We start from the raw sequence: 529137 nt of genomic DNA, 5'->3' as shown, positions 1-529137 counted from the left end.
TTGGCGCCCTGGCGCCCTGCACCACTAGCCTCTATGGATAAGACACCCCTGGTTTTATTGCTACACCTAGCTGTAAGGATTTGTGTTGGGCCTGTATATTCGAGAAAAATATTAGGAAAGGGCAGCACAAATGTAGCACAAAAATGGAGCAGGGAGAAACCATTGCAGCTGGGAGGAATTGCATAATTGCAACACATGGAGAGTGAGGCAGGACAGTTTTTAATATGGGAGTAGAAAGGGATGTTATTACTACAGGGCATTAGGAAATAACAACAATAACTTGTTAGGAAATAACAATAACAACAATAACTTAATAGGAAATAACAACAATAACTTGCAAAGCTGTGGTTCAGTTTTGCCCGCATACATTAATTTCTGTTGAAATAAGAACTTTCCAGCTTTCTGCTTCTCAGTATTCAGAGCTTTCTCTTGAGTTTGAAAGACAGAAAGACCGTTATTATTCTGAAGTGTATTATTTTGGCTGAAATACGTAAAAATTAAGTCTTGAAAATAGAAGGGACCGTTCACAGCTGGGCCACATCAAGTATTTCTTTGAAATGCACCTACCTGCGTTTGAGCCACAAGAGGGCTGCATAAAAGGCCAAACATGGGTAGAAGTCCTTGACTGAACAAAAACTATAATTGACTCCTGACATAATTAATGCCATTTGTCAAGGTGAATACACTGGGACAACTACCAAAGGGCCAGTGCTCATAGTGTGAACGAGGGCAGAGATAAGCTGAAAATTTCTAGGACTTGCAGACTATAGGGTGGTTAACGTGTGATTCACCAGATGCTGTTGAGCTGCAATACCAGCAGCCCCAGCAACAGAGTCAATGGTCAGGGATGATGGGATTTGTGGTCCAACAAGATATGGAGGTCCATAGGTTAGCCACCCCGACCATAGACAGCATAAGAACAGAAAGCCACACCCAGGATTTGTGCATACAAAATCCTGGCTTCGGGCACCAGGCCTGTTGGCAGGCCAACTCTGCATTAAAAAGATGTGTGCGAACATGACATAAAGGCTGGCAACATTAACCTCGCCATGTGGGAATCCCTTGCAGATGACCGCAGTGCCTGGAGACACAGGCAGGCAGTCAGGTTGTGCATCCACAGCAGTGACCAGGGGAGGAAAGATCACTGGGAGGGGCACAGAAAGGACAAATGCCATGGTGCATGTGCAACAGCAAAACCAGATGCCTTCATCTGCCCCAGCTGCAACAAAACATGTCTCTCCTGTATCAGCCTCTACAGCCACAGCAGGCGTTGTTCCAACAGTTTGACTCTCCCGAGACAGATGGATGACCTGTAGTAATAACATCCCATTCTACTCCCATATTAAAAATTGTCCTGCCTCACTCTCCATGTGCTGTAATTATGCAATTCCTCCCAGCTGCAATGGTTTCTCCCTGCTCCATTTTTGTGCTCCATTTCATGCTAGGAATAGGTGTCCCATCCTCTGCTTCTGTGATTACTGGATGTGACGTAGACAAAGTTAATTGTTTAGATGCGAAGTATACAATGCTACCCTGCCCTGAAGTGCTGGAATTGAAAAGCTGTTCGTAACCTCTGGACATAAGTTCATCCATGACTCAATCTAATTCTACAAACTTTTTGTGAATTATAATTTTGTTCATTTAATAATTCCATGTATAACTGTCATCAGGGCTTTCAGTAAGTATTGAGTAGATGAATTATATGATCAGCCTTTGTTACACATATCCATATACTGAAAATTGGGTTAGAGATCTAAAATTAGTATCTGGGGCAGAAGGTGAATCACTGCATTAGCCTGGAGCTACCAAATAGATCTGGGATGTGGGTGGCACTGTGGTCTAAACCACAGAGCCTAGGGCTTGCTGATTGGAAGGTTGGCGGTTCAAATCCCCGCGACGGGGTGAGCTCCTGTTGCTCAGTCCCTGCTCCTGCCAACCTAGCAGTTCAAAAGCATGTCAAGTGCAAGTAGACAAATAGGTACCACTCTGGTGGGAAGGTAAACGGCGTTTCTGTGTGCTGCTCTGGTTTGCCAGAAGCGGCTTAGTCATGCTGGCCACATGACCCGGAAGCTGTCTGTGGACAAACGCCGGCTCCTTTTGCCAGTAAAGTGAGATGAGTGCCACAACCCCCGAGTTATCAGCAACTGGACTTAATGGTCAGGGGTCCCTTTATCTTTACCAAATAGATCAGGTCCAAATCAGACCCAAAGCCATCATCGGACGCTGTCATACGACGAATTGGGATCCAGTGGATATTTTAATGAGCTATACTGTCTAGTCTGTTCCTTATTTAAGGAGCTAGGATCATATCAGAAAGCCTGGGGACTAATGAGAGGCAGAGGTGATTTTTTTATATCCTTCAAAAGACAAACAACTTACTCTTACTAACGGATGCAAGAACTGTGGTGTATGTTCCTTCCTGGCCCTTAGCCACTGTTTGTTGACTTTCTTCATTGCATTTCTTTCAGTGTATACAACAAATTCCTTTTCTGCCATCAAAGTTTCTTCCAGACTTAGGTTACGGTTAACAAAACACAAACTAGACTAAAAATGCAAATCAGAAACAAGTGCAAATTTTACCTCAAGGAAGAAAGCTATGCGTGGGAAGTTCAAATATTACTCACCCAGTTCCATACATGAGTGCCCAAGCTATGGGCATAATTAGCTATGTAAAATAAGAATATGTGTGGAACAGGTTCTGTGGATGCAGCTTATATTTTTCTTGTGCAATGATTTTGCACAATAAAACAGCAATGCAGCTTGACATTTGGAACACTGTCATTTTATTTAAAACATTTAGCTGAAAAGCAGTAAATAGAAAAAGCTAACATAAGGTCAGTAAAAACAAGACAGTGTCTGCCTGAAAGCTTACAATCTGAAAGCCATGAGATAAAAGGAAGAATGTATTTGGAGAAAGATGAAAACAAGACAGGAATAGCCATAGATTCTTAAAGATGCTATACCAGGAAGATGCCCTGTGGTATTTGTGTGTCATACTGCTCTTCTTCCTAGTTATTCCAACAGTTTGTCTTTGCTTCCTGTGATCATGATGGGGGTCAGATATTTTCTCCCATGTGCAACTTCTTAAAAGTAACTCTGTGTCTCCATCAAGGCCATTCATAGGTAAACACAATACAGATTTCATTCAGTTGCTACGTTTGAAATCAATTTAGCCACTTCCTGATAAGATGAAGGTTTGGTTTGGTGTTGGTTTTTTTAAAAATAGAACTGGGTTCACCAGTACTGAGATGGACTGATCAATAGGATGCGAGTTGGGGAGATTTTCCGATATCAAGGTAATTACTGCCATGAGAGTAAATGAGTCAAAATCAAGGAAAATACATTAATCAAATGGAAAGTTGTACAGGTTTCCTTGCTAATTATATTGCCCACAAACTATGCAATATGGAATGCATGTGGTGTGTGTGTGTGTGTGTGTGTGTGTGTGCGCGTGCGCGTGTGTGTGCAGATGTGTTTGGTATTCATGCAAATATTATGTACCATGTCAAAAATGGAACGCAGAAAATTATGAGAAATAGGGAACTAAGACAGAAACAGGATAAAGATTATTTACCATTGGCAATATAGAAAGATAACACATACCAAGTTATCCTGTGCTTATTAGAGGTGTTAAATGCATATTTATGGATACAGCTGAATTCCAAGCTTGGTAACAGATGCCACTGAAGTAAACTTTATCTCATGAGTCATTTCGAGCAAACAGAGCCAAATTCTAAATCCTGACCTGAGTTTCACCAAAGTACTTTGCATTTTCCAGAAATGTCTGCAGTGTGAATAAAGTATATGGAATGTGAGGGAACAGCTGATGCAGCAACAAATCTAGCTGGTGGATGGTGGTTGTTCTGACAATGATGGTTACAGTAGAGGATGGCAGGATGGGGCAGAGGAGTTTACCCCATCTCCTGGGAACAAAGTTGCATTAGCAGCACTGGAGTGGCTTCCCAAGGGCGCACGCCTGGCAATGTGTAGGGAGGTCCTGGTCTGCCCAGAAAACAAGAACCACCTCTTAGCCTCACTGATAGGTGTGACGTACATATGAGAGTGCTGGAGATGAAATAGTTAATCAGGTTACCCAATCAGGACCAAGGGGGGTGGAGTCAGAGGGACTATAAAACCAGCTCTGGGAGGGGTGAAGGGAGGAGTTCGTTGGGAGTTGGGTGGTTGGTTGGAGTGGGAGTGAATTGGGATAGAGTCTGTGGGTAGGTTGAGTTAGTGTAGTGAAATAAGCTGAGTCAGGAACAGTTAGGGGCTAGGAAGACAAGTAAATATCTAAGAGGTGGTTTAGTGAGTGAGAGCAGGTAGTGGAAGTTATAGGTCTGAATAGGCACCCCATGATTGTAACTGACCGATACCGTTTATGAAACCACACGCTTGCTAAATTGCAATAAATAAACAGAAGTTTATGTTCCAATTTAAACCTGACTGGACTCAGTATTGTACCAGGTAGGGCCTGGGTGGTGGCAGCGAGAAATCAAGTGGTGGCACAGGGATCAATAGACAGTGAAACATCCGGGGACCCTGTGTGATCGCCACAATAGGCACCACCCGACTGTCTTAGGAACTGCACTCCAGATTAGTGTAGGGTTTACTCCTTAGCCTCTCACAAGGCAGCGGAGGTTTAGGATCAGAGTTTTCCTTCTCCTAGATGGGCTCCCTTCCCAGGTTGACGAGCCCCATCTGCCCCTCACTTCCCTCTACAGCACGTGCAGAATTCACTTTTTGACCATTGGACCCACTATTGGTCTTGTCTGCTCAGTCCACCGGAGCCTGTCTTCACATGGAGGGGAAGTCCCTAACTTGCTGATGCTTTGAGACCCATCGGCTACCCTCGCCTGATTTAGCTGGCCAGTCAAAGCCACTTTCCGGGGTGTTGCCGCTCTCGCATGTGACAGCCTTTAGGAGTCACAGGTGAGAGCTGAGTGCTGCATGGTGACCAAAGATGGACAAACTACCCCAGAAGGACTAGAGGTACTGTTGTTGTTTAGTTGTTTAGTCGTGTCCGACTCTTCGTGACCCCATGGACCAGAGCACGCCAGGCACTCCTGTCTTCCACTGCCTCCCGCAGTTTGGTCAAACTCATGCTGGTAGCTTCGAGAACACCATCCAACCATCTCGTCCTCTGTCGTCCCCTTCTCCTTGTCCCCTCCATCTTTCCCAACATCAGGGTCTTTTCCAGGGAGTCTTCTCTTCTCATGAGGTGGCCAAAGTATTGGAGCCTCAGCTTCATGATCTGTCCTTCCAGTGAGCACTCAGGGCTGATTCCCTTCACAATGGAGAGGTTTGATCTTCTTGCAGTCCATGGGACTCTCAAGAGTCTCCTCCAGCACCATAATTCAAAAGCATCAATTCTTCGGCGATCAGCCTTCTTTATGGTCCAGCTCTCACTTCCATACATCACTACTGGGAAAACCATAGCTTTATCTATAAGGACCTTTGTTGGCAAGGTGAAGTCTCTGCTTTTTAAGATGCTGTCTAGGTTTGTTAGAGGTACTTTACTAGAGATACTACCCCTTCCCTAACACACACCCACACACACCCACTGCTATACTACGACTAAGAAAAACAACAGTGTTAGTGTCAATATGATGCTTTTAGATGGTTTGCATATATATTCAGAGACAAATTATTTCTAGGTGTTAGATTCTAGGCATAAGCTACTGGGTCTTGCCACTGTCCACATCACCACCCAGGAACACCCCGATGCCCACTTTCAGAAACAGAATCCTGGACTAGGTAGAACTTAGTCTGATTGATGAAGATGCTGTCATATTCCTCTTTCTTTATACAAAAGAAGGACTTGCTCTGCAACAAAGTGTCATGTGAAAATAAGATGAATATGAACAGAAGCCCACAGCAATGAATTGACATTGTTTCAGAAGAGTAAGAGAGAGATGGCGTAAATAACAAATGTGCCCTTGGAGAATAGCTTGATAAATGGAAAGAAGGAACAAATATGGTGTAACATGTCAGCGGGGGGGGGGGGGGAGGGAAAATGTATACATCAAAAGAAAGACAGGGAAATGAAGGAACTTTGAAAGAGAAATAAATTGCAGGTTGACATGCTGAAAGAATTTGAAAGGGACAAGTAAAAAAAAAAGAACAGGAAAGCTGAATTTAAAAAACGGGGGGAGGAGCAGGGCCAGGTAATGTGCATTGTGTCCTGGAGGCAGACATATGTCAGGGACTACAATAGGCGCCAGCTCTGGTGGCTGGATTATCAATGGGTAATGGAAGAGGGAGACACAAGAAAAGGACAACATGATAAGCATAATTCATTTCATCAGAACAATAGTCCGAGACTGATTTTGGAAGAGAGAATGTTTGAGAAATGCACTGAATGACAGGTGGATAATGCAACTGGCAGTAGTTAGAGTAGGGGAAAGGCTCCCCTCTCTTTCCCGCCAGACTTCCAGGTATGCATTTCCCACCAGTGACGACGTAGCCTGCCAGGTGGATGAGAACATCTAAGATGGAGATAATGCGAAAACCTCCAAGGGTGCTTCTGCCTTCAATATCCCCCTGTGATGCTCTCATGAAAGCTTCCTGATTTCTCTCCTCCCTCCCGAAGTGTCTCGTTGGCCTTCGATCCAGTTTGTTTGTGTTTTTTTAACATGATGAGGAAGAAAGTTAATCTCATTCCCAATTCACATTTACTGAAACAATATGCAAGCCAAAATGCTGCTGTCCTTTGAAATTCTCACTTCTCCAGATTTCACCGTGTGTTTGTGTGTGCAGTTTTCCAACCCAAAAGTCTGTGGGAAATGGATATAACGAAGTATGCCTAAAGAATGCCTATTAGTGGAAGTGAAATTGCTTGCAAAAATGCATAGGCAAAATTGCATGTAAAATGAGTATATTATGAGAAATGCAGACTATAATGATGAATTTTAAAAACAAACTGCAAACTGGTGCAGAAAGATTGGGATTAGGGGAAATAATCTGCAAAAAAGGTGCACATTAGGGGAAATTGCCTACCAAAAAAGTGTGGTGTGTCTGTCAGGAGAAATTCACTTTAAAATGCTGATGAATTTCCAGGAGGAAACAAAATAAAAGATGTGTAAGGTACGGGAAAGTGAATTTAGGATTGGAAAAAATGAGAAACTTGGAGAACCCCAATTTGGAGAACCCCAAATTGGCAGACCCAGCCATTTCTAGTTAGAAGGAATGATTATGTAATATGCAGCCAATGAAATAAATTTTCCCTCCCCAGCCATTTAACAAACAGTGTTTCAAGAGATGGCCAAAAGCGCCATCTTTCCACAAAAGGCTGCTAACTACCAACTGTGTTTTTACATTGTAGCTCCTTCTCCCTTGCAGTCAAAATACCATTAACAGGAGATCTGAAAGGAAAGGCACATCTGCTATCCTTTGAGGGACTCAGACAGTTGGCTCTGCTCCTAAATCGTGAACAAAGTGTCCAGAGCTCACATGGCAACACTTTGCTGCATACAATGAATCTATTTAGGTTATATTATATTACTAAAGCCGGGGGACGGCGGGAACGACTAAAGAGCGGGAGAGCATCTGTTTAGGAACTCTACTTCATGCCCTTTCCCTGTCTTCTGCCGTAGTTTGCCTCTCATACATTAGCTCCATCCATCACCCGAGGCCAGTGCTTTGGTTCCTGGAAGCGGTACAAACATGTGGAAGTGCTGTAGATAAAAATGCAATGTCTGGAGATTAACTTTGCTTCCTGTTTTTACTAAGTCTAACACTGAACAGTCTGCGGGAGAGAGCAGTGTCAAGCAAACAGGAACGTTCCATTTGAAACCAGGGCTGTTCTCGGTGGCTGCAGTTCACAACAGACTTTCCTCCGCAATGGTGGCGATGAAAGGTTCAGTGGAACTACTCGAGAGTAGCATTGTGTGTGTGTGATTTGAAGTCAGCAGGCTGTGATAAACAGACTGGCGAAGGGGGAAGGAGCAGGGAAACAAGGCACCAGATCTTTATTTGATCACTGTAGGGCTCCTTCCGAAGACCTTAAAAACAAGTATGTATCACTGCCCCAGTGGAGGATTGGCTATTAGGGCAAGTGGGGGCAATGCCCCACCACCTCCAGGCATCCCTCAGCTCCCTGGCTTGGCTGCCTTGATGCTCTATACTGGCCCTCCTGTTGTTTTGAGATAATTCGGGCCGGCAGCATCCAAAAAAGAAGATGGAAAAAGTTCTAAATCTTCCTCTACCAGTACACTGTGCTTTCTATGTCAATGTGATGGTCTGGGACTCAGACTCGGAACCAGAGGACTCTCAGTCCACACTGGATCCTTTGCCTCAGGCGGCATCTGAACCTAGTCTGGGGCCTGATTCTGAAAAGTCCCAGTCTGCACAGGTTCCCCTGCAACAATCACCAGCTGGGCCGAGTCAGGGGCCTGGGCCTGCCCTGGCTCCAGATGCGGGGATTACCTCATTGCCTTCAGCCGGGCAATCACTTACAGCTGCTCCGCTACTGGTTGGGTCAGGAGAGGCTGAGGCGGCCTCTGGGTCTAGTAACCCACAGACATCTCCAGAGCTGCAGAGACTAAGGTCTGAGAGAAGAAGAGAGTACTCGCAGGAGGAGTGCTCGCCTTTGGGCGAGACAGGGAGGTGAGTCGCTGGGGGATCAGGACCAGCCGCTACCCCGACAAAGATAAAAGGCTGTTGGACCCTGCCCCAGGTTGCGGGAGCAACATTGCTGTTTGCTAGAACCTGCCTGAGACCTTGTGCCTGACCTTGCCTGGCTTCCTGCCTCGTGTCCTGCCTTGGCCCTGTTGAACTGTCTCCTTGCAGAACCCTTGGATTCGGGACCAGACCTGGACTGCGTTTCAAAGGTTACCCCCGTGCCCAGCACAGTCAAGACCTTTGGTTAAGGAAAACGTCTGGTAGAATAATAGAATCATAGTTGGAAAGGACCCTAAGGATGATCTAGTGCAGCCCCCTGCAATGCAACTGTCCCTTACAGGGATCGAACCTGCAACCTTGCCATTATCAACACCACACTCTAACCAGCTGAGCTATCCAGTATCTGAAGTGCACTTCTCTTTTGCATTTAAAACTGGGAAGTACACTCAGATCACTTAACACCTCTGTCTTACTATGATTAAGCATATGGGATCCTCCTATTAGAGGGTCCTGGTTGCGCGCGGGCCCCTGGGACTTACCCCAAAGGGGTTAATTATTGGGGAAGTAGCTAAGAGCCCTGGCCATAGCCCCTGGATCACGCCAGACTGTCTTAGCCAATCCCTGGAGGCTGGCGTGATCCCAGGGGGCTTAAATACGGCAGAGGGGCACTTGCGTCGCATTGCCAGACACCCGCCCTCCCTCCCTAGAATTAGGTAGTTTCGCTTGGCCTTGCTTTGGTTTGGGTCGCCTGTTTTGGAACAGGGGCTGGGTAGGATTTTTTTCCAATTGGCTTAAGCCACGTGATTTTTGCCTACCCCTTAGCAATCGTCACAACTTGTAAGGTGGCGGTTAGGCACTGGCTCAGTTGGATTGGGGGGAGGGGAGGTGTGGCCTGCCCCCTCCAGGAACTGGGTATTCTGTTAAAGGAATCTGGGGGTCCTGGATCTTGTCCGAAGCCCACCTGAGGGGCTAGGGCCATGCCAGGACCACAGGAACCCCGGGGTGAGCTTTAGTTGGTCCGCATTGACGTTGCTCCCTCGTTTAGTTTACCCCATTGGACTACCACCCAGAGAGGTGGAGTCAGTTATAGTCGGAAGTCAATGCCTAAGCCAATACCGCTCACATGATTGTAATTCAATAAAGTTGTGGCCAAAATTTGCCCCAAAACTTAAACTAAAATATGTGTCCGTGTAAAGTTATTTGGGGGGGGTGGGTCCTAGGGGCCTCGAGGTGCAACAGTTTATTTGCCCACATCCAGGCCTTTAGTTCTTCCAAGCCCCGGTTCAGCACCTGAACTTCTTCTCCTGATCCAGATACAATGGATAGATTTAGCCAGGGAAGTCATTCGCATGTTGATGACACCTCAACCCACATCTCCTGATGAACAGCTCACAGCAACTTCAAAGGGAGAAATCTAAGTGCTGGAACTTAGACATTTGTTGAACAATATGACCTCCAAGGTGCTGCCACTGTATGATCTCCTTTGATGACAGTTCTTGGAGCGGATGTTTAAGTATTCTCTCTTTTGTTGTGTAAAAATATGAACTTTCGTTGGGATCCAGGGGACAATTTAGAGTTCCCAAACCAAAGTTTTGTATGAGCAGAAGGAGAACTTAGCCTTCTATATCCAGCCATCACAATGCCTTCACTGCAAACACACAGACACAGTTCCTCTTTGCTGGTTCGTCTCCAACAGTGTGGGAATAGAGGCAATGGATTTCAGTTTTTTAAAATGAAGAGGATGGGTAGATAAACGGGTTTTATTGCTCTTAAAGGATTCCTGTTTTTCTTTCCAAGCACTCAACAATAATTCAAACTATATATCTTGTTCCCATCTGCAACATTTAAAATAGCATGGGAAATAGTTGCATCATGCTGTATCCTGAATCACACACATCTGAAGCACTCTCATAACTCACTAAAGCTTCTTTCATCATGTGTTTTTCCAGCTATTAGCACTTCCACATGTCTGCTGACAGAAGCGAGACGATAGAAAAAGCAAATGCTCTCCCTGCATTGATGTGTAATAGGAAACATTGTATAAAGGGGTGGCTGAATTAAACATCAAGGTCTGTCGGCTATAGTGCATGGCTCCTGGGAAAATGGGCGAATCCTGCATGAGCAAAATTATCAGAAGGTCAATCCCCACATCCAGCTTTGTAGCTGAGTTCTCTTTATCTGCCTGTTCAGGCATTATAGTTTTTGTGTAGAGCAACATGGAAGCAGGGAGAAGGACCATGCTGAGTGGTCACATCTCCAGGTGTCCACGCTTATAGCATGAACATCTGCAGTGGGTGAGAGGGCATCACAAGTACATACACTACCCTACTTGTACAAGATTCCAGGTTGCATGGAACACTTCAGGTGTGCAGCTTCAAGACTTCCTCCTTGGAGATAGTTGCACTGTGTGCTGCAGTTTAGCATGCTGTCACTCAGTGCACCGTTGGAAGATACACGGATGGATGAAAATCCGTGGGCTACATTCCTGGCCAATAAGTCAGATGACACATCTGCCATAGGCATACTCCCATCTGATTGTTCCTTTGTCCTCACTGTTGGCAGTGTTGCAAACGAACAGAAAACAAATGCAGCCTCTTTCCTTCCACCATGATCCTTTAGGTAACCATACAACACAATAATGAGGTCTAGTAGCATTGATGTAATTAAGAACGTCAACAATGTGTTCTTCTTCCCCTAATTTCAAAGTCTGCAAAGTCTGCATAACTTGAAGACGAATACAGTGCACCACTTGTCTATAGTAATCTGCCAGAGTCTGGCCTAAGAGTTGTCTGGCCACTTGTTTCCTGCCTTATTGGAAATGCAAACACACACGCACACACATACAACCACTACATAATAAGGCGGGAGGCTTGCCAACTGTCTGACAAACAACTCTCCATGGTTCCTGGACTGCAAACAGCTTTGCAGATTCATAGAATGTGACAGTCTGAAGTGAGGAGATTAGTCAACTCATGCAGGCTCACTGGAAGCAGCCTGGAAGATCAGGGGCCTGAAACATGTGGGGTGACTCTGTGGGTATGGAAGTCTCCTAGCTGCAGATGGGATGTTATAGAGTTGGGCAGGGCAACCAACTTGATTACGGGGCTGGAGCAACTCTTCCATGAGGAAAGGTTACAACATTCGTGACCTTTTAGTTTTGAGAAAATGAAAATAAGAGGTGGTACGGCCGAATTGAAAACGCAGTGATGGCCACCAACTTGGGCAACTTTAAATGAGGATTAGACAAATTCACTGCAGACTAATGCTGATGGCTGTGTTCTCCCTCCACTGTCAGAGGCTTCTGAATACCAGTTGCTGGAAATTTCAGGAGGTGAGAATGCTATACAGTGGTACCTCGGGTTACAGATGCTTCAGGTTACAGACGCTTCAGGTTACAGATGCTTCAGGTTGCAGACTGCGCTAACCCAGAAATGGTACCTCGGGTTAAGAACTTTGCTTCAGGATGAGAACAGAAATCACACCGTGGTGGCGCGGCAGCAGCGGGAGGCCCCATTAGCTAAAGTGGTGCTTCAGGTTAAGAACAGTTTCAGGTTAAGAACGGACCTCCAGAACGAATTAAGTTCTTAACCTGAGGTACCACTGTAGTGTTCAGGTCCATCATGCAGACTTCCCTTTGGGGCATCTGACTGGTCACTGTGAGAACAGGAAGTTGGACTGAACAGGAAGATGACCTGATCCAGCAGACGCTTTTTATGTTCTTATGAGCTGGAGGGCAACAAAAACAATGATAATGGGCGGAGCTATGAACTGGTGGCCCCTCATGTGTTTTGCTAAGCCTAAATTTATACATCTGCTCAGTGCTATTTTTCTAGAAAAAGAGGTGCCGGAGCTCACCATGACTTCTCCCTTGTTCTCTTAGAATGGCAATGGTGCCCACCTGAGAGGTACTGGAGCTGAGCTCTGGTGAGCTCCGTCTGAAAGAAAGCACTGCAGCTATAGAGGGCTTACATGAGTGTTAGGGAAAATAATATGAGCAAGGGGAGGAAACTGCTAGTGAAATGGTGCATTGCAGTGGGGAGCTTAACGATGACGGGAGGGGAAGACATTTTTCACGACTCTTGCCCACCATAGCGCCCTTGAAATATTTGCTGCCCAAGAAACCGCCTCTTCTGCAAAGAGTGTGAAGGCCTCTGTTTTGGGTTGTCTGATCTTCAGCCATTTCACTAAGAAAGTTGCTTTTTGGAGAAGATGCTGCAAAATTAGCAAGCCTGCACTTTTCCACATCTGGATGTATTCAGGAAGCCGCAGGTGGCTGACTGCTCAGATATTTCTGACTAGTTCAACAAAACTTGTAATAGAAACCACATGGTTTCACCCTGCAGCTTTTTAAAGTTCAGAGCGCTAACGCTGGGCAGCGTTCCATCCCTTTCTCTATTGTATTGGAGGAGAATAATTTATAGGGTGCTCCCATAGAAATTGCTTAATGAGAACTCTGTGCGCTTTCTGCGGGCAATCGGAAATTTACGGCCATTGTAGCCCCTCGAGGCAAATAAAAGGCCTCTATTAAGGGGGGAAGGAGCCTGGACAAAAGATCTCCATCACTGGCTCTCGTTTTATTATTTCTTTCAGGCACTTAACTTGCCTTATCCCCGGAGGTCTCGCAAGGGGCAGGAAAGGAAACAAACTTTAAAGAACAACATTATAACTTAAAATGTTATAATGTCAGGAAAATATTCAGCGGGCTCCACCTTCTCCTTGTAAGATGATGTCAAGCAGAATATGAACCAAAGCTGCTGTTATGTAGATTGGTGTCTGTTCAGGGCAAGAGTTGCAAATTAACCATGCCCTAAAATACATCCCAGCCTTCAGAGTTCCTATTCCCTCTGTTCCATTGGCCCAGGAGAAACTCTATTGCAGAAGTGTGCTAAGAATCCTTCCAGTGAGCTGTATATAACCTTGTTTAAATAAACTTCCTATGTTACCATCATCTGTGCGGGGGCTTAATGAGTGGACGCAAGGGACAATATCTAAGCAAATGGAACAGTGGATCTCACACCTGTGTTTTCCAGGCCACATGAGAACTTAAATCCCTTAATGGACCTATGTAGGAGGGCAACCAGCCAGGAACACACCTTCCTTTACTTTTTGCTTGTTCTGTGTTGACAGCACAGTTACAGTTATGGTGAATTCTAAAAAATAAAATATTTACAACACACTGACACACTGTTTTTATTTATTTTTTAGCAACAACAATAACCTTGGATCTAACCGAGAGTGGGCATTTCCTCACTTCACTACTAATATCTCAAATGGCACCTCTAGTGATTGTGTCTATTAAGTATGTGTATCACTGGCTACATTTAACAGGCCTTTGATCACCTGGGAGAAGCAGTTTCCTTTGTTGTCAGCATTACATCGAAGGCCTTTCAGTGTAACAGCTGGGCATCTTTATCATAAATCAAGAACGAGCTGGGCCCCAATCTAAGAGCAGACCAGCTTCAGTTTTGTCAGATTTACTATGTTTTATTTAGTAGAACACCAAGATCTACCAGAGGAAGGTGCAAAAGATATACAGTTAGAATGAAAGAACTGGGTGCCTCTGAGCACATTATGGGCCTAAGGGTTTGTTTTCAGTACTGGAACTGAACTGAGCTCACATAAAAGTCCATTCCTGGTTACCCCAAGTTTTTCTCATTTCATTGGCCTTTGATTGTGAAATAAAGTTATTGCTGCTGCTGCTAAACAACTGAGTACAGTGGTACCTCAGGTTACATACGCTTCAGATTACATACGCTTCAGATTATAGACTCCACTAACCCAGAAATAGTGCTTCAGGTTAAGAACTTTGCTTCAGGATAAGAACAGAAATCGTGCTCCAGCGATGCAGCAGCAGCAGGAGGCCCCATTAGCTAAAGTGGTACCTCAGGTTAAGAACAGTTTCAGGTTAAGAATGGACCTCCAGAACGAATTAAGTACTTAACCCAAGGTACCACTGTATCAGCTGCAAATCAAACAGAGATCTATCAGTGGATCCCATCTTGTATTCTAAGTCTACTCCTGCTTCTTCAGCAGCCTTTTCCTTCCTTAACTGGGGTGTCCAGGACTATCCAGTAGTGGAGCAGAGTCTCTGTAGGCCACTGGAGAGTTGCAGAAATGATAAAAGCTGCGCTTGCTTAAATCCTGCCTGCCATGTAGTGAAACACACAGAATGTGTGTCAGCAGAAAAGGCAGCAACCTTACAGATTCTTTTCAAGGCCGCTCGCACCAAGTTGGCAAGCTTCAATTCGACAGCTACAAATCCCTGTGAAGCATCAGAGGGAGATCTAAGGTGGGCAGAATCTTGCAGGTCAGGGGTAGAACGTGTCGGAATCTGGAAATTTAAGAGCAGAGTCATCTGGAAGGTCAGTTGTAGAGCTGAAACAAAATGGGGAGGTTCAGGGTGTTCAGAGAGATACATAGGCACTGGTTCCTAGAGGCCGAAGTACTTTTGGCCCCCTCAATGTTTTTACGCAGGGGCCAGCCCCCCTATTATTTAGGGTGAACACAGAGCCGGGCACAGAACGACATCAGGATGTCTTAGGATATTGTAGGATGTCGTCATGACATCACATGGGGTCCCATCAATGTTTTTTTTAAGAACATGGTGCCTCTGGAGAGATAGGATGGGGCATGGTGTGTCATAGGTGGAGACTGGATTTCCTGGTACTATTAAGGATTTTCTTATTCCAGAGCTGAATGCTTGAGTGAATATAGTTTTACTGTATGAACCAACAACATTCTAGAGGGTTGGCTGCCTTAACCTATTTTACCATGTGGCAAGTGTTTGTTTAACATGCATTTTGGGACCCAAATTTTATTCAAGAATCTAGGCGACTTTCAGCATATGAGTAATTCCTCTATGACATAGAGCTGCTCACCATCATGTTGGCTACAGCTGCTAGTGGGTGGAAGAGTGGGGAGACATGTATTGCCAGGAAAATTAGCAGTACTCTGGCAACATTCAGTGGACAGCTTCTAGGCTGACAACATAAGAGATTATCTGTATTCTAAATGGAAACCAGTTGGCCAGGTCAGGCTTGGAGAACTCCTAGAAAGTCAAAGGGCCAGGTCTCACACATGCATTCGTTACTAAAGAGGTGACTTGTATGTGTGAATGAGCCCACACTGATCTAACACCACTAGCATAGGCTTTCTTGTAACTCAATATCAGCACAAAGGTTTTCTTCTCAAGCAGTGAGGATTGATGAGCATCACCAAGAATAGAAAATCAATTTAAATCATTGATTTAAGCCAGCTTTTCCATTTTAAAATTAATGTTTCCCAAACAACCATGCACACTAATTGGGGTGCTGTAACAATTAAAACATATTGGTTTGCATGCAATTCAACAGAGCATTTCTACAACCTAGGAGCATTGCAAAAGCTCTTTGATCATACTGACCCGATTCTTAGAGACAAGAGAGTGCTTCCTGTTTGGCTTTCTCTGCACACATGAAATAATTCTAAGCAGAAGGCTTCTCCTCCTTCCGGAGGGGAGGTGTTGTGAGCGGGAGCCGACTCCCGAGTCACGCAGGGGGCGTTGTGCCCCCTGCCCAGCCATCACTGCTGGTGCGCCACACCTCCCAGCCGGTCTCCCAATCAGGAGACACAGCGGGGGGCGTGGTTTACCCATTCAAATTCGGCCACGCCAGCTCTCCCCCACCATTGCCCTGCCAATTCCTGCGAGTCACCCACCCACCACTCCCTTTAATGCATAGTCTCTCCCTTGACCTTCCTATGGACCCATGGTTGGTCGCTCTGGTTGCCCAGGGGGCCTGGTAGGAGTTTTTTCCAATTGGCAAATTGGCACTGGCCTCTTGGTTTTTTCCGCCTACCTCGTAGCAATCGTCACAACTTTCTTGGTATTTGACGGTTAGGCATTGGAATGTGTTGTTGGTGTATGGAAGGGCAAGGTGTGGTCATCGCCTACCCCTTCACTTATGGGTATTCCGTTAAAAGAATCCAGTGGTCGTAGATCCTGTCCGATGCCCTCTGTGGCAGGGGGCCATGGCACGACCCTCGGTGACATCAGGGGAGAGCTTATAATTGTATTAGCATCAACAGGCTCCCCCGACTGGTGGTTAACCCCTCATTAGACTCACCCCTCATCCTGAGTGGGTGGAGTCAAATTGCTCTTGTCCAAAGGCATTGGAGAAGCCAATACCTTCTTACATGCTGTAATCAATAAAGTTGTGGCCTTTTCTAGCCCATTAACCTTAACTTTATATGCCGTGTCCATGTGTCTTTATTATTCCCAAGCGGGGGGCGGGTCATCGAATCACAATCATTTACTTGAAGACTAAGTCTGTGCCTACAGTCATAAGCATGTTAGGGAGGATGTATCATTGTGCTCATGAGACTTACTTTTAAGTAATTAGACTATGAGGCTTGGTTGGAACTAAGTCCCCATTTATTTGGTGGCGATGGCTGTAACAAGTATTCAGAGCTTTCTAGAACAAAGGTGTGGTACTTACTGAGCAAAAGAGTGCTATTTATGAGATGAAATGATCTTTAGTTACTAGAGTAACAAATAACTCAGTATAACACAATATCATATATCACCATGTAAGTGCATAGAGAATTGTAGCCTAACCTACCATACAATGCATATTACACAGAAACAATTTTCAGAGACAAAAATGGTTAGTTCTTAATTACAATTGCCAGGTTCATAGGGGAATTCTGTTCAGAGACAAAACTCAGCATGCCAAAGCCCCTGAATATTCTTCAGGTTATTTGGAGGCGTTTGGAAGAACTTTTCATGATGGCTCAATTAAACTCTCCTTATAGGTGAGTGCTCTTTCTCTCTGTGTGTATATATTTACAAGGGAACTCTGTCTCTAGCTGTAAGAACAATATGATTATGCTTCTAAAATTATTCTTTTCAAAAATCTATTTTTAAAGCAGTGTGGGGCTGGATACTCTCAGCCTAGTTCTGATAAACATTTGATATGTCGCATGGCTTCTTTGCATCCGCTTTCTGCAATTCTAGCCCATGTTACGTATCCTTGAGGAGATAGCCTCTGAAATAATCCAGATTTTTATTCTTGCAAACTTTTGCAACTGTATATTGGCATTCATCTTTTTAGGCATGAAGGACTTTTTAAAGAAATAGGACTGCTAACTTCATTGTCATACAAGCTGATTGAATAAGCCTATCACTACTGTAAGACAATAGCCATATGGACTCATGGATGGGAATGGTGCCATTTTAACAGATGGGCACAGGCGTCTACTAGCAAAAGACATTTTGGGAACAGCAAATACACATGCCAGTCTCCAGCCAAAAAATAAGTGCCAATCCTGACACTATGTGCCCATGATATAACACAATGAGCCATCATTCAGTGCTCATTTGGATTATAATTTCATAACAGAAGCAATTCCTATGGCAAAAGGAGGAGAATTTATAAAGTTTATTATCAGTCAGAGAATAATGAAAATCAGATGAGGCAATACTCTTATTTCTTTGAGCAAGGTCTGGTATTGCCAAAACCCACGTGCATGCACAGTAATTTTGCTAAAGTCCTGGAAGTTATTCATTTTATCTTGTAAATATATAATTACTGTGTGGTCTTGCAGCATTGAAAAAAAATATGTTTTTATCCCTCTCAGTCACTGATGAAAATTAATGTCATGGTATTTTGCTGAGGGAAATAGCTAAGGAACTTTTCAAATATTTAAAAGTCTGTGTCTGTTAGAGTGGGTGTTATTACTTATTTATTATTAATTTATGATAATAAATTAATTAACTGGGAACATCATGAATTCTTTTCATGGAAGGGAAACAACACAGAAGAGAATGAAATAAAGATTGCTCAGGGGTGTCGTTGATAAGGCTAAATTGTACTCCACCGCCCTGTTGTTTTACTCGGTTGCACCCCATAGTATTAGATATTCATACACACCATACATTTAAAGCACGTGGCTTCCCCCAAAGAACCCTGGGAAATGTAGCAAAGGATCCTGGGAACCGAACCTTTGTGAGGGGTAAACAACAATTAGCATAACACTTTGGGGTAAATTATGAGCTTTAAATATGCTTTTCAATGCATGGTGTGTATACAGCTAATATCGCTGAGCTATCTGGAGTTTCCAAATCACTTCTGCACATGAGTTAATGTGCTTCTCTCTCCCCAGAAAACTGACAGGAAAAAGGTGGGCAGGATTCCTTCTAGACCATGGGTAGAGAATCTGTGGCCTTCTCCAGATTTTATTGGACTACAACTCCCATCATCCCAGACCATTGCTCAGGGTTGCTGATGCTGGTGAGAGATGGAGTTCAACGACATCTCCACCCTTTTCCCAGACCATGACACTATCATCTGATGCCTTTTGCACTCTGCAGGAGCCTCCCACAGGCCAGATTCTGTTTACAGGCTTCCAGTGGATGGTTCTACTCTGAAACCACCATGATTCTGATCCCCGCAGAATACAGGAGACGCTAGGAAATGAATAATAGATACAATGAGTGTGAGCCCACGGGTTGGCGTTCTGAAATTTATATTTCCCTATGAGCAGTAAAACGCTTCTAATTAAGCCCTCCCTCAATTCATCTGTTTGCTTACCAGAGTTATTCTTGCACTTTTGAGTTGCAATTAATTCAGAATGCTATTAATTTTCCCACAGAGCCCAATTTAATCTATATGTAGAGTAGACTTTCTTTAAAGAGAAACCTCTGCTGAAATAAAGCTGTTCCACTGCAAGATTGATCTGTATGCGTTATGCTTACAAATTCAGGACATTTAAATTCTTGAGTTCTTAGATAACCTGCAAAAATATTCACTGGTAATTGCAGCACAATGCGTCATTTATTTATTTATATTTGTAAAAAATATTTATGGACTGCTATATCATAAAAAGAGGGACACGGGTGGCCCTGTGGGTTAAACCACAGAGCCTAGGATCAGAAGGTCGGCGGTTCGAATCCCCGCGACGGGGTGAGCTCCCGTTGCTCAGTCCCTGCTCCTGCCAACCTAGCAGTTCGAAAGCACATCAAAGTGCAAGTAGATAAATAGGTACCGCTCTGGCGGAAAGGTAAATGGTGTTTCCGTGCGCTGCTCTGGTTTGCCAGAAGCGGCTTAGTCCTGCTGGCCACATGACCTGGAAGCTGTACGCCGGCTCCCTTGGCCAATAAAGTGAGATGAGCAATAAAGCAGATTCGTTCACGACTGGACCTAATGGTCAGGGGTCCCTTTACCTTTTTAAATCATAAAAATATTAATATCAAAGCAGCTTACAGCAAAAATATGTGACACGTACATTAGAAACCATACAACAAAGTTAAAAACAGACACCAACTTGATGGCACCCTTCTGTCTCAAGAGACAATGGAGTGTGCCTCCAGGGGTTAAGTAAAACTGGACACTTACTTCAGTGAAAAATGTGAAAAAATGATGCCCTCTGTCAGTCAGAATTCTCCAGCACCTAATTCTTAGCAGAACAGCTTTTCCAGCTGGGTCATAAGGCATGCTGTCAACATTTCTCGGCACTCCAGCTTTTGTCCAGGATTGTCGCTTGCTTTTTAGATTGCCATTCCTTCCTCTTACTTGCTTAGCATATTTCAGCTCTTTCAAGTCTTGAGTTGCCCCTGGTCTCTTCATATTCTTAAGAAGCTTACTCTTGATCCTTCTCTGCTCCCATACTATTCTCGTTTGATTCTTTCCTTGCCAGCTTTGAGACCGCTTCCCGTCTCTGCCAGGTTCTGTCTATTCTGCTGATCAGATGGCTCATAATTGCTCTACAGCCCAGAGCAGTTATACACCAGCAGTGCCTGCCTTTATGTAGCAAAGAAGAAATGGCGACGTGTATTATTAATGTGGCTTTGAACTATTTCAAATATTTTCAGAGGCTGGTCAAATGTTCCCACTGGCAGTTTTCTTCAGGAGGGTTATTGCAGGTTGTGTTCTCAAAGCGAGCGATAAATTAGTTAAGCTAAAGTACTTGCAGCCAACCAAGGCAGCCGATACACGCAAACAGGCCTTGTGCATGCAATATGCATAGCTCTGCATGCATGGTGCTGTTGCATTGCAGCACCACAAACAATGGTGGCAAAAGGTTGAAAGGAAGAGCTGTGGGTGCCCACTGCTCCAGGGTTGTGGTGTCGGAGGTTGTGGTGGTCTTTTGGTTAAAGGACAAAACGAGAATTCATTGGTTCCAGGTCTGGAGCAGGTACTCTTTGGTGAGAAAGCCCCAGCAGAGATTTGAAATTACAAAACATGCAGCAAAGCAAGGCAAAAAGTGTGGAAATATAGGCTGCTAGTTTTTTTAAAATATTCCCTTCAAAGTTTCTTCCAAAAGTTTCCCCTTAACATTAAAGATCAGATTCATGTGCTTTTCTTTATTTCCAGAGATCGGCAGTCTAACTCATTCACTTAAATATTTAAGAGAGTTCACCCGGGACACTGTATTTTCTATCTCACAGTATCACCCTAGCAGACAAAACCAAATCACCAGAATCTCAATAAGATGTACCAACTATTATTATCTATGTAGAGTCATTAGCCATAATTTTATGTAGCCGTATTTGCCAGGACAAAAATTTGGACCATGGTGTGAACTGGCTAAAACGCAAACACGTTAGGTTATTGGGCTGCGGAGCAGACTGTTAGCCTCACCGATATGCCTAAATAAATTTAGCACACTCTAAAGTCCTTAAATGAGCAAAGCTCTGCCTCTACTGTTGGATTTGATCAATGATGTAGAAATACATTTCTCTGGAATCAATGGGACTAAGTTCAAAATAATGAATGCGGAATCAGGGTGGCAACAAGCTTAAATCCAAATGTGCTGTCTTAAAAGGATTATGGATTGGCCTGCAAATCTGTCAGCACTTGAAGAATAAACTGTGAGTCACAGCCATGGATTAATCCAGTCATTGGAGCCTATTTTGCTGATCCAATTATTCAGTATTCACTTCACTGGCACAATTTACATCCGTGATTCCCTCTTGCATTACAACTGATTACAATGGCATTTGATCAAAAGGAAGGGAACTGTTTACTCCGTCATAAATGTTGTTTGCAGCCCAAGGGAATGGCAAGGAGTCGAGAGCAGCAAAATTCAGTCATGCCCAAATTACCACTAGAGGTCAAATAGTGGGGTGGAGTCTGCCTATTTTATTGTCATTAGTTTTCACAGGAATTCAGCATGTAAGAATAGAGATTACATTTGGTTGAACTGGCTTCTTGGTCCCACCTCAGTGTCAGAAAGCAAACATGGCTCTAGCCATGATTGCTCACATTGAATCTTCAGACTGTAGGTGTGGACAGGATCAGACAGTGAGAACAGCAGCAACAAAACCACAGCATTTATATAGCATAAGGGTGAGGCACCTTCAGCTGACAACTAGTGGGTCCATGCCTTCATCACTCTTCTCAGCCAGAAGGCTACCAAGTGCATTTGAAAGCTCTGGTCCTCTGGCTGACAGATAGACAAACAGCATCTTCAAACCTCTTCCTTCTCAGATGGGTGCAGGGAACTGGAAAGCTGCAGCCTCCCACCTCAGGAAAGTTTGAAAGGCAAAAAGAGTAGCTGGATAGGTGATGGAATCCTTCGTAAAATTACCTGGGAATCTGCAGCAAATCTACACCCCAAATTTATATTAGTTGCATATAAATTCAACCATCACAGCTTCCTCAAAAGTTTCCTAGGGAAAACAATTGGGTGAAAGTGCTCAGAATTATGTTAGATAATTCTAGATTCATTTAAAGAATGGCAATTGCCAAAGCTCTCTGAGGAGAGGGAATTCTTTTCATCTGTTTGAGTACGTGGTGTGGATAGGCCTCAAGCAGTATGTTGTCAGGAAAACTAGTACTGAGAGGATTGCATGAATTGTGGTTTAGATTTTTTTTAGGGGGAAGTTATCTGGATATTCTGCATGTTATATTTGTAGAACACATATGTTTCCATTCTAACAAAAAACCTTGAGGATATGAGAGGCTGCTATCCAAAACACACACACACACACACACACACACACACACACACATACAGCCAATTAACCGTATACATTACGTTTCTTTCACCCAGTGGGAAATTCTATTCCTGTTTCTTCCCATGCTTATTTGGAAGACTATTATTTTTTTTCCTGAGGCAATGAACTTTTTTTGGGGTAGAACCCTAATCCAGAAATGCCCAGAAGTGGATTCAGCACACTTTCTCAAACAGACTTACCACAAAGGGGTAATGTGCTATTCTAGGGAAAGCAGAATGAATAATACATATATGAATAATTCACACACTCATTGTTAATCATATTTCCAGCATTTAATGTGATGGATTGACATATCTAGAAGAGATTATCAATGTAGCCAGCCATGTTTTGAGACTGGGAAGAAGGCTGGAACTAAGTCCAATGGATAGATAAATGAAGCTTTCCAGATCCACCCTCCAGGGCCCAATAAGTTCACAGCATGGTCTCTTTCCATACATCCCAGGGCTTCTGTCAGTACTTTCCTAGTGTGAGAATGAATCATGCTGCAGTATATTCCCCCACTCGGAGGTAACATGAGAAATACTCCTGAGACTGTGGAGGAACATCTCTTAGTGACCAATTCGGATCATTTTCCAGGGAAGAAAGCTGTTAGTATAAGCTGGTTCATTGGAAGTGCCAGAGGCTAACAGAAAATGCTGGTAATTACTCAGTGTAGGGAGACCTTTCTCAGTTATGATGAGTTTGGCATTTCTAAAATATTGAACATTTCTACATTTAGATTCCTTCCTTTTTCTTCCTTTCCCTCCCTCCCTCCCTCCCTTTCCTGTCCATTCCCAGAATCACAAATGCATTTCTTTATAACCTTATTCTCTTTGCTGCTGGCCAGTTTGGCAAAAGAATTGTTTACTTGACTAGAAGGAGCATTTTGACAGGACACGTTCTAGTTGGTGGTTTTTTCTCTCTTTCTATATACCATACAAAAATTGTTTAGTGGGGATGGGAATGATAAGACCTTTGCAACAGCGCTGCAAGTATAAGACAGTAGAAAGGTTTTCTCTGTCTCAAGGGAGAGGAGGAAACAAAATAAGCAATGCCATGAAAGGAGTTTTGCCTTCATTTCTCCTCCTCCTCCATTCAGATTGTCCACAAATGTCCTATTACCGTGTGTAGAAAGGCGAAGGGCTAAATAGTTTGTGTTCTCCAGCAAACAGGGCAAATGAGCAGGTACCTTGTCACTTAGAACTTAACACCAAATACGAATCTATTCATGCTTGTTTGGCACCATCCATTCTGAAGCCATCTTCATGAAGAACACAGGAGATGCCACAATTCATGCCAGAACGTCAAAAGCAGGAATCTCCACACCATCTCCCTGATTCTCTGAGGTGATACAAAATTTAATGTGTCTTATGCTGAAAAATCATCCATGCCACTGAAGCCAAGAATGTGGACCTTGGTGTCCAAGACATTTTGAACTGTTGCATATGGGCTACCTTTAGCTGCTCAAATGTGACACTTCATACTGTGCAAAATGTTGCTACCTGAATGCTTGGAAACACAATACGCTTGCAAAGTTAAAGGAAGATGGAGGACTCTGCCTAACAAAAGAGAAGGAAATATACACCGATTTTACTCAGTGCAAAGATTGTGTAAAAGACGCCACAAGGTATACAATCAATAAACAAAGAAGCTAGGTGGATCTGATGTTTTTAAAAGGCAGGGGCTTTCTAACCATTCTAAAAGAGAGGGGAGGGAAATCTCTGGTCATCCATTGTTGTTGGACTACAATTCGCATCATCCTTGACCATTAGCTGCAGCCGATGGGAGCTGGAGTACAGCAACACTTGGGAGAGTCCTGTTCTCATGGTAGGAGCAGAGATGGGAAGGCCTGGAAAAAACCAGGAAAATTGGGGGGGGGGCATTTTTTTTCTGTTTTCCCCCAAATGGCCTCCCACAAAGGAGGACACAGCCAAGTAGTTTAGATTTCTGACAGATGCTTATTTATGAAGCAGCACTAAAGCAGATCATCCTAAACCTAGAACAAATAGATTTTCTCCTTTTTTTTGCCTGGGAATTGTAGTCTAATTAGCCTCAAACATGGAGTATTTCTCTCTGGCCATAAGACCGGTGTTTGCAGTTGAGTGATAATTGGATTAGTATAATGCCACGGGTAATAAGAAGGGCAAAATCGCATGGGAACATAGCAAGGTAAGAAATGAAGATATTCCAGCAAGCAGTGTCTCTCAAACATATTTATTTTCATGTTATTTTCTACTTTTGAAAACATATTGATGAGGGTTCTTTTATCTCACGAGGTGCATGGTTCAGCAATTCATACAAGCTATTTTCCCTCAGAAAAATTTGATGCTTCTGTTACAAACCCCCTTAAGGCACACAACTCCAAGGTGGATGAAGTTAGTAGAAAGGGAGAGGGATTAATTTCACTTTATAAATAAAATAAAATGCATATCTTTACGGAAAAAATGTGCAAGCAGATCTTCTCTAACAAAGAAGATAAATGCACATATGATTAGAGCTTCTTGCCAAAGTTCCCAAAGCAACGAGGGAGAAAATTAACATTTTATTATGCTACGTTTTATGGCTGTTCTGCTCTGTACTGATTACTTGTACAAATATTCAGACCACTTTGTGTGTCATCAGTAGGAGTTTAGAGAAACCAGGTGCATTGGCAAATAATATATTTTTTCATATAGTTCCATGGCATAAAAAGCTTTCAAAAAAGAGGGATTGGGGCTAAAACTGACTGGGAATCACTGACAGACGAGTGACTCTTTCTGTTTCTCTCAGTTTCTAATTTTTTCTAATCTTAAATTCAGTTCCCCGCAATCAGTTTCTGATTTGCCATGAAATTTCAACAATAATTTAGCGTGAATTTCCCCTAATGTTTGTCTGCAATTCTCCCTAATACACTAAGGTTACCAGATTTTTCCCCCAATGAATCTGGGGACACTTTTCAACTTCAGTCAGAATGATAGGATTTTGTCAGGAGACTGATTGGTAAATCCTGGGACTATCCCCGGGAAACAGGGACATCTGGTAACCTTATATTGTGATTTGAGGACCCAATCCGTGCTTGGGGAATAAAGACACGAAGACACAGTATGTAAGGTTAATGGGTAAGGAAAAGGCCACAACTTTATTGATTACAGCATGTGAGAAGGTATTGGCTTAGGCACTGGACCACAGAACTTTAGACTCCACCCACTCGTAGAGGCCGGGCCAATTTAGCCAATTGGAAAAAACTCCTACCAGGCCCCCTGGTTAAACAGGGCGACCAACCAGAGGTCCGTAGCAAAGTCTCCGGGAGCTAACTCTAAAAGGGGAGTGGAGGGTGGGTGACTCGAAGAAAATGTGTGTGCAATGGTGGGGATGGCTGGCGCGGCTGATTTTGAGCAGCAAGCCACGCCCCCGCCGAGCCTCCCTACTGGATGCCCAACCGAGGAGGGGCGTGGCGCGCCAGCCCTGGAGTTGAAGCAGGGGGCGAATGCCCCCTGCATGACGCGGTAATCGTCTCCCGCTCACAACCCCTCCCCTCCTGGAGGAGGAGAGGCTATACGCACATTTTTGCAAATCAATTTCACCTAATATAAACCATTTTTGTATATTATTTTCACTGATATATGTATTTTATGCACTCTTCACCCCAGTATATTCACTGCAAAATTCAGGAAGTACAATTGTCAAGTTATGGCCCTATTTTGTTCTTATATTGTTCAGAACTAGGTAGGTTTAAATGCAGACTGAAATGAATTTCTCCCCAGTCCCAACATGGGATAAATTAAGTCCTGGAATAGTGCATCCTTTAACTTAATAAACTGTGTTACAAATGACACATCAGTTTCTTCCACTTAACTCAACTGAAAGAAAATCAAAACCAGGGATACAAAAACGGATTTTTGTGGTATGGAAAAGGTTCAGAAAAAGGCAACCAAAACGATCAAGGAGGTGGACTAATTTCACTATGGGAGTTACAACATTTGGGACTTTTTAGTTTAGAGGAAAGACGAGTAACGAGAGGTTTATAAAAATTATGCATGGCATGGAGACAGGGGATAGAGAAATGCGGCCCCTCTCTCTGATAATGCTAGAATTGTGGACATCCAAACCCAAAGCTGAATTTTAGAAGATTCTTAAAGGTTCTTCTCAGTGTATAAACTATTGAATTCTCTCCCACAGGAGGCTGGGATAGCCAACTTGGACTTAAAAGAGAATTAGACAAATTCATGGAGGATAAGACTTTTGATGGCTACTAGCCATTGTGGTTCTGTTCTGCTTCCATATTCAAAACAATATGCTTCTGAACACCAGTTGCTGGTATTTTGCACCCAGATACTGCTTGTAGTCTTCCTATGGGCACTAACACCCTTCCTTCCTTCCTTCCTTCCTTCCTTCCTTCCTTCCTTCCTTCCTTCCTTCCGTCTCCAGCTACAATCTCTACTCACTACTCGTCTCCTGCCTTGGGACAATTAGTTTTCAGCGGGAGCAGGGAGATATCTCCTTGTTACCATGGAAACATGGTAGCCAATTGTCCCATGGGGATGGGGATTTTTGAGGGTGTGATCCAGTACAGGAGCAGGGTAGATTTCATCCTTCCCTGCTCACCTGCCACCCCTTGAAAACCTAAAGGTTGTTGGTGGGGGAGTGCTTAGGGGAGGTCACAGGGCGCAAGGTGTAATGGGCTGGAGGTCCCCTACCTTTGCAATAACTAATAATATTGTCAGGGAATCAGGAGCAGGAGCACTGGGGAGAGAGGAATTGGAGAGCGAAGGGGAAGAATCCGAGGGCAGCGTAGGGGAGTATGACAGTGGCCCGAGAGATTCCATGAGCTTCTCCAGCGAATCAGAAGATTCCCAGAAGGGGGCGCCGATGGTCAGGGCAAGGGGGGTCCCAGGGGGGACGCACCAGAAACAAGGAGCCAGAGGGGAACCCCAAAGCAGCAGTGGAGGATCGGGACCAGTTTCCCCACCAGAGCGTAGTGGGGGGGAAGAGTCACATGTGTCAGGGGCAGTGTCTCCTCCAGAGAGGGAGTCAGGGCTGACCACGCCTCCAACGGAGGGGAGGTCAGTTGCAGCTAGCCCCCCCGAAGGGGGAAGCAGTGACAGCAGCAGTGGAACGGTCAGGAGGAAAGCTGCTGGCTGGGCGCGCGCGCCAAGTTCAAATGTGCAGGCGCGCGGAACAGCAGGAGACCCGGATGGGGAACCAGCTCCTAAAGCCCGCCGGAGGGAGGGAGAAGGCTCAGGGGAATCAGCGGGAGAAGAGGCTAGAAAGGGCGGAACCCCGGCGGGCAGGCGGACCCAGAGGAGGAAGGAGCAGTGGAGAAGGTGGAGCAAGGCTAGAATCTTAAATTGGTGTCAAGGGGGAGGAGACTCAGACGGAGCATCAGCGGTCTGACAGTTGAGACGTAGAGCTGCGCGCTGCGGCTCTGGAAGTGAAACTGAACTTCAATAAAGACTTTTATACTTAACAACGCAGCAGCGTTGGTCCTTTGTGAGCTGGGACCTAGGGTAGCTCTGACAAATATGAAGGCGTCTCCAAACAGAACAGTCTTCACCACTCTCTCAACTGATAAGGGGGCTGAGGCTACGCAGGCTTCCCAGGGGAGTGCCAATATCTGGACACCACAACTCAGAAATGCCAGCCCTGCATACCCACTAGAGATGCAGGTGGCACTGTGGTCTAAACCACTGAGCCTCTTGGGCTTGCCAGTCGGAAGATCAGCAGTTCAAATCCCCACAACAGGGTGAGCTCCTGTTGCTCTGTCCCAGCTCCTGCCAACCTAGCAGTTCAAAAGCACACCAGTACATGTAGATAAATAGGTACCACTGTGGTGGGAAGGTAAACGGCGTTTCTATGCGCTCTGGTTTCCATCATGGTGTCCTGTTGCACTAGAAGCGGTTTAGTCCTGCTGGCCACACAACCTGGAAAGCTGTCTGTGGACAAATACCGGCTCCCTCAGTGTGAAAGCGAGATGAACGCTACACCCTATAGTAGTCTTTGACTGGACTTAACAGTCCAGGGTTCCTTTACCCTTTACCTTTACCAGATGGATAAGAGACATGGGGCTGAATCTCAAAGGGTGAACAGGGTCATATGGAAGCAGGCAGCTCATTAAACAGCCTAGCCCAAACCTCCTAGTGATCTATAGGAAAATGATAACAACTTGAATTTTGTGGTCTATATGCTTTAATGGCCATAAATATAATGTCAGTGGCAGCTGCCACAGAACCACTGCCTTCAGTTCATCCTGGTGTATTGAACCAGACCTATGCTACTACAAGAAAATGGATTAGATGTACCTACTTGCAAAAGAAAACTCACGTCTTTCATGCTGTGTAAATCACAAGTTTCTGCATTTTAAATTTTCACCCCATGCCCCCTCTGTTCCTTAATCAACTCTACTTAATCTTAAACAGCTAATAAACTAATTGCAGAAAGTTAAAAAAAGTAAAAAGTGTTGAGTGATTACAATAATACCAGTCCCCCCCCTTGCTGATCTTTACAATTAAGTCCTTCCGTCATTCTTATTTCCTTCACAAGGATTTGAATTTTATTTTTTCTCCAGGGATCACTCTATTGATTTCCCAAGCAACGCCGAGCACTCTGTTTTGACAAAGATTGATGTATTTTTTAAAATATATTTTTGTCGTCATGAAAATTTCAGGGTACCGTGCTGTCAGAATATTCCGACAGCATCATTCCTCTAACAGCCAAGTGGGCAGACTGAACGCTGATTGTTCTGGAGGCAAAATGGGACCACCTACAAGCAAACGAGACAGGTCTGCATTACCCAGGAGTATGAAGAAGTGTGTGGCTTGTAAATACACCCACCCCCTGAAGAAAAGGGAACAAAAATAGCAGAAAGTTGGGGAATGGAACAGCCAAGAAAGACACACAGAGGGAGTGAAGGCTGCTTTCCAGAAAGGCTTTTAGCTGCTTCTCAAAAGAGAGAAAACATGATTCGTATTCAAGATTCGACACCCCATGCCATGCTTCTTCTCCCTCCATTGCCCAGTCCCCAGGCAAGGTGCAAAATAAGCTGGCTGCATTTCCTGCCATGACCCAGTAAGATAAGTGGCAATCCCCAACTCCTCAATTTTCTGGAGAAATCCCCTGTTATGTACTGAGTTGAATAGGATCCAAACTGCAGCAGTCTGATTGGTCCTAGAACAATAGGATCCAAAAGGCAGCAGTCTGATTGGTCCTAGAACAATAGGATTCAGAATGCAGCAGTCTGATTGGTCCTAGAACAATGCAGCAGTATGATTGGTTGGCAGGAACCACCCAATCATGCTCCAGATAGAAGTGAATCCACAACCTGATTGGCTTACAGTAGAATTCCGGAATTAGCCAATCATGTGCAGCCCATTGTGTAAATAATGTATATAAAGCAGATACTTTGAGGGGACTTCGATTCATTCCTCCTCACCACTATGAGCTGAATAAAGAGCATGAAATCACTTTGCGACTCTGAGTATATTTCATCCCCAATGCCCAAGAAAGCAGCAGATAATCACCTACTGTTTTCAGATGCAGGGAAGAATATATTTGATAAACTGAGAGGAAGAGATTTCAGTCTAGCCCTAGTGACAACACTCCAGGCATGTTAACTCACAGTTTGCTGATGGGTGAAAGTAGAGAAGTATGTCTCCTAGAAGGGCAGGGAACAAAGAACATTTAAAGCCCTATACGGCCTAGGATCCTCGTACCTAAGGGACCGCCTCTTCTATGCCCCACGGAGGACCTTACGGTCTGCTAACAACACCTTGAAGATCCCCGGGCCCCAGGGAAGTTAGACTGGCCTTGACTAGAGCCAGGGCCTTTTGGGCTGTGGCCCCAGCCTGGTGGAACGCTCTCCCACAAGAGACCAGGGCCCTGCGGGATTTGACATCTTTCCGCAGGGCCTGCAAGATGGAGCTATTCTGCCAGGCCTTTGGGCAGGATGTAGTTTGACTTACTTTCCTTTGTATAAAACAAGCCTGAAGGAGGCCCCCAACCCACTCACAGGTCCTTGTATGATCAGTGGAAACAGTTGGTCCTGGCAAGTATTAACAACTCTCAATTTCAACCTGATAATTGCTACCTGCCCAGATTTTAACTTGTCTGAATTAATTTTAAGATGTATTTTAATTAATTGATGTCTGTTTTTATGCATATTGTGTTGTTTTTATGATGTTAGCTGCTCTGAGCCCAGCCTTGGCCAAGGAGGGCAGGATACAAATAAAATTTATTATTATTATTATTATTATTACTACTACTACTACTACTACTACTATTACTATTTACCTGCATTTTATATCCCATCCATTGTGGAACCCAAGGCAGAATACATATGGCTCCTAGGCTGTCTCTCATCCAGGCACTGGCCAGACACTGACCTGCTTAGTTTCAGCATGTGACTTCAGGCTTTACCACAGAAGCATACAAAAAATGTGGCAGAGGCCCACAAAGGCTCTCAAAATGAGGACAGCCTCTTCTCCACTGTGGACATAGGAGCCAACTCCTAGGGGGCGTGGGGTCTTCAGTCCCCACAATAAAATATTGAGGGGGGCGAGCCCCCACAAAGTTGTTGGGGATTCCCATTCAAATGGTGTGTGTACACTGTGTCATATGATTGATTATGTGGGGTAGAGCCTATCTGGGCCCCCACAATATTTTATTCAAGTTGGCACCCCGACTGTGGATGCCAAGGAGGGAATTGGTGTTATTGACATTCTACAACTAACCACATTCTCAGACAGTTGGTCCACAGAGGCAGAGATGAGAACCCTGTCTGGTTAGAGGATGGGGGATGCACGCAGATTAGACTTAAAATCAGGGAACTGTTTCTAAGCAACCACAATCACATGTATTCTGACAGGAAGCTGGTGTAGATCATTGAAGCACAGGGGGCTGTCATTATGCCCCAGTATTTGGCATAATTTCCCTCGGGTGAAGCCATCCGGGTGGTAGAATAAGTGGACCCAAGAATTCTCTAGGGCCACAGCTGACTAGCAGGGACAAGACATTTCCTCATATCTTAATTTCAAAAGTAAATTGAAATATACTCTGAGTCCTGTAGTGATTTCATGCTCTTTATTGCAGCTTGTAAAACGGTGAATGAATTTCCTCCCAAACCTCAGGCTTTTATATGCATTATTTACACAATGAGTCCCGTCTGATTGGCTGATTCTGCTTCCCTCCTGTTGCCTGACTGGTCTTCTCCTGCAAGCCAATCAGTTGTTGCATTCTAGGATCCTACCTGCCTATTGCTCTAGGATCCAAGCTTAGTACATAATATAAATCCAACTAATTTCCATAGAACTTCCAAAAAATTATGTCTAACACCATGGTCTTATTCTCATTGAAGGCAGTGGGATTGTTGCAGACTGAGGGATCTTCAGAGCCCAGAGTGTTCGTCCCTTGTCATGGCAATGCCTGGTACCTGGAAAAGATTTTTTTTCTTGGCCATTTCCATTCCCCCACAGTGCCTGAGAACAACGTCTGCAACAGAGGTAACAAATATGGCACCTGTGGGCAGCATAGTGTTCGCCAGTACTTCCTAAGGTGCCCAAGTAAGGTCTCAGTATATATCCTCTCAGAAATCTAGAATCTGTGAGAGACAGTTTGTTCTGCTCTTCTTTGCACTGGCCTGACCTCTCCTTCATTAAACATGTCCCCTAGAAAAGCATCTTAAAAAGCAGAGACATCACCTTGCCGACAAAGATCCGTATAGTTGAAGCTATGGTTTTCCCAGTAGTGATGTATGGAAGTGAGAGCTGGACCATCAAGAAGGCTGATCGCCGAAGAATTGATGCTTTTGAATTATGGCGCTGGAGGAGACTCTTGAGAGTCCCGTGGACTGCAAGAAGATCAAACCTATCCATTCTGAAGGAAATCAGGCCCTGAGTGCTCATTGGAAGGACAGATCATGAAGCTGAGGCTCCAATACTTTGGCCACCTCAAGAGAAGACTCCCTGGAAAAGACCCTGATGTTGGGAAAGATGGAGGGCACAAGGATAAGGGGACAACAGAGGACGAGATGGTTGGACAGTGTTCTTGAAGCTACCAGCATGAGTTTGACCAAACTGCGGGAGGCAGTGGAAGACAGAAGTGCCTGGCGTGCTCTGGTCCATGGGGTCACGAAGAGTTGGACACGACTAAACGACTAAACAACAACAGAAAGGGGGTGGTTGATGTAGGTGCCTACCCACCCCCATTGATGAGTGGGCATGCCTGCCTCATTTTGTGGTCCTGGTTTTTGTTGGTTTTTTACTATTGATGTGGCAGCCATTTTGTTCAATGCCTACACAGCAGCCATGTGGTGGTTGGAATCCATGGATTTTTCTCAAAATTCCAATGTGCCACTGAGCCCCAAAGGATAGAGGCCCTTGTTCTGGAGCATAGTGAGATAATCCAAGATGGTGGCTAGAAGCTATTCAGTTCTGGAGCACAGCGTGGACGAACGAAAAGGGATCTCAGGGCAATTGTCAGTTGTGGGTTTCCCCTGGAAGCTGGGGGTTCTTGCTGTTGAAACTGGACCTGTGTGAGCAGCCTACAGTATGAATACTGAAATGTTTGAGGTGGGGACTGATGGAAGATTGCAGATGCCTTTTCTGTGATTTGAACACTGAAAAATTGCAAGCTTTAGCAGGTCACAAGTCTGATTTAAGCTGTGCTGTTTTTAAGTGTTAGCCTGTTAGAACGTCTGGCTGAGGGCAACAATAAGATGAAATGAAATGAATTTCAGGCACATTCATTTTTAAGAACATATTTCCTTCCAAATAAGTTACAAGAAAATGTTTAAGCAGAGCGTAAAAAGTAGGTTAACTAGTTGTCCCATGGGTTGTCATTCAGCAGTGTACTGCAAGGAGGAAGGAGGGGAAAAGAATCTGTCAAAAGGAAAATTTGAGCTGTCTTTCTGACACCCTAAAATTCTTAATGTATGAATGTAAATGCATGAGACACCACAGCTGGCCTTCCTTCATTAGGACAAAAAAACAGGATGAACTGAACAATGCTGTTCTTTCTTTTTTAAAAAAGGCTAGATAAAATACAGTTGTAATTGGAGTTGCATTCTTTATTTATTGTTATGATGAAAGCCTGCCTCCTGGCACTAATATATTTATAGTTAAGGTCTGCCATAACAGCTGTCATAAACGTCTGACTATAACTCCTTAGGACATACTGAGTTCTGCCAAAAACTTGTTAGCATTTTATTCTTGCCTTTTTGTTATATTTCTAACTTGCTCCAGAAAGGGGCAGCTGAGTGCAGGAAGAATTGGGAGATGATCCAGGCAACACAAAGTAATTCAATTGTGTCCATGGAGTCTAGTCCACTCTTTACATTCATTTAGGGCTGCCGTATGTCTAGGTTTTCCTGGACATATCTGGGATTAGTCCGACTGAAATAGCGTCTGGGTGGAATTGCCAGAAATCGCTCAAATGTCCAGAAAACCCAGAGGTACGGCAGACCAGGGGCGTAGGTGTTAGGATATAGTTCCGTTCCACCTTAAAAGGGAAGAGGCTGTTGTGTGTCACATGCCTGTTTACTTCCGGCTCTCGCTGGGAACTTCCGATTGTATATAGCTTTTGTTTCTGCCTGTTTTCCTGGACAAGGAGGCAAGCAGTCATGTTTTTCCTTTGTTCTGAACTATGTTGAATAAAGCTGTAAATATGCTCTCCTGTCTGCTTCTTTCGTTATGGAGACTCTCCTGAAAGGGTGTGCACGGGTCTTGGAATGTCTCTGAGGCTCACGTCGCTAATTGACTGATGCTGTTCCACAGGAGACCAGTGAGCGTCCGGAGACAACTGGGGACCTGCCTGATGCCTCCGTCTCCCTGGCAGTATCCCAACAGTAGGAAGGGGAGCGGTCCTTGAGGGGGGGATGACAAAAATCCCCCCTGGGCAGATCACCGCCCCGCCCCCCTGGGCACCAATCACCACACCAATCGCCCCCCTGGGAGGCTCGCCACGCTGCCCCCCTGGGTGGATCGCCATGCCACCCCCAATGGGTGCCGATCGCCGTGCCAATCACCCCCAATGTGCGCTGATCTCTGCCCCGATCACCCCCAATGGGCACTGATCATTCCACTGATTGCCCCCTGGGTGGTTCGCCCTGCCCACTGGGTGCACCTCTCTGGGTGCCCAAGAGGCTAGCTCCGCTGCTGTGGCAGACTCCTTTTAAAAAAGCTCCACAACTTTCAGAAGGCAGCACCCACCTTGAGGTGCCCAGAGTGTTGCTCTGTGCTGATTCTCCCGACATTCCCAGAGGGCTACAAAGGAGGACAACTGGAGAAAGGTAGGTTAGATAGGATGGGGGGGGAGTGTGGGGTGAGTGAGGAAGACTGGCGGCAGGAAGGGGGTGGAAGATGGAGATGTGGGGTTGTGGGGTGCGTGCCCCAAATGTATCTGGGTTTTTGTAACCCAGAATATGGCAACCCTACATCCATTACTGGATGTTTTTCAGCAATGGCAGGGAATCATCTTCCACCTCAGTTTCCTACTCAGCCAGGACAGGCAATGATACCATCACCTCCTCACCACTGGTGTTCCCTCCCCGGCCAAATACAGTGATACCTTGAGTTACAAACGCCTCAGGTTACAAACGCTTCAGGTTACAAACTCTGCTAACCTCAAGTTGAGAACTTTGCCTCAGGATGAGAACAGAAATTGTGTGGTGGCGGCGCAGCATTAGCAAGAGGCCCCATTAGCGAAAGCACGCCTCTAGTTAAGAACAGTTTCAGGTTAAGAACGGACCTCCGGAATGAATTAAGTTCGTAACGAGAGGTACCACTGTACAAGATAAGAGATCTACCGTGCTCACTCCATACATCCCACCCCAAATAAATTGTCATTTATATAACAACTAACAGCCTCCTACCCAGTGTTGCTGAGGAATTCTAAGAAACCCCCAAATCAGTGCAATTTTGAAATCAGTGGTTAAAACGGGTGCAGTTCATTCCACCATCTTGATTCAAAATGGCACCCAGCTGGTATCCAAACACGGACAAAACACTGCTCCTAGATCTCAGGATTCATTGTGCAGTGGCAGCAGATTACCAGCCTGGCTAGCTGCCAATTCTGGCCAACTTCCAGCGCTCCTCCTCCTGCCGGCCTGATTCTAATCAATCAATCAATCAATCAATCAATCAATCTTTATTACGGTCCAGATACCCAACAAATTGTTACAAAACAATGCACAATTCAGACAGCCTACCTCCAGGTTAAACAAGCATTTCGTTCAGACTTAAAGATAGGGATCATTGGTTCTTGCAACCACCGATAAAAACTAATTGGTGGGAGCCAAAGCATCACATACCCAAGCTGGTTGGGGAGGAGGAAGGTGTCCTGTCGTGGTACCCAAAGGCTTGGGGAGCTACCGGTACGTCCTGGGGCAGAATAGAGCTATTGCTGGGGGTGGGGCTGTTGCAGCCTGTTCTGATTTTCCCTCCATGGCTCACCTCTGCTGCTTTTTGTCACACTGCAGTTTGCAGCAGCATCTGTCTGTGGCCAGGCAAACTGCATAGGTTTGCCATAAGTCCAGACATAGCTGCAATCTTTCCCAACATCAGGGTCTTTTCCAGGGAGTCTTCTCTTCTCATGAGGTGGCCAAAATATTTGAGTCTCAGCTTCAAGGTCTGTCTTTCCAGTGAGCACTCAGGATGGAAACCACTAAAAATGTCTGGGAAAATCCGGACACATGGCAACACATGTCAGCAGTGTCGTTTTTGGTGATTTTCCTAAAAAAAATAGCTCAAAATAGCGATTTTGCTGAAAGAGCCCCCTCAACAACTTTTGTGTCTGGATTGTCACTTTTTGAAATATGGCACCCTAAAACAGCAGCATAATGACATTTGTGCATTTTCTTCAAATGTGTAGATAGAATAAAGTGCATGAAAATTCACATTTTTTTATAATAATATTTTATTAAGTTTAACAATAAAGAAATACATAAAACACACAGAAAAGTAAAAATCAACAATACAAGCTTTCACAAAAAAGAAAAATAAAACAATCAAAAACACCACACATGACATAAATAACATATAACAAACACAAATAACTCTTTTCTAATTTTTCATCTTTGGTTAGCTTATTTTCCTGACTTCCTCGCACCTCCCTTTTTTGTATCCCTCTTTAACAATTAGCTCAGCAAATTCATATCGTCTACTTTGTCCTTAAATGTTTACCTCCCAAATTTATAGTTTCTAAATTTTTATCTCTTGTTACTAGAACTTCTTCTTTTTATTTTAATATCATCCACATTCATACATTTTACAATACTTCTGTAAATAAATTTTAAATTTCCTCCAATCTTCTTCCACCAATTCTTCTCCCTGGTCTCGGATTCTGCCAGTCATCTCAGCCATCTCCATATAGTCAATTACTTGCATCTGCCATTCTTCCAAGGTGAGTAGATCTTGCGTCTTCCAATGCTTCGCAATAAGTATTCTTGCTGCTGCTGTAGCATACATAAAGAAAGTTCTGTCCTTCTTTGGCACCAATTGGCCAACTGTGCCTAGGAGAAAGGCCTCTGGTTTCTTCACAAATGTGCATTTAAGCACCTTTTTCATTTCATTATAAATCATTTCCCAGAAAGCCTTAATCCTCGGACATGTCCACCAAAGGTGAAAGAATGTACCTTCAATTTCATTACATTTCCAACATTTATTCTCGGGCAAATGGTAGATTTTTGCAAGCTTGACTGGGGTCATGTACCACCTATACATCATTTTCATAATATTCTCTCTTAAGGCATTACATGCCGTAAATTTAATCCCAGTGGTCCACAACTGTTCCCAGTCAGCAAACATAATGTTATGACCTATATCTTGTGCCCATTTAATCATAGCAGATTTTACCGTTTCTTCCTCAGTACTCCATTTCAACAGCAGATTATACATTCTAGATAATATCTTAGCATTGGGTTCTAGCAGTTCTGAAAATTCACATTTTTAAACGTAGTTTATTTGAAAGGTATATTTTTGTGGAAAACTACATTTAAAATGTGAATTTTAAATGTAGTTTTCCACAAAAATATACCTTTTTGTACACATTTTAAGATGAAATGCAGTTCTATAGATGTTTCGGAATTCTTTTGAACTGGGAGAGCAAAATTACAAAACTCAGAGAAGTGCAAAAACCTAAGGATAAGTATCTTAGTCCAGGAAGTTTGAATCAGGTTGCTTCCCTTCAAAAAGCAGGCCGAAGACAAACCTCAAGCTGCCCTGTGTCACGTAGCAGATGGAAGGAGGCCTAATAACCCTCATGCCGAAATAATACCTTCCAGAAAAAATAGCATGCTTTCTCTGAAAGGAAATCTAGTCAATTACCACCATGTTTCCCCTAGACAGCATTAACTGTCACTATGACAAAGCACAGGGAAATTCATATCTACTGAGAGTGAAATAAAAATACTTGAGAGTGTTATACCTAAATGCCAGTTTAAAAGGGCTCTCTCCATCGTTACACTCACAGCCCAGAACATATATTCATTATATTTTCTTGAGTAGACACAGGAATTCAAAGTATATAACACTAGCAGAAAGTTCCTGACATTACTTGAGAATTCTAAGCAGTTTTGAAACGTTCAAAATGATTCAAAATGGCACCCAGTTGTATCTAAATGTGTGTGTGGGGGGGGAACCCTGTTCCTTGATCTCAGGAACCATCATGCAAAACTTGGTTACTATAATTTAAGAGGAGTCCATATACAAAGAAAACAGACCGACAGACCACTTTCCACAATATATAGTAGAAGATTTAGAATACAGCAAACAACAAAGGGTGATACCCACCCTTTAAAATCTATGAACAAGTCATTTATTTCAATAGGTCTACTCTAACTAACATGGACTTGTGGCTCCATAAAGACCTATAGATTTATTGTTTGTAGCATATATAATAGACTAAAATTTGTACTGACCAGGGTAAAAGAACGGATCTGAACAATATGTTTTTAATATATTCTAGCTCAAGTTTATTGTTCGGATGAAGGCCATCACAAGAACAAATGTTAGGTCTCAGTGAATCTGGCCTCCCAATTTCGTCACACTATTTGTGGGTGACAAAGTGAGATGGTAGGATTTCATTAAATGTTCTGACAGGACAGAAATTACCCAGAGGTTGAGTCTTAATTCAAATAAGAAGCAGAAAACTCTGTCAGAAAATTATCTTCTGAGAAATTTTTGTATCACTTAATGTTGAATGAAATTCTATAGCCAGTTCATGCTGGAAGATGAAGGATTCAATGGGCCAAGACCACAATTTCCTGCAAGAATGTCAAAATAGTTAAACAATATTAAAACTGGACCCATGGCTGTATTCAGAATTCACAGACTGCATAACTGGGGAAGATATTTTGCTGAGTATTGCCTAGGAGAGAATTGCGAAAGAACATTTGTCAGGAGGCTCTTCTTTAAAGAAATAAAATTGAAATTGCCCCAAGTCAAACCAACCTAACAGTATCAGAACCATTCTTCATGGTGCTATCCCATGTGGCTGCAGAAGAGCATGCATGGGGTGATTAAATGAGCTTTCCCCACATCACTAGGAGTAACCAAGTAACTCTTGGGTATAAAATATCTTTGCAATTGGCTCTACCTAGATGACTGCAGTACTCTTAAATACAGCAGCTGTGTGGGATAATGTCATGAGGAAGCAAATATCATGGCTGGGTTCAGGGATTTTTATAGACCCAATCAAAATAGATATTTAGTGTGATATTTACGTAGAATAAACTTGCTGAAACCAATGGACTTAAGTCAGGGGTGGGGAAGCAATGGGTCTTATCAAGGCCACAAGGCCATTTTGGCCCATGCATACCTGCCTGCCAATCACCTGATGTCATATATGACATTTTCCATCAAGCAGTATATTGTTGTTGTTTAGTCTTTTAGTCATGTCCGACTCTTCGTGACCCCATGGACCAGAGCACGCCAGGCACTCCTGTCTTCCACTGCCTCCCGCAGTTTGGTCAAACTCATGTTGGCAGCTTTGAGAACACTGCCCAACCATCTTGTCCTCTGTTGTCCCCTTCTTCTTGTGCCCTCAATCTTTCCCAACATCAGGGTCTTTTCCAGGGAGCCTTCTCTTCTCATGAGGTAGCCAAAGTATTGGAGCCTCAGCTTCAGGATCTGTCCTTCCAGTGAGCACTCAGGGCTGATTTCCTTCAGAATGGATAGGTTTGATCTTCTTGCAGTCCATGGGACTCTCAAGAGTTTCCTCCAGCACCATAATTCAAAAGCATCCATTCTTCGGCGATCAGCCTTCTTTATGGTCCAGCTCTCACTTCCATAAATCACTACTGTACTGGGAAAACCATAGCTTTAACTATATGGACCTTTGTTGGCAAGGTGATGTCTCTGCTTTTTAACATGCTGTCTAGGTTTGTCATTGCTTTTCTCCCAAGAAGCAGGCGTCTTTTAACTTCGGGGCTGCTGTCACCATCTGCAGTGATCATGGAGCCCAAGAAAGTAAAATCTCTCACTGCCTCCATTTCTTCCCCTTCTATTTGCCAGGAGGTGATGGGCCCAGTGGTCATGATCTTAGTTTTTTTTTATGTTGAGCTTCAGACCATATTTTGCGCTCTCCCAAGTGGTATATAGGTTTTGCTAAATGAATACTTGTTTATACCTATCTTCAATAGCTTTAGCTATGAAGCGGTTTATAAATCTATAGTGGAACTGACTACCTCAGAAGGTGGTGGACTCTCCCTCACTGACAGCTTTTAAACAGAGTTGGATGGCCATCTTCCAATGATTCTTCAGTTGTGATCCTGCACTGCAGGAGGTTGGACTAAATGACTCTTGGGGTCCTTTCAACCATACAATATTATAGTTCAATGATTCCATGATCTGTAAAATCAAATCAAAATAAGATTCAATGGATTCATTTAAGTCCACAATCAACAACATTAGATGGGTCAAGCTTCTATTCAATTTGTAATTCGGGAAGAGCAACCCACCATCACAACAACACACTTCTTGTTTGTAACTCTCAAGAAAAATCAAATCTTCTAGTGACTAGAATCTAGTCAATCGTCCTATGAAAAGAAATCAATGCACAAGAGAGATGTTTCACTCACATAAGTAGCATTCAGATAGTGTGGTAGACTGCATCTGTCTAATCCAGGTGTGATTGTTCTGCCATAAATTCTGGTGAATTTTGCTTTTGAGATGGCCTTTGGCCAAAATGTATCTCTAATATTCTGAACCACACATCTGTGGGTTCCCTGTGTCTTTCACAAGGGGAAAGAACCCAGGAAAGCTGGACTGAAGGAGGTGGCTCAAAAAGGGCTTCCAAAATTGATCAGAATAAGTTTCTGACCAGCAGCTATTGTTGCTGCCTTGCCCTGTGGGGTCCTCTGCCCTAAAACAAAACAAAACAAAACAAAAACAAAACAAGTGTCCTGGTCCATCATCTCTTCAACACTTTGCAAGTTGATGGATAAAAATCATTCAGTTCAAGAACTTCACTGCATCCCCTTCAGCTCTTAAGACCTCAGGGCTTCCTTCCCATTTGATTCCTCCTTTTACTGCAGCATCTTTCATTCTTTATTGCTTCTGAAGTCTGCAGATTGATAGTATTAGAGCTGTCAGGACAATCTTACTACTTGTTCTTCTTTCAACTGATTACATGGTTCTTAATCCATGGTGTTTTATGACCACATTTTTCAGTCTGCTGCAACACATTCTGAAGAACAACATCCCCCATGTAATATGTCTCTGTCTGGAAATGTGCCCATTTGCAGCCACATTCTAGTTTTCTCTGCAATCAGTACCCCACATTTGCAAGGATGAACCAGAGCTGCTATTATCATGATTGTCAAGTGTTTTAAATGCTGCAAATGTATGTGTTCCAACATCCAACCTATGCAATAGGTTAGGCTGAGGAATATTACTTGCTCATAGCCCAACTATGGGCTTCAAGACAGAGATAGACCTAGGAGTTTCAACCTCAAAGCTAGGATTGACCCACAGTCCAAGACAGATCTTTACCAATTCCAGAAGTACAAAAGTGCCTTGTATCTATTTTTACTTATCATACTTATCAAGACATTGTGGAACCCAAACATGTTGAACACAAAACTTGGTTCCAATTCCCAAATTCAGATTGCAGGTCCAAGAGAGAGAGAGAGAGAGAGAGAGAGAGAGAGAGAGAGAGAGAGAGAGAGAGAGATGAACTCAGATAAAAACAAAACTGTTTTCCCTCCAGAGAATGTGAAAATAAGCAATTTACAGGACAATACTAGACATGTCAACTCAGAAGTAAGCCCTATTGGGTCTTAGTACCATATAAGTGTGCAGAGGATTACAATAATATGCACACCTACCTCAGAGTAAGAGCTGTACCTAGCAATAGGTTTGTGTTGATACTCAGATTTTGTTTAGGATTTTTTAAAGTAGGTTTTCCAGGTGTGCTCACTATTTAGATGGTAGAGGAGCTGTGTAAGAAAAGGGAAGGATACTAAGAAATATATTAGAATAACTGAGTCAGGAAATAGTAAATCAGGAAATAGATACATAAGAGGATCATGAAAGAAAAACAAACATGTCTCTGCCTTTGGCTGGAAAGTTCAAGTTCTTTCTCAAGTGCACCTCTTTGATTTTAATACAACTCTCCTGGCAGAAGTGGCTTGCAACCCAAGTTTTCTTGAAGAGTCACAGGAAATTGTAGAGTATTAACACAGTTCTCCATACCTGGTAACATGAAATTGACTTCCACTGATGTATGCTTCTAATTTGGAGGGGAAAGGGCTCTGGTGATACTATCACTCGGCTTGGTTTTGAATTTTCTTGACTGCTGGGATCAATCTTACAGACAATGAAGAGCAACCGCCTGATGGTTCCTTTGACAGGTTAACACCATCATTTAAGGGAGCTTAAAATTCAACTGTTCCTGTCACTCCCTGAGTACCAGGGTATAATTTCAAGCCCAACATGAGATTTCACTCGATTCCTTGTGAGATCTCACAAAAGGCTGCAAAAAAAAAAAAGGTCAGGAGCAATTATTTCTTCTAGAAGGAGGACATAAAATTAATTTGTGCTACCAGCATGCAGCTGGCGCTCAGGATTTGACTGCACTTGCCATCAATTTCCTTGTATATTTAATACTATTAAATGGGGAAATGAAATATGATAGACCCAAATCACACGCATGCACCTCACGCTCACTTCAAATTAAAAATATCATTGTACCATCTGCAATTACTTCTCGAGCCAGAAAAAGGAAATATTTAGACCAAGGAGTCAAATTAATGCTTGTTATTAATAAATGACTCTGAACTAAAGACCAATATTGATGAATCTCAGGCCAAGTGACTGGGTGATGCACCCTTCTTATGCTCAGAACCACATGAAAGCAAATGTGTAGGTATCATGAGTGAGAATAGTGCATGCCAGAGTCAAATTCAAGATAGTTGCCACCTAGTACAGCACTTTTGTTATATCTTGGCAGGTCAACATCATGATACCAGAAGAGCCCTGCTGTATCACACCAAAGCCCCATCTCACCCAGCATTCTGGACCATCCATGAATTTGTCCAACTCTCCTTTTAAAGCCATCTAAGCTAGTATCCACCACCACATATTGTGCTAATGAAACCCAGAGATCAACTGTGCATTGTGTGACGAAGTACTTTTTTTGTCTGTCCTAAATCAAATCAGCTGTCAATCACCTTCATCGGATGACCAAATTTTAAGAACTCTGGATGACCACAGCCAATCACGTGTTTAGTTGCTGAAGATGAAAAGGCCTTTAAAAAACCGCTCTTGTGACTTTCTGACCCGTGAGTTATATCTGCTGTGTTCAAAGACAACATAATCCTTTGTGGTTTAACCAGACCTTAGAACTTCCAGTTATACCTTTGACCTTAAGCTGTTTCTAAATGGCTAAATAAAAGGGGGGGGGGAGAATCCTCAGGTATATTTTGATTGTTTAAATAAAAAGAAATGCAAGCGATTGCTCTGATTCAAACACCAATTCATGAAGTGCGACTTAAACAGGGAAGTTTGATGTTTACATTTGTAGATTGGGATAATCAACTGAAGTGAATGAGAAATTATTGCAGGTAGGGAAGATAATTGATCTGTTGGTAGTTTTTCACATGTGTGTGTGTGTGTGTATAACTGTATGTATGTATAAGTATATTCATATACGTGTATCATTTTGTGTGTGTGTATGCTCAATCAGGGTAAGAACATGTATTTGTAAATATTATAATACCTTCAGACACTTCCACAGTTTAAATAATAATAAAAATAGTAATTTTTATTTATACCCTGCCCTCCCCAGCCAAGACCGGGCTCAGGGCAGCTGACAACCAATAATAAAAACAAGTAGATTGAAATACAACTTAAAAACAAGATTAAAATACATTAAAACATTAAAATGCAGCCTCATCACAGGAGGAGAAAGGAAAAAAGAAAGAGGGGGAGGGAATCAAATTGATTCTAAGCCAAAGGCCAGGAGGAACAACTCTGTCTTACAGGCCCTGCGGAAAGAAATCAGATCCTGCAGGGCCCTAATCTCATGAGAAAGAGTGTTCCACCAGGCTGGAGCCAGTGTTGAGAAGGCCCTGGCTCTGGTTGAGGCTAATCTAACTTCCTTAGGGCCTGGGACCTCTAGGGTGTTGCTATTTATGGACCTTAAGGTCCTCTGTGGGGCATACCGGGAGTGTTATTCAATCTGATTATACTATTCCAACTTATTGAAGTTGTTAATGCCTCTACTCAGCATTCAGAAATGGGCGGGCTATACCAAGAAAGAACTTGAATTAAAACAAACAAACAAAAAAAAAGCTTGAGGGAAAATATACTCAGAGGAAGACAAATGCAAGGTTGGGATGCCATTAAGGACTGCATCGTCTCCCTTTATACTTTCCCCATTATTATCTGAAATATCTAAGGAGTGTTTTTTTTGTGCCGGTTGCACCGGGGCATAGTTCTGGCACCTTTTCTTCAAGAAAAGAGCACACACATTATATATAGTTCTCTGAATGTCTGTCCCTTTGCCAGCTACTGGGTTGGCCATTCCAAGAGCCTTGAGTTGCTGCTGGCACTCCTGTCTGGGTTTATGCCCACTGTAGGCTTGTTCAGCTTTGCTGTCCAACTCCCTTCTCTCTGTCTGCCTCTGTCTCTATGTTTTGATAATGGAAGTGCTTTGATTTACAGCAGCTGCAGGTCAGTCTCTGGGGTCCAGTTGCTGGTGGGTCTTCTGTCTGTACCCCCCACTCTCATCCCTCCTTCTCCTCCCCTCCCACCCCCTTTATTCCCCCACTTTCCCTGTTTTCTCTGTCTCTCCCTTGCTCCTGGTTCCCCGTCTTTTAATGCCCCCCTCCAATGCTGGCTGGTTCTGACTCAGAGGCCCCTACCCACTCCCCCTGCCCAAAATCTCTAAGCCTCAAGTTATATGTAATGAAGGGCAAGGTTCCAGCCCTGCTAATGTCCATCTCTTCAGTCTCTTGTCCATCTCTCTTGGTCATAGCAAATAAATATACAACATACTATTGTACTGGCGTTTCCTTGTCTCCTCAGATTTACTTGCTGCCATGTATGGTTGTGTGTGTCTTGAGTGGGGTGGGTCACACATCCCTCCCCTTAAATTCGAGAGACACAAGTTGTAGTACAAAATATCTGGAGGGCACCAGGTTGGTGGAGGAAGGTATAAGACTTTGATTTAACTAGAAAGAGTCATATTGAGAGGGCTTAAAGCATCTATGAGGGAGTTCTCATATCCAATTACAAATGCAAAACCACTCATAAAAAAGCATAAAACAAATGAAAAGACTTAAAAACCAAGCATCGAAAGAATACAATGGTTGTGGGAAGTGGGAAAGGTTCCCAGCAGGATAATTTTCAGCAACACAACCCTATAATTCCATGCATTACATATGGAAGAATTTCCAAAGGCTGGGAAATGGAAAGGCTCCACCGATTGTTCTGATTATCATCCTGGAGGGAGATCAAGACAGTCTTTCTGCCCACAAATACACAACACACTGTGAAGCTTCTTGAACATGGGTTTCTTCAAAATCGTTGGTTAAATGGCTTTCTAACAAAGCTATTCCAGATGTCTAATAATGCAAAACACAGTTTCATTTATAAACATTACCCACGATCTCTTTGCTAGCAACAAAAATGTACACTCCTAATTCCTCCCTGAGCAAGCGTGTATCATTACAGATCTCAGGAAAGTCTCAAATAAAGTCCAATTTGGACATTACCAGAACAGTATGAGAGCTGCTTATTTTGTGGTCTGGACTGGCACCATTCCAGGAACGTCTGTCAGGAAGAGCCAAAAATGTTGGCCAAACCATGACGTGATTCCTTCCCCTGACAGCATCGGTCCCCAGAAAAGGGCCTATGCTGGGTTGAGAAAGAGACACAAGAAAAGGAGCAGTATGTAAAACAACAAAAAGGTAGACCTATATAATCATTGTCTTGCCACCTGCTTGCCTTCAGAGAGGAATAAATCTCATACGTGCTGAAAGCAGAATGAAAATTGGGATGGTCTATATGGTGATGGAATTTCTCGATTTAATTAGAGTTATGAAGTCAACCCTGAATGCACATTTAATCTACTCATGCCACTTCCTTACATTTCATGGGTTGCTAAAAACCGTTGCTTTTTGGCAATGTGGTACCTTGGTAGGAATGAACAGCATCTCCAGGCTGAATGTAATTTTCATTCTATGTCTAGACAAGTGTCTCGGTCAGGAATACATGTTTGGAGGTCGTCGTGCATCTGCAAGCCCTCCAAGGAAAATGATGGTGGGGATTTGCAAAAGAAGCAAAGCCAGTGTCAGCTGCCCAGCTCTTCCCTCACCAATTCTGGCAGGCATCTCAGACCCATGTGTTTCTCATAGAGACAGATCTAGGAACCCTGTCTGGGAGAAAAGGATTAGGGAGCAAACTTGCAGAAGAAAAGCAGACAAGGAATGTGGACTGCCTTATCTTATGATTATGTTTCCCAGACAAGTCATGGCTACCAAATGTGTAGTTCTACCTATCTTCATTAATTTTAAAGGACTATCTGTTAAGTTTTTAAAAATATATTTTTATTAAAGTTCACAAAAGTATGTGCAATGTTTCTTTTTTCAAGTTGCGTTTTCTGCAGATCAGTTTCATTTGTTGTGAGACATTGGTGTTACATTAGGAAGAAAAGGGGGAAAGTGGTGGAAGGGGAAGGGGGTTGGGGTTGGGTGGCAATGCTTCTATTCTATTTAGTGTGTGTGTGGGGTTTCGTGTCAGTGTCACTTGTGTGGGTTCTCTTTACTATACGCTTGTATTTCTTTGGTGGTGAGAGAGGTTGGGGGTGGCCTAGGGTGTGGTTGGTTGTCTTTGATTGGCTGTAGTGAAATTTGTTTTTGTGTGAGAGTGGGGTGTGTGTGTGTGTGTGTGTGTGTGTGTGTGTTTGGATCAGATTAGCCAGACTGATTCATATGCTGTTGGTGGGTTCTTGTTGTCTTGTTGGGATGTGTATGTGATAAAGGGTAACCATATTGCGGTGAAGGCATCTTCTTCTATTTGTCCCCATGTCAGTTTCAATTTGTTGGTTAGTTTTTCTAATAAGGCTGTTTCCCATACTATTTAATACCCTTGGTATCAGCTTATTCCTGACAGGCCTCTCCAGTGTCTGGCTATGATGCTTCTGGCTGCTGAGAGCAGGTGGGTTGGGAGCTCTTTGTGATGTGAGTGGGCGTTATTGTCTTGGAAGATGTTTAGTAGGGCCAATTCTGGGGTGACTTCTAATACTTGCTTAGTTATTTTGCATATTTCTTGTATGATTGATGTCCAGAAGAGTTGAATTTTAGGACATTCCCACCATATGTGGAGGTATGTGCCTGTGGAGGTATTAGCGTTAGTTTCTGTGGTGTTAGGTACCACCTGTAAGTGAGTTTCAGAGTGAGCTCTTTTCACTAATATGGATTTAAAGGGCGGTTTAGACCACATTCTGGTCCATTGGGTGGCGTCAATCTCATAGCCTATGTCATTCTGAGGTCCAGTGCCTAGGGCCTTCTGGCGGTTCCCTCACTGTGAGAAGCAAAGTTGCAGAGGGCCTTCTCAGTAGTGGCTCCTGCCCTGTGGAACACCCTCCCACCAGATGTCAAAGGAATAAGCAACTATCTGATGTTTCGAAGACATCTGAAGGGAGCCCTGTTTAGGGAAGTTTTTTAAATGACTGATGTTTTAATGTACTTTAAGTCTCCTTTTGGAAGCCGCCCAGAGTGGCTGGGGAAACCCAGCCATATGGGCAGGGTATAAGTTGTTGTTGTTATCCTCCCATTGTCTTTTGATTATGTCTAGGGTGGTTGTTGGATTTTGCAGTAGTATTTTGTATATTGCGGCTACCAGACTATCTGTTAAGTTAATTCACTGCACGGTGCTCTTTTGGTTCACCCTTCTCTTGCCCTTGTTGTATCTTTGCGAATACCTGATGCATGTTCCTGCAAACACTACACATCTAGTAGAAGTAAGCAGCTTAGACCTCATTCTTATGCAGAGTTATCTGAGAGTATGTTCCAGTTAACTTTGGAGCAGGCAAACCTAGGATAGGACTGCAGGGCATGTTAAATGTCTGTGCAAAGCTGCTCAGAAATCTCAGTACGTATGAATGGAAGATCACAGAGCTAAATATTCTGTGAGTGGTTGCAACATAGTCCTCCCCAAGAAGCCACCTCTTTGGAAGAGCACACGGAAGCTCATTTCTACAGGGAGCAAATTACAGGCTTGAACCACCTGGCTAAACACAGCCTGGCCTGAAGCAATTGCATTCCTCGCTAAAGTCTTGTAATATATATTCACACAATGAATTCTACCCAGGGACATGTAAATCACTTGGAGGAGGGAGAGCTTACCTTGCGCTTGCAAAAGGTAGCAGGGCAGATTGCAGGCAGAAGCAAAGAATAGGTGCAGGCTGCAAAATATGCAAATTGCTTATCATTAGCAGTTTTTGTCTTGAGCTGCATCTCCTATTCTGAGCATCTCAGAGGCCAACTGAAGTGCTTCCCTTTGCAGATACAAGCCAAACTCTCCCTCCTCCCAGCGATCTACATCTAATTATAATTCATGGTGTGAATGTCCCACACAACAAACTGCTTGTAGATGAACAAACTTAAGTTATTAAAGCACCTCAGAGTTCCACAAAACACATATAATCTACTTGATATTTTCACACAATCATCCTAGTCAAGCAAGGAGTCTGTTTTATAGCTGCAGTGGCTAAGCCACAAAAAGATACTGAGAACAAATGTTCCAGGAACACTTTCAGGCAAACTCTATAATTTGCAGTGCATGCATTTTGAGTGCAGCATAACAAACAGTTGCCTACATTAAGGTAAGGTCAGGTGCCATTTTTCTTTTTGTGGTGGATGCCAAATTAAACCACATCAACACAAGCAAAAAAGTGAAGAGTTATCGGGCACACTTTTTCAAATGTTTGCAGAAGGAAGAGGGTGCCAGTTCCAGATATTCTCACATTTAGATCTGCCTTTAAGTGTAAAACTACTGTATCAGGTTAAAAAGGGTTTTGCCTGCTGTCTCCCTGCTTTGCAAGTTTATCAAATGCAGGGATCAAAATAAAATAAAATAAAATAAAATTGTCCAGTAGCACCTTAGAGACCAACTAAGTTTGTTCTGGGTACTGTATAAGCTTTCATGTGCATGCATACTTCTTCAGATACATTGAAACAGAATGCAGGGATGAGGAAGAGGGTTTTTGCTTATGTTTTCACATAGGGATTTTTTTTTTTAAATTGCAATCTTCCACTTGCAAACCAAAGTGATACCACCCATTCTACAACCCCAGGAATAGCAGTGTATTTTCTTTTTGAATAATGCCTCCCCACTTTCTCTTCTCCAGTCCTAAGCATCACTTTCTTTTCCTGAGGATATGCATGCAGATGCTTGTTTACATTTCCCCTTCTAATGATCTCTGACGTTGCCCAGCCCTCTCTGGACTTCATTGCGTGCATCTGAGCAATTTTGTAAATTTGCGCTCAATGAGATATTTTGCTCCTGCCCACAATGTGTACTGTTCACCTTTCCATTCCAGGGCATAGCACTGCTACCCTGCTGAACATCAGTGATCATGTTGTCTCTGATATCATATCAGTCTTGAGCTGACAGAATCCTCTGCATTCCCAGACAGACATCATTTCACCCACCCCTAAAATTGTTGCTTTTAAAAATAGCCTGGAGTCTGGAGAGCCTGAAATCTTTCAGATAGCCTTCTTATATTTCACAAGGCCTGCTGTCTTCCTGTTTCTCAGACTATGTAGTCTGAGACCCAAGCCTAAAGCCTGCTTTTACTGCTCTAGTAACTATTTGGGCAAATTGGACCCGAACAAGCCTGCTTTTACTGCTCTAGTAACAATTTGGGCTAATTGGGACGCGGGTGGTGCTGTGGGTTAAACCACAGAGCCTAGGACTTGCCAATCAGAAGGTCGGCAGTTAGAATCCCCGCGACAGGGTGAGCTCCCATTGCTTGGTCCCTGCTCCTGGCCAACCTAGCAGTTTGAAAGCACGTCAAAGTGCAAGTAGATAAATAGATACCACTCCAGCGGGAAGGTAAACGGTGTTCCCGTGCCCTGCTCTGGTTCGCCAGAAGCAGCTTAGTCATGCTGGCCACATGACCCGGAAGCTGTATGCCGGCTCCCTTGGCCAATAAAGCGAGATGAGCACCGCAACCCCAGAGTCAGTCACGACTGGACCAAATGGTCAGGGGTCCCTTTACCCTTTACCTAAGGTCCAAAAAATACTCCACAAAATACCCTAGTGTGTAGTCTGTAGGGGATATATAGATATGGGTCCACTTATGTAATTTTTTGGGGGGGTCTATATGCTGCAGACACTGCAGCTTCCTAAAAGTGCATTTCAGGTGGGAACGAAGACATGTAGACTACAACTTGTTAGTGAAATAGTGAGCAAAATCATTTTAATACACTTTAATTATATACAGGGTAGGAATGGGGGAGAAATTTAATGCAATCCACATCTAAAGGCAAACCTTTCTAATGCACACCTACTGAAACACTACGCAAACCAAAACACAGCCAAATTTGCAGTTCCCCAAATTTTGTAATGCAATTCTCCAGCCAAAAAAAGAGCATATAATAACATTTGCATAACAAATGAGTGTATTAGTGAAAATGATATACAAAAATGCATTGTTTTGTTTGTTCTTTTGTATGTTAGGGAAGATGTTTCCAAAAATGTGTACATTTGTCAAAGCTGCTGACAAAACAATCTGTTTCGTAGGAGAAATTCACACTAAAATGCAGATTAATTTTCATGTGGATCATTTTGAATTTGCAAGTTAATGCAGAAATGTGAAGAACTGAATTCATGATGGGGGGAAATGAGAGAACAAAAAATTGATAAATTTATCCTTCCCTTGCCTAGGGCCACTTGAGGACAGATTCAGTACCTGGGACAAGGATGAAGTATACATGGTATAGAGCAACGCAGATGAAGGGGTTTGTTTTATACCCCTCTTAGCTTCCTGTTGCATTGCAGACTCTTTCCCACAGTCTGCCTACTGTAAGTCCTGGGGCAAACTGGTCTAAACCTAGCCCAGAGCATTCTGGAACCTTGGTCTGGATCAAGAAATGTATCTGCCATAAACATTACCATATCCCCCATCATGCTAATTTAGGGGGTGCTGGGCAAGCTCCATGACATACACAGCTCTGTCCTCCAGCAGAGGGGATGTCTGGCAGGGGGGCAGGTAGCTCAAGATACATGCCTCACATGGAACCCCATCTGAAGCAGCTATCTCACTCTGCCTACTGAGCCAGCGTGGTGTAGTGGTTAAGAGTGGTAGACTCGTAAGCTGGTGAACCGGGTTTGCGTCCCCGCTCCTCCACATGCAGCTGCTGGGTGACCTTGGGCTAGTCACACTTCTTTGAAGTCTCTCACCTCACAGAGTGTTTGTTGTGGGGGAGGAAGGGAAAAGGAGAATGTTATGTTAGCCGCTTTGAGACTCCTTCGGGTAGTGATAAAGTGGGATATCAAATCCAAACACTTCTTCTTCTAGTGATAGGGCTCACCCTTCAAACCTGATGCTTGGGAGATGTTCTGCCAGTCACAGGATGAAGTTAACTACCTCTCTATCCTGGTCATCTCTCCTGGGGTGCGTCTTCCTAATGCCCTTTCTTCTCCTGATCTGAGCTCTCCATTGCCTGTACTAGAATAAAGGAAGAAGAAGTGAAGAAGAAGAAGAAGAAGAAGAAGAAGAAGAAGAAGAAGAAGAAGAGCAGGAACAAAGCAGCAGACAAGATGGATCAGAGACTGAGCTAATGAAGATTGATGCACTGAAACAGAGTCACAAATACAGAATATTAAACCTTTTTGTAATGAATACAAAGCATGTAGATAGAGAAGGGGGGCATGAGAACATAAGAGAGAAGCCATTGTTTGGAGGGAGGGAGAAAAGAGAGAGGGATGCTCTGAAAACAGCTAAAGCAGCATGATGGGTGAAACAAGGGGGGTGAGATGGAATCTTGCCATGGACTACAAGAAAAGAGGCTTAGTTTGAGAGGACAAATACAAAAGATGGATGGCCAAAGGAAATAGGAAGCTTTGGGAGGCTCTGATATGGCAGGTTGAAAAAGTTTAGAGCGCTAAGCTATAAAGTACCATGATTAAAAGGAGAGTTAGCTGAAGTGGAAAAAGAAGATTGCTACAAGCCAGATATAAAAGTCTGAGAAAATAGAAACTGTGCAAGGAAATTCAGCCTTTGTTGTCATTTCCAGAGGGGTGGGTATGTTGCAGCACAACCCAAATCCAAGATCTGCTGGGATGAGACAGATTGGATCTGGAGGACCTTGGGCTTTCCTGTCTTAGACGCGACTCAGCCAAATCCATCACCCTATTCCAGCCAGTATTCAGCCAGCATAATTTAAGATGGGGTAACTCATGCTAGTATAAATCCCCCCCCCAAAGGGGGCATTCCAAGGGAAGGGAGTGAGATGTGCAATGAGAGACTTACACCTATTCCAAATCCTGTTCAGCTTGGTCATGTGACCTAGAATCCCATCCTCAAAATTTAGGCCTACACTTACCTGTTGGCTCAGCTGGCAGTAGCTCCTTCCAGAGGCTCAACAGAGTTGGGAATGGGGATAAGTTGCACCTGCATAAATTATGCCAGCTTCCTGTAGCTAGGACCACTCTGTTACAGCAGACTAACAGATAAAGCTTTCATGAACTAAAGTTGGCTCCATTAGATATGCATGAGGTTTGTTCTGTTACTCATTACAGAAGCAGCTCTCAAACTTTTTTGTGCATTGAGAAACACTTGATATAACTTACCAAGGGTTTCTTAATGAAGTGATCAGTAATTACCTGTCTTCTCCACTGAGGAGAAGTGGGTGTGTTCTAGATTCTACTCCCTGTTCAAATGAGACACCAGTGTCCGAAAAGCCTGTCCAGTCCTCTTCTGAGTCAACGGTGTGTTCTAGGCCATGCCTTTGTAGTTTTACTTTCATTATCAAAAGTACTCACTGCGGCATGCCTATTTAACATTGGACCATAGCTAGCTTTATTGGCATGTCTTGTCAAAATGTTGTCACACTTTATGGTTTTAAAGTTTTGCAAATTCTGCTCTGGTCAGACCTCACCTGGAGTACTGTGTCCAGTTCTGGGCACCACAGTTCAAGAAGGACACTGACAAACTGGAACGTGTCCAGAGGAGGGCAACCAAAATGGTCAAAGGCCTGGAAACGATGCCTTATGAGGAACGGCTAAGGGAGCTGGGCATGTTTAGCCTGGAGAAGAGGAGGTTAAGGGGTGATATGATAGCCATGTTCAAATATATAAAAGGATGTCACATAGAAGAGGGAGAAAGGTTGTTTTCTGCTGCTCCAGAGAAGCGGACACGGAGCAATGGATCCAAACTACAAGAAAGAAGATTCCACCTAAACATTAGGAAGAACTTCCTGACAGTAAGAGCTGTTCGACAGTGGAATTTGCTGCCAAGGAGTGTGGTGGAGTCTCCTTTGGAGGTCTTTAAGCAGAGGCTTGACAACCATATGTCAGGAGTGCTCTGATGGTGTTTCCTGCTTGGCAGGGGGTTGGACTCGATGGCCCTTGTGGTCTCTTCCAACTCTATGATTCTATGATTCTATGAAATCACTTGGACTCTTTCCATAGCAAATGAGTAATGAATTGAGGGAATAATCACAATAAGAATGCCTCAGGAGCCTCTGGAATGCACAAAGGTTCTTTGACAGACATTCTGGTGCACTTAAAGAGATGTGTTGATGTGGAATAGGATTCCTTAAGCATGGAAGCTTGAAGGTTGATGCCTTCTGGGAAACCCACAAACAGGGCATGAGGACCATAGGCTTCTCCTATTATCATTCCTGGCTCTGAACCAAGAGGTAATATGTAGCCACCATGACTAGTAGCAGTTGATAGCCTTGTCTTCCGTGAATTCACACCCACCCACCAAGGCATGTAACCTACTGGCCATCACCATATCTTGTGGAAATGAATTGTGTTAAGTTCTGCTACGTAAATAAGTACTTACTTTTGTTGGTCTTGAATCTCATGCAAACCAGTTTCATTGAAGGACTCTGGTTTCTGGAATCATAAGAGCATTAGAAACATCTTCCTATCCATTTTCTCCTCACCATGCATAACTTTATAGCCCTCAATCATGTTCCCACTTACTTATCTCTCCCCCCCCCCGAAGTTTCTTCTCAAACTTTCCCTTGCTCCAGCCCCTTGACCATTTTGGTTCCTCTTTTCTGAAGCTTCTCCAGAACCTTTCTGAGATACAACAACTTGCATTCCAAGTCACAGCATACATTCCTATAAAGGCATTGTGATATTGGCAATTTTATCTTTGATCTCTTTCCCAATAAAATGTAGGTTGCCAACTTTTAATTAAAATAACCCCAAATAATGGTTGTAAAAGGCATATTCAATATGATGATGGTAGACAGTCTCAATTATAGCTGTGGATGGGAACGGTGAAAAGGGAACCAAGGAGGGAAGGTATCTTGTCACATCTCATCTGCAAATATCTCCTCAAAACCTTTTTAGTGGCCTAATGCATTAAGATATTCATTAATCTGCCTCTAATTGCAGATGGTTCCTCTTCTCCTGCTATCTCATTTTAATGGCTTGCAGAAGCAACTCCACCAGCAGCCCCCGCCACCCACTCACAAGCAAACCACCAAGCAACACCAATTACCTTTTGCATGAGAAAAACTTATACCAAGATCCTTTCATCTCTGAATTCTGTTCTAATTATATTAAGTAGTCTTACTTAGCTATGATATGTCTCCAAGGTCAAGAAAATCTGCATTCCATATCTGCTTGCTTCTTCCCTCCTCCGAGTCTTTTAAACAAAATAAAAAGTTAACATTTTATGCAGTATTAATATCTTCCTTGCTACTTATTTCTTAAGTTTCTTCTTTGTTTCCAACAAATTCACCTCTCCAAACTTGCTGTTTGTATTTCAAGATAAGCTTTCAGCTTCAAAGAGGCCATTTTTCTTGGGATTGAAGCTGGGAGAGAAATTCAACTCCATCTCTCCATCTACTATTCCTCCCTCCTGGTTCTGAAGCAGCTTAGACATCCACTCAGCTGCTTCTGTTTACATTTTAAAATGTACATATTATTTGCATCCATGCAAATGTCTAGACGGACAGTATTAGTTTATTTCCCATCTAGACCATGCAGAGGAAAGGGTGGAGGAATTCTATTTGGTTCACATTTAAAGGTGAAGCTGCCTCATTCATATTTTCCAAAACAATACATGAACTGAAACACAACCATCTTGAAATTCACACTTCTCTGAATTTTGCAATGCAGTTCTCCAGCCAAACAATGTGTACGGAAATGGATGTAATGGGGTTAAACTGACCAATCACCCTGCTAGATTCCAATTCCTACTTCACACATTAAACGCTCGCTTCCATCTGAGACTCAGGAAACACCATGACAGGAAATGAGGCCGCCATCAGGGTAGCAACGGAATTGACGATTCACCGTGCCAGAGAATAAACTAAATTTTAAAACAATTTTAGTTTCTTCTCCCGTTAGATTCACAAAATGTTTAGGGGTATGTGTCCCCCTGCGTCCCCCCAGAAAAAAGCACTGGGTTCAAGTGTGTATAAGAATGCAATTATTAGCAAAAGAAATACAAAAATGCATTACACAATGGAAGACTGCTGTTCAAAAATCCACACAAATGTGGACATTAGGAGAAATTTACACTAGAATTATGATGAAATTTCATGGCAAATCGCAAACTGATTGTGGAGAACTGAAGATTGGAAAAAGGAGGAACTGAGGTAAATCAAAAACAACACATTGACTCATCTCTAGCCATTGATCCCTTATCCAGTTTGACGGTATAGCCTCCAGGAATGCTGCCACCACCATGACTCAGAAGGTTATCCATTTCACCACCAGGCCCTGTAGCATCAGCCTGAATTATTATATTTCTTAATTTGGTTAATAAAATTGTATACCTCCCTTCATCTGTAGATCTCAGAGCAGTTCACAGCATAAAATAATAAAAACAAAAACCCTCTCCTCCTCTCTCCCACAAACACATTTAAAAGGATATAGGATGTTAGTCAGCCAAAAGCCTGGTTGAAGAGGAGCTTTTTCACCTGGTGCCTAAAAATATGTAATGAAGGCGCCAGGCGAGCCTCACTGGGGAGAGCATTCCACAAACAGAGAGCCACTACAGAAAAGGTCCATTTTCATGTTGCTCCTGTGGACGTCTCATGGAGGAGGCACGTGAAAAAGGGCCTCAGCTGATGACTTCAGGGTCCTGGTAGATTCATATGGAGAGAGATGGTCCTTGAGCTATTGCAGTACTGAGTCATAAGGCTTTACAGATCAAAACCATCCCAGAATCCACTGGCAAAGAGTGCTCCTCAATCAGCATTGTTTGCTGCTCTTTTCTTTACTCCTTCTTCCCAACAGAGAACTGCTTAGACACTGAGTATGGGGAGCCTTTATTTATGTTGCTATGCCTCACTCTTCCTTGAAGCAGGTCCTTTACAAAGGCACAAATAACCTAGATGTTTTGGAGGTTCAAAAGACTCTGGCAGGGCTTAATGGCTTCATGCCCTATTGTGTGTACTAGATAGAGCTCATAAAAGACAATGAGGAGGAGGGGTGCAGTCTTTTATCACTTCTCTTGTTTGCCAGCTGAGCAGGCATCCCAGTCGATAATGACAGAGCTTGTCTGGATTTCCTGCAATGTGAATCTTGTTATTTTTTTCCTGGCATAGCACAGGGGGAAAGTGGCCCCATTGCCCAGGGAGAAAGATAGTACATCTGTTTCAATTTATTTTGATTAAAATGTCAGCAAGAGGCCAGCTGAAAGCATTCACCTTTACTGGTCAGACTGGAAGGCGACTAAGCCAGTTTTGCATTGCCAACCACCTACACACACCTGCAAAACCAGAAAAGGTGATGTTTGCTGAATTGGCTGATGCCCCCAAGGGTCTTTTGTTTTCCATCTAAACTGCCTCCTTTAGTCTTATCTATAAAACATGGTTTGGTGGGTGTGGTTATGGTCTTCAGTATAGTCCATGAATCTAAACATGGAGATTGTTCAACGATGAGAATCTGTGAAACCATTTGAGGCGCCAGCTTCAAACACGCAACTTCTCCTTTTGCCTCCATTCAACTGACTGGAGATTTCTCTCTCCCTTCCCAAAGGAATATTCAGTGAAATGCTCCTCCTCCAATTCCACCAGTCGTTAATAGGGTGAAGAACTGTAGGAAACCATTTTCACTCAGCCCTAGGGCCTATGTTCTTATGAATGAAAAAAGACACCCTCTTCTCAGTCTGGTCTGAAAACCCCTTGTGTTCAGTGTATCTGAAGAAGTGTGAATGCACACCAAAGCTTATACCCAGAACAAACTTAGTTGGTCTCTAAAGTGCTACTGGACAATTTATTTATTTCCCTTGTGGATCGTTTGGTTTCCAGGTTGCGAGTAGGCAGGGTTGCAAAGAAATATGAAAATAATTCATATTATTTTCTGTCCCCTCCAAAACCCCCCCCCCCCCACACACACACAGAGAGAGAGAGAGAGAGAGAGAGAGAGAGAGATCCAAAATCTATGGTAAAAAGCCCTGGGGAGTGACATGACTCCACTGATAACCATAGTTTCTAGAGTTGCAGTAATACTACAGTTGGCATGTATTTGCTGGCAGATAGAATCTTGGGATCTGTCAGTAAAGGTGGATCCCAAGGACCAGTTTATATGCAGTGATGTTTCGGTGTTGTTTTTAAAAGCCCAGTTAGGAGAAAGATGCTGGATCTAACTAGGTGAAGACCTCTTTAGTCATCTGGGTGGAAGACAAGTGGGGTCTCCATGTAAGAGCAGCAGATGTAAGCATCACAAATCAGTGTTCTTTTAACTATGGGGGTATCTTTGTCCTCATTCACAGTTACCTTTGCAATGTAACTTTCCTATAGAGCCTCTTTGTCTGACCAAGTGGCCTCCAAACATCCAGTTGGGGAAAGCTACTATATACTAATAGCAAACGCATTTCACCGCAGATCCTGGTAACAGCACCATCTACAGTTGGTAGAGCATGAGACTCCTTAATCTCGGGGTTTGAGACACATTTTGGGCAAAAGATTCCTGCATTGCAAGGGGTTGGACTAGGTGAGCCTTCTGACCCCTTCCACCTCTACCATTTTACAATTCTATGAGTCTATGAAAAGGGAGGTGATCAGCAGATGGACTTGGAGAAAAGCCTCTGAGCCTGAAGAAGTATAAAACAAGGGAGAAATCACAGCAGGAATTGTAACAAGGAGCAGTCCATGCTGCAGGATTTGTTGAGGGTCCCACTTGGTTTCTTCATTTATAAAATGTCTGCATCACCTTTCCCCAGAGGTGCCTAAGCTGACATATGACATTTTTAAAATATGTGAAAAATATGGCTCGGCTGGGTGAATATTCCCCAAGCCACAGGACGCTTTGGAGCATGTATGAGTCAGACTTTATCACACAAATAAAACGGATGAAATCGATCAGAACCTTTCATTTTCTCTGACAAATAGTTTGTATTTGTAGCTGTAGTTTTGGAAAAGAGCAACAGATTTCAACAGGCATTCAGTGTTTTTGTTGTTTTTATTGGCATTGAATAATTCATACTTCAATTTACTAATTCACTGGGGATGAAATGAAATGTGTGTTTCAAATATGCCAGTTCTCTGTCTTCACTTTCTCCGACACAAACTTGGATTTGAATGGATGTCATTGAAATTCAAAGGTTGCTGAGAGCAAAGTTTGCCTCGAAAGGAAATCACCTGTTGTTGTAACCCACGTGGCCCTGATCCCATGTAGCCTGCATTTATTTCATTGCAACCCAGAGGTCACTCAAAGGAGATCAGATGGAAAAAGAGGACTGGGCCCATGCACCTTTAACAGTTGTGTAGAAGAGGGAATTTCAGAAAGTATAGTAGGTCATGTAAGATAAAACAGCTGAAATTCTCCCTTGTAAACAACCGTCAAAGGTGAAAAAGCCCTGTTCTTTATTTATCTGACTTGTCTTGCCCATTCTCTGCACTAAAAAGAAATCGGAGACAAAATGCCACACAGATGGATCCCACTGAGAGGTACCTGCCAGGTAAGAAATATTTGGTGCCTGTGTTCTCTTAAAAGGATTCCATTCAGACAAAAACTGGAACCTGAATCCAGTAATAGCCAAATTAAATGTTTAGAACAATTAGCTATTAGCACAATTACTAATTGTATGACTTACCACACAGCCCAATCCCAATGGTGCAGGAGCTGATCAAGATCAGGACCTTGATGGGAAAGAGAGGAGGCAATGAACTTTTGCTCCCATCCCAAAAAGGTCCAGATTGGGACCTTTGCATCTGCTACTATTAGCTGAGAGAAGGTGACTGTTTTTAACAATATTGCCATGGATATGTTTACTGCCCTGTGCTCATTTGCGAGGAATAAAACGTAAAGGGACCCCTGACCATTAGGTCCAGTCGCGGACGACTCTGGGGTTGCAGCGCTCATCTCGCTTTATTGGTTGAGGGAGCCGGTGTACAGCTTCTAGGTCATGTGGCCAGCATGACGAAGCTGCTTCTGGCGAACCAGAGCAACGCACGGAAACACCGTTTACCTTCCTGCTGGAGTGGTACCTATTTATCTACTTACACTTTGACGTGCTTTCCAACTGCTAGGTTGGCAAGAGCAGGGACCGAGCAACAGTAGCTCACCCAGTCGCAGGGAATCAAACCGCCGACCTTCCAATCGGCAAGTCCTAGGCTCTGTGGTTTAAACCACAGCACCACCTCCTTGCGAGGAATAGTGGGGTATAAATCCATTTATTAACAAATAATTTATTTCTTCATTTACACTGGAAGGAAAGCTCTCATTTGTACCAATGGACAATTTAGTTGCAGTACAAATAGCAGGCATGAAGATCTGGTGCAAATTGGGACCACGGTGGGGGAGAAAATGTTAAAGCCCCAAACCATCAATGTCATTAGTAATTGTTCTAGTTACAGGTAGGTAGCCGTGTTGGTCTGCCGTAGTCGAAACAAAATTTTTAAAAATTCCTTCCAGTAGCACCTTAGAGACCAACTAAGTTAGTTATTGGTATGAGCTTTCATGTGCATGCACATTTCTTCAGATCCCTGAAGAAGTGTATCTAAAAAAGTGTGCATGCACACGAAAGCTCATACCAATAACAAACTTAGTTGGTCTTTAAGGTACTACTGGAAGGATTTTTTATTAGTAGTAATTGCATGCATGTTGTCATATTTCATTTGTCTCTAAATAGCCACCCCAAAAATCCCATTTGCCAACCAACTCAGAGAAGAGGTAACTGAATCTTGCTATCAGTTGGTTGGTTGGTTGATTGATTGATTGATTCATGCATGGTAACTCTGTTCCCAGGACAGATTCCTCTCTCTTTTGAATTCCCCTTGCACGACATGTTCTTCTTGCTCCTCTCCCTGACCTATGCTTGTGTATAGTATTCATCACCATCACCTTCATGTATCGGATTATGTTGGCTCCCTTGCCAGAATACACTTGCTCATCATTAATGTGCCACAGGGCCCTGCTGCTTTCCGCTCACATAGATGAGCACAACTACCCTTTCAAAATTTGAATCAATCTCCATAGGATGGTCCTGTTCAATTGGTCACTGCTCATCTCAAACCCCATTATACCTAGACATCAGCAGCATAAGGTCAAGTGCTCAATGAGCAGTTGAAACTTCATTCTCTGCTCCTTTTATTCATGCATCATTTGCAAATCCTTCCATTTCTACTAATTTGAGTGCAAGGTCACCATTGGCCAATGCCATATTCCCCCTTTTGCTTCTCCCTTCCTATAATTGGGAAATTACACAACTCCGTTCTTTTCACTCATCTAGTGAAAGCTGGCACAAATTAGCTACTAAAGGAAGATAAAACTGGATCCCCACAAACCTTTTTATTTATACCAATAAGACAGGATACTGCTAGTATGGTGTAGTAGTTTAGCTTCCTGCAGCCTGGTGTCTTCTTGCCTTTAATCTTGCAAAGTGTCACTACATCACCCAAAGTGTCACCATTCAAAATCATGCTGTAGTCATTTGCAGTTTCTGGGGCTGTTTTTTGAAAAGTATTTCTCCATAACAACAAGGTCTGCAAACTCATATCCTCCGACATTTCTCCGATGTGAATAGGAACGTCTCGTTCCACAATGATAATTTTACTACTTATACCCCACACATCTTTCTGGGTTGCCCAGGCCACTCTGGGCAGCTTCCAACAAACATGAAAACATAATAAAACATTAAAAAACCCTTCCCTATACAGGATTGCCTTCCGAAGGCTCAGGGGCCAGATAACTCCAAACCCTCCAGCATTTATCCAATGAAAATAGGGACATCCTAAGGAAAAGTGGACAATCTTGGATCAAATCAGAAACTGGGACAGTTTCTCTATATCAGGGACATCCCGGGAAAATAGGAACACTTGGAGGGTCTGCAAACTTGCCACAGTGTTTTCAATAGCATGTGACCAATGTTTCCATATAAAAAAAACAGACAGAAAAAGCTATGGAGAAGACAGTAAGGTTGAAAGGAAGGAGGGGAAATGGGGAAGAAAGCTGACACAGGAAAAGATAAGTTCTGCAGTACAGATTGCTTTACCTGCCAAAAAAATAGGCAACCGTCTTAAAAGGGTGCAAAAGACATTTTTTAAAAGACGCTACTTAATGAAACAAACCAGGAGACAGCTGAGTTCCATGCAAAAACCTTGCATGATTGAAAATAAACACAACAACAAATTACCAAGTCAGTTATGGGCACGCCGCATAAGTTTGCAAACTCCACACTCTTCATGAAAGCCTGTGGGTTTGTGAAAGCTTCCTTGGTTTCCGCTGCAGGGCAACTGCTTAAAGCTTAATGACACAATAACCATCTCAACAGATAGACCAAGCCTTGATTAACCAAAGCTGACAGGGATACTTTCCTTTTTATTAAAATAAGCGCGCCTTTCATTATATTCGCATTAACACTCTCCCCCATGCCAACGTGACTGCATGACTTGCTGCTTTCAAAGTGTTTGGTATCAAGGTTCTAGCTTCTGATCCTAATAAGGAAATTCAGAGGTCCTACCAAGGTCATGTTATATATGTGGCAAATGTTTGACTATCGTCACATAGCATTCATCATGAGAAATCTAACAGATCAGTTGTCAAGGATTTTATTCAGTTTTTAAAAAATTAATTTTACGTTGCTAACAAAGTCCAGAGCTGCTTCTTACTTGTATATTATTATTTACATTGCATGTGTTGCTTAAGTCAGGGAATCCAGGGAGTGAACTGCTGGGATTTTGCATCCAGTGTGCATTCCAAATGCCATCCTCATACCTGCAAACTTTTCACTGCATCCACCTGACATCATTGGCATCAAAATGCCAGCCTATGTCCCCAACCCCTTAATCCAGATTTCCACAGGAACCCTTTCCACGTAAAAGTCAGCTAAAAACAATAGCACTGTTGCTGACAACCTGCTTGCAATATCTGACTGACAACTTTGCACTATGAAGCCTCTGTCTGGAAACACCCTGAGGTGGAAACACCTCTGTATTCGGAGGAACAATCTACAAGAATTAGACATGAGTCTTAAAGGTGTCTCCAAATTCTCTACTCTATTTTTGAACAGAGAAATGGGGGAAATTATTTCTCCAGATTTCTTCAAGAGGAGAATAAATTGCCCAGCTAATGCTCAGAGGTGGGACTCACAGTCAGCATTGGCTGTGGTTTTTTTCCTCTACCCACCCCTCCAGCCTAGTCCTTTTAAATGGGTGTCGCCCCTCTACAAGGCTCAGTCCTAGCATTGTAGCATTGTTCTCCGGTGAGGCAGATGGGAGGAATAGTAGCACACACACACACACAAACACAATGGTGGAGAACATTTGGTGAAAATTCAGCAGAGAGGCCTACGTCTTTCAGGAGATGGGAACTGAAACAGCTAGGGATTGATTGAATCTCATTCCATCAACTCTGCTGAAAGGCCAGCTCTGTGGGAGACCTCCTTCCCCTGAACTGTGCCCAGCTGGTCATTGCAATAACTACCATTTAACTTTAAGAATTGGCGTCTGACTTTGCTTTTTTCTTCTCCCCATCCCTTTTTCCTTTTATGTACTGTATTTTGGATGGTAAGCCTTCAGGCAGGGAGTATGTTGTTCCAAATGATTGTATATAAGCTGCTCTGGGAGCTTTTTTTTAGGCTGAGGAGCAGGTTTAAAATGTTTTTTAAAAAGAGAAACCAAATCTCAGGGGAAATTGTATTCTGATATGAACATATGAAGAGCCCAGCTGGACCAGACTAAAGGCCCATTTAATCCATCTTCCTGTTCTCATCTGGGAAGCCCAGAAAACTGACCTAAACACAATACCAACCTCCTCACTTGTGATTTCCAGCAACAGGAAATCAAAAGCATTCTGCTTCCAGCATTGGAATTAGAACATAGCCATTGTCAGAGAGTAGGGTGATCAGGAGCTACTCTGTTCAGGAATGGTGGGGGCTTCCCCCTCCCCCTGCTCCTGGACCAGGATCCTGAAGCTGCCCAGGAGCAGTGGAGCAGTACAGATTTGGAGCAGTGGTTTGCAGAGGGACATAGTTCGGAAGACAACAGCTGGGCAGAACTGAGTGGGGAACAGCTAGGAGAAGATGAACAGGGGGAGAGAGATTTAACAGACTCCCTTTCATTGGAAAGTGTCCAGCCAATCAGTCCAAGGTCAAGGAGAGCAGATAAGGTAGCTACACAGAAGGCCAAATGGTTGCGAGATCAGGTTGCCAGACGAGGAAGTGATGGGGGTGGCTCGAGGGGAAGTAGGTGGAAACCTTAATTCCCCTAAGAATTGAGTCTTTGTTCTTTCGCTGTGAACATTAAACATCTCTTTAACTGGTAAGAGACTATTTTCGCTTTGTTCTGCTTATCCATGGCCAAAGGGAGGGAGGGAGGGAGCCGTTTCCCCGAAGCCTGACAGCCATGGATCCTCCATGCATTTGTCTATTCCTGTTTTAAAGTCATCCAAGTTAGTAGTGATTACTACTACTTGTGGAAGTTAATTCCATAGTTCAGCTATATGCTGTGTGATAAACTTTGGCTTCAGCTCTAAGCAGAGGCTCTTCTGTTGCAGCCTCATTGAAATGAATAGGATCTATGCATATGTTAACATGTTCTTGTACAGGTTTATTTCAATGGAGCCTGGGCAGGAGAACATCTCAGTGGACTCCATGCTAATGGGTCAGATCCATATGTCTCCCAGTCTACAGTCCTTAATGGCGGCCCAAACCCACAATGTCACCTTGCCTTAGAAGAGGCACCTGTAAGTTGTTTCTTTTCCCCAATCTAACCAAGGTGAAGCAATGGACTTTCCATACCATTTTAACTTCAAACTCCCACAGGCTCTGTTCTAATACCAACAAACTCGAAAATCCAAGGTTTCTGGTTCATATCAGGAGGAGACGCCGAGGATTCTTTGTTGGAAATGAGGGGGCAGGGTGGGAGGACAACAATGGAATCCAATTAGGTCACTGTTTTTGAAATGGATTTTAATCATTGCCAAGCAGCAATGAGGCAAAACGCAATCAAAGTCGCATCTGGAAATTAGATTGTGGTCAGGTTATTCTTAGTGGAATGTTTGAAAAGCAATTATCGGTGCTTAAAGCAGAAATAGATGAACTGGTGCAAAGCCTGAATGACCAACTGGCACAGAACCAGACATTATTGTTTTGAGATATAGATATATATAAACCCTCTGTGGGAAAATATAGTTGCCACAACACCAAGGAACATATAGTTCAAGTTAGGTTATGAGAAAGAGGCTTCTCTATCTCTGTGGCCCTTGACAATGCTCTCAGTTGATACTGTGCCATGTTATTTTGCCTGTGTGTGACTAGGAATGAGCTAATCAGTTACCTCAGATGATAATGGAAATGCTATAGAATCATACAGCAGGCAACAAGGTTCAAATAGCTCCTTGAAGAATGAGTCGTTTTAATAACGTTTGAGGTGAGTTGGTATGATAGATGCTTGAGAAATCTGTGCAGCAACACATTCCATAGTAAACTTGCCCAATCTGCAGCTCCTGGAATAAAGTGCAGATCAGAATATGGTACCTTCCAGAAACTGTACTCCTGTTAGGCATGTTACTTCAACCCTCGCTAATTCACGCTTCCTGAAACAGTTTGTGAACCCAAATCCAGGTATGCTTTGAAATGCACACAATTCTGCAAATTTTGTGCTGTACTTTCCCGACCAAAATAAGTGTGTAGAAATGCAGGTCTTATAGGAAAGCATGCATGAAGATGCATGTATATCAGAAGACATGTGCGCAGCTGGCAGAATTGTACCGCGAGGGAGAAGTGCACATTACAGTGCTGATGAATTTTCATGAGAACTTAAAAAAAAGAGGAACGCAGATATGTAAATGTGGCAAACTGGACTTGAGATTGGAAAAAAAGTAAAGTTCTGAGATTGACACATTCATCCACCCTTTGAATTCATCCATCCTTAACTCTTGTCAAAATGGAGGGAGGTAGTCTGAAGGCTGCCTTCATTCTTCCCCTTTAAAAACCATTTCTTCTTCTTCTTTTCTTCTTCTATTATTATTGTTATTGTTGTTATTATTATTATCATTATCATCATTATTATGATGCATAGAGTGTAAGCTGAAAATGCGTCTGAATGTCCCTGGAAGTAGTGGCACATGAAGACATGCTGTTCCTCCCACGAGAATTGTACAAGAAAAACTATGGTTGTCCCCATATATTGATGGAGGCAGCCATGCTTTCCCCATACGACGACCCCAGTAGCCTTCAAGTGACAACATATGAGGAAAATATGGCTACTCTCTTTGGTGTATGATGGCAGCCATCTTTCTTTGCCATGCAATGGCTGTAGAAAGGACATCACATCATAACACATTACCACCTCCAGATACATTTTAGGACACGTTTCAAATTCCTGTAGCAGACACTTTCCTTCACAGCCACTCCAAGTGGCTGGAAATTCTTAGAGACCAAGAGAGAGAGGAAAATTGTAAGTACTATTTGAAACTACTTCATATGAGATGGAACAGACTTTCAGACAGACGAATTGTGAGGGTGGCAGTGGGATGTTTTGCTTTAGCTGCAAAACCTCTCCGGCCACCCCAATACCTATATCTGTTGACAGAGCAATGTGTGCAGGCAAGGTTGGAGGAACCATCAAATACAAAGACCTGCTAGTCATATACTTGTCCAGCAACAGATGGCAAGGAGGGCGACTCCAGGGCTGACATCTTCCTTCTGCCTATTGTTGGACTGCGTTGGGAGAATGGAAGGACATTGGATCTGGTAGCCCCAAAGTCTCTCCTGATATGCATATAGCACAGCTCCTTTTTCTTTTTTTCTTTCCTTTTTGCTGCAACTGCTGTCAGAGCAATGGTGGCAAAGGCACAACAAGGATGATTGTAACAGCTAAATGCCTTGAACCTATAAACTAGTTATGTTTCAGCTGTAGTCATCCAACAGGAGGAGTTTGAGTTGGTGCCTTGTCTGTTTTTAAAGAGCTACAAAGAAGATCGATATCCCACTTGCAGCTAGAAAGCAGCTACAGACTTGTTCGAAGTGGCTATGGGCTCTAAGTAAGATTTAGGAGATACTGTATGCACTCTGAGTACATATTTCAGAAGTGTCCAAGAATTGTTCTGGAAAGCCAATTACGTTACAAAGCTGCAAGGCTTCCAGACAGGTTGACTACCTCTGCCCCTATTAATTGCTTACCTTTGATACAAGTGCACGGAAGATACTTTTTGACACACAACAGACCTTGTTTAGCACTCAAACAAAAACATCTAAATTTTAATTTTAGCTCCGGATTAACTGATGGAAACACTGATTGCAATGTTATCACTACAGACTACAGAGGTGAGGAGACCATGGATTCAAAGACTAGGTATAGTCTTTGGGACTTCCTTGCTGCTCACAAACCCCACAGCAATTAACCTTCCCCTCCCCATGCACTGCAACCCCACTGAAATTCACACACACACAATGATTAAGGTAGAAAGCACCCTCTATGGGTGCCAACGGAAGGCTGTTGCATTGTGCTAATTGCTGTGTGGGTAGAAGACCTTTGTGGAGATTCAAGAGGTAAGAAAGGGATATTGTTTCCATTAAAATCACACATAATCCAGCATTCAGGCTTAAAAAAAGAAGGTGAAATGTTTTCCCACACACACCTTATTGCTATGTGTGTATCTTAATGAGGACGTGGTCTGGGGTGTTGTATGCATGTGAGTGTATGTGTTTGGTGGGGTATGTGTTGTACGCCATTTCTTGACAAGGCTGCTTTTATTTGTGTCTTCCAGCCAGGGGCATGTGACCCCTGTAAGGCTTGCCATGTGGGAATGTGCCCGTTCAGGGTGAAAGAGATTCTCCATCCCTAATGTCTTGCCAGGAGACAGAGTGAAACATGCTTAAGTTACAAGACAAATGTAGCTGTGAAGAGAATGTGTCATCACGCAGCTCCAAGTTAGTATAATTTCTCCCTTGGGAGCTTTCATTACAAAGCAGAAAGAAACAGTCCCAAGAATGATAGGTGCCTTCAGACTGGTGTTTACTTGATATATTTGAGGTTTATGTGGGGGAAATAATTCACTGAGAATCTATTTAGAATTTTTACTCTGACTCGAGGGACTCCAAATTTATTTCACTGAGTATGAAAATGTAAACATCTATTTGATGATGGACAGCACTAATCCATTTTAAGAGCTTTTAAACCATCTACAAGAATGTTTACAAGGCTTCAAGATTTCAGTCTCAGTTTATCTGTCAGATAATGTTGGTACAGTGTTTGCCAAGCATCTGGTAGCAGAGGCTCATTTTTCTCTGAAAATAAAGTTTTGCGTCCACATGAAAATTGGAAGCATACTTCAATCATTCTCCCAAAATATTTATTTTTAGAGTGTGTAAGCCTAAGAAGCATCTCTCCTTGGGAACACCCCATTCTGTGTTTCTGCATGAATCACAGTTCTGGGTGTATATCTAAATAGGGAGAGGCGATCAGTGATTCATGCAGAGACATAGCTGGACGCCTCCTCTGTGAATAATTTTGTACCTCTCCATCAAGAGTGAGTAAATGAACCAGTCATGCTGCCCAGGACAGAAATGGTGGCAAGCTTATCACACTCACCCACATAAGGTGAATTATAGGGAATAAGGAATAGATGACATTTAAGGTACTCTCTCATCATTTCCTGCATTTCTCTCATGAATGCTAGCAGGACTCTGGCACACAGTTTGGGAATTATTTTGTTAAAAGACTGCATCAGACTACTGAACATTCATCTCATTCCACACAGACCATATCCTCTTTTTTTGTTTTGTTTTTGAAACTGTGGTCATAGTGGTTGTCAGCCAAAATATTTTGGGGACATTTTATTTCATTGGGGAGGGAACCACACACATCTTGAAGAAATTCAAGCCTAGGTTTACGATTGCCAAGCACAACAAGCATTTATGCCTTTCTTTAAAAAAGCATTTATGAGTTCTTCCATAAATGAACACCTCTCCAGTTCTATTTTTGTGAGCTTGACAAGAGTGTGACCAGGAGTGTGACCTCCTCCTCCTCCTCCTCCTCCTCCTCCTCTTCTTCTTCTTCTTCTTCTTCTTCTTCTTCTTCTTCTTCTTCTTCTTCTTCTTTTTCTTCTTCTTCTTTACTTCTTCTTCTGTATGGGGGAAGGAGCACCAAGCTACCTTATAGCATTGTTTTAGGAGTTACTGAGATAACATGCATAAGCATTGCAAAACATTATAGTGTGATGGACAGGAACTGGAGAAAGACATAGAATCATAGAGCTGGAGAGGACCTCAAAGTTCATCTAGCCCAGTGCTGGAAATCCACCACTGCAACCCTGATAACTGGTCATCCAGCCTTTACTTAAAAATGTCTCATGATGGAGAGTCCACCAGCTTCAGAGACAGTCTATTCCACTGTTGAACAGCTTGCACCATCATGAAGTTCTCCTGAATGTTTAATCTAAAGCCCTTTTATTCTAATTTGAATGCATTGGTTCAATACTTGGGGTATATGAGGTGTTAGGGGAGGGGGCAACACATTGTGCACCTTCTGGGGTAGTTTGTCCACCTTTGGTCCCCACCTTGCACCCACCTCTCACCTGTGGCTCCTAGAAGCTGACAGCAAGTGACAGTGGCCACACCCCAGGAAACAGCTTCAACTGGCTGGCTAAAAGTGAGGGTAGCAAATGGGTGTCAAACCCTTGGTGAGCTAGGGACTTACGCTGCATGTGAAAACAGGCTCTGGTGGAAATTCATTAGTTCTGGCCCAGGTCTTGATTCTGTTAAGATAATATGGTATCCCACCTGTTTTTGCATCATCTGCAAATTTTATGCATCATCTGCAAATTTTATGCATCATCTGCAAAATTTTATGAGCATCCACTTTTTCATCCAAGTCATTTATAATGGTGTTGGTAGTGCCTTCATTACTTATATTTAGGTGCCAGGCAAAAGTATTCCTCTTCTCCCAAGAATTTAGCTGGGAGAAGAGGAATGCTTTTGCCTGGCACCTAAATAGTATAGCTTTTGTTTGTTACTATGTTGTGTTTTTTTGTGTTTTTTAAATTGTAAACCACCCTGTGATCTTCAGAGGAAGGGTAGTATGTAATATTAATAATAATAATAATAATAATAATAATAATAATAATATTGCAGTCAGCCACTAAATAAACTAGCAGACACTGATCCAGTTGCTATCTCACAGAACTGTTGGAAGCCACAGTAGAAAACCAGCAGGATACAAATGTGATTTATTGATAGGCATGTATGTATTTACATAAGATAGTAGATGCTAATTTTTAGTGCTTTCTCTCTCTCTCTCTCTCTCTCTCTCTCTCTCTCTCTCTGTGTGTGTGTGTGTGTGTGTACACACTCCCCAGAGTGACAACAAGTGGAAGTGATGGGGTGTGCCCATTGTCTACTGGCTTCAATGTCGCAGAGGAATGTAATTTATTGAGCTCTGCAATGCTGCAAGCCGTCTCAAGAGAGAGATTTTATATTTAAAAATGAAGGCTGTAAAGCAAGGGGAGCAGATGTTCATCTCGCTTTGCTCGTGGGAATTCTGATTGCTGCATTGGTTTGCGTTCCGTGATGAGTGGGAGCGTTAACTGCTGGGCTTTTCTTTTATTGCTGTTGCAGAATTTCCACCTCCAGCACTTTCAGATCTCAGGTGCTTACTGCGTAGAGAATTCTTCTATACCGCTGGGAAACAAGTTCTGACTCAGAGAGGGCACCACTGCAGTCAGGGAACCAGAACAAATGAGTGCTACTTTTCTGCAGAATTAGCTAAAGGCTACATTTGATATGTACAAGCAGGTAACTTTAGGAGGTTTCTTTTTAAAAAAGATACCTCCCGCCGGGATTCCCCCCACCCATCCATTCCATCACGTTTTCAACATCAGTCAGCCACAGAAAGCTTGCTTTATAGACTCCATGTGCCTTGCTCACATTTTTGAGCATCAGTCAGAAGACAAGAAGAAAATTCCCGCCAATCATCGGCTGCAACGAACAGCAAATCTGCAGGGCAATTTGTACAGCCAGCCTTGAATTGATTCTTCCAGTTAAAATCGTTACCAGCTAATGCCTCAGATAGTTTAAGGGGCTGCATTGTGTTAACAAAGTTCATATAATACCCTTCCTTCCTTCCTTCCTTCCCACAGGAACACTTCCTTTTTTATAATATTTTTTATTAATTTTAACATATAAATTATAAAATGTACCACAAAACTTATCACTTTTCAAATAGTCGGTAAATTTACTCCAGTCTTCTGTGAATTTCTGGTCTCGCCGGTTTCGAATCCTTCCTGTTAGTTTATCTAATTCTGCATAGTCCATTAACTTCATCCTCCATTCTTCAATTGTCGGTAACTCTTCTTGCTTCCATTTTTGGGCCAATCATATTCTTGCTGCTGTTATTGCATATAAAAAGAGCTTACATTCCTTTCTATTTATGTCACTCCCCACAATGCCCAATAAAAATGCTTCTGGTTTCTTTATAAATGTATAGTTCAACATTTTTTTCAACTCATTATATATCATCTCTCAGAAGCATTTCACCCCCACAGGAACACTTCCAACCTCCCTTGGGAATGTGCAGGAAGGTAGAATGTGCACAAACTGAATAACATCAGGAGATGCTGCATGTGATGCAGACATGTATAATCAGCAATGAGTATCTGCAAATGCAGATTATTCAGAGATGTTTCACACATGTGCACAGTTAATATGTGCAGGCTCTGTATTAATAATAATAATAATAAGAAGAAGAAGAAGAAGAAGAAGAAGAAGAAGAGGAGTTTGGATTTGATATCCCGCCTTTCACTCCCCTTCAGGAGTCTCAAAGCGGCTAACAATCTCCTTTCCCTTCCTCCCCGACAACAAACACTCTGTGAGGTGAGTGGGGCTGAGAGACTTCAAAGAAGTGTGACTGGCCCAAGGTCACCCAGCAGCTGCATGTGGAGGAGCGGAGACGCGAACCCGGTTCCCCAGATTACGTGACTACCGCTCTTAACCACTACACCACACTGGCTCTCTAGGCAATCTGCAAGCCCCACAGATAATGCATGCATTGGACAGCCAACCCTAACAGACATTGTACACCTGAGCACTTTCTCCTAGACTGTAAATCATTCTGTGATCTTCAGATGAAGGGCAGTTGAATGAATGAATGAATGAATGATGTCTGACTGACTCCATTTAGAGACTATGCATGGGGTATGTGTTCATGATATATCAAGTTTGAGTGCATTTGTGTGAATTTGCTGGATTATCACTAACAACAATGTTTACACCAGTGTTTAAACATGCATGATCTTCATTAGAAGCAAACTGTAATATAACATAACTTGCATGCCATAACAGGCCATCCTAGATATAACTGGGCCAGCAGAACTTTCATAGTGGAATTCATAGTGTATAAAGCCCTAAATGACATAGGATCCAAATTTCTGAAAGATTGCCTCCTTCCCTACTGACATTTGCAGGTGTTAAGATCAACAAAGTTTGTTCCACCTCCATCAGATGTTTGAAGCGGTGCCTCAGGAGAGCACCATTCTCCGGCAGCCCCTGAGTTGCAGGGGGTTGGACTAGATGATCCTCAGGGTCCTTTGCAACTCTATGGTTTTAAGTTGTGTAATTCCCTCCCCACAGAGGCACATTTGGCTTCTTCACCATACAGCTTTTTATTGTAAGTTATTAAACTGTTTTTAAGTCTGAATTTCAAATTGCTGTAACTTGCCCTGGGACCTGCTGGTGAAGGACAGGTAATAATAATAATAATAATAATAATAATAATAATAATAATAATATCTCACCACATCACCTCAACTATGCTGCTTTTTAGTGGAGTTGGTTCACACCTTCAGCCACCAGTCATCTTGAGCCACTGGGCTCAAGAAATAAAGTAAAGGTAAAGGGACCCCTGACCATTAGGTCCAGTCGTGGCCGACTCTGGGGTTGCGACGCTCATCTCGCTTTATTGGCCGAGGGAGCTGGCGTACAGCTTCCGGGTCATGTGGCCAGCATGACTAAGCCGCTTCTGGCGAACCAGAGCAGCGCACGGAAACGCCGTTTACCTTCCCGCCAGAGCGGTACCTATTTATCTACTTGCACTTTAATGTGCTTTTGAACTGCTAGGTTGGCAGGAGCAGGGACCGAACAACGGGAGCTCACCCCGTCGCAGGGATTCGAACCGCCGACCATCTGATCGGCAAGTCCTAGGCTCTGTGGTTTAACCCACAGCGCCACCCACATCCCTGGCTCAAGAAATAGACCTGATAAACACAATAGCATGCAGAAACTGTGTAAGTCAGGACTCAGTCGCATGCCTCCATCTGTGTTGGATTATTTCAGTCAGGATAACTTGGTTCTCTAGATTATGCACTGCTGCGTTTTTAACTACTGACTATTGCTCTATTAACTTTCCCCGAAGAATTATATGCAGCATGTTTATCCACCACGGAGTGATTTCTGCCACAATTCCCACGAGGGATTCCTGAGGCCTTGTGCCAGGGAGGGAACGGCGTGCCAGCGATCGCAGAGCTCTGTGGAGATTCTGGTGCCAGCTCGTTGCTATGCAATTCCTTCAGCAGAACTATTCCCACAACATGTTTTTATAAGAATCCACCATGGGAACTGTGACTGGAATTTCATGGGTGGGTGCTTACATAATACCCTTCCGTTGCTATTTCCATGGAGGGCTGGGACCTCAGCTACCCTAGAAATAGTCCTCAAAAACAAAATCATGTCACATCTCAGCTACGTCATGAGCTGTTGAGATTAACTCTTGAAAGTGCCTGTCTCTCAAACCCAGCCTGTCATCTGTCATGTGGCAATAATAATTACCTCAGGGGTAGACAACATAGTGCGCAACGTATGTTGTCGGACCACACTTCCCACTAACTATTGGGCATCCCGGCGGTGGCTCAAGGGTCTTGTAGTCAGACAATTGTTCACAGGTGCTGAATTGCAGGACAGGATAAGATAGGCATGACCTGGCTGCTCAAGGTCTCTGGAATTACGTATATAGTGGTACCTTTGGGTCTTTAGTGTTAAGACCAATAGATGTTTTATTGTTTGCTAAGAAAATTATGTGTCTATGGTTACTTTTGTAATTTGTGTGTAATTTGGTATTTGGGTTTTGTTGTTGTTGTTTTTTCTTGTTGTAGAAATAAAACTTTATACAGTGGTACCTTGGTTCTCAAACTTAATCCATTCTGGAAGTCCATTCCAAAACCAAAGCGTTCCAAAACCAAGGTGCGCTTTCCCATAGAAAGTAATGCAAAACGGATTAAGCTATTCCAGACTTTTGAAAACAACCTCTAAAATAGCAATTTAACATGAATTTTACTATCCAATGAGACCATTGATCCATAAAATGAAAGCAATAATCAGTGTACTGTACTATAAAATAAATAGGCCAGTATTGTAGATGGTAAAAATTACCCGCACTGATGATAGTCATTGTTTGGATGGGGGCTTTTATCCATTTACGCAGTCACACAACCAGTCAATCAATCAGTAGCTGAATTGGGTTCCACACAGTCACAAAAACAAATGAACTGAAAAAGCCTCAAAAACAAATATACAAAATAAATAGCAAAAACAAAAGCACCAAACTTAATTCATTCTGGAAGCCCGTTTGACTTCCGAAATGTTCGAAAATAAAGGTGCAGCTTCTGATTTGTGCAGGCATCCCAGAAACAATAGCCTACAGCCGCACTGGACGTTCGGCTTCTGAAAAACGTTTGAAAACCGGATCACTTACTTCCGGGTTTTTGGCGTTTGGGAACCAAAGCGTTTGAGAACCAAGGTACCACTGTACTGTATTGTTGCAGATATTTCCTTGGATTTTTGTCATTATTTAATTTGTTGCAACTGACAGGGGTAATTTTTTTTTACTGTTTGCTGATTTTTAAGCATGTTTTCTTGTTAACACTATATGTGGAATGGATTCTCGGATATTGTTAATTGTTTTGTGTTGTCATAAAATGACAATGTGCTTTAGATTGTCTGTTTTGTCCTTTCTCTGAGTTGCAACCCTTCCTGAAGAGAGGAATGTAGAAAGGATGAATGCAAATTAATAATGAAATGACCATTTAATGCAATAAATAATTCTGCTGAATTACATGAGTGACAGGATAAAGACACAACACCAGTGGCGTAGCGTGGGTTGTCAGCACCCGGGGCAAGGCAAGTAATTTGCGCCCCCTAACCTGTGGATTTTAGCAGGGGGCAGAGAGCGGCGAGTGCGAGCGCGCGCCCCCCAGATGTTGCGCCCGGTGCGGCCAGCCCCCCCTGCACCCCCCACGCTACGCCACTGCACAACACAGATAGACGTGGCCCTGCTCCAAGCATGCTTCCTAGAAAGTTGGGGAGCAATCCCACGCGCTAGAAGCTGGCGTAGAGCTAGCTACTCTAAGTTAAGTCAGTGTAAAATTACATCAGACCCAAACGCCTTTCAGGAGCAAGGTTACCGCTCTGCCTAAGCCTGGCAGAGGGAAACAAGCTCTTAAAATAGTGTTGTGCTGGGTTGCCAGTTTTGGCTCAGCTAGCTGATCCCCAAATGAGCAGGAATTATTAAGTTATGCTGGCACAATGTCAACTGAGCTGAGGTTGGGGGCTTTAAGCTGGCTGAGCCAGAGATACACGGCATATTAAACTGCTCATCCTGTTGGATCTGGGCATAGGATTCCCCCTAAGCGCCACGGAATTAAATTTACTGAAGCAAATTTTATTTTGATAAAATATTGTTCTCTGTGTTCCTGGTTTTTATTTGATGTTTTCATCTGATTTTTAAAATTTATTTTAAAAATGCTATAAGCTGCCTTTAAAGTCATCTGCTGGAAAAGCAGCCTATTAATACTTAAAAAATAAGTGTACACAAGATTGCAAGCACAATGGGTCGCTTGCTTGATACTGCTAGTGTGCTAATGAAAAAAGAAATGGAAAAACAAGAAGAAATCTGTGATAGAGAAATGGACTAGGAAAGTATGGTATATGATGTAAATGTGTAAAATTATAGCAATAAATAGTATGGACAGATGGGAAAAATGTAGCCACTGTATTTCTTTAAGCTATTTTACCACATATACTGGACAGTATTACTAAACCAAGGGAAATTTATTTATGTACATATTTACATTCGATCCTGCCTTCCTCCCAATATAGAACTCAGGAGAATGTACATGTAGTTCTCATGAAGTTACTCATCTAGACACTAATCAGATCCAGACCTCCTTAACGCCAACAAGAGGGTTACCTCATGTGCCTTCAGACTTCATCATGGTACAAAAAGACTCAATTAGAAGTATTAGCAATGCTATATTATTTATTTAGATTATTTCTATGACAGCTTCCGGTCTGACAGCAGGCCACCAAGGTGATCGACGATAAGAGAAAATTAATCCATAATAAACATGTGTTTCTTTTTTAAAGGCAGTAGTAGCTTGTGAAAGCTTGCATGAAAGGGGACAATTATGGAAAATGTTCATTCTTCAGGCATCGGATGCTGCTGCTGTTGTTGGTGTGACTCTACCAACTCAAATATAGTGACTGAAAATCATCAATTATACCACCCAAAGAACCGTTACAATTCAGTTATTTAAATCATCATAATAACATATACACAAATGAGATAAAATAACCATGAAGCCTTTTTCAATCAAGGTGTAGTGGGGCAGACGAATGTGATTATGAATGAAGTTGATATAAATTAACCTTTCGCCATGTAGAATATATCACTGGATTTCCATTTAAAACCACCTTATTGCCTGCTTGAACAAAAGCCATATCAATACCTTACAGATTCCACTCCAGATGAAATTATGCCATCATGCCTGTCTTGTTGGCAGACAATGTATGGTTTTCAAAACAGATGAATTGCTGCCCATATATATATATATATATATATATATATATATGCAAAACCAAGAGATTTAGACAGATAGACAGGCAAAGGGAAAAGGCTAAAGGCATAGGAATATTAAAGGCCAAAGCGATCAGGCTTGCAAAACTGAAAGGACAAGTGTAAAAGTACCCAAGAAAAAGGACTTGACCTTTTCTCTTTAACAGTGGGGGTAAAATAGATAAGGCTCACACAGAGGTTGATTGCAGAGCCCGGTGGCACTGAAAGTACCAGCAAAAGAAAAGAAAAGGAGAAGCATTTTGTTCTGCGTCACTGATTTGAACATCCCACAGGTGGCTTACATACAACAGAAACTTGTGGCAGCAAGTTAACTCTGAATAGTGGGGCCAGCTCAAGATTTACTGTGAGTCTGTGAATGACAGACCAGTTGCCTTCCGTTGCCTTGCAGTGCGTGCCTTTCTGATAAGAAGCCCTTTCTTATTTTGTACATTTTCTGTATTGCTATCCTGCCCTTCACCAAAAAAGTCACAGGCCCAATCTCAACGTGTATTTTAAAAACATGCAATAGGTAAAAAAGTAAAGGCCAGTCAAAGGCGACTATGGGGTTGCGGCGCTCATCTCGCTTTCAGGCCATGGGAGCCGGCGTTTGTCCACAGACAGCTTTCCGGGTCATGACTAAACCACTTCTGGCACTATGGGACACCGTGATGGAAACCAGTGCGCACAGAAACGCTGTTTACCTTCCCGCCACAGCAGTACCTATTTATCTACTAGCACTGGCGTGCTTTCAAACTGTCAGGCTAGCAGGAGCTGGGACAGACAACAGGAGCTTACCCCTTCACGGGGATTCAAACTACTGACCTTCTGATCGGCAAGCCCAAGAGGCTCAGTGGTTTAGACCACAGTGCCACCCAAAATAGAATACAAGAGGATACCAAAACACCTTCTTGGAAGGAGGCGGTGCTGGCAATGGTGAAAGATCATTGCTATACCACTCACTTCATAAAAAAGCACCTGCAGAAATCTCGCCACCTGCAGAGTTACAGAAGGATCTGTATCCTACTGATAGATATCTACTGATCTCATCCAATAACACTTTACCTTGATTCAATGCTCCTTGAAGAAATTGTAGGTGAGGTCAGTTTGAATGAAGGTCCATTTCAGGAGGTGCTAAGACTGGGCATATGCCAGGAAACCAAACCCAGCAGAAGGCCCATGGGTCCTGCAGATCCACCATCCTCACTTTGTACCCAGAACACTCCGACAAAAGGCAACAGGAGAGAGGTATTGGTTTGTGTATCCCATCTACCCTTTTTTACACATGAACAAAAGATGAGGAAATATGTCACTAAAAATAAGGTAAAAGAGGGGCACAGATTTGAATAAAACGTCCATGTGCTAATGTATATTTAGAAATAATTACAATAATTTTAATAAAAATACAATACATCTCGCCACAGTGGGGAAAGATAATGACCAGGTGAGCTGGAGCCTCCTTAGTCTGCTGTCCAGGTGCTAATTCTTCTTACCCTATAGTTATTTATCTTTAAACTGGTATTCAGCAAGACAACAAGTGGGCTGTCCTCTATAAAGTAGGATTTATGGTCATCCTAGGTTCAGAGGACACCCAGTTAAGACATCCTCCAAATGCCGACCTCCTCATATTTTGCGTACCATCCCAGAATCCGCAAACTGGATTTCCAAGGTTAAGCCCAGAGAATCTGATTTCCCCACCCAGAATCTTTCTGTCATTAGAAATATCTGTTCCCACTTCTAAATACATGTTTTTAGAACCCCACAGTTCTGTCCCCTATTAAATGTTAACCGGGAATAAAGAATAGCTAGAGAGAAAGAGAGAGAGAGAGAGAGAGAGAGAGAGAGAGAGAGAGAGAGAGAGAGAGAGAGAGAATATATTTTTATATTTTTATGGACATACAGTGGTACCTTGGGTTAAGTACTTAATTCGTTCCGGAGGTCCGTTCTTAACCTGAAACTGTTCTTAACCTGAAGCACCACTTTAGCTAATGGGACCTCCTGCTGCTGCCGCACCGCCGGAACATGATTTCTGTTCTCATCCTGAAGCAAAGTTCTTAACCTGAGGTAATATTTCTGGGTTAGCGGAGTCTGTAACCTGAAGCGTATGTAACCTGAAGCGTATGTAACCCGAGGTACCACTGTATATTTTATATATTTATTCTGTTCCAGAACCTAAACAGCACAGCACAGCAGAGCAGAACAGTAACTTGCAACATAATTCTATGCAACTCTACTTCGATGTAAGTCCTGTTTAGTTCAAGGAAACCTACTTCCTGGCCAGTGTGTATCAGATTGCAGCCTTAATCAGGCTCACAACTACATCTCCAAATGCTGCAACAATGAACAAGCTAAATGATGGTGAGAATACACAGGGGGCATTTCTTCTACCAAAAAGAAAAAAGTTCATTGAGTTGAAGAATTACCCACTTGAATCCAATTATTGAAACGGATGACTCTGTCTGACTGTTGTCTCAGCCTTAAAGGAGACAATTACTCAGCTAATTATATTCTGGCTGGCTAAAAATTACATTGCTGTTTTGAACACGTATGGCAATTTTCTGAACTTGATGTACTAAACTGTTGAGCAATGCCACTGCATGTGCCTCTCAGTGATTAAAAGCCCCCCACAGGGTAGCTTCTCCCGATCAGTTCAAGACCAGCTTAGTTCTCTTTGTTATAGGAATTCTTTAATGCACTCTGATGCCAGGAAAATACTTCATGTCATGATGCAACACAATGAACAAGCCAAGCTGACTGTGCTCTTCAAGCAGCAGCCTGAGCCTTGGTTGCCTGTGAGCCAGGATTCAGAAAGGTCACAGGTCTTTGCATGTGCACTAAAAGGAGGGGCTGAGTTAGTGGCTTCTTGAGACAAGTTTCCTGCCCAGCAAATTCCTAGCCCCCTTTGTTCTGTACATACATTGATAACTGTAATAATGAATGTGTGAGACTCTGCTTCTGATTTATTTGCATTTGTCAGAAAGTCTGAAGCCAGCCCCTGCATATATTCTAAAGTGTGCGAATAGATCACAACTGAGGATCCAGTTCACAGTTTGGTACCAGTTCAGTTATCACTTTGATGAACTGACCACTGGTTACAAGCTATTGCAGTTCACATTTTGTTATCTTCTCCTATTGGTCTTGTTCATTGTCAAAAATAACATCATTGGGTTCCCCCACCCAATGGTGTTAAATTGTTATATTTTATGCCATTTGCTGCATGATGTTATCACCATATGTTTCCTGGTTTGTTTGTTTGTATTAATTAAAACATCTATGAGGCAGGTACTTGCTCATCTTTGTCTGAGGAGAGAGCAAGTTCCCTTTCCCTCACAATTAAATGAAACTTGTACAGTTGAATTTTGTCCCCAGCTTCGTAATGTTGAACATGGAAAGCTGAACCCAATTCAGCTTCAAAACCTGGAGTTCCTGAACTTACAGTTTGCCCTTTTGAAGTTAACCAACCCGAAACTGATGATGCTGGATGCTCCACCAACATCTCCATAGCAATCTCATGGATTCACGTTATTAATGAAAAACACAATGTAGAGAGGTTTTTTAAACAACTAATGATGACCCATGGTTTGCGGTGCATGTGTTAAAGGTCAATTATTAAATATCATCTGAAACATCTTTCAAGCAGAGAAAACATGTCAGTGCAACACAAATAAACTCTGCTTTGAGTTTGGTTAAAGTGACAGAGGGCTAAAAAAGAAAAGAAAATAGGGGCATGATCGGGGTAATAATAATAATAATAATAATAATAATAATAATAATAATAATACAGTCGTACCTTTGTTGACAAACGCCTTGCGACTCAAACGTTTTGGCTCCCGAACGCCGCAAACCTGGAAGTGAGTATTCTGGTTTGCGAACGTTCTTTGGAACCTGAACATCCAGCGCGACTTCTGCGGCTTCCAAATGGCAGCAGAAACTTACGGAATGGATTCTGTTCGACTTCCAAAGTCCCACTGTAATAATAATAATAATAATAATAATAATAATAATAATAATAATAATAATAATAATTTTATACTCTGCCCATCTGGCTCTGTTGCCACTCCGCACAGCTTCCAACACATAAAGTAAAGGGACCCCTGACCATTAGGTCGTTAGGTCCAGTCGCGGCCAACTAACTCTGGGATTGTGGCGCTCATCTCGCTTTATTGGCTGAGGGAGCCGGCGTACAGCTTCCGGGTCATGTGGCCAGCATGACTAAGCTGCTTCTGGCGAACCAAAGCAGCGCACGGAAACGCCGTTTACCTTTTCGCCAGAGCGGTACCTATTGATCTACAGTGGTACCTCGGGTTAAGTACTTAATTCATTCTGGAGGTCCGTTCTTAACCTGAAACTGTTCTTTACCTGAAGCACCACTTTCGCTAATGGAGCCTCCTGCTGGAGCACGATTTCTGTTCTCATCCTGAAGCAAAGTTCTTAACCAGAAGCACTATTTCTGGGTTACCGGAGTCTGTAACCTGAAGCATATGTAACCTGAAGCATATGTAACCCGAGGTACCACTGTACTTCCACTTTGACGTGCTTTCGAACTGCTAGGTTGGCAGGAGCAGGGACCGAGCAACGAGAGCTCACCCCGTCGCGGGGATTTGAACCGCCGACCTTCAGATCTGCAACTCCTAGGCTCTGTGGTTTAACCCACAGCGCCACCCGTGTCCCTTTTCCAACACATATAAAACCACAAAATCAAATCAGGTATCAAATCAGCAGGTTGTTCCTCTGTGGGCAACTCTTCCCACTGTCTTTTCCCTGGTGCCTGTTTTGCTATCGGTTCAGGAAACTTAAGAAGCAACTGTTTCCAGGGCCAAAGGTGCTTGAGTTGACATGCACAGAGTGCTCCTTTCAAAGTCACAGAGGTGCCTGGAGAGCCTGCACAAAGCTGCCTCTGCTGGGCTCACACAAACATGGGAGCTGCTTTTTACAGGGAAGCCACAAATCTCAACAAGTGGATTCCAAGAGAGACTGCTTGTTAACGGAAGAGCCAATAAATTACTGGGAGCCGCCCATCCTTCCTGGAAAGGGCTGGCTGGGTTTGTAACTGGTAGTCCAAAACCACCTGGAGGTTCACAGATTGACCACCCCAGGGCTAAATGAATTTAGCCCTGTGTGCCATCACATTGCTTGCATTTGGCTGGCTGGCCAGCCATCCACCGTCTGTTAACCAAGGAAATCGCCTGCCCTCCACTCCTGATGTCGAGATGGTCCCTCAACAACTATTACAAAATGTACTCATAAAACCAGCTACTCCCAGGCTGCCGTCCTGTCCTGCTTCTTTGAAAGAAATCTTCATCTATTTTCCCACTCTTCCCCTCTCCAAGTTCCTTTCAAGTGTACTCAATATTCAGTGAGAGTCTCGGCACATCTGCTGCTGCAAGAAACAAACTTAATTGCTGATGGGATTTCCCCCCCACTAGCACTGAAACCCATCTGCAGGGCACAGTTACTGTTGCCGATTCTTTTCTCCCTCCTCTTCAACCTCCCACCCCACCCCCGCAACCAAGTGATATTCATTAATCCTATCGATGGCATCTCTAACATGTAGGAACTATGCCTAGAGCAATTACAAAGTGTTTCCTCTGTGCTTGGTTCTAATATAAGAGCCCGAGAAGATAATGAAGGCTGATTGTAATGCCATAGTCCTATTGAGGAGCTGAAGGATGCTGCACAAATAACAGCTGGCTGATGAATCGCAGAGTATAAAAGAAATGGCAGACCAGAATAATAAAGATAACATTTCCTCCGTGACAAAAGGATTCTGCTGTCTGGCGTACAGCGTCAAACCATTTCCTGGGCTCTTCAAAGTGTGCAGGAAAAGAACAAAGAATCCCCTCTACACATGTATGGACTTTATGGTAAGTGCATGCACATATTATGGGATGTAGCACGCAGTGCTCATGTTCAGTGTTCCGGGCAGTCATGCCCTCTGCCAGGAGATTCGGTTTCATTTCCCCTCCTCTTCCTTCCTTCCTTCCTTCCTTCCTTCCTTCCTTCCTTCCTTCCTTCCTTCCTTCCTTCCTTCTTTTGCCAAAACTTTATTAGGCATTGCAAGCATAGGCCATCGTAAAACATCCATATATAAAATTTTAAAATATATACAAATAAACAGCCATGTAAAATATATAGTAACAAGGATTTTCAATGGAGTTTCTTCCTGCTAAATAGTGCCATTCACCAGTCTAAGAGATCCAATTGACAAAAACTCAGCCACTCTTGCAGTTACTTCCGGGTTAATGTCAGACAGATAGAATCTCCTCCTAGTCTCCCCTCCCCGAATCAAGACACTCAATGTAGTTGCCGAACTTTTTCAGTCCTTATTGCTCTGTTTTGGGTTGTGGCCTTTTTGCTCCCCTCAGTCTCCCTCCCCCTAATGACTATTTGTGTTTCTACAAACCTAGGGGCTTCTGGAACAGGCTGGAATGTGTTGATGAACTATGATAATGCCTTTTTCTTGCCTGATGGAGAGGTGTGCGGGCTTTGTGCAGGGAAACCTCTGACTTTTGCCTGGCCGCAGTTACAAAGATCATTCACATCTCTTGCTCCACTGACTTTTTGCCGCTAGCTCCAACCATCACTGGGCATACAACTCTTGAGAGATTGATCAGCAAGGAAGGAAGTCAATGGGTGGAAAAGGTTCCCCGCCTATGCTTGGGGGGTGGGGGAAGCAGGGCCGGATTTAGGTTAGATGAGGCCCTAAGCTAATTTATATGTCCAGCTGTCCTTTGTCAACAACAAATTGTCACTGTTTTTTGTGTTGAATATATGCTGTATTTGCCCATTACTTACATCATAGGAGCCTACACCACACTAAACACTGTTGCTGTATGTAGGTTTTATTTTTATTTTTTTATCTTATATTTTGGAAATGTACATCCAGGGGGTTTTTTCCTTTAAATTTTTTTGGGGGGGCCCAAGAGAGTGGGGCCCTAAGCTATAGCTTGTTTAGCTTATATGTAAATCCGGCACCAGGGAGGGGGATGGAGGAAGTGTGTTACGCAATTGGGGTGCTTTTACTGAGAAGACTCATAGGCCACCAGACTTCCTTCAAGGCTTGAGTGAGAAACAAATCCGTTGAGTCTCTATGTAAGCACATAGTAGAGAAGAGCACTGTAAATTGAAGAGAGGAGGATGGAGCAATAAAGGGGAAGGCGGCATCAAGGAAGGAAGGAAGGAAGGAAGGAAGGAAGGAAGGAAGGAAGGAAGGAAAGCTGTGGCTCCCCTGAACAGTATTCAGGTCACCCAAAGGTGCTGGGGTACACAGGTTGAGAAGCTCTGCCCTAGGTGATCTAAAGTCCTGAGTAAAGCAGCGGGAAAGCTCTGTTAAGATCTACTGAGCTCAAGTAGGTGGCTATCAGTCTAAAGTTAGATTTCGCTCTCCAAAAATTCTGTTACTATTATGTTAGTCTACACATCATACGTTCCAGAAACAGTGACTGAGAGTGACAGTGTGGCAGTAAAAGAGAGAGAGGTTTAAAAACAACAACCCAATAAACATCAGAATAGGTAGAACACAAAAATAAACTCTATAGAAGAAAACAAAATTGTTTCCAGGTCTGGAAGGTGCATAAAGAGTGCACACTTTGGGAAATATCCATGAAAGAATGAAATGTTAGTTCACATAATTAAATATTATTATCCCTAAGTGAGAGTACAGTGGTCTGCATTGCCACGGCAACAAAATATTGCAATTTAATGCTATACAAATATATGGCAAATGTAGAATTCCAAGGAGGAAAGCCCTGAAGCAAAGTGGTATTTATAAAATGTTGTTATGGTTAACCCAAGCATTCTGCCCTACCTGAACGTTTCAGAAGATTTATTTGAACCAAATGTCTCAGCCATATGAAAAGTAAAGGTAGGTGGGTTGGTCCATAAGAAAAATGCCTAAATCCATTTTAGGACAATACTTTTCCCTCTGAGGTAAAGCTGCACAATGTGGCTTGTATTGACTTTTTACCCAGCACAACTCATGAAGTAAATTTCCACCTTTGCAAATATAAGAACTAGGGCTGCACCCACCCCCCTGATCTGGGACCCAATATGGCACTTTGGATTGGCCTCAACCCAACCTGGGCTGATTCAGGGCCAAACCTATCTGGATCCGGGCCCCAAACTGATGCAGGCACAAGCTCTAATGCCGGATGCGGCTGAATCGCCTTCTCAATCTGGCCCACGGACGGTCCGGGAATCAGCGTGTTTTTACATGAGTTGAATGTGTGCTTTTATTTAAAATGCATCTCTGGGCTATTAGTGGGGCATAGGAATTTGTTCATTTCCCCCCAAAAAACATAGTGAAGCCCATCACATGGTCTGAGGGACGGTGGACCAGCCCACAGCTGAAAAAGGTTGCTGACCCCTGCTTAGTCTGGACTATAAACCCTAAATAAATACACGGTTGGGAGAGGAAGGAGGAAGAAGGAAGAAGGAGATACTGTGTCTCTCCTCTCCCCCAACTGCATTATAGAAAGTTCTCATAAAAATGCCACTGAACAGAATTTTACGCACCCCTCCCATCTGGAAGAAATAGTCAGATGTTATTTATTCTATGGTGCTTTGAAGGCTTTTGAGTTAACATTGCCTGCCTGTGTGCTCTTGCTCCTGAATCCTAACCAATCTATATATTTGCAAATGGACTGATTATTACAAAGGTGCCTTTCCACTACTCGCTCATGCGAAGAAATGTGACCTTCAGGATGGCTTGAACCAGTTGAAACTCCAGCAACAATAGGACATATACAAATGCGTGTAGGATAGCAAAAGCTGTCATATTTTATATTATGACAGGCATTTACCAAATGTGTTACAACTTGTATAAAAATAAAGATGTGTAAGATACCTTGCAGCAGGCAATTTCACACTTTGTCACGAAGACTCCCAGCATCAAGAAAAATGGTTCAAAACTCTCTAAAGTTAACAAAAGGTGTATTTGCATTTCTTCTTTTCCATCTGAGATTGGTTTTTTACAGTCACTTAAAAGCAGGCAACTGAAGGGTACCGTATTTTTCGCCCTATAGGATGCACTTTTTCCCCTCCAAAAATGAAGGGGAAATGTGTGTGCGTCCTATGGGGCGAATGCAGGCTTTTGCTGAAGCCTGGAGAGCGAGAGGGGTCGGTGCGCACCGACCCCCTCGCTCTCCAGGCTTCAGGAGAGCCCCAGCGCCAGCCCCACAAGCTCGGGGGACAGCGGGGAGGTGGAACGCCGCCATCCCGCTGTCTCCCGATGTGGTTTGGAGGCTGACGGTGGGGAGACGCGTGCTTCTCCCTGCCGCCAGCCCCGCAAGCTCGGGGACAGTGGGGAGGCACAGCGCTCCATCCCGCTGTCTCCCGACCTGGTTTGGAGGCTGGCGGCGGGCTTCCCCCTCCCCCAGCCCCACAAGCTGCCAGATCCGCAAGCTCTGGGACCCGTTCTGGGGGCTGGGGGAGGGGGAAGCTTGGGCTTCCCCTGACCCCAGCCGCGCAAGCTGCCAGAGCGATGCCAAAGCTGTGCGCAGCTTCTGCATCGCTCTGGGACCTGTTCTGGGGGAGGGGGAAGCTCGGGCTTCCCCCGCCCCAGCCCCGCGCTGGGGGGGAATAATTTTTTTCCTTTATTCCCCCCCCCAAAAAAATCTAGGTGCGTCCTATGGGCCGGTGCGTCCTATAGGGTGAAAAATACGGTACATACATTGGGAGAAGACAGATTATTCTCAGTGGACTGGTTTCTTGACCAATCAAGACATGGCCAAAATTCAAGAGGGCATAGTGGGGGACTTTGTACCTCTGCTAGAAGGGACTCATTCTTAGAATAATCTATTTTGAGCCTTCTGATAATTCTCCCCCAAAAGTTCCACAGTATATCGCCTTCTCAAAATGAAACTGCTTTTAGTTCTTTCTGTTGGGGATAATTCAGACTGAAATTCCCAGGTGTCAAAAAAAGTTATTCATGTATGCCACTACTGCGCCCCGTGTTTTGTTAGCCCAAAAATGCAAAACAAGCGAGGTCTCAACCAAAGAAGAATGGCAGCTCAAGTTGACAGAACATGCACAGCTTGCAGACTTAACATATAGAATAAGAGAACAAGGAGAACATACGTTTAGAGAAGATTGGAAAACATTTATTGAATGTGTGGGAAACAACTGTGTACAGCTGAAAATGCTGGCAGCATTAAGATAGATTCAACAGCATAGATAAGTTCTGATGGATGTCATAATGGAATACTGAATGGCATAGTTTCTGTAAAATATGCAGGGATTTGTGTTATGTAAAATGAACCATGGAAAGAGAAGAAGGGAAGTCATCGATATTTTAAGGATGTAAAAATGAGTGCTTTAAGTGGTAAAACAGAAAATTTAATAAAACTTATATATAAAAAAACAAAACAAAATGAAACGTCTTCCATGCACATGTTCATCTGTACGGAGGCTTGAAACAAGTGGTTTGTATGCCTCAAAAGAACCAGAAGGATCAAGTGATTTGACCCTGCTCAGAAACTTAGTGCCCATGTCACTTGTGAGAATGGTGGAGAATTGCAGTCTGCCCATTTCTTCATAATGGCAATAGGCTCTTTGACCCAGGAAGCATCAGGAACATGCCCTTGTGGCCTCAAGGCCATCCAGTGACTTCTTGACTGTGAATTGTGATACTGGAACCAAGGACTTCCTTGCTCCCAACTTAATCTCTTAACCACAATCTAACAAGCCAAATTAGCATGTCTTCAGTGTGTATTGTTAGCAGGACATTTCTTCTTTCAGCAAAAGGTACCACACTTGATGCATGAACTGTAGCCCATTGGGAGTCTCTTGATATCGAGGAGCTCATTCTCTGCAAATGTAATTTCTTCTGCATTACAGCTCATTCGCTTAGAGCTTCTTTTTTTAAAAAAAGAAGGCTGGAAAGCTATCCATCAGGACAAAGGATTTGTTGTTGTTGTTGTTTAGTCATTTAGTCGTGTCCGACTCTTCGTGACCCCATGGACCAGAGCACGCCAGGCACTCCTGTCTTCCACTGCCTCCCGCAGTTTGGTCAAACTCATGCTGGTTGCTTCGAGAACACTATCCAACCATCTTGTCCTCTGTCGTCCCCTTCTCCTTGTGCCCTCCATCTTTCCCAACATCAGGGTCTTTTCCAGGGAGTCTTCTCTTCTCATGAGGTGGCCAAAGTATTGGAGCCTCAGCTTCACGATCTTTCCTTCCAGTGAGCACTCAGGGCTGATTTCCTTAAGAATGGATTGAGGACAAAGGATAGGCTATACCTAACATGAAAGACAAAACGGGGAAGGAAATGCATATAATTTAATCCACTATGAACTAAATCTAACGTGGGAATGAACACAGTGGGGTGGGGTTTTGTAATATGAGAAAGTACAGAAATACAGAAAATGGGGGGCCACATATCTGTCCCATAAGAGGCATATATGGAACAGTTTCAAATGCCTGCAAGTTCACTAGAAAATAGGTGTACCTAGCCATTGGAGTCTTTCTCTGGCAGTGATTCTCTGGCTGTACATATGGAGCTGCCCTTTCTCCCCACAAAGCACCCAGTAAACCTATTAAAAGCGGTACCTGGGTCTCCAGATAGCGGAGAAAACACCACACACCATATAGGTGGTCACCACTGGGTGTGCAATGAAGGTGAGGGGAATGGTAGGAATCTGGCCTGGCCTATTCTATTGCTTCCTTCATTCCTGTTGTTGCTCATTAGGCACAATACCTTTCCTTGCCTTTCTCAGCTGCCTTCTTCCAGTCTCCATAGTGGCTCAGCTGTGTCCTTGGCCCGACCTGTGCTGCTTGCCAGTTGCCACTATGAAGTACAGGCAAATCCTACTGCCAGTGTGGTGTAATGGTTAAGAGCGGTAGACTCATAATCTGATGAACCAGGTTTGATTCCCTGCTCCTCCACATGCAGCTGCTGGGTGACCTTGGGCTAGTCACACTTCTCTGAAGTCTCTCAGCCCCACTCACCCCACAGAGTGTTTGTTGTGGGGGAGGAAGGGGAAGGAGATTGTTAGCTACATTGAGACTCCTGCAGTGGTCTCCAAACTTTTTTCAAAGAGGGCCAGATTTGATGAAGTAAAGGGCTGTGGGGGCCGATCAAAGATCAAAGTTGTTGACCGTTTTTTTAGGATTGAAGTTCTTGAGCTTATTTTTATGATTTCACTCCAAAGTTCTTGAGCTTTTTGTAGGATTCAAGTTGTTGAGCTTCTTTTAGGATTTTACCCCAGGAAATAAACTGCCACAGGGGCCAGATTAAACTGACCAGCGGGCCAGATTAGGCCCCCGAAATGGACTTTGGACACGCCTGCCTTAAGGGGAGTGAAAGGGGGGATATCAAATCCAAACTCTTCTTCTTCTTCTTCCTGCCCTTGGCAACCTGGGAGCTGATGTTCTTTTTGGATTCAAAGCATAATGAAGGGCGAAGTCTAAAGATTTTATTAAATACCCCCCAATCAAAAAAAGGTACAAAGTGTTGCCATTATCACATGCCCCTCTGGTTGCCAGGAATTCCATCATCAGTTGGCGTGACTCCTGAAGACAGACATTGTAGTTTGGCTATTGTTTAGCAGTTTCTGGATCTAGCCTACACTGAAGTTCTCTCTGGGAGAGGTGGTTGCGAGCCTTATCTGCTGTTGGGGTTGCATAGGTCAAATCTGGTGTTTGGATGACACATCCATTCCCACCAAAGACTGCTTCATACTTGGCAGGCAGCCAGACTAGATAACTTATAAAACTAGCCAGCACTCCCCTATTCCAGGTGCCAGCGTGGGATTAGCAGAGGCCTATTTTAGAGATTAAGATTCCTACACAATGCCGCCTCAGCATATAGCTAGCTGCAAGAAACTAACGTTTTATGAAATAAAAGAGAATTAACCACTTAAAAGCCCAGCCCACAGATTTTCTAGATGTGAAAGGAACATCGCTGCATGCTTCCTAAACTTCCTCAAAATAATAATGGTCTTCTATAACATTCTAACACAGAGGTACCTTCCAGAGGTTTTGGACTACATCTCCCATCAGCCCCAGCCAGTTAAATCATACAGGATTTTACCTGAGCTGAGCATAAAGGCCTCTACCTCAGAAAGAGCTATTTTTAAAGACATAGTTATTATAAATACAGGTGATTAAAATGAATGTGTGCGGTAATATGAGGCGCATTAGAAGAGGGAAAATTGCGGTAGCAGAGTGCCCAGAGTGTTAGCATCTACCTCCTGTTTTTTTCTATTTCCTTTAGTTTCTTCCCTCACACTACTGAAAATGAGCCTTCTTTATTACGCTATTAGAAAATCCATACATATGATATTGCAGGGGAATAAACTGGAAAAATACTGCATTATTTTCTGTTTCTCTTCCAAGAAGGGGAAAACAAACAAACCTTCAATTGGCAATGATCAAAGTCCAGATTCCGAGAAATAGGGATTGTTGTTCTGTCTGGCATGATAGAACAAAAATAGAAAAAGAAAAAGGGAAAACAAGTGGAAAACATTTCCTCCAAAGTTTCTGCATCAAAAGCCCCGTGTCTATGGAGGACAGTATGCCTCATGTGTTGGATGTGTGGAGGGTTTAAAATAGAGAAGGAATTGGCAGGAAAGCAAGGAAAGCAAGGGGTGGTGACTGCCATATCATGGCTAAGTTTTGATTTGCCTATTGCTTTGGAAAGTGTGGAATTGATAAATTTGCCTTTAAATGGGAAATATTCCCAGGTATATGTTTTTAGGGAGTGAAACTTAAGTACTGAAAATTTCTTCAGTGAGGGTCTTCAAAATACGTTTCTGGGTGTGATGAATTCAAATCTGCTATTATATTTGTGATCTGACAACATTGAGCTTCGTTACTCTTTTATGAAAAAGCACATAAACTGCTTTCCGAAAACCAAAGAATTTTAATTTTACCTTCAGAAAATGTCAGGTAATGCTAAGTAATAATAGGATATAAGATATAAGATGTAAAATACTTGGCAATTGCTTTTTTATGATTTCTATGCAATTTTACTTACCAAGAAAAACTGAATTTTATTAATTTAACCATTGGAAAGGATTCCAGGTCATAGGCACATATGCAATTCATAGAGAATGCTGACCACAGACCCTCCAAGTGTCCCTATTTTCCAAGGACAGTCCTGGATTTACAGAAGTTCTGATTTGATCCCAGAATGTCACTCTCTCGCTTAGGATGTCCCTATTTTCATCAGAGAAATGTTGGTGGCTACAGAGCTATGCGACCCCCAAACCACAGAGATAAGAAACTATACAACCTTTCAAAGGCTTCTAAAGGCAGCCCTGTATAGGGACATTTTTTTTTTAATGTTTAATGTTTTATTATGGGGTTTTTTAATAAAAAAATATTGTTTATACATTTTCCATTTTTCTATTTACACATCTTACATATTTTCTGACTTCCCAACCTGACCTTCCATGGCATTCTAGATAGACCTAGTGTTGCTGCATATCAGTTTATTAGTCCACCCTATTTCCCCCCTTCTAGTCCCACATTGTGTTCAGCAGTTGTACATGGGATCACCCCTCCTGGTAGATTGACTTTAGTTTCATATATTTTAAAATATGCCCCCGAACTGTCCCATTTGCCCTTTGTCTTTTTTTCATCCTGATTCCTTATTTAATGTTTTATTATGTTTTAATATATGTTGAAAGCCACCCAGAGTGGCTGGGGCAACCCAGTCAGAAGGGCAGGTTATAAATAATAAAATGATGTTGTCGTTGATGATGATGATGATGGAGAAGGAATAGGACATCCCATTTTCATTGGAGAAATGTTGGTGAGTATGCAACCAGGCCTGTTCGATCTCACCGTCACAGGTTCACACGGCACAGCAAACCAAACTATTTGCTTTCCCTCACCTTCTCTTTCTTTCTTTTTTGCCATATCATTTTTTATTAATTTTACAATAATGCTTTCCATTACAATCTCTCCACTTACAGTGGTGCCCCGCAAGACGAATGCCTCGCAAGACGGAAAACTCGCTAGACGAAAGGGTTTTCCGTTTTTTGAGCTGCTTCGCAAGACGAATTTCCCTCTGGGCTTGCTTCGCAAGACGAAAACGTCTTGCAAGTTTGTTTCCTTTTTCTTAACACCGTTAATACAGTTGCGACTTGACTTCGAGGAGCAACTCATAGAACGCAGTGTACATAGTAGCCTTTTTTGAGGTTTTTAAAGACTTTGGTGATTTTTGAAGCTTTTCCAAAACTTCTTTTGCAGCCATTTGGTAAGTTAAGCTTTTAAAACTTTTTTTGGGGGGGTTGGATTTTGGGTTGGGGTGTTTGGAATTCAATGACTTGGTGTTGGGGAGGGGTTTGCAAGAATCTGGAAGCTTGTGTTTTTTTTTCTGCATTTTTATGATTTTCTGTGACCATTGGGCCACTCTGCTGTTTTTTAAAAAAATTCTGGGTTTGAATTTCTGTGTGCTGGGTGGCTGGGGGAACAGTTGGGGAGGGGTTTGCAAGAATCTGGAAGCTTGTGTTTTTTTTCTGCATTTTTATGATTTTCTGTGACCATTGGGCCACTCTGCTGTTTTTTTTAAAAAAATTCTGGGTTTGAATTTTGAAATGCTCTTTACAGTATGTGTGACTTTAAAGAGCACTTAATAAACTCTTGTTGTACCAAATTTGGCTTTGTTTGGACTTTTTTTGACCATAGGAACGCATTAATTGATTTTCAATGCATTCCTATGGGATTTCGTGCTTCGCAAGACAAAAAATTCGCTAGATGAAAAAATTCGCGGAACGAATTAATTTCGTCTTGCGAGGCACCACTGTATATTATACATTTTGGCTTTTTAGGGCCATGACTTCCTTCAAACCTTCCTTGTGATTTTCTACCTTTCATTTCAAATTTCTGCATTTTCACTACATAACCATTGCCTTCAAATCAAAAACATCAAAGCATCATATTTTCTTATTCTTCTCTGCTGTGATTTTCATACCTTTCCTGACAAAGCTTCTTGCAATCCTACCAACGTGTTTGACTGACTACAATTGTCTTTCAGATAATTTACAAATTTAGTCCAGTCCTTGATGAACTTCTGGTCCCGCTGTTCTTGGATTCTTTCCGTCATTTTGGCCAGTTCCGCATACGCCATTAACTTCAGTTGCCATTCTTCCTTTGTCAGAAATTCCTCTTATTTCCACTTCTGTGCTAATAAAATTCTTGCTGCAGTTGTTGCATATAGGAAAAGCTTAGTACCTTGTCTGTTAGTGTCTGTACCTACAATTCCCAATAGAAAAGCTTGTGGTTTTTTAATATATTTCAACATTTTCTTAATTTCAATATATATCATATCCCAAAGCATTTCACTTTCTTACATTCCCACCACATATGATAAAAAGTACCTTCTTTTTCCTTACATTTCCAGCATTTATTATCTACCTTATAGAGTTTGGCTAATTTCACCAGTGTAATATACTATCTATATATAATTTTCATCACATTTTCTCTTAAGGCATTACACGCTGTAAATTTTATTCCTTCTTTCCATAATTTCCCCCAATCTTCTAACTTTATATTATAACCAAAATCTTTACCGACTTTACCTCTTCATCTTTCAGATGCCATTCCAGCAATATTTTATACATTTTTTGACAATGTTTTATATTTGTTATTCAATATTTCAATTTTCAATTTTGATTTGGTATTTCCAAATCCATTTTTCTTCATATCATCCTTAAACATCTCATTAATTTGGTAGTAGTGCAACCAATCATTAACATCCCTCACCTTTTTACTCTCATGGCTTAGCCCTGTACGGTGCAGGAGTAAAAAGGACCAATGAAGATCAAAGCAGATATTAGCCCCTTTCTGTAAGGCTGCCTGTTCACATAGCCCTGTAAGCCATTGTTTGGTTTGCTGTGCTGTGCAAACCTGACCATGTGGCCTGTGTAGCTGAGACCTTGCCCTTTATTTTTATTTTTTAAAGATATTTATTGAAGTTTTACAAAAACATAAATTTAAAAAATCATATAAAAAGAAAGAAATACAATAAAAGAAACATAGAAAAATACATAAAATAAAAAGAAGAAGAGTAAAAACAAATCCATTTTTTTAACCCTAACTCATTATCTTATTTCCTTGGCCTCCTCACACCTCCCCTTTTTGTATCCCCATTTAAATAATCAAATCAGCAAATCCTTACCCTCTTTCGTTTATCTTAACTCTATATCTTAACATATTATAACTCTATATTTTCATCCATTATCAGCTCGATTTTGCATACTCTTGTTAACTTTGTTGCTAATGCCACTTATTTTCAATCCAACATCATTTTAACATTCATTAATTTTACAGTGTTTCTGCAGATAGTCTTTAAATTTCTTCCAGTCTTCTCTTCTTCCACCAACTCTTCTCCCAGGTCTCGGATTCTGCCAGTCATTTCCGCCAATTCCATATAGTCCATCACCTTCATCTGCCACTCTTCCAGGGTGGGTAAATCTTGTGTCTTCCAATACTTTGCAATCAGTATTCTTGCTGCTGTGAGACCTTGCCCTTTAACAGCTCATTGATCTTGAGTAAGCTCAGTGCTCCACCATTACCTTTCTTCTCACTGAGGAAACCCTGACAAACTCCTGTTGAACACACTTTGAGAAGCACTGCTTTCAACTATCGTTGTTGACTCAGAGCCAGCCTGTCTGTTTAGATATGTTTATATCTTAATACTTCCTCTTTGTCCTTTAGAGAGAGCGAATAAACATACTTTGAAGAGAACACATTGTTCCATAAATTATCCTCTTGTTAAATTTATGAGGATTGTTTTCAGCCTTTGTGAAGAAATTGAAAATTCTGTCTCAACAGCAGCGCCTCCATTTATCAACATAATCAGAGATGTACTGTTTTAATGATCTGTTGGTATTCTGAAATGAGAACAATGACCTTTGTGTTAATTAGTTGGTATGGAGAGCCTACTGAGAGGGAAAGTGAAGAACTTAATGGGACCTTAGATTATGTATTCTCCTCTAACACTGGAAGTAATAATTAATATGAATTGTGGGTTCAGATAAACTGTCCTATTATACATACTAAGTTGCATCTAAACTCCTTCGTTCTTGAAGCCAAAATATCAGGTGCCTTTCTCCTTCAGAGCAAACAAACAGGGAACTGTCATTATACTGGAAATTAAAACTTCTGCCATCAGAATTCACACATAGAAGATTTCAAGTAAATGGAGACATTTTGGTATCTAACTCCAGGTGGAATCAGGATGTTGTATCCTTCTGGGTCAAACTCTCTAAAATGCACTCAGAGCTCTTCTCACCCTTAACCCAGAGGTAGCGCAACAGGTCTCCTACAATAGATCACAAAAATTCTCAACAATTCTTTCCCAGCTGGTAACATTGTTTAGACAAGCATTTCACAGACTTTGGGCCCCCGGTGTTGTTGGACTACAACTCCCATCATCCCTAGCTAACAGGACCAGTGGTCAGGGATGATGGGAATTGTAGTCCCAAAACATCTGGAGGGCCAAGTTTGGCCATGCCTGCCTTAGACTTCTACACCACACACACACACCAACAGTTAGTTGGCCATTCAGTTTTATGATTGAAGTCAGTGAATCAAGCAAGCCACGCATTAAGGCTGCAGCCCTATACCCATTTACCATAATATAGGACGTACATCAATGGCACTTACTTCTGATTAGATATGCATACATCTTAGTCATGACAGACCTTCCATATGGAATCAAATCTGAAGTGGACGTTCCTCAAATCACCACTTGGCCTCTACCCACTTCTGCAATATGAGGCAGGTATATTGTGTTGTGAGGATTAGAGCGGGTGGCGCTGTGGTCTAAACCACTGAGCCTCTTGGGCTTGCTGATCAGAGGGTTGGTGGTTTGAATCTGCTTTACCTTTTAGACCCTTATTCCTTTAACGTTTAGCAAGGGAGGGATCCCACTGAATTTGATAGCTCTAGATAGCACCCAAAAACTGATGTATAAACACCAAGTATAATAAATGCTAACTTTTTAATTTATTTCCCTTTTTTTCTCATTAGTATGACATGTACATTTTTTATTGTGGTTAACACTCCTTGCAAAATGCCCTAGTTACTGCCCTTTTTCTGGTTCCTTTTCATTGTGATTTAAATATAACTGGTGTCTTGTCATTATTCAAGTTGATTCCAAGTCATTAAGGCACTCCAGTTAATGACAGATGATGTTGTTTATGTAGGAAAATCCAATGTTAGCTACATAACTCTATTAAGTTCATGGCTCTTCTAAAACTATTAGCACAATTTCTTTTCTGAACCCGCCCCCCCCCCTTGAATGAAGAATACAGACATTTCCCCACAGTTTCTGACTAGATAATAAGAATCCAAAGTAATTACTATCCCCTGTGCTGCGGCAGATGGTATTTTAATAACCGGCAGGAATTTGCTGTTTAAGGCCTTCAGTGCAGGTACAGCTCCTAAAAGTCCTTGTCAAAAGGCAAAGATTGAGTGTAAGATGTTGTAATATTCACCCTAGACTGACACAGGGCAGGCTGGTTGCACTATGTAGCAGTAACTCACACATGAAAGTGTCTTCATTTTTCCATTTATTTCTTTTTGTTGTGCTCACCCAAATAAGCCCCCTCTTAAAAACAAAACAAAACACATACATCATTTAGGAAGGCATGATTGGCATAATCAGAGCTTGTAACACATCCCTCATATCAGCCCAGGGAAGAAATAACATCATTTTTCACAAGGAAGGTCTCTTGATACTTCTTCCTTTTATTCTTTGGAAAGCAGCTGCTGCTTGTCGGTTAATATAAAGCAAGATGTTAACTTTTCTTTTAAAGAATTAATCCATTTTTAAAAATGGAGGCACAAGTGAACAACATCCTCAAATGCCTATTATCCAACAAAACTGATTAAAAAAGGAAAACATGCTATGAAGTCAGATGAGGAAATGGTTGCAGGGTTCATAATAAGTGCAACTCATGAAGGAACAAAAAAAGTCCATAAAATAGGATCTGATGCATGACACTTGCCTGATAGCGTAGGCTGACATGCTCATATAAAGATCAACCTTATCTCGGTACACTTTTTCAAGATTTCAAAATCTTCAAAGGCTTGGATTTGAGTTTGGATTGCTAAGTGAAAATTCAGTTTCACATATGAATATTGTATTGTTTCTGTCCTCGTAGTCTAAAAGAACTCAAAAAAGGATAGGTGCAGGGAACAGTTTTTGCAGTTCCTAATAATTATTTCTTGCCATTTCTTGGCATCCTTGTGTCATCAGTACTTGGCATTCCAGAGCCCTGTCTGGGATCCTGAACCTTGTCCTCAATTATGATACCCATCTACTAGTGTTTTTATTTCATTTTTCTGTGAATGTCATATAGCTCTGCTTCATGCATATTTGATCATTCTGTACATGGCCCTTTGTGAGAAAGTTTGCACTCTCCAGGATCTGAGTACACTAATGGCATTTTTATGATTTAACCGCTAAAAATAGTAATGGACTTAGTGCAATATAATAAGTGGTTCTGGCACAAATATGTGCTATAATCAATACTGTACATAAAGCGATCAAGGAAGGATTTCATTTCAAGATGACGCGCACTTGAAAATGCATTTCATTATAAGCAGAAAGCTTGTTAAAGGTGACGAAAGGCTGGTCCAGAAACAATCACTAACACGGCTGAATAATATAAGGAGAAGCAGATCTCCAAACACACACACACAAAAGAATAGTATTCCACAAACATCTGAGGGATGAAGGAGACTTTTTCTGAATTAAATTTTGGTATTGCTTTGACCCAGTTCCTACTTCCCCCTTAATAGGGTTTCACATCCATCACCTCCTATTTGAGGAAAACTCAGAATGACAGATTCATGAGTGAGATATACCTACCCAGTCACCCAGGCTCTCTGGAGGCCCCATTCATAAAAGTTGCTTTCATGCACAGACTAAAGGCTTGAAAGAGAAGTGGCATTCTTTGTTTTAAACTCAAAAGTGTTTATGTGACTGCGCTGGACTTTTGGGCAGCTGTAAACTTCTGAATAAATTAAACTTGATATCAAATTCAGCAGCATTCCAGATCCTGGGCACAACTTAAGACTGTCTAGGCCTGTCACCCATCTGGATGGTTGCATGACCACAGACATTTAGGATATAAATAAATGTTACCTTGATATCATCATGGGAACATGCACTGATTCGGTCAATGTGAGGATAACTGAAGTCACACATTACTGCAACACTTTCTCCTTCAGTACATCTCTGACTTTATTCTTCATCTTGAGATCACCTTGAACATTTTGTTCAGTGGGGGGCAGTAGAATATCCTCAGGACTATACTGGGCCTGGTAATGTCATGTCCTCATAGACAATACTGCCGCTCTTGGGATTTCCAGTTTGTGTGACTCTATGCCATTGTTGCCTTACAGAGACACCATCACAGTATGTGCTTCACTGTCTATCCTATAGTGCAAGGTGTGAGATATGAGCATCCAAAATACAATGGTCTAAGAAAAAAGGTCCTAAACCTTGTGCCAGAGGCAATTGTGTAAGTTGGTACAGTTTATGTCAGTTAATAACAGTCTTTTTGTGTTGTTAGAGCAGCTGAGCAGCAGGTCTGTTCTGTTGTGTTGCTGTCTCCCGGGACAATATCAATGTACAGTAAGTGGCCCTATGCCAAACCACTTACATAGAAAATCAAGAAAGTTGTGGCCTTCTTTGACCCATATTGTCAGGGACTGGCTGGACAACGAGGAGTAATGGGAGTCACCAGCTGAGGAACCCCCAAGGAAGATCCCAGAGGAAGAAGGCTCAGAGCCCAGGGCTTGGTGGTGGGACACAGAGGAGAGGTCAGAGGGGGAAGCTTAGGAAGAGATGCTGGATACTGAGGAGACAACAGGGTTTAGTGAACAGGAGGAACCTGTGGCAGGGAGCAGGTCAGATTCCGAGGTTAAAGCAGAGGAAGGGGGTCAAGAGATTGCTGGCGTATCCCGGGAGTCTTCTTCTCCAGCTGTGACCAGCTCCCATCCCCTCGGGTCTCCAAAAACCTGCAGTATATTGAGGGCAGAACAGAGACCAGTGGTGTGCAGATGCAGTTTGAGACTGCTTGAGAAACATCCGGGAGAGGAGGGGGCCTTAGGAGGGGTAGGAGGCAGGGACCTTCAGTCCAGGTAACTGCTCTATGGGGCCAAGACCTACTGGGAAGTGTTGCCGAGTTGTATGGTGTTTCCTTGACTCCCGCCTTGACATATGTAATGTTGTCACAAGTGGTGTTTTGGGTGGCAAAGTCCTGCGGGGTAGTGAGCTCATGATACCTGGGCACGAAACTCTGCCTGTGTCAGTTAAACATCCAACTTTGAACCCATTCAGCATCCACCTGTAGACAAGGACAGGTAGTGGAAAGTTAGCTGTCTTTCAGAGAAGCTCGGCTACCATTTCTGCTCTTTGCATTGAGTTTTCTCCAGAACGCAGTTTGAAAGCCAAATAATTAAGCTGCAAGATGCTGCTTTCGCACCCCCCTCCTATGCCCCACCCAAACAAATGTCTGGATCTGCGCACATGCATACACAGGAAATTACTGGAAATTGCCTTTTAGTGAAAAGGAGGATAAACTATGAAAGGAAATGAGACTGAAGAGCTGAATTCGGAAGACATAAACCATAAGCATTTGGATGGCTTCAGCAACAAACGACAACATCGCATGGGTAATGAACGGAATTATTCACTTCTGTGAAAGCTGATACACCAGAAAAGGTGATTCTATCTGAAACAAATTGCAGCCGAGCTTCCCATTAGTTTGCTGACAGAATATTAACAAGGGTCCCCCACAAGACCCTGCCAGCCCACACAAACTAATCATTTATTGTAGAAGTCTGACAAAATACACATCTGTGAGAATCTAGAAGAAAATGGATTTGCATTTGCAGAGAGAGAGAGAGCACACACTTCCACAAGCTGTTAATTCTTTTCTTACAAAGGCTATTTTCCCTGTTAAAAAGCGGCAAAGAAAGATGCATTCAAAAAATTTGAAGGCAGGGAGAAGACGTCCCCAGGCTACATTATCAAGTCATCCAGGAGTATAAAAGGTGTTTTGATTTCTTAATAAAGTCACAATCAGCTAAGTTGTAGAAAGGCAACAGAGAGGATTTGACTAGTAGATCTGTCCAAGGGAACACACACTAAAACAATTATTTTCAGAAGCATAAAACCATTCCTCCCCACACCCTCAGAAACACATTCTTCTGTTTCACTTTAAGATCCTGTCCATAAGAATAAACTACATCAACATTATTGTTATTCTTGAAGTCTTCTTAATTCTTAATTCAAAATGTTTTGCACTAGTGACCAAAACTAGTACAAATGCATGCACATCTACTCAGAAGTAAATTTCTTTGTGTTCAATGGGAGGCCTATTCTTTGTCTAGGGCTAGCATTGAGGGGAAAGGGGGTTCCTGTGACTTTAACAGTTGTATGATAGGCAGAAATTCAACTGTTAAAGCCTTTCCTAGTATGAAAACATCATTATGGGGGGGGAGCTTCTTCATGACTGTAGTCTGTCCAGTTTTGTGTTATGCCCCCAGTAAGCCATTTTGTGACTGGCACCCACAGCGCCCTCTCTGCTCAGCTATGAACTAAATGCACTTTGGGTGAGCATCAAAATGCCAATCATGTTATTAATAGGATATAATAATAGAGACAATTAGCAAAGTAATGCATTACCAACCTTGGGGTTGCAGGTAAAATGATCTGCCGCAAACAACAAGGGAAAAGGAACATCATTTACTGATAGTTTCCTACCAGTGTTATTAGAAATGACAGACCCGCATAAACAAGGCTGACAGATAAAATGTAAAACACATTTCAGGATGACAGTAATTGCCAGGAGTGATGGAGAAACCTTCTCTGGTTACATTATGATACTTCAGGTATTTATAAATTATAAATTGGCCCCAAGGTTACAAAGTAATCATGTATCTGGAAACAACAGAGATGTTGGTCTCATAAACACCTATTTTCTCTTCAAACACAATAGACTTTCTTCCAGAATAGGTGGCCAGCTAAACAGCGATTGTTAAGAAAACATCTGTGTTTCAAACAGTCAATCCTTTCTGTCCTGCTTGCCTTTGGTAATTGATGAAACACCTGGAAGCGACTGCACCAAGAAAGCTCATTGGTTCTTTGTTTAGTCTCAAATCAGAACATGGCGCTTTGCTTTGGATCTTAGGAGTTTTTGGTCAAGAGTCCCAAGGTAAAAGTTTATCTTCCAAATACATCCCTTTGGGAAAAAAGGGGGTTGTTTCTTTGGGAGGAGGAGTGGGGAGAAATCACCCATCAAGGTGGAAATTGCTGTCAATCAACAGCTATACAGAGAGATGTGTTTGCCAGTTCCTAGCCTAGCATCAAGCATAAGCTCAACAAAACTAACTAGAGAAGCTAGAGTTACGTTCGTCTTTCTGTTTCTTTTCTAAATTGCCTGTATGATTACAATTCTCATCCTCTTTTCCTACCAGTAAATACACTTCTATTTTGTTGTTTGAACACTCTGAACTGGTCTAGTGTTGCATCTCTAATATGAACCCCATTCATATTAGAGCCAGTGTGGTGTAGTGGTTAAGAGCAGTAGACTCGTAATCTGGGGAACCGGGTTCGCGTCTCCGCTCCTCCACATGCAGTTGCTGGGTGACCTTGGGCCAGTCACACTTCTCTGAAGTCTCTCAGCCCCACTCACCTCACAGAGTGTTTGTTGTGGGGGAGGAAGGGAAAGGAGATTGTTAGCCGCTTTGAGACTCCTTCGGGTAGTGATAAAGCAGGATATCAAATCCAAATTCCTCCTCCTCCTCCTCTTCTTCTTCTTCAACTGGGATCTGGCCAGCTGCAAGCGCTCTCTGTTCACTCCTTGTGAAAGCATTTAAACTTCTCACAGCAAAAGGCAGGAGCTGAGCTCTCACAGTAACTGCCACAAAGCTATGGACCCTCCACCCTAAAGTGATCGGGAGAGCTACCATTTTGTTGGCTTGGAAGAAGGGGTGCAAGACAAGCCTCTTTCATCAGTTCTCAAACTTTTCCCCAGTTCAAAATTGTTTAGAGGTGTGTGTGTGTGTGTCTATCTATCTATCTAATCTATCATCTATATAACTGGTTCAAATCAAAGCAACACATAATTTCCATTTTCATAACATTGATTGTTCTTTCATCAAAATCATGGAACCTAGTCCATTCCAGACAGAAGAACCCCATTTCTGATGGGGGGAGCGGAATCAGTTGACTGCAGCATCAGAACTCTATGATGAAAATCATGAGTCCAAATCAGGCCTTGTTAGACTGTTTGATAATTCAGCCTTGGTCAACATGTTCTTGATTTCTGTTGTCGGGGGGGGGGGGACAAGTTCTATCAAATGAAATGAATAACTGGCTGAGATGCAATTTAATGCATTTAAAGCAGGCTCATCAAACTTATGTCTACATGGGTCTGGAAATTTCATTCCTGGCCTGGAAGAGATGCAATCAAAACGTGACATTGCAAGCACTCTGAGGCATCGCACAACAAATATTAGCAGTCATCATTATCAAATAAGGTTGCTCCTAGGTTTCATACGAGGTACTTTTATCATTTCAGACACTACGTACTTTTACTATTTCCCTCCATCAGCCAAACGGCAGTGCTTACTTCCTATGTCACACTCTGTTTCTATGACTACAGAAGCGGCCTGAATTTTCACTAATTCTTTGGACTCAGGTGAACCCTCTGAAATCAGAGCAGAACTCTCTCCTTTAAGATCCTCAGGTGGCTCAGTAGAGGGAGGAATTTTGGGAAAGCTTTGACGCTTATTTCCTTTGTTCTCCCATTAGCCCCATATTCATTCTATAAACCATTTGGGGGGGCAGTTTTCAAGCTGCTTTTAAATGTGAACTAAACTGAATTTCTTCCCTATCATCCCTGCTCTGAGCAGCGGCCGGGCATGGGTTCATGTAGATGCCAATCTTACTGTAAATAATTTCTCTCTCCTTGCCTTTCCCCACGGATGTTCAGCTTAAAGCATCTAGATATCTGATTGTGCTGCTGAAATGGGGAGGGAATCAAATCAGTCCTGAGCTGCTTCTCACTGTTGTGTTATAGGTCCCACGGAGAGCCTCAAGGTCCATAAATAGCAACACCCTAGTGGTCCCGGGCCCTAAGGAAGTTAGATTTGCCTCAACCAGAGCCAGGGCCTTTTCAACACTGCCCCGGCCTGGTGGAACGTTCTGTCTCATGAGACCAGGGCATTGCAGGATCTGATTTCTTTACGCAGGGCCTGTAAGACAGAGTTGTTCTGCCTGGTCTTTGGTTTGGAGCCAGTTTGATTCCCTCCCTCCCCCCCCCTTTCTTTTTTCTTTTTCCTTTCTCCTCCTGTGATGAGGCTGCATTTTAATATTTTAATGTTTCAATATTTTAATTGTTGTATTTTAATCTTGTTTTTAAGTTGTATTCATTCAACTTGTTTTTATTATTGCTTGTTAGCTGCCCTGAGCCCAGCCTTGGCTGGGGAGGGCGGGGTATAAATAAAAATTATTATTATTATTATTATTATTATTATTATTATTATTATTATTAATAGAGTGAAGCAGCCCACTTCAGGTGGTAGAATCCCATGGGGCAGCAAGCGAGGTTTTTTGGGGGGGGGGATGGCAACTTCCTGTTTCACCCCAGGCTTTGAAATGGAACTGGCTGCCCAGATTTGGGGGGTCTGGAGGGCACTTGTCTCAAATATTTCTCTCAATTTGATACTTTTACATGGTTTGGTATGTTTTGTGGAATTTTATTCATTGCGGCTGGCCTTTTTTTTTTTTAATCAATGATAGTTGAGTAATTCTTTATTGTAACTGTCAAGCGTAAACTGTTTAATTATTACTTGCTGATATTTAATTTTACTGTTGGCCATTATATTCTAATCGATTTTTGACTATTGCTTTATTTTATATGAGGTGCTGATTTTAAAGTTACGTTTCTGTTATGAGTTTTTGTACTGGATCAGCTTGTTATTGGGTGTACGATCTTTGCTCTCGATTTTGTTGTTTCTTCAGCTTGCAAACCGCCTTGCGGATCGTAATATAGAAAGGCGGTATACAAATTAAAAGTGAAATGAAAATGAAATGAAATTTTCACAGCTTTCTGCTTATACTAGCATGACTAGTTTACTTATTCAAAACTTCTACATACCACCCTTTACCCAATAGATTCCAGGGCAATGTATATAATAAAGTGGTAAGTCGCATAACTTTAAGGGTCTGTAGTGTGATTGGGGCAGGAAGAGAAATGCAACATATAGGTTTTTTAAAAAAAAAATATCAAGATTTTGAATCAATGTGGAGGACTAAAGCTTTCAAAACTGCACTGATTTTAACCACTAATTTCAAGATGGCACAGATATTTTATTTTTATTTTTGGCTGGGAGGTGTCTTAGAATTCTTAGGCTGCTCACTGACAGAATAAAGAAATCCTTGCTGGCTGGAAGTAGGGCGCTTTGTGAGCCTTTGCAAAAGAGGCAATAGCCCAAGGTGGAGTGTGCGGTTTCACTGCCTGACAATTTAATTGCCTTCAGTAAGTGACTTTAGGGACTCAAATCTGCACCCAAGAAACCTGCAGGTGTTTCCTTACAGTTCAGAGAACACATCTAGCATTTCATCAATTTTTTCTCTGTCCCTTGAACTTCTAAGTTCATGCCAAAGATCCAAAGAACCACAAGCAGAAGGGAAATAGCTGCTGTTGCATTTCTGCAAAGGCTTGAGAAAGTGGTTAGAGAATCCCAGAGCAGCAGACAGTTAAAAGAATCTAGTCCTATAATAAAAGTTAACAGGAGAATCCAATGCACTTACTGGAACCATCAGAACTAGCTGTTGATCATGCTGATATGCTTGGGGAAATTAAGTATTTGCTCACACCAGGCAAATACTTTGGGACAAGGGTGGTGCTGTGGGTTAAACCACAGAGCCTAGGACTTGCCGATCAGAAGGTTGGCGGTTTGAATCCCCGCGACAGGGTGAGCTCCCGTTGCTCGGTCCCAGCTCCTGCCAACCTAGCAGTTTGAAAGCATGCCAGTGCAAGTAGATAAATAGGTACTGCTCTGGCGGGAGGGTAAACGGTGTTTCCGTGCGCTGCTCTGGTTCGCCAGAAGCAGCTTAGTCATGCTGGCCACATGACCCGGAAGCTGTACGCCAGCTCCCTCGGCCAATAAAGCGAGATGAGTGCCGCAACCCCAGAGTCGGCCACAACTGGACCTAATGGTCAGGGGTCCCTTTACCTTTACATACCAGGCAGATTTGGCATCTGGCAAGCTTCCCTGGGAAGAGATTCCCAATGAAGGCACCATGATGGAGAAAGCCACAATGGTTGTGGATTTGAGTGAGGATCCCCAACAGAAATTGAAAAGTCCAGGCGGACTCATGTAGAGGAAGGCAGACCTTCCATCCTCATGTTTCCACTTGCACATGATTTTGTGAAAGCAGACAAACATATTTGAATTTGATACTCTATTGCAAGGTGTAAAATGGGCCTTGGGCAATGGGAAGGTGACTTCTGCATATGGAAGGGAACCTTTGGGATTCAACCCTTTGCCCCCTAAAAAGAACTGTAAATGCAGCTTGAGCATGTGTTTCTGTGCTAACCTGAAAGCTGCATGATATGAGGCTTTGAGCCATGGCAGATTTGACAAAACACACCCAGGAAAAGAAGAAGAATCAAAGAAAGCCATCAGTGGTCTATATAATGAAAATAATGTATCACAAAAAGGTCTTCCATGTCATAACTTTCTAGTTTAATGATTTCCATCCAGGTGCCAGAGCATTATGAAAGCTTTCTTCAATGTAAGGAAATCTGAAGATTTATTTTTTTAAAAAAATAAAATAAAAATTTGTGGTTTTATCTCCCTGCAAAGAGCAACAAAACAAGCCTACAAGAAGAAATGAATATTTTCCAGCTTTCTGCCAGCTAGGTCCATCGCCCAGTGGCTCAGAAATGAATAGTCAAACTAAAATTAAAATCTTCTTTTCTTTTCTTTTTTGGCAGAAGGCCTGGACAATTATGGGATATTTGGTTGCCATAGGGACAGACCCAGTGCAGAACTGTTGCTATGTGGCAAAACTTGGAATACATAGAAACAAACCTTTTGCTGGCAAAATCAGAGCATCATATCTTCAGAAGAAAAGCCGCGTTTCATGTCAAGCGGGATCTCTTTGGAGACTCAACCGTGAACCTCATTAACTCAGCAAGAACTAAAAATGACACATGAAGAAAAGAAGCCGTAAGCATTGATGGAACACAGGGATAAAGAAGCCATTTACAAGGTATTTTCATGACAAAGCAAGCATGTGACTCCTCTTTAAAGTTGACTGGTGTGCTGTTGCATCCTCAACGTAATTGGGTAAAGATTGAGGAGCATTTTAAAAAGCAGTTGAGTTCAAATTTGCTCCAAACAAAACCTGTCTCTCTTTAAAAACAATAAATCAGCTGAGGACATTTGCCGGCTTTGGAGCAACCTGTGAAATGTTCCTTCCACAGTTTATCTTTTCACCCACTGTCCCCAGTTTCATTGTTTTTGCTGAAACCATTCAGCCTGGAGAAAGGGCACAAGCTGATCGCATTGCAGTAAAACAGTCTCTCCATCTGTAGGTTGGCAGGGGGAGATAAAACAGAAAACGCTAATGACTGGAAAGCAAAGCACAGTTCAAACCAGAGGAAACTCCAGGTGTGCGCAGACCATGTGCGCTCTCTCTCTCTCTCTCTTGCACACACACACAATGCATAGGCAGCACAACAGAACATTAGGGGAAAGGGGAGACGTTCGTGCACCTCCCAAATGCTCATCCAGGACTATCTCCTGCCGTATGCAAGTCCCCCATGCTCAGCACACTAGAGAAAAGTGGAGTGTGCATTGCTTGGCATACAGATCTCCCATTCCCCTTCAAATTCATTTAAAAATATTTATTTAGAATCTAAAGAGGTTGGCAGAAAATTCTGGGGGTTTAAACACTGTGGTCAGCAGCATGGAGTTGCTGGGGTCATGCTGATGAGTTTTCAACCCTGCTGTTGAAATTTTCCTACACCACCTTGAAATGCATAGGGGCGGTGTCTCCCCCGCCCCCAAAACAAATCGCTCTAGGTTTTCAAATATTCATAAGCTCAGCCCAGTCATGTTCCAAGGAGGTCTATCCTGGGACTGTTGAGTTACTTAGCCCCTGAATTCCTTGCAAGCTATGAAACTGGGATTTCAAAGGGAGTGGGATAACATTAAGCAGGAATTGCTGGCTGTCCAGTTTTTCTCGGGAAACAAAACCACAAACACCACTTTTCTCCTTAACGGCCTCGGTCCAGTATACCTGAAGGAGCGTCTCCACCCCCATCATTCTGCCCGGACGCTGAGGTCCAGCGCCGAGGGCCTTCTGGCGGTTCCCTCATTGCGAGAAGCAAAGCTACAGGGAACCAGGCAGAGGGCCTTCTCGGTAGTGGCGCCCGTCCTGTGGAACGCCCTTCCAGCAGATGTCAAAGCGATAAACAACTACCTGACATTCAGAAGACATCTTAAGGCAGCCCTGTTCAGGGAAGTTTTTAACGTGTGATATTTTACTGTATTTTTGGTTTTTATGGAAGCCGCCCAGAGTGGCTGGGGAGGCCCAGCCAGATGGGCGGGGTATAAATAATAAATTATTATTATTATTATTATTATTATTATTATTATTATTATTATTATTAAAATAAAAAATTGTTGCACTATACCACAAATGGGAGCCTTTTTTTATTTGCATGTTGGAAGTTTTCTTTTTGATCCTGTTGCTGCTCTCTTGCTCAGGACAAGTGCTGACAGTGAGGAGAAAGACCAGCAGCAGAGTCGGGGACTGAAATGTGAACCTTAGCCATTGCCTGGCAGTGCCAACCCTGCGGCAGCTCCATCATCTGTGCTTAAGATACAGGATGCTAGAAAGTGCCTCTCCCTGGGCTTTGGTCCTCTGCTTATATCCTGGCTATCTTTAGTTTCTCTTGGTATCTCCACAGGATCCTGGTGTCCTCGTGAGCAGTCAATTTTAGAAATCTCTTCTTTCTTTTGTCTGTGATGTGTTTTTGATGAGGTTCACCCCACTGCCTTTGGTCTCATTTTGCCAATATATCTAATGTAGGAAATGTTTCTCCTCTGCCCTACCCCCTCCCAAAAAGTGTCACTTAAACCAATGTGTAACAAGGCCTTTTGATGTTCTTGGGAGATCTTTGAATGCTGCACACATACATTGTCACTTGCGTTTATAGCCCTCTGTTGATGAGGGGCTGTGGTTTATGCTTTGACTCTGTTCTTGTTCTTTGAATTAAAAGCTTAGAATTGGGGGGGGGGGGATATTTATTTAGAACATTTATATCCTACCTTTCCACCCCAGAGCTTAAGGCGGTTTAGATAGTCGCTCCCTGCCTCCTTGGCCATTTCATTTTCACAACAATCTTCTGAGGTGGGTTAGGCTGAAAAGAGTGAGTGCCCCAAGGCTGAGTCTCATGGCAGAGTGGGGATTTGAACCCATGCGCTCTGGTCCCACTCAGAAACTCTACAGCTATGACCAGGACCGGATTTTGGTTTGATGAGGCCCATAGCTACTGAAGGTAATGGGGCCCTTTATATGTCCAGCTGTCCTTTGTCAACAACAAATTGTCGCTGTTTTTTTGTGTTGAATATATGCTATATGGTAATTTATGGACCTAATAGCTATCTAAAGCCATTTGCACATAACAAAATATGTATTTTATCCAAGTAATTGTTGAACTGAAATACAATTAAGAAGAAGTATATTAATAGTGAAATTCAATGTAGGCACCCTATATATATAGAAATGAGCAAACCAGTGATATTTTAGGGAGCAGGCTAGCAGGCAGGGCTCATTACTTACATCATAGGAGCCTACACAACACAAAACACTGTTGCTGTATGTAGGTTTTATTTTATTTGTTCTTTATCTTATATTTTGGAAATGTGCAACCAGTTTTTTCCCCTTTAAATTTTTTGGGGGCCCCCAAGAAAGTGGGACCCTAAGCTATAGCTTGTTTAGCTTATACGTAAATCCGGCACTGGCTATGACACCACATTGTCTCTTTCTGCTGAATACTCTCATACCAGCATAGTGATTGGGGGGGATAGACAAAAGTGGGTTCATATACTCTATATCAGCAAACTTTTTCAGCAGGGGGCCGGTCCACTGTCCCTCTGACCTTGTGGGGGGCCGGACTATACTTTGAAGGGGGGGGAATGAACGAATTCCTATGCCCCACAAATAACCCAGAGATGCATTTTAAATAAAAGGGCACATTCTACTAATGTAAAAGCACGCTGATTCCCAGACCATCCGTGGGCCGGATTTAGAAGGCGATTGGGCCAGATCCGGCCCCCGGGACTTTGTTTGCCTACCCATGTTTGCTTATCTTAAGCCTTCTGTAGGCTAATCTATCTCACATCAAGTTCAGGGGTGTTCATTCCCACGGGATGTAGAATTGTACAGCTGGATTCTCAATCTCATACAACTGTTTTTATTTTATTGTGCATCACCTTGTTTGGGGGCTCATGATTCCATCCATCCATCCATACATACATACATACATACATACATAAGATCGTCCTCATCATAGGCATTAAAAAGCAACAGCAACCTAGCTCCATGGATCTGTTCCCAGGCTCCATTGTAAAAATTAAATACTAATCAGCTGCCAAGTGCACAACATGGGAAACTGCGAATCAATGCCTAAACCAGCATGTGCAATGAAAAGGAATATGAATAATGTATCAAGCCAAGGCCTTTCAGAGGCACTTTTATTTCCAGGCTGGATTATATTTTGTGCGATTTCTCAAAAATCAAATGAAAGAGAAAGCAACCATATTTTTGCCATTTGAAATGCTTTCTGATATGATGGAAGAGGATTCAAAGTGTGAGCACTTATGCATCCCATGTGCTTAAGAGGCAGCAGAATTGAATATTTTTTAATCCAGAATGCTGAAGTGTAGGATTTGGGGAAATGTGCATGCATTCATTGGTCCTTAAAAATAAAAATAAAATAAAAATAACGATTTTCTCTCATTTGTTTTGTGTGCGTCAGCTATGAAACTCAAACCCAAGAGAGATTAGACTGACCTCATCTCTGCTTACTTGCAGGTGGGAATCATAGAACCACAGAACTGTAGACTTCGAAGGGACCCCAATAGACCCCTGTCCCAACTTCCTGCAATGCAGGGAACAGCTTTTGATGGCTTTTAGTAGGTATGTTCCAGTTTGATTTCGCTCTTCTTCATTTTGGGATGCTCGGTGCTCTATTCTTAATCTGGTCTAACAGTTAAATTTTCTTTTGATGTTATGCTTTGTGGGACTTGTTAGGACCAAAGGACATTTTATAAACATTTCTCTGAAACGGAATAAAATTCAGTTGAGAAAGTTATTTGCTAATTATTTCACTATTGGGTATCTTTCCCATTGGGATTTTACATGGACCCTGCACCATATTTCTACCATATTTTGGATCTACCATGCAAAGAGATACAAATATTTTGAAGGCTCAGGAGAGCCTAATGATGTTCAAATGATCTGAGGTTTCTAAGAGATTCTAGTCCCTGGGCAACTCTCAATCTCCATTGGGATAATCAAATGAGATATATCCCATAAGTCCTTGTCAAAATAAAAATGCAATACATAAAGGAAGTACCTGACGATTGTGATTCCAAGCATCATATATGGTACAGTGTGATATAGTGGTTAGAGAGTTGGACTAGGATCTGGGCAACCAGGGTTCAAATCTCCACTTGGTTGTGAAGCCTACTGGGTGACCTTCAGCCGGTCACTCACTCTCAGTCTAACCTACATCACAGGGTGCCTGTGATAATAATAATAATAATAATAATAATAATAATAATAATAATAATAATAATTTATTTATACCCTGCCCGCTCTGGGCGGCTTCCCAAAAAATATTAAAATACTGTAATACATCAAACGTTAAAAGCTTCCCTAAACAGGACTGCCTTCAGATGTCTTCTAAAAGTCTGGTAGTTGTTGTTCTCTTTGACATCTGATGGGAGAGCGCTCCACAGGGAGGGCACCACTACCGAGAAGGCCCTCTGCCTGGTTCCCTGTAACTTGGCTTCTCGCAGTGAGGGAACTGCCAGAAGGCCCTCGGTGCTGGACCTCAGTGTCCGGGTAGAATGATGGGGGTGGAGATGCTCCTTCAGATATACTGGACTGAGGCTGTTTAGGGCTCTAAAGGTCAGCACCAACACTTTGAATTGTGCTCGGAAACGTATTGGGAGCCAATGTAGGTCTTTCAAGACCGGTGTTATATGGTCTTGCCAGCCACTCCCAGTCACCAGTCTAGCTGCCACATTCTGGATTAGTTGTAGTTTCCGGGTCACCTTCAAAGGTAGCCCCATGTAGTGTGCATTGCAGTAGTCCAAGCGGGAGATATCCAGAGCATGCACCACTCTGGCGAGACAGTCTGTGGGCAGGTAGGGTCTCAGCCTACGTACCAGATGGAGCTGGTAAACAGCTGCCCTGGACACAGATTTGACCTGTGCCTCCATGGACAGCTGTGAGTCCAAAATGACTCCCAGGCTGCACGCCTGGTCCTTCAGGGGCACAGTTACCCCATTCAGGACCAGGGAGTCCTCCACACCTGCCTGCCTCCTGTCCCCCAAAAACAGTACTTCTGTCTTGTCAGGATTCAACCTCAATCTGTTAGCCACCACCCATCCTCCAACCGCCTGGGGAGGAGAATTATGTATGCCACCATGAACTTCTTTGAGGCAAGGTGGGGTATGAATGCAGCAAAGAAATAAAAGAATGAATGAATGAATGTAGCTAACGCATTCAGTATTGTTCACATGAAGTCCCATCTCTAGAAACACTTCTGTATTGTGCAGAATTCGAGGTGCTTGTTTGAATCAGGGCATCAGATTTCTAATGAGGAATTTGCATGCCATACACCTTTCCACCAAGTGTCTTGCAAAGGAATTCTCTCAATGATAATCGTGCCCTGTGGAAGAAGAAAAAACCCTGGAGGAACAAATGCAGTCATAATATTTTATTCATAACCTCTTCAATGCGATACATTGCCCTTGAGGCAAATGAACAATTTGCATCCTTGGAAAGTCCACTGTGCCGCTTTAGCAAAAATCCCAGAGAGAATTATAGAATTGTAGAGTTGGAAGAGACCCCGAGGGTCATCCAGATCAACCCACTGCAAAGCAGGAATCTCTATGGTGTGTTCTCTGTTCTCCCAATAGAAGATCATAAGTACAAAATACTTCTGATACTGGTCTGGATGCCTTTTCTGCATCCAGAAGCAGGAGCCAGATTGCCACTAGCAAAAAATTTAAAGAGAAAAGCATCTACAAATATGTGCACGTGTGCAATTCATCCAATATTTTGCACTAAGGGATTGTGTGCTTGTATCTTTTTTTTAAAAAGAGGAATTATTTGAACTCTACAAGAAATTAATCAGAAAGTTTGTTGCCAGGTCAGTGGTATATCTGCTTCTGGTAATAGTGAAGTCTCAAGCAAAGATTCCAGATGTGTTCGTTATCATAAAAAATAGGCAGGTCAAGGAGAGCATCGAAGCAATCAGCAAAAGAAGGCAATAGTGTCAGATATTTGGGGAAGATATTTGGCCATTGGACAAAGCCAGATAGCAGGTGTCAGTGTTCAGGGTAGAAATAGTCATTGAAGGAGAAAATAGAAAGCGATATGTTAGCAGTGATGACTGCCAGGGTCATGGTAATTGTTTCTGCCTGAGAACAAGCACTGTGAAGCTTGAAAGCTTGCTTACTCTGAAAAGCAGAAGAAGGTTGGCAAAAGCTAACACTTTGCCTCTGTTGCCTCTTCCACAAAGAGAAAGTAAAGCTGAAGACAAAAGCTAAATCGTGGTTCCTCAAATTTCTGAATTGCGTGTCGAGGTCCCCAAGCCACCCCAAATAAACTCTCACTTCACACATCAATTTTGTTTAAGGTTTTTGGCATGATTTTGGCCACAACTTTATTCAAATACACACATGTGAGTGGTTGTTTAGGCATTGGTTATGACTATCTGTCCTTGCCCAGGGGACAGAACTGACTTCTGGATTCCAGTGGAAGCCAGTCAGGGAAAACAATACTGGGCATCAGTCCCTCATTTCTCACCCACATGCTCCCGGGGGTTTGCACGGCCCAAGCCCGATGCCAGGGACTTGGACTAAAGAATAGCAAGCCTCTGGATTCCTTTAACAGAATTCCCTTGCAGCACCACCATTGGAGGGGTAGGCACTTACCCCTCCACCAACCAATTTGAACCAATGCCTAACCGCCAACCTTACAAGTTGTGACAATTTGCTACGCAGTAGGCAAAAACCAAATGGCACCAGCCAATCAGCCAAATGGACAAAATTCCTACCAGGAATTAAAACCTTTGACCCCCTCCTCCAAATTGGCAACATCAAAATCTCCCCAGAGACTCAAACTACCCAATCACTGCCTGTGGCCATCCAAACATAACTGCCCAGCAACAGTGGGGTGGCCTGCTGGCCCCCACCGCAACCCATGCTCTCTGTTAGGGAGAACACGCTATGCAGGACACAGTATGAGATCTCCGGGTATAGGGCGGTATATAAATTCAATAAATAATAATTTAAAATAATAATATAACAGTCTTCAAGGTACATCTCACACTCAGGGAGAAATACATACATTGGCCTTCATTTCCTGGGAAGGTAACCCTTCCTACAGTTGTTAATGAAGCCTTCTACTGTTGGTCCCACCCGTTTGCTCAGACATTCAGGGCTTAGTGGTGGCACCATGCTTTCTGGGCAGGAGGAAGGCTGCAGGGATTCCCTCAGGCCTGTCAGATCAAGTATGGGCAGCCGATCCACTGGCAAAGAAAATGTGAGATCAGTGCTACATGGGGCCTTCCCTTCACTGAGGGATCGAGAGCAGAGGAAACATCCATAATGGTGCCTTAATTTTTCAAGGGGCACACACCAGCCCCTTTTGTGGCACATTAGTATGTGTAATGTTTGTGGCAGCTCCATTCCGTGATGCAGACCAAGACTTCAGAATGTCCTGTGTTAATCATTAGCTAGCCCACTGGAAAGAAGTCTAGCTTCCATTGCTGAGTTCCATTGAAAATGCCTTCTCCGTGTGAATGAGGAAGTGACCTCTCCAGACAATGGAATGACTCTTCTCTGCAGATGTGACCTCCTGGGGGAAGCAAACACTGTTAGGGTGTTGAATACGCATGCGTACTCTGCCCGTTTCCCTCCTTCCACATGGCCCCGGGCACTGGCAACCCACGCTATGCCACTGCATGCAGCTGTGTGCAAGGAAGAGGCTATAAAATAAAACTCCACGTCTGTTAAGCTTGGTTTCAGATTCTTATTTCTAGGTGCCCTAGTCTTCTGACCACAACAGTACCTCTCTTACAGTTTTGAAGATCACTGAGCTGAATCTGTCTGCTTTAGTGTTTCACTTTATTTTTGTCAAAACGGGCTTATGCAGTCTTGTATGTGCCCCATGCCTAGAGAGCAATGGTCTGAGCAGTTTTCCCTTTGTCCCCTGCTTCTGCTCTTGCCCCTCCACTTTCCCCTAGAAAAACCCACTTTTCAGCAATAAATCAGAGCAAACGTCAACCGACGCTCCATTGACTCAATTGACATTTGCTCCCATTCAGCGGTAAAGATTGGGTTTTCCCGGGAGAAAGCAGTGGGACAAGTGGAAGTCTGGATGAGCCCAAAGACATGGAAAGTAATAAGGTTTTGCATCACCAGACGCAATTCAGAACTGGTTCCTGCTCATCCTTATCAAGTGCAGCAGAGTTGAAAATGTCAAATGGCTGCTGAAAGCTGAATAAGTTAAATTCTCATGAGTGTGATGTCAAGAAAAGATGTCGTAGAAGATGGTTGTGAAAAGCTTTAAAAGACAAGGAGAGGCAAGATGTTCCACAAGGCATTTGATATTGCAACCCACTTGTGTTATCACTGCCAAGTGAACAACACAGCCTCTCTCCTTCCAAATTGCCCTTTTCAAATCCCAGATTTGCAGATTGCAATAATATTAATCTCAGGGCATGCATTTGGAAATTGGATGAGACTCCCATGAGACACTCAAAAGAGCAAAAGCCCATTCATTTGGAGGCATGCAGAACACCCGATTGGGGATTTTCTAGTCGCCACCAGATTTAGTAAGAAAACACAGAATTGATCAAAATGAGGAGGAAATAGTTAAATATACCAGCAGGGTGACCACTGCAATTCACAACAATACCACAAAATGTAACAGGATCCTGGAACAGTTTTGTTTCTTTCTGGAAGAGCAAGATAATCAGAACTTTGTAAAAATGGCTAGAACCACAGCTGCAGAAATCTTTAGCCTCAGATAGACAGAACTGTACTTCCCAAATGCTATTTTACTTCTCTGACATTTTTAGTATGGAAACTAACTCAGCTGAAAGTCCAGAATGTTCTAAACGGGCCGTGATGAACGAATAAACGCCAGCCTCTTTTGACCTCTATATCACCAGCTTGTCTGCAGAAGCTATTGAGATCTTAACCTCATCTCATCAGCATCTTAATAACATTCTGATTAATTCGGGAAGCTTGGAAATGGTAATATATTACCCACCACGATAAAACGAAATGAAAAAGGCTTCGAAACATTTCCTCTTCCAGTTCTAGAAAAGAGACGTTTGCATTTTTTAAAAGTATGATTGGAGAAGACAATGCAGTAACACCTGGTATTTTTTGAGGACCTCAAATCACCCCTGGAGTTTTGTTTTTAAGTACCAGTTCCACATCTACTCCTGTCACTTCCACCATTTATGATTCAGCGGCAGGGAAGGCTGGGAGAAGGGGAGGCAGATGACTGCGTTCCTCCGATAGCATCCCTTTTGCCTAATTCAGTTACTGAACTGGATACAACTCTCCTTAATGCAGCTGCTCCAGTCACGGCTGTCATTAAAAAAAAAAAAGTTTCCTGCGCAAGGCAAAATCTTTGAAACCCCAAGGGGTATTTTCATACATCATAAAACTGGCTGCAAATCAGCCCAATTTCATGCCATGTGACTTCAGTGTATATAAAAGAAGGTGATCTTTGGTTCGTCAGTGGCTGGTTATGTGTCTTTTAAAGCAGGCACAGTTGTAGGCACAACATTCGGTTTTTTATTCCCTCGGGTCTCAAGCGTTGAGGCAATTTTAAATCTTGCTGATGGTCCTGTTCCATCTGCTTCTTGTTTTATTATGTGGGTGTGTTTCATCACTGTGGTATTTTAATTGTGCAAAACCTCTTTGGGAGCCAATCTTAGTGAAGGGTGGCCCATAAATTTTCCAGATAAACGAATACTGTACTCAGCAAAAATGTCATTAAGCAAATGGAGCAGCCTTTCTTCCTACCCCACCGCCGTCCCAGTTTTAGGCTTCATGTATCTATTCCTCAGAAGCAGCTCCATCTATGATCTGCCTGAAGCCTAGCAGGTATAGGTAAAAGGTAAAGGGACCCCTGACCATTAGGTCCAGTCGTGACCGACTCTGGGGTTGCGGCGCTCATCTCGCTTTATTGGTTGAGGGAGCCGGCGTACAGCTTCCAGGTCATGTGGCCAGCATGACTAAGCCTGGTTCTGGCGAACCAGAGCAGCACACGGAAATGCCGTTTACCTTCCCACTATTTATCTACTTGCACTTTGATGTGCTTTCAAATTGCTAGGTTGGCAGGAGCAGGGACTGAGCAACAGGAGCTCACCCTGTCGTGGGGATTCGAACTACTGACCTTCTGATCGGCAAGTCCTAGGCTCTGTGGTTTAACCCACAGCGCCACCCATGTCCAGCCACAGGTATAGCGGCTATGAAATGTGAGGCCATTTTGGAGAGCAAGCAGGGAAGGGAACCTGGGGTGATGCATGGTCTCCAACTGCCCCCCAAATGCCATCACCGTCACCAAATAAAAACACCTTAAACCATCACCCCAGGAGAGGGGCTCCTCACAAACCACCCGCTAATTTCACACAGATGAAAATAAGGAACACTCATTGAATTCCGTAGGAACAAGAACTGGAATGGGCAGCAAACTGTTGAAATAGAAAACTGGGGGCATTTATAAATGGTAAGCAATAACGAAGCAGAACCCCAAAGGCCCAGACTCTGGCTAGAGAAGGCTTCCTCAACCTCGGCCCTCCAGATGTTTTTGGCCTACAACTCCCATGATCCCTAGCTAGCAGGACCAGTGGTCAGGGATGATGGGAATACATAGTCATGTCAAGGAACTGCACACAATCAAGTCTGTGAGTGACCCTTTAATATTTCTGAGAAAGGGCTTTTCATTCCAATATCTTTGAAGAAGAAGAAGAAGAAGAAGAAGAAGAAGAAGAAGAAGAAGAAGAAGAAGAAGAAGATTGCTGCATGCTCTTTTAATATTACTATGGTCAATTCTAACAGTGAGGGTCCCCCTGTGACAGCTACACGATGATTTGCCTGTCTAGCACTAACCCAAGGTTGCAGAACTTTCTCTGGATTACTGCCTAGGTAGTATTTATACCCGGAGTGGAGAATCTATGGTCCACCAGATGTTGCTGGACTTCAACTCCCATTAGCTCCAGTCAGCAGGCATAATGTGTTATGTAGTCCAATAATATCTGGAGGGCCACAAGTTCCACCACTCCTGATTTATATGCTTCAGTTCTTGTTCTCCTACATTTTTATGCTTGAAAAATAGTAATATATATAATAGACCTTATAACAACAAAACAATGAATGGGGGGGGGGGGAATGGATGGGCTCCTTTGGGAGAAAGGGTGAGACAGAATGTAATCAATGAATAAATAAAAATAACCACAGCTTTATTTTAAATTGCAGCTGGGGAGAAATATATTGCCTCTGCTCTGAAAACCATGATGAATTGAAATACAATTTGCTGAATGTTAAAACTGATGATAGACAAGATATTCAGCATTTTATTTCATATGACTTGATTTTTAAAGTTTTCTTTCGTGGCGTGGCAACAGGAATACAATTATTGTTAGAACTGCATAAATAAATCATTACTATTTCTGTCATCTTTTTAGACATTGAAAAAATATTTTAATTTCAATCTCTCCCCCTCCCCCCACCGCACATTACATCATGTTACAGCAAAGAGTGTGAGTTTTGTGTAGCAAAAAGATTATTTACTTTTCCTCTCAGGGAACAGTGTGTTTCTCCTAAGCAAAGCACTGCAATTGCAATATTCTGGGGCATGCTGTTGTGAGGAGAAGTTACATTGCCTGAAGTATAAAAGGGTTCTCAGGCATTTTTCTTTCCAGATTAAATTTCTTAAAATTATACAATGGAAATTTTAGAATCCAACTAAGTCTGATGCAATATAGACTCATTCCAATAAAGCATAAATACTCCCTCAACACAGGAAGTTAACATTCTGCAGGCTTGTCAAGGATTTCAGGCAAACCCTTGTCACAGTCCCACACGCACACCTCATAAACATTTGCTAAGGTCACCAGTTCACAGACTTGTGCGCACGATATAAACCATACTGCCAAAGCGTCAAGCTCCTCATGGGTCAAGGTTGAAGATTTTCACCGAGAGCTCTAGAGCTAAAATAAAGAGGTTTTTTATCACTTTTATCTCCTAATTAGTAGACAAGGACAAATAAAACAGTACACTGCACAATGAAGAATGAATTAAGGATTTGCAATGGCATGCCAAGGTTAGGGTCCCATAACCTCAAAAGAAAGAGAATAATTCAAAGAATGTTGCAGCCAAAAACATATGCATAGTTACTATGTGAAATAACTACTGGGAAGTCAAAGCTCCCCATCAAAAAAACCCCCAAGGGATGCATTAGTTCGGATATCAAGAATTAACATACAAGTAATACTCACCTGAGGATAAGTTGAAGGATTTTTGAAGGATAGATAATGACTTGAAACAAACTTCTATCCCAGACGTGAACCAGAAAGAACAGCTAATGTCTTGACCCTAATAGCTGCAGACAAGATCAGAGCACTAATCCTTGTATTTGCCAGTTTACTGTTTATCAGCCTCTTATAACTAGGAACAAGATTCAAAACAGTCATTGCAGACCCTTTTAAAGGAAAATTTTTGATTCAGGAGCTGCAAAGATAATGGCCTTTGCAAAATTTAGGTTATTTCACTTCAAACTTATCTCACAAAACACAACAGAACACCAGAGGAACAAGCAACAGTTCAAAGGACTTGGTGTTGTGCTATTCACACATTGAAGAAGGCCCCTCTCTTCTCCACAGAAGTTAGTGTCTAAATGTACTTAAAGGTTTCCCGTGGTTGGTTAGCTCACAGCTCCAATGGGATCCCCTCTTTGCTCCTCAATAATCTCAAAGATCCACCCTGCATTACACTGGATCATGGACCCACCCATGAGGCAAGATGAGGCAACTGCCTCAGATGGCAGTAGATTTCAGTGTCAATCTTTCTCCCCAAGTCCACCGTTTATTCTTTATGTAGACCAGGCATGTCCAAAGTCCGTTCCCGGGACTTAATCCGGCCCACCTGTCAGTTTAATCTGGCCCCCGGTTTAATCCAGCACACCACTGATGTAGACCTTCACCCACCCCTTCTTCCGTGGTGGGCAGGGATCACCATTTTGGCTTCTACCTCAGGTTCCAAAATGTCTTGGGCCAGCCCTACATGGACCAAAGGAACGGGTGAAAGACTGTTGCCTTGCTGATATAGGATTTTGAAGGGGAGAGCTTAACTCTTGCAAAATGCACATAGCACATAGGCCAGTATGCTACTGTCACGGTCCGGTTCACGAGCGATCAAAGTCACGGCTGGGGACGTCAGGACCGGGGACAAGATGGTGGAATGGGAGCAGGAATGAGAGTCCAGAAGCCAGGAGTCAGGAAGTCAAGGGTCCGAGGATCGAGAAGCAAGGAGTCATGAAGTCAGGGGTCCAAGGATCAAGAAGCAAGGAGTCATGAAGTCAGGGGTCCAAGGATCAAGAAGCAAGAAGTCATGAAGTCAGGGGTCCAAGGATCAAGAAGCAAGGTGTCAAGGAACCAATCACAGCAAGGCAGGGAACATGTTGCTGTGGCAAAGAGCCGAAGGGAAATGCTGCCACCTGTGCAGCCGCGCCTTGCCTCTTCAGAACAAACTTAGGAAGGCTCCAGTCCTGCAAAGTCCTACTGGTCACAGGGCCTGGCTCCTGCACATGCTCCTGACAGCTACTCTCACCTCAGCATGGCAAGAAAGTAAAAAATGACTGGTGTTATATCTCTGTTATTTCAATATGGCCTCTCTCTCACCACCTTACTTCATAAAAACCCACAGAAAACCCACAATATTTCTGGAGACAGAGTGAGTGGCTAGACTGACATTCAAATAAATATGGTGCACTCCAATTCACAGCTGCTTGCTTTCTCTCCACAGTACAGGGGTATAGAATGCAAGATCCTGAAGGTCGAACCACATGGTTCCACAGGAGTACCAGTTTTCCTTCATTTGCATTTTTTTTTTCTTGATCCAGGATCAACCCTGGCAGGCTGTGACAGTGAGTCTGACTGGAAAAGGTGCTTAACTCTTTCCTGTCCTGTCGTTTTTCAGCTCATAATCACTTCCCTCAAGGCTGTTTGTTTTTTTCCTCCCATCTCTTCCAGTGTGGGCAAGAAAGTGATGTCCAGTGACTTTTTTTAAGTGCACCTTTCTGATGGTCCGCCGTGATTCCCCTTACCATGTTAGGGTTGCCACACGTCCGGAATCTCCTAGACATATTTGGAATACTGCAACTGCAAGCAGTGTCCACATAGAAATCAGCAAAATGTCCCGGAAAATCTGGACGTATCGCAGCCCATGTTGGCAGCTCAAAAATGTCCAATTTCTTTGCAATTTTGCCAAAACAAGCTCAACCCAAAGAAGCTTCTTCCACTACCTTCATCTTTAGTTGCTGACTTGGCTGCCGTCAAGTAGTTTCTCAGCTCCTAATAGGAAGAAATCTATGCTTGCTGACTTGACTTTTATTTTGCACACATCTTGCAAACGTGAATATCGAGTGAATCTTTGAAACAGAGGCGGTGTGGAAGTCCCGATTAGTGCTTTGCATGCTGGGGTGACACAACAATCAAAGTGAAGGCATGCAGTGGAAGGAATCAACAAACGAGGCTTTAAAATAAGCAATCAAAGGGAACGTCACACATCAGAAGTGTTTGATGGCGGGCTTAACAGAAATATAGCCAGTTATGGCGAGAAGAGCACCTACTTAAGTGATTGCTGAATAATTCATCTGAAGACACTTCAAAGGCCACCCCCCACTATCTGAATAAATAGAAGAAGAAGAAGCTTGGTGTTTTTTACTAAGTCAGACCTATGGTCCATCGAGCCCTTTCTGCTATAGGCTGCCATGATATCAGGCCATAGCTGTCAACTTACAGATTTGAAAATAAGGGACCAGCAGCCTCGAAAATAAGGGATCAGCAGCCAAAATAAGGGATTTTAGTCAACCAGCAGCCAAATGAAGCCTCAAGTGGTGGTTCCCATAGCGCAGCAACCCGGCAAAGGGGATGCAGCAAGGAAAACCACTGTCACCTCTCCGCTGGGAAGCGCTGAGCAAAGGCAAGTCCCCAGGCAACGCGGCCGATTTGATTGGCACAAGGCATGCAAGCTCCACCAGTCGTTCTTAGACTCCTTATTGAGTGAGCAACGCAGCCAAGCAACACAGTTGGAGCAACACAGGGAGAGTAGCTGCTTCCTTTGAAATCCAGGAAATTTAAGGGACATCATCAATAAGGGACAGCAGCGGGACATGGTGCTGGGATAAGGGACTGTCCCGCCAAATAAGGGACGCTTGACAGCTATGTATCAGGCCAATGCATTTTCTAGCCTTTCCACCAAGATTAATTTAACTGGTGATGAAGCCTAGTACTGTGTTCTTTGTTCATGTGGCATGGTTATGCCCTACAGCCACAGACTCAAACGTCTCTTAACCAATCACAGAATCATAGAGTTGGGACCACAACGGCCTTCTAGTACAATTCCTAGGCAGGAATCTTTTTGCCCAATGTGGAGCTCAAACCCACAACCCTGAGATTAAGTCTCCCATGCTCTACCAACTGAGCTATCAGGATGCCGCTAAGGCACACACACATAGGTGATGCACCATATCCAATCATCCCTGGCTTCCCTAACCAGGAAATCAAATCTCTTTTCAAGTATGTGGGCTCTGGAGATGTCATTTAGGGCAATACAGGTGAACTGGTTGAAGGTAAGCCTAATGTCCAAACTGTTACTTATTGCATGAGGTTAAACACTGAGATGGAGACAGGTCATCATGTTAACTTGTGAAGAACCAAGGCTGAAAGTGACATGGAGTGTAATACATTTTCATTTCATTTTATAAAGCTGATGTTTTTTAAGGTAGTGTATTCTCATTTAAAGTATGCAGTGAATATTCTTGCCCAGCCCCAGTACATATCCAGAGGTCTCACTGATTTATTTATTTTTCTGGATGAGATTCACTAGTCAGTCTGAATGCATTTTCAGCAAACATATTAGGGAGTCTGGACCCCAGGCTGCCTTTTAACTGAAAGTTTAACGCGTTGTTTTGTTTGCATATTCACACATTTTCCATGCAGCCATCTGCTCAGTCTCCTGGTGCTGATTGATTTCCCTATGTGGCCATCTTTCTTCGTGCACATCCTTTAATTCCTGCTGCGTTTTAACCTCGTGCCCTTTCTTTCAGCACACCTTATTTCAAAGCTTGAGTTGCAATTTTGACTGCTTGGATGCTTTCGCAGATGCATTAGCTCACAGCCTCCCAGCAAATTTTCAACTAACCACTCATCACCACAGGCCAATTCTTCCTGTGATCAAGTAAACGCTATCTATAACCTACAAATAGGGATGCTTCCATTTTATCGGTGATTAAAGTCAACTTGTACAGTCAGATGTGCAAGATTCACCCACCAGTTTCTTACCTTGGATGAACAGTAGACTTCTTTTCTCCATTGTAATGCATTCACTTTAGACCCCAGCCTCCCAAGTGATCATCAGTGCCTGAAGAGATATATTCATCCTGTTTTTAGGGAAGGGATGGGGAATGGACCCTTTAAGGTGATGGATCACACTTGCAAGTTTTATGAGCATGTGCATTTCAAACAATATAAGTGGAACTGGAATGCATCATTTCTGCATAGTTCTTGTTCAGAACGTCCTCCTGACCCTTGTCTAGAATACTTTGTTCCATCCACACACCATTGTTTTCAGGGTCCACCTCGGTGGCCACTGAGCAAGCTCAGTCCTAACTAGGTTGGTTTGAGGTTTCCCCCATTTAATAATACTTCTGTAAATTTTTTATCCTGTGAACCGCCCTGAAACGTGCAGGTATAGGGTACTATACAAATTTAATCAATCAATCAATGAATTCTCTATAAGGTTGGGAGAATAATTTCCTCTTAGAACACAGTTGGGTTTTATGTTAAACTTTCTGTGTTCAGGCACCAGTAATATAAATCCACCTATGGGGTAGTATACCTGAAGGAGCATCTCCACCCCCATCATTCAGCCCGGACATTGAGGTCCAGCTCCAAGGGCCTTCTTGCAGTTCCCTCACTGCGAGAAGTGAAGTTACAGAGAACCAGGCAGAGGGCCTTCTCGGTAGTGGCGCCTGCCCTGTGGAACGTCCTCCCATCAGATGTCAAGGAAATAAACAACTATCTGACTTTTAGAAGACATCTGAAGGCAGCCCTGTTTAGGGAAGTTTTTAATGTTTGATGTTTTATCGTGTTTTTAATATTCTGTTGGGAGCTGCCCAGGGTGGTTGGTTATAAATAATATATTATTATTATTATTATTATTATTATTATTATTATTATTATATGAATTCTCTTGTTCCACCAGCACATGGATTTGTCATGGGGTTTCCCCAACCCTCTTGAATAGATTTGAGGAAAGTGCAGAGGGGGGGAAACCTTGGGCGGCCCATCCTGTTTCACCTCCTGAGATGAAACACAAAGGTGCCCCCTTCCTGCTGCCCCCTGCCCAAGGCTGGCTTACCAGGGTCGTGCAGCTGCTGCAGCTTCTGGTGTGACCTTGAGAGACCTCACAAAACCCTTGCAAGATCTTGCCGGAAGCTGCAGTGGTGGCAGAGGTGGGCCCATGGGATTCTGCCACCTGAGGCAACTGCTTCAGTCTGCCTCATGAGCGGGCTGGCCCTAGGGTGAAGTCCCATTGTGCAAGCAGAAATATTTTTTCTTACAAGGCACAGTGACAGAAAACTGCCCTATGATTTTGGGCAGAGTGATCTCACTAGAGTGGCTATGGCGTCAACTGTCCCAGTGTGGTGTAGTGGTTAAGAGCAGCGGACTCGTAATCTGGTGAACTGGGTTTGCTTCCCCGCTCCTCCACATGCAGCTGCTGGGTGACCTCAGCCTCACTTACCTCACAGAGTGTTTGTTGTTGGGGAGGAAGGGAAAGGAGATTGTTAGCCACTTTGAGACTCCTTAAGGGGAGTGAAAGGTGGGATGTTGTTGTTGTTTAGTCGTGTCCGACTCTTTGTGACCCCATGGACCAGAGCACACCAGGCACTCCTATCTTCCACTGTCTCCAGTGGTTTGGTCAAACTCCTGTTAGTAGCTTCGAGAACACTGTCCAACCATCTTGTCCTCTGTTGTCCCCTTCTCCTTGTGCCCTCAATCTTTTCCAACATCAGGGTCTTCTCTTCTCATGAGGTGGCCAAAGTATTGGAGCCTCAGCTTCAGGATCTGTCCTTCCAGTGAGCACTCAGGGCTGATTTCCTTCAGAATGGATAGGTTTGATCTTCTTGCAGTCCATGGGACTCTCAAGAGTCTCCTCCAGCGCCATAATTCAAAAGCATAAATTCTTTGGCGATCAGCCTTCTTTATGGTCCAGCTCTCACTTCCATATATCACTACTGGGAAAACCATAGCTTTAACTATAAGGACCTTTGTCAGCAAGGTGATGTCTCTGCTTTTTAAGATGCTTTTGTCATTGCTTTTCTCCCAAGAAGCAGGCATCTTTTAATTTCATGACTTCTGCCATCATCTGCAGTGATCATAGAGCCCAAGAAAGTAAAATCTCTCACTGCCTTCATTTCTTCCCCTTCGATTTGCCAGGATGTGATGGGACCAGTGGCCATGATCTTTGTTGTTTTGATGTTGAGCTTCAGACCATATTTTGTGATCTCCTCTTTCACCCTCATTAAGAGGTCCTTTAATTCCTCCTCACTTTCTGTCATCAAAGTTGTGTCATCTGCGTATCTGAGGTTGTTGATATTTATTCCGGCAATCTTAATTCCGGTTTGGGATTCATCCAGTCCAGCCTTTCGCATGATGAATTCTGCATACTCTTCTTCTTCTTCCCTGTTTTCTAACACTCACCCTTGGTAAATCTCTGTCCCTATTTTGACAGTCAGGTCATGCATCCATAGCAATGACCAGAGGAGAAATGACCACTGGGAGGAGCGCAGAAAGGACAAATGCCATGGTGCATCTGCAGCAACACAACTAGATGCCTTCATCTGTCCCAGCTGCAACAAAACATGTCTCTCCTGAAATGGTCTCTACACCCGCAGCAAGCGCTATAACCTTCCAACAGTTTGACCTCACCCCCAAAGGCACATTCCTCCATTCTCTCCCAAGACAGATGGATGCCAACCGTTTTGTCCTGATTTTTGCTGGGGGCGGGGGGAGAAATGACTTATTAGACTTTTGCTTTTCCCATTCTCCAGCTCTCTAGAATCAAGAGAGTAGAAGGCAAATGCATCTTGGCTCACGTAAGTGCATTTGCCTGAACACTAAGCACGTGCCGTTCACAGTCTGCCTTCACACATGATTACAGCTAATGGGTTTTATTTTGCTGTGGAATAATCAAGTTTATTTCATTTACTTATTAAATTTATATCCTGCCTATCCTTCCAAAGGAACCCGGTGCAGCAGAGAACAAGTGATAAAGCAATGAAGCTTCTTAAAAACAATTTGAGTTAGGATGCAGCCTGGGAAATTTCTCAACTTAAAAGGCTTGTTGGAAGAGGAAAGTCTTATGGGTGCTAAAAGGGAGAGAATCCTTATCTAATATTCAAGGGGAAGGAATTCTGAAGGCCCAATTTCTACACTGCGCTGAACGGACCTTCTGATAAGATGATATCTGCAGGAGGCTCTCACTTGCAGAGCAGCGATCAGTTGCGTATATTAAAGGTAAGATGATGGCTCAGATATGTGTGTTTTTTTCTAACATACTGTTAACTCAAAGAACTGATGCTTCTTAGCTTTAAAATCAGGGGAGGACAGGCTTTGCAAAGTAAAGGAATGCAATGTGCCGTTGAAAGAATGGAGACTTTAGAACTGTGGGTTTGAAAGAAAAATAGAAATGCTGCAAGTTTTTCTCTGTTTTGATCAGCAGAATGTTGGAGGGCATGAGTCACGTTTAATTCCCATTGAAATGGACAGGACAACTGAGTGGTAAGCTCCTTTTAATTGAAATGCAATTGAAATTCACATTTGATCTATCCAGTGCAGCTTGCAGGACTACAAAATTCTATGGGAACAGAGAGGAGGGAAACGAAGGCTATGGGATTATGTAGAGAATTTAATTTTCTGTGTATATTATTTAAAAGAAAAATGCCTGGATAATAAGAGTTGCTAAGATATTCTAGAAAGGCACTACCTGTCAAAAATTCAGATGCTAGAGGAGTGACTGATAGAAGATTTTTCATTGGCTGAGAGGATGGCTGCAGTGCCTGTTATCCTCCTGCGACTAGCATCACTAGACTAAATTATGCAAAATAAAAGTATTGCAAAGATTCTCTCCTTGCATAATTTCTATATGGTACAGAATTCGAAATTTTTTTGCATGGAATTTTGACGGCCTGGTCATAGACTTTTTTTTTAAAAAAAAGCATGGAGTACAACATAGTTTTGAGGATAAGGCATTTATAATTCAAGCAAGCCTGCTCACAAACACTCAGCATTTCCAGAGGGCTGACCCTTAAACACCTCTACAAAGTGTCCGTCTCTGGTTTTGGAACTGCCCTTGAAATGTTCCTGTTTATTCTTATACATCTATTCTGGATGCCAAAAACTGTTGCTTTCAGTAAAGTGAAGTCAGCACAAAACACACAGTATTAGAATTTCTTCTTCCATATAAATCAGCTCTACTCTTTCATCAAATCCTCCAGACATTTAAGCGATTCCAGACCACTTCATGCTATTAAAAATTACTTTCTACATGCCCATAAAAAAACAAAGCCTTAAAAAAGAATTATCTGGTCCAGCAGGAATTCTATACTTTGCCTTACATATTCAATAAACGCTTCAAATAAAATTTTCCGTTTCCCTTTTTCTGTTTTGGTTTCATTCCAATACATTCCTTTGCTGGAGCAAACTAGCATTTGGTACTCTGAAGTCTGATTTGGTCCCCGTGGAATTTCTCTTTTAATCTCTGCTTCCTGTCACCTTACGCCACCCTCCATACAAGCTACGACTTCTCATTTGAATTTGACTTTGAGGCATGATTTAAGTTTTATACCAAAACTCTAGGCAAAAGGCTGTCTTTTATGTGTGAAATAAATTGCAATGAGTGGAAAGTTCGTGAAAACAACTTAGAATTAGCGATGGTTGAAATCCCACTCCCCTAGTTGTCCAATCCAGGATGCATCCATAAAAACATCAGTATCAGATATAAAGGATGACATTATAAAATTCCTCTTTGCCTTGCACCAGCAGTGGAGTTTGCAACACATGATGGCCCTACAGAAGCATGTGTGGGCTGCTCATGCAATATGATCTCCGATCCTAGCTTCCCTGTGCACATAAGGATCAGTGAAAACCCACATAAGTCATCACATGTTATTATGTACAGTACAATACATGACTTCCCTGTCCAATCCTAAGTAAATGTGAATTCCATGTATGAATTTTTTGACACACATAATGAGAAAACAATTTTTGAAGCATAATCTCAATATAAACACATCTAAGGCATCATAAGGGTCTAAACCACAGAGCCTAAGGCTTGCCAATCAGAAGGTTGTTGGTTCGAATCCCTGAGATGGGGTGAGCTCCCATTGCTCGGTCCCTGCTCCTGCCCACTTAGCAGTTCGAAAACACGTCATAGTGCATGTAGATAAATAGGTACCACTCCGGCGGGAAGGCAAATGGTGTTTCCGTGCACTGCTCTGGTTCACCAGAAGCGGCTTAGTCATGCTGGCCACATGACCCGGAAGCTGTACGCTGGCTCCCTCAGTCAATTAAGCAAGATGAGCGCCGCAACACCAGAGTCAGCCACGACAGGACCTAACGGTCAGGGGTCCCTTTACCTTTAAGGCCACTATAAGTATCTAAATGCATCTATGACTATTTTATAAAAATCAATATTTTCTTGCTATGATCTATGAAAAGGCACTTAGAGAAAACTCCACCTTTAAGATCAAATAAACACAGTTGGAAAGATGCTATTTTCAATTTATTCTCAAAGTACATTTGAACGAGAACCAGCTTACAGAGTGAAAATATACTCCCTTCAGGGATTATTTTAAAATCTCTACTCTTTGATACAAACTTTTCTGTTCTCAGGAGAAAGTACAATACTTCAAAACTCTATTTTGGTCAAAGTGGTGTCATCTATAGCAGAAATTGTTTCTGAAAGGGAGCTGCTGAGGGGGAAATAGCTTGCTTTCAGTGTTCCTTTTTATTTTAGAAAGTCATTGAGAACTACATGTAACACGTCATGCACTTTTACTCAAAAGTAAATTACACAGAATTCAAGCAGATGTGTTTAGGACCGGAGCCTTAGTAATGGCACAGAGAAAATGTGAATTTGTTCTGAAGTCCACAAGCTTTCGCGCCATCTACACTTTGCAATAAAAAATAGTTATGCTCCATACATGTCCAAATCCACATTTCTCATTCCTAGCATCCTATTTTGTTAACTGTGGTGGCAAGATTTAGGTGAGCCTTTTCACCTGCTAGATCGCCCTACTGACATACGGGAGAAATTTCTGCAACAGAGCACCAATGCCTATGTGAGCATGAGGAATGGAAAACCTGGCTCTTTACCCCTTCTCCTCAATGTAATTCTTACAATGGCTCTATCCTTTCCTACTTGAATGATGCTTGTGTTTTGAAGGTAGTATTTTTAATTTGTGTTAGACACCTCAAAGGAGCTGCCCACCTCTAGACTCTTCTACAAACAGGAACTGGAAATATGAAAGTTGGCATTTTGTGTCCATACTCCATTTTTTTCTCAGTTAAGTTTTCTGTCCACACCACACTTCTCGGAACCAATTTTTTGTTTTAAGTGGCAAAAATGGCTCACACATTCATTACTATTTTTCTAGAATATTTTCCATACAATGTTTTTGCATTCTACAAAAGTAAACCTTTACAGATAAAACAGAGATTTTGCTGCATTCATGCACCTAGAAACTACCAGATTCATACAGAACACAGGGCTTTAATTTCTTGAACTACAGGGCAGAAGTAGGCACCTTTGCCTAAATTGGATTAAATGTGAAGCCCCAAATAGCTGCACTGAGCAAATATTTGTAGCAATCACTTACAGGGCCTTCTTTCCAAAATTCTTGGTTGAGACAAGAACTTATTGCTATGTACATTTTACAATAGCCTCAACTGTGAAATCTTCAGAGCTGTCAGCATTTCTTATGTAAAACTGCCGTTCAACAACCCCAGCTTTCTTTAACATTTGGATGTAATTTAGCTGTCATAAACTTCTGGAAAACTGCATAACACTATAAATTATGAGGTTGGTTCCTATGCCGTTTTTTAAAAAGATCATTATTGCTACTAATAGCACAGCCTGTCCAAAAGTTAAAAGTTTGCTTATGACTCTGGCAATGAGACAAACTGATTACTCTCATTCCTGCATGTACAGTATCTCAGCTTGGCTCCTATTAGACCAAATTGCATATCTGCAATCTAAAAATCGCTCATCAGTGTCCAGGCAACTGTGCAAACTATTGATGCTAGTTTAACTAATGGTCACTGCTGGAGAATAAAGGTACAAAACCCACTAACTATTGTTCAACTTCTGTGGAGCTTCCATATGAAGAGCACTTAGTATATGGTGCTCTACCGGCTTAGATATTGCGCCTGAATCTAGAAGGGAAGGTGAAATGAATGGACATGACAACTGACTTGGATTTTGAAAGGTCACAACTTTATTGATTTCAGATGCAGGTAAACCTTGGCATAGGCTGTGGGCGTATATCCCCTCGCAGCCCCCTGCAAGGGGTCTAAGGCATGACTGGGTCTATATGGGAAGGTGGATCCATCGCAAAACACGAGTTTCTACCTAAATGCTGAGGAAAGCTCTATGGCCTGCTAGCCCTACGCAACTGGATCTTTGAACAGAGACTTCCCCCCAGACCCCTCTAATAGGGTACCCTGTTCTCATCACCGCAGGAGAAAGGGGGCAAGGGATGAATCACCACTTCACCCGCACCCTAATAGGATGAAAGACTATAGGATTCAGCCCAAGGCCTAAACCGCCTAAAATGCCTTAAAAAAGTGGTTTTTTTACATATCATTTCCAACAATCATTAAACATAACTTCTTATCTTATACAATATTTTAGACTTCCGTCAACCACCTCTGATGATTTTCTGTTCTTTATCACTTATTCTGCATTTCTTAATTTCTCTATTACTCTTAATTATCATTAACTAATAATTCTCTTCATAGTCTTCCTTGCAATATTTCAAATAGTCCTCCTTACAGAACTTCTTGCAGTCCTACTAGCGTAATCTGTTCATTACAATTGCTTTTCAAATAGTTCATATATTTACTCCAATCTTCTAAGAATCTCTTGTCCCGCAGGTTTCGAATTCTTCTTCTGCATAGTCCATTAATTTCATCTGCCATTCTTCTTTTGTCAGTAATTCTTCTTGCTTCCATTTTTGTGCCAATAATATTCTTGCTGCCGTCATTGCATATAAAAGCAACTTACAATCCTCTGTATTAATATCATCTCCTACAATGCCAAGTAAAAATGCTTCTGGTTTCTTAATAAATGTATATTTCAACATCTTTTTCATCTCATTATATAACATTTCCCAGACGTTTTTCACTTTTTTACACTCCCACCACATGTTGTGACCAATGCTATGGGGAAGGCAAAACCTGTCGTGCAGGGGAAATTCCTTCCCTGCCCCGAATACGGCAACTGACAGTGATGCTCCCATCTGACTGAGCTGCAGCGTGCAGAGTCGGCTGGGATAAATAGCAGGCGAGAGGACCTGAGTGAAGTCTGTTTCAGCCAGGTCCGCTTCCCAAGCCACACCCTACAGGCCGCTGCAGATTGGCTCAATTGAATAGTCAGGTTTGGCGCGAACCCGAGAGCCTCTGCGGCAGCCGAGGGGATGTGCCGACAGTCCAAACATGGCGTGGTGCAGTAGGGTGATTGGGGAGCCACCGCACTGGGCTGCAACTGCCGCTCACCAGGGATACGGTAGGTGGCCATTATTTACCCCATAAGAAGTCCAAAGGGATCTCGTTACTTAGGGTGACCTAAAACACTAGGGGAACAGAAATATCTCCCAACACATGTATCCCATGCAACATGCCCTGGCGACTTTCCTGCGATTTCACATGTATATACCTCACTTGATTTCTCATAACGTAATGATTCAACACTTGGTGACTCACATCTGAAAATGTGAACTGACTTCACGGAAAAGAACAGGTTTAGGATGACTTGCAAGCCGTGTCCATGTTGCTTGATTTGTGATGGTTCATGCACACAAACAAGATTTTGCCAAATTTGTATCCACCCTTTAGCTAAGGAGCTCAGATGGTGTTCCTGATACAGTGGTACCTCAGGTTACAGACGCTTCAGGTTACAGACTCCGCTAACCCAGAAATAGTACCTTGAGTTAAGAACTTTTCTTCAGGATAAGAACGGAAATCGTGCAGCAGCGGCGCGGCAGCAGCAAGAGGCTCCATTAGCTAAAGTGGTACCTCAGGTTAAGAACGGACCTCCAGAACGAATTAAGTTCTTAACCCGAGGTACCAGTGGGTACCTGAGACACCACATTAGCTAATGGGGCCTCCCGCTGTCGCCGGGCCACCGGAGTACGATTTCTGTTCTCATCCTGAAGCAAAGTTCTTAACCCGAGGTAATATTTCTGGGTTAGCGGAGTCTGTAACCTGAAGCATATGTAACCTGAAGTGTATGTAACCCGAGGTACCACTGTATTTATGTATACTGTATTATCCTTGCAACTTTCCAGTGAGGTAGGTTAGGCTTCAAGATTGTAACTAGTCTAGTACCACACACTTTGTGGCAAAGTTTGGATTTCAAATGTATAAGTTTCCTTGGCTGAAGTCAAACATGCTACCAACTACACAACACTGGCTTTCTGTATGATATTCCCTACCTATACAGTACAGGCTATTCCTAATCCATTCATTTAGCAAGGGGGGGGGGGACTTAATAAAGAAAAATTACTCTGACTTAAAAACTGAACAGGGATATGAAGCTGAAACATGAGAGTTTAGAATAGCCTTTGGTTGACTGAGAGAAACCAGCTGCTCTAGTGAACCACAGGGACTCTCAGCAGATGTTTAGATGGGCCATTTGTTGAAAACCGTAAACTAAAGAAAAAAATATTGATGGTGCAATGTGTTCAGCAGCTATATTAATTTCATGTTGGCCCTTTCATTGTTATTCTTTTTGTACTTTGCAATGGTGATTGCTAACCAGTCTCTTTAGAACTGAAGATTTGGTATGTGTGCTGTATCTGAATTTCATTATGCTACTCTGCTTTGTTAATTTGTTTTTGTGTTTTTGTACTGTGGGTCTTTGAACCTTAAGATCTCCTATCCTCTGTGGGTAGTATTCAACCGCTGCACAGTCAGGAATCAGCAAGTGCGCAGGGCACTGATGTCATCATGTTGAGAAAGGAATCAAGCCTATACAATTGGTATAACACATCAAATTGGTCACAGCTTGCCACACATGTCAGCCCACACCATGAGCTGAATAAACTTCCTACTTTCCTACCTGCCTGGGTCTTCCAAAGAACAGCTGTTATTAAGAACCTAGCAGGCCATAATTCATGGTTGGCTAGGCTGAGTTCTGCACCACAAGTTGTGCAAAACCACTTTTGCTCAAAACCTTTCCTTAGCCATCCTCTTCTGCCATCTCCGCTTCACGAACCCCATTGCATTTTTCTCTGCAGTCTTTTAATATTCTTTACATTCTTTAGAGGCAAGATGCTGCAAGCTAAGGAAGCTTCATTACATAGTATTGCATTGCAGGGAGTGGACCAGATCAGCCTTGCAGTCCCTTCCAACTCTACAATTCTATGATTGTCTGCAACAGCCCAACAAAGATCTAAACTATAACTAAAGTAGAAATGCCAGGAAACCAAAGCTTCCTATTTATAAATCTCTTATGCGCAAGGGGGGAGGGGAAGCAAACACATGGAGTTATTGAAAGACAAGGAGGACAGAGGGGAGGTAAACAATAGGGAGACTATTAAAAATTCATTAATGTTCCTCTCTTATTATATTTACACTTTGCCTAGAAGATAAGCACCCTCCCATACTGCTATAGGAGACTGTGTTCCCCACCTCCCACTGCACAAAATGATATTTTGTTTTTAAAAGAAAGCAAGTTGGAGGGTATAACAGAGGAGGTGGCACTGGGGAATGCTGCTGCCATTTGCAATGGAGAGAAGCAAAAGCAGGCTGTCCATTCTTTTGCCAAGGAAAGAAAGCAAGACGTGCCAGATTGGAGTTTCTGCACATATTCAGCAATTTCACATATTCCATTTCCCTTGCAGCCAAACCAAATAGGCTTGAATCAACCATGTCACAAACATGTGCAGAAAGAAGGCATGTGCCTTGTTGTACCTCACAAACTTCAGAACTAGATTTTCACCCTCGATTGTGCAGAATGACATAACTTCGCTCTGCCACCAGCAGCCCACTCACGCCAAGCAATAGGTGGGCACTAGCCTGATGCCACAGGGGTTGGGCGGGGAATAAGTCTCCAAGCCCACTATTTGATAATAAACAACACAAGCAACACGGCACCAAAGTAGTAAGTGAATAACAACCACTGCTCACATATCCTTATGACCACTGCTCCTTGTGCATTTTTCTAATCTATGGGTTGTGCTGAAGAAGATTCCAGCGAAACAGTCAGATTATCCGGGATCACTGTCCTACGTTGTTATTCACTTACTACTTCGGCACCATGAACACCTAAACAGTTTTACCGCTTAGCCCACAGGATAGCATCTACTACCTTGTTACAACTATAGACTTATTATACTTCTATGGACTTTCAAAGATTGACAGACGTGTGTTCATTTGATTTCAAATATATTTGAGAATTTACAAGTGTACACATTTTGTTTTTGATTTTGTTGTACTAAATTATGTATATTATGCAATAAGAACTGCAGTGCTATCTAGTATACTGGTCATTGTGTTGCTTGTGTTGTTTGTTGTGTTACGTTTGCAACACAGGGGTTTGTTGTTCACTATTTGATAATGGCAGATCATGGTGAGTAACCATTCTACAGACCCAATGAATGGTAAAATTCTGCTTGGTACTTAGAGGTAGACGACTTCCAGATGTCCCGTGACTCCAACTCCCATCAGTTAGAGAAGAAGAAGAAGAAGAAGAAGAAGAAGAAGAAGAAGAGGAGGAGGAGGAGTTGTTTGGATTTGATATCCCACTTTATCACTACCCTAAGGAGTCTCAAAGCGGCTAACAATCTCCTTCCCCTTCCTCCCCCACAACAAACACTCTGTGAGGTGAGTGAGGCTGAGAGACTTCAGAGAAGTGGGACTAGCCCAAGGTCACCCAGCAGCTGCATGTGGAGGAATGGAGATCCGAACCCGGTTCACCAGATTACGAGTCCACCACTCTTAACCACTACACCACACTAGCTCAACATGACCAATTTTCAGGGCTGATGGGAGTTGGAGTCCAGTGGTATGTGGAAGGCACTACGCTGACTAGTCCTGTGGCAGATGGTATAGATCAGGGGTGTCCAACTTCCAAGAGACTGTGATCTACTCTCACTATAAATAAACTGGCAGTGAGCAACCTGCTTGCTCCCTGCTACCTTTGTCTGCTGTCTTCCATCTCCTGCTCCACAGCATTGAGAGATGTTGCACGGCTCTGTGCGGCCTGTCGGAAGGTTGCTCCAGCCTAAGCGGTGTTGGGAAATGCCACGCAGACAAGACCAGCTTCCTCCTCCAGCACCACAGCCAGCTTCCAGAACTGACATGGTAGAAGGGGAAGAGAAGTGGCGATGCTCGGGGTCAAGGTAAGTTTTGCTTCCATTTATTGGTCCCATGCTCTGGTATGAGCCAATTGACTCGCGCCACAGAGTGGAACCAAAAAATGTGCAGCCAAAGCACAGGAGCCAAAGTGTGACATCCGGAATTGGGATCAGAAGTCAATCTGGGACGTCCCGGTTAAATAGGGACATTTTGGGTATATTCCATGAAAGCCAATGAAGATTTTCACCTACATATCTAGAAAGTCCTATGACAAAGAGAAATGATTTAATTAAGCTGGACCTATTTAATATCTTCCCAGGTTATAGGACACTAGTTTCTCTTTGATGCACACAATTTATGAACCATGAAGTTATGTGTTTGCAGTTTTAGAAACTCCTTGTTTTAGAAACAGACAGTAAACCACTGTCACTCTTTACATACAATGTAGCTTTTGTCGCTCTGCTTACCCTCAGGTTTGGAACACCATTGCAAACCTTGCACTGGCCAGCATGCCTTTTGGAATTAGGAATGGCTCATTTCCACATGAGCTACAACTGGGTGTTCATACAAGAGTGAGAAAGCTCAACGTCGATGCAAGCTCCCATGTGTGGAAATGCCTTTAGAAAGGGATACTTTCAGGGGCCTTATTGGGGGCACAGCAAGGCCTGTATGTTTCTCTGAAGCCTATGTGAAATATACTCAGAGTCGCAAAGTGATTTCATGCTCTTTATTCAGCTCATAGTGGTGAGGAGGAATGAATCAATGTCCCCTCAAAGCATCTGCTTTATATACATTATTTACACAATGGGCTGCACATGATTGGCTAATTCCGGAATTCTACTGTAAGCCAATCAGGTTGTGGATTCACTTCTATCTGGAGCATGATTGGGTGGTTCCTGCCAACCAATCATACTGCTGCATTGTTCTAGGACCAATCAGACTGCTGCATTCTGAATCCTATTGTTCTAGGACCAATCAGACTGCTGCCTTTTGGATCCTATTGTTCTAGGACCAATCAGACTGCTGCAGTTTGGATCCTATTCAACTCAGTACATAACACCATGTCTCTCCCATACCAGACAGGACTCTGCCTGTCACCCCTATTATCATTTTATATCAGCAGTAGAGAGCAGGCGAAAATCATATTCTTCAGTAAAACATACAAGAGCATGGGTAGGCAAACTAAGGCCCAGGGGCTGGATCCCAATCACCTTTTAAATCCGGCCCATGGACGGTCCTGGAATCAGCATGTTTTTACATGAGTAGAATGTGTCCTTTTGTTTAAAATGGGTTATTTGTGGGGCATAGGAATTCATTCATTTCCCCCCCCCCCAAATAAAGTTTAGCCCCCACAAGGTCTGAGTGACAGTGGACTGGCCCCCTGCTGAAAAGGTTTGCTGACCCCTGTACTAGAGGGTAACAGCACCCTCTGGCAACGCAACAACATTCAGACAAATTGTAATGCCTATTGAGATGACACATCTCCCCTTTAAACTCAATGCACAGTAAAATAAGAGAGTATTGACCTTATATACTCCCTAGCATGCTCATCATACATAAGTGGTAATTATTTGTTTTTTGAATGTGCAACCTCCTTGAACCTTTTCCTATATGAGCCACTAAGAAACACTGAGAGCTGCGCTCAAGCTCACCACACATCCCTCAGAAGAATGGAGAAATGGCAACTGAAAAGCAAAGTAGAAAACCATGGAAATCTTGATTAAAGCAACACAGAAAATGTGTTCAGACGCCTTTGCCAGAACTGAAAATGATGATTTATCTAAGACACAGTGACCCTTATGCATAGTAAAGCTCAATTTCCGGAGACAATGCCATAGGTTAACTGGTGTCCATATTTTTCTCCTCGCTTTTCCAGGCAGTTCTCAAATAGGTTGTCAACCGTGTTAAGCTCTGGAAATCACTCTGCCTAACTGACAGCTCAAAAGGTCACGTATACACGAACAAAGTAATGTTTCCCCCCATTTACTCTAACACTTCCACCAAGATAGTAAAGGTCATTCAATTTAGGTTCTTTATTTGAAGGCCAAGAGAAGTAGTTGCAAGAGATAAGAGATTATTTGACATCCCAGAAGTATTTAACGTGACATCTTAAAGACTAACAGATTTATCGTGCAAGTCATATGTTTTTGCGGGCAAGAGCTTGAACCATCAAGTGCATGAAATGTTATTCTCAGCTGGCACACAGGTATGTACACTGAGAGAGAGAGAGAGGGATGATTGTGAAAAAGTGGGTTAGCAGTACCTCTGGAACAGGAAATAAGAATCCTTTCTGCAGGGTATTGTAGTTAAGTTACTTTGAAAACAGTGCTAGTATTTTAGTATTCTTACGCAGATGGACTTTTTAAAAGGATGCTAAAGTTTAGGCGAGAATTAACGTGACAACTCCCCCTCCCTCTTTCTACAGTATTTTGGAGCTCACTGCTGAAACCTCTTTAGCAAACGGGTAGAGACGAATCCTGTGACTTTGTGAGTGTATTCATCCAAACAAAAAGTTTCTAATCCAACAGGGCATTTTGAAGCACCTGGGGCTACAAACCTGTAGGAGCGTTTTCTTCAAATCAGACAAGATTGGTGGATGAGCATGATTTTGATTTTTTTTAATGGCCTCACAGGCCAAATTTGATTACCTGCCCTCAAAGCCCGTTCTTCACCACCAGAGTAATGAAAAGACAGCAAGGTGTCAGTTATTTAATATATTATTATATTTTTGCTGCCAGGAGTGAGAGGGGCAGAGGGACTTTCTGCCTCAGGTACCAAAATAATTAGGCTTGCCTTGGGTGCCAAGCGCCTTCACTTGGTGGCTGGGAGCCGCCATTTTGTCTGCTGTTCCACTTCAGGCAGCTAAACATCTTGGACCAGCCCTGCAGACAACCTAAGATGAGAAGGAAAATGAAAGTCTAAAAAAAAGGAAGATGGGAGCAAGTATATTTGTACATATTTAGGATTCATTTCAGCTTCGTGGAATAGGTAGATTAGAAATAAGCTCTGTGCGCTGCATCATGGCGCCACTAAGACTGTGAGGCCTCCGGGAAGTTCTCTCTAAGTGGAAAACAAAATGGCAAATGAGATTTGACATAAGAGTTAAGGGCACCGGGGTAATCATCCTAACTTTAAATGTAATGAAAAGGGGGCAAGCTCAGTATTATAAATTATTAGGAAATGGAGAGAATGGAGATGAAAATCACCATAGGATGTGGCACTAGCTTTTAAGCCAGTAGCATGAAAAAATCAACTGGACAAATTCTACAACAACTGAATGAGATTTCCACTTTTAGAAGGAGAATACTTCTGAACACCAAATGCTAGGGACATATATAATGGGGGAAGTCAGTTGCTTTTACACTTCACTTGTGGTATTCCTGGAGACAGTAGGATGGGGCAGAGTTGCAAACAGAACGACGACTCCTTGGTTTGATTCAGCACAGCTCTTCATATCCAATAAAGCACCATGGATGGTGGTACCTTGCAGACCAGGACATTTATTAGCGTAATGTTTTGTGGGTCAGAATTCACTTCATCAGCTGTATGGCAGTGAACGCACCAGTTATGGGAACAAGGCAACCAGCATTGTGGTAAAGTATCAAAGTTCCCTTTACAGCAATCTTAAATGCAGGCATTTTTCTTGAATTTGTTCCAGATAGTATATTTCTTTCTTGAAGTCATTGCAAACTAGGGTCCCGCTTCTTTAAAATCTAATTTGCATATTTTGTTTTATTTTTAGTTGTTTGTTTTATATTAAAGCATAATTAGAATTATGCTTTCTGCATAATAATGCCTCTTCCTCGACTTAGGAGACCAGACCACCCGTAGCGTTATATGTTTAGGAAAATAAGCACATGGCACATCTTTAAAAAATCATTTCCACACAGTTATTTTTAAAAATGGGAAGAAGTAATGTTGAGTACAAAGAAAATTGTGCTCTCAGCTTCGATCAACAAGGGATTGTGGTAGAGGAGGAGTATGGTTTCATACACGGTAAGCCAACATATTTAAGATATTAAAGATATGGCCATGAGACAGAATGTTCCCCTTTTGAGCAATCCTGAAAAATATATAGCAGTATAGCTAAATATATATAGCCCTCCTGTTGCTTCACTGGACAAGGAAAAGTCACTATCGAACCATGTTGAAAAAACGCAAGATTCATGCTGAACTGCCAGTAGCCTGTTAAAGAAACACGGGCAGCTAAAATTGCAGCTGCTTACCGTTTTATTTAAAAATATCTATGGAACAGCCTCCTTCTAAATACATGGTGTTGCTCACAGCCCAAAGCCCCTGACACAGGGAATCTAAAAGAAAGATGGAGGGCTGGTTCACTTCTCGCACACAGAGCTGGCTGTAAGATGAGACACCATCAAGTCGCCACCAGGGAGGAAACAGCTTGAATAAACATCAGTGTGATACACACAATTGCAGGAGTGATTCCTATGACTGTGAAATTGCCAGAGTTGCTTCAGAGCACTGGTGCCTGAGCAGGCTTGGCTCTTGATTTTTTTTTTTTTTAATAAATATTTATTCAATTTTTCAACTTTATACAAACACAAAAAGAAAAAGAAAAATATTAAAAACAAATCAATTTCGATATCAATTTTTCAATAACATGTTTCTTTGACTTCCTCATACCTCCCCTTCTTGTTTTCTAGTTCAAATTGTTAATCCAGCAAATCCTAATCTCTTAACATTCCTTTTAACTAACACCTTATTTTCCAATCAACTTTTTAAATTTTATAACTTAAACAATATTAATCCCAGTTCTTTTTATCATAACAGCTAGAGACCACATAAGTTCAATCCAGCATCTTTCAAAGTTCATTAATTTTGCAATATTTCTGTAAATAGTCAATAAATTTCTTCCAATCTTCTTCTGCCGACTCTTCTCCCTGGTCTCGGATTCTGCCGGTCATTTCTGCCAGTCCCATACAGTCAATCAACTTCATCTGCCATTCTTCCAGAGTGGGTAGATCTTGCGTCTTCCAGTGCTTTGCTATAAGTATTCTTGCTGCCGTTGTAGCATACATAAAGAAAGTTCTGTCCTTCTTTGGCACCAAATGGCCGACTATGCCCAAGAGAAAAGCCTCTGGTTTCTTCAAGAAGGTATACTTAAATACCTTTTTCATTTCATTATAAATCATTTCCCAGAAAGCCTTAATCTTTGGGCACGTCCACCAAAGGTGAAAGAATGTACCTTCAACCTCCTTACATTTCCAACATTTATTATCAGGCAAATGATATATTTTTGCAAGCTTGACTGGTGTCATGTACCACCTGTATATCATTTTCATAATATTCTCTCTTAGGGCATTACATGCCGTAAATTTCATACCGGTGGTCCATAACTGTTCCCAGTCAGCAATCATAATGTTATGCAGGCTTGGCTCTTGAGTAGGGATGGGGAAATGTTGTTGGAGCCCCACTAGGCCCAGCCAGCATGCACAATGGTCAAGATGAGCAACATCTGGAGAAGCTGTGGATAAGCCACATCTGGAGAGCCACAGGTTCCCCATCTCGGCTCATAGACATTTGCCAGGGCCTGGGGAGTGTAGCTTCAGTGTCCTTTATTTAAAAAAGGAACATATGCATGTCAGCCCAGGACAAGCCCTGCCATGCAGCAGTGTGAAATCACATGTTTCAGGTGAGGGGGAAAACATATCCTCCAACATTTCTCCAATTAAAATAGAGACATCCCATTCCATAATGATAATTTTGCTATTTATACCCCACACACCTTGCTGGGTTGCCCCAGTCACCCTGGGCAGCTTCCAACATATATAAAAACATAGCCAAACATCAATTATTATTTTTAAAAAAACCCTTCCCTACAGGATTGCCTTCAGACGACTCAGGGGTCAGATAACTCCATACCCGCCAACGTTTTTCCAGTGAAAACAGGGACACCCTAAGGAAAAGCTAGACATTCCAGGATCAAATCAGAAACTGGGATGGCTTCTCTAAATCAGGGATGTCCCTGGAAAATAGGAACTTTTGGAGGGTCTGTGGAAATGGATGAAGGCAAGAGATGATGTCTGAATAGCGCAGTATGATTATTATTATTTTAAAGCACTGAGCATAGCAGCAGGAGGCAGCTCTGTCTGAGCTCTGCTTCAGGCAGCAGAATATCTTAGGCCACTACTGGGAACTCTGAGACACAGATCTCTTAATTAGCAGAGACCATGGGCTGCATCCCTAGCATCCCTGTTTTCCACCTGTCTGCCACTGCGCCCATCACTAGAGACTCACACTTAACGAATATCCTCCAATTTCCCCCTTTATCCAATTTCATGTTCTCTAGCACCAGCAAAGGCAGTATCTTAAAAAGCAACAACAACCACAGTATGGCACATACACTTCTTAGTGGTAACTTAATCCCTTCTTACAAAGCAAGTGTAAACTCCTGGGAAATATTGGTTGGGCAGAAATACCTGCATCAATGATGTTTGCTTTTCAGCTATGGCTGGTTCACCACTTCCAGCTGCTTTTGGGCAGAGGTGATTTGTCTGTGAACTTCCAAATTGAGTTATTAGGTGTGAGATATATATATATATACGTGTGTGAGAGAGAGCGCACGTGCACACACACACACACACACACTGCTTTTTTCTAAATACAGTGGTACCTCGGGTTACATACGCTTCAGGTTACAGACTTCACTAACCCAGAAATAGTGCTTCAGGTTAAGAATTTTGCTTCAGGATGAGAACAGAAATTGTGCTCTGGCAGTCCAGCAGCAGCAGCAGGAGGCCCCATTAGCTAAAGTGGTGCTTCAGGTTAAGAACAGTTTCAGGTTAAGTACGGACCGCCGGAATGAATTAAATTCTTAACCCGAGGTACCACTGAATATGTTTAGGGGTACTCTCATTTTGACTCAAGAAAATCACCATTTTATAGTTGAAATGGGGAAAAATAAATACAGTAAATGGACAAAAGTTCATTCACAAAATGTTTAGGGGTATGCTTACCTCTGCGTCTCCTCCAGAAAAAAGCACTCTGTGTGTGTGTGTGTGTGTGTGTGTGTGTAATATTTTGGAAACAGAAAAACATAGTTGCATAACAATGTGCATTCATGTGCATACCATAAACAATAAAATAAAAGTCTAAGTTTTATAAACTGGATCACGAGATAGTGATGGAACAGTTTCAGTGCGTTTTGCAGTAGCACCTTGCGTTTAGACTGGCGAACGCAGCAGATTGAGTTGTTGTAATGAGCTCTAAGTGAGGCTGCCCTGGAAGGTGACTCGGAAAATTTAGTTGGTCCCGAATATAGCAGCCCGTTTACTCGCTGGGTTGTTTCCTTCAGATCTTATATAGCCCTTGTTTTAAAACAGCCTCACTAGCTTCCTGGTCATTTCCAGGCCCAGTTCAAGGTGCTCACATTAGTGTTTAAAGCCCTAAGTGATTCAGGCCCCAATTCCCTAAAAGACTGCCTCCTTCCCTACAGACTTCCTCAAGTGCTAAGATCAGTGGAGGGGGCCCTCTTGGTTGTTCCATCACCCTCAGCAGCTTGGGGGTGGCAGTCCAGGGCCTTCTCTGTGGCTGCCCCTAAGTTGTGGAACCCCTTCCCACAGAGGTGTGACTGGCATCTTCATTATACAGCTTTCAGAGAATGCTGAAGACACACTTCTTTGCCTTGGCTTTTGACCCATGAGATGTTTATTTTCAGGACCCGTTTTGTATCTGTAATTCTAAATTGCTTTTAATATTGTGTTTTAATGGTTTGAACCTGCCTGGGACCGTGAGGAATAAATTGTGGTGGTGTGGTGATATTTGCCCAACATTTTATATATTACTGGTGAAGGCAAAGATTGTTTTGATTTTGCATAAGAAGCCCAACTGAGATGGTGTGCTGGACTTCTTACCTGAAGAGGGAGCCCTTGTTCCAAATTTCTTCCAAACTTGACTTTTAAAGAAAAGCGGAGAGAAGACCTGAAGGAAGGCTGCATTTGTGCACAGAATTCCTCCCACCCAATTCCTCTGCTTTTTTTCTTTACAATCAGATTTCCCCACTAGTTTTGGCAGATTTCCCCCCGGCACATGCTCCTTTATCTTCTATCTAGAGAGTATCTCAAAGAGTTAAGTGCAAATATTCTGGAATTAAGGGGATGCAGGTGGCGCTGTGGTCTAAACCACTGAGCCTAGGGCTTGCCGATCAAAAGGTCAGCGGTTCGAATCCCCACGATGGGGTGAGCTCCCGTTGCTCAGTCTCAGCTCCTGCCAACCTAGTAGTTCGAAAGCGCGTCAAAGTGCAAGCAGATAAATAGGTACCACTCTGGCAGGAAGGTAAACGGTGTTTCCATGCACTGTTCTGGTTCGCCAGAAGTGGCTTAGTCATGCTGGCCACATGACCCGGAAACTGTCTGCGGACAAACGCTGGCTCCCTCAGCCTGTAAAGCGAGATGAGTGCCGCAACCCCAGAGTCATCCGCGACTGGACTTAACGGTCAGGGGTCTCTTTACCTTTACCTATTCTAGAATTACAGGCCTTGATGAGTTATATTACACAAGTCAGCCAGTTAGTGATTAGAAGAGTTTGGATTTGATATCCCGCTTTATCACTACCCTAAGGAGTCTCAAAGCGGCTAACAATCTCCTTCACCTTCCTCCCCCACAAGAAACACCCTGTGAGGTGAGTGGGGCTGAGAGACTTCAGAGAAGTGTGACTGGCCCAAGGTCACCCAGCAGCTGCATGTGGAGGAGCGGGGAAGCGAACCCGGTTCACCAGATTACGAGTCCACTGCTCTTAACCACTACACCACTGGCAGGCTGAAGGGGTTCGAGTGGTTGATCATGCATATAGCCACTAAAAGGAAGATGGTCTCTACCCAAGATGTACCTGTATCTAGAGGCACTGCTGTGTTTCAGGGATCCCTGAACCAGATACCCTCAGGGACTCCTTACACCACGGCCCTCTGGCCCTTCTGATGCCCTGCTTCTTCTTTCTCCTCCACCATCCTGGTTACTCTGCTCCCTGGCACCACCAGGCAGCCTAGGGAGGAGAAAGGTGTTCATTTTTCTTCTCTTAAAAAAAAAGTTGCTTAACAGCTAATTCACTCCTCATCTGCTCCGTGTGTCAAAGCAGCAGCAGCAGGTTCTGGCAAGATCTCGCAGAGCTCTCACAAGGTCTCAAAGAGTGCCCAAGATCTTGTGAGGTTTTGGCAAGGTCTTGCTGGAACCTGACGCTGCTTCACGGCCTTCTTGGGGTTCTGCTGTCTGAGGCGGCTGCCCTAGCCTGCCTCATGTTGTGAAGGAGATGTCTATCCACTGCTGGGCCCCCTAGGAAGCTATCATCTCTGCATGAGCCACAAGCAGCACAATCTTCAGGCCTCTGGTTTTGAGCCCTTAACTGCGGGAAGAAGATCTTGTCATTGTACCTTTCAACAACATCTGCCTCTTCAGCAATGGCATATTCATCTTGAGAAATCAAAGAAACGGGAGAGTCAGGGTGGATCTACACACAGGAAAAGAACACTATATATAAGTCATTTTAACAAAAGAAAAAAAATCTGTACGTAAAATTGCCTGCAAAAGTTTTGTGCTCTACAGCACCATCTGGTGTTGCACATTAATAACGCATTTTAAACACTGTTCTTTGACTAGTGTAGCTGAGTCCTCAGAGAGGGTAGTATGGCTCAGGGGTTCAGGTGGTTGGTTCCCACAGAGTTCTCTCTTGAGTGCTGTGTAGGCAGAAAGACTGTTCACTTCATCTAAGTTGAACTTAGCTAATTCACACTTTCCGAAACAATATGCAAACTGAAACAGAACCATTCTTCAAAATTCACACTTTCCCAAATTTTGCAATATAGTTCTTCAGTCAAGTAGTGTGTACAAAACTACACATACTAGGGTAAAGTATGCAATAATGCATGAGTTAGTAATATGAACAAAAAAACCCTGCTTGATATTAGGGAAATTGCATAGAAAAATATGTCTGCTTGTAGCTGGCAGCAGATCTGTAGGGTCTTGGACAAAGAGGTATTTTATACCTGCCCTGTGATCCATTTTTTAAACTGGAGATTTCATGGATTGAAGCTAGGTCCTTTTGCACGCAACACAACTGCACAACAGTACAGACTTCTGATGCTGGGACCTGGATTGCAGAAGAGATTTCTGTGAAAAATCAAGAATTTTAATACTGGACAAAGATTCCAGAATTATAATCATCATCAAGCAACACTGTAAGAGCTTCTCGATTGCCATGACTCAGTCCTTGCCTCCTGTTACAACTGGGGAAGTACCAAAGGTTGAGACACTACAAGATGAGAAATTATGCTCATCTACACTTTCCCATTTCATCTCCCATTTATAGTCCAATATGATATTTTGGTTTTGAATCACTATAATTAACAGTGCAAGTGAAATGATGGGAAATGACAATGTTTTCATTGGATTCAAGTGCTGGATCATTAATGCTTGGCATTCTCAAAAGCTATATGATTTACATAGAGTTATAATTTCAATTTTCTTCCTATCCCTCCCCCATCTCCACTTTGCCTATATTAACCTGGAAGATTACTCCACTGCCTCTATTATCCTCAGGTGAGCATTGCTTTCTGAAATGGTTGGCTGCTAAGTTGAGAGGTCAACCTGAAGTGTTCATTTTCAATTACAGATTGGGCAAGAAAGGGATTTGTGCAGATTAGAAATGCCTCTTTTTTATCAGCGAGCCGGTTCTGCCTTGCAACTGTTAACATTTCAGAAGACTGGAAATCTTCCATGCTATGATAATTATCTCTCTTATTTCCAGAATGGCTGAAGGTGACCTTCAGAATCAGCTTCTAAAAATAAAAAGACAGGTGGGGAGAATTGCCAGTACCTAGCCACAGATTGCCAGAGGTAAGACTTTCTTTTCTTTATTCCCTTTGCCACAGTGAAAACTTGGCCCCGTGAACCGTTTGAACCAGGTCTCTTGTGTTACTATTTCAAATCCTGGGTGAAAAACATTTGAAGCTGAACTCTAGAAATGTATTGTACTATGCAAATATTTTAAAAGTATATAAATGTTTTTGTCAGTATATTAAAGGAAGCGTAAGAAAAGCCCTTTTGGATGAGACCAAAGGTTCATTTAGCCCATGATCCTTTTCCCAACAGCAGGTAATCCAAAGCTTCTGGGAAACAGCTTGACTTAACCCCCCCCCCCCAAAAAAAAACGCAAAACCATTGGGTGTTTTACCAAAATATAAAATAAAACATTTGTATTGTCTATAACCCTCCTCCCACTTAAAAAAACAGGTATTCCAAAGCATTCAAAAGGTAATTAAAATGAACAGTGGCTAAAAGAAAGATACAACTCATGTGACTTCTACAAACAGGCTTCCCTAAATAAAAATGCTTTAGGCAGGCACCAAGAGGATTATTGTGCAATAGAATATTATTGTAAAAAAGATATGTTACTGTAATGCACTCTGTGTGTGTGCAGAGTGTTTGCAAGCTGGAACTGGTACAAAATACAACTGATAAGAGTTTTGAGTGGTGCATCCAGTCAGAAGAACCATGTAACACCAATTCTGAAGAATCTGGGCTGGTTACTAATAAATAATATATATGGTGTTTGTTTGTTTGTTTGTTTGTGCATACATACCCCACCCATCCGGCTGGAAGCTCCCAACAGATTAAAAACAGACTAAAACTTCAAACATTAAAAACTTCCCTAAACAGGGCTGCCTTCAGATGTCTTCTAAAAGTCAGATAGTTGTTTATTTCCTTGACATCTGATGGGAGGGCGTTCCACAGGGCGGGCGCCACTACCGAGAAGGCCCTGTGCCTGGTTCCCTGTAACCTCACTTCTCGCAGTGAGGGAACTGCCAGAAGGCCCTCAGAGGAGGACCTCAGTGTCTGGGCTGGATGATGGGGGTGGAGATGCTCCTTCAGGTATACAGGACTTAGGCCGTTTAGGGCTTTAAAGGTCAGCACCAACACTTTGAATTGTGCAATACAATACCGAGTCCAATTGAAAATGTTATTGTTATTGCATAAAGGAGCAAAGAAGTACTCAGCAAACCTCACCTGAACAGGTACAGCAGCCAGAATGCCTGTAGACAAGGTGAGTGGTTTGCCTTTGGCCTCTGCTCTGCCCTTTAAACTTTAAGCTATCACAATAATTTTTGCTTTTCTTTTTCTACTTTCTAGGTAACTGATGCAATTATAGGGTGGACACTAACAATGTGAGAGGAGAGATCTCCCTTTATCTGTTGTTTCGCTTCCTCCTTCTCTTACACCAGGCACGTCCAAAGTCCGGTCCGGGGGCCCAATCTGGCCCGTAGGTTACTTGGTTTAATCCAGGCCCTGTGGCAGTTTATTTTCTCTGTTAAAAAAGCTCAACAACTTCAATCGAAAAAAAGGTCAGTGTGGTCAGCCCTCACACATGTTTACTTCATCAAACAGAATATTTGAATTACACTTTGACTCCTTTTTACCAATCCTGCTCCATATGGTTCAAAACATCCAAGAACCAAATCTTAGTGCTGACAGAACCAAAAACAAAAGCTAGGGATTACCAATGAAGGCATGTTTGGGGGACTTTAAATTTTTTTTGGAAAATATATATATATATATATATATATATATATATATATATATATATATATATATATATAATTAGGGAGGGGACCTCTACATCTAATACCTCTATTTCTGAGAAGAAAATCTTGTTAGCATAAAATCTATTATGGCATGTTTGATTGTCAGAGTGATTCAACCAGATTTATATGAAGTGATGTTACCTCAAGAGTACATAGAACCAGTTGCCATAACAACATTGAAGAAAACATCATATACTAGGCTAAATATATAATTGCCTAGCTTGCTAAAAATATCGAAGAGAAGAGAGCATTTGCGGCCAACAAAGGACTATTTGAAAGGTAACAGCTGAAGGGTTTGTTATTTCAATTTCCAGTTTACTTGATGGTCTATTCACTGTGAGCAACGCAGAAATTTATTGAAAAAACTGGCTCTCATGGTATTATATTGTGGAATCACTTGGAGGTCCATAAATGGAAGAAATAATAATGGTAGGGATATAGCTAGCAAAACAAGTGGTCAGAGATGATGGGAATTGTAGTCCAAAAACTGCTGGAGCTCCAGGTTTGGGAAATAGGCTATTAGAACTTGTGGTGCTCTATATAGGGTGTTGACTTGCCCTGGTTGTTATTTTCTATTAATAAATGTAAGATTATTGCTTTGACTATCAGTGTTCTGGTCTGGGTGGTTAGTATACAAGGTGCAAGGGAGTATATATATATATATATTTGCCCCATGTCTCTTGTGTGAATATACAGTGAGCATACAGAGGCAGAGTCCTAGCTGGGCGACTGGCCTAGTGATCTCCAGGGACCTCTGAAATGCACTAACAGCTTGGTTTGTGACTATTAGTTCATTTAGTGGTTGGCTGAAACAAGCGAAAGCCAGTGGCAAAAGCCACCGTCGATAGTCAGAATGTTGTTGGTGTCCTTTAAACCCACAAGACAATTAAAAATTGTACAGTATTTAACTCAGCAAAACATTCCAGAATCATATCTTTATAGAAGGGAAGTTGTCGGAACATTAATTATTAAATGAAAATCATTTTATAGTTGCACAGAAAATAGATGATTTACATGGCCTGGATGATTTACATGGAAACACATTTTATGGCAACCCATAAAATGCGCAAACTTTCCTGTTTTCTTTGGCACTGGGGAACATGTCTCAGTTTCACTGGGAGCTCACACAGATGCATCAGTTCACTCAGAAGGTTATTTACATACAATTTACATACGATTGTTTTGTTTAGCAAATGTCATGTCCGACGGAATCGGCAAAGCCACCGATTTATACCCAATAAAGACAGGAGTTGCCGCACTACTTCATGACTCGCAAGAAAGACCTTTAACAGAACAGAGTTTGGATTTGATATCCCGCTTTATCACTACCCAAAGGAGTCTCAAAGCGGCTAACAATCTCCTTTCCCTTCCTCCCCCACAACAAACACTCAGTGCGGTGAGTGGGGCTGAGAGACTTCAGAGAAGTGTGACTGGCCCAAGGTCACCCAGCAGCTGCATGTGGAGGAGCGGGGAAGCGAACCTGGTTCACCAGATTACGAGTCTACTGCTCTTAACCACTACACCACGCTAGCTCTGTAGGCAAGGGAAGGAGGGAAGAGAACACCTTCTAAATGTGCATGCCTGTCCAAGGGTTTTAAAAACACATTTTCCGAGTGTTAAAATAATTTTCTGAAATGTTTCTATCATTTGAAAACATCTTCCTTGGTTGTTTAACATTGTCCTTTGCTGTCAAACATTCTGGTAGCCTTCAAAAATGGGAAAGGAGTTTAATTACAATGGGAGCGATGTCTCTCGGCTTGTGGTGGTTGACATAACCGTGTAGGATAATTGCAGCTCGAAAGATATTTTCCTTAAGTGGCTAGACCCTGTGTGACCCTTTGGGGATAATAATGGCAGCAGGGCAGACACCCATGTTGAGTCTAGCCTTCAGAATTCGGGGGGGGGGAGGGAACAAGTGTGCTCTATCAAGCAAGGATAAGGTCACTGAAATAAAAATATGACTTTGAAAGCAAGCACTCTGTGGAATGAACAGTCTGTGGTTAACAGCATAGAATAAAATTAAGGTTAAATGCAGAAAATGGTCTGAGACTAGTGCTTTTCCTGATGTGAATCCCAAGAACATCTGAGGCAGCCCTGGTTTGATTTCTCTCTCATCCAAAAGACCAGCTGACTCTGGTGTGGAACGGTGATCTGCAGGTCTCATATTGGGGCTGCTAGTGGCCAGAAAGCAGCTTTGATTCATGCTCAAGGACTGGCAGGCTGAACTGGATGATAACTGGCTTTCAGCCCTGTGACAAATGTGGTCCAAAAGATGCAATTCAGCAACTTTTGTAGAATTAACACTTCCACATGGAGAAATTATTGTGCGGATTTTCATTAGATATTTGAGCACAAAAATGGCAGACTGAGAAACTGCCCTGCCAGGCAGCTTAATCTTACTGTTCCCATATAATCAGGGCAAATTTGTTGTCCCCATATACGCAGGCACTGAAATAGAATTAGACACAAGCATGAGCATCGTCAATGTGCCAAGCAAGAGGACCTATTTTCTCGTGTTCAAAAGCCATGCTTGACGCTATACAAATATTTCCTTGACTTGACTAATATCACTAGGCACAAGAAAAGGCTGCCTTTGGTCTGGATTTGTTATTGCATCAGCTGCACAGTGACTATTTTGTCAGATAGCTGTCACCACTCATCTCATCATACGTCAAAGGCTGGAGTCTCCTACACCTCTAGATTAGGTTCCATTCTTATGCTAAAGCTGATCTGCCTACAAAAACCTGTTGCTATAAGTGGGCAACAATTAAGTACAGAATGCTAAATCTCAACACACACGAGAGATTATTATCTTTGTCTGGGGACGGGGAAGTGAATCTTCCGCTAGCCTCTCCAACTAAGCAGTCCCAGGATCAACGGGCTGGGAATAAAAGCTGAGCCACCCTGCTGTTAATTGATGGCAAACTGTGGGTTTCGCAAGAAGATGGATAATAATTGATTTTCTCCCTTCCTCAGCTGTCAGGAAAGCATCCGAGAGTTCAAATAAACCCCCAGGGAAAGTGCCACTGTCAGCTTTGCTAGTGAAATGTGTCAATTGAAATATCCAACGAGTCCTTGACAGAATTATAAACCACTAGACAGTAAAACAGTTTGAAGTAGTCAACTCCTCATCTCTCACACGTCAACAACTTAGGCAGTATGCTGTGAGAATATAGGGAAGGAAGGATAAAATGATTTCTAGCCCAGGTAATCCAAGGGAAAACTCTCTCTCAACTTCCAAATAAAATCTAAATTCAGTTAAGTGTCACCAAACTCCTCCTACAGAAACACTGGAAAAGCCAGTTTTTAAATGGGTGGAACACCTTTCTGGTCAAACGGAAAAGAAGCTAAAGAGAGCTTGTATATTAGATTTTGCCTATTGACTTCTTCCAGTTCCCTCTCATTCAGCTCAGCATCTTGGAGTTATTTCCTGACTTAAAACATTATTTGTATTGACTTTTATTAAAGCAACCAATGATATATTATAGTCTAATACTATTACTAATGCTGTAGTCAGTTCCAGCTGCCCCATTATAAGACTAACACAACATCCACGTTCAAAATATATTGAGAAGACAAAAGAAGAAGACAGCAGCTAGATTAAATTAGAGGACTATTAATATATCAGTTTTAAAAAACATAATAATTTAGTTTATGAAATGGTCCTCCAAGCTTGACTCCCCAGTCAAAACCTGAATTTTCAGGTATCTAATCAGAGCATCAAAGCACATGAGATGTGTTATTAAAGCAGAGCATGAAACCAGACTTTGCATTTCAGATCCTTATTTTAACAAAGTGACACAGAAAGCAGAAAATGATTCCCTGGTTGAATATGTCATGCCAGCATTTTGAAATGACTAAGGGGCAAACTAATTCTAATGTCATCACCTACCCCAGCCCAGCCCAGATGAAATGAGTTTTGAAAGTGATTAAGTCCTTACTTGCAGAGCAATCCAATGACAACATAAATCTGGCACTTCAACTGCCATGGATCAGATTTGATTTTAATTAAATATCAATAGATCTACATACATTATTAATCTTCTCGATTATTGCTTCTTGGTGCCCTTTGAATATTTGTGCTCGCTGCTCTTTCCCCAGCTGCTGTGTTCCTTCATCACTAACATGCTGAATTTTTCTTTTACATATAATATTTTTCATTGTTACAGTTTCCAAAACTACATTCACCTTGAAATCAACATTTCCCTCATTCATATCTTACTTTATAATAAACAATCATTTACAACTTCCCTTCTTCCCCTTCCCTGCTTCCTTTCACTTCCCCATCATTTCTGCATGTTCTTCTATATCCATCTAGCTAATCTTTCTCATATCTAGAGACGTATCTCTTGAAGTGTGTGTGTGCTGATTGAGACTGGCGTTGCCAGCAGAAACGTTGAGGATCGGGATTATGAGCAGAGTTATGAGCAGATTATGAGCAGACCCACCTCACACCGGGGTTTCTATGAAGTAGCCTGTGGAAAATATTTGGCCCAACTAGCACTTGTCTAGTGCCTACCAGATTGTGTGCAACTATCATCAGCAAGCAGGGTGCATTCAGTTTACAGGTATGCCTGAGGAGAGTGGAGCTACCTCTATCCCATGAACCTCTACTTACGGGATGCTTCATATGTTAGGTTCCTTCAAATACAATGCCATACTCAAAACAGGAAAGTGTGCAGATGGAGATGATTGTCATTGTTTGCCTTCCCCATAACAGGCAAAAATCATACTGGAGGAGCAAGCACCGAATGAACATTTTCCAGCTCACAATTCTTTGTATTGCTAGGAAAGCTATACGAAGCTTCGCTGAAATGGAGACAGGTATTTGTGCTTCAAGAGAAATGAGTTTTCAAGAGAGCTCCACAGAAGAAGAGGGCCTTTCAGGATCTCGTCAGCACAGGGCACTTTCTCTGGAAAGATAAGGCCTTCTGCAGATGTTAAGTGGTGGGATTTTACCATGATTTTACCATTATAACTGGCACTGAGCATCTGCCACAGGAAACGCCTTGCTTGACAACATGACCTGCTATGAAGGGATGTTTGTGTGTGTGTTTATCCCAAGGCATTAAATTATCGAATTTTCTATCATCAAATGTGAAGCAGCAATGTATTGGTCTTTCAGATTTGACGTCCGGCAATTGGTGAAATTTTTTTTGTGTGTGTGTCAGAATTGCAGCTTTCAGTTGTCACACTCACTGATGATGTTATGGTGAAAACAAATCCCACCCACAATCCATCTCCAAACCCCTAAACTCATCTCATGTACTTGACATTAACTTGTCGTGCTAGTGAAGCCTCATTGCCTACACATCAATCATTAGAACTAATGTGAGTTATTGGCTGCGTGTTTCAGTAAAACTAGTGGGAACTTCACTATCAAGCCTGACAACATGATAAACCTGCTAATCAGAACTCTTATTTAAGCATTATCCATCTTTTCTGCAAAACTCTACTCAGATGCTATAGCTTCCCCCCCCCCCAAATAAAAGTATTGATCTTCTAGAATCAGACAGGGTTACATATCTGCATGAATCACTTGAAAGAATTTCTAAGCAGCTCCTAAACAGACCCTGCTTATAATCCCACCAGATGGGATATGAACCCCTGGGAAATAGGATTTGCAGAAGGAAACAGGCCCCTTGATTTCATCCAACAGGATGGTTCTCATCAGAAGCACCAATGCCTTCCCTTCCTTCTAACAGCAGCAAAACAAAAAGCTCTGTCTAGATATGCTTAGAAACCAAAGGCCAGTTTATACAACCAGCAGAAAAGCTGGGCTGTACAACTTCAGGCTGTAGGTAGCAAGGGTGTATTGCATGTTCAAAATCCCTGCTCACAGACAACTAACATGACAGGGTGAGTTTTCTCCCCCCCACCTTCTCCCCAAGAAAAATTCTTCTTCTATGAGTAGGACTTACCTTTATGGTCCAGCAAGCATTCAGATATTAAAATCTGTGGTTTGATCTGCTCATAGAAAAATGGTGCTAGGTTTCATCACTTCATATTTTCTGGAAGAGCTGAAAATTCCTAAAGTGGTACAATTTAGGCAGAGGTGCCTAGCGGGTGGGGGCAGCTAAGATTTATTGCATTATCAAAAAGCTGGTGGAACTAGAATCCAGCTGGTGTGACTGGATTAAAGACTTTCTGAGGGACACAGGGATGTGTGCTGAGTCCCTACCTGTACTCATTGTATACATATGACTGTATTTCATCTGATCCATCCACTGTAGTTATTAAGTTTGCAGGTGATACTGCCATGATGGGTCTAATTACAGGTGGAGATGAATCAGCGTACGGGGGGAGGTTCAAAAAGTATCTACATGGTGCTTAGAGAATAACTTGCACCTAAATATTATCAAGACAAAGGAGATGGTGTTGGACTTTTGGAGAAAGAGAGGGGAACTAGCCCCATTGTATATCAGAGGGGGTGTTGTGTGGAGAGAGTCTCTTCCTTTAAATTCCTGGGAGTTTACCTTAGTGAAGACCTCACTTGGAAAAACAATATAACTCAGGTGGTTAGGAAGACCCAACAGAGACTCTATTTTCTCAGGGTCTTGCGAAAGAACAATGTTAAACAACAATTGATGACCTTCCACAATAGAAAGTGTCCTCTCCTATTGTATCACAGTGTGGTACGTTGGCTTGACAGCCACAGATAGAAAGTCTTTACAGAGGGTGGTGAACCCAGCACATGATATCATGGGCTGTCCCCTGAGCCCACTAGATGACATCGCAAGGGATCGTTGCCTTAGGAGAGCGAGAAAAATTCTCATGGACGATTCACACCCCGGCCAGCACCTCTTTAAACTTCTACTCTCGGGCAGAAGATATAGAAGTATAATCAGTCGTACCAGCAGGCTAAAAAAACAGTTTCTATCTGTGGGCTGTTAGGCTGGTGAACGGAAAATAATATAGTGCAACTGACTTTCGGAGTTGGTGTGTTGTGCGACAAGCACACAGAGTGTAATGAGATTGAGTGTTTGTGGGGGGGAGGTCCGGTTAATTTCATTGTACACAGGTTGTACATTGACAATAAAGGTATTCTTTATTTTATTTATTGTTTATTTGTTTATTTATTTCACTACAGTGAAAATGCATTTTAATTTGGTACCTAGATGTTCATTCTAAAGCCAATATTTAAGATGTTCTTTGGTAAGGCATAACTAGAGGCTGGTGAATCTGTCCGGGTTTTTTCTGTTTCCCATTTCTCCAACCTTAAACTCGGTTTTCCACATTTCTATAACAGTGATTTATTTATTTCAACCCACATGAAACCATCAGCATTTTAGTAGAAATTTCTCCCTATACACATTTTTCTAAGCAATTTTCCCCAAAATAATGCAGTTTGGTATGTTATTTTCACTAATGTAAGTGTTTGGGGTTTTGTTTTGTTTTTGCACATTTTAAATATATGCAATTTGGTTTTACACATTACTTGGCTGGACAGCTGACTTGAAAAATTCAGAGAAGTGCACATATTGTCTCAGAAATGATGACTTAGGTAGGTTCACCTTTAAATGCAAATTGAATCAATTTTCTCCCCCACCCCTAGACAAAATGCAGACATGGAAACAACATTTATCAGTGCTTCTAGCTAAATAAAACACCAAAGTTTAAAAGGCAATAATTTCTAGAGTTGCCACCTCCTGCCATTGCAGCAAGTGTCTTTACTACTTTTTGTGTTACTTTTGTTCTTATGGTAATTATGTTGTAATCTCCATTTCCCACTTTCAGATGACAAAAAAGCAAAGATAGAGGGAAACTGACTAAGAGGGGGAATGTGAGAACTGACCTTCAGGCATGCTTTTAAAGCCCCGTGATGGCCTGTTGGCTTGAGACATCGGACTGCTTGAGAATGCAGTGTTTGACGATGACTTTTTGCCTGAGGAGAACAATTTACATAATATACAGCAGGGCTGTCCAACTTCCAAGAGACTGTGATCTACAACCACTATAAAAAACTGGCAGTGATCCACCCAGAGCTGGACAGATTGCGGTGCGGGCAGCATGAAAAATTCAACTGCTCCCATCTCCTCAGCCAAATACCCTTTCAAGTTGTTCTCCTCATCCAGCTCTCTGGGCCTTGTTTGTGCGTTGGAGATGGACTCAGACAAGCCAACAGGAGCGGAGCTCTGGTGTTTTCATCACCTTTGGCCCCTGGGGCATGAGAGGTTAATTACCGTTTTGTTTGCAAGACATCGGCTGTTGCTTTTTATTTGTACAAACTTGTTTGAACACCATGCAAAAAAGAAGGAAAAAACCCACTACCATGGATACATCCCTAGGAGCACTTATCTGGCTCAGATCTGCAAATTGTCCCTAGCAGCTGATTAGCTCATTCATAGGAACATAAGAGGAGCTTGCTTGGTCATCCCAGTTGCTTATCTTGTCCAGCAACCTGTTCGGCCCAGGATACCTGAAGGAGCGTCTCCACCCCCATCGTTCAGCCTGGACACTGGGGTCCATTTCTGAGGGCCTTCTGGCAGTTCCCTCACTGTGAGGAGAGGTTACAGGAACCAGGCAGAGGGCCTTCTTGGTAGTGACGCCTGCCCTGTGGAACGCCCTCTCATCTGGTGTCAAGGAAATAAACAACTACCTAACTTCCAGAAAACATCTGAAGGCAGCCCTGTTTGGGGGAAGTTTTTATGTTTGATGTTTTATCATGTTTTTAATACAGTGGTACCTCTGGTTATGTACTTAATTCGTTCCGGAGGTCCGTTCTTAACCTAAAACTGTTCTTAACCTGAAGCATCACTTTAGCTAATGGGGCCTCCTGCTGCTGCTGCCGCACCGCTGCTGCGCAATTTCTGTTCTCATCCTGAAGCAAAGTTCTTAACCTGAGCTACTATTTCTGGGTTAGCGGAGTCTGTAACCTGAAGCGTATGTAACCTGAAGCATATGTAACCTGAGGTACCACTGTATTCTGTTGGGAGCCGCCCAGGGTGGCTGGGGAAAGCCAGCCAGATGGGCAGGGTATAAATAATAAATTAATACTTTATTATTATCACAGTGGCCAAGTAAACATGATGGCTAGTAGCCATTGATAGCATTCTGCTCCACTAAAATTATCCAGGTTGGTGGCCATCACTACATCTTGTTGGGGGGCAAAAACCATAGTTCAACTATGCTTCACTTTGTCTGTCCTGAAGAGAGGTGCCAATATGCGAGGGTGATGGGGGGGGGGCAATGTCACAAGCAACGTCACCATGCAACGTCACCATGTCACGTGCATGACATCAGGCATAGGGAGGAGCCACAGCTGGGTGGGCTTTGGGAAGGTGGTGAGAAGGTTCTTGGACCCCAGAGCATCACGCCTCTCCCCCTAAGCCAGGCCTCTGTTTCCAGGGATTTGGGAAGGAGGTGCCAGGCCTCTGACAGGATGCTGAAGCCTTCCTGCCTCCTTCCCAAAGCTCTGTGCTTGGGGGACATCGGGGGGGCCTGTTAGGCTGCAGTTCCGTTCCACCTTTAGAACAGGCATGTGGAGTTGTTGTATGTCACATGTCTGCTTACTTCCAGCACAGTCTACTGGGAACTTCTGTTGTATATTGCTTTTGCTGTACTGCTGTTTTGCTTGGACACGAAGGGAAGCAGACATGTTTTTCTTTTGTCCCGCTGCTGAATAAATGCTGTAAATATGCTTACATATGCTATTTCCGTAGCAAAGAGTTCTTATCTCTGCTGGATTGCGTGCTCAGTCTCTAGGTCTTTAGGTTTCTGAGGCTTGAGTCGCAGTTTTGATGCTGTTCTGAGAACTGGAGTTTCGCCCGGCTGCCGGCCGGTGGGCTGGAGCCAGCTGGGGCATATGTTACCAGAGAGGGCTCATTTCTTTTGATTAGGACACACTAGTTACCCAAAGTTTAGGTAACAGTTTTATTTTTAAATATTCCTGCACTAAGCTCTAACGAAAGCCCAGAATTTAGATTATTTTTTGACAACCTCACCATACCTATTTTCACTTTTTCTGAAAGTAAAGCAACTGCCTTGCATCTCAGAGCGGCCGTCTTGGAGTCTGTTCCAATGCTTTGAAATTCTCCACGTGGAACAATCCTATGGAAACATCCATGTGGCAAAAATGTTGCATAAACCAGCACGACCACATTGACAAAAGATGTAAGAGTCCAAACACAGGGAAGCGTTTGGCTTCTAATATTAAGAAAGGGGTTTAGGATCATTTGCATGATTACAAAACACGACATTCTCAAATCAATTGCATTTAAAGACTGCCATCTTGTGTTTAAAAATATTTTTGTTTTATTAGAAGATTCAGGTTTTATACCCTGCTTTTGAAAACTCCACACTATGTGGGTCTCATTTTGGACATGTCACAAGTACTAACACCCTGAAATCTATCTGTACTTTTTTCTCCCTGACATCAAGAGAAGCTCTAGTGGGATTTTGGTTGGAAAAATGGCATAAAGAAAAATTATTGCCAGGTGATGAAGTGGCTAGGAGTGGTGTTTTTCTTTACTTCTAGCTGCCTCTCTGAAGCTGGCACAGAGGAACTGCCTGTGGTTGAAACATGCAAAAGGGAAAAATAATTCAAAATTTCTGCAGCAGAAAATGCATTTTGGATGAATGCATTGGGAAGGGAAGTCTGTACAAAGCATCAGCCTAATCTGGTGTTATGAAATGTTTCTTTTAAAAAAGAGCAATGTTGCAGGTAAGATGACTTTGAAGGTGCATGTTGTCAATCAACAGTCTCATTGGCAAGACACTTTGCTGCACTGTTAAGCAAGCAGCAAAGCACAAACCTAAAAAAGTAGTAAAAACACAAACTAACAAAAACAATATACCAGAAAAAGCACCGGAGTAGGTTATTTACCCAACAGATGAATCCTATCATAATCATAAGTTCACACAAAAATATATTGAATATAACATTAGTTACATGCAAAACTGATTTGGAACCCATAAAAATGAATGATGAGGAAAGGGACAGAGAGAACCGGGTTCAGGGGAAGCACATCTTGGAGACGCCACAATTCTTGGCATGACCCTGTTCAAAATTTCAGCCCTCCAGCAGGAGGCTGAGATGGATATACACCCAATGCCTGAGCCTACAGCTGTAATCAATAAATCTGTGGCCATTTTTTATCCCAGATCATTGTCTTGTCCAGTTTTGTTCCTTTACACCAGGGACGTCCAACTCCCAAGAGACTGCAATCTACTCACAGAATAAAAAACTGGCAGTGATCTACCCCTTTTTTGGGGGGCGGGGCAGGTTTCAGGTCAAAGGTGCTGAGCTCTCTTTTTTTAGGGAGGAAAGTCGAAGTTATTAACCTTTTTTAGCGGGGCAGGACAGCCTCGCAGCGAAAACTCCGTCTTCTGTTCTAGCGATCTTAGAATCATAGAGTTGGAAGAGACCACAAGGGCCATCGAGTCCAACCCCCTGCCAAGCAGGAAACACCATCAGAGCACTCCTGACATATGGTTGTCAAGCCTCGGCTTAAAGACCTCCAAAGAAGGAGACTCCACCACACTCCTTGGCAGCAAACTCCACTGTCGAACAGCTCTTACTGTCAGGAAGTTCTTCCTAATGTTTAGGTGGAATCTTCTTTATTGTAGTTTGGATCCACTGCTCCGTGTCTGCTTCTCTGGAGCTTTCACTCTCTTGAGTGAAAGGAGGAGGGGGAGTGGCTGAATGCTCCCCCCGCTAAGGAAAAAGAACCTGCGATCGGCTGCGATCGACCAAAACCTCGCGGGGATCGACCAGTCGATCACGCTCGACCAGTTGGACATCCCTGCTTTACAACATAGGTATTGCCTATGCACAGGGCTGCTGTAACTGGGCTCGCAGTTGAATTGCATCAGAGTTCACTGACATTTTCCTGCAGGGTTTCTTCCTTCTAGACGGAAAAAAATAAAGAATGGAAGCGGCTCAAGTGCAGCATCAGCAACTTTATTTACAAATACAAAATAAGTCAACAGAAGGGGGGAAATGCTCAGTCTTATTAACTTGTTTGAGGTGCAAGTAGAGTTACATTTCTCAAACATGAAAAGAAAGAACGCCTCAGAAATCATTTCCCCGATTGGCTATAACTATTAAAGCACAATGAAATAGTGAATCCCAGGCAAAACAGACTGAAGTTTACATTTTAGTTTTAAAAACGATAATATTACTTAAGCTTAGTAACTCAAATATAGACAGCAGCCACCTGTATGTCTTTGAATGCAATTTCATAATATCCTGCAGAACTTGATAGCATATACATCAGATGTAGAAACTGCGGTTACGAATACATACTTCTTATTTCAGTAATGCTCATTTAAGAACATTAAAAAGCCTCCTCATATATGATTGGAAAATTAAAGCTATTTCCTCGCAAGTCTCCAACATTTTTAAATTACCCAATTAAATGTTTTTCTCCCTTTTGTATGTGTGTGTAGATATATATAAGGATGGAATTATACATTGAACTTAAAGCACTCTGTTTTATTTATTTTTAACCCAGAAATGTTTTATTGTGATTACCTTCTCATAAATAGCTCCATATAAGTATAATAAAAGATACCATGAATTTTCTACATGAGCTAGACAGGCAAAAATATTTTTTAAAAACCACACACACAAAATATATTTATAGATCTACAGCAGCAGCTTCCTCCTCTATCTGTAGCAGTGGTTTCATATTAAGGCTTCTATCACATAACGGTTGGCTGTCCAGCTGTTTAAAATAAGAAGAAAGAGAAGGATGAATTAATGCAAGGGTTCAGAAAGATAGAAACATCACTGCAAACTGCTTTCTTAAAAACCTCAAATATTTCTTGCATTCTGCTTAATTGTGCTAACAACATCCAAACTGTTCTGGAAAAGTAAGATAGTTTGGGGGTAGAACCCTGAGAATTTCATTTTCAAGCTCTCATAATGAGATCCCCAACAAGTTGAATGAACTGGCACTCTTAAGTGCCATTAGATTTTCACAAGGCCAGCAGAAGGAGCTCTTGTAACAAAAGTTTACTCATGAGCCAACTAATGGACAGAAAAGGAGGGGGAGACTTGAAGCTACCACAAGTTAGTAGCTGCCTGGAATTGTGGAAAGTTACAGTCAGGCTCCAATGAGCATTTCTCTCCTGATACATAGCATCACAGCAAGAAAAAGGTTTAACCTCTCCCTCCACATCCACTGTGTTCCCAATGCTGCTCAGAGCTATTCACATTAAAATGACACAAAAGTGCATGAAAGCATTTAACATAATGCGGTATCTATTTTGGCCCTCAGAAGACCAGGACAACAGGACTAGCCCTTTAAAGGGACTCAAATAATGACAACAGCAATGGCAACGACAGGAGTGTTCTTAAATGGCATCCCAAAATATACTGAGGATAGAAGAGGATGAAAAGACTAAAGGCATGTGCCCATATGATTAGGTAAAGGTAAAGGGCCCCTGACCATTAGGTCCAGTTGTGGCCGACTCTGGGGTTGCAGCGCTCATCTCGCTTTACTGGCCAAGGGAGCCGGCGTACAGCTTCTGGGTCATATGGCCAGCATGACTAAGCCGCTTCTGGCGAACCAGAGCAGCGCATGGAAACGCCGTTTACCTTCCCACCGGAGCGGTACCTATTTATCTACTTGTACTTTGACGTGCTTTCAAACTGCTAGGTTGGCAGGAGCAGGGACCGAGCAATGGGCGCTCACCCCATTGCGGGGATTCGAACCGCCGACCTTCTGATCAGCAAGTCCTAGGCTCTGTGGTTTAACCCACAGCGCCACCCGCATCCCGCCCATATGATTAATATGATTCAAATTTAAACACCTACACTGGTAATGATGTTCGACTGCACTAAGAATGATTTTCCTCAGCTTTTCCTTCCACATCAACAATTGCCAAAGTTCACATAACCAACATGAGCGGCTAGAAAAACTGAAATCTTAGGCATGCAACCACTGGGCAGATATTTTGGCTACAAGTTCATGCTACCATGCACAACTGGGCACTTTAAAGGTGTCTGAAGCAGCCTCCACTGTGATTGGAAGAGTCTTACAGCATGGAAAGCCAGACAACCAGTCCCTATAATCTTATGTGGGCTAGCAAGCAGGCAAGATGGGTGGAAGTATCCCACTACAGGGCTGGATGCAGACAGCAGTCCTGAACCCCTGAATTTAGAGCCACCTATAGGCATTTTGAGAAGAGCAGAAGCTGAGAGCTGTAGGTAGTCTAAAAAGGCAGGGATGTGGGTTAACATAAAAAAGCAGATTAATATAAAAAAGCAAGATTATAAGGGAAAACCCAAATAGGAACACAAAAGCTACCTTGACAGGACATGTTAAGTCAAGAAAGCATTTTCAAGTTTCCTTCCTACTCAGATGTTTCAAGAAAATCATAGAATCATAGAATCATAGAGTTGGAAGAGACCACAAGGGCCATCGAGTCCAACCCCCTGCCAAGCAGGAAACACCATCAGAGCACTCCTGACATATGGTTGTCAAGCCTCTGCTTAAAGACCTCCAAAGAAGGAGACTCCACCACACTCCTTGGCAGCAAATTCCACTGTCGAACAGCTCTTACTGTCAGGAAGTTCTTCCTAATGTTTAGGCGGAATCTTCTTTCTTGTAGTTTGGATCCATTGCTCCGCGTCCGCTTCTCTGGAGCAGCAGAAAACAACCTTTCTCCCTCCTCTATGTGACATCCTTTTATATATTTGAACATGGCAACCTACACCAGATATACTGGTTTCTTTTCTTCACCCCTTAACCTCCTCTTCTCCAGGCTAAACATGCCCAGCTCCCTTAGCCGTTCCTCATAAGGCATCGTTTCCAGGCCTTTGACCATTTTGGTTGCCCTCCTCTGGACACGTTCCAGTTTGTCAGTGTCCTTCTTGAACTGTGGTGCCCAGAACTGGACAAAAAATGAAACATCTAAAGATGTGAATTGGCTCCACGGAAAAGCATTGCATTTCAAGTGGCACCAAGGTGATATGAATATTACGTCTGTGTTATTAGATATGCAAAGGCTCATTTACACAGAAAGCTAATCCCCTGATGTTGCAGTCATTGCATGAGGAACTATTTCCAAACAAGGCTGAGATCTGCGTTAGGGCACTTCTGTAACTCATGATGCTTTGCTAAGGGGCTCACTGTTCTCTTGCCAAAGTCCCTGGAAGAGACAAGGTAACGTCAACCTACACTGGAATTCTTGCTGGGGAACCTTCCAAATATCATATATGGATAGGCCACTAACTCTTCAAAGCCTCATACTTCAAAAGAAACCTAGATAGGCTACACTAGTAAAAGTACTTCCACTTCATCTATAATGGAATTTGTCTAAAGTTAAAAACGCTGCCCTGTGATTTCATATAAAGCAAAAATGTGTTGGTTCAAAGCGGAGCTGACATTTCAGGTATGTCATCTCCACCTAAAAGTAAGTCAGATAAAGGGTAAAGGGTAAAGGGACCCCTGACCGTTAAGTCCAGTCGCGGACGACTCTGGGGTTGTGGCGCTCATCTCGCTTTACTGGCCGAGGGAGCTGGCGTCCAGCTTCTGGGTCATGTGGCCAGCATGACTAAGCCACTTCTGGCGAACCAGAGCAGCGCACGGAAACACCATTTACCTTCTTGCCAGAGTGGCACCTATTTATCTACTTGCACTTTGACGTGCTTTCAAATTGCTAGGTTGGCAGGAGCAGGGGCTGAGCAACTGGAGCTCACCCCATCATGGGGATTCGAACCGCCGACCTTCTGATTGGCAAGTCCTAGGCTCTGTGGTTTAGACCACAGTGCCACCCGCGTCCCTTGCAAATTAAGTCAAGCAACTATTAAAATGGCATACACAGCACTACACACATTATCCCACCTAAAAGGCCCCTCAGGACAGCATACTAAATAGCCACAAAACCTGAGTAAAATAAAAAATAATTATGAAAGACCAGAACAATGGAACGAACTGGGATCAAAATCCAACAGCAGCAGCCCACAGAATCCATAACTGGAAGGCAAGCAACTAATATTGAAGACTGGTTAAAAATAAGGCAGTCTTCAATAAACATTGAAGCTAAATAAGGCAAGGGCTGCCTAAGCCTCCCAGATTTCAGATGCTGCAACCAGGAAGTTCCTGCCCCAAGTTATCAGCAACTGTGCTTCTGATGGCAGCGGGATGCACAGCAAAGCTTTCCTAAAGACAAATCTGAGTATAACAAGATTAAGAGAGCAGACGAACCAGGCCCCATGATCTCTAAGATATTTAATAAGTTGGCCACCCAACAGATTTCATGAAGCTGAATTCCTTAAAAGCATACTTAGGATCCCAGCCAATGAAAAATTTATTTTCTCAGCTCTTTAGATCAAGTCTTCCTCCAGCTGTGACCACTAAGAGGAAGCCTTCTTCTCCCAGAGGAGAATGCTCCTTCAAAGCAGAATAAAATTTATGATTTGTCATAACTTGCAATATTTAAAACACTATAAACCATTCATCTTCCTCCCTAATTATTACCAATCATCTGTTTAATATGTAGGTGGAGTACTTTTAATGTATCATGACACTGAGAGAAATACAAAATAATGTAAATGCTATCCCTCAGATATACTGGTTTCTTTTCTTTTACTCCTATTGCTCCAGTTGCACTTTTGGTAATTTTTTCTTTTTAAATATTTCAAATCAGAAAAAAATAGCCTCAATGATCCAAGAAGAAAATCCTCCCAAATCCCAGTAGAAACAAGTACTACGACACAAATCATCCCTATATCACATACACAGAGGAAAACTATAATTCTGAAAAGCATTTGGTGTAGGCGTAAATAATCAAAACTTTAGCATTGTTGAAGGAACCCCTTACTCTTAAATCTGAGATAGCAGTCATTGCAGAAGAGTTCATTGTTTCGGATCCGGACTTCAGTTCCGGCCTGAGAGCCCCCAAGGTCGCACCCGCAAGCATTGCACTGTGAAGAAAAAGGAACAATTAGCAGCATAAACACATTTTGCAATGATTTTTCAAATACAAGATTTGAACCATGTACCCTCTTGAGCAAGAGCGGGAGTGTGTTAATATGCAGGAGAGGTTCTAATGCTAGAAACAAGCAAGGTGAAGAGCTGCGCACTTTAAGCAGAGAAGAGGAATGAGCCAGGGATTAGGAAAGGAGAGTCTTGCTTTCTGAAACAGAATGATTTCCATGGCACAAAAGAATCAAAAGCAGTGATTTTGGCACCAAGCATGAGTCACAATCAGATTCCTGCCACCTTAGATCTCCTTTCTAGGGTGATCAGACTTCATGTTTACAATGACATCAGTGCTACTAATTCTGGGTGAGAATGCTTCTTTAAGTGTATCTTACTTTATTTTTAAAAATCACACACACAGCTTCTAAGAAATGCCCAGGATGGCTTGTAATATATAACTTTTAAAGCAGTCTTATTTTCAGATGGAACCGCCATAAAACCCATTCAATTCCAAAGGCTCACTAGAATTCTCCATCAACTTCCTGAAGATCCTAAACAAGCAGGCATCTCTAACCTCACCAGATGGAACTCCTAGGTGCCATCACTGAAAAAGCCTTACCCCTTGTTGCTATCCGGCTTCAGAGAGTGCTGGCATTCAACACAAAGCCCCACCCCCTTATGACCTAAGTGCACAGGAAGGTTCCTATTGGAGCTAGAAGTGTGTGGTGGCGGCGGCAGAGGGACTATATTCTTCCATACATTAACTACCCTCACTGTGGGAATGCAAACAGATGAAGATTTGAAGACTGAACTAATCCACCTTACGTGATTAAGGATGTAATTTCAAATGTAGAATGCTAATTCAGATGTGTGCAAGGTTGCATGAAACCACTGACGGAACATATTTCAAAATCCTCAATCAAATCAAGAACCTGATTATTTTAATTTGAAGCAGGTGAGCAAGCAGAGATATTTGCCAGGCTGAGTTATGCATGTAGCACAAGGTTGATTAGCAAAGCCCCTAAGTCTTCTAAGTTGCCATGCTAGCCTGCAGTGTAAGGTTCCTCCATCTCCCTGGCGTTTTGCCCACCTCTCACCTTAAAACAATGTAAATGATAGCAAAGACCAAGAGATTCGATGATCATGGCTGCTCCTTTGCCCAGAACGTTTCTACAGTATGAGCACACTCGCTTTCCACTGACCGACCTAGATACAGAACAAGAAAGCGGCTGAGAGGCAGATTTTAGGAAACTAGAGAAATGTCATTGAAAAGAAGTGCTACAACAGCATGAGTAATGAACCCAAACCCAGGACTGCTGGAAGAAATCTGCAAGTTACTATCCCAGAACGGAAATTTTCAAATCGGGAAAAGAAGTTACCATTTCAATGATTAAATGAGTACCTTCAGCAATCTCTCATGCAATATAGTGCCACCATAAATTTTCAACATAAATTACAATGTCCAAAACGTTTCTAAATTAAGCATGCAGGAATATATGATTTAGATTCCTCTCTTTTTCTTTATCTGTGGGAAATGATTATGAATACATTTCAGAAAGTGCTCCTATCCAAATCCCAACAGCTGTATCTTTTTAGGCAACACAGCACTAGGCTGGGACATACAACTGAAACCTCTCTGAAGTCCTGCCATATAACATTTGAAGATAACACTACAGTCTAGTTCACATATTGTATTGTTGATCACTAACAGTTGGGATACTGGAAACTTCCCGATGAGCTTGCAAATGTTTATTCCATTCCTTGCTTTGTCATCAATAAGCATGATTTTACCGTGTCATCAAAACTGATGTAACCGTGGTCTGCTCTCAAACCAGAGAGGTTAAAAACCAGCATTAAAAAGTTGCAAGAAGACAAGTATCATATTATTTACATAATATAAACATACTCTTAATGTACATTTTTCACAGAAAAAGCCATACAAAGTACCATATTTTTCCGTGTATAAGATGCCCCCATGTATAAGATGCCCCCTATTTGGGGGGACTCAAATGTAAGAAAATGTGGGGGGGGGGGAGATGGTTCCATTTATAAGATGACCCCCACTTTTAAGCATAATTTTTGAAGAAAAAACCCTAGTCTTATACACGGAAAAGTATGGTATTCAACAACCCTGAAACAAGGAGGGGTGAACTTGGTACTTGGGTGCTTAAATGTGTGCATTCCTGTTCCAATTAAATACACATTGTAAAATGGAATTGTATAACATTAATTACCATGTAAAACTGATTTGGAACCCATAAATATCAATTATGAGGAAGGGGTCAGAGGGAATCGGGTTCAGTGGAAGCACATCTTGGGGAGGCCACAATCCTTGGCTTGACCCTGTTCAAAATTTCAGCCTTCTAGAAGGAGGTTGAAATGGATATATACCCAATGCCTGAGCCACAGGCTTACAGAATATATGTGTGCATGGCTTGATTTTATAAACGTACACTTTGAGGCATAAATCACTTTAAGAATAAAACAGCAAAAGAGGCAGAGCTGACAAAATAATTTTTATGTCCCTCTAATTATGTAGTGCAAAACACATTCTGCAGCTCTGTGTGGGTCTCCAAGCTTAAAAATAAATGGTGCCATTTTAATTATTTTCTGCACGGATGGAAGGAGCTCATTGTTCTCTACATCATCCTTTATGAAAACTCAGTAACCTTAAGTTATACATAAAAGTTTTTAGCAGACAAAACCCCATACCTGCTGCGTTGCTGAGTTCCAGACTGGGAAGCAGAAGTTGGTGACTGAGAACGGGGAACAGGAGATTGCGCAGATGGAAGAACATGAGGCAAGGATGAAGTTTTCATGGAACTGGCTGAAGGAGATGGCAGGCTGGAAGAGGGTATGCGCATGTAGGCACGATTTGAAGTGGACACTACAGGAGGCACATGGTGACTAAAATCTTGACTAGATGATAAAGACAGTGAAGATCCAGACTGGCCCATCCAAGAATGAGGCCTCCGGGAATTTGTTCTTGAAGAATCAAGGTTATCCAAACTCTCACCTCTGTACGTTAAAAAAGAAGAAGATTATATGGCTGCCTTTGTAGCAAGAAGGTGAAGGTTGAGCATAGTGTGCTTCAACAGGTTTGTATTTTTTTGGTAACAAAATGATACTTTGGTCAGAGCACACCTGAAGTACTGTGTCCAGTTCTGGTCGCCACAATTTAAGAATGATATTGACTAGCTGGAATGCGTGCAAAGGAGGCTGTGGTGTTTCCCTTCCTAGGTGTGTGACATCATACTGAGTTCATAAGGAAAGGGTTAACTAATTGTAAAATGACTAACCAATGGGAACCCAAGGGGCGGAGTTAATTGTGTATAAGGTTTAAGCACAGAGGTTTTTTTGGAGGAGTTAGGGTGTTTGAGAAGACAGTCTGGAGCTAGAAGAGACAGAGGAGATAAGTCTGTGGGTTGGGCTAGTCTGGTGTGAGACAGTGAGAGAATTTGTTAGGAGGAGTCAGTAAAAGAGCTGAGATAATCAGTCAGAAGGTATTTAGGAAGTTATAGGCCGGTAAAGAAACTAAAGTTAAGATATTGACAGGACTATTATCTGAGAAACCATAAGCTTGTTAGTGTTTATAAAATAAACTTGTTTATTTGGTTCACTTTTAACAAGTGTTTGGTCTCAGTGTTTTACCCAAGCGTAACGGCTTGGTGGCAGCGGGGAAACAAGCACAGTGGTGGCACAGGTATCAACAGACTGTTAAACGTCTGGGGACCCTGTGTGATTGCCACAGAGGCCAACCAAGATGAGCAAGGGTCCGGAAAGCCTTATGAGGAACATTTGAGGCAGCTGGGTGTGTTTAGCTTGGATAAGAGGAAACAGAGGAAGGCATTAATAGCCATCTTCAAATATCTAAAGGGTTGGCACATGGAAGATGGAGCGAGCTTGCTTACTCCTGCTCTGGAAGCTAGGACCCAAACCAATGGATTCAAGTTACAAGAAAGGAGATTCCGACTAAGCATCAGGAAGAACTTTCTGATGCTAAGATCTGTTGGACAGTGGAATGAACTCTTCAGAATGTGGTGGACTCTCCTTCATTTCAAGCAGAGAGTGGATGACCATCTATCACAGAGATGCCTTGATGACCACTAGCTTAGAGAACTTTGGACAAATTCATAGAGACTACTAATCTGTCTGTTTGTCCATCCATCCATTTAGTATACCACCCTTCATCTGTAGACCTTAGGGCAGTTCTCAACATAAAAATATGGCTACATGGAACTTGCAGATTCAGAGGCAGAATATACCACTGACAAAGGGTAAGGTAAGGTTATTGCATTCATGCCCTGCTTGTGAGGTTCCCATAGGCATTTGGCTGGCAATTGTAGGAAAGCAGGAAGCTGAACTTTTCTTATGATGTTAACAATGCTCCCAGATGTTCAGATTCAAAGCCAATTTCTTTAATAGGTTCACAGAGTGACAAACTCTGAACTCCCAACTGTGAAGCGAGTTGTTTTCCACATGAATACACAGGCGATCTAAAGGACCATGCCAAGGTGGCAATGGATTCATGTTTCAGAAGCAGCAGTTTCTCAAGCTTCAAGGAAACTCACTTCCAAAATTGAGAGGAGCTTCAAAATCAGTTTGGGAGATAGCCTGTGGGCCTGCTGTTCCAACAAAACAAAAGCAGACCCAAAGCTCTTGAGTGTAACAAGAATAGCTCTTTCAATCTCAGACAGGGTGAATACCCACACACACATTGGGAATCCAAGAAAAAATATTTCATCAACAAATTTTGCTAATGCAGCTCAAATAGGTACAAGGATCATAGCACAGGCTGCTTAAATGATACATCAACTTCAAAAACAGTGCACTACAACCAGGAATTATCACTATCCAAGGGGAAAATACCAATTTTCATTAAAAAATTGAAAATTTGATCCATCTCAAATTAAAATAAATTCTTTTCTTGACTGCTTTGTAAATCAATCACAGTTCCAGAATGGCATGAGCATCATATAGTCAACGATAGGCAACACACAGTGAATCAATATTACCTCCTCATTTTAGTGCCAATTAGACTAACAGGCTCTTTGTGCATACTGGAACTGCGTTGTCTGATCCAGCTGTTGTCTGTGTGTAGGGATGTCTTCTTTCTCATTTCCTGAAGGATCTGCTGTCTTTCCAGCTCAGCTGGGGACAAGCCATGCTCTTTCTGAGATCTCTTCTGTGAGTCACCAGCATTTGAGGACTGCTCGGAAAGTTTGCTCTTCATGCCTAATTTGAAAAATAAAGAAGCATAGACACACAAACCACACAAGTGCACTAAAGGGGTGGAGGGGAGATAAAAAGCAAACTCAGTAACACCTCTTATGATGCACGATACTCGATATGCATTATAGTATGAGTCATGATTCATGACAGAATACTGATAGAAAGGTGAAGCATCCTACTTATTTTTTACAAAGGCAAATCTCTGCTCCAGTGGAGAAAAATACTGGTGTTCAAATGAGCTGTGAGTCATCCAAATGGTTGCATCTCCCTGGGATCTAGTGTTCAATAATGCGCAACATGTCCCGACATTCTGACCCAGATCAGATTATGTACCTACCTGTACCTATAGGTAAAGGTAAAGGGACCCCTGACCATTAGGTCCAGTCGTGGCTGACTCTGGGGTTGCGGCGCTCGTCTCGCTTTATTGGCCGAGGGAGCCGGCGTGCAGCTTCCGGGTCATGTGGCCAGCATGACTAAGCCACTTCTGGCGAACCAGAGCAGCGCACCGAAACGCCGTTTACCTTCCTGCCTATTTATCTACTTGCATTTTGATGTGCTTTCGAACTGCTAGGTGGGCAGGAGCTGGGACCGAGCAATGGGAGCTCACCCCGTTGCAGGGATTCGAACCGTGACCTTCAGATAGGCAAGTCCTAGGCGCTGTGTTTAACCCACAGCACCACCCGTGTCCCACCTGTACCTATAGACAAGGCTTAAGTTCTGCAATAATTCAGTCTTACCAGACAACCAATGACAAAATAATCCAGTATCTCATATTGTTTCCGAGCAGCTTTTTTTAAAAAAATCCCCTTTTACAAAAAACAACAATATGCACACACCACTCACCATTTCTATTTGCATGATGATCATCTAGATCTGGAGTTGATCTGGATTTACTTCTAAAAACAATTAAGAAGTTACATATTACTAGCTTTACTCACCTCACCATCCCAATATACCCCCTCACCAACCTCCTCCTCCTTCCTTTACATGTGGCTAACCCGGCCTCCTCTCTCCCTTTACATTCCTCACTTTACAGCTCAACCAAACCATGGGCCACACTGCAAAGGAAGAGCCAGGCTAGGCCAGCTCCCCATCATCTGCTCTTCTGCTGCTTCCCTCCTCAGACTCTAGCACCACTGAGGCTGAAATGGCAGCAGTGGTGTAGCAGACGGTTGCCAGGGTGCTACCACAGCCTGTCCTAGTTGTTCCTTTCACCATGCTGCTCATGTGACAACAGCATTATGATTTTATTATACGAGAGATTTAATCCTGCACAGCATTAAATCCATACCCACATATATGGAGAACCATCCAGAGAATAGTCCAGACCCCTAATCTACACTGCTGGTGGGGATTAAGATGTGGTTGAGGTGTCCCTCAGCTGTATTCCACCAGTTTTGGGTTGGCAGGGGGAGCCCACATGTTAGCACAGTTGGTGTGCCTGCTGGGGCAGCTGACACAATGGCCCCAAATGGGGCATTTTAGGGGTGGGGTGGAGCAAGCGACAGATCTGATGGAACAAAAGCCAACTCCTATCTTGGTGAGGGATCCAGTCGGAGCCCCACTGGCCCAGCCTAAAAGTTGGTGCTGCAAAAGAGAAGAATCAACTGCCCCAACTTTCCCCGCAAGCAGCGGAACTGTAAATGTAGTAGGCAACCCACTGCTCCACAAGCTCTCTGCCCCTATTAGGGTTGCTCCCTTAAAACACTCAGGAAATAGGGTCAAGCAAATGCATATGGATAAAGCGAACAGGAGTCCCAGGAAGATTTGGAGGATTATAGACTGCAACATAATGAACCAGTTCATTGTGATTTTAATTTGGAGAGGAGCAATCTTATAAGGTGGGAAATAACTGCTGTTTCAATGTTCACTACATAAGGACAATGAAGATAACTAGGCACTAATGGGAAAATGCCTCAGACATATGGATATGAATGGAAGATGTAACAATTAAAAATAGATCAGGAACACTGAACATATTTCCCTCCCTTAATGTCCTATGTGACTACAGAAGCTCAAGCAAATCCTGTTGATATCTTTGCTCACTTCTACGCCTACTCTTTGCTTTTCATATTTTAGATTATACAACCATGTGGGTGAGCAGCCTATAACAAAGTATGATGTAATGACGGTCAATAATGGTTGAAGATAAAAAAATAACAGCTGAAATTATCTGGTGCCTCATTAAGCCAGTCACATCTAAATTTTCCTCTACATTGAAACGTATACTGATAAACATGGTGCAGAGGCTGTTGTGAATCACAGAATTATACTTTAACATCTGACTTTGCTACATTACATCATATCTGAAGGGCTTCCAAAAATACTATTAGTATATGCTTTTATCTCTTCTAAAAACCCAAATATCTCTTCTAAAACCCCAAAAAAATATTCTGCAGCTGTGGTGGCTTTGTTTTATTGTGGTATGATCTAAGGCAGGGCTAACTAAACTAGATGCTCTTATCAGACTCATCACCCTCTGATCACTGGCCACATGTGCAGGAATTGAAGTTCCAACAACCTCCTTTACTACCCAAGATCTAAGGCAATGCAGCTGAAATGACACTTTATCCCATCATACTTCCATAAAAAGGTAAAGGGACCCCTGACCATTAGGTTCAGTCATTACTGACTCTGGGGTTGCAGCGCTCATCTCGCTTTATTGGCCGAGGGAGCCGGCATACAGCTTCCAGGTCATGTGGCCAGCATGACTAAGCTGCTTCTGGCGAACCAGAGTAGTGCATAGAAACGCCGTTTACCTTCCTGCCAGAGCGGTACCTATTTCTCTACTTGCACTTTGACGTGCTTTTGAACTGCTAGGTTGGCAGGAGAAGGGACCAAACAATGGGAGCTCCCCCCGCCGCGGGGATTTGAACTGCCAACCTTCTGATTGGCAAGTCCTAGGCTCTGTGGTTTAACCCACAGCGCCACCCGCGTCCCTCTTCATACTTCCATAGTTGCCCATTATTAAGTAATCCACAAACTAATGCTGTATTTCCCTAAGCTGTACCAGGATTTCAGCATTTCAGAGGCACACTTGTAAAAGAATCCCAAACAAGCATAAATTGAAGGACAGGGAAACCAGCATAGTTTTACCTGTTAGTACTGAAGTAGCCTGTTGGTTCATCAGAATTTCTTGATGTTTCAAAATGCCTAAAGTAAACATGCATTAGAATGAATAGATTACACAGGAAGAGATACTCATTTGGCTGGCACTGCAGGAAGATACAAAACCATGAACAATAGCCTCCCACATATTGAACAAGAAATTCTTGCAAATCTAGATTTGCATCCAAGAAAACAGGAAGCTGTAGGAGAAGGGATGGCAGATTAGGAAGTTAGACCTGTTCTTTGTTGTATAATTTACAACAGCAGCATGACTTGTCTTAGAAATGCTCAGTGCCAAGTTCTGAGCATTTACAGTTTGCAAAATAAAAATAAAATAAAATGTATACACTATATTTCACTTTTGCAATGCAAGATCTGAGGTTCTTATGCACTTGAATGCATTTTTAAGGTTTGGACACAAACATTGGGAAGACACAGCGATGGTGTGACTGAGAAGCACATGGGCAAGGGAAATCTGTGGAGGGAGGAAGAGAAATTAAAACCTCCCCCTCTCTGCAAACTTACTTTCTCCAGCTGAGCAATGAGAAAGCAAGGACCTGCTCCCATTTCTCAGTGGGCAGAGATAGCTGATTATTCAGACAGCTTTCAGTGTGCCTGGATGGCAACTTCTCCTGGATTCCTTTTGGTGTGCTCAGAAAAGGGCACAGAGAGGAAGCCACGGGAACTTTAAAAAAGCAGCTTGCAATGTTGCCTCTCTGGTGCACTAAGACGTGGGGGTGCAGTACAGAAAGTCTCAGTGCAGAAAGAGAAGAAACTGGAGGGAGGGGAAAGAGAGACAGAAAGGGATAGGTGCTAGTTAAAGGTGTGTGACTGTGTGCTGCCTGGCCACAGCCACCTACGCAAGGCAGTTTCCAAAAGCTTTACACTAGAGTAATGTGGCCCTTGCCTTCTTCCCCCCCCCCCCCCGCAAAGGATTCCTGCCCTGGTTTAAATGCAGGTAGATCTGCAAAATATTACAGTCCTGGTGGGCATCCATTGTAAGTGCTAAGGACTATGTACACACAGCAAAACTGTTGCCCTCGAACGCTCACCAGCCTTGCCCAGCATGGCAAGGGGTGATGGAGCTAGAGGGCCACATATAAGCCTTCCTTGACCTAAATAAACATGCAGATGTAGTGCCTACGTTAGCATCTATTCGCTTAAACCACGTTGGTTATCTATGCATCTGTTTGCAACAGGCCTGCAGCAGGCCTTGTTAACTGTAAATCACACAACAATAAGATGGTTTAAGAATGAAGGAGGCACAACTGATGGCAAATACTTAATCCAGCTCTCCTTGGTAAATTTCGCTGCAGTAGCTGCAACACATTTTTTTGGCTCAGGCTTTTGCTGGCAGAATACCTGATGATTCAGTGGCTTAACTGAAACCCATGAATGCAGAGCTTAACTGAAACAGTTCTTCTGGAAATCAGTCAGTGTAGTTTCATGGAGAGGGAAAGTGTTATAGTTATTATGGTTTAGTGATGGGACAGAAACCTAAATGAGGGGTCTGGGCACCAGATTCATGATTCCTGCATCCTAACATATCAAGTTAGGATTGGCTCTAGAGTCCTCAAAAGTCCAGGGAGATCCTAACAGAGTCATATATGGGGTTCTTGCCCATTGTAGCACTTGGTGTCAGCCCTCCTGAAAGACCCAATTATTGATTTACAAAGGTGGGATGAGGATAAATGAAGAAAGCTTATTCTGGATGCTGTGACAAGAACTCCACTAGGACTTGGTTGCTGCTGCAAGTGTGTATTTGCATCCAGGGATACTTGCAGCCATGGCAAACAGAGCTTTTACCAAAATCCTACCACAAACCTCAACATAAATAGTCCAGTTAACAATCTGAAACTTACATTGTTTCAAAACAAGCCTACTGACTGATTCTATTGCTTTTTGCACTCACAAGTACTTGTGCATCAATATGCGGTAATAAATTCTCATGAATATAAAGTATTTTAGTCGTACATTTTTTAGTTTATGCTTATGCCTTCTGTAGGTCACTATAGCAAAAAAACCCATAGCGAAACACTGAATGCACACCTTTGATACTGGGGCCTCTGTATCGAAGTTTCCTTGACTTGTTCAACCTGCAATTTCTGTTCTGCTGCTTCCTGATACCTCGGCTCCTCTGCATAGGACACATTTCGTTCCTTCTCACGTTCTAGTTCTTGGCGCTTCCTCTCTTGTTCTATTCGTAACGCAGTTGCTGCTTCTTCCAGTCTCTGGGCCTCCTCAAGACGTTTCCTTTCCTCTCCCTTCTTCTCCTGTTCTCGTTCTTCTTCCCATCGTCTACCAGCATCAGAATAGTCAGCCTTGTGATCTCCATTTGCTCTCCACATGGAAACAGGAGGTTCTTGTGCAGTTACAGACACAGTATTTGGCTTCAATACAGTCTCCTCCTAGAAGAGAGTGCAAGGCTTATAAAAATGAAGCAGGCAGGATGGCACAGAGTTTTAGGAAATGGAACCATTGAATATTATTAGCCCTTGCCCTTGCCTCTAACTTTTAAAATTAGTGGGTTTTGCCATATTTAGCACATTTAGTACTTCTACTTACTTTTAAGGGACGTGGGTGGCGCTGTGGGTTAAACCACAGAGCCTAGGACTTGGCGATCAGAAGGTCAGCAGTTCAAATCCCCGCAACGGAGTGAGCTCCCGTTGCTCAGTCCCTGCTTCTGCCAACCTAGCAGCTCGAAAGCACATCAAAGTGCAAGTAGATAAATAGGTACCGCTCCGGTGGGAAGGTAAACGGCATTTCCGTGCGCTGCTTTGTTTCGCCAGAAGCGGCTTAGTCATGCTGGCCACATGACCTGGAAGCTGTCTGCGGATAAATGCCGGCTCCCTCGGCCAATAAAGCGAGATGAGCGCCGCAACCCCAGAGTCGGTCACGACTGGACCTAATGGTCAGGGGTCCCTTTACCTTTACTTACTTTTACTCGTTTGCTTTAACTTAAAGCAGGCATTTATTGTTAAGTTTTAACCCATTTTTAGCTTTCTGTGTTGTATTTCTTGTAGGGATGATTGCAGTTAAGTGGTCCATTATCAACCATTTAAGTCTGTCACACTGCATGTTTACATGATTATATATGATCTTTGCATTTTATGGATCTGGGAACTGAACGCTATACCTGCTAAGCCTCTGGCGACTGAACACTTGTAAATTAGTCAGCATGACCTGCACTGTAGAGCCCTCATGCAGGGCTAAAGCTATCTGAACTTTTCTTGAAGGCTTCCAGCAATCTCCATGGTCATGGACACAAACAACTAAAGGATCGATTGTAGTTTGTATGCAACCTGCCAGTTGCTGCTATTCATAAAAAAAAGAGAGAGCTTGCATAGGACCTTGGTACAAGCGAAGCTGAAATGAATAAAGGTGAGAGCGACAGTCTTTCGTCCATCCACCTTGTATCCAAATTGACAATGCATCCATTGTCAAAAAGAAGTCTTACCTGGACTTCCTTCTTAAGATTTTTAATTGAAACTGGCTTAAGGAAACAGATTGGCAACAGCTGGTGAAGGTAAGCAGTGACACAAAGACACAAATTAAGCCACCAACTACTACACAATATGTGTTTTGCAATAAGAAATTCTGCTTGGATCTCTTAGTGCAGATTTCCCCAAACTAGTGCCTTCCAGATGGATCTGGACTTCAACATGGCTAATGGTCATGGTTGATGGCAGTTGTAGTTCAACAACATCTCAAGGGCACCAGGTTGAGGAAAGCTATCTAAATGGAACTGTTAGCATCTGTTTTGACTTTCAATGTTTTTTAATGCACATTTTAAGATGATTTATCATTACTGCTAGAAACTCCTGCTATTCATGGATTTGTGATTTTTAGTTTGTCCTGATGAATCTATTATTATCGTCCTGTTCCTGTTTAGATTTTCTTCTAGTGGAATATAGTTGCCTGCATTTCCTGATTCTGATGCATTTGCTTACTAGCCAGGGAGAAAGCAAGTTGTAAATTTTGTTCCATGGAAGTACCAAGAGAGGGTAATCCACAATAAGTTATAGAGCTCACCTCATTTAAGTATTTGGAGTTCTCCTTTTCAGCCTCTTTCTGAGCTTTCAGCCATTCTTCCTTCAGTCTCTCTTGTTCGCGCCTGTATTTCTCCTAGGTTTTTTAAATTAAAAAGTGTATTAATTTCATGGCATAATTAGCTTTATGTATATTTTCTGGCAATGTAAACTGCATAGAAATGTGGTATGTTCACTGTACTGTACAAAGTAAGATAAATCCATAGTTGGGCAAGCCTTGCACACACTCTTTTACATTATAAATATCAGTTTCATTTCAAATAGTGCCCTCTCAATAATGTCAAAAACTCAGTACTCTTATGAAAGCTAGTTCTGGCAAATCAATGGCAAGGGAAGGTACTTTCTGATATACCAAAAAAGCACTTTTGAGGATGTGTAAAGGCATGGGTGGCACTGTGGTCTAAACCACTGAGCCTAGGGCTTGCCAATTGGAAGGTCGGTGGTTTGAATCCCCGCAACAGGGTGAGCTCCCGTTGTTTGGCCCCAGCTCCTGCCAACCTAGCAGTTCGAAAGCACATCAAAGTGCAATAAATAGGTACTGCTCTGGTGGGAAGGTAAACAGCATTTCTGTGTGCTGCTCTGGTTTTGCCAGAAGCGGCATTGTCATGCTGGCCACATGACCTGGAAAAACTGTCTGCGGACAAACGTCAGCTCCCTTGGCCAGTAAAGCAAAATGAGCACCGCAACCCCAGAGACATTCGCAACTGGACAACTGTCGGAGTCCTTTACCTTTACCTTTAAAGGCATGGTGGTGTGGATTTATAATACAAATTTGTAATTGATTCTAACACTGCACAAATACCGTAATTGTTACCTTGGTACTTTCTTATTTACCTATTATTTTACTTCTTCCTATAAGAACCCACTCTTCCTAGAAAGGAATGGGTTAACCTTAACTTCTGTTTAGGGAGCAAAAATAAGTCATCAGACTTTTAACATTTCATCTCAAAGCAGGATTCGGTTTTGTCTCAAGCGTCTAATTTCTCAGAGATTTATGCAATGGATTAGAACATAGGGAGGTTGGACAGTAATAAACACACAACTGTTTTTTCAGACAGCAGCATTCAGGATGCATAAGAACATATTAAGATGGCATATGCTTTGCCCCAGAAGCCTTTTACTCTAAAACAGATGATAAGACATCAAAATAGGATGAACTCAGAGGTGCTTATTTGGAAATAAAACCTATTAGCAAAATGAGATTTTATTCTAAGTATCTATACAAAGGGTTGAACCACAAAGCAATTATAAACCACATATTGATACCATGTTTAGTATTAATGGTGGGGATTTCCATCTTTAATTGTTTTAAAATAGCAGTTATATTCTCCCCAAAACCTAGCCTCACTAAGTTAACCTTAAATCACTATACTGTAGACCATTTCTATTGGCAGCCTAAATTCCTGGGTAGGCTTATTTGGGAGGTCAGTCTGACTGGCCAAATCCAGAGCCAACCTTGTAGTGATGGACATTGCATTATTAAGTCCACACCTGAAGTAAGCGATCCTGTTCTGCTTGCCATTTCTCTTGTCTTTTTCTTTCTTCCTCTTGATCCCAGGCCCAGCGGCTAGAAGCACTGATGGGCGGAACTGGGAGCTGAAACACAGAAACATAAAATCAGCTAGAGCAGAATGTTTTGTTTTGCTTTGAACACACACACACACAAATTTACAATGTCAGTTACAGTCTTAGACCAGAAATAGATATTTGGCAGTGAACATGGATTCCCAATCTTGAATTTGTCTTAAGTTTGACAGAGTGGGCAGATAAGGAAAATGCTTAACCCTGCACACTTTTGCTCTGCAAGCTTTCACACCCACCCAACTTGGCCAGTCTTGGAAAATGCCCAAGGAAAAGGAGGGCTCAGCTCTGTTCCTTCCCGCTTCCATGGGCAGTACACATCCCAGGTTTGTGTATTAGAGGCAATTTGAACTGCTAGGTTGGCAGAAGTTGGGACAGAGCAACGGGAGTTCATTCTGCCGCACAGATTCCAACTGCCAACCCTATGATTGGCAAGCCCAAGAGGCTCAGTGGTTTAGACCACAGCACCAAACGCCAGCTCCCTCGACCTGAAGTGAAATGAGCACAGCACCCGAAAGTCGCCTTTGACTGAATTTAGCCATCTAAGGATCCTTTACCTTTTTACCTTTAGAGGCAATGTGATATTGGGAGTACTTTTTGCTCCAAACATCTGGTTACATTCCTTGTTCACCAAATAAAGCTATCTTATGAAGAACCTTTCTTTAGGTTTCAAGCAGGTAGATTTACAGTCACGGGGTGGTAATCCACTACAATAATTAACATGACTAAGCTAGATCCATTAACTTTAACAGGTCTGCTCTGAGCAAATATTAGTTGAATACCACCCATAGTTCTTGTTCATCAGTTTTTAAAGTAATAATTTTCATGATAATGTGTGAGTGTATATTTTCCCCCAAGTTATGCATTATTCTATTTTATCTCATAATAACATCTTTATTGCTTTGAGTATTCATTTTCATTTGTGGGAATGTACGTATTTTTTAATGTTATATTATTATCTCATTAGTTAAATACTATTTACTATAACTTAAGCAGCAATACTCACATCAGGAATGGCAGGCTCTGGGCCTCCTGGCAGTGAGAAGAAATAATTTTAAAAAGAAAGAAAAAGGAAACTTTGTTAGTATGACCTGGAAGATACCATTTAAAGTTGTAGGCTATTGGAAAGCACTATTTAAGCTGTTGGGCCCATTCCCTTATCAGGTCAAGGACTTTCAGATGAACAAACACCTATTAGAATTGTATGATTTTACAGTTTTTCATCAGTTGGACAAGCAAGGGACAAACAGCTGTTCTACACAGAAAAACACACAACAACGATGGTAATCTTAAGGGTGAATATGTGCGTCACCACATCAAGAGAAAACTGAGAGAAGTCTTTATTTTCCCCAGACTTTCTCCAGGGTTTCATAATGCTTGCCAAAGCAGTATTTTATCAGGAATGTTATATTCCCGCATTTTTTTCAGATCGTAATCCACCACAGGCTTCTGACCACAATAAGCAGGAAAAGATAGCAGCTGTAGGACAATTAGGGAGTAAGGATCTCTCAGTATGCACTGAAACGTGGATAGTCTTAGAATGATATGAGGAACAGCAAAACAAAAACACACAAAAAGAGATATCGGGATTAATATATCACACGTCAAATTCAGTGAACTGGGTTGGAAAAGACCTCCCTCTTTCCTCCTCTCCCAAGCCAGAAACGAGGAGTGCACCAGAAAAAGATGGACACATCCTATTCCTTGCCTCAAAAGTTGAGTAGCACTGGCAGAAAGCACAGTACAAAAACAGGCTGCATGAGCACAGCACATAGTTCATAGGTGCTGGATGCAAGATTCATCAGTCAATGCCCCCCCCCCACTTTAACAATGCACAATGGAAATAGGAAATATCAACTTAATGGATATCTACAAATTTGTAGACACAGCATAGATAGCTGTAAATATGCAATAATATTACTTAATATTGCTTTAGTCTTAAAAGAATTCATCTCAACTTTAGCAATACCACAAAGTTCACTAATGAATCTTCTTTTAAAAACCTGGCTAGAACCACCAAGCCACTTTTCAATTAGAGATAAGCAAAAGCTCATCGCAAAGAATGCACTGGAAAAAACCCCCACTTCTACTAATGCAGTATACAATTAAACAACGTATTATCTGAAAGTTACCACTCATGTACTTTTCTGAAGGTCTAGGGCCATCAATAGGGATGGCTCCCTTTTTGTTGTTCTTAAAGAAACAGCTGCACATACATTTTTATCTTGCTTACCAACGACATTACATTGGTGTATAATTCACTTTCATTCCAACCACAGTTTAACTTCTATGTGATTCTCCTTAGCACCCATTTTTGCAATGCCAAAACCAACCACATACAACAGATGGGTCAAGTTGTGCTTTTTGCTTTGTCTGATAGTTTTTTTAAAAAATTACTAGATATATTAATCACTCAGCATAATGCTTTTAGGGCAGCGTATATAAAAATAATAAAAACACACACAACAGAGGTCAAATACAAAATCAGTAGGATTGGTTAAGTGCTCCTGCACTGGAACTGTATGCTGAGAAACTGCACAACTTCCAGAGAATTGCAACACTAGCAGTAATATATAAATATTACTACTAGTGTTGCAATTCTCTGGAAGTTACTTTAATACTTTATATATGCACAAAATAAAGTACTGGGATTATGGTGGCAGACTGCAAATAATTCTGTAGAGGTTGTTATCTCTTCTGGTCTACTGTATAGGAAACGTTTAACAATCATTTCCCATCTGCAACACATGGGCACTCTCAGCGGTATTTGTTATCGAGGGAAGATACGTATTTTTTACTTATTAGTGACAACAAAGTCTCTTTGCAACAGCTCCACCCTGACAGAAGATGAGCGGACTCTCACATCAGATGACAAACATGCGGTAAAAAGATGAAGTGGAAAATTCTAAGGAAACCAGTGAAGATAATAAGACCACGTTCCATACCTGTCCAGCAGTCTGTATTGTGAAGGGCATTCCATGTTTGGAAATGCCCTATCTGCACAGCCAGAGAAGCGGAGGGATTGAAATGTACAAGGAGGCCAAAGCCTCCCATTCACCCCTCCGTTGGCTTTGAAAAGAACTTATAGAGGAATATGCCATCACAATAAAGGATGCTTGACAGCTATGCTGAGACATTGCAGATACCTGCACTAACCCCATAAGCGCAGGAGGTACTGTAATTCACTCAGCAGTATATCACTAGGACAAACCATCCAAACAGAGTCAAAGAGAAGCATTTTAATATTTTGTACTTATCAAAGGGACATACATATTCAAGGGAAAACAGAACTTTGGTGATACTTAATGTTATAATAAATGTGAAGTGCCTTAATCACTTCAACACATTCCATGTGCACAAAAATACTGAAGCAGGTAGAAGCAAATTACTGGAATGAAAATGAAGGAGGTGAGATGCAACATGCACAGCACACTAGGAGAAGCCTTAGAGAATTGTGACAAACCATTCACAGCCGAGACACTGTCATTTGGATTCTTAAAACCCTTTTCCAAAGTATTTTGTAATTAGCTACTGCATACTAATCTGCTAATTTTTAATAAATCTAAATCGTATTATGAATACGTTTAAATTTGACTGCATTTCTCGAGTTGGGAATTTATTGTAGCATGTCTGCTGCATTGCTCAGCGTAATGGCATTTTGTAGGAAAGCTGCAAATCCGAACAAAGGTTTCTGTACTTCACACTGCTCCCCAGTGAGAAGAGCGTTTGAACAAACATCAGAAGTGTAAAAGGTTTGAGATACAGAGGAACACACAAAGCCCATTACCACAAAGGTAGACCCATGAATTGTAAGAAAAACCTGATGACCCTAAGGAAAGAATGGAAACAGATTAAGCTAGTTTGGCATGACAGCAACAATCAATGACTGAAGAAACTTAGAACCCAACACCAGAGACTTGTTAAGAAGAATGTACATTGGGGAACAATTTCATGAAAGTACATGAAATGTTAGCTTTTGGGGTTTGTTTTTTACCTTGTTCAAAAAACTGTGATCGCCTTTTTAAGTTTTTCAAAGAAATGGGTTCTGTGTCTATTTGAAAAAAATATGAAGATACAAAACAAGTCAGTGTGGTGTGGTTTGGCTTTATTTAATATCCGTCCAATGGATAAACACTATTCAGAGCATCCAACTTAAGCTGCATTGAAACAAACATCTTGCCAGCATAGTAGCCTATGTCATAGGAATGTGTTTACAAAAGTACAGGGCTCCTACTCTATACATCATCTTTCAGTGTTCAAATTTCAGCAGAGGCAGAGCTAGGGCAGTAAACGAGATTGCTGGGAAACAAACAACCAGAAAACCTGGACATTGATCTCTGTTCGTTTCATTGGGTGGCCTGGGATAAGTCATTATCTCTTGGCCTGAACAATCTTACAGGGTTGCTGTAATATACTTCCACATCGGTGCCCTGAACTCCTTGGATGAAGGGTGAGATAAAACATGTAGTAATATCATTAAATGTTGTCCTGTAGGGTCTGGATGGGCTTCTTGCTCAGACAAACGTTTCTTTCAATACTTTAGTTATTTATCATTTTGTACATGCTACTTCTATTCAGCTTGCCTTTTTAGAAAGCTCACATCAGCCTAAATATAACTATCAAACAAAACACATCTTAAATAAGTGCACTGAGCTCATGACAAGTATCAGGTGTCCTTAGATCAGCAAATGCGGTGTCTTCTTGCCAGTGGAGGGTTCACTTCAATTTCTATGTGCTGCAGGCCGGAATTATAAACATGCATTCTTAATCTAACTGCATGGGTATAGGCCAGACTTGAGAAACTTGGGCTCCCAGATATTGCTGGACCACAACTCCCATCCTTCTTATCTACCAGGACCAATGAGGATGATGGGAGTTGTAGTCCAACAATATCTGGGGATCCAAGTTTGAGAAAGGCACACAAAGCTGTTGCTATCAACACACCACTGAAATAGATGGAAACTGCAAGGGAAACTAAGCTCTTGGTCTGAAATGCATTCTAGTTTTATATTACAGGATAGGTTTTCTCTTCCTTTGCCTTCCTCAAAAGTCTAAACTTTCAAAAAACATACACTAACTCCAAGTCTTACTGGGCACACATAAGTTTTCACCATACAATCTTCTACACATTGAATAGACTTTTCTTTTTTCTTTCAAAAAGCATTTTATAGAGTATCTCCCTCCAAGCACACATGCGCGCGCACGCACACACACACACACACACACACACAAGCTCGGATTGACGTGACAGTGAAAGGCAGGTAATCCCGTGAACTTGCTAGGACCTCAACGCCAGTACTGTTTAAAATTATTTCCGCCTTCCCCCCTCTCTTCTTTCATTCTTATTACGCACACTCATATTGTCAGTCATCCAGAAATAAAGGAACTAGCTGCCATCTTGTTAGCAGTTTTTTATATATGCACAATGCTTCCGGAAGAGAACCCAATTTGTCTTCTGCATGCAATTATATTTATGAGCCACCTAAGAAAATTGGAAGTTCTTATTTTTCAACTGTACACAACTCCCCAGTACACCATATCCACTAGGTATACATTTTCCCCTTCAATCCCAACCATTGCCTACAGCTAGCAATTGGAAAGTTCTGATGGTTTTACCTTTTTTCTCACTGGAATTTGCATCTCCTTGCATTCCATTGACCTTTGTTTCTGAATCCTGAAACCAGAAAAATTAACATACTGAAATATTTCCATGACTCTTAACTTCATCCCCCACCCCTACCCCCACCCCGCAAAAAAAAAACAACTTGTAACTACAACTGCTTTTGACACTCCTGGTAAGCCATGCAACCTGTAAAGCTAAAATAGATATTTTTGATCCTACCCCTAAAGAACTTTACTTTTATGCATATTTAATAAATGATGTAGAGTGAACAATCATTCATCTAGTAATTTATTACTGGATTTAAAACCTAAAAGATCTAGCAATCAGTTCATGTGCCATTATGGGCTTCTGATGCTTAGAAAATCAAGAGAAGAGATTTCGTGGAACTTGTTCCTCCGTCTTCAAGAAGGAAAGGGTTATGCAAATGTTTCTCAGACTTCTGGCAGCTAAGTTAAGTTTTCCGATTTAATACTGAACATGCAAGATGGTAACTGGCACGCTCATTGATTTGCTTTGTCGCAAATAACTGGCTAGTAATTTGCTTTGTTGTTGCACTGGGAGAAGCTGAATGATCCAATGAATGAATGGACAACCAGGAAATTAAGAGCTAAATTTGTGGTTCAACTCTGAATTGCTTTTGGTTTTCTGGTGGGTGGTGGTGGGTTTTTTGGATATCTGTTCTGTGAAGGTTTATAGATAAATACAATTATTGCCTACCCACCCAAGGCGGTGCAAGAGATGCAGTAGGGAAAAATTACCTACCTGGATGGGAAGAAAGCAAGGCCAGAACAGAGAAACTACATGACAGCAGTGAGCAGATGCCTCTATGGGTATTTACATTGGGTTCACAGGAAACTCCAGTAAGGAAAAAAAGTTTCCTGTAGTATACTAATGCTTCTCTCATAGCACAACAGAACGACTGACTTACGTTGCCAGAACATGCAGCAGAAATATCTGGCCACATCACTTTTACATGTCCTGGCATAAAAAGTTGCTGGCCTGCATCACCACCTAGCTAACAAAAGGACCTGGACTTCTGGTCAACAGGCCAAGACAACATTTCTTCATTAACCGAACCTTGGAGACGTTTAACTTTTATTAAGTGAGTACTTTCTAGGCGTTGGGAAAGATGGAGGGCACAAGGAGAAGGGGACGACAGAGGACGAGATGGTTGGACAGTGTTCTCGAAGCTACCAAGATGAGTTTGACCAAACTGCAAGTGCCTGGCGTGCTCTGGTCCATGGGGTCACGAAGAGTCGGACACGACTAAACAACTAAACAACAACAACAACTTTCTAGGCACAGTTTAATGTGGCTGAGAGAAGAAATGCAGAACCTCTTCCCAAATGCAAACGTAGGCATACTTACATCATTTTGAAAATTGTTGTGCAAGTCTTTTTGTGCTGATATGCTTTGACTTTTGGCTGAAGTGCTGTCCGCAGATGTCGCATCAATCCATTTGTTCTCAGGTGTACCTATAATGTTGGTAGCCATACTGGTGAGATTGAGGATTTTGTGCCTTGCATATGGCAGGGAAGGCTGGTCTTTGCCCCAGTCTGATTGGCATGTGGAGATCAAAAAATTGAAAAGTAGACAGGGAAGATGTCAAAGCATAAAGAAAAAGACTTAATGAAAATACATCAAAACCAAAACACACACAAAAAAGACAGGAGGGACAGATGAAGTAGAAAGTGAATTGGAATTTGTATGTGTGGAAATTGGTTAGGGCTTTTTATGAACAGACCGCCTTCCCCCAAAAAGCAAGCATTAGTCAAAGGCAAGCACAATGAACAATAGCAAGTTTACTAACTTTTATTCTTCAAATACAGGTATACACTACAGTGCTAGAATATCTGGAAAGAGAAAGGACCTAATTGCAAGGGTTTGGTGTGGGGAATAGATCACATGGATGCTCTTCCAGGAAACTGAACCACAGAACTACTAATAAAAGTGCTAGATTCTTTCTGCATCTCTCTGACAATGTCAGGAAAATCAGTATTTCTGAAGGCTAGGGGAACAAGAAACCTACATAGATATATTTCTCCTTGAAAAAAGTTATCTCCGGTTTAAGAAAAGTAGACTTGCTAATGCAGATTTACACAGCTTTAACACATGCAAAAAACAACAACCCAAAATTAACAACAGCAGGAACTGTATTTACAATAAGCAGGTGCTGCCAGGAAAAAGCTGTTGCTGCAGAAGGCTGCAGAAATAAAGGACTCATCCATCCCAACAAGTTCGCAGGCAAAGAACAGACACCTTTCAGGTCACGCAGAAGTCACCCCAAGGAAAAGCTCACCCTTCTTGCCGTATCGCCTAACATCCATGACAAGGTTTCCAGTTTCTAGTGAGCTGCCGATGGCTGCTTCCCACTGACTCTGGTCCATACCTGAAACCTTTGTGCCATTGAGAGTAAGGATTTCATCCTCAACATTCAACTGGCAAAAGTCTGCTGGGCTACCTGGTGGTGATGGAAAGATGAGAGCTAACTTGTAATGTCAGAAACATGGGGCAGCTAAATAAAAAAGGCACTGACTTTAATTTTTTATGTTAGTTTTAAGGCTTATTTTTTCTTTGTTTTATCTTTGTGAGAGCTGCTGCGAGTGCTGCACTGCCTTGGAAAGACAATGGGGGGATTTCTTTAGAAGCCACTGAATAACTACCAGGACTTGTCATTCATATTTAACATACAATATGTCTTTTCTTGTGCCTGAGATATAACTAAGCCGCTTCTGGCGAACCAGAGCAGCGCATGGAAATGCCGTTTACCTTCCCGCCGGAGTGGTACCTATTTATCTACTTGCACTTTGATGTGCTTTCGAACTGCTAGGTTGGCAGGAGCAGGGACCAAGCAACGGGAGCTCACCCCGTCGCGGGGATTGGAACCACCGACCTTCCGATCGGCAAGCCCTAGGCTCTGTGGTTTAGACCACAGCGCCACTGCATCCCGCCTAGGAACTACTTCTATGCAAATAATTGTTGGAGTGCACCTTTGGGGGTGAAGTCAAACCATTGGAGAGTTACAGGGCCTGCTGTGGCTACAGATACTGGTATGGAAGAGACATGTTTTGTTGCAGCTGGGGCAGATGAAGGCGCCTAGACATGCTGCTACAGGTGCACCATGGCATTAAAAGTGTGGATTAATTCAAAGACACAAGAGGTACAAATAATCATAATGACTCAGCATTATACAGCCTTTATTGATAGTTAATTGACATGACTAGAATAGTTTGGTATTTTTATAGGCGTAAAGGTTTGTTGTGAATACAAAGCCAAGCAGTTAAGGTGGTGTGGCAGTTTCTTGGTTTTGCAAATTGTGAACAAGGATCTCCTTCTCTCCTACATAAAAAAAGCTAAAAAGGCAAAAGCAACAAATGATCCTACATAAATCTAATATGCCACCCTAACAGACCCGCCAGAGAATCACTGCTGTTTTGCAACTTGTTATCTATGTCGCCTCTGTGAACATTTTAAAAACACACTCATATTTCCTCTGTTTACATTGGTTTTCAACCATGTTGCTTAGCACAGCAGAGAAGTGTGAACACTTCAGAGCACTTTCCCACCCAAGATCAGGAGCACTTGCCAAAATCAGTTCCAAGTTATGAAATGAGGTTTTTTTTTTAACAGGCACCCTCAAAGGCGCACTCCTCCATTGTCTTCTGAGACAGACGGATGCCAACCGTGGTGAAATTTTAATAACCTTTTCTATCACCAACCCCACACCTGTTTCCCATCTTTCCCCCCAACGAGCTGACATGTGAGGTTACTCAGCTTTAGTCTAACTCAGGCCTGTCCAACTTTCAAGAAACTGGGATCTACTCCCACTATAAAAAAAAACTGGCAGTGATCTACCAAAATTGTCAATGTTGTTGAGCTTTTTTTAGGTGGCGGGAGGGTCCTGAGATCTACCATGGTCTACCTTTTGGACATCCCTGTTCTAACATTCTAACTCATCTGCAACATTGACAGTGAACTTGCCAGACCAACTTTACCAGAATGGAGACCTGAATACAGGGTTCTCCTGCCCGAGTTAATGCCACAATGGCTCTAAAGCACATTTCAGGTTTTAATGCAGAAAGTTCAAGGTGCAACACGCAGCATCTTCAACCAATAAGGTCTCGGACAACAGTTCTGCGAAAGACTTCTCTGCTCAGTGCTATCCAGCAGAGCTGTTCCATGTTGTGAAGGACCTTTTACATCATGGCAAGCAGACTTTACATGAGGTCATGGAACCCTATTGTGACCTATTTGCAAAGCACTTTGCAGATAAAATTACTTAGATCAGCTTCGAATTGAACTTTGCAGGAGTCCGAAGGAATTTTGGATTAGAGAGTCTGTTTGTCCTGTTTAATTGGATACCTTTCAGCTGATTGGCTGTGAGGAGGTAGGCAAAATCTCTGGGGGGAAATGGATTCAATGGCCCATTATCTTGATTATTGCTTATCCTGTATGATAAATAAACTGTCTCAGCTTCTGTTGAGCTAAGGACACTATAGAATGCCTCCCTTTGGCCATAAAGAGGCAGTGATATGACTTCTTTTTAGCAAACTATCTTTGGACCACCTTGAAGCTGCGTAACTATAGTTCATTGTCTAATACGGTTACTTCAAGATAGGGATACTGCAATGCACACAATGTGGGGCTTCCGTTGCACTTGATACAGAAGCTGCAGTTAGCACAGAATGCTGCAATGCAATTGCTGACAGAAGTGAGACCTTGTCAGCATATAACACCTGAGCTCAGAGATCTGCGCAGGTTGTCAATTTGTTACCGGGTCAAGTTGAAAGCTCTTCCCCACGGCCTGTGCCATCTAGCGTTCTGTAAGGATCTATCGTTTTCTCCATGCTTCTTAATATATGCATGAAGCTGCTGAGAGAGGTCATTAGCTTCTAGGCTGTATTCAAGGCACTGGCCATTCAGGGTTTTATAGGTTGAGATATTTCCTGATGTGGCTTCTACTCCAATGAATGACTTGCCAAGTGAGGTTCAGGAGGCCTGCTGCGATACTGCTTTTCAGGAGGCTGGTGAAGAATTGTCTTTTTAAAAAGGTTTTTGATTCTGATAGCAAAAATTTGATAGGTTTGTGTCAGGGAACTGCCATCAGTGCCGGAGGGAGAGAGCAAAAGCGATTCCAGAGAGCGTCCAGGGATCGGGAGAAGCAGCCCATCTTCTGGGGAAGAGAATCAGCGTAGCACCAGTGGAGAAGGGGGGCAGATGGGGGAAGCGGCGAGGCGGTCTCATGACTCCTTGCCTGGGACCAGCGGGGAGAGTAGGGGTCCTCCGCTGCCCACGCCCTCCTTGCGCAGAAGGCTTTCGCGCAGAGAGAGTAGGAGGAGACTAGGCGTCAAAGAGCTTCATTGCTGGAAGAAGTTTAAGAAACGCCCACTGACGGATTCTGCCAGCGATTGAGTCAGCCACGGGTGAGTGGCTGTCTGGACAGAAAAGGTTCACTTAGGCAACCCAGCCAGGTGTTTGCACCCAGCCGGGGAGATAAGCACCAGCTTACGCACGAGCAACCCCTAGAACCATTACAGTTTGTGATAGCAGAATCTGGATGGCTATTGGCCATGTATGATCTAGCTGGGATTCCTACATTGCATGGGGTTGGGATAGATGAACCTCGGGGTCCCTTTCAACTCTACAGTTCTTTGATTCTATGATTAATGGTGCAATTTGGCCAGCTCAGTTTGTTGCTGGAATTTGTTAAACAGGGTGGATGCCGTTAATTCCTTAATCTGAATGTAAATTGTGGTGCTTTGGCAATTCTGTCTGTTTTTATTGCTGTTTGTGCCACCCTGAGTTTTCTTGGAGAAGCAGCAGGGACTGGACTTTTAAAAGATAAATAATAAAAATTATTCTGCTTTAGGCCTGGGAGAGCAGCTATCAATATGTGCCCACAGCAGTGGGAAAATGAACCAATCGCCTGACTTGGAGGGTGACAAGAGGGTGACAGCTGCATGCGTTAAGATTGTTGCCTGAATCTATAACTTCATGGCCTCTACTTGTACCAAAAGCACCATAATCAACTTTGCCTGTGCTAAGTTTCACGGATTCAGGAGTTGTCTCAGACTTGTTGTAGGTCAGACTCTGAGCTTCTTCAATTATTAAAATCTTAATCTCACTGCTTGGTGAATTACAGAAAAACCTTTACTGCTCCTTCTGCTATGGCATGCTTCATTGTTGAAGAGCTCTAATGAATTCCTTTTGGGAAGCCAGAAAGACAAACTACAGTTTCTATTAGGGAAATAATCCTTTTTTGTTGTTTTAAGAGTAGGGGGGAAAACAAAGTTTTGTAAATTAATGACGCTTTACAACAAAGCAATACTGCTGATATAATTTCTTCACAAAAATGTCATGCAAGTCAAAGAGCTGATATAAGAGACATCATTTATTTCCTCTGAAGTATTGGAAGGGTGTTACTTGAATATGAAAAAGTTGATAAATTTAAAATTCTAGCTCAGCTAAAGCTTGCTTATTTTCTTTTAATACTATTAATGATCATCATAATTTGTTACTTATATGTTATGATGTCATACATTGTTTTGTTTTTGTCACAAAAGGAAATAAAATTTATTTATTTTTAAAAAACAACCATCATTATTTTATTCAAAGGCAACTAAGAATTTATTGACAGTGTTGTCAATGAGTTTAACTACATAAAAGACAAAAGACAAATCTTACCTTCTTCCTTGCATGCAAATTATTTAAAAAAGTGCAATGCATCTATAGGAGAAAATTAATTAACTTTTTGGGGGGAAAACATTTTTTTCCTAGCTGCTACTGGAGATCTACAGTTGACAACATAATCAATCACACATGCAAATAAGAAGAACACAAATTAATCTTAGAGCATTCTCTCTCTACCATTCCCAACAGCTTTTCTTTTTCCAGCAGCCTTGCCACCCGAATCTGCAACCTGAATTCTTCAGATCAATTTATATCAATTGCTTGCCTTCCAGTTAACTTTCTCCAGGCAAGCACATTAAGAATTTTACATGGGAATTTTTACCTTCTTCTATTGACTTCACGAAGACTCCAGAAGGATCCTGGTGCACTGCAAACCCAAAACTCCGACTGCTACCTGGTCTCTGGTTTATACTGATTCTCATATCACTGTACTGGTCCTGAAAAAAAAATTAAATAGAACATGATACTGCAGTATCTGGTGTCACAGGCTCCTACATGGAGGAAAGTCTATCCATTAAATAGGTGAGGCAACTTACAATGTGCGCTCTGGGCTTTTAAATTATCTATCAAGCAGACAGAAGTGTTCTCTGCACTAAAAAAGGCTAGCTAGTGCTTTACTTTGGCAACTAATTTTAAATGTTGCATTCTTATAAATACTTGGGCCTTGCTGATAAGACCTATTAAGAGGTGCTTCAGCGGACAGAAAGTAAACCCTTTGATACGCATACCAGTGATGACAGGCAGTTCAATTGCTCAAACAACTACGTTTTTACTTCTGCCTCTTGCATTCAGCAAATGAAGACTAACTCGAGATTAAAAAACGCTCCAGGCACATTTGGTGGTGAGAGCCCCCCATTCATATGCCTCAATAATCCATGTGTTGACAGAAGCTCCTTTGGTAGCCATGAATATGTTTTGTATTTGAAGATAAGCTGCATTCTCATGATACAAAAACCAACACACACATACGCCACAACCAACTAACCAACCTACCTCACCAAGTCAGACAGATATTACCATGATCTAGAGGCCTAAAATTTGAACAGAAGAAGAGCTTGCCAGATCAGGCCAGAAGCCCTATCTAGTCCACTATCATCTTCTTACAGCGACTAAACTGATGCGTATAGGAAACCCATAAGCAGAACCTGAGTGCCATAGCACCCTCGACACCTGGGGTTCCTCCTAGCAACTGGTACTGGTCTCCAGCAGTGGAGGTAGAACATAGTCGCAGTAGATAGTAGCTACTGGTAGTCCTATTCTCTTTTGGGAATACGTGTGGTTCAATACACCCCAACTATTACACAAATGGGACGCGGGTGGCGCTGTGGGTAAAAGCCTCAGCACCTAGGGCTTGCCGATCGAAAGGTTGGCGGTTCGAATCCCCGCGGCGGGGTGCGCTCCCGTTGCTCGGTCCCAGCGCCTGCCAACCTAGCAGTTCGAAAGCACCCCCGGGTGCAAGTAGATAAATAGGGACCGCTTACTGGCGGGAAGGTAAGCGGCGTTTCCGTGTGCTGCGCTGGCTCGCCAGATGCAGCTTTGTCACGCTGGCCACGTGACCCGGAAGTGTCTTCGGACAGCGCTGGCCCCCGGCCTCTTAAGTGAGATGGGCGCACAACCCTAGAGTCTGTCAAGACTGGCCCGTACGGGCAGGGGTACCTTTACCTTTTTATTACACAAATATCAAAACATTAGCACACCTCTGCCCCAAAGACTGGAGGGTTCAAAGCTGAAAGCATTGTCAAGGAAGAAATTGGTTTAAAATGTCTGGAAAATCCGAGAGTATGGCAGCCCATATCAGAAGTGTTGATTTTGGGGGGGGGATTCCCCCCCAAAAAGCTCAGCAACTTTGGCCAAAACAAACAAACAAACAAACAAACAGCTCCACCCTATGGCAACCCTAGATTAACTCACTCACTAACCATACAGCAGGTGGAAGACGTTCTGGTGTATTTCCTAGAGGCAAATCTCCTGATTAGTGTGAATGTAAAAGTTTTTTTGGGGGGGAACGGGTGGATCCACAGCTCAGAGGAAGGGTGCTTAATCCTTTTCATGCTTTCCTGTCATCACGTTAGCACAGGACAAGGCAGGCCGTACATACAGCTGAACACCGGGTCTGGGTGTTTTACTTCTGCACACTTGAATCAAGCTTGGATTGAAGGAGAGGGAACCAGCTGGGAGTATCCAACTTCATTAACCAACCAATTTTTATACAGAGGCATTCACAGGGATATTTAAATCATTAGGGTAGTTCTACATGACCTAGACAGAAGGGTTTGAATCCTTCTGCTCACAGGATGCGGCAGAGGGAAAGGGATCAGATCTGTGCTGCGTACAAGGGAGCACTCTGCTCACAGGATCTCCGGATCCAACTCCTGGAAGCTGGTACACACACAGTCCGAGACACACTGATCATGATTCTTATTATCAGCTTTCATACTTGAGTGGAGGTTCTGGTACTGAGCCTCCTTCATGCTCTGAGGTCTGAAATTGGGCTAGAACAAGACTGCTGTCTTACTAAAGTTCCCTGAACATTGCTGTGGGTGAGGAAGGTAAAAAAGGCAAAAGGGAAACCATGTAACACTACACACCCACACACCCCAGTGATGTTAAATTCTCGAAAATAATCTTTTGGAGAATACTCTCGAGAATATTCTCGATTAATGATAATATTAGAGAATTTTCATTCAATCATTGTTCATTACTTACACTGGCAATATCACAGCTTGACTTATTATTTACTAGATTTTTTAAATGTGGGTTGTAAAACTGGTTCTTAAATTAGAATTTACAGTTTGTGGAAAATATTCTCCCCTCACTACACACCCCTAATGAAAATGAACAAAATCAAAACTTGAAGGAGATAAAACTAAACCAAATACAAATCAATAATCAGTAACAACAGCCCATCAAATGCCTGAGAGAAAAGAAAACTTAATAATGTTGGCAGCTGGGGTGTTTATTTACATTGTGGATGGGGAATCCAGGACCCAAAGATCCAAAATGGGGTTCCATGCCTCCCTTTGTGGCCAGGCCAGGCTGCTCACCAGCCCTGCTGCATGTGGCGTATGATGATGATGATGATGATGATGATGATGATTATTATTATTATTTATACCCCGCCCATCTGGCTGGGTTTCCCCAGCCACCCTGGGCGGCTTCCAACCGAATATTAGAAACAATACAGTGTTAGACATTAAAAACTTCCCTAAACAGGGCCACCTTCAGTTGTCTTTTAAAAGTAAAATAGTTGTTTATTGCCTTGACATCTGCTGGGAGGGCGTTCCACAGGGCAGGCGCCACTACTGAGAAGGCCCTCTGCCTGGTTCCCTGTAACCTCACTTCTTGAAGCGAGGGAACTGCCAGAAGGCCCTCGGCGCTGGACCTCAGTGTTTGGGCTGGATGATGGCGATGGAGACGCTTCTTCAGATATACTGGACCGAGGCCGTTTAGGGCTTCAAAGGTCAGCACCAACACTTTGAATTGTGCTCAGAAACGTACTGGGAGCCAATGAAGATCTTTCAGGACCGGTGTTATATGGTCCCGGCGGCCACTCCCAGTCACTAGTCTAGCTGCCGCATTCTGGATTAATTGCAGTTTCCAAGTCTCCTTCAAAGGCAGCCCCATGGAGAGCGCATTGGAGGAGTCCAAGCAGAAGATAACTAGAGCATGCACCACTCTGGCAAGACAGTCTTGTACAACCCTGAGACTTTTCTGTGACTGCAATGTACCCTTACTGTACGAAATGGAAGAGCAACACCTGATGCTTTTGCCTCTGGCTGGCTGCATATCCACTACAGGCATGTGGCCCCCAGAAGGCTGCCCATGAGGCAATGTGGCCCTTGGGCTGCAAAAGGTAACCCACCCACTTATTTACACGGATTCCTCTCCTGGCCTATCCTAAAGGTGGCATTAAAGCACAATGGCAATGATGAAACGGATAAACATATTCACAGCCAACAGAGAGCAAGCCTGAATGCAAAAGCTTTAAGGCAGGGATGGGGAGCCTTCAGCCCTCCAGATGTTGTCAAACTACCACTGACATCATTCCCAGCTAGCGTGGCTGATGGCCAGGGATGGTGGGAGTCCAGCAACACCTGGAGGGTCCCCACCTCTACCTTAAGGGAAAAGGGTGTTGATGTTACAGGTTGGGAGAAGATAAATATAATCAAGTGGAAACATTTAAGGTAAGAGTAAACCCTTGCCATAAAGTGTAGTCTGATTTCTAAATCTCACTGAATGCATTTAAATGCACTGCTCCCCCAATCAATGTGTGCTATCTTTGTCTAAGCAGCAGAAACAATTCTAGTCTTGGGGTATTATTTAGTGCATTGAATTGCACCCAGGCTCAAATTTCTGCTTCCCAGAGGCTCAAGCACAAAAGAATTATTGCCTTTTATTCAAACTGTACCTGCATTTCAGCAGCTAAATAGGCAATCAACAATCTCCTTGCAACTTTCAGAATAAGTTGACTGAGAATAAATGTTTGTTCGGAACAAAAGGAGAGGGCTGTTGCCTTCACATTACCTTCCCAGAGGCATCTAGCTGGTCACTGTGGGGAACAGGATGTTGGCTCAGAGAGATCTTTTGTCTTCCCCAATGAGGCTGTACTATATATGTGGGGCAAAGGGAAAGGGGAAATGCACAGAGGCTAGGCTTCCCCATCTTTGAAGTCACATCCACACCAAACATTTAAAGCACATGGCTTCCTACAAAGAATCCTGAGACCTGTAGTTCACCCATCCCAGAGCTGCAATTCCCAGCACTCTTGATAAACTACAGTTCCCATGATTCTTTAAATGAATAGTGTGGATGTGATCTGAATCACCAGGATATGCCTCACTCAAGACGCTACTGTTGTCAGTGTTTGTCCCCTGTCATTATACCTTCATTTATTGAACTAGTTGGGATACATATTTCAGATGCTTAGAATTGCAAAATGAATTACGCTGATTTGGAAACCTATTATTTGGCTTCCCAAATGACAATCAATTGTAAGAAAAAAATGTTAGAAAAGTTAGAAAAGGGTTGCGTTAAGATTTGTTTTAAGATATGGGTTGAAATGAAAATACTTTTTTAAAAAGCCACACCTAGGGATTAGACAACTGTCTGGGAAAGTCGCTTCATGGATCAACATCCCAGGGCCTAATTAACATTTCCTTGCTCTAAGATAAATAATACTTATAAGGAAAGTAAGGAATGCTACTCACTAAGTGGATAGTCATTAAATGTTGCAAGATACAAGGGTACCAGTTCTGGCTGCTGACACTAATTTTACATTTCTAAGTGAGGAATGATGGGAACACAACAGCTTCTGTCAGTATCATTAAAAAAGCTCTAGTTTCTGAAACTGGAATTAAATCACTTTCGTAACTTGCGAGACTGCAAACCCATAGCAGTGGGGCAAGTTCATGCTCAGAAGAACTACACATCCAAGTGATGTTTGTGCCATAGCATTTGCCATTAATGAAGAGACATTCTGGTGTTTGGACTGCCATACATCCAGATTTCCCTGGACATTACCGGGATTTCAAAGGTGGAATTGACATCTAGGGGAATTTCTGAAAGGTGGCGCTCTGTCGTGGATTTTAGGCAAGTCAATCGAAAAAGTGTGGGTTTTTTGGCCTTCTTGTACAAGAAGCTCAACAACTTTTGGGTTTATCTACAAAAAATTTGGACCTGGTTTTTACTTTTCAAAATATGGCAACTCTACAGGTGTTCAGTTTTCTTTTACCAATGGAAACAGCTAGGAAGACACCATCAAACAGCACACAAGCTCAGACACCTTCTCCCATGCACATGTGCTTATTTAGTCTGTGGATCAAGATGTCAGCATTTGCAGAAACAGTTTGAAAAGAGAATGATGGAAGGAGATTCACTTCAAAGTTTAGCTAAAGAATTCATGAGCTGGGCGTAGCAAGAACAAGATAGAGAAAAATAAAAATGGAAGGTGAACAATACTTAGCAAGTTTATAAACAAATGTTCAAAGCTAATCTCTTCTTAAGACATTTGCCCTTCCAGGATGGAAATGTACTATATTATTAAACTGACTGCAGGGGAAAAGTCAGATAATCCGCAACACCTGGTTAAAGTGTTGCAAATAATTGTGAATGCAGAAGTAGCAGAACAAGCCGCCCAACAATTGCATGTTTATATTACAAACTGGAAAATAATTTCAGGCCCACATCCGTCAGGACATCAATTAGAAACACAAAGTGTCTTGGGAAGATGAATGAACCTACTGTTGCCTTCAGTAATTCAGGCTTCAACCCAAACACAGCAGTTTCAGTTATTGTTTATCTATTATTTGCCCTAAGAATTTCATTATGCTGCCTTGCTAATGCCACCTCAATCTTTTTTTGTGCAGGTTCAGTTGAAACACTTGCAGCTTGCCCTTCCTGCCTTGTATCTTGCAAGCGACTTACAAAAACAGTACTAACACCACTTAAAAGCACAACTAAACCAGCTGCAAATTTAACACAAGGATCAAAGATTAAACACCAACAGATGAGTTCCTTAATTTAGAAAATATGGACCATTATCTTTAATTTGCTGCCATACTACTTCTAGAAATTATTTATACACCTGCAAAAATCAAAAATCCTCATGGAAACTATTGACATGGCCCTACTCCCCCAAGCCACTATTCTAACTTTTCTGGAAGGGATTTACTAGCAGGTAAATTTACTAGCATGCATTGTGTGTGTGTTGAATCTAAATAACTCTACTCATCAGGCTAAATCTCTCTTGAACTGCCCTAGCCAATGCTGCTGCCTTATTTTCCATTCTGTATCTGAAAGAACTTCCTCCTATCCTAGTCTCACCTGCCAAATGTAAAATTACAGTTCACCTTGGACAGAGACCACGCATACCCTCCTGTGCCCACTGCTCCTAGCACACCGACAACATCCAACAAAGCATCACAATGTGTAAATGCTAGCATCTCTCCATACTCACTTGTGCTCTTGAAACCTCAGTCTCTGGGTGGCTTGTTTGTTCTGCTGCTGAAGATCCAGCTGCAATTGAGTCATGGGTAGTATGATGCTCTGATTTAGGGCCCAAGTGATTAACATCTGCACCTTCGCTCGCAATGGCAGCATTCTCTGTAGGCGATTGTCTTGTCTTTGTCTTGTCCTCAGCAGATGAGTATCTTGTCCAAGTCTTGTCCTCAGCACTTCTTAGGTCACTTATAGATTGGCTTTGTCCAGCTTCTGGCTTAGAAAGTGAATTGCTGGCGAATGCATACTGAGTTCTCTTGGACACATCTACTTCTCCATTATATTTTGGGGCGTCATCCATCTAGGAAAGGAGGCAGTAGTTTGTGGGTTTTTTTAAAAAAAAGATTATTATTTACAATTGGTTTCAACATGTCACCCTAAATGTTTGCCTTCTTCCTCATGTTCTCTCAGGCCCTCTGCCCGCTACTGACTGGCATCATCACTATTTTCAAAAAGTAAAAATTATATACCTTTGGTCAGAGTAAAATATTCAAGGAATAAACTGCCTGTGCTGCAGTATATGAAGGTAATTCAATTAAACCCTTTAAAATCATGAGCTGGGGTAGCCTGACGTAAGAGAGACACAGATCCACTGAAAAGAAGCAGCACAAAATGCATTTACTGCTGTATTCTCCTTTAGCAGCAACTTCATTGTCTGTCGCAAGTCTCTATGAGGTAAAACAATTTAATATCATCTCCCCCAAAATATTAGTTTAAAAGAAACATCTGTCTATATGTCTTAGGCACTAGACCAAGTAACTACTCATTGTTATTGAACACAATTTAATCATTTCTACATGGTAGGGGGAAGTGAAAGCTCCTTTGAGTTTATTCAGAAGAATTACCCACAGAGACATTAGGAAGGTGGTTTGTTTTTTACCGTAAATGACCTAGGAAGTGATGAGATTCCTCTCGAATGGACACCAAAGGGCCTAGGTGTAACCACAGACGTTAGTCTGGCAGTATCGGTTTTCTGGTAACTTCTTGGGAGAGAAGCTGAAACCCGAGCTGGCCCAATTGGTGCATTTACTGAATGATATGTTGACAAAGGGGGCTGGTGCTTTTCTTCTGCCATACTCTTAGGTGGAGCTTGAGATTCGATTCTTGCATAGCTCTCCGTTCCCTTATTGCTCTCTTGACTGTTTTCTTCGCTCTTCAAGGAGCCGGCAGCATCGTTTTCAACAAGGTGCTCTTTTGAAGGCCTTGAAGGAATTTGCTCTCCACTAAACACATCGTCGTTTGACAAATACATTCGCCTGTTTTCCGCTCGATGCTCAGCGCTGCTATAGAGCCCTTGATCTCTGCCCTCCCTAAGGGGGGGGAAAGTGCATTACGACATCAGTGACATAAAGAACAGGTGGGATTTCAGTCATCATTTCGCTATTAGGTGTACTCTGAAGTGAAGACAGAACAGTAGAAAGGTTTGTGGCTATTATACAAGCTTAGTCCGTGCACTCCTAAACAGAGATCACAATTCTCTCTCTCTCGCTTTACATATAGTACTATGTATATTTTCAGAATGTTAGGTGTTTCCACAAATAACCTTCTCTTTGGCACATTTAGGAAGACATTTCTTATGGCTGGGTGCCCAAGATATAGTGCAATCCTGTAATGCTGAGTTCACTGAGACTTACTCTCAAGGAGTATGCTGTGATCATGTACTGCAGCTTGTATGTTTTATTGTGGTTCAATGTAGGCTTTTCAAATAAAGGGTTTTATTTAAAAAAAACTAGAGATATTTCAATACGGGCATGTCTCAGTTGCCATTTTATTTGTTATGTCTTAATAAATGCTTAATAAAGGCTTTCATTTGCTTCTGATTCCACTGGGAACACGCCACATTCACTCTACAGTTGAGTTGGGACAAAGACATGCAAAAGCCTTTGTCGTATTGTACCAAGAATAGCTCAGATAGACAAATATCAGGTTTTTTAATAATCTAGAAAGACGTCACCCTATCAGCTAGAAGCACAACCACAAATACTATTACCACAGGCATACTTAGTCAGAAGCAAGTCACAATGCAAATCAATGGGTCTTACTTCACACAAATAGTTTTAGGATCTGGGTGCAAACTCTACTAATCATTTTAGTTTGAAAAGGCAATAGGGTTGAAAAGGAATCCATAAATTTAAACTTAAATTAGAACTTAATTATTCACTCCTTTTTTAAAAAAAAATCTACTAAGGTGATTAACATACAGTGAAAATCATTTTATTAGCAGAAATCATCTTAATCACTTCTTAAGTACTGAAGGAATCAGTAACCATGGAGGAAAAGCTGAAGACTGAAATAAAGTAGTCACACTTGAGTGCTGAAAGGGTTTTTGGCTCCATCCTAATAACCCTTTCTACAAAGGAAGTCATTTAAACTCTGTGCAACCTACTTCTAAATAAACAGACGGAGCTGTTCGAAATGCTAAATATTGTTTGCCAACGTTACCTGTCCCTCTGCATTTCTCTCAGAGATTTGCCGCGTCTTTCGGAACTCTCAGAAGTTCTCCGCTCAATTTCTTCTCTCTCCTCCTTTTTCTTTTGCAAATCAGAAGTGTGGCTCTTACGACGGCTTTTCCATTTTGCCAAATCCTGAGTACAAATCAGGCAAATGAACACTGCATTTCCTACAGACCTTGGTAAGAGCTACTACTGTGAATGCTCACAGATCTCATTACCTATCCAAGAGTGCTCATTCTGACTGGATGTTCAGGCGCTCTAATTTCACTCTACATGTCTAGTGTTCCTGCATTCTCAAGTATCTTCCTGCAAAATTGTCTCTAAAAGAGCTGGGCAGTGGCTGTCTTCTGTTCAGATGAAGAAGATAGTAGTCTCATGTTTAAAAGCATAAAGACTTTGCAAGGGAAAAGGAAGTACACTGTCTCAAAAGCAAATTTGTCAGTGTAAATATTTGCTCTTCCCTTTCACAACAACAGTCAATGGAGGTTTAATTTTAAATATACTTTTGTTCCAACAAAATAGGAACACAAGTGTGTATTTTATGTTTAGCTTGTCAGAACAGTTTAGGACAGTATTTTTTATTGTTTCCTATTGGATACAGTATAGAAACTCTTTTTAATTATGGGAATGACAGTTGGCTGGAAAAATGGTCCATCCCAAAATGTACCTTGGGTACCTGCATGAGGCATTCTGATTTAACAGGCTCTTGGCTCCTCTTGAAAACCATCAAGGCCAGGAATTGAATTCCCCTGCTTTTGTCCCACGGACAACAGTGCCATCCCTACAGTCAGTTTTCGCCATTTGCAGCCCTTCGTCTTGTAGTGCAAGACAAAAGAGCTGCAAGAGAAAATATAATTCCTTTCCCTTTTCCTCAAGGAGAGGTATACAGATTCTTGTCCTGTGCTATTTTGAAGTGGCCACGAACTCTAGATTCCTCATGACTTAAAACTGAATAACTGTTCATAATCATGACCAGTGGTGGACCTTGATTTCTTAAATTTCAGCAGCGTCCTTTTCCCAAGCCAAATTCGGTGCCCCCTGCCTCTTACCTTCCATTCTACATCATAGTTGCAGCGCCCCCTGTGGTGCTCCCAAAGCTCTGTGCCCAGAAAACAAATCTGGATCTTTGGAATTGCCACACCCCTCCCAAATTAAAGGCAAGGGGGGCAGAGATTTGAAGGCAGAATAAATGGGGGTGGAGTGCTTACCTCTTCCTGTGCCCACCCATTCCTTTTTTTTAAATTTTAGGCCTCAATTAGACTATTTGCAAAGTGACTGTGCATTTTACCTGAAAGTAGGGGGCACTGAATTCTAATTGGTACCACCCACTTTTTGCTTCCCTTTGACTGTTGAAGGATCTTCATGCTGCAGGATTTGAAGTGCATCTTCAACATGCTGTTAAATATTTATAAGTTAGGGGGTTTATAGGTTATAGATTTATAGGTTAAGGTTAGAGAGCCTCATAGCTAATTTCCTTGGAGGAGATAGCTTGACTCACGTGTGTTTAAGATAAATCCGGGTGTGTATTTAAGATGCGTAATAAATAGTCCCCGTTAATCTTTTAATTAGCATGTGTGAGGGCCTATCTAAATCAAACCCTGTGTGCTGGACCATGTGCCAGACACCCTTAATCCTGTGATGTCAACCTGGGTTCAAAGGTACTGGAGACAGCCTAATTTCCTTTGAGGTGAGAACCTGGGGGTCAAAGGATTGAAGACCTAGGTGTGAGAATACAGATGAGTAGGGATTATTTGTGCATTACAAAAGAGCAAGGCTAGAACAGGTGGGATGTGACCATTCTCAGGGAAAGGTACGCAGCAGAGCAGGGACACTGCTGCTTTTGGAAGAAGCTGGCGCCGCTTGGAATGTAATGCTCAGAAACCCCTCCACAGCAGGTACAGGTTATGTATATGTGCAATTAAACCATCTATCACAGGCTTCCTCAACCTTGGCCCTCTAGATGTTTTGAGACTACAATTCCCATCATCCCTGACCACCGGTCCTGCTAGCTAGGGATCATGGGAGTTGTAGGCCAAAAACATCTGGAGGGCCGAGGTTGAGGAAGCCTGATCTATCATAAAGACACTGCAGTCTCCACTGTGCCTCTTTTTCCAAAAGGAAACACAGACCCCAGTGAAAGCTCCTGCAACCCCTGGAATCTCGCTCTGTCTGTTTGTGGAGATTGGGGTGCTATGTGACTATACTTACGTCTTGCCATTGTTCATCTTGTTCTTGTAGCTGAGTCCTTATTCTCTGAAGCTCCTCATAACGCAACTGACGGATCGTTTGGAGCTCATCTGCACTGACATCATTCAAGGATTTGCTCCTAGGAGTCAACACATCTTTATGTTTAAGTTTCAAATGGCCTTAATTTGGAGTAACAATTACTTTGGAGAGGGAGCTAAACTATCCATTCAATAAACCAAACTGCACTAAAAACAGTAAAGGACTACTTGAAATTATACATTTATATTGCTGGTGCTCAGATGTTTATATTTAATGACCATCTAAGAGAGGATTTTTTCACTTGACAGGAATATGCCACAGTACACTCTGATATTGATAATATACTTTAGAGCTAGGATTGTTTTGTTTATGTGGTGTCACTTTAACAGCAAATCATTTCCTGCTGTCATCACAAACAATGTCTCCCTCTTTAACTGCTTACAGAGGGCTAGACCATAAAGCCCAATATTGGCTGATGAAGCTGGAAGTTAAATATTATGGTTGTACTCTGAACAACACACACTGGGGAGCAAGTCCCATTAAATCAAGTGGGATTTACTACTCTGTAAACATACTTAGGATCACACTGTATGAAATAATAGAAACATTGACTGCACCCCAGTTACTGAATGAAGTTTAAAAAGGCTTAAAAAATCTAATGTATTTGCACTTTTAAATGTTTACAATGTTTGTTACAAGTCAATGGTTTTTATAGGGGGGAGAAATTACTCAAGTCAAAAGTTTCCCCAGGAAGTCAAACAACTTTACAACTATTAACTTGGTTAAAGCAACAGAAGACCTAAATATATTACATGTAACCTCCGTTAAGGAATGGAAATCCCAGCTAAGTCTTTAGTACTCCTTTCATACCCTTGCTGATTTTGGCAGCATATAACAACTTATTGTGGAGTTATCTGAATACTTACTACAAATCTAGTCCATTTCCAAAGGTCATTGCCAAAAAGCCACGAGTGACATTAGACAAGATTGAAATAAAGTCACAAAACGCTCATGCACATTGTATTCTACAATGCAGCATTCAGTTCCCAAACAAAGGCAACCTACATGCATATAATCTGATAGCATTATCTAAAGTAAACGCCAGAGCTTTCCTTTAAGCAGCATTTCAGCAGCAATCATGCTCTGTATTTTTCATTAGTTTAGTGTTGTTAGGGTATCTGCTCATATAAGGGTTTGCAAATATTTGTTCCATCCTGCTTTTCCAACAAAAATATTGTTTGCAAAAGCTGTCTGCCACGACTACAATCCCATACAAACAGTAAGAATATAGTTCAAAATACTGCTGTGCAAAGCGTATTTTTCTTTGGGACTGGGTTCAGGGACAATGGAAGGTATCGTCTTCTCCTCTCTCTCTCTCTCTCTCTCTCTCTCTCTCTCTCTCTCTCATAGCTTGCTTTATGTTGTGGATTGTCTGATAAATAATAGCTAGAAAGGAATGTTTGTTACTCATTGCGAATATTCTTTCCAGTTGGGATGAATGAGGCATCCAAAATGCTGAGTTATAGCCACCAATTTCCCAGGAAAGCAGAGAAAACCTTGTCTAGTTCTGTCCCACGGCAAAGCTTGGGACAGAAATAGTATATACAGTTCCCAAAACAGTAAGAAAAACACTACTTGTGTCAAGGCAGGAGAAAAATGGTGGATTCACTTTTTAAATCTTAGATCTTTCTCTCATAAGAAACTATGCTAACTTGATACTCAGGCGGGTCAGGTTGTAAAAAAGGACTAGTGGAAAAGATTTGCAATGGAGAGAGACTTTGATGAGGTGACCCTGCAGATCTTCACAAATAGGGCATTTGTCGGTGAAGCTACTCTTGTATAGTGTGATGAGATGCAGCAAGGTTTTGTTAAATGCTTAGTGTCATAGGCTAGAAAGATGCAGGATTAAGCCTATGACCAAGGTCACACTAGACACTTTCTTACCTAAAGATATAGGGTTGAAAGAGACCAACAGGGAATTGATCCATCTGACTGAGTAAGTTTGATGGAGGTCAAATCCTCTGCCTTGGATGAGAGAGACAAAAAAGGTGGTAGGATCAGTTCTTGTTCTTTGTATAAGAACAAACTGACCTTTGGAATATATGCTGGATTCATCTGACTATCTTTGTGGAAGTTACACACATTTTCTCTCACAAAGAAGGCTTCCAATTCAGATACTCTGTGAGCTGTTATAGTTATCGAGGGGGGAGGAACCCTTCCAGAGATAGTAGCCACCTCTGTTCTTACAGATTTTAACAAGGAAGGCCAATTCTGGTAGAGCTCATTTGAAGGGTTGTGTCACCCAAGTCCTTGCATCAGGCAAGAGGTATGCCAGCTCCTGTAGCTCTGTCAAAAAGTGATGGTGATTTGGAGGGGTGAGGTAGAAGCATCGTGACTCTTTTCAAGAGCTTGGCTTACTCCCTACTCCCCACCTCCATGGCCCCTTTCAAGAGAATCATTACTCCAGAGAATAACAGAGCTCAATAGCAGTGCTGGCAGTGAAGTCTCTACTACTGAGGTTTTAAGTGTCTCCATAAATTTGTGAGGTAATTTATAGTGCTTTTGAGGTAAGCTAATAACCTTTTTGCTTTGTAAGCTATTTGCCCATTCCTGATCAATCATATTAGGGGGAAAATGAACAACAAAGAGTTGGCTTGGATTCAGTAAAAACAGATGCTCATCTGGAAACTGGCTGAAAAGCTTCTGGAGTTTCCGACTGTAAGTCTAGGATGGAGATAAGACTTAGATGGTAAAGGCATGGAATCCTCATTATGAAAAGACTAGACGGGGGAATTCCTCAGGAAAACAGCTTCCCTCTTCTTTCTTTGCCGGGATATTCACGGGAATTGCAATCACTCCATGTGTAGAGGGTACAAGAGCAGCGCTACATGGCCTTTGTTTTCCTCATTCCTTTTGGAAGGCAAACAACTGGAATGCGGCTGTAAGGTCACGAGAGACTGTACAGCCTTGATGAGAACCTTCTGATAAACAAGGGTTGGAGCCAAGGGGCTGTTTGGATGGGTGTTTTTGATAAGGTGGTCAACCTGGGAGGACCTTAGAGGTTTTGAGATGTCCCTTCTCTGCTCTTGTGAAACAGCTGAGCAGAGATATCTGCCAGGTCTGGCTGCTTAATGTTTCTGATAATTCATTCCTCTAGAAGGAGGGAAGGAAGCGCTAAACTGGAAGCTTCCCTTGGCGGACGGGAGGGCACATTGCAGGTGCTTTTGTGTACAAAAATAGTATAACTGGCCTGTAAGATGGTGCCTTATGGGGAAAACACTGAGGACTCCACACCCAACTGAAGGGGACCCTCTCCCTCATCATAGGCCCCTTCTGCATCATAACGGTGGGTGATGGTCAATGTGTGAATGTCTTCTCTTTTAAGGCCTTCTGTTCTCTCACAGCAACCCCCAGCAAGTTCTCTCACAGTAACCCTCATAGGCATAAAGAGGATTATGGACCACTGCGTCCTGAGAAATGCTGCCCCAGATGAGAGAAATTTCTGTTGGCTGGGAGTGGTGTGAATTGGGCAGGGATGCTGCTAACCGGTGGTCTTTAGATACTGGTGGCACTGCTTGCATGAAGACCCCTCGGTGGTGGCAGCAAAAGTGTTCTATTCCTCCCTCCCCAACATCCCTCAAATGTTGTTTTCTTTGTTGAAGCTTTTGCTGTCCTTCCAGAGGGAGTCGTGTGGAAGGGAGGCTAGGCAAACAGAAGAGACAAAGTTCATAGACAATACAAAGGTCTTTTCTTTCCTCCTTTGAGAATTTGGGGGGAGGGAGGAATGAGAGACTAAAAAGGAAAAAAAAACTAAGAAGGAATAATAATTACAAAAATATGCTGAAGAGGAGTCATACGGGGGAAGCTCTATCCTGGGTGAAGTCAGGGAAAGAACTGGAAGAGGAGCCTAAGGGACACAGAGCTATCCCATAATTCTATCACATGCTTCCTTGCCTTCCTGGGCAATTGGTGGCTAGAACCCAGCTTATTGGAATTCTCATCACCCCAAATGAGAATGGGCGCTTAGAGATTTTAAGAAGACTAACAACCTTAAAACATTATCTAAGAATACCTGAATCCTGGAAGTCCACATTTTATAGCTATGTTAGTGCAGTTGCCCTCTTCAATGACTCTCACATTTAGTTTCATTGCCAAACTACACATAACTATAAAATGTGGCCATGGTTGTTGTTTTTTTTGGGGGGGGGGGTGAGTAGTCATCATGTACCTCACTCCCACACCCACTCTACAACGTCTCACATCTTAGTCTCAAAGTACAGTTGTACCTTGGAAGTCGAACAGAATCCATTCTGGAAGTCCATTCAACTTCCAAAATGTTTGAAAACGAAACTGTGGCTTCTGCTTCTGCAGCCAATCAGAAGCTGCAGAAGCCTCATCAGACGTTCAGCTTCCAAATAACATTCGCAAATCAGAACAATCACTTCTGGGTCTGCGGCGTTCGGGAGCCAAAACATCCAAGTTCCAGGGCGTTCGGGATCCAAGGTACGACTGTATTATGAATGTCCCTGATGTGCACCAAAGCTAGGGAAAGCCAGGACATCATAATCTCACATTATGTAATTTTTCCTATATGTTGTGGAAGAAATGAAAGTGTGTGCTTGCTGTGTTTGGTGCCAGAAGCACTTTAATTTCATCATATCTGGCTTTGCTGTTAGTAGTCAACATTTGTGAAATAATTTCCCCAGTTTTAGAAACTCTCTAGGTGCATGGCACAGGAAAAACCCAAATAGTGGAAAAAATTGTATTATTAAAGGATACCAATTTTACCATTTATCTCATTAAAAGATGAAAATCCTTTCCCTGGTGTGAATATTTACCACTTAGATGCCTCACAATATTTCTAGTTTAAGCTCTCTTTCTGTCAAACGAACACAATCTTTCTCCAAGGCCAAAAAGGGGATTGTGTACAAAGAGGCTGATGCTAAAAACCTACAAACCTAAAAACCTATAAACACCACCATCAAACTGCTTGTGAAAATTTCCTGGCACAGCTGCTGGTACATCCCATTCTCAGGCACAAGTTATTGGTTCAGGAAAGTTGCGGGTCATCAACATCTCTGGCGGAAAGTCAGTTTTCATTTACCGTAGTTTAAGGAGCTACTTGCGGGGAAGTGTGGATTGCATAAACAGTATTCAAACATACTCTATCCGAAGTGTGCCACATGCTAGGCTTCAAGCAATGAAACATTCCCAGCTTGTTTTAAGAAGCTGCTAGACTATAACTGCTCATTTTATTTTCCTCCATACATGCAAAACCTTTGCCATTCAGAGTTCCTCCTGGACGAGGGGTAGAGAACTAGTGGCCATTCCAGATGTTGTTGGACTTGAATTCCCATCATCCTTGACCATTGGCCATACTTGCTAGGGATTGGGGCTGATGGAAGGTGGAAGTTGAGCAACATCTGAGAGGGCCACATTTCCTGCCATTGCCTCAAATGAATCCCAGAAACTGCGGTGCAAACCAATTAAGCACTTAAGTACGAAGCATCATGCACATTTTGCCTCAAAGCACAAGTCTTTAGCCAGTGCTGCAAATGCATAAGCTGCATGGTTAATCCATTGCATTATGTTGGAATCTTTATGCTCTGCCATGCTTTTCTCATTAAACTTACCCATGCTCATCAGTAATCTTTTGAAACAGCCTGAGGGGGAAATCAGAAAACCAAAACAAGTTCATACTACCCGTTCCATTTACACCATATGTAAAAAAAATGCCAACAATATTATGTAGAACATATGAACTAAAACAATGAACAAGTTGCTAAAGTAATGTGAATATGAAAACCCTATGGCAATATCAAAATTCAGATATTAGGCTGAACTTTGAGAATAATTTAGACTCTCAGATTCAAATGCCAACACAAATACTTACACCTGCTTTTTTCTTTGTGGTTTAGTATGGACCACAAAATGTTAATACCTAGAAACTTTCCTTAAACTTAATCTCAAAAATGCAAATATGAATGGGTACCCCGCCCACAAAAAATCTTGCATTGCACATCTTAATCTATCAAACACACAGAAGACATATCAGAAGCTTAACACATTAAATACAGCCGCAGTTACAGCTCTGATTTGTATCTAGTCGTTGTTTATATAATCATTGCATAACTATTTAAAACAGTCACAGAGTAATATGTTAGGGCAAAGATTCAGCCCATGCCTTTTTGAGCCATTTACAGAGCACAGCTCTCGGATAACTAAAAGAAGGCAGGGAGATTCAAGGAGAAAGTAAGGTGCCTCGCATGTTTCATTCTAATTGTTCCTTAAAATTTGTTAACTGTGTTAAGCTTAAGTATGCAACCAGCTTGCAGTTATACTTTCCAACAAAACATGCATAATTGGTGCTCTAGAACTACTCAGCGGACAAAAAAAAACATACAAAGTTTGCTGAAGGACTAATGAATGCTCCATGTAGAATGAAATGGATGAGGGTATTTCAAGATGGAAAACACTTTACCAGGTGAATATAAGAAACCTCATTAAGATTGACCCAGGACTGTTTCTTCATGAAGATAGGTGTTGTCAACAACCGCAAATTATGCTCACTAGTTTCCAAACATCTTCTGAACAGGTTGTAAAGTCCTCCCACATTAGGGCTAGATTTCAGTGGCTGGATTGGGACAGAGTTACTTGTTAATATTTTAGTGGGATTACTAAATATCTATCATCTATCTATCATCTATCTATCTATCTATCTATCTATCTATCTATCTATCTATCTATCATCATCTATCTAAATTCACACTCATAATTGCTCCACAAAGTGCTTTTAAGTTGGGAGTTCTTTTTGAGTCAAGAATGGGACAGAAGCAATTTAGAAGCAAAACTATGTATAAACTGCTGGGAAAGGTCAGCGGTTGCAGAATGAGATCTTTGTTCCACACTGTGAGCAACCTTTGAGCATATCTAAAGGGCCCCATGACCTGGAAAAACTGTCTGCGGACAAATGTCAGCTCTCTCGGCCAATAAAGCGAGATGAGCTCCTCAACTCCAGAGTTGTTCGCGACTGGACTTAACTGTCAGGGGTCCTTTACCTTTACCTTTTTAAAGGGGTTATTTAGGTCACATAGACGTTGACTGCGGAGAAAGAGGATGAAAGAGGGGAAGCAATCCACATGTACATTTGCTTCTGTTCATCCACAGATGTGTTTTCGATACAAGAATATAAACACCTTAAACAGTAGTAGAGCAAGGAGAGAAAAATTATTATACCCATTTAGCCACTCCTGCACTTGAAATGCACACATTTCCAAGAATGTCTGCAAACAAATACTTTGAAGTACCAGCTATGTTGAATCTGTTGTAAGCAGAAACTTTTATTTCTGATTCTTTAAATAAATGTATTCATGAAAGTTGCATTAGTCCAGTGATCAAACAGTCCTGAAATTCCTGAAGTATGTGGTTTGTATTGTTGATGAGCTTGACAACCAACACGACAACTTATGGGACAATATACAAAGACACAGACTGAAGTTTCACACCAAGACATGCATGGTTGAAAGCAAGATGCTGCTGTCCCTTGTTCTCTCTTTTTTTAAAAAAAACCCATTTCAGAATATTTTGGATACAAGCACAATCCATGCATGGCCTTGAGCTGACCTTTCAACCATTTGCCTTTTCTTGTGTCTGATTTTGCTGGCCTCTCTGATTGCCTCCCATTTTTCCATGTCTTCTTTGCTGCATGTTCCTGGAGAGAAACTAATGGGCTGCACATTGACTCCTACGTTGAGCAGCTCGATCTTGCGGGTCAACATATCATCCTTCTTTTGCCGTGAAGAAGGAGATAAAATCTTTCCACCACTTTGTCTCTCATCCTTTGTTGTTGTCTTCTCAAGCAAACAAAGAAATTTGGCCTGGATTTCTGGTGGGAGACTCCAAGGATCCGGAAAGAGAGCAGGCCAGTATCTATCGGGGGCACCTGATAAAGGCACTTCTTTCTTCTGAAACTGAGCTTTCCGAACTGTCAAATCATCTTTTTCCAAATCTGGAATTACAGTTTCATCGTCTCTGGGTTGAAGAACTATCTCTCCTTCTATCTGAGGACCTTGCTTAAGATACTGAAAACCTTGGAGGATTACCGGATTCACATGGGAAGCACCAGTCTTACGAACAAACAAATCATCATTTTCCAAATCTGGATAATTGTCTCCATTTTCATTGTCCCTTTGGTCACATCCAGGCCTAAAATAATTTCTTTTCCTGCATGTTATGAGCCTAGGCCCTGAAGAAGGATCAATTTTGGTTCTAGTTTCAGAGGACAGGTAGTCGTCAGAATATTTTTGCAGTGCCCGCAGAAATAAAAACTGACTGAGATATAAAAAAGACACACAAATTAAAATTTGCGTTAACTAGTAGAAACAGAGACCTAGCTCTCACTGAGCTGCTAAACCTGTGTCTGGCATATAAAACCAATATGTTAGGTTTTCTATTTGGGGGTGCTTTTTTTTTTAAAGGACCGTTTATTCAAGTTAGCCCTCAGTGCTAGAGCTCAAAGGTTTCCCAACTCAGTGAGAACAAGGCCTGAAATGCAGACCAAAAAGATGCAAAAAACTTTGCAACTGAAAAGGGGTGCACACTGCAACATTGAAATGTGGCTTGTTACGACTCCAACATATTTTTAAAAGGACAACACTTTTACTCCTGCGTAGCAGCAAAGCATAGCAATCATTGCAGAGGAGACAAGAGCATCGACCAGCACAAAAATAAAATCCACTCTGCTTTAGTAATGTGAAATCAGTAAGCCAACATGTATGGACATAGGGGGGAAAGTTCAAAAGGCAGCGATCCATATTAACTTTTCACTTTAACTTTTAGCAAACAGCAGGTTTCCGTACACACAGGACAGCATAGTTCATGCAATTGTAGCAACCTTGGTAGATCAGAGGAACAGTTAACATTTTCTTCTGCAGCTTGTAGTACTGATTTTGCAGCACCTTCCGCAGTCTGTTTAATGCCATTTGAGTCTTCTCTGCAACTGTTACCCAAGTTACTCAGGCTTTTGCTTGCCTGGACTCTTGCAAGATCCTCTTCAGAATCTGCACTTTTACTGCACAGCAGCACGTAAATGAAGAAGGGGAAAAACAGGGAATATGTAAGTTCTGGCACAAAAATGGTATGCAGTAATCTGTTTGAATACACTGCTTAAAATAACTGGTATAGGAAGAGGCTGCATTTCAAAATCGAACAGAACAGTAATTCAGTTTCCACAGGCAACAGCCAGTGAAGACTCCACGCCCCTTGCTGCAACTCAAATCGTGCAGTGATTTGAGCCACTTAAGCATGTGGTTTTGTTTTTTTTTAAAAAAAGGTCTGCTTGGATGAAAAAAGAACATGCAAGACAACAAACCTGAATCCTTGAATATCCTTATACCATTGCTTGGAAAAAGATATCCTTTTCGCTTTTTTCCACTGCAATTCTTCCCCTGGAATCCAAGACTTGGGAAGAAACTTATGAGAGGAAAGTTTTGGGTTTGACACTGCAGCATTTATTTTGCGAACATAAAGGTCATCTGTTTCGATGTCTGGAGTGCCCATTGTCTTTTCTTCTTCATCCTCCTCCTCCAAATAGTTGGAGAAGCCTGAAAGAACGTTAGCTGATGTATGGCATTCCATCTCTCGCTGCAAAGCTCTTCTCTGGTTACTGTACAAAATACCCAATCAAGTTATACTTTCAAACACAATTTGTTGTCGAATACAGAACAGATGACATATTTGGCTAAAAATTACAAACTTGTGAATGAAGCAAAATTAGTTCTGAGTATCAAAGCACTGCAACTATGCAAGAATGCCATTATAACAGATTTTTGTTTCATATGACCAAAAGAAACATGTTAGGAAACTGTTCAAAGCATACACATACACATGGGAAGTGGTTTAAGTTTCTGTACAGGCAGATCAAGAAACTGGCTTCAGAATACACTATTTACAGATAGTGTGTTTACAGATATTTTTGATAGTTTAGGAGTAAATCATAAGAACCCAGGGAAGAAGACCTTTAACCACATCTATTTCAGCACCATGGGTAATGGGTCAGTGGTACAATGTCTTGAGCATCAAGCATGGAAGAATAATTTTGCTGGACATAAAGAAATCCAGGTCTAGCAAAAGCTATATTCACCAAAAGCCTGCACTTTGCCAAATCATCCTGAATAACATCTGTCCGCTTTCCTTTCAACTTCCAAATAGGAACTATCATCAAACTGGCGGGTCACCTGTGGGGAAGCTAGATGTGCAAAGCCACTCTCTGCTCTGCTGTTTTGATTGGAAGGTAAAGGACTCCTTTCACATCTGCTGAGATCAGTCATAAAAGGGATGACGCTACAGAATGAGAATTGGTACGCCTGGTCACCAGCTCTACTACAATCACAGCATAGAGCAATACTATGTAAATTCTTGGAGGGCAGTAATAATCCAAAGACAAAATAAAGATTTTGTACATCATTTTGTATTGGGGTGATCAATTTTGAGAAGTTCTGCCATTTACCAGCAGCACCCTGTGTACCACCCCACATTATTTCGGAAGAGCTTCCAAAGGGGCTTTGGGAGAGGCAAAGATGGCTTCAAACGGAAGGAGGGAATGGGAAAAAAATCTTCTATGAACTTCAAGTTAATCTCATTTTATTATCTGAGTAAATGAACAGAATATTTACTCTCAGTTACCTTACAAAAAGAGTTAGCAAGTTATATTAAAAGTCACGTGGGAAAGCAAAAAGAGTGTGTCATATTTTAATAAACAACACATCAATTTAGCAAGCTTAAAAAAAAAAAGAAACTACCAGAAATTCATGGGCACCCTTTTTTAATATAAAAACCTGAAGGTAGTGGTTTTTCTCCAAAATAAAATTGAAACTGATTTCAAAACTGAATATTTAATTGAATTCAATATTTTTGAAAAACTTAACACTGTGTCAACCTTTTAATAAAGGCAACTTCGTTGTTCTGGTGTCATGGTTAGGAAAAGGAAAAATCAGAAGCCTACTGAAGACTCATGAGCTCTCTCACCTTCTGTCTCTCACACGAAATCCCTCCTTTTCCGCAGTTTCTTTTAACCACTGTGTCGTATACAGAGTTTGAAACCCAAATGTGAAATGCAAGGGCAACTCTGGCTAGCATCAAATGAGAACGTAGTACAGTGGTACCTCTGGATACGCACACCTCTGGTTGCGTATCCTTCGGGTTACGCACGCAGCAAACCCAGAAGTATTTTTTCAGGTTTTGCCATGCGCGCATGCACAGAAGCACTCTACCACACTATGCACAGAAGCGCTCTACCGCGCTGCGTGCATGTGCAGAGCAGGCACCTCCGGTTGCGAATACCTCAGGATCCGACCGGAGTTCCGGAATGGATCCCGTGCGCTGTACCTGCAAGCATAGTTAAAGCAAACCATAAACAGGAAGGGGAACAGAATTGCACAGAAGGAAGGGGAAGATTACATGCCCTCATTATTCCCCTGATCTCTACTGACAATGGTATGCTTGCACCAGGCCTCTTCTGTAGCGCTAAGTTAACATTTGGCACAATGGCAACATTTAACACATTTAACACCACACAAATACCTTGAAAATGTTCCATCTGGCTCCGTAAACACAGGACTTGCCCAGCTTCTTCTGTTATCCTCATTCTTCTCTGTTCTTCTCTTCCTCAAGGGCGCTGGCATGTATGTTGGTGGTTTAGCTTTGCTGGGTAAGAAACGATTGAACTCTGCAGCAGGCTTGGGTTCAATCAAAGAAACTCTGCGGTACGACATGTCATCTTTACTGGGATCATGCATTCTTGCGCGTGTTTCAGAATCTGTGTCACTTTCACAATCTTTTAAACAAAAACACACAGAAATCCTCTAAGTTGAAATTTCAGCATCAGAAGTTTATTCTGTTATAAGCCAGCGCTGACCTAAGCCCTCTTAAGATTTTTATTGCAAATAGAGCAAGAGAATATTTTTAGATGCTTGCCCTGATGCTGTATGAAAATTCACCTGGCTGAACTTTGGTTTGCCTAGTTACATTGCATTAATTACATCATTTCCTCATTCCCACTTGCAAAATGAACTATTGATCTCAATGATTGTGCTCTATAACTGATACTTCTCCATAGAAATCACAAGACCAATAATATTAAATGAAAAACCCTCTCTGAACTGGAAGCAACTTCTTCAATTTATTTCTCAGTGCCAGAACAGACGGTCAAAAATCACATACTGTGCCACGAAACTAACAGAGAATGGCAGGCCAGAGGTCATGAAGTCCTTACGAAACTGTTTATGAAGTCTCTGTTAATATTAGCATAGTTACCGAAATGGATTTGTTGCTATTGTGAACAGCTATTCAACTGCGTGCCTGGGTGTCTCACACCCCACCACCCAGCCAGTCTTAGGAACAGTAAATAAACAAAATATGACAATGTACATTTTGGGTCAGATCAGGCCACAACTTTATTGACCGCAGAGGTAAAGAGGTTTGGCAGAGGCACTGGGTAAAACTAATGACTTCCAGCTCACCTGCCAGATGTATTTAGTATTTGGGGTCAAATTGGAAGTGAGGGAGTCCTATGACCTATCTAGTATCAACTGCCCATTCAATTTCCTTCAGTCAGTTGTTTGATAGCTAGCAAACTTGTTTAAGGGAATATTCTTTAGCTATCTGACATTCGTCTGGAAAACCTCAGGATATTTAAAACTAGGAAAAGACTGATGTGATAAGGCAAAATGTAAAAGCATCCAACCCTTTCAGCTTTTGTTGTCCTACTTCTCTCAAGCAAATATGGCTAGTAAGATTTTAAAGAATATATTACCTTCACTGCCACCTTTCAAAGTTACGTCTGATGAAAAGCTTGCAGAAGATCTTGAGCCAAAGGAGTCCAAGCTATCAAAGGAATCGTCTCTCTTATGGCTGATAGATGACGAAAGTGAGTCACTGCGTTCAATATACCAAATATCTCCGTATCCGCTATCCCTTCCACTTCGTTTGGGACTGCTGGATTCTCCAAGAGCCTGCAATTAAAAGTTGTTGTTGTTTGTAATTAAAAAAAAAAAATTATCAAAGGATTTTAGCAATGATAATTTTGCAACGTGTTCTGTTTGAGTGACATGAATGGCATTCTTCTCAATGGAAGCTTATAACATGGGGAAATGAGTTTAAGAAACTTGAAACAGAAAATAAACAGATATAATTACTACTTTATAATTACTGCTGAATGTGAATTATAACTAGTAAAGTTCTGTATTAATGTATAATTGTGCTTGTGAGTAACAAAGCATTGTGCTACGGATCTGCAAAATGACACTCTCATGGCCAAATCCATTTCTCCAGTTAGCAGCTCCCTCTCCCAAAACTGCAATATCAGAAGTGAAAAGTCATGTGCGGAGCAAGGCGAGACTATAGCCATTAGACCTGTTGGCAGTGCATCTGGAGGTTCAGGGTAGATGTGAGGCTCAACTCCCCATTGCTCATTCCCTCTTCTATGTGGCCTCCTATAAAACTAGCAGCTGCCAAACTGGGTGTCACACAGATGGACAAAAGCACATGCAATGTTTATTATTATTATTACTATTATTTTATTAGTCTGCCTTTTTGCCTGCCTAAGGTGGCCCAAGGTATACAAAAAGGAAAATTTAAAGCTATAGATTCCCCTCTCCTCAAAAAGTAGAAAACTGAATCAGATAAAACATGCTCAGCCGGTCAAACATTTTTTTCCACAGCGATAGTAGATAATCTTTGCTGAAATTACTTTTCCTTCCATGAATGCCTTACCTTTGTCAAGGCTTGTCCTAGTAATTTCTCAAAGGCTTTTAAATTTAGCTGTGGGCCATTATAGTAAGGGTTGCTGTGCGCTTTCCTGCCCAACCAATATAATGTAATCAAAACCTAAATTTAAAAAGAATGAAACATTTATGAATAATGATGTGAAGCCAGACAAACACACACACACACACACACACACACACACACACACTAATTATGCCAAACGTATGCGGATTATAAAAACTTCTTACTTTTTTGCTTCCAAGACAGACATTTTTAACACATTTCCTCAACTGCTACCTCCTACTGGCATAAAAGCATACAAAAAGCCTGCTAGATCAGACCAGTGCTCCATCTAGCCCTTCCCCGTTTTCACAACAGCCAAACAAATGCCTATGGAAAACCCCCAAAGCATTTCTTAGTGGCCTCTCCATTTTCAGTTCCCTGCAACTGGCACTCAGACTCCTCTTGCCTCTTGACACAGGAGGTAGAACTCTGCCACTATGGCTAGCAGCCTTTGATAGCTTTATCCTACATGAATCTGTATATTTCTTTTTTAAAGCCATCTGAGTTGAAGGCCATCACTGAGTTTTTTGGGTTTTTTTGTGGGAGCAAATTCCACATATTGACTGCGCTGTCTGAATAAAGGATTTTCCTTTTCATGTTTTCCTTATCAGAGGCCTTCTTCGAACTGATGGCTAAAGCTAGCATTTTCTGGCCAGTTTACAGGCACGGGTCCTGGGACCCTTGACAAGCACCGAAAAAGGTTTGCAGCACAGTGAGTGTAGTTTGCATGCACAACATGCATACTTTGGAGGGTGAAATGGAGCAGCAAACATTTTCCATCGCTCCCCACACTTTTCTTGCCACTACACTGGTGCAGAAGGAAAAACTCCCAAATTATACTCACATACAGAGGTTTGAACAAAACATGATGGCCTTGAAATAAGCAGCATATCTATTGTACTGCATTTACTGGCACAACTGAATTGGCCAAGTCCATTCAGAATTCAGTCTTAAAAGAACTGAAGTCAGCAAACTGCACAAGCACCTGAGGAGAACTCTTACTATTATTTTTAAAGTAAACATTGTTCCAATAAATGAATGCATATGGTTTGCATAATTCCTTGTTACATTTACATAACATAATTTATTAGTGTCATTTGAGTTCTCTTGGAGCAGAGTTTGGTTTCTTTTGTTCAGAATGGCTTATTTCCTTTTAACACAACATTACTGAACCTACATTATACATGATCTGCTGAAATTCAGATTGTATCAATGCAGCTTACTGCACAAATATTATCAAACAAAAGTATGCAATAATGTTGTCCAACTTTGCATACGCTCACCAGAGTGAAACATACACACAAACCCCAACCATGATATAAGCAAACAGGCCTTAGGTCCAAGATAGTAAAGGGAGACCCACTTACCATCTGGAAAGCAAATTGCCTTGGTTGCATGGGGTTTGTAGGTATGTTGTAAACCTATCTAATAAAAAGCACTGCACACACTACATTTAACTAGATTGTGCCATTTGAAGGGTCTCTCTTTCTATCGCTTGACCTCTTTCAAGAAGAAGAGAAAGCTCGGTTAACTAAGCTAAAGGTCCAAGTTTGTTTTTTAAACCATCTGCATGTGTGAATCAAATAATGAAAAGAGAATGAGTCTTACATTCTTCACTCTTCTGTTAGTCTCTTCTGGTCTGCAAAAACACACAAACAGTAACATGTCAGGCATATATTAAATATTTTAGAATGACTAATACTAATCAGTACTGTAATTACATAGCAAAACTATGTAATAGCTCAAGTCTATTAACATGCATTAAAGTACAGATTATCAAGACACAAGCCAGAGAAAATACCGTATTTTTTGCTCTAGAAGACTCACTTTTCCCCTCCTAAAAAGTAAGGGGAAATGTGTGTGCGTCTTATGGAGCGAATGCAGGCTGCGCAGCTATCCCAGAAGCCAGAACAGCAAGAGGGATTGCTGCTTTCACTGCACAGCGATCCCTCTTGCTGTTCTGGCTTCTGAGATTCAGAATATTTTTTTTCTTGTTTTCCTCCTCCAAAAACTAGGCGCGTCTTGTGTTCTGGTGCGTCTTATAGAGCGAAAAATACGGTACTATTCTAAAAATGCAGAATTCTAGTTGCCTCTATGAACTTTCCTTGAGCTTTCTGGTCCAAAAAGTTATGGCAAGCTTTATGGCAACACCTCTACATAAAAAGTAAAGCAATGCTAATTGATCTTTGAAACTCTAAGCTTCAAGTCCTCAGCAGTGATAGAAAGGATGAAGATAGAGCACTCTAGAAGCAATTCAGTTTCACTATAGAAATAAGAAGAGAGCAACTGTAATTTAAAGGCATACTGTGGGTCATCTCGCAAGAACTCATACATCACACAGACGGGGGTGGAGGGTGGGAGTTAACATCCATTGTCCTTTTTTTTGGAAAAAGGACATAAAATATAACTGAAATTTTGTTATAACAATGGATGGTTGGGAAGGCAATACTTGTTACAGCAAATGCAAAGACACATTTACAATCATTTAGATGTCTAATGTGAATTCATCTTATTATAATGTCAACAGAATGTGAATTACTTTACTGAAGGTTATGTTCATTTGAATATAGCTGGTGAACACATTACCATCTCCATAGGGATGCAATCAAAAATGGAACTACCTGTAGTGAACAACTCTGCAAGAACTCACTTGTCCACATCATGTTGGAGTATGCTTGCAAACATTACAGGCCGTGGAGGAAACAGTTGTTAATACAGAGAGGCTATTTTTGGCACCGCTCTCATGGGAACACAACCTGAAACGGCTAGTAAGCTAGACAGAGGCCGTATCATTTTCAAGAATGGGATTCACTTAAACATGAATCATGGAATCTGGCGGGGAGCGGCAAGGAAGTGACCGTGCAATTTTCAATTGTTGCCCTGCAATAATGCAAGGAGGCCAGTTCCATGCTTCTGAGTAGTCTTAAGTTCCTTATAAGGAGCACATAATGCAGATTTGTGATCACTTTCTAATGCCTGCACATTTATAAATACTACAGAAATAATGCATGGAAGGAAGTCTTCACACACATAGTAGCAGCTTTTAAAGCAGCAGCACTCTCTCAAATTGAGCAGTATGTCTTTGTAGGTCCCCAGTGACCCTCTTTACCAGCTGAAATATTCAGAATTATCTGCACTTCACTCCCTGTGTTCTAATCACCAGATTGTTTCCAAGCTCTAGCCAAGCAAATGGAGTTGTGTGTTTTTATCAGCTAGCAACCTTCAAAAGGCCATCTGTTTAATTTAAACAAGTGATCTCTAGAAATCAAGGGAGTTTATTTTACTATTTGCTATTTTTAAAAAAAGGTAAACTCTAGAAGTATGGACACTTCTTGCTTTTGTAGAAAGGAGAGTGTGCTTCACCCTTGGGCAATATTACAATTATAGCTAGAATGGGTCCGTGTGTGTGTGTGTGTGTGTGTGTGTATGTGTGTGTGTGTGTCAAAGGCCAGGATAAAGAGGTACTTCTATGCTTCTCAGTCATTGCATTAAAATGCAGGCACTCAATGTCTCTTACAATTCTCCATAGGAGGATCAACGCCACCCTTGATACATAGAATGGAATCTCCCCAAGTAGTTACTGAAGCTGGGAGGAAAAAACTCAACCATTGCGCAATATACCTTTATGCACTCAACATTCTGAACATTTTATTATCTCCCTCAAGCATGAACTTTACAAGAACCAGCGTTTGTTTTATCAATACCACATTAAAGGAAGTGAAGAAAATTTAGCTTAACACTACGTGCAAAACAGGCCAGTGCTACAGACATCGGAGTCGCTGTTCTTAGGAAGGTCAAACTATAGGGACATACAGAACACGAGAGGGCTGAACAGGAACTCATTTGGCTATCAAAGTGGGGGCTTAAGACTGTGTTTTCTATCAATACTATACAAATTCTACATTAAAAAAAATACATAATCTCCCTTTAAAAACTTTGTTTCCAGCTTTCAGCTGATTTTTCTGCTTTCCTTTACCTACTTAAATTCAGATTCTGCCAAAATGCAAAGCTTAGCATGTTTTACAATATAAAAGAATCCAGGAAGTTAGTCTCAAGGTGCCATCGAACACATTCTTATTTTCTACCTGAGTGACAGCCCTTTGTCTGCCTGTCTGGGAGCAGGGACACCTCTCCTATTTGCTGTGCCCTGGGTGACTTTTAAGATCTTTATGCTCAGCTAGGAAATATGCTAGGCAATATCTAAGACCAGAGCTTGACTGTACCATCCTCCAATTGCCTCCCTGCAACTAAGGTATCTTCACTCACCCACCAGTGTTTCTGCAATGCAGTCCAAACAGCTTTTGAAGTTCATCTGCCTGCCTACACCGTCCCCACCCTTGGACAGCTGCACATTCCTTCCCCCGCCAACAGCTGACTCTCAAATTGATCTCTGAATACATGGCCAGTCAGTTAGCAGAGATGTGGGAGTGCTTAAGCATCAATCTGTTGGGGGCCCCCAGGCAGCCTCCTGGAAAATATGCTAGGCCAGGAAAGATGGAACAGGGAAGCCCAGTCTCACCACATGAGCACTTTTGGCTAATATTTTATATTAACTTTAGGAACTTGACAACATGGGCCTCTGCCCACCTCTGCATAAGAGGATCGGAAATGAAGAAGGCTGGGAAAACCTTGAAGGAGTTCACAAGTACGAGCTTGCTGGCTACAGTTAAAGCTCATGGGATGGAATGGGGATGTTAACATGTGCAACATATTTATCTATGAATTTTAAATTCAGCATTTTAGGCTTTTAATTCATTATTCACCCTGAGTCTAACCCAGGGGTCAGCAACCTTATTTTCAGCCATGGGCCAGTCCACCGTCCCTCAGACCATGTGGTTGCTGGACTATATATTTTGGGGGGGGGTGAACAAATCCCTATGCCCCACAAATAACCCAGAGATGTATTTTAAACTTCAACTGAGGATACAGTATTTCACATCAATGCACCGCAAAGGGCAGAAGAAGAAACAAATTTATATTTAAAACCTAGGGAATTGTGCCTAACAGTGGAAAAGATCCATGGCTTCTTGATGAGCCTCCTAGAGTTTACCCGCCAAGCCCATTTCCCGCCCCTGTTTCCATGCATTGTGAATATGAATACTGCAGTAGCTCACTATAAGTGAAACCATGTTTATTTTCAGAAAAGTTTTGATGCAGCCCTTTCACCCCCGGACAATAAACCAAGGAAGTGTCAAATCACAACAGGGTTTGTTTCTTTCCTGCATCAAACAAACAAAAACAAAACCCGCCCCCCCCAAAAAACCTTCCACCTTAACAGCTGCTGGAAAAAGCAACCTGAGAGTCAAATGGCTTATCAGTAGAAAATACTTCACCTTCCACCTTAACAGCTGTTGGAAAAAGCAACCTGAGAGTCAAATGGCTTATCAGTAGAAAATACTTCACGTACAATAGTTTATAGTTATTTTCCTTTCCAGACAGTCTACAAAGGCTAAGTATGTTGCACCAGCCTGATGGATTTCATCCTCCTACACATAGAGACACATTTGCTGCCTGGATACCTTCTCTTTGGCTAACCATGTTGGAACTATTAGATTTGTTATACTCTCACTTGCTGCTGGAACAGAACAGTTGTTATTGGCAGAAGGTAGAGAGATGCATTACAGCAGCTATGCTAGGCTGCTCTTATAGAGGTCAGGTGGTTGTTTAAAAAACCCTGAGCAAAACGCTGTACTTATTTCATATAACCACGAAATCTACAGGCCAAGGGCCAGTTCTCACAACCTACGTATATCTGGGGTATTTTCCCATGGTGTCTGGGAAAACCTACTGTCATTTGAACATACCAGCATGGGTGATGGTGGTTAATTGCATTGTTATCCCACCTTTTCCTCCAAGGAGCTCAAGGTGGCATATGTCGTTCTCCCTCTCCTCATTTAATCCCCCACAACAACCCTGTGAGGTGGGTTAGGCTGATAGGCATTGACTGGCACAAGGTCACTCAGGGAATGCCATGGTCATGTGGGTTTTTGAACCCTGGTCTCCCAAGCTCCTAGTCTAACACCACACTGGCTCTCAACAATTTAACATGTCTGCAACTGCTAGATAAATTAGGGAATTTGTGTCAATGAGTTTAAATGGTATGGGAGTTCAGATTCTAGGCTTTTAGCGCACTAAGAATACTTCTAGAAGACTGTGCCAACTGGCAGATTTATACAAGACATTTTGTACTCTTGTCTAGTGAGATACATGTGTCCTATGAAGTCAGTGGGGCTGAAATCTAGATAGCATGAAAAAAAACGAGGCAGGGTGCAGACAAGATAAGCAAGGCCTTTGACAGGAAACAGTAGCAAGCCAAGTCTTTGGCTCAGGCCAGAGATAAAGTTCAACACTAAAACCAGTCTATCAATGTTCAAGATGCTTTTTGCAGGTCTCGTTGCTAGTGATCTTTTATTCTTCTCCACTGGTCAGACAGCCATAAAATACCTGCCTGACATTCTGAAAACCACAAGCTCAGAACTCGCCGTCTGCTCAAGCACAGACTTTGAGAAAACAAGTTTGTATGTGCAGTGTTTCACCCCCTCTGAAATAAGGATTGCCTTCAAAATGTTGAAGAGGCAGCAATCAACACATTTTTGGTAGCTTTACATGGAAAAATCCAGTTATGTTAGTCATTTACTGGATTTTAGTTGCAATATAGAGATAACAGCCACTTTGGGACCCATATGGTGAAAAGTGGGGTACAATTTTTTTAAAATAAACATGCAGACTTTGGCTCTCAGCATAGCTTTCCCTGTCAAAGCTGCATTTTATATTTTAAATATGTCAATACTATGTTGGTACAGTAGCTGATTTTTGATATTGGACTTTTGTCTTCCTGCTTGTTTTAGCTTGTTAAGAGTGTTGCAATTTGATCAGAATCTTCCCATCACCCCACATACATGAGGAACAAATGAAACCCCACACCCTGAAACTATGGAATAGTTCTCACTTCCTACCAGTTAACATAGCAAGTTGTTTAACGAGATTACACAAGGAATGAAAAAGACAACAAATAAAGATTGTGCAACAGCAGGCAGCCTAGCATGTTTCTTATTTTTAAGATGTATAGATTGTTTCTCTCTCCAAAAGCTGCAGTCTCAAAAAAAGGAATTGATTTTGTATGTTAGGTAACTGCAATGAAGTCTGTGTTGTTATGTGCAGCGGGATCACATACAAAAGTATTAATAAATTGTATGCTTTAATAATACAAAAGCATTCTAAGATTACAAAAAGTATAAACTTAGACATTGTTCAACTTGAATGTGCTCAAGAAACTAAAAGCAGATATTCCATCAGTTTGTAAGAAAGGCAACAGAGATGTCATTGATTTAAAAACAAACAGAAAAATAAGGGGGAAATGTTATGTTCAAACCATCCATTTTATCCAATAGGGTAGAGAAAGAAGAAGAACTAGACATTACAAATTATGGGCTGTAAGTCTGGAGAACTTGACAATTTTTCTAAATGCCAAAAAGCAGATTGAAATACAAAGAGTGGATAGAACAAAGAGTGGTTAAAACTATTCAAGATGTCAGGAACAGATAACTATTTCATTAGTGGGTGCATCTAATTTTATGCCTACTTAACTTTGTTGGGAAGAGATTCATTCCTTCTGCTGTGAGGTTTCAAAATGCTATTTGTGCTTATTCGTGTTACATAGCTAAAATAAGTGGGATAATGCATGCAGTTTCTATTCCAACGTTAGGCAACTGATTTTGGGTGTCATGAAGGGACACCCAGATATTGTATTTTTATGGCAAGGTCATTCTGGGATTTTCTGCTTCAGGTGCCAAAATAACTTGGCTGGCCTTAGATGCTATGTACCTTGACGGGGTATGAATACACATCATTTGTTACTTTGCCTTAGGCAACAAAATGTCTTGGGCTGTCCCTCTACACAGACCTGAATGTATGTATTTTGATCATTTTAATTACAGCAGAATCCTGGCTTGACACAGTTCTATGACAGAATGAATCAGATTTCTTCCTTTTATACAACTGGAGCACAACAATCCATTAAGCATTCTATCAGTTAATATGGTACTTGTTTGTACTTAAGACCATTAACCTGAACTCTGGAAAACAAAACTGGGGTAGAAGAGATGAAGAAAATGCATTTCAAAGTGTTCCCACCCCGTGTCTATTTCTAGGATTGTTTGGATCTGCCGAATCTTATTTTGCAGAGCCGTAGTTAGGTGATCTTGTGGCCCTGGCAGAACCATCCAGCTTGTGCCCCCTAGCCATGGACAAATTACCTCTTCTTTCCGCCTCTCCTCCAACCCCACCCTCCACCCATTCAATTCACTCTCTGTTTAAAACCTTTTCTTATGAGGCAATAATCAAAATTTATATTTATGGACATATTTTAGCCGATTTTGCGTGCCCCCTCACTTGCACCCCCGGCGGGGGCCCACTTCACCACCCCCTAGCTATGGTCCTGCTACCGAGTACAGGAAATCAGAGTATCAAAGAAGGCTGGAAATCATATTATTGCCCACTTTAACTGGGGAGCGGCATCCATCTTTTTTTAAATTATTATTTTAAAAAACACCCTCTACTATATATTTTAAAAAGAAACTAAAAGGGAGAGCAACTGAACATGCTTGCTTTACCACCACCACCTCAAGCTTGTAATTGGCATGGTGTTATCAAGATGTCCCAGAGTTAAAACTCATACTGTAACCCATATGTCAATACTCAAAACTGTAATTTCACAAATGCTGCCGAGGGTTAGAATCAAAGGCATATTTTAGAAATCAACAAAAATAATGAAAATGTGCTTAAGAAGTCTGACAAGGTATATGTGTTTCAGTAGGAAACAAAGTTCAAGTACCGTATTTTTCGCTCTATAAGACGCACCAGACCACAAGACGCACCTAGTTTTTGGAGGAGGAAAATAAGAAAAAATATATTCTGAATCTCAGAAGCCAGAACAGCGCAGTGAAAGCAGCAATCCCTTTTGCTGTTCTGGCTTCTGGGATAGCTGCGCAGCCTGCATTCGCTCCATAAGACGCACACACATTTCCTCTTACTTTTTAGGAGGGAAAATCTGAGTCTTATAGAGCAAAAAATACGGTATTTGCCATCCAACATGAAACTCAGACTGTTTCAGAACATGCAAAGTTGTTGCCTTCCAACTGTTTACAGTTAACATTTAGTGTATTATGACTGATTGCTATATTACAATGAAACTGACTATACTATTTCATAATAGGGGGCACAGGATTCAGACTACCAAATCTAATTATCTCTAAATCTTGTGAATAAAATCTAATTCAAGCTTGTCAAGGCCATAAGACATTCCTGCTCCTGGCACAGACAGACAAATATTTCAACACTGGGATGCATAGGGACAATTTAATGCAATCCCTTGCATGGCATCCGATCAAGTCTCTTAACAGGATGAAACTCCTTGGATTTTGTATAGCCTTGGATTCTTAATTTTTAAAAGAGAAATGCTTCCTAGAAGTTTTGACTGGTATTGCTGGGCAAAACACATGCAGTCGTGGAACCATTCTTGGCTCAGTATGGTTGACCCAAACTAACACGAGACTAGTTTGACAGGTTTCTAAAAACCCAGAGACGAGGAAGGAGGAGCAGTAAAATACAGCCACAGCAAACAGCATGTTATGCATCCAATTTAATATATGGCTACAGTAAATAGAAATTAATAATGCACCCCAAAGCACTCAGTCATTGTGCCCCTGTATATGTCAGTGTCTCTATATACGACAAAGCAGTCTCTAACGCTATGGTGCACCTGTAGCAGCAACATCGGACACCTTCATCTGCACCACCTGCAATAAAACATGTCTCTCCTGTACTGGTCTCTACAGCCACAGCACGTGCATTAACTGTCTAACAGTTTGACTTTACCCCTGAAGACACACTCTTCCACTGTCTCCAGAGACAGACAGATGCCAACAAGTCTCTAATTCAGAGTCTCTATAGTCCTAGATCCAACTCACATATGCATGTTGATCGCTGTGTTATAATTTTCAGAGAAACACATTACTCGTCAGTCACCACACATTAACTTCTCATGCCACTGACCCTACCATGAGGGAAGATGAGCCCCTTGCTTCAGGCAGCATATTGAAGAAGTGGCAGAGCTTTGCCTGCCCACTCCCACTGGCCCACTGCTTGCTGCTATTCCTGCCCCCCTTCCAGCTCACCACCAAAGTAAAACCCATCCCAGCTGGATTCCTGTTTGATGCCTCAAGGCCAGATTCTGGCAGACTGCTCTTTCTTCTTACGCTGAAAAACTGTGGCTGCCAGATGGCTTCAATCTAAGAAGAGAAACCTAGATGTCTGCCCACTCAGCAGAGCTGCAGTAGCTGTACTGATGAATCACAGAGCCTTCCTATTCACTCTCTTCTCTTGTTCCTGCGACAGATATTCCATGCTGCTCTGAAATATGGCCACTTCCAGGTTCCAGAAGTCACAGCCAGGTTCCAGAAATCACTGATGTCACCATGGTTTTTGGTGGTTTACAAAGGGGTGGGGAAATGCAATGATATTTGTGGGTTAGGCACCCCACAAGCAACACAGAATGAATGCTCATTGTCACAAAGCCACCCTGTAAACAAATCAAAAGTAATGCTCAGTCCAACCACCATGTTAGCTTTGTGCAAACAAGTAAGAATGAACACTGGGTAAACAGGTCGCCTGGAAGAGCCCTGAAAGTTTTAGTTTTGCTGCAAACATGGATCCTTCTAGCAGTGGGCAGAGTTGTGCTTTTGAACTAGGACAACTACAGTGGTACCTCGGGTTAATTGCTTAATTTGTTCTGGAGGTCTGTACTTAACCTGAAACTGTTCTTAACCTGAAGCACCACTTTAGCTAATGGGGCCTCCTGCTGCCACCACGCCGCCACTGCGCAATTTCTGTTCTCATCCTGAAGCAAAGTTCTTAACCTGAAGCACTATTTCTGGGTTAGCGGAGTCTGTAACCTGAAGCGTACGTAAACCGAGGTACCACTGTACTTCCTTGGGGCAATGGCGACCAGTGCATTGCAGCTTGCCTCTCCTAGCACATTTAACTAGCATAGCACCATTGGCAGCTGATAAGAAGCTGCTCTTTTGTCCCGGTAAAGTAAAATGTTTCTCTCTCTTTTTCCTTTTTCTTTTTTGTTAAAATAGAGAATGGGAAAGTTCCGTAGAAGCAGCCACGATTCATGGGCTTTCCTGCCACCCTTCCTCTTCCTCTCTTTCTCTTCTTTCTGAACTGAAAGGACTCTCAGAGTCATTGTAATGAAAGCTTAACCTCCTCTGCCTCCAACCGCACCTCCTTTAAGTTAAGTGATGCTGAATTTCACAATATGAAGCTGATAGAATTAGGCAGGGGCTTGGCACACTACAGTGCCCCCTTCCAGACAAAAAACCCCCACACTCTACCACCTCTCAAATAGCTCTTAGAATAAAAATCCACATCATTGCCTGCTTTCTTTGTATAGGCCAAAAGTTTGTTTCTCTGCTTTTTGTTCATTTATTTTTGTTTAAAAAAAACCATTTGGACACAACCCCATGATTTTTTCTTTATGTCTGAATCAGGTCATTAATTGATTCTAGAGATGAGAGTTTCTGGTCTAACCACCAGACACAACACCTTTAATTCATGTATTTACAATATTTCTTGGAGCACGCCTGCCCTAAGCTTTAGGAGACTTCCAAAAATATCCTATATACTATGTGGGCTATTCCAGCTAGTATTAGAAACAGAATACAAGGCCACCTTTTATTTTTATTTTTTTTGGGAACTGGACAATATTTCCGTCTCATTATACAGATCCTTCTTCATTCATACAGGTATCTTACCATTTCACCCAATGAGACTCGCGTACCAAGACTGACAGCATACTGTATGCAAATATGGCCATTCAAATTATTCAACCATGTGGTGGAACACCAACGATACCGTTGCCTGCATAGTTTTCAACTTATTCAGATTGTGTGAAACTGATATTACCCAGTGAGTCATCCATAAGAATTTCACAAATAGGCCTCAAAAACTCCACGTGAGGATACAACCTTGGGGAGGAAGTGAGCAAAAGGGCATGTATAAAAATGACTCAGCAGCAGCCATGACATACTGTAACAAAGGATAAGACTTTATGTTTTGAAAACAATATTCATGGAGAGTGTTCCATTCCGAGTTCATAATTATGCAAAGGCTGAAATTACTATTAGAATTGTGGCTACAAACATACCACAGGAAAGCCTCTTACCACAATGTAAAACACATCATGCACAAATACAAAACCATTCCAGAAATAGAAACCTTCTAGTATTTGGAGCCAGCAAGAGAAAAATTCTGAATTTCTACTATCAGTGATCGAAATAGGTTAGGATGTTATTCCACTACTTTTCTAGGAAGCCTATAACCAACCCTCTTATTTTCAGGGGAACATAAATGATCTTCAAATATCTAAAGGGCTGTCACATGAAAGATGGAGGAAGCTCCTGTTCCGGAGGGTAGTGCCTGAACCATTGGATTCAAGTTACTAGAAAGGAGATTCTGACTAAACATCAGGAAAAACTTTCTGACAGTAAGAGCCGTTCGACACTGGAACAAACTTCCACAAGAGGTGCTGGACTCTCCTTCCTTGAAAGTTTTTAAGAAGAGGTTGGATGGCCATCTGTCATGTAGGATCTAGCTGAGATTCCTGCATTGCAGAGGGTTGGACTAGATGACCCGTGGGCTCCCCTCCAGCTCTACAATTCTCTGGTTCTATGAGCCTATAACCAACCCACTTATTTTCAGTTCTACATAAGTCTGTCCTAACCACTTCCTTTGTCTTCCACCTTCAAAGTGGGATTGTGTTCATCTTATTTTCCTCCACCCACTTCAGAGACCGCTTACTAAATATCTGCAGCGGTACCTCGGGTTACAGACGCTTCAGGTTACAGACTCCGCTAACCCAGAAATATTACCTCGGGTTAAGAACTTTGCTTCAGGATGAGAACAGAAATTGTGCAGTGGCGGCAGCGGGAGGCCCCATTAGCGAAAGTGGTGCTTCAGGTTAAGAACAGTTTCAGGTTAAGAACGGACCTCCAGAATGAATTAAGTTCTTAACCTAGTAATAGGGTTGTCAAATTTGCAGATGACACAACCGTGATTGGGCTCATCCCTGAAAGGGAGGGTGAAACGGATTATAGAGATGAGGTGGAGCGGCTGACAGAGTGGTGCAGAGCTAACAACTTGCTCATAAATACAAGGAAGACAAAGGAGCTTGTGGTGGACTTCAGGAGACAGAAGAGCAACATCCAGCCACTTTTGATTGATGGGGTCTGTGTGGAGAGGGTAACAACGTTCAGATTTTTGGGGATTGAATTACAAGAGGATCTGTCCTGGAGTGTCAACACAAGGGGGCTTGTGAAGAAGGCGCAGCAGAGACTGTACTTTTTGAGAATTCTAAGGAAAAACCATCTTCCGCAGAAACTGCTGCTTGCCTTCTATCACTGTGCCATTGAGAGCGTGCTCACTTATGGCTTATGTGTGTGGTACGGAAGCTGTACTACCCAGGACAGGATGGGGTTGTGCAGAGTTGTTAAGGCAGCAGAGAGCATTGTTGGCTGCCCACTCTCCACCTTAGAGCAGATTTATGCCACAAGGTGCCATAGGAAGGCACTGGACATAGTAAAAGATCCATCGCATCCTGGTCACTGTCTCTTCGAGCTCCTGCCGTCGGGACGGAGATACAGGACGATGAAGACAAGAACGAGCCGTCTTAAGAACAGCTTCTTCTCCAGAGCGATCTCGGCCCTGAATGGGAAGCCTGGACTTTGAAAGTCATCTAATCTTCCTTGCTGTACTATACTGTATTGTTTTAATTAGTGTTTTTATGGAGCAGTCAAGTAATTTCGTTGTCCCTGAGAGGGGGCAATGACAATAAAGATATTATTATTATTATTATTATTATTATTATTAAAGGTAAAGGGACCCCGACCATTAGGTCCAGTCGTGGCCGACTCTGGGGTTGCAGTGCTCATCTCGCTTTATTGGCTGAGGCAGCCGGCGAACAGCTTCCGGGTCATGTGGCCAGCATGACTAAGCCGCTTCTGGCAACCAGAGCAGCGCATGGAAACACCGTTTACCTTCCCTCCGGAGTGGTACCTATTTATCTACTTGCACTTTTACGTGCTTTCGAACTGCTAGGTTGGCAGGAGCAGGGACCAAGCAATGGGAGCTCACCCCGTCGCAGGGATTCAAACCGCTGACCTTCTGATCGGCAAGTCCTAGGCTCTGTGGTTTAACCCACAGCGCCACCCACGTCCCTTTCCCAAGGTACCACTGTACTAATAGCCACCATAAAAAGCCAAGCAATCTCTTTCTATCTCTGTTGCACACAAAATTTTCAGCATGTTTCTGGGCAGATCATTTCCGGGGGGGGGGGGTCAACCACGTGCTATTTTGGGCCCACCTTATTTTTTCCTTCTGAAAAAACCAGCTAGGGTTTATAGAGCAACTTTAGAAGGGAAGCACTTCACTGTACTCACCAATCGGCACTCATGATTATATTCTGCCTATACTGTATTAAAGTTCATTGTTAATATAGTCATGAGTTGGGGAGAGTTGTATTCTCCCCACCCCCCTTTGCATACAGAGCTGAAGTATACCAGGTGAAAATTGTTCCCTCCCTTTGCTAAGGAAAATACAATACATACTTGCTAAAAGAGCAGGCCTCCAGGAAAGATTTTCAACTGAGCTCTTAAACTTCTGTTTCACTCAGTGCCAATGAACCACAAGTTTAAAGTACTGTGCAATAATAGCTGTATAGACATATGACAAGAATATGCCTCCCCCAAGGTAAATATCTGTTATTTCCAATGCATCCAAATGTTTAACGTTCTAAAAGCATTGCACTATGTTTAGCTACTGACTTATACAGCTAATCTGATGATCCCATAGAGTAGGCAAGTGCTTATGCTACATCTCTAATACATGGGTAAATAATAGTCATGGGACAGAAGTATTCAAAGAAGATACTATGTTTGAATGATTTATGTAGCTGTTGATATGTTTATTCACTCAGAAGCTTTGTTTTGTTACGATTTAGTAATCTTGCTCCACTTCATTTTATTTTTACATAGTTATGTAAATATTTAAGATTCAGTATTATTCTTTATAGTTACGGATGCTGCAGAGTTTTGTAATTAAATTTGTCATACGTAGGAAGAAAGCAAAAAAAAAAAAAAAAGGAATGTCACTCAGATTGCTTTTTTCAATTTAACTTTGTAAACGTTCTTCTTATGCTGTTCTTCGGTTGTTCAAGTACAGTATTATCGCTTGTTTGCAATTACACCCAGGGTTATTACAGCACCTTATCTTTTGACCAGTAACTTAGTGGTGCTATAAAAATATGCCGCCTTTATATTAAACGTTTACCAGGAAGAACACTTCAGCCTAACCTTCACTAATTCACACATGACCATTTTAATTTAAATTCTTGTTATATAACCAAACCTTCACATTCTTTGGCATAAGTTAAGGCTCTGATATTCCGAGTTAAATCCCCAGTTCATCTTTCTTAATTTAATCCAGAATGCTCATCTCAAGTATAAACAGTCAAACAACTCTGGATGAAGTAAGCCAACAATTTGTTCCCAGTTTGGGGCATTTCAGGCATCTAAACTGGGTGGATACTATCTGGACTCCTGGGAGCTGATATTAGGGATGGAACTCTAAAAAGGTTAGCATTCCCTGATCTAGTGATATTGTAGAAGTTTAGGCTGAACAAGACCACCATTAATGCCAAAGGGATCTCGCCTCCGTGTATCTATTGCCAAAACTGAGGTCACATCTGACTCCACTAGGAAGCTGTGGTGAATCAGGAGGATAAAGGCACCACAAAATTTCAAGGAGGACTGAACTCAGGTTATCATACACCTGTAATGATTGGGATGTGAGAATAAAACTAATGGGGAGGCAACACATGAAACCTACAAGCACTTATATAAGAAATAACACTATTTAAGAAATGCCCAAAACTATACGACATGACTCGAGAAGGACATAAATGCTTAACTCAGATATGTACCATTACGCACACCTGACGCTGCACAAACTAGAATATTACAGTCCTTTGCTCACCTCGGATTTTTCCTCTGTCTCTCGTACTATCCAAACCCAGGGCTATGTAACAAAGCTGAATGTTGGAAGTGCTTCATACATCACATACGTAAATTATAGGGTGATATTTACTTCAGTTTTACTCAGGAGTAGACCCGCTGAAATTAATGAACGTGAATAAGTTAGGTCCGGTGCTTCTTTCCCTAGAAAAATAGGTGCTGGTACTCACCATGAAGTTGTTATAGTGAGTGCCACACTTTTTAGGGTGGGTTTTTTAAAAAAACCAACAAATTTATTTCTAGACTTTTAGGGGAGGTCTTTATTCTTCTTTCTTTTGCTGGAAACTTATCTGTTACAGATCTGCTGGTGAACATGTGCATTTCAGACCAGTGATGCCAATAAGTACAATATTATTATTTTTAAAAGATACAAATTTGATTTGTTTTGCTTTCTATAGATCGTTATAACAACGTGACAAATAAAGCATCTCTGTTGGCACGTGAACCCGCTTATCAGCATTTAGCCTTTTAGTACATAGAATACTTAATATTTTGCAATACACGCTGCCGCTTCTCAGTGAGCAACACATAGTATAACCAACAACCACTAACTCAATAATCTTGCTTGGTTCAGAGACACAGAGATGCCACAAACAGAAATGTCTATGAGGTAAGCAGTAAGAAATGTTCCTGAAATTTGGACAGAATGAATCCAGTCCTCCTGGGTCCCGCAAATGCTAGAAGCCTTTCAAGCCTGCTGTCCTTTTCCATTTGAATAAGCTTAGGTAGGATCTTAACTGCGTTTGCCCTCAAAAATGAAGTTCTAATTCTGTTTTGGTTTAGCAGCATACAGGCAACTAGATTATTCTTCACTGTACAACTCTGTTAGCTGGCTTACTTAATGAGATTTACAGGTTATTGTTTGTACTTTTTTAAAAAAATTAGCATTATGCTATAATTAACATTAACAAAAACCCTAATATATCATAACAGATTAAACACACACAATACTTAAATTCCAGAAGATAACCTATCATACTGCATGATGATTCTACATTTGATATATGAAAGGTGCATTATAATATACCGTATTTTTCGCTCTATAGGACGCACCCGAGCATAGGATGCACCTAGTTTTAGAGGGGGAGAACAAGGGAAAAAAATTCTCTCCCTCTCTGTGCAGCGCCCCTTCAGAGAAGCGGCAGGAGAAAGCGCCATTTCTCCTCCCACTTCCCTGAAGGGGTGCTGTGCAAAGAGGGAAAGCTGCGCAGCACCTCTCCAACAAAGAGAAACCAGGAGAGTCTCGCTCTCCTGGCTTCAGCGAAAGCAATGCGAAGCCTCCGGAGCACAGCGGGAGCTCCCGCTGCGCTCCGGAGGCTTCAGGCGGCGATCCCTGAAGCCAGGAGAGTCTTGCTCTCCAGGCTTCAGTGAAAGCAACGCGAAGCCTCTAGAGCACAGCGGGAGTGCTGCGCTTCAGAGGCTTTCCTTTCCTTTCGCTGAAGCCATGGAGCCTGCATTCGCTCCATAAGACGCATGCATATTTCCCCTTAATTTTTGGAGGGGGAAAAGCATGTCTTATAGAGCGAAAAATACGGTAACTCTTATATGCCCGATGCTTTCCATCACTGGAGTGCTACACTTTTTAACAACAACAAAAGAAGGGCCAGTACTGCATACCCTTGAGTACCCCCTGGGAAAAAGCACTGGTTAGGTCCATTAATTTTAATGGGTCTACTCTGAATAAAATTCAAGAGGTACTGATTGCCAGAAACTTGGATAGCTTTAAAAAGGGATTAGACGTATTCAGGGAGGATGAGGTTATCCATAGTTTGTGGTCATGATGACTGTGTGCTACCCTTCACTGTCAGAAGCCTATGCCTCCGTATGCTGGTTGCTGGGACTCTCAAGAGGGGAAGTTGCTGTTGCACTTATGTTCTGCTTGCTGATTTCCCAGAAGCATCTGGGTGGTAACTATGGGAACAACGCACAGGGTTAAATGACCCTTGTGCCTGAACCAGATGTTTGTAGGCATTAAATACTATTGTGTGTAAGTAAATATACCTAAGCAAGGGTATAATATCTATTTCCATTTTTACAGTCCATAGATAGATCCATTTTTCAATCTATAAAAAAGAGAATTTCTACAAAGCAGATTTATGTAAGAATTTCTACTGTGAGTTTTCTTTCCAGAACTACACAATACCAGTGTTTCCAAATCTATGGTTTCGATATTTATACAAGTCTCAATTTTAAAACATAACAAGGCATTGAAACTTCCAAACTGTGCGTCACAGGAAGAATTAAAGAGTTTGAAATGTACTGTTTAGCTCTACCCATGCTACTGCAAGTATTTTTAGCAAGAGTTTCACATTGCACCCTATAATATTCTCAGCTGACCTTAAAGCACATTTACTTCCTACAGAAGCAGAGATTCATACTCAACCCCCACCCACCGTGCAGAAAACATGTCCCAATAAAATAATTATACACGATTTTCAGTAGTTCAAAATCTAGGCATTCTCCCAAATGACTAAACACATACTTACTGAATTTCAGTGTTTATATAGTTCCAATCCTAATGCTGGAAAAGGCAGCAATTGGTGTAGAAGTTCTCAATCTCCCCTCCAGGGGTTGAGAATATACATTAGCTGTTTGCCACCCAACTCTCCAAACTTAACTACCTGCTCAGGTAGCATTTAGAAAGGAGTCCTGCCTTTAGCCTCTACGCTGAAACTCACAGCTGCACTGAAGACTCTTTGAAGCCGAAAATAACTGGTTCTGAACACCATTATGAACAGCCCGCTACAAATATACTTGCAAACACTAGTTTAAGAAAACAATGTTTGTCTCATAAGAAACGTTCAACTTAAATTCCAAAGTCTAATGTTCCTTTATATGCTTAAATGCACTTATGAAAAGTGCACTGTGTACAGTACTGTGAACTGATATTGGTTAACACTCTCCTAAAAACTCTCAGCACCCTTTACAAACTACAGTTCATAGGATTAATTGGGGGTAGCCATAACTGTTAGAGGTGTATAAGAATGTTTAAAAGTATGGTTTGGATGTGGTGTTACTCTAAAATGGGTATTTCGTATGTAACTGTCCCTCCCTCCAATTTAAATCATGATTTAAAGCTGAACACCAGACAGGTTTGTGACATGCTTGAAAGCTCCAATTAAGAGAAACAGACATGTCATTTTCTTACATGACTTCTCATACATACATCATGATGCTGTGCAAATTCTAATTAAGTTAATGGGAGCTGTGATAGTGTTTTTGTTTCTCTAGGACCAGGACAAAGAATCTTCTCAGGAGGTAGTGTCCCTTGGGTAATGGTGCTTTCATTGATAGTATGATCTGTCAATAACTGAAGGTAACTGTCTCATGTTGGGACTAGTCCACTGCTGATTATATATTTATTTGCCTTAGTCCGGGTTGTGCAAACAATCTTTGCACAAATCATTAATTGTTAATTGTAGTGCATTGTTGTTGTTGTTCTGCATTTGATAGCAGCTACCAGACATTGTTTGCTGTAATTATAAATCAGCTTAACTAATGAAGAAAATAATATTTATTTGTGAGTCTGATGTCGAGCTCATCATAATGTCTGTTAGTTCTTACTCCAAGAACTGTAAGAGATACCAAAATGATAACAGCAGTTCTCAAATTGAGCTACCATTCCACCATTAATTTCACTGCCGATTACTACATATCCCTGTTGCTCATTTTGGACTAGAGTTCATGCTTGTAGTTTTAAGGAATATCTTGCACAACTGTTTCCTTTTAAGCTATCTGATCTCAGTTTCAGTTTATTACATATCCTAGTGACTATAGCTGAAGATGAGCTCATGTCACCTTCCAGCAGGAAAACAACCACTGTAGACTGTAGAGGCAGTGTGGTTTATTGTTGCTTTGCTGCAGTATACTTTTGTTTTTAGGAAGCTAATCAATACCTTTGCAAACCTAAAAGGAACCGGGTACACAAACAGTAAATCACAAAATGTTTATTAATTGAACTCAGCTTTACTATTTATGAATGGAATGATTTAAGTTTCATTAGGCCACTGTGACAAGTGCCACAATGTTGGCCACAGGATTCATGAAGATATACAATGTTTGTGTGGTAGTGGAAGGGGTATCATAAGATTTCTTGACAAGGGAAAACTCCTATAACTTTATTTAAAGGAATCCAGGGAAACCTTGCAAATAATCAGGTGAAAGTCAATCATCCACCCCCAATCCATTCATCTGAGTCTCTCCTCCACCCCCTACTCCTGAAGATCTCCATTTCTCTTCAAGTCCTAGAAGACATGACACAGCAGGAAGGAGGGGCAATTGCCATTACTGCCAAGCTATAGGCTGGCATCAGTGGTAGCTGCTTCCTTTCTATTCTTCATACTTAAAGCTCCAGGTGCGGGGAGAGAGACTCTGGACCCAAGGGCAACATCTATATCATGACAGAGTCCAAGCTTGGTTTCCCCTCACTCTCCTGCCTACACACACACAGAAGGTGGAGAAAAGAGATAAATCAGCCAGCCAGCCAATCACAGCTGAGGAAACAGAATTTATCTCTCTTTGGGATGTGGGACAACAGAAAACACAAGGGACAGTTCTACAGCATTTGCAGCAGAGTTAGAAGGATGTGCTTTTTCCTAGGTAAAGGTAAAGGTACCCTTGCCCGTACGGGCCAGTTGTGTCCGACTCTAGGGTTGTGTGCTCATCTCGCTCTATAGGCCGTGAGCCGGCGCCGTCCGAAGACACTTCCGGGTCACGTGGCCAGCGTGACGAAGCTGCAGCTGGCGAGCTAGCACCAGTGCAGCACACGGAAACGCCGTTTACCTTCCTGCTATAAAGCGGTACCTATTTATCTACTTGCACTTAGGGGTGCTTTCGAACTGCTAGGTGGGCAGGAGCTGGGACCGAACGACGGGAGCTCACCCCGCCGCGAGGATTCGAACTGCCAACCATACAATCAGCAAGTCCTAGGCACTGAGGTTTTACCCACATCGTCACCCGCTTTTTCCTAGTCTGCTCCTATTAGAGCAGGGCTTCCTAAAGTGGTTGATATTGACCCCCTAGTGTCAATGGGTCTGTGCAGGAGTGAATAAAGACCTAGAGACTGAAAGGGAGAGGTGGTCGGCTGGAGCCTTCCCTACCTGGCCTTGCTCCACCCCCCAGCCAGCAGCTGATTGGCTAGCCAGGGAGGGGCGGAGCGATGGCCAGCAAACAAAAAGGGGGGTGGCACCCAGGCTTGGGAAGCCCGCGCCGGGCCGCAAACCCCGTCCACCGCTTTAATGGGTGAGTGGTAATTACAGGACACAGTTCAAAAAATAATAATAACTGGGAACTATGAGCCTTGGAAACAAAAGGCATAGAGTATACCTCCATTGCCAGTGAGGAATGGAGGGTATTTCTTGACTTAATTTCATTTACATTTGGGTTAGTGTCGATGACAGCTTTATAAGCTTATCAAGGGGCCAATGAACTCATGAGGTTTGGGAAACCCTTTGCTAAAGAGGAATGAACACAATGCATGTGACCTCTTCCACCACTACCAGGATGCTTTTCAGAATGGGCCACACCAAGACCCAGGAAGGCTGATGGAGGGAACATCCCATTCACTGCCTCCAGAGGAGTCAGGGAGTTTGTCTGCAGAATCGTTGCTTTGCCTTTACAGCTGAGAGAGCCAACCTTCAGAACAGGAACCTGCACAATAGTCTCTCTTGCACCTGCAGATAACCTCTTACACATATCATCCGATCGATCAACAAAATGGTTATTTGCAGCGCTGGTTTTGATTCGTAGAGTTTTCAGGTTGCTGCAGGCTTAGTAATGCTGATTTCACAACAGTGTTTACCATTCTTAAACTAACATTCTTGGCAACTGCATTCACACGCATATTGCCCTTCTCAAATGGCCTCAAAGACCAAGGGTAAAGGTTTCTCTGAATCCTTACATTCTTGCCTTGTTGATTACTGCCCTACCTACTTCTCCACAACCTGTAACCACTAGCACAGGTTAACAGCCCAGGAAACACTTCCTGTATGCTGTATTTACCTTAGCAACACTTGTTAACGACAAAATTCTTGGCAACGTTTTAAGGACTTTGTCTTCAGTGAAACTCCTGGCTGTATAGTAAAGCAAGCTCTGGCAGTTCCAAGATTATAGAAAGCAATGAATAATTTGTTCAAGACCTAACATTTATATTATCTCGTGAAACAGACTATAATAATAGCAATTATACATAGCCTGAACACACTGTACTTAGCTTTCCTTTTCATGAGAATAGTTTCTGATACTGCACACACTAAGACTTCTCAAACCTATTCTAATAGTGAGAAAGACTGCCCTCAGGAATAATGAAATTATTCTTTATTATTGCCATTATTATATGGTACTCTCAACACTCTCAAATGCTTCATATATATTGTTTTCAGTAATTCATACATCAGCTTTTATGGCAGGGCACTGTTATCAACCTGATATTACAGACGGGTCACTGTGGCCAAGATTTAGTAGCTTAACACAACCTTTGATCAATGAACTGCTTAGGAAAAATGGGATCAAGGACTTCTAAGTTCACAACACATAATCTTAGTCACTTTAACAAGGCTGGGCAGATCAGAACCTTCTGGTAGATCTCTGGGTAACCTGCAGTGGCTCACCAGGGATTTCTGTGAACAATTGTTTAACAATGTCATTTTTTTAAAAAATATGCTTCCTCCTCATCTTGAATTAAGTAGCTGAAGAGAAGAAAGCTTGGGGTAACAGTGGAGTTTTTTCATGAAAGGACTACAAGTTCAGTTCAGGTGCTGAAAAGTTCCTAGGCTCCGCATATGCTCAGAAGCACCCAGTTCTTTTATTCTAAATCTATGTCCTTTGCACCTGGTTGTTAAATCTTGGGGGTGGGGTGTTGTTTAGTAAAAACAAGCAAAGTAGATATATGACAAGCCTGTAGTCTGCCCAACTCTGCACTACACAATATTACCTCTGTTAGTAATGTATCACACAACATTTTAGCAGAATAACCACAGGCAACACAGTATGTCCCTTGGGTTCAGCTCTCCAGTTAGGAGATTTCAAGATCTGAATGCTAGACCAAAGGTGGGTACATGCATGCATAGCAAACACACAGAGACAGTACCCTTCTGGTAATTACAAGCTTATAGTGAAGGCTTCCATTTTTACTTTCACATTTAACAACTGTTGAACATTCGACTTTGCATCTTCAAGCGATGCAGCCATTAATTAGTAAAGCAGCTTGGCACATTTTAAATGTCAGCAAATACTTAAAAACAAAATGTACCAAGGTAGTTGCTCCAGAAAAATGGACGCAAATTAAATCCCAGCTTTTAGAGGCTTGAAGATCTAAAGAAGCCTGACAGCTTCCACGCTGAACATGCAAAGGAAACATTATATAAAATCCCTATATACATGAACAGCAGCACCACAGAAGTCACATTTGAATATTCTTAAAAGTCAACTGATAAAAACACAGGATACTTACTTGACAGTAACTCGATTAGATAGATCTTGAAGGTCACCAGGATGAAAAAGCTGAGCTTCTTTTAATCCAAGATTTTCACAAGCTTTCAAAAACACATTTATATTATCCTGTGAAGAGAAGTGGAAAGCAATTGCTTAGTTGAGCAACGTGAAGGAAAGGATTGCAAGCTGCTTAGCCGAAGTTTCAAAGTCCAGTATGCGGAGAAACAGAATGCCAATCTTCTGGATCATAAATGCTAGCAATATTTCATATGAATCCTCTGGTTAAGCAATGGTCTCTGTGACTGACAGACCACGTTAAAGATTACCAGGTACAAAAGCAAAAATGCTCAGCCAGTAAGCAGCAATCTACACTTTGATGTCAGCTCTGCAAACAAACGCCCTCTTTTCAGCTTTGCATGACAAGCCTCACCTCTCACATTTAAAAATAACTACAGCTACTGACATTCACCCACCCAGAAATGGTTGGCAACGGAGGAATTAAGAGGAGGAACTCTGTTTCTATGATTACAGATTGATCATAGAATAATGCACCTGGAATCTGGCTTTGGTTACCGAGCAAGCTAATACGAGAAGAAGCAAATGAAAGGCAAGAGCAAAAAGACACAGCACAAATGTGTGGTTTTCATTGGGCAAGCTGGAAAACATAGGTGTGGTTTAGCACTGACTTAACTACACCTGCTCTGGGCCAGCTGCTTGAGTCATGCACCGAAAGCTACAGGGAGACTCTGCAGTTCGTGTCCTCACTTTTTTTGTTTAAATTACATGTGTACTTATGACAGCGTCTGGCTGGTCCACGTTAAACCCCGTCATACAAAGTGGCCAAAGAATTTCTGCCCGTACATTCCAAAAGATACCTAGTAAAAATAGCACCCAGGAAGGGAAACAGAATGCAAATATACATGTCTATGGTTGTGTCATAAGCAATCCAAAGCTTTTAAAGGGCCTGCTCTTCGGCTAGGAGCTTCAAGAATAGCGTAATGGGAGGAAATAGATATCTGAAAGCAATAGCAAGGGAGAACTTCCAGTGAAATATACCAACAGTGTCAACCCTTCCTACGAAAAATGGCACATACTGTTGTTTCATCCACCATCACCCTGGTTAAAAATGGAATTGCTGTGTAGCATTCATAAGGGGCAACATCAAGAGTTGCCAATCTTTTTGGATTTTGAGGCAGCGCTGGGGGCGCCAGTCACAAAACATCTGCCATGGGTGGCACGGCATAACACAAAATTAGAAAAAGTACAATTGCAGTGAATTTTTTCCATAATTTTATCTTCATATGAGAAAAGGTTTAACCTGTTGAATTTCTGTCTAGGAAATGAGACAGATGCAGGGAAAGTGCACTAGGAAGGATGCACTAGAAAACAGCAGCTCTTGGGGGCCACAGGGATTCCTATAGCCTTGGTGTCCAAATGTCTCACCATTTGCAGCTCTGATTTCCTTCACTAGGTTTAATAAACAGATAAAGCTACAGATTGGCTTTAAAAAATAGTTCAAAATCTGGGGCTCTGAGTTGGCAACCTCTGGGCTAGACCCTTAGGTGTTAATAACTCTGGGTTTAATGATTTAACACAAATAATACTAGATACTCAGGATTTTACTTAGCAGAACTAGATATTTGATTTCACATTCATTTCGCCTCATTGGAGCAGTGTATTCTTCAGATATATTTGCATCATTTGCCCGATTACTAAGTGGCAACTGGGAAGTTAACTGAGCACCTTGATCAACAACCCTGGATTCCTTTACTTTGCACCAATCTATTCTATAACCCGCTAGAACCTTGTACTACAGTTACTGACTGGGGTGCAGCTGCACTGGGTCCAATACTGGTAAGGGAACCACAACCCGACTTCATGGGTTTTTAACCCTTATAAAACGAACTTCTTTTGGCCAACAAGCAATGTCAGAGCTGTGAGTGATGAATGCTACAGATAACTTTAAATGATCTAGGAATCTGTTTCTCCAAGCAATGGAAAGGGGCTTCATTCTGAAGCTGTGCCCATTCCTAGCCCCAATTTCCCCTGGTATAGAGGTGAATATTGTCCAGAGAAATAATTGATCAATGTGTAGCTACGGCCTGGCCATAGCACCCTCACCTGAAAGCAAAAGGCAGCAACAAAGACAAGACCTCCTGCTCTAACACAGGCTTAATTTCATGCCCCCCTGTGGCGATCACACAGGGTCCCCGGACGTTTCACCGTCTATTGATCCCTGTGCCACCACTTTATTTCTCACTGCCACCACCCAGGCCCTACCTGGTACAATACTGAGTCCAGTCAGGGCTACCGTATTTTTCGCCCTATAGGACGCACTTTTTTCCCTCCAAAAATGAAGGGGAAATGTGTGTGTGTCCTATGGGGTGAATACAGGCTTTCGCTGAAGCCTGGAGAGCGAGAGGGGTCGGTGTGCACCGACCCCTCTCACTCTCCAGGCTTCAGGGAGCTATCCACAAGCCTTGCAAGCCCGGCAGGAGGTCCCGCGGGCTCACAAGGCTTGCGGGCAGCAGCCTGCAGCCCACAAGCTCGGGGGACAGCGGGGAGGCGCAGCGCACCTTCCCGCTGTTCCCCGGCCTGGTTTGGATTCCCCGACCTGGTTTGGGGGGGGAATAAACGAAAAAATTTTTTCCTTTATTTCCCCCCAAAAAAACTAGGTGCGTCCTATGGCCGGTGCACCCTATGGGACGAAAAATACGGTAAATTGGAACAGAAACCTCTGTTTATTTATTGCAGATTAACAAGCGTGTGGTTTTATAAACGGCATCAGTCAATTACAATCATGGGGTGCCTATCCAGACCTATAACTTCCGCTACCTGCTATCACTCACTAAACCACCTCTCAGATATTTACTTGTCTGCCTAGCTCCTAACTGTTCCTGACGCAACTTATTTCTCTACACTAACTCAACCTCCCCACAAACTCTATCCCAGTTCACTCCCACTCCAACCAACCTCCCAACGAACTCCTCCCTTTGCCCCTCCCAGAGCTGGTTTTATACTCCCTCTGACTCCACCCCCTGGGTTCTGATTGGGTCACTTGTTTAACTAATTCACCTCCAGCACTCTCATATGTTAACGTCACCCCCCCACCCCACCCGAATTACTCTGCTTTGAACTTATAAAATCAAATAAAATGCAAATAAAACCCATCATTATAATACCATACTTTTTGGGGGAGGGGGGAGAAATGGCTGTGGTGGGTAAATCATGGGTTACATCATTCGTGCTAAGTAGCTCAGTGTTGCTATACTAATAATGTTTTGCCTGCCCAGGGTGGGGCCCTAAATGTATATGACAACCCTGGGGTGCAGACCAATGCTGTCATCAAGTCTCTTGGCATATTGGGACTTCCCTCTTTCTTTCTTTCTTTCTTTCTTTCTTTCTTTCTTTCTTTCTTTCTTTTCCTTTGGGAAATGCAGCTGCAAATGCAGCATGTGATTAACTTATTTCCTCCCATGGGGGGGAGGAGAATGGATGTATTCTTGCAGAGGGCTGTTCCTGATCATATAAACACAAAAAGGGGCATTCATGTCAAAGTCTCAAGTCCCTTTTGTTAACAAAAAAGAAGGGGTTGGGGAATGAGCAGTTGTCTGACCTGTGCAGATAACACTGCTGTAGTTATCAGGAGGAGGATGAATAACCACAACAATGCTTTTCAATTATACTGCTTACTTTTTAACAGTTTACTCTTGAATTTACCCAAGTATGGGCATCTGAATCTTGCTATAAATATTAAATGCTTTTTGATCTCCTGCCGCACCCGCTCAGCCCCAACCACGATGTGAAATACTGTGCCTGATCTTCCACTGAGTGTGGTATTGCCAGTCTAAGATCAAACTGAGGAAAGACATACGGTAAGGGTGCAGAATCTCTGGCTGTTTTCCACAAGTCATACATCATGTGTGGGGCAGGGGGAGGTGCAGCTGCCAGAATGCAATCAGGAGCCTGAAAAGTATGGCTTTGTCTTATCACCCATCAGGTAAACTGGATGTGCTAGCAAGTTCCCTGCAGGAACTCACTTGTGCAGCCAGTGCTGTGGAAAGTAGACTTCAGCATTACCACCCATCAGCTAATGGGCGGTAGAGCCAAGCCAGCTGGATCGGCTGCATGAGCAAGTCACTTTAAAGCACCAAAAAAGGCCTCAAAGCACTCAATCATAGTGATGCCAGACCCTGCCCACATGTCAAGTTTGGCCTACAAAGCTAGGATCTCATAATGATCTGGCGTGTGGAGCCCAAAAGGCTCACTACCCCTGACTTAGTGTAACCTACCTGGTTTGCAACTCATGAAACTTCAGTTCTTTGAACGGCTTAGAATTGGCACTTGGGGAGAACAGTGCTCTTCTAGCTCTAACAGCCAGGTGGTAGGCAGAAATAGAATGGGTTAAAGTATTTTGTACTATGAAACTATAACTGAGGAAAGCCTCACCTGTTCACATTCTTATTGCCTGTGAGAGGTTTATCTTTGAGGCCCTGTGAAAGACGACATATATTTGCATATAATGCAAAACCTATGCAAAATTGTGCTCTCTTCTGGTTTTTACCTTTAAAGCCCTATGCGGCCTAGGACCCACATACTTATGGGACCGCCTCTCCTGGTATGCCCCATGGAGGACCTTAAGGTCCACAAATGACAACATTTTGGAGGTCCCAGGTTGCAAAGTGGTTAGATTGCTCTCAACTAGGACCAGGGCCTTTTCAGTACTGGCCCCGACTTGCTGGAACGCTCTGTCACAAGAGACTAGGGCCCTGCGGGATTTGATATCTTTCCGCAGGGCCTGCAAGACAGAGCTGTTCCCCCTGGCCTTTGGTTTGGACTCGGTCTGACCCTTATGTTTCCCTCCCCTTATGGTCTTGATTTATCGGCTACTTTAAAATGAGGCTGCATTTTAAATTGCATTTTAACCTGTATTTTAAATTGTGTTTCCCTCCCCCCTCTCTTTTCCCCCTATTATGTTTTTACTGTGATTTTATTGGTGTTAGCTGCCCTGAGCCTGGCTCTGGCCGGGGAGTGCGGGGTATAAATAATAATAATAATAATAATAATAATAATAATAATAATAATTATTATTATTATTATTATTATTATTATTATTATTATTAAATTGGGTGAAGGGGCTGATCCGCATGCAGTCTACTAAGCCCATAAAATCCTGCTGGTAAAGAGGAGACTGAGAGGAGATATTATAGCCCTCTTCAAGCTTGTTTTCATCTGCTCCAGAGGCTAGGACTCAAACCAATGGATTCAAGTTGCAAGAAGGGAGATTCTGACTAAACAACAGGAAGAACTTTCTGACAGTAAGAGCTGTTCGACAGTGGAACACACTTCCACAAAAGGTGGCAGACTCTCCTTCCTTGGAGGTTTTTAAGCAGAGGTTGGATGGCCTTCTCATGTATGATCTAGTTGAGATTCCTGCATTGCAGGGGTTGGACTAGATGACCCTCAGGGTCCCTTCCAACTCTAGGATTCTGTGCACACAGAGCTACTACTCTCACCTATTCCCCACAATATTTCGAGATATCCCTCCATGGTTTTGCTACATTGTTAATGCTGACTCCCCAACACACAGAATTATTATTTACCAAGGCCTACAATTTCACTCTTGTGTGCTTGTATAATTGCATATATGGCTGCCAAAAGCTGTATTTCTCCACCCATTCCAATTATTGAATTGCAGAGTCCAGAAAAGAAGGGCAGAAGCGGATGAAGGAGGATTATTCCAGCAGCCAGATTTACCCATGATAGGCTCCTTGTGATTTTAAGAGAAAAGTCATCCTTCAAATTATGGGACAACTTGTTTGATTCTATCCAAGTATACACTGGTTACATTAAAACCAACTTAAATCCTCAAGAGAGAGCGTAGATCTATTATGTAGGAAACAAAGTTTAAAACCCTTGGCTTCCTGTTAATTCTATCTGGGCAGAACCCTCCCAGCTCTTCAGTATATTTGCTTTCTTTATTGTTTAAACAAATACTTATGAGGGGAGTCATACGTTCTCCTTATGTAACAAATATAAATTCCAGCATGCACACCCCAAAGGACCAACATTGCATTATTCGGCTAGGACAAACAGCTTTTACGTAGTATCAGAAATACAAGTTATGGCACATCTTTAACATTCAACCAGAGAGGCGGGGTGGGTGGGAGGTTAGGTTTGAAGAGGAAGCCTAAACTAAATTAGAACACTTAGTTTATGATGCAAAAACTGCAGGAGTTTCTCCAGGCCATAGGAAGATTCAATCTTCCAACACATATTTTGGACTGTTTTCTACCATTATTTACATGCCTGCCACTCCGGTTTATGTACTATTCAAACCAGTGTTATGCAAGCAAAACCAGAACTAGACTTAATGAGTATGAATTAATTAGCATGAAATATATGCACAGAGTCTACGAGTCCAAAGGTTGCTGTTAAGATATACACACATCCTTACTCAATGACTTTCAGTGTTTATTTTGACCACCTTAAGTTGCATTAGAAAGATTTTTGTTTAATTCCTTTAATACCTCACAAAACTTAAACAGCAAGGGAATGTAAGGGATTGGGCATACCAAGAGCTACGTAAGTAGAATCTAATGAATCATGACATTGTAAGAACATTGTATTACTATACCCATCAGTATTACTAGCGAATATGCCAATTCAAATATTTAGTAACAGAGTCCATATTTACCAGTGAATGTGAAACAGCAAAGACCACTCCACCTTCTAAGACAAATTCTAAAAACCATAATTTATAATTACATTAACACTCTCAACTTTTCATTTAAAAAAAATCAAAGTCATGTGCCTCAAAGTTTTCTAAGTTATGAACTGTTGTCCACAGTTATGTAGAATCCCCCATTGCCCCAGAATTTTGGCATCCCTTCCTTTTAAAACATTTCACCCACATAACACAACACACACATCTTTTTCTACTCTTGGCTGAGTGAAAGAGATCTTTCTAAGGACCTAAACATGAGCTTCAATACCAAATCAGAAGGGTCTAGTGATATTTATGTTAAGACCGGAGATTCATAAAGATAAAGCAAAAAAGGGTGCTTAAACGGCTGCATTCACACATGATGCTAAACCATGGTTTAACATTGCAAAGAAAAGTAGGAAAGAGCTGCCTCCCCTCTCCTTCATTGTCACAAAGATGCCTTTGGCAGAGTTTAAGGATACCCAGATTAGCACTACAGTTAAACCAGGTTCTCTAGTTTGTTTGTTTGTTTGTTTGTCTGTTTGTGTGTTTAAATCTGCTTAGTTTAACAAGCTAGCTTCATAACCTATGATTTGAAGTTGGCTTGTTAAGTAACTGGCCAGAATTAATTTTACAACACAATGTTTGGTTTTTGTATAACAAGGCAGGTTTCATGGAAAGCAAGATTAACTCTACCAATGTCCCTGCTTCTAGCTGTACAAGAGGACTGAGGAACCAAAGCATCTTTTAGTGTCCCATGTGAATTTTAAAAATCCCATCTTCAATTGATTTTTATTATTATTCTGTTTTGTTTTCAGCAGACAACCTGTTTTCAGCTCAACCTGAAGCTGGGGACTCTAACAATCTGTAAGATTTCTTGTGGAAGCCTTTGATAGAGATCAGCTGGAATTAGAATATGGGCAGCCACCCCAGCTGTGCCGTTCGCAACACCATGTTCAATCTAGAAGGAAAATCAGACTATTCCCCCCCACACGTGTACAGACAGTTTACAACAGCAGTTTTTACTTAAAAATGGCACTGACAGTCTTCTCCCTATGAATATGTTCTGGGGGTAAATGAATTGGTAAACGTTATGGTGCCGTAAAGTAATTGGGAATCTGATTTACCATGTCTGACATATTAATTAAGTAATCTACAGTGCGCCCGGTTAATTTTACATACTGCATAAGATCTCAAAGCTGATCTCAGATTCCAATAGCCAAAAGTATTTGCACTGGAATATTTACAGAGCAATCCTATGGAGGCTGAGAAGGGGGAAGAATTCCTTTGAGGCAAAACCACCAGTTTGAAAACCCTGCCAGCTTACACCAGTCCAGGCAGAAGAAGGGGGCATGGGGAGTGGGGGAGGGGCTTGTTCATTTTTCTCCTGCTACAAATGACTGCAGGGGGAGGGGAGAGAGTAAACCACACAGGCTTCCAGCCAAGATTTGGTATGAAGGGAGAGAAACAAGGCATAAGCCTGAGTTCAGAAGTCATGACAAGCCAGATACTGGCTTGTTTTCCCAATGATGTGGGAACAGGAGTGGGAAAAGGCACACAGCAGTAAGTTCTGCCTATCATGCTGCTCACTCAAGTTAAACCAAGGTTTGTTTCTAACTATGTTTCAATGCGATGTGCAAACAAGGGTGCTGTTACTAATTTCATAAAATGCAGTTCTAGAAACAGAAACTCTCCCAACTTCTTATCACAACTCTCTTTGCAATTCACTTTCCTGCAAGATCTCCAAAGTGTTTTTGTGCATACCCAACAGTACAAAAACTAGTTTATGCTTTTCCGAGTCGTTACACTGGTATATCATTATCTTCAGTCAAGTGTACAGTTCCTATTAATTTGCTTTCAAAATAATGCTTATATGCACGAGTTAACATTCCCCATCCCCCACCCCTAGTCTATACTTTCCCTACCTGTTCTTATTACCGATGAGCCAAAACTGGTGTGTGCGGATTTCACATAAATCAGTGTTCCCCACCCACCCACCCACCCACCCACCCAAAGGACACTGTCCACTTTTGCTCTTTTTACAGGTCGTAATCAGATTGGTATTCTTGCCTTTCTATGCTGTTCTGGTGAGCACTTTTCTGCCAGCACACCATGCGAAGACAAATGTTTCTGCCCAGTTGCTTTGTCGGCAAGAGGCCAATATTCATTCCTCTCCCCCTTCAAGAGCTGTGACTTTCGTATACAGCTCCACATGACTGGCTCCATACTGGCATGGTCCCAATTGGCTGGAATCAGAAAGTGAAGCAATTGCCCCAATTATAAAGAAGAGCCACTGGTGCAGTGCTGTAGTAGAGTACAACCAGGACACATACAGATCCAACTAGGAAGTGTATAGTAGCAGCAGTGGCTACTAACACCCCACCTTTTCTGCAAGAGGCTCATGGTGATTTAAATACAGATCTCCTCCTTCCCATGTTATCCTCATAACAGCTCTGTGAGGAAGTTCAGGATGAGAGTGAGGGGCTGGCCTTTAAAAGCACACCTTCTGCACCAAAAACTTTCAGTGGTTAAAAAAAAAATGCAGGGGAAGACGTAAGTCTTAACAGTGTTTCCTTTTTGAAATTGCTGCTTAAAATAATAATAATAATAAACCTTCATTCATTAGAAAGTATGTTCAGTCTAGAGGCGAGTCTCAAAAAGGGCATTAGAAACAAAGTTCCAAGGAGAATTTCCTGGACCAAGAAAATCCACCTGCAGAAAGCAGGGATTAGGGCAGTTTATATGTTTCGAACATTAACTAAGATTTCTGTGGCAGCATAACTCAACTTTTCACAATGGCCAAATTTTACAGCAGATGTGGACTAAAACATAGTGATCATTTTCAAACATTGGAGCACATAATAAATGTTAAGACTAAGGAAGAAAATAAAAATTTCTCATGATTTGGAATTACCTGAACTACTGCCACTTTTGTATTGTGTGTGCGTGTGCTTTTACCTCCCTTCAACTCCTATGGATCGTAAATAATCAAAATTGTGAGGGATACTTCCAGACTACAATCTCAAGATCTGCAGAGTTATAAAATGAGCTTTTTCATACATAGGGAATTTATTATATTGGACCATAAAAGCTTATGCATTCTACAATTACAGTGGGACCTTGTTTTGCAACCAGGATCTGTTCCGGAGCCCTGGTCGCTGGCCGAAAAGGACGCTGGGCAAAGTGCCGTGTCTGCGCACATGCGAGGAGTGGTTTGCACTTCTGTGCATGCAGCAAACCCGGAAGTAACCCGTTCCGGTACTTCCGGGTTTGCTGTGGACGTTCGACGGAATGGATGCTCGACGAGGCGGACGCTAGATGAGGTACCACTGTAATTCAGTTCCATGCTTGGAGGTGCATGTAGTTAACTGAGTCAGAGCTGCACATTGGTACTCACACTCCATTTATTAGAAACAACACAACAAATAGCTGGCTTTAGTTTTTGCATTCAGCATTCAGAGGGCAAAAAGCCTTTGTGACTAAGTATTCATCACAGATGCATTAGAATTACTAATTATCTTTATGGCGCATGGAGAGAAACAGGCGGCTGGTCACATGAGCAGGAAGCCCAGAATTCCCAGACACTAATCTCAGCTGACTGTGACATTCCATCTATGTAAAAAGGAGAAGGACCAAAGTTGCTTTTCTCCAGACTGCACGAAAGATTGATGCAACTTTGAGAAGGCCTAACTAGACCACTGCATGGTAGCAAGTTTAGCAGTGCACATAATTTTTTGCCTGAGCAAAGGGGAGGCCAGGGGAGCCTGTGTGTAGAGTGTGCAACTAAAGTGTAACTCTCCTCCCACATTTTCTGCCTTATTTTGCAGCCAGCTTCCCCTAATCTGTTGCATCTAAAGCCAGCAGAGATATTGCAAGGGTATAACTTATAAACTCAAAATCTCCCTCTCTTTCTCTTGCACATGCACAAACTGTAAGTCAAATCACATTTCTACTTCTGTAGACACAGTTATAGTATTTGGGATGGAAGACCTCATGTGAAGGCAAAGTCCAACACTTCAAACCAATATAAAATAGGGAGTAAATCTCAAAGGTCGTCAAAGTGCAAGTAGATAAATAGGCACCGCTCTGGTGGGAAGGTAAATGGCATTTCTGTGTGCTGCTCTGGTTCACCAGAAGCGGCTTAGTCATGCTGGCCACATGACCCGGAAGCTGTACACCGGCTCCCTCGGCCAGTAAAGCGAGATGAGCACCACAACCCCAGAGTCATTCCCGACTGGACCTAACGGTCAGGGGTCCCTTTACCTTTACTAAAGATACAAAATGTCTTGCTTATCACCCTTTTAAAACCAGGATTTAGAATAGTTAAGACAGTGACAGAGATGACAAAACATAAAAAATGCAAACCATTTTGTGCCTTCCTGTGGTGAAAAGTGATCTGTATTGGAATTGAGTGAATAATGAATAAATTTACAAAATGTTGCCATGGGGGGCAGGGGAAGAGAGGAATATGCAGTAGTTAGAAGGATCTTGCTTAATTTCAATGGTTATAGAAACATATAGGACTAGAATGAATGGGCTTCAGTTAAAAGATTATAGGTGTGGGCTGAAGGTTTTCCTGCACTGCAGGGTATTGGAGTAGATGACACTCTGGGTCCTTCCGACTTTACAATTCCCTGATTCTAAATTTATTGACAGCAACAGCAGTGTGACAATGGAACCAGTTACCTAGAAGGTGTGGTGGACTCTATCTCACTCAAGATTTTCAAGCAGCTATCTATTGGAGCTATTTCAGCATGGAATTTCTTGAAACTGAGGCAGGAGGTTGAACTAGAGGGCCTCAAAAGACTTATCCAACTCTTCTGATGGGTTACTGACATTTAGACATTAGTGCTGTGTAACACAACTACTCCCAACCTGGTGAACCAAACATATTTTGGGTTACAATCATCCCTGACCGTTCCCCATGCTGACTACAGCTGATGGGAGTTGTAGCTCAAAACACCTGGAACGTACCGGGATCAGGAAGGCTGGTGTATGATCTGGGTTGATTTTTTAAAAATATCTTTATGTCTTCAGTTTAACAGTCTTCTGGTGGTGCCTTTTCTGGCTCCTTTCCCTCCCCTAGAACCTACTTCCTCTTGGGATACAAGCAGAAAGAGCCCAAGAAAGTCTCACATAAGGGTACTGATAAAAGTGTTTTGGAATAAGGGATGAGCTAAGATCAGTACTTTAGTGGGCCTTAAAGGTAAAGGGACCCCTGACCATTAGGTCCAGTCATGGATGACTGGGGTTGCGGCGCTCATCTCGCTTTACTGGCTGAGGGAGCCGGCCTACAGCTTCCGGGTCATGTGGCCAGGGTCATGCCTAAGCTGCTTCTGGTGAACCAGAGCAGTGCACAGAAACGCCATTTGCCTTCCCGCTGGAGCGGTACCTATTTATCTACTTGCACTTTGATGTGCTTTTGAACTACTAGGTGGGTAGGAGCTGGGACTGAACAACAGGAGCTCACCCCGTCGCAGGGATTCGAACCGCCGACCTTCTGATCAGCAAGCCTTCGTTTTGTAATAACAAAAGTTTGTAATATGACCTAAGAATGCCAGAATATGGCATTAGGAGAAGACAACTTTAGAGAGATATTGGCAACTAAGAATGCCTGAATATATACAAGGCTACCACCTATGATTCCCTTAATTTCTTTAGAGTGTCTCAGGTGCAAGGTAAAGGATTTCAATGTGAATTGAAGTAGAGCAGTTTAACTCTCAAGGTATCATATTATCTGAAAACATAACAGGTGCAGAGATTCATTTGAAGCTTGGAGGTTTCTTTCAGTCCATTAAACCTTTCCTGCATTTGCTTCCTGTGAACAGGCTGCTACAGTTGATACTTGCTTTTATTGCTATAAACCTCAGAACACACATCACTCTACAGAACGGCACAGTCTTCTGGAGTATGTGCTTCTGTTGACACTTGGTAGTTTTGTTAACAGAGGGGAACGTTGACAAACAGCAGTGGTGGCAAATCACACAAACACTCACTTGTCAAACCAGAGTTGGAGAAGAAATACAGGCTAAAAGTTGCCTGAATCTAGACAGCTGCCCAGGAAGTGTAAAGGGCAGGGCAAATGTTGCACATTCCTCACCCGCCCATTGCCAGGGTTGCCAATGCACTGCCTCCTACACTGAAGCCAGGAGTACATTTACTAAGAATTCAGCTTGAAAACATTGCAGGGCCCTGATGCTCAAAAATGCTACACCCACTAGAAACTATTTGCTCTGGCTTAACTGGTTTGTGGTTCAGACCTGCCGTGGTTCCAGCTGCAATTCCAGCGGTAAGCAGGAAACACAATACAGAACAATCTCTTAACAGGGCAGGCAAAAGTATGCTTGCCCTTTATGGCATCAATGACCTTTGAACGCCTTAGCTCCGCTGCTGTGTTTAATCATCCACAAATACCATTTGTTGACTTGTTTGTGCTTCCACTGCGAACATTATCCCCAACAGCTCAGGACACACCCACATTCAGCAAGTGTGCACAATAGCACTACAGAGGAAAGTGCATGTAAAGTTTTCAACTGTCTAGCACAGGGACAGAAAACCCTTCCTGTTGTAAAGGACCTTGCTGCCATTTATAAATTTGTTTGTGGGCTGCATGGAACATATATTGCACTAACAAAACACTCAGAGATACAAGCTTCAGCACATACAGTATAGAGAAAAGAAAATATGTACAGCAGGGGATGGGGGGAGACATCTCAGTTGCAGGAGCCAAATATGGCCCCATTTGATCTTCAGGACATTCCCCCATCACACACAGCCAGCCCATAATACTTCCCTCACTGGCAGCCCACCCACCTTTCAGCTGGTTGGATTGTGTCTTTGAATTTTGATTATGCCTCTTGTTGGGATGGAAGATACAGAGATGTGTGCAGAAACTAGACACACAATGATACAGAGGTAATTCATTGCTCTGTTCATTTTTGCCTGCTCATGGGGCTCTTGAAAGTTTGCCCAGAAGAAGTTTGGCCCTTGCATTGCCCTCACTCCTGATGTATATGGACATATGCTTACATTTTTCCTCTGCTTGTCAATTCTATAGAATGCCAAGTCACAGCAGACTATCTCTGCAACCAAGCTGGGACTGGGCGTACTTGTGTAGCTAACTAACACAATCACAATGCATGTTTTGCTGCAGAAGTTTGGTTCCATGCCCTCACGCATTATTGTGGGGTTTTTTAATGGCAAGAACTACCTGTGAGGGGCCTTTACTTTACCCTAGATATGCATACTTCAGAACATATTATCTGTCTTTTAGTTTAGCTTCCCCGACCCCCACCCCGCCCCAGCAACACACTCTTAGTTTTCCTGTGGAAATGCTTGCTTCACATCTTATTTGCAGCTTAAGAAGCCCAGCTTTCCCTGCATGCTTTTTTGTGTAAAGAGCATCACACAGATGGAATTTGCTAATTGAAATGCTGCCCTTCCTGCAGTACACAATGCCCGATTCAAAACGCTCAATCGCTCCCCAAACATTTTCAAGAGAAATAACATTCAAATGTGCTTAGGGACGAACAGTACTGTGAAGAATGCTATGGGTTCTGGTCTAAAAATAATCCTACCTACCATGCCCAAGGCATTAAAATACTACTTCACCTGAGGGAACTCACCTCTTCTTTGCTTTGTTTGAAAAATAATTTATTACCTATAAACATTTTGGTCAGAAACTCACGTTCCGACTCGTGAGATATTTTTAACACAACTAAAAAGGCTGACTATCAATACCTCCCCTCTCCCAAACATCTTCCAGTAGGTGAAGAGCTGTGTCTTAGTACAGCCCCTCTCATTATACAACACGGATGCTCACCTTAAGGTACCAAGGCTTGTGATTCCCCCCCCACACACACACACTGCACTTATGCCATCAGCAATAAAGCTGCTCTCTAGTTCTCCTCATCTTCTGAGGACCACGTTAGATGCTGCATAGGCATCCATGATGGATCTGCCCCAACATGATTTTCTTTGGTAAGCAGCAGCCATAGGGAACAAGCATTTGAATAACAGCTACACAGATTGGATGAGGAGCAATCTTACCATTTCTTCAGTGGTAATCTGCCATAAAATGTCTATTTTGGTTCAGTATCACTCTTCCCCACAACGGGGTGAGCTCCTGTTGCTCAGTCCCTGATCCTGCCAACCTAGCAGTTCGAAAGCACGCCAAAGTGCAAGTAGATAAATAGGTACCGCTCTGGTGGGAAGGTAAGCGGTGTTTCCGTGCACTGCTCTGGTTCGCCAGAAGCGGCTTAGTCATGCTGGCCACATGACCTGGAAGCTGTACGCCGGCTCCCTCGGCCAATAAAGCGAGATGAGCGCCGCAACCCCAGAGTCGGTCACAACTGGACCTAATGGTCAGTGGTCCCTTTACCTTTACCTTACCACTCTTCCTGCTATGGAAGGGTTAAATGTTGACTCACTGGGCAAGGGAATGTGGTGTAAAAAGATATTTACCTGTATGGGGGGGGAATAGCTAATGTGCCTAACATAGGAAGTGTTAAGAGCCCCTAGACTTGAAGTTGCTTGTCCCTATTAAATATACATTTTCTGTTTCAAATGGCGCAATGTAACAAACTAATCTGTTGTTTCAAAATATAATATATTTGCTTAGCAATGGAAGGAGAGTTTGTTAAATTTAAATGAATACCATCATTGGAGGAAAGATAGGGGATCATGGTGGGAGTGAATAAAACACTAGATAAGTTACTTTAAAACTTGACCCAGATGTTGCATATGGAGGCAGGAAGTAAAGAGAGAGAGAAGACTATCCTTTTAAAGGCAACATTACTAATGCTTAGTAATTGTGTTGGTATGAAGAATAAGATGAAACGCAATTCAAGGAAAATATTGCTGTACATTACTAGGCTTGGCATAGCTTTACCAATATCAATACATTAAGAACATGTTGTGAACATCTAGTAAATCTATACTGTAACATGCAAACAACAAGGGGGGGAGCCAGATGTTGTTGGACTACAATTCCCATCATCCCTGACCTCCTGTCATACTGGGGCTGTTGGGAGGGCACACAATGGCCAGTACTGCACCCAAACCTTATATTAATATCACCTCTAAAAATCCAATTTGCCAATGCTAATTTGAATAAACAGAATCCAGAAAGCAAAACTGACAATGCAAAAATATACTTTACGACTTACCAGCCCAGCTATTGGTGTTGACAGACGATTAATCTTTCTAATGATGCCAGGTTTGATCTTGTTAATTAGACTACAAAAGAATGAGAGTTAACCAGGTTTTATAATGCAATTTTACTCTAGGGCTAAACATAAGCATTAAAATTACAAAGTACTGCTCCTCTTATTTAAATTATACGAATCAATTAAACAGATGACAACTGCCTTTGCCTCAGCTTTTCTGCTGATAAAAAATAGAACTTATGCATGTGTACATGTAAGTATCAAAAGACTGGGAAATGTAAAACAAAGAAACAGAAATCTTTAAGCATGGGAAAATAAGTGCCAAACAAATAGAATGTAGGTACACAAAATACTGCTGTTCGTACCATGAAGTTGCATGCATAGACAATAATCTTTTCTGTTTTGTTTTGTGCAACCTGCTATTTTAAAAAAGTTGTTTCCAACTGTCTACCTTCAGAGAACCCTTGGATTTACCCGCCAAGGAATCCCCCCTGTGCATTGCGAGAATTTGGGAGTGTCTTAGAGCTCATGGTTCACAAGAACTGCTGGCCAGACCTTTTGCTGGCCGCACCACAGCTTCAACTGCACAGAGAATGCAACCGTCCCATCGTAAGAAGAGACTAGTGAAAGGGACGGGCGGGGTTGTCTTTTAGAGAGGCTTATGCGCCATTTTCAATTTTGGGAATTCATGAATTTCAATTCATTGGGAATAGCCTCTAATAAGCTTCTGGAGAACTCTTGTGCTCCTCATTTAGAAAAGTTGTACTGACCAAGCAAGGACCTGTTCCTTTACCCAAACACCACCCATGTAAGATAGACTACACTTTCCTACGAAGCAGAGGGGAGAAAGTATTAGTCATCACTCCCATCATTACCACAGAGAAGGACAAACAAATGTGACTTGGGACAAAGTTGTTCAGTACCCTCTTGTAGCATATGCATCACGGCCAATTTACACAACCAGGAGATTCATCATACACTTAAAAAGCAGGTCCAACTAGAGCACTGACCAGTTCAGCATACAAAACTGGAGCAGAAATGAACGCTGGGCTTAGTCCAGCTGGCAGCAGCTATAGTTACACAATGTTAGGTGAACAGGCAGCACCCAAGTCTCCCCAAAGCAGATTTTTAACAAGGCAGAACTCAATCAATATCCTGCCTCCAGTTTTGACAGTCCTAACAGAGTTGTTCACACAGGCAAGTAGCTCAGAACTGCTTACTTGCCAAGGTTTTGTGGACTAACTCTACTGAAAGGCGTTAAGATAAATCACACATGCATGTCATCACTTGATGTGATGGTTGTCAGGTGGTGAGCTATATGTGTGAACCAGCCCCACCAAGAATGAGGCATGGACTCCAAAGGTCTTAATTTAGGAAGATTCATTATGACGAAGTTGAAAAATTGCCTATAAATACAGTATCTGAAGCAAAATAAAACTTCAGAAACAGTAACAGCTCTGTCTCCCACAAGCCTGGTAGCCTAGATCGCCATAATTGAAGGTCTTCCATTTATATACAACAGCATGCCAACAGGTAAAAACATTTTTTCTCCATTCGCTCACAAATACTTGAGAATAAGTGGAGGGGAGAACATAAAGTGAATGATCTATAAACCCTAACCATAGAATTAAACAAGTTGCAGCAGTGCAGCTTTGCATTCTCAGAAAGAATTTCATTTCTAAAGGCTATCATCCAAGATCTTTCTTGATTGCAAGTGGGTGCTCATTAGTATGAATGAAGGGAAGCTTCAGAAATGGGGGCAGTTCCATCTGCCAAATGCCAGATATTTTCCCATTTCTATTGCCAAATATGACAAAAGTACTAGGAAAATATATCTTTGAAAAGGGTACCTGGTAGGAGTTTTAAACCTTTCCAAAAACCACAACCACTTATTAAACATGTGGCAGAGGAAGAGAGGGAGAAGTACCATGCTGATGTTTTAAAAGGTTGGGGCACTGGGAGAATAGTACCATAGCACTCCCAAATACTGACACTTTTGGGGTATCCTTTTACTAGATAATATGTAAGAGAAGCCAGGAAGAGAAAGCTCCCTCTCCTCAGATGATTGAGGAATTTAACTGTAAATAGACTTTCAACAGAAACTGACCTGTGTGAATCAGGCTAATGTACAGGTAAGAACTTGGGGTTCTCCACTGATGAACACGCTTTCCAAATGTTCCAAACTAGTTCTCAGTTTTTAAAAAATATATATTTAAAATGCATATTTTGAGAGAAAATACAAATGAATGCTCATGTGTATTTCTTTCTCTTACCAAGTCACAACTTATGTTGGAATCGGGGTGGTATGAACTTATGGGAAAACACATGCTACATATTGCATGTGATACGTATCATGTGATACATATTGAAAAACACACCCATCAGCCCCAGCCAATATGAACAATGGCCAGGGATTCTGAGAGCTGCAGCCCATCAACATCTGGACGGCCACAGGCTCCCAACCTCTGAACTAAACGATCCTCAGAATTGGTGTTGATACAACCCACCTTCTCTGCAGATTTTTTTGGTATCACTTGGCTGAAGAGGAGGACTATGTCACATTATGCATGGGAATAATAGAAGTGGGTAGATTTATACCAAAATTGCTCTGTTGAAGGTGGTTAATGTTTAGTTTTAGATGCATCAAACAAAGTATAGAAGAGAAATGCATTAAATAAAACACCCAAGAGCGCACACAATTATATTTTCAGTTGCAATTAAACATTTTTCAAGTTAGGCATGGGGTGCGCAAGGCATCGTGAAAGACAAAGCAAAATACTAAGAAGTCTTGTAAGCCTGAGAAGGGTAGAACTGCTTCTGCTGTTGCACTCATCAATAGATGATCAACAGTTTTAAAAAGCTTTACAGATAAATACTAGCCTTTTCTTGTCAAAAATACTTACTCACACAGGAGGACTCCATTTTCCAAAGCAGCACGGAAGTCGTTCTTTCCAAAACTTTTCCCAGTAGCTGCCTAGAAAGAAAACATATCATAAGCTGTCTTTTCAGAAAATGGGAAACAAGAGAATGCAGCCTTTTTAGATGCATTCATAGGATGTCATTTCTCAAGTCTGCAATTTTTACTCAGCATGGTGAAAAACCTCCCCCCCCCCCTTAATCCTGGTGAGTATGACAAGTTCCAATCTCCCTCCCAAGTTTGGACATAGAGAAGGGGCAGAATAGGATCCACACTGTTGTGCTCAGTAGGCCTCAGAAACACACAGGAGCTGCAAGTATGATCTCTACCCTTCCCTAGTTCACCTAGGAAGAGACATTTACCCCAACCTCAGACTGATTTTTGTAGGTTTGTAGTAATGCCAGGGGCAACCACATGTTTTGAGTTGACTATCTGTATCCCTAATGAATATTCATGCTTATGAATGCAAGACTATGCTATCTTTTAATGAGGGCACAGGAGACATTCTATCAGGGAAATGGCCCCGATAACAAATTTGCTGCATTCTTAAGGTGTTTTACCTCAAGGGCCTGAAAATTTGTTCAAAACTACGTCTACCATACTGTGTCTCTATTTGCACTTTTATTTTATTAGAAACAGGGACAGGGCACACACCCCAGCTTCATAATCTGCAGGTTCCCATTGCAATTCATTCAACTTTCATTAAACATACAGGGTTAAAGGGTAAAGGGACCCGTGACTGTTAAGTCCAGCCGTGAATGACTCTAGGGTTGCGGCACTCATCTCGCTTTACTAGCCGAGGGAGCCGGCATTTTGTCCGTAGACAGTTTTTCCGGGTCATGTGGCCAGCATGACTAAGCCGCTTCTGGCGAAACCAGAGCAGTGCACAGCAATGCCCTTTACCTTCCCGCCGGAGTGGTACCTATTTATCTACTTGCACTTTGACGTGCTTTCGAACTGCTAGGTTGGCAGGAACTGCTAGGTTGCTATGCCTTAACATATAAGTAATGCATTCATAACGACATTCAAGCCAGAAAAACAAATAGCTGCTAAACCCTCAAATGTCTCCCACCCCCTTCATAAATTACCATTCTTCTGAACCATTCTTTTCTAATGGCATTCATCTTTTTAAACAGTTATACTAGTGTCTGTATTATTTGATCATTTGGATATTGCCCTCTACATGGGGCTGCCTTTAAAGACAATCTGGAAATTACAGTTAGTACAGTATGCCAAAGCAAGATAATGGAGACAGACATCAAGGATCCTGAACACTGATCCTGAAAGGTCATCCCTGGATGACCTAATCATTTCCAGGCTAAATTTAAGATGACTGTCTTATAAAGCCCTCTGAAATCTCTTGAGGGACCAGGTATGTGAAATTCCACTTCACCTTGGCAGCCTGCCTGGGTGTTTAGATCAAGGGGAGGCTTTTTCATTGTTCCAGCACTAGGGTGATGACACAAGATAAGGCCTTCTTGGTGGTAGCACCCCAGTTATGACCTACCTTCTCCCTGGAAGTAAGCCTGGCATGGACATTTAAGTGCCAGGTTAAAATCTGTTTGCCCAGAGATTTGTGGAACATCAGTCTGCTGCTGCAATTGGTATGCTGGAATGTTTATTATGTATTTTATTTGTAATAATAATAATAATAATAATAATAATAATTATTATTATTATTATTATTATTATTATTATTTATTTATACCCCTCCCATCATGGCCTGCTCGTATGCTGTTAGAGTTGTTGCTTTAATTGCTGTTTTAGTCCACTCTGGGATTAATTGATGGAGGGAGGTTTAAAAATGTCCTTAATATTGGCTACATTATCAGCAGATTAATGAACTGTACAAATTAGATAAGAAAAATGGTTTTGCCTCAGAAAAATCTAAGTTGGAAACAGAGTTGTTGGATTCTAAAGTTAAAAATTTGTCTAAAGTGTATAATTTATTGTTGGAGTGGCATACAAAGGATGAACAAGTTAAATCAGTGATGGTAGATTGGGCAAGAGATGTGGGACATAACATAATGTTTGAAGACTGGGAAAGACTGTGGAAGAAAGGGGTCAAGTTCACTGCATGTACAGTGTTAAAGGAAAATATAATGAAAATGATGTATAGATGGTATTTGACTCCTGTAAAATTAGCAAAGATTTACCATAACAGTGATAACTTATGTTGGAAATGTAAAGATAAAGAGGGTACTTTTATCACATGTGGTGGACCTGCCCCAAGGTGAAAGACCTCTGGAAGATTTATAATGAACTGAAAAAAATGTTGAAATATACAATTAGTAAGAAACCAGAGGCCTTTCTTCTTGGAATAACAGGTTTGGAATTGCCCAAGAAAGATGTTAAATTATTTTTGTATGACACAACTGCTGCTCAAATTTTATTAGCTAAGAATTGGAAAACACAAGAAGTATCAACAGTGGAAGACTGGCAGATGAAGATGATGGACTTTTTGGAGCTAGCCGACCTGACTGGAAGAGTCCGTGACCAGAAGGAGGAGGACTATCAGGAAGAATGGATGAAATTAAAAGACTATTTAGTTAAATATGCTAAGTTAAATTGATTGGAAAAGCTTGCAAATAACAGGCTTAGGACATAACTAGGTAATGAGATGAATTAATATGTTTAAGACTGATTTGGAAAGGAAAATATAATGATGTTAAGTGATTAAGTTAACTTTATAAGAATAGTGGTTTTGGAAAACCGTTAAAATGATATACACTGAAGTTCAACAAGGGGGATACGAGAAAGTCACTTAACAATGTTATTAAGTTTGGTTTAAATACGGTTGAGATGTTTGTTTGGTTGTTTGTTTGTTAAAAAAATTCTTTGGAAAATCAATATAATTTTTGAAAAACATAAAAATAAAAATGTCCTTAATAAATAAATATCACTGGTGGCTAACAGTTTTATTTCTAAGGTACTTTAGTAAGTACAACATTTAAGAAATGCAATTAGCTGACAACTTGTACTTTCAACACACACACAAAAAATGGGATGCTTCAACTGGAATAGACCAAAAAAAGAGAGAATCAATCTCAATATACTGAAGAAAGAGTAGGTTGTACTCTCTTTTTTTAAATTCCTAGAGGAATACCTCATCAAGCTGAAACATGCTGGGCATCATTAAATAGCTCATTCTGCATACTGAGATCAGCGCATACTTTGCATCACAATGTCTAATCTCACTAGAAACTGCATACAGAAGGAATTACAGAACAGAGGTCTTTCCCAGCAGGCAATGCGCAGCATTCTCCACTGGCCAAGTTGACGCAAACTATGTTAACTAATCCCCACATCCCTGTGTCTGCTACCTTTGCCCTACAGCCTTGGTAATGATATCATGTATTAGATAGGGCATTGCTATTCATAAAAAGGTTTGATAAGAGCCTCTTACCTGCCTTTGATATGTTTTTGACATTAGAGATGTCTAGTAGCTGTGGATTTCCTGCCCATATCGCTTTGGTAGCCAGCATGACATTATATTTAAATGAATACTCAGCAAAGATAGGGTTGTTCAGTTCTCCCCAAGCTAAATCCAACCCTGCCCACTCTGCTGTTCTGGCTCATAATAAAGAAAAAGACTGCTTCAAAAACGGCGTTTGGCAACTGTTGCATGACTGCAGTTTAAAAGCCAAGATCTATTTTACTACTAGTCCCCTTAAGCCATTAACATATCATATCACTGTGGTGAAAAATCATTAGCTTTTAAAGCATTATGATTCATACTTCGATCACACACACCATTCACCAACTGGTTAATTCAGAGGTGTGGTGCATTTCTTTAATCCACATCAATTAATGAAAAAGAAAAAGGAATCCAGTGTGCGTCTCATGCACCTCATTTGACAAATCACATTCCAGAAGAAACGAGGCTATCAGTTTCAGAGCATTCGACTTCCTTTACTCCAGTGGCCTACACCCAAGTATGAGCATAAAGAACTAATTATTGAACAACATTTCTGAAATTCCTGTGTAATTACTTGCTTGCTACTGTCAAAGTTTACTGAAGTAGATTCTCAATTATCTTTGTGATATCCATATTTTAGTTCTAGGTTAGTCTTGTTGACTTCTTTTTCCGTGGGACAAAAGAGAAGATTAAGGATTTAAATATTTATGTGGAGTGAAACACTCACATTAACTAGGCATTACTAACCGGTAACATATAGAATTTACCCAATGACTACTGGAGAACCAAAAGCAGATAAGGATCATACTTAGGACATGGGCAGCCAATATGTACATCCAGTTAAACCTTGTCTGGTGAACAGGCTATAATCACACAGGGGTCCTTGCTGCTACTTGCTAAGTAATCATAAGACTTCCGGAGGAGGCGCCATCGGTAATGGCGGATTCCCTCCAGCTGTGAGGGAATAACTCCACGGAAATCGGGTCTAACCGCGACAGCGATGCGGGGACCCTTTAGAAAACTACAGGCGGGAGAAGCCTGTGTTCGTGGGACTCAGCGGGCACCTTTAGCGCCCCCTAACTGCGAGGGAACCCCGTAAGGGGTCCCGGAGTGAAGCGGGGAGACAGGCACGGTGCTGAGAGCCAACTGCTTCTTCCGTGGAGCAAAGCTGACCTTTTTCCTGGGACAATTCGGCTAACAGACAACTACCCGTGAGTAGGTCAAGTTCAAAGACCGGGGGATTCAAGAAAAAGAGGATTAATTTGGCACTGAAACGGGAAGGCGCAAACAGGAAGTCCGCCTTCCTTTCTGTATATAGATCAAAGCAAAGACTGATTAAGCTAACGCTGGAGAGTTGGGTTTAAAAGGACTTAAATCCTAACATCAAATTAAAAGATTTCCCTCCTTGAATTGCAGGAGAGGGGAGGGAAGAGGAGAAAATATATTTTGCCTGCAAGAAAAGTGGAGGAAAAAGGAGTAAAAGACCACCACTTAATCCTTGGGAATGGACTGCCAGATTAATAAAATTGCTGTACTGAGAATCGCACTATTTATGGACAATGTAACTTTGTGACAGCTAACTCTGCAAGTGAGACACTTTTACTGTGAGGGTTACTTTGAATTTGGAACTGTTGCTTTTCTCCTTTGTAAAAGGGGGACTTTGGAAAATCGGAAAAGAGACTTTATTGTAACACCATTGATCGCTACTGTGTCCCCCTAGAGGAACTTTGAAATTGTTGCAACTAGCCAGGGGATTTTCCACTCTCGACTGGCCTGGGAAACTTCCGTATCAAAACAAGTTTCGACTGTGGGATTGACCTTGACTTTCAGATTCCTAGATAAAGTGGCATGGCAGACTTGCTTCAGGAAAAGACAACAAGATCGGGAAAGGTTAGACAGCAGCAGACTAGTGTAACGCAGCAACGTAAAATATCCGTATCTGCCTCTGCATCTGTATCTGCCCCTTCTGCATCACAAGGAAAAGACTCTGCACAAGGGAAAGATCCTGCACAAGTTGGGCCTAAAGGAATGGCTACTGAAGAGGGATTCACTTCAGTATTAAATAAAATTTTTGAAAGTTTGGAAAAACTAAGTAACCAAGTCACTGAAGCGACTACCAAAATTGATCAAAATACTATTAGCATCAACAATTTGGGGCAGAAGGTGAACTCAAATACAGAAGCTATCGAAAGACTGTTGCAAGAATCCGCTTCGAACCAAAAGGCAGTTGAGGAAGCAAAGGAAAAAGTGCTGGCTGTAGAGGAAAAGATTCCACCTATATGCAAAGAGCTAAAGGACCACCGGTCGCTTCTGTCTATGATCGAACTTAAGGAAAAACAGATTAATCTGAGAATCAGGGCGGTCCCTGAATTGGAAAAAGACAGTTTGACTGACTTTCTTACAAAGGAATTTGCAGAATTTTGGAATTTGGATGCTAAGCAAGACTTCAAGATAGTAAGTGCTTTTAGACTTGGAAGAGGAGGGAGAAAGAACAGAGCGAGAGACTGTTTGGTTACCCTCCGAACGAAAGAAGAGAGAGATAAAATACTGAGTCTGCACTTCCAGAAGACCTTGGAAATAAACGATTCAAGAGTGAAGATATTCAAGGATATTCTGAAATACTTATTGGATCTTAGAACTAACTACGGAGATTTGGTGGCCTTGTTGAGAAGTAACAGAATTGCTTTCAGGTGGGAATTCCCTCAAGGCCTATCCTTTACCTTTAAAGGAAAAAAAGTTCAAAATAAGATCAATGGAAGATAAGGAAAAATTCCTGAGAGACCACGAAGAAGACTTGCAAAAAAGAAGTTTTAGAAGAGCTAAAAGCTTTAAAACCAGGAGTACTAGACATAGTACCACCACCTTCGGGATTGGACAAATTAGAAAAAGTGATACCACCGTCGGAACAAGAGGAATTACTGGGAGCAGTCAAAGGAAAGTAGAATAAATACATCATGTCTCTGCAATTATTAAGTTGGAACATTCATGGACTTAACTCCCCGGAGAAGAGGAGGAAAGTCTTTCATTTATTGAAAAAGGAACAATTGGACTTAATTTGTTTACAGGAAACACATGTGATAAGGCTACACAGGAAAGTATTGATTAATAAAAGATTGGGACAAGAGTTTATTTCATTGGACAAGGTTAAAAAGAGAGGAGTTGTAATTTACGCCAAAGAGAGCCTGTCACCGAAATTTATTTTTAAAGATGATCAAGGAAGATTTGTGGCAATCGAAATTCAATCACAAGGAGAAAAATTTTTAATAGTAGGAGTTTATGCACCAAATGAGGGGAAATCTGAATTTTTTAAGAAATTGCACAATACATTGTTAGATTATATGGATCACAACATTATTATGATGGGAGATATGAATGGAGTGGTATCTACAAATATGGACAAGTCGCAGAGACAGATTGTAACTAAAGATGGCAGACTACCAAAAACCTTTTTTGAACTGACTGACAATATGGACTTGATTGACATTTGGAGAATTAAGAACCCCCTTGGAAGAGAGGGAACATTCTTCTCTGAAGCCAAAATGACATGGACTAGAATTGACCAAATATGGATAACTAGAGGACTGGCACCTAAGACTCGAAAAGTGGAAATTTGCCCAAAAACTTGCTCCGACCATAATGCTGTGAAAATGGAGATGAAACTAACACCAAGCGGCTCCTTCAGATGGAGGATGAATGACACCTTATTTAGAGATCAAGAGGTTATCAAGAAGGCCCAAAAAACCTTGAGAGACTATTTTGAGATAAATTTGAAAACTAATACTGAAAAAAGAATAATCTGGGACGCAAGCAAAGCAGTTATGAGGGGGTTTCTGATTCAACAGAATACAATAAAGAAGAGAGCCCAAAATGGAAAAAAAGATAATATTTTAGAAAAAATAAAGGAGGGCGAGAAGAGACTAAGAGCGAAACCAAAGTCACAAGAGATTCTGAGAGATATAAAGTTATATCAAGTGCAATATATGAAGATGATGAACCAGGAAATTGAATGGAAAATCAAACAAATGAGACAAAAGACATTTGAATCGGCTAATAAATGTGGAAAATTATTAGCTTGGCAAATGAAAAAAAGACAAAAGCTTAATACTATCACTAATTTGGAAGTGGAAGGAAAGAACATTCAGAATCCAGTGGAAATTAGAAAATGCTTCCAGAGGTATTTTAAAGAGTTATATACACAAGGGCCACAGAAAGAGTTTGATATAGACCAATTTTTAAAAACAAATGGATTACAAAAAATCTCTCAAGAAAATAAGATAATGCTGAATTACAAAATTACAGAACAGGAGGTAGAAGGTGCCATTCAGAATATGCAGTTGGGCAAATCTCCAGGGCCGGATGGCTTAACCTCAAAATACTATAGATCTTTGAAAGATTGGTTAATTCAGCCACTGAAGGAGGTTTGTAATGAAATTTTGGAGGGGAAAAAAGCACCAGAGTCGTGGAAGGAAGCTTACATTACACTTATACCGAAAACGGAGTCAGAGAAGACACAACTTAAGAACTACCGCCCCATAACCCTGCTTAATGTGGATTACAAAATTTTTGCTGATATTTTGGCTAATAGATTAAAAAAAGTATTAGTGGAAGAGATACATAAGGACCAAGCTGGCTTTCTCCCAGGTAGACACTTGTCTGACAACACGAGGAACATAATTAACATATTGGAGAAGTTGCAAGTGAACATTAATACTAAAGCAGTTCTAATTTTTATAGATGCGGAGAAAGCCTTTGACAATATTTCTTGGAATTTTATGAAGAAAAATCTTCGGGGGATGGGGGTGGGTCAAGGGTTTGAAAATGGTATAAGTGCAATTTATTCAGAACAAAAGGCTAAGCTAATAGTCAATAATGTGATGACAGAGGAATTTAAGATAGAGAAAGGGACACGACAAGGCTGCCCAATTTCCCCATTGCTTTTTATTTCGGTCCTGGAGGTTCTGTTAAATATGATTAGAAGGGACCGTCTGATTCAAGGTATTCAGGTCGGAGCCAAACAATATAAATTGAAAGCTTTTGCAGATGACCTAGTTTTGACGTTACAGGAGCCAGAATCCAGTACGAAGAGAGTATTAGAACTGATTCAAGAATTTGGTCATGTGGCAGGATTTAAACTGAACAAGTCAAAAACTAAAGTTCTTGAGAAAAACTTAACACCGATTGAGAAAGAGAGGTTTCAGAAGGAGACTGGTTTAACATTAGCTAAGAAAGTTAAATATTTGGGGGTTAATATGACTGCTAAGAACTTAAACTTATTTAAAGATAACTATGAGAAATGTTGGACAGAAGTGAAAAAAGACTTAGAAATATGGACAAATTTGAAGCTTTCCTTGTTGGGTCGAATTGCAGCTATAAAGATGAATGTATTGCCAAAAATGTTATTTTTATTTCAATTATTGCAAATTTTGGACAAGATGGACTGTTTCAAGAAGTGGCAGAGAGATATTTCTAGATTTGTCTGGCAGGGCAAGAAGCCCAGAATAAAATTTAAAATATTAACTGATGCAAAGGAAAGAGGCGGATTTGCCCTGCCAGACCTTAAACTTTACTATGAATCAGCAGCATTCTGCTGGTTGAAAGACTGGCTGCTTCTTGAGAACACGGACATTTTGGACTTAGAAGGTTTTAATAATGTTTTTGGGTGGCATGCATATTTGTGGTATGACAAGGTGAAAGCACATAAAGCATTTAAAAACCATATTGTCAGGAAAGCATTGTTTAATGTCTGGATAAGATACAAAGACTTACTGGAAAATAAAACCCCAAGGTGGTTGTCACCAATGGAAGCGAAGGCTCAGAAAAAGCTCAATATGGAGGCCAAATGGCCGAAATATTGGGAAATATTGGATCAAGGATATAAATTGAAATTGCAGAGTTTCGAGAAATTAAAAGATAAAGTGTGAGACTGGCTTCATTATTATCAAATAAGAGAGGCCTATAATTTGGACAAAAAAATTGGCTTCCAGGTGGAAAAATCAAAATTGGAAACAGAACTGTTAGATCCCAAAACTAAGATACTTTCAAGAATGTATAACTTGCTGTTAAAATGGAATACGCAGGATGAAACGGTTAAATCTGCTATGATTAAATGGGCACAAGATGTTGGACATAACATTATGTTTGCTGACTGGGAACAGTTGTGGACCACCGGTATGAAATTTACGGCATGTAATGCCTTGAGAGAGAATATTATGAAAATGATATATAGGTGGTACATGACACCAGTCAAGCTTGCAAAAATATATCATCTGCCCGATAACAAATGTTGGAAACGTAAAGAGAATGAAGGTACATTCTTTCACCTTTGGTGGACGTGCCCAAAGATTAAGGCTTTCTGGGAGATGATCTATAATGAAATGAAAAAGGTATTTAAATATACCTTTCTGAAGAAGCCAGAGGCCTTTCTCCTGGGCATAGTCGGCCAATTGGTGCCAAAGAAGGATAGAACGTTTTTTAAGTATGCAACAACAGCAGCAAGAATACTTATTGCAAAGTACTGGAAGACACAAGATCTACCCACCCTGGAAGAGTGGCAGATGAAAGTGATGGACTTTATGGAATTGGCGGAAATGACTGGCAGAATCCGAGACCTGGGAGAAGAGTTGGTGGAAGAAGATTGGAAGAAATTTAAAGATTATTTGCAGAAACACTGTAAAATTAATGAATGTTAAAATGATGCTGGATTGGAAATAAGTGGTTTTGCAACAAAGTTAATAAGAATATGCAAAAATGAATTGTTAATGGATGAAAATACAGAGTTATAAAATGTTAAGATATAGAGCTAAGATAAATGAAAGAGGGTAAGGATTTGCTGATTTGATTATTTAAATGGGAATACAAGAAGGGGAGGTGTGAGGAGGTCAAAGAAACAAGCAAATGAGTTTTAAGTTATGAAAAATGGAATTGTTTTTAATTTTTCTTATTTTTTCTGTGCTTTTATCTTTATTTTTATTTTTTCTTTTATTATATGTTTTTGTATTTACGTTTTTGTAAAACTTCAATAAATATTTCTTTAAAAAAATACTTGCTAAGTAATCATTTTCATTTATTTAGAATAATTTATATATTACTTAAATTTGTGGTTTCTAAGTGGTGTGCAATACACATACACATATATAAAGATCAATTAAAATTAATAGGATCAGAGAAACTAGAAGTTATATCCTGTCAATGGTACCCTTGTAAGACTTTAAGAGCTTATCTGAACCCTAGAAAACAGTGGCTAATAAAAGTTATCATTTGAGTTGATTGCCATCTATTTTCATCTCACAACTAAGCAGCAGCAAAATGTAAACACAATGCAAAATTGCTACATTAGGAGATTCTGTCTGGGTACTGTGTTCCAGCGGTGAAGCCACCAACATACCTTAATGCACACTGGTTTGTGACATGAAGAGGCATTGCCAAGGTTGCTATTGCTGTGGGATACATGCACCACATTGTAATTTAAACATTTAGTTACTGCTGGAAAATAAACAATAACTTGAAGCTTCCAGGAATAAGAATAATCAATTCAGCAACATCTAGGACAGCCAAGTTTCCCAAATTTGGTCTAGTGCAACGGTGCTATATCTTTTCCCGCAGGAGTTAAACGATGTGTAATTAATGCAAATAAAGGTAATTGTCCTAATTTAATTCTAGTGGCCATGCTTTTCAAACTCTGCAGGAGTCACTCAGCATATTAAGCTAAATAAAGAGCAACAGTTAAACACCGAGTTGAAGAACTTATAAGAAGGACTGATTCAAACTGCCTAATTCAATTGACCAATACAAAAACAGTCTGCTTTGGAATTCAATGCTGGTATTACAAAGTAACTACCCTATTTCTAATAACATGTGTTACAGTAAGTTTGGGAGGGATGTATTTTGTAACAGACACCACTCACTTACTGTGATTATAGATTTTGCATTTCTGGTTGTAGTCCATTTCATTACTGGGATGCCTAGAGGAATGTGTTGCGTAATAAGATCTATAGCTTTAACAGAAGTTTCACATGGTACCTTTCATATCTAACTGGAGTGTTCCTTGATGAGGTAACCAAAACAGATTTGGGAACTAGGCCCCGACTTGTAAGGATTGAATTCCTCTGTGTCAATGAAAGTTCTCTTTAAAGCAACACCATTCAAGCAAGACCATGTTTTGTATTCTATTCCCCTTCCCCATCACAGCAGGGAGTTTTGGGTTGTGTGTGTAAAAGGATGAAAAGCTGGCTTGGCCAATGGTGTCATAAGACCTTGAGCAGCATGTGGTGAAAAAAGGTGGGAGAAAACAGCCTGATTTGATAAACTAACCAACAAACTTAAACTGACATGGGGACAAATAGAAGAAGACGCCTTACACAGTCCAACAAAACAACAAGAAGAATCCACCAACAGTGTACGAATCAATATGGCTAACCTGATTCGAAAACACCCACCCACCCCACTCACACAAGAAAACAAAGTTCACCACACCCTAGGCCAACCACAACCTCTCTCACCACCAAAGGAACACAAGCGAATAGTAAAGAAAACCCGCACAAGCGACGCTGACACAAAAACCCACACAACATTAAGTAGAATAGAAATATTGCCACCCGACCCCACCCCACTCACCATGCCCCCTTCCACCTCTTTCCCCCTTTTCTTCCTAATGTAACACTAATGTCTCAGCAAATGAAACTGATCTGTAGAAAATGTAACTTGAAAAAAGAGACATTGCACATACTTTTGTAAACCAAGAAATCATTAATAAAAATATGTTGTTGTTTTTTAAAAAAGAGGGAGAACTCTCTCTTAGGGAAAAACATGCCCTGCAACTCATTTCTCCCCACCACTCTCGCTGCCTTCTTACTTTTACAAACTTTACACACCTAACACACTTTTATCCCACATGTTGCACAAAGGGAAGTACATTAGTTCTGTCTGAGTTCTTTAATTCTCTTTCACTGTGCGGTCTTAAAGATTATCCAGTATGTGACTGAATCTCTCCTGCGAAACAGTGGCAGCCTGGAAACAATCGTGATCTTTCTGACCATGTGACAAGGAGATTTTTGGATAAGCGTATCTCCACTTAATAAGCAGAGATATGAAGGAGCCTTTTGACTGCTCATGAGCATTCCTCTACTGTAGAAAGAAAACAGCAGACATGCCGCCATTACACTTCATTAGCATGGTAGGAAAGCAGCTAGGTCTACTTGAACAAAGTTCTAAACATGAGGAATTATTCAAAAAGCAGCATCTCGCCTACAGCCAATGCAGTCCATTTTATCACATCCTCCTGCTGCTTGTGAATTTAGGGCAAAGCAGCATTCTACACATTACAGAGTATGACGTGGCAGAATTGTGGCATATAGCACTTTCCCATGGTGGTCATGAGGAGGAAGACTTTTGTGTTGTAAGCTACCATATCAGAGAGAAAAGCCATCAGCACCGATCTCTTCTTGCTGTGCTGGTTTACTGCATTAGTTTTAATGTGAGGGAATGTTGCAGCAGGAAATTTTTACAGAAGACCAGCTCTGCCCTTCATTGTGTGAACTGTGCAAAATGGTTCTAACACCTATGTTGATCTCATAGAAGGGCAACCTATTGTTCTGCTGCAACCCCAGTCGAAGCACACAAACTCAGCGGCTGATTCATTCAAGAAGCTTAGTGAAATACGTTGATCCGACAACATGTCCCTTGCATTCCTCTTGAAGCCCGGAGGGGGGCAGGGAGAGAGAGAAACTTAGCACAGAATTGCAGTTTGGTTCCTTAGCAAGCCATCTCACATGTCACCTGGGAGGCTGGAACACTTGTTCACACCTCCATTGGTGTTTCTGAGATTTAAGTGGCAGGGGAGGTGTTCCTACCTCCTGAGAGGCAGAAGAATCAAGCACAGCACCCCCCTCTGGAGAGGCAAGGGTAGAATTTGTGTCTGACTCCAAAGGCTGGATGGACAGAGTGACAGGAAGCTTCAGTGCTGGCCTCTGGCAGTTCTAAAGAGGGAGGGAAGCAGGGCATGTGGATCTCACTGTGGTGACTGATGAGACTTGAGCGCAGGATGAGGAAAATTTGGAACCCACACCCTCAGGATCCTCAGCATTAAACACCTGTGGATCAGACAGTGACTTGCCAAGTCTTCTGGAGCCTTCCCCAGGGTCCACTGCAAGCCACTCCTCGTTGTCGTCTTAACTCAGCCAGCCCAAGACATACATGGAAGTACAGTGCTGCCTCGCAAGACGAAAATAATCCGTTCCGCGAGTCTCTTCGTCTAGCGGTTTTTTCGTCTTGCGAAGCAACCCTATTAGCGGCTTAGTGGATTAGCGCTATTAGCGGTTTAGCAGCTTAGCGGCTATTAAAGGCTTAGTGGCTTAGCGGCTAAAAGGCTATTAGCGGCTTAGCGGCTTAGAAAAAGGGGGGGAAGCGAAAAAAATCGCAAGACTCGCAAGACGTTTTCGTCTTGCGAAGCAAGCCCATAGGGAAATTCGTCTCGCGAAGCGCATCGAAAAACAGAAAACCCTTTCGTCTAGCGGGCTTTTCGTCTTGCGAGGCATTCGTCTTGCGGGGCACCACTGTAATGAACAACTCCAGTGTTGAACATGGACATCTGAAAAGCTAGTCTGAAGGAGGAATGGTGCAAACAGTGGAAACATGTACTGTCTTCCTCATGACAGTGTACAAACAGAAGCAGATTGCTGCAGTGGTTTTCACCCCATGTGCCGTGGCACCCTGGGGTGCCTTGAATGATGGTCAGGGGTGCCGCGGGCAACAATGGCCTCTGTCCCTCTTTCCTTCCTTCTGATGTCCTCTCGCGTCTCTGCCTCCCAAAGGCTTGTTTGTTGCAGCAGCCCCAGCTACAAGCTCTGCAGACGAATAGTGCTTCTGGGGCTGGCCAGGGGGTGCTGGTTGCCAGTAGCAGAGGCGGCCTCGGAATAAGCAAGCAAGTGGGTGAGGGCACTCAGCTCCCAGCCAGCCCTTGCTGTTGGGAACGGACTGGCAGGCACTAGCCTTTCTTGTGCTTGCTGTGTGCAAGGCTTACCTGGGAACTGAGTGCCCGGCACTGAAGGGGAGCTTTTCTGCCAGGCAGGCCTGGCAGCGCCCAAGGTATGGTGCTGGCCTCATGTTTGGCCAGCCTCCATTAGGCCACTAATGCTGGGGAGATCCTCTTCCCAGGCCCCAGTGGGGCAGTGTGAGGGAGCCGTGGACTCAAAAAGGTTGAAAACTTCTGGATTACTGTATTGGGGATTTGGTTCTTGCAAGCCAGTCCTACACACATTTTAGTGTGCATAGGGCAGGTCTATCTAAAGGCTTTTGGTAGGATACTTCCACCCTTTCCAGAAAGCAGTAGAATAAAGCAAGGAGGAAGTAGCATGCTAAGTCACCACATATAATTTGGAAGAGATTTTTGGAGCCAAAAATTATAGTTTGCAGTGATTTTCTGTCAAAAGCAGAGCCTTAATAGTACTTCTGGATATATTTTAATAGTATTCATAGTTTCACTGCCATTGAGGCCTCTTACTCTGTTTATAAAAAGTTTGAGGTTTAAGGCTAAATGAACTCATCCTTCCTCTGAAAAGTCCTGAATTTAGCAGTGCTGCCCCCCTCAAAATACCAATTATATGCATATATTTTACAACTTAGTGTAAGAAAAGGCAGACTGCCTTTCAACCTTCTCTTCTTTATTGTCATTTTCCAGTTTGGAAGCAGCTTCTAACTAGTTTTTCTTTTCGTGCCCAGGTTTTAGATGTGAGAATTCTGTTCTTTTTCCTGCTTCCCACTCTTTAAGATTCTTCCAGATATCTCTGTATCATATATTTGACTAAAAAACAGAAGGAAGCAATGTACAACACTTAAAATGTCGAATACATTTTCTAGCAATCTTCCCCCGCCATGCACTCACAGTCAGTGCGCACTCAGGAACAACACTGCTTCCTTGAATACCATTTTATTTTTAAGGTATCAGACTTTTAAAATTTAAAACCAGGTTTGACAGTGGCTAAGGTAGGTGGTCTAAACCACTGAGCCTAGGGCTTGCAGATTGGAAGGTTGGCGGTTCGAATCCCCGTGATGGGGAGAGCTAGTGTGGTGTAGTGGTTAAGAGTGGTAGTCTCATAATCTGGTGAACCGGGTTCACGTCTCTGCTCCTCCACATGCAGATGCTGGATGACCTTGGGCTAGTTACACTTCTCTGAAGTCTCTCAGCCCCACTCACCGCACTGAGTGTTTGCTGTGGGGGAGGAAGGGAAAGGAGATTGTTAGCCGCTTTGAGACTCCTTTGGGTAGTGATAAAGCGGGATATCAAATCCAAACTCTTCTCCTCCTCCTCCTCCTGTTGCTCGGTCCCTGCTCCTGCCAACCTAGCAGTTCAAAAGCATGTCAGAGTGCAAGTAGATAAATAGGTACTGTGCGCTGCTCTGGTTTCGCCAGAAGTGGCTTAGTCATGCTGGCCACATGACCTGGAAAGCTGTCAGCGGATAAACGTCGGTTCCCTTGACCAGTAAAGCGAGATGAGCGCCACCACCCCAGAGTGGTTTGCGACTGGACTTAACTGTCAGGGGTCCTTTACCTTTACCTTTTAAGGTAGGTACAAGGATTCTAAGTAGATTTGCTGCTGTGTTTAATTTATATGTTACAGGTCATAACTAGGTAGACATATTTTGTGCTATACCTGGCATACACAGTGCTGATGAATTGATCAGCAAAAATGCATTCTGGGCTACGTGTCAGATAACGATTTCTTTCCTGCTCAGCCATATGTAGATGTGACAAAAGTTTGAGAACTGTACCAGTCTAATGAAGCTAGGCAGTTATTTTGTTGGAATCCAAGAGAAAGAACAGATTTGAAATTAGAAGTGAAAATGAAGAAATGGGAACCCAAAACAGTACCATGTCATTTCTTTTCCCCAGAGCAAGAAAAAAAGATGTGTTTGGTGATCTTCACTCCCACTACTATTCTACAATATTGCTCATTTCACACATTTTCAGCCAGGCTACCCTCCATAAAATGCAGCTTTGTTATCAACACTTCCCATGGATCAGGCTTCAACTCGTTTCCATTACAGAGATGTTTTGTAAAGTACATGGCAAAGGGAGCATGGCCAACATTGCCCAGCATAGCCTAATGAAAGATGCACGGTGCAATATTACCACAGGTTCAGAGCCAACGCCAGGCTTGTTCACTGGCAAGGGATGAGAGAAACTGCCTCTGGCAGATATGTTCAAGTAATTACAGTCAGCAGAGGGAGGACGGGCATAAATCAACATAAAATCCGATGGAAGAAGGGAATCTGGATCCTTTCACTGATTTGAAGGAAGCTCAATTGTGTTCTCTATGACACCAACAAATCCATTAACAAATATATACTGCAAAAGCGATAGCAATTTTGCTGTGAAAAATTGCCACAAATAAGCAGTGAACAAACTCACCATTTTCTTTAGCAATACATCTGCACTTTCTAGCCTGAGCTAATCTCCCTTAGACATCTCATTCTATTACCATTGCCATTAAGTACTTTGCCATTTGGTCAGTCATTTTCCTGCGTGACAGCTTAAGCCTCAGATTGCAAGTTTTATTCTACCCAAGTCAACCTGGCTCTAACTTGCATCTCGTCTCCCTTGCATGAGGGTAACACAGCAGCAAAGTTCTGGAGCTGTTTCACCTCACTATAACATGGCTGAGATGAGCTAAACAAGTTTGACAGAATCCTTCTCTCTTATTAGGGTGTGTCTCCCAGAACAAAAGATCAAATTACCACCCTGCTAGTTGCTATGTACATTACCCACATACCAACTACAGATTAACAAGCCAAGAGCAGGCAAGAGCTATTATTATGTATAAAGCCTCCTACAGAGTTGAAGGGACTGATTTCTAAAGCTAACCAAGGAAAGTTCTGCTTTGTATATCTGTCTATGTAAGAAACTCCCTGCACTTGTCTCCTCTGAATAAGGTGGGGGGGAGAAGGGGAAATTGTTTGTAAAACATCAACAGCATGTTCATGTAGTGAAAGCCTGGCTATTTTGGTCCTCAAATGAAGGCAAACCTTGGTACAGCATGAGCCTCTTGGAAAAATCACCAATAATCATAAAGAGCCAAGGTGCCAAACCTGGACAGTAAGTCAGTGTCAAGGGTTTTACGACAGCTAGATATCTTGTGCAAAAGAGGAAGACCCCAAAGCATTTGTCAGGATACAACAGTAGGATGAGAAAGAGGTTCAGGGTCCAGTAGAGAAATGCAGGGAGCTTCAGGCAAGGGTGTAAGCAATCAGGATAAGCAATTAGGAGCTATGCGTGCTTCCATCCATCTGCGAGTCAATTAGAGGACCATCATGCAAGGGACCTTGATGAAGAAAGGTATAAGTAGATTAAATAGGAAATATTTAGGTGGAAACAAATGAAGTTTAGCTAAGCATGCATTCAGGGGAAGAGCCAATGAATGACCACAGCAGCTCATTAAGTCAGATGCTTGATAACTGCAGTTTGGACATAGTGGTCCAGAAACAAACTGGTAGCCAGTGCAAGTGCTTTGGAACAAGGGTTATGCGAGTTCCAAATGGACACTCAGGCAGTAATCTGGCCACTGCATTTTTGATCAGCTGGAGTTTCTGAGCAGTCTTCAAGGATAGTCCCACACACAGCGCACTGCAGCAATCCAATCGGGAGATTACCAAAAGACTGAATACAGTCGCCAAGTCACCTCTATTCAAAATGAGTCAAACCAGTGAGAGCTGGGAATAAGTACTCCTAGTCCCTGAGGCCACCTGAACCTTCAAAGACAATGTTGGATCCAGGAATACCCTCAAGCTACAGACCTGCTCCTTCCAAGTGATACAAAATAATAGAAATGGAAGGGTCAACAATCCAATCCCCTGCAATGCAGGAATCTCAACACGTGGTCCCCCATCCAATTTGAAACAATACCGGACGCTGCTTAGCATTGCAAATATGCTAGTGGCTCTATTGCTGCACCACTAGGCACTGAAAACCCATTCAAAACAGATCATCTCACCACCTTTTGGATTCAAGAACTTGCAACAATGCAGGGGCAGTTTGGCTTCAATGTTCATTGAATGTTCATTGACTTCACTGTTGCAGTGTGGGTTCACCAGGTGCACAGCCGAGGAGGGCGCCTTCTCAAAGCTTGGTAAGCACTTGCCAGGCCTCGAGAAGGATGTGTGAGGGCTCTGACAGGATCCTAGAGTCCTTCTTTCTCCTTCCGAAGCCAGACAAGCGCTTACCAGGAGTTGGGAAGGACCCTGCTAGAGCCCTCACACCTCCTTCTCAAAGCCTGGCTTAAACTGGCACCACGAGGGCTGGGGTGGAGGGCGTTGAATGGCCTTGCACAGGGTGGCATATTACCAAGGTCCATCCCTGAACAATAACGCCTCTGTATTTTCTGGAATCAGACTCAATTCATTGGCCCATACTGAACCCATCACCATCTCTAAGTATGGGCCTAGCTCTTCAAACACCTCTCTCAGTTCAGATGGAACAGAGCGACAGAGCTGGGCATCGCCAGCATGTTGGAGAACTGTTGGGCAAACAGAATAGAAAATGGAGAATCAGCACTGGAGTTACCAGAGTCTTTAAACCATCAATTTAGAGATTAGAATATCCTGAGCAATTGAGCCATGCAAGTCCTATCAGAGTATCTAGGGGATTTCTACCACTTGGGGATAAACTTTGGCTCGCCTGATGTTACTACAATTCCCATCATCCCTGGCCACTGGCCAAGCTTGATGGGCCTGACAGGAGTTGTAGTTCGAGAAACATCTGGAGGGCCAAAAGTTCCCACACATGTGCTACACTTAACATTGTCTGCTGATAAAGAAATCCTTTTGCCTCCCCTACACAAAAATTGCTTAGAACCTCCAAAGACATATGACAGGAAACTTAATACAAGGACCTGATGATAAGACACAAGGAAAATTTGAAAGTTTAGTGGTACTTGCCAGAAACTACACACAGCAATCATGGATGGAGGAAGTAATCTGGCTGCAAATGAGTGAAGCTGCAAAATGTTAACAAACAAGAGCTGCCTTGTATTGGGTGGAATCCTGGTCTTACTCAACATTAGCTTGCACTCCCTTTTTAGTCAACATGGGAGGCATTATTCTACTGTACATTACAAAGCAGACAGCAGCAAATGAAAATATTTGCATTTCTAATCTATTTATACTTTTTCTGTGGTCAGTGAAATAATTTTGGAGATCTGACCCTTATGGAATGCTCTTCTAAATGCATGACATTAACTATGCAAGAAGGCTTGCCATAGCCTAGACTGCTCATGTGTGTTAGACAAGATGCTTAAAGCTTTATTTGCAGACCACAATGGTTTCTATGATCAGCTACATATTGGAATGTTCAGACTTTAAGAATGTCTGAAGTTCTGCCTAGCAACTCAGACAAAGAACAGCCTATTCCATGTAAATACATCTTCTCAGCAACATACTCCATGGCACCATGCCCTTCTCTGCTACTTAAACATAGCAATTATTTTCTGAAACAAAAAAAAGAGTTTTATTTATAGACCAGTAAAGCAACTGAAGACACCTCTTCCACTGTGCCCTGAATAAGAAATTAAAGCTAGTAAATACCTTTAGCATTAAGCTATACATCATACAAAACAACTTGATGGCTCAACTGCAAGATATAAAAAAGGGGGAGATGTTGAAAGGGGAGGTCAAGTCTTAAAATTCCCTATTTAATCTTCTATGTATGAAGTCTAATCAGATTTCTTTAAGCAAGGTTTAGGGGTGTTTTTTGGCATGATGACAAAATTACATTACATGCTGGACATTTCTAGAAGGATTTGCAGCGGTCCATCATTCAAATGTTAAGCACAACTATGCGGAAGTCCCACTGGGCTTGCAAAAAGCTTGTATACAGACAATTTTAAGCAAAATTGTGGCTGAAGCACCTATCATGGCACCATACCTTGCCTATCCAAAATATAGAATTTTGCCATGCTCAGCCCAGTTCATTAATTTAATTATTATTAAATTATTAAAGGTTCTTTGCGCCAATAAAAGCTCACCGGCATAGACTGATTCCTTCATACATGTTTGCCATTCACAAACGTCATTGCACGTCATTATTGCCAATTCATCAAGTTCCAATTCCTGCTCCAGAACATCCAGTGAAAAAAATAAAGTGATTTATGCATCTGTGTACAGAATATGTGAATAAAATGAAACTGCTTGACGATGCAGCTAAAAATGAGCAAAAGTTTGAACAGTCTCAAACATCTGTCATAAATATGCTTTTTAGCCAATCTGAGACTATTTGTTCTATGAGTAGATAGGGTACACAAGAGATTTGACATTCACAATATCTGCATTACAACCTAAAACGAAACAAATTTAAAAGAGTAATGTCTAAAAATGTGCTTAATCTACAAAGAAGTCAGACCATTGTTCCATCTAGCGCAGCACTACCTGTTCTGACTGACATCAGCCTTGCAACGTCTTTTAGCATACCTATCATAAATTTATCAGAGGAGATACCAAGGATCAAACCGCTTAAGCCTTCGGTATTCAAAGCACACAACATGCTTTGAGGCACGCATCCCATAATCTAATCCAGCCACAGCACCTGCAGCTAGCTGGGATTCTCCACCCTGTTTACATTCCAACTTGATTAGTCCATAGCATCGAGATTACCATATATGTCACTAGCAATGACAAGGTGTGGCTAAGATGCACCACGGTGGAAATACATGCAGAACAAGTTTAACGAAATGTTCACGTGGCTCCAGCAAGCAAGCTCTGCCAGAACCTCAGGTAAACCACAATCCAACAACCGCCCAAAGACTTCAAAACATAGAAATGAACAACCAATGCAGCTTGTAATAAATGACTATATGTATATCATAAATGTAACAAATCCACTTGGGATCATCAATGCGTACAGGGCCAGCTTTTAAATAGTCTGATGTAAGTTCAAATTTGTATCTTTGGATAACATTAATTATTCTGCTCTTGGAGCCCTGCCCAAGAACGGTGGCAGCCAATACAACGATGCATTATTTTTGCTCAAGCAGGCTATCAAAAGCTGGTGCATACCAACTTTGCGGCACAGAATCAATAAAATGTATGTATGCCCAGTTTAGACCACATCAATGTGCCTCAGAGGCAGGGATGTATGTAATGCAACAAGACTTTTATCCTTCTACTTGGGTCTTAATTTTTTTTTTAAGCCTTTAACTTCTCTTAGATGTGGCTTCACTTCATTCCGTGGGACCACCACATAAAACATCTAAGAGTAATATATTGCATTGCACATATGTTCCATATATATCACAAGTCAGGAGAACAGGAATCATGATATACTTCAGAAGGAATTTGGCACTTGCTAATTATGACATGTTTATCTCCGGTTTAGATTTGAAGGCAATAAGATAACAGGATGTGGGACTATTGTGCAAATACTCCCAAGAATGTACAGTTGTCATAACCTTCCATTTCAGCTCAGTAGACAACAGCTGGGTTTCCTCCTCACCATAAAGTGCCCAATCTATAAGAACTCCTGCTTTGTTTTTATTGCAATTTTCACACAAGAAAAGGTATTATAATTGAAATATTCAAAAGGAAGAAAGAGTCACCAGTTTATTCAGGCTTCTCAAGAGGCTGATTCTTTTGAAAACTAAAATAAACAAACAAAAAACAACAACAAGTGGGTTAAAATGCTTAAGGCATCAGTTTTTAAATAACAACCAAGTTTAAAGGTAAAGGTACCCCTGACCGTTAGGTCCAGTCGCGGACGACTCTGGGGTTGCGCGCTCATCTTGCTCTATAGGCCAAGGGAGCCAGCGTTTGTCTGCAGACAGCTTCCGGGTCATGTGGCCAGCATGACTAAGCCGCTTCTGGCAAACCAGAGCAGGGCACGGAAACACCGTTTACCTTCCCGCCATAGCGGTACCTATTTATCTACTTGTACTTGATGTGCTTTCGAACTGCTAGGTTGGCAGGAGCTGGGACCAAACAATGGGTGCTCACCCCGTCGCGGGGATTCTAACCGCCAACCTTCTGATCGGCAAGCCCTAGGCTCTGTGGTTTAACCCACAGTGCCACCCGCGTCCCTAACAACCAAGTTTAGTTCTGCTTTGAAGAAAGTACTATGCACTATTAATACTTTCATAAGTGTGTCCAGGTTAGAGTTTTCAGTTTTAACTGATAACAGTTGGTACGCTAGCTGTGCAGTAGAAAAAAACAACACCTGGAGGGTCTTAAAATGTGACGATCCGTCTTAACTAGCATTAACCCGGCCTAGAATCAACAAGGTCTAGTTAGCACTGCACCATTTAAATATGTTTTTTAGTACATTTCTGATTTCATCATTTTATTTTATTAGTTTACTTGGTTGTAAATCATTTCAGGGCTTTTTTTTTTATAGTGAGAAGCGATATATACAATTGCACAAGCCTACCCTAACCATACCAAGAGAAGAGGTGGGAAAATTGCATGAGTGAAACAAAGCTATGTGAGTTTACAGCATGCTCCCAATCTCTTAACTGGCTAGGAGCTCACTGGGCCACTTGGGTGAAAGCACCACAAGGATCCAAAGTGGTAACATTCCAGGCTGGCTCTTTTTATTAAAACGAAAATAAAGTTGTTTTTGTGTCAAGCATGGATCAGCACTCTGAGGTCAGTTTATTCAGGGAAGTTTTTCTGTGGGTCTGTGGACAGAATTACTAGCTGATTTTCCTATAAATACGATGCTCTTAGCTGTCTATAATCTTTCTCACTCTTTCTTGCAAGAAAATCCTCCTCTGCTCAATTTCAGCTTTTTGCACTGACCACAACATAAGGGAACAAGATCTTGTGAGCAACCCTAAGATCTTTTGATGAGGATATAAATCTAACAACAACAACAACAACACCACAATAATTTGGTGCACAGCAAAATTGTTATATATTTCATGATAATAATTTCACTTAGGGTTGCAAGACAGTATGGTAAAGCTTTGCTTCTTATTTCTATATATATATATATATGTATTGGCATTTTAGAAAAGTAAATTTATAACCACCACCATTTGGGATATGAACTCCTATTTCCTAAAAATACCAAAGAGAAAAAAGGGGGGCATTAAAAAAAAGATTGCTTACTTTCAATTCTGGCAAATGGTTAAGGAAAGAACTATTAAAATTTAGAAGTCTTATTATTATTACATATAGAACAAAATATGAGAGCTAAACAAAAAAATACCTAGTGAAAGTTTTTGTACAACAAATGTCAATAAGACTGATAACAGAATATTTACAGTACATGATGGTAATATCATAAACAATAATACAAAAAGAACTTAAATATGGTTTAAAAGCCAGTGTGGTGTAGTGGTTAAGAGCGGTAGTCTCATAATCTGATGAACCGGGTTCGCGTCTCCGCTCCTCCACATGCAGCTGCTGGGTGACCTTGGGCCAGTCACACTTCTCTGAAGTCTCTCAGCCCCACTCACCTCACAGAGTGTTTGTTGTGGGGGAGGAAGGGAAAGGAGAATGTTAGCCGCTTTGAGACTCCTTCGGGTAGTGATAAAGCGGGATATCAAATCCAAACTCTTCTTCTTCTTCCTCCATGGTACAGCAATGCACACATATCTATGTATCTACTAACGTGCTTAATATATGCTTGAGGAATGGAAGGGAGAAAAATAGATTTGTCACACTAGAAAAAAAGCAAATTGGGGGAAAATGTTTCCTATTAAAAACGAAGCTGAGATAACTTGACACTGATGCTGCCATTGCTAAAATTCAGTGTTAATTTCCTCCACCCTGCTCCCAAGCATGTTATCTGGCTTATTACTGATGTTTTTGTATGTGGTGCATTGCTATGTATTTTTTTGTTCAGCTCTCATATTTTGTGGGCCTATATTAAATGTTTGCTTATTTTGGTTTTATATAATTGCTCCTTAACCACAAAGCAAAACAAAAGTTAACGCAGCGAACAAATAAAAGTTATATTTTCACATGTCATAAGAGAATGTATTCTGTCACAAGTCACCATTTGCTAATGCAGTCTGACCTCTGCTGTTCTTGCATGGAATTTGTCCTGCACATCAAATTTCCTAGTAAGAGATTTGTTTTGTAGCACTCGTTTCTTTCACAGAAGAATTTAACTGATAAAACATTGCCACAGCCTTTTTCTAGAAGTAGTTTATAAGTACAGTAATAGGTTAGTATTGAACTAGCACCACATATTTATTAAATCTGTGCAATCACTAAAAATAAGCAGAGGAATATCCCTCAAATAATAAGGAGCCTAATAATTTGCGCATACATACACACACACCTGTTTCAATCAAATCTTACCACAACTTCAAGAACTACAAAATCACTTAGACAAAGGATTTTTAATCTCACATTATTTAGCAGCTAGGAGGCCTAGCTAGACTATGCTGCAACTGTGGAATTTTCAGGACTTTTGGGGAAACAGTTTTGGACCATTTAATAGTTCGTTCATTCATCATATTATGGCTAATATGGGATAACTGTGATATAGCACATACTGAAATAATTTTAGAAGGATTGGCTTGGGGGTCAAATTGTAATGAATGAATGAATGAGACCATTTTGCCTTTTGAAATAGCACTTCAAAAAGAGGGCATTTTGCTGGAGACGGCCAAGAATACAATGTGTTACAGTGTTACCCAACTGGGTTCTCTATTTGTGTTATGCTCCTGGGAACTATCAGTATGCCAGAAAGCAAGTCCCCCTCCCCCATTCCCTCTTTCTTTTTACCTAAAAAGTAATAGATAGATCAGTATTTCTGGCCCATGCCAATGTTGCAATCCATCTGTCCAGCTGCATTTCTGCAACCGTTCAATTACATCTGTAAAAATGGAATAATGTGCTTATTTTTGCTCCTATGAGAGCTATGGCTTTTCCAGTGGTTCCACTGATGTGCAGCCTCTCAGAGAGAATCTTTGTTCCTTCCTGGTCCTTTTTGATGCCACACCATGATGAATGAAGCCAAGGCTTAGCTTAGTGCATGGGTAGGCAAACTAAGGACCAGGGGCTGGATTCGGCCCAATCACCTTCTAAATCCAGCCTGCGGACGGTCTGGGAATCAGCGTGTTTTTACATGAGTAGAATGTCTCCTTTTATTTAAAATGCATCTCTGGGTTATTTGTGGGGCCTGCCTGGTGTTTGTACGTGAGTAGAATGTGTGCTTTTATTTAAAATGCATCTCTGGATTATTTGTGGGGCACTGGAATTCGTTCATATATTTTTTTCAAAATATAGTCCAGCCCCCCACAAAGTCTGAGGGACAGTGGACCGGCCCCCTGCTGAAAAAGTTTGCTGACCCCGGCTTAGTGCAAACTGACTCTCTCCTCATGAGCTGCAGCCAAGGTTCATTTTGGGTTTGGTTTAGTGTGCCATGTGAACCAGCTCAATGCATGGCAAATACATGTTAATACTTTGGTTATGACATCACAATAGTGGTGTCAAGACCTCTGCTACAGAAAAGGCTATAAGGAGCTCAAGGTTTAACAATTATACCCAAGCCTTTAACATTAAAACAATGTCTGAAGTGATAGAAAGCAGGTCACCTCATCGGGGTAGAAGCTCCTAGCTCCCTTACGATCAAAGGTACTTTTTTCAACCAAAACAGATCACCTTTATAAACTCTTCTAGATCCCATGCCCCCTACAGACTAATTAATTTTGGGGCACGCTTTTGGAATCATGCTGGGCCCCAGTGAGCATTATTAACAACTGCCAGGGTAACAAAACTATTCATATTCATAAGAGAAGTTCAGAAATATAGGGCTGTGAGAGTGGCGTTCTACTTGCGCAACTGACTTCTCCTTCCTCTTCCCCACGGCATGTTCCCAAAATCTGTTCTGGAGCAGATTTAGAGCATATGCTTTGGGGGAGAGGGGAGAGAGAGAGAGAAGAGGAAGGGGAATTCCATTGTACAAAGAGAAACCTGTTGTGTGAATGAAATGAGAATGCTAGATAAAACCTATACTGAGCCATTTGAAAATATAATTGAATTGGGTATCAGTTCTGCCATCTAAGTTCTTGACACCTCAGTCACTAGCTCATAGTACTTCCTTGCATGCCTCTGAGGGAAATAAGCCAGTTTCAAATTAACTGCAGCGGCCTGTAATGTATGAACTCAGAAACTAATTTGCTTAAAATAGCCTTCAGCAACCTGGTGTCCTCCAGATGTTGGAGTGAACATTAAAAACAGAAACCTGCTGGATCAGACCAAGGGCCTATCTAGTGCAAACATCCTGTCTTCATAGTGGCCAGTCAGACGCCTATGGAAAGCCCATAAGCAGCACGATCCCTGCCTGTGGTTCCCAACAACAGGTATTCGGAGACATACTGTCTCTTGACACTGGGGACAGCACACAGTCATCATGTTTAATTGCCACTGATAGCCTTAACCTCTATGATCTAAACCCTTTTAAAAGTCATGTAAGTTGGTGGCCCTCGCTACAGCTTACGGGAGCAATACTATGTGGAGAAAAAAGAAAGAGCTGGCTCCCTCTGGAGGTGGTGGACTCTCCTTCTCTGGAGATTTTTAAGCAGAGGCTGGATGGTCATGGGTGTTTTAGATAAGATTCCTGCATCAGTGGCGTAGCGTGGGTTGTCAGCACCCGGGGCAAGGCAAGTAATTTGCGCCCCCTAACCCATGGATTTGCGCCCCCTAACCCGTGGATTTGCCCTAACCCCAGATGTTGCGCCCGGTGCGGCCGGCCCCCCCTGCACCCCCCACGCTACGCCACTGTCCTGCATTGCAGGAAATTGGACTTGATGACCCTGGGGGTCCCTTCCAACTCTACAATCCACGATTCTAAATACCGTATTTTTTGCTCTATAAGACGCTCTAAAAAGTAAGGGGAAATGTGTGTGCGTCTTATGGAGTGAATGCAGGCGGGAGGCTCTGCTCAGCACTCCCTTTAAAGAGCTGCGTGGAGCATGTGTGTGGCTCTTGGGAGCTTTTCTCCTCGGGGAAAAGCCCCCAAGAGCTGCACACATGCTCTGCGTGCTCTTTAAAAGGAGCGCGGCTCTTGGGGGAGCCTTCATCCTGCTGCCCGGGAGACGCTGTGCGCGGCTATCCCATAAGCTGCGCAGCGATCCCGCTTGCTGTCCTGGCTTCTGGCTTAGTGCACGGCTCTTGCGGGAGGTAGGGGAAGGGACAGAGCACACGGCTCTGTCCCTTTCCCCACCTCTCAGGAAAGCCCCCAAGAGCCGCGCTCCCTTTAAAGAGCCGCGTGGAGTGTGTGTACGACTCTTGGGGGCTTTTCCCCAAGGAGAAAGAGGCTGCCCTTCTCCCTCCTTGGGGAAAAGCCTGCAAGCGCCACACACACGCTCCACGTGGCTCGTGAAAGGGAGCGCTGAGCAGAGCCTGGGATGCATACAGGCTCGGCTCAGCGCTCCCTTTAAATAATCTTTTTTTGCTTGCATTCCCCCTCTAAAAACTAGGTGCGTCTTATGGTCAGGTGCATCTTATGGAGCGAAAAATACGGTCTTCCTTTTTAATCTGTCCTGAATACTCCAACATTCAGCTGCAGTGGATGGTCTCAGTTTGGAATATTATGCAAGGGGGAGAAAAACCTCTATCCACGCTCCTTGCCCATGAATAATTTCGTAACACCTCTGTTACACTCCCACCTTAGGTCATTTTTGTCTCTGACCATTGGCTGTGCTAGAGATGAAGGGAGTCGCCATCTGAAATATCATATCAGGTTGTGTCAGGAGCGTTTAAGCCAGGGATGCCCAAAGTCCGTTTTGGGGGCCTTATGTGGCCCGCAGGTCAGTTTAACCCGGCCCCTGTGGCAGTTTATTTCCTGGGTAAAATCAATCCCTCCAATCCTAAAAAGGTCAACAACTTTACTTTTGGCCCTCACGGCCCTTCACTTCTTTCAAATCTGGCCCTCTTTGAAAAAAGTTTGGACACCACTGGTTTAAGCAAATGGATAGAGTGAATATGTGAGGTCCAAAATCATGGTTTGTACTGGCTTGCTCTCACTGAAGCTTTAACTTCAGATGTTATGAGGAACTGTGGTTAGCTGAAAACTGAAGTTCTCAGTCCCATACCTGTGAGAGCAGAAAAGGTTAGAGAGGAGAGAGGGAATATTACAATAGCCTAATGCTAGCATCTTCTTGTTCTCATAGTGGGAAACCATGAATTCATTTTTATGTCGAAACTGGCCAACAGTCTAAATCTGAAAAGGTACTACAAGCAACAAGGACCAGGAGAATGTAATAAGAAAGCTGCTGGATCAGACCAAAGGCAAATATACAGTGAGTCCATCACCCTGATTCTCACATGCTTTCGGGAAGCCCACAGATAATGCTGGGAAGCAATTGCCTCTCCAGCAACCAATAGCTAGTGGAATACTGCCATTGAACAGCTCTGTGGTACGAAATGAAAGCTGAGGTTTTTAGAACTGTTGAGACCCCCACCTGGCACACAGATTTGTATGGTTCCCAGAGGTATTGGCCTATTAGGTTAATGTATAATACAATTAATGAATCTATGGCTAATAATAATAATAATAATAATAATAATAATAATAATAAGCCGCCCACCTGACTGAGTTGCCCCAGCCACTTTGGGCAGCTTCCAACAAATTAAAACACCTTAAACACTTAAACACACACACACACACACACACACACACACACAATACAAGGTTTTGTAGACTAGAACCTACTTTGTGAAATATTGGGCATATTCCCACTTCACAGATATATAATTAGTGAGTGAATGTGTGCTCATGTTTGTAAACAGCGGGACAAAAAGCATATGAAATGCAAAGAGTAGCAACAGGTCTTATTTACGCTCTGCAAAGTGACTCATTAACAAAACTCTTGACCGTGTTTGCATATTACATGCTATTTAACAGCTGCAATTGCTTTTAATGGAAAATATATTCCCCAATCTCTAGCAGGTTCCAGTTCAATATATATTCTAACTGATTCCAGTAACAAGTTACTCTTTTCTGAAGTATCACTTGACCGTACCTTGTACCAAGCGCTTCTCTTCCAGGCAATTACATTCAACTGAAATAATCAAGTCAAATTAGAACAGAAGACATTAATGTCATGTCTATTAGCATTTTTTAAACAGGAAACTTTTTTTTTTAATAGCCAAAACATTGATTCTGGTTTCAGTCAAATTTGTTATTTGTACATGATCTTGCAGAGACAATCAGTAGTTTAAAATGAAGAGGCAGAACTTTAAACCAACCTTTTAAAAGAAGCTACCGTATTTTTCGCTCTATAAGACGCACTTTTTCCCTCTTAAAAAGTAAGGGAAAATGTGTGTGCGTCTTATGGGAGCGAATGCAGGCTGCACAGCTATCCCAGAAGCTAGAACAGCAAGAGGGATTGCTGCGCAGCGATCCCTCTTGCTGTTCTGGCTTCTGGGATTCAGAATATTTTTTTTCTTGTTTTCTTCCTCCAAAAACTAGGTGCGTCTTATGGTCTGGTGCGTCTTATAGAGCGAAAAATACGGTAAGTGTGAAGACAAAGAGACCCAACCACACTGGTTCCACTTACATCAGCATGCAGATTTCTTAGTCCCAGATATCATCTTCAGTCAGGATTTCTGGGGAAGGATTTTTAGTTACAAGGAAATATCAATGCTGCTTTTGAATCCTACAACGTTTTGAATTCTGAAGATTTTGGACAACATACTGTAAGCTATCAGAAAGAAGAAAATGGATAGCTTATGACTGAGGTCTGAGACAGTGAGGGACACAGAAATCAGATTCAAGTGAAATCAATTCCATGGCCACATGAACAACCCTGCGCTTAACTTGTGACATGAAGAACGCCTACCAGTAAAGATATTTTTAGACACAAATAAGGGAGATAAAAACCCCCAGCAACTTATGGAAGACAAGCGTTGGCTCCCTCAGTCTGAAAAGTGAGATGAGTGCTGCACCCCATAAGTCACCTCTGACTGGACTTAACCGTCCAGGGGTCCTTTACCTTTACACTATAACTATAATCTTGAAAGCGTGGTACATGAAGAATATGACATGAACAAACAAGATAGAAGTTGCTGGGCCTACTTAAGAGGAAAAATACATATTTAGCTGAATAGCTAAGCCATAGTGAGTGTTATTTTTGAGATGCTGGAATGTCCTTAATCTGAGCACATTCATTCAGCACTTTGTAAATGATTAGCTCAGAGTCTCTGCAACAAAATAAAAAAGCTTGTTCCTGCCCATTTCTTTTGGCTATTAGTATTTAAATGAATCATGGTCTGAAAGTTTATTTGCAAAACTGCAGCACCCGAAAAACAGATAAAGCCTGGTTTATTAATATGCAATCCAAGCCTGAAAAAGGGTTCTGTTGTCCTCTTTAATATAAGCAGTTCAGACAAAACCTTCCCAATAAAAAGATACAGCGAAATACTTGTTCGTAACAGAGAAATGTTTATCTGAATCACATATAAATGCCACAGACCCCGGGTCTAATGCTAGCTCCACCATGCTCCTTCCCTTGCCTAAGACAAACTGAATGTGTCCTTGTTAAAAATGTATGTATCCTTCTAACAACACTTTGACTCTGGTAAAGTGACAATGACCTGGCTCTGGTCAGCTGCTTCACGTGCTAACCTCTTAGTAATTGAGCTTCTCTTTTTCTTCCCGCTTCCTAGTCTGATAGTATATCACCATCATATAGCAAAGACAAACAAAGCAACAAGAGGAGGGGGGGCGGAATCTCAACGTCTTGCAACCAAAAGAAAGTGATTAAAATTCCTAGCTTTAAATATATAGACAGCCACAGGGCAGAGCAGCAGCTGCATGTTTCCGCCAATGTGTTGTCGCTACCAAAAGTGGTGGCCCTGTGTTCTTCCACTGATCTCAAGAGGAAAGGGGTTAGAACGGTGGATAGAATTAGTCACAAAGCACCAGGCCAGGAAAAAAATGGAGGCGGGAAGGAAGGCATCCGCAGTGGGTTCTGCCAGCTGCAAAAGAATGCCAGGTGTTGATGTTGGCCTTTGCTCTCAGTCCCTCCTCTGCCAGCCCTCAGGAGGCAACAAGGATGTATTGGGCGAGATGGACATTTTTTGCAGGCTAGTAATTTCCGTGGGTTTATTTACAAGGCTTAACTCACCCACTGAAGGCACTGACAGATTATTAAGTAGGACACATTAGGGAGTAAGAGCACAAGGTATTGTTCAGGCAGGCAATAGAGTCCCATCCTCGCCACATACACCCCCTCACCCCCGTTCTTAACTGCTTATCGTAGCAAACAGGCCACCACTCTTCCATCAAGCAGTACTATGTGGGGGTTGTTACCCTGTAGAACACTGTCTAAGCTACAGTAAACTTCAATATTATGCAGTCTATCTGGAGCTCTGCAATATCTTGCTGCATTCTTAGATAAATGCCAGCTCCATGCCAGAAAGGTATGCATGAGGTTTGTTTGAACACCTGGAGAAATGGTGCAGATGTGAGAAAGCTCCAGAATTATATACTGTATCGTGCTGTGCTTTTCTCTCCACTTAAACCTAGCAATTTTGCAAGGCAGAGGTTAGGCTTGAGAGGTAGTGAGCGGCTCAAGGTCACCGAATACAACATAATAAAGTGTCTTGGTGGATCACACCAAAGGCCTATCAGCATCTTCTTTCCCATGGGGTTAACCAGATACCTATGAAATGCCACAGAATATGAGGGCAATTCTGCAGTTACTCCCCGGAAACTAGTATTCAGAGGCATAATCCCATACAGTACCATACAACCACCATGACTAGTAGGCATTGATAGTCTTATCTTCCATGAATCCAATAGCCTTCTAAAGTAATTCAAGTTGGCAGTCATGACCATATCTTGAGGTAGCGAATTCCAGTTTAACTATGTAGCAGTGGCGTAGCGTGGGGGGTGCAGGGGGGGCCGGCCGCACCGGGCGCAACATCGGGGGGGGGGCGCGCTCGCACTCGCAGCTCTCTGCCCCTACCGGGTTAGGGGGCGCAAATTACTTGCCTTGCCCCGGGTGCTGACAACCCACGCTACGCCACTGCTATGTAGCCTGTCGTGAATTCCACCCTTTGGCTTTACTGATGCCAGCTTGCAGGAAAGAGAGAAATGTCTGCCAATTTCTTGCACACCATGCATAATAAATAAATAATTAAATAAATTAATAGTAATTTATTATTTATACCCCACCCATCTGGCTGGGCTTTCCCAGCCACTCTGGGTGGCTTCCAACAAAATATTAAAATACAGTAATCCATCAAGCATTAAAAGCTTCCCTAAACAGGGCTGCCTTCAGATGTCTTCTAAGACTGGTAGTTGTTTTTCTCTTTGACATCTGGTGGGAGGGCGTTCCACAGGGCGGGTGCCACCACCGAGAAGGCCCTCTGCCTGGTTCCCTGTAACTTGGCTTCTTGCAGTGAGGGAACCACCAGAACCTCGGTACTGGACCTCAGTATCTGGGTAGAACGATATAATAATATAAACCTCTATCACAACCCTCCCTTAGTTGCCTCCCCCCAAAAATTGTTACCCATATTTGCATGCTTTTCAGCTGTTCCTCTTAGTGATGTGGCTATCAGAACTGTATATAGTATTCAAAGTGTGGTCTCACTACTGATTTGTATAAAGGTGTTCTACGCTGGTAATTTTGTTTCCAATCTCTTTCTTAATGATCCTCTAAGCATGGGTTTTGCCTTCTTCACAACCACTAAAAACGAGCTTGAAATTTTCACTGTGTTGTCATTCACAATCCCACACTGCCAACTCATTTCCCATCAGTGTATATGTGAAGGTATCGTTGTTTTACCCTGATGTGCATCGCTTTACACATAGCTAACAATGAACGGCATTTGACAGATGGAAGTTTTGAACCTCCATCTTCCCAGTGTATCCACTGCACAAACTAGTTTTCTGCAGAATTCATCTGACACAACAGCGTTTAATATGTGCAGAATTTTATTCAACAGGAAATTAAAAGGAACCTGGTTGATTTGCATGCTTGGAAGGAAGAAGTCAGTGTTAACACGGTTTGTCTGTTCTTAATTTAATATATTTTCTAAAATATATGGTTCTCTTTGCACAGAAAATTATAGTAGTGTGGAAATGCCAGTCAAGTCCGACACTGAAAAACCTTGATTTAAAAAATAGTAAGCGGTGACATATTATAAATGCACAAAGTGGAATTTCTTATCACATTGCCATGCAGATACAAATACATATTTCTAGTGCACAGCTATATTGAGTCAGTAAGAAGAAATGTCAGCCTAAGCAACTCCTGATTGTTAAAATGCCCAATAGCCACATTCACTGAGGATGTGATAAGCAGAGAAAAGCTTTTCTAAAAATGGGGAAACCACCTGCATAAACAGAATTGGATTTAACGCAAACCATATGACTAGCTTGCTGTGCCTTGTGGATTTTTCCTTAAAAGAATGCAATGTCCAAGAAAAAAAGTTATTTATAAATAATCACTGCAATATTTAACACTTGCTTCCTGTGCTTCCTTGAAAAGCCATTCCTGCCAAAAGCTCACTATAAAGAAATTGCACAAGATGACATGTTTTTATAAATCATCAGTTCTATTTTGCGTGAAACTGAATCATCCTCAAGTGCATTTTAAGTGATCCTTGAATGCTCTTACCATAAGTCTCCAGTCAACTATGGTTCAAGGCTTTGTGGGATTGCATTTTTTAAAGTGTTCTGGCAAATGCTAGCCAGGAAGCAACTAGGGAACTTTATTCTCACTTCTGAAGGCCTCCCCAAGAGTAGTTTAGAGTGGGTGGAAATTCATGACAGCGCAATCCAAGATTAAAAACAGAACCTCTTGGCAGAAAACCTCAGTCTTGAGTCCATAAACACCACATAAAAATAGTGTTATGGCTGCTGAGTGACCATCTTTGCTTAAGCTGATTGGCTGGTGTTCTCCCTCAGTGAGAGCTGACCAGACAGGTTTTCCTGAATGGGCACTTACCATCAGGGCTGCGCTTGACACCAGTGATCTGCCAGTGGGTGCGTGAGTCAGAACACAAGCTGTTTGAATGTGGGGCAGACGGAGAGATGGGAGTTCCTAAACTGGAGCTGAGCCAGATTGGAAAGCAGCCTGGAAAGACTCAAGCGGACCAAACTCTTGTTGGAAATCTGAGGCAGGATCAGTTTCGCTCAATGCTGCACGAGCCTCTGATTCCAATATATTCTGCTTGCATGCAGTATATGTAAACAAAAAAAGAAAGGAGAAGCAATCTGAAGATGCTGGAAAGTAATGCACTTTTTATTAATGCCCAATGTGTTTCAGCACCAGGTAAACAAGTCAAAAAGGAATGGGGTACATATGGACTCAACTAGCTAGATTCACATTGATGTCCAGCTATCCAACTTATGCGGTTTGACCAATGAGTTTTGTTTTGCTTTCTGTACTAAACCAAACCAGTCCTAAAGGTGAAAATGTTGCACCTCCAGGATTTCAGATGTGGGTCTCTTGCATCCCTATGTAGAGTTGCTGAGGATTGAACCTGTGACTTTCTGCCTACAAAGCAGATGCTCTACTCCTGACCTCCATGGTCAGAAGCAGTATATTGCCTTAGCTTGGCACTGCGAACAGAAGTGCTGGGCTGGCCGCTATCGCCACCTTAATTATCCCCAGTGCTTCTGTGCCCAATCCCTCAGTGTAGGATACACTGAAGTGGGGAGGGGGTTGTCCAGTGGTATTGGGCTATTAACACAGGGTGGGGAAGAGGGGTTGAGAAAAGCACAGGTAAAGATTTGCCAAAAAAGAAACATAGACTTTTTACGTACGCGACTACGGCAGCCAGGGTATGATGGGCGCAAGGACGGAAAAGTGATAAAGTACCAACTAAAGAAGAATGGCAAAGAAAACTTACAGAATTCGCCGAAATGGTAAAATTAACGGACAGATTAAGAAATAAGGACAAAAAATCCTTTAAGGAAGACTGGGAACCATTTGCGGCTTATTTACAAAAACAATATAAGGAATTGGACTCATTAGTAGGTTTCGAGTAAACACAAATAGCAGCATTAATTGTAATTAAAAGATTATAAAGTCAAAATTAGGATAGGATAGGGAAATAGCAGGAACTGGGGTGATATGAAAATAAACCAGAAATGGGAGTTGAGGGAAGTCCAGGGGGGAGGGGGGAAATTGGGATAGAAATGATTTCTATGATGTTTATATTATTGTATTAATGGAATATTTTTTTTAGAAAATGTGAATTAAAATTATTTAGAACTGTAACTAAAAGAGAGAGAGAGAGGAAAGCACAGTATCCAAATGCTAGTGGCATTTGGAGTTTAAATGGATCAGCAGAAGTTTAATTCAACACTGAATCTCTGTTGGAGAAGCACACTTTACTCCAGATACAATCACACTGAGATTCTGAATTTAGAAAAATAAGAAAGCTATGTTTGTTGCAGGAAATACACACTTGATGGGAGAGATCCAAGTTCTAACTAGGTAAGCTGTTTGTCTTGTGTCCACCTCTTTCTCAGGCACTGTTGTGGTTCTCTTGCACCTCAGCAGGAGAGAATGAGAAGATGCCTGCTCTCCCAAGGTTAGGACAAAGAGGAAGGAAATAGGAAATGAACAACCCTAAGGGTTGAGGAGATTTCACCCCTCCCATATCCAAGAATCTGCTGATGTTCTCTGCTGATTCTCCAGAGAGGAGGGGGCGGTTTCTTCTCTCTACTTATTCTGCTCCAGCCTCACATCAAAGAGAGAGAGAGAGAGACTGAGTGTTAGAGAGAGAGATTGTGTGTATAGATAAGGTTGCTGCTAAGAGCAGCTGCAGACACTCAGTGCAGTTCAGCATTTTCGTTTAGAGCTCATTTAGCTCTGTGCATAGTTGTGTATTATAGTTGTAGATAGAATAAAAGAAGATATTCTACAGAGCTGCTCTCCGAGTCATTTATGCTCTGCTATACTCTGCTATACTCTGCTGTGCAACGACTGTCTTCTTGTGGGAGTGAATCCGGTGCTCACAACACTAAGCTGTGAGTCCACAGCACTTTGACCTGTTCCTGTGCAGAAGGTGTATCTCTGGAAGTGCTACCCAGCTCGCCTAGCCCAGTTGGGGCTGAAGTGTATGAGTCCAGTTGGTGGCACTGGCTCAAGGGCGATGCTGACAAGGGTATCATTCTAGTCCAAAGATTGGTCATTGCAGGCTTAAAGGGCAGTCTAGGAAGCCTGCAGGTTTCTCTCTCTATTAGTTCTTTCCCATGCAGACACATCAGCCTCCAGGTCAAAACAGAGTTGAATCCATGGGCATAACCAAGGTGCTGGAGGAGACTCTTGAGAGTCCCATGGACTGCAAGAAGATCAAACCTCTCCATTCTTAAGGAAATCAGCCCTGAGTGCTCACTGGAAGGACAGATCCTGAAGCTGAGGCTCCAATACTTTGGCCACCTCATGAGAAGAGAAGACTCCCTGGAAAAGACCCTGGTGTTGGGAAAGATGGAGGGCACAAGGAGAAGGGGACAACAGAGGACGAGATGGTTGGATAGTGTTCTTGAAGCTACCAGCATGAGTCTGACCAAACTGCGGGAGGCAGTGGAAGACAGAAGTGCCTGGCGTGCTCTGGGCCATGGGGTCACAAACAGTCGGACACGACTAAACGACTAAACAACAACAACAACAAACCAAGGGGGCAGGGAAGCCCCCCCATCAATAAAAAACAATAAAAATACATAGCTAATTGAGGTTCTGCCCCTCCCCAAACAAAAGGCCTGGCTATACCCATGGTTGCATCCCAGCAACTTTCAATGACTGCCACATGCAAAACAGACAGCAAAGAGTAGGGCTCACTGCCATTATTCTGCACCACCCTGAAGAATGCACATTGAATAGGTGCAAGAGTCTGAAAAGTGTTATAGTGTTAAAGCCTTTCACCCTATGGGTGTAAAATATGAGAACCCACTCTGCTATACAGAAGGATGGGCAGAAGCCTGTGGAAGCCAAACAGAAAAAATTCCCATATCTTAAGGTCAAGTTGTTTCCTATATTCAAAGGACAACAATAGCATATTGGGGGGTGGTAGGTTTCAAACATCCTGAAAAACAGACGTGCATTGGTTATTTAGGTTCTGAAAATAATTTGGGTTGGGGGAGGTAATTTGGCTAGGTCTCAAATATAAAATTTTGATCACCGCTGCCGAGACGCTATGAAAGATCAAGCAACCTCTGACTGTAGTGAATCATGTTTTTTTAAAGTGTAGTAAACATGACAGAAAAGACTGTCAGCTAGCCAGAGGCAGAGTTATGCTTACTTTAAAAGAATGCTGCCAGTTTCTCAAGAGAAAACCTCAAAGCCCTGGGATTTATGCAAAGACAGAGCATTACCTTTACACTATAACCCACCCCATTCTCAGATTCATGGATTACTTAAAATAGGAGTTCCAACATTCAGAATGTAAACTAAACTTTTTTTAAAAAAAATGGTTACGCTGTAGATGTTAAAGCTTGAAAACCACTGTAAGTGTGAGTGTCTTCTTTTGCAATATACATGACAACATTGCGTGCTGAGGTCCCCAAAACACCCCTACCCCAATAACTCACACATCACACATAATTTTTGTTTAAGGTTTTTGGCATAATTTTGGCCACAACTTTATTAACATACAAATTGTGAGTGGTTGCTTAGGCATTGGTTATGACTAGCTGTCCCCCCCGCCTTGGGGGACAGCACTGACTCCCGGATTCCAGCGAGAGCCAGTGTGGAGGAACAAGATCAGGGATAACTGGAGCTGCGACACAGACCCTCAGCTACTCCCCGCATGCTCCCAGGAGCTTACGCGGCCCGCACCCTGCACCAAGGGTTTGGACGAGAGGATGGTAAGCCCCTGAATTCCTTTAACGGAATTCCCGTGCAGCAGCAGCATTGGAGGGGCAGGCACAGCCAATCCATACCCCTCCACCAACCAATTTAACCAATGCCTAACCGCCAACCTTACAAGTTGTGACAATTTGCTACGCAGTAGGCAAAACCCAATTGACACACACTAATCAGCCAAAAGGAAAAATTCCTACCAGGCCCCCGCACCAATGCGGACGACCCCATGACAGGCATAGCAAGGTCAAAGCACAAGCCCAATCAAGGGAGGGCGGGCGGGTGATCCGGTGTCCACAGCGAAAGAGAAAGGAACATGCTGTGGACCTTGTTTAAATAACCTCTGATCCCACCCCTAAATTGGCAACATCAAATTTACCCCAGTAACACCAACCACCAATCTGATCCAAGCCCCTTGAATCTAACCTGCCTGGCAACTGTGGGGTGTTTTGCTTGGCCCCATCCGCAACCCGTGCTCTCCTTTAATGAGAACACGCTTTGTAAGAAATCAAAACTCAATAAATGAAGTTCATGTTGTTACATGGCTTCATGCAACTAAGAGACAATTTAAAGTCTACTAGTCCCTAAGATCTTTGCACTGGACAGCAGTCTTTAACATGTTGTCTTAGGTGCTACTCAAAATTTCTTCTATTGCAATAATAATAGTAAAAATAATAACAATTTATTACTTATACACCACCCATCTGGCCGGGCCTCTCCAGCCATTCTGGGCAGCTCCCAACAGGATATTAAAAACACGATAAAACATCAAATATTAGAAACCTCCCTAAACAGGGCTGTCTTCAGATATCTTCTAAAAGTCAGATAGTTGCTTATTTCCTTGATATCTGATGGGAGGGCATTCCACAGGGCAGGCACCACTACCAAGAAGACCCTCTGCCTGGTTCCCTGTAACCTCACTTCTCGCAGGGAGGGAACCGCCAGTAGGCCCTCGGAGCTGGACCTCAGTGTCCGGGAAGAATGATGGGGGTGGAGATGTTCCTTCAGGTATACTGATATGCTAATATGCATCCACTTCTGAATTGTGCTCTTACTGTAAGTTTGATTTGGGCTGTATCCAATGTTCCATGCACACGGTTCTGAAACAGGACTTCAGTTTCCTTTCCTCCCTCCCATGCTTTCCGAAAACCTGCTCCAGAAAGTCCCCCAATCCTCTAGAGCTGATTTCAAGAGTTTATGGGGACTCAAGAGAACAGGAGAGGAAGTTCAATTGAACACATGGAGTCCACTGTACCAGGGGAACTGCAACATGAAATATAGTCCTTAGTTTTTATTTTTTCACTTGTTCTGGTTTTCATAATCTGCAGTGAAATAACTGATTAAAGGCAGCACACAAATACTTGAATGTAGATTACCATGATGCTGCTACCATGACACTTACCCAGTGAGCCCAGTTGAACTCAATGGGATCTACTTCCAAACAGACATGCATAGGATTATGCTGAAGATATACAAACTGTTAAGCCATTTAAACTAGTTAAATTCACTGGGAAGCAGAATTAGGAGCAATATGTCAAAAGGAGTAAAGGATACACTAACTGTAGGCTTTTTAATTGTTAGGTGAAGAAATGGAAACTAGAAATGGGCACTAGAGTTAATATGGATTAAAATGTGAAGAACTCTGTGCTGTTTCTCCTTGATCTCAGAGAAGGTACTAACATTTTCCTGGCAGAGTGTAACCTTCCCACTGCTAAGTATTTTGCACAGATGCAAACATATTACATACCCCATTTTATCAATTTTGAGTCATTAACCATGTTTTTGAACATTTCCATTCCCACTGTGGACCTGAAATAAAGATGTGCTTAATTTATGTCCCAATTCGCACACACCTTCAGCAATATGTGTTTGTGTCCCAAAGTCATTATTCTGAATACTCTCTTGTCCCTGCTCTTCATGATGGCTACTACTGCCATAATGACATCGTGGGGTTGCTATTTTTGGCAGCAAACTTCTTTCTTGAAATTCCTACTTCTGCTCTAAAGTTCTGCAAGCATGGCAAGGTGCAGATCTAGCTAACCAAAATATTAACATCAGTGTGTTAAATAAAGTTCAAATCACACAGAACTGCTGATAATCAGAGAACCAAAGAACATCAGCAGGGTGTGCTCCTGGGCCTGTAATAGCACATGGTTTCATTTGCACATTTGTTATTCTACCCATATGACTATTTTATGATTTGTTTCTTTTAGATTTATTTATAGTGCTTTCGTACATATTATGTAGGAAAGCTGTAAGGTCCGGAGAATGAGGCATCAATTTATATAGACACAATGCAAGTTACAGATTATTATTTTCTCTTCCAGTGTACTTTCCAGCTTCGCTGAATATTTCACAGAACTTCAAACAACATTGCAGGATACAAGCAGTTCTGCTTTTTACTAATGTCCTTAAAGAGATAAGCACTCCTCTGTTCTAAGCGCTCCTCTGTTCTAAACCATCTGTGCAGGTACGCAAGCCATTTTTAAAGCAAATGTAAGTATGGGTTTTCCTTCTCTCTGCCTTAGCCAGGAATGCTGAACTCAAATGCGTTTGTTAAAAGATTTAAAGAGGCAGTACTAGAAGGCGAGGCTGTGGCAGCAGAAAGAACAGTGAAAGTTTTGACAGAGAAACTGTGTTACAGGAGGCAGCGAGGTTCATTATGAAGTGCTGACAATACTATCAAGTATGGAAAACATTATCTGACATCTGTTCACTCTTGAACTATGGAGGAAAACATCAGTACCTTACAAAACTCATGAAAGCTTTAGGTCATAGTTCAAGGAGACAGAAGCAAGAGAGTAGTAAAGGTTCTGAAACAAATTATAGCTTGCAACCATGGCAAGACATAACTCAGAAGATCAAAAGGCACGCAAGCACACAGAACACTCAGTCATCTATAAATTCAACTCTAACACACACTTTTCTTTTTTATGCATACCCAATGCATTCAGAAGTGTTCCTGCTCTTGGCCCAGCGAATCTCAGTGTGATCCTTCCTGAAAATGCCATACTTGTCAAGTTATATTTTTCTCTGATCCAGAGATGAAGTTTTCTTTATATATAGCTATCACTCATAAAAGGGGGCATTTCACCAAAGAATATGGGTGTGGAATGCATTTAAATACATTAAGAAAAGGTGGACTGCTTAATTTCTAAATAAAGCTTACAAGAAAACACTAACACAATGATCTATTTTCAGCTAAACAATCGCCATCATTACTCTCTTGCTAAAAATATACATCTTCCTGAGCATTTCAGGAATTCCTGCATGAAGGATTAGTATGGATTAAATGACCTATTTCAGTACTTGATGGCTGACATGAATTAAAGTTCTTGCACGGAGTCAGACATTAGGGATATTTGGTAGTCAAGGTTAACATCTCTCTCAAAGGTATTCACAGTTTGAGGGAACAGAAAGAAGTCAGGAGCTTGGCCACAATCCAATGCTCCAGGTCACTGATTTCAATGGTTTTAAGGACACTTCAATATGTGTTGGATAGTGTTTAATGCAATACTGTTAAACATTAACATTAAAAAGGTAAAGGGACCCCTGACCATTAGGTCCAATTGTGACCGACTCTGGGGTTGCGGCGCTCATCTCGCTTTATTGGCCGAGGGAGCTGGCGTACAGCTTCTGGGTCATGTAGCCAGCATGACTAAGCCGCTTCTGGTGAACCAGAGCAGCACACAGAAATGCTGTTTACCTTCCCGCCGGAGCGGTACCTATTTATCTGTTGCACTTTGATGTGCTTTCGAACTGCTAGGTTGGCAGGAGCTGGGACCAAGCAACAGGAGCTCACCCCGTTGCAGGGATTCGAACCACTGACCTCCTGATCAGCAAGTCCTAAGCTCTGTGGTTTAACCCACAGCGTCGGTGGGTTAAAGAATGGTTTTGATAATGTAGATTGACACATGACGTCCTACTTTTTACATTCATAATGCGTTATTACCATGTCTTTTTGATTGCTTAATTTTTAATTGTTTTATGCTGCTATATCGGTGAAACACTGCTCATATGTCCCTATATAGCGTGTGTTTTTTACTGCATTCAAACTCCGAGGGCCTCCCCCTGCTATGGTATTCGAGGGGAGGTGTTCAGTTCCGATAACAAAGGACACAGATGGAGGGAGGAGGAATTAAAATGTGGCACCAGAGGGCAGAGCAGAGCAACCAGTGACCAGCAGCAAGGAAAGAGACAGCATTTTCGAAATTGGTATGGCCGGGTATTACTTACATTTGAAAAAGAAACAAAAAACCCAAGGTAAAAAACATTTTAATTAAGAAGTATGCCCTGTGACGTTTTAGAACACATCGAATATCATTCTAATGGGGGAGCCACGTTGCGCTCCTGGAGGACCCCCCCCTCCCAAAACGTGTGGGCACCCACAATACTGAGGTCGAGATGGCATCCCTGACGCGGATGACTGAGAGATTCCACAGGCCCAGCTGATGCACCATAGGAACTGAATGTGCACGCAGTCTAAGAGCATCCTCTGGAATCTTATGCACAAATGTTCTTGCAAATAAAAATGAAAAGTATTCTCTGAAGAAAGAAACTCTCTTTTTAAAAGGTGTAAACATGTATGTATCGTTGGCATTAAATAGTAATTCAGCTTTTAATACTGCAGTTTGAATGTTTACATGTATCGTCAACTCTTAAATCACCCTTTGAACTAGGAAGTACAGCAGATTATAGGAACGGCAAGTGACTTGCACAACTGCTTAGCAAGATCTGAAGGGGTCTCTCACAGCACACACCATTATTCTGACATGCTGTAGTTTCTTTTTGGTCCACATAACTAATCTAGAGGTAGATAACAATGACTTCTATTTTAGAGACAGAGAACTGAAATGGATACTATCTGCCAAATATCAGCGGACGAGCATTTGCCCGATGCAGGCATCAAATCCAGATTTCCCAAGATTAATGCAAGTTGTAGATTACAATGCCTGCAGTTTCTCTTAATTTTTCTGCCAGTTCATTACCCAGGCAACAAATGTTTATACATCGACTGGCCACATTTCAAACTATGATTGAGGGCCCCTTGAAACACTCCCTCCCCCACCTTCACACACAGTGAAATAGCAATACTCACCTAAGACTTAAATATATCCCTTATGCAGATGTTTAAAAGCTAAGCCAAGACCATAGCAACACAGCTATAAAAAGCACTCCAGAAAAGGCCCACCCAGGTTTTACAATATGAATGAATCACTTGATTGAGTTATGGGCTTTGTCTTTCAGATGTTATTTTAAATATATGATCAGAGTTCTCTACATGCAGTCCTTGCCATACTGTTGAGATGATTTTGGGGGTGGGGGGGAGAGACTACTTGCCTATAAATATTAGTGTTAATTCTACTCCTTTAGGCTACACAAGATGAGTCTGAAAGCTCATTATCCCTGTTTTCCCCCCATTTGTCCATTCTGTATAAAACCATACCCCAGTGATTAGACCCATGCTTTGAGAAGGAGTTTTTTTTTGGGGGGGGAGGAAGGCTCTTTATGCAAATTCAGGAAATCTAACCCAGGCAGACATCTTTCCTGCCCTGGCAGAAAAGCAAACCATAAAAACATACAGTAGACAGACGAGCTTTAAAACAAGTTCCAGAAATAGAGACATGTGGTGGCCACATGTTGGACAAACCATTTCCTTAGACTCCATACATTGTACTTTCAAGCTAGAGGCAGATTTATTTAAAGCAAACGTCTACCTCTTAGAGAATAAATTCTGTCCTTTCAACTAATCCTCCTGGAGCTGCATCTCAAGAAAAGGTTTTGTGGAGTCCCCCCTCCACAGCCCAGATATCCTCTAAACATTACCTAATGGTGTCTACTCAATTTATCTCAGCCCCAGAAGAGGGTCAGTTGTGTCTCCAAGATTATGCCCTAGCCAAGCCAACTTAAATGAGGAATAGTTTCTCTCTCCACTGTGCTCCAGGAAGCCCTGCAGCTCCTGGAAGTTTCTTTGTTTTTGTTTTTTGAACAGGACACAATGGTTCTGTAGCAGCTGGCATGCAGAGGGTTCCCCAGAAAACAGGTCAATGTAAAAGAAAAAGGGTTCCCTAAAGGCAATTTTTGGCCTTAGAGATTTCTATACCTACTATAGGACCTACTACACCTACGTCAGGAAAGTTGGTGCTTTGCTCCCTTGAAGAAAGTAAAAGACCCGGTCTTCGAAACTTGTATTGTTCTGCTGAGATCTCTACCACTGGTCTGATGCAACACTTGCTCCTTCCAGTGATTAGGAAATACACTTTTAGAGCAGCCATCCTATACACAAGAAGCTTGCATGAAGCAAGTCCAGCATAAGTAAGCCACCATCAGTATCCAGATCCAAACTCCATTCATGAGTGGGTTTACTGATAAGTCTTTGAGGTTCACCACTCTATTTGCCAGCTCAACTTTCGTTGAGTTGCCCAGTCATGTGACCAAACTAACCAGGCTTGGACCGGATCCTAAGCGCCCCCCCTCATGGACCTGCCCCCACCATCATACCCCCTTTTCAGGGCTTACACCTATTAAGAGAGGTTCAGCCACCTGGTTCCTGGCTCAGCAGAGAAACATTGGCATATCTTCAGCTGAGCTGAGGATAAAAGAGTTAAGCTGGTGCAGTCCAGCTGTGCCAGGGTCCTCAGATGGATCCAAACTCTGCTCTTGCCAGCAGAGCTTGCTATAGGATTGCTCCTTCAGCGATGACAATTTACAAGGCTTTCGTTTTTTCCTGCACACCAGATTGCTTTGGGTTCGTTTCCTAGCAACAGCAGCAAAATTATCTTCTCTAAAATAAGAACCTGTGGAAATGAATCTTTTCTTCTTCTTCTAAACTGCTAGACATCAGGATCAGCCACAGACATAATCTAAGCTGTCGGTGGGGGAAACGTCCCATGCCTCCATCACCCACCTTCACACAATGCAAATGTGACATATGTCTACTAGCATGCAAAATTAAAGGCAGTATTATTATTTTAGAGCTTCGGGAAGCTAAGCACCACTAACATTTCGAAGCAAATGCCTCTGCAGGGGAAGCACACATTTATATGAATCTTAGCCGGCCACAAATTCAGGGAAAGAAACATCCAAAATGCAAATCATGAAGGACAGCCAGCCTTGAATATCACATGGAAGTCCAACATTCCTGGTGACCAAGCATCCATCAAATGTCGTCTGTGGTTTTTCAGATCATTTGACTATTCAGACCTCAGTTGATTTTTAAAAAGCAGGTCACAAGGGCATTTTCCTAATGAATAAGCTGGGCATGCTGTTTGCTCAACATGCATTTTCGCCAGACTGGGACAGTCCAAGTTGTTTGCTTCTTTTCCAGCTCCATAATGCTTGGAACGCACTCTGAAGCAATGCTAAGAATTTCGAGCAGTTGCTCATCAATATTTACTACTTTACAATGGGCTCTTATTTGCCTTGGGAATGAGCTTCTAACCAGGGCTATTAACGCAGCTGCAATTGCTGCCAGGGGACAACTTTGTTCCAATATCTTGGGCTCTTCTTTAAGTTGAAGAATTTAGTCAATGCTTCACATGAACTCCAGAAGATGAAAGTATTTTTGCTGTGCCAAATAGGAAGCCATAGTCCATCTGGGATAGTCCTGCACAAATGAAGACCCATCAAGTCACATGCAGCACCCCAACCATGTGCATTGAAACTTGCCAGAGGTCACCACCAGCCACACTCACTGCAGCACCAACACTACTCTAAAGTAAAGGTAAAGGTACCCCTGCCCGTACGGGCCAGTCGTGTCTGACTCTAGGGTTGTGCGCCCATCTCACTTAAGAGGCCGGGGGCCAGCGCTGTCCAGAGACACTTCCGGGTCACGTGTCCAGCGTGACGAAGCTGCTCTGGCGAGCCAGCACGAGCGCAGCACACGGAAACGCCGTTTACCTTCCAGCTATAAAGCGGTACCCATTTATCTACTTGCACTTAAGAGTGCTTTCGAACTGCTAGGTGGGCAGGAGCTGGGACCGAACGACGGGAGCTCACCCCGCCGCGGGGATTTGAACCGCCGACCATACGATCGGCAAGTCCTAGGCGCTGAGGTTTTACCCACAGCGCCACCCGCGTCCCTAACACTACTCTATGCAGACTAAAAAATAAAAAATAAAAGAAAGAGCAACATCCAGCGGTCTGGACATGGCCAGAAATATTACCAAAAAACAAAACAAAACAAAAAAAGCCCAGCAAGAAAGCAAATTTGAGGTTCTAATACTTCCAGCAGCTACATATTCCCTAACCTACAGCTGCGAGAGAAAATTTGGTCCTGTTCCTTAGAGGCAGGATTCAGAGGAATCCTAGTTTAACTAAAGCGAAGCATCTCTTTATCCTGGAGAATAAAAACTTAAAGGTAAAGGGACCCCTGACCATTAGGCCCAGTCACGGACGACTCTGGGGTTGCGGTGTTCATCTCACTTTATTGACCGAGGGAGCCGGCATACAGCTTCCGGGTCATGTGGCCAGCATGACTAAGCCGCTTCTGGTGAACCAGAGCAGCGCACAGAAACGCTGTTTACCTTCCCTCCAGAGCTGTACCTATTTATCTACTTGCACTGGCGTGCTTTCGAACTGTTAGGTTGGCAGGAGCAGGGACCGAGCAACGGGAGCTCACCCCGTCACAGGGATTTGAACCGTGGACCCTCCGATCGGCAAGCCCTAGGCTCAGTGGTTTAGACCACAGTGCCACCCGCATCCTTGCTGTTAATGGAAGGCCAAATCTGAAGCACCTGATGCTCAGTGAAAGTACCCCCGAACAAGAGCTCTTGACCACAATGGCTAAGGAAGCATCAATTAATTCCGCCCCCCCCCCCAAAACTGCTGCACACCAAATATATTTTTGAAGAACCATATTGAGTCCAAAATGTCATTTGCTAATAGAATAAATTGTACTTAGCTTTTTGAGTTGTTTTTTCTTTCCACTGAATCTCTCATCAACCATGTCCATGAGCCCGTTTTGTAAAAATTATTTTTTAAAAAATAATTAAAACTGCCAGTAAATCTTTTCACGTGGTTGTCTGGCTCATTGGTAACTATTTGCAACATATGTAGTGCCTCTTCTTTTCATTATGAACATGGATAATTAACTAGTCACAGTGGTTTGTAAATCGTTTTGAGCATGGGTAGGCAAACTAAGGCCCAGGGGCCGGATCCAGCCCAACTGCCTTCTAAATCTGGCCCGCGGACGGTCCGGGAATCAGCATGTTTTTACATGAGTAAAATGTGTGCTTTTATTTGAAATGCATCTCTGGGTTATTTGTGGGCCCTGCCTGGAGTTTTTACATGAGTAGAATGTGTGCTTTTATTTGAAATGCATCTCTGAGTTATTTGTAGGGCATAGGAATTCATTCATTTCCCCCCCCCCAATATAGTCTGGCCCCCCACAAGGTCTGAGGGACAGTGAACTGGCCCCCTGCTGAAAAAGTTTGCTGACCCCTGGTTTTGAGGGTTGTTTTTACAAACAAGAGGTATATAAATTTTATGAAATAAAATAAGACACTTTGAAAACAGACCACTGATTTATACCTCACATTTTGTCACTCTAAACATCTAAATAAACATATGAGGAATGATTCCCCCCCCATTTTTTCTTCAAATATTTTTTGTTAAGCTCACCATGTAGGAGGTTTTCTCCACACCTCTCAAATACCTTGGTAAAGGATCAATCAGTGCTGTTTAAGAAGGCAATGGTGATGCTACCCATCTCGTGGCTTACATCCAAGACTTGCACTACCCAACTCATCTAGAAGAATCTTTATGGCAAACTGGATTACCTACACAAAACATCTAAGCCTCCCGGCTCACCTTAAGTTTCCAGTACATGCTATCTGGATTTTCTTTATTAAAACAATTGCAATCTCTAAACAAAACCAAAGCTTGCCTTTACTTTCTTCACTTGATGCGGCAGTGGAAACTCAAATAACCAGAAGTTACTTTGGCGTAGCTTGTTGTACTAGTTTAAAGTTAGCCCTGTTTCCACTCCATCTTGCTCTCAAACTTTTGTGCTGTGCTGAGGCTACAAGGAAGTATGTGCATAGCTAAAAACCACTAGAAAAAGCTGAAGTGTTTTCAGTTTGGGGGGGCTCACCCACACTTCTGTCTAGAAAACACAGGTCAGAGAGCTTTTCTGCTTGGCTTTCTGTTTGCCCCTCCGCTTTCCCTGGAAAAACCTCTTTACTGCAGAACTGGAGCAAACATCAATGCGTGGAAAACCCAACTGAGGTTGGCTCCAATTCAGGAGTAAAGAGAAGCTTTTCCCTGAGGAAAAGCAGAGGGACAAATGGAGTTGTGTATGAGCCCTAGGTGTGCAACGTTCTTGAGACGCAGACCAATGTCCAGTGGGTGTCCTTTGCAATCTTCTCAGGAACAAATATCGTTGTTTTTAAATGATTTTTTATATTAGGTTAGCCAATTATTTTGCGATCTTAGTGTCAGAGATGGAATATTTCCTTTCCATCACTTATAACACAACTCCCACAATATGTCAGCAGCAAAAGCAGGTGAAAACGGATGCCTTTCCCTGCTCTCTTAACAAATTGCAGCTGCTGGACTTGAATCCAGGTGCACATGCCTCCAGACTTAAGAAGTCTTCATACACAACATGAAGAAAAAAAATAGTCACTGCTGAACTATTTTTAGCATGTTGGAATGTTGTTACTGTGGGACAGGAAACAGGACATCCATTCCAAACTGAATGTGTATGTTGACCACTGTAGGTTTTTTTCATTCGCATTGAAGTTGTGTATCAAACTCCTTGGGGACAAACTAGGTACATTCAGGAGGCCCATGAACAAGCTATCCAACATTCCTCCCACCTTTTTAAAAGCAGCCGCAGAAGGAACCCACTGCACATCAGAAGTGGGAGAGTGAGGTGGTGAAATTAACCTTCTTTCCCACCTGAAAGCATCACCTTCAGAAACTGCTATTTGCCCCACAGGGAAAAACAAAGTAAACTGTAGATTTCCTTCCACTGGGAAGATTGTGGGATTTATAGAAGGAAGATAGTACACTGGTACCTCGGGTTAAGTACTTAATTCGTTCTGGAGGTCCGTACTTAACCTGAAACTGTTCTTAACCTGAAGCACCACTTTAGCTAATGGGGCCTCCTGCTGCCGCCAGAGCACGATTTCTGTTCTCATCCTGAAGCAAAGTTCTTAACCTGAAGCACTATTTCTGGGTTAGCAGAGTCTGTAACCTGAAGCGTATGTAACCTGAAGCATATGTAACCCGAGGTACCACTGTAATGAGAAGAAGGATTAATAGCATACAGCACTATGACCCTTACCTGAATTGTACCCCATCACAGTGCTTTGAAGTTTTTTGTTCATTTTTTAACAACCTGAAAGACATTCTGTTCATCAGTCCCCCACATGACACCTGCTTTGGCCCTTGGAGATTCCTGCCATTCTACAACCTTAACATCACACATCTGCCTATCAAACAGCAGCCAATTTCAGTGCGAAAGCCCACTGTATTTCTACAGCCTGTTGCCCCCACTTCTCTGTATTTTGGGTCTGTGGCATTCCCACCCTGTATTACCAAGGAAACCGCTTTCCCGTTTTGGTGCATTTACCTGCCTCCTCCAAACAATGACACCCAAGAACTTGCTTCTTATCAGCAATCCTTTGGGACCCAGGTCTTGACAGCAAATCTTTAGACAGCTGCAGACTAGGTCTCTGTTTTGTCTTCACTGTCTGATGACCTGCCCGCCTCTCTGGTAACCTGACATTGCCTTCCAAAAATATCCCACCAGAGGCCCCATCTCACACAAAGAAGTGGAATGCAAAAGAAATAGGATGCAAATTGACAAATAAGGAAGGTTTCCTGGATGGCATTTCTAAATATGCAGAGAAACATCCAAAACTATCGTCCTTGCTTCCTAATCACAGTGATCTAATATACCTTTAGGATGCATTTCCTAACTTACGTCAGGGCTTCGTAAGGGCTGCAATTTCTAACACATGGTTTTTATGATGCTTTATGAACAACATACCATTAACAATACAAGAATCGGCTGGCTGGATCAGGTCAAGATCCATCTAGTCTGACAACAGCCAGCAAGATGCAGCTCAAAAGCAAGACACTAAGGCAAATGCCTTTACTTTCCTTTCTCCAGCAACTGTCTGCTTAGAAGCAAGCATACCAGGGAACCCACTGGACTCTTCCAAACATGTGTGCATAGGACTTCAGCTTCAGACAAAGAGATGTACAAGTTGTGCTACCTGTTCCTTAAGGAAAAAAGCTCACTCATCCAAACACCCTGTATGAATAGTGTAGAACATACGGGACCCCTCATCAGAATCATACCCTTTTTGTCTTCTCAAAAGCCACATCTTAAATGAAAGAAAACCCATATCTCTTTAACATATTAGCTACATCTTTTCTAAGAAAAATACTTCAGGTCCTAGGGGATAGTCTGCAGTGTACATCCCCTATCTGAAATCGTATCATCATTGCATTTTAACTATTGTAATGTTTGAATTAAGCATGTTTACTACTCTTCACTGTGGAAGCTCTCCCTATACTTAGTTCGAAAACACACATACAAATTTGTATTTCACCATTTCACATTTAGAATTTTATTGCTGTTCCCACCTGCGTGTTACTGGCAACAAAGAGGGACTACTGAGAGTGCTATTGCTACCATATGTTAACAAGCAATACAACTTGTGGTTGCATTTATATTCTTAAAGTGCACTTTTATCAGTGTCAAGGATATCATCTTGCACATACGCCTTTGAGTTGAAAACGGGTATCAAGATAAATACTCGAGGTGTGGGCAATGCAAAGCAGACATTTGGTGGGGCTGTATAAAAATAAAAGATTTTTTGGCTCCAAAACAGAATGGCTAGCATCACAATTCCTATACAGTATATAAAATCTACTGTTTTGCCACATTTGAAATTCCAGTTGGCCCATTTAAAAAACTGAGACATTTGACTGGCTACTGTCAGAAACAAGATGTCTGGCTTGATGGAACCTTGGTACGACCCTGAATTCTTGCATCTAATAACTGAAAATTATTTGAGTCACTCAATTAGAACACCCTACACCCTTTTAAATGTGTCTGTGGGAGGGGGGCTATTGGTTTGCTTTGTTTTTGTTCTTGTTATTATTATGCATTTTGCATTTTTTATCATGTTACGTTGTGAACCACCCCCAGATTTACGGATGAAAGGCGGCATACAAATTTAAGGAAATAATAATAATAAATAAGTACAAGAAATTCATTTAGCAGCTGTATTGAGGATACCTCTAAGGTGGAATCTCATTTACTGATTAAAAAAGAAACAGTCTGCAAAGGTAAGAAATGGGGCAAGGCAAATGTCTTTACTTGGCAAGTAGAACCAGCAGGAGTTAATTGCAAGAGTTAATCACTACTTCTTACTTGTTATGCTTCCCTTCAAGAATTGCAAGGTCCCATTTCTCCATAAAATGGGTGGTGGGGGGCGCTAATAGATTCTTCACTCTGGTTGGCTGTAGCTTCTGTGGTGTCTCCATAATCAAATTAAGGGAAAGCATTGCACTTGACATCATGCCCCAAATACAATGCCAGAGCCCAAGTTATCCAGGTACTCTCCCGAAGATTAAAACTATCTGTGGCTAAATTCACCTCCTAACTTAAATCACAGAGCATACATAAGAGAAGACCAGACTGTGATTATACTAAATTTTAATGTGCATCACGAAGAAAGCAGAAACAGACTAGCTGCAACAAACAGGTGTCTACTCTTCTACAAATGTCAACAAATAAGGATGCAATCCTAACCAGCCTACTCAGAAGAAAGTCCTATTGAATTCAATTGAGCTTACTCGTTGGTAAGTGAGGTTCAGATTGCAGCCTAAATTGCTGGGTTGTTTTTTGATTAGTTCCAGGGGAAAAGGGGAAAGTCCCAGTTATTAATAGATATCCATCAAAGGAAAAATCCTCCCATATCCTAAAATAGTACACAAACTCCTTGAGGGTAAAGAAAATATCAATTATCTTATCGACCCATTATTTGTGGGTCCTTTGTGGAGCAATATTCCTTTTTCAAACACTATGGTTGCAAATAAGAAAGTTTAAAAATCTGTTTCAAGAGTGTGAAAGCAATTCAGGGCAGAAGTATGATTCTCCCTGATAGTGCCCATCTCAATTCCATTTTAGTGCTATGGGGCAAGCAGGGGATCATGAGCCCCATATTTACTTTCTAACTTGTAGCTCCACTCTCACTTGTTATAAAGTCAATTGTAATTAACACTACAGTTACTCTCTGCACACCTGCTGTGCATGTAAGCCCAGTCTTCACATTTCCCACATAGGTGCCATAAACCTGTAGGCTCAGAGTCTACTTGCTGAGAAATTCTACTACCCGAAACAGGACAAGCCATGGGAATACACTTAAAATTCCAGTTTATTCATTTCCTGAAACAGAAGAAGGGGGGCAAGGGGGGAAGTGTTTCCCTTTCCCCTCCCTTTTAGAAACCTAGTAAAGTGTGTACAGAAATTCCTGGAGTTGCAAATAATTTTATTTGAGAACTGTGAATAGTTTTACAGCAGAACTTAAGTGTCGCTTTCTGAAAGTGCACAGGTGCCTGCTACTATCGGAGATGTTCAGAAGTGCTTTGCAGTTGGCTTCTGCTGAACTGAGCCACCAAGATACCTTGTTAACTTTATAGAGCATCATCTCTTTCAACTACTTGAGTTCCAAGCATAAGTTAGGCTCTTTTCCGGAATCGGCTGTCAAACTTCTCCCACAAGTGCAATTCCATTGTCCTTGGCAAGACTACATTAGTTCAGGTTGACAACTGAATTGCCCCCTTAAGAACAGCACACAGATCCAATCCCTGCCACAAAATTTAATATATGCTTTGCTAAGTGGAAAGGAATGCACCCTCCCAAATCCCGTTGTTCATTTGAGAACATTTAAGGGGAAAGTTAAACCAGATCTGAAGGCCATCTAACTTAACCATCTGCACCTGAGCAGGATTCTTCATTCCCTGCATTCTTAATGAGCAACTCCCAATAACAGCAGTCTGCTTATCAAGGCCAAGAAATGCCTGAGTTTCTAAACCAAACTTTCACTGAAGGCACTGTTTTCCTGAAGTTGCCATGTGGAAAATAATGAATACCGAATGAAATTCACCAAAGTGTAAAAGGACATGCATGAGTTGCACTGTATGTTCCAACAAGTCATCTTCTAGTACCTTAAAGGCTAAGAAATTTGTTGTGGGAATCTGGCTTCCATGGACTGCAAGACCTCTTAGGAAGTTGTTTGTTCTAGAGCAGTGTTTCCCATACTTGGGTCTCCAACTGTTTTTTAGAATACAACTCCCACCATCCCTAGTTAGCAGGACCAGTGGTCAGGGGATGATGGGAATTGTAGTCCAAAAACAGCTGGAGACCCAAGTATGGGAAACAACGTTCTAGAGCAAGAAAGCCATGCCCCTCTAGTTGTTGCTGACAGACTACAACTCCCATCAGCCACAGCCGGCGTAGCCGATAGGGATAATGAAAGCTGTGGTCCAACAACAGCTGGGGGGTGGGGGTGCTACAGGTTCAAACGCCTATTCTACAGAACCTAAATATCCTGTAACAAGAAACTTTCCTGTACATTAAAAAGGATATGCCTAAATAACAGGGGATCCAGCAATTGCAACACAAAAGCAACTCCAACTTGGCATACATACTCTGAAGTTATTCCTACAAAATCCAGTGGGCCTTATTTCCAAGTGAGCTAATGAACACCGCATCAACCCCATCAAAATTTCCACAAAATCTCTGCTTAATTTGAGCAAAGGCTCCACCCAAGAACCTGTGGCTGAACTCTCAAATGACAAAAAAAAAAAAAACTAGTCAGAGCCATACCCAGGCTCTTTTGACAAGGAGCTGTATCAGCACGCCTCCGTCCCTTGCACTCTCTGCCAAGGTGCCCAGATGAGCCTGTGTGCCTCACCTGGTTGCCCAGGGCAGCGAAGGAGCACCCCAGGGAGAGAACAGCTGGGCGGATGAGCTCACTCCAAGCCAAAGTGGAGAAGGTGCAATTTTGGAAACTGGGCCTGCACCCTTGGGAGGCCAGCATAACCAACACCTAGGTGCACCTCTGAAACTAGTGCTCATATTAGAGGAGAAAAAGTTGGGTGGCCCTTCCTGATAGCCGTAAGGCCCACACCCCATCTCCCTTCAATTTTACCCATATCATACCACACCCTACCTAGAGTGTGTTTTCCAAGCAAGACAGTAGTTAAAGGGGCCGTCCCCACCCTGTTATTTAACAAGGCATGAAAGGACAGGGAGTAGCCAAGCAAAGATACCTTTACCTCCTCAAATCTCCACCAGGCACATCTGGAATTGGTGCCAGGCGCTTGCAGGAAGGTTGCATGGCCAACCGGCCCGCCAGCCACTCCACCTTTTGCAAGTTAAATGCTACACCCAAATCCCTGCAAGGAGCAGTGCTTTTTCCCCCCTGGGGGTACTCAGGGGTATGCAGTACAGGCAAATTTTGTTTCGGAAGAATCACACTGGCTTTTGCCCGGCTACAAAACTTTCCGAGACTTCTGAATGGAAAGGAGAGAGGAGAAGCGTACCTGTTTGCAGCACACACACCCAAAAAAAACTTATTATTTTTTTTTAAAGTTGAACCAATAACTTTTGTTTTATGGACCCAAAAGGTAAATCTGGAGTGTGATTCACTTTGCATTTTGCTACAGGCCATTTCCCCGTCCCGTTCTCTCTTCCACCCACCTCCCCATTTGAAAATACCGCCTGTCTGGAGAAGAAGTGTGGGCAATGCCAGGGCAAGGAGGAGGACGGGGAGAAAGAGAGGGAGAGGCAACCTTCATGTTGCTTTTAAAGGGCAATACTTATAAATGCTCACGACAAAAAACAAGTGTGTCCCCCCCTTCCCATTGCCCCGCTTTTCTACCTGCGGGGCGCAGCAGGGACCCCCCCCCCCCGCGCGCGCGGCTCTCTTACCTCCACCCAGCGGCGAGCTTCGGCAAAGGCGCCCTCGCCCCCGCTGCCGGCGCCCTCGGCATCCTCTCTGCTCTCCATGGCCGGCAAGAGAGAGGAAGGCGCGGCGGGACTCCCGAGCTGAGGAAGAAGAAGAAGAAGCAGGGGGAGAAGGCTTGTCAGAAGCGCCCGGCCGCCGAGGGAAACGCGGGGACGGACGCCGCTCGGGAGGCGTCGCCAAGTCGCCGCCCTCACAGCCTCCCCCGCCCCACACAGGAAGAAAAAAAGGGGGCAAAGTTTGGGGAGGGGCGTCGTCACCCCCTCACCGTTACCTCAGCGAGAAGCGAGGGGCTCAGTCGCCGCCGCGACGCGCCCTTTCCCTCTCCACAGACGCCCGGCTCTGGCGCTGCGGCGCCTCGGAAGCGGAGACCCCTCAGGCGCACTTTCGCCGCCACGGCAGCCCCTTTGCCCGCTCGCTCTCTCGGCGGCGTCCCGCTAGGAAAGGCGCGCCCGCCCCACTCCTCCTCCTCCTCCACCACCTACCTCCGGCCGGCGCTCCAGCCAGCAGCCGCGGGCAAACTTTGGCCAACTTCCCCGGGGGACGGAGGCGCGACTCCCACCTGGCGGCAGGTAAGGCAACGGCAGCCGCGCTCCGAGGACCTCCTCGGTCTCGCCTTAAGGAAGGGAAGCGCGGCGCGTTGGGCGGCGGCGCCCCCTCCCTGCGAAAAAGCAGCACGGCGCCTGGAGAGAGCCTCATTGCAGGGTTTTTGAAACTTTTAAAGGTAAAACCTTGGCCTTTCTTCTGGGCATAGTCGGCCAATTGGTGCTAAAGAAGGACAGAACTTTTTTTATGTACGCTACAACAGCAGCAAGAATACTTACTGCAAAGTATTGGAAGACACAAGATTTACCCACTTTGGAAGAATGGCAGATGAAGGTGATGGATTATATGGGACTGGCAGAAATGACTGGCAGAATCCGGGACCAGGGAGAAGAGGCGGTGGAAGAAGATTGGAAGAAATTTAAAGACTACCTACAGAAATGTTGCAAAATTAATGAATGTTAGAATGATGTTGGATAGAAATTAAGTGGTTTCCAGCTGTAATGCTTTAAGAATATGGAAAAATGAATTGATAATGGATGAAAATACTGAGTTATAAAATGTTAAATTATATATATAAGATGAATGAAAGAGGGTAAGGATTTGCTGATTTGATTAGTTAAATGGGAATACAAGAAGGGGAGGTGTGAGGAAGTCAATGAAACAAGCAAATGAGTTTTAAGTTATGAAAAATAATTGTTTTTAACTTTTCTTGTTTTTTCTGTATGCTTTGTCACACTAGATGGCAATGGTGAGCTTATGGCAAATTCAATATATTTTCCAAAACTTTTTTTAAAATTAGCTGCCAGGCACAATTCCAAGTGCTGGTTTTGACTATAAAGCCTTAAAACAGCTTAGGACCACAATATGTCAAGGACTGCCTCTGCCGTTATAAACCATCACAGACCCTAAGATCATATTCTGAGGCCCATCTTTGTGTGCCTCCTTCCATGAGACATCCGAAGGGTGGCAACATGAGAACAGCCCCCCCTTTCTTTTTTTTTGCATTGGCTCCCCATTTGTGGGGAACCTCCAGAGAGGTTCACCTGGCACCTTCATTGTATATATTTTAGATGCCAGGCAAAAATGTTCCTCATCAGCTAGACCTTTGGCTGATTAACATTCCATTGCCATTTAAATGTGTCTGTGGTGAGAGGGGTTATTGGCTTGTTTCGCACATGTTATTGTGTGTTTTTGTGTTTTCATTTGTTATGTTTCCATGGTGAAAAACCCTGTGCTGTTTGGATGAAAGGTGATACACAAATTCAATAAAGAATAGTAATAGTTCTAGAAGTTTCTGGAAGTTTAGGGATGGTAGCGGGCAGGGAAGCTATAATTGTGTTGTTGTAAACTTTGGACCAGTACTGCTCCCATAAACGCAGCTTCCTTATTGGAACTGAACACAGTATATCATCGTCCTTATCATACTTCCGTGAGACAAGGCAGGGCTTACTTTTATTCCAACACCAATATAAACCAAGGGATTGAGGTTTTTGTCCCTGCATGTAAGAATGCAGGCCTTTGTGGCAGTCACGTCGGGGAACGGAAGGCATTCTGTTTACTGTGTCTGTATCAATCACAGCTTTTGTTGCCTTGGAAAGTCCAACAAGGGCAGATGTCAGAGGAGAGATTCACAGTATCTTCTGATGAGCCCATTCAAAGATGTAGACTCCAATGTTTCAGTTGTTACTGAGCCAATGTATATGTCCTCTGCATTTCTCCAACCGTATGTATCTTTCACATATTTAAGCTTAGAGGTAAGCAATGTATAAACAGGAATAAATTAATTCCACTGATATTCCAAGGCGATGCATATCAGCTTTTGAAAATACGTAGAAAAATCAATTGTAAAGCTTCCATCCCCTCACTACTTGAACCCAGTAAGAACAAATAAAACATGACACCCCCCCCCCCCGCTTTTTTAAAAATTGAATTCCTCCTGGAAGCAATTGCAACAAAAAAATCTAAATGCCTGGATACTTCATACTAATGTAAAATGTTATTTTAGGCACTCCAACATTCTATCTCAATTGCTATCAAATAATATAAGGTAGTTGCAGTTACCATAAATTTTCATTCTTTTACAGCTTGTGTTTAGCAAAGTATGTTGAAGGGACATCCCTGTTTTGTCTGAACTCGGGTATTACAAGAACTCTTTAATTGCCTTCCATAGAGCAAATGTGTTGTGGAAAGACTGCTGTGATCCAGTAAGTTCTCCTTTTGGAGAATTTACTTAATCACCAGCAAGTGCTGTTTATCACAGGGGTCATTTGTTCTGTAGCAAATTGAAACAATTCATTTTATTAGTTACTATTTAAAAAACAAAACAAAAAAACCCAAACGCCTCCATTCCAAAATTGTTCTGAATGCCATATATGCTCATTTGGAAGGGACATTCAAACTTTCATTTTCCTCTAGTCACTAGGTCAGCTGGAGGTTACAGGGGCAGGGCAAGGGGGAGAGAATATAATGGGAGACTGACAATCTCAGCTATCTACTCTTCTAACTTGATAGCACATCTTAGCCAAAGCATCCTACATTCCAGGCAGTTGTTTTTCCATACAGAACTCTCCAGTAGCAAGAGGACCAGGACACAGAAGCATTTATAAAAGGGAGGGTTTTTTGTATTTTGAAATTGAGCCCTTGTAAATTCCTGTTGGGTTTGTTTCTGTGCAAAAAAAAAAAGGGAAAAAAGTTACTACTCTGTCACCTCTTAACAGTTCCTTTCCCCTTAGATACAAATAATAGTTAACAGCCCAACTCCGAGTTTGTTTTTTTAAAAAACAACAGTGCAATCCTCTACATATTTAAAGTTGGGGGGTAATCTAGAAGCTCAGACCTGTAGTACAGCCATGAGCTGTATTCCACAATGGCTTGGTAACAAGCCTTGCGCCCTACCTTTGAGACACAACCACTATGATGGCTTTAATTCTACTCGTTACTTTCCTCCTACTTCTCACTGTGATGCTGTTCCCGGAGCCCATAAAAAAATGATGAGAGTAGGCTTGAGATACAGGTGGCATAACCTAGAAGAGGCAGCAATAGTTGAAGGGAAGGCCAAGCCAAGAGGCAGCAACCTGTATTAACCTATGGAAGGCAGGCATCATAAGATGGACTAGATTAACCTGTTTGCTTCTAGTAAGGCCCTCCTCCTCTTTACCTGTTGCACAGTACAGGAACAGTTTTCTCAAACATCCTTTGGTTTCCATCATTTGTTCCTATATGCAGCAATGACTTATTTCACAAGGCATGTGCATGCATTTTTGCAGGCATTTTTGCAGGATTTTTGCAGGCACTTATCACTCCAAGAACGGGGCTCATGGAGAACTTACATTACAGGCACAAATACAGCTAGCACAAATAAGCAGATGTTAGAAACAGGCAGGTGTTTCCAATTACAGTATTCTACAGGGGAACCTTCAAAAAGTTTATTCTCATTTTTCCTTGTCGGGATTCAAGTGATCAAGTCATCCTGAACCCAAAGCTCAGCAGTGCTAGCTCAAACAGAAAAAGGAAGCTAACCATTAGAGGTTTTCACAAGCGTGCTAGAAGCACACACATGCTCACAGACATATGCACAGTCCATAGCTCAATTAACCGCTCAGTGCCTGCTTTGCTTCAAGTCTCTGCAAGGAAAATAAAACCCTTTTAACGAGACATTTAGCAACACTGACAAAAGTAAGGATGGGCAAGGCCACAGGTCAGGCTAGTGATGAAGTCTGTTGAATAGTTGGACCATCTGAATGAATTCAAAACCAGGGAGCTGATGACATCTTCAATGATCCTGAATCTTAGTTGGAAAAGAATATGCGTTAGTTAGTTGGAAAAGAATAGTTAGCATGGCTGTGAATGATTCCGCCCCCCCCCCCCCAAGGCTTGCAGCCATCTCTTAAGAACGTGGTTCCTTATCTTCAGTGGAAAACTCAGGGGAATTATGAACCAAGTAGCTTGATTTCTGTAACAAATGTTACAAAAGCAAGTAAGAGCTAATCACAAGCATATAAATGAAAGTCAGTGACTTTATTAAGACACAAGACAATAATGATGTTCTTCTTCTTTTTCAGTCCAGTAGCTGGCTATTTAATACAGTGTCATCATAGCAGATAAAAAACTTCAGAAAGGCTGTATCCTCTTATTAATCTTGATGCACCAGGATTAAGATGAAAAGTCAATTGGGGGGGGGAGGGAGGAGAAGAGGTATACAAAGAGTAGTAATATTAATGAATTGGTCAGAGATTAATATTCCTCATTGGCAGGGATAGCTCTAGCCCAGGCTTCCTCAACCTCATCCCTCCAGATGTTTTTGGCCTACAACTCCCATGATCCCAGTGGTTGGGGTGGTGGGAATTGTAGTCTCAAAACATCTGGAGGGCCGTGGTTAAGGAAGCCTGCTCTAGCCCATGTTATTAGTGTCATTTGCCATAAAAACCTGTGCTCATTTCAGAGGTGTATGGCATATGTTATTAATACGGTCTGTTTCCACAGAGTCAGTTCTAAGGCCTACTGCAGTTAAGAGCAATCCCAGAATACAGAAAGTGTGGGGGAAGTCAAACGCTTTCAAGCACTTGTTTTTCCCTGACAGATTTGGGCCAGCTCAGCTGAGAGCAAGTAGCCTTGCTCGTGAATGGGGTTTGGATCTGGTGTAACTTTACACTGGATTAACATATATGAGCTTCTTGTGTACAGGACTGCTCCCTTAACAGCATCTCACAAAGTTGGCAACTGCTTACCAAAAGTCCATGCAATAACCCGTAAGACCAGATCAGTTGCTCTGCAAACAGGAGTCGTCTTGACCTTTCTTTTGTTGCACATTCATGTTGAGAACTGCATTGTCCCTGCAGCAATTTCCTTTATAGTGGTGAAGCTTTCTCTGGCTGCTGCAATCAGAGAAACTGCTATGGGCCACATCCAAGGTAGCCAAATTAGACAGCATCAGATGAATTTTGCTGTGCTATGTATGAGGATAATCAGGATTGCTTGTGCCCAGTAAAAAAAACACAAAACCTGTGAACTAGGTCTATGGCGCTTTTCATTATGTTGTGCTACCAACACAGCTGCTCTCCTGGAATGCATTCATGCAATCATTCAAAATACTCTAGAAGAAACAGGCTACATGAGATAAAGGACAAATTTGAAGTTTAATCCACATCAACATGTTATTTTCATGGTATCAAAAACTGGATCATTGATTTATGGCAAAAGCATTATTCTGTTACAATACATTAGGCAGTTTCTGTCCTGGTGCAAGAATAATTTAGGCAGCTGCTAAAGCAATTGCATTGAACCTTAATTCATCTGGATCACGTTCCATGAATTTCTTGCATACTTCTACCGCATCCTAGTTAAGAGGAAAGAAAGGATAAGGATGCGTCATCCGTTTTGCAAAACAAACACAACTGAAATTGATCAATCATTGCCTAACTAACATTAGGAATGGTGAGAACAGTTCTGCATTTGTTTACCAGGAATTTTGACTGATCAGAAGACTGATCATAAAGATAATATGAAGCAGAAAACAATATTCAGTATGCCCAGCTTCTGGCACTACTGGCAATTTGAAGCTCATTTAAATTTGTACTATATTCTACAACAGCAGTTTCACAAAATAACATAGTAAATACTTCATACCACCCACAACAGCTCTGCTATAAGAAGTGTCAAAGTCTGTTGATATGAAACAATATTCCTACCTCTAAAAAAGTGTCATCACTAGATTGCCCATGGTTTATTGGGAAAGGCTTCCGTCCATCTGTTGGAAAACACAGAAAGAAAATTATTAAGAATTTTTGTAGAAACATTAAGTAGTAAATTTGACACGGCAATCTTCCTCATGGGGCAAATACTACACCTCACGTGATCCCATAAAATAAGTTTTAAGGTCATTTAATCCTTTGATATTTTCCCCACTATACGTACAATGAAATAACAGGGCTAGGAAAAATTAAGTACTATAGTTAAATTTGTATAAGTAGCCAAGGTTTAAAATCATCATCATCATTATTTAATCACCTTCCACAACATATGTCCCAAGGCAATGTATGACATGCAATAAGCCCTGCTAAAAAAAGTTACAAAACTGTACAAAAAAAAAACCCCTAAACAAAACAGGAAGTTTAGAAACAACAGAAAATGGACATCTGGGATAACTACAAATTCCTGCATTGCAGGGGGTTGGACTAGATGATCTTTAGGGTCTCTTCCAGCTCTACAATTCCATGATTCTATGAACTACGGCAGAGACCTATTCATCCAGCTGCAAAAGCTTGTTGGAACAAAAATGTGAATGACTATGCATTAACAGCATATACCAATTCCACTGACAGAGTTGGGCATTGTTCTAGTTCTTCCTTTATGTACACAGATCAAAACAAATGGAAAGCTACTGGGTTTTTCATGCTAACTTACTATAAAATGAATCAAGATCCCCTGTAGACTAGCTTCCCATTGCCACCACTAGGGCCCAGACACATGCCTCCAAGTTCAAACAGGACACAAAGGCAAAGGCCCTTCTATGCTTGGTTTTAGAAATTCAGACATTCACTGCCATTAAGTATGGAGCCACAATTTAACTACCGTATTTTTCGCCCCATAGGACACACCTAGTTTTTTTGGGGGGGGGAATAAAAGAAAAAAAAATTATTTCCCCCCCCCAGGCACAGGGCAGGCACGGGGGAAGCCCGAGCTTCCCCCGACCCCAGCCCCCAGAAGCCCGGGAGCGCAGGCAGCTCTGCGCAACTCTCGGGAGCCCAGCGCGGCTTCGCGCCGGGCTCCCTAGGGTTGCGCAGAGCTGCGGGAAGCCCGGGAGTGCAGGCAGCTCTGCGCAACCCTCGGGAGCCTGGCGTGAAGTCGCGCCGGTCTCCCAAGGGTTGCGCAGAGCTTCCTGAAGCCTGGAGAGCGAGAGGGGTCGGTGCGCACCGACCCCTCTCGCTCTCCAGGCTTCAGCGAAAGCCTGCATTCACCCCATAGGACGCACACACATTTCCCCTTCATTTTTGGAGGGGGAAAAGTGTGTCCTATGGAGCGAAAAATATGGTACTTGATTAATAGTAACAGGCTGATCCTCCATGGCAGTTACTTTTTAAAGCTATCCAACATAGACAGCCAAATTCATGAAGCCAACTTCGCAGCTTCCATAAAATATGCCGGGAAAGGCTTTGTCTTCCATTCCCAGTTTTCAGTTTCTTGTGTAAATTCATTTAGTTTGGTAGCTATTTTTATTCCATCACGGACAAATCCCTAAATTATTTTCATATGAGGTATGCGCTTTAGACATTTTCAATGTGTTTACTGCAATGGTTGACTTCTATATACGCAGCACTCCACGAGGCAGTTCCGCAATGCACATTCTTGGTTGCGTTCCACAGACCTAGAGCTGACCACACACAGTTTGCAAGCTAAGTTTTTTTTATCCTGTTCCCTAGTCTATTCTGGTAAATTGTTATCTATAAATATAAAGAGCATATTTTCTGTGGCAAAGCGTAAGTGTTTTGTGTTTAGGTGGTCTTCCAGAATTCAAAAAGCAAACAATCTGAACAGACTAAATAAGGCACAAAAGGACAGTGCAATAAGAGGAGATCTTAGGAAACTTAGGGTGTACAGTTTTGGTGCTATGGTTTCAAATCAAAGAAGTTATACTAATGACACAGTACTAATGAGTATTAGAAGTTCTGAGGTCTTAGGCAACTGCCTCTCTTAACCCTGTTACTAGAGATTGTTCGATCAGATATTCTGGGGACTGAATCCACAGCCTTTTTCACATGCAAGGTTTGCAATTGCAAGTTTCCTATGACTTCACTTTATACAGGCTCATGGAAGACAACATACATCTTCAAAAGGTCACTCTAAATCCATGGCACATTCAAGGTAGGGGGGAAAACCATTACCAACTCATACATTAAAAAATCAGAAACAAGTTATGAACTAAAACGGAGGCCTGCTCATCAGGTTAACAGCTTTCCCCTTTCAAAAGTAGCTGTTCCAATATTCTTCAATTCCTCTTAACTGTGGTTCTCGAAAGGCAGAACATAATTACTTGACCGAGAATTCTTTACTGGACGATCTTATAATCACTATCCATTCTTGGCAGGCAGGCTATACACCCGAGGTAAAAATATCAAAAATTAAGCATTAAGTAGATGGTAATATGATCCGTTTTGAAAGAGAAGGATTGCTCTTACCCAACTCGTAGAGATTGCCATCAATGTTTACTAATGCGATGAAGTGAAGATCTACTTTTTCATCTATACTGGGTGCCTGCGAGAGAATACAACATGCATGCAAGTCATTAGTAGGAGCTGAAACTCTTGCTCTACCTATTTGGGAAGAACTTAACCCGAGCCAGGGCTCAACCTATGAACCCGGTTTGAACAATACATGTGAAGTATAAAAGACATGGGCTTCTAAATAAAGAAAAGCACATTGTTCCTAAAGACTGAACCAGCTTCTAGGGTTGGTTTTGGTTCTGTCCAGGCTTGACCTCTGGCACCTCTCATTTGAGAACTTTGGCACTGGAGAGAGAAGAGACCTGTCTCAAAGGAATGGAGGATGAAGATGGTACTTTGGCCACTACTGTACCTACAAAAAAATGTACTTTAACACATACACACACTTGAAATTTGGGCTAATATATACATTTTCACACTAGACAAAAGTATGCCCTCTCCTTTTCATACACACCTGACAGATGCAAGTCCCACTGAACACAATGAGGTCTACAGCTAAGGCGTAAGATTGCACTGTAAACTCTTGTTTTGAGTCTGTATACATAATTTCATACTGAAATGGTCCTTTCCTAACAAAAACACAGCTTCCGTTTTGCTGGGCTGGTTATCAGGCAATGGCCACAGGACAATACCAGGAGAAACAGAGGATGGTGATACGAAACGGTACTTGAATAATCCTGGCACCATAGGGAACCATGTAGTTTCTGATCCCAATACTAGACTTAAAATGCTATTTTTATTGTGAGATTTTTAGTAAGGCACTTTTGTGAGCCCTTTGGTGCATTATTATTTCTAAACAAATAATAAAATTGACCATGGCTATTTATTGGGCAATTTGCAGCCACAGTTTACAAAATGCTATTGATCATTATACTGCAGCCCCCGCCCCCGTGCAAAACAAAAGCTAAAATGAAGTTTTTATACTGTAAACTGCCCTGTGATCTTTGGATGAAGGGTGGTATAGAATAATGATAATCTGATTTTAACAAAATAGCCAGTATGACAGCTTAAGAATTAGAAACGCAGAATGGCTGTGTAATTTAGAAAGTCAACTGAAGCAAATGTATCACGGTAATTTAATTCCACCTATGCACGAAGTATTGGTCTAACAGACATCCAAAATACACTGTTCTTCGTGGCAACAGCTCCAGAAGCTGGTTAAAATTAACTCCATTTTTTAGAAGTCTCACATTTCTGCCAAAAGGTATTCCAAGTGTTCTCACCGATGCAAGAAGCATTTCAGTGCCAAAAACTCTGGGTTAGTACATAGCTTTTGCAACAACATGCCGACGGCACACGTTAAGAACACTACAAACCTAATGTAATGTTATGACAGTGTCATTTGCAGATATAATAACACAAGTGTCCAGGCTAGAGACATTCATTTCTAGATTGGAACAGCAGCTCCCTGTAGAGATGAAAGATTTGTGTAAGAGTTGTGAAAGTGTTAAAAGAGAATAAAAAAATCAAAAGATGGGACACCTTTTTCTGCAAAGAGGCGCAAATATATAGTTTGCAACTCTATTTTTGTGGGGGAGGAAGACACAACTAAAGGGGAGATGCGATAGTGGCTTACAAAGTTGCACAAAGTGTGCAGGAAATGCACAGAAAAACTCACATGACCCACTGATTGCTATCTATGTGACTGATATGTCCACGCCTGCTTTGAATGTTAAGTGGAAAAAGCATGGATATGAAACATGGTCTGGCTGACTTTTCACCCATGGCCACTTATAATTGCCAATCTTATAACAAACTTGTAATTTTGAGATTGTAGCGACTTCCACTGTGGAAAAATAGGGGGATGTTGTCAGGAGTATAGTCTCAAGATGTTTTCCCCAGAAGTCAATATTATATTGGGGTCAGTTGTGCCTCAAGACTCAAAGCAGTTTGCCGTGTACTTAGCACTCAAACTCTGTACAGTGGTACCTTGGGTTAAGTACTTAATTCGTTCCGGAGGTCCATTCTTAACCTGAAACTGTTCTTAACCTGAAGCACCACTTTAGCTAATGGGGCCTTGCACTGCCGCCACACGATTTCTGTTCTCATCCTGAAGCAAAGTTCTTAACCCGAGGTACTATTTTTGGGTTAGTGGAGTCTGTAACCTGAAGCGTCCGTAACCTGAAGCATATGTAACCCGAGGTACCACTGTATTACTTACACAGGGGCATGTAACCTTTGTGCCTTTGATGAAGTATCACATTGGGGACTTGCAGAGGTTTCTTCTAGACCCTATCAGTTTTAGTCTTAGAGGACATTCAAAAGCATTTCTTAGTTCCAGGTCTCCTTCAGATCTTAAATTTTCATTGTCACAGATTTTCGGTCCCACATTCATGTCACTTTCAGAAAAAGGTATACAAATACGTTAACACAAAGCAGGCCTCAAAGTTGTGTGAAGATGAAACGTATAGCTCTACCAGCTTTTCCAGAAGTTAGTGTCGGTGTGGGCAAGAACAGCAGTTTCTAACTTGACAATGAATGCTTCTATAGCAGCCATTTTCTCTAGAACTGATGGCACTTGCCCACTCAGTTATTCCTAAGAATCGTAATGACAAATTCCAAACCACTATATTCTCATGCCTTCCCTGTGACTCTCCTGTTGTCCCCTCCACAAAGTGTTCACTCACGGCAATGAGTTTGCACAGAGATGCAAAAAAAGTTGTGGATGTGTTCAAACTGACATTGCACCTAGACAAACTTCTGTAGCGGTGATCACTTTTTCATTTCAGAGTGACACCATGGCTGTACTCTGGCCAGTGACTGAAATAAATTGATTCATTCACACCATGGCTGCATCATGTAGATGCAAAGAACACAAACCCTGTTTGAAGAGTTCCCAGGTTCCTGCGGACCTCTTTAAATGTAACAAAGACAGGATTGTGGGGGAAACAGCTCCGTCAGTTATAATTGTGCTTCCAGCTGATCACAGAAGACCATTCACTGTCCATTGTTAAATGTTCCTGGTGCTAAAGTATTCAGTGTCTTACAGAATTAGCAAGCTTTCCAACAAACTACATGGATGGGTACTTGCATGCAGCCAAAGGAAAAGAGTTTCCACAATGAATGAACATCCTTCTCCCTCCTGCCTCCATCTCGTTTGGTCAAGATGCTGTGGAGTGCTATTGCTCTTGTATATCCTGCTTAATCTTTGAGCTGAAAGATGCCACTGATATATTGATTTTTTAGAAGTTTGTCTTCTGGTTAGCGCTTAGTAGTCTACACACGGTTCCAAAGAGGAGTTTCTGTTGTATAGAAAGAGTAAGATTGATGCACTCCCTTATCCCACTTCTTGTTATGAGAATTTGGGTCTGGTTAATTCAATTTCTGAAAGTATTGCATATCTCTTGACAACTGCCTTCTTTGATGATTTTAAAAGAAGAGTCTATGTGGTCCATATTTGTTTACTCTTTACAATACATCTTAATCAGTTCAGATCACTGCTCTTTTAACTTATCCAAAAGTCTGCTACTGAGTTGGTTATGAGGTATTTTACATTCTCCATCAAACCAACTGTTACAGCATAACATATTTATCCAGAGTAGGGTATTTTTAGTTTTATGTAGATCAGTGTCTGTATATTAATTTTTTAATACGGAAGTAACAGCAATAAGTACCCATCACCTTTATTTATACAAAATTTCAATGCTTATATAAGCTCTCTTTTTTAAGCCAAAGGTTAGCATCTAAATAGAAATTTAAAAACCTATTCATGTTGTCAGTACCACATAGAGACAGTGTTCAGGCTCTCTTCCTGGTAGCTAGGCCTCTCCCAAACTAGAAGTAAAAAACATTAGAATTTGAACACACAATGCAGTTTAATACAGTATTAAAAAGACAAGGGAAATTTGAAAACAAGATAAGCACCGCTTGTTTAAGTTGCAGAAAAATATTTGTTCATTGGTATAATTCAAATGCCTGTTTTTACAAAAGAAAGGAACAAGATCAACCAAGATCAAGATCATATTGGATGATTTTTACAATTAACCAGAATATACATATATTTACTGCAAATGTAAACAATCAGCGATGACAATACAACATTTAAGCCATATTGTACATCTCTGATGAAAGATTTAGATCAGGAAGAGCTGGAGAGTATTGCAAAGCACACAGAGCACTGGGCCCTGGAAAAAAGCAGAGAGACTTTCAATTAGATGTGATAGGAGCAGATTTGCCACAGAACTAAGAATTAGCAGACCCAACGAAGCACCAATGAGATAAGAGAAACCAGATGGAAGATGGGAAAAATCTTTGGGGGGAAAGTAGACGTTCCTAATGCTATTTGTCTGCTGATGAGGATTTAAGACAGTATGCTTCGTCTACTGCAAAAAGCCCTAAGGGAATTCAGAGCCAAAGAGTCCCGCCATGAAGCCTAAATGTCGAGGGCGCCTGCCGCAGAGAAGAGATGGAAGATTGACTACACTTACAAAAGAATGGAGCCCAATAGATGATAGGGGTATTGTGGGCCGCCAGCGCTGGAGGGAGACAGGTGGACTGGTAGCCTTTACAGGGCTTGTGGCTTTTGCAGAGGCTACATGATTGCATCTGATCAGGGTCAAGGAAGCAGAGCGACGCAAGGGTGAAGCCTTCATTTTGCAGTGGCTAAACTCAGGCTGTGGTGAGGATGATGGTGACTACACAAATATTAAAAAGAAAAGAAAAGAAGACACAACTTTACCCGCTTTAGAGGTCACTGTACAGTTTTTGCTCATGTTATTTTTAAAAATATATCCCGCTTTTCACCCCATCCGGGTTTCAAAGCAGCTTACAAAAAATTAAAAACACACCGTAAGTAACATTTAGAAACACAACTTAAAACATTGCAGAACGAAACAGAACTTGTGTCCATGGTGCAAAGGTCTCCTGAAATAAGACTGCCTGAAACGTTGCAGGTACGGTGCCTGCCTGATTTCTAATGGGAGAGAGTTCCACAGAGTGAGGCCCATAGCACTGAAGATATTACTCCCCACTGACGTGACTCAAGCTTCTGGTTCGTAGGGGACCACTAATACCACTCCCCCAGTTTATCTAAGGGGTTGGCCTAGGACATACAGGTTAAGACATTCATTGCGGTACCCTGCGTCTAAGTTGTTCAGGGCTTTGGACACCAATACAGAAACCCTGAACCTGGCACAGTAGCAGATGAGAAACCATGCAGGTCTTTTGAACACCGGTGTCAAGTGTTGACAGTAGTTTGCTCCCAGCACTAGTCTAGCTGTAGCATTTTGCATTAGCTGAAGCTACCTGACCCCACAGCTGCCCCACACATACGAAGGGACAGAAATTTAACTGAAGCTATCTAAGAGCTGTTATGATCTAACCGTTTGCTGTGCTGTTCTTTTTTCCATGGCAAATGTGTTGGTGCTGCTCTTAATCTTACATAACATCAAGGCTCATCTAAACCACCTGCAAATGCAATTTCAGGCACCGTGTGATAAATTCTTGTGGGACTGTTATCTTCCCATCATTCTGTTATGTGGCAGTAGGTAGGGCATGGGGTGGTGGTGGAGAGAAATAAGAAAGCTCTAGTGTGGTTCATCACTTCATAAGATGGGCACTCTAGGGCCGGAAAGGCAGACTAGCAGCCTTCAAGCAGCAAAATTGCAGACTCTGCTACTTGGGGCATACTTGGTGAGAGTTGGTCTCCCTGATAAAAGAAGCTCAAGGATCAGTTGCTTTTTTTGTTTTTAAGTGAGAAAATCACAAAAGGTGGGATTCCAAATGGGGGCAGGGAAGCCAGGCCTGAACCCTGGGAAGACAGAGGTCCTGTGAATTGGTTGTTCCCGTGTCCTGGAGACTGACCAGTTACCTGTTCTGGATAGGGCTGCGATCCCCCTGAAAGAACAGGTTGGGAGTTTTGGGGGTGCTCCTGGGTCCATCTTTGTCACTGGAAGCTCAAGGTGGCCTCAGGGGCTAGGAATGCTTTTTACCAGCTGCAGTCAATAAACCTGTTCTTGGGTCAGGGATAAAAGGCCACAGGGAACCATGCACTGGTAACCTCAAGACTTGATCACAGCAGGTGAAAAAAGCTGTGGCTAGACTGCTGATAGGGACAGATGATCACCAGTACGTACCTCTGGTGCTCAAAGGTTTGCACAGGCAGCCCATACCCTACCAGGCCAGGTTCCAAGGAAGGTTCTTGTATTAATTTACAAGACCCTGAAGATGCCTTGAGGGTCACCTAATCCGTTATAGCCCTGCCTGATCACGGAGGTCTTTGGGGGGCAGTCCCTGTTAATGGTTCCCCCATGGCTGTCCAGTTCTGTGGTCCCAGTTTTATAGAAGTCCCTTCCACTTGAGGACAGACAGGTGCCTTCCTTACTGAACTTAATGGCACCTACAGATTTTTGTTATTATTATTATTATTTCGGCAGGTATTTTAACAGAAGTTTAATTTTATAGTTTTAACTGGTTTTTATTTTTTTGTATTGCATCTTTGCAATCCGCTTGGAGACACTGTAGTTAAACAGTATATGGATTGTTTAAATAAGTAAAATTGAGTTTAGTAAAGGCCAGTTTATATAGCAAGCAGGATCAAGCGGTAGAGCTTTCCCTGTGTTCTACAAATATAAGTCACCTGGGAACGGGATTATATATTTGAATACTTTCCCCATAAAGCATGTAGAAAATAAGCGTGTCAAGGAGAAGGGTTCAAGTTTATCCTCCTCTCTCAAAAGGGTGAGTCCACAAGTCAATTCCAGCTCCGACAGGAGTTACTGACACTAGCACAGCTTTTTTCACACAGCTGTTGAAGAACAAGGAGACTACCATCTGGTCAAGGAATCGCACAATTAAAAAATAATAATACTGTAATTTGAGTACTGGAAGATTATATACTACAGCTATTGCTAAAGGGAGTGTGAATGCTAGACTTATCCCTATACACCTCCTTCCCCCGTGTAAATCATTGCTCCTGCGACCTGCCAAGTGGAGAGGAATACAGTGAATTTAGCAGCAGCAAGGGGGATTGGGCAATCCATGGTGGAATGCAGGAAAGACAATTATTGTCATCTTAAAGTCCTTTGGGAGCCCTAAAATTAAAAGGCTACTCTAATGGGCAGCTCACTGCGCATTCGTCTTTTTGGAACCGGCAAAGTTTCACTGACAGCCTGATGGGCGAGTTGCAAAATGCAGACCTATCACTCAAGAATTGCCCAAAGTTTTCTCATAATTGAAATGCCAAAGCTAGATAACATATTTAGCTCTGCATTCCAGAACACCTCAGCCTTATTTGGGAAGGGAGGTTTGGCTTCATTTTCCTGGTGGATGAATTGCTTGCCTAGAAACACAATAAAAACAAGCTTTGCCAAGGCAATAACTTAGCTCGGTTAACACTTGGCAGGAAATAACTTTACAGCATGTGTACTTTGCTCTGAATAACAAGTTTCAGGAAATCAGCAATGAAGAGTCCCATCAAGACAGGAGACAAGGCCATCCATCCAACACAATGCTTTTATACTTGTAAGGTAGCAGAAACTGATTAGGAAGCTAAGGGTCTAAAAATGTATTTCCCAATGTTAAATTTCAGTTAAACTGCAAAAATTATACTATTAGATAACCCCTAGCCATCAATTCACTGGATATAATTTCCACTGATCCAAGGTTAATATGTACAAAGTGTTGCTGGCTGGTCTACACACACATGCATGGCTGCCAGGAGCCCCACACTCTAAGATGTTTCTTTTTCTTTTTAAAAGGAAGTTTCTAGCCTGCGCAGAACATAAAAGTTAGAAAGCAGCCGCCATTTGAAGCAATTGCTTTCAGACATATGCACCTGCTCCTGCCCTTCCAATGAGTGCTGTCAGAGCTGTGACTGACAAGTACTAGAGAAAAAGTACACAAACCTAACAGAAGACCAGAAAATGGTGTCAAAACGACCCAGGAATGACTTTTTCCAGACATTTGGAGAATGGACTTTGTGGGTCATTCTGAAGCCATTTTCTTTTCATCTCCTCTGCTATGGAAGTGACTACTGTCTAAAGAAGATAACTAAGAAAAATCCATGATTTTGCGTAGCTGACTCGATGGCGACATGTCCACTGAAAACCAAAAGATAGCAACAGAGTTTGTATTCTTTCTAACAGAGGTTTAATTTCACGCAAAAAAAAAGTTATTCTCCCTCCTCCACAGTTTGTAAACATAAATAAACCCCAGCAAATAAAAATTAAATCTAGCATTACAGTACATCATCTATGTTGCAGCAGGGTATTGTGATTAAGAAAGCACAGCTGACATCAGTTCTAGAACGAAGCCCAATACAGCCATACAACATTGCTGGGGCAGGTAAGTTGTCTACAACAAACCTGCAGTATAGCCCACGGCCATTACTCAGTAACTTGTTCTTAGGGAACTGCTGCTGTGTGGGATTGTCGATCACAGCAGCAACGTGGGCAGAGGGGGCTCTTAAATGCTTCCGCACCCCTGGGGGAAAAGTAGAGGGATCCTTTTACATGGGTTGTGCTGCTGGTATGAATACTAAAATGGGCATTCACATCAAAGACTCCATTCCTTTCTGTTAAAATAAAGGAAGAGAATGTTCATCTGGCCTCCGCTGATAATTACAGCAATGCTGTTATGAGGTATAAATAAGAACTAGAACAATGCTTCTATAATATGCTTTGTAACAGTTTAATCTTGATTTGATCCAAGCATGGGCATCTGAACCTTGCTTGCTATAAATTGTGGCTGTCTTTTCATCTCCTTTCGCACCACCACCTATGTAAGATACTGTGCCTGGTGCTGCACAGAATACAGTATTGCCGGTCTCAGATCAATCGATGAAAGCATTTACCATAGCATAAATAGCTTACAACTTATGAAAACTTGAGTCCCTTGCAACATTTAGGGTAGGCACAGAGGGACAGTGCGGCCCTTGTAGCTTTAACAGCTGTGTGGTAGGCAGAAATTCAACCGGTCAACCTTTTCTAGTATGCGGATACAATTATAGTAAAAGCTCCCCCTGTTAACATTCTGTCTCTCAGACAGCTTACTGCATGAGGGATTTATTGGGGGGGGAGCTTTGACCCACCTGCAAAAGGGGAAGTGAACGGCATATTACACGAAGAATATGTGAGTGGGGCCAAGTAGATCAGTGTATTGCACACTCTAGGTATGCTTCTTGAGATGTTCGTTTATATATGAATGAACCTGCAGGGGGCAAGTTCATAGCAGCAAGCTCCATCCCAAAGTCATGCACATTCATTAAATTTATCTATAGGGAGCTGCCACAGAAATCTGTTCTCTTCACTTTAAGACATATTCCATGTACAGTGGTGCCTCGGGTTACAAACTTAATTCGTTCCGGAGGTCCGTTCTTAACCCGAGGCGCGCTTTCGCTAATGGAGCCTCCTGCTGCCACCTCACCGCCAGCACATGATTTCCGTTCTCATCCTGGGGCACAGTTTGTAACCCGAGGTACCACTGTACATAGCAAGCACCCATTTTTTGTATGGTCCACCAACCAGAAGTAATAATGATGAATTGCTTAATATTTCTGGTAATGAACTAATTGTTATTCCTAGAAATCCTAAGGAACCAGTCAGACAGTTTTGCCCATCAAGCTCAGAACTGTCTACACTGACCGGCAGCAGCTGTCAGGCTTTCCCAGATGCTGCAGATTCGACCTGGCATCTTTTGGAGGCAAAGTAAATTGCTAGGCCACTGAGCTATGGGGATTCCCAGAGCAAAAAATATAGCAAACTGTGGAAAAGGTCACCTAGGAAGTTCTTGCCTCACGTCAAATACTCGGAGGAAAGCACATATTCCATCTGGATGTGTAATGCAGTCTAATCTGCAGGCAAGCAGGTGAACATTCTACACAATGCAGAGTGCAATTCTGTATTTAGAGCAGAAATGGATTTTCTGAGCTTTCCTTGTAAAATAGGAAACTGCTAACTACAAGTTTTTGAATGCAATTTCACTTACAAACAAAGGACCTGCTGTTCTTTGAACTTATGCCAATCTATTTTTGTGGGTTTTTTGTTTTACGAGGAAACCATGAAGATTAACTTTGCATCCATGCACTCCTAGAATCCCAACTTCAAAAGATGAGTGCGCAAAAGCAACAGAAAAGAGTCATACATCTGAGCATGTTAGAAGAAGTGTTTTGGAAATAACAGTTCAAGATTTCCAAGACTGAGCCTCTACACAGTTCCATGTTTACTTCAGACACCATGATATGTCAATATATCACAAAGTTTAGCTGGTGATATATCACAATGTTAAAAACCAAAATATTGCCCAGCCCTACGGAGCACAGCAGGGATATACAAAATATTTATTTGCACCTTAAAGATTCTTTGCTTCCATCAAAACATTGGCTTGGTTCAAAAGGTCCCTTAAAACCATAGCTATGAAAACTGGAAGTCAGCCATGGGTGTCAACACAGCAATTGGCGGTGAAGCAAAGCAGCTGTGATTATTACAGTGAGCGCCCACATGCCTAAAATTCACATAAATTCATGATTCAGCTTAATGTTACATGTGAACTGAGCGGAATCCATGCTGCACAGGAAGATGTGGGGAAGGAACCACATGATCACACAGCTCACTACAAGCACAGTTAAAAACATTGGCACTGCTACTATCGAAAATTAGGAAGCCATTTTAACAGCAGCACCAAGTGTGTTCTAAACATCCATACCAGTATATCACTGTTTAATGCTAGCATAGCATCTTTTCAGTACCAGCATACAAATAGTCATTGTAGCACGGCTATTACAGCAATCCCTCAGGCCTATTTCAAATACAATGCAACAAGTAAACTCTGTCACAATTTCTAGTCAAGATTTTTTGTAATGATTCCTAACTAAATTTAGGACACACACACACATATACAGTGGTACCTCAGGTTAAGTACTTAATTCGTTCCGGAGGTCTGTTCTTAACCTGAAACTGTTCTTAACCTGAAGCACCACTTTAGCTAATGGGGCCTCCTGCTGCCGCTGCGCCGCTAGAGCACGATTTCTGTTCTCATCCTGAAGCACTATTCCTGGATTAGCGGAGTCTATAACCTGAAGCGTATGTAACCCAAGGTACCACTGTATATATATAGCCCAATGAAAATATGCTTCGAATTTTACAGTCATGCACATCCACTCTAGAAAGCAACTTATATACATTTAGCAAACGGAAAAAGGCATCTGGCAAATAGAATTTCATATTTTAGCACTGAGTATTGTATCCCCACCTAGAGGTTACGCAGCACAAGTTTGTTTTCTACACCCTTGTAATACAAACAGTGTAAGCCAGTAATAAAACGAGGCTTTCCCAACTTAAAAACTCACAAGGTCAGGCACCCAGCCCATTTTAGTTAGTGGCTGGTTCACACAGCTTGTGGTTAGTCTGGAGAGCGCTAAACCACAGGCCCGGGTCAAATGAAACATTAAGTCAAGCCACACCTTAGCTTGGCACGGCAGCCAAAAGGACCAGGGAGAAACAAGGCAGATGTGAGCTCATCTTCAGGAGCCTGTTCATTCACCCCAAACCAAGTTTTAGTTTCATGTGATGTACAAGCCAGGCTGCTAACACTGAAGTCCTGTGACACTTTAAGGACTGACAAATAATTACAGCGTAAGATTTTGGGTGCTCCAGCCCAGTTAATATTTGTTAGTCTTTACTTTGCCCACAACGCTCCTTGATTGTTTTTGCTACGAAAACCAGCATGGCTACGCCTGTGGCAAGGTTTTCACTGTGATGATTCATTTAACCTGTTGCAAGCAAAGCCAAAATGGGGAATGCAGAGAGAATAATTGGGTGCACTCTGCCCACCTTAGATCAAATCTATGCTGCCAGGTGCCATAAGAAAGCGGCAGAGATAGCGCAGGATAGTACACACCCTGGAAATGATCTCTTTCAGCTTCTGCCTTCTGGAAGAAGGTATAGGGTTATAAAGGCCAGGACTAGCCGCCTGAGAAACAGTTTCTACGCAAATGCAATTCTGGTTCTAAACGCAGCATAAGGGGTCTCTATAGTATAGTGTATTTAAAAATGGGGTTTCAGAGTTTTTAGGGGTTTTTGAATGTTTTATGTAGTTTTGTAGTAGTTTTATGTAGGTTTTATGTAGTTTTGTAGTAGTTTTATGTAGTTTTTATGTAGTTTTATGTAGGTTTTCAATTTCATTGTTCTGCATGGGACAATGACAATAAATATACCGTATCGTATATTGTATCGTATAACTGAAGCATTTCAGTGTTTAGTAAACAGCACTACATTGTTCTCCATCCTACAACCTGCCAGATACAATTTTTACCTTTCCCTCCCCATCATTGCTCAAACGTATCTGTAAGCAGGCCTTGTGCTTAATTGCATCTTTTCACAATGCATAGGCAAATAATGCTAAAATAAAATCAACAGAGAAATTGTTGGTTTCTGCTGCATTTAGTAAACCTGGCAGCATACGCTGAAATTTATTTCATTCCGTTACTACGCTATATGAATGATACGAGGAGACAAAGCATGCAGCCATTCTTTGGATGGCCTGATGTGCTACATATAATAATAATAATAATAATTTATTATTGTAACTTAAATGTTACATGTTATCTTTAAATACAAAATACTAAAGTTTCCTTTTTGCCTGTCTGTGGGCCTTTGGTGCACAAAGTTTTGGAAAGGATCTACTGAGGGGAGACCAACATCTAGTAGCCAAACGCTCATGAGGAAAGCTTAACCATTGCAAGGCAGCGCATCGTGAACTAGAGAACACATGAACACGCCAATGCTCTCAGGATTTATTTTGCCTCAGCCCTATCCCAAAGAGCCCAGGAAGAAAAAGGTGGCACGCACAGGTGGGACACCAGTTTTATTGTATGTATCCTGCCTAAACCTTCATCTATTGATACTTTGCCGTTTGTGATGGCTAATGGACATGATCCAAAATTAAAGACAAGGCTAAATCCTGCTGAAATCAACTAAAAAATAGAAGCATTTCAATTTTATCATTGATTGTACAAGATGGGTCTTTTTAAAAAAAAAACCAACCCAGCCACCAGCCTATAACCACAGCTGTCTCACCGCATGGGATCGGATTAGATTAGATTAGATTAGAGTGTTGTTTAGTGTTAAATGTGCTCACAATGTGCTCACCATGTATGTGCTGGTGTGAACTGAGGAGGAAGGGTAGGAAGAAAACAACGTCCCTATGGTAAGATAATGATTGTCCATGCATTTACAATATTAAATAAAATGCTTCCTGTCAATATTCATATAGCACCTTTCCCCAAGCATTTGCTTCTTCAGATATAAGGCCTCATTTTTTAAAAATCCCATATAATAAAACACGACTAGTATTATCCTTACCATACTGGTGGCAGAAGTGGCTTTTTACTCAGACAATTAATGGCTGAACTGACATCGACCTAAGCACTGCCTCTTTGCAACTATGAGCCAGTATAATATAACAGCTACCAGTGAAACATATTATATTTGTAACTTTATGTATTTCATACATCCATATGGACCCTTGCTACTTCCCACTTTTTCCAGTTTTTAGCAACCTAGTAGAATTTTTTTTTACAGAAAAGAGAGAAACGCCCCCCCCCCACTTGTTATAAACTGCATACAGAAAGATCCCTACTCAAAATTTTACTCAGGGGAAAAAACACATTAAGTTCAATACCTCAGTCTGACCTTCATGGGCACTGGACTCATGAGTGACACGGATAGCCTGAAATAATAAAAAGGCAATTAGTTTATAGGCACAATCTTACATTATACAGTGATTTATAATAATCCAAGTGCCAAACCCAGATTTTTAAGTTCCCTCCCACTGTCTAAATAAAAATACCATTCTGAACTCTTTAACCAAATACCAGCAGCTTTTTTAATGAAATCATGTGCCTTCACATCCCAAGTAGCATTTAGGGGAAGTGTAGGTGGATACTGGGATGCAGGTGACGCTGTGGGTTAAACCACAGAGCCTAGGACTTGCTGATCAGAAGGTCGGTGGTTCAAATCCCCGCAACGGGTTGAGCTCCCGTTGCTCGGTCTCAGCTCCTGCCAACCTAGCAGTTCGAAAGCACGTCAAAGTGCAAGTAGATAAATAGGTACCGCTCTGGCGGGAAGGTAAACGGCATTTCCGTGCGCTGCTCTGGTTCGCCAGTCATGCTGGCCACATGACTTGGAAACTGTATGCCGGCTCCCTCGGCCAATGAAGCGAGATGAGCACCACAACCCCAGAGTCGGCCAGGACTGGACCTAACGGTCAGGGGTCCCTTTACCTTTTAGGTGGATACTGGGGTTGTGATGAGGTCTGGTCTGATGGTGGGAGCTCCTCATTGCCCCCTCTCCATCCCAGGGTTGGGGGGGAAATTAAGATGGTCTGCCCACGAGAGACTTATGAAACTGATGGGATACTTGAATGCTATGGGGAATTTTCCAGTTGGCATGGCTGGTGTGGCCCTCACTTTACTGCAGAATAGTGAGACGGAGGAGCTCCAGGCAAGACAGCAGCTAGAGTACAAGTGTTGGTTTCCTAGCAAAACCAACAAAACACAGATTAAGAGCCTACTGGCTGTGATGCCACTAGTACGCCAACATCTATCCAAACCATCTTCATCAAACAAGGTTGTACAGGTGCTGGAAACTTTGTTTGCATGCAGCAAGGGACTGGATCAGGGATATCTTATTATCACACTGATGCTGCACAGGCACCTTATCTGTTACTGGACCAAAATCGAGCTGCTGGCATGCATTAATATATAAAGCCCTTAACAGCATCAAGCCAAACCATTTGAAGGAGCATCTCTTCCCACATCTTCCAGCCTGGGCCTTGTGGTCAGCCAGGTTGGGTGGGAATGGGGCACACCTTGAGAGGCTTTTGGCAAATGAAGTTGTCTCTCTGAACTCAGGCATATGGGTGAGCAGTCCAAGTGCAAATATTTGAATGCTTCTATGATGCTGCCTTTCATTTTATTCCACTGATACTGTCTTTCAAGCAACAAAGGGCGCTGTGTGTGTGTGTGTACACACACACACACACACACACACACACTTACACACACTTAAACACACACACACACACACAGAGAGAGAGAGAGAGAGAGAGAGAGATAATAAAATTCAGCCAAATGTATGTAGTTCTTAGGTAAAGGTAAAGGGACCCCTGACCATTAGGTCCAGACGTGGACAATTCTGGGGTTGTGGCGCTCATCTCGCTTTATTGGCCAAGGGAGTCAGTGTACCTATTTATCTACTTGCACTTTGACGTGCTTTCGAACTGCTAGGTTGGCAGGAGCAGGGACCAAGCAACGGGAGCTCACCCCGTCGTGGGGATTCAAACCGCTGACCTTCTGATCAGAAAGCCCTAGGCTCTGTGGTTTAACCCACAGCGGCAACCACGTCCCATGTAGTTCTTAGACTTCCTTAGTAAAAATGAACCCAAAACCCTACATTGACTGCCCCACCCAAAGCCTGTGCAATCTGGCTTGACATACATGGGCCTAAAAGCAAAATACTCCCGTTTCCCAAATTTATATTAAGGAATGATACTGACTTCGTAAGTTTCTAGATATTTGGCCCTCTCTTCAGGACTCATTGGCATAGAGTCATCTAGGAACTTCTTTAGTGAGGAGTCAGTTTCTAGAACAAATAAAAGAACATGAATTTAAAAATGTGTTAAAATATGTTACTTTGAACTCTATGACAAAAAGCATTACTGAACTTATCACATCTTATTTATTTCACGTGAAGTGACAACATAAATAATTACAGTACCTGTTAAGAACTGAGGACAACATTAATCTTAAAAATCCATTCTGAATTTGCTATGTATTTTATTCTGCTGCAGCTATTCATATCATGGCAATTGTTTTCCAAGAGCATTTCAGCCAACTTTTGCTTATTTCTAAGTTTTCTGCAGTTGAGTATAAGCAATAAGCAGTTCAAGAGCGCCCCCTACCCGTCAAACCATTAAGAGGCACCACAGTAGAAATGAAGTATTTACCAAAGTTAATTTTATCCCTGTTGTTTGCAATAGCGTGAATAAGCCCAATAGTTCCACAGGCGTTGCTGATTGTTTGCTTCATGAAATACACTGATGGTTTTACTTCTTGTCCCTGAGCTTTTATTTTTGCTTCCTCTTCCGTTCGGAATGTTTCATACTAGAAGGCAAGAATAAAAAACACGTCGTAATTTGCTTTTCCCCAATTCTGTTTTTTAAAAGAATAATTCTATAACATAAGCAGTCCTGGCCAAAAAGAAGCAATACAACCTAAAAATAAAGTTTGCTCTTGCTTTGAGATACTGCCACTAGTAAGCTGGAGTAAGCTTTCTAAACATTACAGATTGTCCAACTGACTGTTTTACTCTCATGCATCAATTTATGCTCTTAGCATGGCTAGTTCACCATCTTCACCATGGCAAATTCACCATCTTTTACAAAGAGCACATCACACGCTAAAGCTAACTACTGTCAACTGAAGCAAACTAAACCTTGCCAGTTTTCACATCTGCTAGCTTATGCTTAAAGTCTATACACTATTATACCGAGTTCTTTCATTGGTTGAATAATCTTCAAAGCACATGACAGCTAGTTGTGTCTATTATATAGCACATTCTGTTATAAATCTACCTGCAATCTCTTCAGTTGACAAATGTTTTAACCTTTGCTCCCAACCAAGCTAACTCAAGAAATATAAATCATTAGAATATCCTAAAACAAACAAACAAGCCTATTGTACAGGTGTTTAACATTTCCAAACATATTTAAACCTTTCCCGGATTTCAGCAACTGAGATACACTACAACTTGGACTGTGGCAAAGGCCTGGCTCATGCTGAAACAAACCTTTGGCTAACCTGGTCACAAAAACCAGGAAAAAGTAGTATTTCAAGTGTGATCCTAGCCACGTCTCCTCAGAGGAAAGCCCTGCTGAATTAAATGTGGCTTGGTCCAAGGTTAGAACTGTAATGTTAGTAAATTAAAGCAGCTTAGGTTTTCATAGCAACAAACACAGTTGTTTTGCGGAAAACCACATAGTTTGTTGTTAAATAAATATACACACTGAGCAACAAACATGACCTTAGAAGAGATATTTGCCTATTTTTCTTCTAAGAATACCTGCTTCCTGCCACTTTAAAAAGTAAATATCCTGTTCTCAATTACTAGGGAACTTCATTTTAGAAGATCAGAACATTTTTAAATTTAAACAATTAAGCAACTCAACACTGCAGCTGCTAATAGGAGGCCCAACAGGTTAGTACAGGTTTTGGCCTGAACTGCTTGCTATATGAACAGTGTATACACTGGTGGCCAACAAAATTAAATATCCAGGTTTTTCTCCCCTGAAGAATTATGTTTTCCAAAGAGGCTGTGGTTGAGAAAAACGAAGTTTAAAGTACAGTGGAACCTCGGTTTTCGAACTTAATCGGTTCCGGAAGTCCGTTTGACTTCTGAAACATTCGAAAACCGAGGATCAAAGGGCTGTCAGCAAGTTGAATGGGGGAAATTGAGAAAGTCGTTCAACTTCTGAGGCACATTTGAAAACTCAAGTATTCACTTCTGGGTTTTCGGCGTTCAGCTTTCAAAACATTCGGCAGCCAAGACGTTCGAAAACCGAGGTTTGACTGTACTGTGAGAACTTGATCAATGCAGGCTTGTAAACATCCATGGCTTCCAGGTGACCAAGTCAACTATATGAAAAACCCTCTATTGTTCAGGCAATCAAATAAAAAATGGTTCCCTTAGATTACATGGCCAGTTACTACTAATTTTTTGGATTCATTTGCAAATGTGTGGCTAAATATATTCTGCATACCCAGGAAGGGTTTATGGGGAAAAGTAAAGGACTGCAGGTGTTAACTATTTCCTCCTGCTCCACATTATCACAGTTTGCAGACCTGCCATAAGCTTTAAGACAGAGGTAGGGAATCATTCCCACCTGACGGGGCATATTCCAGGTCCCTCATTCCCCAACAAGTCACTCTGAAAGGGGCTGATATATGATGGCAGGTAAGCAATTTTGGCACAATGACCTGGTGAGACAAACTGGGCATGCAGGCTGTAGGTCCCTGCTTTAGGAGTACTTTGGTCTACTGAGATTTAGGGTACAGGATCAAATCCTGACTTGGGAGAAAGCCTTAAACAAGTTCAAGTGTCATCAGAAACTGTGGCTTAAGAAGCTAGAGTCTCACTTCTGGTCCACTGCAGAGGAGAATGGCGGTGTGCTAAGTGTCGTCTGTGACCCAGAGCTGGCAGAAAGGCTTTGAGGGCAGCGCTAGAGCTCAGCGCACCCCCCAAAAAACCCCCACAGGAGAGTGAGGACTTGAGGGCTCCAGCTGAGCGAAAAATCTTGCCGCCCCCCCCGAATGTCTCCCAGCCACGGCTGTGCGCACAGGAGAGAAAGGGAAGAGGCTCAAGTTTGCTTTCGGCACCAACGCAGCCTGCTGCCGAAGCTACAATCCGTCACCAGAAGCAGTGGATTTTCCGATTAGAGGTAAAGGCCAAATAAAACATTTAAAATTGAAATTAGGGTTTAAAAAACTGATTTGGCGAAACGGAAGCAAAACAGGAAGTCAGCTTCCGATTTGTGGGTGAACTCTGCAAAGGAACGTTTTTGTGAATGGGATATAGAGACTGACTACAGTGGTACCTCGGGTTACAGATGCTTCAGGTTACATATGGTTCAGGTTGCAGACTCCGCTAACCCAGAAATAGTGCTTCAGGTTAAGAACTTTTCTTCAGGATGAGAACATAAATCATGCTCCAGTGGCACGGCAGCAGCAGGAGGCCCCATTAGCTAAAGTGGTGCTTCAGGTTAAGAACAGTTTCAGGTTAAGAATGGACCTCCGGAACGAATTAACTACTTAACCCGAGGTACCACTGTACAGCAATGGAGAATGGATACATTTTACTCTGACTAGCTGAATAGTTACATTCAAAGGATATATACAGTAACTGCATCAAGTTATCTGTTGGATTACAAAGTAAAAAATCTACTGACAGCTGGAGGAATTGGAGCAGAAGGGGGAAAGAAAGGAAATAAAGGAAGCCAGAAGGGAAGTCTTAGCACATCTGGGGATACCCCCGAAAGTGGGAAAGAGCCTGGAACAGCTTCCGAACTAATTTCTACACCCCAAGTGACTGAAAGAGCCTGACAAGAAGGACCTGTTGATTCAAACTCCAGCACTTTACTGAATTAAATAATAAGACAATTTGCCATGGAATTACAAACAGGAAATAATACGGAGACATAAACTTTGGAACTATTGTAAGCCAATACAGTTTGAGACAATTACAAGCAGATAAGTACAAATTAAAGAACATTTTAGTTTCTTAAAGACACCAATTTAGAGCTGAACTGATTTATTTTTTCCTTTCGGCTGTATTCTGGATTTTTAAATTATTTTTTACTTTCTTCTGTCTTTTTTATTTGATACCCTTTTAATTGTATATTTTATGTCTCCTGTTATATTGGAAGTTTTTATTTCTTTTTTCCCTTTTCGTTTGTGCCTTCCTTTTGTTATATGATTATAAGTTTTGTTGTTGTCTGGAGGGAGGAGGCAGATAAGAGGGAAAGTGAAACTGTAAGGAAGTTGGGAGGGGGGAAAGTCTCACGCTTGGAGGGAACTGGGCTAGCAGGTGTGACCTTGAACATCTCAAATAACACTGGGAACCGACTGATAAGACATGGTGGGCAAGGAGGGTACAGTAACAACCAGGAGGGGAGCAGCTGCAGCTGCGGCAGCCGGCAGAAGGGCTAGTGGACAAGCAGAGATTGGAGAGAAAGGGGAGAAGGAGCAGACAGACCACCATCTTTATATTCAAGGCCACAATATGGTACATCTAGAGATTGTATGTAACGTGAAGGAGATTATGCGTTGAAATATTTTAGTTGATATTTTAGAATGTAAAATGCTATTTTATTTATTGATTGGTTTTACCTTGTGGGCTTATAGCCGAATAAAGTATTATCAAGATCAAGAGAGCAGACAGACCTTCTGGCTCTGCAACTTTCTGAATTCAGGAAAGAAATGGTTCAATCAATGCAGGAATTTACTCGATCCAGTTGTGGCAGTAGCAGCAGTTCAAGTAAATTCCTGCATTGATTGAACCATTTCTTTCCTGAATTCAGAAAGTTGCAGAGCCACTACTGCTGCTCATATTTTGTTAGCTAAGAAGTGGAAAACCCAAAAATTACCAACGAGAGAGGAATGGCAGGTGAAGATGATGGATTTTTCGGAGATAGCCAACCTAACCAGAAGAGTCCGCGACCAGAAGGAGGAGGAGTATCAGGAAGAGTGGATTAAATTTAATGATTATTTAGTTAAATATGTTAAGTTAAAATAACTGAAAACAGCTTGCTGATACTTAATTGGCTTCGGCTTTGGATTTTATTTATGTTAAGTGATGAATTAATATGTTTCATTTCATAAAGTGAAGATTTAAGGATGCTAATGTTTAAGTTAAATTTTATAAGAATTATGATTTGGGAAACCTTTAAAAGGATATGCAATGAAATTCAACCAAGGGGAAGCAGGGAAGTCATTTAACAAAGTTAATAAGTGTAAATTTCAATCAGGCTATGATTTATGTTTGTTTGTCTTATGTGTTTGTTTGTTTATAATATTGTGAAAACCAATAACAAATTTTTTTGGGGAAAAAGGAATTTACTCGATCCAATCAAACATTGATTGAACAAGTACGCAAGGATATTGAAAACTCAAACAGAGTTTTGAAAGAGCAATTTGGGATGTTGGGAGACAAGGTTAATAAATTAGAAACCAAGGTGGACAAACGGGAAAAAGTTAGAGACGAGGTAGGAGAACTAAGAGAAGAAGGGCATTGTGGAAGGGGTTCAAGGGAAACAGGAAGAACTGGAGGACCAGATCCTCCTTCTGCAATTAAAGGATCACCACACAAAGCTTTGCTGCTCAAACCACTTGGAAAGAAAGGAAAGTGGCTTACATATACTGATCTGTTAAAGGATCAAGATGGGAAATGGAAATGAAGAGACTACGAAGAAATAAAAGACCATTTTCAGAGTTGGTTACATTATCGACAATTATATGAAACATACAAAGACAACAACAAGAAAGGATTTAGTTATACAACATCTAGATTTCAAAAAGAAGTGGTAGAAGGGAAAGTAAAACTGTTGAAAGGTGCATACAATATCTTGTTCGAATGGGAGACCAAAGACACAGAGGTGAAAGCATTTATGATTAAATGGGCGCACGACATAGGCCACAATATTATGTTGGAAGACTGGGAAAGGTTATGGAAAATTGACCTAAAATTTACAGATTGTTCTTTACTGAAAGAAAACTACATGAAAATGATGTATAGATGGTACATACCACCAGTACAATTAGGGAAAATGTATAAAACGGGCTCAAACCTATGTTGTAAATGCAAGGAAAAAGAAGGGACTTTTTATCCTATGTGGTGGGATTGCAGTAAAGTTAAAATGTTCTGGGAAATGATATATAATGAGTTAAAGCAAATGTTTCGTTTAACAGTTGTGAAAAAACCTGAAGCTTTTTTGTTAGGAATTGTGGGGAAAGACCTGCCAAAGAAATTTAAAAATATTTTTATGTATGCGACAACGGCGGCAAGAGTCTTAATAGCACAAGGATGGAAGAATGAAGAAATCCCGACGAAAGAACTGTGGCAAGAAAAACTGATGGACTATGTGGAATTGGCAAAACTGACATACAAACTACATGACAAGGATAACTGACTTTAAAGATGAATGGGAACCTTTTATAAAATATTTGAAGAAACAAAAAATGAACTGAACTCTTTGGCAAGTTTTGAATAAACATTCACAAAATCTTTATTGGTAATATATAGATAGACAAACTGAGGATCTTTACAATTTTACAACATGCAAATAAAAATATGTGTTGAGAAACCAGAGAAAGGAGCTGAGGGAGGGTGGATTTCTGTCTGGGGGGGGGATAATGTGGCTGATGTATCTTTGTTAAAATTATTATGTTGAAATTCTTAATTAAAAATATTTTCTTAAAAAAGAAAAGAAGCTAGAGTCTCTTCACCCAAACAAGGTTCATGAAGAAAGAAGAGAAAAATGGGAGCGAGCATGTATGAAACATAGCTTTGTTCTAGTCTGACCAAGATCTGAACCTACCAAAGCCTGCTTTCCTTAGGTCATTTGTAAGACACCAAAGTTAAAGTACTTCATCGGGAAGATAACTGTGTTGAAGATAAATAAGAATTACCTTTTCTGTTACTGGAAAGAGGAGAAGGATGGCACAAACAGGTCTTGGCACCATGCTAAGGAGTTCTGGTTCCATGCCGTAAACATCCACAAATTGCCAGCTGGGATGTATCCCTAGCTGTTTGAGAAACTAGGAAAAGAGATACACACATTAAGCATTTATCAATAAGTATAGCCTTCACACAGTGTACTGTAAAAAAAATTCTTTCCAAAAAAAAGGTAATATTTTGCATCTTTCAGTATGGTTCAACATAGACAGCACAACTGACAGAGGATGGTAGTAATAAGCAGCAATGTTAAGTTATGTATTATTAAGAAACTGAATTCTTCAAAGCTCAAGGAAAAATGGTTTTGCTTCTGGAACTTAAGTGTAGCTGAGATCTAGGCGGCAATGCAATCAGTTTTGCAAATTTAAGGCTGCCTGTGGCTAGTGATTCTCAAATTGCGATTCCTACACCCACCCATCCCTGCATTTTAAAGTAACTTTTCAAACTCGGAGGACTTTTATATAAGCGGTTTGTGATGTGGCAAGGCAATCTTCTACTCAAAGTAAGAAATTCAAGGGTTCCACAGCCTCTGGGTTCCACCCACCCAGTAATGCAAAGAAGCAACCTTCAAACTATGCTATTCCTAATTTCATTTCCCACTGCTCTCTCCAGAAATTAGAAAGTAACACAGTTGAGGATAACCAATTTTATCTTCAGAGACTCATCTGCAAGTTCTCTTACACTAATCAATACAGATGCACAAGAGAATAACTGTTCACATAGGTGACCCCACATTTTCCACATAGCCTCTGGCTTAACCCCTTAATCCTTATCCTGACCTGTGCCTGGATTTTAAAATGTGTTGACTGTACTTGGTAATGGCCATCACTTGCTTCTCCAATCCCTACTTAAGTTATAACAGAACTGAGGAGATAAACTACACAGAATAATTGATGGAAGAGGCTCAGGTATGGAGACAGACCCACGGTGTTTCTATTGCCACAAAACACACTAGGGGACCTGCAGCATGTACCATATTTTTTGCTCTATAAGACTCACTTTTTCCCTCCTAAAAAGTAAGGGGAAACGTGTGTGCGTCTTATGGAGCGAATGCAGGCTGTGCGGCTATCCCAGAAGCCAGAACAGCAAGAGGGATTGCTGCTTTCACTGCGCAGCGATCCCTATTGCTGTTCTGGCTTCTGAGATTCAGAATATTTTTTTTCTTGTTTTCCTCCTCCAAAAACTAGTGCGTCTTGTGGTCTGGTGCGTCTTATAGAGCGAAAAATACGGTAATTCTCAAATGCTTCACTAATCATAAATTGCCACCCAGGAAAAGGCCTAAAATAGGGTTGCAAAAATCTGAAGGCGTGCACTTCTCTGCATAAACCACTGATTATGCAGAGCTTGAAATTAAACAGCACCTGTCCAGGAACACAGATATAGAAGACTTATACTCGGTTGTCAAAATCTAGTTACCGATGGTACAAGCCGGGCCACTGGAATTCAGTAGATCTTTAACTTGTGTGCCACGTTAATGAACCTGCTGAACTCAATCGGATCCCACGCAAACAGCATTTATCTAACAGATAATGCATTTACAATACCAGCTTTTCAGGGCGGGGTCTCTGTGCCACTTACTCTGCAAGTTTATCTTCTTTCAGTCTTCCATATACTCTGCCAAAACCCAGCACTGGGGAAACCCAGCTATAGAATCAGTTCATCTCACACTCATGCGGCGCGGACTTCCACCACAAAGTTTAAAGGTGGCAAAATGAATACAGTGACATGGCAACTGTCGCTTGACACTCCTGCCTGCCTGAATCTTACCACTGTGGACATGGAGAGGAGAAGAAACAGCAGCTGCCATAATATATTTCTGTACCTCCCCCTCGAGTAAGCCAAGCAGGAGAAAATATGCACTACTTGGAGGCATTGCTTGCTTGCCATAAGGTCAGGCGACTGTGTAATTACAAGGCTGAATAATCCTCCAAAAAAAAAAAAAAAAAAAAGAGATTGTGAGGAGGTAAAGGTAAGAACTGCATTTACTGAATTTTACAGGGATGGCTTAGGCAAGAGTTACTGTACTAGTACTTATCTGTCACATAGGCCCAAAGGGAAATTCCTTCATGAACCTATGTGCTGATGCACTAGCTTTTGAGCATGCCAGAAAACTCATTTGCTGTGAAAGATTTCGTTACCACCCAAGCAATAAGCAATTAACCTGTCTCGTCTTCTCAGGGATGCTGTTGAGCAACATCGGCAAAAGCCTAATGTGTCACATTCGAAAGACCAGATTGCAATTTTTCACAAACACCACAAACCTCTTCCTCCACGTATCCAGCTCGGATTCAACATAAATTAAGATTCTTTATTCTGAATCTTGTACAAGAAAGTGCCTTGATGGTCCTTTATCTATCCTCTAAACAAGGGGTTAACTAGTAACTTACATATGTTTGTTCTTTTAAAAGTCACCCCTCATATTTTATACACATATTCAAAAGGAGGTCACCCTTCCACATCAACTCCATCACTTTTAATTGTTATCCTTTCCTAGAAAACTGATACTGTCCTATGCATACAGGAAGTGCATTTCCTTCCTGTGGTGTCACCTAGGACCAGTTATACAGGACAGAGCAAGAACTATGATAGGTATGGCAAAATACAGAAGTTGCATAGTCAACTGTCCTGGGTAGCTGACATACACAAAGGAAGATGATACCCCATTCCATTAATGCTTAAGACATGTTAAGATGCAAAAGATCTGAAGCTATGGTGAGGGAAACCAAGTGTTATAGAACCAAAACAATGTGTTAATAGAAATAGTGATGTGTGAGAATCAAGTTTCTAAGCATTGCAAATTATGATTAACAAGATTAAAGATACTGATACTTAGAAACATTATGAGACCATGCGATAAACAGTGATGAACACTGTTATCAAACACTGTTTATAAAACCATAAAACACATTTTTACGTTCATGAGTTTATTTTCTCCCAAACTTAAATTCTCCACAAGGAGATGCTTTCTCTAACAAAATGAGTAGGCTGCAAGGAGGCGGCCGAGGTATAATTTTTTGTGGTGACTGTGCAGGGCCTTGAAGGAGAATGGGAAACTCCCTGGCCTTAAAACAGGGAAGGCAGCGAGTCAATTTCTTGCAACAAATGCAAACATGTATTGCAGCATCCTGAAAGACCAACAGATTTATTGCAGCATAAGCTTTCATGGACCAGAGCTTACTTCATCAGATGCCCAAGTGTTATCCTCAGCTGACGGATGAGAGAGAGCCTGTGGGTGGGTGTACAATACACAGACACACATCCATGCACTCAGAGACAGAATAAAGGAGGAATATACACATCACAGCCAAAAGGTTATGGGAACAGAAGAGGTGCAAAATCCAAGAATACAACAAGCAAATTGTTATCTTAAATAAATAAATAAATAGGGGGGCCACTAGGTGGCGCATCGGAAGATGGCTGACAATAACATCTCTCCGACCCACACAAGGTAATTTGGAGGCTATGATGGGGGTAATTAGCCTCCTTAAACCCCCCCAGGATTGTGGGGGGGACGGCCCTTGCCTGCTGTGCCCTATACCACCCCCGAATTTGTGGGGGTGGGGGCACTAGGCACAAAGCCCTCCTGTGGGATTCCGGCACTCCTGGACGCCATCCCTGATTCGCGCCGCTAGTTGCAAGCATCTTCAAAAGAAACAATTTGGACGAGATAAATTGCACATGCTTCAAGGAAAAAGGGGAGTAAAGACTGCTGACAGAAGAGATCTCTGAAAACAAGACAAGAATAAAATATGAGAAGATACGTCAAGATACGGTATGACTGAGGGGGGAGGGGGGAAAAAACCTGCCTTCCTTTTTCTTATGTGATTTAACAAGAATCCCCTCCCCTAATGAGTCAGAAACTAAGGACTTAAGCTGTGGATTTAAGGCTGTGTGAAGATAAACTTTCGAACCAAAGCAATGTTTCAAGATGAAGCTGGAAAGCTAAGAGTTTTGGAATGACGCAGTTAAAAATGCCGTCGCCATTTTGGGAGGCATTGTTGGAGCTCTTGGGTCTGGGAGGAGAAAGAGAGAAATAGAGTTGTTTACATATCGTGGATCAACTTCTTGGTGGGACTTAAGAGCGACAAATGCCAAATTTATAATGGAAAGAGCGATGTTATCTACGAAAGAGATATATGGAAACCATCTGGACTTAGTGGAGGTACGGGAAATCCACACAGGATTATTATTTTGCTTATCGGCTTAAGGAGACTAACAGAAGAGATCGTAAAGGAAAAATAGAAATTATATGAACAAGATATGATGTGGAAACACCAAGATAAGACTGGATAGAATTATGAATTTTGTTTGGACTGATTGGGACTGATTTGGACATTAACGAAGTAATAAGAAGATGATCTGAATCCCCCTTTGGATCTTGAAGTATGGGTTCCCCCAACAAAATTTAAAAATTTGGCTTTGTAATTTGGAATTTATGTGATGTGATTTAATTTGATGTGATTGGCCAGTTAATAAAAATTATTTTAAAAAATAAATAAATAAATAAAAATATGCTCACCTGGTTTGTGACCTGAAAAAAAACAGGAAGAAAAAAAGTGATTTAGTTCTAATCGGTCACTAAGCAGTAAAACTTAAACTGGAAATGCTTTAGCTCATTTCCCACCCTCCTGAAATCCCCAACAGCTCATGCTCCCCTATGCATAACCTCCTCATCCCAGTCCCCCCCTTTCATTGTCTTTCATGCTGTCATCCTTACATTATACATATTGAGTTTCTATACTGTAGACCACCCTGTGATCACCGGATAGAAGGTGGTATATAGGTTTAATAAGCAAGCAAGTAAACAAACAAACAAACAACTGCCCCCCCCCCGTTTTTTTGTCATTTCTCTCCCAACCACCTTCCCCTCCATCCCAAAACAAACTCTGAATTGACTCCTACTGCCACTGCCACCACCCCAAACTTAAATATATAAAATGAAGCTGTTTGTCTATATGCATATATGTGTGCATGCAAGTGTGTGTGTGTGTACATATAAACTGTATATATATAATTGTATATACGGTATGCACATGTATGTATATGGTATGCACATGTATATATATGTGCATGCATGTCTATATTTATACTTGTGTGCATAAATATACTAATATATAGATGTATATAAATATGTGAGTATGCACATGTGTATGCATTAATATAAATATCTATTACATATATATATGTACGCGTGTGTGCATATACTTATATACAGATGTCAATAAACGTGAATGTGTGCACGTATATGCGTGTGCATTAATATAAATATATTGTGTATTACGTAGATACATATATATGCGCATATGTGCGTGTACAAATATACTTATATATAGATGTCAATAAATATGTGTGTGTGTCCGCATATATGCGTGTGCATTAATATAAATATATTGTGTTATGTAGCTACATATATGTGCGTATATGTGTGCGTGACTACATATATACCGTTTCCCCAAAAGTAAGGCATCCCCCCAAAATAAGACCTACTTCCAGTTTTGCCTCTCGCTGTAATATAAGGCTTCCCCCGAATATAAGGCCTCCCCGATAATAAGGCCACCCCGGAATATAAGGCCCCCGAAGCTACCGTAAGACATTGTACCGTACAGTGGCGTAGCGTGGGGGGTGCAGGGGGGGCCGGCCGCACCGGGCGCAACATCTGGAGTTAGGGCAAATCCACGGGTTAGGGCTGCAAATTACTTGCCTTGCCCCGGGTTCTGACAACCCACGCTACGCCACTGGTACCGTATAAAGGTAATAAATTTCCTTTTTCGCCTTTTTTTTGGTTCAACAATAAATGTGTACCGCATTCTTCTTCATGAAAAAATAATACATCCCCTGAAAATAAGACCTAGTGCATCTTTGGGAGCAAAAATTAATATATGACACTGTCTTATTTTCGGGGAAACAAGGTAGATGTAAATTAATATGTGTGTGTGTATATTCATGTAAGTCTGTGTGCATTACATATATAGATCTCTCTCTCTATCTAGCTCTCTCTCTATATATACACACACACACACACACACACACACATATATATATATATATATATATATATATATATATATATATATATATATATATATATATAAAAGCATATACACCTCGACGTGTGCGTGGCCCCCTCTTTCCTCCCCGTCCCCCGGCTCCCTCACCTCGGGGTTCGCCTCCAGAGGCAGCCAGCGGTGGGACTCCATGGCTCCCTTCCTCTCGCTCTCTTCCTCTCTCCCCGCTGCCGGCCGGGCTTCTCGAGACCTCGCTCTCCTGCTCCCTCGACGCGCTTCCGCCCGGAGCCCCGGCCCGCCCGCCCCGACGGACAGCGTCGCCCGCAGAGCCCGCCCCGCGCCCCTCCCCGCCGGAGAAAGGCGCGGCGCGTACCAACGCCTCCCAAGACGAACGGGGGGGGCAGGAAAGCAAATACGCACGCACATAAATGTGACCCTCCTTTTGTTTTCCTTTTACCCCCTCGCCGGCGGTATCAAAACAACGGAATAAAATGAGGACCGCGCGGCGTTGTGTAAATACGCCTGGTTTCCTTCTCTCCCCCCCCTCCTCTGCGATGAATTGGTTTCTCCCACGCCCGGCCGAGCAGCTGCAGGGGCAGTTTGCTGCCTCTAGAGGGCGCAGCTCGAGGTTCCTCTGTACTCTCGGCCGGCTCACCTGAGAGGCCAGGTGAGGCGGCGGCCTCGGGCGGCGCAGCATCCGCAGCGGGGGCCAATCTTTACTGGAGGAGACAGGAGAAGGCGGCTGCCCTCTTGAGGTTCCTTTCAGGCACCAAAATGTCTTGGGCCGGCCCTTACCTGGTAACAAAGTTTAATCCCTTGGGGGAAACCAGCCTCTGGCTCTTTTAGTACTTGTGAAAAAGAAGTATATAAAAGTATATAGAAGCAGCGCACCATGAGAGTTACCAGAATGCTTTCTTGGGTTTAGACTGAGAATAATAGAGTTGTAATAATAATAGCCTACTCAGTTGAGTTGGCAAAAATGAGAGAAAAACTTGAGACGTAATACTGATCAAACGTTTATTAAGAAATGCGGCATGTACCAAAAAATACCTTAAGGACTGCTGTAATAACGGGATGTCAGTGGCAGGACTTGAATGACTTCTGTGGTATGATGGATAATTATAAGAGGACATCATATTGATGAAAATTAACAAAAAGAAAATGGAAATTAATAGTGCGCTAGATAGACTAAGGGGTAAATTCATGATGGGGTGGCGGGAAGTCATTGGAGACTCAAGAAGAACGTATTGTGGTGTGAGGTAACAAATATTATTTTCTTTTCCTTTTTTCTGATTAATCCTTGTGTTTGTTACTTCTTTTTAATCTCAATAAAGCATTAAAAAGCAAAAAAAGAAGAATTGTAGTAGCAACAATAATAATAATAATATTAATAATTATTTCTACCCCGCCCATCTGGCTGTGTTTCCCTATCCACTTTTGGCAGCTCCCAAAAAAATATTAAAAACATGATAAAACATCAAACTTTAAAAAAAAAAAAAGTTGGAAGGGACTCCTTGCATTGAAAAGCAGCATTTCATGCCGGCATCTCCAGCTCAGTGCAACTGGAAAGGGTGAGGCAGAGCTTGAAATGAAACTACCTTCCCATTTTAACATGTAGATTTTGGGGGCTGACTGCCTAATGTAGTTTTCTTTTTGCATATTTAACAGGCATTGAATGTGAAATAGTTATTTCTGAGGGTGTTTAATATGCCAGTGTTTAACCTAACTAGGACATCTTCCCTATAAGGTCAGTCTGGCTAGTCCATCATTGGCCAGTAAAATGCTTCTAGTTTGCATGGCTTGAAGGTCCCGATCAGATACTTAGGTATCTAGTGTCTAAATACAGGACCCTACTTGCTTTTTGCGGCGCACTTACCCATACAATGTGAATATATGGTAGTTTCTTCTTTTAATATTGAAGGTGCTGTTGCAACACATTAGACCAGCCATCAATTTTTTATTGAGCAAGACTGCCAAGGAAGCCACAACACCATTAAATGAATGATTCACCCCCTGTTATTCACCCCAGTTTCTAGCAGTTAATAGCAAAGGAACAGCCTGAGCAAAATCTTCCAATACCTGAATACCTGATCATCCCAGATAATAGTTGTTGACAGCAGTACTTCCTGCTGTCTGGTTGTTTTTATGATTAGCTTTTAATTAATACATGACTATGACATTTTGATATCAGCTTCCGTGGATGCCTCAGTGCTGATTCACAATTTTTATATGCGCAATGCACATGATGCGGGTACACCTTCCATGCATCACAGAGTCACAACCAATCACAGCTTTCAGCAGGTGTCCATTGGATGTGTCTGGGGATGTCCCTCCCTTTCCCATCTGAAGTTCCCAAGCAACAAGCACTGCTGTACTGCATTTTTTCGGTTTAGCTTCTTTTGCCAATGATATAGCCAACTTAGCGTGGCCAGGGTGTTTCATCACATACAGGAGACCCTCAGCTTTCAATTGGGTTTTATTCCAGTATGTGAGGCCCTAATCATGCATGGTCAAAACATGTTGGATTCGAAGCTGGGTGGGATTGCCAGTCTTTTTTCCCTCAGACACCTAAATCCTTTCCATCCTCTCTTATTTTTTTTATTTGCCAAGCGTGTAAAGCTTGAATGCACACAAGTTAAATGTACATAAGTTGCAAGTCACCTGTAGTGCATGTTCTGTCTCTTCTGTTGTATTCTATTGCAACTTCAATAAATTAATAGCTTGTTAAGTACCGTAACTTAATGCTGGAGTCTGCCTTAGAAGATTCTTTGTTCAAAAACAGCCACTTTAAAGTCAGTAGCAATAAATGGATACAAAACCTGACATCAGAAGGGGTAGCTATTCAGAAACCCCTGGGAGAAAACTTCAAGCTTTCGGGACACTTCTGCTACTGACCTTAAAATGGCAATTTTCAAACACAGGAACGTCAAGATCAAGCATGAAAATGCTAAATTACAACAGTTTGATAACAGGGGATTTGTGACAAGAGCAGCCTCTGCAATGCTGGAACGAAATAATCTTTTCCAATCCAGGTGGGACTGTGTTCAAATTTATTACAATCAAGCAATCATTTTATATGTATGCTGCCTTTCCAAAGGTAAAACCATGTTCAAGGAGGCTGACAACATATTAAAAATTACATCACTACAAAATGTAACAAAAGTCGTTATAAACAATGAACAAAACATCAAAAAGTACCCAAATGCAATGTTTTCCCTGCCCCGTTGGTTGGACGTAGCCAATGAAGGACGAATCGTTCGCAAGAGAAAAAGAGAAAATGGCCGCCTGGCTGCAAGAGGATGACATGTATTGAGTAAGTTGTAACTCTTTCTGACCTTTCTTGCCCCCACAATGTCGCAGCAGCACGTGCTCCCCCAGAGCAAGGAAACCCTCCTTCAGTCTTACAACAAGAGGTTGAAAGATGACATCAAGTCGGTCATGGATAACTTCACAGAGATAATCAAAACGGCAAAGATTGAGGAAGAAACCCAAGTTTCTCGGGCAACCCAAGGCAAGCAGGACAACTATGAGATGCATGTCAGAGCTGCAAATATTGTTCGGGCTGGCGAGTCTCTTATGAAGCTTGTCTCTGACCTAAAACAGTTCCTGATCCTCAATGACTTCCCTTCCGTCAACGAAGCCATCAAGCAGCGGAACCAGCAGTTGCGCAGCCTTCAGGAGGAATGCGACAAGAAGCTGATTGCCCTGCGTGATGAGATCTCCATAGACTTCTATGAGCTGGAGGAAGAATATTACTATTCCAGGTACAAATGAAGCCATGGACGGTTCCCCTGTAGTAACCACAACAATTTCCTGTTTCTGACATGGGGGGGGCGGCGGCGGCAGGTTGTGTGTGAAAATGACAACAACTGTCCTTGTTTTAAAAAGCATCCCTAAATTCTCAGCATCCCAAAGAATTCTGGCCCCAAAGCAGTTTTATTGAGTACTTTATGTGTGGCGTGAGAGGTGGCTGGAGGGCAAGTGCACCACGTCACTAGGACTTTCTGCACGGAGATGTGGAGATCTGCTCCCTCATCGACACTGTGATCTTGTCACCTAAATGACTTGCAAACAGGAATCAGGATCTTGATTAAATTGCAATCCTAACCATGTCTACTCAGAAGTCAGGACCGGATTTAGGTTTGATGAAGCCCTAAGCTTCTGAAGGTAATGGGGCCCTTTATATGTCCAGCTGTCCTTTGTCAACAACAAGTTGTCGCTGGTTTTTGTGTTGAATATGTGCTATACAGTCATACTTCGGGTTACAGACGCTTCAGGTTGCTTTTTTTGGGTTACGGACCGCCGAAACCCGGAAGTACCGGAACGGGTTACTTCTGGGTTTCGGCAGTCACACATGCGCAGAAGCGCTAAATAGTGCTTTTCACATGCGCAGAAGCGCAACCTGCGCGTGCACAAACGCGCTGCTGTGGGTTGCGAATGTGCACCCTGCACGGATCATGTTCAAAACCTGAGCGTCCACTGTATGGCTATTTATGGACCTAATAGGTATCTAAAGCCATTTGCACATAACAAAATATGTATTTTATCAAAGTACATCCAGTCCCCCCCCCCTTTAAATTTTTTGGAGACCCCCAAGAGAGTGGGGCCCTAAGATATAGCTTGTTTAGCTTATACGTAAATCTGGCACTGTCAGAAGTAAATCCTCTGGAATTAAATGGGGTTTGTTCCTAGCTAAGTGGGATTAAACTGCTTTGAATTTATTTATTTTTTACAATCAAGTGGTGTATAAATTTTATGAAATAAATAATAAATGAAGATGCCAGCTTTAGGCCACATTCATACAATACATTGAAAGCACTAGGATGCCATGCTGAACAGTTATTGATTCCCCCGGATAATTATGGGAGTTGTAGTTTTTGAATGGTGCAGAGATTACAGCAGGGTCAGCAAACTTTTTCAGCAGGGGGCTGGTCCACTGTCCTTCAGACCTTGTGGGGGGACTATATTGGGGGGGGGGATGAATGACTTCCTATGCCCCACAAATAACCCAGAGATGCATTTTAAATAAAAGCACACATTCTACTCATGTAAAAACAACAGGCAGGCCCCACAAATAACCCAGAGATGCATTTTAAATAAAAAGACACATTCTACTAAAAACACACTGATTCCCGGACCGTCCGCAGGCTGGATTTAGAAGGCGATTGGGCTGGATTCGGCCCCCGGGCTTTAGTTTGCCCAGTGGCGTAGCGTGGGTTGTCAGCACCCGGGGCAAGGCAAGTAATTTGCGCCCCCTAACCCGTGGATTTGCGCCCGGTGCGGCCGGCACCCCCCACGCTACGCCACTGAGTTTGCCTACCCATGAATTGCAGAATTGCAATTCATTCCCAGAGTTCTCTGTTAAAATGGATTGATTGTTAAGTCACTCTGGAAATTGTAGGTCTGTGAGGGGAACAAAGGCCTCCTAATATTGCTTAGCACCCTTAACTACAGCTCCCAGAGTTCTTTGGGAGAAGCCACGATTGTTTAAAGTGGTATCGTATGCATGGTATGAGCATGCCATAGTCAGACAACAGTATCTGAAGGGCTGCAGTCCAGAAGATATGGAACTTTGGGGTTTTGGATGCAATCATATGCACACTTAGCTGAGAGGAACCACAGCTGAATAGAGGGGGGCTTGCTTCTGAGTAAAGATACATAAAGGTAAAGGGACCCCTGACCATTAGGCCCAGCCGCAGACGACTCTGGGGTTGCGGCGCTCATCTCGCTTTACTGGCCGAGGGAGCCGGCGTACAGCTTCTTGGTCATGTGGCCAGCATGACTAAGCTGCTTCTGGTGAACCAGAGCAGCGCATGGAAACGCCCTTTATCTTCCTGCCGGAGCGGTACCTATTTATCTACTTGCGCTTTGACGTGCTTTCAAACTGCTAGGTTGGCAGGAGCTGGGACCAAGTAACAGGAGCTCACCCCGTCGCGGGGATTCGAACCGCTGACCTTCCGATCGACAAACCCTAGGCTCTGTGGTTTAACCCACAGCGCCACCCGCGTCCTTAAAGATACATAGGATTGGACATAATAAGCATTTTTTATTCTGTCTGTGATGACTGGACCATGAGTTTCCAGTTTGGGAATCTTAAGATGTGTTCAAAACAAAGCAATATTTTAAGAATTGTTTTGTTAGGCTACATTATATTATATTATATTACACATACATATATCCCATTAAGAATATTTGCTGGGGGGGGGGAAGTGCCCAAATAAATTGAACAATTTCCACATAAATCAATAGGATCCAAAACAGAAATAAAAAAAACGCTGCTGCAGCAAAACTCGGCTCCCAAACAAGCCCCGCCTTAAATGACAGCCCAGCCAAAGATTCCTACAGACCTCTGGGTGAACGTTGGACTCCAACTCCCATCAGCCCCTGCTAGCATGACGAACGGCAAGGAGTTATGGGAGTTGTAGTCCAGAAGAAATAAAATTCAGCGGGAAGAGGGGAGAAAGGAGCGCTTTCAGGGGGAAGCGGCCGCGACTTATTCCAGCGAGAGTCAACTGATTCCCCCGGGCAAAAATGCATGCTCGTAAACCGGCCAAAGCGACCAAGAGCGGAAGAAGCTCCGCCATCGGAAACAACGGAGGGAAACCCTGGCTTCTGATTGGCTAGGAGGGAAGTCTCGGAAGGAGAAAAATGCTTTGTTGCCGCGAAGTGACCAATCAGGGAGCCGCTCGTTGTTCGCCGACGTTCCAAGGCGTTCCAAAGTGGGAGGCGCGTCCTTTGATGTCCGTGGCTGCGGGAGCCGCCGCGATGGGGCTCGGAAAGCCGCTCGCACCGTGGGGTGAGTTTGGGGAGAGGTTAGTCGCTTTGGGGACTGAACGAGGAAGCATGCCGTGGAAGCTATTTTTAAAAAAAGGCGGGGAGGGCTAAAAGCCCATATATTTTTACCCGGGAGTAAGCCTTGTTGAACATAGTGTGGGTTTTTTCCTTGAAAAAGGCGTGGAATAACTATATTATTATTATTATTATTATTATTATTATTATTATTATTATGGCTAAGGGTGTAAATGAGGAGGGTTCTGGGGAACCGGCCCATCGCCTCAAGTGCTTCCTGGTCTACATTGCCTCCTAACTCTGCTTAATAATAATTATATTAATAATAGTTTATTATTTATACCCCACCCATCTTCCGCTTCGAGCAAAATATTAAAATACAATAATCATAAAATATTAAAAGCTTCCCTAAACGGCACTTCCCACTTCCTACATAGGTGGTTCTAGATTCAGGTAGGTAGCCGTGTTGGTCAGACGCATTTGAGATAAATAATAATAATAAAATTGTCTGTAAGGTGCACCTGGACAGTTTTTTAATTTTTTATTTCAAGTGCATAGGTGGTGTTTATCCTGTGCGTCTTTTGCAAGCCGCCTTCTCAACATGCTTGCTCTCAAGTAAGCCCTCTATTTCACTTTTAGCCCTACCTAGAAGCTATGCCTTGCTATTATTTGCTGTTTATTAAATTTGCATATCGCCTTTCCCCTGTAGATCTCAGGGTGGTTAGTGGACCTTTAGATTTTGTGAGAGGGTTACAGCTCATCCTTGACCCCTGGCTGTGTTGCCTGGGACTGATAGGAATCAAAGTGCAACAGCATCAAGAGAGTCACCGATCCTCCATCGCTGCTTCAGGTTGTCCTCAGAATAATCGCCCTACAGTTTCTTTATCCTAGAATCATAGAAGTATAGATTTGGAAGGGCCCCTAAAGGTCATCCAGTCCAACCCTCTGAAGTGCAGGAGTCACAACTAGATCATCCCTGACAGATGGCCATCCAATCTCTGCTTTAAAACCTGCAAGGAAGGAGAGTCTACAATCTCCCAAGGGAATCTGTTCCGCTGTCAAAACAGCTCTTACTGCCAGAAAGTTCTTGCTGATGTTTAGCCACAATCTCCCTTTTTGCAACTTGAAGCCATTGGTTTGAATCCTACCTTCTGAGCAGGAGAAAAGAAGCTTGCTCCATTTTCCATGTAACAGCCCTTGAGATATTTGAATATCTTGTCTCCTCTGTCTACTCTTTTGCAGGCTAAACTTATCCAAATCTCGCAACAGTTCCAAATAAGGTTTTGTTTCCAGACCCTTAAGTGCAGGGCAAACTCGGCTCTCTAGATGTTTTGGGACTACAACTCCCATCATCCCTAGCTAACAGGACCAGTGGTCAGGGATGATGGGAGTTGTAGTCCCAAAACATCTGGAGGGCCGAGTTTGCCTATGCCTGCTTAAGTGTTTCCTGCCACACCCCGCCCAGTGAACACCTAATTTTTCCTGACTTCCTGCGTATGCTTTGCCCCTCAAAAAAACTCCATTCCATACTTGTGTGGACTACGGATGTCTAGGAGATGCTTGATTCACTTCCCAATATTCATCATTTTTGCAGCCACTATTGAGCAGAAAACAACTTCTCCTTATTCATTCATTAGTTGGGTTAAATAATACAATGTTTATACTTTTATCTAATAGCAAAATACCTTTTTTGTTTTTTTAAAAAAAATATTTGCTATTCTGTTTTATCATATCAGTGCATAGTATGTTACACTCAAGCCTGTGGTAGTAAGAGAGAAAGAGAAAAATAAATAAATATAAGACATATATCTGTAAATAATAGTAACATATTCCTCCAGTTTAATTGACTCTTATGAGCTTTAATTTTAACTCCTCTTCCACTCTTTCTCTTGTTTCCTATCTGTTGTCTTTTTGACTGCGTTTTCTGATTCTACTAAATTATTTTCATTACTTTACACTATTCCGCTTTGTCACATCTACTGCTGAGTATTTTTCCCCTGTTACACTTATTTTCTTCTTATATTTTCCATATGTTCTATATGTAACATCCAGTCCTCTTTTTAAATTCTTACCGTCAATATTTCTTACATCTATTTGTCATGCTGCCACGTTCTATACATTTTAATATTTTAAGGTGCCGTTCTTCTCTTGATGGCCCTGCATCTGTTCTCCACTTTTGTGCTACGAAAATTCCTTCTGGGAATATTAACAATAGAAATCCCCAAAAACAAAACTGCTCTATGGATGTATGCGACTACAGCTGTCCGAATTCTAGTAAAAGACCTTTTGAAAACCATTTGTGGAGCAGTTCAGTTTGTGGAGCCCTGCTGTTCATATGAGCCAGAGCGTAAGGTGTTTTGGGGAAAACACTATTTTTTGCTGTGCCAAGGCAAACAGGTGCAGCTGAGGGGTTTAAACCCACCAGCGAAGTGCACAATTTTGGGGATTTTCTTCAGGCTACTGCCAGCGAGATACCCACTGGTGGCCATTTTCCACCCAGCTGGTGCATTGGTTAGAGTTGCACAGTGATTTAAATGTGAAGCTCAAAATCTCTCTGTTTTGCAGATTTTGGCAGCGCCACGGACATCATCAGAACAATACCACAGGATCTTTTTGCAGAGCTAGTAAGTAACTTCTTTCCCCCTTTTAATCATGGATCATTTTATAGCGATTTTGCTCGATTGTGTGTCTTTTGGTTTTTTAATTCCCTTCCTAGTATTTCTGATGCACAGTTTCATGAAAGAAAAACAGTTTTGCTTCAGAGGATGGTGGGATGGAGCCATACTGCCTCACATGGGACTGGAATATATTTTAAAACTTGAGACGCACTCCACTGAAAACAGTGGAGCTTACTTCCGAGTAAACATGCATAGGTGACACAGCTCATAAACATTTCTACCACCTACCACTTTACATTTAAGGAAAGCTTATTTATTTGTCTCCAAGATAAACTTCAGATTTTTTTTGTATTATTTAACTTATATTCAGAAAATACCGTATTGGCCTGAACATAAGCCGCACCCACAAATAAACCACACCTCTAAAATTCAAGGGCGGGGGAGAGAGAAAAAAAGACAATACCTGAATATAAGCTGCTCCCTTAAAATTCTGCAGGCACTCACACCCATAAATGGCAAATGTAGAAGAAAATCCTATGGGTACTAGAGAAGACCCACAAGTGGGTTAAACACCTGTTCGTAGCACCATAAATGCAAATAAAAAATCAATACTGCACTGTAAAATACGAGGAAAGCGACGAATGACATTAGAATTAATTGTACAACAGTCTCAAGCTCGCAAATAGGCAATAAAACTTTTTTTGTTCCGTTTTACTGTATGTCTGTTTCAGTAGCGATATTGTAAAACCCAATTTTTGTAAGGTCGCGAATTTAAGCCGCACTTTGGTAACTTTTCGCGGTCGGAATTTGGGGAAAAAAGTGTTGCTTATGTTCAGGCAATATGATACTTTCCAACAAATCATTAGAGTTGAAACCGTTTTAGGTTCCAGCCTGTTAATATTATGGCCGCATTTGCACATAACTCTAAGAAACCATAGTTTAATGTGAAAATGATGGTTCCTGGAGAGGAGACAGCAGCCACTTTAGCCAGTTGATGCAAGCCATAGTTTGGCTTAGTGTTACGTTCAAACCAGGCCCTTATCGCCTTATTGGCAAATGTAGAGTGCTTGGCCAAGTAAAGACTATTATGTACAGACCCAGGGACAGCCTCCGTGGTTCAACTGTCCAAGGGGGCTGGACTAGGTGAGTCCTTTCCAACTCAAAATTTAAAAAATAATTGAACAGAAATGTAAATTTAATTTACAGAAGTATATACTGCTATATCATTTTTTAAAAAATCTAAGTGGCTTACAGTAGTACCTATGCATAAGAAAAACACATAAAAATGTAAAATCTGAGACTATCAATTTCCATTATGGAAAGACGTAATCTTAATTGCTGGCCTAAGCCAGGTGGCATAGGAAAGTTTCACAGACGTTTAAAGGTTGAAACAAGATGCACGATGAATCTTTAGCTTTAGTTGATTGTTTACCGTTTAAAGGTAAGTTTCATATTAGCAAGGCCCATTCTTGGAAATATGGATATCCGAGAGAATTTACAATAGAAGCAAAGGACATCCTTAATGCCCTTTTATTTAATCTTTTTTATTATATATAGTTTATAGTTTCCCCAGCCACTCTGGGCGGCTCCCAATCGAGTGTTAAAAATACAGCATTAAATTATTGGCCGTCCTTTAGTACAGTAGCTCACTATAGCCAAGGAAGCCTAAAAATAAGTCTTCCCTTTAACTCTCAGTCTCGGTTATTTAAATGTGTATGCATTAATCAGTCAGCTAAAACTTCTGGTTAAAGCTTGCAGCCATGGGTAGATTATGAAAATTGTCCAGGCAAGGCCTTCCCTACCATGAGGTTGATAAGTCGCTAGCTGATTGACAGTTGCCATGTTTTTGAATGATCTTAAAACCAGGGATTCTTCTACCCCCATTTTATCACTCTATTGCCATTGAAAGCAAATGAATGCTGTTTCATTCCGGGGTTTGGGGGGGGCGGATCCTTTTAATTCCCACAAATTGCATTTGCAATTAGCAAGTAGTTGTCATCTAAGAACCATTTAAAATCTTCTTTCTTTGCAGTGTCAGCAAATCATTCAGAATCTTCAGTGTCAGATCCCAGCTGTGAACACAGTGGAACTATGTCAGGTAAACTGAATCGTTAAAACAATATTGCATGCATATTAACAACACCTGTTATTAATTTGTCCTTTGCTACAACCCTATGAACTGCGTTTCTCTCCTAGAGATTTCAGGCAGCTGGGATTGAAATAGTCACTAGTGACCTGGAAAAGGTTGTTAATGCCATTTCCTTTGTATTCAGGTAAGCAAACATGGTCCTCGGATCTCTTTAACTACATCGCTACTGTTTACTGCAAGGAAGAAATTTAGTATCTGTAATTATGAGCAGTGCTTCTGTGAATTAAAAATACTGATTTACCCTTATAGCCTGGTTTGTTAGCCTGCCCTATAATCATCTACGATATACAGGGATTCCTCATACATATTCTTTGGTACACCATTGGCCCAAGGCAAACCATGATGCTCTGCTTAACCTCCTTGACAGTTTCCTTTGTGAGATAATTCCAGAATTCACTGGAGGAAGAGCAAGCCACAAGTATGATAAATGATCTAATTTTGTTTAATTGTATTTTATTTTATTTGTGTTTTTTTTACAAAAACCCTGCTAAAATAGGTGTAAAACAGTCTTCCAGGGGACAAGCAAAATTTAAAATCAGCTCTTTTCTATTTAAAATCTAGCAGTGAAGTCTTCCTTTCCCCTCCTTTCCTTTTTTTGTTTTGTTTAGCACAGCAGCAAAAGATAAACTCTCGCCAGAAGACCTGTCTACCAGGCTAGGAGGTGCAGCTGGTACTCTGCCGAAACAAGCTGTCCAGGTTCTTCGTCACGTCTGGAACGAACAGGGCAGCTCGATTGCGGTGTCGGAAGATGCCAAAAATGTAGCAGTTGTTGGACGGGTAAAACAATTTGTTTCAAAGGAGGTTTGCACTGGGGTAGCCTCTTTCTGCAGAGCATGGCGTAAAATTCTAGTTGTATATTATTGTTGTCCCATGACACAGTATCCTGGTTTGCATACCACATTAAACCATAGTTATTTAGGAAAAAAACCCCACATGAACGAGCAGCACAATGTTGCATGCTGTGCAAAAGTTTCCAGGGCTCTGGCTGCTATCTCTGAGCTGCAGATGTAGGAATGTTGTTTTGTGCAAACTGGGGCTCGTGGTTTGTTTGGGGGAAGCAAACTATGAGCCTGGGTTCAGACCAAAAAACATCATTATTAATTAAATGACCATTGGTTTCTAAGCTGTGTTTTAATGTGGCATCCAAGGTTTGCCACAGCTCTGTTGACATCGACGACAACTTGGTTCACATCTGGATTAGCTTGATGTGAACCAGAATATCAAGGAGGGAACATGAGCATGTGAGGGGAAGAAACTGCGCATGTGCCCAAGTCTGTTTAATGGAATGCCAAAGCATGGTTTGGTGCTGCATTTGAACACGCTACTTGCGCATTCTGCCAGCCTTGAAGAACTCATATTGGCCACAGTGTCTGATTCTCTCTCTTTATTTATTTCCAGCTTATTGATTTTCAGTGGAAGCTGGGGATGGCAGTGAGCTCCGACAGCTGCAAATCTCTGAAGTCTCCTTATGTTACGATGGCAGTAAAAGTGGCAGATGCTTCAGGCCACATCACAAGCAAAACATTTGAAATGACGGTCCCACAATTTCAGGTTTGTATAATAACATAACCCCTTTTAAAGGTTGACACTTGTTCCAACGTGGTTACAAATCAACTGGGTTGCAATGGAAACTCCATTGGTTTTCTGTGTTCCTGTTAACTTAAGACTTGAAAACTGGAAATGCATTGACTTTTTGAAATACGTTTTGTGTAACGGTGTACTATGATTGGCTCTAGAATAATAATAATAATAATAATAATAATTATTATTATTATTATTATTATTATTAATACTCCGCCCATCTGGCTGAGTTTCCCCAGCCACTCTGGGCGGCTTCCAATCAAGTGTTAAAAACAATACAGCATTAAATATTGAAAACTTCCCTAAACAGGGCTGCCTTCAGATGTCTTTTAAAGAGAAGAATAGCTGCTTATTTCCTTCACACCACTACCAAGAAGGCCCTCTGTCTGGTTCCCTGTAACCTCACTTCTCGCAATGAGGGAACCGCCAGAAGGCCCTCGGTGCTGGATCTCAGTGTCTTGGCTGAACGATGGGGGTGGAGACGCTCCTTCAGGTATACAGGACCGAGCATGAAAAAGAGAGAGAATTTGGACATTAGAGGAGAGAAGGGACGTTGAAGAAGTGCAGAAGTGTGAAAAGGCCCTGACTGGGGATTTGAACTTGGAGATACAAGCCAAACACTGTAGGTCAACTTCCCCCAACTTGTGTCATCCCAATGTTTTGGACTGTAACGTTGATCAGCCTCTGCCAGCATGAGCTGCGGTTAGAGATTTTGGTAGTTCTAGTCCTAAACATTTGGGGGGCACCAGTTTGAAGTAGGCTGCTACATCTCACGGACTGTGTATCCAAATAATCGTATATCCTTTCCTTTTATTTCCATTTTAGAACTTCTACAATCAGTTCAAGGAAATGGCAGCCGTCCTTGAGACAGTTTGAGCATCTGCTGTGCAGCTTGTTTTGAACCAAATGAGCTGTTCCTGTTTGCCTTAAAACATTGTGGTTTCTGCTAAGAGAAGGTGTCATTTCAATTTCCTACGCGACTTTGCCCATCTGCTGGACCGTTCATGTTCAAAGGCCTGTAAAATGCCTTAGATACTGAAATGCTACACACATGTAGAAGGATGTGCTGCTTAAGAGCAAATGTAGTGGGCATAGGATTTTCACCATACAGAAGAACCCAGAAAAGTGATACTGTGCAGGAGATGTTGCCCGAGTGCTGTTGGGCCACAATTATAAAGCTTGTGGTTTCTGTTAATTTTTAGCTCTATCATATTGATTAGCCTGTTACCCATGAAACGTGGCATGCCACATATTTTGGGAATCCAAAATGCTGTTGTTTTCTATTAAATCTAATGATGGGAAAAATCGTTGCACCTTTATTTCCCTGATTGTCTGCTGCCTTTTGCTTATGAACCTTAAGTCTGTGTGTGAATGTACTTGTCTGCTGCTAGACGTTTTAAACACAGTAATTTTAGGCTGGGATTTGTAGTTTTCCATGCATGCCCCAGACTGCAGAACCTTGGGCCTTCTGAAAATCAGGAGTGGTCCGAGGAGTCTGCATCTGATAAACAAAACTGTCTGGCTGTCACCTGTATGCATGCATGTTCCCTTTTTTTTAGATGCCAGCTAGCCCATTAAAGGTAAAGGGACCCCTGACAGATAAGTCCAGTCGTGAACGACTCTGGGGTTGCGGCACTCATCTCGCTTTACAGGCTTTATATTTGTCCGCTCCACAGACAGTTTTTCGGGTCATGTGACCAGCATGACCAAGCCGCTTCTGGCGCAACGGAACACCAACACCAGAGCACCGCACGGAAACGCCGTTTACCTTCCCACCGGAGCGGGACCTATTTATCTACTTGCACTTTTTGGCATGCTTTCAAACTGCTAGGTTGGCAGGAGCTGGGACCAAGCGACGGGAGCTCACCCCATCACTGGGATTCAAACTGCTGACCTTTTGATTGGCAAGCCCAAGGCTCAGTGGTTTAGACCACAGCGCCACCCACGTCCCTTAGCTAGCCCATTGTTGTTGTTGTTTAGTCATTTAGTCGTGTCCAACTCTCGTTGCCCCATGGACCAGAGCACGCCAGGCACTCCTGTCTTCCACTGCCTCCCACAGTTTGGTCAAACTCATGCTGGTAGCTTCGAGAACACTGTCCAGCCATCTCGTCCTCTGTCGTCCCCTTCTCCTTGTGCCCTCAATCTTTCCCAACATCAGGGTCTTTTCCAGGGAGTCTTCTCTTATCACGAGGTGGCCAAAGTATTGGAGCCTCAGCTTCATGATCTGTCCTTCCAGTGAGCACTCAGGGCTGATTTCCTTCAGAATGGAGAGTTTGATCTTCTTGCAGTCCATGGGACTCTCAAGAGTCTCCTCCAGCACCATAATTCAAAAGCATCAATTCTTTGGCAATCAGCCTTCTTTATGGTCCAGCTCTCACTTCCATACATCACTACTGGGAAAACAATAGCTTCATGGATCACTCACTGCCTTGCCGTGGCGAAGGGGCTTGAATAACTCAGAGAAGCTATGAGCTATGCCGTGCAGGGCCACCCAAGATGGACAGGTCATAGTGGAGAGTTTTGACCAAGCGTGATCCACCTGGAGCAGAAACCGGCAAGCCACTCCAGTATCCCTGCCAAGAAAACTCCATGGACAAGGACAACAGCTAGCCCATTATGGGCTATTAAATACAGCTTTGGTTCTATTGCAGAGTACTTGCTTAAAGTGATTACTCTCTTCTTTCCTGATGTATAACCCATGTCCTTTCCTCCCAAACTAGCCCTGAAGCAAGCAGTGAATGCTGACCCAGCAGTTAAGTTTAGGAAGTTATAATTTGATGCATAAGCCCTCAGTCCCTGTCTGCTGCTGTCCTTCCACAGTCATGGTCTCTTCAATGGAGGGTCTGGGTAGGAGTCAACAGTTCATCCACTCTTTATTTCGACAAGTTTCTTGCCTTGTCGCAAACCTGTAGAAATTACTAAGAGGCCTTTTAACTGCTACTAAATGACCTCCGAACAGCTTATTGTATTAACAGGGGCAGTGAATATTTTAGGGCAGTGTAGAATCCTCTGGAATTTTGTAGAAATTGAATTAATAAGGTCAGTGGCTCACTGGAGAAGAGGCTTAAGTTGAAGTCACCTTTGGCTATATTCTCTCTATCATCTCTTGCTGCTTATATATATATAAATATAATTATAGATGAACATACAGCAACCAGGTAGAAAAGGTGGGAAAAAATGGAGCACAGTGTAAAACGCTGTAGCACCAGCTAAAAGAATAAGATACTGTAGTAGTTGCAAACTGCATAATGAAATAGAATTTAAAGTGCTTAAGTCCCATCTTCTGTTTATCTAAACCAGCCTCTCCATAGGTCACAGGAGTCAGCAAACTTTTTCAGCAGGGGGCCAGTCCACTGTCCATTATACCTTGTGGGGGGCCAGGCTATATTTTGAAAAAAAATGAACGAATTCCTATGCTCCACAAATAATCCAGAGATGCATTTTAAATAAAAGAGCACATTCTACTCATGTAAAAACACGCTGATTCCCGGACTGTCCGCAGGCCAGATTTAGAAGGCAATTGGGTCAGATCCAGCCCCCAGACCTTCGTTTGCCTACCCATGGAGTAGGAGGAAGATCTGTATCTCAAGCTGTTGTGACAATAATGACTAATAAGTAATCCTTAGTAATTAGTAAAAATAAGTAATCCTCACACTCAGCAAAGAGCCAGCACAAGCTCTGATGCAGAAGTTCCTACCTGCAATCTCCTAGGATGATGGGTGCTATTCTAGTGCTGCAACTGGCCCTTTCTGCATTTGAGGGCAGATTCTAGATGCTGCGCCAGCAGCCTTCCCTGGGAACTGGATCTGAGGATAGTTTGAGGATTACTAAACTAGCTGCAGAGATGCACAGCCGACCTGTGTGTGTGTGTGTGTGCGCGCGCTTGTGTTTTAACAGTCATGATCGCAACCTAGCATACCCAAATATGAACCCTAAACACTGACTTCCATGAGCAAAATGCCATTGAAACACTTTCTCCCAAGTACTGAGCCACTGCAGGGCTTTGAGGATAACAAATGGTAGGCGGATTAAGGGATAAGAAGCCAAATGATGAAATAAGTGGATAAGCCTGTCAGGAGATGATGGGGGATTATTGGATGGGTTGATGTGAATGGATCCCCGGATCGTGAGACAGGAGAGAGGGAGTGCCGTTTTGTATTTACCCTCAAAAAAAGGCTGCTGGTTTCAGTAGTTCTTGCTTTCAAATAAACAGGCTTCAGTAGCAGCCTTTAATTGTTTTAAAAGGGGAAGGCGAGGGTTTGGGAACCACTGGTCTAGTGTATAAGATGTGCAGCCGTAGCCTTTCAGGCGCCAGCCCCCAACCTACAAATCAAATACAACACTACCTCTTGGAAATCTATAGTATTTTGGAGGAAGTGTACCATATAGCCTATAAAACCTTAAAATGTGGACTTGGGGGGGCGGTTTGAGATGGACAGAGACCCATCTCTTCCTAGGTATGAATGATTAAAACAACACCCCTACAGAGCAGGATGGTTTAGGGCAAATTGGGCACCAGCCTCAATCAGCGGCCAGCCAGCCAATCCCCACCTGCCTGCTTTCAGTTTTCCTCAGCGTTGTCCTCAGACAACTCAGCACGGAGGCCAAAACTAGAAATAACTGACACTGGCTCTGCGGTTCCAATGGGCACCAGCCACCCCTGCTCCTCAGACGATTCATGGTCTGGCCTTGGGCGCAAGCATGACACACCAGGCAGAGCTCGATGGGGCTTCTTACGCCCTGAACTTGACCTGCTGCAAGATCCTCCTAAGTGGGCTTGTTTCATACGTAAGTCCCGCTGACTTCAGAATACCAGGTTATCTTTAATACTAAGGACTATCAAAAAAACCGGCAGAGAGGAACTGAGAGAGAATTAAGAGCCTCAGACGTGAGATCTCCAGGCTGATAGTAGATTAAGACTGATGGACATTTGCTGGGGATCGAAACCGGGAAAGGGGGTGGTGGGGTTTGGGAATCCAAAGGGTGTACAATTATAATCTGTTTTATTTTTTGTTTGGTTATTAATATGAAAATTGGGAAATTCGTGGAAGGGAATTTGGGTCGACTTTAGAAAAAGGTACAAATATTGATGTCTATAAGTCAAAATTGGTTTTTTTAAAAAATGAATTAAATATAAAAAGGTTAAAAATTGGGGATAGGAACTTGTTGAACTAACAATTTGAATTGGAATACAAGAAGGGGTGGTGTGGGGAAGTCAGGGAAAGATGGTACTGAAAATATGGAATTGTAAATTTCATGTGTTTTTAATTTTTTCTTTCTTTTTTCTTTTTTGACTTTTTTGTATTGAATGTGAAAAATTTTAATAAATATTTCATAAAAAAACAACAGAATACCAGGTCATCATTCTTTCTTAGCAGCACCTCCACAGGGCCCAAGCCTGGGCTTTGTTTCTGGAGGTCCTGGACCCCCGTCCAGAGGAAAGCAGAGCAGGAGTTGCCGAAAGGCGCGTACAATACCCCCACCCAACCATCTCAGGGATGGGTGTAGGGTTTACTCTTTAATCTCTTGTGGAAAAATTTGGCAAGGCAGCGGAGGTTTAGGGTCAGGGTTTTTCTTCTCCTAGATGGGCAACCTTCCCAGGTTGACACGCCCCACCTGCCACTCACTTCCCTCTACAGCAGGAGCAGAAATCATCTTTTCCACCTTTGGACTCGCTAATGGTCTCATCTGCTCAATCCATTGGAGCCTGTCTTCACATGCAGGGAACGCCCCGAACTACAGATCATAGCTTCATTTATTTTTAATATTGAATCTTGGGTGTTTTTCTTTCACCTCGTAGCACCTCAGGGAGTAATATCCAGCAACGCTCATTGCATTACGACAGGGCTGGGAATTATGCCCCTTGTGGCGTTATTGTGGCTTATGTCACAATAAATCCCTCAGTCCATCAGCTCCTCCCCCCCTTTGTTTCCTCTCCCTCTGCCCCCCCCCAGCCTAAGTAAGAGTAAGTTAGAGCCTTGACGCGTAAGTTGCGCTGGTTCGACGGCGGCGACTACCAAGCAAGAAGGCAGGCGCGCAACCCGCGCGCAAAAGACGCCACTGAAGCCCGCGCTTAAATTTCCAAGTTAATTCGCTCAGGATCGCGCTTGCGACGCCTCTGCCGGATCTTGCCGCTAGATCCGCCCTGCGGCAGCCCGCGGACCGCGCAGGGTGCGCGCATGAAGCCGCCGACCCCGCTCCTTGCTCCCCTTCCGCTGCTGGGCATGTGCGGCCCGACGCGCACACATGCGCGCCGGGCGCGGAGGATGCGCAGACGGCGAGAGGACGGTCGCTTCGCCTAGGCTGGCTGGAGCCCGGATCGGCTTCTGCAGCCGCGTCGAGGCGGGGAAGGGGAGCCTCCGGGAGCGAGGGAGGCGCGTCTCGTTTTGTTTTGGCCGTCGGGACACGACGCGGCGAGCCTCCTTTGCGGGCCAACTGCAGGGGAGGGCGGGCCAAGCCGTCCAGCCCGCCTCCCAGGCGCGTCGCCTTTCCGTGCGCCACCCCTCGCTCCGAGGAGGCGGGAGGAGGCAGCCCTGGCGGCCGCCTCACTGGCGCTGCCCGCCGGGGTGGGCGGGCGCAGGAGGCGGGCGCGGACGGGGACGGCCGTCGCGCAGCTCCAGGCGAGACCCGCAGGAGCGCGGCGGGTGCTGGGAGAGCGTCGCGCCCCGGAGCCCTGCAGCACCTCCGAGGGATCGCGGCATCGGGATCCATGCGCGAAGAGTCCGCCGCCACCGACGTGCTGCCTCGCTGCTTGCGGCAGGGCATGAGATGTCCCCTTGCGGCACGTTTCCTCGCCCGGGAGCCGCGCTGAGCTGCAGGTGACCTGCTTTCCGAGGGCCGCGCAAGGCTGCGCTCCTTCTTCGGACGCCGCAAGGGAAACCGAGGACGCCTTTGGCGGGCGCTCCTGCTGGCCTGATGGAGAAGGCGAGCTCGGACGGGGCGTTCGCTCACCCCCTGGAGCCCTCCGCCGACCCGCTGCAAGGCGTCGGCAAGGCGCCGTCGGGAGAGAAGCGCTTCAGGCTGTGGTACGTGGGCTGGTCGTGCCTGGACCGGCGCACCACGCTGCCCATGCTGCCCTGGCTGGTGGCGGAGATCCGTCGGCGCAGCCAGAAGCAGGAGCCCAGCGCGGTGCCCGCCCGCGAGGTGCTGCTGCTGCTGGGCTCGCCCAACCTGCGCTGCATCCCCTCGGCCAGCAGCGCCGCCAACCCGGCCGTCTTCATCTTCGAGCACAAGGCGCAGCACATCGCGCGCTTCATCCACAACAGCCACGACCTCACCTACTTCGCCTACCTGATCAAGGCGCAGCCCGACGACCCCGAGTCCCCGATGGCTTGCCACGTCTTCAAGGCCACCGACCCCAGCCAGGCAAGTCCAGGGACGGGGACAGGGAGGGCCGGGGTCGAGCGATGGGCTGCGCCTCTTCCGCGCTTTGGCCGCGGGCGCGCAAGGGATGAAGAAGCGGCCCGCGCCATGCGGCGCAGCGGCTTCCTCGGCCCGCCTCTGCAATGTCGCGCGCGCCTCTTCCTCCTCCTCCTCCGCCCTCCCCCGAAGGAAGGCCACGCGGGGGGGGGGGGCGTGTTGCCAGTCCGGGTGTGCAAACAAACCGCATTTGTATCCTTGCAATGGTCCTTTGTGGCCCCCGGCCAGGCTAGGGCTGCCGCAATGGTCTGTAACTCAAAGTGGGATTTGAACCCAGCTCCAAGGGTTCTTGCGCCAGTCTTCTGACATGTGGGGGAAACACCCGGATCACCCCAAAGTGGAATGAATTCACAGATTGAGAGAATGTGCTTTCGTCTAGTCTCCTAAAGCAGACTGGCGTTCTGGTGAAAATGATCTGAAGGCTACGGCAAGGTGCACGGTAACTTGAGAGAAAGCGTCACTTCGGAGGAAACTTGCTTAGAATTGGGCTGCAAATGTAATACTCAAAGGCTGTGATGGACAGCTAGGTCTGCACACCTTTTTACCTAGCTAATATTCCAGGAGAGTAGCGTTGTGTCCAAGGTGATTCTTTGCAGAGTCTGTTCTGCCCTATGGTTACATGCAGAAGGGAAAGTAACTTTCTGGTGAAGCATCGTGGGTTTCCAGATTTGCAGAGGTGTATATTCCTGTTAACGTCTAGCTAGGTGACATCTTTCACTTACATGAGTGTGGTGCTGGGGATGGCAGTGGAATTCTGGAAAAAGCAGTGTGAGAACGGCAGCCTGTACTTCCCTTGAGTTCTGTCTCCTGTACAGAATGAGTCCCACAAGTCCTGTGACTGCATTCACGAAGGAGACTCTAACCAGGCTGTTCTCTGAATCCTGTAGTGGGAGCTGAGAGTCAAAATAGGGCAGTAGCGGGTGGAGCAGTAAACTATATGCAGGTCCTGATGTGTTTCTAATTAAACCCTAAAAATACGCCATCTGAATGCAAAACACACCTGTGCTTTCATTGCACCTAAATAAAAAACAAATTCTGGTGCAGCAATAGCAGCAGCAGCAGCAGCTGTAAGGGGGAAATAATATGATTTGATTTTCTGAGTATTGCACAATGCATGTTTACTTAGAAGAAAATCCCCAGCCCTGGGAATAAATGTATATGTAAGAGCCTCAGTACTTAATGCTGGGTAACTGTCTCTTAAATGCTAATAGCAGGAGTATCCATCTTTTCCACTAAACCTTCCCTTCCAAATCTTTCTACCCCAATAGGACACATTCTGGCCTTGCTGTACTTAATCTTGGTTCATTCCTTCTGCTACCCAAATATTGTTGGGTATTTTCAGTTACCTTTCCCTAGAGATCTCCCCATGTTACATCCCACCACTCTCTCATTACATTAGCTTTAGACAACTCCAGCTAAGGGGATTAAAAAAACAACTATGCATAGATACGGAGAATTAGTATCTTTGAAATCAGGACCCAAATCTAGCTCAGATGTTCCTTTTGAGTAATGAAACCTCCGTAACCGCTGCTTCAGGTGACTGGAGAGGAGGAAGGAAACACACACAGGAGATGTGAGATACCAAGTTGTGTTTGCTATGCAGGAGTATGCTAATTCTTAAGACAAATGCATTCAGATGCAATGGAGGAGATAGGTCCATGGTTTGGAGACCATGAGGTCTCCCCTGTTTATCACAGGGATCCAGTTGCCCATTGTGACAACAGGATGTGGGTCTACTGTAGATGGTTTGATCTTCCGGGACTCTCTTTATGACCTTGTATCTTGGACATGCATTTTCCTCATTTTTAATAGAAAAAACCCCATCATGCCCAAATCTTCAGCTATGGCGGTTGCTTCAAGGTGCAACCAGGTGGGCAGTTTCTTGGCTTGGCACTTGCAGTTACAGGACAACGACAAAGAACAGCAACATTTGTGTTGCTGGCTCATAGTGCTGCTGCTTGCCAGTATGTACTATCCTAGTGATGTGCAATCTGTCCGGGTTGCTTCTATGCCATAATAAAACGCCAGCTGCACCTTATCTGGAATACCCTGAAGGCTGAAGCTCAGCACCTGGTCTTGGCTTGCTCTGGCCTCACCGTATATACGAGATTATCTGGGAACCAGGTGTAAGATACTCTGAGCTTCTTGAGAGAAGTGTGGGTCTGGGGTATCAGATACCCAGTAGCCACTAAAAGCTTGTCTCTGGTGATTTTTACCAGGGCTGCTTTTGAGGTCACATCTGTTGCCTAGAAAACTTGGTTGGCTCTATAAAGTTCTGGAGATCTTTACAAGCTTTTATTAATGCCTCTCAGTTCATGTGGCCTGCAGCAGTTTTGCAATCGCAGCTGCCTGCAATCTGTTCTATTTAGGGCAGGCAGGGACAGAAACATGGAATGAAATGGCAAGTTCTCTTGGTATAGATGCTCTATTTCGGTTAAACTAGCATGAGTTTTCTGCAGAATATCTTGGAGCACAAATCTATCTCAAGTTTAACACCTTTCAGCAAGTTAAAGGCTCTGATTCTAAGATAAGTGCTGTTATAATAAGCTGAGTTGTTTGAGGCACAATGTAATTAAAATGCGATGAATTTCGAACTTTTTTCCGGTTCTGATTCACTGTGACCCACAATTACCCTTACTCAGCTAAATAGTTGAAATGCCAAAACAACCCGCTTCAGACAAAGCTTAAAGGGAAATAGTGCAAAGGAAGCAGGATTTTTTTTTAAAAAAAAGCATCGGTTTTCTAAGAATGGCTGGGTGCTTTGGTTTGCTTCACAAGGATTGAAAGCCAACTTGTTTGAAAAGTCTTTCTGCACAGCTGGTTGGCCACTCCTGTGTGGAATGCTCAAGAGAACACAGGTAACACAATCTTTATCACTGTGCTAAACTATGGGATGGAAAGCTGAGGACCAAGCCCCACGTTAGTTTTGAAGTTATATACGCCTCTTATAGAGCTTCTCGCTTTAGCCATATAGTAGATGCACAATGGGACGCGGGTGGCGCTGTGGGTTAAAGCCTCAGCGCCTAGGACTTGCCGATCGAAAGGTCGGCGGTTCGAATCCCCGTGGCGGGGTGCGCTCCCAGCGCCTGCCAACCTAGCAGTTCGAAAGCACCCCCGGGTGCAAGTAGATAAATAGGGACCGCTTACCAGCGGGAAGGTAAACGGCGTTCCGTGTGCTGCGCTGGCTCGCCAGATGCAGCTTGTCATGCTGGCCACGTGACCTGGAAGTGTCTCCGGACAGCGCTGGCTCCCGGCCTATAGAGTGAGATGAGCGCACAACCCTAGAGTCTGTCAAGACTGGCCCATACGGGCAGGGGTACCTTTACCTTTTAGATGCACAATGGATAGGAGGTTTATCTAAAAGTCTGCACTTTTCATGCATGGGGTCTCTGCTTCACAGATCTGGGAAATGAGTCTCAAGCTTGTGCTAAAGCAAGTGCATTCTACAGGTTCAGCTTCACCAGAAATGGTTTAAAGAGATCACTGTGACTGAGGATTTACTGTGAGTTAGCTCATTCATTTGGATTTATTCCATCACAGAACTACTTAAGCCGAAGCTCCTCTTTCTTCATTGTGACTTCCAGGAAGTCTGAATTAAATGTCCTTGTGCAGAATATTAACTCGCCCAGCATGCAGCATCACATCTGCACATTTCTCCTGTGAAGGACGTTTTGTGTCAAGCAAACATTAATGCCACCTGCCTGACCCATTAAGATGCAGGACTGGACTATAAATAGGTAACTCATTGTAGCTACGGGCAGGTCTGTCAAAAGTTGGCTTTTTAAATAGTAAGTTAACCTGGGAGATCTTAGTGCATAGTTTGTGATCAGTCACCAAAACAGTTCTTAGTAGAATTATTCACTGTACTGGTGTAGTAAGAGAAGATGCATGTGTGTGCGCGCGCAAAAGTGATGATAAATGTTTGGCTGCAGAAGCTATTACTTTAAAACTGCCCCTTCTATTTTCAGGCATTATATAGTGTCTTCCTGTGGCCCAAATATACATTATGGTTGCCATGTGTATTTTTTTTCTGCTGCGCTGCCTCATGAATCAGCTGATTTGCATGTCTTTCGGTGCTGCGCTGCTGCACAAATCAGCTGATCTGCAGAGTAGCGCATTTTAGTTCATGCTTTTCAAAAAGTATAAAGTGTTGCTGAATATATGTGTGCAACTATACACTTTGTTTTGGCACTCACAACCCAGGAGCCTTGTGGCAAATAGCTTTTCTATCGCAGTTTCTAACACTGCCCTGGCTGCCTTAAAATTAAGGAAGGTTTTCAACATTTAACGTAGCAACATACAAAAACATCAACCCAAAGTGCCATTGTGAAACAAATTTTCAGAAAAGTCAGCTAAATATTCCAGGACGTTAGGAGATTTCTGAAAACGTTTTCAGAAATATATGCATAGAAGTTGCCTGATATGTTAAAGGAACAAAGTGCTTCATAGATGTGCCCTAGGCTTTGCTGTGTTCCGGCTCATTTCCCCGCGTAGCTACCCCTAAATGACAAAAAATGCAGCATTGTTCCGAAAGAACAAAACATTATGAGCAACTTGTGTTTCCCTGCTGCATGACCTGAGAGTCAAAAGCACATTTAGAAAACTTCAGCCTGAGCACTTGTGATGGAGGCTAAGAGATTTCTGCAAGGTTCTGCTGGAATAAATCAGCTTGATGGCAGAAAGGCTTTCTGTAGGACTGAGATCTGCCGGACTGCGCATCACATCAGTTTCCTGGAACTCTACCAGGAGCCTGGGAGGGAACTGTGTTCTGAATGCTTCTTTATTAGGATGTACTGGGTACGAGTTTTGACCTCTTGTTTCAGGCATGTCATTGGAGGAATGGGAGCAACAACTTTCGGTAGTTGTTCAGAATTAACTAGCAATACAGACATTGTGTGTGTGTGTGTGTGTGTGTGTGTGTGTGTGTGTGTGTGTGTGTAAAAGCAGATGAACTTTGCTTTTCTGGATATAGTTCCGGGTAGCTACTGGAAACGTCACTTCCAAATCAAAGCCCAAAGTAGCAATGGACTTCCTGGTTCTCAATATTTGAGTCCACGAGTGTCGCTCTGTGCTGGAACGCTACTTTATTGTGAAGTGATTTTTGCAGCCCACATTTTGATGGGTAGGTGCAGAAATGCCTCGTTCCCTGCCAGGGTGGATTTGATTTAAATCGAATTGTTTAAAACCATGATTTAAATCACTAGTCAGTAAGACTTGGTTTAAATCACTAGTCGGTATGACTTGGTTTAAATCTTTTTTTTACCAAAAGACTCATTCTTGCTGCTATAATCTTAATATTTACAACCAGATGAAAGTTTCGTTTTTGGAATAATAAATTTTCAGAGTAGCTTTTACAGTTCTATCAAAAATTCCTGATTTGGTTATACTACTAGAAATGCATAGATCGATAATTATGAAATTATTGTGAGGTTTACTAAGTTAACTGTTTATATTTGGACCACTTTTCTGCTGTAGTTTACTGGAAGGAGAAAAATAATCATTTAAACAATTTTTTTTAACTAAAACAATAACATAGCATATGTATCCATGTTTGTTAACTGATGTGGTTAAACAAATTTTTTTAAAAAAAACTTAGACTGAGTTTTAGCACACATGAAAAACTTAAAACAAACCCTTCTTTCCTGATGGGTTATAATGTGACTTAAATAGAAAACTACCTTTAGAAGGATTTCCCCTCCAAAATCATCTTATTTTAAAAATCCAATTTAAATCAAAAAAATCCATTTTTAAAAAATAAATCATTGATTTTTATCCACTCTGTTCTCGGCCCATGTCTCATTTTGGCACCAAAGGGTCCTCAAATGCACGTCTTGAGCCTTGAAAGATGCCGGTGAGGGTAGTTATCTCTCCGCTCACCAGAGTCTGAGATTATTTGGAAAACAGCAAGAAATGTTGCTGCTTCTGAGTGATTTGAAAGCTCAGCATGATGCCAGGCGATCGAGAGCTGAGACAGGGCTGGCTGATGGCAACCATAGATTTTGTCTCAGCGCAAAGGGCATCCCAAAAATGTGGATCCCCGCAGTAGTTCAGGGATGGGGAAGATGTAGCAAGTAGTCATTGGACTCCAATTCCCATCAGTCCCAGCCAGCATGAAGGATGATGGGAATTGTAGTCCAATAACATCTGGAGGGCCAGATTCCCCTCCTCTGTGTGTTCCTAAATTGTACATACACTCAGATTGAGGCGTTCTGGATGTTATGGAGGTGCCTTAACAATTTTGGGTTACATTTTGCACGATATATCCTATCCTTCACTTAGAGAAGAACAATTGCCCTGTTTTTGAGATTTCTCAAGCAACTGGACTGTTTTGGATTATATGTGATAGCAAAGCTGAGGGTCGTTCCCTAATAAATTTCAGCGCTGCAGTTTCCACGAGTCTATTTGTGGGGCCTGAAAAGTCTTTATATTAGCAAGCGGGAAACTTCAAAGTGAGCGTAATTTTAGCTTGGCAATGCTTGGTTTAATTTATGGCTTCAGAATAGCTTTCCTTATAGAGGTTATAATTTGTAAGTGTAAAGAGTTACTCCTTTTAACCACACATTAAAAAGCACTCACAAAACTGTAATTTCTATTTTTTATTTTTCTGACTGAAGAGGACTGTAAAGAGAGCGAGTTAATTTTTTTCTGTAAGACTTCACAATAAAGAGACGTGTGATCTTGTACAGTCATAACTTGGATTGAAGTAGCTTTGGGATAAGTATTTTCTGGTTGTGCGCTGCGGCGACCCGGAAGTAACGGAGCATGTTACTTCCGGGTTTTGCCGCTTGCGCATGCGCAGACGGTCAAAATGACGTCATGCGCAGAAGCGGCGAATCGCGACACGCGGACGCGGGTTGTGTTCGCTTCTGGATGCGAATGGGACTCTGGAACGGATCCCATTCGCATCCAGAGCTACCACTGTAGTTCACTTTTTCTTTCTTTAAGGGTGAACATTAAATCTGATTTTGTTTTGGTAGTTGTACTAGTAATCCTCTTCCTTCTGAAAAATCAGCATTAAGGGGACAAAATAGATAGTTCTGGCCCAGGGTATCTCCTTGTCTTTTCAAACAAAAATATTTGGGTAGAGTTGCATTTTCCTCATTTAGAGTTGCAGCATCCTCCTTTTCTGCAGTGGGCTATGAAGAGGCTGACGGATCGCCTGTGCATGGCACTGTGGCTCAGGGTGGAAACAGGGGCAGATAATTCTCAGAAGAGTTGTGCATTAAGTATTTAGTGGGTCACTCCACGTCATTTCAACGAGGTCAGGTCACCCTCCATCTTGGATGTTGATGAAATTTGGTGTACACTCTTCCCTTATGGTTGAAAGAAACCCCCTTAAATCTCCCCCCTCTATCTCAAACGGTTTTAATTTTATAGCACTTCAAAGTTTCGTTAAATCTGCGTTGTCTGTCCCTCTTGAGACCCTCGGTACAAGATTCACTTGTGTACATTTTATTTTTTCCTCCATAACCAATGATCAGAACTCTTTGAAATTTTACACAGAGCTCAATAAAATGATGATGATTTCAGAAAAAAATACACCAGCACTCAAAAGATCTTATAGATGCCTAATTTTTTTTTATAAAAGCAGTTGTAGCCTAGTTTTTTTGGTGGAAAAACTAGGTTTAGAAAACCTGAATTTACAGCGTGTGGGCATGATGTAACCAAAAGTTTTTATGTTGAAAATTATTGCAAAGACATGCTCTTTCTCAACAAAGAATGAAATTTATGGTTTTTTTACTCCTTGTAATGAAAATTTTACTTTTTTTGGACATCGTGGGGGGAAAAATGGCTACTGGGTAGCCATTTTATACAACTTTCCTATAAGATGATTCCTGGAATACTGTAGGAGGAAGCTGGAATAAAAATTAGAAGTTCTATTACAAGCCATTGTAGGATGCTACCATAACAAGCATAAAAAAAATTCAAATGGCAAGCTATAATCTAAAATTTAAATATTATAGAACAGTTTTCTAAAGATTATTTTTATTTCGTTCCTGATCTGCACTGAGGGAGAGAAATGTGTTTGGGCTCTGGCCGTCCAAAGCTCCATTTATAAGGGATCCCATTACTACCACATGCCCCTCTTGTTTCTGAAATTGCAACAGAGGAGCCAGCAGGTAATCAGATTTGGCCATGGGGCCTGCAGTAGCTAATCTGTATTTTTCTGGTTCCTGGCTTATATTTTCTGTATTAGAGTCCAAAGCTGAGAGTATATGGTAAGCAGATTTAGCAATATATCTTAATTGAATGTGAATTGCAGAATCGCCTTCCTTAGGGTTGCCGATGTTTATCAATGTGTGTGTAGGGCATTATTTATTGAAGATGATGATTTGGGGATCTGAATGTATAGAGTGTGTATCACAAATAGGATAGTTTGTTGAAATGAAACAAATAAATTGAGAAAAACAAAAAAACAGATTGGCTCTGAAAAATTGGGGACTCGCTCAGAAAGGAAGCAGTTCATTTTTGCGAACTAACTTTTTTTAGTAATCAATCACATGTTATGGATTCTGGACATAACCAGCCAATCTTGCAAGTAGCCTGTCTAGAAAGTTCTGAGTTCAAAAGTGCCCTCAACACTTGGCCTCTGTTTCCCCAGGAGTATATGAAAAGAAACAACCCAAGGAATCTTAGTTGTGAAACTGTGCAGTAGCTTCTTCTATCTAGTTTTTCATCTTCCTCTTGGATGACAGCACCGTAGCATATATTTTAGGCACCTTGCGTCGGTGAGTCAGCATAACCTACTTAATACTGCAAAGAAAGATAGCTGGCTGCTAACGTCATAGGATTTTAAAGGACACTGTATTTGCCTGATATGCATGCATTAATTTTTTTTTAGTAATCCTGGAATTCTATATAAAAATAGCAAACTCTGAGTGTAGATCTTTTTGTAGCCCAAAACAGCACCATCTAAGCCCATGAAAGTGGTATCAGCAAGCTTAAAGGTACCCCTGACAGTTAAGTCCAGTCACGGACGACTCAGGTTATGCACTCATCTCGCTCTATAGGCCAAGGGAGTTGGCATTTGTCTGCAGACAGCTTTCCCGGTCGTGGCCAGCATGACTAAGCCACTTCTGGCGAAACCAGAACAGCACACGGAAACGGCGTTTACCTTCCCGCCAGAGCAGTCCCTATTTATCTACTTGCACTGGTGTGCCTTCGAACTGCTAGGTTGGCAGGAGCTGGGACAGAGCAACGGGAGCTCACCCCGTCGCAAGGATTTCAACCGCTGACCTTCTAATCGGCAAGCCCTAGGCTCTGTGGTTTAACCCACAGTGCCACCCGCGTCCCTAACAACCAAGTTTAGTTCTGCTCAGTGGTTTAGACCACAGCGCCACCCGTATCCTTGCTGTTAATGCAAGGACAAATCTGAAGCACCTAATACTCAGTGAAAGTACCCCCAAACAGGAGCTCTTGACCACAATGGCTAAGGAAGCATCAATTCCCGTATTTTTTGCTCTACAACTCACTTTTTCCCTCCTAAAAAGTAAGGGGAAATGTGTGTACGTCTTATGGAGCGAATGCAGGCTGCGCAGTTATCCCAGAAGCCAGAACAGCAAGAGGGATCGCTGCACAGCGAAAGCAGCGATCCCTCTTGCTGTTCTGGCTTCTGGGATTCAGAATATTTTTTTTCTTGTTTTCCTCCTGCAAAAACTAGGTGCGTCTTGTGGTCTGGTGCGTCTTATAGAGCGAAAAATATGGTAATTCCCCCCCCCAAACCTGCTGCACACCAAATTATATTTTTGTTAATCGAATAAATTGTACTTAGCTTTTTGACTTGTTTTTTCTTTCCGCTGAATCTCTCATCAACCATGTCAATGAGCCCGTTTTGTAGAAATTATTTTTTAAAAAATAATTAAAACTGCCAGTGAAGCTTTTCACGTGGTTGTCTGGCTCATTGGTAACTGAGCAACGGGAGCTTACCCTGTTGCGGGGATTCGAACCGCCAACCTTCTGATTGGCAAACCCTAGGCTCTGTGGTTTTGCCACAGTGCCACCCCCGTCCCAGGAAGCCTAGGAAACAGCAAAACTTACAGTGGAACAAAATCAAAAATCGGGGGGGGGGACACACCCTAAGGTGGAATCTCCCTCTACGCCCAAAAAAGCGTCCCAGTGAGGCCTGAAAATGCCACAGCAGACATGGAATGCTGACTGCGAGGAGGAGGAAAAATAGAATGGAGGATCCCTAAAGAAGGCATGGCTGGCTGGAATCCTGAACAGGAACACTGCATACTGTAACATTTTGTTGCAGGACCCGCTTCTCCCATATGACTGGACTATACTGTTGCTTTGTCAATGAAACAGCCGTCTTGAAAATGGGTGCGTCATGTGTGGATATAATTTTAAATTTACGTCCAGTGCTGCAATACTTGTTCACAATAGCAATGCAATTAGCTTGATGTTGGAGATTTGACAGCGTCCTGATTCACGCTTGTCCTGCATAGCGCTGGTCCTTTTCCTTTTTGTAGTCTTCCACTTACCAGCTCAGAGTCTGCCTGTTTTCCAGGCGAGTTCCCAGCTCAAATGATATTGTTGGAGATCCAAGCCCTTGATAGACGCATCCCGTAAGGGGGCCTTGGCATGACTCATAGTTGGAGAGGAAGGTGGTTGGAATCAGAGAGAAGAGGTGCATCCTGGAAAGTCACTCTAGGGCAATGACTTCACTTGCATGAGCGAAGCTGCACCACAAGGATAACTTGAGTCATAGGGCAGTGGACCTTTGCCATAAGCCATTACAGTGGTACCTTGGTTCTCAAACTTAATCTCTTCCGGAAGTCCATTCCAGAACCAAAGCATTCCAAAACCAAGGCGCGCTTTCCCATAGAAAGTAATGCAAAATGGATTAATCCATTCCAGGCTTTTAAAAAGAATCCCTAAATCAGTAATTTAACATGAATTTTACTAATGAGACCATTGATCCATAAAATGAAAGCAATAATCAATGTGCTGTACTGTAAAATAAATAAGACAGTATTGTAGATGATAGAAATTAAAATTATTATTTTTTTCTTACCTGCACTGATGATAGTCACTGTTTGGATGGGGGGCTTTTATCCATTTCTGCAATCACACCATCAATCATTCAGTAGCTGAGCTGGGTTCCACACAGTCACAAAAACAAATTAACAGAAAAAGCCTCAAAAACAAATACGCAAAATAAATAGCAAAAACAAAAGCGGCAAACTTAAATCTGTTCCGGAAGTCCGTCTGACTTCCGAAATGTTCGAAAACCAAGGCGCAGCTTCTGATTGGTGCAGGTGCCTCTGAAACAAGAAACGACAGCCGCATAGGACGTTCAGCTTCTGAAAAACGTTCGGAAACCGGAACACTTTAGGGTTTTCGGTGTTTGAGAACCAAGGTGTTTGAGACCCAAGGTACCACTGTATTTGTAAGCTAAGCTCTGTCCAAGGCGACCTTGAGGAGAAGACCAGTGAGGACAGACCGACTTCCTTGAACAAGGACTTGTCCGCCATTACCATCCTTCTCCCAGGGTGTTGGGTGTTTTGCTGGATGCAGACAACTGCATTTTCCACACAAGTGCAACCTGACAAAGCTGATGACTGCCTTGTGTGAGCCGAGTGGAGGCTGCGCGGATGTTGGTGGGCTACAGTTCTCACCCTCTCTGGTCATTAGCCATGATGGCTGGCTGTGATGGGAGTTCTGGTCCAAGCAGGTCTGGAAGGTCACATTGGGGCCCCTGCTCTACAGACCAGTCACTGTCCCTTTTGACTGCTCAAGGTGCGAGAGAAGAGGGAGGCCGCAGCAAAATAATGACAGGGGGGGTTGGTGAAAAGAAAGGAAGAATCAGGTGCTATAAAACAGTAACTTTCTTCAAAAAAAGCAACCAGCAACCCACACATTTTAATCATAGATTTACCTAAGAGGCACTAAGACAGATGAAAACTTGTGTTGTCTTCCTGTTATTATTAGTAGTATTATTAGGATGAGGTTATTATTATTATTATTATTATTTTATGTGACGCTGGTGGCGCTGTGGGTTAAACCACAGAGCCTAGAACTTGCCGATCAGAAGGTCAGCGGTCCAAATCCCCGCGACGGGGTGAGCTCCCGTTGCTCAGTCCCTGCTCCTGCCAACCTAGCAGTTTGAAAGCATGCCAGTGCAAGTAGATAAATAGGTAGGAAGATGAACGGCGTTTCCGTGCGCTGCTCTGGTTCGCCAGAAGTGGCTCAGTCATGCTGGCCACATGACCCGGAAGCTGTACGCCGGCTCCCTCGGCCAATAAAGCGAGATGAGCGCCGCAACCCCAGAGTCGGTCACGACTGGGCCTAATGGTCAGGGGTCCCTTTACCTTTTTTATTATTATTAGAGTGGGGGTGGTCCTAATTGTGTCTCTAGCACCTGTTAGAGAAAGCTTTTGGGGGGATAGTTTTATAAATTACCTTTTACCACTGTTTTTATGTTATGTTTCTCTCTACTTATTGTTGCTGTTTTGCTTTGAAATTGTGATCTTAACTATTGTAAGGTTCCCTGAGTAATATTTGCATGATAGAAGGGCAGGATTAAAATTCTTGTATAAATAACCCTAGCGTAGAAAACCTCTGGCCAGTAGCAAGTTGTCGCTTCTGCTCTAAGTATCACAGGGATAACCCACCTGGGTAAAAGCGGGACATTGCTTTCCAGATATTCTCATGTCCCTTTTCCCTGACTTGCATTGAAAAAAATACTTTGAACATCCCTTGATTGATTATCAAAGTACTTGTGCTAAGTGTTTTTCAAGCTAATTTAACATGATAACAGTGAATTTCCACGAGAACACCAGCCATATGGACCTTCTAAGCTGGCATATTGAATCACATGCTGTGTCCCGTTTTTCTGAAGTGTTAAGTTAAACTTGATTGCTGTAAAGTCAATATTATCCCAGTTAGATAAGAAAAGCCTTTTATTCCTCCAAAATGGACTCTGGTGTAACGAAGCAAAAGCTCAGCGATGATGGCTTTCTTTTTGTTGACATAGTTGAGAACGTACTGTACTTGTAAGATTTAAAATTACTCCCATTCAGCGGAATAGAACAATGCAACAACAGGATTGTTTTTTGCAGGTGGTAAATATGGATGTTCTGTTAATAGTGAACTCTGTGTGCTTTGGGTTTGTTAAAGGGGCTCTTTTTAAACACCCTCCTCTAGTTTTCTTCTAGTTCCGTAGTGTTGCAGACAAATTGGACTTCTTTGGAAAGTTTAATTGATTTAGCTGTAATTGATTTAGCTACATGGGCTGAAGACAACATGATTCAGCTGCCCAAATTTGACTGCCAATGAGAGCCAGTTTCTGATATCCCTAATGTCAGTGTTTGAGATAAAATACCACCAATAATAATTCTTGTCCGGTTAGCTTGAAATGTGCCCTTGAAAAATGTCCTAAATCGCTCAGAAATTCTCCTTGGTGTCATTAAATAGCAATCAGTCTACAGCAGTGTTGTGATCTTATCTTTATCCTTCACAATATTATTTCTAGCGCAGCCAAGGATAGATTTTACAGCACCGTATGAAACATGAAATTTATTACGGTCAGAAACCAGCTTGAGAAACACAAATGGAACCAAAATCCCAATAGCAAAACAAACATTTAAAACAATATACAACAATATATTTTAAGTTTAAAAGTGCAATAGGCATATAAACACACAAAAACTTTAAAATAGACTACCTTAGAGAAATGACCCAAAGTCACTCGTGGATCCGGGTCTGGGAATTTTCTTAACAAACTAGATTGAATTGGGGGATGGTCTGCGCCTACAGATCTGTGCGCAGAATCTGGCGACAATCCGAGTCGTCTTGTGGTCTTTGCCTAACAGGAGAAGATCGAATTTTTGCTTTACCGGGAGGTCAGTAAGCCTCACCAGCAGGGGGTCAATGGTTTCTCTATGTGCCTCATCGTAAAAGGGACATCTAAAAAATATGTGTTCAGGGCTTCCTATATCCTCCAATGGACAGGCGCAAATTCTCTGGTCATATGAAATATAAGTTTCAAGCTGATTGTAAGAGAGCTTTATTCTTCGTGGTTTCCGAAATCCACAGTGCAGCTCTACTTTCTGAGAAATGCGATGAGGAGACGCTCACAACCCAAACCAAATCCGTCCATGTTATTTTAATAAGTTCATTTGTGCCACTGCACTTGTCAGGGCAGTGTTGGCCGGCTCCATCCTAAGAAGGTTTTCACTCTGTGTGGATAGCTTAGTTGGTTAGAGCGTGGTGCAGATAACAGCAAGGTTGCAGGTTCGATTCCTGCAAGGGACAGCTGCATATTCCTGCATTGCAGGAGGTTGAACCTCTGGGTCCAATCCAACTCTTATGATTCTGTGTCCAGGTACACTGCATGGCTGTAGAGTTTAGCGTGGGGGAAGGAAACGGGTGGCTCATAGGATAGAACTAGCTCATGGGTAGGCAACCTAAGGCCCGGGGGCCAGATCCGGCCCAATCGCCTTCAAAATCCGGCCCACGGATGGTCTGGGAATCAGCGTGTTTTTACATGAGTAGAACGTGTCCTTTTATTTAAAATGCATCTCTGGGTTGTTTCTGGGGCATAAGAATTTGTTCATTTCCCCCCCAAAATATAGTCTGCCCCCCCCAAGGTCTGAGGGACGGTGGACCGGCCCCCTGCTGAAAAAGTTTCCTGACCCCTGTACTAGCCCTTGCAGTCTTTCCACCAAGCCTCGACCCCTTTCAAAGGTCCTGCCCACTGCAGTTAGTCCACTCATTCTGTATTATTATTATTATTATTATTATTATTATTATTATTATTATTATTTTCAAACCACACCCATCTGTCTGGGTTGCCTCAGCCACTCTGGGCAGCTTCCAACAAACATAAAAGCATAATAAAACATAAAACATTTAAAACCTTTCCATACAGGGCTGCCTTCAGATGTTGTTTAAAGGTTGTGAACCTTGGTTCTCAAACGCCTTGGTACCCAAACAACTTGGAACCCAAACACTGCAAACCTGGAAGTAAGTGTTCCGGTTTGCAAAAATTTTCGAAGTCAAATCTGGTGCCGATTTGAGTATTATGCTGAGGTCTGTCTGTCTTTGCTATTTACGTATTTTGCATTTTTGTTTATGTGGCTCTTTTTTGTTTTTGTCACTGTGACTGTGTGGAACGCAGTTCAGCTACTGATTGATTGATTGATTGAGTGAGTGACTGCAGTCCATTGTTTATCGTTTTCATTTTATGTATCAATGGTCTTCATGTTAAATTGCTGCTTTAGGGGTTGTTTTTAAAAGTCTGGAATGGATTGATCAATTTCGCATTACTTTCTATGGGAAGGCGCGCCTTGGTTTTGGAACGCTTTGGTTTTGGAACGGACTTCCGGCACGGATTAAGTTTGAGAACCAAGGTACCACTGTACTTATCTCCTTGACATCTGATGGGAGGGCATTCTACAGGGCAGGCGCCACCACCAAGAAGGCCCTCTCCTTAGTTCCCTGTAACTTAACTTTCTGCAGTGAAGGAACCACCAGAAGGCCTTTGGAGCAGAAATCGCCACTTTCTATATTTTGTAGGTATGTAGCGCTCTGTTTGTCAGACAGTAATCTGGGAGCCCATGCAGTTGGGACTCCACCCTCCAAACTCCACACACACACATGAGTAATTTCTTTTAATACAGTTGGCATTACCAGACAGGAAGGGCTTTTCAAAAGGATAATTTTGGACTAGAGGACAATTATGTCACTTTTGGTAGTACCAAATTCTAGGTAAAAATAAGCAGGGTGAGGTGTGGTTTTTCCCCCTTCCCCTTTGCAACTTTGCTATGCCAAAAATATAATTTGATTGAATTAAAGCATGGGCGCAATTGCAGCCTTGGAACAGCAGCTGTTCTCTGTGTGTTGCTGTTTGCCACGGGAGTTCCCGCAAGGTCAGTAAAAGACTCTTTCCTCTCAGAAATGGCAGGGATGAATGCATCCCACGTGGCAAAGTGTAACCTTGCTGTTTTTGAGACCTGAAAAAGCATCATGGCCAATCCAATGCCCTTTTAAAACATGGTGTGTGTTTTTTTTGGGGGGGATATTGGGTTACTCTTGTTTTTATTATGTATTTTGTGATTTTATATTGTGATTTTTATGTTGCAAACGGCCCTGAAACCTGTGGTTATTGGGCTGTAAAAAAACTTAATAAGTAATAATAATATTAATAATACTTTATGTAGTGGATATTGCTTCCCCACGGGCACTGGTTAGGGAGCCTATATTTGTGGAAAACAGAGGCCACCTTATTGCCCAACTGGACCATTAATCCAGCAGTTAGCATCACCAAGGGATCCTCTACTATTTTGCTTGCCTATTTCTGGTCCACACTTTACCATGGGAAGAGAGAGCTCTTTACTGCCAACAGCACAGCATGGAAAGTAAGAGAAACCACGGTAGTAGGTTTGCCACATTTCAAAAAGTGAAAATCTGGACAAAAAAAGTTGCTGAGCTTTTTTGGGCAAAGCTGTTGGGATTTCATTGCAAAATCTCTTTTAAAAATGTAAGTTTTTGAGCTATTTTTAAGGAAATTTGCCAAAAATCTGCACTTCCAACATGGGTTGCTCTGCGTCCGGATTTTCCCGGACACTTCAGCAAATTCTCCCCAGACACTGTTTGCGATGGCCGAATCCCGGCTACGTCCAGGAAATCTTAATCATAGATCTGCCTAAGAGACACTAAAACAGATGAAAACTTGTGTTGTCTTCCCATTATTAGTATGGGTATTATTAGAATGGGGTTGTTGTTATTATTATTATTATTATTATTATTATTATTATTATTATTAGGGTGCAGGTGGTCCTACTTGTGTCTCTAGCACCAGTTAGAGAAAGCTTTTTGGGGGGTAGTTTTATAATCTACCTTTTACCCACTGTTTTTATGTTATGCTTGTCTCTACTTACTGTTGCTGTTTTGCTTTGAAATTGTGATCATAACTATTGTAAGCTTCCCTGAGTAATATTTGCATGATAGAAGGGCAGGATTAAAATTCTTGTATAAATAACCCTAGCGTAGAAAACCTCTGGCCAGTAGCAAGTTGTCACTTCTGCTCTAAGTAACACAGGGATAACCCACCTGGGTAAAAGCGGGACATTGTTTTCCAGATATCCTCATGTCCCTTTTCCCTGACTTGCATTAAAAAAAAAATACTTTGAATGATCCCTTTATTGATTATCAAAGTACGCAGGCTGAGACCCTACCTGCCCGCAGACTGTCTCGCTAGAGTGGTACATGCTCTAGTTATCTCTCACTTGGACTACTGCAATGCGCTCTATGTGGGGCTACCTTTGGGAGCAGCCACCGAGACCATATAACACCGGTCTTGAAAGACCTACAGTGGCTCGCAGTACGTTTCCGAGCACACTTCAAAGTGTTGGTGCTGACCTTTAAAGCCCTAAATGGCCTCAGCCCAGTATACCTGAAGGAGCATCTCCACCCCTATCATCCAGCCCAGACACTGACGTCCAGCTCTGAGGGCCGTCTGACAGTTCCCTCACTGTGAGAGGTGAGGTTACAGAGAACCAGGCAGAGGGCCTTCTCGGTAGTGGCATCCGCCCTGTGGAACGCCCTCCCATCAGATGTCAAGGAAATAGACAACTATCTGACTTTTAGAAGACATCTGAAGGCAGCCCTGTTTAGGGAAGCTTTTAATGTTTGATAGATTATTGTATTTTAGTGTTTTGTTGGAAGCCGCCCATTTTATTATTTATTATTTATTATTTATTATTTATTATTTATTATTTATTATTTATTATTTATTATTTATTATTTATTATTTATTATTACTTGTGCTAAGTGTTCTTCAAGCCTAGGAGTTGGCTCTTATGACTGTAATGCTGAAGATAAAAAATATTCAAAAATGCCAAACTGTGTGCTCAAGAGAAAAACCAGAAATGCACAGCCTTTATTTAATGAGATTCTTGTAAACATTGCTTTGCAGACTTGTTTGCAAATTTACTTTAAACAGCAGGATTCAAATATTGCACATGTGCAGACACTTAAGCCATGTACACATTACTGGCTTAAATCATAGCTGGCTCCTTTCCCCCCTGAATTCAGCTCAAAGCTGGTTTGGGGAAAACATCCTCAAAATACAGGATACACATGGACTGCGGTCATTGCCGTATGTACTCTTCTTCCAAAACCAGCTCTGGACGCAGAAGAAACAATTCCAAAAGGAGTTAGTCCAAGCCTAGAAGTGATGGTGGCTCCAATAAAACTGATATTAGTGCGTTTCAAGCTTGAATCTAAATGCCAGTGCATAACTTTAAAGCTGGCCAGCAGTTGTGGGGAGAAAGGAGGAACCAAATTTAGGGAACACTGCACCTGCCTTAAATAAGATGCCTTCTAGATTTATTCCAAATATCTGCAACTTCTGTGGCATGAATTACCATATTTTTCGCCCTATAGGACGCACTTTTCCCCCTCCAAAAATGAAGGGGAAATGTGTGTGCGTCCTATGGGGCGAATGCAGGCTTCAGGAAGCTATCCGCAAGCCTTGGGAGCCCGCGGGAGTTCCTGCCGGGCTCCCTAGGCTTGCGGATAGCAGCCTGCATGCCGAAACCTGGGGCCCGCAGCAGAGCGTGCCCCGGGCTTCGGGCAGCTCTCTGCAAGCCGTGGGAGCCCAGCGCGAAGTCGCGCAGCTCTCCCACGGCTTGCGGAGAGCTGCCTGGCTCCCTAGGCTTGCGGATAGCAGCCTGTTCTGGGGGCTCGGGTCGGGGAAAGCTCGGGCTTCCCCCGCCCCAGCCCTGCGCCTGGGGGGGGAATTCTTTATTCCCCCCCAAAAAACTAGGTGCGCCCTATGGGCCGGTGCGCCCTATGGGGCGAAAAATAAGGTAGTTATTAATCAAATATCATTAACAACAAAGATTTAAGCGACAACTTGCTTTTCAGTAAAAATGTACAGATTCGTCTTGCAAATTATCGTGTATTCTTGTGTCCTCAAAGTAAGCCCTGTCAGCTTGTTCCTAGGTAAATGTGCATAGGATTGCAGTCTAATTTTCCCTTCTGTCATACAGCCTGCAAAGTATTGGGAAGTTTTTAATGTTTGATGTTTTATCATGTTTTTGTATTTTGCTGGAAGCCACCCGGAGCGGCTGGGGAAACCCAGCCGGATGGATGGAGTATAAATAACAATACAGTGGTACCTCGGTTTTTGAACGTAATCTGTTCTGGAAGACCGTTTGGCTTCCGAAATGTTCGAAAACCAAGGCGCAAAGGGCTGTCTGCAGAAAACTGGGGGGAAAAAACATGTACAGTGGTACCTCTGGTTGCGAATGGGATCCGTTCCGGAGGCCCGTTCGCAACATGAAAAGAGTGCAACTTGCAGCGGCTTGTCTGCGCACACGCGGGTTGCGATTTGCCGCTTCTGCGCATATGCGTGACGTCATTTTGCGCAGCTGAGAATGCGGCAAAACCCGGAAGTAACCCTTTCCGGTACTTCCGGGTCGCCGCGGGACGTAACCTGAAAGAACGTAACATGAAGCAAACGTAACATGAGGTATGACTGTACATGCGGCAGAAGCCGTTCGACTTCTGAGGTGCGTTTGAAAACGGAAGCATTTACTTCCAGGTTTTTGGCATTCAAAAACTGAAACATTCAGCTTCCAAGTTGTTCAGAAACTGAGGTACCACTGTAACAACAGCAGCAGCAACAACAAGTTTAATTAGTGTTTAACATTGGAGTACAGTGGTGCTTCAGGTTACATACACTTCAGATTACATACGCTTCAGGTTACAGACTCCGCTAACCCAGAAATAGTGCTTCAGGTTAAGAACTTTGCTTCAGGGTGAGAACAGAAATCGTGCTCTGGCTGCGCGGCAGCAGCAGGAGGCCCCATTAGCTAACGTGGTGCTTCAGGTTAAGAACAGTTTCAGGTTAAGAACGGACCTCCGGAACAAACTAAGTACTTAACCCGAGGTACCACTGTAGTCCATCATTTTCTAGCTTTCTACCTTCAGGGAGCCATTCCCACAGTGTCTCATCTTACGAAAAACCTCTGTGTGCTGCCCCCAGGACTCTGCACATTTCAGAATATTCTGGTCCATGTTTTCAGGGTGTGCTCTTTGCTCATGGAGAGCATTGCCCAAGCCTGTTTCTCAGCACTCGCCTGGGGCTTTATGTTGCAAAGTGAGATCAGGAACTGTGGCCAAGATGCCTTTCAGCAATGCTCCCATGCCACTATTGATCTCACAGAGGAATCCCAGATTTCCCTGGCACACGGCTCGAGAGCCAGAGGCAAAAAACAAACACCGTTGATAATCAAAATAACTTTTTAATTATTCCAAATTTCTGAACGATTTCTCAAACCCTCATGTTAAATATTTTCCACTACACAGCTTTTTATATTAGGAAATAAGTAGGGTTGCTAGCTTGTTACAGAAGAGGTGCAGCACAATCCTATGAGTGTCTACTTGGAAGTAAACTCAATTGAATTTAATTGGGCTCATTCCCAGGTCTGACTACAGACGATTATATTGTGCAAATTTTAGTGCATTAATCGGTCAGTTTGAATACATATAAGTAAAAACAGAATTTTTGCAGCAAGAAAAAGAATCTTTATTTTTATTTGCACGTTGCTATAACAGGAATTATCAGAAAAAGCATTCCTTCTGTGTGGAGGATAACCAGTTGCAATGGAGGAAAAAGCTCCTGCAGCTTTAATAATGGTGTAGAAGCAAGAATTTGAGCAGGTGCAGTTTGTCAAGCAGGTATGAAAAGTGCACATATGATTTCTCCCTTTGCATCTGACCAACCTTTTGTGTGGAAGGAGAGAGGAAACAGTTTTTAAGATGATACTTGCCACCTTCAGTTTATATAAGCAGAATGATTTATTTATATAGTAATCAGCAACTCAAATAATCAGGACAATTGGATTTTTGTCAAGTGCCTTACGAATGTGTTTATTCCGAAATCCAAGGGGGCTTACTCCTAGGTAAATGTGCATTGGATCCAAGCCTTAATTGATTAACCAGCGAATCAAGTGAATGCTACACCCCCTAAGCGTAAATGTCGGAGTGACCTGAATTTTCTTTTCCAAAACAACTCTTACATCAACAAGTTCGCCCCAGCCTGCAAGATGACTCTGGTAAAATAATTCCATTGATGATATTTATACTGCAACTGTCGCTATCTTTAGTTGCTGCTGCTGCTTAAAGTCCTATTTAGAGCCACATGATGAGATGACACTCTACACCCCAGCTCTAGCACCCTAATACTTGTTCTTTAAAAAAAGTAGGCCAGAAATGCATACTTCCAAGTAGCCTATTTGCTTTAATTAGAAATGGGCATGCATGAGTTAGCTTGCTGAAAACAGAGTCCATAGCTCAGCACTAGAAGTTATTCCATTTGTGTGTTCCTTTTAAGTATCTGTATCCCTTTCCATGAAGGGGACGCAGGTGGTGCTGTGGGTTAAACCACAGAGCCTAGGACTTGCCAGTCAGAAGGTCGGCGGTTCAAATCCCCACGACGGGGTGAGCTCCCGTTGCTCGGTCCAAGCTCCTTCCCACCTAGCAGTTCGGAAGCATGTCAAGTGCAAGTAGATAAATAGGTACTGCTCTGGTGGGAAGGTAAACGGTATTTCCGTGCGCTGCTCTGGTTCGCCAGAAGCGGCTTAGTCATGCTGGCCACATGACCCAGAAGCCGTACGCCAGCTCCCTCAGCCAATAAAGCGAGATGAGCGCCGCAATCCCAGAGTTGGTCATGATTGCACCTAATGGTCAGGGGTCCCTTGACCTTTACCTTTTATCCCTTTCCACACCACAATTTTCTCCATGTCTGCAGGGAGCCTAATATATAGTGTCCGGTTAAAAGAAGACGACGGCGCCCTCGTACCTTTGGCAGTGTGGAAAAGAGGGAATTTCAGCAAGGGTACTTCTCACGACAATTGCATCTTGCCCTCTTTTCCGTGTGGCCAGCCTAGATTCCCCCTCTCCCTGTAGATCAGGTGTGGGGAACCAACACTTGGCTCTCTAGATGTTGCTGAAATACAAACTCTAACATTCCTAGCCATTGGCCATGCTTGCTGGGCCTGTTGGGAGTTGTAGTTCAGCATCTGGAGGGTCAAAGATCCCCTGACCACTGGTCCTGCCAGCTAAGGATGATGGAAGTTGTAGTCCAGCAACAGCTGGAGACCCAAGTTTGGGAAACCCTGGTCTAGGCCCAGTGTTTGTAAAATCCATTGGTTGGACTATCTGCTTCCCTGATCACTTGACCCAGATCTTTGCTATTGGGATTCCTTCCTGGTAGTCCTTGCAAAATGTTTGAAATGGCACTCCCCTCTGCGATTGAATTATGTGGCTCTGATGACATCTCTGTACATAAATCAGCTTCCATTACACTCTTCCACCTGGTCTTTCTCAAGTGACTTACATACTAGAGTACGAATTACGTACGCCTGCTGCTTCTGAGCTTTTTGAAAAGAGCCATACTGTTGCAAAATAAAGCAGAATGCTAATAAAAATGTCCATATCATGAGACTACGTGGAAGGCATGTCCACACATGGAACAATCTGAAATGCTCTTGGACAAAGTATGCACGTCTTTTGATGACATTGCCTGATGTAGCTGTTCATGTATATCTAAGTGTATTGTTACTCGTTTTGTTAACAAAAATGTTTGCGATAAAAAGGTTTTTTTTAAGAGCCACACCCTTCATTCTGCATGTAGGTGCCCTTCTGTTTCAGAAATAGGATTTCTTCCAACCTTAACTTGAGTGAGTAAGCATTTGAACATATGTCCTTATAATTTAGTCTTTTGTTCTGAGCTAGTTTGGTGGTGGTGGTTGTTTATAGATTTAATAATAATAATCAAAATAATTTATTATTTATACTCCACCCATCTGGCTGGGTTTCCCTAGCCACTCTTGGCAGCTTCCAACAAAATATTAAAATACAATAGTCTATTAAACATTATGGAGCAGGAACCGGCAAGCCACTCCAATATCCCTGCCAAGAAAACTCCATGGACAAAGACAACAGGCATATAAAAGAGTGCCTGGCGTGCTCTGGTCCATGGGGTCACGACTAAACGACTAAACAACAACAATTAAACATTAAAGGCTTCCCTAAACAGGGCTGCCTTCAGATGTCTTCTAAAAGTCTGGTAGTTGTTTTTCTCTTTGACCTCTAGTGGGAAGGCATTCCACAGGGCGGGTGCCACTACCAAGAAGGCCCTCTGCCTGGTTCCCTGCAATCTCACTTATTGCAATGAGGGAACCACCAGAATTCCTTCAGAGCTGGACCTCAGGGTCCCTGTGATCGATGGGGGTGGAGACGCTCCTTCAGGTATCCTGGGTCGAGGCCGTTTAGGGCTTTCAAAGTCAGCACCAACACTTTGAATTGTGCTTGGAAACGTACTGGGAGCCAATGTAGGTCTTTCAAGATTGGTGTTATGTTAAAGATACTTCTAGTGGTGAATGATACCCCACAATTTGGAGTGGCACATCTCGTAGGGCTTGAACTGATAAAGCAAGTGGATACGCAGTGGTGCAAAAACAGGGAGGAAAGCTGTGATAGCTTGCAGACTGTGTAGGATCAACCTTGCTTTGAGGGACAACTGAAAGTCATGGTGATGTAATGGGATTTAATGGGCCCATTGGGATTAAGAATTAACTTTCTCTTGGCAGTACTAATTAAGTCAACGATTGGCATGTAGAAACAATAGTGTGAAGAACAGAGGGCTTCTGTATTTCAAGGATCCAGGCAGGATACGATGGGCAGTGTTGTAGCCCTGGATAGACTGTGTATTTTGGGAGGGGAAAATCAATCCAGGATCTGTTTTTAAAAGGTGGAAATACACTGTCCAACTTTACAGCAAAGCTTCTCTGCCATATATTTGAAGCCAAAATAAAATAAAATGGTGATTAATCATGGAACGCCTGCAAGTCAGGTTAAGAATTCAGTGGTTTATGTGCGTGTTTGGTTCTGTTTAGGATGTAGTCAACTTCATTTGCTGAAAAAGAAAATGCAGTCCTCTGCACGCATACTTGCGAGTAAGTCCTGCTCAACTCATTAGGAGTTTCTTTTGATTCAAGATGTGTAAGGCTGAGCTGCCAGAGTTGGAGCGGGATTCTTTCCGTTATTTGTGGCTGTGACTTCAACAACAGCTTGATGTGCAGAAATTATTTGGTGATGTTTCGTTCCGTACAGAGAAAATGTTGACCTGCTGATTTCTGGACATCTCATTGCATGCAGAAGCACTTGAGCAGCTGGCCTTGTTTACTGAATCATTTGGCCACCCCTGTATGTTGGGTAGCTTAATTGCTTCCGTCATCTTGCTGCTTAAGAGCTGAACTAGAAAACTTCCCATATGGTTTAAATACTTTTTCTGTTTGTAGTTTCCATCCTATAGTAGTACCCTTGAAATAGCAGCTCTGAGAATGTGTTCTGCCTTACTCTCCTTCGGATACAACATCCTTTGCTTTCTGGCTTTTTTTACCATGGCAGCTTGTGCTGTATTTCAGTTTGTAACCAGATACAGAATAAAACGTTTAGCTAAAATAAGTTTTCATAGCTCTGGTTCTTTTTCTGCAGCCTTGGAATGATTTATCATAAATACCGTATTTTTCGCCCTATAGGACGCACTTTTTCCCCTCCAAAAATGAAGGGGAAATGTGTGTGCGTCCTATGGGGCGAATGCAGGCTTTCGCTGAAGCCTGCAGAGCGAGAGGGGTCGGTGCGCACTGACCCCTCTCGCTCTCCAGGCTTCAGGAAGCTATCCGCAAGCCTTGTAAGCCCGGCGGGAGGTCCCACGGGCTCGCAAGGCTTGCGGGCAGCAGCCTGCAGCCCAAAAGCTTGGGGGATAGCGGGGAGGCGGAGCGCCGCCACCCCGCTATTCCCCGACCTGATCTGGAGGCTGGCGGGGGGGGGGGAGAAGCAAGCTTGCTTCTCCCCCCCCACCAGCCCCACAAACTCGGGGGACAGCAGGGCAAGCAGCTGCCCCACGGAGGCTAGAGAGGCTGTCCCTGAAGGCAGAAGAGGGAGATGGAGCGCTCCGTCTCCGTCTTCTAGCTTGGGGATGGCTGCGCAAACCTGGGGGGGGGAATAAAATTTTTTTCCTTGATTTCCCCCCCAAAAAACTAGGTGCGTCCTATGGGCCGGTGCATTCTATAGGGCGAAAAATACGGTAAGTCTAGCCGAGGGCACATTTAAAGAGGCAAATGCAACTTTTCACATTTCTGGAAACTTGTGGTTAGATATCCTTGTTTGTAATAAATATAGAAAAGGGGCCTTGTACGTTTTCCTTTATGTGATTGGGAGTAATGTCAAGGTTTGGGTCTCAATTTTGGCAATATTTAACTAGTACTGGCTTTTCAGGAAGTAACATTAGTATGAACAAACCTGAAAGGGAATAAAATAAAGCTAAGCATTTCTGTTTTCCCTCAGCAAATGAGTGAAATCAAAGCAAGTTTTGCAATGACTAGTTTCTTCCTTTTTAGTGATAGAAATGATAGAAATATAGCTGCTTCAGTGGCAACTCTTTCTCACTCTGAGAGTACCTAACTGCATCTTTCTTACATCTGGAGTTGGTGTCATTGCAAGTGCCATGTTTAATGCTGTTATAGCCCCTGTTAATGGGAGGTAAAGGAAAAACATTTAAATTTAGCCATCCCTTTTATATGGTGCTCTTTTTTGGAGCGGTGCTGGCTTCAGAAACTTTTGGGGAACGCTTCGTATATAAAGTTGTCTCACGAGGAACCTGGCCCCAGGGACCAAGCTTGCACATCTTGCTTTGGATTCTGGGAAGTGTTTCAAGCCAGGTTACCAGATTTTTTTCAAAGAATCTGGGAACACTTTAAAAAAGAGAGAGAGAGAAAAAAAGTTATTCAAAAAAGAAGTAGTAATATCTTCTCTTCTGTGGTCTCCTCTGTTGCGTGGCCTTCCTCTGGGCCCTGGCCTGCTCTCTTGGAGCACTAGCTGCCATGGAGTAGGCTGGAGTCGGTCCTGGGCTCGGCCACGTGCCCTTGCCTTCCCGGTGCTCTCCTGCCTCTCCTCCTCAGTGGTGGTGACACAACAAGTTTGGGCCCCCCCCTCTTTTTTCTCTTTCCTCTTTCTCTCTCTTCCTTCTCCTTCTCCACTCCTCCTTCTCCCTGCGTCGGCTCCAGGGTTTTCCTGGCTCTGGAGCACCGCTGGGCAGGTGGCCGGGCGCTCTCACTCCCGGCTCGATTTGGGTCGCGGGGTGGGGTGGGTCAGCGGTTCCCTCAGTTGACGCATCAGGCCCCCCCGGTTTCCCCTTGGCATTGGCGGCGGCAGCAGCAGTCTCAGCAGCCCAGAGCCAGCCTGGTAGCGCAGTTGTCTCTGGCTAGCTTCAGGAGCGGTTCGCTGCTGTGGCGCCTGCCATTTTGCCTCGCTGGAAGTCCCCATACAATGTGTCTTGTGCCGTTGAACCAACATTCATTCCCTACTAATAAATCTACATCTACAACACTTAAAATAGAAATCCAGGGACATTAAATGAAATTCGGGGACATTCCAGGGATGGATTTTGTCCAGGGACAGATTTGTAAATCTGGGGACCTTTCGTGGGAAACGGGGACGTCTGGTAACCCTAGTTTGAAGTGCACACTCAGTTTATGCAGTGCATTGTCCTGGCTTGTTGGGGCTGTCTATCACATTGCATGACCTGTGGGAGGGACGCGTTGTAGGGGAAGATCTCTAACAAAGCTGTGCCTTGCAGAACTTTATCTGGTGCTCTTGGTCCTATCCGAGGCTTCTCAATGAAAATCTTCCTCTGAATATGCCTTGAGCACCGCTGTTCTAAACTACAATCTTCAAAAATTTACTAATATGGTAAACAAGATTTTGCGAGCCACCAAGTCTCCAAACACCAGAGATCTAGGATTTATCAAAGCATGCAGTAGCTGTTCATCATTCTTCTCCCTGTTTAGTTACTGGGGAAGGGAAGAAATGTGAATACAGGCAGCTTAATGGGCTTCTGCTGACACTTTCATGTCAGTAGCATTACTCTAGGGTAACGTGCAAAGGTTAATGGATTTTATGCCTAATCGTTGCAGGCAGCATGTTCAAGTCTGCTGTGTAGCCCAGTGTTTGTTCTATAGCTGTAGCACTAATTGGAATCTGTATGCCACCCTGATGGGCACTCCTTGAATTACGTGTTCTGTACCCTGGCAATAACCCCTTCATGCAAAAGGTCTAAGTTTTTTAAGTAGCTAAAGCCTCTGCAGACCTCTTGAGTTCAATGGAATTCTGTGCGTATAATAAGTCTTATGTTGATGCTTCAGCCACGGACCAAGCTGAAATTGATAAGGGGTGTGTAGGTGGAGGAAATAAACCTAGTGTGTAGCTGCAAGTAGGTAAATCAGTGGTGAGATTGTGTATTGTTCACGAATTACTGTCATGGCATCCTTGGTTCCATCAGGATCTACGACCAGACATGGTTTAGCAGCTGCAGTTGGAAGAGGAGGAGAAGCAGATTTGGAAGACTTGAAGCAGGTTGGCACCATACACACCAACTCTGTGGGACTGAGGGCAGCTTACCCCCCTCCCCCAAGTATGTGAGGAAGGGGCAGAGTCCCCCCCCAATCTTGAGGGGGCTCACCTTAAGAAACTTTAGTATAATCAGTCAAATGGCTTCAGACAGAGTGGACTGGATATTTTCCCCCCCTAACAAAAACAGAGATTTGAGGACAAAGCCTATCAACTATACCATGGCGTAAATCAGGCACTGAAAATATTTGAAAGCAGTAGGGGAGCATTTCAGTATCCCAGGCCGCTTCTGTAGCAGACTTTAAAATTGTCAAAAGTTTCTAAAGTTACTAAGTCGGACTTCCTCAGCGGATAGGCCCTGTGGTTCTTGGTTTGAACAGAGACTAGAAATGGCCTCTGCTGAAAGTAATTGTGACTCTTAAAGCATATTAGACTATTCACTTTGCTATGCTTATTTCCCACTAGTGGATCTGGAATGGGTCACCCACGCTGACCGAATCTTGGATACATCTTGGTTTGAACCTGTTTTTGTTTGTGTTTAGTAGTAGGCACGTCACATTACAATATGATCTGTTGAATTGCTTGGCCTTGCTGGTTTCTTTATTTCACAAATGTGATTTTTTAAAAATAAAAAAAATCTGCAATCAATATGGATACTCTCTGTCCCATCAATGTGAGAGGACTGACTCACCTAAGCCAACGCCCCTACAGTCTTGAAGATCCATCAAAACTGTTCTAGAAATAAAGCAGCTGATGTTCTTCTTGGCACGCACCTAAGGCAGTGGATCTCAGCCCATAATACACTTGCTTAGTCTTGAGCTGCTGCAACACTTTGTTATTCCTGGCATGGGCAAATGCCAGGATCCAAGGAGTGTGCCAAGGAACTCTGCCTGCCTCAGGAGGTTTTGGATGACTTCTTCTCAAGCAACCTCCTGTTCTCCACCCCTACCCCACTCCCAATCCTATGCAGCATGGACCACTTATGGGACTCGAGAGAATTAATAGAAGCACTTCACTCTGTAAACTGGAGAACCATTTATTCAAAATGGCGGACGTTAGGTAAAGCTGAGGAGTGTCACGAGTAGCTCTTCCATCAAGACCAAAGTACTAAGAAAAAGTTTTGCTTGCTTAATTCTGTACACCAGGCTGCTGTTAAAGACCAATGATTTTTACAAATTTGAGCAAGGTATTAACACAAGCCCTGTGTACCTCATAGAGCATCCATTCTCTGCAAGGACCAATTTTCTTGAAAATAAATAGTTCACCCTGTCTAAACTAAATAATACTGCTTTGATGCAGATGAGAATGTTCTGAATAAACGTTGACACTTTGCTGTAGCCGCAGTCTAAAGCTGGTCAGATCGGTTTTGCCCTCATCTTCTCCTCTTCCATTTTACTGCCATATATGAAAATATATGTTCAGTTATTATGTAAACCTGAGTGTTTTATTGCTTGTGGTCTAGATGAGGAAGGAAAGTAGACCACATAATTGCAAAACGCTGTTGGTTTATTAAGCCTCGTAACTTTACTTGGGAAGGAACTCTTTTCTTCAGGGAATGAACGGAATTACAGTGTTTACAGTGCAGTTTCTTGCAATATGTTAATTTCCAAGAATAACTCGTTTTGACGTGTGGCAAAATAGAGGCTCCTCAGCACTGACATTGGAGTGACCTTAAGGAAAGGCACTAATAAGCTCTTAAGCTTTACTGAAAATGGTGGGATATAATTATCAAAACATCTCTTTTGTACAAGGGTGAGGAAGCCACAACCCGCAGACGTAAGTTGGCCCAGCAGACGTCCCCATTTGACCTGTGAGTCTGTTTCTTCCCAACCGTGGATCCGTACCACATCCTTGACATCACATAAGACATTGGGTGGGAGGCAGGTATAGGTGCAGCCTTCACTTTGAAGAGCGTTTCCTAGTGGTTTCAAAGGCGATGTCTCTCAGCCAGTGCTAGAAATTCCCCAGGCATGAGGCCTGTTTTACAGCTGGTGCTGGTCCAGTTTCAACCACATGGAGATCTCTGGATGCCAAGATTGCAATGAGATCTCCACCTGGCTGGCCCCTCCAGCTTTCTTAAGCAGGTAAGCAGAAGAGCTCATATATTGCATTTAAATCCCAACTTTTCCTCCAAGAACTACATGGTTCATCCCCTCCTCAGTTTATCCCTACAATGACCCTGTCAGGGAGGTTAAGAGGCTGTGACTGACTCCATCTGAAATATTTTCCTTGAAGCTTGAATTTGTTTTATTCTGGATTGCTTTACTTGATGTTTTAATGTGTTGTAAAACACGGAGAGATTCCCCCCCTTTAAAATATAAAGTGGTATAGGAATGAAAGTAATAATAATACAGTGGTACCTTGGTTTTTGAACGTAACCCGTTCCAGAAGACCGTTTGAATTCCGAAACGTTTGAAAACCGAGGTGCAAAGGGCGGCCTGCAGAAAACTGGAAAAAATAACAGGTACATGCAGCAAAAGCCGTTCGACTTCCAAGGCACATTGGAAAATGGAAGCATTTACTTCTGGGTTTTTGATGTTTGAAAACCAAAACATCCAGCTTCCAAGATGTTCGAAAACCAAGGTACCACTGTAATAAGAATAAATTTCATGATTGCAACAATGGCACCTAGACATTCCTTTGTGGCAACCGTAACCAAGGTTTAAGGCGCCATTTGGCGATTAGCTTCTAGATCTGAGTTTCTAACACTGCTTTGAAGTGTGTTTTCAAGTAGTTTCTCTTGAAACTGCTTTGAAGCACACTTCAGAATGAAGGCCAAGTTTAGTATTAGATTGTTAATGCAGGAATTACGGAGAAGACATTGTCGTTTTAAGGACTTCATGACGACAAAGTACTGTATATGACAATAGATGTGTCCTTTTATAGCTTGACATTTTTCTGACTTACTAGATTTATCCTTTTGGTAAGTTTCTTTGGTGGCGTTAACAGCTTATTTTGCTTATGTTTAATATATTCCTTGTTAATGCTGTAACGATGTGTGAAAGAAAGAAATAACTGGTGTGTGTTTTTATATTCCTTGCTAAGGAAAGGAACATTTTGATCTTCCCTTTCCCTTTCGCTCAATTGACTTCATTAGCCTCAGTGATGTAATCCATGTAAATTTAATTATATACTTATGTGAACCCCGTTTGGCTGAAATCACTCTGTGATTAATTCAGCACTTTGTGTTGAAAACTCATGATATTATAGCTACCACCAATAGAAGCAATGGCACCAGCCAGGACTGAAAAAAGCTGTGCTTAAGGAAATAGTTCTATCAAGTGCTATTTTTCTAGAAAAAAGAGGGGCCGGAACAAACCCTTGTTCTCTTAATAATGGTAATGGCGTCCACCTAAGAGGTGCCAAAACTGTCAGAGAAAAAGCCCCGGTTCTACCCTATCAGATTGCTATTGAATAAAATTGAAACTAGATGTCATTGGTTTTTTGGTTTTTTGTACAGCCCTGGTTGAGAGCAGGATGTTTCAAAAGCAAAATCTGGGTGATTGTTTAAGCAAAGCAGCTAGTGTTGAAGTGGGAGATGTTATTATCAAATGTTGTGTAGAAGCAACGAAACTTTAATCCTGGTTTCTGTTCTGACAAAGAAAACACTTGAGGAATATTTGGCCTTCAGAGTTTAACGGTCAGTTTTCCGCTTGGTCATTCAAAAATGTCAGGATCCCGTTGCCTTTTGCCCTAGAAGTTGTTGTCTTTTACAGTTCTTTTCCCAGAAGTGATGTTGCTTTAAAAATAAAAAAAGGAAGTGATTGATGAAAGTTAAATGGCTGTTGATGGGAAAACTAATTAACCTTATATAGTTCAGTTCTTGTTAGTAGGAGAAAACGTTAAGACTCCGAAGAGCAATAAATCAGATTAATTATCCTGCTGGATGCAGGCATTTGAGGCCAAGAACCAAATCATCTTGATGTGGGAATTGTATGAGTAACTTGGTTGAAAGTTGGCTTCATAAGTTATGAAGCGGGGTGCTTTGTGTATTTGCAAGATGGATTAAATGTAATGGCTGGGATCCAAACAGTTGCATTAGGCGTGCCCAAGAGCTTTGACATGCGCAGTAGGATTTTGCATTATTTTCTCACAGTAACCTGCAATCCCATTTTGCAAATGCCTTCAAAACTTGCTTTGGTTCCTAAAGCAGTTTGTTCAGTGGCAAAGAGGACCAAAAAAAATTGGCCAAATTCAAGCCTTGAGTCCTATTAGGCACTCAGAATAGTTATCTGGGTTTCAGACAGTATTAGGCAGCAGAGCAATAGGTCCTGCTGGTCGTTTTAGTCAGTTCCATGTTCCGATTTAGGTTCTTTCCTCTTCAAGACTCACAAAGCTTGAAAACATTAACTTATTAAATGCGCAACACGTGTTACATGGATGCAAAAAGGAGGAGGTTTCACTGTTCCATAAATGTGCAAAGGATAATTGCCACGAGAAAATGAGCAGCAGAAAAACACACACCTCTAATTCACTGCTCACTAATGCTTGAATTAGACCTTTTGGGATGTACACAGTGGTACCTTGCTTCTCAAACGCCTTGGTTCTCAAACTACTTGGAACCCAAACACTGCAAACCTGGAAGTAAGTGTTCCGGTTTGTGAACTTTTTCAGAAGCCAAACGTGCTCCGTTCTGAGTCTTACACTTCTGTTTTGAGTACCACACTTCCGTTTTGAGTGTTACACTGAGATCTGTCTGTTTTTGCTATTTATTTTGCATTTTTGTTTTTGTGGCTCTTTTTGTTTTTTTTGTGTGACTGTGTGGAACCCAGTTCAGCGATTGATTGATTGATTGATTGTGTGACTGCAGTCCATTGTTTATTGCTTTCATATTATGGATCAATTGTCTCATCAGATAGTAAAATTCATATTAAATTGCTGTTTTAGGGGTTGTTTTTAAAAGTCTGGAACGGATTAATCCATTTTGCATTACTTTATATGGGAAAGTGCACCTTGGTTTTGGAACGGACTTGCAGAACGGATTACGTTTGAGAACCAAGGTACCACTGTATAGCTGCAGCAGAAAACAGCAGCTTTATGTCTGTTTGTTCTGTCTTACTCTAATAATATGTCTTGACTAGTTTCCTGTTCTTATAAGTGATGAGCAGTGACACCTTGCAGCATGGAAATGTCTCTCTCTCTCTCTCTCTCTCTCTCTCTCTCTCTCACACACACACACACACACACACACACAGAGAGAGAGAGAGAGAGAGAGAGAGAGAGAGAGAGAGATGCTGTTTTGCTGTGGTGTTTGGTTCTGACTTAAATTGCAGCATGCAGCTGTGATAATGATTTCTTCATAATACCTTCTGTAAGTCCTACACGGGCTGTTGGTGGAATGCATTTTTTCACTTGCAGAAATATCTTTTTTATTTTCTTAAGGACCCTCCTGTTCCTTTGGGAGCACTCAGTTCACTAAAGTTGTTAGTGAGGTTTTGGATCAGGCCCAATCCTACAAATGGAAGAGAGCACCCATCTCTGATCCAGGTAGTGCAGAGAGGCCTAGTTTTCCCCGTGATAATAAACCCATGCCCAGTGTGTACCACTTCTGACTGCAAGCCCTGCTTGGAGTCCCTTTAATAATTTAATAATAATAACAATTAATTTAGTTTTCCCTGTGATAATAAACCCATGCCCAGGGTGTACCACTTCTGACTTCAAGCCCTGCTTGGAGTCCCTTTAATAATTTAATAATAATAATTTTATTATTTGTACCTTGCCCATCTGACTGGGTTGCCCCAGCCACTCCCAATTTCTCAATCTTAAAATCAGTTCTTAGTGTTACTACAGGAAATCTGCCTTAAAAAATAAAAATTCTCATGCAAACTCATGCCTTTCAGTGTGAATTTCTCTTGACAAACACATTTTTTGTTCTGTTATTCTTAATAGAGACATTTTTAGAATGCCGATTTCCTAATATAATACATTTTCTTGTGATTTTTCACTAACATTTCACCAATGTATGCAATCTTATGTACACTCGTACAGGGGTACCCAGCATGGTGGCTGTCGTGGACTACAACTCCTATCAGCCCCAGCCAGCACAGCCACTGATTGAGGATGATGGGATTTGTAGTCTGAAACATCTGGAGGGCACCATGCTGGATACCACTGCCCAAGTATATGCCTTTTTGTACATATTACGTGACTGGAGAACTGCATTGCAAAATTCAGAGAAGTGCATATTTATAAAGATGTGACTGTGCTTTGGTTCAGAGATTGTTTTGGAAAGTGCAGATCTGCTAGGTTTGTCTTTAAATGTGAGTTTACTGTCCCCAATCCCTATGTGCTAGTTTCTCTGCAAAGCATTTTCTACTTCTCATGAGAACTCATCTCTCTGGAATTGAATGGCCTGAGTTATGCTCTTGGGACGCGGGTCGCACTGTGGGTTAAACCACAGAGCCTAGGACTTGCCGATCAGAAGGTCGGCGGTTCGAATCCCCGCGACAGGGTGAGCTCCCGTTGCTCGGTCTCTGCTCCTGCCAACATAGCAGTTCAAAAGCACGTCAAAGTGCAAGTAGATAAATAGGTACCGCTCCGGCGGGAAGGTAAACGGCATTTCCGTGCGCTGCTCTGGTTCGCCAGAAGTGGCTTAGTCATGCTGGCCATATGACCCGGAAGCTGTACGCTGGCTCCCTCGGCCAGTAAAACGAGATGAGCGCTGCAACCCCAGAGTCGGCCACGACTAGACCTAATGGTCAGGGGTCCCTTTACCGTTAAGTTATGCTCTTAAATGTATGAGATCCTTGATCATTCTTTAGCTGGGAAGTGATTGTTCCATACTGTTAGTACATAAACCTTCAGTTAGTCAGTGGCCGTATCCCGCAGTTGAATTGCTTGGGGCGGCAGTTGGTGGAAAAATTTGGGGTTCACTGAAGGACACCACGACCTGCCAGGGGGTTTATGCAGGAAAAACCTTTTGGAGGCAGGAACCTCTTGGAACTGGAAACAACCTGCATTCCTATAGTATCCATTAATTGAAGCTCCACTGCACATACCTGTATTTTTTTAAAATCTGGAGACGAGCCAGAACAGCCAGTCTTTCAAGGCCACAGATAAAATCACCTTTATTAAAATGTGTGCAAGACAAGTTCTTGCAGACCTAACTCTGTAGACGGCTATGCCCACATTCCTACTTTGGGTTATGCAGAGGGCAGCGTTTTAAAGTACGTCAGACACAAATTGCTAGGTAAACAGAAATGCTTTGCCCAACGGTTCATATTGCTAGGACTGGGTTCGGAAATAAAGCTGAAATAAACAGGAAACTGTACCAGGGACTGCGCTCGCCTAGAGGGCTTGTGTGTGTCTTAACTCTGGCCTGCTTGTTTATTGAACTTAAGATGAAGAAATCTACCTCAGAATTAAAATACTCAGAATTAAAATGCACCAGTTGTGTTTTGAGGAGTCCTCTTTAAAAATGAGTGAACAGGATGACAATATCAGGGGTTGGTGTGGAAGCAAAAGAAGTTATATGCCCATAAAGGAAGCAAATGTGTTGGATATCTTGGTTTCGTGAGGGTTATGCTTTGTCACTCAGTTATATTTTGGACATGAAGTTCTTCTCCCTTTACTTCTTACGTCTTGTCTTCAATAATTGCTGCCAACACAAGTATAATTTTAATGGATTTCTAGCAGGTGTTCAGGGTTGTGTGTTGTAATATAGCAGCCTCTTCAAAAGATCATTACGAGGGAGGAAGTCTGTGTTGATGTGGTAGTGGAACATTAAGTTTTCAAATATAGATGCAGAGCTCAGAAAATGAGAAGTAATATTGATTGCAAAAGCTGAGGCTGGCCTATTTTCCTCCTAAACAGAAGCAGAAATGTTTTCACCATAGACATTCTGGAATGTGGTTTTGTGGAGAATAACGGCTGATAGAGAATCTGTGCTAGAGATGTGTAGTTCATTTGTTAATTATGAAGGATAAACTTGCTATTTATCAGGCTACATGGGGACGGGACATTTGCGCATTGTGCCACAAACATTCACACTTCAAGAAAGATCTTGAGGTTGGGGGTGATATCCTTATGTAATTGTATATACTTGTACTGTTATGAGTTTGTGGGTGTTTCTGTGTTTCACATGATTCCAGATATTTATTGAAGCTTAACTGAGTAAATACAGGTGTAGCAATTCCTATCTCTGACCTAGATTTCTGCTCCTGGAGATATTTCACTTCCCAGTATACGTTGCCCGCCTGTTCTGACATATCTTGAAAAGAGCCTGCTTGCCTGGAGGTGCAGTCTGATGCACCTGGGAGAGTTGCATGCAAGTTAATATTATTCTTATGATCCACAATATATCCACCCCACTAAAACCACACTGCACCCCATAAAACTACCTCTGGAGCAATTCCCTGCACGTGGTTATTAAGCATGTCAGGAGGAAGGCTAGGCTAAATCCCTTTTCCCTGGCACAATTAGTATGCACAGTGAATGTTTTTTTTAAGTACTAAACCACTGTCATATGTGGTCCATCCTAGAGTGGTTTAGTACTTCATCGAGAGTTGGGGCTTTATGTTGCCAAAGTAAACTTGAAAATACTTGCCACAGGTGCAATAAATAAATAAAAAAGCTAGGATTTGATTTGGTGCAAGAAATACATGCAAGGATGGTTATTATGGCAGTATCCGACAGCAAGATTTAGTTGGTTGCAATGATCTCATTCCTTCAGGTTGGCATAGTATTGTGCTTTAACGTTGCAGTTGGAGTTACAAAGATGCCATATTGATAGTCATTTCCATCTGGATTCCATCCTTTGATGGGAAGAATGAAGGGTGGAAATCCATCAAAGCTGCAACAAGTCCCAGACTGACTATAAGAGTTATATTATCTGCTTCACTTGTAATGTTGGCAGACAAGTTAGAATAAAACTGCACGAGAATTTTATAATATTGCCTCCTTTCCACCTTCTCCCTCCTTTTAATGTTTGATTATATTTATCTCCTTTCTTCTTCCATATTTATGTATATCATTCCTTTCATATATATATATATTTGATGAGCACTTTAGGTCCTCTTTCACTGCTTTTTTCAAATTTGGTTTAAGGGGTATTTTGTTGTTGTTGTTTCTGGTTCTGTTATGTAAATTGCTTCGAAACACTTCGGTGTGAAAAGGGATTGACAGAATAAAGTTGTTGAGTGTTTTGTACACAGATCAGGACAAACCTCAGTGCTCATGTAATGTGAGAGGAGGGTTCAACACAAGATGCTGTAAGTAAGACAATTGTGATTTACTCTAGCTAAGGCTGATGAGAGGTTAAGAAGAGCCAATGGAGAATAATTGTTTGCCGCCACCCCAACCCCTATAAATAGGAATGGATGTGACTGGAAATTTGGCATAAATTGATGGAACTTGCACTCTCTGCACTGAACATACAAGGTCAAGAATGTATGTGCTCTGGGTCATGAACGCTTCCGCCATGTTTGAGCATTGCTTCTGTGTTCACAGTTTGCAGTTGGCCTGCATGTGTCTGTTGTAATTCCTGCATCTTGGTTCGCCTCCCTCCAGCAACTGCCCTGCTTTTTTTCAGATCAGCTTGGCCAGTAGAAAGATTCCCCTCGTGTTTACATCATCAACGTGAGTCAAGTTTGCGTTAGCAAAAGGAAGAGCCTTTATCTATGGATATTTCTTGCTCTTTCTTCCCCGGTCTCCTAAGCAAAGCTGATGTCGTACCAAAAATCCATTTGGTCCAAACCTGATGCATCAATAAAATTGATTTTTTGCTTCTCTCTCTCTCCAGCCTGCTATCTCCTACAGGTTGTGCTCTCAATAAACAGAGGCTGCTAAAGAAGCTCGGTGCCCCAATAGCTTTGAATTCAAAATCTTCTAAATTGCACCTGTCTCTTCATAGAGCAAAGTAATACATCCCTTGGCAACTGCAGTCTTGAGCAATCAATAAACCTGCTCCTTTAGATACAAAGCTTGTTTATGCTTGCTCACAGAAATAAGAATATTTTTTACCTACTTTATGTGCATCTTTATGATCAATATAATAACACTTAATGAGTAGATGGCAGACTTTCCACTTTGATCTTGGAAGCAGAGTCACGGTTGGATAATGCTTTTAAGCTGAAGTTTGAGTTAATGTTTATAAAATCATGTAATCCGAAGTGAGGGCTCTTTGCATCAGTTAGCACCATTGTCCAGTGTTTACATGAGTGTAAACAAAAATAAAGTAATAACACTTGGGTTTATGTATTTCAGAGACGCTCACATGTGAACAATTTAAGGAGAATTTTAAACATCTGTATGCATGATACAATATATTACCCATAGTTTACAATCCATCCATGTTTATACCTGCAAAATACTTAAACTTTAGTCTGCTTATGTGAGTCAGACTCCTTTAGTTTAGTTTTAATTATATAGTTTTAAGAATGCAGCTAAAAGGGCCTGTAGATAGTTAAATGCTTGACAGCATATGTGCTTCCTGTGTTTTAAATATCAGGAAACACTCTGCTTTTGAATCTGTAATGACTGTTCCTTGAAAAACCATGCAACTGTTGCTGTGAACAGAGTGTCTAAGGAAATGCCGTGAAATAGCTGCCAATTCTGTAGCAAGAGAGACTTTTTTTCCTTGCAGAGGAAGAAAGTCTTTCTAAATACAGTCCTCTTTCTGTTTCTGGGGTTCTGTAGAACTTTGAGAATGCCTTCACTGTTCTGCTGAAATGCTAATAACAAGGTACCACTTTGTTACATATGGAATAGGAGAAGCTTCTAGCTTACTAAATCTTAAGCGCTTACCTAAAAAATTCATAAAGAAAATATTCATGCAGCTAGTGTGTTATGTGTATAGCATTTCATCTTTCAGGGGAAATTTACTAGCAGAATATCTTCAGCTTTTTATATGTGAGATGTGTGGCAAAACTAATACTATTCACAGGCTTCTTCACTTGAAGTATTGTATTACTATGTATTTCCCATTTTCTGTATCCCAAATGGATATGGTGGTCAACATAAGCTTGCATCCAGTGGTGGTTTTGTGCTGCTGTAAAGCATATCCCATCAAATGAAAATTGGCTGCCCTACCTTGTCCATTCCCACCACCACCTAATATGGTTGCTTGAATTCTCCAAAAATTGTATGTATTAAAACTCCAAATGGAGAATTTTTATACTATAGGAGCATGCCATATTTTCCTTTGATAGGTCAACGCTCAAAGTACAGTGGTACCTCAGGTTAAGTACTTAATTTGTTCCGGAGGTCTGTTCTTAACCTGAAACTGTTCTTAATCTGAAGCACCACTTTAGCGAATGGGGCCTCCTGCTGCCGCCACGCTGCAGGAGCACGATTTCTGTTCTCATCCTGAAGCAAAGTTCTTAAACCGAGGTACTATTTCTGGGTTAGCAGAGTCTGTAACCTGAAGCATCTGTAACCCGAGGTACCACTGTAAATAAATGAACTATTGGGTTGTATTTTTTCTAAACCTGTGAGATCAAGCTGATGTTGAAGTTCAAGTGGAAAGTCACCTTTATAATGAACAAATTTCTTATCCATACTCAAGTCTTTGAAATTTGAAATGGTTGCACAAATTCTACTGTCATAAGAAAGGATGCTTTTTATGCTTAATAGTCATGATGGAGAATGTGGTTTCTGAGGATTCTAGGGCTTGAACACATGTGATTAGAAGTGTTGGTAGAATTGCTTAAACTGTTCTTGGCAAACCAGTTAGCCATTTTTCTGCCTGTTATAGTAATTGTAATGTGCTCTGCTAGGTGCTGTATGGTTTTTAATTATATTTTATTACTTCTTTCATTTATTTTACTGTAGTTTATTATATTTCAGTTTGCATTCCATCGAATTCAGATTGCAAATCAATAAAATGTAATATAAGAAATAAAAGAAGCAGTCAAATACAATTGTAATCAATGTAAACATGCTGCAGACTACCAGAATGAAGTTTGTGGAGTTCTAGTGGTCCATGGACCACAGTTAGAAAATTTGTGCTCTTAACCCTCTTCTCCAAGCTTGCAGTACTGGCAAATACTTCTCTAGTAGATGTCATTGTCCCCTGCCCAAACCGAAGTGTGTGTCTTTGTGGAGGGAGAGGTGATAACAGAGATGCACTCCCTGTCTTGGTTTTTCTTAGAATTTTCAGTGTGTCCTGTTCATGAATGCATGGAGCAATTGATAACTACAGAGGCATATCTGAAATCTATTTAGAATCAATGCAAAAACAGAGAGAGCATACAGTCCCTAAACCTCACGCTCTCCAGTCCAGGTAATCAGGTCATTTTATAGGTAATTGTTTGAATCTTCCATAAGATCTTCCTTATGTGTAAGGACTGGGTTATCCCTTTTTCTGGATGCCCATCCAAGGTAAGGCAAACCTCCACTCCAGAGACAGCACCCTTCTCCTAAAGGAAGCGCCTCTCTTTCTGTTAAAAAGTTTTCTGTTTTCATTTGGTTAATGATGATTTCCTTTCTCCTTTTCTAAAGGTTCCAGATGTCATCAGCAGCATAAGACAGGTTTGCAAAGCAGCCCTGAAAGAGGACGCCAAGCCTAACAAAGACAGCGTAGACGCCTTCTACAACTCCCAAAAATTTGAGGTTCTGTACTGTGGCAAAGTGATGGTGGCACACAAAAAGGCGCCTTCCAGCCTGATTGACGACTGCATCGAGAAGTTCAACCTGCACGAGCGTCAGCGCCTGAAACTCTTGAGCGAGCAAAGGAATGCGGAATCTATCACGGATCTTATGGAGTGCGATGGAGAACTTCCCTCTTCTCCCTTAGACAGTCCATTTGAGGAGGTGGATGGCCTAAACGGTGGTAGCCCCGGGATGTTCATAGTTGGAAGCCAGCCCAACCTGGCCAGCTTGGCCAGCTCCCGCGTCTCTTTCCCCGAGCGCATTTTGGAGGATTCAGGGTTTGATGAGCAGCAGGAGTTCCGATCGCGGTGCAGCAGTGTTACGGGAGTCACGCAAAGGAAGGTTCATGACAATAGTTTGAAAACACAATCCCGGAGACGTCACGCAAGTGCCCCAAGCCACGTCCAGCCTTCTGACTCCGAAAAGAACAGGACAATGCTGTTTCAGGTATGCTCTGTGTATAATCCAGAATATTCACAGCCGGGAGGGTGGAGTGAATGGGAATGGACTGAGATGGACAAATTTACATACTACTGTATCTTTACTTCATATCTTTAAGTTGGAGTCCTTTTGTACAAACATGCTTGGAATCTGATCACTAACAAACAACAACAACAAAGACAACAATTTATTATTTATACCCCCCATCTGGCGGGGTTTCCCCAGCCACTCTGGGCGACTTCCAGCAGAACAATAAAATACAATAACCTATTAAACATTAAAAGCTTCCCTAAACAGGGCCGCCTTCAGATGTCTTCTAAAAGACTGGTAGTTATTTTTCTCTTTGACATCTGGTGGGAGGGCATTCCACAGGGCGGGTGCCACTACCAAGAAGGCCCTCTGCCTGGTTCCCTGTAACTTGGCTTCTCACAGCGAGGGAATCGCCAGAGGGCCCTCAGCACTGGACCTCAGTGTCTGGGCAGAACGATGAAGGTGGAGACGCTCCTTCAGATATACTGGACCGAGGCCATTTATGGCTTTAAAGGTCAGACCAACACTTTGAATTGTGCTTGGAAACGTACTTGGAGCCAGTGTAGGTCTTTCAAGACCGGTGTTATGTGGTCTTGGCGGCCGCTCCCAGTCACCAGTCTAGCTGTCGCATTCTGGATTAGTTGTAGTTTCCGGGTCACCTTCAAACGTAGCCCCACATAGTGCGCATTGCAGTAGTCCAAGCGAGAGATAACTAGAACATGCACCACTCTAGTGAGACAGTCCGCGGGCAGGTAGGGTAACAGACTGCATTCCAGATGGAGCTGATAAACAGCTGCCCTGGACACAGAATTGACCTGCACTTCCATGGACAGCTGTGAGTCCAGAATGAATCCCAGGCTGCGCACCTGGTCCTTCACGCACAGTTACCCCATTCAGGACCAGGGAGTCCTCCACACCCGCCCGCATCCTGTCCCCCAAAAACAGTACTTCTGTATTGTCAGGATTCAACCTCAGTCTGTTAGCCGCCATCCATCCTCCAACCGCCTCCAGACACTCACACAGGACCTTCACCGCCTTCACTGGTTCTGATTTGAAAGAGAGGTAGAGCTGGGTATCATCTGCATATTGATGGACACCCAGCCCAAACCCCCTGATGATCTCTCCCAGCAGCTGCATGTAGATGTTGAAAAGCATGGGGGAGAGGACTGAACAACACATGTTAGCAAGGGAAGATCCTTACACAGATCCCTTATTAGTCCAAACAGACTCCCAGTCAACACATCAGAGTTGGAGAGATACTGTTGGTCGCAAAGCACCAGTGATAGCTGCTCTAAACTTCTTGCAAGCTGCAGCATGAACTTGCTCTCAGACAATAAGCTCTCTTATCAAAATTGTGTTTGCATCTAAAGCTTCATCAGTAAAACAAAATGAATCTTAACATCAATGTTTAGTGGTACAATTGTGGTTTTCAGTCATAAGGCGAAGAGAATAAGAGGCTGAAATTGTGCAATAGGTTGAAAGACAAGGTTCCCGACTTCTGATTAGTGGTCAGTGTTCTTAAGCATTTAAATTTCTAAATTCTTAAAAGTGTTGCCTCTTTGGGCCTGAAACTGACTATGAGAATTTGTCTGTCAAATGACTTACAGTTGAAATAAACCAGTAGTTGGGCACTCAAACCATGGTTTGGCTACTAAAACAATAAAATATAAGCTATGTTAAGAGTTCTTCTGCTTTCATTTCATGTTATTTGTCTCCCTGTGCACTTGTCTCCATTCTGCAGAAGAACAGTAAATATAACAATGGTTTCTCAAGTCAGACATCATGCCAAACTACGGTTTGCTAACCGACTTCAGAACGTATTTTTCTTAGTCTGATTTGCTGGCCAGTAATCAACTATAGTTTATAGCTTGGACATTGCGCCAAGCCATAGTTAAGCTACTGCAATTGTGCATTTGAACAGAGCTGAAAGGGAATGCAAGATAATGTACCATAGCAATTGAGTGCCGTCTTTGTGTGTGTGTGTGTATTGCATTCCCAAAGCAAATCCTGAACAAGCAAATAACTATTTCTTGATGTCCTATCTGCCTTAGAATTTATGCCTAAAATAACCTAAAATAACTGTAAAAACACCTGAAAAAGCAGGAGCCAAGATAAGGCTGTCATGCCAGTTCTAAGCATTACTACACTGCGTTGGGGAGAGTTCAGTCACCCAATAGCTTCCCAAGCGCTCATTGATGAACGCACAGTTAGCTATGCATAGTTTTAATTTCCTAATAATACAACATTATATTTTACAATTAGTAGGGATCTGTGGTGATGCCACACCTCTGTATACCTTTCCTGAAGAGGCCTTAAAGGCTGTGCCATCACTCCTAAGTTTAGCAGCCAGGGTAAAACTATTCTTTTTCCATGGGACTATTAAATTTTCTGCTGACCGGGTAGATTACCCTTTAGGTTTTGATGCAGCTGTTGCCAGTATCTGATGCAGGATCTTTGCAGAAGATAAACAGGTCTGGATCTGTTTAGTGCATGGATAGGAGACTGTCAGGGAACTCGAATGACACAGCTTTGAGTTCCATGATGGAACTTAAGGCGGTACCTATAAAACAAACAAAGCTTTGTTTACAGTATAACCCTGTTCATATTTACTCAGAAACAAATTTCCAATGTGACTTCCTCCCCAGTTTATGATTAGGGCTATAGCCTTTAATTGTTCTTTTAATAAAACAATATTTTTACATACATATATATACACACACACACACACACACACACACACACACACACATACATTTGCACGTGTACAAACACAGAGATATTAAACAGCCCTGGCAACTAGTTTTGGCAGGCACATCTGTTAAGACATTTTAAAATTAAAAATTACACTTAACATTGCAGACTGTAGTCCACAAAAACTTCTGCCATCCGTTCACAATCTCCAGATGCTGCAAGGCTCCTTGTTTTTATTACGAAACAGCGCAGTGCCTTACAGACGTGAACCCGGTTGAGTTAAATGGAACTTGTCCTTAACAAGTGTGTACAGGACTATGGCCAACATGAATGCTATTCCAGAATTTGCAGGCAATAGTTTATATCAGGGGTCGGCAAAGTTTTTGTGGCTTGGGCCAGTTCACGGTGCTGCAGTGGGCCGGAGTGTATGTGCGCACACGCATGCACAAACACTATTTCTGGCGCAGAGGAGGCATACGCAGCTTCCCATTGGCTACAGGAGCTTCCTGCAGCCAATGGGAATCCAGCCAGTGTCGCAGAAGGCGGTCCCCGCTCTGCTCCACGCCAGTTTAGCACGGGAGCCAACCAAGCTGGCAGCAGTGGTCCATGGACCAGTTAAACGACCCCTCCAGGCCGCTTGTGTCCCATGGGCCTTAGGTTGCCGACCCCTGGTTTATATGCTTACTATGAATACCCCATTGATTCTCACTCGTTAGATTGTCGGGAACTTGGGGTTTTATACCTGAAACTCAATTTTACTACAGGTAATGAGGAGACCCAGGACAGGGTTGGGCATTCACATGCATGAGAGAGAGAGAGAGAGAGAGCAGAGACTGTAGTCATCCACGCTGATCCATGCTGCTCAAAGCCATTTCAGCCCTTCCTTTACTGCTTCTGTTCCTCCCCTAGATATTTTTTCATCTTTCCTTACAAATAACTTGCTCCTTCAATTTATTCCCAGGCCTCTCCCCACTCCCTTTTGTTACCTTTTTACTAAAGATTCATCTACAGTGGTCAGTTAAAACATTATAAATGCCTGACATCAGAGGGTGCTATAGAGCACTGATCCATCACCAATGTAAAATTGCATTGAGAGTTATATTACTTTTTTAAAGCGTTTTTACAGGTCAGTGTAGATCTAGCCTCGGTCTGGGGCTAGCATTGCCATAAAGGTAAAGGTAAAGGGACCCCTGACCATTAGGTCCAGTCGTGGCCGACTCTGGGGTTGCGGCGCTCATCTCGCTTTATTCGCCAAGGGAGCCGGCGTACAGCTTCCGGGTCATGTGGCCAGCATGACTAAGCCGCTTCTGGCGAACCAGGGCAGAGCACGGAAACGCCGTTTACCTTCCCGCCAGAGCGGTACCTATTGATCTACTTGCACTTTGATGTGCTTTCGAACTGCTAGGTTGGCAGGAGCAGGGACCGAGCAACGGGAGCTCACCCCGTCACGGGGATTTGAACTGCCGACCTTCTGATTGGCAAGTCCTAGGCTCTGTGGTTTAACCCACAGCGCCACCCGTGTCCCTTAGCATTGCCATAGGCTGCTGCAAATCAGAGAGCTGTATAGGTTCTCCTGGCCCAGTATGCAGATTATAAATGGTAAGAAAAAGTAATAATACGTTCAGCAAATGGAGCGACAGGAGAAAACTTCACAAAATGAAATATAAATTTTGATAGGAATATGTGATGGTTGGTAGGTTTTAACCTGTGAGGCCGGGATTGTAGTTTGGAGTACTGAGGAAGCAGTGGCTCTAAATAATGGAGCAGTGTCTCTAAATTATGTTTTTGTTTGGTTGACCACCACCTTAAAAGCATACCAAAGCTAATTATATACTGAAAAAGATACTGTACATGTACATGCTCAGCTAATAAAACAGCCAGCAATTTGATGTACAGTACTGCTGATAAAATCCCTTGTCCTGTTCACACTTACTTTCTGCTTTTGGTGTTTGTTAAATCTGTAAACTTGTGAGATTAGCTTCTGGGTGACTGGTTAAGATGATCTTCAAGATCCCTTAAATTGAAAATATTTGCAGGCAAGGTTATTACTGTAGCATTTAGAGCAAATTCATCAATGTCTATTCTTAAACTGCATGCTGATATGCTCTTCCTGGTTCCTCTTGACTATTTTTCTGTATCTCGTAATTCCCATTATTCATCTTCTGTCACCTAGTTTTATTCTGAATATTTCCAGTTCCCCTGACTTTTTGGAACATTTGAGAGGCTTCTTGTTACTTCAAGCCTGTGTCTTCTGCAGGAGCTTGCATGACTGACTACTCATCCCACAGATAAAGTGGAATCCTGAATAAAACAAAAGCAAATATATTATATGCCTGTTCCTCTTTCTCTATTCCGATTGCTTTCAGGTGGCTTAGCAGAACTGTCACCCTGTCTTTAATCATTACTGTTGGCATAACATCAGTTTTTGATACGCTTCCCTTTGAGAAACAGGCACGAGTAAAAATTTCTGGCGCCTCAAGTCTCAAGGATAGCTATTTGTCCATGATGTTCTGATTGCCTTAACATGCTGCTGTTGTTGTTTTCTCTCTTTTCAAGGTTGGTCGATTTGAAATTAACCTCATCAGTCCAGATACGAAATCGGTTGTGTTTGAGAAGAACTTTAAAGATATCTCCTCATGTTCTCAGGTGGGTATCCAAGCTAGGTTAATAGTGTTTGGATAAAACAAGCTGGGCATCTTCAGAATAAAAACAGGTTTGGAAAATTAAGTGTAAGCAGAAAGACTGAGGTGGGAGGAACTATTTGTTAACATCTGCTTAGTTGTTCCTGCTTTTCACTGTAGAATTCAATATATTCTAGCAGAATATAATAATAAAAAGGGAATGCCAGAGAATTATCCTGCAGTATCAACAACAGAGACATCTGTTAAGTTTCATGCTGTTTGCTGCTGGTTTCTCATTTCCACTCCTCCTTGTGGTAATAATTTTTTCTTAGAACATTTAGAACAACAATTTGAAATTAAAAATAAAATAAAATTGAGTGATCAGTGGGTACTTTTGACATGACGCTTTGCCTACTTATTGAAAGAGAAGTTCCAGTTCATTCTCTTTATTAAGGTAATTGCAGGTGAAAATCTTAACTGTTCTTCACATCTAAAATTAAAAGTATCAGAGAGCCAAATGATGAAATAGCGCGCTGGGGTATTTCTTGATCATTCCCCTGCCCCCCAAAATGGGGTCTTGTCATGACAGCTAATCCTGTTACATGTGCAAAACAGATGGATCTGACCAGTGAATGTGCTTTGTAATAGAAATAGTGAGATACATGTTTCTGTGGGCTTTGTGTATGGAAGGCTGTTTCTGCTTGCAATTCTCCGTTGCTCGATTGCAGCCACCATTTTCCAACAAGACTTGCAGGCAAATACCTTCATCACGTCATCATCTTAGTTTTCTCATCACCGGTTTTAGAGTTCTCAAGCATGCATTCTCTTGGACTAAAATAGCAACGTCACTTCCAACCGGCTGTTTTCTAGTGACTGACACTTTTGCAGGAAGGTTGCATGCATTGAATTTGTACAAGCGGATCATAAATATCAAAACATATCAGTATGGCGTTGCGTGTCAGAAGCAGCTGTGAGAGTTTCCCTGTACTGAGAACAAAACAAACTCGCCTGTTGTTCTTGGGATGTTGAAAAACCTTCCCAGGGAAGAACTAAGAGGAGAGAACCTAACTGACAGTCACACCAGTTTTAAGTTTTAGGGTTTTCCCCCTTACACACGGTTGTCTCACTTACTGTATTGTGGTAAGGAGCAACCCTGTGGTTACTTTCACTCCCTTAGTGCTGGTGAAGGAAAGAGAATCGTCTGCTTGCTTTTGATTCAGTACGAATTTCTGCTCCATTTCTGTTGATATCTGAAGTCCTTGTACTTCTCTTCTGCAAGGACTTTATGATATAACCAAGGGGGATCCGCGAGATTGTGTTGGACTACAACTGCCTTCTGCTCTGGTCAGCATGACCAGTGATAATGTGTGGGGAGAGCTATAGACCAGCAGCAGGTGGAGGGTTGTAAACTGCTGGCAAAAACCTATGCATGTTTACTCAGCCATAACCCCACTGAGTTCAGTAGGACTTAACTCACAGATAGGCATGCATAGGATTGCAGAATGAATACCTTCCTCCTTTAAACTATTTAGTGTGGTCAGTGCTGTTCTTAGCTTCTTAAAATCACTTTATTTTTCATGTTTTCCATTTTACTGAAAAACTACTTGAAACATAATCATCATTATTTTATTATTTATACCCTGCCCATCTGGCTGGGTTTCCCCAGGCACCCTGGGCGGCTTACAGCATATATAATACATAGTAAAACATCAAATATTAAAAACTTCCTGATACAGAGCTGCCTTCACATGTCTTCTAAAAGTTATGTACAGTGGTACCTCAGGTTAAATACGCTTCAAGTTACATATGCTTCAGGTTACAGACTCCACTAACCCAGAAATAGTACCTCGGGTTAAGAACTTTGCTTCAGGATGAGAACAGAAATCGTGTTGCGGTGGCAGCGGGAGGCCCCATTAGCTAAAGTGGTGCTTCAGGTTAAGAACAGTTTCAGGTTAAGAACGGACCTCCGGAACAAATTAAGTACGTAACCAGAGGTACCACTGTAGTTCTTTATCTCCTTGACATCTGATGGGAGGGCGTTCCACAAGCGCTACTACCAAGAAGGCCCTCTGCCTGGTTTCCTGTAACCTCACTTCTCACAGTGAGGAAGGCCAGAAGGCCCTTGGAGCTGGACCTCAGTGTCCTGGCTGAACGATGGGGGTAGAGACACTCCTTCAGGTATGCAGGGCCAAGGCCGTTTAGAGCAGGCATCCCCAACCTTTGGCCCTCCAGATGTTTTGGACTACAATTCCCATCACCCCTGACCCCTGGTCCTGTTAGCTAGGGATCATGGGAGTTGTAGGCCAAAACATCTGGAGGGCCGCAAGTTGGGGGTGCCTGCTGTAGAGCTTTAAAGGTCAGTACCAACACTGGACCATAAAGAAGGCTGATCGCTGAAGAATGATGCTTTTGAATTATGGTGCTGGAGAAGACTCTTGAGAGTCCCATGGACTTCAAGAAGATCAGACTTATCCATTCTGAAGGAAATCAGCTCTGAGTGCTCACTGGAAGGACAGATCCTGAAGCTGAGGCTCCAGTACTTTGGCCACCTCATGAGAAGAAAAGACTCCCTGGAAAAGACCCTGATGTTGGGAAAGATTGAGGGCACAAGGAGAAGGGGACGACAGAGGATGAGATGGTTGGACAGTTTTTTCTCGAAGCTGTCCAAACTACGGGAGCAGGTGGAAGACAGGAGTGCCTGGCGTGCTCTGGTCCATGGGGTGATGAAGAGTCGGACACAACTAAATGACTAAACAACAACCAACACTTTGAATTGTGCTCAGAAACATACTGGGAGCCAGTGTACCAAGACCAGTGTTATGTGGTCTCGGCGGCTGCCCCCAGTCACCAGTCTAGCTGCCACATTCTGGATTAGTTGTAGCTTCTGAGCCACCTTCAAAGGTAGCCCCGGGTAGAGCGTGTTGCAGTCTCGGCCGGCGTACCAGATGAGCATACAAATTTTATACATGTACCAGTGTATACAAATAAACACTGCATGTGACCCATTTCAACTCAGGCTGAGGCTGCCGCCATTTTCATTTTGTATGCTGGGGCCTAGAAGTCAGGAGCTATGCCAAGTAGAGACTTAACTATTTCGGATCTTCTCATGCTCCCCTCAGAAAGAAAGGACACACATCATTTTGGGGTCCTTCTTGATTCACAGGGCTTTGGGGGAGTGTCATAAATGTATACTGAGAGGAGGAATAGGCAGTGGAAGCAGAAACAAAAGTCAGAAAAATGATCCTGACTCTTCTGTGTAGTAATTCAAAATAGTGATCTGTTTGCTTTGTTTCGTTTTTGGAGATGTGTGTTGGAGCAAGGAGCATCACATATTCAGAAATGTTTGCATATATATATACGCTCTCTTTAAAACCACAAAAGGATCATGGATTTTCTATCTATATGATTGGGAAGCACTATACAGGAAAAGTAGGTTTAGTTACTCCTGATTTTTTAAAAAATTGCTAGAGTCCTAATGATCAGTAGTTGATGAGCATCAATTAATTTTTTTACTGTATGTTCAGCTTTTCGTTTTATTTCTCTCCAGGGCATAAGACACATAGATCACTTTGGTTTTATTTGTCGGGAATCTGCGGAACCTGGGATCAATCAGTATGTTTGCTATGTGTTCCAGTGTGCAAGCGAATCTCTGGTAAGTCACTACTGTTTACTGTATTCTTCCGTTCATCTAGTGATTTGTATCTCAAGAGCTATAAAACTTCAAAAATGTGGTAAGATATTTGTGTTCCTTTTTCTTCTTCTTTTTGGACACAGGCCAAATCCATAGCGTGATCTCCTTGTGACTCTTAGTTCTGGACAGTGGGGAAGAAAGCAACACACACTTCTAGTCTTTGTTTTCCTTCCCACAGCCTATGGCAGTAATTTCATGTGCCAGGGCACATTCGACAGATATTTCATACCCATTTTGAGCAGGGTAATGAAGCGCGGCACATCTCCCTTTTCTCTTCACCAAGATATGGGCAGCGACATCATCACAAGGCCAGGAGGAAAGAGACCCTGGGATTCAAGAGTCTATGATGCTGCAGTAGCAGGGGAAATCCCAGGAAAAACCTAACAGTACCCACCCAAAGTACTATAATCCTAAAAGATTATAATAGCTGCCTCCCCCCATGACCAACACCCATAGTTGCAAAAAGGGTATCGCTTGTTCTGGTGCCTGATTGACATTACCTCCTACATTCCTCACAAATAACTTAATACACTAGTTTATGCATGCACAACTGCCTTCGGAGCTTCTATATCGGCAGGACAGAATTTTATTCTGTAATTTCAGGTGGTGAGAATGGTGCCACTTTTAACTAAAAGCTGTTTTGACAGAAGAGTCAAAACAGAAATCTGTGCCTAGGCTCCTGTGCTTTGAACAGTTAGGATCTAAATGATAAAGATGATGTGATCTTTGGAAAGAGAAAATTGCACAGCCACCAAACACTCTGCTAAGCAACAATCCGCAGACGAGGGCCTCGCTTTCCCTGCCTGGCAAATATTCTTCACAAGAAAGCTGTGGAACCGTGTCCAAATGCAAAAAAGAAGAAGTTCAAAGCAAACTAGAAGCTACTGCAAAAAGCGAATCTTGTTCCAGATTTTTCCAGACTCGAGGTCTGGCTTTCTTAAACGGCACAACATAAAATATAGGAAGGGAAAGGAGATACTGAAAAGCTTCTTTGCAGGGCATGAAAATGCATTTGAATCTCTATACCACTTGAGGGGAAGCCTTGTAACCTCTGACCCTTTTCCTGACAGAGAATGCAAAGTTTGCCCCCCTCTAACGTGGGAGAGTGTGGGAATTTTGCCTGCCTCTATTTGCGATTGTGTGTGTGGGGGGGGGAAGCACGGCCCAGACTGCCGTCTGGAGACAATAAAGGCTGGCGAGCTGTTCAGTTGGTTACTAATAAGTTGGTAGCTTGTCTTCAGCTCCTTTTAGTCCCACTACATAAAGGCCCAGTTCTCTAAATTAAATTCTATCCAGGAGTAGGATTTAATAACTTCATTATGCTTATTGGAAAAGTTAAGTTTCCGATCCCTATTATCAAACAATTCAGCTGTGTTAAAAAAAAAAACAACACAAGAAAAACGACACTTGTTTTAAAAAAAACAACAGCAACCCAAATGTGAAACAGAGCCTGCAAAATCAGTCTAATTTTAACAACCCATTTAAATGAAAATAGGACACAGGACACTGGCAGATTCTTCCACAGACGCTGTAGTGAAATGAAAGGGTTCTTAGCCATTGTGTAACTCCCATTCATTTCTGTAGGAGCATCACCTCAGTTTGCTGTGCTTTTTTATTTCTAATGGTAACTCAGTGGTTTGCTAACTAGATTGAAAATCTAGTGTCTGGTTTTAAATATGTATGTACGTATGTATTTTCATGTAACTGGTATTAAAATGCACACATAGGATTCATTGGATTTTAACCCTCCCTTTGCAGGTGGACGAAGTAATGCTCACTCTCAAACAAGCGTTCAGCACGGCTGCAGCCCTCCAGAGTGCCAAGACTCAGATTAAGCTCTGCGAGGCCTGCCCAATGCACTCGCTGCACAAGCTCTGCGAAAGGATTGAAGGTAGTTGTGAGCCCTTGCTTGCTTTCTGAATCTGGAGCATTGTGCTTTGCACACAAAGGTGCCACGGGGCCTTGTTTTGCAGTAAGTCAAGCCTGTTTGCTTAGGGTGCCATGCTAAATCTTCCAGTGTCCATATACACCTGATTAAGGCTGTAATTTACGTTAGATTGCCTTGCGTATACCATAACTGTGAGGGAATATAACTTAATTACCCGGACTCTGAGATCATCATCTGAGGCCCTTCTTCGTGTGCCGCCTCCTCGAGAGGTCCGGAGGGTGGCAACACGAGAACGGGGCCTTCTCTGCAGTGGCTCCCCATCTGTGGAATGCTCTCCCCAGGTAAGTTCACCTGGCGCCTTCATTACACACCTTAGGCGCTAGGCACAAACCTTCCTTTTTAACCAGGCCTTTGGATGATCTGATTTACATACAATGCCCTTTTAATATGTGTTTTTTTTGGGGGGGGGCTATTGGGTAGTTGTTTTTATTTTTATTATGTATTTTGTGGTTATAGGGTGTTATATAAATTCAATAAACAACAACAACTGCTTCTTGTGGATATTTGGTTCTGTATCAAGAAGGCCCACTCACCTATTATAGGCCCTCTGCCTATTATAAGGTTATAGGATTCCTGTCACAGCCATAAATAGGGCATGTGCCATATTGTCGCCTTTTAAAGGAAAGGAAGAGGGGCTGCCTTGAACTATATGAACCCTCTCCAGAAGAAGAGCTCTGCAAAATCAGACCAAGGTCTAGCGAATCCGTTCAGTAATTGTGTTTCCAATGGTGGCTAGAGAGGTTATTTTGCAAAACCTACACAACAGTTCATGAAGGCAACAGCTTGTTCCCTACAGACCAGTGGTGCCTCAGAAGTCAAACGGAATCCGTTCTGGAAGTCTGTTCAACTTCCAAAATGTTTGGAAACCAAGGCATGGCTTCCGATTGGAACGTTCACAAACCGGAACACTCACTTCTGGGTTTGCGGCGTTTGGGAGCCAAAACGTTAGACTCGCAAGGCATTCGGGATCCAAGGTACAACTGTATTTGGTATTTTGAAATATATGGAGGGGTCCATTTGGTTCCTACCCTGGCTGGTCATTCCACCCGAGCAGTGCTATTTTCCTGTATATTTGTTTGATGTCTATAAAGGCTCGTCCATAATTCCTTTTGTGCTGTGTTTATAGGTACTGGTCTAGTATTGTTGTTTTTGTCTTGGTGCTTTCACCAGGAAAACCCTCATTTTAACACTGAGAGAAGAAACACCCTGGTGCACCCATAGCAGCAAACCTGGGCACCTTCCTCAGCCCCACCTGCAACAAAACCTGTCTCTCCTGTATTGGTCTCTACAGTGCTGTACCTCTCCAATGGTTTGACCACTCCCAAAGGCGCACTTATATATGGTCTCGTGAACAGGCGGGTGCCAGCATACATACCACCGAATCAGGGCAAATGGCAGCCAGTGGGAAACCCGATTGCTGTTTGCTCTGATTCAGTAGCGAAACACGGGTTTTCCCGGGGGAAGCACAACATGGACCCTGTGCCTGGAAACTGCAGAGCAAAAGGAAGTCTAAATGAGCCCTAACTCCTCCTGGGCAACAGTTTCCATCAAAAGGATGACTCACCCATTTTAAGAACGCGATATGGGAACCTTATTCAAAATGGAGGCCGTTGGAAGCTAATCACTATACTGACAGCATGACAAGGCTACCCACATGGTCCTCCCCCCTCCCGCCAGCCCAAAATAAAGCTTACTTTCTTCTATGCTGGCATGTTTTTATAGCAGAAGTACATATTTAGTTGTCAGCTCCCTCTGGTGGGCAGAGAAGTGTGCCAAGTCTGCGCAAGTGCAGCCGGTGACTTAAGCTGACGCTTTCTTCAAGAAAAGAAAGAGCTTTGTCAGGGTGGATGGGCGGGTTGGCAGGTTCTGGAAGAGTGTATGTAGGACCTATAATCACCTCTCTCGAGAATGACTGACTGATTGAACTCTCAAACTGAAATCCTGCAGGAGGCCTGGGTTTTGAAAGGGGTACGTCCTTCCTTGGCCTTAAGAGAGGGGGGGGAACCCCACTGCTGAGTTAGGATTCTGCCCTTGAGCAAGAAAAATGCACGCAAAACAACAACTTTGCATTGATTTAGCTACGCCAGCAGCTTAAAGACGGTTTCTATCACATGTGGTGGGTGGGTATTTATTTATTTATTTAAAAAAAGAACTGCTATATCTTGGAAGACTGTGCTACAGTCGATAGAGGCATTCCAAGTGAAAGTAAGTGCCAGACCTGGTGATGTGCTTGTTGAATTTTGTTAAATATTGGGTACCAGTGAAGGGAAAAGCCCACTTCATAGTGCCAAGAGGCTCTCGGAGCAGCCGAGAAAAAGTTTCTCAAACAAAATCTCTATTAAAATGTGGTACACAAACAGAAATCACACGGTGCTCATATGAAGGAGGCAATTCTGGCTGCCATCCTAATATGTCCCTAGTGTCATATCAACTCCCTCTCGAATCCTCTGAGGCAAGGCAGTGCATCTGAGAAGATGGATCTCACTTGGCACGTGGCAGAGGCCATCTTCTCTTGCATCTAAAAAAGAGGGCCCCCATAAGATCATGAAGTCCAGTGCCCAAAACCACATAATCACATCACTGGTGGTAGTTCTATTTACCCGCTTGCTTGTTTGAGACCCCCCTCTCCCCTTCCATAAATTAAGAATGTATGAAGACTGAATTTGTAAAAGTTGTGGAGCAGAAACTTTTGTTTTTAGCATAAAATCTGGGTTTTCTTGACATTGTCATGACTTAATATACTGCACATTATTCAGTGTTAATGTTCTACAACAAGTATGGTGAGATGGTTTGTCAAATAAATATAACTTACCTCATCAATGTCTGCCTGCCTCTCTGTTGTTTTTTAAGGTCTTTATCCACCAAGAGCTAAACTTGTGATTCAGAAACATCTGTCCTCTCTCAGTGACAATGAGCAAGCTGACATCTTTGAGCGTGTGCAGGTAATAAACCGAACCGGTTGGCATTCATTCTCTGGAACTGGACTACAGGATCAAGTTGTTAGCTCAGAGACACCAAGAATCAAAAGTACATTCACGAATGTATCCTGTACTCCAAAGGCTATTGTTAAACTGCTGTAAGCCGCCCTGAATGACGGAAAACCCAGTCAGATGGGTGGGGTATAAACATTATTATTATTATTATTATTATTATTATTATTATTATTATTATTATTATTCTGTAATGCAATTAATTTATTTTGATACTTTATTTCTAGAAGAATGAATTGTCTTTTGTTCTATAAAAAGCAAGTTGAACCAGAGTTGCAGGTATCAAATTTCCAAAAATATATTGCTTATTTCCCACCTAACAGAAAATGAAGCCCGTCACCGACCAGGAAGACAATGAGCTTGTGATCTTACACTTGCGACAACTGTGCGAAGCTAAACAAAAGGCTCACGTGCATATTGGAGAGGCCCCAATGGTAAGGCTCTTTATCCTGTTTTGTCGTTTAGTGATGGCGGAAGACATCTTAGAATATGAACCCAAGTGCTTCCCATCACCATCTTAACACCTTCTCTGGGGCTTCAGCATACATCTGAGCATACATTTAGCTTAGTCCCAGTGAAATCCCTCTGAGTTAATGTATGGTCAGGCTAGTCAGCTATGGCACTTTGTGGCGGCGGTTTCCAAAGGGCAATTATGTGTTGTGCCAATCAGTTTCATTGGGTGACCCCAAGCTCTAGCCTTGTGAGAGAGGTAGGAAACTCTAGCCTCGGGGTGGGAATTGCAAGTTGATTTCGTTTTCAGAATAAGGAAGACGGTGAATGATAAGTACCATAGTGTAGAAATTATTGAGCGACCATCTTGAGCATTACAAGAATAGCTTCCTTTAATGATAAACCACCTCTTGATTGAAATATTGTTAAGGCAGCAGTTAAGTTAAAAACTACTATGAAACAAAACTTGGTTATAAAACCCAGCAAAAGTTAACTATGCCAGAGCAGTTAAACCAGGCTTCCTCAACCTTGGTCCTCCAGATGTTTTGAGACTACAGTTCCCATCATCCCTGTCCTGCTAGCTAGGGATCATGGGAGTTGTAGGCCAAAAACATCTGGAGGGCTGGGGTTGAGGAAGCTAAACTAAAGCCCTATTCAGTATTCTTTGCTCCTGTGTTGACAGACGTTTCACCTACAACTTCCCCAAAAAATGTTTTTAATGTGAACGCCTTTAGCAAGGGAGCACAAGCCTTCATATTCATGCATTGAGACTTCCTGGAATCTGAAACCCTGGCTTTGCTTTTAGCAAATGAATGGCCAATGGGACCTTCTGATTTGCTTTGGGGCTGCAGTACACAAAAAAGGGGTCACTACCCCCCTGTGGCCCAGCCTCAATCCAAATAGTTTATAGCAACAACATCAAGAAGTCAGTGATGAATTTTGCACCCCTGATGTTGCGTCGAGTTTGACCTGGTTTCCTTAAAGGTAAAGGGACCCCTAACCATTAGGTCCAGTCGTGGCCAACTCTGAGGTTGCGGCGCTCATCTTGCTTTATTGGCCGAGGGAGCCAGCGTACAGCTTCTGGGTCATGTGGCCAGCATGACTAAGCCATTTTTGGCGAACCAGAGCAGCGCACAGAAACGCCATTTACCTTCCCGCCAGAGTGGTACCTATTTATCTACTTGCACTTTGACGTGCTTTCGAACTGCTAGGTGGGCAGGAGCTGGCACCGAGCAACAGGAGCTCACCCCGTCGCGGGGATTCGAACTGCCTACCTTCTGATCAGCAAGTCCTAGGCTGTGTGGTTTAGACCACAGCGCCACCCGTGTCCCTACCCGCGTTTCCTTACGTTGCACCAAAAGCCAAAGTGTAGCATGTAGAAAAACTTAATGCAACGACACCCTGCAAATTTTAAAAGGCAACATGAGATAAGTGCACTTTTTTCTGTTTTGCACTTTGTATATCTGTGGGTCAGTTTGGCAGGGGTACATTTGCGTTGTCTTCTGTAGGCAACATTGATGACAAAACTTGCCTTTTTGTTTCAGCAGAATGCCTCCAACACGACAGTTCCAGAGAACGCAGCTAGTGGTGGCAGATTCAAACTTGACATTCTGAAAAACAAGGCCAAGAAATCTTTGACCAGCTCTCTAGAAAACATTTTCTCAAGGGTAAGTTGCTCAGGAGCGAGGACTCCTGGGATGTAATTGTCCATAAGATCATTGTAACCTTTTGGATATTTGATTAGCTTCTTCAGTGACAAATTCTACCTATTTGGGCCTATTCTATTTTGCATCCCTCTCTTGAAAACTCAAATTTGTGTTGAATTGTACAGATCACCAGTAATTCATTTAGTTGTCTTTGCAACAACTACTACAGAAATAAGAATTAATTTCAGTATGGCAAATGGTAGTCTGTTGGGAGTGCTGGTATTTTGCCTGTCATGAATGTATTGTGCCCTACAGGAACTTGGAACTTGCCCTACATTACTTGGTAGTTGTTGTTTTTTTAAAAAGTGGTTTACAAAAAGATAAAACCAATAAACCAGATTTTTTTTTACTGTACATTAATCTTTCAAGAAGTTTAAACACTAAAACAGATTAAAATTCACACCAGCTTTTCTAAGCATCTGGGTAGACTTGACTAAACTTCCAAGTTATAAAAAGTTTGATAAAATAATCGGCTTGGCACAAGTTAATACCAATTAAAACTTGGTTAAAATCATGTGATCTGCAGAGCTCCGGAGCCAACTTTCTGAGCTGATGCCATCTTAACTGGAAGTCACTAGACTTGACTAAACAAGAATGTTTTTAGTGGATTCAGAAAAGAGTTCAGTGAAGCTGCCTGCTTGATATCAATAGGCAGGGAGTTCCAAAGTGTAGGTGCTGCCACACTAAAGGATTGGGTTCTAACAAATGTGGAATGGGTGTTATGGGGCACTTGCAGCAGTGCTAATTCTGCCAGTCGAAGCGATCGAGTAGGGTACATAAGGGGTAAGGCAATCTCATAGGTACACTGGTCCAAAGTTGTTAATGGCTTTAAATGCTAACTTTAAATACTAACCGGGCCTTGAACTTGGCCTGGTAGCCAATTGAACATGGGTATTCTATGCAAAGGGACGCGGGTGGCGCTGTGGTCTAAACCACAGAGCCTAGGGCTTGCCGATGGGAAAGTCGTCAGTTCGAATCCCCGCGAAGGGGTGAGTGCCCGTTGTTCAGTCCCAGCTCCTGCCCACCTAGCAGTTCAAAAGCACGTCAAGTGCAAGTAGATAAATAGGTACTACTCCGGTGGGAAGGTAAATGGTGTTTCTGTGCGCTGCTCTGGTTTGCCAGAAGCAGCTTAGTCATGCTGGCCACATGACCCGGAAAAACTGTCTGCGGGCAAATGCCAGCTCCCTTGGCCTGTAGAGCGAGATGAGCACACAACCCCAGAGTTGTCCACGACTGGACCTAACAGTCAGGGGTACCTTTACCTTTATTCTATGCAAACAAGGGCTCACTCCTGTCAGCAGTCAGCACCATGCTCTAACTAATTGAGTTATACAGAGGCATCACTCTGCTTTAACTGCATCTTCTGGATCAAGCACAAGGAAGTTCCTCATAGAGCACGTATTGAATGTGTCATTTAACATCTGCGTGTTTTGATATTATTATCAAATAGGTATTAAGAATTTTTAGGAGGTTTAGTGGCATAAGTTGTATGGCTTGAAGCTGCATATTTTAACGTGAGTAGCTTGGACGATAAATCACTTTGTATGTAGGTCAGATTTGAAAGTTAAAATTAACTCGGCACAGTGCCTTCTGGAATTCCGTTGCTTCCGAACGTGGTTGCTGATGGGTCACATAGTCTTAGAGGCTTGCATCCAGTTTCCCTCTCTTGCTTACTTAATTAGGCACCTTGGGAGAAGATAGCATGGTATTGAAAGCAACAAACATGAGGAAACCTCAAGCGCAGAAATTGGGGGTGCGTTTTGATTGGTGAAGGACAGTCTCACTCAAACTAGAACTTTTGATTGATTGACGGCAAGCATGTATGTTGCAGTTCAGTAAATATAACATGGAAACCAAACCGAAAGGCAGGGTTGACCCTGAATTTTAGATTTGTTGTTTAATAAGCAATATATGGCCCTGGGCAGCAACTAGCTTTGCAGAAGTGCCATTTTGTGAAGAGATTAAAAGTGGTAGAAGATGAACAACAGGCAAAGCCTACCATGCAACGAGACACCCAAAATGTATTTAGTTTCAAAAATAAACAGAAGTTGTGGCTTCCACAGTTGCAAGAGAGGGAAGGGGTTGTCTGGCAAAAATTGTTTCCAGTTGACTGAATAAATACAACCTATTAGACTCCAGGTTTCGTAAGTATAGCATATTTCTCTTGTCTTCAAAGCATGCCATACTCTGTTTAGGGTAGCTTATGAACAGGCAGCACATTTTTTTGAACATTGAAAGGAAATCTTGATGCTTTCCTGAAGCAAAATCCTGAGCCTCTTAAGAATTTCATTTATATCTCCTGCTGTTTTGCTGCCAGATAAATATTTGCTTCCCTTAACAAGAGTTCTGTTCAACAGGCCTTAGTAGGTATAGCACCAGTTACCTTGCAAGGTTAATGACAAATGGAGGTGTCATCGTTAAGGGCCACTTCTGATATGTCTAACAATCAAACTCAATTTTGGGATGAAAGCAGAATGGCATCCAAGTTCGCACACATGGCTGTGGAGGGTGGGATTTGCATGTGTCCCAGACGTTCCTACCATTCCTACCCAGATGTTCCTGATTGCCTACTGAAGTTCACACAGCCCTCTGTAGTAAGCCCCATGGCTTGGATCCTGTGCTTCACTCCCATTCACAGAAGGGCTTTTGAGGCAACAGGATCCCGCTGGCAAAAAGAGAGAAGGCAGCTTCATTAATTACTCTTCCTGCACCTTCTATGCTGTTCTGGGTGCAGTGTTAGAAACTCAGATCTATTAACTAGGCACCAAATTAATAATAATAGTAATAATAATAGTAATAATAATAATAAAATTTATTATTTATACCCCACCCATCTGGCAGGGTTTCCCCAGCCACTCTGGGCAGCTTCCAACAAATATTAAAATTCAATGGTCTGTTAAACATTAAAAGCTTCCCTAAACAGGGCTGCCTTCAGATGTCTTCTAAAAGTCAGATAGTTGTTTATTTCCTTGACATCTGACGGGAGGGTGTTCCACGGGGCGGGTGCCACTACCAAGAAGGCCCTCTGCCTAGTTCCCTGTAACTTGGCTTCTCGCAGAGAGGGAACTGCCAGAAGGCCCTCGGCGCGGGACCTCAGTGTCTGGGCTGAACAATGGGGGTGGGGACACTCCTTCAGGTCTACTGGGCCAAGGTGGTTAAGGGCTTTAAAGGTCAGCACCAACACTTTGAATCGTGCTCGGAAACGTACTGGGAGCCAATGCAGATCTTTCAATTATGTGGTTATGTGGTCTCGGCAGCTGCTCCCAGTCACCAGTCTAGCTGCCGCATTCTGGATTAGTTGTAGTTTCTGGGTCACCTTCAAAGGTAGCCCCATATAGAGCGCGTTGCAGAGCGCGTTGCAGAGTCCAAGTGAGAGATAACTAGAGCATGTACCACTCTGGTGAGACAGTCCGTGGGCAGGTAGGGTCTTAGCCTGCGTACCAAATGGAGCTGGTAAACAGCCGCCCTGGACACAGAATTGACCTGTGCCTCCATGGACAGCTGTGAGTCCAGAATGACTCCCAGGCTGCACACCTGGTCCTTCATTGGCACAGTTACCCCATGGAGGACCAGGGAGTCCTCCACACCTGCTCCTTAAGGCGGGCTTGCAGTCGCCAAAATGGAATGTCTATTTGCCATTTGGAGGCAAAGCGGCTCTGAAGTCTTACCTTTCAAATGATGGACTTGACTGTGATTAATTCTCATTTAAACATCTGGCAAGTGCAGATTACAACCTTGGGTTCTGAGTACTTAAAGAAGAAAAGTCACTTGATCCAGGGACAGTCCACATATATATATATTGGCTATTTCCAACCTCTTTTTCTTAATGGCGACAGCTGCTGCTGCTCAGGCTGCACAGAAATAGCATTTTGATTCCTGAAATTCATTCCAATTGTGCAGATAAAATATAACTGATAGAATTCTATCAGATAGGGTATTTGTGTGTGAAAACCGTCCAGATCCAATGATCCCCAGGTGGTGGAGATACCGGGCACCAACCTGGTGCAAGTGGTTAAAAGCCAGGTGCAAAATGCACCTGGTGCCCAGCTGATTTCGAACACTGTCTGGATGGCTCCCTAACCCTGTGACATAGAATTTCAGGGGTTTAGTGACAGGAAAGGGGGAGTCAATGAAAATTGCCTTCCTATCTGTTCTCCAGCGGGAGAATCCCATGAACAGATTTCTGCTTATGGGATCAGAGGATTTGAGACTGTATCCTTTTTTGACACATGAATGTAAGTTGCGCATGTAATGCGCATGTAAGTTGCACAGGATTTCAGTTTTCAAGTAAGTGTTCCAATTTGGGGTTGGTTCACAGCACGTTCCAACTTGGATTTCTTTATCAAGGATATTTCTTCAGCATGGAATTAAATGGCTTGCCTTTCAGCACTTGACAGCTATATTGGTCCAGATAGTGCTAGAAGCACATTCAAGCACCACAGCACATTCAAGCAATCTGTCCTATCCTTGCCAGCTTCCTCAAAGGAACTACAAAATGGGAAAGTTCCCAAATTCAGAGGGGTCCACAGGCTGCTTCTGGCCTCATCAGGCTGTCACTGAGCCGTTAACGCTCCAGGCGAAATCCTTTTGTGAATTGTTTTCCTGGCTTTGCTCCCTTGTAGCCGAAAGTAAGCTGCTGTTTGTGAATTGCAGAGAGTGGGGAATGGGATCTTAACAGGTGGGATGCTTTGTTGTTATTCCGTAGGGAGCTAACCGAATGCGTGGCCGGTTGGGGAGCATGGACAGCTTTGAAAGGTGCAACAACCTCACTTCTGACAAAGTAAGTAACGGGCTTCGCGCGCGTGGGGGGTGGGGAACAAAGTGCAAAATTATGCTGGATATAGGAGCTTATTCGGATTTTCCTTTAAAAAAAAAACTTGTGAGAAGCTCACTTTATGATAGAATTGCTGGTTATGGTTTGCTGACTATTTACTTTTACAGGCAAAACAAAACGATAAGTAGCCTTGAAAACTGCCCCTTACCTTGTAAGCTTATGGCTGGTTAGAGTCACTGCCTGGCAGCCCAGCAGGGAAAAAGGTCTAAATTGGAAGAGTTAGACACTTGTGGTAACTCGATGGCTTGGGGGGAAAACAAGGAGCAGCGATGCAGGGCAGATATTTTATTTCTTGGTGGAAAACATTCCGTTTCATAAATTCATTAGTCAAAAACAATGGATGCCGACTGCAAATACATATTAGGAAAGGCTAAGTTTTTAAGCTTTGTTTAGTAAATATAAGTAAAACAGAAGTCTGAATCAGGTCATTCTCTAGGGCGCAGAGGTGGGGAACTGGCCCACCTTCCATGGGGCAAAAATATTTGGGCTTGAGATGCAAGGCCAGTGGAGGGGGTGGCCTGGAGAGAGGGCTCCATTTGGCCCCTGGGCCTCAGGTTCCACACCACTAGTGTAAGAGGATCTTTAGTTAGCTCAGTTGGTTAGAGCGTGGTGCTGATAATGCCACAGTTTTGGGATCAAGCCCCATATGGGCCGGCTGCATATTCTTGCGTTGCTGGGCGTTGGACTAGATAACTCTCAAGATCCTTTCCATCGATCCTGATTCTAAAATCCTACTTGCTTTTATGAGTGTAAACAGAATAACTCCTTGCCAATTGGAATGAAACCTACTTAGGGGAAGTAAGCATGTAAAGCAGAAAAAAACGAAAGCCCTTGTTTATTCCAGTTGATACATGTCTCTTAAACAATGACATTTTAAATCTGTCATCCTTTGCCGTTAACCTGCCTGTGCAGCATGTGTAAACAGCTTGTCGTACACTTACCATTTATTTCCTGTTTTACATAGCAATTGCACATACACACACATTATTATTATTATTATTATTTCTCCTCCGAGAGATGTGGAAACAGAGTGGTTCTTTTGACTTCTAATTTTCCTGTTGCTCTTAATGCAGCTTTTTATGAGCAGATCCCTCTTCCAGGAAAGAGCTCTGACAGGACAGGAAATCTGTACACGATAGGCCGAGAAAAGAAGCCAGTTTTGATTGGAACCCAGGCTTGAAAATGTAGTAACAGTGCCAGTAAAGTATTCAGATTCTTTTTGCGGTATTGTTCGCGAGAGGTCATGGCAATTCCAGGGGCAAAGGATGTTTGGCATAGTTTCTAATTAGCATACAATGGGTTTGCTTTCTTTTTTTTCCCGCCCAGGAGGAGGAGGCTCAGTTTCATCTCCTCTCTTGTTAACTTGCAGGGATTACTCTGACATTCACTGAGTAGCTATAGGGTATAAAAGGGGCAACCTCATTCCTGACTGTGGATGACTTCTTCCAGGAATTTTCTTCTGGGGAATCTCCTTCCACAACGCCTCCTGCTTCTCCCGTATCCTCGGCTTGGCAGCCGTTCCCCGAAGAGGATTCCGATTCTCCCCAGTTCAGGAGACGAGCTCATACCTTTAGCCACCCACCATCCAGCGCCAAAAAGAGGATTACTTTCCAAGACGGAAGGTCTCAAAGTGTCAAGTCTCCTCTCCTGAGACAGAACTCTGTGGAGCATAGCAGGTGAGTTTTGAGCCAAGCAACTGCATAGGAATCTTGTAGGCTTGTCTGGATATCTTTTATTTCCCCGTTTATTTGTTTTTTCGATGGAACAAGGATGAGAATCTTGGAATAGTTGCCTGGGTTTTTCATTCTATCTCAGGCAACCGGAGAGTAACAGTTTACAGCATGATCTTCAGTACATTTTACTCAATAGTAAGTTCCAGTGAGTTTAGTGAGACTTCTTCCTGTGTAGGGCTTTGCATCCTACAAACAGAGATTGAGTCGTTGTTGCTGTTGTTGTTGTTAATAAAAACACTTTCATTCGACGGCTGTAAAGTATCTGAAGCAGTTAGGTGCTTGAAATGATGATGGTCTACATTATATAAATCAGAAAGCAGCTATAGCCAGCCAATACAAATATGGGTATATAAAGATCTGCTCTTTGGACGTGGCTCTTCTGCACAAACCTCTTGAAATGAATGGAAGATGCACAAAAGCGATTGGACCCACTGATTCCTGGACTTTATTTATGTAAATCTTTAAGGCCTTTAGTGCTTTGTATAAGGTAAAGTAACAGTTTTGTTTAAAAGAAGGTTTGCCTTGTTTTTTTCTAGAGTGGTTCAAGTCTCGTGCTCTGTTGCAGTACAGATCCCTTTCTCTTTCCACCATTCAGGGATTTACAATACAATGGTTTATTTCAGACTAACATTTTTAGGGTGCTTTTCTATCCCAAAATAACTCTCAAAGCACCGTAGAAAAAATATACTTTGAATTATCTTGGAGAAAAATATTATTATGTAAGAAGAAGCAAACATTGAACAATGAGGATTTTAAGCAATGCAAAAGCAAAATCAGCAACAGAGCTGTTCTGGCACCTCTCAGCCAGGAGAGGGGAGCAGAGACATAGCTCACCTCATCTCAGAAGGACATAGACTAAGTGTAGTCTTTTGATACTGGAGGAAGAGGAATTCGCAACAACTGCACTTCTAAAAATGGTGGGACAAAGGGAGGATAATATGGGAGCAGGTGGTTCTTTAACGTCATTCCCAACCTGTTTAGGGAGTTATAATTTATTACCAGCACTTTTGGATCAGGCTTCAAAACAAGCTGAAAGTATCAAATAATTTCTGAGTGACACGTTTGCAAAAAAGGCACCCCCTTTCATTCTCTCTGGCCACTGCCTTCTTCAACGGCTGCAGCTTTTGAGCACTTGGCCAAAGCAGTCCACACACAGTGCATTGCTGCCGTTGAACATGGATGTGGCCAAGGCATGTAAGACAACAGCCAGAGCTTCAGTACACTTTGACTAGCAGGCAGTGTCGCCATCCAGATATTGAATAATTCCTATGCAACAGCTGCAGTGTTTAAGATGTGGTCCAGTACTTGGAAGTAAGTCTCATTGAACGTGGAAAGGATTGCACCTTAAGTGTCCTTAAATGCCTTCAAAACTAGAAACATAATAAAGGTCAAGGTCAAGGGACCCCTGACCATTAGGTCCAGTCGTGGCTGACTCTACGGTTGTGGCGCTCATCTCGCTCTATAGGCCGAGGGAGCCGGCGTACAGCTTCCAGGTCATATGGCCAGCATGACTAAGCTGCTTCTGGCAAACCAGAGCAGCGCACGGAAATGCTATCTACCTTCCCGCCGGAGCGGTACCTATTTACCTACTTGCACTTCGTGCTTTCGAACTGCAACAGGAGCTCACTCCATCGTGGGGATTCGAACCGCCGACCTTCTGATCGGCAAGTCCTAGGCTCTGTGGTTTAACCCGCAGCGCCACCCGCGTCCCTAGAAACATAATAAGTTCAGTTAATTTAGGTGGTTTTGTTCGTAATCCTAAGCAAAACTTTCCCTTGAAACTGCAGAACACCTTACCTTCATGGAACAATGTGCAGAGGTGAATTGCGGTCTTCATGAGCCTCCATTGCAGCCATGCAATTTCAAGGAATCACAATACACTATGTTCTGACACCCACTCTGTCAGGCCTGCTGAGGAGATGGTGGTGCCATTTTAACTCTTAGGAGGGTAGGATGAAGGCTTGGATTCCAAATACTCCCATAACCCACCCACCCCAAACCATGTAGCCTTAATACCAAGTCACCTTTAAAATTAATTGAGATGAGAGGATTCATGCAAAGAATGATCTGGGTTCAGGACACCTCTAGCTGAGATTCCCCCCCTAACATCTAGGGTAGAGAAAGCAAGCATTTTCTAAGTGTTTGATGTACCAAGCCTTTTTGTACTGTATTTCTCTGTTGAAATGACTGAGACGACCATTTATTCATTTATTTCTAATTGTACAGTCAGCCCCACAGCCAGACCAGTTGTAACAGCAGCCCTTGCGGTTGAGATCCTTTCTTCTAGAGATAGGTAATCCATTTTTCCCAGTTAGTGCTAATTAACACCATCGCCAAGTTGAGCTTCCCTTCATCCAGTGTTTGTGACCGGATCCACAATGGATTGCAGTGTGATTGAAGCCAGTCAAGTTGTTTCATCCCTAAAAGACTGGTATCAATCTTGCCCTGTTAAGCAGGTTGCTGCAGTTCTGTGTAGTAACCACTTTCCAAACTTTCCAATGAGTTGTCCCTAGTAGTAAGTCTGCTTGCCGGCAAGAGTATCTGTTGCTAATCCTCCCTTCTGTGTCCATGGTTAGTTGACACCTCTCAGCACCCTCTTCTGGCAGTTTGTAGCCTGTCAGCAAAGTGACCTTGTCGTTCGCCGATAAATTTCGTGTTAGGTTGCTCCCCCCACCCCCCCACCCTCAGACCCTAATCATTACGATGCTGCGGTGAAACAGGAAACTTGAACAATAATTGTGTTAGACTTGCTGACAACATTTCTTTGCCCATTGCCGCAGAGCTGTTGTCTTTGCTTGTTCAGCAGGTTTTCTAGTCAAAACAGCAACTCTTCAACAGTTTGATCATAAGTTGCTTTTGTGCATGTGTGTAGACTCAAAAACGATCGCCCCAGAAATATTTGATGGCGGAGGCTTGTAATGATTCACCTTCTAACAGCCTGAAATAATTCTGAGGATACTTAAAGTTTTTCCACCAACTCTAGAACACGTTTATTTTGACCGACTCCATCATTTTGGAATCTATCACTGTAAAATAACTGCATGCTTTGTATCTCTCTCCCCTCCCCCCAGTAGCATCTTTCTGCCCACTCCAAATAATCTTCTGGTGAAATGTTGTGGTTTTTCTTGTTGAAAGCAAGCCCGTACCTGAAAACAAGGTGGCAGTGTAGCACTTTGCAGGTACATTGCAGAAGGGGAAATTGTATGTCAATATGAGTTGATAGAAGCCTGATCATAAGCAAACTAGTAACTGTGAATCTATTACTGTATTGACCCAAATATAAGCTACACCCGAATATAAGCCACACCTTTAAAATTCAAGGTGGGGAGGGGAGGAAAAAAAGACAATACCCGAATATAAGCTGCTCCCTTAAAATTCTGCAGACACTCACACCCGTAAATGACAAATGTAGAAGAAAATCTGTGGCACCATAAATGCAAATAAAAAATCGATACTGCACTGTAAAATACAGAGAAAGCGACAAATGACGTTAGAATTAATTGCACAACAGTCTCAAACTCGCAAATCAGCAATAAAACATTTTTTTTGTTCCATTTTACCATATGTCTGTTTCAGCAGCGATATGGTAAAAGCCGGGTTTTGTAAGGTTGTGAATTTAAGCCGCACTTTAACTTTTCACAGTCGGAATTTGGGGGGTGGGGAAGTGTGGCTTATATTCAGGCCAATACGGTAAGTTTGAATAAGAGAAAATAAAAAACGGGCAGTTGTGCTAGGGACATAGGGAGCCCCTTTATGCTGCCTTAGCCTAGAGATGCTGATTGTTAGACCTGCGACCTTTTGCATGCAGGGCAGGCGACCTAAAACTGAGAAACTTTCCCTTTCCTGTTTTGTGTTAATAGTTGAGATGCTGTAGGCTGAAGTACTGGATAAGCAGTTGCCACCACAAATGGCAGACCTGCATCCAGCAGCTCCCATATGCCCCCTTGTAACACGTAGCCGAACTTCCTTCTTCTCCGAATATTCTAATGTCAGGCAATGGGTAAATTCTATGCGACATTATAGGAGGAGAAGGATGAGTTAAGGTGTGGTGCTAGTGTTTTTTATCAGGATCTTGTCTTCAGTGCCACCTAACCTTCCTATTGGAATTACTGCTCACGTGGTTTTTCTTAGTTCCCAGTAGGTCACAAGACTTGCAACTTCTTAAGTTTTAATGAAAGCTGAACCTTTAGGGTCTAGTACAGTGGTAAGGTAAAGGTAAAGGGACCCCTGACCATTAGGTCCAGTCATGGACGACTCTGGGGTTGAGGCGCTCATCTCGCTTTACTGGCCGGGTCATGTGGCCAGCTTCCGGGTCATGTGGCCAGCATGACTAAGCCGCTTCTGGCGAACCAGAGCAGCGCACGGAAACGCCATTTACCTTCCCAATGGAGCGGTACCTCTTTATCTACTTGCACTTTGACGTGCTTTTGAACTGCTAGGTTGGCAGGAGCAGGGACCGAGCAACGGGAGCTCACCCAGCCGCGGGGATTCGAACCGCCGACCTTCTGATTGGCAAGTCCTAGGCTCTGTGGTTTAACCCACAGCGCCACCCACGTCCCTACAGTGGTACCTTAATTCGTTCCGGAGGTCTGTTCTTAACCTGAAACTGTTCTTAATCTGAAGCACCATTTTAGCTCATGAGGCCTCCTGCTGCTGCTGCGCCGCCGGAGCATGATTTCTGTTCTCATCCTGAAGCAAAGTTCTTAACCCGAGGTACTATTTCTGGGTTAGCGGAGTCTGTAACCTGAAGCGTATGTAACCCGAGGTACCACTGTATATCCCTGAAAGGGGGAGGAGAGGGTAGTTTACCTTGACTAGATGTGCAGGTTGAGGGAATGTGAAGCCAAGTACATGACTCGGCTTTTTGGTTTCTTTAAATGCCCCCCAACTCAACTTCAGCAAAATTTCGTGGTGCATTAAACTTAAAGTGCATCAAATTTTCCCACTGTTACAGTAATAATGGCAATTACAATTCAGGTCTTGACTGAACCTCTTACATGGTGAGTATGGAGTGTGGGAACGCTTTAAAATGTTGTACTGAAACTCATTTGCTACGCTTTTCCTTATCGCCTGCTGTCAGGCTGGCAATTGCCCGACGCGCTCGCAGTGAGAGTGAATCATCTGCGCCGTCGAGTCTCCCTTCTTCCTTCTCTGCCCCATCTTTCCTGAAAAGCTTTTACCAGAGCTCAGGAAAACCATCTCCTCAGTCTGAAAATGAGCTCCCCCAGAGGTGAGAACACTGGTTTCTGCCTGGCCTGCCATTTTGCACTTCCGATGCAGCCGGCTTGCGATAAGGAATTTTTGCCACTCGCTTCTAAGTGAGATACTTCACTTGTTTCGTGAAAACCTGTGAACAGAGCATTCTCTGGAAATGCCTGCTGAGGGTTACAGCACAGAGATCTTGCATAACTACTACACTGTTTTCTGACTAATGCCAAAAAAAAAGAAGAAAGATCAACATTGCCAAACCCAGTAAGTGAAAAATCATGAGGTTTCTAAATATACTGATTGTTGTTTTTCCCCAAATGGAATATTTTTTTAAAAACCCTGCATAAATCTGTATATGACTTTAAATTATTCCTCTGGACAATCTCTGCATGTCTCCCTAGTGTAGTCTAGTACAAGACTTGGATGTGGAAGCACTTTTATTCCTCAAATAAAACAGATTTTCTGTCATCCTCAGCACCCCATCCATAGACAGGGGAACAGTCTTGTTCTACCACACAGAATGGTTGTAAAGTTTGTTTGAGGAGATGATAACGAGCAGGGCATTTTACACTACACACTTTGAAGTGTCTCAGATTTTTAAAAATAAACGACCTTTATTGCTGAGTTATCAATGTAAAGAAAATAACCCAGGGACTTTTAAAAAAGAAGAGAAAAAATGGCAATGTTGATGATATTAGTTGGTATTATACTAATTAGCTGCTTAATCGTGTGCTGTATGGCAGGGGCAATGTGAAGGCTGCCCATGTGTGACTAACATTGGCATGCTTTTGTTGTTTTTAATGCTTTAAATGAGGAATATAATTTGCACTGGGCTGCTAGTACCTGCTATCAGGGAGGCTTGTTATAGGCTGTGTGAACTGACCTCCCTTTGGCCAACCTGGATATTTGCATTTTGAAGGCACCCAGTTACTGGTATGATTCAACCACTGCAGTTATGTTTAGATTCCCCAAACTGCCCTCCTTTCAGTACACAATGACACATACTATACGGCAAGTGTGAATTTCCCTCCACTTCTGAGCATGACAATGAAGGTTTTGTGAAGCCCCAGCGCATGAGGAAAGCATCAAAAAGTAACAGTGGTACATCTCTTTGGTGATGCACTTGAATGGTTTCAGAATTGTGATTTCACCACTTTTGCTGCTCGCGAAAGTGTAGGCAGTCTGCGGACCCTGATGTGGAGGATATTGTGCTTCAGCCTACTTGTAATGTCTCTGTTTAGATTTTATTTTCACTGAACCAAAGCAATGTTCCATTTAACTGGAGGTCTGCAGGCCCAGCAGTGTCCACTGGCCCCAGCCTGTGGCCTTCTGTCTCAGGTACTGTTCTTTGCCAAACTGGCTTGTGAGTATGCAAGAAACTTTGGACCTGGACCCAAAGAGTCGAGGAGGCTGGTGGTGCACACTGATTCACACGGAATTAATTGGCTTACCGGGATTTCAGTGAAGAACAGTGATAACCGTAGCTCAGAAATATCACGGGGATGTGTCTTTCTTTCCTGCTAAACCCAAATGTCACCCTGCAGACCATCTTATTAGAGTGACAATGTTTTGTCTGATGCAACCAAAAATTATTATTTAACCATATTATAACTTAAAATGTGATTAAATCTGGAGTACATCTAGCCAGCATCTCTTTCACGCCAAGGTCATTTGCTTTCAAACTCCCATCTCAAGATTTTTCAGCTGTGGCGACTTCAATAACAAACTGTTGCTCGTATCTCTTTATTTTGCAAGTTTAAAACCGCAATGAGCTTTGAAAACAGTAAGTGGGTGTTAGCATTCTGGTTGGTACAGATTTTAATAGGAGCAGGAGTGTTGTTCCTGATTTTAAGCAGTTAAAGCACTGTTGATGGCTGAAGGAGGCAGCAGAACTATGAAAACTACCTTTCTAATGGAAGTGCTGAAATGCCACAGGCAAAAGAAAAGCATTCTTTTCTGTGTGAGGAATGCCTCTTATAAGATAACACATATCGTGCATGTGTCTTTCTTTAAAATTTACTGTAGGCAACTATATGCAGATTTAATTGATCAACTGTATCTGCTAAATTAGTGGACTAAGGCTTCTTTAATCTGGCTATAGCCCTACTTTTAATAGGTTCTCTTTTTATCTGTGTTATCCTATAACTATCAGCTAAAATCCGCCTACCTTGCGGAGGGAACCCTATACTGTTCTCATCCTGATCTTCACCTCTTTTTACTAAATATTTCTGTGGGGAGGAGCATCTTGGCCTCATCTTCCTAGCTTAGTCGGCAGAGCACGAGACTCTTACTCTAGGCTCATGGGTTCGAGCGCCACGTTGACCAAAAGATTCCTTCATTGCTTCATTCCTTCCTTCATTCATCCTAGACTCTCATGGTTCCTTTCAGCTCCACATTTCTGTTATTCTATGGCCTCTTATTGCTCCTACTATGCATAGCAGGTTATCGCTGTTAGTGATGGACTTAAGTCATGAGCACTCCAATTCATTGACTGGCCATCTTATTTACAAGTTATATATGTAATTGTAAAGCTGTTGAGTTTCATAATATTTCAGGCATTTCATCAGCATATCTATCATCTATCTATCTATCTATCTATCTATCTATCTATCTATCCTTTATCTATCTATCATCTAGGGCTTAGGTTTTTCTTCTTGCACTTCTAGGGCAACCAGGAAAATTGGATGTGTGGTCTTGTGTAATTCAGAGTAATACAGAGAGAGATAAGCAACATCGTAGTCAACCCATCAGAGGATTAAAACTGATAGGAATCTTTCAGCCTTAGGACACATTAGTTAAAGGCTTAAGCATCTGAGCCGCTCTTTTCTATTCATCGGGTGGGTGTGTTTTCATTTTCAGCTAACATCAGTGAGTACATACACAGGCGAAGGCGTGAATTTCCCTTTTAGTTTTCTGCTTTCCTTCAAAGGAAAGGAGAAGTTGAACTGAAAGCAAAGCTGGGAGACAATGCAGATTTTTCATATGCTGCAGCCCTAAAGATTTACTTTTGGGTGAGTTACGGCTTGCGGGTTAAAACTCAAAAATGCTCCATTTGTGAACAAAATAAGGGAAATTATCTTTGAAAGACGGTTGTGGAACTGTGCTACCAAGAAATCTAGAGCTTGTTGCCCTTGTCGTTTAGGAAATTCCCTTCATTTATTTGGAGAAGCTCAAGGCTTATGCTGATGAAACTGGAAGAAGGAATAGAAAAGGGCTTTTGTAATTACAGTGTGGTTTTGGTACCAGATCGTTCTAAAAGGACCTTTTTTTCCTGTAAAAGTTTGCAAAAGTAGAGGCAAACTTCACAGGATCTCACAGCTGGCTAATAGGAGACTGGGTTCATGGCCAACCAGGTAGTTTTAAGTGTTTTGCTAATTTCTTTCTGATGTTTCACAACTTATCAGCAGCTTCAGAGTAAAAATACAAAGTGAGAAACTGAACTTTGGTTTTCTTTGCAGTTTTGATTTGGTGACTTTTATCCTGCTTGTCTCTAAGAAGGTGCATTAAAACCTAGATGGGTTTAGTATGGGTTAATGGAAGTCCTTTTATTTGTTTGTGAGAGCAATCTCTAAAGTAAAAGGACTAGGTTGGAGCTTCAGTGTAGGGCGTTTTTTAATTAAAATGTAGGGAAACAATAAACACATTTCGCTTTCAGAAGGCAGTCTTACTTGCATTTGCTTCACTCTAAAGCTGCTGTTACACTTTACAAGCAAAAGTTGGTAGTACTACTTACCCCCTAGAAACTGCTCTTGCTAAGCTCTAGGGGATTTTGCCATTTCTTGTTGAAACCATTTTTTAAAAAACCTAGCGAAGACTTGCATTTGCTACCTGCTTGGAAAACTAGGTTACTTGGGATCAGAAAAATTAAAGGTCTACAGGAAGACATATTGCACAGCATTCATTGATCTGAGCTCAGTTTTTGCACAACTAAAGTAGGGTGCATCTATGGCTATCCTGTTTAGAAATTAACATTTTATTGTTGAGTGGGGGGCAACAAAAGAGGTCGAAATAGTTCTTTCTTGGTGCATTATTTATATAAAAGCTATCTCACGCCCATTTTCTATGTATTTAAAATATTTCAGATTGTCAAATAAGGGCATTCTACATACTTTTGATTTGTCACAATATTGCAATGCATTTTGAGAGAGTTTAGAGGGTTTTCTCTGAAAATGCATGTGTTTCTCCTTTTTATGGCTCTAGTTTCTTCCTCTTTTGTAGTTCAGTCTTTGTAATTCTGTGTTTGACTATATTCACTCTTCATTAGTCTAGAATATATCAGTCTGATTTTTAACTCTATCACAGCAGCCAAACTCTTTTAATTATATCTGCATTGCTTTTATGTACTGATCTTGTACTGTTAGCTTTAAATATTAAGTAGAATATTAATGTAATGTTACATTAGTGGAGGTTAAAAAAATACTTGCATATTCTGTTTAGCTTAGAAATGAGGCACATTAAAGATCCTTTTTGAGGTGCTGGCAGAAAATACTCTTTGGTCCTTGGCTAGTGCTTAGATAAGAGAGCAAAGGTCTCTAGATATCTTTCTTTCTTTCGTTTAATATGATGGGACTTGCTTTTATTCAGTTTCATTCTTTGTCATGGTGTTTCACTGCTTTGTATGCTGTACAAAATCATCTCCTGAAGCTCTTTCTTGTCTGCGAATTTCAGGTTCTAGAATATTTCAGTCATGATTCTTTAAAGCACGCACAAAGGCCCAGGAATTAAGAATTTAACAATTGGAGACTGTTCTGGTAAACTTCACGATGAAGAAAAACTACTTTCTATCATTATCAGGACATACAGACCTAGCAACTGAAGCAAAAAAAGAAGGGGTCTGTATGTCCTGATAATGATAATAATAATAATAATATAATAATAGCAATAATAATAATAATACCACCCTCTGGGGGGCTTCCAACAGAATATTAAAATACAATAGTCTATTAAACATTAAAACTTCCCTAAACAGGGCTGCCTTCAGATGTCTTCTAAAAGTCTGGTAGTTGTTTCTCTCTTTGAGTCCAATATTCCAGTGTTGGTGATTCCGTTTCATTAAAAAAAAATCCTCAGTGTGGCTAAGCAGAATGACAGCAAAATTCAACACAATAAAAACCGTTCATATCAGCAGTTAAAATACCTTGAAAACTCCACAGATGAAATGCCAGGGAGATGAACAGCTTGGCAAGTCAAATTCCAGTAGGAAACAGAAGGTCTTTGTGCAATAATGTGAAGGTCTTCAAGGAAAGCCTCCTTCTGCAGTGAGTTCTAAAGCCAGGATTTGGCCCCAGAGAAAGCCCTGTCTCATGTTCCAACCAATTGGAACTTGGATGTTGGCAGCATGCAGAAGGAAGACCTTAATGAGCAGGCAGGTTTGTAGGGGAGGAGATGGTCCTTCAGATATCCTGGACCAAAGCCCATATAGGCAGTGCTAGAACAATAGGTGCCAGTACTCAGCATGAAGTTATTACATTAAGTGCTGCACTTTTTAACAACAGCAAAAAGAGGTCTAGTACTGCGTGCCCTTAAGTACACCCTGAAAAAAACCCCCACACTGCATATAAGGCTTTAGAAAAGGCAGTGAGCAGTTTAAATTAGGCTCAGAAACAAACTGGAAGCCTGTGAAATTGATGCACTTAGGAAATTGCAAGTTCTTTTAAATTTATTATTGTTTTTAATGTGTCCAGCCCAGTTATCTTGACTTCCTTTTACCTGAAGATAGAATCTGGCATTGTCCCATATTCAAAGCAGAAGTTCTGAACTATGAGCCATAACCGTAATATGTATAAGCACATATTGATGCAATAGAGTGCTGGACATGAATATTTTTTTTCAGTGGGTAACAAATCTACCCTAAATTTGCCATCTTGAATAGCCAAAGGATAATAACCAAACGTCTAGAAGGGTGTGGGGCTTAATTTCCACAAGACAATAGGCAACATGATTGTTCAAAGGTTGCTTGAATAAATAGGATCTTCTCTTTGCTTTAGATTGTAAGCACTTTGGGATACTGGCATATCCTTGGCATATGTCCTGAAAGGCAAAATAATAATAATAATAATAATAATAATAATAATAATAATAATAATAAATTTTATTTGTACCCCGCTTTCCCCGGCCAGAGCTGGGCTCAGGGCAGCTAACACCAGTAAAATTACAGAAAAAAAATAATAGGGGGGAAAACCAATTTAAAATACAGGTTAAAATGCAATTTAAAATGCAGCCTCGTTTTAAAGTAGCTGATAAATCAAGACCGTAAGGGGAGGGAAACATAAGGGTCAGACCGAGTCCAAACCAAAGGCCAGGCGGAACAGCTCTGTCTTGCAGGGACCTAGTCTCTTGTGACAGAGCGTTCCACCACGTCAGGGCCAGTGCTGAAAAGGCCCTGGCCGTAGATGAAACCAATCTAACCTCCTTGAGGCTTGGGGCCTCCAAAATGTTATTATTTATGGACCTTAAGGTCCTCTGCTGGGCATACCAGGAGAGGCGGTCCCGTAGGTACATGGGTTCTAGGCCGCATAGGGCTTTAAAGGTCAAAACCAGCACCTTAAACCTGACCCTGTACTCCACCGGGAGCCAGTGCAGTTGGTAAAGCACTGGATGAATGTGATCCTGCAGCAAGGACCCCGTAAGGAGCCTTGCCGCGGCATTCTGCACCCGCTGGAGTTTCTGGGTCAGCTTCAAGGGCAGCCCCGCGTAGAGCAAGTTACAATAATCAAGCCTGGAGGTGACCGTCGCATGGATCACTGTGGCCAGATCAGGGCGAGAAAGGTAAGGGACCAACTGCTTAATATGGCAGAGATGGGAAAATGCCACCTTTGCTGTGGCTGCAACCTGCGCCTCCATGTGCATTGATGCTATAAAAATTATTTTTAAAGCTTCTCTTCAAAGGAGTTGGACAAGGAAACCATTCTTGATCATGCACCCTTGTTCTGCGTTTCCCTTTTTGTCCATTTTGTGGTGGTACAAATTTGGGTGCAAATAAAATGAAAAGAAGTTATGGCAGTGGCTTCTCCACTTCTGAGAGATAACAATGACATCTTTACCACGCATTATCTCATCTATGAAAACTTTTGACATCACAGCTGCAAACAGAACAAACTCTGATTCTTCTGAAGAAGTAAAATTTTGATACTTCATTTGCTTTCATGCACATACAAGCCTCGTGGAATGTGGATGCAATTTGAAAAAGAGAGACTTAATACGCTTGTTTGGACCTTCATGTCAAGTTCCTTGTGTTGTTTAGCCTTATCTATCCAGTAAGCCTAAGGCAATTGTTAATCTTCAGGTAACCTAGAAGCTGAGATCAATAGCATTTTTAGCTTAGATTACAGATATATGGACATGAGGGGAAAACACACACACAGAGTCTATTCCCAATTTTGATAATGAGGGTTCTGTTAAATACAGTTTTCCTTCTTCTAATAAATATGCAATGTGCAACATAGTTTGCCGCAACTCTAAATATTCGTAGATTCCAAAATTGTATGGGAACTGCAAAAAACTTGTTAGAGATTTGTGGATAAACTTCCAGGTTTCTGGTTGTAGAAACAGTACAGTGCCTAGGACAAAAATACAGTGAGAACTTGGGCCCAGATGAGGCCAGTGTCCTTAATGAAAAGATCTGGGAAGCCTCGCTATATGGCGATTACATTGAACTGATGTAATCCTTTGTGTGTTCAAGGCTGTTCCGCTGGCTTTGCATGGCCATGGCTAGGCTTCTGTCAGTCTTCCTTGATGCTGACTTGGGCTGTTGTCTTTTCCTCCTGATCCTGCAGTGATGGGGAAAGAAGAAAAAGGACCTCCTCTGTGTGCAGCAATGACTCTCTAAATGCTGGCGGAATTACTCTTACCCCCCGCCGGATTTCCTGGCGGCAGAGAATCTTCCTAAGGGTGGCATCGCCCATGAAGAAATCGCCCTCAGCAATGCCACTTCAAGGTCAGTTTTCATTTTGAGGCGGCAGTTTATGTCACGACAATTTGATTTCATATCTCTGTTTAAGAGTGGCAGTTTCCAGTCTGCTCTTAAAAGAAGTGGGCAAGTTCTGCAAGACCCAAGTTTGAATACTTGATATGCTTGTTAGGTGCATGTTTTGTTTTAAGGTTCCAAATGGATTTTTTTTCCAGGTAGTTGGCCTTTTTGTGGCAGTATGCTATCGAAGTCAGAGTCAAGTGTATGATTGACTATCCCTGTATCTTTCAACATGTCGTTCTAAGAGTAACCACTTCAGTTGTCTCCAGAAACACATGGCCACATCTCCTCCTATCTGCTTCCGAATCATGTTTCCTTCTGACCTCCCTGGTAACATTTGGTTAACAACTATATTATGCAACGTATCTTTGCCGCCAGCACTGCCTTGACCTCAAATTACAGCTAAGGAAGTCGTATGGGGTGGTGCAAGAGAAGATGTCTGGTGGCAACAGGCTAATGAACATAAGAAGAGTCCTGCAGGATCTGATCCAATGTTCATCTAGTCCAGGGTTTCCCAAACTTGGGTCTCCAGCTATTGTTGGACTACAGTTCCCATCACCCCAACCACTGGTCTTGCTAGCTAGGGATGATGGGAGTTGTAGTACAAAAATAGCTGGAGGGAACTCCTGATCTAGCCCAATATCCTCCTTATGCACAGGTGCATCTGGAGAGCCCACAAGCAGAGTCTGAAGTAAATTCATTATGTCAGGCATGGCCAAACTTGGCCCTCCAGATGTTTTGGGACTACAGTTCCCAACATCCCTGACCACTGGTCCTGTTAGCTAGGGATGATGGGAGCTGTAGTCCCAAAACATCTGGAGGGCCAAGTTTGGCCATGCCTGCATTATGTAATTGCTTCTCAGCTACTGACAATCAGAGTTAATATTGTTACATGTAGCTCTGTCCTCCATGAATTTGCCAGTCTGCATTAAGACCATCAAGGCAAATGATCATATCCCTTCCTTTTACCTCTTCTGAATCTCCTGCCAGCCAGTTAAACTGGATGAAAGGAAGGGACAAAAGGGAGGGACAGAAACTTCTCTCTCCTCTTTCTTCACCCCGTGCTTGTCAACCACCTTGCATCATTTGGGCCTGTATCATACCACCTTTCAGGTGCTATGAATCAGATGTGATGCAGATGGTATGGACCATCTTTCCTTGGTTTTAAAAGAATATGTTAGAGATACTTTGTGTCCTGTTTAATACAAATTCCTAGCATAGGAAAAGGCAGGTGTTGGGTGTGTGCCAGATCACCAGATCTGTCTCAGGTAATGAAGGCCAACCGGGCAAAGCTAGATCAACTCTTGGTTAAGATTGGCAAAGTTTCACCCCTGGAGGAAACTTTCTGCTAATTGCAAGTTCGCTGCAGTACTGCTTTCAATGCCTAAGTTGGATAACATCCAGTTATCATATTGACAGGCTCTGCTGCTAGGAGAGCGCTCTAGTAACAGTTTTGGATGCTAAGTCAAAAGGAACACTAATTACATCTGGCAATTAGCAGTTCGGAAGTATTTATTCAAGGGAGGCCATAGGCCAGAAAGAAAGGGTTTTGTCTTTCCCTAAAGCTAGTCTGCAGCTCATAAGGGAATATATAGCCTTGGCACTTTACTCTCGAGAACAAAACTTGCAGAATTATGTATCTCTGCTTGCATTTTCTGACTCGATTGTTATATTCAGCAGAACCACAGAAGATGAATGTTCATTAGCACTTGATTTCCAAAATTACACGCAATAGGTGACACTGTTATAGAATGGCTTGTCTGTCTGTCTAGCAGGGCAAACTGTGGATGCAAAGAATCTTAAAACAAATTTGTTGACTGGTGTGTGAAGAAGCAGTATTGGATGAGATAATAATCCCAGAGTTAGGCTGTATCAGGGTATCAGGGTATCAGACATTATAAAAGTTCCATCTTGCTTTCTTATGAGGGTATAGTTGGGCTTGTAGCAACATGTCCTTAGGTCCATGGGCTTCAGTTAGGGTAAAGGGAAAGGGACCCCTGACCATTAGGTCCAGTCGTGGCCGACTCTGGGGCTGCGGCGCTCATCACGCTTGGCTGAGGGAGCCGGCGTACAGCTTCCGGGTCATGTGGCCAGCATGATTAAGCCGCTTCTGGCGAACCAGAGCAGCGCACAGAAACGCTGTTTACCTTCCCACCAGAGCGGTACCTATTTATCTACTTGCACTTTGACGTGCTTTCAAACTGCTAGGTTGGCAGGAGCAGGGACTGAGCAACGGGAGCTCACCCTGTTGTGGGGATTTGAACCGCCGACCTTCTGACTGGCAAGTCCTAGGCTCTGTGGTTTAACCCACAGCACCACCCACTGTCAGAGCTACCCTAGGTCCCAGCTCACAAAGGACCAACGCTGCTTCGTTGTTAAGTACAAAAGTCTTTATTGAAGTTCAGTTTCACTTCCAGAGCCGCAGCGCGCAGCTCTACGTCTCAACCATTAGACCGCTGCTCTTTCCTCCTCTGGGTCCGCCTGCCCGCCGGGGTCTCGCCCTTTCTAGCCTCCTCTGACGCTGATTCCCCTGAGCCGTCTCCCTCCCTCCGGCGGGCTTTAGGAGCTGGTTCCCCATCCGGGTCTCCTGCTGTCCCGCGCGCCTGCACATTTGAACTTGGCGCGCGCGCCCAGCCAGCAGTTTTCCTCCTAACCGTTTCACTGCTGCTGTCACTGCTTCCCCCTTCGGGGGGGCTAGCTGGGCTGACCTCCCTTCCGTTCCTCCACTCTCCGATGGAGGCGTGGTCAGCCCTGACTCCCTCTCTGGAGGAGACGCTGGCCCTGACACATGTGACTCTTCCCCCCCACTACGCTCTGGTGGGGAAACTGGTCCCGATCCTCCACTGCTGCTTTGGGGTTCCCCTCTGGCTCCTTGTTTCTGGTGCGTCCCCCCTGGGACCCCCCTTGCCCTGACCATCGGCGCCCCCTTCTGGGAATCTTCTGATTCGCTGGAGAAGCTCATGAAATCTCTCGGGCCACTGTCATACTCCCCTACGCTGCCCTCGGATTCTTCCCCTTCGCTCTCCAATTCCTCTCTCCCCATTGCTCCTGCTCCTGATTCCCTGACACCCGCGTTCCTTCAGTTAGGGTAGTATATATGTTATTGAGTGCTGGAGCACAGACTAAAAATACTACGTACTACTGTTATTATTTATAGAGTGTCATCAATGTGCATGGCAGTTCTGCAGAATAAGCAAAAAAACCAAAACCCCAGTAACCCAGGTCTCTCTCCTAAGAGGAGAGACAAGGGAGATGGGTGAATGTGAGCATATACAGTAATATAATAAATAAAACCCTAATGATGGATGTTCATGCATATTTCTGCCACCATACTAGAACTCTCAAATTGTATTGAATAAATCCATGTCTAATGCAGCGATATTTTGCAGATGGAGGTGATGTAAATGAATTGTTGCCGCTGTCTCCTCTTGCACGATCTTTTGATGAAGACCCCCTTGTTTCCTTATTGCAAAACGATGATCTTCAAGATAAGACTGGGGAGAAAAAGAACTCTGAAGAGCTGCAGAGTCTGTGGAGAAAAGCCATCCATCAGCAAATACTGCTACTTCGAATGGAAAAGGAAAACCAGAAATTGGAAGGTTAGTGAAGGTTAAGATAAAGAATGGTTGCTCTGCCTTCCGGGCTTGGACGTCCCAGGAATTAGTTAACAAATTCCCTGCGGATTTGAAGCAGAAGTAGCTAATGAAATGGTATTGTGCGACTGCCTTTTTCATGGGCTTACATTTCGTCCTTCAGTATAAAGGTTTTTGGTATGCGTCACAAAATTAAGAAAAAACTTTAAGTAAATGACAAGCCCATCCTGGATGGCTTTTGGGTCTGGCTGGACCTGCGATCCCTGTTGCAGTTCAGCACCTTAAAACTATGTTTATTTTCCTTAATCTGTAAGATGATAGGCAATTCCTGCTTCCAATTTTGCCTCCAGCTTCACAGCCCTTGCTGCCATTCTTTCCTTCTTGCCACTTTTGCTCTCCAATCGACACAAGATAATATCACCAAGGCAGCTACCTGCAAACAAACAATAAACCAATAAACGCCCATAAAAATGGCGAAAGTAGTTTCTTTCCCAAATTGCTTTTAACTTAAACAATAGCAAACACAGTAAATAAAGACTTTGCTTGTAATATATATCAGTGGTTCAGTCCTTATTTCTTCTCTTTCCAAAATATATTTTATGACTTTGCTCCGGTAATCCGACGTTTCGTCGCTAAAGAGCTTAGTCATTGAGCTCTTTAGTAAATAATATACAAGAGAAGACAGTATATAAACGATTTAAAGCAGGGACATATCTGTCCCCACCTGCATGTTTCCATCGGGAGGAGCATAGAAAGAGGACGATCTTTTTCAGTTTGTTAAACTGGGGATAGTGTTTTGTGTCGACTGCAGTAGTCATTGTATCACCACCCTGTTCATTGTTTTGTTGTTATAATTTCTCCCTCCAGCTAGACTATCTGCTCCTTTCTGTTCTCTTGCCAGCACAGTAGTTTTCAGCTGTGTTCCTCAGGAGTTGGCTGAGGAAATTAGTATTGCCTGGCTGCCTTTAGGGAAACTTGACTACCTGTTTTTGCTCTTTGCCATCAGTGCACCCGCAAAGAGAGTACAGTGGTACCTCGGGTTACAGACGCTTCAGGTTACATACGCTTCAGGGTACAGACTCTTCTAACCCAGAAATAGTACCTTGGGTTAAGAACTTTGCTTCAGGATGAGAACAGAAATCGTGCTCCGGCGGCGCAGTGGCAGCAGGAGGCCCCATTAGCTAAAGTGGTGCTTCAGGTTAAGAACAGTTTCAGGTTAAGAATGGACCTCCGGAACAAATTAAGTACTTAACCCGAGGTACCACTGTAATTTGGTGCATCAGTTAGGGCACACTGTCAGTTCATACAGGGCATTGCAATGTCCCATCATTCCACATGGGTCCTAACATCCTCTGTTCTATGAAATGTTCTGTGGCACACAAAAACACACAAAAACGTGGAAAGGTTTTCTCAAGGGTTGGAGGCTTTAAAACTAATGTCATTCGAACATTGCCTCTGGAATGTCACTGTCTTAGTGTGCACAAAATATCCCAGCCAGCTTAGAAATTCAGCAGAAGCTGAAAATTAAATCTTTTGCAACTTCTTGTATGTACAGAATTAGTGTGAGGGTGGTCAGTGCTGGGCCCACCCCTAACATCCTGGGTTTTTTTCTATGTGGAGAAGGGGGTTTGTATGTGTTGTATTTTCTCCCTCCCCCCCCCCCTCACTCACTCACATATCTTCAGCTCTGATGAGGTGGCTGAGGGATAAGCAGGTCCTTAAATGGGACACTCAACTTTTCAAACATTACCACAGAATTTGGACTTTGTTTGTTTCATTTATTTATTGTTAGCTTATTTGAACTGTCTGGGAGGTGCATATGGGCATCTGCATCATACACCATTTGGCAGAGATACTTGTGAAGAAATTGTAAGCAGAAGTGCCTTGTAATCCCTTTTTTCATAGTTTTGTGGGTTTAAAGAAGCATAAAGCAAACACCTCTTTCTCTTTCTCCCATAATAACGTTGAATTATGAAGCGGTGAAAATGAGAAAACAAATTGTGGCAGTGGGAATTCTGCTTGAGTGGAAGTTCCTAATCAGTGTGTTTCAGCTGGCTGATTTGCATCAGCTTCAAATTCTTTGCTATATCACATAGCATTTAACATTGCATCGTTCGAGGGCTGAGACAACGTATAAACCTGCCTCCCTTCTTCCTCACCTTCCCATGCATAGAGAGTTTAGTTGATAAAGCAAGTTTCAGCAGAGTTCACTCCTGCCTTTGTGCAATTTATTTCTGCCCGTACACCCTCTTTGCTTATTCATCATCAGATGAGATTTGTTGACAAAATACTAATAAAAATACTTCCTATTCTTCTTAATGCTGTCGAGGAAGCTTGAATTATATTTTCTTTTATAGAAGGTAAGATGCACGTAAGGAAAATGTTTTCTTCCCCTCCTTATATGTAACTCACTATTGAAAGCACTGCAGATAGTAGAATAGCACTAAATCTTTCGCAGTTTGAGTGATGGAATTGTAGCTTTACGTCTTGCATGTGCTGCTTCCATCTATTCAACCGTCATGTTCTTTGCAACTCCACCAAATCTAATGATTAGCTTTAGGACAGGATAATCACATTGTGAACCATATAGTGGAATTCAGATCATCCGCAGAAGGAGCTTGTGTACCAGGCTGGCTCAGGGGAGACAGCTGAGCGCATGTTCCCACCTTCCCACAGGTTTTAAGAAAGTCTTCTGCTATTTATTCTTGAGTCTTACCGAACTTTCTACAGCTTTAGTTTAAGAGCTGGTTGTACAAGGCTGTAAGTGTGCAGAGCTTTTGCACAGTAAGAGAACACTACTGTGGGTAACTGCCCCCAAACATGCCTTCCTAAACTTCGGCCTGTAGGATGGTTGACGGGACATAACCTGATATGTGGCCTACATGGCATTAACTGCTGGTCTGTGGTCCATCATCTGAAATGGTCTGTGCCTTGTGTTCTCTCTTGCAGCAAGCAGAGATGAGCTCCAGTCCAGAAAGGTTAAGCTGGACTATGAGGAAGTTGGTACTTGTCAGAAAGACGCTATCAATATCTGGGATAAGAAGCTGTTGAATTGCAGAGCCAAAATCAGATGCGATATGGAAGATATCCATGCAACTCTGAAAGATGGTAATTTTGAGTGCATTTTTTTTTTTGAGACCTTGCATTTTTCATCTGTTTGAACACCACCATAGGCAGGGAATGAGCCTGATGCAAAGCAATGACATTTTTCTGGTGATTTCCCCTTGCTTTTGTTGCCTTGCATTTCCAGTTGAAAACTGGGAAATTATAGTCTCTCTGAGTTTTGGGAAAGGAGTGGCTGACAAATAAAGATTTCTGGGCTCTACAGTAACTAGAGAAAGGGAGTGCTCCACTTGAATTCGGGTGGAAAAGTAAACTAAAGCTCAGGAAATAGGTCTGAAAATTCTGAGGCTCCTGGGTCAGCAAAAGGATCCCATTTTTTTGCCCCATTACGAGGCTACAGTGGTGCCTCACAAGACGAAAAGAATCCGTTCCGTGAGTCTCTTCGTCTTGCGGTTTTTTTCGTCTTGCGAAGCAAGCCCATTAGCGGATTAGTGCTATTAGCGGCTTAGCGGGCTTAGCGGATCAGCTGATAAGCGGCTTAGCGGATCAGCTGATAAGCGGCTTAGCGGCTTGGGAAAAAGGGGGGGGGGAGGAAAAAAACCCCGCAGGAACTCGCAAGACATTTTCGTCTTGCGAAGCAAGCCCATAGGAAATTCGTTTTGCGAAGCACCTCCAAAACGGAAAACCCTTTCGTCTAGCGGGTTTTCCGTCTTGTGAGGCATTCATCTTGCGGGGCACCACTGTACAATAAATGAGATGTTGAAAGTGTTCATGTGGAACAGAGTGTGTAGAAGTTCAAAATAATGACCCTAATGGTTATAAATTAGAAATGGGTAATCTTTATATTTGTAGTGAACTCTATTAAATCACCCCACAATCCCCTGAATAATTTTGTTTTATATCTTTGTGTGTTCAGGTGTTCCCAAAAGTCGCCGGGGAGAAATATGGCAATTTCTTGCTGTGCAGCATCGCGTAAGGCACCGGCTACCAAATAAACAGCAACCCCCTGATATCTCTTACAAAGAACTCCTGAAACAGTTGACAGCTCAGCAACATGCGATCCTTGTAGACCTAGGTAACTTTTTTTCCATAGTCAGGACTTTAGGTCATGAACAGGTTGGAGGTGGGGGTATGTGTGGGGCGGGGGAGGGACTTGTTCCAAGTTAATCCGGTTCTGCAGATTGTATAAATTGTACAAGTGAAGTACCAGGGTAACACCTCTTTATTTTGCATAAATTCATTTTTGTTTTGTTTTGCCACCGGGTAAAGAACTATGTGAGCACTGAAGACTTACTCTTTCTCTCTTGAAGTCTTATTCAGCCACCCGCTCTGGTTTCTGGAACGTTAGGTGGCACTATCTGTAAACATGCATATTTTAGCCACGAGGCTTAGAAATCTGACGTTCAACAAAGAAAAGAGGTTTTTTGGGAACCTGAATTTTGTGCCTAGTGTTCACTTCTGTACTTCTTCTGTGCCCCCCAAATCTTGCAGGATGCTCACATTTATTGTTTTATGGCTGCCAGTTGTTATGCCTGGAAACTGCCCCCAGTAATAAGCACCCCGTTTTTCATTTGCTTAGGATGGTTGATTTTCACACTTCTCATGATCATGGGCTCAGGAGTAGCACAGTGTAAGGAACCAAGAGAGAGAGGGAGACTTCCTAGTCCTGCCAAGAGACGAAAGAGAAGTTTAACATTCTGTTGCTATTGGATAATGGGGTGGTAGTCAATGAAGGTTTACTCAAAGTAGACCCATTGAAAATAACAAACATGACTAAGTTAGGTCCATTGATTTCAATGGGTTTGCTCTGAGTAAAACTTAGTTCTACCCGGAGACTGAGGTCCAGCTCCGAGGGCCTTCTGGCGGTTCCCTCACTGCGAGAAGCCAAGTTACAGGGAACCAGGCAGAGGGCCTTCTCGGTAGTGGCGCCTGCCCTGTGGAACGCCCTCCCACCAGATGTCAAAGAGAACAACTACCAGGCTTTTAGAAGACATCTGAAGACAGCCCTGTTTAGGGAAGCTTTTAATGTTTGATGCATTACTGTGTTTTGATATTTTGTTGGGGGCTGCCCAATATTATTATTATTATTATTATTATTATTATTATTATTATTATTGACTAATGCCCACGGTTAGGAAGTGTATATAACAAGGGTTATATCTGTGTATGTGTGTGTAAGCAATCACTTTGGAAGCTAGTCATGGCTTGCTTCCCAAATGATAACATACGCTGGTAATAGAACTTCTGATGATTTTTATTCTGACTGAGTGTCCTGTGAGTTCTTCATTCCAGATCACAACTCACTCTCTCTCTCTCTCTCTCTCTCTCTTTCTCTCTTTCTTCTGCACCAGGGAGGACCTTCCCAACACATCCTTACTTCTCTGCTCAGTTAGGAGCAGGGCAGCTCTCCCTCTTCAATCTTCTGAAAGCTTATTCCTTGCTGGACAAGGAGGTGGGCTACTGCCAAGGTATCAGCTTTGTAGCTGGGGTGCTGCTGCTCCACATGAGCGAAGAACAAGCCTTCGAAATGCTCAAATTCCTCATGTACGACCTCGGCTTCCGGAAGCAGTACAGGCCGGACATGATGTCGCTACAGGCAAGGCAGAAATAGGCTTCCACTTGGGAGAAAATGTTACACTGGGAGTTGGAGACAGCACGGCAGAAGGCTCATGAACTAAATGTGGCCTGCCGCCTGGTTCCCTTTGGTTTCTGATCTCTTGTCGTAATCAGATCAACCTCTCTTACCACTGTTTCCTGTATTGTCCCTTAAAAGCTCCCATTGGCTTGTTGAGCAGTTCCCTTCCCTGTGTTTTTCTCAACCATTTCAGCAGTTTACACTATTCACTGCGTACTCTGCTGCCAAATATTCTGCTGCTCCAAGACTTTATTAGGTACCTTCAGTGGAAGTGATGAATGAGAGGAACACGGTGTTAGAAGCTAGCTCGCTTCATGGCCAGGCTTCATCCTCACTCAACTTGTTGCAGTGGAAAAGTGATGTGGCAAACTATTCCCTCACTCAGAAATAGGGTCTTTTTTTTAAGTGTAAACCTCTGTTGGCAATGTAATAAGACGTGGCAGCTGATCAGTATCTTCCTGCTTTACATTTCTCGATTTTGAGGGAGAGCTGTGCAGATCTCTCCCTCCTCTGTGCTGTTCTGGTTGGAATTCCAGAGTGCTAGTTCACAGGAGAGTACTTTAACTCTTTCAACATAGTTTATCAGTTAGAGTAAGGGACAAACGACACATTATTTGGGAGATCCGTGATCATTTTCTAGCTTAGAAAAACCAACCTGAAATACAACCTTGGGTGCTGTGAATCTGAAAAGCTGCCTGCATTAGTGACTATGACACATCTTAAGGCAGTGAATTCTAGCTATGCACATATACACATGTGGCCACACCTTCTGGACAGACCAAGCATCATGTGAACAGCAGCCACAGGGAGAGGGGACCCAAACAGCCTCAGGGTTTCCCCCTGGGGAAACTGTGATAGCAGGTACGAATTGCACAAGAAGTCACAGAAATTCTTAATCTGAGCCAGTGTGGTGTAGTGGTTCAGAGCGGTGGACTCGTAATCTGGTGAACCGGGTTTGCATCTCCGCTTCTCCACATGCAGCTGCTGGGTGACCTTGGGCCAGTCAAACTTCTCTGATGTCTCTCGGCCTCACTCACCTCACAGAGTGTTTGTTGTGGGGGAGGAAGGGAAAGGAGAATGTTAGCTGCTTTGAGACTCCTTCGGGTAGTGATAAAGCAGGATATCAAATCCAAACTCTTATTCTTCTTCACTCTCCCTTATTTTAATACAGATCCAGATGTACCAGCTGTCAAGGCTACTGCATGATTACCACAGAGACCTCTACAACCACCTTGAAGAGAACGAGATCAGCCCCAGCCTTTATGCTGCCCCCTGGTTTCTGACTTTATTCGCTTCGCAGTTTCCATTGGGATTTGTAGCCAGAGTGTTCGGTAAGAAGCTTTTCCGTGTATTGGCTGGGCAGATCAGTAATCGGCCCCTCCAAATTGGTGGTTTTGTGAGGGGGGGTCCTATTCTGCAACACGCCTTTGACGTAATTATAGTGCCTTTAGTGACAGATTTATACCAGACCAGCCACATTTAATTCTGCTTTACGCTGGCTAACATGCATTGGCTTACTTGACATCAGCTTCTCATGTGTAAGAATGGTTCCCTAATTTGTGTGTGTATGTAACAAAACATCCTTTTGAGTAGTTTGGGTACTCCTTCTGCACTAGAACAATTGTTTAAGACTTCTTTTTTTCCTGAAACTGATCCTTCTGCAGGAATTTTTTAAAAGTGTATTTCAGGATCATCATCATCATCATCATAAAATAAATAAATTATTTATATCCCACCCTCCCCAGCCGAAGCCGGGCTCAGGGCAGCTAACAACAATAAAATAGTACAAAATTCTAAAATCATTCATTATAAAATTAGTTCAAATCAAATTGATGGCAACCATTGGGCTAGAGATTCTGTGAAGATTGCCAAAGGAGGGAGTCAGGCTGTGCCCTGACCAAAGGCCTGGTGGAACAGCTCTATCTTGCAGGCCCTGCGGAAAGATGTCAAGTCCCGCAGGTCCCTAGTCTCTTGTGACAGAGCGTTCCACCAGATCGGAGCCACAGCCAAAAAAGCCCTGGCTCTAGTTGAGGCCAGCCTAACCTACATTTCATTAGCTCTTGGGCCATGGTGACGGTTCGCTATGCTAACCAAGCCATGTGTTGTGCTTGGATTTTACTTGAGAAGACATGACACGTTTTCTTGACTTGGAATATTAAAACATGTATGATATATATGTTAATTATAAAACATGTTTTTAACAGATAAGTGTAACAACACAAAACAAATGACTTTTTTTAATCCCCTTGAATCTTCAACATAAATATGTATATAAAACAACGTTTTCAATGGGAAACACAATCTAATCTATGTTTTGTTCTCTGCCCTAGACATTATATTTCTTCAGGGAACAGAAGTCATATTTAAAGTAGCACTAAGTTTGCTAAGCAGCCAAGAGGAGCACATCATGATGTGCGAGGCTTTTGAAAGCATCGTCGAGTTTCTGAAAAACACTCTACCAGACATGACAAGGCTCCAAATGGAAAAGATTATGACGCAGGTAATAATAGTCTGTTCCGCCCCCACACAAACGGTATAATGCGTTGATAATGCATCACTTGGCCATTCAGTTATACGATAGTGCCTAAAGAACTGAGCTGTGAACCAAAAGCCCCTGGCTTGAACCTCGCTTCTCCCATAAATTCACCAGGTGGCTTGAGGGAAGCCGCTCTCCAGCCGCTGTCTAGGATACAGCGAATAATATCTGGCCTTCCTTACAGGGTTTTTTTGTAAGGATTACTGAGCTGATGTACAGGAAGCACTCTGTAAAGTTCTCTGTTGTTCTAATGAGAAATATTAGGTTGTAATCCCGACACTGTGAGTCATATTGCTCATACCCTGGTTCTTTCAGTTTCCACCTCAAGCCAGCAGACTGGGTGCTTGCTGTGAACAATTTCATGCACAAGCTGTAAGTGCCTTTGACACCATCCTGGGAGTGCAAAGCTCTGGTGTGAAGCCATCTTTAAGGAGTTGGCTAGTTAGCTTATATCTGGGTGAGTGGAGGAGATTGAAAACTCTGTTCTGTGAAGGACTACCTGAAAAAAACACTCTCTGTGCGTCAGTGCTATAACTTTATCTTGCAGTTTCAAAATATTGCCATATTCGAAGTATTTTTTAAATTAATGTTTAAAGAACATTTTAACAGAACAGGATAAAAGAAAAGGTATACTATATCATTATAGAAGTGATCAATTACAATTCCATATATGCCTATCTAATGTATAGGCATTATTATTATCATCCAAATACATACATGTATATTTTTAGCAGGGATGCGGGTGGCGCTGTGGGTAAAACAGCGCCTAGGGCTTGCCGACCGCATGGCCGACAGTTCGAATCCCTGTGGCGGGGTGAGCTCCTGTCTTTCGGTCCCAGCTCCTGCCCACCTAGCAGTTCGAAACCTCCCTAAGTGCAAGTAGATAAATAGGTACCGCTTTATAGCGGGAAGGTAAACAGCGTTTCCGTGTGCTGCGCTGGTGCCGGCTCGCCAGAGCAGCTTCGTCATGCTGGCCACGTGACCCAAAAGTGTCTCCGGACAGCGCTGGCCCCTGGCCTCTTAAGTGAGATGGGCGCACAACCCTAGAGTCGGACACGACTGGCCCGCACGGGCAGGGGATATCTTTACCTATATTTTTAGCCTGCTGTATTTTGTATAAATGTTTTACAATTGTGAAAGGTTAACAGCTAAATACATTTTAAACAAACAAATGCACACTTGCAGCATCCTCCAAATGTCATCGGAATATATTACAAATGTGTGTGCGTTTAAAAAAATGTACAAATGTGTGTGTGGTTGGTTGGTTGGGTGTTTGGGTTTTTAACTGTAAAGGTAAAGGTACCCCTGACCATTAGTGGACAACTCCAGGGTTGCGGCGCTCATCTTGCTCTATAGGCCGAGGGAGCCGGCGTTTGTCCGCAGACAGCTTCCGGGTCATGTGGCCAGCATGACTAAGCCGCTTCTGGCGAACCAGAGCAGCGCACGGAAACACCGTTTACCTTCCTGTCGCAGCAGTACCTATTTATCTACTTGCACTTTGACGTGCTTTCGAACTACTAAGTTGGCAGGAGCAGGGACTGAGCAACTGGAGCTCACCCCATCGTGGGGATTCGAACCGCCGACCTTCTGATCGGCAAGCCCTAAGCTCAGTGGTTTAGACCACAGCGCCACCCTAGTCCCTGTACTTAGCTGCTAATCCTTGAAGCTTCTTTGAGTTAGCTGGGGAATTTTCTTGACCTTTTGCCAACATGCTATCTTACTGACATTACTCTCTGCCTCTGGTAAGATTCATCTCTTTATTGGCCTGTCCAGAAAGTGTGTTAATGTAGCCACATCAGCCCAAGTTGCATAGGTTCCACCTGGGTCCATACACTTCAGTTTGGAACATGCATGCTGCTGATTTTTCAAGATTGCATATTTCAGGCTCATTATCCAGAAGCAGATTCTGGTCTTGAGAGTCATCCCTTCTGGGGGAGAGGTGCAAACACCTCCTTGACTCATGTAACCAGTTGAATGAGGCATCTTCGTAGTTGTTCAGATGGTCCTATTTGCCTGAATTAAACCCGGTGGGACCTCTCAGGAAACTGGTTTTCTTTTCTTTTTTACACACATTACAAATTACACACACATACAAAGAATTTATAGTCTCATACTACAAAAAGAAAATTAAAGAAAAAACAATTAAGAAAATAGAAAAGAAAATACAGAAAAAAGAAAGAAGAAAAAGCAGATTTATGTGCATAAAAAAACTTAATCTTCCTAATTAATAAACACTTAAATAAAAAAGACTTCTGACAAAATGAGTCTTCCAATCATTCTCATTGTACTGTTTATACTGTCGTTGTTTTCCCTGCACAGTTTTATATTCTTTAATATTGTTCCCATCTACTCCACAAACGGCATTTGTTGTGTTTACAAGTATCACTCAAGTTCTGCTAATATGGTTGTGGTTGGTACAATATGATCTCATATAATCCTGAAATATTCTCCAAATATTTTCTCTTCTATCGGTAGGTCTTTGAGATGGATATTTCCAAACAGCTGCACGCCTATGAGGTGGAGTACCACGTTCTGCAAGATGAACTGCAAGAGAACTCAAATCTCTGCGATGATGGGGAGGCGCCCGAGAAACTCGAAAGGGCAAACAATCAACTGAAGAGGCAGAATATGGACCTCCTGGAGAAACTACAGGTAAACTGCCAAGGGCCAAGCTGCATGTTGTGTCTTTATCCTGCATTGCAGAACCAGTGTGGCACATGGGGTTGGCCTAGGAAACCTAATAGGTCCGTTCAGGCTCTCTGATTCTCTAAATGTTTAGCAGAAGACCCGGGTCTGGGCTAAACAAAAGGAGAAACATCAGGAGCGGGTACTTGACGCCCTCCTATATTCCAGCCTCTCTTCCTCAGAGGAAAACTCCCAGTCCTTTGTTTGGTGGCTGCGGAAGAGGATTATGGAGGAAGAGTGAGCCACTCCTGCCAACAGTTCTCTTCAAATTCCATCCTCTCCCGTTTTTTTTACACATTTGTCAAACATCTAGATCTGATGGTGAAAGCTTCGTTTGGTCTTCAGGTTCATTGAGGTAGGATAGGAAAACACACCAGGTTGTATCCATCCATGCCAGAGTAGAAGGGCCATAGCCCAGTGGGAGAGCATTTGCTTTGTGTGCAGAAGGTCCCAGGTTCATCCCCAGGGAGGGCTGAGAGGAACTTATTTCTCCTGAAACCCTGGAGAAATGCTTCCAGTCAGTGTAGACAATATGGAGCTGGGTAGACACTGTGGTAGTAGGGAGGCGGGTGGCGCTGTGGGTTAAACCACAGAGCCTAGGACTTGCCGATCAGAAGGTTGGTGGTTCGAATCCCCATTGTTTGGTCCCTGCTCCTGCCAACCTAGCAGTTCAAAAGCACAAAGTGCAAGTAGATAAATAGGTACCGCTCCGGCAGGAAGGTAAACGGCGTTTCCGTGCACTGCTCTGGTTCGCCAGAAGTGGCTTAGTCATGCTGACCTCATGACCCAGAAGCTGTATGCCGGCTCCCTCGGCCAATAAAGCGAGATGAGCGCCGCAAACCCAGAGTCAGTCACGACTGGACCTAATGGTCAAGGGTCCCTTTACCTTTAGACACTGTGGTACCCCAGCACACAGTTTTGGAATGGCTGTTGCCAAAGTGCAGTAGACTATGACTAGAAGTTAAGATCCACAATAAAATAGCTTTGTGCAACTAGTTCTTTTCAGTAAACTGGAAATTAGATATGCCTGTATCACAAGAACTACAGCGAGCAAACAGGAAATGCTTTATCCCCAATGCACCTGAAGGGAACAGTGAGCAATTTGTATAACGTATTTGCAAGCAATTTATGCAGGTAGTTGCTATGTGTTTCTGCTCTCAAGTACACTCGTTTTAAAAAATCCTTTTCCTGCTTTCCGATTAGGCAGCCCATGCTAAAATCCAGAGTGTGGAATCGAACCTGGAAGACGTCTTGGAAAGGGAGAGCAAGATGAAGAGCTTAATTCAGTCTCTGGAAGAAGAGAAGGCGCTCTATAGAAAGACTATTGAGAAAATCTGTAAATACTTGCCAGAAGAGGTGCTGCCTGACTGTGAACAGCTGCTAAAGGAAGCAAACTGTAACCCAAGCAAAATTTAGAAATAAGCCATAAGTGAAGCGTTGCAGGCAACACGGTTTCGAACAATAAAGAAAAGGGAAAACGACAAACATAGAAGGTATCTGCATAATCACACACGGGTACTGGGATTCTTCTAGCAGCGGAGAGGCCTTTTAAAATCTTGATATGCAAATCCCAGGTTAAATGTTTTTAATAATGGGTGTACATAAATAGCAATGCAAAAAAAAGGAAAGCAAAAGAAGATTGGATCTAAAGAAGACAATTAGATGTATATTTAGGAATTGGTGTAAAGGGAAAGAGATGAAAGTCCACCCTTTTGGACCGCTGGTAACTTAAATGTCAACTTCAGTATGTTCTCTGGATCTAGTGAAAGGAACATGTTGTTGTCTTTATATACATTGATCAATACTTGAAAAGAAAACAAGAATGTAATTGTTCCCCTCCAAAGAACAGCATGTTTTCCATTTTAGTTGGGGATTTCTTTTGTGTTTCGTGTAAGGTTTTTTTCTGTGTGTGTGTGTCTCTGGCCATTTTTGTGGAGGACATCCCTGTAAGCTCTTATGTGCCTGCAGTTCATTCTGCTGACTTCCACATACGTCCAAGAATAACCCTGACCGGCTGTCATTTTGCGGCTCAGCTGTTGAGGAGAGTTCAACGGGGCCATGTTTCTCCTGCATGTAGAGAAGTGGCCATGCCTTAGTCTCCCCAACGGAGGCAAGAAAAGCAAAGGTTGGAAGCCGTTCCTCTTCCCCCGTTCACTGTGGTGTGAAATTAAGAGCCGAAACAGGCTCTTGGAAATCTCGCATGATGTATCTCGCTGGAGATACACCATGATGAATAGCCGGTTGGCTGTGAAATGTGTGAACGCTCCCTGAAATAAACTACTCCCTTCATATACAGAACTAGCTCTGTAGCAATAGCTCTGTAGGTGTAGGAATTATTTTATGGGGGGAAAGAATCAGAAAGTTTTCGTTTCTCGCCCGTCTTCTCACATGATGCACACCAACAGATACGTTACATGGAGTTCCTGCCTGCCTGCTGGCACATAAGATAACCTTTATTTTAAGTGCTGCTTCATGCAGTTTAATATGTGATGATACATGGTTTCAACAAGCCAAAGAAACCTTGTAAGAGTCCCCAACCTCTCTCTGTGCAAAGAGCCAATGACCCGTCCAGATTTTTCCCTTTATTGGGATATGGGCACTGACAAACCTTCAGGATTCTCTATGTAGACTATCACGATGCCTCAAAAATGCCCTTGCCTCAGAGAAGCAGATAGACGTGTTTACTCTGCAGGGAAGTCATCGTCCAAATCTAGTGGTTAGTACATTTCAGCTTAAGATATCTGTTCTGTAGCGTACCTTTTCTCGTTTTGTTTAGAAGCAGGATTCAATACCAATAGACACAGTTCAATGCTTTTCCCGGGCTTTTTCCATTCTTTTATCAGTCTCTGCTTTTGCACAGCGCTGAAGATCTGTTGTTTCCGGAAGCCATTTCTGTCTTGTAGACCTGACCCTGAAGTCAGTCTTTGATCTGAGGGAGCTATGAAAATAGCAGTTAATCATGCGCAGGAAATTTGCATTTGTGGGAACATGCTTGAATCAAATTATCGTAACATCCAGTGGGGATTTATTTGTTATATTTTTCCAGGTATTGTTTTTTTTTAAAAAAAAAAAATAATAAGCCAAGTGCCAAATTCAGCCAAGTGTCTTACTCATAGGTGTGGGGTGAGCTGGAGAGAGTGCCAATGTTTCCTTTGTAAAATGCATAATGCAAGCGACAAGCAAATCCGAGGGACAACAAAGCTGGTTTGCTGATTTAAAATGGCAGTATCAGTCTTTTCTTGTTAGTTGATAACAATGGTGTGATCATCACGGGGCACAGTCTAGCAGGAGTGGATGAAACAAATAGGTGACATTGTAGAAAATTCCACTGTGGAAGACAGATTTCTAATAGATTGTGCCTAGCATTATTTTCTTGCAGCTGTTGCCTCTTACCCAAATGAATAAACTCACATGGAATCCGGTGAAGTCATACTAATAATTGCATTTTCCCAGGTGGAAGAGGGAAAGTAATTCTCCTTTTTTTTTTTGCAATTTCACTTGAAGCAATATTGTGCATACAGAACCCGTCCCATAGAACCGTTGAACTGTGTACTGCATTGATCAACTTGTTTAGGCGCACATTGCAATTTTTTGCAGAACTTTTTTTTTTTTAGAGGCAGAGAAAGTTTCACCCTAAGTTGGACTTATTCACATGTATCATTTGGAGAATTTCCAATAAATGTCATTGCTGCATTTGCTCTGGTTGTTTTCATTCGCGATACAGATCTTTTGCATGTGAAGAGAGGAGTTCCTGTTCCTCTTGTGTATCAGCAAAACTCATACTTGGGGGGATCACCCAATTAAATTAACTGGCAGTAAGCTCAGGACTGGCAAAAGAGAGCATCTATTCAAACTGATTTTTAACGGAAAATTAATTGTGGAATAATTCCATTAATTATGGAATTAGCTGCCAAAAGAGAGTGGCTTAGATTTGACACATCCATGGAAGAAATTGGCGGCTAAATTTGTTGGCTGAATGGAGTCTCCATATTAAAAGGCAGTAGACCTCTCTGTAGCAGCGGCTATAAACAAGCCAACCTCCCGGCTGGTTTATGAGCGTCTTCAGGACACCTGACCGCCTGGCTGCTCTGGGAAATTGAATGCTGAACTGGATGGACCCTTGACCTCAAAATCAAATACGTGCTGGAAATGTAAGGAGAAAGAACGTACTTTTTACCATATGTGGTGGTCTTGTAAGAGTGTACAGTGGTACCTTGGTTCTCAAACTTAATCCATTCTGGAAGTCCGTTCCAAAACCAAGGCGCGCTTTCCCATAGAAAGTTATGCAAAACAGATTAATCTGTTCCAAACTTTTAAAAACAACCCCTAAAACAGCAATTTAACTTGAATTTTGCTTTCTAACAAGGCCATTGATCCATAAAATGAAAGCAATAACCAATGTACTGTACTATAAAATAAAATAAATAAGACAGCATTCTAGATGATAAAAATTAAAAAAAAAAAAATCTTACCTTCACTAATGATAGTCATTGTTTGGATGGAGGGCTTTTATCCATTTCCGCAGTCACACAATCAATCAGTAGCTGAACTGGGTTCCACACAGTCACAAAAACAAATTAACCGAAAAAGTCTCAAAAACAAAAACGTAGAATAAATAGCGAAAACAAAAGTGCCAAACTTAATCTGTTCCGGAAGTCCGTTTGACTTCCGAAATGTTCAGAAACCAAGACGCGGCTTTTGATTGGTGCAGACGCCCTGGAAACAATAGCCGACAGCTGCATCAGACGTTCAGCTTCCGAAAAACGTTAGAAAACCGGAACACTTAGTTCTGGATTTTCGGCATTTGGGAACCAAGGCATTTGAGTACCAAGACATTTGAGAACCAAGGTACCACTGTAAAAGCTTCCTGTGAAATTATTTATAATGAATTGAAGAAAATGTTTAAAGTAACTTTTACTAAAAACAACAACCCAGAAGCTTTTCTTTTAGGGATAATTGGTACAGAGTTACCAAAATATTTTTTAAAAAGAAACAGTTTATGTATGCTACGACCGCAGCCAGGATGATTTATGCTCAGGAATGGAAAGATTTTGTACTAGCCAAGTAGTCATCGCAGACTATGCCAAAATGGCAAAACTTACCGAAGCAATAAGGAACCAAGAGACCGAGGGACAGGGGGAGCTTTATAAAAGACTAGAGAAAATTTGTGGATTATCTGAAATGTTACTGTACACATATAAGTTCATTGGCAGGATTAACTTCAACCAACCAGTTGTAATTAATGTTAAAAGATAACTAGGAAGCAGTTAATAATTGGAGTAGTGAAGGAGGTGCAGTGTTATAAATTTAAAAGTATTTTGTTGTTGTTTAGTCGTTTAGTCGTGTCCGACTCTTCATGACCCCAAGGACCAGAGCATGCCAGGCACTCCTGTCTTCCACTGCCTCCCGCAGTTTGTTCAGACTCATGTTTGTAGCTTCGAAGACACTATCCAACCATCTCGTCCTCTGTCGTCCCCTTCTTGTGCCCTCCATCTCTCCCAACATCAGGGTCTTTTCCAGGGAGTCTTCTCTTCTCATGAGGTGGCCAAAGTATTGGAGCCTCAGCTTCACGATCTGTCCTTCCAGTGAGCACTCAGGGCTGATTTCCTTCAGAATGGAGAGGTTTGATCTTCTTGCAGTCCATGGGACTCTCAAGAGTCTCCTCCAGCACCATAATTCAAAAGCATCAATTCTGTTGCGATCAGCCTTCTTTATGGTCCAGCTCTCACTTCCATACATCACTACTGGGAAAACCATAGCTTTTACTATACGGACCTTTGTTGGCAAGGTGATGTCTCTACTTTTTAAGATGCTGTCTAGGTTGGTCATTGCTTTCCTCCCAAGAAGCAGGCATCTCTTAATTTCGTGGCTGCTGTCACCATCTGCAGTGATCATGGAGCCCAAGAAAGTAAAATCTCTCACTGCCTCCATTTCTTCTCCTATTTGCCAGGAGGTGATGGGACTAGTGGCCATGATCTTCGTTTTTTTGATGTTGAGCTTCAGACCATATTTTGCGCTCTCCTCTTTCACCCTCAATAAAAGGTTCTTTAATTCCTCCTCACTTTCTGCCATCAAGGTTGTGTCATCTGCATATCTGAGGTTGTTGATATTTCTTCCAGCAATCTTAATTCCGGCTAGGGATTCATCAAGCCCAGCTTTTTGCATGATGAATTCTGCATATAAGTTAAATAACCAGGGAGACAATATACAGCCTTGTCGTACTCCTTTCCCAATTTTGAACCAATCAGTTGTTCCATATCCAGTTCTAACTGTAGCTTCTTGTCCCGCATAGAGATTTCTCAGGAGACAGATGAGGTAATCAGGCATTCCCATTTCTTTAAGAACTTGCCATAGTTTGCTGTGGTTGACACAGTCAAAGGCTTTTGCATAGTCAATGAAGCAGAAGTAGATGTCTTTCTGGAACTCTCTAGCTTTCTCCATAATCCAGCGCATGTTTGCAATTTGGTCTCTGGTTCCTCTGCCTCTTCTAAATCCAGCTTGCACTTCTGGGAGTTCTCGGTCCACATACTGCTTGAGCCTTCCTTGTAGAATTTTAAGCATAACCTTGCTAGCGTGTGAAATGAGTGCAATTGTGCGGTAGTTGGAGCATTCTTTAGCACTGCCCTTCTTTGGGATTGGGATGTAGACTGATCTTCTCCAATCCTCTGGCCACTGCTGAGTTTTCCAAACTTGCTGGCATATTGAGTGTAGCACCTTAACAGCATCATCTTTTAAAATTTTAAATAGTTCAGCTGGAATACCATCACTTCCACTGGCCTTGTTATTTGCAGTGCTTTCTAAGGCCCATTTGACTTCACTCTCCAGGATGTCTGGCTCAAGCTCAGCAACCCCACTACCTGGGGTGTACGATACATCCATATCTTTCTGGTATAATTCCTCTGTGTATTCTTGCCACCTCTTCTTGATGTCTTCTGCTTCTGTTAGGTCCTTACCACTTTTGTCCTTTATTATGGCAATCTTGGAACGAAATGTTCCTTTCATATCTCCAATTTTCTTGAACAGATCTCTGGTTCTTCCCATTCTGTTGTTTTCCTCTATTTCTTTGCATTGCTCGTTTAAGTAGGCCTTCTTGTCTCTCCTTGCTATTTTTTGGAAATCTGCATTCAATTTCCTGTATCTTTCTCTATCTCCCTCGCATTTTGCTTGCCTTCTCTCCCCCACTATTTGTAAGGCCTCATTGGACAGCCACTTTGCTTTCTTGCATTTCCTTTTCATTGGGATGGTTTTCGTTGCTGCCTCCTGTATAATGTTGCAAGCCTCCATCCATAGTTCTTCAGGCACTCTGTCTAGCAAATCTAAATCCTTAAACCTGTTCCTCACTTCCACTGTGTATTCATAAGGGATTTGATTTAGATTGTATCTTACCGGCCCAGTGGTTTTTCCTACTTTCTTCAGTTTAAGCTTGAATTTTGCTATAAGAAGCTGATGATCTGAGCCACAGTCAGCTCCAGGTATTGTTTTTGCTGACTGTATTGAGCTTCTCCATCTTTGGCTGCAGAGAATATAATCAATCTGATTTCGATGCTGCCCATCTGGTGATGTCCACGTGTAGAGTCGTCTCTTGTGTTGTTGGAAAAGCATGTTTGTGATGACCAGCTTGTTCTCTTGACAGAACTCTATTAGCCTTTGCCCTGCTTCATTTTGCTCTCCAAGGCCAAACTTGCCAGTTGTTCCTTTTATCTCTTGATTCCCTACTTTAGCATTCCAATCCCCTATAATGAGAAGAACATCCTTCTTTGGTGTCACTTCTATAAGGTGTTGTAAGTCCTCATAGAATTGGTCAATTTCAGTTTCTTCAGCACCAGTAGTTGGTGCATAAACTTGGATTACTGTTATGTTAAAAGGTCTGCCTTGGATTCGTATCGAGATCATTCTATCATTTTTGAGATTGCATCCCAGTACTGCTTTCGCCACTCTTTTGTTGACTATGAGGGCCACTCCATTTCTTTTGCGGGTTTCTTGCCCACAGTAGTAGATATGATGGTCATCCGAACTGAATTCGCCCATTCCCGTCCATTTTAGTTCACTGATGCCCAGGATGTCAATATTTATTCTTGCCATCTCATTTTTGACCACATCCAACTTACCCAGGTTCATGGTTCTTACATTCCAGGTTCCTATGCAATATTTTTCTTTACAGCATTGGACTTTCCTTTCGCTTCCAGGCATATCCGCATCTGAACGTCCTTTCGGCTTTAGCCCAGCCGCTTCATCAGCTCTAGATCTACTTGTACTTGTCCTCCGCTCTTCCCCAGTAGCATGTTGGACGCCTTCCGATCTGAGGGGCTCATCTTCCAGCGTCATAACTTTTATATGCCTGTTGTCTTTGTCCATGGAGTTTTCTTGGCAGGGATACTGGAGTGGCTTGCCGGTTCCTCCTCCAGGTGGATCACGTTTGGTCAAAACTCTCCACTATGACCTGTTCATCTTGGGTGCCCTGCTCGGTATAGTTCATAGCTTCTTTGAGTTCTTCAGGCCCCTTCGCCACGGCAAGGCAGTGATCCATGAAGGGGATTTAAAAGTATAAGAAACCCCAAAAGGAGTAGGGGGAAGTTCAAAATACATATATTAGTTGGAAAATATTGGATTGTATTTATGTCAAACTGTTTCTGAAAAATTTGGGGGGGATGTTAAAAAATAGATGGACTTGACTTAATCCAAGGGAGATGCCCTTATGTTCTTAATGTGAACCAAAATTTACTGCACTGAAAAATAAAGACTATGCCTTAGTTAGTAAACTATAATAATACAAAAGATCAAAAACTCAAAACAGCAGGGAACGCTGACAGCAGGGTCTCTGGAAGGAGAAATGTACTATGAAGATACACTGGGCACCAGCAAAAGTTTCAAAACATTCGTCTAGACAATTGTCTTCTGCATTAAGATAAATTATGAGCTGTTAGGAGTCTCTGGGAGTAAAAAGAAGTTTAAATTTTCTAACTGTATCTTGTAGAAATAAAAACATGTCAGCTCCTTCAGCCATTAAAAAGAAAGTAAGTCAATACTCAACACTAGACTAGAGACTGTGTTATGAAAGCTACACTTTAAAAATAAAATACAGTAAAATATTTTTAAAATAAGATAGATAATGATGGTTATTGCTTTGTGTACGCAAAAGCATGAAGAAAGGATGTCCGGAAAATCAGCATTATTAAGCACACAGATATTCTTTGGAACAAGCTTTCATTGATCTCACTTATGTACATGGTTCCATTATTTTAGACAGTTGGATAGAATTTTCTCTGAATCTAACCTTATCTATAATTATTACTGCTGTTATTTTTATCACATTTATTCATTGCTCTCAAAGCAACATACAATTATAGGTTTCAGCATCAAATCTGTGCCAAAAATCTCTTCTTGGGAATTGTTGACTTAATTTGTTCAGTCAGGACCTTTTGGCTTTCTCTGATTCACATTTCTGAAAGGCTCAACTGCTGTACACCACATAAGAAGACTGGCTGCTTGGGGGGGGGGGAATGATAGCTTAGATGATAACTTGATTGTAAGTACCTGAAAAACTGTTCATACTGTGGACAAGAGATGGAGAGTTTTGCAAAACTGGCTTGAGTGCAAAAAATGAATGTCAGCACTCCGGTCTCTGCAGATATTTCTCTGAAAATCTGCCTTTGGTATGGAGCTCCTGGCAGACAGAGGGTTAAAACAATTTCTTCACTCTGTACAGTGGTACCTCAGGTTACATACGCTTCAGGTTACAAGCTCCGCTAACCAAGAAATATTATCTCAGGTTAAGAACTTTGCTTCAGGATGAGAACATAAATTGTGCTCTGGCGGCGCGGTGGCAGCGGGACGCCCCATTAGCTAAAGTGATGCTTCAGGTTAAGAACAGTTTCAGGTTAAGAATGGACCTCCGGAACGAATTAAGTTCTTAACCCGAGGTACCACTGTATTAGCCGCTAGATGTCCCTGTACCTTCCATATACCCTAGTGAAATTTCCTAGACATTTCTCACTGGAAGTGTCAATACATATTCACCAGCATCGTGATTACTGAACCAATACTGAGTTAATAAATGGTAAAGGGACCCCTGACCATTAGGTCCAGTCGTGACCGACTCTGGGGCCCAGTTGCAGTTGTGGTGCTCATCTCGCTTTATTGGCCGAGGGAGCCGGCGTACAGCTTCCGGGTCATGTGGCCAGCATGACTAAGCCGCTTCTAGCAAACCAGAGCAGCGCACAGAAATGCTGTTTACCTTCCCGCCAGTGCGGTACCTATTTATCTACTTGCACTTTGACGTGCTTTCGAACTGCTAGGTTGGCAGGAGCAGGGACCAAACAACAGGAGCTCACCCTGTTGCGGGGATTCGAACCCCTGACCTTCTGATTGGCAGCACTAAAACTTCATTGCTTAAGCTTGTTATGTTAGTCACAGAAACACTTAGTGCCCCCCCAACAAAAAATATATGTTTTAACCTATTCTTTGAGGTTCTTAGTATTAAGAAAATGTGGTGCTATATTAACTAATATGTTTTACATGCAGTGTTTTTTGTGACCAACATAACACCACAGCAGTGCAACTTACTTAGCATAGATGTGTTGCCATATGTGCCATTCAAACACCTTTCTCTGATAATTTTTTTTTAAACTTTTTATTATTAAAGATTTTCTTGATTTACAAAAAATTGTGCAATGTCTCTCTCTTGTATATTCCCCCCCCCCCATGTAACATTTTTACAAATCAGTTTCATTTCATACTTATTAAGGGAGCTATCTATGCACAAGAAACAGGCATAAAGCAAGTAAATTAAGCCAGAGTAAAGTTACACCAGACCCAGCAGGTTCATTAGGGCAGAGGGGGCTGGGTGACTGCTGCTGCTGCTGCTCTGCAAGAGCCTGGCGGTAGTGGAGCATAGAAAAGGTAAAGGACCCCTGGACACTTAAGTCCAGTCAAAGGTGACTATGGGGTTGCGGTGCTCATCTCGCTTTCAGGCCAAGGGAGCCAGCGTTTGTCCAAAGACAGCTTTCCGGGTCATGTGGCCAGCAGGAATAAACCTCTTCTGGTGCAACAGAATACCGCGATGGAAACCAGAGCGCATGAAAACACCTTCCCACTGCAGCGGTACCTATTTATCTACTACACTGGCGTGCTTTCAAACTGCTAGGTTGGCAGGAGCTGGGACCAAGCAACGGGAGCTCACTAGTGGGGATTCGAACGGCCGACCTCCTGATCGGCGAGCCCAAGAGGCTCAGTGGTTTAGACCACAGCGCCACCAGCTCCTTCCTGGCAGCCGTAGAGCATACGGTAACCATGGCAACTGTGACAATAATGATGAACAGCGTGCTCATAATCTCTCTTGCTGTATCCCGAAGTGTGGCTGCTGTTTTCCCCACCCCCAGAAAGAAATCGCGGCATTTTTAATCCCCTTCCTTTGTGCGTTTCAGAGTTGGAATGCAATCGTAAAAGTTAATGCAGCCCTTCGTAGGGTTCCTCTTTCTGTAAGCCGGAGCTTCATAATGGAGATTTAGTGGGCTGTAAACAGGATGTTGAGCGGTGCCGTCCGTCAAAAATTAATGATGGCAACGGAGATTAAACCGTTCTTCCGTGAAGTTGGAGCGCATAATGCTGGGAGAGGTTTTCAAGCAAGCTTAAAATAGGCTGTTCTCCACCCCCACCCCCCGCAGTGGCGGCCCCAAGAGCTCGCTGCTGTCTCCTCCATTCCCCACAGAAGCTTCACTCCACAGAAGGGAGCAATTCCTAAGCCCTGTAGAAAACCAAGACAATGTTTTTGAGTCGTTCCAAGTGGGAGGTCTTTTATGTAGCTATCCTCTCGTGTATATGAGTTACAGCAGCCTCTATGGCTTGGGACTGGCCCATCTCTATGGTCTTGCCCTAATGGAGGTTAGCGATTTCGTAAAAGGACGGGATGGTTCGCAGTGACTGACTCTGGATCCCTTCCCCCTTCAACAGTGCACCTGGCCCAGGTGCGGTCTGGGTACATGGTGTGAGATTTAAATAGGGGAGGGGCTTAGACTTTCGAGCTGGACTTTGCTGGAAAACCGGGCCCTGAAAAGGGATTGGGTTGGGTTGGAAGATTGCACAAATTGCTTTCAGGAATCTATACCACCACCAACAACAACCCTGAAGCTTTTCTTTTAGGAATTATAGAGACAGAAGTCCCCCCAAAGACGACTGAGTTATTTATGTACGTTACAACTGCAGCTAGGATTCTCTACACACACAAAATGGAAAGAAGCAGAAATAGCCACTGAAGAAGAATCGATAAGCAAAGCGATGGATCACGCAGAACTGACAAAGTTAAGAGATTTTACTTTCTTGGGCTTCATGATCACTGCAGGTGGTGACAGCAGCCACGAAATTAAAAGACACCTGCTTCTTGGGAGAAAAGCAACGACAAACCTAGACAGCATCTTAAAAAGCAGAGACATCACCTTGCCGACAAAGGTCTGTATAGTTAAAGCTATGGTTTTCCCAGTGGTGATGTATGAAAGTGAGAGCTGGACCATAAAGAAGGCTGATCGCTGAAGAATTGATGCTTTTGAATTATGGTGCTGGAGGAGACTCTTGAAAGTCCCATGGACTGCAAGAAGATCAAACCTATCCATTCTTAAGGAAATCAGCCCTGAGTGCTCACTGGAAGGACAGATCCTGAAGCTGAGGCTCCAATACTTTGGTCACCTCATGAGAAGAGAAGACTCCCTGGAAAAGACCCTGATGTTGGGAAAGATGGAGGGCACAAGGAGAAGGGGACGACAGAGGACGAGATGGTCGGACAGTGTTCTCGAAGCTACAAACATGAGTTTGACCAAACTGTGGGAGGCAGTGGAAGACAGGAGTGCCTGGCATGCTCTGGTCCAGGGGGTCACGAAGAGTCGGACACGACTAAATGACTAAACAACAACAAAAAAGAAGAAGAGAACCTAATGACGAAGGTTTTTTTGGAAGAACCCTTTCCGGATTATTTAAAGAAATATTATTGTATGACGAGCACCCTAGCAGGATTTGAAGTATGAGCAACAGAAGGGACTAAAGATTAGAATAGTTTTGTTAAGGTTTAAGAGAGAGAAGATGGTGATGCAGAGAGAAACAGAAACATCATGGAAAAGGGGATGCGAAGTCTTAAAAAAGAAGATGATTTTATTATGTATTGAAATGCATGTGTGAATTTTGGACAACTTAATAAAAACAACTTTACACCCACAAACTCCAAGTCATCTGAAGCTTTTCTGTAGCCCTGCCTGCCATTAAATATAGGTGTATGGTACCCAGGTAGAAGGTTGGGGTACCCTGTGCATGGAATGAAAATCTTTTGCCCACTTTTGATGTCTTTTTGATGCCAAATGAAGAAAATCTGCAGGCATTCCAGCATGTTCTATAGCTGGCCGGTTGGATTTCATCACCAATATTTCCTCACACTTTGTGCAGCGAAGAAACAAAGCTCAGCTGCTGGGCTCACCAAGGGCAAAAATTGGATTTCGCCTTCATGCTATATAGTACTTCCAAGTGAACCCCTTTACATTATCCCAAATAAGTAAGAGGTAAAAATTCACTCCTATGGAGAAAAGTAAATTCACTACAAACCCTGTTTCAAAATCCCACCTCTAAAGACACTGATGTGACTTACAAGCCTTTCCTGCACACATAATCTGGCTGCGGTTCCTTTTTCTTGCTCTTCCTTTTTTCGGCTACCTGTAGAGATTTTCTACTTGAGTGTTCAGTTCTATACAACTGTACGATAACTACCCAGTGCTGGAAAATCTCCCCTTAATTTTGCTCTCCATAGGCATTAGCTGTGATTTACTTGAGCACACGTAAGTGTTGCTGGATGAGAAAACAGACAAATTTGTCTACAAAACGGAAAGCAGTCATTGTCTTGTTTTATCAAGCTGGGTTTTAGAAATGCAGATGTCCTCCTGATACATTGCAAGTGCCTCAATAGATGGAAAAGGTCTATGTGAAAGTGCTGGTTACGCACCTTTTCTCTTTTTATTTATAAATTTTATTTTTCAGCTTTTCAAAAAAGGAATTTTAACAGAAACAAAAATCCAGTATTTTCCCAATAAACATACATATTTTGACCAGTGGCAGAGCTTCATGCTTTTCAATTTGTAACACTTAATTTATTTCATTACTCCAATTATTAATTCTTTTAGCATTACTTTTAGCTGCTTGGTTTAAGTTGATCCTGCTAATGCACTTATATGTGTGCAATAACATTTCAGGTAATCCACAAATTTCCCCCAGTCTTTGGCAAAGTCTTTTTCCCTCTTGGCTTCTGATTGCTTCCGTAAGTTTTGCAATTTCGACATAGTCCATTAGTTTAGTCTGCCACTCCTCCTTGGTTGGTACAGATTCTTCTTTCCATATCTGGAAATAAAGATGTTATGCCCCTTTCCTCAAGTCAAAGCACAGGGTCATTCGGGCTCACGGCTATTCAGGGAAGCTGAATGTCAGAAAATTCAAGACAGACAAAAGCACTCCATAGACATTGATATTGCTAGATATGTTCTGCCTTCACTGTTGGAGGCAGCGTGCTTCTGAATGCCAGTTGTTGGGAAAAACAAGTGGGGAAAGCGCTCTCCCCATTGGCACCTGGTTGGCCACTGTGTGAACAGAAACCTGGGCTAGATAATCCATATTTCAGCAAGACCACCCTTCTAAAAAAAAAGCCACCTTAATCTTGTGTTTCGCGGAGGTGCCACTAGATGGCGCCCCATCTCCGAAGAAGAATTTCCAGGCGAATAATGCCTGATACAGAGGATTCCCAAGGCAACTTGTTTCCCAAGCTGATTTTTCAGATTATCGCTCTGTAAAGATGTAAACATTGCACGAGCGCAGGAGAAATAATTCTTTCGAAAAGCATGTGCGCCCTGCAGGGGTGTGGTTGATTGCTGGCTTTGTTCCAGATATTACAGTATGAGGTCTTCCATGAACCATCTCCCCTGGACCTTTTAATTCTCTTGCACAAAATATTATTTTATAGATTATAGAGGGGTATAGAGGGGTAGCACATTGCTCTTATTATCACCTTGGTCACCTTCTCAGCTCAGGCATTCCTTCGCTAGATTCCCAAGCAGTAGCAGGCAATCAAATCAAGTGAAATTCCTCATCTATTTTATTGCATCCTCTGCTCTTGTCTTCTGGTTCTGACTCAATTCTTCTGAGCAGACCCCCACCCCCCTGATTATAGAAAAATGCACCTTTTCAAGCTGATTTTTATTTTTTTTTAAGGCGGGTGTTCTAAAAAAAAGAGGGGGAAAGGTTAACATATTAGAGAGTTCTTGAGACAGAAAGAGAAATGATTCCAGGAAAAGCTCTCTAAGACTGTGGCAATCTCTCTGTAAATGCAGGACATGTCCCTTGAGAAATGCTATTATTATTACTGTACAAATAGTTTCATTGAGACTATCGGCCAATTTCTGAGGCAGGTTTGGTTTGCAGGTGATTATCATAGAATAAAACACCATTTAAGTGCTTTGCACAGACGACGGTCACATTTAAATTTCCTTGTATTTTTTTTTAATTTTGTGTCTGAAGATCAAAGAAGACATTATACAAGAGATCCCCTTCAGTTCAGAAGCTTCTCATAGTTGCATTGAAACCGAAGAGAATAAAGATCTTTCCTTCCGTCCCATTTAAAGATTTCCCCAAACAACCTTGGGAACTGTAATTTGCTAGAAGTCCAGGGATGGTAGCTCATTGAGGGGCAGTTCCCATGATTCCTTGGGGGAAGCCAGGTACTTTAAATCTGCTTTAATTGTACTGTGTGTACACAGCCCAAGTCGTCCTTGTGGATGTGAGCATATGGTTGGACCTCAAATAATCTCGCCACAGCCTCTTGCACGCTCTGGGGCAACACGGATGTTAATGCATTTGCTCCAACATGGTGGCATATAAAACATCTAGCCAGATGGCTGGGCTTCCTCGTGCATTTACACCACTGTAACATAGGTAAAGGGACCCCTGACTATTAGGTCCAGTCGTGACCGACTTTGGGGTTGCGACGCTCAACTCGCTTTATTGGCCAAGGGAGCCGGCGTACAGCTTCCGGGTCATGTGGCCAGCATGACTAAGCTGCTTCTGGTGAACCAGAGCAGCGCACGGAAACGCCGTTTACCTTCCCACCGGAGCGGTACCTATTTATCTACTTGCACTGGTGTGCTTTCGAACTGCTAGGTTGGCAGGAGCAGGGACTGAGCAATGGGAGCTCACCCCATCGTGGGGATTTGAACCGCCAACCTTCTGATCGGCAAGTCCTAGGCTCTGTGGTTTAACCCACAGCACCACCTGCGTCCCTGTAACATAGCTTCTGTGTTATGTATCGGCGTGGAAGCTCAGGCATGTGGGCGGAAGTTTCCAATACATTCCCAACAGCAAATGGGAGCAGCCATGTCACCCACATGTGTGAAAGCCACCTTGGGTTGGTTTTCCACATGAGTGCCAATGTACCGCTTCTCTCAGCGGAGAGATTGTGCATCATTGGTAAATCTCCACAACTATTTTGCTCCCTTTGGGATGGGTGTTTGTCTGCTTATCTATCAAAGTTCTCTCCATACTTCACAACTTATTTGTTTTGCTCCAGTAAACTTGTCGTTTTCTCCTCCTCTGTTTCTGAGGAAAATTTCCATGGTGAATTTATGACATTTCAGTTATTAGCATGGCAACAGGCTGTAGGCTTGTAAAAACATGATTTCAGTGACAGGGGGTTGGGCTAGAGGACCCCCGGGGTCCTTCCCAACTTTACAATTCTATGATACAAAGCAGAATTATATAAAAGAAGAAAGTAAGTGGCTACCGTGAAAGCCACACTCTCCTCTCCCTAGTAAGAACTTATCAAGGGCCAGAATAAAGACCAGCCAGGTATGGATTTAACTGCATCTTGATTTGCTGAATCAAGAGATGATGTTGCCTAGAAACTGGCACCGCCTACATACATGGGATCCAATGCACCTGGGCCAGCTGGAGTACGCATGTGTGCACACACAGGGGACGTGTGTGTGTGTGTGTGTGTGTTCAAAAGTTACAATACAGCTTTGTCCACTTCCATAATCCTCAACCCCATATCACTGTCATCTTGGCTAGCCAAATACCCTCAATAAGAACCCAACTAGCGATCTGGTTAGCTTGACATTTTCAATCAATATACAGTGGTACCTCGGGTTAAGTACTTAATTCGTTCCGAAGGTCCATTCTTAACCTGAAACTGTTCTTAACCTGAAGCACCACTTTAGCTAATGGGGCTTCCCGCTGCCGCCGCAGCACAATTTCTGTTCTCATCCTGAAGCAAAGTTCTTAGCCTGAGGTAATATTTCTGGGTTAGCGGAGTCTGTAACCTGAAGCGTCTGTAAGCCAAGGTACCACTCTATCCCCTCCATAGACACCTCTGTGATGATGATGGCATTGAAATATCCTGTTCTTCAATAAAAGAGAAAAAGGAAGACCAGATCGTGTCAAAGGTATCTTTCTTGGAGATGCCTTTGATTAATTGCAGGAGACTTGTAGGGCAGGAGAGTCCCGTGACTGAACTTGCCGCACCTCCTCTTTAGAAGCTTGGCAGGAAGGGTATGTCCAAGTGTTGGGACATCTTCCTATGTAGCTTCCATTGAGTTCTGAATCTCTTGCCTTGCTCAAGAACCTTGGAATCTGAACTTATGGACCTTGCTGCTGAGGCTGTCCTGCAATTAGCCTGACTAAAGTTTTTTCCCTATTTCCGAGGAAGAATTGCTGCCATGTTTTGGAACGGGGTGTATATGTCACACCCTAAATGCACCTGATCGCACCCCGTCTGTCAGCTTTAATGAACCAAGGAGAACACCTTGTTGGCCACACTGTCGCAAGCACTTTCGGCCCATTATCAAGACACATCCATTGAAACTGATCCCACAGTGTTGCAGCAGACGCACTGGGCACCTCACAAGAGACTGCAGTGAACATGGATTTAGGGTCAAGACGGCGATGGAAGCAAGCAACCTTACCCTCAAAATGCCTTGCAAATACATCTCCATGGGCTTCCAAAGGGTCTAAAACACCATTATTAACAGACTTTGGACAATACAAGAGGATGGCTACTCAAGGATATGAGACAGGGAGAGCAGGCGGTCTTCTTTGCCACCCTCAAGGTCATGCAGAGGGCATGATGGTGAGCTCTCCCTCCTGCTCAGCAGACTTTTCAGTGCCTCATTTACCACATGTGTTCTAGCCATTCTCTGGTATGTTTCATCGCCCTTAGTCCTATGGTGCACCAAAATGCAGAATGCGTTCCACTGTGCTGGAGAGGGTGCTCAAGGGTGCTGTTAAGAGCTCAAAGCATCTCAGTACAGTGGTACCTTGCTTGTTCAAATGCCTTGGTACTCAAACAACTTGGAACCCAAAACACTGCAAACCTGGAAGTGTGTGTTTCGGTTTGCAAACTTTTTTCAGAAGCCAAACGTGCTCCGTTTTGAGTCTTACGCTTCCGATTTGAGTGCCACACTTCCGTTTTGAGTGTTATGCTGAGGTCAGTTTCTTTTTGCTATTTATTTTGCTTTCTTGTTTTTTTGTTTTGTTTTTGTGACTGTGTGGAACCCAGTTCAGCTACTGATTGATTGATTGATTGATTGATTGTGTGACTGCAGTTCGTCGTTTATTGCTTTCATTTTATGAATCAATGGTCTCGTCAGATAGTAAAATTCATGTTAAATTGCTGTTTTAGGGGTTGTTATTAAAAGTCTGGAACGGATAATCCATTTTGCATTACTTTCTATGGGAAAGCACGCCTTGGAACGCTTTGGTTTTGGAATGGACTTCCGGAATGGATTAAGTTTGAGAACCAAGGTACCACTGTATTCTGCAGTGTGGGCTTCAATAGGATCACCTGCTCTATCCACTGGGGAAGAAACCAAGAGCATTCAGAAATCCATTGGATTCCATTTGTTTCCTAGGGCAGATAATTAGTCCATCATCCCTGATTGCAGAATTGGAGACTTAAGTCCAAAATTCTCCAGGAAGTGGTCTGACACTGACCGTGCGCGGGGTCATATATGTCATATGCCATTGTAATTATTTTCTTATACGCATGCACACTTTAAAAACATTATAATAAAATGTAAAAGCAAAAAACAATCACTAAGGTAAGGGGCATCCGGCACTTTGCATTTCATGCTTAGCTGCTGCAGGGATATTGTAATCCAGACTGCAGACTGGTTTTGTGTCTGTCTGCATGGAAAGGTGGGAATTTGTTTAGGACTGGAGGAGCAAAGAGGAGCAAATTCTCTGGGGTTTTGTGTCTTTACAGCAGGAAGCTCCTGGGGGGTCTATTGAGACTCAGCGATATTGAGCATTTTACTCAATTAATTGATTGGTTAATTAACTTATGTATAGAAGCCTTCCTAAATCGCTTGGCAAATTTTGTTCGCAGTAATTATTGTAGCATTTGTGAAACCCTAGAACAACATCCCCAGGAATTTTACTGCCTCTGGTGGCAGAATCTACAGGGGCAGCAGATCTAGCCTTGAGGAAACACATTATTTGCTGCCCTTGCAGCAGCAGTGACTGCCGTGTGGTCCTTGGAGGCCAAGATGTGCCTCCTTCTCCACAGCCCCTGCCTCAAACCACTTCCACAGCATCCTTTCAGTGAACAGGAGGTGCTGCTGGCTGAGGGAGAAAATGGTGGGGGGCTGCCTCCTGGGAGCCCCTGGGTTCTGCACCCATCCTACATGATTCAGCGCATGCCCCTTCCCCCCCTATTATGGGTACAGTTGATTGATTTCCCCATGTAGGTCTCCAGTCCTGCCTTGTTCTTGAGGTAGATCTTCATTCCCTCCTCATTCCTGATGTAGATCTTCACTCATCCCTTCTCCTCTGGTGGGGAGGGATGCCATTTTGCGGTTCGCCTCAGGTGCCAAAATGTCTTCAGCAGATCATAGCCATGGATCCTGGGTGTCCTTGCAGAGGGATGTACAGCTGGAGAGCCTCTGAAGTCCAGTTCTCGTCTGGTCCCGGAGTGTCACAGGCCTGGGGTGGTAAATGGGAGTGGGTGGCCCACTGTCCTCCAGCTGCTTTGGCCAACGACTTCTACAAGGAAGCGTCCAGATCCCCATGGGGCCAAAGCAAATTATCCTTCATAAAACCCTCTCCAGATGTAGCTGCAGCTGTCGTGCCCCTGTCAATAATTGTTTGTGTGAGGTATCTATGTGTGTGAGCAGTGTTTCAACTGGAAGGCTGAATTCATGAAATCTTGCCGCTTCTCTTTTGTGAATAGGTAAATCACAACTCTCCATTTTCCTGTTAAGGAAAGAGAAGGGAACATTTATTTCTGTGTGCCTGCCTGCTTAGTGCTCACTGACCCTCTGGGAGTGGCTTTCTCCAGAGAAACAGCCTGCAACCATATTTCTATGGCTTGTCATTCCTAAAGGGGCTACACATCAACTTAGCTTTCCTGCTCCGCTGCAAGCAGCATGGGAAATTTTGCCTTATTTAAGCAGGTCTCTGCTTAAACTAGACTGTGTAATAATAATTAATAATATGAATGTGCAATGTATGGTATTTCTTTATTGTTGGCACCCATCAGTCTTGAGAGACAGCGGTATCAGGAGTAAAGTCAAACTGTTGGAGAGTTACAGAGCCTGCTGTGGTCTGATACGGGAGAGACATGTTTTATTCCAGTTGGGGCAGATGAAGGCATGCATTTTCACAGTTACAGATGCAAGCCAGTGTGGTGTAGTGGTTAAGAGTGGTAGATTCATAATCTGGTGGACCAGGCTCACGTCTCCGCTCCTCCACATGCAGCTGCTGGGTGACCTTGGGCCAGTCACACTTCTCCGAAGTCTCTCAGCCCCACTCACCTCACAGTTTGTTGTGGGGGAGGAAGGGAAAGGAGAATGTTAGCCGCTTTGAGACGCCTTCGGGTAGTGATAAAGCAGGATATCAAGTCCAAACTCCTCCTCCTCTTCTTCTTCATCTTCCTCTTCTTCCTCTTCCCAGTGGTCATTTCTCCTCTGGTCACTGTTGTGGATACACAACCTGTCTCCAGACACTGTGGAGGGATTTCTACACAGTGGGTTTAACATTGTCAGCCTTCATATCATGTTTGCAGACATCTTTATATCGTAGAGTTGTTCTGCCAACAGGCCTGGTACCTGAAGCCAGTTCCCCATAAATCACACATCTTTGGAGATCTTGCCATCTTCTGTGGACATGATGAAGCCAGCTTAGATGTTGCTGAGACAGAAGTGCAAACATGCTGGGAAAGTTGGCTTGAAGGAGCACATCTTTGTTTGAGACTATCCTGCCATCTGATGCCCAAAATCTTCCCCATGCAGCTCACATGGAAGGCATTAAGGTGTCGCTCCTGGCTGGTGTAAGATGCTTAAGTCTCACTATCATAAAGCAGTGTACTTAATACACAAATCTGGTAGATCTTCATCTTGGTATTGGTTGTTGGCATTCATACCCTTTTGGGGAGGTGAACCATTGCCGTAGCTGTCTCACCAATACGCTTCTCAAACTCTGTGGTGATGGAAAGGTTGCTAGTTATGGTGGAACCTAGGAAGGCAAAAGTGTCTACTACCCTCAAGCGTGTGGTCACCGTGACAACACATGAAGTGCTGGCAACATCCTGACCCAATATGTTGGAAGGACTGATGGTGAGGCGAAACTCCATGCAGGCTTGGGGAAAAGGTTTGATGAGTCTCTGTAGAGCTTCCTCATTTATTATTATTAGTAATAATAATTAGTAACAATATGAATGTGCAATGTACAGTATTTTTTATAGTATCAGCGATTTCCAGAAGGATACCACAAGCAGATATTGTCTATGCAAGTCCTGAAGCAGATATTGGAATAAACAACTCTGAACATGCTTTCAGGTTTGCCTAATGCGAAGCATCCCAGACTACCATCCTACAGTCATTTAGGGTAACATCCACAGGTAACGTCTAATGAACATGGGCTTATTGAATTAGTTAGGAGCACTTCATACACCTTGTAGAACTGCTGAAGCTAAGAGGGCATGGAGGTAAATGAAAGTGTCATCACAGCCTTATGTCAGAAGCTGACATAAGCAATTAAAAAAAAAAAAACATTTTACTACCCCAAGGCAATTTCCAATGTATCCCAGGGTAGTCATATGTCCCCAACAAAGCCATGCTTGTAGCATCAAAAGAAGGGCACTGATCAGCTTATATTGCCTAGGCTCTTTTATATTCAGGAAGAAAACCCTATCTGGTATGGGGTTAAAATTCAGGGACATTTGCTTACTACTCTGCAGGTGATAATCTATTCGGAAAACTGTGTGGGTGCGGGTGGCGCTGTGGTCTAAACCATTGAGCCTCTTGGGCTTGCCGATCGAAAGGTTGGGGGTTCAAATCTGTGTGACGGGGTGAGCTCCTGTTGCTCTGTCCCAGCTCCTGCCAACCTAGCAGTTTGAAACCACGCCAGTGAAAGTAGACAAATAGATACCACTGCGGTGGGAAGGTAAACGGCATTTCCGTGCACTCTGGTTTCTGTCACAGTGTTCCACTGCGCCAGAAGCGGCTTAGTCCTGCTGGTCACATGACCCGGAAAGCTGTCTGTGGACAAATGCCGGCTTCCTCGGCCTGAAAGAGAGATGAGCGCCGCAACTCCATAGTCGCCTTTGACTGGACTTAACTGTCCAGGGGTCCTTTACCTATTAGGAAAACTACATTGTGGGATGTCTAAAAAGGCAAAGGGACCCCTGACCATTAGGTTGAGTCGTGACCGACTCTGGGGTTGTGGCGCTCATCTCGTTTTATTGGCTGAGGGAGCCGGCTCACAGCTTCCGGGTCATGTGGCCAGCATAACTAAGCCGCTTCTGGCGAACCAGAGCAGCGCACGGAAACGCCGTTTACCTTCCCACCAGAGTGGTACCTATTTATCTACATGCACTTTGATGTGCTTTCGAACTGCTAGGTTGGCAGGAGCAGGGACCGAGCAACAGGAGCTCACCCTGTTGCGGGGATTTGAACCGCCGACTTTTGAGCGGCAAGTCCTAGGCTCTGTGGTTTAACCCACAGCGCCACCCACGTCCCTGGGTGGGATGTCTATTTATGTGCAAATTCTTCATGGAAAGTCCCCTTGTGGTTGGTTTTAATCCCATGGTGGTGTCTTAAGAAGGAAAAATCAGTATTTTTTTAATTTTTTAAAAAGTCATCATTGTGATTCTGACCCAACAGAGCAGCTGTGGCACAGGTAGGGCTGAGTGCATGTAGCCATTTTGGGCAGCTGTGGTCCTGCGAGACAGCTGTGAAAAGTGGAAATAGTGTAAAAGAAGGAATGAATCCAGCCCTTGTTTCCACTCCTGCACCAGCTGATTTATTGAAGGGGAAGGAACAAAAACTTCTTTTTAAAAAATCGTTCTGGGCACAAGTTATGCTGCTGAATCAGGTGGAGAACTGCCTCACACAGCTCCCCATCCAGTACAACTAGGGATGTGCGTATCAAAGCCTCTTTCCTCAGGTATATCTCATGCTTTATGGGACTGGAAGAGAATCCTTTAATTCTACCCAGTGGAAGAGTGCCCTTTTCCTGAAGAGAAATCCAGAGGGGGGAAATGTTGACACAGTAATGTTGTCACAGATCAAAGGAGAGGAGAAATATACTGGCTAAATATAATGTCACGCCCACAGACGACCTTCCTCTTCACGGATAGCCATGAACAAAAAACTCTCGCAGACGAAACTCTGCAAAAGTCAACCGATACATCATTATAAAGTGAAAACACCCAGAAACTCCAGATGGTGTGGTGTGGGTTTTTTGTTTTTTGTTTAAAAAAATAATCCTCTGTGTTCGTAGCAGATGTAAATCCAGATAGCACTGCTACTGCCTCATGTTTAGAAATTGGAAATTCAGGTTTTAAATCCCAGTCCGGCTCAAATTATACAAATACTGGAGGTATGTGGTGTGTGAGGGAGGGGAGGGGGCGGAAATCCCCCGAACTGTCGGCGTGCATCCAATTATGTGCAATATTAAGTGCTTTGATAATAGCCGTTTTAAGACAACAATGTTGGCAGCCTTGGAAAAGGACAGAGAGGAGAAGAGGACAAACGAGGTCTGACACGGAGATTGCCGGATGAATGTGACTTGAAATGAAATTTCAGCTTTAACGCGGTTGGAAGCCGACCCTTTGACCTCCTTTCTCCCGGTGCCGCACCACCACACCCACAGGCCTCCATTTCATCTTCCGCCCTAGACAGTCCCCAGGATACCAGGGCTTCAGAACTCCCTCCCATTAGCTGCAGGAATCCAGGATATCCATGGCAACCAGTCTCGATTCTAACCCCAGGGAGGAGACAGCGGAATTGAAAAGCCCCAGCCTGCTCTTGCCTCTCCAGCTCAGTAAATTGACAGTCTAGTTGTTGCCTCGGCTCCATTAGATTACGATGTACATTTCTATCTTTCTTTGTTCCTTTCTTTCCAGCCTCTGCAGCTCTCCCTCTTTCTCTCGCTGCCAGTCGGTGAGGCCTTTTTTCGAGGCAACTTGCTTACAGAGCTCTCTTGGCTTTAAGGTGGGGCTTTTTGGGGGGGGGTGAGGCAGGGTGGGGTTTTTTGCTCCGTATTCCCATAGCGCACTGAACAAATTAGTGAAAAGGTGCTGCCAGGTCCCGCTGAATACGCCAAGTCTGTCATAGGGCTGATCTCATAAACCAGGCTGCTTGGATAATAAATAGGCTTTTATGATGCAGTTAAAATGAAAGATCAAATAACTGCGATCATTACAAAAGTGATTGTTTATGGCACAGATATTAAGATGAGATGCCTTCTCCCTCCTAGCTAATGCTATATGGATGCAGCTAATTGTGCCCTACAAACTTCTGGAATTCCAGTTTCGGAAAGTTAGGTGGTCCCTTAACACATCAGTCGCCTAACGATATTTTAGTAGGAACTTTTCTCAAGATTGTACTTTGCAGGATATGTACACCTCAGAGCACTTAAGAGTGGTTTAAGCCCACATTACAATGGGTGTAGAAAACTGCAACTTGTAGGCATTGCCCATAAACTATAAAAACAGTGTTAACTGTCTCTTGTCTGTCATTCAAAGTAACGTTCACATATGCAGGTAGTTTAAATTAGTGATTTAAACGGACTCCAGTTCAATACCTGGGGATCTAATCCCACAAGGATATATCTATGTAATCCTCCTAATACATTACCTTCAGAAATAAGTAGGGTTCTTTTGATCAAACTTGCAACTATCTTGGCTTTGAAAGATAGCAGGGTGCACTCTGTAAAGAGTTTATTTTTATTTTATCTACCAGTATCCCTCCGGAACATAATACAGACATGGTAGAAACTGATAGCAAAGTTCATATGGCAAAACCGGCAAGAATACCAACCATGTTTAAATGCTAGTTTGATGGAAAAACCGACCTTTGCAATGATCACAGGCTGTGTTATTATGCATCCAGAATAGCCAAGGTTACAGTGCTGGCGGAGGAAGGGGGTGTGGTGGGTGTCATCCCTGAGGGAGGGCTGACATTGCCGCCCCGCCCCCCCGGGACGCTCGCCGTTCGCCCCGCCCCCAGGTGCCGGAGCAGCTAGCTCCGCCTCTGGGTTACAAAGAGCTTTATTTCAGATTTAAAAGGCTCTACTTCCATGCCCATGAAGGAAGGAACTTATTCCGGCATTCAACAATGGCAGGGCCTTTTCCATGATGGCCCCATGGTTGTCCAGGATTGGTGTTATATGCTCAAATCATCTTGACCCAGTGAGTAACCTGGCTGCTGCGTTCTGCACCAGCTGAAGTATCCAAACCATCTTCAGAGGCAGCGCCATGTAGGACACATTGCAATAACCTAGAGATTACCAGAGCATAGATGACAGAAGTTAGGCTATCCCTGTCCACATAGAGGTGCAACTGATGGAAGGCACTCCACACCACTGAGGCCACCTGAGCTTCAAGCGACAGCAAAGGATCCAGGAGTATCCCCATGCTATGAACCTGCTCCTTCAGAGGAAGTATAATCCCATCAAGAGCTAGCAACCTCCCAACCATCCAGTCCAGGGAACCACCCACTAACAGTGTCTCAGTCTTATCTGAACTGAGCTTCAGTTTATTGGTTCTCATCTGGTCCATAACCAATACAATGGTCCTACACACCCACTGCCTCACCTGCAGATGTAAAGAAGCAGAGCAGTTTCTCATCAGCATATTGCTGACAACATACTCCAAAACTGCAGGTGATCCCACTCAGTGGTTTAATGTAATGTTAAACAGCATGGGCGATAACATTGAACCCTGAGGAACCTCACACTGAAGGCTTCACAAGGTCAAAGAGCACTCTCCAAGCATCACCCTCTTGATATGACCTTCTAAATGGACCACCACCCTCAAATATTGCATCTGGAGAAGAACCTCCATATTTGCTTTCACCAAGTTCAAAACAAGCTCAGTTACCCTGGGCTTGACTTCTCATGAAATTCCCTTGCAATTTTTCACGTGAGGAGAAGCCCACATGGGCATTCCAGCAGAATCTCGTCTCCTGTGGCTCTTAAAAATGACCAAATGATGGCTCTTCAGAAACCCGCAGGCTATCAACTCGCATGAATAAGCAAAGGCATTGCTTCCAAACAAGACATCAGTTCATGTTTAATTTTAACCATAACTTGGTTTTCTGCCACCTGCGCAAGAAAGGTAGAGCTCTGATAAAATGAATGCTCACATGCATAATTAAGCAGCAGTACAATATGACATAGCTTACTAATTTGTTGAACAAGACTCAGCATAGTTATAAAAAAAGGGAATATCGAATGAGCAAAATCATAGCTCACTAGATGACAGAAGGAAGGCAGACCTGACACTATTCTTTGAGTATTATAACACTGTCCTGGAAGAAATTGCATACAAATTAGGCTTTTAGTAATTCCAGAGCTTGAAAACAAAAGGCAGAGGCTGCTCAATTCTGCAGCAAAAATGGCCTGTTTAAATATGTATGTCGCAGAAACTGAAAACTGAGGCAAAGCTAATAAATCGGAGCATTGTTTAAACCCTTGGAAATGGATTGCGTGTCCTCTCCTTATTGCCTTGCAGCCTGGGTGGGGCATCTGCTCTGGGCTGGGTCCTGCAGCTAAGAGATCTTTGGCAGCCATTTATCTCTGTGTCAGCCACCCGTGTCATTGGCTCTGGGAAGGATGGAAAAGGGACTTCTGTTACTAGGCAACATACTGGCTTTCATCGTGCAATGATGGCCAGTTGCACTAGGGAAAGAACAGAAGAAATTACTCCCACAAACCCTGCTGAGGGATTGGCCACTTCAGGACTTCGGTGAGGCTGTCGTTCTGTGTGGTAAATGTCTCTCTGGCAAGGGCCTATATTGCAGGATGCAACCGGAACGCCGGGGTGACTTATGCCTGGCGCTGTGCTGGCTGTAAGGGCAAGGGAGGGAGCAAAGAAAAATCACCCGTTATGTAAGAGGTTAGGGAAATGGTGGAGGTCTGAACTGAATTCCCCCATCCTAAAACAGGCAAATTGCTTTTCCACGCTCACTCGTTCCCTCTGGGCTCGAGGGAAAATGTTCACAAGACACAACAGCAAAGGCCCATTGCTACAACCATCTCAGCCCACAGAAGTTGTGGGGAGAAACGTCAGTCGCTTAGGTTATTGATGGCAGGCTACGAGTCACTATTAATTGGCTGGATCTTATGCATGCCAGAAGCTTTTCACAGCTACCTTGTCGTTGGCTAACCTGACCTAGGGCTCATTTCAGGCATGATGCAGTGTGTTGCTCAAAACACAGGTCCTTTTGCCCTGTGTACTGCAGTGCTTGCACTGCAGTCTGGATGCAGCCGAGACCCAAAGGTGCTAGCTTGCAAATGCTGCATGGGGGGGGGGGGGGGGAGGAAACTTTTAAAAGAGACACTGAATTGGGGGCGAAAGATGTGGGACATATTATACAAATGACAGGTTGGGAGAGGCTATGCAAAATAGATCTGAAATTTACAACATGTTCTTTATTGAAAGAAAATTATATGAAAATGATGTACCAGTTGGTATTTGACTCTGGTAAAACTAGCAAAAATGTATGGAACAAGTACCAATATATGCTGGAAATGTAAAGAAAAAGAAGGTACCTTTTATCATATGTGGTGAACTTGTAATATAACAAAAGAATTCTGGGAAATGATTTATACTGAATTGAAAAAAATGTTCAAAATAACTTTTGTTTAAAAACCAGAAGCTTTTTTATTAGGCATTATAGGCAATGTTTCCCCCCCTAAAAAAAGAGAAATGTTTAGGGGTACTCTCATTTTCCTACTCATACTGAAATACTGCCCCTCAATGAGGCCAAACATTCACAAAATGTTTATGGGTATGTGTACCCCTGTGTCCCCCCAGAAAAAAGCACTGATTATAGGGACTGAGATACCAAAGGACCAGAGAAAACTGTTTATGTATGCTACAACAGCTGCCTGGATGTTACTAACCCAGAGATGGAAGGAAGAGACAGCCCTGACCAGAGAAGACTGGCAAACCAAGTTGATGGACTATGCCCAAATGGCAAAACTATCTGGGAAGCTCAGGAATCAAGACAACAATAAATTTAAAGAAGAATGGGAAATGTTTATAATGTATATACAAAATCATTGTAAACAGGTCAAAACATTAGCAGGATAATAAATACACTTGTAATGTAACAGAACTTATAGATAATTTAGGAAGATGAAAAAAATGGAAAAGTATTGATATGCAGTTGAAAATAGAATCAAAAGGACCCCTGGAATGGATGGGGGGAAGTCAGGAGTTTCAGAGTAATCTCAGTATCTTGAATTGCTTTATGTTGTATGTTTTTATTTTTGAAAATCGATAAAAAATATTATAAAAAAGAGACACTGAAGTGGGAGGGGTGAAGAGAAGCAAATCTTTCTAATGACTATAATAAAACTAAATGAGAGATTCCTGTCTCTGGGTCTTGAGTTCCCTGAGCGAGAGACAATCCAACTGAAGGAGGGGGAACAAGGGGGACAAGAGAATCTTCCTCAGGACACAGCAACAGTGACCATCAAGTGACAACTTTTCAACAACTCTAGTCTATGTAATCAGCATGCTCATTCCAACACCATTGTGGATACTTGAAAATTACATGACGTGTGGCTTCATAATGGAGGTTGCAGGCGTTTCCACTCATTCCTTGGTTTTCATGAACTTAAGATCACTGGAGCCTGATGGAGCTTCTCTTATGTAAGGCTGTATTTATGCTGTACACACACATTCAGGGTTGAGAGTAAGACGGATGGTTCACAGCTTTAGCGCTCTGTTCCCCCATCAGGTTTCTTGAACTGCACTGTAAGATTCTCCCAGAGAGCAATTCTGTGTGTTTCTTCTCTCAGCCTGGCAGCTTAGCTAAAACAAGAATCCTCTGCCTGCCTGGCCTATTCACAATGGTAGCAGCTGAGCCAACAACCACCACTTAACACAGAAAAATGTCCAGGTCCGGCCCTATCATTAGAGAAAGTGAGGCAGCTGCATCAGGCAGCAGTGACAAAAGGATGGGGAGAAGCAGGGAGCAAGGTTCGGTGTGTGTCATTTGTCAAGCCAGCCTGCTGCTCTCAGGTAAAGCAAAGGACCCTACCATGTTTCCAGCATTGAAGGAAAACTTCCGTTGCCAGCCTGCTCAGCTTTCTTAGGAGCTATCTTAGGACCTAGGCCTAGGACCCTCGTACCTACGGGACCGCCTCTCCTGGTATGCCCCGCAGAGGTCTCACCCCAACACGTGCCCTCTTTAAGGGAGGACCCAATTTACAATACAATAAAAGCCTATCTAAAACAGTTGTTGTTTAGTCGTTTAGTCGTGTCCGACTCTTCGTGACCCCATGGACCAGAGCACTCCAGGCCCCCCTGTCTTTCACGACCTCCCGCAGTTTGGTCAAACTCATGCTGGTAGCTTCGAGAACACTGTCCAAGCATCTCATCCTCTGTTGTCCCCTTCTCCTTGTGCCCTCCATCTTTCCCAACATCAGGGGCTTTTCCAGGGAGTCTTCTCTTCTCATGAGGTGGCCAAAGTATTGGAGCCTCAGCTTCACAATCTGTCCTTCCAGTGAGCACTCAGGGCTGATTTCCTTCAGAATGGATAGGTTTGATCTTCTTGCAGTCCATGGGACTCTCAAGAGTCTCCTCCAGCACCATAATTCAAAAGCATCAATTCTTTTGCGATCAGCCTTCTTTATGGTCCAGCTCTCACTTCCATACATCACTATAATAATAATAAATAATAAATAATAAATTTTATTTATATCCCGCCCTCCCCAGCCGAAGCTGGGCTCAGGGCGGCTGACAACAATCAAAATAATCCAACATTCTAAAAACATTCATTATAAAATTAATTAAAATCAAATTGATGGCAACCATTAAGCAAAATTCTGTGCAGATTGCCAGAGGAGGGGGTCAGGCTGCGCCCTGACCAAAGGCCTGGTGGAACAGCTCTGTCTTGCAGGCCCTGCGGAAAGATGTCAAGTCCCGCAGGGCCCTAGTCTCTTGTGACAGAGCGTTCCACCAGAGTGGAGCCGTGGCCGAGAAAGCTCTGGCTCTAGTTGAGGCCAGCCTAACCTCTCTGTGGCCTGGGATCTTCAGGATGTTTTTATTTGCAGACTGTAAATTTCTCTGTGGGACATACCAGGAGAGGCGGTCCCGTAGGTACGAGGGTCCTAGGCCGTATAGGGCTTTAAAGGTTTAAACCAGCACCTTAAACCTGATCCTGTACTCCACTGGGAGCCAGTGCAGCTGGTATAGTACCGGATGAATATGATCTCACAGCGAAGACCCCATAAGGAGTCTCGCTGCGGCATTCTGCACCCGCTGGAGTTTCTGGGTCAGTCTCAAGGGCAGCCCCACGTAGAGCGAGTTACAATAATCCAGTCTGGAGGTGACCATCGCATGGATCACAGTGGCTAGGTCAGGGCGAGAGAGATAAGGAGCCAACTGCTTAGCTTGGCGGAGATGAAAAAATGCCGCCTTTGTTATAGCTGTAATCTGCGCCTCCATAGAGAGGGAGGTATTGAAGATTACACCCAAACTCTTAACGGACGATGCTGGCACTAATTGCACCCCCGCAAGAGATGGGAGTTGCCCCCTCAATCCCATATTGTCCCGTCCCAGCCAGAGGACCTCTGTCTTCGAAGGATTTAACTTCAACCGGCTCCCACGTAACCATCCAGCCACAGCTTCCAGACATCTGGTCAGTGTGTCTGGGGCCGAGTCAGGATGGCCATCCATCAACAGATAGAGTTGGGTGTCATGGGCATACTGATGGCAACCCAGCCCAAAACTCCGGACAAGCTGGGCGAGGCGGCGCATAAAGATGTTAAACAGCATCGGGGAGAGAATCGCACCCTGAGGCACTCCACACACCAAGGAGTGGCGCGATGACAATTCCCCCCCAAGCGCCACCCTCTGTCCCCGACCAGAGAGAAACGAGCGCAGCCATTGAAGGACTGTGCCCTGGATCCCCACGTCGGCAAGGCGGTGGTCCAGGAGTTCGTGATCGACCATGTCGAAGGCTGCTGACAGGTCTAGAAGAATCAGCAGCCCCGACCCGCCTCGATCCAGCTGCCTGCGGAGATCATCTGTTAGGGCGACCAGAGCCGTCTCGGTCCCATGACCAGCGTGGAAGCCGGACTGGAATGGATCGAGAGCCGATGTTTCATCCAGAAACCTACCAGTTGAAAATAGAATCAAAAGGACCCCTGGAAGAGGGTATTCCACTCCACAGCAAAGTCAGTATCTATGTATGTAGCCTCATGCGTCGCCGCACTTTAGCACACCACACCTTAATGAAATGGGCAAACCTCTCCACATTTTCTATAGTATATGGTAAGCTGGTTGTCTAAATTCACATGGCAAATAAATAGCAATTGATTTAGCTTGGTGCAAAGATACAATTAAATCTTACTTCCTCCATATTAAAACAGTGATTGGAGAAGAATGCCCCTAAATTGTCACTATATTAGCAAGGTAGTATATCTACTAGTGCGTGTAATAAAGTCTGCAATCCTAAGTGTGCTTACTTGGGAAGAAGTCCCATTAAATTTCAAGTGGTGGCTACTTCTGAGCAAAATGCACAGGGCTGGGCTGTAAGTGGCCGGGTGACCAGGTCTCTCCACACAGAAATTGCTCTGATCTAACTAAATCAGTTCTGTAATTGATTCCTGTCTTAATTTGGTGTAAGCTACCAAGGCAGGCACACTGGGTTTAGAATAATTTTGTTAAACTGACACAAGCTATACTTAATCTGATTTAGCAGTTGATTGTATCTCACTTGAAGGAATTAATTTCATTAAATTGGGACAGTTTCTATGAGTAGGCAAGTCTTAAGTAAAAGTGCAACCGTATGGTTCCATTTGACCAGTACTTTCTTTTTAAACCTCACTTTCTCAGTGCTTTACCCTCTTTCTTGTGAGAGTATTGTTATTATTTTTGTATTAGACGGGAAAAGGTTGGCCTGTTTTTCAACAGAAAAAATATAAACAAGACATTTAATAGTATGAAATCTTACATAGGATTTCCCTCTGTCTTTCACTTCCTTCTGATAAGACTGTGCAAAAGGCAATGTATTATGGATGAAAGTAGAACAGAGTTTCTTGGACAAAATTCTTGGACAAAAGTCTTCAAGAAACAAGTTGCAGTGTCTCTGTGTGTTTAACCTCAGGCCTTATTTTCACATTTTTTTGGGGGGGGGTTACCATCTTACCACTTTAATTCACACCCCATTCTAAAGGATTTTTCTGTGTGTCCTGTTAATGTGATATCCATTCAGTCTGGCATAATGCCACATTTGGCAAACAGCCGGTTTGCGGCAGCCCTCTTCCTAGAGCACCGGGCAGTTAGTTTTTATTAATCATCTAAACGTATATGCTGTGTAGTAGAATCAGGCTCGCCTCATCATTTCACCTGTTGCCACCACTCAAGCTCAAATGGATGAACCTGTCTATTGCACCGTTGTATTAAAAATGATAGGTCTATAAACGCTGCAGTAAACATTGAAAAGCCGCCTCTTTATTTCCCGATCAACTTCGGTGTAGGCAAGGATTATGGGAGCTTACTGTGCTGCCAGGAGGCCCCAAGCGATAATGGAATAGACTTTGCCTGCCAGAAACGCAGTTGAGACCACACCAAATTATTTCATTTTCTGACGAAATCTAGATTTGGGCTCAGTTCAAGCAAGAAGAGACCAACAGTATCCCCCCAGGTATGCGTCTCTCAGAAGGCGGCCAACGCGGGACGACACATTTGCCACTACCATATTATGCTTGAGTCCCCTGTGAACATCTTTTTATAGTTTTAACCGTTATGTGAGGTGGCAGGAAGAAAACGACACGGCAGCCTTTCATTTTAAGATTCCAAAGTAGCAAAGCTCGGAGAAAATAGAGATATTACAATTCTAATGCCTGGGATTAGTTTACCTCAGCAGAAAATCTATTACAATAATAACTTTTCGATGAAATGCAATTGACTTTTTCTTTGCCTTAAAGTCCTGCAATATTTCAATGGCAAGATTTCAGTTATCTATTACACCACTCCAAGGATTTCTTTTATCAGCTGGACTCTGTGTTCCCGCTGATAACCAAGAGGTAGACACATGCTTAGGGATAGCAACTAACCCGGAATTGTAAAGAGCTATTTGTAAAAGCTCCTTCTCTCGCTGTGTATGCGTGTTTGTTTTTAAATTTTTTAATCTGCAGATGACATTAACAATAAGAATATTCCATCAATCCTAATTTAAGTGTATGAAGCAATATAAGCACTTCATATGTCCAGACAGTTATCTAAACCAAGACTGACGATTATGTGCTAAAATATAGAAAAGGCAGTGAGATGTTGAGACCACTGAGTCGTGGATGGTGGGTATCTGTCGTTCCAGCAAGGCCAAGAGTGAGGCCTTGTCGTCTGGGCAGCCTAGGACCTCATACACAATGCCCAGGCTTGTGCCCCAGGAGGTCGTATCAGTGCTGCTAATGCTGCAGTTTTACCTCACAGAGGCCCACTCCATGGTCTCTTAAGAAGGACAAATACCAACAACAACAAAGAAATGCAATATAGGTCTCTCTTGCCACCAAAAGGGCTAACAGAATCCACTTTTGCTGTTCATTTGTTGGTCCCTACACAACAGGACTGCAATCTAAGAGTCCATGAACATCCACAAATAGCAAGGATTTATCCAAAACACAGTTAATGCAAGCAATAATTTCCAACCAGGAGGAGGACACCACTGGGGCGGGTGCCAGGAGTAGGTCAGCAATAAATCACATTGCTTCAATGAAGTTAACTCTTTATTCAAGGAAACAAGGTTGACTGAGGAGGCCAGGGCTAGTGAGCACAGCAACTCTTCCTGGTAGAAATTCCCCTATGAGGCAATTGTGGGGACTGAAGCTCCCACAGTTCCTAAGGCTCCTCCTCCCCGGTTCCTTCCCAAGGAATCTGAGGCTCCATTGTGCTGGCCTTGCTCCACCCACTTCTGGTCCTGGGAGACCAGGGGAGAGGGGAGCTGGTCGCAGAAGGAGGGGGAGACCCCCTGGCTTCTTCAGCAGCCTGCCTGATCTCTGCCTCTTGCCCATCCTCCTCTCCAGCCTCCTCTTTTGCCTCTAGTTCTGGAATGCTCTCTGGCACAGCTTCTTCCTGCTCACTAAACCCTGTTGCCTCTTCAGCTTCTGACACCTCCTCCTCCTAGTCTGCTCTGTCTTATCCCTCAGACCACTCATCACCGTCCCACCACCAATTCCCTGACTCCGAACATCTTTTTTTGGGGTTCCATTGGTGCCTCCCACCAGCCAGTCCATGACACAAAGAGGCACTTTCAGCATTCAACACTAGCGTCTATTTGAACTAGCCAATCGGTTCGTATAAAGGTGTTGCAGAGTCCCAAGATACCAGGAACATCCATTTTTTGTTCAATCAATCTCAATTTTAAATCTAAAGAAACACTACAAGCAGACTGAGCTGAATGGAACTCTCTGTCCTACTACATTCCAAAAAATGTTTATAAGCAACTAATACTTTCTGCAAATAACTAATTATGTCCTCCAGCAGAGATACTGAGGCCCTCAAAGCTGACACTAAATAGCAAACAGACCTTAAAAAGGTTCTGCAGTTGAAGATACTGCCATTCAACACTAGCAGGTAAGTGGTATTGAAGCCACAAGACTGAAAATGATGAGAGTTCTCCATCCCATCCTATTAACTGATCTAATGTATAAATCCCACTATCAACCCACTTCTTCCATAAAAAAAGGACTGAATGAAAGTCCCCTCAAAGCATCTGCTTTATATACATTATTTACACAATGGGCTGCACATGATTGGCTAATTCCGGAATTCTACTGTAAGCCAATCAGGTTGTGGATTCACTTCTATCTGGAGCATGATTGGGTGGTTCCTGCCAACCAATCATACTGCTGCATTGTTCTAGGAACAATCAGACTGCTGCATTCTGAATCCTATTGTTCTAGGACCAATCAGACTGCTGCCTTTTGGATCCTATTGTTCTAGGACTAATCAGACTGCTGCAGTTTGGATCCTATTCAACTCAGTACATAACAATTTTCAAATCTGGATTACCTCATAAAGTTATCTTAGTATGAGCATATGGGTCAAAGTGTACCTGACAAGGCACTATAAGCCACAGATCCCTCATGACTGAAATCACAAGTGGAAATTTCCCCAACGCCATCCATTTGTAGAGAGGTGCCGAATACGTCATCTCCAAGACTATGCAGGCAGGATTATTTGCAAAAAAAGGCAGACTTGCCAATCAATTCTGTGTGCTAAAAGGCATGGCCTATGATATAGTCAGAGATCTGTAAAATTAAACCCTCTTTCCAATACTGACAACTGCATCTTTTAAAGTAAAAAAAACACACCAAAGTTTAGAGCAGGCATAGGCAAACTCGGCTCTCCAGATGTTTTGGGACTGCAATTCCCATCATCCCTGACACTGGTCCTGTTAGCTAGGGATGATGGGAGTTGTAGTCCCAAAACATCTGGAGGGCCGAGTTTGCCTATGCCTGGTTTAGAGGTTCCCCCAAAAAACTTCCAAAATGCTGCATTAAATCTTTGAAAACACACAGGGAATATATAAAGGAATACCACAAGCGCATAAATTATATGTGGCAAAATATTTCTCTTATGTGTATGTGTATTGTTGGCATCCATCTGTCTCGAAAAACCATGGAGTGTGCCTCCAGGAGCGAAGTCAAACCGCTGCATTAGCAGCACCAAAGTAACCACCCTGAGGCGCAAGCCTGGCCAGTGTGTATGGACGTCCTGGGCTGCTCAGATGGAAAGACCCCCCCCCCCCAGCTTCAGTGATTTGGTCTAAAGGAAAGCAGAGCAGTATGTTTGGGATCAGCTTGGCTGCAGGAGTTGCTGGAAGGAGGCAGACAACAGGCCATCTAACCATCTTAGGGATTCCACTATGAATTTGTGCAGGGTTTATTCCTTAGCCCAGGCATAGGCAAACTCAGCCCTCCAGATGTGTTGGGACTACAACTCCCATCATCCCTAGCTAACAGGACCAGTGGTCAGGGATGATGGGAATTGTAGTCCCAAAACATCTAGAGAGCAGAGTTTGCCTATGCCTGCCGTAGCCTTTTCTTTTCTCAAAGATGTTCTGCAAGGCAGTGGAGGTTAAGAATTAGACTTTTTCTTCTCCCAGATGGCCTATGTACCATTCGGGTTGATGAATCACATTTGCCCCTCACTTCCCTCTACAGCACATGCAGAAACCTTCTTAATTGCTGAACCCACGATTGGTCTTGTCCCCTCAATCTGCCACAGCCTGTCTTCTCATGCAGGGGAAGTCCCTAACTCACAGAGCGTTTGAGACCCAGTTTAGCCAGCCAGTTGAAGCCGTCTCCTGGTGTGTGGCCACTGTCGCATGCAGACAGTTTCCAGGAGTCACAGGTGAGCCTTGAGTGAAGGATGGGGACCAAAGGTGGACAAACTACCCCAGAAAAAGCACAACATGTCTCCCACAAGAGGTACTGCCATAATCCTGTGCTGCACACCCACAAGCACAGCCCAGTGGAGTGAGAGGCCAGGCAACCAGTAGAGTTTCAGAGGGGTACTTGCCTGGAAGCAGAGTCCATAAGCAAAGCCAGGTCCAGTCCTAAGGTTGGGCATATAGCTGTTCACGTGGTCAGATGGTCAAGGAATCTGATAATCTTAGGGTCAAGGGCACAGACAAGCAGGAAGGTCAGGCCAGGAACTACAAGTGTTGTTGCCAGGATCTGACTGCTGCTGGAAGCTCTGCTTAGGAAGGCTGAAGCCAGCTGGTTCTCATCGGTGCCTTCTCCTCTGTGTAACTGAAGGCTGATCAGCTGCAGGTGGAGTCTCTCTGCCTTCTCCCCCTTCAGGCTGCTGTTCAGCAGGTGAAGCTGACTCCTGGCCGTTGGCAGGTACTACCCTTCCCCTAACACCCCATGTGTCTTAACTTTGCCCCCACTGCTAAGGGTTCTGCTTGCCCCACTGCTTTCCCCTGGGAAAACCCTATATTAACCACTGAATTGGAGGAAACGTCAGCCGGGTTTTCTGCAGATTGACGTTTGCTCAGATTCAGTGCTAAAGAGCGGGTTTTCCTGGGGAAAGTGGCAAGGCAAACAGAGAACCACTCAGACCTGTACTTTCAAGGCACAGAACAAGTTGAAATGTGGCAGAACCCTTTCTGTTAGGAATGCCCATCTTTCTGAATCAATAGATACCTCTGTCACCAGTCTATTTAAGTTCAATTTAATCATTTGAGAAATGTGTCTAGAAACCAAAACACCTAAATATGTTATAGCCTCTGGACTCCAACCAAACTGCCAATTAGACGACTTTACACTGCTCATTGGCATTAATTCAGGGTTTAACTAGAAATTGGACATGGGTGTTGTGGGTTAAACCACAGAGCCTAGGGCTTGGCAATCAGAAGGTCGGTGGTTCGAATCCCCGCAACGGGTTGAGCTCCTGTTGCTCGGTCCCTGCTCCTGCCAACCTAGCAGTTTGAAAGCACATCAAAGTGCAAGTAGATAAATAGGTACCACTCCGGCGGGAAGGTAAATGGCGTTTCCATGTGCTGCTCTGGTTCGCCAGAAGCGGCTTAGTCATGCTGGCCACATGACCCGGAAGCTGTACGCCGGCTCCCTTGGCTAGTAAAGCGAGATGAGCGCCGCAACCCCAGAGTCGTCCGCGACTGGACTTAACGGTCAGGGGTCCCTTTACCTAACTAGAAATTGCACCAAAATTATAGCCAACATTCAACAAAAAATTTCATCAATTTTATTAATTTTGATAGAAACGATTTGGGCTTACAAATAATAACAAATCCTCTGCATATGTGGCTATTTTAAATTCCACTTGTTTATGTACGAACCCATGATTCTCTGTAATCTGCCTAATTGCACAAATCAATGGCACCAAACATAAATTAAAAAAACAGAGGAGAAAGAGGCCTCTCCTTCTCTCTTGTCATTGTCAAAGAGATATATGTAAAAACTGTGTGCGTGCTGATGATCCTATTTATAAATGGTCGTGTGGCATGCCTGCAAAATTTGTGGCATCCCAAGGTGAACTTAGCTCCACCAGCCACAAATTTTAACCTACTAGGACAGCAGTTTTCCACCTTTTCAGACTGTTCCTTCCCACAGTTGTGGCGTGGAGAACAAACAGATTCTGTGAGGTAGCAATGCAGTGCACACCAGATGATGTCAGTAAGAAACACCTTCCCTCTTCAAGTGCCATTTGCCCTTTAAAAGCAAGTTCTGTCCTCTCTCTTTTTAACTTCATCCCCCCCCCATACTATAACAACAGATAAACAGAAAAATGCATGAACATTCGTGTTTCACCTTTAACAATAAAAAAGACAAGCAGCCCTCATGCAGATGCCTGAGTCAGCATTTGTTTCGCTAATATGTAGATCTGACATTTATTGGTTTGCTTTTGTTCTTCTTCTATTATGCATTTTGTGTTCTCACATTGTACTTTTATCTCGTGAGCTGCTCTGCCATCTTTGGATGAAATGTGGTATACAAAACAAACAAACAAACAAATTTAAGTTACAACCTGTAGCTCAGAGACACACGCTGTCCTCCTTTTTTCTATTATGTCCTCCATCCTAAATAAACCAGGCCGTCACTGAAAGCAAATTAATCTTGCGACTAAGGCTATCCCCCTTCAGCGATCTCTGGGTAGTTTTGAATAATAAAAACGGATAGGTGAAGGCAAAAACATGTTACCTTTATGTCCAGAAAGCCATCAGGCATGAAATGGAGAATCACCATTACCCAAATGACTATATGCTGTACTCAAAATACCCTGTGCAGAGCCACCAATTTTCAAAGTAAACATCAAACGAAATTATACTACAGTTTATCAAATGATGCCCTATATGTTTTCGACATTTATTGCAGATATTTTTGCGACCCCCTTTGACCGTAATGGATTTCACTAATAATTTTTACGGAAAGCCTCGATTTGCTTGATTTGTGATGGCAAAAGACTATTATTATCAGGAACCTTAGCCCCTCAGTCGCAGCTGAAGCTCTGATCAGGTCTAATATATAGCTGTGTCTGGGAAGGCTGGGAAAATGAATGAGCTGGGAATATGAATGAGCAGAGATTCAAAAAAGATCCCAGGTCCCTGGCTACCTAGGTGCATAGACATTTCAACTTTTCCCCAGCCTAGCATTTAAATATTGTATACTCATACCAGCAATTTGATGCTGGCTGCCCATGTCATGCATAGCTGTTAAGATCTTCCATCATTATGTCTTAGATTTTTGAGACTGTACACCTGTAAATTCAGCTTCTCTTCCGAAGTCAAATCCTGCTAGTGAGTTCATTTCTTTACAATATTTCTGTAAGTACATCGTAAATGGTTCCCACTCCTTTTAGAAGTCTTTATTGTCTTTATCTCTTAATCTCTCAGTCAGTTTGGCCATTTTGGCGTAGTCCATAAGTTTATCTTGCCATTCATCTTTAGTTGGTATCTCGTCACTTTTCCATTTTTGGGCTAGGAGTATCCTAGCCGCCATTGTAGCATACATGAAGATTTTCTTCTTCTCTTTTGGCAGATCTTGGCCTGTAATGCCTAGTAAAAAGTTATCTTAAACATCATTTTCATTTCATGATATATCATTTCCCAATATTTCTTAATTGCTTTACAATACCACCACATATGTAAGAACATAACCTCTTTTTCTTTATACTTCCAACATTTTTTAGAGCCTGTTCTATACATTATTGCCATTTTCACAGGTGTAATATACCATCTATACATCATTGTCATATAATTCTTTTTTAACAATATACAATCCGTAAACTTTAAATTAAATTTCCATAATTTTTCCCAATCTTCCATTTGTTTGTTGTGTCCCAGGTCTTGTGCCCACTTTATCACCACACTTTTGACTTCCTCATCTTTAGTTTCTCACTCTAATACAGTGGAACCTTGAGTTGCGGACATAATCCATTCCAAGGCACGTCCGCAACTCAAAGTGTTCACATCCAGAAGCGCCGTATCTGTGCCCGCGCCCGGCATGATTTAGCGCTTCTGCACATGCGCAAGTGGCGAAACCTGGAAGTAACTGTTCTGGTACTTTCAGGTTGCCGCGGGACGCAACTTGAAAAGACATAACCTGAAGCGGACACAGCATGAGGTATGACTGTAGTAGAATTCAGTAGGTCTTAATCCTGAGGAGCCATTCATAGGACAGCATTTTTAAGTTTCAGAAACTTGTAACCAGGAATGGATTAATATGCCAGTTTTGGTTTCTTTCATCTGCTTCTGTTTCCACCACCCCCTCATGAAAATTCACTAGCATTTTAGCATGAATTTCTTCTGATGTGCACAATTTCCCTAAATAAAATGCACTATTGCAAAGCAATTTCCCCTAATTTAATGCATGCTTGTATGCTATTTACAACAAAATATGCACTTATATCCATTCTTTACCCCAATATATGCATTTTGTATATATTATTTGACTGGAGAACTGCATTGCGAAACTCAGAGAAGTGTGAATTTTGAAGGACGGGTTATGTTTTGGTTTGCATTTTGTTTGGGAAAGTGTGAGTTATGTAAATTCACTTTTAAATGAGAACTGACATTCTCACCCACCCTTATTCTAGTCTATTCCCAGGGATTTAATCCTGGTTCATATCCAACACTTTCCATGAGACCATATTTGGCTTTTTAAAGTACTTTAATAATGTTTTTAAATACGACTGAAGGTATCTTAGCATGGTAAGATGCTCTTTTAGCATGAATGTACGTGGAACATTCTTACAAATGAAATGTCACAAAATATTTGTTCTTTTCTAGTTGTGTTGTAATCAGTCCTATGTGCATGCTTTTCAAACTTTAGTAGAAAAAAACACCAAATAATTTATTTGGCAATGAATCGATGCTCATGGTGATTCCCTTTGCCTCTTCATTTTAAGGAAAGATATATTTTCCTGGTTGTTATGGAAATAGTCTATTTGCAACTGCTCTGCAACGGCATGCGTATAAGTGAAAGTCAGAATGCTTGCTGAGAAAACAGCAATGGTTTGTTTAAAGAAATAACAATGATTTTCAAATGCTAACCTCTTCTGACACTACATAGCATGATGGCCCAAATGTCTGTCTGGAATACCACACAGCCTAGAGGAAAGTAGCAAGAGAGAGGGAGAAATTGCAGTTGAAAAGTAGTAGGTGGAGAAACATTCCCATACTACCATATTTTGTCTCCAGATCGCCTAAAAGGTAAAAGTAAAGGGACCCCTGGCCATTAGGTCCATTCGTGACTGACTCTGGGGTTGCGGCGCTCATCTCGCTTTATTGACCAAGTGAGGCGGCATACAGCTTCCGGGCGAACCAGAGCAGCGCACAGAAACGCCGTTTACCTTCCCACTGGAGTGGTACCTATTTATCTACTTGCACTTTGATGTGCTTTCAAACTGCTAGGTTGGCAGGAGCAGGGACCAGGCAATGGGAGCTCACCCCGTCACGGGGATTCAAACTGACGACCTTCTGATCGGCAAGTCCTAGGCTCTGTGGTTTAACCCACAGCGCCACCCACGTCCCCCAGGTCACCTACCTCCTTAGAAAAGGCAGAAGTTGGATGTGAGATCCTTCACTGGCCTGATGCCAACCTGACACATTGTTGGTAGAGTATACATTGATGACAGAGTGGGAATATACCTGGGTCTTCTTGGAAAAATTGTTAGGGGCTGGACTGAGGAGGAATGGTGGGAACCGCCACCCCTTCCTGCACCTTCCTTTTTTAAAAAAAATATATATATATTTATTACTTTTAAGGATTACAAAAAAGAAAAAAGGAAAGGAAAAAAAGATAAAAAAGAAAAAACAATACAATACAATGTATAAACAATACACAACACGACACTAACACAATAAACAAAACAAAACAAAACAAAAACAATTTAAAACACACATCATACCATTTCAATATCATATCTTACATTCATTTATTTCAACGACCTCCTCACACCTCCCTTTTTGTATTCCACTTCTATTAATTGTTTCAGCAATTCCTTTCCATCTTTCTCTATTTTCTGTCATATTGTTGTCTTAACATATTTTAACCTTATTTTCCCTTTAATACTCCAATAATCTACTTGTACTTCATTCCTTCTAACATTTCTACTAAAGCCGTATAGCTTCATTCCAACATTTTTCTAACACTCATTAATTTTACAATATTTCCATAAATAGTCTTTAAACTTTTTCCAGTCTTCTTCCACCGTCTCTTCTCCCTGGTCTTGGATTCTGCCAGTCATTTCCGCCAATTCCATATAGTCCATCAACCTGGTAATCTTCTGTCCGAGGCTCTTAAGTCTTTTCCAAGTCCCTTCTGCAAGTCTTCTTCGTATTTATACATACACTTTACTTTGTCTTCTACTGATCTTATTTTTATTTTCCTTCCTTTGAGACTGAAGAGTAGATCTCGGGGAAACTCCCACCTAGAGATGATTTTATTCCTTCTCGACAGGGCAACCAAATCTCCGTAGTTAAAACTAAGATCCAAAATATATTTCGGGACGTCTTTCAAAATTTCTCCAAGTCTGAAGGCCCTCACAATTTTAATCTCTTCTTGACCCAAGTCCAGGTCCCAAAAATCAGCAAATTCCTGTGTGAGGGGATCTATCAAACTTTCCTTCTCCAGTTCAGGTAGAGCTCTGATCCTCGAAATCTGATTTTCTTTAAATTCAATCATAGAAAGCATCAACTTATGGTCATCAAGTTGCATCTGTAAGGCTGGGACTCTCTCTCTCTCCAGTTTTGTTACTTTGGGTTCAACGACAACAACTTTCTCCCTAGCCTTCTCTGCAGTTTGCCATGTCAAAGTAGATTCCTGTATCAATTTCTGAATAGTTTCTGTATTGATGTTCACTTTTTGTCCCAAATTATCGATTTTGGTAGTTACCACATCCACCTTCTTGTTAAGCTGTTCCAGTGAGTCATTTATCTTACTTAATGCAACCGCTAAGGCCTCTTCTGTCGACATTCTTAACCGATTCGAGGTCAGTCCCAGAATCTCACAGCTTTTTATCTTGCAGCTGGAAATTCCCCCAGCTCAGCTCTTGTAACAGTTTCAAAGGCTTCCTCTAGAGGGAAACAATTTCTATTTGTATTGGTCCTTTTAGACACAGTTCAAACAATAAAATTAGTTTCAATTTTCAGTTACTTTTACTCCTTTTTAAACGCAGACGGAGACAATGGAAACAATGTATTTCTTTTATTTAACTAGCTGTCAGTGAACGTTCTAATCACGGTCAATGAGCATTCTAAAGCACGTCAGTCCTGCTGGCAGCCCATTTCCAGGATCGGAGTGGTGGTATTTTAACTCTGTTCGCTCTGTCCTGCAGGTATATTCAGTCCAAAACTTTCCCCCCTCTTCTCCTGCCACCAAGGGGGATTTAGTATTTTTTACCGATGGAAATTTAGTCCTTTACAATAGACTTTCTGTGACTTCAGCTTGCATCCTCATTGCTTCAATCTATTTACAGAAGGGGAAGGTGGACTTCCTGTTTTGGACCTCCCCGTTTCGACACCAAATTAAGACGTTTAAAAATCCAATTCTCCACTCTACTCACGGGTAGTTTCTTTAAGATCAAATTGTCCACAGGAAAAAGTCAGCGGTCTCCGGCAACAGCTATGCGGCTTCGCTCCATGGAAGAAGCAATCAATTCGAAGCACTGCGCCGCTCACCCCACGTCGCTCCGGGTCCCCGAAACCGGGTTTCCCCGCGAGTAGGGGAGGCGCAAAAGGTGCCAGCCGAATCCCACGTTCACAGGCTTCACCCGTATGTGATTTTTAGTGGGTCTTCGCCGTGGCGGCCAGACCCGAATTACCACGAGGCAAATTCCTCCCGATCAGAGGAATTCCGCCATTACCGGAGGCGCCAACCCGGAAGTCCCCCTTCCTGCACCTTCCCAAGAAGAGGAGGACAGTATAGATTTAGAACAGCAGTTTGCAGAAGGGCATAGTTCAGAGGCTGCAGAGAGGAGGAGCTGGGAAATATTGGGAGAGCAGCAGGAAGAAGAAGCACCAGGGGAGAGACAGCTAACAGACTCAGTGTCTCTTGAAAGCATTCCTGACCCCCCTCCATGCCTTGAGAGTAATAGAAAACTCAAAGGCAGAAAGCACAGATCAGCCAGCGCATGGGTGACCTAGAATAGGAGGGACTGAGGGGGTGGGACTTTATTTGGAACAATGCCATTATTGAAGGGAGACCTCATTTCTTCGTCTCTCTCTCTGTGAATATTGAATAAACTACTTGGTAAGAACTCTTCTTGTTTTTTCTGCTTCTTGGCATGTCACCATGGGAAGGATGGGATTCCCTGAAGCCTTGGCAACAACCCTGCAATGTACATTGTGCCTGCAGAGAAAGTAAAACCCAACCTAACTCACTCTTGAGAGTCCCATGGACTGCAAGAAGATCAAACCTATCCATTCTTAAGGAAATCAGCCCTGAGTGCTCACTGGAAGGACTGATCCTGAAGCTGAGGCTCCAATACTTTGGCCACCTCATGAGAAGAGAAGACTCCCTAGAAAAAACCCTGATGTTGGGAAAGATTGAGGGCACAAGGAGAAGCGGACAACAGAGGACGAGATGGTTGGACAGTGTTCTTGAAGCTGCCAGCATGAGTTTGACCAAACTGTGGGAGATAGTAGAAGACAGGAGTGCCTAGCATGCTCTGGTCTATGGGATCACGAAGAGTCGGACATGACTAAATGACTAAACAACAACAACTCACCTTCAGGGGTTCTACACAACTGGGACACCCCACTTTGAACTTCTCCAATATGCAATTCTTGCAGGAAGTTGGACTGATGGTGGGTTTGGGACCAAATATATGGCTCCGCTTTGGAGATGCTGTTTGGCAAGAGCCATATATATATAGTGCTGTTCTTCATTTCTTTTTTCAAGTTATATATCTGCCATATATTTAAATGGACTTCAATACATTTTTCTTAGGGAACTGAAACAGGTTGAGGGAGAGGAGAAGGTTCTTCCTGGTTGCAACAGAAGCTCTAGATCGTCGTTGAGAAACCTGACATACTTAATGATTTCCCGCCAAACGTTATTTGGGATTTCAGAACGCAACAGGTTCACAATACAGTGAAACATAAAAAGTACCATATAAAATAAACGGCACCCTGTTGCCTTATAACTGTGTGTCCTGTAACCACTATAAAACGCCACTGTGATAAATCTTTAGATGTGGGGGTCAATAAAGCAATAGTACTTTACTGTGAAAACTGATCATTGAATGTAACAACTGATTCATTACACCATTAACATGTCCTCAGCTTTGTCTTAAAGGCAGTTTACTAAGCGAGTGCTCGTTAACTTCTGTAATGAATAGTTTCTTGGAGGGGAGAAAAGATATAAAATAGTCTCTCTGAATTTATCAACAGCAGTGAGGGAAGTTTTCAGAACGCTGACGGCACAATCCTCCACTTGTCTACATGAATAAGTGAATTCCTTGGGGCTTACTCTCAAGTAGGAAGGTATAGGATTGCTGCCTGAACCTTGTGACAAGAATGTGACGATATTAAGAGATGTTTAACCATGGCTGTGTTTCAAGACTTTGGATGGAGTGATAGCAAACAGAATTGGGCACTGGAAAAAGCATTCTAGATTGTAATAAATTTTAGAGGACAGGTGCCTTTTTCATGTTCTCAATAAAATTTATTTGCGTCTCTGTTTTATCCTGCTGTTCTTCCCAGGAGCCAGGGGGAAGTGGTTTCTTCCACCTCCTCTTTTATCCTTACAACAACCCAGTGAGGTAGGTTAGGCTGAGAAAACATGACTGCCTCAAGGCCCCTAAGCAAGTTTTTCATTTTGTGATTGGGTGGGGGCTTCAACCTTACTTGCCTTAGTCTATATTTAAAGGATGGGGAGGCAACATGCATGCAGGGAAGCATGGAGCTACTGGAAAGGCCGAAGTATTAACTAAATTCAGCGAGCCTGATTTTGTGCTGTTATTTATTTAATTTTATTTATACCCCGCCCTCCCCGGTCAAGACCGGGCTCAGGGCGGCTAACATCAGGTATAAAAACAATTGATTAAAATACAACTTTAAAACAAGATTAAAATACTACTTAAAATGCAGCTTCATTTCAGTGGAAGCCCAGATAAAAAATCTGTTTGTGGGGGGAAAATGTCAAATCTTTACCAAGGCCAACTATCCAGACTGGTCTTACGTGGGCCAGAAAAGCCAGGGAAGTCCCCAAATAGGGGTTCCATCACAGAAGGAAAAGGAACGAGGGGGAGAGAATCAAATTGGCTCCAAGTCAGGCGGAACAACTCTGTCTTACAGGCCCTGCGGAAAGAAATCAGATCCCGCAGGGCCCTAGTCTCATGAGACAGAGCGTTCCACCAGGCGGGAGCCAGTGTTGAAAAGGCCCTGGCTCTGGTCATGCCTTCTCCTCTCTGCATTTTCAACTCAGTAATCCTTGCATTTATTGAGGACAGAAAGGCTAGTTTGCATAGGCTAAACCAGGAATGTCATGTTTGGCACACTTCTGGAGAACCGCTGAAGCTGTATTTCCCCTTCGGTATCCAAAATATTGACTAAATTCTACTATTTATTAATTTATAACACTAACAGTTATGGATGCCATTGCACCTCTAAACTCCGTTACCCCAGATCTGTAGCAATATTATTCATTCATTCATTCATGAATCGCTGTTCCTCTTTAAACAATAAACACGTAGTCCATCAGAGAATATATGACGTTTTCATACAGCACTGTGGTTTTCATTCCCTCAACATCTTTTAAATCCTTTAATCCTTTAAATAAGGAACATATCCCAATTTTACAGCACTGAGCGTCTGGGAACCTGCAGGAATAAAAGATTTTGAAATTCTGTGGTAAAAGGATTATTCTGCATAAACTATTGCTTCATAGGCTTTACTGCAGCTTCTAAATTCAAATGCCAGGAGGAAAAACAGCAGACTCTGATTGGGTAGAAGACTGAATGGACAAAAGTTAGCTTCATGGATTTTTTTTTTAAATAATGATTTGGATATTTTCAGATCTGATTTAGATATAACTCAATTTGCAACAATCTGGCCAAATTAGCACTTAGAAGCAAATGTATATTGTCCATGTGACTAAATTCAGACCCTGCAGAAGACAATCATTCCAATGAGTTTGCTTAAGATACACATGTGAATCATAATGATTTACCCCAATTTCTTCCGTGCTGAAAGATGTAATATGGTTACTATGTTTTACTGACCCAGTTTCCTTCAGCGGCCATTGTTATTATCTCTACAGCACTTGGTTGAGGAATATGGATGTTAATTTCTTTGATCTGTGCAGCAACATTCTCATGAACGAGGCCATTACTACAGATAGGAAAACTGAGTCTGAAGACAGCATTTGCCCTCCAGGACCATCTAGTAAGCCTATTACTGAAACACCAATCAAAGCTACAACCACAGGGATATTCGCACTTTAAAATGACTCTATATGTAAAATGATATATCTGGCCTTTGGAAATATATGTAATTGATATGTGAGACATTGCAAAGAACATGTCAACATCCAAATATACCCTAAATTGCAATGAAGAAAAACCAGGCAAAAAATTGAATTCCTCTCTGGATTATGTTCAGTGTTTGAAATATAATTTAAACCTGGGCCGAGCCAAGAATGGGCTGAAGGACATATTCTGAAAATCTTCATCAGAACTAGAAAAGCTTCCTCTTCAACAATTTTCCAAGTGCTGTAAATGTATCCCTTTACTTTTGACTGGGATGGTCACCCCTCCCATGTGACTTACTCTATTTCTAAATTGGCTTAACCTCCTTTGCGTTTTGTGATGTCAGAAGCCAAAAAATAAATAAATAAATAAAAATAAAATCTGAACGGTAGCAGAGCACCACAAGAAATGAAACAGCTATTTTGTGAATTCCTGCTCTTAATTATGTAATGATCATGGTCTGTCCTTTTCTTCATTTCAGCGATCTCTGACTTCACTATCCACAATGCAGCTGCCACAACCGCTGTGTGTACATACTTGAAACGCAAGATAACACCGTATATCTGATGAAGTGAACCGCAGGTCACAAATGCTTATGCTGTAATAAATGTGCTAGCCTCTAAGAGGCCGCTCTCTGTTCATAAAATAGCAACATGACTACACCCACAGAAGGTAAACAACTCTGGATTTACCTTTCTGTCCCCATAGCTTTAATTGTTATGTGTTGCTATGGAATTTAAAGCTGTAGAATCTCTAGTCAATCCAGGTGGCAAATTCCATTTCTCGAGAAATATCCTTGCTCTGTAGAAGAAAATCACCAGACTCACAGTGATCCTTGCGACAATAACTCTTGCAGCTCCCCTTGCTGCCATCGCAGTCATTGAGTCCGCAGACTGACGCTGATTTATGTTACTAAAGTCTCCCAAGATGGTGGTGATGAGTGTCATTAAATCCTTATTTATAGGCCGCCTTTTAGCTGATGTCCCTCACAACGGGGCTTGCGTAAGAAAAAACAACAGGAAAGAAACCAGAATAAAATCTTTCAATACATGGGTCAGTGTCAGGGCTGGTTCAGCTGCAGGTCAGCACAGAGACTTAGAGACGAGCAGTAAAGTTAATTCTTTATTCAAGGAAACAGAATATACAGAGAGAAACCTATGGGCAAGTCTAGGTCGCAGTAAAGCAGTTGCCACAGCTGAGGATCTGTGCCTCCCACTTCCACCTACGTTTCCTCCTTGGCTGGATGTTTTCCCAGCAGCCTTAAACTCCACTGGGTAAAGGGTCTCTGTGCTCTTTGTTCTGCTACATGAAAGGCTCTCTGTGCTCTTGGAGGCAAGGGAGGAGGGGAGTTGAATTTAGTAGGACCAGCAGGTTCCTGTGAAGTTGCTATATTCTCTGTCCCCTCCTCAGCAGCTGCTGGTCCTGCATCTGCAGTGCTTTCTGCCTCTGGTTCCTCTCTCTCACTCAAGCCTGTTGCTTGTTCAGCATCTATCCATTCTGCTCCCCCTTCACCCTCGGACCTGTATCCCACCACCACTCCCCTGGCTCTGATCCTTCCTCCTCTGAGGTTTCCCTAGGGGTTCTCTGGCTGGAGTTTTCCACCACTCCTTGTCCAGCCAGTCCCTGGCAGCAAGCTATTATTGTGTTTTTTTTTAATGAATAAAACAGTGCCCCGGAATATACTAGGAGTACTGTGACATTCTCAAAATAGTTCCACCCATAATTTAAAACATGCTGCATTGAGAGATCTCGCTTAAGAAAAGGCAGCTTGAAATAAATAGGTTTTAAAAATGTGCTTCAGGTTGGAACTTTGCTCATTGAGAAACAAGTTCCATAACTTGGGGGCCACTGAGAAGACCCCCGTCTTTTGCTCCTGCCAGTCAAATCAGCCTTAGAGGCAGGACTGTGAGGAGGGACTTTGATGCTGATCTGAATTAACAGGTAGGCTTATATCGGTATCGATGGTGCTTCAGTTTGTAGTCTCATTCTCTCACCAAATGATTGTGTTTCCTTAAGTGTGCACATTGATTTTATATTACTTTCTGGATCAACACCAACAACTTATTGCCTCTATAGCCCAAGCCTATATGTGAAAATTCGAACATCCGGTTTTTCCTATTGCACAGTGACTTGCTTGAGAGGTCCCATTAGGACAAGTCTATGCAAGATCTGTTAATTATAATTGGTTTAATTCACACTGAAAATGGGAATGCCTGTGTACTGGTGAAAGGGTTTAACAGCAACACTGAAGCTTTAGAAAAGCAAAAAGAGCTGCCTCTGAGCTTTAACTAGTTGATAATTAACAGATTGTTCTCTACTAGATAACATGTGGGGGGTTGAATTGCAAATCCGTTGTTTTGAAGGGCGTTGTCTTTAGTCCTTTGTCTCAAGACTCTGTGGGGTGAAAATCTAAATGAAGCTCTCAAGGAAAACAGCTCCAGGTGAAATGGAAGCCGGTTAAAGAGAGAGAGACCTTTGCTTACAGTATAGGTCTGTTGGGTGACTTCATATTTTGTAAGATGCTGAGCCTCTGCTGGACTACACAATGTATTGTATGGATTTTTAAAAATGTATTTTTGATGTTTCTGTTTTATTTTCAAAGAGTTCTGTAAGTAAACTCTGAATAATATTTTTATGGGTCTGGACAATGATTTCTTCCGTAAGGAGTCGGTTCTTATGCTTCCAGCCACTTCAAAATGCTCAATATTAATATCTGCAATAAGATCTTGACCAGCTTTGCTACTTCTTGTTCTTCTGTGTACCTGTTCTGGATAATCCATAAATTGGTGCCGGCCTGGTTTAAATGGTCCAGATATTTGAGAACTTAGCATACACAAGTCTCTAGATGCAGCATGCTAAGGAAAAAGAAGAGGCAAGAGCAACAGAATCCCAAAACTGCCCTAGAAGAGTGTTTTTCCCATTTCTTGAGCATGGGACCGTTTTCTGCATTTTGGGACATTCACCTCCCCACAAGCCATCTACCGGTATTTTGTGGCTGTGTCAAGATCCTTGCCGTGCACACAGAAGCCTGATGGTTTGCTGTTGCGTGTGAAAATCCGTCGATCAAACCAAACAGGTTATTACAAATTATTTTAGTACTAATAACACACCTTTTCTATATCTCTATAAATCCTAACTCTCTCACTCTCATTATCTTGGCTTAATGAGACCTGCACAAACATGCAAATTCTTGGAGACATATTGCTCCTCACAGATCCCTTTTGCTGATGTGTCTGCCATGCTGAAAGTAAGACAAGGTTTGGCTTAGCGTGTCTTTGCCTAATCCCTTTTTAAAGTCATCTAAGTGACTTGTCATTGACAGTATCATATGGCAGTGAGTTTCAGAAGCTAGATACCAGTTATGCGACTGTTTGTAACAGTATGAGCTAAGAAGGGAAGTAATTGATTAATATTATTATTTACTTAATTGGAATTACGACAGCAAAGTGTTTTCCTGTTATACAGTTGTGCCATTCCACACACCCCTTTGTTTCATTCTAGCAGATTCTTAAATCAATGACAAGTCTCCTCAGAGTCATGGGGAAAATATCCAGCAAAATGACATTTTCCATATGGATGCAATATTTGTAACCAAAAACACAATTCTTATGGGCTTTGTCAGCCTTCTTGCTCATCTCACCCTCACAGACTTTTGTTATCAGCTAATAAATCTGTCTTTGAAAAACTGCTACATTTGGATGTTATTGGATGAAGTGTTAGGAATAAAAAGGGGGTGGGGGGAAACTGGAATTGTTGGGGCTTCCAGCTTCCATCTCCTCTTTCCTGCCTGTAGCAAGCGCATATATATATATATATATAATCTTATGCAGTGGTCCAGGGATTCTTGCTACATTATATAATAATTGGGACATGTCCCACTGCTATGCATAAGTGAAAAGATTACGGTACATCATTTTGTATAGCCTAATTGCTATCCAGTAGGCACAGGTGGCGCTGTGGGTTAAACCACAGAGCCTAGGACCTGCCGATCAGAAGGTCGGTGGTTCGAATCCCCGCGACGGGGTGAGTTCCCGTTGTTCGGTCCCTGCTCCTGCCAACCTAGCAGTTCGAAAGCACGTCAAAGTACAAGTAGATAAATAGGTACCGGTCCGGCGGGAAGGTACACAGTGTTTCCGTGCGCAGCTCTGGTTCACCAGAAGTGGCTCAATTTGGGGGCCTTGCACAGTCATGTGCTTGGGAGAGGGGAGGAGATATGCATCTTTTCTGCCTCCCCACCATATCTTTAATTGGGGTTTCAAACCCTAATTAAACATGAAATCAGAAGGGGAATACACATCTCGTTCTTCCCTCCTGGGTGGGGAGATGCACACAGGCTGCCTACATATGTCAGGGGCTGGACTGAGTAGGAATGGTGGGAAAAGCCACCCCCTCTTTCTGCACCTTCCCGAGAAGAGGAGGACAGTATAGATTTAGAACAGTGGTTGGCAGAAGGCCATAGTTCAGAGGCTGCAGAGGGGAGAAGCTTGGAAATAATAATAATAATAATAATAATAATAATAATAATAATAATAATTATTATTATTATTATTATTATTATTATTATTTATTAATACCCCACCCATTTGGCTGGGTTTCCCCAGCCACTCTGGGCGGATCCCAATCAAATATTAAAAATACAATACAACATAAAACATTAAAAACTTCCCTAAACAGGGCTGCCTTCAGATGTCTTTTAAAAGTAGGATAGTTGCTTATTTCCTTGACATCTGATGGCAGGGCGTTCCACAGGGTAGGTGCCACTATCGAGAAGGCCCTCAGTCTGGTTCCCTGTAGCTTCACTTCTCATAGTGAGGGAACCGCCAGAAGGCCCTCGGCACTGGACCTCAGTGTCCAGGCAGAACAATGGGGGTGCAGATGCTCCTTGAGGTATACTGGGCCAAGGCCGTTTTGGGCTTTAAAGGTCAGCACCAACAATATTAGGAGAGCAGCAGGAAGAAGAAGCACCTGGGGAGAGACAGCTAACAGACTCAGTGTCTCTTGAAAGCATTCCTGATCCCCCCTCTCCCAGAACAAGGCATGCATTGAGAGTAATAGAACAGAAAACTCAGAGGCAGTAAGCACAGATCAGCCGGCGCAGGGGTGACGTAGAAAAGGAGGGACTGAAGGGGTGGAACTTTACTTGGAGCAACGCCATTATCTCAGATTCCTTCGTCTCTTGCTGTGCATATTGAATAAACTACTTGGTAAGAACTCTTCTTGTTTTTTCTGCTTCTTGGCATTCCACTGTGGGAGGGATAGGATTCTCTGAAGCCTTGACAGCATGTCTCCTTCTTCCCTCCTCTCCTTGTTGTCAGAGTGGCCCACACTGCGTGGTCTTGATTTGACCCAAGGCGATCTGTGGCTGCCTCAGCTCAATTCAGTCGACTCATGGGGCAACCCAAATTGGCTTGGCTGGATCCAGTGCACAGTTCTAGAGCATAGAACACAGGTTATACCAACATGTAGCGTGGGGGGGGGGGGTTTGGGGGCTGAGGGCCGCCAACCCCCTGGGAGCCACATATCAAAGTACATGTGGCCGAGGTGAAAAATTAGGTGTGTTCAATACGGAAATGGAACATGGCTCAAGTAGCAAATTAATACTACCAGTATTGTTTCCCATCAAAATCCAATCAATTGTAATTGTTACAATCAAATCTCATCAGGTTATGCTTTCTCCCTCAAAAACAGGCTCCCTCAAATTCATTTCTACACCTTCAGATGACATAAATTTGTGTTGATTCTTCTGCTCAAAGATTTCATTCAATCAAGAATTAAATCTGGCTCTTTCCTCTCCCCCCCCCCCCGAAAAATTATCCCATCAACTTCCAAGCCAATTGTGTTATGCTATCTGTTTCCCACCGAAACAGGTCCCTCAAAATCCACCCCATTAACTTTCCAGGGTGAGATTTAAATCTCTGTCCCCCATCGCCGTTCATTTAATTTACTTCTTTCCTCTCCCCGCAGAGTCGTTCCCTTGCCTTTCAACCTCTTCCCTTGCATCAGCTGCATCTTGAGTGCCCCCAAATCGAGAGGCAACTGGCTCACCAATGCTTTCATTATTAAACTTTGCAGTATTGGTGCTGCCTGCTTTTATTGCTGAGTTTAAAATGGGTGGCGCTGGCTGCAGTGCATATCCCTGTGCAATGCTCTCAGCTATCCCTGGGACGATTCATTGATTATCGTTAGTCTTCGGCTGCTGACAGCATCACAGCCACCTACTGAGTAGCACTATTAATAGAGCGACTGGAAACTGTCGCTCTGACAACGCAGAAGGAGCATCAACAAACAAGGAGCCATTTTTTTGAGGGGTGGGGAGCTACAGAGGTGCAAATTGTCCAATACCCACTGGTGGGTAGTTGAACAAATATCAAATGCCACAGAAGGGACCCGGCAGAAGAAACTACGCTGTACAACCTCTTATTTTTGTGGAAATGGAAAGCCATGAAACTATGAGTGGTCTTCCTCCCAGGCACGGTCTGAAGGTTCATGACGTGGAATCTTTCTGAAACTATACAGTCTTGGGTCTCTTCAGCGTCTGGATGAGAGGATACCTGGAAACCCTGTGCATGCTTTCTTGAATTCCACAGAAGAAAGGTATCACATAAATGACTTATACTTTAAATAAATGTGTTATAGTGGAAATAACATGAAGAGGTCCTCCTACGTATTGACCCCTGCCATATGCCTTCAGTAGACACTCACACCCAAGTAAATAATTGTTCTATATATTTATCAAAAAGCACTGTCCAAACTGGTGGGAGCAGGCAAATAGTTGGTCCTAGGGTTGCCATACGTCCGGAAGTTCCTGGATACACCCGACCCGGAATATCGCAGTCGGAAGCAGTGTCTGGGTGGGAATTGGCAAAATGTCCAGGAAAATCCAGACGTATGACAACCCATGTCGGCAGTATCGTTTTTGCCGATTTCCCTGAAAAATAGCTCAAAAATGTCAAATTTTGGGGGGCGATTTTGCCAGAAAACTTCAACAACTCCCCCCCCCAAAGCTTCGGATTTACACTTTTTGAAATATGGCAACCCTAGCTGGTCCAGCCTTGAGCCGGTGCAGCGATCAGGCCCACAGTGAGGCTGACTTGGGATCCTGCGGCAAGTAGCCCTTCTTCCAAGCCTGATGTCAGAAGACTACTGCTGGCAGATCAGCCTCCACCCAGTCCAACCCCAGTGGTGGAATTTTGGGACTTGTCCCCTGTGTGACGGCAAAATTTGATGCCCCAGCCTCTCGTACTCTGTTCTAAAGCCTAGTTTCAGCATCCCCAAGGCTTCGTGCCCCTTGCAGGTAAACCAGTTGCGATCCCCTAAATCTGCCTCAGCCAATCCCCAATTTAACGCCACCCCCCAGGCTGGCCCAAAGCAGGTATGTCCCTTCCTCAGGATCATGCCCACTGAACTAAGTGGGAGTTGCTTTTGAGAATAATAATAATAATAATAATAATAATAATAATAATAATTCCCCAGCCACTCTGGGCGGCTTCCAACAAAATATTAAAATACAATAGTCCGTTCAAACATTAAAAGCTTCCCTAAACAGGGCTGCCTTCAGATGTATTCTAAAAGTCTGGTAGTTGTTTTTCTCTTTGACATCGGGGGGGGGGCGTTCCACAGGGCGGGTGCCACTACCGAGAAGGCCCTCTGCCTGGTTCCCTGTAACTTGGCTTCTCACAGCGAGGGAACCACCAGAAGGCCCTCGGCGCTCGACCTCAGTGTCCGGGCAGAACGATGGGGGTGGAGACGCTCCTTCAGGTATACTTAGCTGAGGCCATTTAGGGCTTTAAAGGTCAGCACAAACACTCTGAATTGTGCTCAGAAATGTACTGGGAGCCAATGTAGGTCTTTCAAGCAGCCGCTCCCAGTCACCAATGTAGCTGCCGCATTCTGGATTAGTTGTAGTTTCCGGGTCACCTTCAAAGGAAGCCCTACATACAGCGCATTGCAGTAGTCCAAGCGAGAGATAACTAGAGCATGCACCACTCTGGAGAGACAGTCTGCAGGCAGGTAGGGTCTCAGCCTGCGTACCAGGTGGAGCTGATAAACAGCCGCCCTGGACACAGATTTGACCTGCGCCTCCATGGACAGCTGTGAGTCCAGAATGACTCCCAGGCTGCGCACCTGCTCCTTCAGGGGCACAGTTACCCCATTCAGGACCAGGGAGTCCTCCACACCTGCCCACCTCCTGTCCCCCAAAACCAGTACTTCTGTCTTGTCAGGATTCAACTTCAATCTGTTAGCTATCATCCATCCTCCAACCACCTCCAGACACTAAGCATACATACTTGGATTGATCTACATGTCAAGCACCCCAACAGTGTGTGTGTGTGTGTGTGTGTGTGTGTATGCATGCTAGTTATGGAAGTTTCCCAAGTCAAAGTTCAGCTAAGTCTTCCACTTCCCAAAGCTGGATAATCCCTTTATTCTTAACTGCTGTAGAAAAAGTTTAACTAAAGACCATTTGTCCAACCCATTGATCTGTATAATTTATATAATCTCATCTCTACCTACTCAGCTACCTACGGATAGGTTTTGATTTTCCTCCTTTAGGCCTTTAATGCCCATCCTTAGGTGCTTTTCTAATAATACTTCCGACAAACAAGGCATGTAAATAAGTCTCTGAATCTCTCTCTCTCTCTCCTCCTTCTGCTCTTTCTCAGCCACACTAAACCAAATCACTATTACATCAGCAAAACCTGTGCTTACACCTTGAGTTTCCTCTGTGCTATGCACTGGGGACTCATGAATCCTGTAAAGGCCAGGAAGGGATAACAGGTGTTCCTTGGCTTTTCGCAGAAATATAAATTTCTTTATATGCTGCCTATGTTTTACACTTCCTAGAATCCTCTCTTTGGGAGCCATGGACAGAGCTGGCCGAAGCCCAAAGGTTCTCAAAATATGGCGCTGGCCTTTTTGTGGACATTGCCCGGGGACGCATGACTCCTCTCACCTCCCAGGGAGCAGAGACTCAGACGCAGCTTCCGTCAAGTCGTGCGAGAGCTGAAGCAAGACAGAGGTGACTTAACGGCCATGATGTGCCACCTCTAGTAGCTCAAATCAATAATCAAGCCTGACCTGGAACTTTTTTTAATTTTGGTGTAATGTGGATAAAAGTATTTGATTCCAGATCTGGGGGCGTGGAGGGTGTTAGGGGAGGGGTAGTATCTCTGGTGGGCCATGCTCCTTCTGGGGTTGCTTGTCCACCTTTGACCCCATCCTGTATTCAGCACTCACCTGTGGCTCCTAGAAGCTATCAGCAGGCAACAGCAGCCACACTCAAGAATGATTTCGACTGGCCGACTAAACCAGGTGAGGTTAGCCGATGGGTCTCAACCCCTCAGTGAATTAGGGACTTCCCCTGCATGCAAAGACAGGATTGATCTGATCAGGCTCATCATCATCATCATCATCATCATCATCATCATCATACCCCACCCATCTGGCTGGATTTCCCCAGCCACTCTGGGTGGCACCCAACAGAAGAAGAAGAAGAAGAAGAAGAAGAAGAAGAAGAAGAAGAAGAAGAGGAGGAGGAGGAGGAGGAGGAGGAGGAGGAGGAGGAGGAGGAGGAGGAGATAAAACATCAAACATTAAAAACTTCCCTAAACAGGCTGCCGTCAGATGGTTCTAAAAGTCAGATAGTTGTTTATTTCCTTGACATCTGGTGGGAGGGCGTTCCACAGGACGGGCGCCACCACCGAGAACCTAGTTCCCTATAACCTCACTTCTCGCAGGGAGGAAACCACCAGGAAGCCCTTAGAGCTGGACCTCAGCTCTGAATGATGGGGGTGGAGACACTCCTTCAGGTATACTGGGCCAAGGCACGAACACTTTGAATTGTGCTCGGAAACGTATTGGGAGCCAATGTACCAAAACCGGTGTTATGTGGTCTCAGCAGCTACTCCCAGTCACCAGTCTAGCTGCCACACTCTGGATTAGTTGTAGTTTTTGGGTCACCTTCAAAGGTAACCCCACGTAGAGTGCGTTGCAATAGTCCAAAGGTCAAGAGAAGGCAGTTTCTGCACATCCTGTATAGGGAAGTGAGGGATGTAGCAAGGAGAAGGAAGATTCTGATCCTAAACTTTCACTGTCTTGCAGAACACCTTTGGGAGAAGAGAGGGCTAAGGAGTAAATCCCACACAAATCTGGAGTGGAATCCCTAAGATGGTTGAATGGGGTCTTGTACGCCTGCTTCTGGCAACTCCTGCAGCCAAGCTGGAGCCAAATGTCTTGCTCTGCTTTCCTTTGGACCACATCAGTGAGGCCAAGGGTGGGGTGGGGGTCTTGTTGTCTGGGCAGCCCAGGACCTCCATACACACTGCCAGGCTTGTGCCCTGTGGAGGTCACTTTGGTACTGCTAACCCAGCAGTTTGGCTTCACCCCCAGAGGCATAGTCCATTGTTGGATGCCAACAACCAACATCAATTCCAGTTCTGGTATGTACACAAAAGAAATGAACTGAAGCTGTGCTGATGTGAACAGCTAGTAGGGAAAGATCAATGAAACACACAGAATAAAACAACAACTCAGAGTACATGGGATTCAAAAGGTTTCCTGTTGTCCTTCCATTCGAGTGTGCTGCTATTTTCCTAAAGTTTACTATTTCCCAGTCAATGCAGCTTCTAAACAAATGGAATTTTGCACAACACTATTCTGCTCTGATCTCTCCACCAGTACTTGCCCCTACCCTAATGCTGTAAACCTGTTTGTGGCTCAAAAACATTTTCACACAAATCGGGGATGTTAAGAGATGCAGGATGTAACCTTATGCCCACTTACCTGGGAGTAAGCCCCACAGAACACAGTGGGACTTACTGCTGAGTATGCGTGCATAGGAATTTGTTATGGCAAGATTTTTTAATGTAAAATTAAAATCACCACCACTATTTTTGAAAAAACAAAAATTACTTGTGATTTGAATTAGATGTGCATTGTGCAACACGGGGAGAGGCGAAAATCCTGCAAAGAGCTGATTTCATTTATTGCTCAGATGCAACTCCCCTCTTTTGTAATTGGGTTCTTCTTGTAAACGGAATGACAGACAGCATGTTATTTCTTTGGATTATTGGCTTGGGGGTAGAGTGGGAGAGGTAACAATAAAGGAGACTATTCCCCCCCTCTTTTTTAAGTCTGCCAACCACAAAATGAAAACACCTGTGTGATTATTCTTACTCACCTGGTGAAATTTCTGAATCGGACTCCCCAACCCCACCTCTGCATGTTTTGCAACCTGAGCTAAATCACAATCATTTCCCAGCCTTGGCCTCTTCTACTGCATTTTACTTGGAGATCTCTTGCTGGAGCTACTTCTAAATTCCTCGCTCTCTCCAAATCAGCAGAGCAGTTTCTCCTTATCCCTTTCTTCGGAAAGGCCTTCCCTCCTTCATTACAAAAAAAAAAAAAAAAAAAGTGTTTCTACTTAGGCTGAAAATCGCCAGTCTGTATTTCTAAAGCAAAGTTCCAGATCTTCAGTAATTTATTACAGCACAACACCGAGAAACTTCAGCCCTGTACAGACAACTGAAAGCAGAGTACACAGAGGTGGCAAGAGGGGAGAGCGGACCCCAATTTCCCCTGATCTCCATGCATAGTTCATGCCTTCTGCACTGCTCGGTCTGTGTGAGGAAGAGCAATGCCAGTAGCCGGAATAGATTCTTTGGCCAACCTGCAACCTTTCACTTGAGAGAGGGCTCCCCAAAGATCCTCCCCTAATCAGAACTGCCTAGGACGACACACTGATTTCCCTTGTTTTTAGGGAGGAATTGCAGCATTCGTGACATCAGCATTCACCTGGCCTGGGTGGACGGACTCCAACTGCAAAAGCTGAGATTGCAGAACAGGATATTGGGCTGGGGTGTTCTTTGGGAGGGTTTTTTTTTTTTTTGGAGGGTGGTATCACTGTTGTTGCTGTTGGTCTTCTGTAGCTTTATTTTAGATCCTGTTATAATAAAAACTGGGACGCAGGTGGCGCTGTGGGTTAAACCACAGAGCCTAGGACTTGCCGATCAGAAGGTCGGCGGTTTGAATCCCCGTGGCGGGGTGAGCTCCCATCGTTCAGTCCCAGCTCCTGCCCACCTAGCAGTTCGAAAGCACCTTTAAGTGCAAGTAGATAAATAGGTACCGCTTTATAGCGGGAAGGTAAACAGCGTTTCCGTGTGCTGCACTGGTGCTGGCTCGCCAGAGTAGCTTCGTCACGCTGGCCACGTGACCCGGAAGTGTCTGCAGACAGCGCTGGCTCCCGGCCTCTAGAGTGAGATGAGCGCACAACCCTAGAGTCTGTCAAGACTGGCCCGTACGGGCAGGGGTACCTTTACCTTTACCTATAAGAAAAACTGCTCCCTTTCCCTTATGGGGTATTCCAGAGTCAGTATAGAGTCCTTAAATGGGTTCCCTATCAGTAGGAGAAAATAACAGAGGCTAACTAAAGTATATTGAGAAGCAAAGTGGTTAGTAAGCCTGATCTTTTTAAAGGAACTGTTGCAACAGGGTCCCCACTCACCACACACAGGAGGGAGGAAAACCCTGAACAATGGTGCGAAGGCCTTATATAGACTTTGAAACTGCCCACCCTGTAGCCCCCCCCCAAAAAAATCATACATACATCACAGAAGGAGGCGGTCTACAGCAGAAATCCTGTCTGCCAGGATATCTGATAATGGTCACCAATTGCATTAGCTGGGCAGTCTGGCCATTCTTTTGTGATGGTTAACACTTTATTTCCTGAAAGCAGATCACAGGCTCACCCTATTCATACACAAATACGCCCTTAAGACAGGATTTGTAAGCAAAAAGACATTGGGAAGGCTTTCCCCATTTGCCTCCCTTACTGCAGAGGAATATTTGAGGTCATTGGGAGAGTCGAAATGGCTTCAGGATTGCTCTCCCATACAGTTTCAGACACATGGTTTTTATACTTAGGTATGTGTGCATTTATGAATATTTATTCTATATTTGAGACCTTAAAATTCTTATAACAATCCTATTGTGCTTTATGTGGAAATTGTTCAGTTTGGTTGTGTTTTAAAAAAAATGTTTTATTTATTTTTATGACTACTTTTGTTATGTCGTAGTTATGTATTTTTTTCATGTCGTAAGCTACCTGGAGCCTGGTTTGAACTGCGGAAAGGCAGCATAGAAATAAAATCATGCATGCATGCATTTGATCAGCTATGTCTGAGGAACTTGCTACCCTTCCCACAGAAATAACATCATATGCCTGGTTACAAGCCCCTTTGTCCCAGTCACTTCAATGAGGAAAGGAACTGGCGAGACTCTCAGCCTGAGTGTTTTCGTGACATTAGCAGCCAACAGACCAATCCTCTTCTGCTGCCTACAAGTCAAGAAATTTCTGAGCTCATTTGGGTACGCTGCTGGTTCCAAAGGTTGCCTAGAAACCAGCCAGGGAGAAGGAAACAGGTAAAACAGCATCCACGGAAAAGACAGAGAGATGGGCAAAGAGAATCTGAAGAGTGGTGGGAGCAGCTGCTGCTTTCTGAATTAACAAATTGGTTTCCATTCACCCTGCCACACCTTTTTTGGGGGAGGGAGGGCATTAATTCTTGTCTTCCTCCTCCTTTTGGCATGGCAGTCATCTAGTGGTTTAGCCCTAAATAGATTCCCACCCTGCAATAAATCTTAAGAGTTTCCCCTGGCTGGAGAGTTGATGAGTGATCTCTTGGCCTCTCAGCCGTGAACCTCTTTTGCCTCGCATGTTTCTCCCCCAATTAATTCCTTTCCTTATGCTTCAGGAACAAGGCCAGGCTGAAGATTTGGCTGTTCTTCACAAGCTGGTCAGAGACTTGGCAGGCAGGCTTACATATTTCCTTTCATCATGCTTATACTGCTAAAACTGAATTTTATCTTTCCATTAAATGGCACACGAGAGAGAGAGTTTTCTGGTAACCTTTATCTAGAAACCTTTATCTATCTATTACACTCAGGGATGTGTCTAACTAACTGCAAATAGAGCCAGTGCCACCTCCCTGAACCACCTTCTGAAACTAGTTCTAAACAAGATCACGTTGACAATCTCTGAAGCACAGGGAGTAAAACTACAGCTGCTTTAAACAGGACAGATGGCGTACTTAGGGATGGGCGAATCTGTCAGGTTGGGTTTCTCACAGTTTCTCAGTCTTTGTTTTTTTCCCCAATCGGAAGGAAACGGATGTTGCTTCCAGACTCATTTACAGGCAGAGCCTGGCTCTAGTTTCTGATGAGTCCTTGGGGAGACATGAGGGCTGCTCTTGAAAATATGATGGCTTCTCACTGCCACTCCCCACCTACTTTCTTTTGGAGTGATAAATGGACCTACATGAGCTGGGAACAGGCCCCCTCACTACACTTTGGGAGATGACCACCATTTCCATACCCTGGCCTGTAAGAAATAATGTGGTCTCGATGCAGCAAGAATGTGAGGCACCTGCATCTCCACATCAGTTTGTGGGTTTTTTAAAGCCTGAGTGAAAATTCATTAGTATTTTGTGTGAATTCTTCCTAAAATACACATTTCGCATGCAATTTTGCCTAATAAATTATTAATAAAAATAATAACATGCACATTTTTGCAAAGCATATTTTCCCTAATACACACACTACGTTGATGTAGGTATAGATACATAGACTGATATTTCCTAACATAAGGCGTTGCTTTCACTAATTTATGGACATTTTACCTTATTATCTTCATACACATAATAACATTCAGAGATGTGCAAATCTGGAAGGATGGCTGTGTTCTAGTTCATTAATAATAATAATAATAATAATTTATTTATACCCCACCCATCTGGCTGGGTTTCCCCAGCCACTCTGGGTGGTTCCCAACAGAATATTAAAAACACGATAAAACATCAAACATTAAAAACTTCCCTAAACAGGGCTGCCTTCAGATGTCTTCTAAAAGTCAGATAGTTGTTTATTTCCTTGACATCTGACGGGAGGGCGTTCCACAGGGCAGGCGCCACTACCGAGAAGGCCCTCTGCCTGGTTCCCTGTAACTTCGCTTCTCACAGTGAGGGAACCGCCAGAAGACCCTCGGAGCTGGACCTCAGTGTCCGGGCAGAATGATGGCAGTGGAGACGCTCCTTCAGGTATACTGGGCCGAGGCCGGTTAGGGCTTTAAAGGTCAGCACCAACACTTTGAATTGTGCTTGGAAATGTACTGGGAGCCATTGTAGTTCTTTTAGGACCGGTGTTATATTATTCCAAAGTTGCAAAAGAGGTAGGTTTGCCTTTCAATGTAAACTGAGTTGGATGTCGCTAGCCATGTGGTGAATGCTTAAATTGCTTCATGGTAATACCATAGCCCTGTTCAGATGGCATAGTGTATACAGAAAATGAGGCTGGGGTTCAGAATTAGACCTTCTGGCCCCGAACTCTGCATCTATTAGAGCTTGTGAACAGACTCTACACATGGACACACTGTGTGTGCAACCAAGGACCCTGCAAAAAAAGAGTGTCCCTGATCATCTGCACATGCCAACACATATTCTGTGTAGAAACTCTTCACTATGGCAACTAAATACCTATCACCAACAGGCATAATTCTGGCCCCACATGTGCTCCCGGTACATAACATCTTCCATGAACAGGGCTTATTAAATAAATCTTTGCAATTGTTTCCATTTTGTAGAAAAAAAACTGGATGTACATTTCCAAAATATAAGATAAAAAACAAAATAAATATATAAAACCTACATACAGCAACAGTGTTTTGTGTTGTGTAAGGTCCTATGATGTAAGTAATGGGCCCCACCTGCTAGCCTGCTCCCTAAAATATCACTGGTTTGCACATTTCTGTATATAGGGTGCCTACATTCTGCATGTACAAATGGCTTGAGATACCTATTAGGTCCATAAATTACCATATAGCATATATTCAAAACAAAAAACAGCGACAATTTGTTGTTGACAAAGGACAGCTGGACATATAAGGGGACCCATTACCTTCAGTAGCTTAGGGCCTCATCAAACCTAAATCCGGCCCTGGGGGGGGGGTATTGTGCTTTTGGTAAGCCCAGTGGGGCCGTATCCAGTGGGGTCCTTCATGCTGACTGAAGTACAGTGGTACCTCTGGATATGCACACCTCTCGCCGCGTATCCTTCGGGTTATGCACATGGCAAACCCGGCAGTATTTTCCCGGTTTCGCCGTGTGCACATGCTCAGAAGCGCTCTACCGCACCGCGCACATGAGCAGGTGCGGCACCTCCAGTTGTGAATTCCTCGGGATCTGACTAGAGCTCCTGAACGGGTCCCATGTGCAACTGGACCCAGCAGAGCCTTGCACCGCCACAATGAGGAGGGACCTGTTGTAGCCCCCCAGATAAGCTCCCACCCTGTTTGGAAGGGTCCCCTAACTCTGAAAAAGATTTGGGGAGCATGCAGAGGACTGGGCAAGGAGGATTGGCAAAAATAGCCTATTTCTCCATTCCACTAACGGAAGACTGCTGGACCAGACAGCCTTCCATCAGTGCAAAGGAAATTTTCAGATACCACCTCATGTGTCCTTAGTCTTAATCCAGGTCTTCTCTCATATACCCCTCCATCTTACTAATCGCCCAACCATATTGGATGTCTCCTTGTTGCAAATACAAGAATATATATTGTCACATTTTTTATGAGAATGCTGTGAATTTTGTCACTTGCCCTTTGTCTCTGTACTACAGATGAAATCTAACAGGTGGTGAGAACGCAAGCAATGCAGGGATTATGAGTGATATTCTCATTTGAGAAAGTAATTATTTCATCTGGTTATGCATTGCATTGTATTCATGATCAGAACACCAGAAATTATTCAATTGTTTTAATGCTTCAGCAAATAATTCAGGTTATCCATTTCTTTTCCATTTTAGCTGTCGGGGGATTTTTAAAAATATTTTCATCTTCTTTAGCCTTGCTTAACTGGTTTGGGTGCACAGTTACTTTTGGATACAGTGGTAGGAATTTTGTAAAATACGCAATGCTGGAAAGAGGATACATAGGTTGAATCTGAAGGCTGACCTGCTAGAGTATGAAATACATGATCATCACCAAATGTGAATGGCTGCTCAAGGTGTGTGAAAGAATTAAATTTGTTAAGGTGACATTATGCCAGCTACCTATCCACAGTTACTGAGGAAAACATGGAGGCTGGCTTGCAAGTTTGGTACTTGTCTGCTCCGCAGTCCCATTTGATTCAGTGGGGCTTACACCATGGTAAATGGATATAGGATTGCAGTCTGCAGCAAAATATTCTAAGCAGAATATTTAAAATTGATTTAAAATGTACTGACTGGTTTCAGTTATGTGGCAAGGAATCTATTGAATCTTTGGTACAGTGGTACCTCGGGTTACATATGCTTCAGGTTACAGACTCTTCAGGTTACAGACACTTCAGGTTACAGACTCCGCTAACCCAGAAATAGTACCTCGGGTTAAGAACTTTGCTTCAGGATGAGAACAGAAATCGCACAGCAGCAGCAGGAGGCCCCATTAGCCAGAGTGGTACCTCAGGTTAAGAACAGTTTCAGGTTAAGAACGGAGCTCCAGAACGAATTAAGTACTTAACCCGAGGTACCACTGTATAGTAAATAAATATAGCAAGTGGATAAATGCAGGAAATCTCTCTTTGTTTCTCCCCACCTGGTTTTGGGATCTGCCTCATGCTAAGGCATCACCTGCCCTATATATTTAAACCAGTATCACACCACTTTAAACAGCCATGGCTTCCCCCAAAGCACCCTGGCAGCTCTACTTTGTTAAGAGTGCTGATAATTGTTAGGAGATCCCCTATTCCCTTTGCAGAGTTCCCTGGGAAAAGGAACCGACTGTCAAACGAGAGGAACATGCTCAAAGACAGACTCAGACTTCCCAAAGTTTGGGTTCGGCCTGTTCACAGTCCCTACACTCTATATTTCACATGGCAGAGGGTCACACAAAAGGCCTCTGCTAAAGACATTAGCTTACAGGTAAATTCACATGGGTGGAGGTGATAAGACAGGGTCCTCAGTTGTAGGGAAAGTTCTCAAATTCTGCTCACATCCCTCACTCAGCATGAGGAAGGATAGGGACTGAACACCCCCCTGTCTTCCATCTCTGGATTCAGCTCCTGGTCCAGGTGTGAGCTCCAGCTGGCTATCATGCAGGAAAAATTGGGAAAGAGAGAGCAAATAATGGTGTTGAAATAGACAGAGGTGATGGCATGGCTGGCCATGCCAGGCTTGACCAACATACAGGAAGTAAGGTGATGTCAACACTCCTGATTGGCTGAGGTTGAGTGAGGAGAAGGGAATGGGGAGGAGTTGCCAGCCAGCAAAGACGGAGGTGTTTGTCAATTTCATTTTTTCCTCAGTTTTTCATTTGTTTCCAATCTTAAGCTGAGTTCTGCCCATTTCCAGATCAGTTTGTGGTTTTAAAAAACCATGAAAATTCACATACTTTCATGTGCATTTCTTGACGTACACGTGCAACTTCCCTATATATGCGCAACTTTGCAAGCAATGTTACCCAGTGCAATGGATTCTGTACATTATTTTCACCAATATACTCTCCCCAAATACGTGCTTTTCAAATGCCATTTTTAAAAAAGGATATAGAACTGCATTGCAAATTTGAGAGGAGTGCAAATTTTGAAGGATAGCCTCATTTCAGTTCACATATACTCATTTGGGAAGATGCGATTGCATAGAAATGTGAACCCAACAATTCCTTTTCACCCCGTTGGCCAGTCCTCCTCCCTTCACCTAGGATGGGAGGTAGGTGGGGTTGGGGGGAGGAAGCAGGAGGAATAAGTGGGGTGGAGGGTGGGAGGAAGATTTGGCAAATGCAGCCTGGCTGCAGAATTCAGTGGGCTGAATCCGGCCCTTGGACCAAGAGTTATCTATCCATACCCCATTGCCAAAATTATTATCTCATATATACTGTATGCTGCCAGTGGAAACTCCTTAACAGTTAGACATATAGCTGCTGCTTTCTAATGTGACAGAAAAGCATAAAATAGTGTGCTTTTGTGCACTGGGAAATTGCTTTCTGGAATTTTTCTTATGAGGTGATAGTGGGTGACATAATAATTCTGGGAGATTAAGTACTACTGAAGTTGGACATTGAGTTTATTAAATCTATTCTATCATTGTATTATTTGAAGTTTAGTTTGTTTAATGTCAAAGCTTTGGAGCAATTATTGACTTCTTCTTTTTTTAAAAGGCTGTCTTTAAAACCGGATATGGATGCAAAGATTTTCATTTTGATGATTTAAATCTGAAGCGTTTGGAAACCATTAATGTCAAGAGTAGGTAAGTCAGGAAGGGTTCAGCTGA

The 529137-nt window shown here is 42.7% G+C and overlaps 5 protein-coding genes and 4 long non-coding RNA genes across 61 annotated transcripts; 6 read left to right on the top strand and 3 right to left on the bottom strand.

The window, feature by feature from the left end:
* Nucleotides 1-63615: 63615 nt before the first annotated feature.
* LOC310761369 lies at nucleotides 63616-70765 on the top strand. Its single transcript, XR_014547438.1, has 3 exons — nucleotides 63616-63819; nucleotides 64970-65081; nucleotides 70271-70765. It is a non-coding gene; the product is annotated as an uncharacterized lncRNA (long non-coding RNA).
* Nucleotides 70766-159183: 88418 nt separating this feature from the next.
* Nucleotides 159184-314062, bottom strand: LMO7 (LIM domain 7). 44 transcript variants are annotated; one of them, XM_083610355.1, is made up of 34 exons: nucleotides 313969-314001; nucleotides 313450-313566; nucleotides 258299-258369; nucleotides 255396-255465; nucleotides 239542-239648; nucleotides 217570-217600; nucleotides 215905-216018; nucleotides 214946-215144; nucleotides 213715-213967; nucleotides 211505-211798; nucleotides 211028-211204; nucleotides 209758-210465; nucleotides 207768-207797; nucleotides 202117-202234; nucleotides 199898-200040; nucleotides 198336-198765; nucleotides 197415-197756; nucleotides 190782-190896; nucleotides 186069-186230; nucleotides 185138-185325; nucleotides 183763-183820; nucleotides 182141-182197; nucleotides 181934-181975; nucleotides 179153-179178; nucleotides 178057-178161; nucleotides 176549-176641; nucleotides 174566-174924; nucleotides 172505-172561; nucleotides 170252-170304; nucleotides 169192-169411; nucleotides 166889-167194; nucleotides 165274-165382; nucleotides 164076-164178; nucleotides 159184-159970 (listed from the first exon to the last, which is right to left on the bottom strand). In XM_083610355.1, exons 2-34 carry the CDS (start codon nucleotides 313525-313527, stop codon nucleotides 159948-159950), a joined length of 5241 nt encoding a protein of 1746 aa, XP_083466481.1. In that variant the 5' UTR covers nucleotides 313528-313566; nucleotides 313969-314001; the 3' UTR covers nucleotides 159184-159947. The 44 variants fall into 44 exon arrangements, with proteins under 44 accessions (XP_083466481.1, XP_083466478.1, XP_083466517.1 ...); XM_083610352.1 differs by having other exon boundaries at nucleotides 313758-313971; XM_083610391.1 differs by having other exon boundaries at nucleotides 185138-185244; nucleotides 313758-313971.
* Nucleotides 186240-189893, top strand: LOC310761293. The gene is made up of 2 exons (XR_014547341.1): nucleotides 186240-188851; nucleotides 189307-189893. It is a non-coding gene; the product is annotated as an uncharacterized lncRNA (long non-coding RNA).
* Nucleotides 231172-239866, top strand: LOC310761392. The gene is made up of 2 exons (XR_014547461.1): nucleotides 231172-236690; nucleotides 237062-239866. It is a non-coding gene; the product is annotated as an uncharacterized lncRNA (long non-coding RNA).
* A 5083-nt stretch (nucleotides 314063-319145) lies between the features above and the next one.
* On the bottom strand, nucleotides 319146-350850 carry UCHL3 (ubiquitin C-terminal hydrolase L3). 4 transcript variants are annotated; one of them, XM_083610935.1, is made up of 10 exons: nucleotides 350627-350791; nucleotides 348991-349002; nucleotides 344426-344554; nucleotides 338191-338347; nucleotides 337741-337826; nucleotides 335866-335913; nucleotides 326676-326882; nucleotides 322204-322279; nucleotides 319717-319775; nucleotides 319146-319364 (listed from the first exon to the last, which is right to left on the bottom strand). In XM_083610935.1, exons 1-10 carry the CDS (start codon nucleotides 350666-350668, stop codon nucleotides 319281-319283), a joined length of 900 nt encoding a protein of 299 aa, XP_083467061.1. In that variant the 5' UTR covers nucleotides 350669-350791; the 3' UTR covers nucleotides 319146-319280. The 4 variants fall into 4 exon arrangements, with proteins under 4 accessions (XP_083467061.1, XP_083467062.1, XP_083467063.1 ...); XM_083610936.1 differs by lacking the exon at nucleotides 348991-349002; XM_083610937.1 differs by lacking the exon at nucleotides 326676-326882 and having other exon boundaries at nucleotides 350627-350788.
* Nucleotides 350851-350947: 97 nt separating this feature from the next.
* On the top strand, nucleotides 350948-355385 carry LOC310761252 (mediator of RNA polymerase II transcription subunit 22). 3 transcript variants are annotated; one of them, XM_083611161.1, is made up of 2 exons: nucleotides 350948-351274; nucleotides 353840-355385. In XM_083611161.1, exons 1-2 carry the CDS (start codon nucleotides 351251-351253, stop codon nucleotides 354248-354250), a joined length of 435 nt encoding a protein of 144 aa, XP_083467287.1. In that variant the 5' UTR covers nucleotides 350948-351250; the 3' UTR covers nucleotides 354251-355385. The 3 variants fall into 3 exon arrangements, with proteins under 3 accessions (XP_083467287.1, XP_083467286.1, XP_083467288.1); XM_083611160.1 differs by having other exon boundaries at nucleotides 353837-355385; XM_083611162.1 differs by lacking the exon at nucleotides 350948-351274 and having other exon boundaries at nucleotides 351288-355385.
* Nucleotides 355386-356951: 1566 nt separating this feature from the next.
* On the top strand, nucleotides 356952-364918 carry COMMD6 (COMM domain containing 6). Its single transcript, XM_083611077.1, has 7 exons — nucleotides 356952-357272; nucleotides 359831-359889; nucleotides 361916-361981; nucleotides 362080-362156; nucleotides 362641-362809; nucleotides 363431-363583; nucleotides 364439-364918. Exons 1-7 carry the CDS (start codon nucleotides 357125-357127, stop codon nucleotides 364487-364489), a joined length of 723 nt encoding a protein of 240 aa, XP_083467203.1. The 5' UTR covers nucleotides 356952-357124; the 3' UTR covers nucleotides 364490-364918.
* Nucleotides 362643-364439, bottom strand: LOC310761304. The gene is made up of 2 exons (XR_014547357.1): nucleotides 364118-364439; nucleotides 362643-363764 (listed from the first exon to the last, which is right to left on the bottom strand). It is a non-coding gene; the product is annotated as an uncharacterized lncRNA (long non-coding RNA).
* A 4643-nt stretch (nucleotides 364919-369561) lies between the features above and the next one.
* Nucleotides 369562-465566, top strand: TBC1D4 (TBC1 domain family member 4). Of its 5 annotated transcripts, none has more exons than XM_083610414.1 (20): nucleotides 369562-370978; nucleotides 410900-411496; nucleotides 416768-416857; nucleotides 420380-420484; nucleotides 422282-422414; nucleotides 425322-425413; nucleotides 425785-425895; nucleotides 427459-427578; nucleotides 432323-432397; nucleotides 433901-434127; nucleotides 439265-439414; nucleotides 447168-447328; nucleotides 450751-450960; nucleotides 453904-454062; nucleotides 454934-455092; nucleotides 456369-456613; nucleotides 457824-457983; nucleotides 458983-459152; nucleotides 461664-461840; nucleotides 463077-465566. In XM_083610414.1, the coding sequence occupies exons 1-20, from the start codon at nucleotides 370529-370531 to the stop codon at nucleotides 463287-463289; spliced, it is 3804 nt and encodes a 1267-aa protein (XP_083466540.1). In that variant the 5' UTR covers nucleotides 369562-370528; the 3' UTR covers nucleotides 463290-465566. The 5 variants fall into 5 exon arrangements, with proteins under 5 accessions (XP_083466540.1, XP_083466539.1, XP_083466541.1 ...); XM_083610413.1 differs by having other exon boundaries at nucleotides 427456-427578; XM_083610417.1 differs by lacking the exon at nucleotides 369562-370978 and adding an exon at nucleotides 393518-393729.
* The last annotated feature ends 63571 nt before the right edge of the window (nucleotides 465567-529137 follow it).

This window comes from Podarcis filfolensis (genome assembly GCF_964270895.1).
Source record: "Podarcis filfolensis genome assembly, chromosome: 4".
NCBI classification, from domain to species: Eukaryota; Metazoa; Chordata; class Lepidosauria; order Squamata; family Lacertidae; genus Podarcis; species Podarcis filfolensis.
The sequence above is the reverse complement of the archived record's forward strand: the minus strand, read 5'-3'. Positions and strand labels throughout refer to the sequence as shown.

Coding starts and splice junctions, on each gene's coding strand:
- LMO7 (XM_083610355.1), bottom strand. CDS start 313,527: ATGGAGAGCAGAGAGGATGCCGAGGGCGCCGGCAGCGGGGGCGAGGGC. Junction 239,649..255,395: donor CAACACCAATAGCTGGGCTG/GTAAGTCGTAAA, acceptor TTCTCTTCACAG/GATAATATAAATGTGTTTTT. Junction 165,383..166,888: donor GGAACTCAGCAACGCAGCAG/GTATGGGGTTTT, acceptor TTCTGTATCTAG/GTCGGTCAGTGGAAAGCGAG.
- UCHL3 (XM_083610935.1), bottom strand. CDS start 350,668: ATGGAGTCCCACCGCTGGCTGCCTCTGGAGGCGAACCCCGAG. Junction 337,827..338,190: donor CAGGGATAAAATTAACTTTG/GTAAATACTTCA, acceptor TATTTGTTCTAG/AAACTGACTCCTCACTAAAG. Junction 319,365..319,716: donor GTGATGACACTTTTTTAGAG/GTAGGAATATTG, acceptor CCTCTTAACTAG/GATGCGGTAGAAGTATGCAA.
- LOC310761252 (XM_083611160.1), top strand. CDS start 351,251: ATGTCTTGGGCCGGCCCTTACCTG. Junction 351,275..353,836: donor CTTGGGCCGGCCCTTACCTG/GTAACAAAGTTT, acceptor ACAATGTCGCAG/CAGCACGTGCTCCCCCAGAG.
- COMMD6 (XM_083611077.1), top strand. CDS start 357,125: ATGCTTTGTTGCCGCGAAGTGACCAATCAGGGAGCCGCTCGTTGTTCG. Junction 361,982..362,079: donor ACACAGTGGAACTATGTCAG/GTAAACTGAATC, acceptor TTTCTCTCCTAG/AGATTTCAGGCAGCTGGGAT. Junction 362,810..363,430: donor ATGTAGCAGTTGTTGGACGG/GTAAAACAATTT, acceptor ATTTATTTCCAG/CTTATTGATTTTCAGTGGAA.
- TBC1D4 (XM_083610413.1), top strand. CDS start 370,529: ATGGAGAAGGCGAGCTCGGACGGGGCGTTCGCTCACCCCCTGGAGCCC. Junction 427,579..432,322: donor TAGAAAACATTTTCTCAAGG/GTAAGTTGCTCA, acceptor GTTATTCCGTAG/GGAGCTAACCGAATGCGTGG. Junction 457,984..458,982: donor ATTTGTAGCCAGAGTGTTCG/GTAAGAAGCTTT, acceptor TCTCTGCCCTAG/ACATTATATTTCTTCAGGGA.